General features: G+C 45.3%; 21 protein-coding genes, 1 long non-coding RNA gene and 1 pseudogene across 42 annotated transcripts; 8 read left to right on the top strand and 15 right to left on the bottom strand.

Annotated features, from left to right (window-relative positions):
• Positions 1–17,130: 17,130 nt before the first annotated feature.
• Positions 17,131–34,697, top strand: SYNC (syncoilin, intermediate filament protein). 2 transcript variants are annotated; one of them, XM_060018476.1, is made up of 4 exons: positions 17,131–17,183; positions 22,280–23,420; positions 31,062–31,186; positions 32,796–34,697. In XM_060018476.1, the coding sequence occupies exons 1-4, from the start codon at positions 17,131–17,133 to the stop codon at positions 32,854–32,856; spliced, it is 1,380 nt and encodes a 459-aa protein (XP_059874459.1). In that variant the 3' UTR covers positions 32,857–34,697. The 2 variants fall into 2 exon arrangements, with proteins under 2 accessions (XP_059874459.1, XP_059874449.1); XM_060018466.1 differs by lacking the exon at positions 32,796–34,697 and adding an exon at positions 31,373–31,652 and having other exon boundaries at positions 31,062–31,194.
• On the bottom strand, positions 34,667–52,163 carry RBBP4 (RB binding protein 4, chromatin remodeling factor). The gene is made up of 12 exons (XM_060018487.1): positions 52,022–52,163; positions 51,314–51,461; positions 48,174–48,319; positions 41,419–41,592; positions 40,959–41,074; positions 40,685–40,845; positions 40,462–40,588; positions 39,971–40,048; positions 39,209–39,285; positions 38,745–38,802; positions 38,547–38,657; positions 34,667–35,375 (listed from the first exon to the last, which is right to left on the bottom strand). The coding sequence occupies exons 1-12, from the start codon at positions 52,035–52,037 to the stop codon at positions 35,310–35,312; spliced, it is 1,278 nt and encodes a 425-aa protein (XP_059874470.1). The 5' UTR covers positions 52,038–52,163; the 3' UTR covers positions 34,667–35,309.
• A 251-nt stretch (positions 52,164–52,414) lies between these two features.
• Positions 52,415–123,752, top strand: ZBTB8OS (zinc finger and BTB domain containing 8 opposite strand). 4 transcript variants are annotated; one of them, XM_060018437.1, is made up of 8 exons: positions 52,728–52,914; positions 61,226–61,250; positions 61,523–61,644; positions 61,859–61,941; positions 62,884–62,936; positions 64,942–64,978; positions 82,722–82,782; positions 123,559–123,752. In XM_060018437.1, the coding sequence occupies exons 1-7, from the start codon at positions 52,818–52,820 to the stop codon at positions 82,758–82,760; spliced, it is 456 nt and encodes a 151-aa protein (XP_059874420.1). In that variant the 5' UTR covers positions 52,728–52,817; the 3' UTR covers positions 82,761–82,782; positions 123,559–123,752. The 4 variants fall into 4 exon arrangements, with proteins under 4 accessions (XP_059874436.1, XP_059874420.1, XP_059874428.1 ...); XM_060018453.1 differs by lacking the exons at positions 52,728–52,914; positions 82,722–82,782; positions 123,559–123,752 and adding exons at positions 52,415–52,681; positions 66,141–70,529; XM_060018445.1 differs by lacking the exon at positions 82,722–82,782 and having other exon boundaries at positions 52,730–52,914; positions 123,508–123,752.
• Positions 63,517–64,167, bottom strand: LOC132429734 (transmembrane protein 126A pseudogene; annotated as a pseudogene).
• ZBTB8A (zinc finger and BTB domain containing 8A) lies at positions 74,356–127,754 on the bottom strand. The gene is made up of 5 exons (XM_060018403.1): positions 127,563–127,754; positions 116,248–116,342; positions 87,373–88,193; positions 84,792–84,961; positions 74,356–80,170 (listed from the first exon to the last, which is right to left on the bottom strand). Exons 3-5 carry the CDS (start codon positions 88,190–88,192, stop codon positions 79,838–79,840), a joined length of 1,323 nt encoding a protein of 440 aa, XP_059874386.1. The 5' UTR covers position 88,193; positions 116,248–116,342; positions 127,563–127,754; the 3' UTR covers positions 74,356–79,837.
• Positions 127,755–176,665: 48,911 nt separating this feature from the next.
• ZBTB8B (zinc finger and BTB domain containing 8B) lies at positions 176,666–190,379 on the bottom strand. Its single transcript, XM_060018390.1, has 3 exons — positions 189,238–190,379; positions 180,191–180,369; positions 176,666–176,983 (listed from the first exon to the last, which is right to left on the bottom strand). Exons 1-3 carry the CDS (start codon positions 190,214–190,216, stop codon positions 176,666–176,668), a joined length of 1,476 nt encoding a protein of 491 aa, XP_059874373.1. The 5' UTR covers positions 190,217–190,379.
• Positions 190,380–223,223: 32,844 nt separating this feature from the next.
• Positions 223,224–246,967, top strand: BSDC1 (BSD domain containing 1). Of its 4 annotated transcripts, none has more exons than XM_060018336.1 (11): positions 223,224–223,256; positions 223,522–223,582; positions 228,477–228,593; positions 230,944–231,111; positions 232,550–232,604; positions 234,544–234,659; positions 235,082–235,150; positions 235,320–235,398; positions 236,350–236,826; positions 242,665–242,768; positions 246,904–246,967. In XM_060018336.1, the coding sequence occupies exons 1-11, from the start codon at positions 223,246–223,248 to the stop codon at positions 246,937–246,939; spliced, it is 1,293 nt and encodes a 430-aa protein (XP_059874319.1). In that variant the 5' UTR covers positions 223,224–223,245; the 3' UTR covers positions 246,940–246,967. The 4 variants fall into 4 exon arrangements, with proteins under 4 accessions (XP_059874319.1, XP_059874328.1, XP_059874310.1 ...); XM_060018345.2 differs by lacking the exon at positions 246,904–246,967 and adding an exon at positions 244,715–244,875; XM_060018327.1 differs by lacking the exon at positions 246,904–246,967 and adding an exon at positions 243,089–244,498.
• On the bottom strand, positions 246,493–248,433 carry TSSK3 (testis specific serine kinase 3). Its single transcript, XM_060018375.1, has 2 exons — positions 248,289–248,433; positions 246,493–247,518 (listed from the first exon to the last, which is right to left on the bottom strand). The coding sequence occupies exons 1-2, from the start codon at positions 248,431–248,433 to the stop codon at positions 246,857–246,859; spliced, it is 807 nt and encodes a 268-aa protein (XP_059874358.1). The 3' UTR covers positions 246,493–246,856.
• Positions 248,434–248,857: 424 nt separating this feature from the next.
• Positions 248,858–249,785, top strand: FAM229A (family with sequence similarity 229 member A). The gene is made up of 3 exons (XM_060018360.2): positions 248,858–249,130; positions 249,212–249,351; positions 249,544–249,785. The coding sequence occupies exons 1-3, from the start codon at positions 248,993–248,995 to the stop codon at positions 249,644–249,646; spliced, it is 381 nt and encodes a 126-aa protein (XP_059874343.1). The 5' UTR covers positions 248,858–248,992; the 3' UTR covers positions 249,647–249,785.
• An 8,315-nt stretch (positions 249,786–258,100) lies between these two features.
• On the top strand, positions 258,101–259,591 carry LOC132419549 (uncharacterized). The gene is made up of 3 exons (XR_009518209.1): positions 258,101–258,278; positions 258,563–258,647; positions 259,459–259,591. It is a non-coding gene; the product is annotated as an uncharacterized lncRNA (long non-coding RNA).
• An 11,826-nt stretch (positions 259,592–271,417) lies between these two features.
• Positions 271,418–273,747, top strand: MARCKSL1 (MARCKS like 1). The gene is made up of 2 exons (XM_060018304.2): positions 271,418–271,606; positions 272,427–273,747. The coding sequence occupies exons 1-2, from the start codon at positions 271,520–271,522 to the stop codon at positions 272,934–272,936; spliced, it is 597 nt and encodes a 198-aa protein (XP_059874287.1). The 5' UTR covers positions 271,418–271,519; the 3' UTR covers positions 272,937–273,747.
• Positions 273,748–273,897: 150 nt separating this feature from the next.
• On the bottom strand, positions 273,898–314,217 carry HDAC1 (histone deacetylase 1). 3 transcript variants are annotated; one of them, XM_060018275.1, is made up of 14 exons: positions 314,098–314,217; positions 307,482–307,594; positions 291,542–291,659; positions 281,822–281,896; positions 279,950–280,088; positions 279,348–279,489; positions 278,151–278,243; positions 276,877–276,985; positions 276,655–276,795; positions 275,997–276,105; positions 275,774–275,904; positions 275,367–275,519; positions 274,781–274,829; positions 273,898–274,502 (listed from the first exon to the last, which is right to left on the bottom strand). In XM_060018275.1, exons 1-14 carry the CDS (start codon positions 314,144–314,146, stop codon positions 274,475–274,477), a joined length of 1,449 nt encoding a protein of 482 aa, XP_059874258.1. In that variant the 5' UTR covers positions 314,147–314,217; the 3' UTR covers positions 273,898–274,474. The 3 variants fall into 3 exon arrangements, with proteins under 3 accessions (XP_059874258.1, XP_059874276.1, XP_059874266.1); XM_060018293.1 differs by lacking the exon at positions 274,781–274,829; XM_060018283.1 differs by lacking the exon at positions 281,822–281,896.
• A 3,583-nt stretch (positions 314,218–317,800) lies between these two features.
• Positions 317,801–337,017, bottom strand: LCK (LCK proto-oncogene, Src family tyrosine kinase). The gene is made up of 15 exons (XM_060003444.1): positions 336,936–337,017; positions 333,314–333,384; positions 326,588–326,685; positions 325,945–326,054; positions 325,566–325,647; positions 325,286–325,376; positions 324,941–325,039; positions 324,686–324,789; positions 324,339–324,488; positions 323,921–324,073; positions 323,600–323,779; positions 321,335–321,411; positions 321,090–321,243; positions 320,877–321,008; positions 317,801–318,434 (listed from the first exon to the last, which is right to left on the bottom strand). The coding sequence occupies exons 4-15, from the start codon at positions 326,047–326,049 to the stop codon at positions 318,232–318,234; spliced, it is 1,530 nt and encodes a 509-aa protein (XP_059859427.1). The 5' UTR covers positions 326,050–326,054; positions 326,588–326,685; positions 333,314–333,384; positions 336,936–337,017; the 3' UTR covers positions 317,801–318,231.
• Positions 337,018–338,899: 1,882 nt separating this feature from the next.
• On the bottom strand, positions 338,900–340,398 carry FAM167B (family with sequence similarity 167 member B). Its single transcript, XM_060003434.1, has 2 exons — positions 339,963–340,398; positions 338,900–339,340 (listed from the first exon to the last, which is right to left on the bottom strand). Exons 1-2 carry the CDS (start codon positions 340,221–340,223, stop codon positions 339,110–339,112), a joined length of 492 nt encoding a protein of 163 aa, XP_059859417.1. The 5' UTR covers positions 340,224–340,398; the 3' UTR covers positions 338,900–339,109.
• A 3,761-nt stretch (positions 340,399–344,159) lies between these two features.
• Positions 344,160–350,355, top strand: LOC132429656 (myotubularin-related protein 9-like). 3 transcript variants are annotated; one of them, XM_060018240.1, is made up of 10 exons: positions 344,160–344,431; positions 344,613–344,721; positions 344,894–345,019; positions 345,135–345,308; positions 345,789–346,015; positions 347,341–347,502; positions 347,690–347,831; positions 347,973–348,133; positions 349,813–349,964; positions 350,046–350,355. In XM_060018240.1, the coding sequence occupies exons 1-10, from the start codon at positions 344,247–344,249 to the stop codon at positions 350,174–350,176; spliced, it is 1,569 nt and encodes a 522-aa protein (XP_059874223.1). In that variant the 5' UTR covers positions 344,160–344,246; the 3' UTR covers positions 350,177–350,355. The 3 variants fall into 3 exon arrangements, with proteins under 3 accessions (XP_059874223.1, XP_059874213.1, XP_059874234.1); XM_060018230.1 differs by having other exon boundaries at positions 347,913–348,133; XM_060018251.1 differs by lacking the exon at positions 347,341–347,502 and having other exon boundaries at positions 347,913–348,133.
• A 117-nt stretch (positions 350,356–350,472) lies between these two features.
• EIF3I (eukaryotic translation initiation factor 3 subunit I) lies at positions 350,473–358,660 on the bottom strand. Its single transcript, XM_060018262.1, has 11 exons — positions 358,608–358,660; positions 358,428–358,520; positions 357,058–357,145; positions 356,694–356,759; positions 355,389–355,538; positions 355,174–355,301; positions 352,253–352,363; positions 352,056–352,145; positions 351,662–351,735; positions 350,844–350,936; positions 350,473–350,714 (listed from the first exon to the last, which is right to left on the bottom strand). The coding sequence occupies exons 1-11, from the start codon at positions 358,608–358,610 to the stop codon at positions 350,633–350,635; spliced, it is 978 nt and encodes a 325-aa protein (XP_059874245.1). The 5' UTR covers positions 358,611–358,660; the 3' UTR covers positions 350,473–350,632.
• A 32-nt stretch (positions 358,661–358,692) lies between these two features.
• On the top strand, positions 358,693–371,197 carry TMEM234 (transmembrane protein 234). 3 transcript variants are annotated; one of them, XM_060018205.2, is made up of 9 exons: positions 358,693–358,745; positions 359,035–359,186; positions 359,989–360,055; positions 362,544–362,636; positions 362,916–362,974; positions 363,352–363,635; positions 368,040–368,132; positions 370,513–370,696; positions 370,885–371,197. In XM_060018205.2, the coding sequence occupies exons 1-9, from the start codon at positions 358,730–358,732 to the stop codon at positions 370,891–370,893; spliced, it is 957 nt and encodes a 318-aa protein (XP_059874188.1). In that variant the 5' UTR covers positions 358,693–358,729; the 3' UTR covers positions 370,894–371,197. The 3 variants fall into 3 exon arrangements, 1 of the variants encoding a protein (XP_059874188.1); XR_009520385.2 differs by lacking the exons at positions 368,040–368,132; positions 370,513–370,696; positions 370,885–371,197 and having other exon boundaries at positions 362,916–363,066; positions 363,286–363,402; XR_009520382.2 differs by lacking the exons at positions 368,040–368,132; positions 370,513–370,696; positions 370,885–371,197 and having other exon boundaries at positions 362,916–363,066; positions 363,283–363,402.
• IQCC (IQ motif containing C) lies at positions 368,818–370,826 on the bottom strand. Its single transcript, XM_069540909.1, is given in 5 exon segments — positions 368,818–369,219; positions 369,221–369,297; positions 369,299–369,943; positions 370,060–370,178; positions 370,412–370,826. Coding segments are annotated over 5 exon segments (1,089 nt in total). The 5' UTR covers positions 370,563–370,826; the 3' UTR covers positions 368,818–369,122.
• A 597-nt stretch (positions 371,198–371,794) lies between the features above and the next one.
• Positions 371,795–376,162, bottom strand: CCDC28B (coiled-coil domain containing 28B). 3 transcript variants are annotated; one of them, XM_060003413.1, is made up of 6 exons: positions 376,096–376,162; positions 374,654–374,841; positions 373,346–373,512; positions 373,031–373,227; positions 372,785–372,807; positions 371,795–371,990 (listed from the first exon to the last, which is right to left on the bottom strand). In XM_060003413.1, the coding sequence occupies exons 2-6, from the start codon at positions 374,815–374,817 to the stop codon at positions 371,936–371,938; spliced, it is 606 nt and encodes a 201-aa protein (XP_059859396.1). In that variant the 5' UTR covers positions 374,818–374,841; positions 376,096–376,162; the 3' UTR covers positions 371,795–371,935. The 3 variants fall into 3 exon arrangements, with proteins under 3 accessions (XP_059859396.1, XP_059859393.1, XP_069396458.1); XM_060003410.1 differs by lacking the exon at positions 376,096–376,162 and adding an exon at positions 375,875–376,081; XM_069540357.1 differs by lacking the exon at positions 371,795–371,990 and adding an exon at positions 372,002–372,222 and having other exon boundaries at positions 372,757–372,807.
• Positions 376,163–378,733: 2,571 nt separating this feature from the next.
• TXLNA (taxilin alpha) lies at positions 378,734–392,080 on the bottom strand. The gene is made up of 11 exons (XM_060018183.1): positions 391,994–392,080; positions 391,248–391,457; positions 389,847–390,185; positions 388,439–388,530; positions 387,676–387,846; positions 386,081–386,275; positions 384,176–384,295; positions 383,866–383,940; positions 383,259–383,351; positions 382,848–382,943; positions 378,734–382,107 (listed from the first exon to the last, which is right to left on the bottom strand). Exons 2-11 carry the CDS (start codon positions 391,423–391,425, stop codon positions 381,781–381,783), a joined length of 1,686 nt encoding a protein of 561 aa, XP_059874166.1. The 5' UTR covers positions 391,426–391,457; positions 391,994–392,080; the 3' UTR covers positions 378,734–381,780.
• A 2,392-nt stretch (positions 392,081–394,472) lies between these two features.
• On the bottom strand, positions 394,473–446,079 carry KPNA6 (karyopherin subunit alpha 6). Its single transcript, XM_060018168.1, has 14 exons — positions 446,000–446,079; positions 412,376–412,509; positions 411,483–411,575; positions 410,978–411,077; positions 409,665–409,759; positions 408,745–408,876; positions 407,137–407,225; positions 406,130–406,229; positions 405,451–405,614; positions 405,193–405,271; positions 403,491–403,616; positions 403,045–403,172; positions 401,839–402,017; positions 394,473–399,885 (listed from the first exon to the last, which is right to left on the bottom strand). The coding sequence occupies exons 1-14, from the start codon at positions 446,001–446,003 to the stop codon at positions 399,698–399,700; spliced, it is 1,611 nt and encodes a 536-aa protein (XP_059874151.1). The 5' UTR covers positions 446,004–446,079; the 3' UTR covers positions 394,473–399,697.
• Positions 446,080–449,343: 3,264 nt separating this feature from the next.
• Positions 449,344–466,529, bottom strand: TMEM39B (transmembrane protein 39B). Of its 5 annotated transcripts, none has more exons than XM_060003383.1 (9): positions 466,434–466,529; positions 464,648–464,774; positions 463,916–464,135; positions 463,210–463,293; positions 462,736–462,890; positions 455,666–456,002; positions 454,570–454,757; positions 451,137–451,257; positions 449,344–449,827 (listed from the first exon to the last, which is right to left on the bottom strand). In XM_060003383.1, exons 1-9 carry the CDS (start codon positions 466,435–466,437, stop codon positions 449,369–449,371), a joined length of 1,695 nt encoding a protein of 564 aa, XP_059859366.1. In that variant the 5' UTR covers positions 466,438–466,529; the 3' UTR covers positions 449,344–449,368. The 5 variants fall into 5 exon arrangements, with proteins under 5 accessions (XP_059859366.1, XP_059859373.1, XP_059859361.1 ...); XM_060003390.1 differs by having other exon boundaries at positions 449,344–449,611; XM_060003401.1 differs by having other exon boundaries at positions 449,385–449,600.
• Positions 466,530–474,826: 8,297 nt separating this feature from the next.
• On the bottom strand, positions 474,827–510,027 carry KHDRBS1 (KH RNA binding domain containing, signal transduction associated 1). 2 transcript variants are annotated; one of them, XR_009520376.1, is made up of 11 exons: positions 509,528–510,027; positions 497,329–497,453; positions 496,588–496,704; positions 495,084–495,230; positions 492,375–492,508; positions 491,373–491,574; positions 490,836–490,903; positions 489,975–490,033; positions 487,509–487,701; positions 484,845–484,904; positions 474,827–475,135 (listed from the first exon to the last, which is right to left on the bottom strand). XR_009520376.1 is itself a non-coding variant. In XM_060018148.1 (9 exons), the coding sequence occupies exons 1-9, from the start codon at positions 509,907–509,909 to the stop codon at positions 487,604–487,606; spliced, it is 1,332 nt and encodes a 443-aa protein (XP_059874131.1). In that variant the 5' UTR covers positions 509,910–510,027; the 3' UTR covers positions 485,789–487,603. The 2 variants fall into 2 exon arrangements, 1 of the variants encoding a protein (XP_059874131.1); XM_060018148.1 differs by lacking the exons at positions 474,827–475,135; positions 484,845–484,904 and having other exon boundaries at positions 485,789–487,701.
• Between the last annotated feature and the right edge of the window lie 447 nt (positions 510,028–510,474).

Here is a 510,474-nt window from a genome sequence, read left to right as displayed (position 1 = left end):
ATTAATCATGTCTGCCATGGACGCAGGGGATGCAGAATGGAGCAGTGGTAGTATATGTAACCTGTGTAGCCACTGTGTAGAGTCTAAGAAATCCCTAAGAACCACTTCAGTTTTTAACATTCTAAGAACCTTTCCCCCTTTTCATTCTACTTTCTGTTCTAGATCCTGGCTTCCTCTGGAGAATGGGGAGGGAATCCTTGCTTCTTCTCCCACCCAAGGCCTGTCCTCAGCATACTTCTGGGGTCTAGTACCTAAACTAGCTCCTACTTAACATTCTCCATAGTTGTACCTTCTCTGCAGAGCCCAACTAAGGCTCTCCCCCAGTCAGGCTCCAAACAGGGGAGCTGGGGAGGGAGGAGGGTTTGGGTGTTTTCCTCACTAAAAAGGAAATATGCAAATAGCATGCCTTCTAGCAGTCATTCGTCACCAGTCCAAGCTTGGGCATTTGAATATTAAATGATCCCATGCAAATGAGCACATCCTCTCTCCTTAGCAGCCCTGCAGTTCTTTGGGCAATAGGGCTTCAACCCAACCTGAGTGGATGGGTTCAGGGTCCAGATAGCCCTCTCTGCAGGTGAGAAAGGACAGTGCCTGAAGGACTCAACTGAAAGATTTACCAGCTCCCATTCCGGCGTGAGGGCTCTGTGAGGCGGACCTGAGCTCAGTAAGGGGACAGAGACTCAGAGAAAGCTAGGGACTCTCTAGGGATGGGGATGGGCTCCATCAAGGGGGAGGTCCTCTGTAAAAGAAAAAGGACTCAGGGGCTTCCCTGGTGGCACAGTGGTTGAGAGTCTGCCTGCCGATGCAGGGGACACGGGTTCGTGCCCCGGTCCGGGAAGATCCCACATGCCGCGGAGCGGCTGGGCCCGTGAGCCATGGCCGCTGAGCCTGCGCATCCGAAGCCTGTGCTCCACAACAGGAGAGGCCACAACAGTGAGAGGCCCGCGTATTGCAAAAAAAAAAAAAAAAGAGAAAGGACTCAGTGATGAGGAGGGTGCTGAGGAGGGGGACGAACGGTGGGAGTTCACTGAGGTGGGTAAATCTCAAGAATCTGAGGTGTGGTCCCACGCCCGTCCCTTTCTCCCCCTCCCAGTCCTGCAGGCTTGCCAAGGGCTATAACCTGAGGGGCCAGTGGGGTGGTCCCTGAGATCCCTGAATAGGGCCATCCCAGGGTTCCAAATGTCTTTCTGGAAGCTGCCTCCAGCCTAAGGACCCCAGAGGTGGGAGGAAGCTCCCGGGAAATGAGAAAAGCTGGGAAGGCTCTCTTGTCCCCCATGGCCCCAGGCCAGACCTCCCTCTCACTGGCTTCTAGGGCCTTGCTCTCGGCCCTGGCTCCCTAGCCCCTAAGGCCTCACAGTTTGTTGCTGAGGACTGTTTGGTGTTGCCTGCCTGAGGTCCCATCTCACTCACTGAGCCCCGTCCTCCCCACTGAGCCCCCAGGCCCCTCACTGAGCCCCGTCCTCCCCACTGAGCCCCCAGGCCCCTCACTGAGCTCCGTCCTCCCCACTGAGCCCCCAGGCCCCTCACTGAGCCCCCATCCCCTCACTGAGCTTCATCCCCCTCACTGAGCTTCATCCCCCTCACTGAGCCCCATCCCCCTCACTGAGACCCTCATCCCTTCACTGAGACCCCCCCATCCCCCCAACTGAGCCCTAACCGCTCACTGATTCCTTATCTCCCTAATGGAGGCTTGTTGGTAAACCTTCGTTTCCTGGATGAGCCACTGCAAACTGCAGCCCTCAGACCAGTGTTGCGTCTACCCAGTCTCTGGTATACCCATTTCAGCCACATCCTTGGCTTTGTCCTGGCCCAGGGCCCAGGTCGTGAGATGGAGGAGCCAGAGGCAAAGGGATCAATAATAGCCTGGAAGGAGAGCCCAGCTAAGGGCCTTCTTGGTCAGCTTCCATGGTGGCTCTGGGCCCGTTCTGCCAGTGGCACGGATGTTGAGATGCTGCTGCTGCAGAGAGGCAGCTCCCCCTCTGGCTTGCCAAGACTCAGGCCAGGCGCTGGAACAGAAGAGCAGGCATCGGTCCCAGCCCGATCCCCTGAACAAAGCTGTACTGTGCACACCCTCCCATCCCCTCCACCCCTCCCCTCAGGCCAGGCCAGGGTCGGGCAGGGCCACACATGGAGGCCGGAAACAGAAGGACACCCAGGCAGCGAGGGGGCAAGGGAGAAAGGCTGTGAGCTCCAGGGTCAGGGACACAGAGTCAGACCTACAGGCAGAGAGGCTGTGGCTTACAGCCCTGAGTCTGGAGTGGCAGGGGTGGCCACCGGGCGTTCCAGGCGTCTCCAGGACACAGAGAAGCAGACCCATGGGAGGGAGACCCAAGTCCAGGGAGGTTGGAGGTGATGGTGATCCTGAGTGCCCTGGACAAGGGCACAGGAATCGCAGGCCCCACTGCACAGCCACAGCCTTGGCCAGAGCCCCAAGGCTCCTCAGTTGACTTCACTCACTTGTGCCTCAGCACAGTCGCCACAACTCAGCCCTGCCAGCCCTGGGTGGGGCACTAGGAGCAAAGAGATGACAAGGCACGGTCCCCAACTTCACAGAAGCGGTTGAAATCAGGGTCTGGACTCAAGGGATTAGTTTATGCTCTAGATGCCTGGCTCACCCACAGTCCTTTCTAAGGATTTCTTCGGTCACTATACTCTGAACCGAGTGGCCCAACTGCCCTGCCCCTAACTGGACCAGAGGTGGGCCTGGCCCTCACTCAGCTGGCCAGGGGCCCATGAAGTGGTCTGGCTGGAAACTGCCCTCCAGGAGTCAGATTCACTGAACGAAGCAGATCCTCTCTCAGGGAGTAAGCGGGCGACCCAGAGAGAGCCAGGTGCAGTCTCATGAGGCCGCAGGAGCCAAGCCCAGCAAGGAGTCTCGCAGGCAAGACGTGCAGGAAGGACAGCAGTGAAGGCCCAGGAGGATCGAGCCTCTGTGACTCTCAGGGCCAGACTTGGGAGCCTGCAGCTGTGGCCAAGACAAGACTCCAGGTCAGGGGAGCTGTTTGCTTCCTGAACACCTGTGGAGACATGTGAGGTCCCAGGTGAGGGGCACCTCCCCCTGTCTTCCTTCAGCCCCATCTCCTGAAGCACAGGGTGAGCATTTCCCTGGTCCTTCTCATCCAAAGGAACCAAAGGGGCACCGCCTCTCCGTCCCTGCCTCTCTGGCCTCCTCCCAGCTGATCCAGAGGGAGCCACAAATGGTAACAAGAGCCCCGGACTTGAATTCCAAAGATGAGATTTGAGTCCAGTTTTACGAGGTATCTGCCTCTCAGAGTCTCAGTTTTCTCCTTAGAAATATGGGAGTAAAGCCTACCCCAGGAGCTGCTGGGGGGAGTGAAATGAGGCTGTGGTGAAGAGCCCGTTTCAGCCTCCCCAGGGGTCCACCCTCCACACTCCCTCTGGGTCCTTGTCCTGTCTCACTGCTCCCATCCCTGTTCCAGATGGGCATCCAGGACTTCCATCAATCTGAGACCCTCACTGCAGTCAGACTCCCTCAGTCTGCGAGGTGGCTGCAGATGCCTCCGCTGGAGCCGGGGCTTCTGGTCTAAAAGGGGAGCCTCCAGGGGACAGAGGTCAGAGGAGCAGTGGAATTTCAAACACTTATGACCAGCCAGCAGGGAGGTTGCTCAAGCGGGCCCACTTAGTCACGTTTTCCCTCAACCCAGGGGCTCTGTCCAGGGGAGGGGGCCCCGAGACAGGGAGCCAGACTCGGTTTAGAACAGGAAGTCCGGCTCAGCCCCCAGGGCTCATGTGAGACTGTGTCATCTCGGCTCTGGGCGTGATGCCACATGGGAACCATCTCAAGCCACCTTCATCATTTCTACTCATGCCTCATCACCTTTGTGCTTTTCTCTCAGGGACTAATGGCCAGTCAGCCCCAGACTGACCCCTCACCCGTCAACACTGTCCCTAAAGGTATGAGCTCCGGAGCTTGAGAGACCTGGGTTCAAATCCTGGCTCAGCTACTCCCTCACTGTGACCTGGGCAAGCTGCCTCACCTCTCTGAGCAAGACTGGAGTGAATGAGGGGCTTCCCTGGTGGCACAGTGGTTGAGAGTCCGCCTGCCGATGCAGGGGACATGGGTTCGTGCCCCGGTCCGGGAGGATCCCACATGCCGCGGAGCGGCTGGGCCCGTGAGCCATGTCCGCTGAGCCTGCGCGTCCGGAGCCTGTGCTCCGCAATGGGAGAGGCCACAGCAGTGAGAGGCCCGGTACCACAGAAAAAAAACAAAAACAAAACAAACAACAACAACAACAAAAGACTGGAGTGAATGAAATGACAACACGAGAACAGCCAAGCAAGTGGCTAGGGGTCCCTGAATGTCAGTTCCCTTTCTCCTTCTCAGAGCCCTGGACTGGGACCATTGATGGGTCTGGAGGAGGCCAGGGGTCCTACCCTGAGTTGTAGGAGTCATGGGGTCAAATTCATGTGCCCTCTATGGGACCTGCAGCAGGTCACTGCAGTGCTTTGAGCCCACATTTTCTTTGTCAAGTGGAGGTACAACTGCTTAGCTAACGTTAGGGCTCCTTTTCTGGTCACAGAAGGCTTTGGGTGGGAAGAAGGGAAACTGGACAAGAGAGGGACTGCCCTTCAAGGCAGGAGGTTGATGGGTGGGGAGCAGGGGTGGCAGGGAGGTGAGTCACCATGAAGGAGTGAGGCACAGAGGCTGGGCTTTTCTGAAGGGTCAGGGGTCAGTGGGAGGAGGCTGCTCAATGTGGACTCACAAAGGTTCAGACCTAATCTGAGAGGACTCTGCTAGCGACACACGGAGTCACACACACCCTTGTCCACGTGGTCACACGAAGGCACACTAGAAACATTCACATACTCCTGTACACTCAGGACATTCACAGAGTCACCCCCAGACACAAAGACACACTCAGAGACACTCACAAACTCATCCACACACGTTTTTACCTTCAAGTATATCCACACCTTCAGACATATTCACACGAGCTCCTGTCCACAACATCCACACAGACAAGAGGGCAAACCCAGAGCTATTCGCGCAGACACGGGCACACAAAGACGCGCTCAGGGACACGCATACATTCTTGCACACAATCCTGCACACTTGAGTACATGCTCACAGTCAAAGCCACACACGTTGTGTACACACTCCTGTATGATCTGAAGCATTCACAGACATTCCGTCAGGTAGAGCACGGTCAGGTACCTGCACACGCCGTCTCCCCTACTCACCCGTGCGTGCGGCCAACCTCACCCCCTTCCAGCCAGCTAGGCTCAGCGCTCTCTCTCCACCCACTTCCCACCGTCCTCTGGGGCTCCCTCTGGAGCTGGGGGAGGGAATGGGGCGGGGCTCACCCTGCTGATGTGGCAACTCTGCTCACCTGCATCCGGCCGCACCCTCCTCCGATAAGGGCTTAAAGAAGCAGGAGTGCCGGCCACGGTCCCCACCAGGTCTCTGCCCTGGTTCCTCTGATGGGAAAAGTGAGGCCCAGAGAGGGGTCAGATGATGAATGGGACTTGAAACCAGGACTCCAGTGCCAGGAGCTGACTGGGGAGGGGATGCTGGTGCTGGGAACTGGGAAGACTGGGTTCCAGGCCTGGCCTGTCTCCTGCCTGCCCTGGATGGCTGTCTGTGGAACCTGCCTCTCCTCACTGTTGCCGGTCTCCCTACCAGGCACTCCCACTTCTGGCAGTCCCATCTCCGTAGCCAGCTCCACAGGCCCAAGCCAGAAACACACACACAGTCACTGCACCCTGCTGACTCTACCTCCCCAGTGTTCCTCAAACCTGGGCTGGAAGGAAGCAGCCTGTGCGGTGGGAAGCCCACCTCTGCTACTTCCCAGCTATGTGACTTAGGGCAAGTCACTGCTTTTCTCTGAGCCTCAGTTTCCTCACCTAGAAACGTGGTGATGATCACACCTACCTCCCAGGATTGGACCGGTGAGAGAATTAAACAAGATAATAGACGTGGTGGCTGCAGGGCCAGGCCCAGGGACTCGGGACAGGCTTGGTGAATGAATGGAAGACACGTGAAGGACTTGCCCAGATACCCTGAACTGGGCCAGGTCCCCCACTGCTGAAGCCTCCCTGATCCCGTCACCTCCTGGGGGATCCTGTATGACCAGCCTCTCCCAGGTTTGCTGTTAGTTTTGCTGCTGCTTCCAAAGCCCCAGCAGCCCAATCCAGCCCCAATCACTGTACCATGGTGGGAGGAGGGCCTGGCGAATGGGCAGGTGGCAGGGGTGGAGAGGGGTTGGGAGGACACAGCCATGCCCGTAGGAGCCACCAGTCTGATGCGGAAGATCCAGCTCTGCTCCTGGAGTACCCAGCTTAATCAGACCCAGTCTGTCCTGAGGGCCCAAGAATAGCTAGTGCGGGGGTGGGGGGGGCGGCTATGGCCCTGTCCCAACGGCTCCAAGTCTGATGCGGGAGACAGCCTAATCCAAGAGCACCTAGGCTGGTAGGGAAGACACTCCCTGGCCCAGCTCCTCAAACTACCTGGGGAGACGTACACTTCCCCTGGGATTCCCAGTCCGAGGGAGGCAATTCACTCTCCCTAGGGGCTACCAGGCTAGGAAAGGAGACACAATTCTTGTTCTCAGGGACCCCAAGTCACAATAGAAGAGACTGAACACATACCTAGGACACAAAGGTACCCAGACACAGAGAAGCAGAAATGAGCACAGATGAACGCGGCTTTGTGCACGTGCCTCTTGTGTCTGACTGTGACTCTATGCTCGCATGTGACTCTGCATGACTGTCGCCTCTGTTTCTGTGACCAGGCATGTGCCTCTGAGCTGAGACTCCACTCAGCGAGTGGACCCAGTTGGGTCTAAGCACTCATTCAATGGACATGCATTCACTGCACATTGATTTTGTCCCATTTGCTGGGCCCCACTCTGGGAGGCTATGGAGCCTTCAGTAGGTGTGGTTTCTGCTTTCAGAGGCATCACTATGTAAGGGTGGTAGAGGAAGCACAGAATAAGCAGTCCCCTATGCTGCAACCTGTTTAGAAGCACAGGGGGCTGCAGTAGCACAGGGGAAGTGGACTTCCTGGAAGAAGTGATATTTAAGCTGTGCCCTAACAGGCTTTAGGGCTGAGGGAAAGGATGTTCCTGCTAGAGACAACAGCACGTGCAAAGGCTGTGAACCTGGGGGGAGAGAGCCCAGGAAAGGTTTTCTGGAGGAGGTGACTGGATGGCGTTTTGGAAGAGGTAGGTAGGTATGGAGAGGGGGCTTGTAGCGGGACCAGCCAGAGGAAGTCTACTTGCCTGAGCCGTTACCTAGGCATGAAAAGGCAGTGTCCAGAGGAGCTTGAGGGTCTGAAGTAGAACCCGCACCTCCAGAGAGGAGAGGAGACGCTCCTGAGTGGTGGGTTTAGGCGGTGAGCTCCTGGACTGGCCTGTGGGCTGTGCTAGGAGAGAGACCCAGCGCAGGGAGCCTGGGAAAGGCCCCCCAAAGGATCCTCAGCTGTAAAGGGTATTTAATAATAGCTCCCTCACAGGGTAGAGGTGAGAATAACAATAAACGCACGTTCCCAAGTCGCTCTCGGATGAGCTCTCCAGGAGCTCATTTATTCCTCTCAAGAACTATATTATTATGGTCCCATTTAAATGCTGACGAAGCAGGCTCAGAGAGGCCCAAGGCTAGAGAGCGGAACGCGAAAGTGGGCTGTCTGGATTAGAACGCAGCCCGAGACTAAGCCTGGCTCCTTCCCTTGAGTCCCGCAACCTCCCTCCCAGCACTCGAATGCGCCTCTTAAATCGGTAATAGCTGATGACTGCTGGATCCGGTGCCGTTACTATTATTTTTGCCTATTATTATCCCTGTGATTCCCGAAGAACATCCTTGATTCAACTCGGGCTCGGACCTCCCCGCCGCCTGCGCGCCCTCGGCCCCTGAAAACCACGGGCCCAGACGACCCCGCGCGGCCGCGGTGGGAACAGCAACCCCCGGGACCCGGGGGGCGGGGGGATGGGGTGGTCGGTGTGGTGGCGCCCCCTGGAGGCAGTGCTCGGCGTTGCCTCCAGGGACGACCGCCAGTGCGGCGTCCTCTGCACCTTTGGTTGGCTGCAGACAGGAGGCTCCCACACAGCGATCCGAGGGGGCAGGGAGGAAGGAGGAAATAATGAGAATAACACTTATCAAGTGACTCTTGTACACTGGGCAAAGCGCTGGGCATTTCCAACACATTTTCTCATTTAACGCCCACCCAACCTCATTTCCCAGAACTGCAAGCTGAGGTTCTGGGAGGTTAAGTAACTCGCAAGAGATGAAAAGCTGGGTTTGAACCCAACTCTGCCCAAGTGTGTGGCCATGCCAAGGGCCCCTCTGGGGTAAGTCCAAGGAGGAAATGGCCATTGGACCCTCACTGAACTATAAGCCTCTGGAGGTCAGGCATAATGATAACGATTATAAAAAATAAATTCAGTCATTAGTGGAGGCAGTACGTTGAATTTGAGTGCCAGCATTTCCTACCTGTGACTTTGGTCATCTAACCTGCTTAACCCCTCTGAGCCTCAGTTTTACATAAACATCTGTAAATGAGCTTTACTACAGGCATTATGCTCTAGGACTGTTCTGAGGATACACGGCAATAATGCAGACAAAATGCTTAGCTTAGGAATTCCCTGGCGGTCCAGTGGTTAGGACTCCTCATTTTCACTGCCGAGGGTGCGGGTTCAATCCCTGGTTGGGGAACTAAGATACCGCAAGCTGCATGGCGCCCCCTCCCCCCCAAAAGAAAAAGGTTTAACTTAGCACCTGGCATGTAATAGGTGCTCAAGAAAATAGCTAAAACCATTTGCTCATATGGCCATTATTTATTTAAAGCCTAGGGGCTAGGGATACAGCAATGAAAAAATACAGATATTTGTCTTGCTTTAATGATTTCCTAGTCTTGTGTTCCTAGGATCCAGCACATTGTCCGGCTTAATAAATGTTGAAATGAATAAATGAACTAATAAAGGGGTGAATGAATGAATGGACATATTGCAGTAAGTCAGTCCCTGGTTGCAGTTTCAGGGAGAGTAAGAGAGAGAAAAGAGAGTTTTCTAAATAATAGCTACTATTATTTGGGCACTTACATTGCATCGGGTACTCGAGTAAATGCTTTTTGTGTTCTCAGTTTGTCCTCACAGCAAACCCATGAGGTCAAAAGTGTTATCTGATTATAGACAAGAAAAAATCTCTGTGAGATAAGAGTGATTTTTCCTAAGGTTACACAGTAAGTGCAGAGGCAGGTGTTAGGCTCGGGTCTGCTGCCTCCAAAGCTTGGATTTGTACCAGGCTCCCTTGAAGCAGTGGGCTGGAGGGCCCGGCTAGGGCATCTTTCACCATCCACCTCCCCATGTCTAGTTGGTCTGCTGGAGCTCTTGGCATGCAAAAGAAACTCAGCAGAATGGCCTCCACCTGCACCAGTAATAATGGGGAATGTGCTACTCTGAGCTTCCAAGAAGCAAGTTCACTTCCAATTACTCCTGTGCTGAGCCTCATGTTTAATTACTTTTCATGACAGTCCTGTGAAGATGGTATTAGTCGCCTATTTCACAGGCAGGGAACCGAGGTTCAGGGTTGCCTTCCCAAGCTTATGTAGGGTGTGCTCTGGGGTCTGGTGGAGACAGTTGCCAAGGCTCCCCTCCCTGCTGCCCTCTGGAACCTCTCTACTTCCCAGCTCATCCCTCTGCCAGTTATCCCCCCAGTCCTCCCCACACTCTTAGCCCCTCCCTGACCCGTTCTCTTGGTCAGGGTAACTAGAGGCCTAAGCCCGAGTAAGGTGAGCTAAGAGGGACCTCTTGGGTTGGGACCCTGCTTGGAGTGGTGGCCAGGAGGTCACTGTTCACCTAAAATGGGATTTTAATCTGTTTGCAACTTTTTTTTTTTAGTAGAAAATGGTTTCTTAAAAAATCTTTTTAAAATTGAGATACAGTTGGGCTTCCGTGGTGGCGCAGTGGTTGAGAGTCCGCCTGCCAATGCAGGGGACACGGGTTGGAGCCCTGGTCCAGGAAGATCCCACATGCCGCGGAGCAACTAGGCCCGTGAGCCATGGCCGCTGAGCCTGCGCGTCTGGAGCCTGTGCTCTGCAACGAGAGGCTGCGATAGTGAGAGGCCCGTGCACCGCGATGAAGGGTGGCCCTGGCTTGCCGCAACTAGAGAAAGCCCTCGCACAGAAACGAAGACCCAACACAGCCAAAAAAATATAAATAAATAATTTTTTAAAAAATTGAGATATAGTTGATGTACAATATTAAGTTACAGGTGTCCAACATAGTGATTCACAGTTTTTAAAGCTTATACTCCTTTTATAGTTGTTTTAAAATATTGGCTATATTCCCTGTGTTGTACAATATATCCTTGTAACTTATTTATTTTATACACAGTAGTTTGTACCTCTTAATCCCTTACCCCTATCTTGCCCCTTCCCCATTCTCTCTTCCCACTGGTAACTACTAGTTTGTTCTCTATATCTCTGAGTCTGTTTCCTTTTTGTTATATTCACTAGTTTGTTTTAATTTTTAGATTACACATATAAGTGATATCATATAGTATTTGTCCTTATCTGTCTGACTTATTTCACTTAGCATAATACCCTCCAAGTCCATCCATGTTGTTGCAAAGGGCAGAATTTAATTTTTTTTATGGCTGAGTAATATTCCATCATATATATATACCACATCTTCTTTACCCATTCATCTGGTGATTCCATATCTTGGCAATCGTAAATAATGCTGCTATGAACATTAGGGTGCATGTATTTTTTTTTTTTTTTTTTTGATATATAACCAGGAGTGGAATTGCTGGGTCATATGGTAGTTGTATTTTTAGTTTTTTGAGACACTTCCTTACCATTTTGCACAGTGGCTGCACCAATTTACATTCCCACCCACAGGGTACGAGGGGTCCCTTTTTTTTTCTTAATACATGTTACATTTTATTTTATTTTATTTATTATTTTTTTTGGCTGCATTGGGTCTTAGTTGCGGCGCAGGGGCTCTTCGTTGAAGCACGCGGGCTTTTCTGTAGTTGTGGTGCACGGGCTTAGTTGCTCCGCGGCACGTGGGATCTTAGTTCCCCGACCAGGGATTGAACCCGTGTCCCCTGCTTTGGAAGGCGGATTCTTAACCACTGGACCACCAGGGAAGTCCCCTTCTTTTTTATTTTAATTAATTAATTAATTAATTTTTTATTTTTTGGCCACGCCAAGTGGCTTGTGGGATCCTAGTTCCCCAGGCCCTCAACAGTGAAAGTGCGGAGTCCTAACCACTGGACTGCCAGGGAATTCCCTGAGGGTTTCCTTCTTTCTACATCCACCAACATTTGTTACTTGTGGTCTTTTCTTTTTAATGGACCAGTTACTTAATTAGGTTCTTTTTTTTTTTTTTGGCGTTACGCGGGCCTCTCACTGTTGTGGCCTCTCTGGTTGCGGAGCACAGGCTCCGGACGCGCAGGCTCAGCGGCCATGGCTCACGGGCCCAGCCGCTCCGCAGCATGTGGGATCTTCCCAGATTGGGGCACGAACCCGTGTCCCCTGCATCGGCAGGCGGACTCTCAACCACTGCACCACCAGGGAAGCCCCAGTACCACCATTCTTGTCACCACCAGCTTTTTTTGCGACAGTAGCAAGAACCTTCACCTTCTTTTTCTTTTCAACTTTGGATTTAGCTGCTGAATACTTCCTCTGGTACAAGGTCTTTTGGGAATACATAGCCGATTGGCAATATCTGCCAATTCCTCTCATCAGGACAGTGTTTTGGCTGCAGTGGGGCTTCCCCTTCTTAACCTTCTTAAGTTTTTTAACTTTGCCACCAGCATCAGCCTTCTTGGCTTCAGGTTTTTTCTCCTTAGTATCTGGCTTCTCAGCTCTTTTATCTGCCATCTTGCAAGATGGGAAAGAGCTACTTGTGGTCTTTTTGCTGATAGCCATTCTGACAGGTGTGAAGTGATATCTCATTGTGGTTTTTTTGTTTTTGTTTTTATTTTTGTTTTGTTTTGCGGTACACGGGGCTCTCACTGTTGTGGCCTCTCCCGTTGCGGAGCACAGGCTCTGGACGTGCAGGCTCAGCGGCCATGGCTCACGGGCCCAGCCGCTCCGCGGCATGTGGGATCTTCCTGGACTAGGGCACGAGCCCATGTCCCCTGCATCGGCAGGCAGACTCTCAACCACTGCGCCACCAGGGAAGCCCTCATTGTGGTTTTAATTTGCACTTCTCTGATGATTTATGATGTTTAGTAGCTTTTCATGTGCCTGTTGGCCATCTGTATGTCTTCCCTGGAAAAGTGTCTATTTAGGTCTTCTGCCCATTTTTAAAATCAGATTGTTTGTTTTTTTGATGTTGAGTTGTATGAGCTGTTTACATATTTTGGATATTGACTCCTTATTGGTCATATCATTAGCAAATAGTTTCTCCAATTCAGCTGGTTGTCTTTCTGTTTTATTGATAGTTTCCTTTGCTGTGCAAAAGCTTTGAAGTCTAACTAGGTCCCATTTGTTTATTTTTGCTTTTATTTCCTTTGCTTTAGAAGACAGATCCAAGAAAATATTGCTATGATTTATGTAAAATAGTGTTCTGTCTATGTTTTCCTCTAGGAGTTTCATGACCTCCAGTCTTTTATTTTAAAAAAAATTTTTAATAGCTTTGTTTTATTTATTTATTTATTTTTTGGCTGTGTTGGATCTTCCGTGGCTGTGCACGGGCTTTCTCTAGTTGCTGAGGGCTTCTCACTGCGGTGGCTTCTCTTGTTGCAGAACACAGGCTCCAGGCGCACGGGCTTCAGTAGTTGTGGCGCATGGGCTTAGCTGCTCTGCGGCATGTAGGATCTTCCCAGACCAGGGCTCGAACCCGTGTCCCCTGCATTGGCAGGCAGATTCTTAAGCACTGTGCCACCAGGGAAGCCCCTCCAGTCTTACATTTAGGTCTTTAATCCATTTTGAGCTTTTTTTTTTTTTTTTTGGCTGCATCGGGTCTTAGTTGCAGCACGAGGGATCTTTGTTGAGGCACGCGGGATCTTTCATTGCGGTGCGCGGGCTTCTCTCTAGCTGTGTTGTGGGGGCTCCAGAGCACGTGAGCTCTGTAGTTTGCAGCACGTGGGCTTAGTTGCCCCTCAGCATGTGGGATCTTAGTTCCCTGACCAGGGATTGAACCCATGTCCCCTGCATTAGAGGGCAGATTCTTTACCACTGGACCACCAGGGAAGTCCCAATTTTGGGTTTATTTTTGTATATGGTATGAGAAAATGTTCTAATTTCATTCTTTTTTAATTTTTATTTTTTTAAATAGATTTATTTATTTATTTTTGGCTGCATTGGGTCTTCATTGCTGCGTGCGGGCTTTTCTCTAGTTGCGGCAAGCAGGAGCCACTCTTTGTTGTGGTGCGCAGGCTTCTCATTGCGGTGGCTTCTCTTGTTGCGGAGCACAGGCTCTAGGTGCACGGGCTCAGTAGTTGTGGCACACAGGCTTAGCTGCTCTGCAGCATGTGGGATCTTCCTGGATCAGGGCTCGAACCCATGTCCCCTGCATTGGCAGACATATTCTCAACCACTGTGCCACAAGCGAAGCCCTAATTTCATTCTTTTACATGTAGCTGTCCAGTTTTCCCAGCAGTACTTATTGAAGAGATTGTCCTTTCTCCATTGTATATTCTTGCCTTCTTTGTCATAAATTAATTGACCATAAGCATGTGGGTTTATTTCTGGGCTCTCTATTCTGTTCCATTGATCTATGTGTCTGTTTTTATGCCAATACCATGCTGTTCTGATTATTGTAGCTTTGTAGTAGTTCACAACATTTTCTGATTCTGGTTTTGGGTGGTGATTTAGAAAGAGGGTCTCCCCAAATTCTCTGCCAAAGACTCATCTTCCCTAAGTTTAGTTCTTACCTTATTGGTCTTAGCAGGAAGCAGGGGAGAAAACTCAAAGCATTTTCCAGAAGAGGGTTTAATGAAGGAACTATTTACAGAGGCGTTGGCAGGAATGGTGAAGCACCCTGGGGCTCACAACAGTGGGATAGAGTCACTAGCCCCAGTGCCTGAAGGGGCAAGGGAGGGAGCCTTGTTAAGGAACCTGGCAGGAGTCGTGCCCTGGGGTTGCAGGCCACCCAACGGGAGCTGTGCCTTTCAGTGGGGGAACATAGTAACTGTCAAAATCACAGTATTATAAATATCCTGATCTCGCTCTCCTCCTTCCCTCTGATCTCCTGGCAATGTCTCCTACTGGCCAAACTTTACCTGAAACCGTAAGGCAAGGGAGCCCAGGTGAGACTGTCAGTGACAGTCAGCCCCAGGACACAGGGCAGGGCAGAGAAGCACAGAGAATGAAGGGTAGGCAAAGAGTAGCCAGCCCAGGGGCTTCTCCTCTCTTCGTGGACTCGGCTTTGTGGAGGGGCTGAGAGACAGAGTGGCTGTGCTTGTCTCTCCAAGCAGTCTGTGCCTGACGCCGGAACGCCCTTTCTCCTCTTCCAGGCCCACGTTACTTCGTCCATCCGTGAGGTTGTCCCCAGTCCTGGAGTTAATCTCTCCCATTCTTGGCTTCCTTGGTTCTCAGTGCCTAGCCCATCACTCAGCTCAGTGATTTAGCATTATTCTCTGCAGGGGTTTGTCGCCCCAGGGGACAGTTCTAGCATCCTCTACACTGTGAGCTCTTTGCAGGCAGGGCCCTGGGCCAAAGAAGGCCATTTGCTCTGACACAGGACCCAGCGCAGGCCAAGTGCCCATGTTTGCCAAGTGAACGGAGTCCTGTGGCCTCACCCACCTCCCTCTGCCTTGGTGTACACAGCCTGGGCACATGTGTATGTCTGTTTCCCTGAGTACAAAGGGGTTCCTTGGTGACGAGTGGCCCAGGCCAGGCACACAGCAGGCATCAAATGTTGCCTAAATTGGCCTAGGGAGAACCATACTCCTTTCCTTCATTCATTCAACAACTTTTTGAGATCCTACTATATGCCAGGCCCTGTGCTGGGCCCTGGGGACACAGAAGTGAACAAGACACACAAAGTTCCTGCCTTCATGGGGTTTCCATTCTAGTGGGGGAAGCAGAAAAGGAAGGAATGGAAAATGTACAGTATTATTAAAGATTGCAGTAAGTGCTGTACAGAAAATAAACAAGATGATGAGACAAACAGTAAAAGGATGGATATTTATGTGGGAGAGGAGCACGTCAGGGAAGGTCTTTCTGAGGAGATCACATGTAAGCTGAGACCTGAAGAAGAGAGGACATGAAGAGCTGGAAGGGTGTTCTAGGGAGAGGGAACAGCAAAAACAAAGGACCGTAGGTGCTTCTGGGACCCTGGGGGATTCAGTGTCTCAGCCTAAAGAAGGGCTTGGGGGAGTTTAAGAGCGGTTAAGGAATCAGTCTTGGGGGCGGCCCGGGGCCAGGTCCTGGGCTGAGGGTTGGAGGGGAAGGGACAGCCCTTCTTAATGCCACCCTTGCTGCCTGTTGCCTAGCACCACAGCAAATAGTGCTGCTGGCAGGCCCTGCCCTTGCTCCCTTGGCTCCCCTCTGACTGGCAGTGGCTGTCAAAGGACCAGCCCCAGAGGCTTTGCCAACCTCCTCCCCTGGGATATTTTAGAGGTAAGTCAGAAAATGACCAGCAGCCTCCAAAACTCGACTTTTTCTCGTGCATACCTTACAAGGGTATATTTGGCTGCCCTGGGTGTTAATCTCCCACCCCCTTGCACTACACAGAGAGATATAAATATACGCCAAAGGCAGCACACTCAGAAACTTGGATTAAGGACGACATACTCAGGCCCCAGTGACACACAGAAGACACTCCACACAGCTGCTTATGAGCCCTCCCTCCCACACACTTCAGTCCCCAGTCTCCTGTAACTACACAATCACGCACACAACTATACACACGCCCCACAACACAGTCACAACAGCCGGCCACACAGACACTCCACCACCAGCACAATCACCACACACACAATCGCTCCCCCATGATTATACAGTCACATATCCGTGTGGGGTACATCCACACGGACAGGTACTCCACGGTCATCACAGAGTCACACGTTGACACACCATCACACAGCCTCCCCCTCCACAGAGCACACACACAACCACGTGGTGTTCACACAGCTGGCAGTGGGCACACAGATCACAACGCACAGCCCACAAGCGTTCCGCACGGCCGACCCCCCGCCCCGACCACCCCTTTACTCAAGGCCTCTCTGATTAAACACATCCAGCCCCTCTGCTGGTTACAGTGAACAGCATTCTTCTGCGATTGAGTCAAAGACCTCCCCCAGACAGGGGCTAAGTGGAAAAAAGGCATCAGAAGGGAGAATGCCCGAGGCCCAGGTCTGGGAAGGGGCCTGGCAGCTCCTCGCTTAGGGAGACAGCCTTCAGTGTTGAGTTTGATCCTGACACTGGTGGCCTAAGGACTTGGGGGAGGGGGCACGCCTTGGAGTGGGCAGAAGCAGGGCGGGTGGGGGGTGACAGGTGGAGCAAGCGGAGAGACCCCTGGAAACCTCGCAGCGTGAGGGCGGAAAGCGGTGTTAAATATGGACTGAAACTTAGAGGCTTAAACCCTCCCACGCAGTCCTCCCACCGCCCTTCCCCAGGCTCCGGACTGTCCGCAAACGTACGGGGTGTAGTGTTACCCCGTCCTCCGCCAGCCCTCGGCGACAGCTGCGGGGCACAGCGCTCAGGCGAGGGGGCATCGCAGGGCGCCGGGCGGCGGCTGACACCCCCGAACTCCTGCGGGCGGCGGGCAGGGTGCGGGGTCCCTCGAGGTCCCCAACCCCACACCCTGACCCCCTCCCGGGCCGGTCTGGCGGGGCAAGCGCTCTCCTGAGGCTGCGGAGCCACCTTCCTCCACTGCCCCCCCGCCCCGCCCAAACCGGGACCCTCGGAAGGGAAGGGTGGAGAGAAAGAAGGTTCGGGAAGACCTCAAGGGGATTGGTTTTGGAGACGCCGACCCCCTACCCATACCTCCCCCCACACCCTCCGCTGGTGGCGGGAGGGGCGGCATCTCCCCGCCCCCGGGCCTAGCGGCCCGCTCCCTCCTCCCGCGGCGGGAGCCTGGGCCAAGTGGGCGCGCCCGGCCCGGGGCCGGCGGGATCCGGTGTCGGCTGCAGCTGGCAGTGCGGCGGACGGGCGCGGGCTGCCCGGGGGGCCAGCTATTAATACCGCGGCCGCCCAGCCCGGGTCGCGCAGCCATGGCCAGCCCGGAGCCCCGGCGCGGCGGGGACGGCGCCGCCGAGGCCGCGAGGTAGGAAAGGACCGTCCCGGGGCCGCGTCGCCGCCCCCTGGGGAAGGGGTGCCGGACGGATCCCCACCCCCCGCGAGCGCCTTTCGCCGGGCGGAGGCGGGGGTCCAGCCTGGGTGGGGCACGGGGCGGAGCCACCCGCGAAGGGAGATCGGGGCGTCTCGTCCCGGCCTGGCATCTCCGGTTGTCTGGGACTTTTTATAATTACCCCTCCCCCTCCCACGGGCGGTGCGAGGATTAACCGCTTCACACTAGCGGGCACCAACCGTGAGATGCCATTCGGCCCCCAGTGGCCAAAGACGCTACCCGTTTTCTTTCGTTGCTCACCCCAAATGCAGCTGGAGATGGAGGCCTCCAGTTGCTGAATTTGCCGTGTGGAAGAGACTTCGCGCAAGGTTGGGCGGCTGCCAGCTTGGAGTTGAGAGTGTTCAAGCAGCTGGTTCTCTCTGGTCTGGGGCTTGGGGTGGTGTTAGACGGGGCGGGGTTGGGGGGAGAATCTACTGTCCCAGACCAGCAAGAGGGCCTTGGTTGGCAGGGGCCCTGGAGGGGAGGCCCTCTCCAACATTCAACGGTCAGCTCCACCACTGGTTAGCGGGGAAGGGACCTGTGGCTGAAGGATTTGGGGCGAGTAGGGAGTATTTCTGCCCCAGGTCAGCCTGTAGCCCTGGACTTCCTCTTGTACCAAGAGGTAGAGGTGCAAACACACACATACCTGACACCCCTCCCCTGTCACCAAGGGCACAAAGCTGAGCCTTGTTTTACATGTGCACTCACCTGTACACACATAGGGGTACACACAGAGTCACACACCAACTCATGCCTGCACAGTATCACAAACACTCCCAGTCACATCCCTGATGGGTTGGGAGCTGATGGAATCCTCTAGGGACAGGGACAAAGTGGCAGAGAGGGAGGCTGCTTGGAGCCCAAGGAAACCTGAGGTCAGGGGCCTCAGATAAGCTGGCCCCTTTGCCCCTAGGCCTCCCATAATCTACTTTTCCCCAGCTCCTTAGAGAGAGACAGCAGTGTGAGGGCAGCACCTAGCAGAGGCCTGGCACTGTGGATGGGGTGACTGAGTGGTGTGTGGTAACAGCACTGCCTGCAAGTCAGGAGACCTGGAATCTACTTCCAGCTTTGCCACTCGACCTTGGGCAAGTTTCCTCCCTGGAGCTCAGTTGGTTGCTGCCTGCCTACCTTCTACAGAGCCCCACCCTGGGATATAGAGAGAATAACTGTACTTGTTGTTAGGAAATGGACCATCAGGGGAGACAGATACATGCTCTTCTGTAACACAAAGCACTTAGTTCAAAGATGAGCTGCCTACAAAGTGCCTTGAGAACACAAGAATGGGAGTTGTCTGGGAAATGCTTAACAGAGGAGGTGGAGTTTGAGCAGGCTTTGAAGGATGAGTAGAAATTTGTTAGGTAAATAGATATAAATATATTTTGAATGCTAGGGCCAAGCTCTGTACCTGCCGTAGTTGTTTTACCTCTTTCAGATCTTATGCCTGTTCTAAGACGAGAGTGGTAAAAAGGAGCTCCGGCTCTGGAGCCAGACTGCCGGCCTTCGCCAGGCTCCACCACGTACGAGTTGTAGAACTTTGAGTGAGTTCTTTACTCTGTGCTTTGGTTTCCTAATCTATAAAGTGGGGATAATGGACGAGCATCAGATAAATGAGTATTTATGGGAAACGCTTAGAATACTTCCTTGAACACAATTACGTTATTCCAGGGTGGAGTACTCAGCTGGAGCATGATGTGAGGGCCGTCTGCTGGCAAAGCAGGGACTCTGTTGAGGATCCGGGTGGGTCTGGCTAGCTGAGCAGGTGCATCCTTCCTGGCATTAGGAACTCTACTTTTCCAGGTAGTGTAGGACTGTTCTCTAGTCAGGTGGTATACAATGAACTGTATTTTCTCAGCTGGACCCTTTAGACATTGTGGGGTAGGAGTAGGAGGTAGAAAAGTTAACGCATGTTACGGGTTGTCAAGCATTGGGTGGGCTATGGGTAGTAATGTGAGATGAGGCTGAAGAGGTATGTTGAGGTCACATCTTTAAGGGCCTTAAATCTATGCTAAGCAGTTGGCTATATATGGTGAAGAGGAGCAAGATAGTTTGCTTTATATTATAGCAAGCTGCAGCACTGTCAAGAACAGACTGGGATGAGAAGGAAGAAGGCTTATGGGAAGGCTGGTACGAAAGTGCGGGTGAGGGATGATGACTTGGACGAGGATCCTGGCAATGGGGTGAAGAGGGAGATAGAGACTGGAGACTTTCTGAGATAGAAACGTCAGTTCTTAGTGAGTTGGCTGTTTAAAGACCACTTGTCTATCAACAGAGGGATGGATAAAGAAGATGTGGTACATATATATAATGGAATATTACTCAGCCATAAAAAAGAATGAAATAATGCCATTTGCAGCAAAATGGATGGACCTAGAGACTGTCATACTGAGTGAAGTTAAGTCAGACAGAGAAAGACAAATATCATATAATATCACTTATATGTGGAATCTAAAAAAAAAAAAAAAGGTACAGGGACTTCCCTGGTGGTCCAGTGGGTAAGACTCCACGCTCCCAATACAGGGGACCTGGGTTTGATCCCTGGTCAGGGAACTAGATCCCACATGCATGCTGCAACTAAGAAATCTGCATGCCACAACTAAAGATCCCACATTGCTGCAGCTAAGACCCAGCCCAGCCAAAATAAATAATAAGAAGAAAGAAATAAATATTTTAAAAAATGGTACAAATGAACTTATTTACAAAACAGAAATAGAGTCACAGATGTAAAACACAAACTTATGGTTACCAGGGGGGAAAGGGGAGGAAGAGATAAATTGGGAGATTGGGATTGACATATACACAGTACTATATATACAATAGATAACTAATAAGGACTTACTGCACAGCACAGGGAACTCTACTCAATACTCTGTAATGACCTATATGGGAAAAGAATCTAGAAGATTAGAGTGGATACATGTATATGTATAACTGATTCACTTTGCTGTACAGCAGAAACTAACACAACATTGTAAATCAACTGTACTCCAATTAAAAAACAAAAAAAAGACTGCTTGTCTCATCAGCCTGGTGTATGGTGATATATTTCTCTGAGCTGGAAAATACAGGTGTAACAAGCTCAGGGAGAAGGATAATTTGGTGGAAGTTGAGTTTGAGGTGCCAAGTAACATCAGATGAAGATATCTAAAAAAGCACTCCAGGGCTTCCCTGGTGGCACAGTGGTTAAGAATCTGCCTGCCAATGCAGGGGACACGGGTTTGAGCCCTGGTCCGGGAAGATCCCACATGCCGCGGAGCAACTAAGCCTGTGCGCCACAACTACTGAGCCTGTGCTCTAGAGCCTGCGAGCCACAACTACTGAAGGCTGCACACCTAGAGCCCGTGCTCCGCAACAAGAGAAGCCACCGCAATGAGAAGCCCATGTACCGCAGCGAAGAGTAGCCCACACTCACCGCAACTAGAGAAAGCCCGCGCCCAGCAACAAAGACCCAACTCAGCCAAAAATAAATAAATACATGCATTTATACAAAACAAAAAAAGCACTCCATCTCTGGTAAAGTGAAGTGAATGGACTAGGTGATTGTTGAGTTGTCATTAAGTTTTAGGTTTTGGTGCAGGTGCTGGGGTTGAATGAGGCCAGTGATGTTTGGGGCCTGGTGAAGACACACTTTTGTGGTTTCCAGAGGGCCATCAGGAGATACAAAAGGGAAGCCAGGGATTCCTGGGGTGTAGAGAGGAGGACTGAGAAGACGATTTAGAATAAAAGTAGTCTTTATTAGGAACTTGGAGCTGAGAAATAGAGCTGAAAACCTGGACACAAGTAAGCCTTTTCAAGACAAATCAAATTCTTTGTTTGATATGTGAGGCTTTTCATTTATACTTTATATCTTAAAAAAGAAAAGTTTATTGAAAGCTACACTCAAATTTAGTCTGTTTTGTAAGTGGTGCACTCTGAGTATCTGAGTTTCCTTGAGCAAATTACTTAATCTCTTTGACCTCCATTTCCTGATCTGTAAAATGGGAATAATAAATGTAACCACCTCATAGAATTGTTATGAGGATTAAATGAATCGATATATGTAAAACATTTAGAACAGGGCCTGGTGTATATAAGACCTTTAAAAGTATAATTTATTATTATTTCCATGGTATTTTATATTTTCAAAGAATTGCTCAGAGATCCAAGGCAGGTAAGATGCATTTGAAACAGGAAAGACCAAAGCCACTTGAGGGCCAAAGCAACAAGAGAGCATTCCTCCACAGGAACTGAGTAAGCTAGCAGGCAATGGGCAGCTGGGTTAAGGGGCTCATCTGTTAGAATCACAGAATCTGAATTCAAGAGCATTGACAGGCTAGAAGGATGGGCCAATTCCAACAAGATGAAGTTTTATAGGAACAAGAGATGTGGTTTAAAAGCACTTGGTGTGAAAAAGTCTTCAGGATTTTAGTCAAACTCAGCATTTATCCAGAATATGATGGAGCTGCCCTATATGCTAAGGGTGTCTTGACTGCAACAATAGGAGTATAGTGTCCAGAGAATCACTGCTCAGAGTACACCTGGGTATTGCTTCCTATACCCATCCCCAAGGGATAGCGAGCCTGTCAACTTGGAGCCTGTCAGAAAGAAGTGACCCAAATGAGGTGGGTACTGGAAACCTTGGCATGCATGGAATAATTGAAGGATAAATCAGTTCTCTTTAAGTGTTCAAAGAACTTACATGGAAGAGAAATTAGATTTGTCTGATTCTAGAAAGAAGAATCAAACCCAGGGAAAAATTGCAGGGAAGGTTTTACCTCAACACTAGAATTTTCTTATGACGGTGGAACATATAGTAGCTCAGGTGTGAGTTTCCAGTCCTTGAAGGTATGTAAGCAGAGACTCGACACTGACATCATGGGGATGGTGTCAGATCTAAGCAATGGGCTGTGTCGGGGTGGATCAATGGAGGGAAGGGGCAGACATGTGCTCTCTGAGATGTGAGAATTTGATATAAATTAGGCCTGTGTCCTACTGGCTCCAGTCACAAACCATCCCAGGACTGTGGCTGCCCTCTCACCTTGTCATTTCTCTTGCAGGAACACAAGAGCAGAGGCCACTTCTCTGCAAGAGAACTCTGAATCCCTGTATGAGGTGGGGATCTGGAACCCAGAAGTTACTCTGTCTTTGGAAGGGACCTTGAACTTAGAGGATATTCTCTACCCGGGGGACACAGGTGACTTTGATGTGGCTATGTGTGTGGAAGAGACCGAGAAGCCTGAGGAGACGCTGCATATTGAGGAGACCAGGACGCCTGATGAGGCCCTGTATGTGGAGGAGCCAGGAAAGCCAGAGGAGATGCTATATGTGGAAGAGCCCGTGAAGCCGGGGAAGACTACAAGCCCAGAGCAGATGGTTTATGGGGGAAAGACTGTCCCGAGCGAGGAGAAACCTAACCCCGAGGAGAGCCTCAGAGCTGGGCCAAGTCCCAGCACAGAGGGGAGCCTGAGCACAGAGGACGTGGAATTGCTGGAGGGGCGTTTCCAGCAGTGTGTCCAAGCCGTGGCCCAGCTGGAAGAGGAGAGGGATCAGCTCATCCATGAGCTTGTGTTGCTCCGGGAACCAGCCCTGCAGGAGGTGCAACGGGTCCACCACGACATCCTGGCTGCCTACAAACTTCACGCCCAGGCAGAGCTGGAGAGGGATGGGCTGAGGGAGGAGATCCGACTGGTCAAGCAGAAGCTGTTCAAGGTGACGAAGGAATGTGTGTCCTACCAATATCAGCTGGAGTGCCGCCGGCAGGACGTGGCCCAGTTTGCCGAGTTCCGGGAAGTGCTGACCGCCCAGGCAGCCCAGCTCTCGGAGGAATTAGCCCAGCTTCGGGATGCCTATCAGAAGCAAAAGGAGCAGTTACGGCAACAACTAGAAGCACCTCCAAGCCAGAGGGATGGGCACTTTCTCCAGGAGAGCCGGCAGCTCTCTGCCCAGTTCGAGAACCTCATGGCGGAGAGCCGCCAGGGCCTGGAGCAGGAGTATGAGCCTCAGCTGCTGCGGCTCCTAGAGAAGAAAGAAGCTGCGGCCAGAGCTCTGCAGAAAACCCAGGCCGAGATCCAGGAGATGAAGGAGGCTCTGCGACCCCTGCAAGCAGAGGCCCTTCAGCTCCAGCTGCAAAACAGGAATCTGGAGGACCAGACCACCCTTGTGAGGCAAAAACGAGACGAGGATGTGCAGCAGTACAGGGTAGGCCCACTTGGCATGAAAGGAAGTACAGTCTTTTAGCCTGGGGAGGAAAAGGGGATCGGGGCCAAATGTCTTTGGGCTGAAGGATACTAGCATATGTAGGAAGAACAATTTGTTCCTTGGGCCATTCACTCACTTCTTTATGCCATTTTGCATTTCATTCATTCAGGCCTGTGCTAGGGCTGAAAGTTATCTTGCACTCTTAATTTACACAGCACTTTTACACCAATTATCTCACTTGATCTTCATTAATCCTCCAAGTCAACTATTATCATTTTTCATAGATGAGGAAACTGAGGCCCAGTGAGTTGGAGTAATTTGAACTCTAGTCTGACCACCCCCAAATATTTCAGTGCTCTTTCCACAGCACAAGTTTCCAATTCTAAGTGAATCACACTTGGGTTTATATAGAGCAGGAGGGAATGAGGCTAGGTAGTATTCATTCTCTCCCCTCTCCCATATTCACCCTCAAGCCCCACCTATCTGATCTCTGCCTTGAAGTTTTTCCAGTCTTAAAAAACTGGGATGAAATCTATAAATCTCAATTCCTCGTTTTCCTTTTTTGTGCATTTGTCACCATTTCACTTGTATTCAAGCTATTTCTGATCGTGAGCCAGTTCTAATCCCTTTTAGAACAGAGTGGGAGATGAACACTAAGTGCATAAACAAGTCTCTCTCCCCCACAGACTGTGAGCTTTCGGAAGGTAGGGAGTATGTTTTACTTATCTCTCCCACCAGGCTCAGAGTATGCATCAGTTAAGCGCTGACTTAAGAGCTGCTGGGTACCATGAGAAGACCACAGTGTGGTGCTTTTCAGAGCAGTACTTTTTTTTGGAACCCCCCTTTTTTGGATGAACTTAATCTTATGCCCTGCCAGAGATTTTGACGTATCCTTAAGGGAACATGTCCTCTGTTGAAAATGGCTGCATTTACTTCACTGAAGATTTTATCAAGCTTTCTGTAGTTGTATTATGAAAACGGTGGGGTTTTTTTGGTCATAATATTGAACGTTTTCAAACTATACATATATGCACTCCCCTCACTCACCCAACACTGCCCGCCGCCTTCACTGCACTGCGTTTTTACTGGGTCACAATCTAGTGAAAGGGCACTAATTATCCTTGCATAAATAAATACTAACCTTAACAGCTTACACTCAATCAAATGTTACATTAACAATTGTAACCCAGGGTAGGAAGTAACGTGATTTAAGAGAGGTACAAATAAGAATGCTATGGGATAATAGTCGTGGATTAAATCAGAGAACCCATAACGGAAGACAATGTTATTTGAGCTAAGTGTTGAAGTATAGGTAAGATCTAGAGCAGTGCTGTCCAACAGAAATATAACGCAAGCCACATATATAATTTGAAATTTTCTAATAACCACATAAAAAAAGAAATAGGTGAAGGTAATTTTAATATATTTTATTTAATCTAATAGATCTAAAATATAATTTGTAACTTGGCTGCATGTGAAAGGTGAAAAACTGAGAGGTGAGTTGAACCTGTAAAGGTAAATCGGGGCAGATCACATTGGATTTTGAAATCCAAACTAGGGAGTTTGGACTTTATTCAGTGGTCAGTTGCATCCATAAAGGTTTTTTTATTTTTAAGAGCTTCTTTTTATTTTATTATTTATTCATTAAAATTTATTTTTGGCTGTGTTGGGTCTTCGTTGCTGTGCGTGGGCTTTCTCTAGTTGTGTTGAGCAGGGGCTACTCTTTGTTGCGGTGTGCAGGCTTTTCATTGTGGTGGCTTCTCTTGTTGCAGAGCGTGGGCTCTAGGCACGCAAGCTTCAGTAGTTGTGGCACACAGGCTCAGTAGTTGTGGCACAAGGGCTTAGTTGATCCGCCGCTTGTGGGATCTTCCCGGACCAGGGCTTGAACCCGTGTCCCCTGCATTGGCAGGCGGATTCTTAACCACTGCGCCACCAGGGAAGCCCCCATAAAGGTATTTAATCAAGGGATTAACATGATCGTTGCTCTCCTTTTAGAAACAGTATTGGTGGCAGTGTGTAAAATGGGCTAGAGACCCAAAGGCAAGGAGACTAATTAGGAAGCTACTATTGGTAAAAGGAAACAATGGTAGCAGGAATAAAAGGAAGGGGAAAGATACAAGAACAAATGTAGAATAAACTTGGCTACAGAATGAGTGGGGCAGAGAGGTGAGAAGTCAAAGAGGATGCTTAGATTTCAGGCAAGACTAACTAGGATGGTGGTGCTCTAAGTAAGGAATCCTCAGGATTAGAATTTTCTGACATAGTGCTAGAGTTGTAGAACTTTTTCCCCAGTGATTTTCGTCACTGTACTGGATTTGTTTCAGATTTGATGATCTGTGCACCTTTCCAAAGATCATTCTATAGAAAACAATCTTGATGGGTGTCTCCTATCGCCATACCATAATTAAAGTAGGAATAAAGGTATGAAAGAGCTAATTCTTCTCTCTTTTCTTTTTTAAAAATTTATTTATTTTAGGCCGCGTTGGGTCTTCGTTGCTGTGCGCGGGCTTCCTCTAGTTGCGGCGAGCACAGGCTACTCTTCGTAGCAGTGCGCGGACTTCTCACTGCAGTGGCTTCTCTTGTTGTGGAGCACACACACGTGGGCTTCAGTAGTTGTGGCTCGCGGGCTCTAGAGCGCAGGCTCAGTAGTTGTGGCGCACAGGCTTAGTTGCTCTGCGGCATGTGGGACCTTCCCGGACCAGGGCTCAAACCCGTATCTCCTGCATTGGCAGGCGGATTCTTAACCACTGCGCCACCAGGGAAGTCCCAATTCTTCTTTCTGAAATGGCTTCTTCCTAAACTGTTTGCCAAAGGCCATGTATGGCATCTGATTACTTTTCAAGGGTACGCTTCACTCTTATGACTATAAACTTTGCCTCTTTCATCACCATCATCCATTCATTTGACAAGTATCTTCTAAGTGCCTATTTTCTATGGGCCAGGCAATGAGCTATGTGCTGGCAAGGGATGAGACGCTGTGGTGTAGGGTGGAGGTGGGGGGCAGCCCCTGTCCTCAAAAAGTTGATAGTCCAATTAAAATATAATAATAATAATAAATAAAATGAACAAAAAATACAAAAAATAAAAATTAAACAGAAAAAGAAAAGAAGAAATAAAAGTTTATAGTCCAGGAAGGATGCAAGATAAAATTTCATAAAATCTAATACACTTGATTGTAAGATGCATCCTGATCAAAGTAAGATGTTAAAGTGTGAGTTTTAGAATCAATGAAATAATTAATATGCTTCAGTGTGATAGACAATGTAATAGTTGTAGGAATAAAGCATTGTACTGAAGCAGGTATAATTACACCTGGGGAGAAAAGGGGGAAATTTCATTAGAGGATTAACAATAGCTAGCATGTACGTGAAGTTCTTTACATGTAATAATTCATTTAATTCTTACATCTGAGATAGGTATAACTGCTGTCACCATTTGAAAAACAAGAAAACAGGTGAGTCAGAGAAGTCATCTGTCCAGGGTTACACAGCTAGGAAGTGATGAAGGAAGGATGTAACCCTGTGCCATCTAGTTCAAGTCCACACTCAACTACTACAGGGTGTTTGAGCTGAGCCTTAAAGAATGAATTCACTGTGTAGACAAGGGAAGGGTATTCTAGGCAGAGGGAACAGCTTATACAAAAGCATGAAAACACAGACGTTGTTATGGGAAGTGAGAAGCTCAGTGTGGCTGGAACATAAGGAATGTGAGAAATAGAGAGATGAGGCTGGAGAGGTAGATTGGGACCAGATTGCAAAGGGCTTTATGTATTCTTTTTTTTTGCGGTACGCGGGCCTCTCACTGTTGTGGCCTCTCCCGTTGCGGAGCACAGGCTCCGGACGCGCAGGCTCAGCGGCCATGGCTCACAGGCCCAGCCGCTCCGCGGCATGTGGGATTTTCCTGGACCGGGGCACGAACCCATGTCCCCTGCATTGGCAGGCCGACTCTCAACCACTGCGCCACCAGGGAAGCCCGGCTTTATGTATTCTTTAGGTCAGTGGTTTTCCTAAAAAGGTTTTCTTCAAAGCCACAGACCCTTTCCCCAAAACAATTTTATATGGAATGCCAACATGTAAAACAAGTAAAAGTAGAGCTACTTTCTAACTAAAGAGTGACAAGGTCACTCCAGCATGGCCTCCTCCTGTGGTTTCCTGGAAAACAGTTTGAAGACCATTTAAGAGCCTATCTATTATCTATCTATCTATTATCTACCTATCATCTATCTTTCATCTATTTATCTATCATCTATCTACCTATCACCTATCATTTGTCCACCTATCATCTATCAATCTATCTATCATCTATCATCTATCTTTCATCTATCATCTATCTTTCATCTATCATCTACCTATCATCTATTATCTATCATCTATCTTTCATCTATCATCTATCTATTATCTATCATCTATCAATCATCTATCATCTATGTCTACTTTTATATCTATCTATATGAAGGCAATAAAGCAATTAAGAGTATGAGCTGTAAGTCAGTGGCAAATCCTGGCTCTACCACTTACTAACTGGGAAACTTTGGACAAATGACTTAACCTCTGTGGTTCAGCTTCCTCACATGTAAAATGGGATTAATAGGGCTGTTGCAAGGAATGAACTAGTTAATATCCGTAAAGTGCTGCTAATGGTGCCTGCCACGTAGTTACGTACTCTAAGTGGCAGTGTGGAGGGTAGATTGAAAGAGCCTGGAAACACCACTTAGAGGAGAGATGTGAAGTTAAATGGGTAGCATTTGGTGACTGGTTGCAGTGGGCAGGGTGAGGAATTTGCTGAGAATGATCTCAAAGTTTTTAGCTTGAAATTGGTAGACTTCTAATGCCAAAAGATGGAATATGCTTACTATCTGCATGCTTCACCTCAATAAGCATTATGCGTAGGGTGCCGGACATACTAAGAACCAGGAACCTACAATCTGGTTGGGAGTTAGACATGAATAAAAAAAAAATTCAATATAAGGGAACAGATGCTATCTAGGTGACAGAAATGGCAGGAGTAAAGGCACAGAAATCTGACTTGGTCAGACTAGAGCAGCACTCTCCAACAGAAGTATCATGCAAGCCACAGATGTCATTTAAAAATTTCTAGGGGAACTTCCCTAGCGGTCCAGTGGTTAAGCCTCTGCGTTTCCAATGCAGGGGGCGTAGGTTCAATCTCTGGCTGAGGAACTAAGATCCCACACGCCACACAGCGTGGCCAAAAAAAGAAAAAAAATTCTAGTAGCCACATTAAAAAAAAATTAAGAAACAGGTGAAAATAATACATTTAACCCAGCATAGCAAAAATATTACCACTATAATATGTAATCAACATTAAAATTTGATATATATATATATATATACACACACACATATATATATATATTTGGTGTCAAGTCTTAGAAATCTGCTATGTATCTTACACTCACAGCACATCGCCGTTCAGACTAGCCATATTTCAAGTACTCAATAGCCACATGTGGCTAGTGACTTCCATACTGGACAGTGCAGACTACAGGAATAATGGAGGTTCTAGTTAGAAGTAAGGGTCCAACTAGCAGGAGTCTGAATGCCAGACTAAAGAAAATGGAAAGCCTATGAAAGATTGAGATGATAAAGCAGGTTTGTTTTGTTTTGTTGTTTTAGTTTTTTTTTTGGTCACGCCATGCGGCATGTGGGATCTTAGCTCCCCAACCAGGGATCGAACCCGTGCCCCCTGCAGTGGAAGCATGGAGTCTTAACCCCTGGACCGCCAGGGAAGTCCCAATAAAGCAGTTTTTAAAGTTAACCCAGTGGTGCTACACAGGATTAAGAATGGAGATTGTCCTTAATTTCTGTCACTGTACAATACTTCCTTCATTCTGTGACAGTTTCTCCCTGTCAAGAGCTTATCAGTGATGGTGCAGACAGCCTTCACAAGCAGGTCTTTTGTATATCCAGCAAACAACAGGTTTGCTAGATGGTGAGGCTTGGGAAACTGGGGCACAGAGGTATGCAGATGCTTTTCTTTAGATAACATGCTCTTAGATCGTAAGGCTACATCTCTGTGTGGTATCAAAGCATGGCTAGGCACTAAAAAAAAGACCTTTGACAATGTTGATGAAAGTTGAGATTCAGCCAGAGTATCAAAACACTGCAGATTGACAGGCCACAAGTATATTAAGGGTGACTCAGTGAACAAATTATTTAGATCCTTCTAATGACAGTATGCACCTAAACCGGATTCCTATTGTATTATTCTTCAAAATCTGAGGTAAAGTCATTGCTCCTTAAAGATGTGCCTTCCAATTTCAACGCTCTCTTCCCTTCCCAGCTACCCCATGGATCCTGAGGATCCATGTCAGCTAGCAACCAAGGCACAGACTGATTTGCTGACATCTTCATTCGTCAGGCATTAATCCTAGGCAGACACAATTTACAGAATGCATCCCGCCTGGTTTTGGCAGAATGGGAAATAGTTATCTGAAGACCCCTGAGGGCCTCCAGGGCATAGCGCCTTCATCTTCCAACTTTAGAACGAATTGTCCTGATGTAATAAGCAAAGGATATAGGAAATTAACAACTCTGATACCCTCACTAATAAAGCATCTACCTGCATGCCATGTTGTGGCAAGTACTAAGTAAAGATATCTCTGACTTCAAGGAGATTCAAATATAATATTCAAGAATAATTGCTTAGGGCTTCCCTGGTGGCGCAGTGGTTGAGTCCGCCTGCCGATGCAGGGGACGCTGGTTCGTGCCCCGGTCCGGGAAGATCCCACAGGCCACGGAGTGGCTGGGCCCGTGAGCCACGGCCGCTGAGCCTGTGCATCTGGAGCCTGTGCTCTGCAATGGGAGAGGCCGCAACAGTGAGAAGCCCGCGTACCGCAAAAAAAATAAATAAAGGTAGTGATTTAAAAAAAAAAAAAGAATAATTGCTTACACAAAGACTTGGTTTCTTTCAACTTAAATTGCTGAAGTTGTTGGGCATTATAAAGACTACTGATTATTAACGGAAACAAACTTGTACATAGAGCAAGGGGTCTATAAAATTCTTAGTTCACCACTAGATAATCAAAATCCTCCCCGACACTTTTTTAACTTATTTTTGGCTGCGTTGGGTCTTCGTTGCTGGCTTTCTCTAGTTGCAGAGAGTGGGGGCTACTCTTCATTGCGGTGTGCAGGCTTATTGTGGTGGCTTCTCTTGTTGCGGAGCACGGGTTCTAGGTGCACAGGCTCAGTAGTTGTGGCACACGGGCTCAGTAGTTGTGGCTCACGGGCTCTAGAGTGCAGGCTCAGTAGTTGTGGCGCACAGGCTTAGTTGCTCCGTGGCAAGTGGGATCTTCCCGGACCAGGGCAGGCATATTCTCAACCACTGCGCCTCCAGGGAAGCCCCTGACACTTCTTAAAATTGGGAAACAAAAAAGTCCCTCTGAAAATCTGTCCACCCTTTGCAGGATTTTAAGATGTAAGCTGTGGTTAACAGACAAGACTCCTTTCAGAACAGTATCACTGTCAAAAACAGTATCACTGTCAAAACACAAATTCTCTCAATCTATTTCTCAACCTCAATACTGCTATGGAGATTAAACAATGTGTAAGGAAATATACTATTACGGACAATGTCAGGTTTTTGTTGTTTGGTGCATTAGAAATGTTCTTGGTCCTCACGCAGGAACAGCTGGAGGAAATGGAAGAACAACAGAGGCAGCTAAGAAGCGGGGTGCAACTCCAGCAACAGAAGAACAAAGAGATGGAGCAGCTAAAGATCAGCCTTGCTGAAGAGCTCGCAACATACAAGTCAGTTTTTGCTGCTACCCAAATCTCAACTAACAAAGGCTGAGGGAATGGTGGGGAGGGCAGATGTTGCTCAGGAGAAATTTCTCGACAGTGAAAAGCAAAAAAAAAAAGAAAACTGGGGGAAATTTTTCAAATTATGCTCATCCGTGAACAGATGGAAAATGGCTCTTTTTTTTTAAACGCCTATGCTACCCAAGAGCCTGGAACAGGCTAATGCTCCCACTTCTGAGGCAAGTGGAATCCAGACACAGCCGCAAGGTGATCCTTGTAGGTTATAAGAGCAGTGTCTGCATTGTTGCTGCTTTCCTAACCTAACAAGACTAGTGCCTTAAAAAAAGATTGTGTGTCTAATGACAAGTCAGTCATTTAGGGATAACACATACTTCCAGGTTGCCTGGTTCAAGCATTCAGGCTTCATTTGGAATGTTTCAATTTCTAGTAGGACTTAAAATATGTCCTGATTATCATCAGGAAATCCAGAACAGGATAAAACATCTAGGCTCTGTGCATTCTTACTTTCCTCACCCTACGTGACCCCATATGCTATTCATAAAGTTTCCTTAGAATAGCAGAGAAGGCAGTTAGGGTACCTAATTCAAACTATGACTAAGGAGGCCAAGAAGGCTAAATTAATCTGTTAACAGTCATTTACAAAGCTGAAGAGGGTGTTGTTTGTAGACTAAGGGACATGATTATTGCTTAATTTGTGAAACAAGCAACACACCTATCCATTAAGTTCTTTACATACCAATATGTCCTCACATTCTTTATAAAGTGCTAGATTCTCTTGGATAAAGAAACTAAGGATTAAAAAAGATCAAGTTGGATACTAGATAAATATCCATAAATTTTTATTAATTTCCTAGTTAATCCTACATTTTGTATACAAATTCACAAATAACTATTATTACTGATGCTTTTCCTAAATTACTAGGATTTTTTTTTCCTTTGGCCAGCCTGCATGGCTTGCAGTTCCCCCATCAGGGATTGAACCTCGGGCAACAGCAGCGAAAGCGCTGAATCCTAACCACTAGACCATCAGGGAACTCCCATACTAGGATTTTCTTTTACCATGTTTCATCCAGGAATAACTGACTATGCCCATTGTTTGGGAGATTACTAGAACCTTGTAACCGAAGAAAATGATCTGCTAAACACCTTTGTGTGGATAAGATGAAAAGTACATGGAAAAGACAATGATTAATCCAAAGAATCGAAATTACAGAATTTCAGGCCTTGTAATACCTGTGTGTAAAGTTAACGTGGGCAGAAAAACTTTTTAGCTAGCCCCTCCCAAAATCATCCTTGATTAGATGCAAAACACACTCTAGCAATCTCTCCTCAATATGGCCTGCACTAAGCTTCAGAAATTCATTATTAAAAACTTTATACTGGGAATTTCCTAGTGGTCCAGTTAGGACTCAGCGCTTTCACTGCTGTGGGCACAGGTTCAATCCCTGGTCAGGGAACTAAGATCCCACAAGCCATGCAGCGCACCCAAACAAAAAACCCCCAAAAAACAAGCAAAAAACCCCCACAAAAACTTTATACTGTATTATTTCAAGTTGCAGAAAGTTTAAACTTATCCTTTTTTCTCTCAACCTTACAGGGGCTGTTTAGAAACATATGGCCGAATCTGTAACCAAGAACCAACAAAAAAAACTTCTTAGCAAAGGATCACTGAGTACCCTTTGGACATACTTTTTTCTAAACAGAGAAGGGAGTGCCAGGGATTTGGCAAGCAGTTCACTCTGGGAAAGTTACAAATACTGGCTGACCTGTTTAAAAAGATCATAGGGCTGGCTGGAGGCAGAATACTATCAGTCAACTCTTAGCTGGATTCTATTTCATAGGCTGCTGGTACTGATTTCGATGCACTGAGATATGGAAAAATAAGTCTCCTGTCACCCATCAACAACCTTCCACACGCACAAAGTAAAGGAAGAATGTATGGACACACCTTGCTGTATTGTGAAGAATGTATCTTACCTTCTGTTGACCCAAAAGTTTTTCAGGAACACAGGTGGAGTCAAAAAGGCAGACGATTTTCCTTATATTCAAGTTGACCCCTGAACAATGTGGCGGTTAATCTGCACATAACTTAGTTGGCCCTCGGTATCCGAGGTTCCTCCACATCCACGGACTCAACCAACCACTGCAGGTATAGTACTGTGGTATTTACTATTGAAAAGTATGTTGTAAGTGGACCTATGCAGTTCAAACCCACGTTGTTCAAGGGTCAACTGTACATGGGTTTACAATTTGAATTCTTTTGTGCCATGAATGTTAGACTTTAATTGAATTCCTTTACAAAGTTTACTTTTCTTTAAGTCTGTGCTGATTCATGTAGATTTACTCTTGTGTCATGGTAATTTTCACTATACTCTGAAAGAACTACTGGGCTTCCCTGGTGGCGCAGTGGTTGAGAGTCCGCCTGCCGATGCAGGGGACACGGGTTCGTGCCCCGGTCCGGGAAGATCCCATGTGCCGCGGAGCGGCTGGGCCCGTGAGCCATGGCCGCTGAGCCTGTGCGTCCGGAGCCTGTGCTCCGCAATGGGAGAGGCCACAACAGTGAGAGGCCCGCATACCGCAAAAAAAAAAAAAAAAAAAAAAAAAAAGAACTACTGACTTAGAATAAAGAACCAATCCAGATTTCCCCAAAGATGAGTTTGATTTTTCACCTCATGAAAATGATTCTGGGTCAGAGTGATCTACTCCGTTAAATTGGGTGGTTGAAGAACCCGGCATTTTACCTGGTTATGGCACTTGGCTTTCAAGAGCCTATTTTTCTAACCTCTAAGTACAGGCCCCAGTGAAAAAAATACTGGGGAGATTCAACCTCTCTATGAGAAAAGGTCAAACACCTTTTCCAAATTTAAATTTTGCCTTAAATTCTCTCTGCCACACTGCCTCTGACATTCTTGAAAGTTCATGTAGTTCTCCAGAGATAGACTTCAAAAAGATGTTATTTTATCAAAGACTAATCTGTGTACCTCTGATTCAGCATTTTATGTCTTTCACTTCCCCCGGGAAGGAGTAAAGCTCTTTGCTATACCTCTGGGTCTATTATATTTAATTCTGCTCTTGGTAGTCAAAGACCATAGAAAATAACTGTCACCTGAACAACTCTTCTAGACGCCAGAGACTGGTGTTTGATGGATATTATATATTAAATAAAACCCATCAGCGTGGGATTATGTAGAAAAGCAATTTATTCCATTATAAGCACTTACACAGTTAGTCATGGAGAGTAACAGGCCTGCTGGTGAAACAGGTCACCCAAAATAGAGATGGTATCAAACTAGTGGTCAAGGACTAACTCCTTTAAAAAAAAAAAAAAAAAAAAAAGCAACTCTTATCCAGGATTAATTTAATTTTAAAAACAAATACAAGCTATTGATTCGCTCTTCTCAATTTAACTGGACAGTCTACCTGTGGTATAACTGTCAGGTAAAAACATACATCTTTACAACTTGGTGGTCCCAAGTTTTTTTTTTTTTTTAAACCATTTCACAGAAAGGAAAGAAATAATATGAAAACAGCTCAAGAAATACACTAACAAGCAAAAATATATGGGGAAAGAGGAACACATTGTTTTGACTTAACTGAAGAAACTGAGAGGAGACTGGTCTGTGTAAGAAAATGTGTATCCTGTCAAGTTCCGTGTGAAGATTTTAGAGCAGGAATTTATATGACTTGAATCTCCCCTATTTCCTGAATAAAAATGACATCTTGTAGTATTTATACTTCATGGCTCAGACACCTACCTCACTTGGCTCTATTTCTTACTCACTCTAGCATTTACTTAAACGAGTCAGAAAAACTTGGGGATATAGCATAAGAAGAAAAATAACCACTCACAATATTCCCCTTTTTGTGGCTACTTTAGACCTCTGTTACTAGAAAATTCCTGAAGAAAATTTAAATATAAGTCTGTGGCTTTCCTGAATCAAGAAGCCCCCAGTTAATATTTAGAAAACACCTTCTGTTTGGACTAATAACATTGTTGATAGAACTTATTATAGAGGGATAACCAAAGTCTGTGTCTCAAAACCAGTGTTAAATCAATCTCAGGGTTGAGAAGAAAAGGGGAGTCTAAAATCACAAGAAGTGCAGACATTCTCTAGGATCCTTGTCCTTCTGGATCCACGCTTCCTTCAGGGTCTTCGTCATTATAAATGTTCTCTGCCTGCCAAAAACAAGAAAAAGAGAAAAGGATATTGAGTAAACATGAAAGTTACTTCTTGAAGTTAAAGTTTCAAATAGACGAGGCCAGGGAGACAGACTGTGGGGCATATACTCTGTTTTAACTATTCAACTCTGCAGTTGTTGGATGAAAGTAGCCACAGACAACCTGCAAATGGGTAAGTATAGTTGCATGCCAAATAAAACAGGCAGCTGGCCACAGGCCAACCCCCCGGATTAGGATAGTCCCTAAAAACTGAAGTATGGTTACCATTTGTCTTGATAATCAACCTTGAGTCTTTTAATCAGACAATTATTCGTAACAGTCAAAAAGTAAAAACAACACAAATGTCCATCAACTGATAAATGGACAAATAAAATGATACGTCCATACAATGGAGTATTATTTGGCAATAAAAAAAGTCAGTCACATATTGTATGATTTCATTTATATTAAATGTGCAGAATAGGCAAATCCATACAGAAAGTAGATTAATGGTTGCCTAGTACTGGGTGGACTGGAGGCAAATGGGAGGGATGGCTACTGGGTGTGGGGTTTCTTTCTGGGGTAACTGACTGTAGTGATGGTTGCACAATTCTGTGACTGTACTGCAAAACCCATGTTCTAAATCTCAATTTATAAATATTTTAAAAAGAGAAACTGTTCTTGCATAAAATAAACTCTACTTGTACGACTTGATGAAATACCCATATCCAAAAGCATCTTAAACACAGATACCACTTTCACTTGGGCAAAACTTACTGTTCTTAGTATCTACTATGCACTTAGTATCACTAGGGTAGGTGCTACAGAGAATGGGATAGTCTTAGCTTTCAATCTGACTACAGGGACAAACAATGTATACAATTATGTGAGTAGTCTGACAACAAAAGTGTGGTATCTTCTCCCCTGACACCAATGGGGTGTCCAACAACTCAGTTCAATCCTGATGTTGACCACCTGGAGGTAGCACTGTGACCAAGGGCTCAACCCCACAAGACTACCCTCACTTCAGCAGAGGCCAGTGTCAAGCCCTGAGTGCCCAGGCTACCCAAGTACTCCTGCCCAACTTGGCTATAAATTTTCTCACAGCCACCCCCACCCCCCAGGTTTGATGATTTGCTGGAATGATTCACAGAACTCAGGAAAGTGCTCTACTGGTTTATTATAAAGAGTATAACTCAGGAATGGCCAAATGGAAGAGATGCACAGGGCAAGGTGGGGATGGAGCACAGAGCTTCCACACCCTTTCTGGTGGCATTGATATATTCACCAACCCAGAAGCTCATGAAATCAAAAGCTTTTTATGGAGCTTTCCCAAGAGTTTTTATAGGGGCCCCCTTAAGTTACCTCCTTAGCCTAAACTCAGGTGAGGCCAAAAGCAGCTACTTATAAATAGCAATAGAGACTCCTACCACTCAGGAAATCCCAAGGGTTTTAGGAACTCTGTGCCAGGAACCTGGACAAAGACCAAATGCTTACTACTCATTATATCACAATAATTCTTAAAAACAAAGCAAAACAAAAACCCTCCCCCAAACGGAGTAAAGTAACAACCTGGACTGGAGGTGATGGCCTTGAAGGTGATGTAGCTTAATCTCCTACAACATTCCCATGACAACCACTAAAATACCTTTCACTGACAGACTATCTAAGGCAGCCCACTTCACTTTCTTGTTAGAACTCTAATTTTTTATATTAATTTTGTGTGGGTGTGTTACAAGGAAAAGGATAAAGTGGATTTTCTGTTAATACATGAAACAAATCCTTATTATAAAAAATTATAATACAGAAAGGTATAAAGAAGAAAACAAGAATTCTCTAAACATACCAACCACATTTTGGCAAATAGCCTTCTATTAAATAGTTACATATAATTAAACATAAGACTAGATACCCAAATTTTAATAAGAGGGATTCTATCATGCTGTTCTATAATTTGCTTTTTTCCTACTTATTAGCATATCATGAATAGCTTATAAAACTAAGTATACTTCATTCTGATACATAATATTCCGAAGTATTGATCCAGTATATAATGTGTTAATCTCATACGCCACAAATACTCCCATTTTATTTCTTTATTTTTGATTAATAGGGTTATTCCGTAAGAAAGTTATGAATATCAAAAACTTTTTTCCTCATGTTGAGCCAAACACTCACCTCTGGAGCTTCTTCCTGGCTCTAGATCTACTCTGAGACACCAAAAGTTTCTTTTGAATTATTTTCATTTATTAGGCTACTGTCACTTAAAAGTCATGCAGTTGTTTTGTAAATTGTGGTAAAAGACACATAACAAAATTTACCATCATAACCATTTTTAACTGTACAGTTCAGTGGCATTAAGTCCATTCACACTGTGTGCAGCTATCACCACCATCCATCTCCAGAAGGCAACTGTTTCTTGTATTGCTATATATCAGACATTACAGTTGCTTTTATTAAATTTCAAGTGCTCTGAAAATTCAAAGAAGGGTGATCACCTTCAATTGGGGTATAAAGGCAGGGAATGTTTTTGACATCTAGGTAAGTTTCATGAAGAAATGGTACTCTTTGATGCTGTGACTTTGCAGTAGGAACTGTGCTAGGCATGTTCATAAGTAATTTCAAGGGAATGATCATTCCTAAAGATTCGACTGCTAGCAAAGAGGGACAAACAGGAGGCAAGCCAACAATTAGGAGGTTACTGCAATAGCCCAGCAAGTAGTAATGAGAACCTGACCAAAAAACTAGGTGTGGAATACAAACAGGAAAGTTGGTTATATCTGTTTGTAAGATGAGTAAAGACAGGAGAAGCATTGCAGAGATCAACAATATAAAATCTGATAAGTGAACCGCACCTAGAGGTGAACAGACAATAGAGGAAGACCTGAGTTTTCAGATCTAGTGAGCTGGGGAGACACTGAAGCCATATAGAAAACAAAAAGTCAGGAGGTAAGGGGAGTAAGGAAAGGAAGGAGAAAAGAAAAGATTAGTTTTGTTTAGTTGAGTTCGAGATACCAGTGAGACAACTTGATAAAGTTAAAGGGTAGGCAGCTGAAAACGATAATGTGCAGGCAAGTCACACTCGGGAGTAAACTGAACAGAGTTGCCAGTTGTACTGATGGAGTATATAAATATGAAGTGATACTAGGTCTCATTTATCTAAACTCGCCCAAATAAAGAAACACTTACCATTTGCCAAACTTGCATGATATTGTCTTCTGATACAGAACAAATCACCCAAGGTTCATTGGGATTCCAGGAGAAATCAGATATCTTGGCAGTGTGACCACCATGAATAAACTGAAAGAGGAAGGAAAACAGATGAAAAGCAGACAGAGGACAATAAATCACAAACTATTTCAGTTCTGCTCAACATCTGTAACATACCAACAATTCTGGTGGCCCATCTTCTGCATCTTCTGGGGATTGTTCCTCTCCAATTTTACTAGCACAAAAAGATTTTTAGAAGTTAAAACAGGGACTTCCCTGGTGGCGCAGTGGTTAAGAATCCGCCTGCCAATGCAGGGGACACGGGTTCAATTCCTGGTCCAGGAAGATCCCACATGCCGCGGAGCAACTAAGCCCACGAGCCACAACTACTGAGCCCACGTGCTGCAACTACTGAAGCCCTCACTCCACAACAAGAGAAGCCACCGCAATGAGAAGCCCGCGCACCACAACGAAGAGTAGCCCTCACTCGCCGCAACTAGAGGAAGCCCATGCACAGCAACGAAGACCCAATGCAGCCAAAAATAAATAAATTTAAAAAAAAGTTAAAACAGATTTACCTTGAGTAATTCTGGAAGTGTAAGAAAATAACTCCACAAAGAGTAATAATTAACAAGACTTACCTTAAATCCCAGACATTCAGTCTGCGATCAGTACCACTGGAAGCCAAAATAGTCTCATTGTGAGGTGACCACTGAACCTATACATAAGAAAAAAGCCATCAATTAGAAAATTGAGGGGAAAAAATCTAAGATTATATTTAACAATTTAACCCATTACTAGACCCAGGATATCAGCTCTTGTTCTATTTCATATTTTTGAAGATCTCATTTATTCTTATTGTCTAATTCCAGCTTCTAGCCAAATGTCATCCAGTGCTGACCTAAGAACTAAAGTACAGATCACACACAAAGTAATTATTTACCCAAGTACTTATAATGAATTCAGTATTACACATAGGACTGCAAAGACTATAATGTACTCCTCACAGTGCCCTTGCATTAAGCTTCCAACATAATGTAACAATTATTTCTTGAACTGAGTCAGAGGGCTTTGCATATGGAGCTTAATTAAACGGATGAGGCAGAAAACATGGAGTCAGTACTTTACGAATGAACTGTGAAATTAACAGATACAGCAAGTTATAAAGGATAAAGGAGTGGAAATAAGGGAAGAGACAAGCGTCAGGAACAAGGCAGATAAAATAATCAGGCACTAAGTTTAATATAGAAACAATGGAGGGAAAACAATCCCAATTCATACAGAGATCAGCATAGGCATAAAGATGATTTTTATTCTTATAGCAATAGGATAAGGCACAAGTGTGCCCACTCCCACATTCAGGTTTCCCTTGGGGTGGGGGGAGGAGCATTAGTTTCTCTCACCTGGAATATTTCATCCTTATGTGATTCAAAGGAATGCAACTTAAGTTTCAGATTTCTCAGATCCCACAAGGCAACAGTCTACATACAAAAATGAAAGCAAGTACAATCAATAAAATTTTTTTATTGAGAAAAAGAAAATCCATAACTAAAAGATCTCTGTGCATTCAAAAGAAGCCAGAGAGGGACTTCCCTGGTGGTCCAGTGGTAAAGAATCCGCCTTCCAATGCAGGGGACACGGGTTCGATTCCCCGGTCGGGGAACTAAGATCCCACACGCCGCAGGGTAAGTAGGCCCGTGCAGCGCAACTACTGAGCTCACACACCTCAACTAGAGAGCCATGCACCACAACTGGAGAAGAGAAAACCCGCGCGCCACAACGAAAGATTCTGCATGCCACAACTAAGACCCGACACAGCCAAATAAATAAATACTAACAACAAAAGAAGCCAGAGAAATCCACCCTGTTTTCTTGTAGAATAAATCACACTGACCTTGTCAGCTGATCCTGTGGCAAGAATGAACTCACTATAAGGATTGAAAGAAAGGCAGTTCACTTCAGCAGTGTGAGCATCAACTGAGTGGCTCGGTTTGGAAGTATTGTTTGAACGAGTATCCCAGCTTTAGTAAAAGAGAAAAAACAGGAAAAATGCTTGAAATGGGTAACTAAATATAAAACTTAGATAATATATTGAGAAAAAAATGGATTCTACTCACATCATAAGTTTCTGATCATCAGCAACTGACCCAAACAGAGACTCATGGAGCAGATGCCAGGAGACGTCTTCTACTACTGCTGTATGCCCTGTAAAGATGGTCTTCGCATCCACAACTTTTCCTTCCTTTGGAACAGCACTGATGTCCCATAGGCAGATAGTCTTAAATGAAAAATTAACTATTATATAAAAGGGTCTCACTTCCTGACACACCCCAGAGGAAAAAAACTGATATAACTAGCCCAGATTTGCTTCAAAATGTAAAGGATACGCACATGGTCATCTGAAGCACTAAGTAAGTGCCCACTGAGATTTGGGTTCCAAGAAAGCCCGTAGCCTTCCTTCTGATGTCCACGGAGACGCAAGTCTGGGTTGCACTCTCCAGAAGGGTCTACAAAGTAACAGACACATCAAGACTATCCAGTCCACCTCCTCTTTGGATCTACTAAGTATAATGGAATTTTTATCAAGAGGTCTAAAGCTCTTACTTTTTATGAGACATACAGACCCATTATGACCAAACAGATAATGCTTAAGAGCTGCAGATTCTATCCTATGTAAAAAAGCATTTTTTTCCCCATGTAGGGAAGAAGGATGAAGGAAGAGTACCCACACATATCAATACAAATATAAGATGTTAAGTTATACAAAGAATAACAAGCAATTAAAATTGAGAGAAGCAATGTATCCCCACAGTGACTCATCATTTGTATTTGAATCGAAGAGGGCAAGTACCTGGTTTAGAAGGATGTTTCGTATAGTCAAAAACAAGAACATCACTGGATGGAGTCTTTGTGGCAATGATGCAAGGGTTCTGGGGCATATAGCGTGCCCTGTTCACTTCTCCTTCATGGTTGATCTTGATTTCTATTTCAATTTTTCCACTAACCGAGCCAAAACCTCCAAATTCTGTAAATACAATAAATTAACTGCAAATGAGGACAAAGCAAGAGCTACTCTATGTCACTCAAAGTATGACACAGGCAAGGCTTTTAATCAACGAACTGGTGTAATACTAGAAGCGATCTAAAAATTTGTTAGCAGTATAAAGTGCGTTCACATTCCTTATTTCATTTGATTCTTAGCATAACCCTACAGCGTAGGGTTAATGGAATCTCCAAAAATTTTACACGAGGGCTTCCCTGGTGACGCAGTGGTTAAGAATCCGCCTGCCAATGCAGGGGACACGGGTTCGAGCCCTGGGCCAGGAAGATCCCACATGCCGCGGAGCAACTAAGCCTGTGCGCCACAACTACTGAGCCTGCGCTCTAGAGCCCGCGAGCCTAGAGCCCGCGCTCCGCAACAAGAGAAGCCACAGCAGTGAAAAGCCTGCGCACTGCAACGAAGAGTAGTCCCCACTCGCCGCAACTAGAGAAAGCCCGCGCGCAGCAACAAAGACCCAACGCAGCCAAAAATAAAAAATAAGTAAATAAAAATTTTACACAAGAAAAGAGAAGCTCAGAGGACCTACATTAATTTGTTTATGGTGACTTGACTATGGCAGAACCTAAACTGAATCCCTATTTTTCTGATCCCTAGCCTGGTACTCTTTCAGCTATACCTGCAATGATTTAGGTAATAATATACCTAATAAGTATTACATTACTATCTAAAAGTAAGGAACACTATTGACTCCACTTCAAAAATTCTCACTAAGTGGCTTTCAAGCCTCACTTAAACTATCAAAAAAAATGTGCTCAATAAATAAAATCAAAGTTACTGTTTTAATGAATATTAAGTACACAGTGTGCTAGGTACTAAAGAGTCCCTTTTACTATTTATTTGAAACTCTAGTTTGGGATGACCTTTCTGAAATACCGTCACATCTTTCCTCACACCAGTGAAGAAAAACAGAGCCACAACAGCTGGTTCCACTTTCCTGACCTCCCACTTACACTTGCCAACCAGAGTCCTTGGTTGAAATAAACCAGGTAGGCAAGGGCTAGACAAAAACATTTTTTATTCATATTTGACTACTGTATGCACTTACAGAATTCTCCCAAGTACCATTATAAAATGTGTAACAATATAATTTGTGATTATGTAAATCCTGGCAAAGCAATATTTAAACAAAGGTAGTTAATAAGTAGCCAAAGAATTACAGAAGGCAGCATGATAAGGTACCTGAGTAACAGTCAGGCCATGGCATAACTGACTCTGCCACTTACTATCTTGGTGGTTTTGGTGAAGGCCTTCAATTTCTGTGAACCTCAAACACCTTACCCATAAAACAAAGTTATGAAAGTAACTTGTAGATGAAAATGACACTCTGAAGGACAAAAATCTTTTCAAAAAGCAGAGACATAGTCGGGTAATATAATTAGCAGATAACTTTCAACCTCAAAATAACTTTATAAGTTGAAAAGCAGTGGTTTAAACAAGCTAAAAACCTAGAAACAGTTCAAAATAGACTCTAAAAGAGAAAAAACCCCAAACACATTAAACAATTTCCCCCCCAGAATTCTAGACCACAAGCATCTACATTGTAAAAATAGAAGGCATGATTAGGATATGTGATCTCAAAGAACTTTTAGTCCAAACACAGGGAGATAAGATAAGCACACAATTATAGATGACTATGACAGAAAAGAATAATTGCCAGAAAAGAGATACCAACAAGGAAAGAGCAATAGCTGGCATGGAGCCCACAGAGCAAGGGGTAATTGTTATATGATGTGGGTTATTTCAGTATCAGCTATATACTTCTAATCAGAGGCCCCCCCCCAAATGTAGTTGAAGTACAGTAATAAGAAATCAGCTTAGAGGATTCACAATTGAGATTTATGAAGATGAGGATTTATCTATTTAACAAATAGATTCCCCAAGTTGAAGGTGATACGCAAAAGGCCAAATCTGATGTAGGAAAGAAAGACTGAGGTAGAAATGTACAATAATTTGAATGACTATAAAGGTCTAACTATGTTGCCATTTTGTTTGCTTCTCTCCATATAAAATACCATTTAAAAAGACTGAGACTGGGGCTTCCCTGGTGGCGCAGTGGTTGAGAATCTGCCTGCTAATGCAGGGGACACAGGTTCGAGCCCTGGTCTGGGAGGATCCCACATGCTGCGGGGCAACTAGGCCCATGAGCCACAACTACTGAGCCTGTGCGTCTGGAGCCTGTGCTCCGGAAGAGAGGCCGCGATAGTGAGAGGCCCGCGCACCGCGATGAAGAGTGGCCCCCGCTTGCCACAACTAGAGAAAGCCCTCGCACAGAAACGAAGACCCAACACAGCAAAAATAAATAAATTAATTAAAAAGAAAAGTACCAATGTCACCGTGGATGTGAGGATTAAATTAGTCAATGCTTTTGAAAAAAAAAAAAAGACTGAGACACAACAATATAGTAAAAGTGTCTAGCCTGATGAATTTTTACATATGCATATATCCGGGGAACTACCACACAGATAAAAATACGGAACATCTTCAGCCCTCTCTTATCCTCCCACAAGGTACCACTGTGTCCCTCCCAACCAATGCTGCCTGACAAACTAGATAACCGGCATTCTAATTTCTACCACCGTACCGTTTTTTTGAGTCCATAAACATTTTGAAACTAAGAAGAATAAGTTGTAACGTCTTGAGTCAAATATTCCATTATTTCATCATGATTTAGTAATAGTTTATTATATATTGAGGCAAAAGACTAAAGATTACTTAAAAACAAAAACAAACGCCCCCCCCCCAACCCATTCCCCAAATAAGTTGCTAAAAATAAATCTGTTGATATTTGAAGATCTTGGTAACAGAGTCTGAAGTAAACTTTTAAACCGAATCTATTTTCAGGCTTAAAATGTGACCATAGCCTGGCTGAATCTAATATAAACACACACATTCTTTTTAATGTCAAAACAAGCCTAAGCCAGTTTTCAGTTCTTTCTCTTTGAAAGTTTAATGATCTTTTGAAGCTGTCTGCCACCAAGTACCTCAAACCAAATGGGGTCAAGTAGAAGGTAATCAATTACAATAGTTCAATCTGAGAGTCCAGGACATTTCATCTGAGAGCAAGGAGGGACTAGGAAGCTATCTATCTAACAACAACCCAAGAAGCTTTAAGAGATATTAGTATATCTACTTCCAGCACTGTTGAGACCACATGGAGAGCACCTGCCCCGCTTCAAGCACCAAGCTTGTTCAGTCATCCGAGGGTGATGTGAAGGACAAAGGAGAGGTAAAAGTAAGAGAAAAGGAAGGAATGGGAGCTGATATGCTATGTAACCTTTGGGCAAGTTACAAAACAACTGTAAGCATCGGTTTCCTTGTGAGGATTAAATAGGGCGAAATACAGTCATACAAATGTATCATACATATTACTGGTATTTTTCATAGTTCCTCTATTATTATTAGTAAGGGGGATAAAGGTATCATCAGAACATAAAAGTAAATTGGTTTGATGCCACTCAAAAAATTCAGTTACCAGAAAGACTGGAGTGTATGTTAAAAGATGCCATTTCAAAAGCCAGGGAAGACTTATATGAGGAATCTAAAAAAGAATACAAATGAATCTATATACAAAACAGAAACAGACTCACAGACATAGAAAACAAACTGATGGCTACCAAAGGGGAGGGGTTGGGGGGATAAACTAGGAGTATGGGATTAATAGATACAAACTACTATACATAAAATAGATAAGCAACAAGGATTTACTGTATACTCAATATCTTGTAGTAACCTATAACGGAATACAAAAAAATCCAAAAAAACCCCCCAGACCTAATGAATCACTATGCCGAACACCTGAAACACAATACTGTAAATCAACTCTACTTACAACAAAAACAGTGAAGAAAATGGATTAGTCAGCAAATGGCATTAAAAGAAATTGCTAACCACTTAGAAAAAAGCTCAGATTCCTATTTCATCCCTAAAACCAAAACAAATACAAGGAAGATTAAAGTTTTAATAGTCAAAACACAAAAGTACCAGAAAACAACAGCTAACTATTTTAAAATCTTGGAATGAAGGCCTTTCAGTGAATGACAAAATCGGAAGGACACCAGAGGAAAGCTGGATAATTTAAAATTCATAGCTTCTAAACAAAACAGGACTCAAAATTATAAAATAAAGAGGGAAAAAATTACCTATAACCTATTAGTTAGGGATAACTTACCTTATATAGAGAGATAACTCAAAAGAAAAAATGAGCAAAAAACATAAATAGGCAGCTCAAGAGAGAGACAGACAGACAAATATTTTAAAATAGGTCCAACATTACGAATAACTTAAAAAGCCAAGTAGGGAATTCCCTGGCAGTCCAGTGGTTAGTACTCCGTGCTTTCACTGCTGAGGGCACGGGTTTGATCCCTGGTCAGGGAACCAAGATCCTGCAAGCAGTGTGGTGCAGCCATTAAAGGAAAAAAAAAAAAAAAAAAAAAAAAGCAAAGAGTGTAGTATTACATTCAATGTTGGCAAAGGCATGCAGAAACAGACATCAATACATCTGCTATTGGTGAAATTGTGAATCTTTCTTTGGAGGGCAACTTAGCAGTACCAATTATAATTGAAAATGTTCTTGCCACTTGATTAACATTCCACTTAATCATTCTACAGCAAAACTATGCAAGATACATGTACAAGAACTGTTTTTGAAGCCAAAAGATTGGAAACCACTTAAATGTTAATTGAAGGATGGTTAATTATAGTATAGTATACAGCCATCAAAAAGGAGGCACATCTCCATATGCTCACACAGAAAGATGTCCAAGATACACCAGGCCAGGAAACTGTATTTTATGCTGTATTCCCAGTACCAAGAAAAATTGCCTGGCATACAGTAAGTACTTAATATATTTGTTGAATGAGTGATCCAATAAATGGGATAGATAAACCATTCAGAAAACTATCAATCAGAAAGCGATCCATAAGGGATAGATTTACAGGGGGAGGAGGGTTCACAGTATTTTATATTTGCTTCAATTTTTTTTTTTTTTTTTTTGGCTGCACTGTACAGGCTTGCCCAATCTTAGTTCCCTGACCAGGGATCCAACCAGGGCCCCCACAGTGAGAGCATGGAGTCCTAACCACTGGACCAGCAGGGAATTCCCTGCTTTATTAAAGATGATTTATTATATTACCAATCAGAATATTTGCTTTATGTCTAAATAACCAAAAGTCCTATTTAAAGACAATTTATTTAATAAAAAGGAAACAGGCTCAGAGAGGCTAAATGATTTATCCTCAAACCACACAGCTAGTGAGCAGCTCAACAGGGTCTCAAGCCCATCTTCTGATTCTTTTTTTTTGATGTGGACCACTTTTAAAGTCTTTATTGAACTTGTTACAATATTGTTTCTGTTTTATGTTTTGGTTTTTTGGCCGCAAGGCATGTGGGATCTTAGCTCCCCGATCAGGGATCAAACTCGCACCCCGTGCACTGGAAGGCGAAGCCTTAACCACTGGATTGCCAGGGAAGTCCCAGTCTTGATTCTTAAGTTCAGTGTTTTATCCCCTCAATCACTGATGCCTACCTAGAGAATAACTCTGTAGTAACCATATCCTATAGTTCACACACTTGGGTCAGCGACACAAAATCATGTTTGCTGACCTTTATCCTAAGGACTTATTTTGCATTCTATATTACCCTAAGCTAAATATGGAATGATCAAAAGAGTAACTATACATTACAATCCTGGCAAGTAACTGGAACCCAAAATATCTTAGATAAAAGAATGGATTCTGCTAATCAGGAGAAATCTAAGATAAAAAACATTAAACATTCATTTTTGGCACAAATCTCAATACTGAGAGCCTATCTTCTACCTCCCAGTAATAATTTGAGTTCAAGGACAACAATAAAGGAAACCCACTCATTTCTATCTCTTCTGAAAGGGAAAAAGTATTTCATGAACAGTTAAGCCCTTAGGATATCTCCTAAAAATAGGATATAATTAAACACTCAATTTTTATGTACTATATAGCAAATGCCATGGTTAAGTCATTTATACCACTTAAACCCGGAAAGTGTAATTTAAGCCAGTGTTTTTCAACCTTTTTTTCCCATTATTGCCCCTGTAAGGAACCTTGTAGGACATTTTTTCTGATACCTTGATGAAATTCCTGTGTATTTGTTTATGCCTGCTATGTATTTCTGTGCTTTAAACAGTTCAAAGAATAAGATTGTTTTCACACACACACCCCTCTGAGAACCAATTTTCACTCCCGCAGGGGCAGTATCTCCCATGTTGAGAATGCAAGCATGCGTAGCAGTAATATATGGTGGATTTCTGCTTCTTTCAATTCTAGAAATTTCCCCACCACCAAATTTAGTTGAAGAAAGTTTACAGAAAAGGTACAGAACCAAGTATGTGTTAAATATGTCTTCTGACATCTAATATCTATACTGCAAAATCAGGCTTTCCAAAGCTTAGTTATCTTGTTCCTAACTTGAGAGACTACTTTATCAAACTGTACACACTCTTTATTATAATTTAGAGATATGAAAAATATAACCCATATATCATTCTTTCCTTCACCTTTAAGATTCCTACCTCCTTTTTCACTGTCGTAGTGTGAAGCATCAAACTGAGCATCATCGTTAGGGAGCTGCACACTGGCTATCACAAGGTGGTTTTGTTCATCTGATGTGTGTGTCCCCAGGACAAGTCGATGAATACTGAAATCTTTCCCTTCTGGTCTATAATAGGAATATATGGTCAGTATTCAAATCAGTACACTAAGAGAGACTACAAAGTCAGTGACATACATGTATGCACAAGGCACTATTACAACCAGGTTTTCAGAGGAAGAAGTCATTAAGAGCCATAGTTCCTACTTTTCACATATCTTCCATAGAGCTGAGTATAAGGACCGCAGAACACTTAATTTCATAATTATTAACTTAGCCAAATATTTACAATTACTTTGAGGAAAAAGTCTGATGGCATAAAATACGAATTAGCTACTCACCCTTTACAAGGAGTTGGAGGGAAAGAAACCAATTGGTGGGTATACTACCACTTTAGGTTACTTCATTAGGTTAACGTCATTAAAAGGAAAAGGAAGTAACATCAGGTAAACTAACTGTTCAAATACTACTGAAGCACAAAGATAATTAAGATGTGATCCATATCCTCAAAAAACCAGGGACAATTAAACAGTCATATACACAAACATTTTAAACACAAGTCAACATATAATTCATGAAAAGTACCCAAGAACATGGAAATTTAGATACGAAAGATTAGTTCTGGAATAAAGGACACGTTCTTAGCAGAAGTGTTACCTGAGCAGGTCTCAAAATGAGAGATAATCTAGAAGAGGGGGACAAGGGCTTTGGAAGACAGTATTCTAAGGGAAGTAAGCAAAGGGAAGATTACAAAGTGCCAGACACCACGTTAAGCATTTCACATACCTCATATCACTTAAACACCATAACAACACTCTGAAGTACTATTCTAATTTAAAGATGGTTTGGGAAAATTAAGCAACTTGCTTAAGATCACAACTACGAACTAACAGAACTAGAACTGAAGTCCAAATCTGACTTTGAATGTGGGAAAACAAAGTGAGAGAGAAGGCTAGAAAGCAGATAAAAATCAGACTCTAGGGTACTGAATGCCAGCTTAAGGCATTCTGGACTCTTTACTGTAAGGAACAAAGAACCATGGAAAATTTATAAGGGACATAGCATCATCTGAGTTACCTCAGAAGGATTAATTTAACAGTGTAAAGCAGAGGTTCTTCAAGCGTAGTCTCAGGAACAATAGCATCAACATCATCTGGGAACTTCAGCATGCAAATTCTGAGATCCACTATAGACCTACTCAATCTGAAACTTGGGGGGGAGGGATGGTTTGTGGTGCTCAACAATCTGTTCTGCAGGGAATTCCTTGGTTGTCCAGTGGTTAGGACTCAGCGCTTTCACTGCCATGGCCCAGGTTCAATCCCTGGTCAGGGAACTAAGATCCCGCAAGCTGCAAGGCGTGGTCAATTGAAAAAAAAAAAAAATCTGTTTTACAATCCCTCCAGCTGATTATGATGCCTGTTAAAGTTCTAGAACCCATGGTCTAGATGGGAAAGATGCTACACAAGAATTGATCAGGGCTTATAAATGGACTGTCAAGTGGATAAAGGGGGAAAAACCTAAAAAATGTCAAACCAAAGTCAACTATGAAAAGGAGAAATGGGAACAATAGAAAAAGTTGGGTTGGGACCTCCATGGAAAAAATATACTCAGTTTGAAATATGTCATGTTGGGAAAGCCAATAAAATACTCCAGATAAGACAGCTGAAAATTCAGGTAGCGCTCAGAAGTTGGATCTGGAGATAACTCAACAGAAATTCCTCTGCACAGAGTTAATAGGTGTCTACATGTCACATGGGAAAAAAACAGAGGAAAGATAAGAGGGCTGTCAACATAAAGTTGGGGATACCTGCATTTAGAAAGTTAAAGACTCAGAGCAAGTGAGGGAGGGAAGAATATTACAAAACTATGATTGTATGGTTTTTTGTGTTTAGAAACAAAATATGAATAAAAAAGAACACACACACAGTAAACAGTAGACATTAGAGATAGTTGCTTAAAGGACCCCACATTCTAAAAAAATAAATAAGTAAATGACATTGTTATTCGAGCAGAATACAAAAAAAAAAAAAAAGGGGAAGGATATTTGGACCAATGTCTAATACTGCAGAAAGATTTATTTACCTCAATTCATAAAGTAGAAAGCTACTAAGACTACAGCACAGATTTCAGCCTTGGGTTATTTAGTCTTAATTCACTGCTTTCCAAACATAGCTAATCACATTATATGGAAAGATTTTCTAGAATGACTTAGTAGGTATGGGGTGGCCAATATTTGGGATCCTCTGGTCCAGTATCATTTAGCACATGTCTACAGTAAATCTGGAATCACCATTCAACTATTCTCAAGTATCCTGCCGCAAGTTCCTAAGTGGTTTGAACTGAGAACTCCTGACAGAAATGACTCCACTTATCCTGAACTCAAGTAATTCTGATGATCAGCTGAATATGGGAACTCCTGGTCATGATAAACCAGCTTCCAGCTCTAAATTTCTAAGTACTTATTAACATACTTAGGACAGATGTTGCCATTTTTTAAAAAAATGCCAATGTGAAGGCAGCAGGCTCATTCTTAAGTTATTAATAACATTTATATAAAACTTGTTGAGCTGAAACGTAGCCAAATAACCGCAATTCGCAAATATCTTGACTTCTAAAGACCTGAGTTTTGAAGGAATTTACTTACTTAGTACACTTATAGAATTTCTAAATGTTCTGAATGGCAGGTACCATGTCACATTCATCTTTGCATTAACCAGCTACTACCAATGACTGTGAGATTCAAATTTCTTTTGTTGAAAGAACTGGACTCATCTTAACACTTTTTGAAAGCTGACAAATTTTACATAACTGTTTGGTCAACTATAGTTATAATACAGCTATTCAATTCAGAATCAGATAAAGAAGACAACATGTTTTCTCTTATCAGGTAAACTGCAAAGTTGTTTTACATTTTGCCTTTTTTGGCCTAGAAAAAAAATGTCACCACTAGGTTCTGATCACGTGCCCGCTACGGGTGACTGGAGAAAAGAAAAACAGGGAAAATCGATGCAAGAAATCTACACCGAGAACACAACAAAATAACGTTCAAAAGATTCCTATCACCTGGTTACATCAGGAAGCCACTGTGCAGTTAGGCTGGGCCACTCCAGAGCATGGGTCATCACCAAATCGTAAAGAAAAGGAGTGTTCTTTTTCCATATTTTGTATTCTTCATTGATCACACGTTCTTCTACTGCGTCATCAAAGGCTGCTAAAGCATTAAAAACAAATTTAAGTTAGCGACCACAAATGGAAACCGAGTAGACACTTTCAAAGCTACCGGCACGGCTCCAGAATCCCGATTCTGAAATGGAGGTTTGTCTAAATCTCCCCGAGGCGCAGGCACCAACACCGCTCTCCAGCTTCACGGGGCCTAACTGCTGGGGTCATCCCGGCCAGACGCCGTTAGCCGTTCGGGCGACGGCGTCGGCAGGAGAACAGAACCCGCGAGGAGGGCCGAACACCGACCCCTGCGGGTAGCGAGCGCTGCAGAGAGGACCCGGAGAGAGACAGGTAGACCGACAGGGAGCGCGGGGAGGGACCAAACACCCGCCGGGGCCCCCACCGCCACCCGCCCGCCGCTGCGCCGGGCCTCCGCTCCCGAGGAGCTGGCGCGCCGTTAGCCCTCCCCGCGGGGCGATTTCTCCTCACGCCTGCGATGGCGGGTACGGCACTCAGCAGAGTCCGGCCTGTCCTCACTGTTAGGCCGTGTCGAGGCCGCTACGCAAGCCCGGCACCCCCGCTCTCCTGTGGCCGCCCCGGCACCCTCACCTTCCTTGTCGGCCATGGCGGGCAGGCAAGCCGGGGGGTATCGGGTTGAGCTTTGCGAGAGGGGCGGGGAGGCTGCGGGCGCTCGCTCTGCGCGCGCGGCCTCTATTGTTTCCTGCTGCCCCTGAGTGAGGGCCGACTCGCGCACCTTCGCGCCAACACCGGCCAATCGGAGCGCGCCGAGCGGCGATGTGGGCGGGGAAGCCGCGTTCGTAGCCTATCCAGACGCGCGGAGTCGCTTGCCGCGGGGTCGAAGCGCGCGCTCCTCCCCTGCCCCCACACTGCCGGGAGCCGACTTCCTTCGATTGCGCGCGCGCGGGGTTGGTGAGCGTGCGCCTCTCGAGGTCACGTGAGAGGTTTAGTCCGCACGCTCCTGGGTGCAGCCATTTTCTTGAAGCTAGCGAGCCCTTCAAAGTAGGACTTTAGTTGAGGAGTCTAAAATGTTTTAGGGTCTAGTTGTCAGCTCTGGGGGTGAGGCTGCAAGAAAAGGCTTCTATCAGACCTCGAGATGTCTAATTCAAGTGTCCCTTGCTCCTAGGTCCTCCAATTTATTTGTTCCCTTAGTTCTTAGAACTATTGATGAAGCAAACCCAGAAAATGAGGCCTTGGACTTTTAAAGATCTCCAAGCGACGGGACCTAGGACGGAAGTCTTAGGGGATTAAGTAAGTCCTCGAGAATGGAGTCCTGGCCCTTTAAGGGTGTGTGTCAAGGGGCGGAGTGTAGGGCGGAAGTTGTAAGTCCGGGCCGAAGTCCGGCTGACGAAGGGCGGAAGTTGAGTTTGGGGCCCAAGCCGCAATCATGGCGCTGGAAGGGGAAAATGTTAGAGATTACAATTTGACTGAGAAGCAGAAGGCGATCAAGGCCAAGTATCCTCCAGTCAATCGGAAGTACGAGTGTGAGTAGGTGGCTCACTTCTCTTCTTGCCGGGGGCTTCCGGCTTCCTCTTCCATTTTGCCCCATAGGGTGGCTCAGGCATTCCCGTTTTGCCATTTATTGTAGGCTTTTATGTACTTCTCTGGGGAAGGCTGAAGGCTAAAGCCTCCTGGTCTGAGAGTCGGGAAACCCGGGCTCCCAAATTTACAGCCTTTTGAACTTTTTCTGCATATGCCTAATTACGTTTATCTTGTGGGAATTTTACTTCCGTATTAATTCTGAAGGTAACGTATTTTCAAGTGTTTGAGGGGTTGTCGCCCCCAAGTATCTCCCTCCAACTGTGGGATAGTTAGAGTGTGCCTAGGGTAGAGGACTCGGAGAGCTTTGAGTAGGGGACTTCTAAATTGGTGTCTTACCTGTATCGTGTTGTTAGCAAAAAGACCTGGTTTTGTCATTTTTAGCTTAGTGACTTTAGGCAAAAAAATCACATAACCTCTTTGCACTCAGTTCCTTCATGTGAGGGATAAATGAGATAATAATAAATGTGAAAGTATAGTGCAGACTCTGAAGTTGTACATAAACGTTAAGCTGCCGTCCCTAAAGGTGGATGTGGTTTGGGGAGCACAAATCTGGCTCTTATTTCCTTTCTTAAAGTTCTTTCATTGATTTCCCATTGTCCTCTGTATAGAGTCCAACTATTTACCATAGCATACTAGGCTCTGTACTTTCTGGACCCTGCATATCTCCCTAGCTCACTGTCTCTCACTTAATTTTTTAAAAATTACTTTTAATAGGTCACATATATGATTTAGAATTCAAAAAATACAACAGGTATGCAGCGAAAGTCTTTCTTTCAGCCCTGATCCCCAGCCCCTTAGTCTTGATATCCAGATCGACCATCCTTAACATTTTCTTATGTGTACATGCAAAGGTGTATGTTTACTTAATTTACTTAACCAATTTCTAGTTGATGGACGTTTATACTTATACTCGTTTGCCAATAAAAATAATGCAGCAGTGGCTATACCTGTGCATCCATTGTTTGGCACATGTGCATGTGTATCTGTAGAATAAATTTCCAAAAGTTACATTGCTTTTTCAAAGGGTATCTGCATTTTATCAATGTTTTTTAAAATTGAAGTGTAGTTGGTGTACAATGTTGTGTTAATTTCTGCTGTACAGCCAAGTGATCCAGTTATACATATATAGACATCTTTTTGATATCTGCATTTTAAACTTCAACAATTATTGCCAAATTGCTCTCCATTGAGGTTGTGCCAGTTTATACCGTTGCTAGCATTGTGTGTGTGTCTTTTTTCTTTCCTTTTAAGAAGGCTGAATTCTTTTTTTTAAATTCATTTTTAAATTTATTTTTACTTTTTAAAATTTATTTATTTTTTGACTGCGCTGTGCTGCGCGGCAGGTGTGGTCTTAGTTCCCCGACCAGGGAGTGAACCCGTGCCCCCTGCATTGGAAGCGCAGAGTCTTAACCACTGGACCACCAGGGAAGTCCCGACTGTGCCTCTTTTCTCACACTTTTACCAATTTACTGTGTTACCACACTTTTTTTTTTTTTTTACCACACTTTTTGATCTTTTCCAGTCTGTTAAATATCTTATACTAATTGCATTTTACTTATAAGTGAGGCTGAACGTATTTTAGTATGTTTGGAGTTATTTGTATTTACCTTCTGGAATGTGTATACTCATATTTTTAACCCATATTTTCTATTGGATTGTTGGTCTTTTTTACTGTGCAGAAGTTTATTTTTATGTAGTGAAATTTGTTAACCCTTTTTATGGCTACTGGGATATCATACTTAAGAAGGCATTGCTCGCTCTGGGACTGTAAATTAATTCTCCCATGTTTTCTTCTAGTACATTTGAAAATAAACCTTTTTTTTTTTCTTAGGCCATACCACATGGCTTGTGGGATGTGGGATTTTAGTTCCCCGCCCAGGGGTTGAACCTGGGCCCTCGGCAGTGAGAGCACAGAGTCCTAACCACTGGACTGCCAGGGAATTCCCCAAAATAAAACTTATATTTTAGTATAAGATACATATAGAAGAGTACACATGTTACAAATGACTTTTTGCAAACTGGATACACCTGTATAACTAGTAACCAGATCAAAAAACAGAATGTTACAGCATCCCTGAAGACCCTCTCATGCTCCTTTCTCCTCTCTCCGTATTTTTCCCATTAGCCTGACTACTAACACCATACATGAGCTTTGCATGTTTTTGTACATAATCTAAATGGAATCATGTAGTATGTATTCCTTTTGTGTTTGGCTTTTTTTGTCTCATATTTATGAGAACCGTATTTTTGCTAATAGTTATAGATTGTTCATGTTTCTAGTATTTATGGTTTTTAAAAAATATATATTTAAATTTTGAATACCTTAGGATTAGGGTAAGGTGGAAATTAAGTATCAATATCTGATAATTATTTTCCAGATGCTATAAAATCATTTTTATCAACAGTCTGTCTTTTCCCCTGTGATTGAAATATTCCATCTTTATCGTATACAGAATTCCTCTAACTATATTTAGGTCTATAGCTGGACTTACTATTCTATTCCTTTGTTGTAGCTCTCTTTTTATGTGCCAGTGCCACATTTTAAATTATTGAGGCTTTATTGTATCTTTTAATATCTTCTAGGACAATCTCCCTCTCAGTTCTTGCTCCTTTCCTGCCATTCTTATTGTTTTTATTTTTTTCTCTATATGTAGATAAAAATCAGCTTGTGAAGATCCATAAGAATTACTGTTGGTATCCCCTCCCCCCTTTTAATCATTTGTTTCATCTTCTCTCCATCCTGAGGCTACTTAGGGGCCCAACCCTGAATCACCTTATTAGCATAGACTCAAGTGTGGTCAGAAGGGGCTCTTTATGAATAACCCTGAGTGACACTCCTGTCACTCAGAAAATTCCCAGGATTTTAAGAGCTCTGTTCCAGGAACCAGGGACAAAGACCAAGTATATATTTTCATTATACCACAAAAACATTCAGTGAAAAGCAGCAATTAGGAATGAGAGAAGAGGGCCTCCCTGGTGGCACAGTGATTAAGAATCTGCCTGCCAATGCAGGGGACATGGGTTCAAGCCCTGGTCCAGGAAGATTCCACATGCCGCGGAGCAAGTAAGCCCATGCACCGCAACTACTGAGCCCATGCACTGCAACTACTGAGCCTGCGAGCCACAGCTACTGAGCGCATGTGCCTCAATTACTGAAGCCCGCATGCCTAGAGCCCATGCTCTGCAACAAGAGAAGCCACCGCAATGAGAAGCCCATGCACTGCAATGAAGAGTAGCCCCCACTCGCCGAAACTAGAGAAAGCCCACATGCAGCAACAAACACCCAACGCAGCCAAAAAAAAAAATAAATAAATTTATAAAAAAAAAAGAATGAGAGAAAAAATAAACAATAGTGTATTTTTGAGAAATAGTTGAGAAAAGACCGTTTGCTCAAAAATCCTGTTAACATTTTGTTTGGGAATTCCCTGGCCATCCAGTGGTTAGGACTCGGTACTTTCACTGCCGGGCTGGGGTTCAATCCCTTTCCGGGGAACTAAGATCCCACAAGCCTTGCAGTGAGGCAAAAAGCCGAAAAAAAAAAAAAATTTTTATGTTATGCCTCATGATTACATCTATGGAGATGATGTAATCTGTTTCCTAAGAATTGAATCTTTGCATTCCAGGGATAAATCGCACTTGGTCATTCTGGATTCTACTTGCCGACATTTTGTACAGAATCTTGGCATTGATGTAATGTGAGATTAGTCTGTTTCTTCCAGCTTCATTTCTTGCCACTGACTACCCCCAGATCTACCCCAAGCTCTCCCTGTAGCGCTGTTTTTCCTTTAAGACTCAGCTCAATTGTCATCTCATATATTCATTCAGCAACATTATTGAGCACCTGTTGTGTATCAGACACTGAGCGGAAACTGGCAATAAATGAGTGAGCAGATAGATAAAGATCATCCTTAGTCTGTTGGCACATAAAGTGTTAAGTCTTGTTTCCTTTGGGAATTCTTACCTGAACCTCTTAGTCTAGCTTAGTTTATCTCTTATTCTCTCCTATAATAGAATTTTCAAAGTGGGTGGTCTCTAGAACCCTAGGTTTCCCCAGACTTTTTCAAAGGATCTGTGAAGTTAAAACTACTTTCTTAATAATACTAGATGTTACTTGCTCTTTTCACTGTGTTGATATTTGCACTCGTGGTGCAGAGGCAGTAATAGGTAAAAGTCCTGGCCCCTTGGCACAAATTGAGGCAGTGGCACCAAACTGTATTGGTAGCCATTGTATTATTTACCACTATGTACTTATAATTAAAAAAAGAAAAAGTCGTTTTTACTTAAAAATGTCCTTGATGACTTGGCAAGAACTATTAATTTTATTAAATATTAACCATTGAGTACACACCTTTTTAATATTCTGTGTAACAAAATGGGAAGTATGCATAGTGTATCTGCTTCTCAAAGTATTGATGCTTACCTTGAGGAAAAGAACTTCTGTGATTGTTTGAGTTGTGAGATGCCTTTTTTCTCGGAACACTATTTTTTCTCAAAAGAATGACTGAAAGACATACTATTGTTATTCAGACTTGGGTATTTCCAATATCTTCTCGAAAATAAAGTAATCTGTCACATCAAGGAAAATAACAATATTTGTTGGTATATTGATAATGTATATTATATAATGATAAAATTCAAGCTTTCAAGTGAAGTCAGAATTTTGGAAAACTTGTATCTGCCATCATGAGCTTCACGGTTTCCCAGTGCTTAAAGACTTTTCTGATGAGATTGGAGGTGATATTAACAAATAGATTTTTTAAAATTCTATAGAATGTGTCAACATCGATGAACTGATATTATCCCAAAAACCAATGCTTGATATTACACAATCAGGCATAGATAAGATCTGTTCTAAGCACAAGATAGAGCAATGGATTTTAATGTTACAGAGTTCGAAAAATTCATTGTTAAAGCCTCAGATTCTGCATTGCAACTAACCTTTAAAAAACCACCAGTTTCTAGTTTTGGTGAAGGAAGACTATATACAATTTTTTTTCCTTACTCCGGCTGTGCTGCCCATATGCATTTTTAAAATAAATTTATTTATTTATGTATTTATTTTTGGCTGCATTGGGTCTTCATTGCTGCGGGCAGGCTTTCTCTAGTTGCGGCGAGTGGAGGCTCTTCCTTGTTGCGGTGTGTGGATTTCTCATTGCGGTGGCTTCTCTTGCCGTGGAGCACGGGCTCTAGGCACACGGGCTTCAGTAGTTGTGGCTCGTAGACTCTAGAGAGCAGGCTCAGTAGTTGTGGCACACGGGCTTAGTTGCTCCACGGCATGTGGGATCTTCCTGGACCAGGGCTCGAACCCATGTCCTCTGGATTGGCAGGCGGATTCTTAACCACTGTGCCACCAGGAAAGTCCACATTTTTTTTTAGCTCTTAAAATACTCCTTTTTCCTCCTGCATATCTGTGAGATTGCAGCACACTGAAAAGCCAGACATTAAAAACACTTGCAGAAATGCTAAACAGCGCCACTCTTCTCACTACATTTTTTGAAAATGTAGTCATTTTTCATAAAAATATATAATTTATGTTAAATAAAATGGGCTTATTATTTGTATCTATTTATTTATTATTTTTGGCTGCATTGGGTCTTCGTTGCTGCTCTGGGGCTTTCTCTAGTTGCGGCGAGAGGGGGGCTATTCTTTGTTGCAGCGCGCGGGCTTCTCATTGCAGTGGCTTCTCTTGTTGCAGACCTTGGGCTCCAGGCACGCGGGCTTCAGTAGTTGCAGCCGTGGGCCCTATAGCACTCGGGCTTTAGTAGTTGCAGCACGTGGGCTCAGTAGTTGTGGTGCTTGGGGCTCTAGGACGCATGGGCTTCAATAGTTGTGGCGTGCATTGGCAGGTGGAATGTTAACCACTGCACCACCGGGGAAGTCCCTGGGTTATTATTTTTAAGTGAATTAATACATACTTAAAATTTTTTTTCAGTTAAAATTTCTAGGTTAATATTGCCAGATACAACCCATATAAACAAAAGCTGTTTAGGTCCTCAGTAATTTTTAAGAGAATAAAGGGTTCCTGAGACCAAAAAATTTGAGAACTACTGCCCTATAGCAATCTGTCATTGTCTCTTTAAACCGTCTTTTAAAAAATTGAGGTACAATTTACATGTAATAAAAGTGTTCACATCTTAAGTATAAAGTCCAATGAGTTTTTTTTTTTTTTTGCGGTACGCGGGCCTCTCACTGTTGTGGCCTCTCCCGTTGCGGAGCACAGTCTCTGGACGCGCAGGCTCAGCGGCCACGGCTCACAGGCCCAGCTGCTCCGCGGCATGTGGGATCTTCCTGGACCAGGGCCCGAACCCGCGTCCCCTGCATCGGCAGGCGGACTCCCAACCACTGCGCCACCAGGGAAGCCCAAGTCCAATGAGTTTTGATAAACAAATAACATCTGTGTAACCAGTACTCGAGTCAAGCTCTAGAACATTTCTGTCAACCTAGAAAGTTCCCTTTGCTCCTTTCCAGTTAGTCCCCTAGCCCCTTACCTTGAGGCAAGCACTGCTCTGATGTCTATCACCACAGTTTACTTTTGTTTTAGAGTTTTGTGTAAGTGGAATCACACAGTATAGATTCTTTTCTGTCTGGCTTCTTCACTCAGTATCAAACACAGCTAGATGTTAAAGTGGTGAATGGATTTTATTCAGTAACTACTGACAGCAGGGGAAAGAGGTGAGCTCCCTGACTCTTGTTAATGCATTGTATCAGTAATTCATGCTTTTTTATTGCTGAGTAGTGTGGCATTGTATTCCTCAGTTTGTTTATCCTTTCTCTTGATGGATATGAGGTTTTTAATTTGGGGGAATAAAATTGCTGTGAACCTTCTATGTCCTTTTGTGGCCACATACTTTCATTTCTCTAGGGTTAATAAACCTGTTATTTTCTTTTAACTTGTTTGTCATCTCTGCTAATCATTGAGCCTCTTAATGCCTAAAATGTATTGAGTTCTCAGTAATATTCTGAGTAAATTAGAGATGAGCTTAAACCTTGAGTGTTACCAGAACAAGATGTGTTATGTAAACGGCACTAAACTGGGAGTCAGAAAATCTCAATTCTAGTCCCAACTCTAATCAGCAGTGTAGTCCTAAACAAGTCGCACAATCTCTCTGGATTTCAGGTTTCTTCTTGTAATTGAAGGAATTCTGTTAAATGAACTCTAAGACTTTGTTATAGCCTGAATATTCTATGATTCTAAGCAGGAAGAATTGATGGAAGTCAGGTAAGAGTGAAGGATAGACTCTAAAATCTTTTTTTTTTTTAATTAGTTAATTTTTTAAATTTTGGCTGCACTGGATCTTCATTGTGACACTTGGGCTTCTCTAGTTGTGGTGCGTGGGCTTAGTTGCCCTTTGGCATGTGGGATCTTTGTTCCCTGACCAGGGATCGAACTCACATCTCTTGCCTTGGAAGGCAGATTCTTAACTAGTGGACCACCAGGGAAGTCCTGACTCTGAAATCTTGAGATAACAGATCCAATGGGAACTTGCTGTAGTAGCAGTTGTTATTTCCTAGTGTTGCTGTGAGAATATCAGGAAAAAGCTCATAATACATATTGTAGAGTTTACTTTCCAAAACAGTTTTATTGGTCAAGGATATCGGTGAGGAGTCCTTCAAATGAAAGAAATCAACAAATATAAAACTTGGCTCTTGTTAAAAATAAAAAACTGTTTTGTTTGGGATTTGGCTAGCTGTTCATGAAAAGGTGAAATGAAATCTGGAATTTTATATCTTTGATGATGTAGTTTCTAGAATTTTGGTCATTCACACAAGTAGATATTTAGAAAAGATACTGATTTGTTTTGTTGAGGAAAAGTAACTAATGGCAGAGAATGGCATTTGTTTATTGAAAAACTATGATGTATTAGACACTTTTTAGATCACCTAGAAGACCGTGGCCGTGATGCCTTCCAGAAATTGTCATTCATTTAAATATAAATCTAGGCTTTTAAAAAAATAACCCTTTAGCATCAATATGCTAATATTATGGAACTATTAATTCTTTTATTTAATATTAGTTCATTTAATATTAACAGAATAATAACTGTGAATGCTTAGAAGAAATTTTTAAAAAGTAAAAAATAACCCTTAACAGAACAATTAACTTTTGTGTAAATGGTTAGTGAAAGGTGTGTGGCCAGCCCACATTTTCTTGCTGTTCAAGGATTATGTTCTTAGTAATGATCTAGAGTTATTTTCTTGTGATTTGCAAGTCAAGTTTAGTCACTTATAAGTGTTTTTTCCTCTCTCCCTCAGATTTGGATCATACAGCTGATGTTCAGTGAGTATAGCTAGAGTTTATGCCTTTGCAACCACGTGCTTAACATAGGAAGGCTGATGTTTTAATCTTGATGTCCCGAGTTTTAATTTTTCTCCTCCTCTTTTGGTTCCTTTACGACATGCAAATGATGGTTTAAAAGCATCTGGTTTCAGTGTCATTAAACTGAGACCTTTGGTTTTGTATTTATCATGTTAATTTTATTTTGACTTTCCTCACAAGTTTTCTGCTTTGCAGTGGATTATATTACACAGGGCATGAATGTATTTCTTTAGGTTACACGCATGGGGAGATACTCTGGAGGAAGCATTTGAGCAATGTGCAATGGCCATGTTTGGTTATATGACAGATACTGGGACAGTGGAGCCCCTCCAAGCAACAGAAGTAGAAACCCAAGGTAACCAATTTATTCACAAGGAAGAAATTGTTATAGATGTTCAGTATTCTATGTAAATTCAGTATATGCTCACAGTAAGAACAACAAAGTTGATTATGAGCTTGTTCTTTCAACTAGCCTAAGAAATTCATTGCACTGTTAAATTCAAACCAGTTTTTTAGAGACAAGAGTTATTAAACATGATACTGTCATGGTTCTTTTTGATCCTGTGTAGGAGATGACTTACAATCTCTTCTGTTTCACTTTTTGAATGAATGGCTTTATAAATTCAGTGCTGATGAATTCTTCATAGCCCGGGTAAGCAAAAGTTTTTCTTTTTTACTGAGCAAATGCGTTCTTACCCATATTTTATAATAAGACTAGTGATTTAAATTAGAACATGTGATGCAAAACCAAGCCATACAGATGATGATTTGCAGAAATTATAATAACCATAGGCTCTTCTTGGATAACCCGAGTTTGCTTATGTATGTGCATTTTGTATTTAGATCTCTTATTATATACTTGTCACTCATCAGGATTGTGTGACAACGCACCTATTGTTGCCACTGTCTCTGCACATTTTATGTCTCCCAAGTTTGAGCTGTATTTATGTCCATCCATATGTTCCTTTTGTCCCATTTGTAATTTGGCAGTTCTACCATGTTGGCCTAAGTTTAAAAATTGTTGCTTTTAGTTTTCCTTAACGTGAAAAAGGAAAAGCCAAATGGAGTTTACTTGTTGCCACCAACCTCCAGAGGGAACACCTCTCCAACCTCATTGTCATCTAACACACATGGCCTTCCTTGCTTTCGTAATTCCTCCATTCTCTCCCTTACCAGCTCCACTACATATATTCTTCCAGCTGGGTCATTCGTCCTACAGAACTGGGTCATTCATCCTACAATATTATATAAAAATAGGCTGAGAGTTTTGTCAACTCTAAATAAATAAAGCTGAAAAAAATCCAGAGTGATTGAAATCCTAGGTCATCCTCCTCTATGTATCTTACAGAAAAATTCTTTTGACTCATATTTTTAGATTGTACATTTTTAAGAATATGTCCCTTGAATATGTAAGAAAAAACTATTTCCTTGAAATATATAGTTTGTTATTCTGTTTTAGTTAACATTTTAGTTTTCTTTGCTTCAGAGAAGTTTTATGCTATTATCTTGAAAAGATGATAACCTAGACATGTTTTAGGAGCTGGTCTGTTATGAGCATATATTAAAATTAAAAGAAATTTTTTTTCTTCTTTAGGAAGTAAAAGTACTTAATATTGATCAAAGAAATTTCAAATTACGGTCAATTGGGTAAGTTTTGAAAACCTTTTAAGTAGCGGGTCATGAAAGATGTTAAGTTATTCTTCAGTGAACTCAGTGGGCAGGAAGACAAATAGCAATGTTAAGTCAGAAGACCAGTTGCATCCCAGTAGGGCTTTGCAGGTTAAGCTTCTTGAGATACCTAGGAGCCAGGGTTCACCTCAGGTTTGGTGGACCAGAAACTTGTCAGAACAAAGTTGATGTGTGTTATTAAACAGGATTCCCAATTTGTTGATTTTTAGCACAAAAAATATATCATTGGTAGATGGCACAGATATTTGCATAAAGCTTAGCTTGGTGATGAGAAATGCTGATGCATCCTTTCTTATAGATCCTCACACCTGGACTCCATTTCCTTCTATTAACAAGTTATACACTTCCTTCCAGAGTTTGCAAACACTTGATTATGGCACTTTGATTGGATTTGGTGTTTTCCGAGTTTCTTCAGTCATTTAATGATATCTTTTAGGTGTTTTTTTTTTTTTTTAACAAGTCTCTGTTTATTCATACTTAGATATAGGTTATTCTTACTCTTTTATTTTTGTGTACAGATTTACTTAACAATCACGGTTTCTAGGACAGGTTCAGGTAACTAAAAAGCCTTTATAAGTAGTTTATATTCTCTAGACCCAAGGTATGCTGCAAACCCAATCTGGAGCAAAATGGGAAATAACATCTTTCTAAAGATAGGCTTAGAAATCCTAATCTAGTAATTTAAGATGTTTCCTTTCTCGGGTAGCAGGGCTGAGTTATATCTTGCTGCTAGGCCACCATTCACAGGGATAGCCAAGAAAACAGGGTACAGACCACCAAAAACAAGACCAACCAATTCACCTCGTGTGAAGGTACAGGTTTCACAATGCAAATCACCTGTATTCAAAGGTAAACTTACAAAATCTTTGTAAGATACGTGTGCCGTCAAAAATGGGATCTCTGCCATTGCTAAGCCAGCAGGTATATGAGCCTGTGTCACATGTAAGATTTGTCGAAAAAGACTATCTGCTATTAGGCCATAGAGGGCAGCATTAAGTCCAACATATGTTGATCCATTTTCAAGAAGATTCCTTTCTGTTTTGGAATTTGGTTAATTTTTCTGGGTGTGATATCAATTAAGTTCTCCTTGACAGTATCATCTGGTTCACGATTTTCCATCTTGAGCTTTACACTTTCCTCCCAGCACTCACTGCCTCCTCTGGTCTTATTCAGCCACGTGAGGGCTCACTCCAACCCTTACGCAGCTCTTTTAGGTTATTTTTATATAGAGCTTATCTTTTCTATTTTATGTTGAATTTTTTTAGTTTCTTTTTGTAAAGTGAGAGCTTTTATTATCTCCTCCTCCCTTTTTTTATGGGTAAGAAAACAGGGTTGTCCAAGGGTACTTAGCTAATAAATAGTTGAACAGAATTTTAAAACGTTGCTCTTTCTACTACTGCTTCTGCTACTGTGATCTTCAGCCACATTAGTGTTGAAGGGAGAGAGGATGTTCATCCCAGGTTCCAGGGCGGTACCTTTCTAGGGCCTTCCATGTACACACCATGGACATTTTTTGAAAAGTTATAAAATACAAACCAAGTTCAGACTGTATTACAGAATCTAGTATTTTGCCTTTATGGTGTTCAGACGGGCTTTCTCCAGTGGAAGATATTAATTAGTTCTGTAGTCCTGAGTACAGTGAAAATTTTGAACATGCTACTCTGTTGTGAACCAATATTCATTAAACAATGTTTATTGAGAATCTACCTATGTACATTATGCTAGGACACTTTTTTTTTAAGAGCAACTATCAACCTTCTTGAAATGGCTGTTGTATACATAAGTCCCTCAACAGCTGTATCTGCTAACAATCAAATTGAAATTTATAGCTCCCTTCCCCCTCCATCTCTTTTGGCTTTCTAGTATCTAAACCACATTTATAAGGCTTATTTTAAAATGTGGAAAGAGAGAATAAATGTTAAATCCTGGAAATCTTAATCATGTTTCACTTTTCCTTCTCAAGGTGGGGAGAAGAATTCTCATTGTCCAAGCACCCTCAGGTATGTTTTTAAATCCAGCCATTAGAAACATTTTATACTACCTTACCATAAAGTCAGTAAATGTGACAGTTAACTAGTTCTAATAAGTTGGTGTAAAGTCCTAAATTTTTCTCAGACTAATATGACCTGTTGGGACATATTATGTTAAAACACTGATTTCACACACCTGATTTGGAGGATTAGGAATCAGCACTTGGGTCATAGGGTCAGGTTTGTTACAGAGTTGTGGGGTGTAAAAATCCCTTTGCCTTATCGAGTTTTGATGTCCTCCCCCGTAATGAAGGTGTTGGACTAGATGTTCTCTAAAGTGTCTTCTGCCTTTTGTGCTTCTCCAGATTCAGTATTTGCCAGCATGTATGGCTTCGCTCTATACGAGTTAAATCTGTTGGAATAGGGGTAGGCAATTTTTTTCCTAATGTTTTGTGCTTTGTGGGCAGAGAATGATGGAAGAGCAACTATTCAACTCTTCTCTTATATATAGCACTAAACAGCCAAGGACAACACATTAATGAATGAATGTGGATGTGTTCCAGTAAAACTTTTTTTAAACATTTCCTCCACTACTATTTAGAAATGTAAAAACCATTCTTAGTTCGTGGGGCTGTACAACAATAGGTGGCAGGCCGGATTTGGCCTTCAATTTGTAGTTCGCTGACTCCTGTGTTTAGGCCAAGGAGACCTAAGTTAGTTGGAGGTGACTGGAAAATCCTGTTTGCTTCCGGTAGCTGCAATAGAATTTCTTCAACCACAGTGCAATAAAATGAAGCCTGGGAGGGAGCCTCGGGGAAGAGAAGCATAAAAAGAACAGAAGCCAGTAGAGAGGAAGCATGTGGACTGAAAACAAATTATTTTTATAATACAAATGAATAAATGAAAAAGCTGATGCCCAGAGAGGTCAGACAGCTTCTGTATCCAGTTGCAAACAAAGCCAGGACCATAATATGCTTCGTCTCCTAACTCAGTGATTTTTCTGCTGTACATATTTGCCTCTCATTTTTATTGGATCAGTGGATAATACTATACTAATTTGATAACTAATTGTTTCGTCTGAGTTTTTCAGAGCAATATTAGAATTTTGACTTTCTGCCAATCATTGCTAGAGTTAATGATTCTGATTTTGATGTCCTTTTTCTTCCTGTTTTTTCTTTAACCCCAACTTCAGGGAACTGAAGTCAAGGCAATAACATATTCAGCAATGCAGGTCTATAATGAAGAGAAGCCAGAAGTTTTTGTGATCATTGACATTTAAGACACACACAAAAAAGAACCTCCCTATGAAGAACTGTTTTTTCTCTTCCTTTTGAGAAGATACCATGATACCATGATATAAATTCTGCAGTATCTTAATATATGGAGATTTGCAGAACAGAAATTTTTAAATTAAAATGTGACTTACAGAAATGGAAAATCTAGGTACAGCCTTGGTCTGTGTTATCCAAATATTCAAAGTTTAAAGAAACCTTTAGGTGGCAAGTATGGTATCTCATTTGTTAATTCCCTGCTGTAGCAGCAGGTGCCTTACACCCTTCCCATGGAATGCCAGCCCTCCAGCCTGGTCCCAGAAAGGATCATTGATCTAAGAGCAGCCTGAGAGACTCTGAAGCCCCCATGCTCTTACTGAATGCAGCTTGAAAAAAAAGAAATTTGAGGAATCCTACAACCAGGATTTTGCTTTTCTTCCAAATTGGTTAACACATATATTTTCTATACGTACATGAAAAGAGGTCGTTTTAGATTGCTGTGGGAAAGAGCCATCCTGTAATCCAGTTGGTTTTCTCAGATGAAACAATTATAGTTGAACAATTGGAAGGCTTCTCTAGAAAGAGCCCTGATTTACTGTTCTCACTTTTTTCTAAGCACCGAAGTATTGACACTTTCCTGTTTTCCCATAAGAAAAATTTGATGCATGTACAAATGGGCCCTTCTTTCTAACATATAGTTTTATATTAAAGCCATTATATTTAGAGAAGAAAAGGAGAATTTTTTAAAATGTCTTTTGTTTTTAAAAATTACCTAAGCTTTTCATTCCTAAGGAGACAGGAGGCCAGGAAAACAACTTTAAAATGATCTGAACTTTTCAAAGTAGATAACCTTTGAAAACATGAGGCTGCTTTCATTTGATTTGCAGCATTATTCCATTCTCTATTCATTGATTGAGGTATTCTTCCTTGTGATGCAAGAGTTTGCAAAGTTGCTATTTATTCACACATATGTGAAAAAAGATTGCCACTGGGTGCTGCCAAATATCATTATAGTGTGCTGAACTTGACCTAAAAGGAAGAGATTGTCTGTGAGCTTTCTAACTGTTCTCTCGGAGCACCACATTATTTTTACTCTGGGGATTTTTTTTTTTTTTTTCTGGGCTGCGCCACACGACTTGTGTGATCTTAGTTCCCTAAACAAGGATCGAGCCCGTGCCGCCTGTCTTGGAAGCTCGGAGTCCTATCCACTGGACCGCCAGGGAAGTCCCTCTCTGGGAATTTAACAGAAAGTAGCGGGGCATAATGAAGACAAGGGCAAGAGCCTGTGAGGGTTTTTTTGTTTGTTTTTTGTTTTTGCGGTACGTGGGCCTCTCACTGTTGTGGCCTTTCCCGTTGCGGAGCACAGGCTCTGGACACGCAGGCTCAGCGGCCATGGCTCACAGGCCCAGCCGCTCCTCGGCATGTGGGGATCTTCCCGGACGGGGGCACGAACCCGCATCCCCTGCATCAGCAGGCGGACTCTCAACCACTGCGCCACCAGGGAAGCCCGAGCCTGTGGTTTTAATAGTAGCTCTTCAAATGGATACACAGCAGGATCTCTGAGGTAGCCCTCCTTTACCTTCTTTATTCTCAGGCATATTTTATAAGTGTAAATTGTGGACCTCCAAGCACAACAATGTCTAGAAGAATCTCTTTACCTTTTGTTAGGATGAATTTCCAGCCTGAGATGGGGCTCTTTCTTTCGACTCCTTTACACATCATGGGCTACTTGGGGGGGTTGATTGTGCAAGTGAACAATGGGATACTGTGAGGGGAATGGGAGAGCTGAAGCCAAAGTAAGAAGAGCTCTTGGGATGTATTAAGCCAGGTAGGGTACACATTTGACTTGGTGGGGTGGGGTAAAGCATAGCCATATCTCTTAACCACCAGAGCTGTATAATGGGGCTCAATAAAAACAAGGCAGATGTAATTATGCAAGACAAATTATATTTTCTTATTTTTAATAAATTTATAACATTACAATTTCAGGTAAATTTTAAAATTTAGTTTGTGTTAGTTTTAAAATATGCCAAAACAAAGATACTGAATAGAAGGAAAATGAGTATGTTACCCTTTATACGTGAAGTGTTGGCATTCTTGATCCATCAGTAGCAGCACACGTTTTATTTATTTTTAGTTTATTTATTGAGATGGTTGCACTGTGCTCTCACCAGATTCTTCTGCTAGTTTCAAGTATGTGTCTTTCCCTAAGGAACAGACTTCCCCCATTGCAGAGCTAATTCTCCTTCCCCATAACGTACCCACCCATCTTCACTTCTGTCTTACTTCTGGGCTGCCGTTCTCATTTCTGAAGATGTCGGGTAGCAAATCCGCTGCCCAAGGAGTCAGGCAGGTAATGGGAGGGCTGCAGGTGTTGAACTGAGGGTTTACGCAGGGGCCAAGCGGGCAGCTGCCTCTCAGCTCCAGCCCTCATTTCTAATGGGAATACAAGCCTAGGGTGGCAGTTTTTCATAAAACCCCAGAGAGTGGGATTTTTATGTAAAACCTCCCAAGTTTTTGGAAAGAAACCCAAACCACTATGGGTCATCACAATGAAGTACAGACAGGTTGTGTGTGGGCAGAATCTGGTCCACAGGTTGCTAGTCTGCAGCTCCGTTTTAAAACCGAGCTCAGGGAATTCCCTGGCAGTCCAGTGGTTACGACTTGGTGCTTTCACTGCTGTGAGCCTGGGTTCAATCTCTGGTAGGGAAACTAAGATCCCACAAGCCTCGCAGAGTGGCCAAAAATAAATAAAATTTAAAAACCCAACTCAAATCACATTTCCACAATGCCTCCCTTACCATTCAGCCTTCAGGGGTCTCTGAACTATGCTTCTCTAGTTAGCTTTAAAGATTTGCAGGCTTATTCAATTTTATAATTGTTTAATGTTCACTAGTCTCATACCTCTGAATAGAAGGAAAGCTCCTAGATGGCACATAATAGATGGTCAGTTACTTAGTGGTCAGTGGATTAAGCATCTTAGAGCAACGTCAAACTCTTAGGCAGAGACTGCAGGTCAGCTCCTTGAGCATATCTATGAGAACATAAGAATCCCAAGCCACAAGCCTCAGTTCCTAGCCTTTGCTCTACTACTGTTTGACCTTGGACCTACTTCCTCATCTATGTATTATAGGTGTGTATTAGTGATTCCTCAATTCCTTTCCAGTTCTAAGTTTCTGTGATCTAGTAATATTTTAAACAACTGAGCTGAGAAAAAGAAGGTATCTTACTGGAACAGTTTAGCCTAAAAGGTCCAGATCACACCATCCAGGTCTGCTCACTAATCAGACAGTCATTGTCATGGGTACAGGGCTGTGTTACATGATGGCAGTGACTTTTCAGGAAAGTAACAGTAGTGATGTGATGACTTTTTCTCACTGGTGCCTCTCCAAGAAGGCTAAGTGGTTATGTGTGTCCTTACAGCCACCCTTGCTAGTTCTCTTTCCACCTTGCTATTACCACTTGGGCTTTGGAAGAGAATGTTCAAAAAGAAATGGTGGAAAAAGTACAGTTTATAGCCTCCTCAAAGCGGGGGAAGCGCACCAAGTGGACTACAGTTCTGCCCCTTCCTGAAGTCTGAGCTTCAGAAGGTTTGGGGAATTCCAGATTGAGACTGAGAATGTAGTTTCTTCATCTACAAAAACCAGGGGGTGGGAGGGGGGGACAGGAAATTGGAAAAGATAGCTTCCAAAAGCTCCTTCCAGAGCAAACTTCCTCAGAATTTAGTGACTGTAGTAATTTATCAATGTGTTTTCCCATATAACATGCTCTGTACTTTTTTGTTCTGTTGCCTGTAAAATGAACAATTAATGTTGAATTCTGGACATGCAAGAAAGTAGTCTTAGGGCCAACATATTTATTTTGTCATAAACACATATCCAGGTCTCCTCTGTACAAAACATTTTCCCAGATGCTTTCTGTATATTACCCATTTGTCCTTTCAGCAATTCTATATGTAGTACAGTTGTCCTACATTTTACAAATAAGGGGATTAGTGACACCTAAAACCTACTGGCTAGAAGAGGCAGATTTGGGACTTAGGACTCTGTTCATTGTATTTATACGGTATCTTTTAATATATAACAAATCACATTTATGTTCTGTTCTTTTGATCCAGGTAATAGCCCTGTGAGGTTAGCACAACAGCTCTCATTACTCAAGTTTTATTTTATTTTTGGCTGCGTTGGGTCTTCGTTGCTGCGCGCGGGCTTTCTCTAGTTGTGTTGATGGGCTTCTCATTGCAGTGGCTTCTCTTGTTGTGGAGCATGGGCTCTAGGCACGCAGGCTTCAGTAGTTGTGGTGCACAGGCTCAGTACCTGTGGCTTGCGGGCCCTAGAGCGCAGGCTCAGTAGTTGTAGCGCCCGGGCTTAGTTGCTCTGCAGCATGTGGGATCTTCCTGGACCAGGGCTCGAACCTGTGTCCCCTGCATTGGCAGGCGGATTCTTAACCATTGCGCCACCAGGGAAGCCCTCAAGTTTTATATATAAGGAAACACTTTACATTTGGGTGATATTTGTAAGGTGCAACTCAGAAATAGATGATTGACAATGGCTGTCTCATTTTCTCTGACACATACTCTAAAAGTTCAAAAGCTAATGTTATTTAGCAAAAACATTTTGACTATAGAAATATCTTGTATCAGGACAAGGCAGTAGAAAATAGTGGGTTTATATTATTTTTTCCCATTGCCAAATAAATACACAACTGTGTGTGTTTTTTAAATTACTTCCAAATACAAACTTTAAGTACATTAGAGTCATGGATTCACATCCTGACCATGTCACTCACTGGCTATATGACTTTGGGAAATTTCTTGAACCTCTCTGAGGCTGGGTTTCTTCAACACTGAAATGGAGATAGTGACTACTCACCGACCAGGTGTCCCCAGTTTTGCTACCATAGTTAAGAATCTTATTTTGTAGAAGAAGAGAAAGGGAGTAATTTTGGAATTATACTTGGAACTGTCGAATTTAAACACTACTGTGCTAACAGTTTTATTTTGAGGATTTTGGGGGTACAGTGGTTAACAGCACGAACTGGAGCCAGATCATGGGGGTTCAAGTCCTGGTTCCACCATTTACTAACTCTCCACTTTGGGGCATGTTGCTGAATCTCCGTGTGCCTCAATTTCCAAATTTTAACTCGTGACAATAGTTGTTGAGAGAATTAAATAAATGTATACACATAAAACTCAAGACAGTGCCTGGCACATAGTAATGCTCAGTGAGGGCTAGTACTATTATTGGGACAAGCTTAAAAGCTAACAGCCCCCTTACTTTTTCACCTTTTAATTTTTTTACTTTTTTTTTTTTTTTTTTTGCGGTAAGCGGGCCTCTCACTGTTGTGGCCTCTCCCGTTGCGGAGCACAGGCTCCGGACGCGCAGGCTTAGTGGCCATGGCTCACGGGCCCAATCGGCAGGCGGACTCTCAACCACTGCACCACCAGGGAAGCCCCACCTTTTAATTTTTTAAAAAGGCCACAGCACTTGGTTAGGGGGTGACCAGCCTGAGGATAACCCTGGAGCCAGTGCCATTCTGCCAGAGTCTCTTGTTTATTAAGAAGGGCAAACAAAGCCACTCCCTTCTGCTTCTCCTCCTGCTTTCTCTTCAGACTTTTTCCTTTCCTGCTTCTCTACTCCAAATCTTTCCTATGTTAGTCTAGTTTTCTTTCTTCCATTATCAGAGTTGAGCTGTTTTCAAAAGCTGTGCTTGTCCCTTTATGCCAAGCTGGGTGCCTTTCTACAGGACCCCCATTTTACTGTCCCATCCTGATTCCCTTGCAACTCGAAGTATTAACCATTCAAGGGGTGTGTCACAATTAGAAGAAAGATGAATCAATTATAGGGTAACTTTGTTTCTGCCTTTATGTTCCCATGGCCTCTCCAAGTCTTCTCTCAGTACCAGTGTAGCCCGCCCACCATCACCCACCATCAAAGTTCACACCATACAACTCACCAGTTCCTACCTTTGAATTCTTGTGCAGATTCTTTTTCTCTTTGTTTTACAACAATTGCATAAAGTTCCTTAAGTCAGCTAATGTGTGTAGTAGTCAACTCCGCTTTGAAGTTGGAAGCACCTTAAGGAGCAAGGGAACTGGCTTCTGGTTATTATTTGTACCTTCCATCTTTTAATGGTCTGTTTCAGTGATGCTTCCAGTTCTTCCTGATTCCAAAGCCCCCTAGTGACATGCTCCTTAGGGAGAGATCTTTAATGTCATGTTTTCATATCCAAATTCTGAGTTCCTTGTTTTTATCAACAGTGCTCTTATCCTTCCACAGCCCACATTGGAGTTTTCTTGAACTCCTCTTACACTTCCATCCCCTGTACTCAACTATTTGCTAGTTTTCCTTAGTTATACTGATCATTTATCTTTTCCTTTCATTGTGTCTCCTAATTGGATGTTCTTTCCATTATTCAAGGTGTAGATTAAAATCATCTTTTTTTTTTCATTTTAAATATAGCATTGCTATTTTACATGTTGGCATTAAGGACCATTTTTGTTATCTGTATTTATTTTTGAGTAAAAACGAAATTAATAAATGTGATACTCTCCCCACCCAAATTTTTTGTCTGAATTCCATTTAGGAATCTGGGTGCTTGGTAGATATTGAGACATTGGTTGGGTGAATAAATGGATGTACTTCTGGCTGTTGGTACTATCTACCACACATCGTCATTGGCCATATATGTCTGTCTCTCCAGCTGGAATGTAAAATTCCCCCAGGACTTTATTTCATTTCTCTCCCTTGCATGTGACAAGGGTTCCCGAAGTCACTACAAATGCCTCATCTTCCAATATGTGGATGTTTATATGTATGTCTGTTACCTAAAGGTAGGAGTCAAGGCCTCTCCTTCCAGTTTCCTTCTTGAAACCTCCTAAATTTTCTGAACTTAGGCAAGTCTTTTCACCACTCTAAGCTTCAGTTTCTTCATCTGCCATAATACAGTAGTACCTACCTCACCTGGCTGTCAGGCTAAAACATTTGTTGCTCAATTTTTCTCTAAAAGAGTTACGACTCCCTGAAAAAGGAAGGAGGGGAGGGAGGCAAGACAGGTAAACTAAAAAACGTCAGTGAAGTGACCACAGAATCTGGAGAGCTAGGCTCTCATCCGGTACATCTCTTCCAGCAGCAGCGAGGCCAAGGGCGCGGTCTCCCCTCTGTGTGACGGGGGTGGGGAGGAATGGGGGTGACGCCCAAGGCAGTGACCCTCTGTGACGCACAGACTGCACTATGGGAACCGAGAGTAGAGATAAAGGACACTAGCTCCCCCTGGCGGTAGGGCGGCGGTTTCGGACACCGCTAGCCAACCCACTGCGTGGGCTGGACTCAATGACGGGTCCGTTCTCAAGCCTCAGTTTCTTCCTGTTTCAAGTGGGGAGGCATGTGTGCGTACCTCAGCGGCCTTGGATCGAGTAGGGACCCGGCAAATAGGGGCTCTTTATCGGGTGCACACTGCACACAACACAGCGTTTTCTATTCATCTTGCACCCCCAGAATTTAGCTTTACGGGTGTCTGGTATGTCAGGGCCTCTACGGGGAACTTTGGGGTTCTCTACGGGGATCTCGCTGCTGGACTCTGTGATAACTTTCCAGGAAAAGTAGTTGTGCGGGAAACAGGACTGAAAAGGAAAAGAAAGATTCCTACTCCTTAATCCCACTCACTGGTGCAGTCCTCCCGGAGAGTACGATGAAGCCACGTGGTCAACCGCCTGAGCGCGAATAGATGTTGCTGCTGCTTAGGGGAAAACGGCTTTCATTTTTTAACACGGCCCCCAAATACTGGAGCGTCTGGTGCAGGTGCCGTTTTCCACTGCTGTATTCCTTGTGGATTTTTTTCCTCCAGGGGAAAAGAAGTTTAAAATCAACTCAAATATGCAACAAAAGACACATTATCTTCTTGTATTTCAGCGTTTAACCTTTTTGAATTATGCAAGAAAGTGCCACTTCCTTATTGGATAATTTTCTTTTTTGGTAGGAGATTAAGCAATGGTGTCTGCATATACAGTACTACTGAACGGATATACTTGTCATGTTTGAATTGCATACATAACCTCAATTATGGGAATGAGGACGGTGCTTTATGCCAAAGTCGTTTCAAGTTATTTTCCAAAACAAAATTTTAATGGCAATACTTGAAGTAAAGCAAAGACATTTATTTTTCTTTCCAAATTAATCTGAAGGCTTCTTTAAATAAGACATCTTTCTTGGTTTCTCTGGTATGGCATTTAACTTGAATAAAAACTGATTTAATTCAATTCATTGGTGGAATACAAATGTGTAGCAATTAAGTTTCACAGTGCTTGGAGAGTGTTCTGGTTTCTTTTTCAAAAGCAAAGAAAACATTACAGCTTGCAAAATTTCAGGATATAGTATTTCAGTCACATATTCCAAATATAGTCCTTTAATTACTCTGAATTACTATGTGAATTCCCAGACTGCAACCCATGATCAAATAAAAATGCAAATACATCTCAAAGTAAAAATGGGCTATTTTAATTTAGTGTCCATACTATTTGACCCTAATAAAAAGCTTAGATGAGGGGGCATACACAATATCTTAAAATTTCACAAAAATTAATATTTTCTTGGACTGGGCAACCATATTTTAATTTTTTTTCCTTAATGATAGGGTTGCGAACCAGTGGACTGGAATGTGAAATGGTTCCACTGCCCAACTTTAGCATCTATCTATCTGGGGAGAAAAAGGGAAACCTTGACTAGGGGACCTATTTTGCACATAAAAGACACTGGAAAGATTAAAAAAAAATGTATCCAGGCCCCATCTGCCAGAGATTCTGCTTTACTTAGGCATCTGTATTTTTGAAATTTCCACAAGTGATTCTCAAGTGCAGCCAAGGTTGAGAACTACTATCTAGGTAAAAATGTTCCATTTTTTTCCCTTATAGGCTGAATAAAATAATTTACTCAATAAAAGAATTAAGTAGTTGTAAATAATATCAACAAGGAATTAAAAGATTTTCCCAGTGGGAAAATCAAGAAACTATATAATGGATCTGTGTATCTAGAAATCCAAAAGAGTGAAGTAAAGTATAATCAGTTCTTAGATATACTTTACAAGTTGTCTTTAATAATGTTTGCAAATGATCTAATCAAGCCCAAAGGTAAAGAGATGACTGGCATTACCCTGGTCACTGGTTTCCTATCTAAAGATGATGAAGTACCAATGGCTTTTGCTGGTGTGAAGAAAATTAAAAGAGGCAGGGAAAAGTGTTTATCATGCTTTTAAGTAAATACATTTCAAAATATTTTGCATTTAAAAGTTAAGAGTCCCGGGACTTCCCCGGTGGTCCAGTGGTTAAGAATCTGCCTTCCAATGCAGGGTACAGGGGGTTGATGCCTGGTCAGGGAACTAAGATCCCACAGGCCGTGGGGCAACTAAGCAACTACTGAGCTGGCGTGCCACAACTAGAGAACCCACGCACTGCAACTAGAGAGAAGCCCACACGCCACAACGAAGACCCAGTGCAGCCAAACAAAATAATAATTAAGAGTCCCCTGGCTTCTCCTGTGTGTGGCTTATTAACATATTTCACTTTTCATTGGCATTAACACAGGTACTTTAGGGAGAAGGCTGATAAGTTAGAAAATGAAGTTTATAGATTCTCTGTGGATTTCATTTTTCTGTTCTATTCATGGCTCAATTGGCATGAATAGTTGAGAAACTCCTGTATCAAAATAAAATATTAATTATACTTCACGATATGTAAAATTGGCTAAATAATGCCACTTGTGTGACAACCTGAATTTTTATCATTGAAACTCGTGTAACCAAAGTCACATCCTTTACATAATATTTATTCTGTATAGGATTTATCCACATACAATGACGTCAGCTTTAAAACAATTGACTGTAATTTGTATAAACTCATCTTATAAAATAGAGTAATACACAACACACCTCAGTGATTTAAGCTGATATTCTAGGATTCAGAAAATCTGATCATTCTAATTCCTATTTTTGCCACTGTTTCACTGGGTTGTCTTAGGCAGGTTGCTTTACTGTTCTGTGCCTCAATTTCTTTACCTTTCATGTGATAAATGTCCTATTTCATAGATATGTAAAGAATAACATAAAAATTATTAAATACTTTGCAAATATAAAATGCTATATAAATGATAAATAGTAATACTGATCCACTCTAATATAAAATAACTTAGAACTTTCCATTTATAATCTAAAGTTTGGTCCTCCAGTACCTACTGTTATCACCCTTCCCAGTTAAACACATCTTATGCTGTACTGTTTTTAGTGATTTTTCCATAGTATTAATTTTAGGACTCCAAACATATATAACCAATATGAGTGGAAATTTCAATATATCTTAGCATGACTCAGCAAAATAACTAACGAATTGAGTTCTGAGCTCATAAGTAACTGAAACACTAAACTTTTCATCCATTAAGCAGTAACTTGGCCACATAAAAGCAGTAACTGTGTTTGATTTCATCACTCAGACATACAATATTGAAAAATTTGTTCTTAAAAAGGTCTTAAGATATATGATAACTATAGAAGGAACCTTGTAAAGATGTGATTTGCTGCTCTATGGTTACCAGCTTATAAGTGCAAGGAGTAACAGGAGTAATGAAGTGAGACTGTAATGCTCAAAGGGAATTCAAAAAGTGATACAGCCCAAGGTTTTCAGTGCTGGACTCCTGAGCTCTGCAGTGTCTGGGGAAAGGTTTGTAGGGAGCTTAAACCAGAGCAGCTCTGTCCTTTAGAGTTTCCTTAAATGTTGAACTTCTCTATGAAACAATTCATTTGAAGAAGGGGTTTCTTGGGTAAAAAAAAATCTTTTAACCCACTGGCCTAGTCAATTTTGCTTCCTCCAGACAGTAGGCATGACTCAGTGGTGCTATATTTTGCAAAACTTCATCTTATCAACCGGATCTTGAGGACCATAGATTTAGAAGGGTGTTCAGAAGCTGATAAAACAGCATTCTTGTAAGAGCAAACTTTGGTCTAACCAACTTCCATTATTTTCCTAACATTAAAAAGAAAAAGGGCTTCCCTGGTGACGCAGTGGTTGAGAGTCCGCCTGCCGATGCAGGGGACACGGGTTCGTGCACCCGTCCGGGAAGATCCCACATGCCGCGGAGCGGCTGGGCCCGTGAGCCCGTGAGCCATGGCCGCTGAACCTGTGCGTCCGGAGCCTGTGCTCCGCAATGGGAGAGGCCGCAACAGTGAGAGGCCCGTGTACCGCAAAAACAAAAAACAAAAAACAAAAAAAATTGGCATAAATAAAGCTTATATTAACAGATTATACCCCTATGTAATATTTTCCCACATTTAAGAGCCAAAGAATTCAGTTTTCTTAGAAACCATTAATAGTTACGCTCTAGAAAAGAATTGGTCTCTAAAGTCTTAGATAAATATGATGATACTGGAGTTATTATTTACAACTTACAAACATGTCACGTATGTTCTTTTATGATACTAAAATGATAGAACAGATGCACTGTCTAGTTTGGTGAATTTCATAGCTGTTTTGTGGGGATTGCTTGATGCTTGTTATAAACAATTATGAGAAAGCATTATTTCTGATAAGGCTCTACAAGTGCTGGTGGCACTGTGTTCAGTGGACCTTGCTGACAATCATGCTGATGTTTGCATGCAGAATATAGTAGCATCAAAGAACATTTAGATCATAGACTAAAGTGCGTTAGAGTATACACATGCAAGCACAACTTCATTTCTATAAATAAAGCTCAAGTCAGTCATTTTTCCTATTGGTTCCAATGATTAAAAATCGGATTACAATTTTGAAAGATGTCATCACCCTCTGGTGAGACTAAAGAATGACAAGTGTTCCCTCCCTCATTTGGAACAATGTAATTGTTAAGACTCCTGACTCAGGAATGGTCATGTTGGGAGACAATGAACTCAATGCACACTATCCGGTCTTGAAGCAATTGGAAATTTACCATCAGGGGAATCTTGAAAAAAATCTCAGAATTAGGTACCATAAAACAAAGTGGTTATTCATCTATTTATAAAAAAAACTTAAAGAAATTAACCATTTTGGCCCACAAATTGGTATTAAGGACAATCATTAATTAAAGAATAAGAGAAAATAACATAAAAAGGATCTTGAGGTATGTCATGGCAGTTAAAAATACAGTATAATACATGGAGCCTCTATCAAAATTAAAACAAGCTTAATTGGGATAACTTGCCAAGACCTTTATGAACAGTTCTTCTAGTATTTAGATTTTATCTTTACAACTAAAATAATGCATCTCCAATTTGACTGTAATTTTGGAATGTTTCATAATTCATATAGGGGAGGAGTTAAAACTTAATTTTGTATTCTAGTAGAAAAGTTTGTTTTGAAGAATTATATATAAATTATATAAACTGCTTAAAGAACTTAGGAGAATAATGTGTTCAAATAGTTTTATATATAAAATTTATATATAAATAACATAAAATGTCAATAGGTACTATAGGGACATTACTTAGCACTACTTCAATAACTCTAGTTCAAGATATTATATGTTGTTGAAGGTGATTAAATTCCTCTTCTTTCATACTTTCTAATTCTCATAGGCTTCTTTTTATAATAATTGCAGATTGGTGAGGTTTGACTTCACTTCTTCACCATTTCAGGGGACTATCCAGGGAGAGGCAGTTGAAAGAGGACTGTTTAAAATCAAAACCTGTCCAGTTACCAGTCCCACCACTTAAACTTTCTGACCTTAATTTCCTCATTTGTAAATCAGAGACAATACTATTGACCTTGCTGATTAGGTGGGGAGATGTGTGAAAGAGCACTTTATAAGTAATATAGTAGTATATAAATGGAGGAAATTAATCTTAAGAACCGGTAAGAACCTCCAGTTTTCTTTTTTTCTCTGGAGAGGAAGACAGCTATATAGACAGATCCTCAGAAAACTACCTTGACAGTATTAGTTTCCTGCTTTAAGAAAGTGATGTCTGTATATAATCTCTGATCAGCTTCTATTTTAGAGTTTGTTCTTTTTAAACACTGACTACATAAGAGTAATTTTTAACTTAATGACAAAAGTTTCAAATATGAATGATTTCAAACAGTTTAGGTTTGTTTTCTGCCATAATTATTGGAATAATGATAGGTCATTTTCAGTCTGAAGGTAATGGACTAATTAGTTTAGTCAGGTAGGGTGCCAGACCCTTAAATGTGCTCTTACCTGGTTCCCTGTGAAAATTCAATAGTGGTAGTTTATATGTTTTTGAAACACCTTGAAATTATCTTATATACAGTTTGGTTGTGGTGAATTTATTTAAAATATTTTCTTTGAAAAAAGTTCACTAAGTAGATCTTCCAATATTAAAAAAAAAGGTATCTCTGTAATAAAAGTAAGAGGATTAATTGTTCATCCATCATGCCAACTCAAGCTAGGTCTTTCTTTCTTTCCAGTGCAGCAACAGAGTTTAGGGCAACAAAGTTCAGAATGGATACAATGGTCTGTTCAGAAAGCATGCAAATGGTATCAGGTCATTACTTTCAGGTCAGTCTGATAATTTGTTAACCAGACTCTGACCATGGAAAGAGAGAGTTATGGGAAGTCAATGTAAGTTGCAGACATGCCAGATCTGTTGGTTCACACCCCAGCTACCTGATGTTGGGCTTTATTTCCTTTTCTTCTTCTTCTTCACTATCATCAACCTGTTGTATGACCAGATCAGCAGACCCATCCTCTACAATCTCCACGTATGATCTATTCTCATCCTCACCCAAGTGCCATCTGGAATCCTTATCTCCATCTGATGGGGACATAAGATGCTGTTCAGCTTCCAAATCAATGGGGAGGCTGTCTATGCCAACTTCAGCAAGGCACTCATTACAGAGTCTGTAGCGCCTGGTTCCTTCCTGTACCACTTGACCTGTTAGATCAGTCACATGGCGTTTGCATTTTCTGCAGATGAGTTTGCATGCCTGGTGAATCTGTGTAGAGATTTAAATAGTGATAAAAAAAGATTTTTCAAAAGCAGAACAGTTTGATATTCTAAGTACCAATTCATAAATTTAAAATGTTCAAAGCCAAGCATTAGTATTAAATTAACATCTAGTTATTAGAAAAAAATCACAGGTTTTGGTGATAAATTAATGTCACAGAAATATTAAATACCAGCTTTCTCTAAATAATGTCTACTATGTTTTTATGATTAATATTACATACTTAATAATTTCACATATCCCTTAATCCAATAATATTTTTATATCTGAGGTAACAAGGGACACATTCCCAGAATAATACAAAATTATTGCAAACACTTAATATCTGCCATATACTTTTCTAAGGACTTTACATATCTTTTTTTTTTTTTTTGGCGGTACGCGGGCCTCTCACTGTTGTGGCCTCTCCCGTTGCGGAGCACAGGCTCCGGACACGCAGGCTCAGCGGCCATGGCTCACGAGCCTAGCCACTCTGCGGCATGTGGGATCTTCCCAGACCGGGGCACGAACCCATGTCCCCTGCATCGGCAGGCGGACTCTCAACCACTGCGCCACTAGGGAAGCCCAGGACTTTACATATCTTAATTCAGGAGAAAAAACTCATTTCATTTGAATACTAATATTGTGTTATTTCGCTAGAGAAAGAAAAAATATTGTCCCAAATTTAAATTTATCAAAAAACATTTTTCAATATAAGGATTATTGCCACTTTTATTAATGAAAGATCTAATAGAAAGAAGACTGGACTAGGAATTGGAAAGCTTGGGTTCTAGTCCTGCTTTTGTCATTTAATAACCATGTTATCTTGAAGCAAGTAACTTAAAACATTATAAACCTGCTTCCAGGTGACTGTCAAAATATTTAACAACTGGTAAGGTATGGGCACCACCCAAACAGAACAGAAGCCTGACTATCAGAATGGACACTGGTTATAAACAACCACTATGGTGGTTCTGCTACATATCAGTCTATTATTATTCCTAACTGCTCCGTTATTACTAATAGGGATACAACTCAGGTTCTGTGGACCAAATGAGTTAATATGTGTGAAATGCTTTGGGAAGAAGTTGTAATTGATGAATAATTGTATATTATAGTTAGTAACTTTGTTCAATAGCTGTCAGAGCAATAGATTATAGATTCTAATCTAAAAATTATTACATATAATTAACTATATATGCTGAATTAATGTTTATGGCATATTCATTTAGATAATGTCAGAATGGTATGAAAGTGGGCCACCAAACACAAATAGTCAAAAAACCCAAGAGAACTAAAGCAGTCTGGTAAAATATCTAAGAAAATGTATGGGACTACCACTCAGTACAGTTATTATCTTCTGCTTAACCACTGACATATTAATCAGTAAATGTTGAAAGTACATAATTTGAGTGTACCTTTATTTCTCCTGAGATAGAATCAATATTATGGTTATCCTATGTGGCACTGTTTTTTTTTGTTTTTTTTTTTTTTTTTTTTTTTGTGGCACTGTTTTTATTACAAAGTTCTGACACAGATTCATGTTCATCCCCCTCCAAATCCAATACAGTTATGAAGACAAAGAAATTAAGTGAAACACTGTAATGTTAAAACTGAAAATATCATCATGAACTCACTATTTTAAAAATATATACCTTCTAGCTCAGAAACAATCTAAAAAGGATACCCTAATAACAATGAGCACCCTGCGTGTCCAAATTTTGGTTTCTAATTTCATTCCCCGCTAAGAGGTACCAAAGCTCCTTTGAGAAATGGCTGATTCCAGTTTTGTGGCGGGGGAAGTACAAGATGAGCCTAGGGCTCTTTTGGAGCCAGAGAACAAGAGCACTGAAAATTTAATGGAGTTGTGACAAAAGGACACAAGAGCCAGCTTCAAAGGTCCCCACTGCACAAATTTGAAATTTTGAGTATCAAAAAAATAATAATTGTTATGGATCCAAACATAATGAACCAATGAAAATTCATGAGAACATATGCTATTTAAAAAAACAAAGCCAGAAAAAACTCATATACCATTTGAGACTACTATTAAATCACTCTTCACTTTGAAAATTGGTGGTTAAAGGGAAATAATTAAACATTTATCTTGCTTCTCCTGCAGGAACCCTATTTCAAAGTAACCAAAGTAGCCCCAGGTGATGAAGGAAAGCTTTACTTTATAGAATTCCAGCTAATCATATAGAAGGAAGGGTAATACTAGTAAATCATTCCACAACTCCAAGTAAAATTAATAATTTGGACAGAGATTACTAATTGGTATTAATACTATTAAATGAATAGTTCATGGGGAAATGGATAGTCATATAATACCAAAATAGTTACGCAGAGATTCCTTTCTAATTACAATGCAATGGTGGGATCATAGTATCATCACCCTAATCCAGTGATCAATTGTAACAACATGAATGATGGGTCCACCAGATATGATGTGTCTCCTAATGTGACACAATATGAAACATACAATTTTGTCTTTGATGAAAGTATTTAACTTGAATCCATTAAGCCTCTAGATAAAACTTCTCGTTTTCAGAAAATGCAGGGGGTGATAAAAGAACAAGCTAAAGATGACACCATGTAGAAGCAAGCAGAGAAATCCAGAGGTAGGATATTTTGTAAAACAATTGGCTCAATATCTTCAGTAAGTCAATGTTATTTTTAAAAAGGTTGGGGGGTGGCAGGGGCGGGTAGGTAACTATGCTAGCTCAAAAACATATTTAAGGGATCTAACAATGAGATGAGTTCTGGATTGGATTCTGGCTTGGACACACCAGCTATAAGTGGTATTTTAGGAAACTATAGGTAAATTTGAACTGTGTAACACATAAAATTTTATTGAGATGGAAAGGTAGAGATTATTCACTAAAGAAAGCAGGTTACAGGGGCTTCCCTGGTGGCGCAGTGGTTAAGAATCCGCCTGCTAATGGAGGGGACACGGGTTTGAGCCCTGGTCTGGGAAGACCCCACATACCGCGGAGCAACTGAGCTCGTGCGCCACAGCTACTGATCCTGCACTCTAGAGCCCACAAGCCACAACTACTGAGCCCGTGTGCCACAACTACTGAAGCCCGCACGCCTAGAGCCCGTGCTCTACAACAAGAGAAGCCACCGCAATGAGAAGCCTGTGCACCGCAAGGAAGAGTAGCCCCCGCTCGCCACAACAAGAGAAAGCCCACGTGCACCAACGAAGACCCAATGCAGCCAAAAATAAATGAATAAGATAAATAAATCTAAAAACAAAAAAAGAAAGCAGGTTACAAAATAGCATATACAGTATGATATCATTTTGGTTAAAAAAAAATAAATGCACATGATAAAGTGTTAAGAATGGTAATATCTGGGTGGTAAAAATATGATATTTTAATTTTCTTATTCTTACGTCTATTTTCGTAGTTTTTATAATGCATACTTATTGCTTTTGTAATAATAAAAGGTTATTTTAACTTTTAAATTAGCTTCAGAGATTAATGAAGGCAGAGAGTTTGTTTTGCTCACTGCCGTATACCTAGCTCTTAGAAAAGGGTCTGGCACATAGTAGGTGCTCAATATATATTTGTTGGATGAATCCCTAGAAAGCAATGCATCAAGTGACCAATACCCTTCCAAATTAAAAGGAGCTCTTATAAATGAAATAAAAGTAGAACATCAATTTTGGAAAAAATTTTTGTTGCAAGATGAACAGCAGAATAATTCCAATGTCACTACCAATGTCACCAGGGAAGTCCCATCACTACCTTATTAAACCACCAGAGCACTGAACAGAAAATTCCCTGAGATTTTTCTGACTGCTGACAGTCCAGTCCTTGATTGAGAGTCGCCCTATTGCCCATCTCACTCCATTCCTTCAGGAGACCAGAGAAACTGGAGAGACACTAGAAAGAGGCTGTAGTGGAGAGAGGTCAGACAGCAGAAACTAGACTGACAACCTACCAGATAAGGATTCAAGAATCACTAGCAGATGCTTAATATCTGAAGTGGTGATTCTGACATAGACATTTAAAAAGTTTTAAACATTTTAAAAGTTTACATTGTCTTTGGCTCTGAAAAAACCGGGATATAAAAATAATAGATTTTAAGTGAATTGAAATGGATATTCAAAAGAATATCTCTTATTTCAAGGTTTCAGAGGAGGAAAAAAAACCTATTTTAAAAAATATGGGGCTTCCCTGGTGGCGCAGTGGTTAAGAATCTGCCTGCCAATGCAAGGGACAAGGGTTTGAGCACTGGCCTGGGAAGATCCCACATGCTGTGGAGCAGCTAAGCCCGTGCACCACAACTACTGAGCCTGCGCTCTAGAGCCCGTGCTCCACAACAAGAGAATCCACGACGATGAGAAGCGCGCACTGCAAAGAAGAGTAGTCCCCGCTTGCCGCAACTAGAGAAAGCCCATGTGCAGCAACGAAAGACCCAACACAGCCAAAAATAAAAAAATAAATAAAAATTTAAAATATATAAAAGTATGCATTATGTGCAAAGTAAAACATTAAATTGGAAAAATTGTTTAATATTGCATAGTTGTGTGAAAAGATTTTCCTCAGTGAACTAGATTATCCTAAGCAGATAAATGCATGTATTTCCTAAAAAGTAAAATGATGAAAAATCATATACATACTGTTCGAAAATGGCTACTTAGATGGTCTAGCCGGCTAAATCTTTTCCCACAAGCTTGACAGGGATAGGGCCTTTCTCCTGTGTGACAACGAAGGTGGCGCTTGAGGTCTGCCTTCCGCTTCACCACATGTGTGCAGTACGGGCACTTGAACCTCATCCTGGGCAGGTCATCTGTCAAGAGACAGTTTGATTAAGTCACCGTAAAGTTCATAATCACCGTTCTGATAACATCAAGAATCCAAAAGGGGCTGGAGAGTCCAATCTCGGAAAGGTAGGCAACAAGGAGAAGGAAGAAATTTTATAAAGACTAGATTGTCAGTGTAATCCTAAGTATAGAACCGTACCTTCAGGATTTGATATATTTACAAAGCCTGGGTAGATTTAGACTGTCCCACTCATCTTTTTATTTAATGGCATAGAGTCACTAGATTTAAGTAAAGAAGTAGTACTACTAGATTTTAAAACTACAGACACAATCCAGGGTCTTTACGCTTTTAAGTAACTTGTTTTATTTACATGGGTTTATCACCCCCGCCCCCCACTCTTAACTTTTCTTTAAAAAAATCTTTTTAATCGTTCCACCTGGGCAGGAATCTGACTCGCAGGCATTCAGTCATAATCCCACAGATGGTAGCTTCACCCCATTGGCTCCGCAGCCAAGCACACACACCAGATGTCTGAACCCCCTTGCTCTTACTTTTCATACAGCTGTACTGCTTTTCTTTTAAAGGTTAAAAAGTGTCAAGGATCTTTAATCGTTTGTTTTAAAACTCACACATATTCAAAATGTTAGTTGTGGTTGGAGGCAAACCTTCTCAATTTAACAGCAGTTAAGTTCAGCTGTTCATTATTGAAGTTAGATTTAAATAACCTAGAGTTACAAAAGTGCAAAGCCCAACAAAGGATAACTTTGTTGCTGTTTTAAAATGCAACAGAGATTTCCCATTTTTGCTGTTATTTCTGTCTGCCTTGGTCAATGGTAGAGTGCCTCAGCATTTTCAGAAAGCTTTTATAATATGATACAGTTTCATGTATTTTCATGTTAGTATCCTACAGGAAAATGTGATTAGTAAAAATCAATCAGGTTGCCTATTACTTTTAAATATGTTATCTATAACCAAATTATTTTCAAATTTACACAACCAGGGAAATGTGAATATTGATTGGCTTTTAGTGATATTAAGGACTTGTTAATTTGTTTAGGTATGATAATAATGGTATTGTAGTTTTTTTTCTAAGACTATATTTTAGGGACACATTCTGAAATATTTACAAATGAAAACATGATGTCTGAGATTTGCTTAAAAATGGGAGTGGTCGGGGGCAGAGGTACAAATGAAACAAGACTGGTCATGAGTGGGACTGGGTAACGGGTGCATGGCGGTTAATTAGACTACTCTACTTTTATATATACTTGGAAATTTTCTAAAATTAAAAAACTTAAATATATCAACTAAATCTTTTTTTCTTTTTTTAACATCCTTATTGGAGTATAATTGTCATCTAAATCTTATACTCTGCAAGAGTTTAATTTTATCATAATTTTTCTTTAAATTCACATGTAAAATATTAAGCAAATTTGCTAACTGATTAATTGGTGGGGGGAACTGGATGATATACATTTCTAATCTCTGTTCTCTACTTTGAAACTATCAGCCTCCAATAATATCTCTGCATTTTACTACTATGATAAAAATGAGATGCCTCATGGTGGTACAGAGATACAGTATCAATATTATATGTTGTATTAGTTAAGTTTTTTAAAATTATGTATTTATATCTTAATAAAATCAGATTTAGTTTAATTTCTTTTCGATACTGGGTCTGTGAACCTTTACCAATATGTATGGTTGCTCTATTTAACTTTTCTGTATAAAAATACTGCTCCTGAGTGAATACTCAGAAAAAAAAGTAGGGCTTCGCTGGTGGCGCAGTGGTTGAGAGTCCGCCTGCCGATGCAGGGGACATGGGTTCGTGCCCCGGTCCGGGAAGATCCCACATGCTGCGGAGCGGCTGGGCCTGTGAGCCATGGCCGCTGAGCCTGCGCGTCCGGAGCCTGTGCTCCGCAACGGGAGAGGCCACAACAGTGAGAGGCCCGCGTACCGCAAAAAAAAAAAAAGTAAACTATTTAAAGTGAAAATATGATATATAACTGAATATGATGTATAACTGTACAGCAAAGTGTGCTGTACACCTGAAACTAACACAACATTGTTAATCAACTATACTCCAATATAAAATTTTAAAAAATAAAGTGAAAATATGTGTCTTAAGGATTGAACCACTTTACAAAAGAGCTTTACATTTAACAGTAATCTAATTGCCCACAGATAAGCAGGTTTCGAAATTCATGGGTTTCTGACCCTCAGAACTCTATTGTTTTGACTTCATTAAATTTATCCAGTATTATAATTTTTAAAATTTGTGTTTTATGCATAGATTTCATTAGAGAAGTATGACTTAAAAAAAATCACTTGTTTCAACTTCCCATAACACCTAAAAGTAAGGGCAGGTTGAGATAGGATTGATTTACATCAGAGTCTTGGAACCTGACTGAGGGGACTGATTCTCTTTCTGGGTACCTGGAAAACTTCTTGATGTGACATCGGATCCTTGACCATACTGATAGCCAACAGGAGTAGAGTCCATTTCCGCATCCATTTGTGCCTGTTCTTCAGATTGCGAGATGTGGCTGGAAGAATCAGATGTTCGTGCTTCTCGTTTGCTTGACTTATAATGAGCCATTTCAGAAGGCTGTGACAACCTCAAATGTTTGGATTTTTTAATGGAATCTTTCCTTTGTTCATGCTTGGCCAGAGGCTGTTGAGTATTCCTTTGGGAGGCTGGATGGTAATTATACTTACTCCAAGATTTCCCACTTATACCTGTTCCTTGATCTGGGCTTAGGTGAGAATGTGGAGAACTGCTTTCATCTTGCCAGCCACCGCTATAAAAAGAGGAGCGTTCTATACCATCAGAACTGGCATTTTTATCCGAAAGGCTGAAATAGCGATCCTTTTCTTTTTCACTAATGTCTAATGAAGATTTAATAAAGGTCTTACATACACTAATGACATCAGTCATCTGAAGGAAGCTAGCAGCGGACATCACTTCTATGACATTCTGACCTGTGAGAGAGAGCTTGCCGGAATAGACAAAGTCCAGGATAACTGTAAAAGTGTCAGGGGAGAAAGCCTGAAACGTTGCTGTGGTTGGCTGACTTGTCTCCTTGGAGTTCTGGGAAAGAAGCATTTTAAAGTAGCCGCTACTAGCAAATAATACATTTCGATGGGCTTTAAAGACCTTTCCTTCAACCAGAATACTGCAGTCACAAAATACATCCTGCCTGCGCTGCTCATTCAGTTGTTGCAGGAGGTGAGACTGATGAGAGGAGATCTCCATTCTAAAGAGGAAAAGAAACAGTGGTTACCAAAAATTGGAGTAACACTGCTTCTCTGAGTCAAGTAAAATGACAGTCAGAAACCTCTGTCCTTTTTCCATTAAAAACACTTTCTCCTTAGAGAATATCGTCTCCAAGACACAGAAGATAATGGGTTTCAGGATATCATGTAAGACTCTACTCTTAGTTAGTTATTACATTTTTAGACAATTATTTGTTCAGTCACTGAACCTGATTGAGCATCTTCTATAAATCAGGCCTTCTGCTATATATGGTGAACTAAACAGGCTTGATTCTTGCCTCCATGTAGTTTTTAATCTAGCCGGGTACCAGCTTGAAACAAATACTCATATGAAGTTATAAATGACAAGTTAAGTGCTAAGACAGAAGGAGCGTGCTCTTAGTATAAAAAGGTGAACTAGTTTAGATTGGGATGGAGAGGGTTAGGGAATACCTCTCCAAGAAGTCACATTTAAGCTGAGACCTCAAAGATGACTAGGAATTAGCCAGGTGAAGAATGAAGGGAGAAGATTTCTGATTCCAGCAAAATGGTGGTCTAGAAAGTGCTGAAACTTTGCTGTCACAAATCTCTAGAGATGCTGGCTAAATACTGCCAAGGCTTTAAACTGTATGGCTGAGCTGCTGGGGCAGCAACATGGGCTCCGGTTTTTATCAGTAACAGAAACTGGAACTCTCTAAGGATTCAACCGTAATGAAAAAGGACTAGTAAACTTTGCCCCGAAGTCCAGGGAAAAGGCAAAGAAAGTTTGTCTTTGCAGGGCCTTAGTTGGGAAGAAAAAAATCCCTAGGTGAGATATCAAACCCAAGGTTGTGCTTTGTGAGGTTCTGGAGTCCAAATTTATTTTACCTGCTTGGTGTGGGAAACCTTAAACTAAAAAATTACCATGAGAATTAGTCCTGGGCTGGTGGTGTCTGTGGGGACACCTTGCAGAAGCAAATGCCAAACTGCTCAGGAGGGAAGCTCTCAGAACCCAGGCCAGGTGGGAAATAAGCTCTGCTTAAACTGAACTCAGTCATTCCCGTCTCTGTACAGAGTGGATCATTTCCAATATTGTACCACCATGATGTCTAATATGGCCTATCTTTAAAACTCCCCTTGATTTCACATCTATTTCTGGCTACAACTCCATTTCTCTGCTCCCTTTACACACAGTTCATTGAAAGAGTTTTTTGTCTTGGTTTTTTCATTTGCTATCTTCACTTCTCCCATTCTAATCAGGTTTCCATCCCCATCCATCAAAACCCATTTTTTGAAAGATCATTAGTAACCTGCATGTTGTCAAATCCAATGGTCACTTCTTTGTCCTCATTTTACTGACACAGTGGATCACTCTTTTCATCCTTTCAAACACTTGTTGCACTTACTTGGCTGCCAGGACACCACTCCTTCATGGTTCTTCTACTGCTCACTCCTCAGTCTCCTCTCCTGGCTCTTCCTTGTCTAATCTCTAAGTGCTTTGGGATTCAGGACATGCTACCCCCCAAGATGGCACCTTGGCATATTGAGTATTTTGAACTGAAGGAGTCTGAGTAAACAGCAGAAGCAGGAAGGTCACTCTGACACCCCCTCCCTTTTCCACTGCAACAGATCACAAAACCCTCAGGTGAGAGGTGTCCACCCTACACCCAGAGGAAAGGAGCCTCCTTATCTCAGAAGACAAAGGGACGCTGAGAAGACTCTGAACAAACAGGCTTTGCTGGGTGTGCCCCAGTTTTCTAACCTTACCTCTTACTCCTTATTCTACCACATTCTTCCACGACTCTCCACTCTTCACCAAGCCTAGCATAAAAATACTCAGGTCTGTCTCTTCGGGCCTTCATTTCCTTATGCAGCCTTCTGTGTCATGTAAAATTTATATTGAGTAAGTTTGTATGCATTTCTCCTGCTAATCTGTTAGTTTGATTTTCAGACACAGCCCGGAAGAAGGTCAAGGAAAATTTTTTCTCCCCTACAGCTGGAATGTCGCGGGCCTCAGGGCTCAGACCTCTCCTCTACTTATATCATTCCCTAGGTGAGCCCATCCAGTCTCATAGCTTTAAATACCATTTTACATATCTAGCCCCTGACCTCTTCCCTGAACCTCAGACTCAAATTATCTGTTTATCTGCATCTCCACTTAGATGTTTAATAGGCATCCTGAGCTCAACAGATCCCAAACCACTCTTCATTCATCCTCATCTTAAACCTGCCTTTCCTATAGTCCTATCCATCTCAGGAAATGGTAACTCCATTCCACTTATTTAGACCAAAAACATGAAGAGTCATCTTTGACTGTGTGTTGTCAGCTTTACCTTCAAAACAAATCCAAAATCCTACCACTTCTGTGCTACTGCTGTTACCACTTCACTCCATCACCTATTATCAACAGCCTCCTAATTAGTCTCCTTGCAACTTCAGTCTACTCTGAATACAGCAGCCATGGTGACGCTTCTGAAACACGAATGAAATCATGTTACCCCTCTGCACAAAACTCTCCAAAGAAAGGTTCCCCACCCAACCCCAAAGTTCTTCTCATGACCTACACCATCTGCATCCTGCCCCTCCAGGAACCTCTCTGCCCGCATCCCTTCTGCTCTACCCCTCACACACTGCATTCCAGCTCCAAAGACCTCTGCTTGTTCCCAAACATTCAAGGCATGTTCCTGTCATGCAGCCTTGTACTTGCTATGCCTTCTGCTTGGAAATGCTTCCTCCAGATATACACATAGCTCGCATTCTCACATTTTCTAGGACTCTGCTCAAATGTCACCTTATCCTTTACCATTTCCTTTACCATTAGCCAGGTGAAGAATGAAGGGAGAAGATTTCTTCTCCCATTACCGTTCTTTTTAAAAAATTAATTAATTAAAATAAATTAATTTAAATAAAGGCTTTCCTTTACCATTCTTTTAAAATTAGTTAATTAGTTAATTTTTGGCTGCGTTGGGTCTTCGTTGCTGTGCGCGGGCTTTCTCTAGTTGAGGCGAGCAGGGGCTACTCTTCGTTGCAGTGCGCAGGCTTACTGTGGTGGCTTCTCTTGTTGTGGAGCACGGGCTCTAGAGTGCAGGCTCAGTAGTTGTGGTGCACGCGCTTAGTTGCTCCGTGGCATGTGGGATCTTCCCAGACCCGTGTCCCCTGCATTGGCAGGTGGATTCTTAACCACTGCACCACCAGGGAAGCCCCCTTTACCATTCCATGTAGGCACCTCCTCCCACTCTCCGTCCCCTTTCTCATTTACTCTTTGTTTTCTCCTACTAGAATTTAAGGTCCAAGAGAGCACAGTTTGCCTGTTTTGTTTACTTATATATTCCCAGCTCCTTGAACAGCACTTGAGCAAACAACAGCTGCTCAATCAATGCTGTTGAATGAATGAGTCAAAAATATTAAAATACACAAGGCAATTGTTCTTTATAAAGAAGAATCAGCAGGCATAACAAGCAGAGAATTAGAACCCCAAGAATTTGAGAAAAATAGTACAAAACTCTAATAGGCTATTAAATAAGTATGTTTAAAATGATCAAAGATAAAAGGTGATGTAGACTAGCACATAGTTATGAGCACAGACACTAGAACCAGGTAGCTTGATTGGAATTCTAGTGCTATCACTTAACTAGCTGTGTGAACCTGGGCAATGTATTTAACCTTTGTATTGCTGTTTCCTTATCTGTAAAGTGGAACCAAAAATAGCACTTATTTCATAGGATTATTGTGAGGATTGAATGAGTTGATGTACATATACCACTCAAAACAGTGTTTGGCATGTAGTAAGTACTTTACAAATTTTAGCTATTCTCCTTTTATTTTATTATTATTATCCATAAGAAAAGGAAAAAAAAGAAGAGGTACGTTTGAAGAGGAATCAAATGAATTTAATATATGAAAAATATAAGTAATGAAATTAAAACACCTCATGCTGCAAGATGAGTGCCCCATCTGCAGTCTCATGTCCATATTCCTGGCAGGAAGAAGACAAAAAGACAAAAGGCAATTACCAGCCCAGTCTTATTTTCTTTTTTATCAGGAAAAAAAAAAAAGTTCTTCCAGATGCCACATCCTGCAACTCAATGGCCAGAATCATGTCACCTGCTTTTTAGGTGTGCACTCCCACTAATGGTATATATCAATTTCTACTTCTCAATTTTTGCCAACACTTAATATTATCAGACTTTTAAATTTTGCCAATCTTATGGATATGCAATGGTATGCTATTGCTTTTATTTGTATGGACTGAACAACTTTTAATGTTTGTTGACCATGATTAAGTGAATTTCCTTGCTCATTACAATGTTGTCAAGTAACACTGAATAACAGCTAACCACAAAAACAATGTTATACAATAGTATTTATTTAGCTTAGTGCCTTTGGGTTGGATGGGGCAGCTTGTCTAAAGTGGCTGTGTTATTACGTGGTCTTACATCTTCCTCCTGGGACTAGTAGGCCAGCCCAGACAATTTCCTCTCACAACAATGGCTGAAGTATAAAAGCCCAAGAGGAGATACATGAGGTCTCTTAAGGCTTAGGCTTGTAACTGCCACACTGTCACATATTCTAATAGACCAAAGCAAATCACATGGCCAAAAGGGAGAAATATCCTTTGGTCTGTTAGTGAGAAGAACTGCAAAGTCATACAACAAAGTGTGTGAATGTTGGTAGGGGGTGATGAACTGGGGCCAGTAATGTTATCTACACAATATCCTTTCTTATTTGTAAAACTGGATTATCTTTTTCGTATTGATTTATAGGTATCCTTTATATACCCAACATACAAATCCTTTATCAGTTATATGCCTTGCAGATATCTTCTCTCATCTGTGGTTTGTCTTTTTAACTCCATTAAAGATAGTTTTCATTAAAAAGCAGCTTTCAGTTTTAATACAGTCAACTTATCAATCAAAGTGTTTTCTCTATCTTGTTTAAGAAATCACTATCTCAAGGACATAAAGATATTTTTTAAAGTTCTGTTTTTCACTTTTAGGGCTTTAATCTACTATTGATTTTGCATATGGTATTCTAATTTTTTTTCATATAGATAATGAATCTTTCTGGCACTGCTTATTGAACAGCAAATCCTTTCCCCACTAATCTGTAATGCTACCTCTGTTATTCATCTAGTTTCCATAAACTCATGGATCTGTTTCTGAGCTGTCTGTTCAGTTTAATTTGACTATCTCTCTGCACCAATACGTCACAGCTTTTTTTTATTTTTTTGCGGTACGTGGGCTTTTCACTGCTGTGGCCTCTCCCGTTGTGGAGCACAGGCTCTGGACGCGCAGCCTCAGCGGCCATGGCTCACGGGCCCAGCTGCTTCGCAGCATGTGGGATCTTCCCGGACCGGGGCACGAACCCGTGTCCCCTGCATTGGCAGGTGGACTCTCAACCACTGCGCCACCAGGGAAGCCCCACATCACAGCTTTAATTACTAAATCTCTAAAATGAGTTCCCCCACCTAGGTCTTCTTCAAATAACATTAAAAAAAAAAAATTCTGGGGACTTCCCTGGTGGTCCAGTGGGTAAGACTCCATGCTCCCAATTCAGGGGGCCCAGCTTCGATCTCTGGTCGGGGAACTAGATGCTGCATGCATGCCACAACTAAGAGTTCACATGCTGCAACTAAAGATCCCGCACACTGCAACGAAGATCCTGTGTGCCGCAGCTAAGACCCGGTGCACCCGAAATAAATAAATAAATATTTAAAAAAAAATTCTGATTGTCTCTTTGTTCTTCTATATAAAAATTAGGATAAGCTTATCAAGTTTCACTTAAAAAATATCCTATAGGGATTTGTTTTCTGGAATTGAATTTATAGATTATGGGAGAACTCACATCTTTATAATATTGAGTCTTATCATCCATAAATATGGTATAATTTGCCACTCAGGTCTTCTTTCATATTCTTCAGTTATGTTTCCTTATTTTCTTTAAGATCTTGCACATTTTTTGTTAGATTTATTTCTGTTGCTTATAGGTTTTATTGCTATAGTGAATGGGATAGCAGGCTTTGTCAGCTGAATGGAAATGCTGCTAAAATGTTACCATTAAGAATAATATTTAGGGACTTCCCTGGTTGCGCAGTTGTTAAGAATCCACCTGCCAATGGAGGGGACACGGGTTCAATCCCTGGTCCAGGAAGATCCCACATGCTGCAGAGCAACTAAACCTATGCGCCACAACTACTGAGCCTGTGTGCCACAACTACTGAAGCCTGCACGCCTAGAGCCCGTGCTCCACAACAAGAGAAGCTACCACAGTGAGAAGCCTGTGCACCACAATGAAGAGTAGCCCCCACTCGCCGCAACTAGAGAAAGCCCGTGCGCAGCAACGAAGACCCAATGTGGCCAAAAATAAATAAAAATTTTTAAAGATTTATTTATTTATTTATTTTTGGCCGCGTCGGGTCTTCATTGCGGCACTTGGGATCTTCGTTAAGGCATGCGGCCTCTTCGTCGTGATGCGTGGGCTTCTCTCTAGTTGCCTCATACGGGCTTCTCCCTAGTTGTTGTGTGTGGGTTTTCTCTCTCTAGTTGTGTTGCGCGGGCTCCAGGGCGCGTGGGCTCTGTAGTTTGCAGCACGCGGGCTCTCTCATTGAGGCACGTGAGCTCAGTAGTTGTGACATGCGGGCTTAGTTGCCTTGTGGCATGTGGGATCTTAGTTCCCTGACCAGGGATGGAACCCCCGTTCCCTGCATTGTAAGGCAGATTCTTTGCCACTGGACCACCAGGGAAGTCCTGAAGCGGTAGCTATTTAAAAACTGTTACTCTAATTGTTTCAGTGGACGCTTTTGTTTACCAGTCTGTTATGTAATTTCCCTTCTGTTTATTCATTATTCTATTCCTACTGCTCCCCCTACTCACTCAGTACCTTTTTCTGGTAATAACTCCTCAACTTTTCTTAAGAGGATCACCCCTTCACTTCTCTGGTTCTTATGGTTTGGGAGATATTGACTCAACTCATCACTCCAGAGGTCAACTTGTGACCTAGACCTGGCAAATCAGAGCACTGCATTCCCACGGCCAGTTACTGGTCTGGGAATGGACACGTCAAACAAAGCCAGAAAAAGAGGTTCAATCAAAGCAAATCTTAGCATTTTTTATTGGAGCGACCAGAAAAGAAGACCACTCTTATGAGGATGTGAGCCTGGAGCTATAGTAGATTTTCTGCCACCATGAGGAGAGAGCCTACATGAGAAAGGACCAACACTGAGGAAAGCAGAGCAAAGAAACAGGCCAGATCCTATCAACATCATTTTTCCCTAGACCAGAGGTGTTTGCGCTGTGCAACACGGCATGTGGGATCTTAGTTCCCCAACCAGGAAGAACCTGCATCCCCTGCATTGGAAGTGTGGAGTCTTAACCACTGGACCGCCAGGGAAGTCCTGGTCATTCATTTCTATAAAGGGTCAGATAGGAAATATTTTAGGGCTTGTGGGTGTGAGAATGTGATTTATAATAAATATATATTTTGGAGTTTGTCCATGGTTCCTAGCTCACAGCTCCCCAAACCCTTGGCGTTTCCTAAGCAGTAAGAGCAATAGGAACATCTTTTGTTATAATATTTGGTCTTTTGTCCTCAGTTCCTGAAATCGCATCAGAGCCAGAAAGGTGAAATGGACATCTTGTTATTATGAAAAGCCCCTTTCAACCATAACTGAGTTTATGTTAATAAGGTGACTTTCAGAAGTCCCCTAAAGATTGGAGGAGGTTGCCAGGGAAACCAATCAGTGGATTAGATTAATTAGATTAGAGGGTTGGAACTCAGAGTCTCACCTCATGACCTCTGGAGAGAGAGGCTGGAGGTTGAATCAATCACCAATGGCCAATGATTTAATCAATTGTGCCTATGTAATGAAGCCTCCATAAAAACCCAAAAAAGACAGGTTCTGAGCTTCCAGGTTGGTGAAAGAGAACTCATCCACTTGCCAGCCCTAAACTCCACAGGGACAGAAGCTCCTGGATTCAGCATCTTGCCCTATGTATCTCTTCATCCAGCTGTTGGTTCACATCCTTTAACACACTTTGTAATGAACCAGTAGTCTAGTAAGTAAACTGGTTTCCTGAGTTCTGTAAGCCACTCCAGCAAATTAACCAAGGAGGGGGTCCTGGGAACCTTTATAACCAGTTGGTCAGACGCACAGGTAACAACCTGACTTGTGATTGGCATCTGAAACGGAGGCAGTCTTGTGGGATTGAGCTCTTAACCTATGGAATCTGATGCTATCTCCAGATAGACAGTACCAGAATTGAGTTGAGTTAGTGTTGGGAGAATTGCTTGGTTTGGGGGAAAAAACCACACATTGTAGTGGGCCATAGATCTCTCTCACAACTACTCAACTTCACCACTATATTGCTCAAGTCACAGCACAAAAGCATCTAGACAATATGAGAAGGAATGGGCATGGCTGTGTTCCAGTAAACCTTTATTTACAAAAACAGACACAGGCTCCTTTTGCTAACCCCAGCCCTAGACCCAGTCACGGCTTAGGCTGTATCTATCCTTGGACTTTTCAGTTATTTGAGCCAATAAATGTCCTTTTCCTTAAGCCAATTTGAGTTGGCTTTCCTTTTAACTTGTAACCAAAGAATCCCAATTTATGTTATATCTGAAGATTCTGAATTCTTTGGTAACTTTCATCTAACTATTAGTGCAACTTGTGTTTAAAATCCATTCTTAATCCGGAAAGGAATCAAAGTTGGCTTCACAGAGGAAAGATTAATTGATGTCCAAGTCATTGCCAGTTCTTTTTCAGACATAAAAGTGTTATATAAACACAAATTCTATTCTTAAAAGATTTAATAAAAAGTTAATTCCTTGGGGGGGAAACAGATTTTCTTTTTCAGTTTAAGTTTCAATAAGAATTTGCTTTCCAGGCAATTTGTAGACGTTTGAAGTGAGCATCAGTATTGTTAAGAGTTGCAAACTGCAGTCACTTTGTACAAATTTAAACAGGCTCCTTGCTGAGAGTTGATAGGGAGTGGGGGGATGTTAACAGTGAAAGTAAAGTGGAAAATTTCTTCTCCTGACTGCAGAGACTTGAGCACTGCCTTTGACAAGCAGAAGAAACAACAGAGGACCTCTGAAAAGGCTGAGAGCTGTGGGGAATGACTTCAGCAATGGACTGTGTCAAAGGGCAGTCACACAACTCATCCCTAAAGTGAAGTACCCCAAGTTGGCAGCTGAATTCTTAGTGCTATATACTCTTGAAAATATAATTTCAAGATAGGATTGAGAGTGAGTTCCAGGGGCTTAATGAAAAGATTCCAATAAATAAAAGGGAAAAGGCAGTTCATACACACACACACACACACACACACACACACACACATCTAGGTAACACACATATGGCAGGGAGGAGAAAGAGAACAATCAAGGATGACTCCAAGCTTTATGGCCTGAGTACTGGCAGAAGGGACTTGCCATTTCTTGAAATGGGAAAGACTGGGACAGAAACAGGTTGTAGGGGCTGGTATCTGGAGCTCAACTTTGGACATATTAAGTTTAACATCTCCTGTTATTTATCTAATAAGAAATAAAGAGTGGGCAGCTGGATATATGAGTAGCATTAAGGAAATAGGTCCAGGCTGGGGATATAAAATTCGGAATCGTCAGCATATAGACGGTATTTACAGTCATGAGATTAGATGTGATTACCAAAGGAGGAGGCTACAGAGAACAGAGACAAGTCCTTGGCACTCCAACATTTAGAGAACAGAGAGATGAAGAGGACCAAGAAAAGATACCTGAGAGGAAAGCCAGAAAGATAGGAAGAAACATCCTGGAGGTGAAGAAAGTGTTTCAGGGAAGAAGGGGTGATCAACTAACTCTGTTAGTTTTGGTAAGATGAGGACTGAGAGTTGACCACTGGGATTTATCAGTGGTGTGTGTGTGTGTGTGTGTGTATGTGTGTGTGTGTGTGTGTTAGGGTGGGTTTAAGGGAGAATGGAATGAGAGAAACAAGCACACACAACTCTTTTCAAAGAGTTTTGCTGTAAAGGGAAAGAGAATAAGGGAGGAAACTGGGGTTAAGACTGAAGAAGAATCTGAATATTTTAGAAAAAAAAATAACTGAAGAAATAAACTTCCAGATGAAGCAGGAAGGGATTGAGAACACATTAAAATGGTTACTATTAGAAAGGATTAGTGAGGGGTGGGAGAAGAGGGTACCCTCTCTGCAACAGGAAGAGAGACTGAAAAAATGTACAGATATCTAAGAGAAGGAGTGACATGGGAGCTCATTACAGATGCCATTGATCTCTAAAATATCACTATTTGTGAAAATGATGAGGATGGGGGAAATGTGGTAGAATTACAGTAGTTAAATGTAAAAATGTATAGCTGATTTTTAATCTACTCTGATTTATACTTTTCACTCAAATCACAAGATTAAAGTATCATAACATAAGCTGAGCTTAAACCATAGTAGATACTCAATAAATATTCAGTGGATTTGTACTGGTGAAACTGTTTCATTGCTAGACTATAGCAAGTGACAGGCAGGAGAAGTTGCCATTTTTCCTTAACCTACCCATCTATGGCTGAATAAGTTTGTTTTTTGCTCTTGTCAGGAAGCAGGGCTTTCATAACTAAGCCCATAAACAGATTTTGGTTTCCGTACTGATAATTTTTACCTCTTCCTTACCTATTTAAGCCAAACAACTGTCCTTTTGTATTCTGCTCTGTTCTGATGGGTAGCATCTGGGGCTGAGAGTCTGAAACTTCATGACCCAGGATCTTTCATCAGTTAACTTTCTGTAGGATATGCTAAATGGGTCATAATGGATATCAGAAGACCAGGGGAAGAGAGATATTTCCAGCTTCTAGCTCTCACAGTGGCTGGTGTTTGTTGTAATAGTAGCAGGCTGGGAGGATTCTGGACAGCAGCTCAGGCAGATGCAGAATCTTTTTGGTGGTTCCAATTCTGATCGAGGTGGCAACTCTTCAGCAGATCTAACACTGTGTCTCCAAAGGTCCAGCAAGCAGTATATGCTTGTGGGCTCAGCTTTAAGGGCTGGTGAACTCTAAGCCCTTGTGATTAGCAGCTTGTCGCCTCTGAGTATCATTTCCTTCTTTCTTTTTGTTCCTCTAGACCCCATCCTCATTTGTGCTCTTCTAGGCCTTCCCACACCCTTGTATTGGGTTGGCCAAAAAGTTCATTTGGGTTTTTCCATAACATGTTATGGAAAATAATTTCGTGTATTATATTATCTCTGTCTGGAATATCTAGAATGACTCCCACTTTCTGGATAGGACTATATAATCTTGGTGACAGAAAAGTTTCCAGGAAATAGACCCTCTAAGCTTGAACAGAGTGATGGCCTTACTGCCAATGGAAAATGGAGATGTAGTAGCACTATGATTACCTACCTACCTTATCACCTGTGTTTGCTTAGGATGAAGTCCTATTGAAGGCAGTGCTTTGGGAGATGAAGTGTAATTGCTGCCTTTCCTCAGCTCATACATATGGTTCCAAAGTGAGCTCCCTACAACAAGTTGACTGAGGAAGAAAAAGTTAAGGCCGATTTAGAGATGGTTTTGCACAATATGCCGGCATCAGCTGGAAGTGGATAGTTGAAACATCACAAATCCCATCAGAAGTGTCCCTGAAAGATTTTGGGAAGGAAAATCTCCCCAGTGAGCATCTGGTTGCCCACTCTGCATAGAGAAAGAGATAGACACAGGTATAGATTTTACCCTGATTCATGGACAGTAGCTAACAAGTTGGCCAAAGAGTTAAGGATTTAGAAAGAACCAGACAGAAGAACTGGTGAGCAAAAGGCATGGGGCGAAGAGGCAGGTGGAAATACCTCTTGGAATGGCCACAGGGTAAGAGACGTTAGTGTCTCACGTGAATGCTTAATAAAGGGTACCCATTGCAGAGGAGGCTCTCAGAAGGTAGACAAGATGACCCGTTCTGTGGATGTCAGGCAGCCTCCTTCCCTAGCCACCATGAAGCTTGCTGTATACTCCATCACCCAGAAGCATCTTACCTGATAAAATGGTGGAATAACCAACTGAATATTCCATTATGGCCCCATAAGAGAGATGATACCCTGAGAGATCGGGGTGCTATCCAAATGGATGTGGTATATAATTTTAGCCACTGACCAATATAGATGCTATTATTTCCATAACTAGAATACTCACTTCTAGAAATCAAGGGGTGAAAGTGGCAGTGCCTCCTTTCACTTTTACCTCTAACAGCCCACTTACAGAATTCTTGCTTTCTGTCCCTACAAAGATCTTATCTCTCAAAACAGGAATGTTGCCACCAGGGAAACATTGCATGCTTCCACTAAATTTGATCATGACTGACCTAAAAGAAGAATGAACGTCACCCATTTTGGGGAAACGATGATGGTGTCATTGTTTGTATGAAGGATAGTTGCATACTGGAAAGCAGACTCGTGAACTTGTTTAGAATTTTAAATATGGGAAGAGTGGTATATGTGGATGCCATGTAGCCAAAGAGGGTGGACTATATTGGTCATTTACCTGTTGTCTCTCAGTTCAACACCCGCCATGCTCTACTCTACTCTCTACTGATGTAATTGGAATTCTGCAAATGACATTTCCCAGGCTTCCATCCTTGCAGCTGGCTTCCTGTTAGAGTCTTATCAGTAGGAGGTGCCAACAGGAGATCAGTAAAAGGAAAAATGTTTCCTGCTTTGGGCAGTGAAAATGCAGCAATTTCTGGTGGCTGCTGGCTGTTGGTGTAGCGGCAGCAGGAGCAGGTGATTCTGGACTCCAGTAGACTTTCCAGCCTTTGGACTTCCCCTCTCTGATAGAAGTGGTACCTCTCCAGCAGATCCAGAACGACTGTGACAGCAACTCCAACTGCACAGCAGCCAGCACAGACTTGAGAGCTCCAGCTCAGGGGCACAGCAGCTTCTGATCTATGATTGGAATTCTTTTTTGTTGTTGTTTTTAAATATTTATTTATTTAATTTATTTTGGCTGCCCCAGGTCTTAGTTGCGGTACGCAGACTTCTTAGTTGCGGCATGTGGACCCTTAGTTGCAGCATGCATGCGGGATCTAGTTCCCTGACCAGCGATCGAACCTGGGCCCCCTGCATTGGGAGCGTAGAGTCTCACCCACTGGACCACCAGGGAAGTCCCTATGACTGAAGTTCTTCTAGCTCCCCTGGCCCCTTTTTTTTCCTTTTGCTATTCCAGCCCTTCTTAAACATTTGGAAGCAATTTCATATATTAAATTTCTTCTCTTTGAAATACCCAGAGTGGTTTCTGTTTCCCTGAGGAGACCCTGACTGATAACATTTCTAGTCCCTAAAACAGATAAATCTAAAAAAAGGATCTATCCTGAGGCTTGCCCTTCTGGACAAATGATATAATCTTCCCTCTCAGCTTCTCTCTTAACTTTTACTTCTTACAAACAACCATAGTCAATAGAAGCTGCATTTATTTTGTTGTTGTTATTGTTGTTGCATTGTTTTTTGTCATTAACTTATTTAAGCAAAATTCTAAGCACTCACCAAAGTAAAGAAGAAAATATAGAGAATACTTGTGTATTTATTACCCAGCTTTAACACTGATCGATTTTGCTAATTTTGTGTCTTGTATCTACCTCCATTTTCCACCCAGAATATTTTAAAATAAAATCACAGGCATCAAATCATTTCACCCATAATATTTCCTGTGTACTTTTTACATGAGCCTCCTTCCATTTCTGTAATTACAGTTGGACCTCTGTTATCCTTTGCCTGCACAGGACCCCTTTCTCTTCCTCAGCATAGGATTCTTCTTTTTCTTTTGGGAACTGCCTTCCAAAATTTGGTGATGCTGTTCATCCCTTTGCCTCCCTGACTCCATGGACATATGAACTACACTTGTCAGTCTGAGTGTGTTATGGAAGCTAGAGAATAAAGGTCTCACTACGCAAGGGCATGGGCCTTAAGGATCGCATGAACCTAGAACTGCAAAAAGTTACCTTCAACAACTGGGAAAGCCCACCTAAGAACTATGCTAACACAGAAGAAAACTAGATAGAACTGTTTCAGAGAGAGTCCTGATGATATTATTTTAATACCTGAATCCAGCTGTGCCTAAAACCACTGCTCCTTCTGGATTTTTAGTTATGTGAGCCAATAAATTTCCTTTTCTGCTTAAATTTAAGTTGGATTTCTATCATGTGCGACCAAGAGTCATTTATTACTAATTTGTAACACTCTCCAAGCCTGCAGCGATAGCCCATTCAAGAATACTCTATTTAGCAGGGAGAGCATATTTCTATAAATGGAAACGTTAATAGAATCAGTGCCATTAAGGTCATCATATCACTAAAGCATAGTTTCTGGTGTTGCTATTTTGCAGTTATTTTTTCCCTTCATATTCCCTGAAATCCTGGTATGCCTCCAGGCAAAGTTTCTTCCAACTTTGTTCATTCAGATAGTTGTGAGTCATTTCTTCTCAGGCTACAGTAATTCCTATGATAGCTTTCAGGATGTCAGAAGTCTTCCACCAATCTCTAATTAACAGCTGATCAGGTTTTTAAAAGTGTTTCCCTGGTTTGAACCACTGTAAAGTATCGATTTTAACATCCAAAGTAGTATTTTTGTTTAGTACTCTTATGGTAACTTTAGCTTTAACACTTGTGATAAGTTATTACGGGTCAAAATCATTCGGCAGAACATGAAATAATGACAGAAAGTGAGACTGTGGCAAAGAAACACAAATAGATTAGTGAGGGCTCTCAAACTCAGGAACATACCATCTGCTAAATCAGCTCTCTTTAGTGTTAACTGTATTCACTGGCTGAGCGGTTATTTTTTAAATGCATTAACCACAATTCAGTACTGTATCAAATTTATAAATATGAACATATACAGAGATGAAAAGCACTATAATAAATTAGTGCTCAAGAAGTTACGTCTATAATGAAATTTCTTTCATGTTTAAAATAATCTAGGTTCTAGCTAATAGTAGGCTTTGAAATCCCAAACTTCCCAGAAATTATTTCATTAAAAAGACTAAAAAAGCAGTTGGCTAGAGATTGGGGCCTTCACATTCTCATTATAGGCCCAAAGATCCAGCTTTTGCTGAATTCTTATATGCCCAAGTCTCTGGAATACAGACAAACCAGGGATACTGTGCTAACAGAGGTAGAATATACTCAAGGTTATAGCATACAATTGCCGAAACAGGACATCTGGGAATATTGCTAAAGAAGCATGAAATCAATACCCAATCTTTTACTATCATATCCTATCAGTTAAAATCTAATAATTCCTCTATTCTAATCTGAAGCACAGCAGTAGGTCATGACTTAACAATTTTTTGCTATTATAAATAATGCTGCAATGAGTACCTTTGCACACAGATCCTTGAGCACTTGTGAAATAATTTGATTCCTAGAAGAGTACAGACAGATTACCTTCCCAAAACACTATATCAATTTAAATCTTTACCAACATGAAATGACAGTGCCCTTTTCCCCCAACACTTTCATTAACTCTGGATATTATCTCTTTAAAATGCTTCTCTTCTACCCTTAAGGAAAAATACCAGGGAAATATCAATACTATTATTTAACATTGTCCTGGAATTACGAGCCAATGAATTAGGCAATATAATTAAAATATGAATATTGGAAAAGATGAAATGGTTATTGTTATTGCAGATATTATATATCTTTAAATGCAAAAGTAAAATTAGAAAACTATTTTCTAAAGTAAAATTCTGGGCTTCCCTGGTGGCACAGTGGTTAAGAATCGCCTGCCAATGCAGGGGACATGGGTTCAAACCCTGGTCCGGGAAGATCCCACATGCTGTGGAGCAACTAAGCCCTTGCGCCACAACTACTGAGCCTGTGCTCTAGAGCCCGTGAGCCACAACTACTGAGCCCACGAGCCACAACTACTGAAGCCCCCGTGCCAAGAGCTTGTGCTCTGCAACAAGAGAAGCCCCCATGATGAGAAGCCCGTGCACCGCAATGAAGAGTAGCCCCCGCTCTCCGCAACTAGAGAAACCCCATGCACAGCAACGAAGACCCAATGCAGCCAAAAATAAATAAATAAATAAAAATTAAAAAAAAAAAATAAAATAAAGTAAAATTCTTGGGCTTTTGTCATGTTGGAGTAACTGGTACTAGACTTGGCCTTCTGCTATAAACAATTAGAAAACTGGACAAAATACATGAAAAAATTGTCTTCGGACAATGAAAACAGGGCAAGTGAGACTGTGATCTCCAAGAAAAGGAAACAAATGAGGCAGCCTGTTATCACTTTGGCTTTCTGGATTTTGATACAGGGAGGGGAAATCAAACTGGATTGAACAGACAGAGGTGGTGTTCAAGAAGGCTGAGGCGCCTGGCAGTTGTGGGGCAAAGTACCAGAGAGAGGCAACTACACAGGCAAAGAGATCAATAAATCTGCACAGGAGTATTCTAGAGTCTGTGCTGAACACTAATCTACAAATGTGTAAGGTTAAACTACAAGAGTTCAGCTGAAAAACAATTGGGGAACTGTGAGCAGAAAAATTCCCAGAGCTCACACAGGGTTAAGAGACAATTAAGTTTTGACCAGTCAGGATAAAGATTCTTCACTGAACACCTAGGGCATTTACTAGAGACCCCAGAAGAGAAACACCTTAGTAGAAGGACTAACCTAACTCAACAGTAAAGATGACTCTAGAACTGCCCCAAAGTTCAAAAACAAGCTTCAAAATCATCAAGCTGATTCATCTGCAACTTAACTAACACATAAACCAAAATTCAAAAGTCTTTGAAGGAAAACAACAAAATTCAGATACTCAAAAACATATAATTACAATGTTCACCATTCCATCAAAAATCACTAGACATGTGAAAAAGCAAAAAAAGTCACCTTAAAATCAGAAGAAAAACTGGTCAATGGAAACAGATCCAGGAATGAAAGAGATGCTAGACTTAGTAAACAAGGATGTAAAAAAGAGTTAATATACTTAATTAAATTTTATATTTAAAAATTTTATATTTAAGTTTAATTTAAAATTTGAAGAAAAACATGAATATATTGAGAGAAAGACAAGATGTAAAAATAATCCAAAAAATCTAGAAACAAATACAATATCTGAAATTAAAAATTCGGTAGATGGGCTTAGTGGCAGATATTATAAACTGCACAAGAATAATCCATGAATGTGAAGACATAGCAATGGAAATTATCCAGACTAAAGTTTTTTAAAAGAACTCGGGCTTCCCTGGTGGCACAGTGGTTGCGAGTCCGCCTGCCGATGCAGGGGACACGGGTTCGTGCCCCAGTCCAGAAAGATCCCACATGCTGTGGAGCGGCTAGGCCCGTGAGCCATGGCCACTGAGCCTGCGCGTCCGGAGCCTGTGCTCTGCAACGGGAGAGGCCACAACAGTGAGAGGCCCGCATACCGCAAAAAAAAAAAAAAAAAAAAAAAACGGACAAAAAATAAACAGAGCCTTAGTGACATGTTAAACAATATCAAATTGGTCTAATATATTTGTAATTGACGTTCCAGAAAAGGTGGGGGCAGAAAAAATATTTGAAGCAAAGAGGAGAAACATAAATATACAGTTATAAGGTCCTTACACTATACATCAGAGGTTGACAAACCTTTTCTGTAAAAGGTCAGATAGTAAATATTTTAGGCTTTGCAGGCTAGTAGTCTTTGTTGCAACTACTCAACTCTGCCACTGTAGCATAAAAATATGCCATAAACAATACGTAAGTGAGTGGCTGTGATTGTGTTCCAATAAAACTTTACTTACAAAAGCAGGGAGTAATCCCCATTCGGCCTGAAGTCTGTAGTCTGCTAACCTGTGCTATATATGAAGTGGTACAATATGTGATAATTATAAGGGAAAATGCATATGACAACTCTTGGAGCAACTGTTAAATATAAAACAAAGAAATTAAGCTAATAAGCCAACAGTGGGGATAAAATAGAATACTGAAAATTACTTAATATTCTTTTATTGAGGCAGGAAAAAAGGGGAAGAGGAACAACAGAGATGGCATAAATAGAAAACAAATAGCAAGACGGTACACTTAAATCCAACTATATTGATAATTATATCTATGAAAATATTCTGAACTGCATTTAAAAAGGAGATTGTCAGACTGGATAAAACTGATGACTCAAATATATGCTGTCTACAAGAAACACACTTTAAACCTAAAGATACAAATGTTAAAGTAAATAAAGGTAAAAAAGCATATGATTAATTGTAAGAGAGCTGGAATGGTTATATTAACATCAGACAAATCAGGTTCAAGACAATACCAGAGCTAAAAAGATATTTTATAATGATAAAAGGAGTAATTCATTAAGAAAATATAACAACGATAAATGTGTACATACTTAATAACACAGCTTTAAAATACATAAAGCAAAAACTGGCAGAAGTGAAAAAAGAAATACTGAAATTCATAATTATTATTGTATATTTCAACACTCCTCAGTAATTGGTAGAAGGAATAGATAGAAAAATCAATATGGATATAAAACACCTGATCAACACTATCAACCAACTTGGCCAAACTGACATTTATAGAACACTCTATGCAACAGATTAATGGAATAGAATAGAGTCAGAAAAAGACATGCAAATATTTTATCAGTCAATTTTTTTAAGTAAGGCTCATTTCATCAATTGTTTTTACAAAGGTGACACAGTAATTCAATGGGGGGAGTAATATTTTCAAACAAATGGTGCCAGAACAACTGTATATCCATTACAGGAAAAAAATAAACCTTGACCCTTACTTTACACCACATATTGATACAAATTTTCACTCAAAATGGATCATAGAACTCAATGTGAAAGTTAAATTTCTAGAAGAAAACATAGGAGAAAAATCTTTAGGACCTTGGGGTAGGCAAAGATTTCTTAGGACACAAAAAGCACGGACCGTAAAGAAAAATTTGACAAACCCTGCTCTTTGAAAGATACCATTAAGGAAATGAAAAGCCCAGCCATGAACTTGGATAAAATATTTGCAATACATATATCTGACAAAAGACTTGTATCTAGAATATATAAAGACTTCAAAAAACTCAATAATAGGACAAACAACTCATTGGCAAATGATCTGAACAGATATTTCACTAAAGATATACAAATTAGCACATGAAAAAATTTCAACATCATTAATCATTAGGGAAATACAAATTGTGGTTTTACACAATGAACACTGAAAGGTCATTACACACCCACTGTAATGGCTAAAACTAAAAAGACTGACAGTACCAACTGCTGACAAGGATGTGGAGAAAGTGGATCTCATACACTGCTGGTGGGGATGTCAAATGGTACAATCAATCACTCTGGAAAAGTGTTTAGCAGTTCCAATAAAGTTAAACCTACTCTAGGACCCAAGAATTCCATTCCTAAGTATTTACCCAAGAGAAATGAAAACATGTCCACAAAGAGACTTGTATCAATACAAGAATCTTCATAGCAGCTTCATTCATACTGGCCCTAATCTAGAAAGAAATGTCCATCAACTGGTGAATAGATAAATTGTGGTACATCCATACCATGGAATAGTAGTGAGCAACAGGAAGGAACAAACCTCCGATACACACAATGACATGAATGAATCTCAAAAGCATTAGCCTCAACAAAAGAAGCCAGACACAAAACAGTACAAACTCTGTGATTCCAGTCACATGAAATTCTAGAAACAGGCAAAATTAATCTAGAGTGACAGAAAGGAGGTTGACAATTGCCAGGGGCTGAGAGTGAGACAGGGGCGTTTACTTCAAAAAGGCATGAGGAGGGCTTCCCAGGTGGTGCAGTGGTTGAGAATCTGCCTGCTAATGCAGGGGACACGGGTTCGAGCCCTGGTCTGGGAAGATCCCACATGCCACGGAGCAACTAGGCCCGTGAGCCACAACTACTGAGCCTGCGCGTCTGGAGCCTGTGCTCTGCAACAAGAGAGGCCGCAACAGTGAGAGGCCCGCGCACCGCGATGAAGACTGGCCCCCGCTTGCCACAACTAGAGAAAGCCCTCACACAGAACCGAAGACCCAACACAGCCAAAAATAAATAAATTAATTAATTAAAAACTATTAAAAAAAAAAGGCATGAGAAAAAAAAAGGACGGAAGTTCTGGGTGATAGAAACGTTCTATATCTTATTTATGCTGATTGTTACACATGAATACATATCAAAACCCACTGAACTTGTACACTTAAAACCAGTACATCTTATTGTATGTAAATTATACCTTAATAAAGTCAATTTTTAAAAACTTCTTAGAAACAAGAGAATTTGGGAAGATATCCCAGTTATAAAATATACAAAGTGAATACACAAAAAATGAGTAGCTAGTTATCAGATGCAATGGAAGGTTCTTCTTGCAAAATAGTGAAAATTAAATATTTTAACAAGAAATATGCAGAAACTTTATGAAGAATATGATAAAGCTCTGTAATGAGGATCATAAAAGAACACTTGAATAAACAGACTCCTGCCTTAGCTTCCTTTCTGTTCTCTGCTTTTACCAGAGGGATCTGCTAAAATGTAAGTCAGGTCATATCATTCCTCTACTCAAAACTTCCAATAGTTTCCCTCTCAGAAAGAATGCCAAAATCTTTACCCTCGTCTAAAAGGGCTGCAAGATTTCCCTTCCTCCCTCTACCTGCCCCTAGCTCTAACCTCATTGGTTTTGATATTTCCCAATGTGCCAATGCACTCCTGATGGACCTTGTGTCGGGAACACTCTTCACCCAGATCTTCACATAACTTGTTCCCCAACTTTATACAAATCTTTGCTTCAGTATCACTATCAGAGGTTATCTTGACAAATCCATCTTTAGTGTGGGAAGTTTCAGTTGATCACTAGGGCTCGATAGCTGTTGTCATAGAAACTATGTCATATGTGGCACAGTTTAGAAACCAGGGGAAAGGATTAAAAGGAAACATGATAGCTGTCTTCCAATATTGAAGGACAATTACGTGGAAGAGGAAGTAGAATTATTCTTCAGCAGTAGACTAGTCCTCTGGACTGATCACTAGAACGTAAGTTCCAAAAGAGCTGACTGTTTTGTTCACCTCAGCATCCCTCGCACAGAGCGTGTCTGGCACACAGATGCTCAGTCATATTTGTTGAATAAATGTTCAGTGTAGTTCTGAAAAGCAAGAAGGACGGATGGATAGGACTAAAGGGGGACAGATGTTAACTCAGTATAAAGGACAGTTTCTTAAAAATGAGAACTTGATGGGATTTTTTTGAACTCAGGTGTCTTGATCTAGTGCCTTCATATGTATATGCAAGCAAACTAAGGTTTGGAAAGTTTTAAGTCGATGGTTATTATACTGCTTGTCTCAGTCCATTAGTGGGTTTTGAAATCAATTTAGTTAGGATTTTAAAGAACACAAAATAGAATTTAAAATAGCAGAGCTTATTGCAAATAGTAAGAATTCTTATATGAATTTTTTGTTTCAGATAGAGAGAGAGATTAATAAGCAGAATCCCAGGTATGTGTGTATTGGGTCAAGATGTAAAATGTAGTATTTCCTACTGCGGGTTTTGGTAAAAAAAATTTTTTTTGAGAAATACTGGGTTAAGCTGTTCAACAACAGAATTTGCCCCCTTGCAAAGTAACGAGTTTTATTTGCAGTTGAGGTAGAGGCAGAATGTCATTGACTTAGGGTGAATACACTTGGGGAGAGGTGGGGCTAGATGACTTCAGGAATTTATATTTTTTCTTTATATTTGTCTATATTTTCCAAAAGGATCATACATCCTTTTTAAAGTGATTTAAAGTAGTTTTAAATACATATATATATGAAACACATTTTACAATAGAAATTAGACATTTTAAATGGAGATGAGATGGTTTCTGTAGGTTGACATTTAGCACCATTTGTCCTGGAATCCAAGGCAAAAGCAAAAAACAGAGAAACACAAACAATTTATATAGTGCTCACATCATTTGCCCAGTAGAAATGAGCATTGTTCTGGCACTAACTTTTAGGAGGAATTTGTATGTGAATTATTATGAGGACATAAAATTTCATTATAGAGAATATTTGGACTAATACAATAAACTTCCTAATTGGTCTCCTTGCCTTTTATCTTTCTCTCTTCAATCGACCCTGAAGTATGTTTTCTTTCCAGATTCTCCTGTTTGGAATTCTTTAGTGGCCCCTTCCTGCCTACTAGATAAAGTCCATATTTCTATGAATGGATTTAGTACCCTTTACGACCCAGCTTCTGCCAATCTCTGCACTCTCATCTCCTACCAGCTACCTCACCTCCCACTCTTAAGCTATATGCCATTCCCAGGCACGCTATACCTTTCATGCCGCCAAGCTTTTGTACATATTGTTCCTGTGCTACAATAAAACCACTCTTCTCAGTCTGAGAAACTCTCACTCTTCGTTCAGAGTCAGCTCAAACAGAGGATCCTTTGGGAAGCTTTCCTTGACTTCCCTGGGCTCATGTTTTTGTTTGTTTTTTGGCCATGCCACGTGGCATATGGGATCTTAGTTCCCTGACCAGGGATCAAACCCGTGACTCCTGCATTGGAACCGTGGAGTCTTAACCATTGGACCACCAGGAAAGTCCCCTCTGGGCTCATGTTAATTGCTATTCCCTCCATGCCCCATTGTACTGTATACATGTATGCCATGGCAAGTGCTAGAATGCATTTTATTTGCCTATTCTGATGTATGTTTCCCTGCTACATTGTACTGAATAATATCCGTATGAGGAGAGACCATGTCTATGTGTATGCCCAACCTTAGTTTAATGTTTGGGATGTGGTAGACATTCAATAAATATCTTCACCAGTGTCCTTACTGAACTAACAAAGGTTCTTTTTTTTAAAAAAAATAAATTTATTTATTTATTTTTGGTTGCATTGGGTCTTCGTTGCTGTGTGTGGGCTTCCTCTACCTGCGATGAGCGGGGGCAACTCTTTGTTGCAGTGCGTGGGCTTCTCATTGCGGTGGCTTCTCTTGTTGTGGGGCACGGGCTCTAGGCACATGGGCTTCAGTAGTTGTGGCAGGAGGGCTTAGTAGCTGTGGCTCGCAGGCTCTAGAGCGCAGGCTCAGTAGTTGTGGCACACGGGCTTAGCTGCTCCGCAGCATGTGGGATCTTCCCGTACCAGGGCTCGAAGCCGTGTCCCCTGCAGTGGCATGCGGGTTCTTAACCACTGCGCAACCAGGAAAGTCCTGAACTAACAAAGGTTCTTTGTTGCCTCTAAAGTCAAGGACGTCCTGGGACTTCCCTGGTGGTCCAGTGAGTAAGACTCGCGTTCCCGATGCAGGGGGCCTGGGTTCGAGCCCTGGTCGGGAGCTAGATCCCGTATGTATGCCACAACTAAGAAGTCTGCATGCCGCAACTAAGAGCTCATATGCTGCAACTGAAGATTCTGCATGCCCCAGTGAAGATCCCGTGTGCTGCAACTAAGACCCAGTGCGGCTTAAATAAATAAATAAATATTTAAAAACTAAAAATAAAATAAAGTCAAGGACATACTATAATTAATTCAACAAAAACATTTCAAAGGCAAGCTAAGCTAATATGCTTTGAGTACACTGTCCTTTGGAATTTTATCTTGACATGGGGTTCAAGATGATTAGCTATCACCTTTTTTTGTGTCCCCACTGTGTACTATACATAACTTTACTGTGACACATATCACACTAATTTTTGTGTCTGTCTCTTCCTGTAAACTCTTTGAAGGCAGGTGGAGTCATACTCATCTTTTTTTAATCCCCATTTTATGGCACAGAGTCTGGTCTACAATCTATTAAAAGTTTGTTGGTGATAAAATATATCTATTTTAGCCCCAAACCCAGCATCTTAATAGAAGCATCCCAGTAAAGTCAGCAACAGAACAAGGATGCCCTCTATTACCACTACATATTATTTAACACTGTTCTGGAGACATTAGCCAATGCAATTAGACTAGAGAAAGAAACTACAGAAAGGAACACTGGAGTGTAGGAGGTAAAATTACCATTGTTTTCAGATAAGATGATTGTATACCTGGAAAATGCAACAGAATCAACCGTAAAATTACCACAAACAAAAAGAATATTCATTCAGGGCTTCCCTGGTGGCGCGGTGGTTGAGAATCCGCCTGCCAATGCAGGGGACATGGGTTCGAGCCCTGGTCCGGGAAGATCCCACATGCCGTGGAGCAACTAGGTCCGTCCGTGTGCCGCAACTACTGAGCCTGAGCTCTAGAGCCTGCAAGCCACAACTACTGAGCCCACATGCCACAACTACTGAAGGCTGCATGCCTAGAGCCCGTGCTCCACAACAAGAGAAGCCACAACAATGAGAAGCCTGCGCACCACAATGAAGACCCAACACAGCCAAAAATAAATAAATAAATAAATTTATTTAAAAAGAAAGAGAGAGAAGGACAGACCAGTGGAGTACACTAGGAAATCCAGAAATGTACCCCAGTATATGCGGGAATTTAATATATGATGAACAATAAAAAGATGAGCAACTTACTATGTGGCACTGGGACAATTTTTAGCCTTCTGGAAAAAGAAATTAAGCTGGATTTTCACCTCCCATCGCATATCAGGATAAATTACATATGGATCAAAGACTTAAGTGTGAAAATAAGGCCATAAAAGTGCTAAGAGAACATTTGGAAGATTTATAAACTCAAAGTGGGAAAGGCCTTTATAACCATGACTCAACATACAAAAGCCATAAAAGAAAAGATTGATACATTTAATTACATAAAGATAAAACAAAATTCTGTATGGAAGAAAAAAATCACAAAAAGGCAAAAGACAAATAACAACATGGCAAAAATGTCTATTAGAGAAAGGGCAATCTCCATAATATACACCAAGCTTCTAAGAAATTGGCACAGTAACCTAAGATAAAATAAGACAAAGGATAGTTCCCAGAGAAAGAAATACAAATGTCCCTTATCATATGAAAGGATGTTCAACCTCAGCCATAAAAATATAAATGCAAATTAAAACTATACTCTAACACAACATTGTAAAGCAATTATACTCCAGTAAAGATGTGAAAAAAAAAATAAAACTACACCGATGTTTCATTTTTCCTCTCTCAAATGAGCAAAAAAATCCAAACATTTGATAATATTGATAAGACTGTGGGAAAGCAGGCACTTTCAATCTTTACTGGCAAGAATATAAATTGGTATGACCCCATGGCAGGCGATCTGGCAACAGTTCTCAAAATTATGAATGCATATATTCTCTGACCAAGCAAGTTCACTTCTGGGAATTTATCCTACAGGTATACTGGTACATGATCAAAGTGACACATGTACATAGTTATTCACTGCAGCACTGTTTGGAATAGCAAAAGACTAGAAAAATGTCCGTCAGTAGGGGAGGACAGTCAGATGGAAAGATGGCTATGATACATACATGACACATATGATACATGATACGCATAGTTTTTTTAAAAAAGGGAAGGAACAGGGACTTCCCTGGTGGTCCAGTGGTAAAGAATCCGCCTTCCAATGCAGGGGATGTGGGTTCGATCCCTGGTCGGGGAACTAAAATCCCACATGCCGAGGGGCAACTAAGCCCGTGTGCTGCAACTGAGCTCGCACACCTCAACGACAGAGCCGACCTGCTGCAAACTACAGAGCCCACGCACCCCGGAGCCCATGCGCCACAACTAGAGAGAGAAAACCCGCATGCCACAACGAAGAGCCCACACCGCAACAAAAGATCCCGCACACCTCAACGAAGACCCCACGTGCCACAACTAAGACCCAACGCAGCCAAAAAAATAAATTTTAAAAATAATAAAAAAATTTTAAAAAGCAAGGAACAGAGTATGTGTGTGTGTGTGTGTGTGTGTGTGTGTGTGTGTGTGTGTGTGTGTGTATACACACACAAAATACAAGGGAAAAAAGCAGAAACTCTGGAAGGATTAACAAGAAACCAGGATGATGGTTGCCGTTGGAGGCAAGGTGGGACCTGGGAGATAGAGGCAAAGATGGAAGGGAGACTTTATATGGTATACTTTTTTAATATTTTGAGTTTTTTTTTAATTTTTAAAAATTATTTATTTATTTATTTTTGGCTACGTTGGATCTTTGTTGCCGCACGCAGGCTTTCTTTAGTTGCAGCAAGTGGGGGCTACTCTTCGTTTCAGTGCACAGGCTTCTCATTGTGGTGGCTTCTCTTGTTTCAGAGCACAGGCTCTAGGCGCGTGGGCTTCAGTAGTTGTGGCACGTGGGCTCAGTAGTTGTGGCTCACAGGCTCTAGAGCGCAGGCTCAGTAGTTGTGGCACATGGGCTTAGTTGCTCTGCGGCATGTGGGAATCTTCCCGGACCAGGGCTCGAACCCGTGTCCCCTGCATTGGCAGGCAGATTCTTAACCACTGTGCCACCAGGGAAGTCCCAATATTTTGAGTTTGAATCATATGAATATATACTCAAAAATAAAAATTTTAAAGTGTGTCAAACAAGTGGGTGAAATATTAACTATCAGTCTCATATTTAGCCAGATCTAGGTTGTAATTCAAGATTAAGATATGTTGGGAGCTCTCAGAGTAATGATATTCTGTGTCTACTTAAGTCAAGATTCATGTGCTACATGAACAAGTGACAAGATGACATTCCATTATGAAATGTTAAGAGGTTGTATTTCTTGGGAGAAAAAGAGAGAGAGACAGAGAGAACAACCAAGCTACTGCCAGATGAACAAACAGCTACACTATTGCAATTGTCAATCTGCTTACTGGTCTGAACACAGTGATGATGACAGGAATGGGAAGGAAGGAAAAGATACAAATGTCTTGAATGGGAAATAAATCCATGGGTCTTGATGGCTGATTGAAAAATCTTACTACATATTTTCAGAAAGCCCCACAGTAGTCCCCAGAGCTCTTATAATTCTTATTCGATTTGCCTAATTGTACCGAAATGTACCACGATTTGTAATTGGCTGTGGAAGGCTAGAGAGACATAAAGAGAACACAGCGATTTTAAAAACATAGGTGTTTAGTAGTATCACTAACAGAAATTAGGAAGCCAGGAGGAAGAAAGCCAGGTTAGAGAAAAAGCAATGACTTAGGTTTTAAGTACACGGTGTTTGATGTGAGTGGGAAATCAGGTAGCCGTGGCCAGAGGGCCACTGGAAATGCTAGTCTGAAGTTTAAGAGGGGAAGTCAGACTTGAAGGTGGAGACATGGGAGATATTCGCAAATAGTGATGAAGGGGCTCAGAGGAAATCCGGGCTGAGGAAAGAACCAGGAGGACTGTGCCGACCGTGGAGCAGAATGGGGAAGAGAAGCCAGAGTTACAGTCAGAGAATTACAGGGAGAATCAGGAGAGCATGTGACATGTACACGGAGGGTGGGGAGCTTTAAGAAGCAGTGAAGGGGTCAACACGGTGAGAAATGAAAAGGCCATAGCAATAATAGTAGCAATGTGCACTGTCTCCTGAATCCTGACACACAACAACCTATCAGGTAGATGGTATTGCTAGCCCCATCTTACAGAAAAGGGTATTAACCCGGGGAATCCCCTGGTGGTCCAATGGTTAGGACTTCCTAGGACTCTGTGCTCTCACTGCTGAAAGCCAAGGTTCAATCCCTGGCTGGAGAACTAAAATCCCATAAGCCGCAGCAAGGCCAAAAAAAAAAGGGGGGGTGGGCAGATATTAACCCATACAGTGACTCCAAAGCTGCAGGATGTAACTGATGAGCTATACTCCTTGAACAATGTCTCAGGGAGAGCTGGGAGATCAGAGTTCTGACACTAGTTCTACCACTAAATTAGCTATATGTCCATGGACAAGTAACTTTCCCTTTCTAAGTTTCATTTCCTTCTCTGCAAATTGAGGGTATTGGTCTAGATAAACTCCAGCTCTTATGTAAATTTGAGTCTTTGATTCAAGCAGAATGGAAGAAATACATACACAAGATAGGCAATGAATTAAAAACTTAGCCATAAGTGAACAGGGAGACCTGGCCAAGAAAATCAGAATGTTGAATGTTTTATACAGTGACTTTTCAAGCAATAAACCCATACTCTGATACATAAAATCTATAATTGCAAAACTCTACTTTTTATCTATATATTTAAATCACGTATAACATCAAGAATTAAAATTTTTCATACCTGGAAATTTATAAATGCTGCTCTTGAAACCCTGCTAAGTTGACTGAATGGAGTAAAAAAAGGGAAGATTCCAAGTCTGTGTATGAAGGATTGTCCTGTAGAGACAGAAAAGAGCTATTTACAATGAACTTTTGTAATAAGAGACAGAAACATCTGCTAAGGTACATAATAAATATTTATTCAAATAAATTATATGGGAGCATTTATCAGGTATCATTTTTAAGCATACAAAAATAGATCATCTGGCACAGAATATTAGCTGACGGGAATCTTATCCACCTATCTATCTACCTATTTATAACCCAAAACTTAAAATTAAAATCTGCAAGAAAAGATTTCCAAAATTAAATTATGGCAAACTGAAAGCAAACATACTTTTTAACTTTGAGAATAAAATAAACTTCTTAAGACAACAGCTATTCAAAGGCAGGCCAATAGATGAAATACCAAGACAGCAACATATGTTCTATTACTCTTTTCCTGCAAGTGGCATCAATATGATTTGCAAGAAAACCAAACAGAATAGCTTTAAAGATTCAACTTGAAAAGTTAAACATTTCTTTAAAACTCTATGGTTAAGAGGGAAGTGGGGGAAAAAAGTCCTACTACATATGTTCAGAAAGCCGCACTGCAGTCACCCAGATCTATCGTTCAATTTGCCAGATTGTACTACAGTGTACCACAATTTGCGAGAGGAGCTGCAACAACGTGTATTAAAAATGTTTCAGTTTCTACTATATTCCAAACCTTTTTCATTACCAAAAAAAAAAAAATCTGTTCAACTATTTTGTTCATTGACCATGAAGTTTTGTTAATGTAGTGACTGTTAAAGCTTTATGTCCATAGGTAGTGGAAAAATGAATTTAATGCTTTTTAAATCAATGAATTAAGCTAAGAATTCCCACCAAAATAATTCTGACTAAATTAATGAAATCACTTTTTAAAATAATATGTTTTTTTCTGATTATAAAAGTATTATATACTTACAGAAAATTTTAAAAATACAGGGAGATATAAAGAAGAAAGCAAAATGAAATAACTTTTAAATGAGCATCCTGAAAACACCACCAGAGAAAAGAGAACTGCTCAAATATACTTTAGTTAGTAAAACAAATGCATCAGCTATCCACCCATGAGGAGGTCGAAATTCTGGCAACTTAAACCATTCAAAACACTGCTATTTAAAACACTGACCTAGAAGTTTACAAAAAAATTTTTTTGAACAGCAACCAAAAGAGAAAATAGCCAAGATGATCTGAGTATTCCATAAAGTGTCATGTGATTTCCTCTTATGATTGGCAAAGTTTATTTAAGAAGAAACAAGTCCCACAGTCTTTATATGTGGGAAGAATGGGAGATTTAAAAAAAAATTTTCTTTTAATTTTTTTTTTTTGATGTTGGAGGTAGGAGTTTATTAATTAATTTTTGCTGTGTTGGGTCTTCGTTTCTATGAGAGGGCTTTCTCTAGTTGTGGCAAGCGGGGGCCAGACTTCATCGCGGTGCGCAGGCCTCTCACTATGGCGGCCTCTCTCGTTTCGGAGCACAGGCTCCAGACGCGCAGGCTCAGTAGTTGTGGCTCATGGGCCTAGTTGCTCCGCGGCATGTGGGATCCTCCCAGACCAGGGCTTGAACCCGTGTCCCCTGCATTAGCAGGCAGATTCTCAACCACTGCGCCACCAGGGAAGCCCCTAAATTTTGTTTTTTAAACAAAGGGACAAAAAACAAACTAAGAGCAAAAGGTGATGGAGTTGGGAAGCAGCAAACCTCTTACAGTGGTTTATCAACACTTTTTATGTGTTTACATTTAAAGTACAGCAAAGAATAGAATTGGCTATGAAAAGGATTTTAAGAAATACCCATAATTAAAACAGCAGGATCTAATTTAGGGGTAAACTAGGATTCTGTACTCGGAGGAACAAAACAAATAACTTTTTTTTTTAACAACTTTATTGGAGTATAATTGCTTTACAATGGTGTGTTAGTTTCTGCTTTATAAAAAACAAATAACTTTTGAGAACAACTCCTCCCGACCCTAAAAGCTCATCTACCCCAGTGAGCGAGGAGGGCACTTAGTGAAGGGTATTCACTTTGATAGCTTTAATGTCACTATTTCAACAATGCTACTTAAGAGCACTAACTAGCACTGTGCAGTGTACTGGGTCTGTACAGCGGCAAGCAAAATTAATTCTGAGGCTTTTTAAGAGAACTGACTTCTGAACATTGTCTGTACCCAAAACAGTTTATACATGCTTGATGAAATGTCAGTTTTAGCGATAACCAAGTTCTACCCTGGCAGAAATTAGTTAAGAGTAGATTTGTGTATTAACCCCCAGCATCCTTTCTAACTTCCTTGTGGAAAATTAAAAAGACCATTTCCCAGACTCCTTTACAGTTACGTTTCCCCACGTGAAATGGGGCCCATCTATCAATGTTCTTCCGTGAGATTTGGAGGCAGAAATGAGGTGGGAGCCACCTTTCTGCTGCTCTGGCTGTTAATGCTGGCAAGCACATTTATGGAAACATTGGGTTTTTCTGCAGCATTCCAGTGTCCAGAGCCTCATGGTTGTCAAGAGACAAGTTTGGTGGAGACAGCCGTGACTAGCTGGTGGGTGTTACGGGGCAGTTTCAGAATAGCAATTTCTTGACCCTTGAATTGCAGTGAGCAGTGTCATCTGGAACTCAGAAGTGCCAGTGGTGGCCTCCCGATTCCCTCCCTTGGAGGCCCTGTTTGGCAGTCTGGTCCTGGGAATAATTTCTGAAGGCCCAGCCCAGAGCCCACTCCTCTCAGCCTTTCCAATGATTCTGCAAACGAATTAAAATGCTAGAGCGGTTGCTCTTTCCTGCAACTAGGCCCAGATGACATATTAGCACATCAGTTGCCTCAAAATGTAAGCAGAAGGGTGATTAGTCTGTGGGCAGCAGTACTGGGCAGTGTGCTTGCCGGTACAGGCTCTGGAATCAGACTGCCTAGGTGCAAATTCTGGCTCTGCCACACATTAACCTCCCTGGGAAGTTAACCTCCCTGTGCCTTAGTTTCTTCATCTGTAAAATGGGACTAGTAATAATACCTATACCTTCTAGAGTTATGCGACACAGTAAATGAAAAGATAATCTAAGTAAAGTGCTTACAACAGTGGCTGTCTTATAACAAGCCCCTGAGAGATGTTAGCTATTATTAGAGTAATAATAGTAATCACTATTATTAATTATGCAGGCCACTTTAAAATACTACTTTAACTGAGCAGGAAATGTAAACATTTTAGAATTTTATTACCACACATTTTCTTGTAGCCTAAAGAATGCTTACTTATACAAAAGTGGACACAGAAAAAATTTGACTGGTTCCCATATTTGTATACTCAGAGAGAGTGATCATTTCAAAACCACAGTGTACCTGAGGATAGCAAACCTCTACTCTAACTAGTCAATTAATTAGTTACTCTAACTAGTTATTGGAGACCTCACCCTAAGGGTTATTTTTTTTTTCAACTGAAGTATAGTTGATTTACAATGCTGTGTTAGTTTCTGCTGTACAGCAAAGTGATTCAGTTATACATACACATATATTCATTCTTTTTTAGATTCTTTTCTCATATAGGTTATCACAGAATATTGAGTAGAGTTCCCATGCTATACACTAGGTCCTTGTTGGTTATCTATCTTATATATAGTAGTGTGTGTGTGTTTATCCCAAGCTTCTGATTTATCCCTCCCCCCCTCCACATTGCCCCTTTGGTAACCATAAGTTTGTTTTGGATATCTTTAAGTCTGTTTCTGTTTTGTAAATAAATTCATTTGTTTCTTTTTTAAAAAAATTAGATTCCACATATGAGTGATATCATATGATATTTGTCTTTCTCTGTCTGTCTTACTTCACTTACTATGATAATCTCTATGTCCATCCATGTAGCTGCAAATGGCATTATTTCATTCTTTTTATGGCTGAGTAATATTCCATTGTATATATGTACCACATCTTCTTTATCCATTCCTCTGTCGATGGACATTTAGGTTGCTTCCATGTCTTGGCTACTGTAATTAGTGCTGCAATGAACATTGGGGTGCATGTATCCTTTCGGATCATGTTTTTCTCTGGGAGTGGGACTGCTGGATCATATGGTAGTTCTATTTTTAGTTTTTTAAGGAACCTCCATACTATTCTTCATAGTAGTTGTACCAATTTACATTCTCACCAACAGTGTGGAAGAGTTATTCTTTAGAAACAATTTTTGTCATTTTCCCATTTCAAATGTTACCTCATTAATTATGCTCTATGAACCAGGGTGTTTGTTACTTAGGTTTTTGTTCAGCTTCATTTAGATATAACTGACAAATAAAATTGTAAGATATTTAAAGTGTACATTGTGGTATACATATATATTGTGAAAGGATTCCTCCCATCTAGTTAATTAATACATCCACCACCTTAGATATTTATCTTTTTTTGTTGTTGTTGTTTGGTGAGAACATTTAAGTTCTACTCCCTTAGCAAATTTCAATTATACAATACAGTGTTATCAACTATAGTCACCATGTTATACATTAGATTCTCAGACCTTGTTCATCTTATAGCTGAAGTTTGTGCCTTTTTACCAACCTCACCCTACTCCCCCTACCCTCCAGTCCCTGACAACTACTTTCCTACTCTCTGCTTCTATGAACTGGACTTTCATTTTTCAGATTTCACATATAAGTGATAACATGCAGTACCTGTGTTTCCCTGTCTGGCTTAATTCACTTAGCATAATAAACCCTCCAGGTCCATCCATGTTGTCACAAATGACAGGATTTCTTTTTTGTCATGGCTGAATATTATTCCAGTATATATACAATCATATTATATATATATAATAATATATATATCACATCTTATTCATCCATTAACAGACAATTAGGTTGTTGTGTTATTCAAAACTTAAGTTGTTTTTAAAATGTTATCACAGAGGAGGTTTCATAAGAATGAGATGTGTATAAGATTTGCAATCTCAAAGTTTAAAATTTAATGTTTAGGCTTAGAATACTATTCTAATTTACATATTAAGAAGGTCTTAGATAAAATGATGGCCTGGTTTGGTTTGCAGAAGTGTCCTCTGATGATAAAAAATATATTGTAGATTTTGGAATAAAGCTTCCCCCAAATATTCTGAAATTTTAAGAACCTTGTGTTGTGCCTTATCCAACAATGCCAGTGAGATAGAGGGACCTGAAGCCTAAACAAAGGTGTTTGTTATACCCTCGACGGTTCAGATGCTGCTGAGAGTCCAGGACTCAAAGCAGTGCAGATTTCCTGAAGGGTTAGAAAAACAACTGAAAGAAAGCAGCTTCATCCTTGATTCGGTAGTTAGGTTTACACTGTTCTGAACTTCACAGAGCTATACATATTTTCTCTTCCGTTTTTTTTGTTTTTGTTTTTTTTTGCGGTACGCGGGCCTCTCATTGCTGTGGCCTCTCCCATTAAGGAGCACAGGCTCCGGACGCGCAGGCTCAGTGGCCATGGCTCACGGGCCCAGCCGCTCCGCGGCATGTGGGATCTTCCCAGACCGGGGCACGAACCCGCGTCCCCTGCATCGGCAGGCGGACTCCCAACCACTGCGCCACCAGGGAAGCCCCTCTCTTCCTTTTTTTTAAGAAAAAATCTTTTAATTCTATTTTCATGAGGTCAGATATTCAAACCGAAATGTGGAATGTATTCATTCAATACCTATTTATTGAGCATCTGCTCTATGCCAGGCTATCCCTGGCCCTGGGAACACAAAGATGATGACATGTCAAAGATCAGTGCTCTAGAACAACTCAATGTCTATCAGCAGAGAGAGAGAGTCAGAGAAAGAGAGAGAAAGAAAATACTCCTAGTAGAAGTAAACTATAAAACCAAGGAAGCAAATGACTTTGCCTGGGAGTGTCCACAAAAGTTTCCAAAAGGCAGAACCGTCGAGTCTTGAAGGATGAGTAAAAGTTCATACATGAAAAAGAGGACAAAGGGCATTCTCAACAGAAACACCAAGGGCAAAGGCACAGACAGGTATGAAGCAGCATGACCTCTTCAAAAAAAGTGTGCTATGACTAGAGACTCAGGGTCTGTGGAGGGGCAGTGGAAGATGAACGGAGAACAGTACGTAGGTGCCAGATCCTGAAGCCCCTCCACTTTTGTAGGTTTGGGGCACTTTTGAAGGATTTTAAGAAGAGTGACATGGTTATAGGTCCACCAATGACTAGCTATGTGAGTTAGTCAAGTTGCTTAATTCTAAGCATCAGCTTCCTTTTTGTAAAGTGGGGATATTGACTGTTAAGAGGCTCTAAGGAAGTCTGTTAAGAGGATTACATAAGATAATAGCTAAGATAAATAAGATTAACAGCAATAAGAAATAAATTAAGACCAACAGCAATAAGCACATGAAAATATGTTTAGCCTCAGTAGTCATTAGGGAAATGCAAGTAAAAATCATAATGAGATACGACTTCACACCCGCTAGGATGACTACAACACACACACACACACACACACACACGAAAATAACAAGTGTTGGCCACGATGTCGAGAAATCAGAACCTTCATGTACTGCTGGTTGGAATGTAAAATGGTACACCCATTTTGGAAAACAGTCTGGCAGTTCCTAAATGATTAAACACAGAGTTACCAAAGGACTCTGCAATTCCACTCCTAGGTATATGTCCAAGAGAAATGAAAATAGGTCTCCACAGAAACTTGTATACAAATGTTTATAGCAGCATTATTCATAATAGTGAAAGAGTGGAAACAACCCAAATGTCCGTCAACATTTGGGAAAATGGATAAACAAAATGTGGTAGATCTATACAATGGAATGTTATTCAGCCATAAAAAGGAAAGAACTGATTACCTGCTACAACATGGATGAACCTTAAAAACCTCAAGCTAAGTGAAAGAAGCAAGTCACTAAAGTCCATATATTTTATGATTTCATTTATATGAAATATCCAGAATCGGCAGATGAAACAGACAGACAGTAGGTTAGTGGTTGTCGGGGGTTAGGGAGATGCAGGAATGGGGAATGACTATTAATGGATATGGAGTTTCTTTATGCAGTGGTGAAAGTGCTCTATAATTAGAGGGTAGTGATGGTTGCACAACTCTGTGAATACACTAAAAAGCACTGAATTGTACACTTTCAAAGGATGAATTTTATGGTATATGTTATATCTTAATAAAACTAAATAGATAATATTTGAATGTTTACTAGGCACAGTACTAAGCATTTTACACTCATTATCTTATTTCAGTCCTCACAATAGCCTCATGAAGTAACTGCTGCTGTGATTCACATTGCATAGATCAAGAATTGGAGGCACAGAGAAATGAAAAGAAAATCTTCTCCAAGACTGCGCAACGAGCAGCTGAACAGAGATTGGAATTCAGGCTGACTGACCCCAAACCAAAGCACTCATAAGTCTCGCACTTTTCTTCTGACCATAATGTATGCAAAATGCCTAGCACAATACCTAGCATGCAGTTAGGGCTCAATAAATATAAGGTATTATTGTTATGATGATCCAATTTGTATACCCAGAAGAAAACCTGAGACAGCATGGAGGAAGAGAAACAGTGGGAGAGGCAGGGCCAGCGAGATCATTTTAAAGGCTTGATGCAGTTGTCAAAGCAAGAAATGGAGAGGAACTAAATTAAGGCAGAGGACAGTGAATAACAGAAGTGATAACAGGAACCTTTGCAAGAAAATAGGAATTGTCCTATAAATTGGGATCAGTTACAACTTCATAATACTACAAAGCATTAACATAACCTGCATTCATAATTGTACTCTTGAGTCACCAGGAAAGGTTTAAGTTATTCTCAAAATATGTGGTTAAGGGGCTTCCCTAATGGCGCAGTGGTTGAGAGTCCGCCTGCCGATGCAGGGGACACGGGTTCGTGCCCCGGTCTGGGAAGATCCCACATGCGCGGAGCGGCTAGGCCCGTGAGCCATGGCCGCTGAGCCTGTGCGTCCGGAGCCTGTGCTCCGCAACGGGAGAGGCCACAACAGTGACAGGCCCACGTACCACAAAAAAAAAAAAGTGATTAAGTCATGGAAATGGGTAATATGTTTCAAATTTTCTTTTCAGTAGATTGACCTTATAAGTTGAAACAGCAAGTTGTTGTACTAGTTCATGTAGACAGTCCAAATTCAATTTGAAACATTTAAAATATCTATAAGAGTTTATATCTATAATAGTTCTAAGAATATTAAAGAATTAATGATTCCCATCAAGTTCAAAGATCTTTAAAGGTGGGTGAAAAAGACAATACATATTTTAGAAACCATTAAGTGCAAAGGTCCTTGGAACAGAAGGAAAAGACATGAATTTCCACAAGCAGACGAAAGATTTAGGTAATGAGTGTAACTCCAATTAAGGTTGTGGGATAGAAGACCATCTTTATAAAGGCACATTGTTTTTTTTTTTAAAGGAATTTTGCCTTTTTTAAAAAAAATATTTATTTATTTATTTATGGCTGTGTTGGGTCTTCGTTTCTGTGCGAGGGCTTTCTCTAGTTGTGGCAAGTGGGGGCCACTCCTCATCGCGGTGCGCGGGCCTCTCACTATTGTATCCTCTCTTGCTGCAGAGTACAGGCTCCAGACGCCGTGCAGGCTCAGTAATTGTGGCTCACGGGACTAGTTGCTCCGCGGCATGTGGGATCTTCCCAGACCAGGGCTTGAACCCATGTCCCCTGCATTGGCAGGCAGATTCTCAACCACTGCGCCACCAGGGAAGCCCAAGGCACATAGTTTTTAACTAAGAATTTAGTGTGTCCCATTAGGGTCACCAACACAAATCTCACTAGCCTTCTTAGCATAAATCTCTGGGCCATAAGGAACTTCAGCAAACTGGCATGGTAACTATATGGATAAATATCTTTTAACACTGGAGAGATTCAGAATTAAGTATAAAAGTATTTAAGAAAATCAAAACCATATTTGGGAAAGTCTCAATGAGAAGATGGTATTTAAAGTAAAGACCAAAGGAGGTGAGAGAGAGTCATTTGGGCACCTGGAGGAAGGGTGTTCCAGGCAGATGGGACGGCAAGTGCAAAGGCTCTGAGGTGAAGCAGGCAAGGAGGATTGTAGGAACATCAAGGAGGGCTGGGGAGAGCAATGAGAGATGGAGTCAGAAAGGAAGGACAGCTTGTGAGGCAGGTAGGACATCATGGGACCAGTTCCTGTAGGACTTTGTAGACTACCTAGGGGCCTTTGGCTTTTGGTCTGAGTAAGATGGGGAGCCACTGAAGATGGGGAGCCACTGACCAATTCTGAGCAAAGAAGTGACAAAAACTTCCCTCAAGGGGATCAAAAAGCTTGCACCAAATCCTTTAAATATTATAAACATATAGTTTAGTCACTGAAGAGGTTGAGCCTCTTAGATGTAAATTCCATTTTATCTAGCAAATAAGATTTAAATGATATAGGATGAATCAAGTATTACCCTATCTTACAAACTTTGGGCTCAAACCATCAACAGCAGAGCTGGTGATTTCAAGGCCATGAGATAAAGTCTGGCAGAGGGCCGTCTTTCATGGGGTTGGAAATTTACATGACTTGGAAGAAGCCTAGGTCCTCATGATGCCTCCTTCTGACCTTTTACAGCCAAACCCAAACATGCCCATTTGGCCAAGGGTGGCAGGTTAGATTCTCACTTCCCATTTACTGCTTGTGTGGCCAGAGGGGCTCCCAGGAATAAAGATATCTGATCCCCGGTTATCAGTGGAGGGCTCTTCTTGTTCCAGGGGTGTCACAAACCCAACCATACCTGAGGCTTGGGGAAGATTACAGAAGTTTGAGCCTTGGTTCTTCTGCTGAGGATTTTAGACTCGTTTCTGATAAAGATCAGTTAAGGTCTTTAGAGCACGGTAGCAATATGACTTGCTTACTGGAAGACTCTGGAGGTGACTTTAGGAGGAAATAAAGAGCAAGAACAGGAGGCAAGGGCGCTGGAAGGCTGCCACCGGTCACCTGGCTTAAGGCTTAAATGCTTAATGCGTTTCCTCACCTAGAAAGTGGAAAAAGCATCAGCCTGACTGGGTGGTTGTTTTATGTGAAATAATTCATATAGGCGAAAGCACTCCATTGACTAAAGTTCTGCAAATATAAACGTTTATTAAGAACAAATAATACTGACGTGGGTAGTTTAAAAGCCCAATAGGTGAGAATCTACCGCTTCCAAACACGTCTTGGACTAAACCTAACACGATGTTATATGTCTACGATATCTCAATTTAAAAGAGAAAAAAGAAAAAGGGGAGGAGAAAAAAAACACGCCTTTGAACGATACAGAGCCTGGCTACTGACACAATCAATAATAAATAAGCGCATTTGAAGGGGAAGGGGCCAAACCGCTATTAACTTAAAAAAGATGCCGTCTGCATAGGTAAGAGGTGCGTCTGTGTGGGTCCGTCATAAAACAATAATTATAGCACAATATTTGTTAGGTATAGTAAGTCTGCCTTGGATTCTAAGCTCGGATCTGTCGCATCACGATATAAAACCAAAGGATGAAGGATGTACGGAGAAACTCGGACCACTGCCCAGGCAGCCACCTTCCCGAGGAAGCGCCCGGGGCCGAAGGGGTGAAGCCCCAGACTCGGCCGCCCCATCCCGCGGGCCATCCATCACTCGCCGCGCAGCCCGAGCCCGGCCGGCCGCCGACCCTCTGGGAGTCCGCGGCGCCCGACGGCTCCAGACACGCCCGGCACCGGCCCCGCGCCGCCTTCCAGCCGCTGCCGCCAGGAGGCTCCGCGCGCCTTCCCGCCTTTCCCCGCGCCGCGGCCGAGCCGAGCCGGGCGGCCAGGCGGGCGCGGCGCTCGGCGGGGGCGGCCGGGCGGGCGCGGGCGGCGACGGCGCGGCCATTGTCCCGCTGCCCCTCCCGGGAGCGCAGGCGGGCAGGGCCGGGCGGCTGGGCAGGCGGGGCGACCGCGCAGTCCGGGAACCGGTGCGCCCCGCCGCCGGCCGCCTCTCCTCGCCGGCCGCCGTCCCGAGGCCGGGTCCTTTGCGCCGGCCGGCCGCGCCTCCTTTGTGACCGTCTCCAGACCCTCGGAGCCGGCGCACCGCCGCCACTGCGCCCGGGGCTGCAAATGGCGCCCGCTCGCCTCTGCGCCTCCCGCCGCTCTCCCGGCCCGGGGACGTCTGGGGGGCGCCGCACCCGGGCCGCATCCCGCCGCTGCCGCCGCCCGGTGCCAGAGCCCGCGGCGCCTTAGCCCGCGCCCCCGCCCGCAGCGAAGCTCGCGGGCCCGTCCCGGGCTGCCCCGACGCCCCGCCCGCCCTCCGCTCGCGCCGCGCGCAGCCACTTACCGCGGGCCGAGGCGCACCGGCGGGTCGCGTGCGCGGGCCGGGGTAAGATTCCCGGTTCTCGGCAGGGGAAATACCCCCTTTCGAAGCCGTTCCTTTGCGCCCTAAAACAAGTAGCCCCAACGTGAGAGAAACAAAAGGTATTTGCTGACGTGGGCGTTGGACAGAAACGCCCGAGGGCTGGGGACACAATTAAAGGGGCAACGCACAGATTTCAGGCACCAACCAGCAGCTTCGCCCACTCCCCTGCCCTTGCCTACACCCTGCTGCACCCTCCAGAGGCACTGGGGTGCCCGGATCCCCTAGCAGTTGACTACAGAGTCATTATTTAGTCAGGAGCTTAAATTTTAAATTGTACTTTACGTTGGGAAAGGCGCCTCCGGAGGGCAGAAGGGCTGGATTTCTAGGATCTGGGGAATTTGGTTTAGGAAAGAGGGAGGGACTTAGGCGTGCCCACAATTACTGTGTAAGTACATGTGACATTATTGTACTTAAGTTTAGCAACGTCAAATGGAAGAGATCTGCACAGAATTTTTCCCTTTATTGAAGCACTCGTTTTAGTCGGGGATAACCTTTTCTAAATCTCTACAGGTCACAAGCGTTTTCTTTGAAGAGGATAACCCAAGGAGCTGAGATAAGAGAAAATAACTCTTGGTTAAGTTCAGAGAAAATATAAAACTAGTAAGAATAGCAGGTTTTGTGTTTTCAAATACAAAAATTAATTGTATATCAAGCCTTTCTTCTGATATAGTTATGTCCCTAATATTTAGGGTTCTGACGTCAGGTTATATATTTGCTAAAATCTTAAGTCACTGAATTTTCATTGTTACTATGGAAACAATTCTATAAATTAGTTTTCTAGTTCCTTATGTTGGGGTCAGGTACTGAAACGTACTGTGATATAGTAAAACTGAAAAAAAGACTCAGATTTTCAAAACATTTAGTTTTTGATGGATTTCTCTCTTATGTCATACTCAGTTATACTGGACAAAGTTTATTACTTTGGTTTGATCATAATTAGCTGTGCGTTTTGAGGATCATACTCTCTACTAGAAGGATACAAAATATTCACAACTATCTCTTAATGTCACTGCTGTATTACTCTTGAATTGTTTTCCTATTTAGTTGCATGTCCTCACATTCTGAACAGGTAATTGAAAACGTGTTTGAAAGCCACTTGGTATCAGGAGTGTTGGATGTACTCAAACTCTTTTGCTAGCATCCGCATTGAGAATTCTCCCAGAAAGACCTGGGCATTGTTATAGCCAAAGGGTTTTTTTGTTTTGTTTTGTTTTTTTAGCCTTAATTAATTAAAACATGCAAAAGAATTCTACAAACTTGTTCCTCAAGAGAGCACATCAGATGGGTGATAAACTCTTTGTTTCAAGGAAGAAGTAATGGGAATTTTTTTCCCTCAACTTCCCCCTCTAGCTTCTGAAACTCATTTATATATTTGGAGAATTCCTTACGTTATGAGTAATTGATACGAGGTGGAATCTGCCTTCTGCAACAGAATCTGGAAATGCCAGTGACTTGCTTTCCCAGAATCCCTTGTGGCTAAGACAATGGCCAGGATCTATACTGGGTGATAATCGGATGCACCCACCAGGGACTTTGGAGAGGGAGCTGTAAGAAACAGGAAACTCAAAGAATCTTTTCTGACAGTGGTGATAGTTGCAGCAAGATAGTATCTCCAGGTGCCACAGTGGCAGTGCCGCTAGTGGCAGTATCCACTGTCCAGTTCCAGTGCTATCAGTGGCACCAGCTGCCATGGCTCTGCTGAGAGCAGTGTTGGTGTCCTCACCAGACCAGTTCTGTGGTATGACTTGGCTATTGTTTCTGCCTGGTTAGCATAGGCTCCAATCCCTGTGCTTTGCTCTTCCTGTGATTCTGTGAACTTTTAATACATTCATTTCTGTTTAGATCAGCCAAGGCCAGTCTCTGTGCAACTAAGAACTCTAACTAGTACAAAATGTTAAAAGGCATTTGGACATATGGCCTGAAGCTTAATAGATAAAATTGTTGGAGGTAAAATGTTATCATCAATGTTGTATAGATGGGAATTAAAACCATGAATATAGATAGAAAAGAGAATATGAAGTAAGAGAAGAAACTAAGAACCAAGCATCACCAGCTTCATCATCTAGTGGCTGGCTAGAGGAAGGTGAAATTGCAAATGAGTCTAAAAAGTGACTAGAGTAGAAGGAAGAGATGTGGGATAGTGTGGTGTTACAGAAACTAGAAGAGAGTAATTCAAGAAGGGAGAATTGGACAATAGTGTTAAATACTTCTCTTAGCAGTCTAAGAGAAAAAGTCTATTAGATCTAACAACTTGGAAATCATTGACGTCAGAGAACATTATTAAGCTTGAAAGAAGGGAGCAAAATCCAGATTATCGGACTACGTGGGGATGAAGAAATAGAGATGGTGAGAATAGACAACTCTTGAGAGATTTGGTTATAAAGGTGATATTCCAATTACAATTGCTGTGTAAAAAGCCAACCCAAACATAGTGGCATAAATCAAAGATTATTTTGTTATGCTCATGGATTCCATGTGTTGCAGGAAGGTGGACCCCTTTTAGGGCCCAAGAGTGGGCTCTTGTCTAACACTCGGAAATCAATTGTCTGAGGAGACACAAGTGCTGACAAAGCAAGAGACTTTACTGGGAAGGGGCGTCCAGGTGGAGAGCAGCAGGGTAAGGGAACCCAGGAGAACAGCCCTACCACGTGGCTCCCGGTCTCAGGTTTTATGGTAATGGGGTTAGTTTCCGGGTTGTGTCTGGCCAGTCATTCTGACTCAGGGTCCTTCCTGGTGGCACGCATCACTCAGCCAAGATGGATTCCAACGAGAAGGATTCTGGGAGGTTGGTAGGAGATATGGACTGGCATCTCCTCTCTCCTTTTGACCTTTCCCGAATTCTTCTGGTTGGTGGTAGCTTGTTAGTTCCACATTCCTTACCAGGACCTCCTGTTGTAAGATAACTCAAGCAAGTGGTTACTACCTTGTCTGGCCAGAGGGCGGTTTCAGTCAGTGGTTCCTCTAACACATGGGTCAAGAATTTGGCAAGTCACAGCAGAGATGGCTTGTCTCTGTTCCACAATGTCTGGAGTCTCAGCTGGGAAGACTCAAATGGCTGAGGGTGACTTGAACTGCTGGGAACTGGAATCACCTGGAGGTTTCTTCACTGACAGATCTAGTACCAAGGCTGGTGTAGCCGGAATTCAGCCTCTGTACCCTGGTACCGAATTGAATCTTGGAGACAGAATTTTGGGTGAAGTAGAAGAGAATAGGTTTATTGCTTTGCCAAGCAAAGGGGGCCTCAGAGGGATAATGCCCTCAAAACTGTGTGTCCCAAACTGGAGGGCATAGTGAGGAGTTTCACAGTAATGGTTCAAAGAGGAGGGTATGATCAGCTTGTGGACATTCTTCTGATTGGTTGGTGGTGAGGCAACTGGGAGTCAGCACCATCAGCCTGTGTGGGGTCTGTGTGCTTATGGGCAGCATACAGTTAACTTTTTTCACCTCCTGGGGTTTTAGTATCTTCAAAACAACTCAAAAGACATTGTTAGGTAGAGCCCTTGAGGAGGAACCAGGACCCTGCCCCAAGGCTGTACTGTTGTTTCTTGATGCTCCTCCCTTGTCTCCGCATCCCCTCCCTTTCCTGATTAGCAACTGTTTGAACCTGCCCATTGGAGCTCAGGGAAGATCATGGAGGCTGAATGAAGCCTATTTCCTGTAATCAAGAAATGGGGGACACAGAAAGACTTTTGTGTCCAAGAGCCCCACAGGGTCTGCTCTGTTTCACTGGGACTACTTGAAAACTAGGCGCTGCTGTGACTGTCATCTGGAGCCCTAAACATGGCCTCTTCATGTGACTTGAGCTTGCAGCATGCTGGCTGGGTTCCGAAATGGAGTGTCTCCAGAAGAGAGCATACCAAGAGGGGGTATTTCAAGAAAACTAGGAAGGAACTGCAGTCTTTTATACCCAGCTACAGAAGTTGCATTGCCTCACTTGCCATATTCCATTGGTTAAAGTAGTCACAAGCCTACCAAGATTCAAGAAGAAGGGAATATAGCTGCGATCTCTTAAGGGGAAGAATGTCAGAAAATTTGGGGCTATGTTTTAAAACTATTCCAGGCAAAGAGACAGGATATTAGCTAGAAGGGGATATACATAAATGACCTTAAAATGTTTAATGATGATGGAAAGCATGAAGATGAGAGGGAGATACTGAATATTCAGGAGGAACAATTAATAGTGGCTGAATCTCTACAAATTCAGGGAGAAGAAGATCAAAATCTTAAATAGAGGAAGAGCCCCTAGATCAGAAAAGTGATAACACTGCTATCCCCATTGAAATTGGGGGGGGGGGGCAAAGAGAAGAGTATGGATAGGTGTGTTGGTTTAAAAATGCCCACATATTCTTTGACATTGCTCCCTTCAAGAGGTAGATCCTAATTCCCCTCTGCATGAGTGTGAACTGGACTTAGTGACTTGCTTCTAAATAATACAATAAAGCAGAAGTGATAGTGTTGGGTTTCGGAGTCTTGGCGATACAGGTGAAAGCAGCGTCCTGCTTTTTCTTTCTGTCTCGGATCAGTTGCTCTGGAAGAAGCCAACTGCCTGAGGATTCTCAGGCAGCCATGTGGAGATGAACAGAGGCTTCCTGCCAACAGCCATGTGAGTGATCCATCTTGGAGTGCATCCTCCCACCCTAGACAAGCCTTCAGCTGACTGCAGCCCCAGCTAACAGCTTGACTCTGCCTCAGGAGAGACCCTGAGCCAGAACCAACCAGCTAAGCTGAATTCCTGACCCTGATAAACCTTGTAAAGTACTCAATGTTTGTTGTTTTAAGCCATTAAGTTGTGGGGGTAATTTTTTATGAAACAACAGACAACTTATACAGATTGTGGTGATGAAAAGTGCTACCATAACAGGGACTTCCGTGGTGGTCCAGTGGTAAAGAATCCACCTTCCAATGCAAGGGACACGGGTTTGATCCCTGGTCAGGAACTAAGATCCCACATGCCACGGGGCAACTAAGCCCGCACGCCACAACTACTGAGCCTGCACACCTCAACTAGAGAGAAAACCCACACACCACAACTAGAGAGAAGCCCACATGCTGCAATGAAGAGCCCGCGTGCCGCAACAAAAAGATCCTGCATGCCACCATGAAGATCCCGCATGCCACAATGAAGACCTGACACAGCCAAAAATAAAAGTAAATAAAATAAATATTTTTTTAAAAAGTACTACCATTGGGCTTCCCTGGTGGTGCAGTGGTTAAGAATCTGCCTGCCAATGCAGGGGACACGAGTTTGAGCCCTGGTCCAGGAAGACCCCGCATGTCACAGAGCAACTAAGCCCCTACGCCACAACTACTGAGCCCGTGCTCTAGAGCCTGTGAGCCACGACTACTGAAGCCCGTGTAGCTAGAGCCCGTGCTCTGCAACAAGAGAAGCCACCGCAATGAGAAGCCTGCGCACCACAACGAAGAGTAGCCCCCCACTTACCACAACTAGAGAAAGCCCCTGCGCAGCAGGAAAGACATAGCGCAGCCAAAAATAAATAAATTTTTTTTTTTAAAGTGCTACCATAACAAAAACCTAAAAATGTGACTTTGGAACTGAACAGTGGGTTGAAGCTGGAAGGACTTGTATGTAAGTGTTAGTGAAATCTTGAGCCTTTCAAAAAATAGTAGAGTCCTGGGCTTCCCTGTTGGCACAGTGGTTGAGAATCTGCCTGCCAATGCGGGGGACATGGGCTCAAGCCCTGGTCTGGGAAGATCCCACATGCCGCGGAGCAACTGGGCCCGTGAGCCACAATTACTGAGCCTGCACGTCTGGAGCCTGTGCTCCACAACAAGAGAGGCCGCGATAGTGAGAGGCCTGCGCACCGTGCTGAAGAGTGGCCCCCTCTTGCTGCAACTGGAGAAAGCCCTTGTATAGAAACGAAGACCCAACACAGCCAAAAATAAATAAATTAATTAATTAATTTAAAAAAATAGTAGAATCCTGATTGCCTTTGAGGAAGCTGTAAATGAGGACTTAAAGGAAAATCATAAAAATCTTACTGGACATTGAAGGAGATGGTGTCCTTGTTAGGTACTGGCAGAAATTTAGCAACACTGTTGCCTACTGTAAGGCAAAAAGTAGAAAATGTACCTAGTGAATTGGGTACTCTAGCTAAGGAGATTTCCAAGCAGAGTGTTGAAGAGGTCACCTGGTATCTTCTTGCCACTTGTAAAATATGAAAGAGAGAGATAAACCAAAGTAAGGACTGTTAAACAAAAGGAAACCAGAGCTTGCTGGTTTTGAAAAGTCCTAGCCTCTCCAAGTGGTAAATGATGCTAAAATTAAGAAATGGCTTCTGAGAACAGATTAAATGCCAGAAAACACAGTCTAAAGATGGAGTCAAGGGAGTAGCTGTAAAAGCCTTTGTTAAGATGAAGAAAGATCTAAGGTGGTACCTCAGAGCACTCTTCAGTTGATTTTAAAAGTCCTCTAAAGATTTAAGAATGTGACTCATGGATCCTCTCAATCAAACAATAGAATTCGAAGAAGTTTAAGGGCAATTGTTCCTCAGCAGAGGGCCAGGATAGAGAAGAACTTACCTTGAAGAGCTTTGTGAGGGTGGCTTTTGTTTAACAGAGTGAACCCTAAGAAGATTCACAGGAGATACACGTTTTTAAAAGACTGTTCTGAGGAACACTGCTTAGACTGAAAGAATCAAAGGCAATACAAAATGAAAAAATATCTTCTGACCCCCAAAATTCAACTAGTAGGATGCAATCTGTGCAGACTATGCAGTTGCAAACATGGGCTGTCTTTCATGCAAAAGGAAGAGTGACTCAGAGGGAAGAACCAAGAGCCCAGAAGGTAGAACCAAAAGCCATGGAGGATTATCACTAGGCCTTGAGTCCTAATCAAGGAATTTCCGACATTTGCTCAGCTGGATTTCAGAATTGCTATGGACCAATGATTCATTTGTTCCTGCATTTCTGCCTTTTTTGAATAGGAATGTCTATAGTGGTTATCTTATATGTACCCCCATTGCCTGTTTGGTGTGTATGAGGTAGATAACTTGTCTTTTTAGTTCATGGGTCTTCAGATCAAAAGAAGCTGTACTTGAGGAGCTGTACCTAAGGAATTACACCCTTAGGCAGATGTGGATTAGAGTGGTCAGAGACTCAATGAAATGGAATTTTTAACCAGTCCCTGAAATACGAACTGGAAATTAATGGACAGAAAGGAAGGGAGTATATTTTCTGAATTGGGGCAATGGTTTATTGATCATTGCTTCATTTGAATTCTGTTTGGCTGAGAGTGACAGAAAACCCGAAGTAACAATGGCTTAAACAAGATGGAAGTTTATTTTTCTCTCACAAAAGAATCTGGAGGTAGATTATGCAAGGCTAGTATAGAAGCTCCATTCTGTGAAGCCCTAAGGGAACCAGGCTGTTACCAACTCTCTGTTCTACCATTTCTAAAGTGTGGCCCTCATGCTCCTATTCTAAAATGGACCTCCAACTCCACATTCCAAGCAGAAGGATAGAGGAAGGGGAGAAGAGGAATAAAGGGCATGTACTTGTTGTCTCTTAAGGAAGATTATGGAACTGCCATATCACACTTTTATTTACATCCCATTGGCTAAAACTTAGTCTCATGGTCACATCTAGCTGCAAGAGAACCTAGGAAATATAACCTTTAAACAAGGTAGTAATGTGTATAGCTACATGTTCTATTACCAAAGAAGAAAGAGAGAAAAGATACCGAGGGACAGCTAATAGCCTTCTATAGTCAATATTGTTAATTGTAGATAATAGAATCCACTCTAGGTAGTTTAAACAGAAGGGGATTTATTAGGCAATATGAGATGGCTTATGAATCTCTAGGTGGTCCAGGGAATCATGTTTAATTGCTGAAAGTTCAGAACATTAGCAACCAAGAGAAACTGCCAACTCTACCACATGGCTATAGTTATAGAACTCCCAATGCTGCCTCTTCTTGATACTATGACATTAGGAATAGACAGGGCAGTCCCTGCCACAGCTACCCCAGAAGAACCAAGTGCCTTCAGACTCTGCTTGCAAGAAGAGCTGATCTACCCGTGAGTATGGCTTCTGCGTCACATTTCTCATTTCGTCCTTTCCAGTCTCAAGTCGATGCATCTATTTAGTGATGAACTATATAGCCTCAGGGGAGTCTAAGAAATACAGTTTCTAGCTTTCCAGCCTATGCAGTATAAGAATGCATACTAGAAATTGGGTCATTTGTAGAGATGTGGATGGATCTAGAATCTGTCATACAGAGTGAAGTAAGTCAGAAAGAGAAAAATATCGTATATTAATGCATATATGTGGAATCTAGAAAAAATGGTACAGATGAACCTATTTGTAGGGCAGGAATAGAGACGCAGATGTAGAGAACATGGTCACAGGGTGAGAAGGGGAGGGTGGGATGAATTGGGAGATTAGGATTGACATATATACACTACCATGTGTAAAATAGATAACTACTGGGAACCTGCTGTATAGCACAGGGAGCTCAGCTCGGTGCTCTGTGATGACCTAGATGAGTGGGATTGGGGGTGGGGGCTGGGAGGGAGGTCCAAGAGTAAGGGGATATGTGTATACATATAGCTGATTCACTTCATTGTACAGCAGAAACTAACACAACATTGTAAAGCAGCTATACTTCAATTAAAAAAAAAAGGAACACTATAAGGGGATTAGAAAGTATGTTTAGTGAGCCAATACACAGTATATGCAATAGTCCATCATTTTGTATACTAGTTATTCATACAACCTTCTCATAATTAAATTTCAAAAAACAGCAGTAGCAATAAAATAGTCCCACTTAATATAATTCAACCATCATTTTAGAAAAAAAAATTCTCGCCCTGTCTGTGAAAGGGAATACCCAATGTCTCATCAGGAACTGCATCAATTTCTGGGAAATGTTCATATCTTATCTGTTCAGTCATAATATAATATTCCTTTTTTTCTTTTTCTTTGTCTGCATTGGGTCTTCGTTGCTGTGCGCAGGTTTTCTCTAGCTGTGGTGAGCAGGGGCTACTCTTTGTTGAGGTGAGCGGGCCTCTCATTGTGGTGGCTTCTCTTGTTGCAGATCATGGGCTCTAGGCACATGGGCTTCAGTAGTTGTGGCATATGGGCTCAGTAGTTGTGGCTCATGGGCTCTAGAGCACAGGCTCAGTAGTTGTGGCGCAGAGGCTCAGTTGCTCCGTGGCATGTGGGATCTTCCTGGGCCAGGGGTTGAACCCATGTCCCCTGCATTGGCAGGTGGGTTCTTAACCACTGCGCCACCAGGGAAGTCCCACAATATGATATTCTGTAATCAAGAAAGAAAATGGGTGTAGCTACTACAGTCCTATTTCTGAAACTGGTCACAAGACAATAGTTGGCATTTATAATTTCCTTCCTCTACTCCCTAGTCTATGTTCCATATTCCATAATATCTTTTGTCTCCTATGGTCTTTTTTACCTCAAATCTATTTTATTAGATTGTGGATTACTCTCTTCTGGATTCTTTTGATTCATATATGCCTGTCATAGCTTTTTCTATCCTATTTTTAACCTTTCCTTTTTCAAAAGAAATATATGCTTTGGTAAATCATATTGTTGGATTTTTAAAGCTAGTCTGAGAGTCTTGGCCTTTTAGTTTTGAATTTAATGCAATTACATTTATTGTATTTACAGTTAAATTCGGATTTACTTCCATCATATTTTTTATTCTTTTCCATTAGAGTTCATTACATGATATTGAATATTGTTCCCTGTGCTATAAAATAGGACCTTGTTTACTGTCATATTATTTTATATTTTACATTTGCTTCATGTTTTATTTATTTTATGCTATTGTTGTTGTTCTTCCATATAGTTCATTGGCTATATTGAGTTTTCTTCTGCTGATTTAAAAGTTATATATTTATATTTTGTTTGAATTGTGGTTGCCCTTAATTTATTACCTATATTCATGTTTGTTTGTTTGTTTTACCCTTTTGGATAATTAAATGTATAAATATATATTTCTTCCCTTTAACAAGCAAATACTAAAGCACACCCTCATGTCTCTTTTTCTCCACCTTCCTCCAATATTGATATTTTGGATTTTTTTTGATATAATGGATTTTTTTTCTCTTTTTATCTTATTTGACATAAACCTTTTTTCTTTAAAGACAAAGATAAACTTTACCAAAGTATTTGAACACTCTTATTTCTTCCATCTCTTGGAGCATCCCCCAGATTTGTTTCTCATCCTACTTTCTTCAAGATCCTTTTTTAAAAATATATTTATTTACTTATTTATTTATTTGGCTGCACAGGATCTTTATTGTGGCATGTGGGATGTAGTTCCCTGACCAGGGATTGAACACAGGGCCCCTGCATTGGGAGCACAGAGTCTTAGCCACTGGACCACCAGGAAAGTCCCAAGATTGTTTTTAGATGTTTGTCTTTGTGCAGCAAAGCATCTAAAGCTTCGTGTGATGGAGAATATGTTTATTATGCTCTAAAATTTGAATGACAATTTGACTGGATATAAAATTCTAGAATCAGAGTTCTCTTCCTTTGATACTTTAAAGCATACTGCTCTATTCTTATCTTGCATCCAGTGTTGCTGCTGAGTAGTATGATATCAATTTGCTCTTTCTATGGGGACCTTTACAATTTTCTCTTTGTCTTTGATATTCTTACATTTTACATTTGACATTCTTAGATTTTGTTATAATGTGTCTAGATTTTCCCTTAATGCTCCTGTTTGGCACTCCATGGGCTCTGTTAGTCTAACACCTTTGATCCTTCTTTAATTCTGTGAAGTTTACCTTCATTATTTAAAATTTTATTTACTCCTCTCCATTTTCCCCCTTCCTGCTGGGACCCCTAATTTTCTAGATGTTGACATTTCTACTCCTATCCTCCAAGTCTCTTGACTTTTCTTTTTATATTCTCTTTGTCCTTTCTTGCTATTTTATGGGAAATTTCTTCAATATGGTCTTGAAATTTACTATTTTTTCTTTACCCATATCTATTCTTCCATTTATTCTATCTCTTGTGTTCTTTCTTTCAAGTATTACTTTTTTTTTTTTTTTGTGGTATGCGGGCCTCTCACTGTTGTGGCCTCTCCCATTGCGGAGCACAGGCTCCGGACACGCAGGCTCAGCGGCCATGGCTCACGGGCCCAACCGCTCCGCGGCATGTGGGATCTTCCCAGACCGGGGCACGAACCCGTGTCCCCTGCATCGGCAGGTGGACTCTCAACCACTGCACCACCAGGGAAGCCCTCAAGTATTACATTTAAATGCTAATATTTCTTCATGGCTCTTTTTTATGATTTCTCATTATTGCCTCATATTGTTAATGTAATCTGTTATCTAAGTATATTTATCATTCCTATCTTAAAACTTTGATCCTTTTATTCCAATATTTCTTAGATCATATGTGTGTAATTGTGTGTGTGTGTGTGTGTGTGTGTGTGTGTGTGTGTGATTTACTTTGTTGTTTTTTTATGATGGTTGTATTTTGGCCTGTGAACTCATGTTACCCTGGGAGTATTAGCTAGTCTGTCTGCTAATGCTTCTCACACTGTGCTTCTCAAACTGTGGTGAAGAACCAGATTGCTTTTTTCCCAATCTGTTGCAGGCCTATTTATTATATAAAACTTTTTACACGCCTACTTTCATTTTCTGTACTTATTATAAGCCAGGGACATCAGTCCTTGAACTATACTTTGACTAGTATTGTTGTAATGCATATTGGGAAATGGTATTGGTTCAGGGTAGTATATTGTATTAAACTTTCCAACTATTCCCTTCTTTTACTCTGAGAGGATTATATATCATCACCCATTGCTATGTGACTTTCAATGCCTCTCTGGAGACAGAGTGTTCTTCCCTGCTTCATCATCTGGTTTGGTTTTGTGACTGGCTTGGACCAGTGGAATATGAGCAGTGACAGCATGCCTGGTCTAAGCAGGAGCTTTAAGAGGCATCCTGTGTTTCCACCAGCTTTCTTGTTCTTCCATTCTGCTGCAAGAATAGTGTGACCCAAATAGGGGCTGCTCTTACAGCCCAGCCTATGCCCTAGAGTGAAGCACATGGAACCACAGAAGCTGACCTGCAGTCGCCAACATGTAATAAGCAATAAATATTTGTTGGTTGTTGTAAACCAAGCGTTGGCAAACTACAGTCCATGGGCCAAATCCAATCTATTATCTTTGTAAGGCTAAGATTTTTTTTTCATTTTTGAAAGGTTGAAAAGTAATCAAAACATGCATATATGTAGATTAATTTATGACAAAGGAGCCAAGAATATGTACTGGGGAAAGGACTGTCTCTTTAGTAAATGGTGTTGGGAAATTGGACAGCCACATGCAAAAGAATGAAACTGGACCACTATCTTATACCATACACAAAAATCAACTCAAAATGGATTAAAGCCTTGAATGTAAGGCCCAAAACCTTAAAATTCCTAGAAGAAAACTCACAGGCAGTAAGCTCCTTGACATAGATCTTGGTGATGACTTTTTGAATTTGACATCAAAAGCAAAGCGAACAAAAGCAAAAATAAACAAGTGGGACGGGCTTCCCTGGTGGCGCAGTGGTTAAGACTCCGCCTGCCAATGCAGGGGACACGAGTTTGAGCCCTGGTCCAGGAAGATCCCACATGCCATGGAGCAACTAAGCCCGTGCGCCACAACTACTGAGCCTACGCTCTAGAACCCGTGAGGCTCAACTACTGAAGCCCACACACCTAGAGCCCATGCTCTGCAACAAGAGAAGCCACCACAATGAGAAGCCCATGCACCACAACAAAGAGTAGCCCCCGCTCACCACAACTAGAGAAAGCCCACGCACAGCAACAAAGACCCAACTCAGCCAAAAATAAATAAATAAATATAACAAAAAAGAAGTGGGACCACATCAAACTAAAAAGTTTTTGCATAGCAAAGGAAACAATCAACAAAATAAAAAGGCAACATATTGAATGGGAGAAAATATTTGCGTATTATTTATCTGCTAAGAGGTTAATATCCAAAATACATAAAGAACTCAAACAACTCAACAGCAAAAAAACAAACAGTCTGATTTTAAAATGAGCAGAGGATCTGAATATACATTTTTAAAAAGAAGACATACAAATGGCCAACAGGTACCTGAAAAGGGGCTCAGCATCACTATCATCAGGGAAATGCAAATCAGAACTCACACCTGGGGACTCCCCTGGTGGTACAGTGGTTAAGAATCCACCTGCCAATGCAGGGGACACAGGTTCAAGCCCTGGTCCGGGAAGATCCCACATGCCACGGAGCAGCTAAGCCCATGCGCCACAACTACTGAGCCTGCGTTCTAGAGCCTGCGAGCCACAACTACTGAGCCCACACACTGCAACTACTGAAGCCTGCGTGCCTAGAGCCATGCTCTGTAGCAAGAGAAGCCACCACGATGAGAAGCCCGCACACCACAACAAAGAGTAGCCCCTGCTCACCACTAGAGAAAGCCCATGCACAGCAAAGAAGACCCAATGCAGCCAAAAATAACTAAATACATTTATTAAAAAAAAAAAAGCCTCACACCTGTTAGAATAGCCGTTATCAAAAAGGCAAGCTGTAAGTATTGGTGAGGATGTAGAGAAAAGGGAGCCATAGTGCACTGTTAGTGGGAATGTAAATTGGTCCAGCCACTATGGAAAACAGTATGGCAGTTCCTCAAAAAATTAAAAATAGAACTACCATATGATCCAGTAATTCCACCTCTGGGTATTTACCTGAAGGAAACAGAAACACTAACTCAAAAAGACACATGCACCCCCCATGTTCATTTGCTGCATTATTTACAATAGTCAAGACATGGAAGCAGCCTAAATGTCCATCAATGGATGAATGTATAAAGAAAATGTAATGTATATATACAATGGAATATTATTTGGCCCAAAAAAAGAATGAAATCTTGCCATTTGTGACAATATGGGTGACCCTGAGGGCATCATGCTAAGTGAAATAAGTCAGAAAAAGATAAATACCATATGATCTCACTTATATGTGAAATCTAAACAAAACAAAACAAATGAGCTCATAGATACAGAGAAGAGATGGGTGGTTGCCAGAGGCAGGGAGGTGGGGGATGGGCAAAATAGGTGACCCCCAAAGGTACAAACTTCCAGTTGTAAAATAAATAAGTCATGAGGACGTAATGTACAGCATGGTGACTATAGTTAACAATATTGTACATTTGAAAGTTGCTAAGAGAGTAGATCTCAAACATTCTCATCAGCAGGAAAAAAATTTGTAACTATGTGTGGTGCCGGATATTAACTAGACTTTTTGTGGTGATCATTTCACAATATATACAAATACTGAATCATTATGATGTACACCTGCAACTAATATAATGTTATACGTCAATTATATCTCAAAAAGAGGTAATCAAAGAAGAAGAATATTTTGTGACACGTGAAAGCTACATGAAGTTCAAACTTTAGTGTTCATAAAATTTTGTCAGAACACAGTCATACTCATTCCTTTATGTATGTCTCTGGCTGCTTTCATGCCACAAGGGCAGAGCTGAAGGGCAGCAGCAGGGACCCTATACCCCACAAAGCCCAAAATATTTACTATCCAGCCCTTCACAGAAGTTTGCCAGCCTCTGTTGTAAGCTACAGAGATTATGAGGTTGGTTGGTACCTCAGCAAAAATGACTAATATAGTCAAGATGAGTTTAAGGAGAGATAGGGGAGTAGCCCCAGAGAAGGGAGTGCCAGGCACCACAGAACTATTCTGGATCATTCCCATTTGCTCTCACTGTGGACACGCAGCCCTTCTGAACTCTTACCTTGAAGCTCTTCCAGAGAAGTAGCATTGGGATGAGGTGGTCTCTTAGCATATAATTCCTTAGCTTTGTGTATTTGGAAGAGAGGCTGGCAGAGAGAATGCCCACGTGCTGTAGTCAGCCCACTCCCATCTCTAATCCCCCAGCAGGACTTGGCACTGAGTCGATACTAGTCTGTCCGTACTGGTAGCCTGGGGTTTTGCTCTTTGCGCTGCAACCTGAACCTGTTGAAAATATCTTTATTTCTCTGGGCCCCACTCAAAATTGGTAGTCCTTTGGGTTACTTGGCAAATGGATCAGAGCAACACCCAGATGTGCTATATGTGGCCTCCAAAATTCATATTCATACAAGTGCGCCGCTTCTCCTTCTCCTTCACCTTCTCCTTCTTCTTTTACTTCTTCTCCTTCTTCTTCATTGAAGTAGACATGACATACAATATGACAAGTGTGCTTCATAATGGTAGGTATTGGAAAGCGCGGCAACTTGCTTTTTACTTAAAGGAACTATCCTTACATGCCTTAGGCCACTGGAACCTAGAAAGTTCACCGAGGTGGGAGCCCCTTGAATTATCATGGAGCTTCCCTTGCATCCTCTGGCCTGTATGTGTCCGACCAATGCATCTAGATACTTGTTCTCTTCACCAGGTCCTATTGCTACAATGTCATCACTGACATGGCAGGCATCTTATATGACCACGTTACCCAGTATAACAAGTTGTATGGAAATCTCAGTGGAGGGCTAGCCAGACCACCAGCCGGGAATGGTGATGCCTGTGGTTGGGCTCCAGGACCCAGAGCTGTGATAGCTCATTCCAGCCAAGGGAGCTGCAGAGAGTCAAAGATAACTTCCGAACCAAATCCTTGGAGGAAACCCAAGGTTAAGCCAGGGAAACCAAGTTCAAATTGTGGAAATAGGATAAATACGGCTGTCGGAACAGAGTAGGAGCAAGGTGAGGCATGAGCCCTCACATATGAATAGTATCTTCGTTGACTGTAGGATTCTCGGATCAGTCCTCTTTTCTCCAAGGCCTGGAATGTTCCATTGTCTTCTAGATTCCACTTTTGCTAATGAGTTGTCTGATGCCAGTTCAATCCCCTTTCCTTGATTAGAAAACTATTTTCTCTATCTGGAAGCTTGTAAAAATTTTCTTTGGCCCTTGGACTTCTGAAATTTCACCAGGACTAGTCTAGGTGTGTGTCCTTTTTCATTTGCCTCTTTCTACCCTCTCCCTCATTCATTTGACTACAACCACCTCAGTCTGACAAGCCAGTTCCTGCCGCAGGGCCTTTTACTGTCTCTTTTTAAAATTGTGGTGAAATATACATAACATAAAATTTACGATTTTAACCATTTTTTTAGTGTACAATTCAGTGGCGCTAAGAACATCCACAGTGTTGTACAACCATCACCGGTATTCATTTCCAGAACTTTTTCATCATCCCAAACAGACACTCTGTAGCAATTAAACAGTAACTCCCGGGCTTCCCTGGTGGCGCAGTGGTTGAGAGTTCGCCTGACGATACAGGGGACACGGGTTCGTGCCCCGGTCGGGGAAGATCCCACATGCCGCGGAGCAGCTGGGCCCGTGAGCCATGGCCGCTGAGCCTGCGCGTCTGGAGCCTGTGCTCCGCAACGGGAGAGGCCACGCAGTGAGAGGCCCGCATACTGCAAAAACAAAACAAAACAAACAGTAACCCCCCATTTCCCCTGCCCCCAGCCCCTAGTTCTCTCTAATCTATGAATTTGCCTATTCTAGGTACCTCATCAGGACCTTTTATTCCTATTCCCTCTGACTGGTTTCTTCATTTTCAGATCTCAGTTCCATTGTCACCACCTCAAGAGAAGCCTTCCTTGATCACCTCACCAAAGCAGCACTCCCCAATCCAGTAAGTCTCTATTCCAATACTCTATAACCTTATCACCATCTGAAAATTATGTTGCGTATGTTTTGTTATTGTCTATCCTCCCCAACTAAAATATATGATTCATGCCTTGTCTATCTTGATTACTGCTGTGTCCTTAGCATTCAGGACAAGTCTTAGGAAGTGTTTGTTGAATGAATGAGTGACAGTGGAATATAAGAAGTGTTTTTTTCTCCCGTGGGCTTAGAGCAAACAGTTCGCAAGCTGGGATCTTTGTGTTGAGGTACGTGGAAGTGTCCTTTCTGTTTGCTGGAGGCCAGCAGGAAGCATTGAGTTCAGCCCAGCATGGCAGCTTCCTCCATGCCACCTGCATCTGAGAAATACAAGCTTCTCCCAGTGCTGCATGCAGAAAGCAAGCATCAGTATCTTTGCCCTGGCTACCTCCTGGGAGGAAACACTGTCTTCCAACATTGCATCCTTTGACCTCTCCCCAAGCTGTGCTCCATTTTGCAAATGCTGATGCTCTATGCCTTCTTCGCAAGAACTCAGGGTCTTGGATGTACCTGAGATCTCCCCCAGACTCCAACAGGGTCAGTTATCGAGTGGTTCAGCTGTCCCAGCAGAGAGTTGGAGAAGGTGGAGGAGAATGTATGCATTCTGATTTGTTTTCTTAAATGGAAGAGAAGGAGATAGAGTTAGAGGCAGCAATTTTGTGTAGCACACAGCCTATCTTATCTATGCTACAGATGGTAATGAGCAACCATTACTGATGCTCCACTGATAGTTGAAGCAACTTTGAATTATAGACGTTGTGTTACTCTCTCAAATTAATGGAGGGTTGTTTCAGCAAAAACCTGGCACAGGTATGGAACTGTTATGAATATGAACGTTAGCTGTCCTGTCCTAGAGCCCCAAATCCAAACTACTTACAGTGGTTCACAGGATCTTTCACAGTCCTTACCATCCCCTCCAGCCTCCTCTCCCCCAGCCTGTGGAGCAACCTCACTTACAATCCCCAAAATGTAATGTGCTTCCTCTTGCCTCTGCATATACTTTCTTCCCTCCATCTGGATTTTATTACGCTCCACCCCCACTTGCCTTGAAAACTCTTAATTTCCTTCAAGATTCAGTTCAGACATCACCCTGTGAAATCCCTAGAGGTAAGTGCTCCCTCTTCTCTGCTTCCCTGTGGCCCTAAACAAACATCTCCATTACTGTCCTTATGAAAAGTTTTCATAACTTTTCCTTGGTCCATTTCTTTCAACTACTGAGGGCAGGCATTTTATCTTATTTCACTGTGTAATCTCCATGTGTGTGCCCTGTATCAGATATGCTGCTGATATCAATCAGTGCCTGGTCAGGAGACAGAAACCACACCACGAATTTAGTATAAAAAATTATTAACTAGTAAACGAGATAGACAGATAGATAGATTATAAAGATTATACAATTATGGAGCCAGGCAAGTCCAAAGCTGCAGTGTGGGCCAGAGGGCTCAAGACCTGAAAGAGCCAATGTTCCAGTTCAGTCCAAAGGCAGTCTGCTGGTGAGTTCCCTGTTTCTCACGGAGGCCAGTCTTTTTGTTCTATTCAGTCCTTCAACTGATTGGACAAAGCCCACCCACATTATGGACAATCTGCTTTACCCAAAGTTCATCAATTTAAATGTTAATCTCATCCAAAAACACCCTCTAAGTTGACACATAAAATTGATCATCACAGGTGGTTATCTACTAAAAGGGTAAAAGAAAACAGGAATAGCAAATGTAGCAAATGGCAAAGAAAACAGGAGAAGCTAACACCTCTAGAGTTGAAGGAAAGTACTGAAGGAGGGAACAGGTTTGCAAGACTCCCCAACCTTCTTCAGCTCTTGACAAGACTGAGATTCAGACAACTGTGGAGAATGTATTTGCAGCCCACTGGATGGGGAAGTTCACTGAAGTGCCGCAGGCCTGGACTGGAGGATCAGAGGACAGCCACAAGGATGCCAGTATATCTTGCTAGAAAGTGAACACTACTACACTGGCAGCTGCCATGAAGGATCAAGAAGACAGGCCCACTAGGTCCAGGACAAGAAAGCTCTGCCTCTGCTTTTGTAATATCCCTCCAGTGTCCTCTGTTAACTAGGCTTAGGATTGCCCCAGCTGACGAAGAAGACTTGTCTATAGGGTCCAGCTCATTTCATGAAGCCGGGCAAAGAAGGGTAGATTGGGCTTCCCTGGTGGTGCAGTGGTTAAGAATCCGCCTGCCAATGCAGGGGACACGGGTTCGAGCCCTGCTCCGGGAAGATCCCTCATGCCGCAGAGAAACTAAGCCCGTGCGCCACAACTACTGAGCCTGCGCTCTAGAGTCTGTGAGCCACAACTACTGAGCCTGAGTGCCACAACTACTGAAGCCCATGTGCCTAGAGCCCATGCTCTGCAACAAGAGAAGCCACCCAATGAGAAGCCTGCACACTGCAATGAAGAGTAACCCCTGCTTGCCGCAACTGCAGAAAAGCCTGCGCGCAGCAACAAAGAACAAACGCAGCCAAAAATAAAAATTAATTAATTAATTAAAAAAAAGAAGAGTAGATTTAGAGCTAAGTGACAATAAATTGATAACTTGCTACAGTTGAGGAATAAATAAATAATAAACAATAAATAAATAAATGTCTTTATCACCAAAAACTGTAACTAATTAGGAAGGTCATGTGTTGTCTGAGATATTCAAATGAGAAAAATTTTAACTTTAATGAAGGGAGTGGGGCTCTTCATAGGAAGGAAAGGGGGAAATAGGCTATAAGACAGGATCATGGTGACCAGGGAGATAGAGAATAATAAAGCACTATGAGGACAACAAGATGGGCCAGATACCTGGGAAGCTGTACCAGCTCTTTAACAAATGTAATTATCTTACCCTTATCCCAGAATTAGAAACCTTTGTACTTTGTATGCTTGTTATTCCAGTGACCATAAATTCATTCCCATGCCACAGTTCAAAACACATTATCAGAATAAACTATTTTCCAATTTTTGAATTTATTTTCATGAAAACATTTACAAAGAGAATAAAAATTAAATCTCACTTCATTTCATTTAATGTTTTCCTTTAAGTCCAGTGGTTAGGACTCTGTGCTCTCAATGCCTAGGGCCTGGGTTCAGTCCTTGGTCAGGGAACTAAGATCCCACAAGCTGCGCAGTGTGGCCGAAAACAAACAAAAAAATGTATTGCTTTATCCAAAATAATATCTTTTTTTTTAAATATATATATTTCAAATCATTATAATTTCAGTTTTTCTTTTTTTTAAAAAAAACCCACATTTGTTTATTTATTTATTTTTTGGCTGTCTTGGGTCTTCGTTTCTGTGCGAGGGCTTTCTTTGGTTGTGGCAAGCGGGGGCCACTCTTCATCGCGGTGCGCAGGCCTCTCACTATTGCGGCCTCTCTTGTTGCGGAGCACAGGCTCCAGACGCGCAGGCTCAGTAGTTGTGGCTCACGGGCCTAGTTGCTCCGCGGCATGTGGGATCTTCCCAGACCAGGGCTTGAACCCGTGTCTCCCGCATTAGCAAGCAGATTCTCAACCACTGCGCCACCAGGGAAGCCCCAAAATAATATCTTATTTAAAGTTATTCGTTAATGTAATATTAGGCTAGCATTTCCATAATTCATTCTGTTTATCTCCCTACTCTATTGGCTACAAAATGTTACCCCAAAAAGGGAAAGTCCTCGTTTATCAAGATAAATTGTGCTGGACCCAGATTTGCTCAGTCCCCTTTTCTCTCACTGCTGTTGAAGACTCCCCCAGAAGGACTGCCTGGTAGTAAGCACATTCCTCTAGGCGGCAGGAGGGAGGCTTGCCAAGTTCCTAAGGCAGAAGTGATACTGTCTTGGTGCTCCCCAACCTTGTCCAGGAGGACCTATTGCGGGGACTACTCTTGGCCCCCCAAGTTGCTCACAGGCACAACCCACTCTTAAGCCTCAGAACTACCTCTGGGGCTTATCTGTTGCTGCTGAGACAAAATGTTCTGCAAGACCCACTCAGCACACATGCTTCCAGACGGGCTGGCTAGGCTGGTTCCAGAAATGTGAGGGAGTTGATGCCTTTTGGCGTACACTTTGGTGAGATACAGGAAGCAGCAGATACCTTCTTCTCCCTTCTTCCCCACCATGGACAGTTAGGGGATGCAGTAATTTCATACAGCCTTGCTGATGACATCCCCGGAGACCAATCACCTGTACTTGTTATGAAGCTGTGGCCAGCTCAGTAAGGCATGTATATCTTTATTGAATTCCTTCCCTGCTTTACTCCCCTTTCTCCCTCACTCCTGCTTCCCTGGGACTGCACTGTTCCCCAGAGTGTTAGCACATAAGCTTTTGCCTCAGGCTTTGCTTTCTAGGGAACTAGGCTAAGACACCAGTGTTCTCATTCTACTTTCTTCCCCCAAAGGTTACCATTATTAACAGTTTAATATGGATCTTCTATTAATTGACTCACATAAATGAGGTTTACTTGTATTAAGTATTGTGTAGTTGTTTTATGTCCATGATATCAAACTACACTTTTCCCCTGAGGTTCGTTTTTAACAATATGTTTTGGATATCTTCCCATGTCAGTACACACAAAATTGATCTCATTCTTTTTTCCCAATATTTTGTTTTGAAAAATTTCAATCATACAGCAAAGTTGAAAGAATTTTACAATGAATACCCATATACTCACCACCTAGACCCTTCCATTAACATTTTACTAGACTTGTATCTATCCATCCCTCCATTCATCCATTCATTTTCCCTTTTGATGCATTCCTAAGTAAATTGCAGGCATCAGTACACCTCCCCCTTAAAAAATCAGTATGAATGTCATTAATCACCCCAGTAAATTCCCTTAGGTCAATTTCTGCCCTTAATCCCCCATTGTCAACAATTGTTCCAATTTTATTTCATCAAAGTTTAGTTTTACCTGTTCTAGAACTTCATATAAATGGAATTACAAAATACGTGCTTTTTGTGTAAGAGTTATGTCACTCAGCATAATGTTTTTGAGATTCACTGTTGTTCCTTACATAATTGAGTAGTACTCCACTGTATGAACTTATAAGTGTTTATGTATCTATTCCCCTACTTATGGATCCCGGTCTGTTTCCAGGTTTTGGGCCATTATGAATAGAGCTGCTCTGCACATTCTTGTACAAGTCTTTCTATGCACAAAAGTTTTCATTTCTCTTGAGAAAACACCGAGGAGTGGAATTGCTGCTTTATAGGGTAGGTATTTGTTTCGTTTTATAAAAAACTGCCTTCTTTTTTCCAAAGTGGCTATACCATTTTACACCTCCAAAAACAAAGTATGTGAGAACCAGTTACTGCACACCCATGCCAACATTTGGTGGTGTCAGTTTTATTCATGTTAGACATTCTGGTGGGTGTGTAGTGAAATAGCATTGTGATGGTATTATCTTTAAGGGCTGCATAGTATTGCATGGTATATATATATCATAACTTTCTTGACTATTCCCTATCAATGGACATTAGAGTTATTTTCAACTTTTCCTATTACAGGCATACCTTGGAGATATTTTGGGTTCAGTTCTAGACCACCACAATAAAGCAAATATTGCAATAAAGTGAGTCACATGCATTTTTGAAGTTTCCCAGTGCATATAAAAGTTATATTTACACTATACTATAGTTTACTAAGTGTGTGATAGCATTATGTCTAAAAAATGTACATACCTTAATTGAAATACTTTAATTTAAAAATACTTTATTGCTAAAAATTGCTAACCATCATCTGAGCCTTCAACAAATCATAGTAGTAACATCGAAGATCACTGATCAAAGATCCCCCTAACAAATATAGTAATAATGAAAAGTTTGAAATATTGGGAGAATCGCCAAAATGTGACACAGAGACATGAAGTGAGCAAATGCTGTTGGAAAAATGGTACCAATAGACTTGTTCGACACAGGGTTGCCACGGACCTTCAATTTGTTAGAAACTCAGTATCTGTGAAGCACAATAAAGCCAAGTGCAATAAAATGAGATATGCCTTACAAACAATGATGCACAGACATGTATCCACTCATGTGTCTGATTTGTAATGTGTCAACTTGGTTGGGCTAAACTACATTTCCCAGAATTTCCTCTCTTGTATATTTCATTTAGTGTGGGCCACAAGGGAGATTTGGAGGACAGAAGGAAAGCAGCAGGCATTGTATAGTTCATACATCTTGTTGGTGATCTGCTGACTAACCTCCTTAGAGGTAAAGCAACAGATGGACCTGCAACTTCTCTACCTTCCCCTGGATCCTCCTTCAGCTTCTCCAACTCCTGGGCCAGTTACACATATTTTGCTCTGTGACAAAGGGTTCTGGCTTCTGCAGGATGCCCATATCAGCAAGAATGGAAGCAGTGAAAACTAACATGGGTTCCATTCCATCCCTGTGGTGTGCTAGCTCTTGCTTGTGGGTCCAGTCTGCTTCTGATCTTCCCATTTACCTCCATCTTCCCTTACACATTGCCTGCCTGAGTTTCTGAAAAGAGTTTCCCTAGAATTAGAATCGCTAGGTCAAAGGGTATGCCTATTTAAAATTTTGACATACTGACAAATTGCCCTTCAAAAGATGGTACCAATTTGCCCTCTCACAAATGGTGTATCAGGGTGCTCATTCTCTTGCAACTTCATCAAACTGGATTATTATGAATCACTTTAATTGCTGACAATTTGATTGGTTAAAAATAATAACTATGGAAAATTCCCTAGTGGTCCAGTGGTTAGGACTACAGGTTTCACTGCCGAGGGCCCGGGTTCAATCCCTGATTGGGGAACTAAGATCCCACAAGCCACGGAAGTGCAGCCAATAAATAAATAAATTTAAGAATAACTACTGTTTTAATTTTCATCCCTGCTGATCAGTGAGGCTGAACATCTTTTCATATGATATTGGGTATTATCTTTCTTCTTCTGTAAATTCTTGTCTTTTTTCCTATTGAGATATTTGGGCTTTTTCTTAAGGAGTTCTTTATGTATTATTGTTATTAATCCTTTTTCTGTTACATGTTTGGCAAATATATGACTCCAATCTTTCTTATCTTTTAATCTTGCTTGTAATGTCTTTCACTCTACAAAATATTTTGATGTAGTAAAACCTGTTCATCCTTTTCTTTTATTGTCTTTGGGTTTTCTAGTCTTCCTTAGGAATGATTTTCTCACATAAAGATTATAAAATATTATCCTTTACTTTCCTTTAATACTTTTATAACTTTGTCTTTTTATGTTTAGAACTCTGATCCATCTAAATTTTATTTTGATGTATAGGATCTAATTTTTTTTCCAATATACTTATCCAATTGTCCCAATGGTATTTATATAATAAGTCATCCTTTTCTTATGGGTTTAAAAAGTCACTTTTATCAGATATTAAATTTACATATATTCAAGAGTCTTTTTCTGGATGTGTTATTCTGTTCCATTCATCTATTATCCATTGATGTACTAATACCATACTGGTTTGATTACTGTAGCTTTGTATTATATTTTACAACACTAATTTTAAGTGGAATAACTTTTTTATTAAGGCTTAATAAGGTAAATTTCCTTTTCTGACCATTTTAGTATTCATTTTTACACTAAAAATAAAATTAACATCTACACACAACTATATATAATAGATAATCAATAAGGACCTACTGTATAGCACAGGGAACTCTACTCAATACTCTGTAATAAACTATTGGGAAAAGAATCTGAAAAAGAATAGATATTTGTATATGTATAACTAAATCACTTTGCTGTACACCTAAAACTAATACAACATCGTAAATCAACTATACTCCAATACAAAATTAAAACATTTTTAAGTGTATAATTTCAGCAAGTAACCTTGTACAAAAGCACTAAGAAAATGTTTACTATTGTCATTACCTCCTATGCAGTCAATCAACTTTGGCTTATTGCTACAATTGTGTGGGCTTTTCATACTAGTCTAGAGTGAGTGAGTTTAAGACCAAAGTCCCTTGTCACAGGTTGGGTTTTCTGGGAAGTAGCTGTTGAGTTAGAGTTGGGAGTATAAAAGGATTAATGGGGAGTAACACCTGTGAAGGAAAGGGAGCAGAAGCAGGATTGAAAAAAGACTTCAGTAGTGACAGTCTCTGCCAGCCCATTGGGAATCTCCAGAGCGAACTTTGCTGGATGGAAGACTCCAAAATTTTGGCTGGACTTCTGGAAAGCTGAAACAGTCAAAGGCACTAACAGCTGGAGGCTTTCAGCAAGTTCTTTCATTAAGAGAGGTCTCAGAGGCACATCTCTCCATGTCTGCCACATCACTCTTCTTAGCTCTGTGCTGGTGAGCACAGGGAGGTCTTTTAGTCATTCAACAAACACTTATTAAGCAGTTCTTATATATCAGTTATTGAGCTAGATACTAGTGCTACAAAGATGACTGGAATATTTTCAGCAAGCTCCTTTTCTAAATAAGTCTCAGTCCTTGCAGAGGTAGGATAGGAACTCACCACCCAGGGGGAGAAAAGCCAGCACTATTTGCGGGGTCGTTTTTAAATGCATGAACTTTTCCTTATCCATAATACAAGATGAAATATGCTAAATGCAAAAGATTCAAAAGCTCTAGAACCTAATGCAGGATTTGGCAAATAGTAGGCATTGAATAAGCATTGTTGACCGAGAGGCTATGAGAATTGGAGGAGAGAAGAATTATTTTGTTCTGAGGAGAAGATTTGTTTGTCACCTACCAATCAGTCAACAGTAAAATTTTTTTAAAAAATCAGTTACAATCTATTCAGCTGATGCAGAATTCAAATAAAACTCACAAAGTAGACAAAGTTTGTCTTTATAGTTCTCCCATCTTCCTGCCTCCTTCGAGCCCTTCTCCCAACCATAATTGTCTTTTCTTCCTCCCAATCATAATTAAAACTTTCATCCCCTAACTCTGTTGTGTGTCAGTTCGGTTATTTTACTATCATGCCTCACGACAATTTAAGAATGATGTTTAAATTTCACAAATATACTTGCATTTAGAAAGAGCAGGTGTTTAAACACAGTCATTCTGTGGCAGAGAAGTGGGATCAAAACTGTTTCCAACCACCAGTGCTGTCACCAACACCACTTCCTCCCTTCTTTAGAACCATCCTTTCTTCCTTAGATGTTAGAAATAAAGTATGCGCAGTTAGCCTTGCAGCCTCACCTCTTTGCTCCTCCCCACTTTGAAAGCAAAATTCAGAAGATATTATAAGTGACAAATCTGGGGCTCCCTGGGGTTTGTGACAGCTGACTTCGGTGTATGTCATTGTCATTTGATGGCTCAGGCCTCAAGAGGAGGCTGTTCGCCCTTGGACCTGGCCCTAGGATTGCTACTGTGGGAGAATTGTTTCTTTAGATTGGTGCAGGCAGGGGTTTCCAGGGGAGGAGACTACTGGGGAGTTTTCCCTGCTGTGGAGGCACTCACATTATAATATTGGTATAGGGGAAAATAGAGAAGGGTGTCTAACATCTGTGGTCACTCTCCCAGGGACCTCCACTTAAGTGTCCCCCACCCAAATACAGCTCGGCCAATGGCTGGCTGAGGTTGAGTGGACACAGGGACTCCAGGCTTCCAATGCAGGGGATGGAGGTTCTGTCCCCAGTCAGGGAACTGAGATCCCACAAGCTGCGCAGTGCAGCCAAAAAAAAAAGTATTTTTTTTTTCCTTGATGAGTTCTGGCTAAAGGTTTATCAATTTTGTTTATCTTCTCAAAGAACCAGCTTTTAGTTTTATTGATCTTTATTATTGTTTTCTTTGTTTCTATTTCATTTATTTCTGCTCTGATCTTTATGATTTCTTTCCTTCTAGTTCTTTTAGGTGTAAGGTTAGATTATTTATTTAAGATTTTTCTTGTTTCTTGAGGTAGGCTTATATTGCTATAAACTTCCCTCTTAGAACTGCTTCTGCTGCATCCCATAGGTTTTGGATCGTTGTGTTTTCATTGTCATTTATCTCTAGGTATTTTTTGATTTCCTCTCTGATTTCTTCAGTGACCTCTTGGTTATTTAGTAACATATTGTTAAGCCTCCATGTGTTGGTGTTTTTTACGTTTTTCTCCCTGTAATTTATTTCTGATTTCATAACATTGTGGCCGGAAAAGATGCTTGATATGATTTCAGTTTTCTTAAATTTACCGAGGCTTGATTTGTGACCCAAGATGTGATCTATCCTGGAGAATGTTCTGTATGCATTTGAGAAGAAAGTGTAATCTGCTGTTTTTGGATGGGATGTCCTATAAATGTCAATTAAATCTATCTGGTCTATTGTGTCATTTAAAGCTTGTGTTTCCTTATTAATTTTCTGTTTGGATGACCTGTCCATTGGTGTAAGTGAGGTGTTAAAGTCCCCCACTATTATTGTGTTACTATCAATTTCTTCTTTTATAGCTGTTAGCAGTTGCCTTATGTATTGAGGTGCTCCTACGTTGGGTGTATATATATTTATAATTGTTATATCTTCTTCTTGGATTGATCCCTTGATCGTTATGTAGTGTCCTTCTTTGTCTCTTGTAACATTCTTTATTTTATTTTATTTTATTTTTTTGCTGTACGTGGGCCTCTCACTGCTGTGGCCTCTCCCGCTGCAGAGCACAGGCTCCAGACGTGCAGGCTCAGCGGCCATGGCCCACGGGCCCAGCTGCTCCGCGGCATATGGGATCCTCCTGGACCGGGGCACGAACCCGCATCCCCTGCATCAGCAGGTGGACTCTCAACCACTGCGCCACCAGGGAAGCCCACATTTTTTATTTTAAAGTCTATTTTACCTGATATGAGTATTGCTACTCCAGCTTTCTTTTGATTTCCATTTGCATGCAATTCTTTTTCCATCCCCTCACTTTCAGTCTGTATGTGTCCCTAGGTCTGAAATGGGTCTCTTGTAGACAGCATATATATGGGTCTTGTTTTTGTATCCATTCAGCAAGCCTGTGTCTTTTGGTTGGAACATTTAATCCATTCACATTTAAGGTAATTATCGACATGTATGTTCCTATTACCATTTTCTTAATTGTTATGGGTTTGTTTATGTAGGTCCTTTCCTTCTCTTGTGTTTCCCACTTAGAGAAGTTCCTTTAGCATTTGTTGTAGAGCTGGTCTGGTGGTGCTGAATTCTCGTAGCTTTTGCTTGTCTGTAAAGCTTTTGATTTCTCCATCAAATCTGAATGAGATCCTTGCTGGGTAGAGTAATCTTGGTTGTAGGTTCTTCCCTTTCATCACTTTAAATATATCGTGCCACTCCCTTCTGGCTTGTAGAATTTCTGCTGAGAAATCAGCTGTTAGCCTTATGGGAGTTCCCTTGTATGTTATTTGTTGTTTTTCCCTTGTTGCTTTTAATAATTTTTCTTTGTCTTTAATCTTTGTCAATTTGATTACTATGTGTCTCGGCATGTTTCTCCTTGGGTTTATCCTGCCTGGGACTCTCTGTGCTTCCTGGACTTGGGTGGCTATTTCCTTTCCCATGTTAGGGAAGTTTTGAACTATAATCTCTTCAAATATTTTCTTGGGTCCTTTATCTCTCTCCTCCTTCTGGGGCCCCTATAATGTGAATGTTGGTGCATTTAATGTTGTCCCAGAGGTCTCTTAGGCTGTCTTCATTTCTTTTCATTCTTTTTTCTTTATTCTGTTCTGTGGCAGTGAATTCCACCATTCTGTCTTCCAGGTTGCTTATCCATTTTTCTGCCTCAGTCGTTCTGCTACTGATTCCTTCTAGTGCATTTTTCATTTCAGTTATTGTATTGTTCATCTCTGTTTATTTGTTCTTTAATTCTTCTAGGTGTTTCTTCTTTCTTTCTTCTAGGTCTTTGTTAAACATTTCTTGCATCTTCTCAGTCTTTGCTTCCATTCTTTTTCCGAGGTCCTGGTCCTGGACATCTTCACTATCATTATTCTGAATTCTTTTTCTGGAAGGTTGCTTATCTCCACTTCATTTAATTGTTTTCCTGGGGTTTTATCTTGTTCCTTCATCTGGTACATAGTCCTCTGCCTTTTCATTTTGTCTGTCTTTCTGTGAATGTGGTTTTCGTTCCACAGGCTGCAGGATTACAGTTCTTCTTGCTTCTGCTGTCTGCCCTCTGGTGGATGAGGCTATCCAAAAGTGCTTCTTTAATTTGTTGGTCATCCCCACCAACCACAAGATATTTGGGGACAGGGCTGTGTCTCATTCACCCAGGTATTGAAACCAAGCAGGACCCTGTGGGGCTCCAGGGCACAAAAGCCTTTCTGTGTCCCCTTCCCTGAGTTCCAAAGGGCAGATTAGAACAATTGCTAATTAGGGAAGGGAGGGGATGCAGAGACAAGGGAGGAGCAGTCAAGAAACAATAGTGCAGACTTGGGGGAAGGGTCCTGGTTCCACCTCAAAGGATACACATAATAATATCTTTGAGCTCTTCTGCAAAACTAAAACCCCCACCAAATGGAAGATGTTAACTATTTGATGAAGCACTTTTCATTCCAGAGAAGGTCACAGTTCACCCATTATCACCTGTGCCAGATGATCTCTGAATTGAAGGAATGTGGGCCCTGCGCGCACCCTGATCCTTATCCGCAGCCCTTGACTATAAAACTCCTCATAACACCCTCCCACCCCCCAACCTGGGGTTGGGACACACAGTTTTGAAGGCATTAGTTGGCTGTGCCCCCCTTTGCCTGGCAAAGCAATAAAGCTATTCTTTTCTACTTCACCCAAAACTCTGTCTCTAAGATTAATACAGTTTCACGGTACAGAGGCCAGATTCAGCTTCAGTATCCCCAGCACCTAGAGGTACTCAATAAACATTAGAAGAAAGGACAATGGTGAGGGCCATTATATTGTGTGTGCTATATTGTGATTCTTTCTGGCACAGAGCCCCTAAAACCATTGGAATTTCCTAAGTGATAAGACCTAAAAAGTGTCTTGATATTTATAACAAACCTTTTCAACTGCACCTGAGTTTATCTTAATGTGGTGACTTTGGAAAGCACCTGACCTCAGGGGAGGGAAGAGAGGCTGGAGATTGACTCATTTGACAAAGACCAATGATCTAATCGATCATACCTATATAATGAAGCCTCCATAAAAACCCAAAAGAACGGGGTTTGGAGACCTTCCAGGTGTGAAATAAAATTCAAATTTATGGCAAGACAAGAAAAATTTAAACATAAAAATTCTTGTTTGCCCTTTGGCCTCCCCTCTCCCCTCACTGTGCATTGTGTATCTGCATTATGCATTGACCAAACCTCCTCCATCAGCAGGAATACCTGTTCAACTATAAATAGCAACATTCTTCCAGGATCAACAAGACAGCTCCTTAAAAGATACCATTCCTTCTTGATCTTATAAAGGGTCACATGACCCACCAGGACCCACATGGCGCTTAAATCTGTATTATGTAAACTGTCAATAATACGTCATTTAATATATAGCCCTCTGTCTCAAAAAACTTATATAAACTATGTCTTGACTTCTAATGGGTGGAACAGTTCTCAGAGCTTCCTGAGATGCTCTTCCTGTGTTATAATCATCAAATTTGGCTTGAATAAAATTTCCCAATTCTTTCTTAGATCGACTGATTAATTTTTCATTGATATGTACTTGGCATAGTCAAGGCAGGATATCAGAGACACCCACCAGAGGACACCTGGAGTCTACCCAGAACTGGTGCTTGGTACCAGCATGGGTGCATTGTGTCCCACTGGCTTCTCGGTACTCCTCAGGTGTGCCAGTGAGTTCTGGTATTCAGATCTCATTGTTTGGGTGATGATCCTAAAAACTTCCCTGGTTGGGGAACTAAGATCCCACATGCCGCGGAGCAACTAAGCCCGTACACCACAACTACTGAGCTCCCGCGCCTCAATTAGAGAGCCCGCGTGCTGCAAACTACAGAGCCCACGCGCTCTGGAACCCACGTGCCACATCTACATAGCCCATGCGCCCTGGAGCCCGCGTGCCACAACTAGAGAGAAGCCTGCGTGCCGCAAGGAAGAGCCCACGCACCACAATGAGAATGATCCTGCACGCCTCAACGAAGATCCCGCGTGCCACAACTAGGACCTGATACAGCCAAAATAATAATAATAATAAATTAAATTAAATAATAAAGTCTTAAAAAAAATCAATCCAATTGCTGGGTTTATGGCCAATTACCTATGTCCAGTACACCCAGGTTGCCTTGGTGGATTTCACCTCTCCAAGACTCTAATTGAATGGTCTTGAGAAATTTTATTTTAAGGGAAAGAAAGTCTAGCACCCTGCAAGATAATGTTACCGCCAATATTACTAAGTGAGACCCCTTTACCCGGCCAGTTAATGATGTTGGTTCTGGCCATAAATAGTCCTTTTTATAAGATATTGAATGTTAGGTAGCTCCTAACAGGACCCAATGGATTTATGGAACAAGTTTATGACCTTGGCTCTCCCCAGGTTGGTTAGGGAGAGGCACAGTTGGTTTCCCTTGCGCTCAAAGTCACTCACTTACAAGCAGCTTTGGAAACAGCCCCTGCCGACCTGTCAATCTGTCTTTAGCGCAGGCATGCTGGTTTCTATCAGTTTTCCAATGGTATGCCCATTTGGTCACAATATTTGTTAATTCATCTTATGACCCGTAAGGTGTCAAATTTCTGCTCTGAACAATCCTCTTCCCAGTTTAGGGGAAATCTAGGGAAATGATTTGATTCTGGATTTTGGTTTAAATCCGTGCTAATGACATTGTTGCTCCTACTACCAATTTAAATTACAGTTTGTGGAACTTATAAGGTGATAGTTTCTTGCTTTTCACGCTGTGTGTCATCAGCTGGTACTAGGATAATGATGTCTAAACTTGAAACTACAGATCACCTCTATCGTTCTCTGTAAAATAATGGGCATACACAATGCACATGCAAGGAAAATTGGCTTAATGGCTTAAGTCCCTTATCAGACACCTGAAATTGGCTGTCAGCCCTTGCCAGACGTTCTGCTAGTATACCCACCAAAAGAGAGAAACCGGGCTATTAGGACCCAGCATCGAGGGACATGATGGACACTGGGGCTGGCAAGCAGCCACCCTAGCTTTAAGGGACCTAATATTTGATCACCTAATGCTTTCTATCGAAATATTAATGATCAACAGGGGGAATTGTGAAATAAAATTCATATTTTATGACAAGACAAGAAAAACTTAATCTCGGAGGACTGATCTGATTCTATCTCCAGGTAGTGTCAGAACTGAGTTGAATTGTAGGACACCCAGCTGGTGGTGGAGAATTGCGTGATGGGGCTGGAAACCCCACACATCTGAATTGGTATCAGAATTGCAAAGAACAAGGCATGGTTCCTGCCCTCCCGGAGCAGGCATTTGGGAGAAAAGGAAGCCCACTGGGACTAGGTCTAAAAGGAGAAGTAGGTTTTCACCAGGGTGAAGTGTATATGGGTGTGTGGAGTGAGGAAGAGATAAGAGAGCAGAAGAAAACAAGAGCAAAAGCAACATGAAAGGGAGTGACGTTTTCAGGGAGTACTGCAGATGATGCAAGTGGGAGAGTGATGTCATCTTTGAAGATGATGCCAGTTTGGCTGCATTAGCAAAAATATGACTCCCTTGAGTTAATATTTTATAATTTTTCACTATGATTGTTTTAAGGTTTTTTTTTTAAGTCTGATCAGTTTTTTTAAATACTTATTTATTTATTTATTTTTTGCTGCATCGGGTCTTAGTTTCCGTAGGCGGGATCTTTGCTGCGGCATGCGGGCTGTGCTGCACTGGCTCCTCACTGGGGCCCGTGTGCTCAGTAATCGTGGGCTTAGTTGCTCTGTGGCCTGTGGGATCTTAATTCCCTGACCAGGGATCGAACCTGCATCCCCTGCCTTGGAAGGCAGATTCTTAACCGCTGTCCAGGGAAGTCCCTAAGCCTGATCATTTTAAGTAGTATATTCTACTCGGTGGAAATATCCTACTTTCTTATGCTTACCTTTTTTTCAGATCATGATCTAGGCCTGTACTGTCCGATATGGTAGTCTCTAGCCACAGGTGGCCACTGAGCGCTAGAACTGTGGCCCTTACAAATTAAGTCGTCCTGTAAGTGGAAGCTACAAATTCCTGAGACTTAGTATGAAGAATGTAAAATATCTCATTAATAATCTCTTACATTGATTACATGCTGAAATGATAATATTTTGAGTATGAGTTAAACAAAATATATTAAACAAATAATTTTAACATTAATGTTATGTAATCTCTTTTCTTTTTAAATGTGGCCACTAGAAATTTAATTTTTTTATTTTTTAATTAACATGCAGTAAAATTCACCCTTTTTGGTGCACAATTCTGAGTTTTGACAAAGGCATAGAGTCACGTAACTAGTACCACAATCAAGATGCAGAACAATTCTCTGTCACCCCCCAAAAAACCTCCCTTATGCTGAACCTTAGTAGTTAACACCCCTCCATCCCCCCCATCTCCTGGCAACCACTGATCTGTTCTCTGTCCCTATACCTTTGCTTTTTCCAGAATGGCATATAAATGAAATCCTACAGCATATAGTCTTTTTGTAAATTGTGAGATAGATATATAGATATCTATCCATATAGAGAGATATATATGGTTAATATTTGCCATTTTAAACATTAAGTGGTAGTTTTTTTGTTTTGTTTTGTTTTGCGGTACGCGGACCTCTCACTGCCGTGGCCTCTCCCGCTGCGGAGCACAGGCTCCGGACGCGCAGGCCCAGCGGCCATGGCCCACGGGCCCAGCCGCTCCGCAGCATGCGGGACCCTCCCGAACCGGGGCATGAACCCGCGTCCCCTGCATCGGTAGGCGGACCCCCAACCACTGCGCCACCAGGGACGCCCCAAGTGGTAGTTTTTTGAGTCTGATTTCTCCCCCTTCACATAATTCATTTGAGATTCATCCATGTTGTTGCATGTAACACTAGTTCCTCCCTTCTTTATTGCTAAGTAATATTCCATTGTACAGATGTAACACCCATTTATCTATTCACTAGTTGAAGAACTTTTGGATTGTTTCCAGCTTGGGACATTTATGAAAAACAAAAAAGCTGCTATAAACATTCACATTGGATTTTTTTGTGTGAACCTAAGTTTTCATTTCTCTTGGGTAAATACTTAAAAGTATTTACTTCTTAGGAGTAAATACTTAGGAGGGTTTCCAGGGCATACACTAGGTGTGCATTTAACTTGATTAAAAACTGCCACACTTCTTTCCAAAGTAGCTGTATTCTTTTTTCATTCCCACCAGCAACATATGAGAGTTCCTGTGCTCTACATCCTCGCCAGTGCTTGGTATTGTCAGGTTTTGTTTTTGTTTTTAGCCTCTAGTAGGTGTGTGGTGGTTTTGCTTCGCATTGTGGTTTTAATTTGTATTTCCCCAATGACTAACGCCATTGACCATCTTTCCATGTGCTTATTTGCCGTCCATATATCTTCTTTGGTGTAGTTCAAATCTTTTGCTCATTTTTTAAAGATTGAGTTGTTTCGATGTGTTTCAAGATTATTTTTTAAAGAAAGCTTCAGCCCTGCCTCCAGTCTGTAGTCCCGCCTTCATGCTGAGGTGTTGTAGACCTTGCCACTTTGTCTTCTTGTGTTTTAAAGCGTGTAAGGGACCTTCACTCAACATCACAGAATTCCTGCAATCCAGACATCCACCAGAAAAGTTATCTTTTAATGATTGGCTGCTGACAAGCCCTTGCCAAAAACCTGGTGTGTATGGTTGCTCAGAGGGTCAAAGGAATGTGCTTTTTTTCCTCTAGATTTTATGAGCTCTGTCTCTGCATCAAGCTACACACTTAGACAATATGAGTTTATTATTTAGTGTTGGGTACTTGAGGTTTATTGATGGTCCATATTAGAAATAGCCCTTATGAATTCTATAAAACTGCTGATAAAGAATTTGCCCATAATATTTTTTCAATATCCCTTTTATTTTTATTTTATTTCATTATTTATTTATTTATTTCTGGCTGCGTTGGGTCTTCATTGCTGCTCACAAGGTTTTTCTAGTTGCGGTGAGGGGGGCTACTCTTCGTTGCAGTGTGCAGGCTTTTCACTGCGGTGTCTTCTCTTGCTGCAGAGCATGGGCTCTAGGTGCGTGGGCTCAGTAGTTGTGGCTCGTGGGTTCTAGAGCGCAGGCACGGTAGTTGTGGCACACAGACTTAGTTGCTCCGTGGCATGTGGGATCTTCCCAGACCAGGGCTTAAACCTGTGTCCTCTGCATTGGTAGGCGGATGCTTAACCATTGTGTCACCAGGGAAGTCCCTCAATATCCCTTTCAGAGGGAACTGTTTAATAAATTCCTTTTAGAGTTTAGTGACAGAAAAACTACCTTTCTCCTGACAAATAGCCATTTTCCTATTATTATACAACGAGAACTATTACATTTAGCCATCTTTCTGCTTAGCTAGCTAAAATTAGACATATTACTAACTTGGTAATAACAAGATTATGTGGGGCCCAAATAATTTTTTCAAAGGACTTTGAGAAGCTATTATTTCAGTCATGAAAGACTGATGACAGACATCTTTCCTTTTAATGACCAGTGAAAAGACATCTTTTCCTCTAGTTGGGAATAATAAGTTCAGCAAACACCTGCAAAGAGACAAGTCTAACAGCCATTATTCCTCGTCCTTTTCTTCCTCCTATTCCCTTCTCTTCCTGAATTATTTGGAAGAAATTCCTTTATTAAGCACCTAAAATGTGCTAAGTATTATTTTTGTCACTCAAATAATGCTTCAAAGCACAGATTTAGCAGCTAATTCAATAATGTGATTAAAATACAACATTTCAGGGGTTAGCAAACTTTTCTGTAAAGGGCCAAATAGTATTTTATACTTTGCGGGCAACACAGCTCTTCTACAATGATGCAGCTCTGCTGTCATAGGGAAAAGCAGCCATGGACAATTTATAAATAAATATGCATGACCGTGCTCCAATGAAACAATTTATGGACACTTACGTTTGAATTTCATCCAATTTTCACATGTCACAAAATAGTATTCCTCTTTTGATTTTGTTTCAATCACTTAAAATTTAAAAACCAATTTTAGTTCATGGAAAAACACAGGCAGTGAGTCAGGTTTGGCCTGTGGGCTGTAATTTGCCTATCCCTGCAAACTTAAATGAAAAAGCAGGGTACAGAATTGTATTCACGGTATGATTTCCTATAACTTTAAAGAGGAGACTTACACATAAAGGAAAAGCTGAAAGTAAATTTACAAAATGTGGGTTTTGTTTTTCATTTTAATGCTAAGATGGTTGATTTTCCTCCATGCAGTTTTTGGTAGTTTCAGATTTTATTGATAGGAATACTTTAATGATGGAAATAAAAGTTTTTGAAAGGATAAATGTAGTAGTATTCCCCTTAACAGCACATACACCAAAAATCAGTAAGAGGGAGAAAATTAGAATGAATTCTGTGCTGTTGGGCTGGAATTGGGTTTACCTGTCTGTACGTCAATCTATCTCTCTGTTTATCTGTGTATCTATGGAAATATCTGCTGAGAGGGCCTGAAAACAGCAACTCTTCATAAGCAAGGAACACACCATGCATCCAGATTTTGGTTTCTAAATAACTGTTCTCCACTAAAAAGAACCAAAGCTCCTTGGAGAAGTATCTGATTCTGGGGCTGGGGCAGGAAAAAAGGACACGATGAGCCTGGAACATCTTGTGTAAGAAAGGAATAAAGTGTTCAAATAACTATAGGGACACATCAAATGGACACAAAAGTTGGCTTCAATGGGCTTCCACTGGCCAAATCTGGGATACTTTGAGTATTAAAATAAATGATTGCAACAGATTACAGCCCAATGAATAAGCAGGAATTCATGAGTCCATATGACTTAATAAAATAAATAGTTGAGGGAGATTAAGAAGTACAAACTTCCAGTTGCAAAATAAATGAGTCACGGGTATGAAAGTTACAGTGTGAGGAATACAGTCAATAATTATGTAATGCCTTTGTGTGGTGAGAGATCATAACCAGACCTATCCTGGTGGTCATTTTTGAAATGTATGGAAATATCTAATCACTGTGTTGTGTAACAGGAGCTAACATAGTGTTGTAGGTCAATTATATGTCAAAAACAAACAAACAAACTCAGAAAAAGTGATCAGATTTGCGGTTATCGGAAGGGGAGGGGGAGTTTGAGGGGGTGGGGGGGAGGTGGGAATTGGATGAAGGCAGTCAAAACAGACAAACTTCCAGTTATAAGTACTAGGGATGTAATGTACAACATGATAAATATAACTAACACTGCTGTATGTTATATATGAAAGTTGTTGAGAGTAAATCCTGAGTTCTCATCACAAAGAAAAATATTTTTTCTATTTCTTTAATTTTATCTATATGAGGTGATGGATGTTCATTAAACTTATTGTGATAACCATTTCATGATGTATATTACTCAAATCATTATGCTGTACACCTTAAACTTATGCAGTGCTGTATGTCAATTATATCTGAATAAAACTGGAAGGAGGGCTTCCCTGGTGGTGCAGTGGTTGAGAGTCCGCCTGCCGATGCAGGGGACACGGGTTCGTGCCCCGGTCCGGGAAGATCCCACATGCCGCGGAGCGGCTAGGCCCGTGAGCCATTGCCGCTGAGCCTGCGCGTCCGGAGCCTGTGCTCCACAACGGGAGAGGCCACAACAGTGAGAGACCCGGGTACCGCAAAAAAAAAAAAAAAAAAAAAAAACTGGAAGGAAAAATTAATGAATAAAATTTTAGCGGTTTGATGAGAAATGCGTGATGTATATAGTTTCAAAGTATCTCGCTACAAATGGGAAAAGTGTACCTTTACAGTGGAGAAGCTCAGCAGACATAATTTTAATCAAGGATGAAAATGAACGTCATCAGTAATGAAACAAATTGACAAAGTGGGCCACTGATGTGATGCTTTGAGAAGAACGCATTGAAAGTCCTGTGAGAGTCCTGCCTAAACGCATAGCCTGAATCTAGTCGAGATGAGACACACAAAACCAAGAGAGGGAGATGCTACAGATTAGCTGGCCTGTCCTCCCACCCGCCACCACCTCCGCTGCTCCATCCGACGGGCCGCTCGTCACTCGCCACGCAGCCTGAGCCCGGCCAGACGCCGACCCTCCGGGAGTCCTCGGCGCCCAACGGCTACAGTCCTCGGCACCGGCTCCGCGCCGCCTTCCCGCCGCCGCCGCCGCCGCCGCCAGGAGGCTCCGCGCGCCTTCCCGCCTTTCGTGGCGCCGCGGCCGAGCTGGGCCGAGCGGCCAGGGGGGCGGGGCGCTCGGCGGGGGCGGCCCGGAGGGCGCGGCCATTGTGCCGCACACCCTCTGAAGCGCGCAGGCGGGCCGGGCCGGGCCGGGAGGGCGTGGCGGCCGTGCAGTCCGGGAACCGGTGCGCCCAGCTACCACTCGCCTTGCCGCCGCCCCGAGGCCGGGTCCTCGGAGCCGGACGGCTGCGTCTCCTTTGTGACCGTCTCCAGCCCCTCCGAGCCGGCGTGCCGCCGCCCCTGCGCCCGAGGCTGCAAATGGTGCCCGCTCGCCTCTGCGCCTCCCGCCGCTCTCGGGCCCCGGGGACTTCTGGGGGGCGCCGCACCCGGGCCGCATCCCGCCGCCACCGCCGCCGCAGCCGCCCGGGGCCAGAGCCCGCGGCGCCTCCGCCCGCGCCTGGGCCAGCAGAGAGGCTCGCGGGCCAGTCCCGGGGCTGCCCCGACGCCCTCCCGGGAATACCTAACGGGAGTCCTCTACTAAATAGACTTTTTTTTTTTGTAAAATGCATATAAAATTTATCATATTAAAGTACAATTCAGTGGCATCAAGTATATTCACAGTGTTGTACAATCATCACCACTATCTAGTTCCGGAACTTTTTCATCCTCTCAAAGGGAAACCACCCATTACATCTGAGTGGTTATATCCCTCCCCAACCAGCTGCTGGCAACCACTACTCTGCTTTTTGTCTCTATGGGTTTGCCTATTCTGAGTATTTTCTATAAATGGAATAATACAGTACGATATCCTTTGTGACTTCTCTCAGCATAATGTTTTCAAGGTTTGTCCATGTTGTAGCATGTATCCGAACTTCATTCCTTTTAATGGATGAATAATATTCTGCTGTATGCATACAACACATTTTGTTTTTATCCTTTCATCAGTTGATGGATATTTAGGTGTTCCCACCTTTTGGCTATTATGAATAGAACTGCTAAGAATGTTTGCGTACAAGTTTTTGTTCGAACACCTGTTTTCAAATTCAATTCTTTTGGGTATATAACTAAATAGACTTTTGCTCCCCTTCTAATCAAAAACACAACGGCCATCTGCAGCTTTCCTCCCATTGATTTTCGGAATTCTTGGAGCTGTATGAGGCATGCGCCCAAATTTCCTGTCTGCCTTGACTTTCTTGGTATAGGAGACATATATGTCAATATAGCTGCCCTCTCTAAGGCCCCTTCTCAGGGGCTCTGCCTCTCATACTGTCATCACCCACCCAAGTAACATCCAAATAATATCCCCTGACGCCTTGACCCCCAACCCTCATCTCCAGCCAGAGCCCTCCTCTGCCCAAGTTACCATGTGACCCAAGGGAACCCATCCTTTGCTGGGCAGAAACTGAGGTGTTTTCCTTTGGAGGATTTTAACTGAAGGACAGGTAGGGGCTTGGGCAGTCATTTAGAATTGATAAATGGGCAGAAAAAAAGCTAGTCTGAGAATGGCTGGGGAGCCTCACACAGGCACAGCAAGGCGGACAAGGACCATAACAGCCTCAGTCCTGACTTTCTAATTCTGGGTGATCTGCTGACTTCCTCTCCTAGAACACTCATAATGTCGCTCATTTTACTCTTGAAATAAATCCTCTTAAAACTGTTCTCAAACTTTAGCTTGAAGCAGAATGCTTCTAGGGATGATGCTGATGTTGCTGGTCCTAGAACCATACTTTGAGAACCATTGTCTTAAGCTTGCTTGAGTGCCTGTTCCTTGAAACCAAAAGTGCCCTGACAAAGAGGGGCACTTGGATGTCTGCTGCTGCTGAAATCAGGGGTGCCTGGGAAAACTGACATCCCAGCTGCCTCCAGTGCTCACCATTAGAGGCTGTCCAGCTGGATTGATTTATTTATTTGGCCACACCACGCAGCTTGCAGGATCTTAGTGCCCGTGCCCCCTGCAGTGGAAGCGCGGAGTCCTGACCACTGGACTGCCAGGGAATTCCCTGTCCATCTGGATTTAACCTCTCTTGCTACTGCCTGTGAGCCACAGCTGTGCTAAGAATACATCAAGGAAGTGCAGAGTTACAGACGTGCAGGGCAGTCAGTGCTCTTGCCCTCCCACTCCGTCTCAAGCTTTGGCATCAGATGTTCAAAGCAGTGAAGTTTGAGCTCCCAGCATCTCACCAAGATCTTGGATCATACTCACTGAGTTTCTGCCTGTAGCTCTCACACTGAAGGCTCACGTGTACTTCATTGGAGCTGAGACAAATGACTCTCTTTTCTCCTGGTCAGATCCTTCCAGCAACTTCCCCCCAAAACTTCATACACATCAGCTGTGCCCTTTCACTGACTCTCATACATACGAGACATGTTTAAATCCTAGTGATGTTCACAGATTGGTTCATACATACCCAGATTGGTTTAAATGCTTGTGATGCTCACCATATTGGTGGAACCTACCTCATCTCCATCATCTCCACATAAGGAATAACAGATCTCACGTCCCATCCAACATTCTAGATCACAAGTGGGCAAGCTATAAAGTTCTGATAGTAAATATTTTGAGCTTTGTAGACGAAAGGTGTCTGTTGCAACCACTCAACTTTGCCCCTGTAGCGCAAAAGCTGGCATATACAATACGGAAAGGAATGGGTGAGCTTGTGTTCTAAGAAAACTTTATTTGCCAAAAACAGGCAGCAAGCAGATCTGACCCAACCTCTGCTCTAGACAGTAACTTTTTTTGCTTATTACTAAATGAAAATGAGTCTTCAAACAGATGGAAAGTGTATATAGTGTTAGCAGTTCTATATTGTTATGAGGGAATCTTTTTAAAATCTATAGGCTGTAAATGCTTTTCTCAAGAGCTGGCAGTGAGCCCAGCCAATCTTAAATAAACCTGCCTCAACATTTTTTAAAATGTAAAATTATATCAGTACATTGCTAAAACTGAACCAACTTCCTGTCTTCAGAAGATAAATATTTGAAACTGTTTAAGCAGAAATAATATTTAAAACACGACTTAAAGATTTATGTTAAAAATGGAATGCCAAAACAACAGAAATGAGAAGTCACATCTAAATTATATAGATTATATCCACCAATTTATTACTTCATTCTGTCTTATTTGTAGTTCTTTATATATAAAGAGTAAAAATGGCAAAGCAACACACTTGGGGACAACATTGAATCATATAAACAGATCTGGTACATAACCACTATAACATCAAGACCAATTCAGTTCTAAAAAGCAGAAAATTTCCCACTCCTTAAAAAAGGTATCAGTTGCTATTGTTTTAATGGTCAGGATCACTTCCAACTTTGTCTTTTTTTTTTTTTTTTCCTGATAGTTTTGACAAGTGCCTTTGTTAGAGGAACTAATCCACTTGGTAACTTGGCAGCCAAAGATAAAGTCAGTTTCTATTTTTCTTCTAAGAGTTGTTGGAAAGTGTATGCCTGTAGATCTAAGCACTTAGAAAGGCTGCACCTTTTCTGATTTTTGTGTTATCTGCCATTGCTTTTGCTTATATTGCATCCCACATCACCCACTCATCAAGAGGTGGTCAGTCTTCTTTCACAGAATCTAAAACGTCCTGGCTTGGAATACTCTGCCCGGAAACTGTTTAATATAAGGAAGTAATTGGTCCCAATACCAGGGGACAGAGGTGGGAAAGGATGCTGATGGAAGCTTCTGTTTAGAGCTCTATTTAATAGCTCTCATTGTTTTGTGGGAGGTTTTTCTTAACTAATATTATATTCATAAAATTTCATGTAAAATAATTGCCCTGAGAAAACCAGTTAACTAAGTTTAAATGATGAAGGATTATTAACTCATTCATGTGAGAAGCTCAACCCTCAATATATTTCATTCATTCTAAAGAAATTGTTTTGACCATTTTGACCTTAGCCATTGTAAAACTTGCAGTTATCTAATTTGGGTCAATTTTAAATCTGGGAGGTACAGAAAATAGTTAAATTACATTTGTTTCTGAAGACAAAATGAGCAATAAAGGAACAAAAGACTTTTCCTTGAACCCAGAGGAGGCTGTTCCTATTCTAAATTTGTCAGGTGTCTTAATCTGACTTTTTATAAATCAAAACAAAAATTTAGTTTGAGATTATTCCCTGTTTACCCCCAGGTTTATTTAACCAAATTAAACATGATTTACATTAATTTTAATCCCAATCTTGAGATAATTAACAATCAGGATCACTGCTTCTACATATTTTTAGATTGTCAAGTCACTAATCTTTTTACTTTTAACTTTTATATATTATCACAGAACTTTAAGTAAAAATAGCTTTTGCAGTAGCTTTGTAAAAATCCACTGAGTCAAGAAATACCGAAAATACATTTTCACTCAATACCATAATATTATATGGGTTGCTGTCTTAAAAATATGTGGGCTTTTGTTTCAAATATGATTGTCCTTGTCACCTTCCCGGAATCATACCCAATTTATATTTCAAAATATCTGCTAGAGAAGTTGGCAAAAGTAATTTCAAGATAATGTAAATTTTTTAATTTGAAAGTTTTTACAAAGTGAATACATTAATATCAAATACCTGATACATATTAGATAAGTGGACAATAAAATTTCGATTTGCTCTGTGTGTGTGTGTGTGTGTGTGTGTGTGTTGATGGTGGTTATGCTGTTTCAAATATGTGTGGGGGGGCTTCCCTGGTGGCGCAGTGGTTGAGAATCCGCCTGCCAATGCAGGGGACACGGGTTCGAGCCCTAGTCTGGAAGATCCCACATGCCGCAGAGCAGCTAGGCCCGTGAGTCACAACTACTGAGCCTGCGCGTCTGGAGCCTGTACTCCGCAACAAGAGAGGCCTTAACAGTGAGAGGCCCGCGCACCACGATGAAGAGTGGCCCCTGCTTGTTGCAACTAGAGAAAGCCCTCGCACAGAAACGAAGACCCAACACAGCCAAAAATAAATAAATTAATTAATTAATCAAAAATATATATATAGGGGCTTCCCTGGTGGCGCAGTGGTTGGGGGTCCGCCTGCCGATGCAGAGAACACGGGTTTGTGCCCCGGTCCGGGAAGATCCCACATGCCGCAGCGGCTGGGCCCGTGAGCCATGGCCGCTGAGCCTGCGCGTCCGGAGCCTGTGCTCCGCGGCGGGAGAGGCCGCAGCGGTGAGAGGCCCGCGTACCGGAAAAAAAGAAAAAAAAAAAAAAAAAAAAAAAAAAAAATATATATATATATATATGTGGGTATTATAGGAAAAGAAATTAAATTAACTCCCTCATGTTCAACATGTGATTTTCCCCCTCCCTGTCTAAGCATTACAAGAATTCAGGCCAGGATCACACAAAGCCACATGAGGCTAAAATAGCCATTTCCTCTTCTGCAGTTTTAGTTTGATGGGTACCCAAGGAAACAAATGCTGTCTACAGATGGTCTTTGCTGCCTGCCCAAACATGTTTGTTTGTTATCAGCGTTGGCCTGACAGGATCTGGTTTCTGATGCTAACTAGCTGTGTGGGAACTAAAAACTAGTCATTTCATTTCTCTGTAAAATCTCTCTGGAGGAGACTATCCTCAAAGTCCTTTCTATTTCTCAAATCCTTTGATTTAATGGTTCTGTTCCATATCTATCTGGTCTGGGAATTAACTGGTTTACATGGTCAACCAAGACCCGATCCATATGCAATAGGGCTCCTCCACATCTGTCACAGTAACAATACCTTTCTTCTAACTTATTACAGGGGGTGGAGAAGTTATTTGTTGGTAGATTATTTGTTGCTGTTTTTTTTCTTTTTTTTTAATGTGGACCATTTTTAAAGTCTTTTTTGAATTTGTTACAATATTGCTTCTGTTTTTGGGGGGTTTTATGGGTTTTTTTTATGTTTTGGTTTTTTTGGATGTGAGGCATGTGCGATCTTAGCTCCCCGACCACATATCGAACCCGAACCCCTTTGCATTGGAAGGCGAAGTCTCAACCACTGGATCTCCAGGGAAGTCCCTGTTGTTGTTTCTTGAATAAGAAAACCACAGCATCTGGGCTTCCCTGGTGGCGCAGTGGTTGAGGGTCCGCCTGCCGATGCATGTGACATGGGTTTGTGCCCCGGTCCGGGAGGATCCCACATGCCGCGGAGCGGCTGGGCCGGTGAGCCATGGCTGCTGGGCCTGCGCGTCCAGAGCCTGTGCTCTGCAATGGGAGAGGCCACAACAGTGAGAGGTCCGTGTACCACACACACATACACAAAAAATCCCACAGCATCTGATGCATATTTTCTAACGACTAGGATATTCTGAATTTTTGTAATATTTTTATATACCTGAATAAAGCATGTAATTTAAACACTGTTAATGTCCAAAGCCACCATGTTTGGAAAAGGCAGGAAATGTCAGAAACTATTTAAGTTGCTTATAAATTGTATCCCAAAGCACGAAGTTTACTGGACGGGAAGGACCACCACAACAGTAGCTTAGACAAGAAAGACTTCTCTGAGGCTTTAAGACTGGGCTGGTTGCTCTACCCAAGCACTTTCAGGGCGCCCTGTCCTTGCCCCTATTGTCACACCCCAAACTGTTGTTTGTTGGCCCCCCTGATTACACAGTGCAAGTTCTGCGAGGACAGGAATTGTTCATTGATGTACCCTTGACAGTACATCAGGGGTACAGTGCCTGACACATAATAAGGACTCCATAAATAATTATTGAATAACCATTGAATAAATAACTGGCTGTCCTCACTTATTGCTCTTCCAGGAGCAACAGAAGCAGGCAAGGGTAGCATCACATCATACAGTAATAAGAGGCACCATTATCAAGAGCCTAGTGTTTGGTGGTTGCCAGGTGGACATAGGTTCCTATCAAAGTGTGATTGATAGGATCCCCAGAAATTTCCATTCAATGATGTCCCTATAGTATGTTATACTATACCTGCCTACTCTGAGTAGCACCAAAGGATGCAAGACATTTTGATGGGATAATTTTGACGGGACCATTTATCCAACTCTTACACATACCTCAGCAAAATTTGCAGTGTATTAATCATGAGTAGCTAAGCACAAAGAATGAATACTCTTCAAGGAAAAGTGAGTTGGTGTGGGCTACATTTTAACAGGAAATTCCTCTGGCTATATTTCATAGGAACTAGGTGCAATAACTCTTATGTAATTGCTCAGCATACCGTTTGGTAAAGGATTAACAAAACCTTTTCCCCTTCTGTGTGAGAATTTAACCTTGGGTTAACTTTCTAGCTCTGTTCCCCTGGCAACCTAATAAACAGTAGTATATCAATCATGTTGCTAGGCAACATTACATATGGTAGAAATGACCCCAAACTGGTGAACTGTATCCAGACTGGGAGAACTACAAATGCCTGATAGGAAGCCACACCTCTGGGCTTCCTGAACCACAGTGACTCTTGGAAGAGACATGTCTCTTGTGGGGACCCTGGAAGTTATTTCTATGGAGTTGTTATAAGAGATACTTGCCCCCATGGGACAAGAGGCTTTTAAGCTAGAATAGCTTCCATACTTGCCTGATGTGTGTCTGTCTCCTTGCACTTGAACCACAGGGACAGAGGCAGGGACTCCGACGGAGGAGCAACGACTGGCTCTGCCCTGCTGGTGACCCGTGCTTCCCATCCTATGTCCTTCTAAGTGAATCTGCTGTGGTAGTTTATGAGTTTGAATGTTTCTAAACATTCGATTGTGCCTAAGTAGACCCCTGGAGGGCACTGTATTACTATTTGCTTGCTTTTTCTGGTGGCAGGAGAAGCTCCTCAGAGACTATGGATAATAGAAAGAAGTGAAACTGTCTGGCACATTCTTCTGCTTCCAAAAAAATCCTAATCATACCCTTCACAGTCTGCATGACAGATAATCCATATCCATTACACGTGATCAAGACATATATGTCAAATTGATGCCTTCCCTTAAAATCCCCAAGCTTGTTACTGCTGAACCTTCTTCATCTGAACACATAATCCCAATCCTAACCCCCAATAATTTTTAATATGCTACTGACAGAGGGCCAAAATATCAAATGATGGATATAAAAATAGTTTCCCCAAACCACAGCTGTCAATGAAGCATTGGCAGTAGTAAAATTATCCATCTGGAGGGTCAGAACAGATGCTAAATGTCCTCCTCAAGTTATGAAGCTTCCATATCATCTGATCACAATGGTGTGAGTTAGTGTCACCTTTGAAAACTAGGACGTATTAGAAACCAACCAAACTACACTTGCCAAACAAACAACTTTTCATTTAACTCTATAGAAGCATTATTTGAAGAAAAGAATTCAAATTTTCATAGCTTTAATGAAACGTTTGAGGAACACAGCAATATTTGGTGGAAATATTGAGCAAAAATCAATGAAAACATTGCTTATCATAAGCAACTGAATAAAGCACCCCCCTTTTGGGGTTAAAAGACAGCACAACACATGAAAGCACAAAGCAAGTTACAAAGGACCAACAATGACAGGAAGTACAGTGGTAATGCTCAAAACAGAGCGTAACAGGAACTTCTCACCCACCCCATCCCCTTGCCCCTCTCTACCCTATTACATTACACTTCACAGAGATAATTCTATTGTCAATGCACAAAGGACACACAAGAAAAACCTAGACGTCCAAATGAAACAGTAAGAATTCAAGTGACCAAAGGCCACTCCAGTCTCCCCACCGCCCTCAGAATCAGTGCATGCAGCCCTGCCTGTTGCCTTTCTCTACGTGGGGTTTATTACAACATCAATTAACAACAACAACAAAATAAAAAAACCCTTCATAATATTCTGAACCTCCAGGATACTCTATTTCACAACATTCTGCAGACCACTGAGTCAATAGCTTTCTTAAGGAATATTCAAAGTATAGTGACCACCAAAATATTTACATCAGACTGGCATCTTTCTGCCAAATGACCAGAAGCCATGATGCTCTATGTCATTTCTAAAAGTATTACAGATCCAGGCCTTATTTATATTCCTTTCCAACCCCTGTGAAAGCCTGTTTCCTTCTCCCAAAAGAAACAACTTCCCAAGGGTGCCGCTTTTCAATCCCATTACAAGTAAAAATCCTGTTCCCATCCATGCAGTATATGTAATATTAGAAAAAAAATCCCTTTGCAAACTTGGACTGAATATGCCAGAAAGATGCCAAATATAAACTAAATCACTAATGGTCTGCGTTGGGCCCAATTGTGAATTTACTTATAAAAATATCACCAACTCCACAAATTAAACCTCAAAGACACTGTGTAGATTATAAATACTGACCACCAAATGGGAACATAAATTTAAAACTGAGGACAGTTTATTATCTGATAGTCCACACAGAGGAATTATCTCCTTTAAAAGTGATAGAATTCAGTGACCGAATTCAGCTATTCCCAATGCCAACACACAAACAGCCAATGTCTCCAGACATTGCCAGATATAGGTACTCTGGGGGGCAAAATCACCCCCAGTTGAAAATCACTGTCTTAGAGTGTAATCTCTAATGTAAAATTTTTTATTTGGCACCCAGTGATGTGAATAGGTTATGGGGTCACCAGAGAGGATCCCTGCTCTGCCAGAGAAAGCAGGCAGAGCGTTGAACTGTGAGGTAGAAAAGTCATATGAAAACATCAGAAATGCTTTGAACGGAGAGAACGAAAATATCAAACATAACTCCCTGCAAAGTATATCTTCTACACCTCCTTTTAGGTTTCCCTTTTGCTAAGGTCCTGCTTTTAAAACAACGCTAATATTTTCATTTCTGGTAAGAAGTGTTTCTGGTCCTTGAAAATTTTCAATGTGGAATTCTTGATCTAGAACAATAATTTTCCGACTATCTCTGTTAATAGACCGGTTTTTAAACTTCCAGTCTACTTCAGGCCAATGTGTGGTCCTACTGTGTGGACTGGGGTCCAAGAATTCAGCTGCTGTCTGGGGCTAGCACCATCCTAGGGTTCTAACTTCTATTGAGAAGTACAGTTTAAACACCTTCTGAACCCTTCAATGCTAACATTTATTTACAAGCCAATTTACAATTTTTTTGATTATCTCTTTTTGTTCAAGAGGCAGAAAGGAAAGTGGTTTTTTTTTTTTTTTTTTTTACTGTCTTTTGAAATACAACTATAGTAAAATTAAAGGAAGAAAATTCATTTTGGATACTTTAACATAAGACAAAATTATGAAAGTGCCTTAAATATCTTTAATCCCTAATATTTCCTGCTCTTTCGACTTTTAAAGAAGTACAGTCTCTTTTGTTAGAATAATTGCATGGCTGCAAAGTGGGTGAAAAGCAGACTCGTTTTAAAAACCTGTTCTTCTAGTAACCTTCCCTTTCCCTCCAAAGGATCTTTTAAAAGGTAAACAATTTAGACATATAACTTGCTTACATTGGCTTACCCTTTCCCTCCAATTAAAGTTCTATTCATAAATGAAGTAAAGGAATGTCAGTGCTGGCTGCATTTCCAGGTTACACAGTAGTGGCTTCTTGGAAATGGCTGGAAAACGCATAGGAGCATTTTGAGTTTTGCCCAAATGCCTTGTTTTATGATCATAAAACAGGTTATTTGTGTGCACAGAATTGTTAAATCCCAAGCCAGACAAGGAAACCACCCAGACCTGGGCTCTCAGGCTCCCTTCCCGGGGCTAACTTAAAATTTAATTCAACGGGGCAAGTCACAGTGCCATAAGGAAACTTTCAGCTCATTTCCATGCTTATCTGCACATAAACACGCCCAGCCTTTAACACTGCAATCTTAGATTTAGAAAGTAATTTTTACAGTCATATAGCCAGACGACCGTGTCTGCCTTATATCAAGGAAACTTTCTCCTTAATACTTCACCAGAAAATTAAAGTATGGAATTCATTAGAAGAGGCTTGGCAGAAGTAAGATTGATCTCAAAACCTAATATATTCTTGCCCACCTTTTCAGAGCAAGAGGATGACGACATAGGAATGCAGAAAGATTGAGACACTATGAAAAAAGTATGGAGATTTTGTTATCTTCCTTCAAACCAGAGTTTGGATGCATGGCAGGAAAAACGGGACGCCTCAGAGCCAACCTTGATTCACTCAGAAAGCTTTCAGAAATCAAGGGCGGCACTAAAAAGTCCTTCGAGTCACAGAATCCAACCTCCACCATGTAGTCTAACAGAAATGCAAATAACAGTGAAAAAATGTTCTTCTCAGGGTTCCACAAAATTGGACAAAGGGTGGCTTTCAACCACAGGACTGGCAAGAACAAATTCTAAACCCTCTTCTCCACTAATTTATTGCTACGTAAGCATATCTCCATCTGATAAGCTGGGCTGAATTTGGGGTCTATCATCTGAATCCTCTCCGCCGGGGTCGTTTTCCTCACCAGACTCCACGTAGATTGGCCAGTCATTGTCTGTGTCACTCTTTTCTTGGCTCTCGGACGAAGCCTCCACCAGGCTAAGGTTGATGGGCATCAATTCGTCGTCATCATCATGTGTGTCTGTAACGCAGGTGCAGCTGTCACACAGCCCGAAGCGCCGCAGCCCCTGCGACAGGTGACTTGTGAAGGTTCTTCTGCAGCCCTTGCAGATAATTGGACGGTTGGACCTATGGACCTAAAATCACCAGCACAGTAAATGTCACAGAAAAGGGGTTGAGTCATGGCCTTCAGGGCCCCATGAGACATGGCCCCTGGCTGACCCTCCAGTCTCATTTCTCACCACTCTCCCTCTTGCTCTCTCTGCCAGTCTCAGCCTCACCAAGGTCCTTTCCACCCCAGGGCCATCGGACATGCGTGGAGTGTGCCCTCCTCCCCACGGTCACCCCTCCCTCCTTACTAATGCCTTTTTTATCCCCCCCCCAGCTGTGCCGCGCAGCTTACGGGGATCTTAGTTCCCCAACCAGGGATGGAAACCCACGTCCTCGGCAGTGAAAGCTCAGAGTCCTAATCACTGGACCGCCAGGGAATTCCCACTAATGACTTTCAAGGAAGTCTTCTCTGATACTCCAGGCCAGATTAGGTCCCCCAGCTATATAGTCTCACCTATACTTCTCCCTTTGTTTTATTTCTAACAAATCATTGGTAAAATTCCCTAGATTCTAAGCTCCAAGAGGTCACGGACTATCCTCATTCATGTTCTCTGTCCTCTGTCACATTTGTTACTATATCCCTAGTGCCTGGCACATAAAGGGCACTCAGTGAACCGATTAGGATTTTAGGCATGGTCTCTTACGTACCTTGGATTGTTTAGCCATTAGGAAGGCAGATTTGCCAGACAGTGTATTCTCTAAAAGTGTCAGCAGATGCTTCACCCTTGATTTTTTCATTGATAAATGCATTCCTTACTTATGAAAAGAGCTTTGCATACTAGAAAAGAGAACCTGATCTCCTACTCCGTGCAGCTCCTTATGAGGGCAGCAGTCCCAGGGGTCCCCTCTGTATAAGGAGCTATCTTTCTAATGCATGCACTTTTCAGGAACTCCAGCCAATAGGGGATCTGTGAATCAATCAGAGCCTCTCTTTTAGAGAGCTCTGGATGCAGGATACACACAAGAGGCAGTGACAGAGAGAGGCTGATGCAGAAGAAGGGTCAACAACAATACCCAGGTTGCTGGAGTTGCCGTTACATCCTGACCTATGTCCCTGCTTCCCCTGAGGTTTCCTGGGCTTCCTATGCTAAACCCCCAATGCCTGAGCCAACCCGAGTGTGTATGTGACCCTTGCAACCTGATGGAGCCTTTGAAGACTACGTCTTTGGGCTGCAGTAGACTGGGCCTCGTACAAGGTGGAAAAATAGAGGGAATGAGGATTCCAACCAATGAAACATCTTAAAGGTACCCAGGGACCTATTGTTGTCAAGATGGACTGGAGATATAATTTGAAGAAAAAAAAAAGACAAACAAAAACTTAAGGCCTTGGGGTAAGGCCACTCTCAGACAAGTATGCTAGGGCCAGCACGGAGAGCAGAGGCAGTCAGTAACCTTGTATTTATCTTAAATCTGGATTCTTTCAAAACCATAATTCACATACCATAAAATTCACCCTTTTAAAGTGTACAATTCAGTGGTTTTAAGTATACTCATAAGGTTGTACAACCGTCACCACCATCTAATTCCAGAAATTTTCATCACTCCATAAAGAAAGCGTGTGCGCATTAACCGTCATGCCTCTTCCATCCCCCATGCCCCAACCACTAATCTACTCTCTATCTCCATAGGTCTGCCCACTTTTTATATTTCATATAAACGAGATCACATAATAGGTGGCCTTTTGTGACTGGCTTCTTTCACATAGCATAATGCTTTCAAGGTTGTTCCATGCTGTAGCATGTATCAGGAACTCATTTCATTTTATGGCTGAATAAAATGTATCCATCGTACAGATATGCCACATTTTGTTTATTCATTCATCAGTTGATGGACATTTGGGTTGTTTCTACTTTTTGGCTATTATGAATAATGCTGCTATGAACATCTGTACGCAAGTTTTTGTGTGAATGTCTGTTTTAGTTCTCTTGTGTAGAATTGCTGGGTCCTAATGGTAACTTTATGCTTAACCTTTTGAGGAACCGCCAAACTCTCTTCCACAGTGGCTGCACCATTTTATGTGCCCACGAGCAGTATATGAGGGTTCTAGTGTCTCCACATCCTTGCCAACACTTTGTTACTATCTGTTTTTGTTTTTTTTATTATTATTATAGCAATCCTAGTTTGTGTGAAGTGGCATCTCATCGTGGCTGTGATTTATATTTTCCTAGTGACTAATCATGTTGAGCATCTTGTCATGTGCTTATTGGCCATTTGTTTATCTTCTTTGGAGAAACGTCTATTCACATCCATTGTTTAATTGGGTTGTCTTTTTATTGTTGAATTATAAGAATTCTTTTTTTTTTTTTTTTTTTTTTGCGGTATGCGGGCTTGTCACTGCTGTGGCCCCTCCCGTTGCGGAGCACCGGCTCCGGACGCGCAGGCTCAGCGGCCATGGCTCACGGGCCCAGCCGCTCCGCAGCATGTGGGATCTTCCCAGACTGGGGCACGAACCCGTGTCCCCTGCATCGGCAGGCGGACTCTCAACCACTGTGCCACCAGGGAAGCCCAAGAATTCTTTATATATTCTGGTTATTAGATCCTTAGCAGATAAATGATTCACAAAGATTCTTCTCCCATTCTGCGGGTTGTCTTTTCACATTCTTGATAGTGTCTTTTGAAATCCAAACCATTTTCATGTTGGATTTTCCAAAGACTGATTGCCTTGCTCAAAGACGATCTTAAATGCAATGCCTTTCTAAATGGCCTGAATGCTTTTTAGCAGGTAGGAATCACCCACTCACATGGGAGACAGAATCCTAGGCGGCAGCCAGTGGGAGGGGAGGTCCGCTTGGGCTGGGGTCCTCTTTGCTGCTCACAGGTAGCCCTATAACTGGCAGTATATCTCTTCCCCACCCCGGGGTGCTGAGGTTGGGTGGGAAACCAAGAATGCAGCTTACCTCTGGCATCACACCACAGGGAACAGACCCACAGTCCCCTGTCTAAGCCTCAGTGTTCTCTGCCTTTTGACAACCATTCCTGACTAGGATCTAAACTTTCTTAACTTTCCTCCTAAGCAAACTAGTCTGTTACCATATAAGTTTTAACTTTCTCTAAGTGCCACCAACCCAGGTGTAATTTAGTAGCAGAAGTACATGTTTAAAATTCTCTGGAAATACCCCAGTGGACAGAGAAGAGAAATACAGGCTGGCCTTGTCCTCACATTAGACGAACGTCATGAACCACCGCCACTCCCACCCCACCGTCCCGAGAGAACCGCCAGCTCCTCCACTTACGCTGAGCGCGTGGCCCCGCAGATGCTCCTGGCGGGTGAACCTCTTGCCGCAGGTCTCACAGGGGTAGGGCCGCTCCCCTGTGTGTGAGCGGATGTGACGCTTAAGGATGCCCTTCTGTTTGGCAGTGTAGGGGCAGAAAGGACACTTGTGCAGCTTGATGGGCACCACCAGCACACCACCTGGGGAACCAAATAGTACTGTAAGCAGCAACAACACTGGCCGCCCTCCGATGGATGGGATCCAGAGCAGGGGAGTTCGACCAGCCCAGGTCGAGAAGAAGGACCCCAACTCCACCAGCAGCTAACAGCGAAACAGTGTCTGCAAATTGCCACTCTGGCTCCCAGTCAGCCAGAGGAGAAGGTGGGCTTCTGATATAAGATTGCAAGGAATGCTGTAAGGCCTCAGCTTTGAAACTCTCTGTGGCTCACAGTTAGAAAACACAGCTTATATTACAACCTTAGAACACATATATCTTCATGTGGACAACTTGAAAAGCTTCCCAAAGTAATACTCAATCTGATAATGTCTATTCTCTTTGATTTCATTTTAGGACAATAATGATTGAGACCCTGTTCTAGACTGAATTTCATCCCCCTCAAATTCATACATTGAAGCCATAACCTCCAGTGTGACTATATGTGAAGACAGGGCCTTTAAGGAGGTAATTAAGGTTAAATGAGGTCGTAAGGGTAGAGCTCGAATCTGGTAGGACTGGTGTCGTTATAAGAAGAGGAAACTATGCCAGAGATGGCTTTCTCTCCCTACTCTTGTACAGAGGAAAGGTCATGTGAGGACCAGCAAGAAGGCAGTCGTCTGCAAGCCAGAAAGAGAGCTCTCACCAGACACCAACCCTGCTGGCACCTTGATCTTGGACTCTGCACCTCCAAAACTGTGAGACAATAAATTTCTGTTGTTTAAACTGCTCAGTCTGTCGTATTCTGTTATGGTTGCCTGAGCTGGCTAATACAAACCTCCTGAGTTGATTTAATGATCCTCAAAAGTTTGAAAAAACTATTATGATGGAACAGACCACTGGGTCAGTATTCATGCTTTCTTTGACAGCAGCTCCTAATAATAGCTTCCAGGCATGTGTAGAAGTGATTTGCTATGATGCAGACCCTACATTGTTTGGAGTTCATATTAGCTCTATATATCTGAAATCATCAAATATCTTAAAAATTCACTTAAATATTTTAGAACTCTTTTTTTTCCACCTTGCTCATACACCCGTTAAGGTGACAACATGATTATCACCCACATGTATAAAAACTGTTCCTTTCAAGTTTCCTGAGTTACCCTTATTGTAGTATTCCAAGATTTGTCTCCTCTATCCATGCCCTTCAGAATTTTACAGACTTTGATCACATCATATTATATGTGGAGGCACTAGTAACTCAAGCTTTCCAGGCACAGAAACCTGAGTTCAAGTCCTGGTTCTACCACTTACCTGCTGTGTGACCTTGCACATCTCACTTAACTTCTCTGTGCTTTACTCATCTGCAACATAGGGATGATAATAGTTCCCACCTCATAGGATTGTGGTAAGAATGAAATGAGGTAATGCCTAAAGCACAGCAGCTGGCATATAGTAAGCTCTCATAAATGTTAACCATTTTTGTCACATCATCATCACCTCGGTGTTTCTTTTCTGATTAAGCTGGCCAGGCTCCTGTGGTCTCTCTCAACACGGGAGTAACTCCTTTTCTCTGGGACCTTCTCAGGACACCTAATAGGGCTTTACCTTTCCTGAGGTGCTGCCAAAAGTATGGCAAACTGAATGTCAAGTGAGAACCCAACATCATTCTATGTACGGGTGAAGATTATTCTCTTTAGTTTCTAGCTCCCAACCTGATAATGCTTAACATTTTGCGTAATCTATAGTGACTCCAAAATCTGTTTCCCAGAATAAAAGCAGCAGCTCATGGCTCAACACTGCATATATATGTTGGATTATTTGTTTGTCACTGATCACACTGGTGCTGAGATGCCAGTTTCCTGCTCACTCCTCTGGTACTGTGGACTCTTCCCGTCATTTATCCCCATCAGCCTGGCATTGTACTATCACCTTCTTCCCGACTATAAAGACATTCAGTAAAATGGGAATTTTTCCAAGTTAATCCTTGGAAAAAAACAACTGTTAACTATTTTTCCATCAGAAAGGTATGAATTATCGCAACACTTTCCTTCCTCTCTTATGATCTGATTGCTCCAAAAAAAAAAAACAGTTCACCTGAATGCCTATTACATGCGAGGCACTGTGTCAAGGTGCATCTTTACCAAGATACCTGTTTCTTCCCTCAAGAAGTTAAGTCTAGCAGGAGAGAAAGACATGGAAACAAATTCATACAATATAATATAACACAGGCAAAGTTCAAAGTGATGAAGAAATGTAGAAAAGAAAGTAATGAATTCTCTCCTGGAGTTCAGAGAAGATTTCACAGGAGAGATGACCTTTGAGCAAGGTTTTAAAGGATGAATAGGAGTTCACTGGGAGTTTGAGAAAGAGAAAGGTATCTCAGGCAGGGGAACAACACATGCTTAGGCACAGAGGTAAATGAGAATATGAAATATTAAGTGGGGTGGAGGGGGATGAGGAATGAAGCCAAGGAAAGGGCAAGGAAAGGTCAAGAAGGTCACATTCATGCATTTATTCAACAAATTTATCCTGAGCACCTATGATGTGCCAGGCTGTGTTCTAAGCCCTGGGGATACAGCAGTGAACAGAAAAGACAAAAATCCCTGCCTCTGCAAAGCTGATATGTTAAGGAACTTGGACTTTATTCTCTAAGCAGGTGGGGTTTTAAGCTGGGAAGGTACAAGGTGAGACTTGACCTTTAAAGGATCCCTCTGGGGATAATGCAGGGGAAGGATTTAAGAGAGGCAAGATTAAAGGTAGGAAGTCCAGGTGGGAGGGGAAGAGCGATGACATGAATTAAAGCCAGGGCTGTGGAGGTGGAGAGAAGGAGAAAGGTTTGAGAAGTAAAATTAATACCACTCGATGACCACATTGGGGAGGAGAGAGCAGGGAAAGAGAAGATTCTAAATGACACTGATTCTGGGTTAGCTGACTTGGTGGGTGACGGTGGAATAAACCGAGGCAGGGAACACAGGAGGAAAAGCAGGTGCAGGATGGATGAGGAGGTCTGTTTGGGTTTTACGATGTTTGAGGCAGGCTCAGAACATCCACGGGGAAATATCTGGGTTAGACAGATAAATCTGGAGCTCAGGGAAAGAAGAGAAGCATACAGTTTTGAGAGTCCTCAGCAGATTGGAGTGGTTGCTTTAACCGAGGTCTGGCTCTCCCCTAAGCACCCTGCTTCCCTTAACCCACTGCCTTGACACCCTGGATCAGGGGAGGGTGGTCTTCCTTGTGCTTCACTGTCATCTCCAGACCACTGTTCCTCCCTCCTTCCTTAAAAACCCTAAGATCTTTTGGAGTTCATCCCATCAGATGATACTGCTACTCATCCTTGTTACAGTCATCCAGGGGCCCCTAGATCATCCCCTCACTCCTTGGAGATTTGATCACATTGCCTTCAGGCTCAACTCCTGGCATAATTCTTGGTGTGAATACCGAAAATGACCCTCGCCATACCCTGGCCTGTTCCCGGACCTCCTTTCTTCCAAAGTCCTTATCCTCCACTCCACCTCAGCCACCCAATCCTAGACAAAGAGCTCCCAACTCTGCCTGCATATTAGAATCATCTGGGAAGCTTAAAATGAAAATAAATACTGATATCCAATCCCCATCCCAAGCTAATGGGTGGGGTGGGACCCGAGCATCATATTTTTAAAGCATCCTTCCCAGTCTAATGTACGGACAGGGATGAGAATCATGGCCCCAGGCCTAGATATTGCCAATAACTGTACTCACTCCATAACCCACATTTCAAGCGCTCCACTTTCCAATCACCGCTTTATATCTTTCCAGCTCACCCCGTAGGTGTTCCTTCTCTACCGGGACGTCCAAGCCATGGACTATACTTCCATTTCAGTGCCCTTCTCCTCCTCGAGTCCTCACTCCCCTCCTTCCCCAGCTGAGTGCCTATAGCCCATCAATGAAATCACTCCTTTGCATATGCCCTCAGCTGCCTTGGTCCACTGTCTCCCTCTATCCGTATTCATCTAGTTCAATATAACTCTCTGCCTATTCTGTAGGTGAAACAAGGCAAGTTCACGTCACTGGAAAAAAATGCACAACTCTGTTCCGGTCTCGCTTTAAATCAATCCAACCATCACCATCTGACTACTATAATATCAAAAGAGCCCTTGGGGGGCTTCCCTGGTGGCGCAGTGGTTGAGAGTCCGCCTGCTGATGCAGGGGACACGGGTTCATGCCCTGGTCCGGGAGGATCCCACATGCCGCGGAGTGGCTGGGCCCGTGAGCCATGGCCGCTGAGCCTGCGCGTCCGGAGCCTGGGCTGGGCTCCGCAACGGGAGAGGCCACAACAGTGAGAGGCCCGCGCACCGCAAAAAAAAAAAAAAAAAAAAGAGCCCTTGGTTCTGCCCAAGAACCCTAAGTATTTCCCTGGTTCATTCACTCTCCCACTCTTCTCAGTGACTATTTCATACCTTCCCACTGCTCAAATCTCCCACCCCTCCTACCCCTTCCTCACTGTCAGCTGCTGTCCTTGCTTCTTATTTCATTGAGAAGGAGGGGCAAGCAGAAGAGAATGTCTACATGGTCCCAGCCACCCCCCAACCTCCAATATGAACACATCTAATCCGCTTTCACTCCTGTTACTATGAATGAATTGTTCTCCCTCCCATCCAAGGCGAGACCATCCCTCCACTTATACATGGGACCCCCATCTCTCCTCGATCTATCCATTGTCCCTCACTCTTCCATTATCATTTATCTTCCTCTCTCCTGGATCATTCTCATCAGTAAAGAAATGCTTTTAGATCCTCCACCTTAATAAAAACCTTAACCTCATATGCCCTTTCAGCCAGAACTCAGAACCCCTGAGTTCTCTTTTAAGGCTACTCTGTTTGGTCTTTTGTCCACCACTTCATTGATACTGCTCATCAATGACCTCTCCATTACTAAACCCAATGATCCGTTCTCAATCTGCCTATACACAGTACTGGACATAGTTGATTTCCCCTTTTTCTTGAAACATTTTCTCCTCTTGGCATCTATCACTCTTTTGATTCCCTCCTACCTCACTGGCTGCCCCTTCTCTGTTTCCTTAGCTTGTTCCCCTATTTTCCTGACCTCTAAATGTTGGGTCAGGGCTCAGTCCTTAGATCTCTTGTCTTCTCCTTCTAGATCTATAGGTTCATGGAACATAAAGGTTTTAAATTTCATGGACGCATTAATGACTCCCAAATTTATATCTCAGCTCTGATTTCTCCCCAGAACTCCGAACATATAGATGTAATTACTTACTGCACGTCTTCAGTGGGATATCCAAAAGGCACCACAAACATAACATTTAAATCAATCACTCAAGCTAAAAACCTTAAGGTCACCTTTAATGCCTCTTTTTCTCATACCACTTATATAAGCCATTAGCAAATCTGGTCAGCTCTACCTTTCAGAGACAGTATAGTCCTAATCCAACCACATCTCACCTCTCTACTGCTACCACACTGATTCAAGGAGCACAGCCGTCACCTGGGTTATTGCAGTCACCTCCTAAACGGTCCTGCTGCATCCACCTATGCTCCCCTCTAGTCAACAGGAAAGCAAGAGTGGAAGCAAGAGGCCCACTTAGGAGGTGACAGCACACAATACCCAGAGGGATCCTTTTAATATATGTCATCTCAAGTCACTCTCTGCCAAGAGCCTCTAGTGGATTTCCTTCTAAGAGCAATATTCAAAGGCCTTCTCATGGCCTTCAAAACCCTACCCAGTCCGCCCTCACTCAACCTCTCTGACCTTATCCCCCACAACTCTCTGCCTTGCCCACTCCACTCCAGCCACACCAGAATCATTGCTGTTCCTTTCATTCAGTTGCCAAGTGTGATCCTACACCTACACACTTTGCACCTTTCTCTTCCCTCTGCCTGGAATGTTCTCCCTGATATCTCTACAGTTTGCTCGCTTAAAGGCAACCTGTTAGAAAGGCCTTCCTGGTCAACACTAAATAAAACAGCATCCCCTTCACTTTCTATCAACTTTGTCCCTGCTTTAGTTCTTCTTCATACTATATATGTCCTTATTGGTTTATTGTCCGGCTCCCTACGCTAGAATATCAGCTTCATGAGGACAAAGACTGTCTTCTGTTCACTGCGATGAATAGTGCCTGGAATATAGGACGTGCTCAGTAAATCTCTGTTAAATGAATGAATGAACGAATAAGATGTTGAAGAAGCAAGGCAATGGTGGAATGCTGACACACGGACATTAAATGACCCCATGATAAGGCTGAAAAGGAATGGGCAGGGGCTTCCCTGGTGGCGCAATGGTTGAGAGTCCGCCTGCCGATGCAGCAGACACGGGTTCATGCCCCGGTCTGGGAAGATCCCACATGCCGCGGAGCAGCTGGGTCCGTGAGCCATGGCCGCTGAGCCTGCGCGTCCGGAGCCTGTGCTCCGCAACGGGAGAGGCCACAACAGTGAGAGGCCCGCGTACCGCAAAAAAAAAAAAAAAAAAAAAAAAAGGAATGGGCAGAGGTAAGAGCAATGGGTACATGTAGTGTCAGAAGCCACGGGAGGAAAGAATTTCAAGAAGGAAAGATCAGAGTTAACTACCAAGAGTAGTCAAGAAAGATAACACCTGAAAATCACTCCCTGGATCGGCCCTGGAAATATATAGCTGACCTCATGACAGTGGTTTCAGGGAAGGGGGAGTTGGTGGTAGTGTCAGAGCACAGTGGGCTGAGAAAAGATTGGGAAGTAAAACAGTGGAGGTGGCCAATATAGATGAACTTTTCAAGAAGCAATGGCAGGTGCTGGAGCTGGGGATGGGAGGTCCAGGGGAGAAGATTATAGGAGGACCATGTGCTTTGACAGTGTCTGCTAGTGTCAGAGATGAGCAATGTGAACACAGAACTACTGTAACAGCCTCCTGACCGTCTCCCTGCCCTCATCTCCCATCTCTGCACCATCTTGTGCTGAGGCCAAATTAATCTCTCCTGTCCACTCCCAAGCTCAGAAACTACTAAAAATTCTCCTGTGCCTACAGATAGAAACCCACATTTTAGCATTTAAGTTTTTCCATGATCTGACTACAATTTCTCCCCATGTCTTCTCTTCTTACCTTCAGATGCCACTTTTTTTTAATTGAAATATAGTTTGATTTGCCATATTATGTTAGTTTCAGGTGTAAAGCAAAGTGATTGTTATACATATACATGTATTTTTTTCAGATTCTTTTCCATTATAGGTATAACAAGATACTGAATATAGTTCCCTGTGCTATACGGTAAGTCCTTGTTGTTTATCTCTTTTATATATAGTAGTGAGTACTCAGATGCCACTCTCATAAAGCCTCTCTGACCTACCAGTAGGAAGCCAGTTCTGCTTCTGGACCACACAGTGCCATTTACACACCTCTTAACTCCTCTAAGACACCATCAGTTCTTTGAGAGCTGGAGCCACATCTGACTTATCTTTGTATCTTCACAAGGAAGGTGCTCAGATATTTAAGCAAATAAAGGAATAACCAAACAAATCAGTCCTACTCTGTGCCTTGGCGCTTGGAATAAATGTAGCCCAGAGCCAGGTGAACCGAATCAACACCTGGCGGACAACAGGCAAGGCAAGCGGCTGGGATGGCTGCCTTGCCACAGATCCCTGTAGCTGGAAAGCTGCCTCTACAGATGGACAGATGGACTTGAATGAGGGTGACATACAGTTGAATTATTATTTCTTGATACTTGTGCTTACAGGCAGAGGGGTTGACAGACTAAACCAGTGCACTGAAATCCTCTAATCGCTTGTACTGCCTTCACAGTTTGTTTTATGAGTGAAACGAAGCCAGCCAGGGTTGCTAGTATTAGCTGTGACATTTACCAGCTCTGCATTCTTAAGAAACTCACTAAACCCTCTTGGGTCTCAGTTTCGCCACACTTCCTCTACCTAACTCATGTGGCATTATGAGGGGCTGCTGGATGGGAAAGGGGGACACTGTCTGTGAAGTGCTACTATATACACGAAAATTAGATTTCAACAAGTTCCCACAGTGTAGTCACTGAAAACAACCACATGTAAACAACTTTTACATGCTGGTTAAGCCACTGTCTCTGAGGACCAGAAACCGTACTTTCAAGTTTTTCAAGTCAAGTTTTAATCAGACATACAGAGCATTCTTGATTTTTTTAAAAATGAAATTTAGATGCAGGAATGAAGTAATCTTTCATTAAAAACTGTAAAAATGAAAAAAAAAAAGAAAGAAATTAAAAGTCTCCAGACAGACTCAGTTTTCCTGGGTCTCTCCTATGTGTTCATGTTATTAAATTTCTGTTTGATTTTCTCCTGTTTAAAAAGTCTCCCAAAGGATACAAGAAATTTACTCACATGAAACCAAATTCAACTCTCTCTAAAATATTCTCCAGTAAATCACACCATCAACTACAACATGTTAACTGAGTGTCTACGTGGGCCAGGCACCATGATTGACACAAAGAAGGATAAATTTCCTACCTGTATAGAACATGTTCTCATATGTGAGAAAAAATTCTGAAAACCTTTTCAGTTGGTCCTCAACCCTGTGAGAAAGGCAAGGTGGGGGTGATTATCTCCTGAACAAAAAGCGTTCAAAGAAATTTCATGATTTAACCAAAGTCTCTCTGCTGGTTAGTGGAAGAGAATGGGTTCTTTCCATGTCTCCATACTGCACTCAACATGCTTATACTCTAGTTGCAGAGGTAAAAGACAAACATACGTGAAGAGGCAATGCCCTGCACACAGCACGTGCTCAATTAATACCTACTGGCGGTGGTGGCAGTGATAACATGGTGATAACACTGGCAGTGGTGATGGTGGTGATGAGGATGACAATAGTGACAGTGCCAGTGATGAGGATGACAGTGGGAGACCAGAGGGCACACAAGTGCATGCTAAATGAGTGGCAGACGATGGAGGCTCATGGAGCTCACCTGAGTCCTCTCCATACCAGTCAGTCTGCACATCCATCATGGAACTCATGGCTGCTACTTCTGCACCACCTGGTCTTCCCTCCAAACTCCGAGAAAAGTGTTGGTCCGCGTCCTCTTTGCTCTGGACAGCACCGTGGCGCAGGAGCGCCTCCAGGAATTGCTTCACATGGTAGTTACTGTAAGCCAATTCGACCGCCTGGCCTCTGGGCAAACCCTCCTCCCCGTGGGCCAGGCTCAGCAGGGCAGTACGCTGCTGCAGCTGTCCACCCACCTCCACCTCCACTTCCTCGGCATCGAACTCCACCTTGGGCTCCATCTGTTTGGGTCGAATGGAGCGGTCACTGTCCATTGAGCCACTGCCCTGGCTGTCTTTCCCCACCAGTGCCAGAGGGTGGCAGCCTCTGCAGTCACCACAGGGGGACACTCTGGGCCGATCCACACTCTCTTCCCCCTCGGCTGGAGAGACCAAGCTCTTGGTCTCACAGGAGGTCCCTTCCCTGCCTGAACTGGGACTTCCACTGTCCACCCGATGAGGCGCTGCTGCCGCTGCCGCTGCCGCTGCTGCCACCGCTGCAGCCACAGCGGCCTCCTTCTCCATCTTTCCGCAGATGTCTAGGGATGATCTGATGTATGTCTTGCAGAAGTTCACCACGTCGTTCATCTCCAGGTAGCTGGCAGCCGACATAACTTCAATCACGTTCTCTCCACACAAATCCAACTTCCCAGAATAGAGGAAGTCTAAGATGGTGGAGAAGGCGTCGGAGGTGACGATGTCCAAGGAGGCGGTGCTGTGCCGCCCGCTATCCTGGATGTAGTGAATGAGCAGGGCTCGGAAATAGCCGCTGTTGGCAAACAAGATGTTCCTGTGGGCCTTGAAGATCCGCCCTTCCACAATGATGCTGCAGTCACAGAAAAAGTCCCTCTGCCGCTGTTCATTCAATTCCCCCAAGAGCTTGGCGTAATAGGATTGCATCTCCATTTCTCCACCAGCTGCTGCCGCTCGGAGTTACCTGGATCTCTGCCAAGATTTTTTTTTCAGTTAATTCACAAATCCCAACCTTATAAATAAGATGTTCGTTTTTTGTTTGTTTGTTTTGTTTTGTTTTTCTTTTAATTCTTCCATAAACCCTGGTTGAGCAATGTCTTTATAATATGGGCTGTTTGGGATCTAACAAAAATCAAAGGTTGTCTAACTGGGTTAACTGATGAAAACAAGAAAAGTAACTATTCCTAACTGTACATGGGTGCAGCACTTAGTATTTTACATGGATTCTTTCAATGAATTTTTATAAAAACCCTACGAGTAAGTACTAATATTATACGTTACAATATTATACTTATTAATACTGTACTTTTGAGACTCAGAGAGGATAGGAGATGATCCAGCTGCAACAGAGCCAGGACTCAAAACCTCCAGAGTTCATGCTCTTATAAATTACATTCTACTTTCTTCAAGGCTCAAAATATAGATAATACCTGAATCTAAGAATTACAGTCTCCAGGTAAGTCTCCAGTGTCCCAATACAGAACTTAGAGACTGGCAAGTACAGTCTCAGCTCACACCCATTACCATAAGTTTGTGGAAACATTTAGTGGATGCTTGGGATAGCCAGCATGCATTCTCCATTCTTATGGTTTTAGTGCCCTTTTTGTCTTTGGTGGAATCATCCTTGGCCCCAACCACAGCCAACGTGCTTTGCATAACGCTGGCACCATCCCCAGGCTCCGGACGTGTAAGAGGTAACATAGGCTAAAACCATCAACACATCTTACCCTCTGACCACAGTGACTGGCTCAGAGATGGCCATGTGACTTGGTCAGAGCCAATGAAAAGCAATGAAATGTTTGCTGGGGTCTCCAAAGAAGAGCACTCTCTACTCTGTGGGCATGTGGGATGTGAGGGATGCTGCTGCCACACCACAAGGGGAACCAGACTAACACAGATGACAGCCCAGCTCAAGCAGGAGCAACAGATGGAGCCCAGGGACACCATCTGAGCCCCAGCTCATGCTGTGCCAGAAGCCAATTGAGTCCCTTTTTGCTTTAGCTGGTCTGAGTTGGATTTTCTATCTCTTACAACAGAGACACTCCTAATTGATTGACTCCACAACCCTTGGTTCTCTCCTCTGTATTTTTATGTCCTGGACCTTCTCTGTCAGTGGACTATAAGCCCTTTGAAGGCATGAGCCGTGTCTTACTTCATAGATTTCCCCCACAGCCCCTGGCAGAGTGCTTTGGACAAAGTAGGTTTGCTAAATACAAAGGAATACTCCTTTCTTACCTGCTAAGTAGAACAAGTATAAATCAAGTTTAAAATCCGTCTGCTAAAGAGGAAGACAGAAGCTGACCTACCCCGAGCTCTCCTCTCCATCTTTTCCCATCACACAAAGCACGCAGCCATCCATCAACTTACCCCGTTTATTTACTGACCCACTGAGCTCTGAGAAGTTCCTACATCTTCTCCCTCTATCGGAATCCCAAAAGGCCTAGTTAGAGCTGCCAACCACAGCTAACAACTCTTCAGCACTCTTTCTTTCTACAAATGGAACACAACAATTACCTCACCCAACAGAAATGAGGCACCTCCACCCCCCAGAAAGACTCTTTCCACTGGCCAAATAGATCCCTCAAGGCCTATGTGCTAACCGAACAGACTTTACTCATAAAAGACCAACAACAACCTCGTTAAATGCCAATTTACACCTACTTTACACATATTTATAACAAGTGATGCATTAAGTTTAGAAGCTAGAGAACCAGTTAGGGAAAGAAGTAGAGGAGCCTCTCTAAGCAAGTAAACCGACAAACTTAAAAGTGAGAACTGACAGCTAGGAAAAGGTAAAAAAGTTATAAAAAACAGACCCAGAAATTTTTTCAAAATATCAGCCTGAGGCCACTTGACTAAGGGTATTAAATGCTCCTACACATTCAAAATGGCCTGAGGACATCACTAAACTATAGCCCAGGACTATAATAGGTGGGACTAAGTCATCAAGATGATTCTTTTTATATTCATTTTAGACTCAAGGAAGTTACAATTTGGGGAATTGTTTTTTTCATCCAAAGTAGTTATAATTAACATTTTCATTCAGAAAGGAAGAGAACTGTCAGATATCTGAAAAATTCTACTCTTCCCAAATAAATCAGCTCTGAAAGTTTTCACAGGACTAAGATTTCACTGTCATTCTCACCTCTTCCAGCCACTCCAAACCTTCCTGGCTTTGGCAATCAAAATATTAAGGGGAAAACAAGACACAAGAGAACGCTACATTGAAATACCACATTCTGTTCTTCCTCAGAACGGAAAGAAAACCTATCAGACTGGTAAAATCACATTTTTCAATGTAATAATATCCACTGTTGATGGAACTGTCCTTTGGAACACCATTTTAGAGGGGAATTTGGCAATTTTATCAAAACTTAAAATGTACACATCTTTTGTCCCCAAAATTTCATGGCTAAAAACTTACCCTTTTGAATGTATTCCCAAAAGTACATCAAGTCAAAAGTACAGAGATATCCATTGCATGAGGTTTCTGTTCAAGTGCAAAAGTAGAAACAATCTGAATGTCCACCAGTAGGGGACAAATTAAATCAACGAGGTACAGTCACACAGTGGAATACTATGCAACCATGCATTCAATGAGCTAGAGCTGTCTGTGTTCCTATAAAAAAGTCACCAAGATATATTAAGGAAAAAGGCAAGATTCAAAACAAAATGTACAGTATGATCCGATCTATGTACATGTTTTTGCTGGTATATGTAAGAATTTTTTTCTGGAAGGTTTTATGAGCAAGAATTAACAGCAGATATCCTTGAGGAGAGGGACTAGGGGTAAGAGGTGTGTGGAAGGACCTTCATTTTTCATTTATAAACTTTCTGTACTGTTAGGATCTTTTACTGTGTGCATATATTGCTTTTTTTTTTTCCTTTCCTTTTTAGCAAAGAAGAAAAAGGAGGAGGCGCAGAGGGATAAGGAGTTGGTAAATCAGAGAGATAAATACCTAAGTAGGCCCAATACTTCTTAACTTGTAGAATGGTCTTATCTACAGGGCCTCCTCCCAGGTACTTGCATTTTTTCACTGTAAGATGCTCCTTTCCAGCAATAATACCCAAAACCCATTTCCTCTGGCTTCCTCTCTGCAAACATTCTAGATTCTACCTGGTCGTATAAATACCCCCTGACTTTGCAAAACTCTATCCACATACTTTCTTCAAACCTTTCTCCAATCCTGCATCTGGCATACAATGTGGAAGTATTTATTCACATCAATCCCACTTGCCTTCAGTGCTCTGCATCCCTGGCACATGCTGAGCAGCACCACTTCTCCTGGAAAGGAAGCTCTTAGGGCACACTGCTCCCAGAAGCACATTCATCCACATTCTGGCAGTGACACTCCCAACCTTCCCACGGTTCCAATTCAACAGTTACTGGCTACAAGCAATGCCTGACACAAGGAAGATGCTAGGAATAGAAAAATGAACCAAGTACAGCTCATGTCCTCCAGGAGAGGGCAGATGCCAACACTAGTACCTGCAACCAACTCCAACATATCCCCGAGGGGATCGCAAGACTGTCTTCACTCCAGTGCCAGAAGCAGCTTTGAACTCCACCCACTCTTTCTGACAACACTCCTCCAGTATCACCAACAGGAGAATCATGGAAACCCGCTCATCAATTGTTAGCATGTACTGAGCGCTACTCCTCATGAAGCACTGTAAGAAATACTTCACAAGCATTAATTAATTTTAATCTCACAATAACTCAGTGCAGTAGATAAAATCATTATATCCTCTTTTTCAGAGAAGGAAATTGAGGTTCAGATTTACAGATAACACGCTGAAGCTAGGATTGGGACAGAGATTCGTTTGAATCCCAGAGTTGACATCCTTAACCACTATGCCAAATTGATTTCCCAAACGCTCCAGGAAACCGCGAGAAGGGCTGGAGAACTCACTCACTCCTTTCCCCAACGCACGGAGTGCTGGGGAACTACTCGGAAGAAGAGTTTCCACTTTCACAGAAAGTATTTCTGGGTCAACTGTGTCGTTGATTCACCAGCTAAACTGATCGCAAGACAAGGGGATCCTTCCCCATCCGGAGCCAGACGACCCTGCAGAAATCACCAGAACCCGTTACTGTACATGGTCTTTGGCCCCCGAGGGTGAGAACCGAGGCCTTGCCCCTCCCATGGCTTCTCCCGGACAAAGTGACCATCGCTGCGACGGTCACTGCCCCAGCGACCTGGCGCCATCAGAATGAGCGCGTGCCCATACCACCCGCTGGACGACGCCCGGGGTAGGGGGCAACCCAATGTCAGGGAAGGAGGGGAGGGGGGGGTCAGTCATCGAGTGAGGGTTCGCCCGGCTGGGTCTGGGGATTCGCCAGGGCAGGACGGTCCGAGAGAGGCCGACCGAGGCGGAACATCCCTGCCCGCTGCCCACCTCGGGCCCCTCCCCGCGCCCCGAATCCTCCCCAAGCCAATGAAAGCGGCAGCGTAAACCCTCTTCTCAGCTCTCACCTTCCAGCGCGTTGCAGCCCCGCCGCCGCCGAGCTACGAGCACCGGCACGCCCCCCTTTCATTCACCTGTCGCCCCCTCCGGTGAGAGGCTGGGCAGCCGACTAATCATGGGTGCTGCTGGGCTGAGGAAGGCGGGCCCTTGGGCCAGAAGGTTGGTCAATGGCTCTGGTGCCCCCTCCAGAGGATGCGCTCTGAAGGCTCCAGTTCTCGCGGGGTGATGGGAGTTGTGGTCTCAGCGTTCATTTTTCGGGCAAAGATACAGTGGACAAAACTACAAGTACCAAGATGCCAAAAGGGGCAAGGGCCAGCGCTTGTAAAAGGCTGGAGCTCGGTTCGGTCTTCTGAGTCCCACTTGAGGGACCTGCGAAGTAACGGTCTCTTTGTCCGAAGAGCTAAAAGCACGTCGTGCATATTAATACAGCCTGGAGAGTAAGAGCTATGACCTGTCAGTCCGCACACATTTTACAACCGCCAGCGCTCTCCGCAAAAGTTCTGGAAATGAGTGAAATGGTTTAATGTACTCAACAGGTTCTTCTTCAACACCCGCAGTACTCTCTTCCCTTGAAAGGATTTCAGGTTTATATATACAAGTGAAACTGATAAACATCAGTACTGACATGTTCCAAGTAACAGTACAGGCACGTTCTGGGACGGTTGTGAACTAGACAAACCAGGCTACTGCTCTCAGAGAGTTTAGTTCTAATGAAGGGTGTATTCGTTTGCTAGCGCTGCTGTAACAGAGTACCACAAACTGGCTTAAACAACAGAAATTTATTGGCTCACTAATCTGGAGGCTAGAAATCCAAAATCCAGATGTAGGCAGGGTTGGTTCCTTTTGAAGGAAGAATCTGTTTCAGGCCTCTTTCCTTGGCTTGTAGATGCCCATCTTCATGCTCATACACTTCTGTGTTCAGACTTCCCCTTTTTATAAGGACACCATCCACATTGGATTAGGAGTTCACTGTACCCCAGAACCACCTCATCTTAACTAATGACATCTGTAACAGCCGTATTTCCAAATAAGGTCACATGCTGCAGTACTGGGTCGTTAGGATTTCAACATAGGAATTAGGGCAGTGAAAGGGGACACAATTCAACCCATATCAGGGACAGATGGCCAATAAATAAATAGACAACTTAAAAAAAGAAATAGGTAAAGTACATGCCAAGGAGTTAAGACAGGTGGTAAAGCAGCAAAGAATGATTCGGTGGCTAGGTTAGGTTGAAGGTCATGGATGGCCTCTCTCGGTTGGTAACATTCCAGCTGAGACCCTAACTAGAGGAAGTGAGCCAGGCTAAGGTGAAACAGAAGTGCATTCCAGGCAGAGGAAGAGTTAGTAAAGGCTCTAAAATAGAAACAAGAGGATGACCCCTGGAGTGACCCCTGGAGTGACAGGCAGACCAGCTTAATGGGCGTGCAAACTGTGCGATCCTACGGAGCCCCACTCTCAGAAAGGCCCCAAGCTTGGTTTAATGTTCTGCTGCCTTAATTGCCCTTTTGCAATTCTTAATAATTTTTGAACAAGGATCACTATATTTTCACTTTGTACGGGGCCCCACAAATTATGTAGCCAGTACAGGTGACAGGAAATGTGAATGGATAGAGAAGCAGAGGCCAGATCACCTAGGGATTTGTAGGCCAAGTTAAGGGGTTTGGATTTTTTTGTCTGTTTTACATGGGATGAGATACCTTTGAAGGAACGTAAGCAAGGGAGAGATATGATCTGATAGTAGTGGTCACAGTAAAAGATGTTAATCGGTGGGGTTAGGGTAGTGGTGGTAGAGATGGAGAGGGCCGGTTTAGAATATATTTTAGAGCTTGTCAACGACTAAACTGCAGCTCACTCTAAAAATAACTTAGATAATTTAGATAAAGATAATTTAGGAGGTAAAATGTCAGCCAAACATCACTGTACAATCCATCAGAGAAAAGCAGTTTATTTATCCCTTGCAAAAGCAGACACCCAGAGAAGGACAGCAGCAGTTACATCTTTACTCTCAGGGTGCCTCTCCTTGTCACCCAGTTCCCAATGACCAGCTCAGGACCCAAGGATGCTTGATCCTCATGGCAGTGGAGAAGTCATCAGAAGGGAGGAATCTCCAAGCTAGCCTCTCATATCTTCTAACCTGGGAAGTCATGTAATTGGTGCCTTAACCTTAATTACAACCATATATGAAACTCACCCTGTGTTAGTAATTCTACATTTCCTGCATCCAGTATCCAAATTTAAGGTATCAAATTTTATGGCTGTGACACATATGCCCTGTGCTAGATAACTTAATAATAGTCCAGGCTACTAAAATAAAAGGGCTTTTAAGACATGGAAGCAACCTAAATATTCATTGGCAGTTGAATGTATAAAGAAGATGTGGTATATATACAATGAAATATTACTCAGCCATAATAAAGAACGAAATAATGACATTTGCAGCAACATGGATGGACCTAGAGATTAACATAGTAAGTGAAGTAAGTCAGACAGAGAAAGACAAATATCATATGACATCACTCATATGTGGAATCTAAAAAAATGACACAAATGAACTTATTTACAAAACAGGAAGAGACTTACAGACATAGAAAACAAACTTACAGTTACCAAAGGGGAAAGGGGGGGAGGGATAAATTAGGAATTTGGAATTAACAGATACATACTACTAATAGAAATAAAAGCAAAAATTTTAAAATGGGACCTAATCAAAGTTACAAGCTTTTGTACAGCAAAGGAAATGATAAACAAAATGAAAAGACAACCTACGAACTAAGAGAAAATATTTGAAAATTATGTGACCGACAAGGGCTTAATCCAAAATATACAAACAGCTCATACAACTCAACAACAAAAAAAACAAACAACCCAATCAAAAAATGGGCAGATGGGGGCTTCTCTGGTGGTGCAGTGGTTGGGGGTCCACCTGCCAATGCAGGGGACACGGATTCATGCCCCGGTCAGGGAGGATCCCACATGCCGTGGAGCAGCTGGGCCCGTGAGCCATGGCCGCGGAGCCTACGCGTCCGGAGCCTGTGCTCCGCAACAGGAGAGGCCACAACAGTGAGAGGCCCGTGTACCGCAAAAAAAAAAAAAAAAAAAATGGGCAGATGATCTAAATAGATATTTCTCCAAAGAAGACATACAGATGGCCAACAGGCACATGAAAAGATACTCAACACCTCTAATTATTAGAGAAATGCAAATCAGAACTGCAATGAGGTATCACCTCACACCAGTCAGAATGGCCATCATTAAAAAATCTACAAATAAATGCTGGAGAGGGTGTGGAGAAAAGGGAACCTTCCTACATTCTTGGTGGGATTGTAAATTGGTGCAGCTACTACGGAAAACCATATGGAGCTTCCTCAAAAAAACTAAAAATAGAATTGCCATATGATCCAGTGATCCCACTCCTGGGCATATATCCAGACAAAACTGTAATTCAAAAAGATACATACATGCATGTTCACAGCAGCACTATTCACAATAGCCAAGACATGGAAACAAACTAAATGTCCATTGATAGATGAATGGATAAAGAGGTTGTGGTACATATATAAAAGAGAATGAAGTAATGCTATTTGCAGCAATATGGATGATCCTAGAGATTATCATACTAAATGAAGTAAGTCAGAAGGAAAAAGACAAATACCATATATCATTTATATGTGAAATCTAAAATATGACACAAATGAACTTATCTACGAAAAAAAAACCAGACTCACAGACATAAAGAACAGACTTCTGGTTGCCAAGAGGAGGGGAGGTGGGGGAGGGAAGGGATGGGAGTTTGGGATTAGCAGATGCAAACTATTATATATACAATGGATAAACAACAAGGACCTATTGTATAGCACAGGGAACTATATTCAATATCTTGTAATAGCCTATAAAAGAAAAGAATCTGAAAAGGAATATATATATATATGAATCACATTGCTGTATACCTGAAACATTGTAAATCAACTATGCTTCAGAAAAAGCTTTTTTTAAAGGGGCTTTTTAGGTGGCCTGAAAAGGGGATATTTCTGGCAATGAGGTATAGGAGATATTCTTATGATCCCTGGATTTGATATAGTCCGTTGTGGAGCTCATTATCTCCAGACCAATAAAACCTTCAGAATTAAATACCCTGAACCTCAGTATATCATTCAGCGTTCAGTTGTAGGAAGCAGAAACCGTCCTGGCTAGTTTAAACACAAAGAGGTTCATATAAGAAATTAGGTGATACCAATTCTTGAGAAGGCTAGAAAAGTGGACTCTGCAGGAATGACTCCAAACTATCCCACTAGGGTAGCTGCTACCTTTGCTGAAATCAGGAATGAGAGAAGTCAGGAGGCCACCACTGTACCTGTTGAGTTTAACAACACACCTCTGTGACTGCAATCTAGGGAGCACTGGATTCAGGGATCACTGCAATCCAGGTACCACCACTGCCTCCAAAACAGCCTCTCAACCCACAAGGCTAGTGACTGGTACCCTGGAACCCAGTTGCAGAAACTCCTCACACCTCCACTGCCATGTTTGCCATCAGCAACAAGCAGCAGGAAGATGGCCCCCACCTCACTTCCGCCTTCCAAATCTTGGCATGGCATTTTAGCTTTCCAGTTTCTGCAGCACAGGGACACTGGAGGGAGGTAAGAAAGGATGCTGAGTGCCGATCAACAATATCCAGCACACCAAACACCATGGATGGCACAGCACTGTGACACTGACCATAAAACCTGGGAGCTACAAAGCAAAATAGAGAAAAACTCCCAAGAAACTATTTCCTACAGAAAATCAACTCTATCTTCCCAAAGAAACATGAAAAACTGATGCCACAGGCACCATTTGTTTCCCTTGCCATTTTAATCATTTTGATTAAAAATATAATAGGATATTTTGAGCTGCTGATTATTAGCTTCTGCCATACCAGAGCAATTGATTTAAGTATCAGGGTATACCCCCCACTTTCTGGTAGCTAACAAGTTATTGACTACTGTCTGATGTTACAAGTCTGCGTCTGTCAAGAAGCACTCTTTCTGGAGTGCTGCAAAGGATACCTTCGTGAAAACCTCTAGTGGTTATGGACAAACTGTGAAGACCCACAAGGTAACTTTTGCTCTGTAAAAAAGGAAAAAAACAAATCCCCTACCCCTGACATCAGGACATATTCTGGCCTGATGGTGCCCTGTGGAAGCACTTGCTCCATCTGAATGGAGGGCCAGTGTCACGATGCCAGCCAGTTGCAAGTACCCAGTGGGGCAAGTACTTGACCCAATGTCCCAAGATCAGACATTGTAGACATTGACCCAGGTTCGGTCCTCACCGAACCACAACGGTCCTCCCACTAATACGTGCACAGCACCAGGGACCTTGTGCTTTACCCAGATGGGTGCCAAGTAGGGTGAGGAGCAGACTCCCTTTTAACGCATGTCAATGCTTTGCATAAAAACAGAGTAGGATAGAAATGTGTGATGCCTCCTTTTCTGACCTGTGAGTATCCCTCAGATGATGCCTGGTTAGGAATTATCAGCTGGCTAAAAACAACACTTTTCCTACCCTAGGTGGCCCAATCCATAGGCTGTGAAAAAGAGGTTTCTAAAAAGGTGGCATTCTATGATGATACCCAGCTGGCTTCTTCCCCAGGTCCCTTTAAGTTGCTTGCCTTCTCTATGGATGTTCAACTTCAAGGTGTTCAGTTTCCCAACTTGGTGCCATATGTATGGTGGACAGAGATGTACAAGGACCAATAGACTGATGCCCAGAGCTTGAGTACAACGAAATCACTGAACAGAGTCACAATAGGACAATATATATTCTCCACAGACTGAATAAAGAATGACAATCATGGCTGCATGTTTAAGACCATGGAGTCCATATGGACATACCCAACTACCAGACTGTATACATTAACTATATTTGATTTCTGTTTTGGGAAGATGGAAAAAGGCTAGTTACTTTTTATTACGGAGATTTTTTGTTTGGGGGGTTTTTTTGGCCGCACCGTGGGCTTGTGGGATCTTAGTTCTCTGACCAGAGATTGAACCTGGGCCCTGAGCAGTTAAAACATGGAATCCTAACCACTGGACCACCAGGGAATTTCCTGGAGAATTTTAATATACAAAGTACATTTACTGTAAATATCCTGTATGGGATTAAGGAAGTTCCCTAACGGGAAGGAAATAGGGCCTGCAACACATTCCCTCTTTCTCCTGGGATCTAGGGGGAAAGAAATGTCTCTGGTCAAATCTTGTAAAAATGCTAATAACTCATGCTCTTGGTAAACACATTAATAGTACTTACTAGCAGAAAAATAACAGAGAATCCTTATCTATGAAAAGGTTTGTTTTTTGTTTTGTTTGTTTTTTGCGGTACGCGGGCCTCTCACTGTTGTGGCCTCTCCCATTGCGGAGCACAGGCTCCGGACGCGCAGGCTCAGCGGCCATGGCTCACAAGCACAGCCACTCCACAGCATGTGGGATCTTACCGGACCAGGGCACGAACCCGTGTCCCCTGCATCGGCAGGCGGACTCTCAACCACTGCGCCACCAGGGAAGCCCTATGAGATGTTTTTAATAGGATATACCTGCCCTGTCTAAACTGCTTACCATATATAACCCTGGAATTTATGAATTTATGGGGAGCATGGAGAATGGGGAATATAAGCAGTGTAATTAATCAGGTGTAAGATGGAGATGTTCCAAAACCAAAATAATCCCCTCTGTGTAAGCAATGGCTTCCTACACATTGCTCAGAACAAACTTCACCTGTCAGATCTGAAACTAGGACACATCTTATTGTTAGAGAGGAAGGACACTCTCTCTAAATGGGGAGCTGCATCTGACAGTATTGGACTTCTCCAAGGGAAGAATAATTTGCCTATGCTTTGTAATTGTTTTTATCCTTTAGATCATTAGTCTAGCATAGGGTAAGAACTATGACTTATGTGAGTCTGATTCAACAATTCAATTCCTCTTATTACCACTCTTCAGTTTGTTTTTTTAAATCATGAATAGATGTTGAACTTTACACTTCTTCTTCCTTTATTGAGGTGAATGTATGATTTTTCTCATTTAATTTGCAAATTAAATGAATTATATTAATTGATTTTTAAAATTGTCAAATGCATCTTGCATTCCTGGGATAAAATTAACTTGGTCATGATTTATTTACTTTTTCATAAATTGCTGGACTTGACTTGCTAGTATCTTTTTTTTTAATCTTTTCTTTAAAAATATTTATTTACTTATGTACTTACTTACTTGGCTGTGCCGGGTCTTAGTTGCGGCATGCAGGATCTTCGCTGCCGCGTGTGGGATCTTCATTGCGGCATGCGGAAACTTTAGTTGCGGCATGCAAACTCTTAGTTGTGGCATGTGGGACCTAGTTCCCTGACCAGGGATGAAACCTGGGAGCCCTGCATTGGGAGCGTGGAGTCTTAGCCACTGGACCACCAGGGAAGTCCCTTGACTTGCTAATATCTTGTTTAGGATTTTTGCATTCATATTTATGATTGAGATGGATCTCAATTTTAATTTTTATTCTTGTCCTATCCTCAGTTTTGGTTTCATGGTAATGTCAACTTCATAAAATGCCTTGGAGAATGTTCCCACTTTTTCTCTTCTCTGGAAGAACTTATGTAGGATGGTAATTACTCCATCTCTGCACAGTCCACCTCTTTAGATACCAACATCTACACTCATTCTTCTTCCCAAACATCAAAGATGCTCATCTCCTCCCTGACAGACCACCTAAAGTCCCATCCAGTTATTGCATCTCACTGAAAGTCTCTGTGTGATGTGCAGTCTTCTCTATCAAGTCCAGATGCAGAAAACATGATCTGCCTGTCATTCAACACTCCCAGTATACAATGATAGAGAAGAAACAGGAAACCTGCAATTAAAAAAAAACAACAACTATCATTCAAAAAGAAGAGATTGTGAACCCCCAGAAGTCATGGCAATTGTCCAAGGCATTTATTAAAAGCTCTGGGGCAGGAATAGTGAGGATTCCCTGCACAGTCGATATTGTAAATTCTTGATGTGCTCATCAGCCAGCTAGCACCTGGATCTCTTCTCTGGAAGGATCTTCTTAGTCCATTGTTTTCTGTGTCCACATCTGAGGTGGGCATTGGAGAAAATGTCCTTCTTGGCAGCTGCCAAGCTTTTATTTTTGAAGTCTCTCGGCTTCAAACCCACCCTCAAAGCTCTGCTTCGTGATGCCAGAGCTGAGACTCCTGGAAAACACAGTTCTTTTTTGCCAGCTGCCAATAGCAGATCCCAGAGGGAGACTGCAGTTCTGGAACAGGGTGAGGGTGTATCCTTCTTCCTGTCTACTTCTTATTCCCTCCAGCATCACCTCAGCAATGATTTTTCACTCTGGACACTGCAGTTTGTTCCAGTAGCGGCGGTTGATTTGGGTTTGTACTTTTCTAACATTCAAGAATCTATTTCATTGTGCCCCTCTCAGAGATACCAGGGATTGCAAGCAGCTCCTCTCCTCAGAGGTCTAGGTTCCAGCCATGGTTGCCAGACTTCACAAAGAAAACACCGACCACCAGAGAAATTTGAATTTCCGATAAACTACGAATAATTTTTAGTATATGTATGTCCCCTGTGATATCTGGGACGTATTTACATATAAAATAACTCATTGTTTATTTGAAATTCAGATTTAACTGGTGTTCGGTGTTTTTCTTTGCAAAATCTGGCCACCCTAGTTCCAGCTTCTAAATTGAAATGATTCCACACTCTTCCCTGTAATGCCACAGCGGTATGGGTGGTAACTCCTTCTTTTTTTTTTTTTAATTTGTTTATCTATTTTATTTGTTTTTGGCTACGTTGGGTCTTCGTTGCTGTGCGCAGGCTGGGCTCTCTCTAGTTGCGGCGAGCGGGGGCTACTCTTCGTTGCGGTGCACAGGTTTCTCATTGCGGTGGCTTCTCTTGTTGCAGAGCACAGGCTCTAGGTGGGCGGGCTTCAGTAGTTGTGGCGCACAGGCTCAGTAGTTGTGGCTCACAGCCTCTAGAGCGCACGCTCAGTAGTTGTGGCGCACGGGCTTAGTTGCTCCGCTGCATGTGGGATCTTCCTGGACCAGGGCTCGAACCCTTGTCCCCTGCATTGGCAGGCTGATTCTTAACCACTGCGCCAGCAGGGAAGTCCCGGTAACTGCTTCTTGAAGTTACTCTTTTTATGATACTTTAGTTTCTTTTTGCCTTTTTGGTTCTCTAACATCTGCTTAAAAATTATTTATATAACATGCTCTCTTTTAAAATAACTGATATGTTTTCTGTCTCCAGATTGGATCCTAACTGATAGACCAGCGCAGCCCACTTCCTGGTGATGTAGATTCCAGGACCCAGGAATGGCCTCAAATACAATCCCTCAAAAACTTAGTAGCTTCTAGTCTCTTTGCTTCCAGTAAATTTGCTTCCATATGTAAACAAACAACTACAGCCAAAACTCTCCTCTAGAGTCGTTGGCTTGTTATTGCTGACCTCTGAGCTCTGCCCATCAACCCCTCTCTTAACTTAATGGCCACTGTCATAGAAACAATAGATGAGCTCATTCGCGAGGGCTGGCAGGTGAAAGATGCTTTAAAAAGGCCTTAAAGCCACAGTCTTATCTCCTTCCAAGGTAAGCACTTTGCTGGCACCACCAATGGCCTGTCCAATTTGGGATACAGAAGCAGATGGCTTTTTCAGCTGTGCAAGGGACCAAATTATGGAGTTCTAGTCAATTTAGATTTCAGGCTTTTTAGGCAAAGTTCCTTCCTTAGTAAAGCTATGCTCCAATCATCTCTTCTTGCAAACTGGCTGGCTCTACTGTGAGTTCCTCTTTCCATCAAAGAAACACACCAACAATCTGAATTTTCCTACCACTGCCCCTAAAGCTACTGCCTCAGTTGGTTTATGATCTGCTTTCCAAGATAAGACAGGCAACACTAGGAATAAATATTTCACTTCTGTCACTTTATTTTTTTTTAATTTTATTGAAGTATAGTTGATTTACAATGTTGTGTTAATTTCTTCTGTACAGCAAAATGACTCAGTTATACATATATATATTTCACTTCTGTATTAAAAAGTTCACCTTGGGAATTCCCTGACAGTCCAGTGGTTAGGACTCCACGCTTTCACTGCTGACGGCCCGGGGTTCAATTCCTGATGGGGAAACTAAGATCCCACAAACGCACGACGCGGCCAAAAAAAATCACATTTTCCAGCCTGCAAAAATCTGTTTCTTCACTGTCCCAGACCCTACCTCCTCCCTGATTCCACCTTCTCTAGGTTCTGTTTCCTGAAACAACAGATATGAAATTCTGACTAAAGTAGGAATTGTTATGTAATAGAGATCTGAAAAATCTATAACTTAAATTCTGGATTTAATTTTTCTAATGAAAAAAGTCCAGAGGTAGGCAGCCAGGGCTGTGTAGTTCCATAAAATCATCAGGGACCCAGGTTCCTTCTGTTCTTCTGTCTGTCATCTAGCACACAGCTTTCATATTTAAGATTCCCTCGGAGGTCATAGGATAACTGCTGGAGCTCCAGTCATTAAAGCCAACCTCCAGGAAGGAAGAAGGGGAATGTAAAAGGGCAAAAGATATATACTAACTGAGCTAGCCCATCTTGTAAAGGAGTTTTCCTGGAAGCCCTACCCAATAATTCCTACTTAGATTTTGTTAGCCAGAATATAGTCACATGCCCACTCCTGTCTCCAGGAGAGGCTGGAGAATATAATTTCTTAGCTGGGAACATTGCTATCTCAGGATGGTGTTAGTAAGAAAGAAAGTGGGAAATGAATATTGGTAAGTACATCTCAGCTGGTGGGATCAGCATTGACAGGGGATACTAGAGCGTAGCCCACAAGCTACAAGCATCCCACATGCTGTGGGCATCAGTAAGTACATTTAAAGAAAGCATGGACACCCCACAAGAATCAGTTTTGATTCTATATACCAGCAATGAACAATCTGAAAGGAAATCAAGAAAACAATTCCGTTTACAATAGCATTCAAAAGAATAAAATACCTAAGAATAAATGTAATCAAGAAGATGAAAAACTTGTACCTGAAAACTATAAAATATTGCTGAAATTAAAGAAGACCTAATATAGCAGAAAGTAACACAACATTGTAAATCAACTCTACTCTAATAAAAAAATTTTAAAAATCATATTGTGGCTGTATGTTTTAAAAAAAGAAGACCTAAATAAATCAAAAGACATTCCATGTTTACAGATTAGAAGATTTAATATTATTATGATAACAATACTCTCCACAGCAGTCTACAGATTCAACACAATCCCTACTAAAATTCCAATGGCCTTTTTTACAGAAATAGAAAAGCTGATTCTCAAATTCATGCAGAACTGCAAGGGGCTCTGAATAGGCAAAACAATATCGACAAAGAAAAACAAAGTTGGAGAACACAGACTTTGTGATTTCAAAACTTACTACAAAGCTACAATAATCAAAACAGTGTGGTACTGGCATAAGGATAGACATATAGACCAATGGAATAGAATTGAGAGTCCAGAGATAAACCCAAACATCTATGACCAATTTGACTTTCAGCAAGGGGGCCAAGACCAATAGGAAAAGAATAGTCTTTTCAACAAATAGTTGGTAATTGGAACAACTTGACAACCATGTGCAGAAGAATGATGTTGGATCCCTACCTCACTCTGTATACAAACACTAACTAAAGTGGATCAATGACCTAAATATAAGATCTAAAATTATAGAACCCTCAGAAAAGAACATAGGGAAAAATCTTCGTGATCTCAAATTTGACAATGGATTCTTAGATTTGACACCAAATGCCGAAACAACAAAAGAAAAATAGTTTGCACTTCAAAAAATTTAAAATTTTTGTTTTATTAAGAATGTGAAAGTGGGGAGTTCCCTGGTGGTCCAATGGTTAGGACTCGGCACTTCACTATCTTGGCCTGGGTTCAATCCCTGGTCAGGGAACTAAGATCCTGCAAGATGCACAGCATGGCCAAAAAAAAAAAAAAAAAGAAGAAGAATGTGAAAGCAACCTACAGAATGGGAGAAAATATTTGCAAATCACATATCTGATAAGCTTTCAGAATATATAAAGAACTCTTAACAACTCAACAACGAAAAGACAAACAACCCAATTTTAAATGGGCAAAGGACTTAAATACATATTTCTTCAAAGAAGATATACATGTATGTCCAGCACACACATGAAAAGATGCTCAACATCATTGGTCATTAAGGAAATGCAAAATCAAAACCACAATGAGATGGGAAGCAGCAGCATAGCACAGGGAGATCAGCTTGGTGCTTTGCGATGACCTATGACCTAGAGACGTGGGATAGGGAGGGTGGGAGGCAGGCTCAAGGGGGAGGGGATATGGGTATATATGTATGCACTTTGTTGTACAACAGAAACTAACACAGTATTGTGAAGCAATTATACTCCAATAAAGATCTATTATTAAAAAGAAAACCACAATGAGATACCACTTCGCATCCACTAGTATGTCTTTAATGAAAAAGACAGATAATGTAATAACAAGGATAACAGGTATATGGAGAAATAGAACACTTGTACATTGCTGGTGGGAATGGTATAGCTACTGTACCATTTGAAAAGAGTTTGATGAGTTCCTCAAAAAGTTATAGATAGGATTACTCTATGACCCAGAAATTCCACTCTTAGGAATATACCCAGAGAAATGAAAACATTTGTCTACAGAGAAACTTGTACACAAATATTTTTAGCAGCATTATTCATAATAGCTGAAAGGTAGAAACAACACAAACGTCCATCAGCAGATACATGGATAAGCAAAATGTGGTACATACACACAATGGAATATTATTCAGGCAGAAGAAGGAAGAAAGTACTAATATATGTCACAAGTTGCATGAACCTCAGAAACATGCCAAGTGAAAGAAGCCAGACACAAAAGGTCATATTTTGTTTGAGTCTCTTTTATATGATATATCCAAAATAGGCAAACACATAGAGACAGAAAGAAGGTTAGTAATTACCAGATAATGAGGGGAGGGGAAAATAAGGATATGAGGTGTTTTTCTGGGGGAATGAAAAATTTGAAACTAGAGAGAGGTGGTAGTTGTACAACATTGTGAAAACAATAAATGCCGCTGAATTTTTTATTTTTTGCCTGTGCCGCAGGACTTGCAGGATCTTAGTTCCCCAACCAGGGATTGAACCCAGGCCACGGCAATGAAAGCACCAAGTCCCATCCACTGGACCTCCAGGGAACTCCCTGAATAGTATATTTTTAAATGGTGAATTGTACGTTTTGTGAATTTTTTTTTTTTTTTGCGGTACGCAGGCCTCTTACTGTTGTGGCCTCTCCCGCTGCGGAGCACAGGCTCCGGACACGCAGGCTCAGCGTCCATGGCTCACGGGCCCAGCCGCTCTGCGGCATGTGGGATCCTCCTGGACCGGGGCACGAACCCGTGTCCCCTGCATCAGCAGGCGGACTCTCAACCACTGTGCCACCAGGGAAGCCCCGTTATGTGAATTTTACTTCAATTTTCTTTAAAAGCATGGAGAAAACAACTGGTCACAGAGAGTATAAGTTAAGCAAGCAAGTCAGTTAAGTGTAGGGCAATTAAGAGAGGCTTCAGGCTTCTTCAAGCTTCCCTGGTGGCACAGTGGTTAAAAATCTGCCTGCTAATGCAGGGGACAAGGGTTCGAGCCCTGATCTGGGAAGATCCCACATGCCGCGGAGCAACTAAACCCGTGCGCCACAACTACTGAGCCTGAACTCTAGAGCCCGTGAGCCACAATTACTGAGCCCACGAGCTGCAACTACTGAAGCCCGCGCGCCTAGAGCCTGTGCTCCACAACGAGAAGCCACCGCAATGAGGAGCCCGCGCACCGCAACGAAAGGTACCCAACGCAGCCAAAAATAAATAAATTAATTAATTAAATTATAAAAACAAAAAAAACCATTGTTTAAAAAAAAAAAGAGAGAGGTTCTTCTAGGGACTTCCCAGGCAGTCCAGCGGTTAAGACTTCACCTTCCAATGCAGGGGGTGTGGGTTCGATCCCTGGTAGGGGAGCTAAGATCCCATGTGCCTCGGGGCCAAAAACCAAAACATAAAACAGAAGCAATATTGTAACAAATTCAACAGAAACTTAAAAAATGGTCTGCATCAAAAAATCTTAAAAAAAAAAAAAAAGAGAGAGGTTCTTCTAATACATTTAATCCAAGTTGTGAGACTGGACTAAATTTCTTAGCAGGAGTGTAGAGGGTTATCTATTGAGCCACAAGGAAGCGTCCTCTCTTCCCTTGCCTGAAGGTTTTTATCCTCCCTTAATTGATAAGACTGAACACTCATTGCTGGAAAAAACTTAAGTCCCTTCTTGCCCTCTGGCCAGAACCAAAGTCCAAACCTAACACGTCTTATAGGATGAAAAACAGACCAAAAAAATAGGGAAGAGGAAGAGCCGGTAGGAAGCATGGGGCGGCTGGGCCGGGGTCGTGGGCGCTGGGCGGGAGTGGGGAGAGTTGACGGCTCCGGGTGGTGAGGCCGGGAGGGGGTGGGGGCGGGGACAGAAAGGGGGGAAAGGAGGGAGGAAAGAAGGGAGGGGGCCGGAGGAAAAAAAAAATAGGGAAGAGGAGGTCCACCAAAAGAAAAAATTGCAGCAATTTGCTATTTTATATAATGAAAAAGCAGGAGACTATTTATGGAGGTGGATTTGGAGGGTACTTAAGGAAAGCCTGAATATAATTTCAGATCAAAATGAGTGTATTGATCTGAGTGTACTTCCTGGAGAGTCTGCATTCAATGTGCATCCAGCTTGCGCCTGTTATTCTAGCAGTTTGAAGTGGTGGTTTATGCAAACGTGGATACAACACTGACCCATCATTAATTTGTATGACAGTAGAAAACTCTTGGCATAAACCAGAGGAAGAAATTCAAAGACCTCAAGAGGCAGGATGATTTATTGAATTTATATATGCATCTTGCTGACCAAGCCAATATTATATTCCGTGAAAAGGCCCCAAATTCACCTCCTTTACCAAAGCTAAAGGACAACTGATGAGGGAAATGCCAAAATCATTAAAAAGCACTCTCCTAACCATCTTCTGTAAGCCAGGAATGGTGGTAGATGGGTCTACAATTGAAACAGACTCTCATCTCAAGGACGATAGGAGGATTCTAGGGTGGTAGAGCCCAGGTGGTAACAGTTACCCACCAAATACAAAGTGGGAAGGGTTACCAGTAAGGAGCAGAGTGGGCATGAAATCAGAGTGGTTTGATCCACAGAAGTCTTTGGCAACAACTAATCATAAACAGCCTACTAAGTTCCCATTTAGTTTTTATAACACTAACAGAAAAAAAAAAAAACTTCTGTGTCTAGTGAACAAAGGCCTCTATTGACATAACAGACAAATTTGATCTTTCATCCAATCCCCATACCCAAATTAATTTACAAGTGCACTGACCACTGAGAAAAAAGAAAGTTAAGGATCCTTAAGGAAAGATACAACAAAAATACCCTAAGACCATACTGTGAGTCTTTCCCCTTGTCCAAAGAACTTATGCTCAGACACTGGCCACACTTATTCCTAGGCACCCACAATGTCTCTGTGCTGAAAAAGAGTGTGGGCTTATGGAAATGTGTGAATCAGTACCCAGTTAGGAAAACAGAGACCACCCTACGTATTTCAAGAAGAGAGGAATTTAATTCAGGGATTGGTCACAAAGATAGTGGAAATGCTGGGAGCTAGGGGTAAAGGGTGGCATTCCCCAGAGCCCAGGAAGCTGCTGCCACCCTTGGGCTGATGCCTGCAACCCCACACTCACTACTGACAATGCCAGAGGACCCACTGCTGCCAAAGACAAGGCACCTCCTGAAACAGAAAGAGTTTCTCCCTTCCTCCCGCCTTCAAACATAACCAAGGGCCTCCCATTGGCAGAACCTAACTGAGACCCAGCTAGCAATGGAGTCTGGGAAATGGAGTTGCAGGCTTCTAGACCTGGCTGCACAGAGGAGATGACAAAGATACGGATGAGAGACTAAGTACCAAGAGACAATATGAAGTATAGGGAGTCAGGCCGTAAATGGAGTTTTGACCAAAGTCCCCTTACGGAGAGATCTAGGTCCCAAATCCATGTACTAGTTTTTGTGCTCATTTGTATAATTGGAATAGATATCTTAAACCACTGACAGAATGCTACACTGGCTCCCAGACCACAGGTTAAAAGCTTTTACTGCAAGAAAAATGAAGTAGATGTCGTTGAAGTTCATCATTCCCACCAATATGTAAATTAAAATTAAAAATCCTGAGAGCATTGCGAAGATTAATGCCACCATTAACAACGGTAAATATGCAGACATGGTGAAATTTGTAACATCATTATCCATTCTTCAGACAGTGGAAAAGACAGATGGTCATGAAGAACACAGAATCATATGTAAACTTAATCAAACAGTGGCTCTAATTGCAAATGCTGTTCCAGATGTGGCTTGGGGGGGGGGAGTGTATCAGCACAACCCCCAAAACTTGATTAGAAAAAAAATGTATATTTTCCATTGTGACAGAGAATATAAGAAGCAATTAGCTTTATAATCTTGCTCCAGAGAAAAGCCAACCCCTCTGCTCCATGCCCTAATTTAGCCTGCAGGAATCTTGATTCTGCCACCATCTAGATCAGACAGTTCAATGCAGGAAACAGAAACCACTCCAGGTATTTCAAGCAGATCTTGCTTGCCAGTAGCCACTCCTGCAGAAAGATGTCTTCTGCCTCACTTCTGTTTTCCTAAATCTCATCTAGAACATTAGCTGCAAGGGAGTCTGGGAAATGTTTTTAGCTTTACAACGCCTCAAATAGAAGGATGGTGGAATAGAGGTCAAGAGCCAATCCAAGTATCTGTCACTTCATCCCACAGGCAGTCACACTGGAGGCCCCATATGGACAGAACACAAAAAGTAGAAAATAGCAGGTACCAAAGGGTACAAGATGAATTCAGTGAAAATATAGCATCATGACACTTCATTAAAATTCTAGAGTCATACGGCCTGAAACACGTCAGGACATTAGCTCCAAAGCAAAGGACAGGGCTGCTGCACTTTAGACTTCCTTCCTCATAGAAGGAGTCCCAATGCTTGGTGGATCTATTTGGATTTGGGAGGAAACAATACAGTATGATTGGTCCACTAGTCCTACCCGTCTGCCAGTTACCCGCTTTGAGTAAGGCACAGACAAAGAGAGGCAAGAGAGGCTTCTCCAGCTGTCCAGGCCGCAGTGCAAGTAGCTCAGCCTTTTGGCCCTGATGACCAAATAGATCCACGGCTCAGAGTGCCAGGTAAATTAGAATGCTCTATGGAGTCTATTGCAAACACTGATAGAGGGATCTCTGTAGACAGGCCCTTAATGTTTAGGGGTAAAGCCATGCTTTATTCATAAGAGAGTATTTTTCTCTTGTGAACTAGCTTCTGGAGTTTTAATGGGCTCTGATAGATTGTACACCTGACCAAAGGGCTCCAGATGACCTTGTAATCTGAGCTTCCCATCATGGACTGGATGTTTTCTGACCCCTATGCCCGCAGTTCTCAAGGGGAAATGGTCCATGTAAAACCTGGCCCAAACAGCCCTGAAGAGGCAATAAGCAGGTCGTCCTCACTCCCAGTGTGTCCATTCCTGCAACACTGTTACGACTAGTTCGACCCAGGTGATTGGGAAGGAAAAAATGTGGAACTGCTTTACGCATGGCTCTGTACAATGTGCAGGTACCAGCCAGAAATGGAGACTGCTGTGGCTTGAACACCCCGCTCAAGATGACCCTGAAGGAGAGCAGAAGAAGGAAATCATCCTGGTGGCAGAACGTGGAGCAGGGCATATGGTTTTCCACTTTGTCTCAAAGGAGAGATGGCCTGAAATCAGGATCGACACTGAATCCCAGGAAGTGGCTACTGAAGGAAACAAGGTGAGAGGCTTGGGAACAAAAGTTGGGGACAGAGGCACAAGGACAGACCTGCTGGAATAGGCCCAGGCCATTATGTTCACAGCTATGGGATGATTGCACCAAGGCTCCCTGTAAAGGAAAAACTATTAGAGCTTGGTTTTCAGATGGCACACTCTGAAAGAGCAAGAAATGGTTTTATAGAAATGGTTATGTGGCCCCAAAGACTAGTGAAGAAGGAAATCCCTCAGCAGGTAAAACTGTAAGCAGTATAGCTCATTGTCCACTTTGCCTAGAAGGAGAGAAGGCTTGAGGTCAGGGTCTGTACCAGGTCACGGACAGTGACTAATGATGTGAGCAGCTCAGTCATAAAGACTGGAAGTTCATGAGAAAGAGGTTTGCAAAAGATGGATTTCTAGAATGATCCTAGGTCATAAGACAACAGATATGCCATATGAATGCTCACCTTGGGCCTCCACTGGGGAGAAGCTTTTAATAACCAGCAAATAACATGCTCTGTGGATGTTAACTTGATGGCCTTTTCCCCCAGCTAGTCCAGCTCTTGTTCAATGGGTTCATGGACAAAGGACCATGATGACAGGCGTGAAGATAAGGCTTGGGCTCAAGAACAGGGATATCCCCTTACCAAGGCCAATAGGGCAACCACCAGAACTGATACCCAGTTTGTCCAAAGCAGCTAACAGCCCTGGACTCTTGATTTGGTGTCAAACCTTAAGGGAACCAGCCAGCTACTTGGGCAGATTGATTATACAGGACCCCCATGATGGAGGCAGGACTTTGTCTCACTAGAAGAGGCACTTATTCTGGATTTGGATTTGCTTTCCTTGCCTCATATGCCTCTGCCAGAACCTCCACCTGTGGACTAAGTCTTGGTATCCCGCACAATATTGTTTCTGACCAAGGAACTCACTTCATAAGAAAAGAAATGAGACAGTGAGCTGACATCCATAGGAATCACTGGTCTTACCATGTGCTCCATTAGTCAGCCTTCTAGAACGACAGAAAGGCACATTGAAGGTCCAGATAAAGTACCAGCTGTTAGACAACATTTTGGGAGATAGAGAGCCATCTGCAAGGTGCAGTAATGCGCTGAACTGTTTCTCCTTTAGCCAGACACAGAGTTCAAGAACCAAGGGGCTGAATGTAGGGGTGGCTTCCTCTAACAATGCAATTATTTTTACTCACTCAAAAATTATCTGCTTCTTGGGGACTTCCCTGGTGGCACAGTGGTTAAGACTCCATACTCCCAATGCGGGGGGCCCGGGTTTGATCCCTGGTCAGGGAACTAGATCCCACATGCATGCCACAGCTAAGAGTTCACATGCCACAACAAAGAAGGCTGCATGCCGCAACTAAGGAGCCAGCAAGCCACAACTAAGGAGCCCACCTGCTGCAACTAAGGAGCTGGCAAGCTGCAACTAAAGGAGCCCTCGAGCTGCAACTAAGGAGTCCACCTGCTGCAACTTAGGACCCCACGTGCCACAACTAAGGAGCCAGTGAGCCACAACTAAGGAGCCCAAGAGCCACAACTAAGGAGCCCGCCTGCTGCAACTAAGACCGGCGCACAGGGGACATGGGTTCAAGCCCTGGTCTGGGAAGATCCCACATACCACAGAGCAACTAAGCCCATGCACCACAACTACTGAGCCCACGCACCAAAACTACTGAGCCCATGCACCACAACTACTGAAGTCCACGCACCTAGAGCCCGTGCTGTACAACAAGAGAAGTCACTGCAATGAGAAGTCCACACACCGCAATGAAGAGTAGCCCCCACTCGCCGCAACTAGAGAAAGCCCACACACAGCGATGAAGACACAACGCAGCCAAAAAGAAAAAGAAAAAGAAAAAAAAGGGGACCTGATGCAACCAAATAAATAAACAAACAAATAAATAAATAAATAACCTGCTTCTTGACCCCATGACTGCAGGGAGGGGAGGTATGTTAAAAGCTTCTAGTGTCCAAGGGGGGAATGCCTCCACCAAGTGATGCAATTTTTCCACCATACTGGAAGTTGAAACTGCCACTCAACCATTTTGAGTACCTCATGCTGATGAAAGATAAGCAAAAAAAGAAATCAAGGTATTTTCTGGGGTTCAAAACTTTGGCTATCAAGGAGAAATAAGTTGTCACCACACAATGGGCGTGGGAGGCCTAGGGATAGACTCACCTGTATTCACTAAGGATCATAGTCCTACTACAAATCCTGTGATCAAAGTTACTGCAAGACTACAGCAATTCTGTACAAGAGGATCTGGCTCTTCCATGGAAAAAGAACTTGACCATTATTGCTGACCGAAGGCAGAAGGAATCTGGGATAGTGAGGAAGGAAAGTCATAAATATAAGATCAGCTTTAGAGTAATTCAAGGAGGTGAAGATTACAGCCTCTACTTGAACTTCCTTCCGTGTATATATTTAACATATTTTAAATACATTTTCTTCTCTTTCTTCTCTCCTTTCCCTACTATTGTCTCTTTGTGGTTGTATATGGAGACTATCTTCACCATTCAGTCATAGATTACAGCTTTTTGAGAAGGGATTCAGAGAAAGCTACTGGGGGAACATCAAGGCATTGGGGTGCCTTTCCTGGGGGGTTAAGGGTATTTTTAATTACAGGAGTGATATCCGCTTTCTACTCATTGGGAAGCAAGTCTAAGTTTGGGACACAGGGTATATATGTTTGGCAGCAAATAGGGTACATAGTTAATGTTTGGGCCATCCACATTGCAGGGAAGGAAAGACTTTCCCTCTACTTCCCAGTTTCCATAGCTGGGCCTATGAAATAAACTGGTAACAGGCAGATTAACAGGAGAAAACGTATACAAATTTATTCCTTTTTAATATCATGTGCATAGGACATCGCAGGAAAAAAAAAGTAAATACCAAAGAAAGTGGTGAGATTTGAAAGATTATACACTGCCTTAATAGGAAAAAGGGAGGGAAGAAGTAAGGCACTTAGGGGAGAGAGTAAATGATTTTTTGGGGGAAAGATGAATGGGCCCTTAGAAGAATATATGGTAGATATGACAGTTTATGACAGTTTGTCTGAGTGTGGGGTCAACTTCTAGTCTCCCTATGATAAAAGTTTATCTTCCCTGGTTAATGAAACTCCAGGGGAGGGGATTTATGATAACTGAGTTCCTTTTGGAGGATTTGTCCCCAGACAGATGAGGGAGGTTCAGAGAAAGCCTCTCCCTGAATTTGCTGTTTTTCAAGTGCCTTCAGTGCAAAATAATCAATATACCAAGGCAACATATTTTGGGCTCACATTTCCTGTACTCCTTCAGCATCCAACCGCAGTCTCCCTTTTGGGAAAAACCCTCACTGTCTGTTGTCACAGTAGGAAGGAAATGCTAGTTCTCACCTCCCACTGCTAGGTCCTACAGAAGCAGAGCGGGCTAGCTCTTTCCTCTACCCGCTCTCAGATACAGCCATGGAGCAAGCTTATGATGCACACGTTCCAAGCACAATGCTTGGAAGCAGCTGGAAATATATTACTATTATTGTTGTTGTGCTGTTCTCATTTTCCAACGCAAAAAAAGAGGCACAGAAAGGTGATGTGGGGGCTTCCCTGGTGGCGCAGTGGTTGAGAGTCCTCCTGCCGATGCAAGGGACACGGGTTCGTGCCCCGGTCCGGGAAGATCCCACATGCCACGGAGCGGCTGGGCCCGTGAGCCGTGGCCACTGAGCCTGCGCGTCCGGAGCCTGTGCTCCGCAACGGGAGGGGCCGCAGCAGTGAGAAGCCCGTGTAAAGCAAAAAAAAAAAAAAAAACTTCCCTGAAGTCAGTCCACAGCGCCACCTTCAGGGAGCCTTGGTGACAGCCACCCTGGGAGCCAAAGTCATCAGCTCTTCTGCAGAAATATCCTTTGCTCTTTGGACCACAATAATCTACCTCCTGAATTGCTGTAAGAGTTACATGAGACAACAGTACCCCTCACAGAAAGGATGCCCCCCCTTTTGTAAATTATAAAGTGATGCATAGACTTATCAGAGGCTGGAAGGAACAGGGCTCTGCCCAAGATAATACAACACAGCGTGTTAGGAGTACAACGAGGACCAGGGGTGTACTGAGAAAAGTTTAACAACTGGCTTGGGGGCGGGGGACATGATTTGTCGCGTTTGTAGATTTGATGATGTAAACACTCCCACCTTCATTGATTTTGAACTACCAATGTGACATTATCTAATGCAGAGTTGGGAAGAGATTACAGTAACACACCATTATATAGTATTTCTTACATATAGATACAAAAAATGCAAGTTATTTCCAATGCAATTATACTCCAATAAAGATGTTAAAAAAAAAATCAAAAGCATAGATGATAGTGAAATGTATAAAAATATAAGTTTGGGGTATTTATTACCTTTTGCTTTTATTTCATTTAATTGTAAGTTTTTATAATTTACGTTTTTGTAATGGCTGTGTTCAACAACCAGCTCATAAAATTCCCAAAGTCCTAACAGTCAGCTCTAGAAGGCTGAACTAGAACCATTCTGCTGGCTTTTAGATATTTCCTGTGCTGCTTCCACCAGCAACTTACGCATTTTCATTTTGCACTGGGTCCCACAATTTATGTAGTTTGTCCTGCTGCCAACTCTATGATGGAATTTCCACTGCAGAACCAGGGCGGGCTTTGGAAACTTCACCTCCTAGGATCATCCCGGGCCTGGCTGCCTTCCACTGAGGAAGCCCAGCCTCTCTAGGGGAACCAGAAGGTTATTCTAGGACCGCTCCCATCAGCCCGGCTGGAGGCTAGACGCCAGCTTCACTTGAATGAGTCCATAGCACCATCTGGTGGCAGCTGGGTGTTAGTGTTCCCTGGGAGCCAAAGCTAGAAGGATCCAGGGAAAAGAATTGTTGGCCAGGAGGGATCCAACAATGCAGGAGAGGAGATGTGGGTCAAAGGAGGGTTAGAGGGTCAGGGACGGTATAAAATGATGCATTCATACTTCACCTTAGAGATAGAAGAGAACTTGGAGGTCCTACGGATGGTGAAAAAACAGTGCAAGAGAGAAAAAATGACCAATGCCCATAACCCAGGATTAAAATCTACCTCTGCTGACTCCCAATGCAGTGATTTTTCAACATAACATTTAATTCAACAGATGCTTATAAATCCTATACCAGTGCCTAGGACAGGGGTAAGGCTAAGACAATAATAATTACCACATTAAGGACTTTATGCCATAAAATATGTTGGGTGTTTTACTTTTTTTTTTTTTTGGCAGAACTACGTGACTTGTGGGAACTTAGTTCCTGGACCAGGGATTGAACCCGGGCCCTACAGCAATGAGAGCATAGAGTCCTAACCACTGGACTGCCAGGGAATTCCCTGTGTTTTACTTATTTTACTTAGTTCTCACAACAACCAGGAGTGGTATCCCCATTTTAATGATGAAGACACTAAAGTCAGGGGAAGTTAACTTGCCCAAGGCCACATTGCTGGGAAGTGGCTGAGCTGGGATTTGAATCCAGATCTGCTTGATGCCATTGAAGGGAGCCAAGGGTCAAGGTGCAGGGATGAACAGATGGGGAAGACCAAAGAGACCCAACGAGAGTCCTACTCAGTCCACACACACTGAGGACCTCATGGGCAAGCACTGTGCTAGGCCTGGAGGTGAGGGAAGGAGGCAAAGTGAGTAGAGAGAAGGAGAGGATGCAGTCCTTGTCTGTCTGCAGCTTGTGGCTGGGTGGGGAGACAGGACATGAGACTGGACAAAGTTAAGGCATACGCTATGTGCAGAAACTTGATTTTATCAGAAAGCCTTGGACTCAAATCAGAGTTCTGCCATTTCCCAGCTGTGTGACCTTGGAAAAAGTCATTCACTCCATCTCTCTGAATCTCTCAATCTCTCTGAATCTCAGCTTCTTCCATGACAAACGGAGATCGGAAATAGTTCCTACCGCATAGGACTATTGGGAAGATTACACAAGGTACACTGTGTAAAATGATCACCTGATTAATAAATGGCACCATTAGTGTGTGGTCACTAGGTCACATCACCTTCACAGCACAAGTCACTTCCTTATTCAAAAACCTCTGGTGACTCTCCTCTGCCCATGGATTAAGTTTGAATTTTTAGTTCTTCACCCAAGGTTCTCAGGAATCTAGATGTTAATGACCTTTACAGCCTCACCTCCATCTTCTCTTTTCCCTTTTCATTTTAGCCACTCCAGCTCGCTCCCAATTAGACTTGTCTTTGTCCTTACTCTCCTTACATTTATTATTTCACTTGCTCAACAAATATTCTATTCCAGGTACTGTTCTAGGTGCTAGGGGTAGACAGGTAAACAAGATAAATAAAAATCCCTGCCTTCACAGAGGTCATATTTCTAGTTATAGTGGGGCAGACAATTTTTTAAAAAGTAAAAACTGTAGTACATCAGATGGTGATAAATGGTGTGGAGAAAAAAATTAAGCAGGGGAGAGGAATGGGAATACTGCGGGTACAAGCAGCAATTTTAAATAATGTGGTCAGGGTGGATAAGAAGATTATATTTGAATCAAGACTTGAAGGAGGTGAAGGTTTGAAGCACATGAATGTCTGGGGGAAGAGCATTCTAAGCAGAGGGAACAGCGAACTCAAACGCCCTGAGTCAGGAGAGTGCTGGGAATTTTCAAGGAACATCAAAGTGACCAGTATGGCTGGAGCAGAGGGAATGAGAGGCCTTGTAGGTCAAGGTCAGATCAACTATGTAGGGTCTTAAAGGAAACTGTGAGGCCTTAGTGGCTTTTCCTCTGAGTGAAATAAGAAGACACTGGAGAATTCTGAGCAGAGGAAGATTGTGATCTGATTTACATATGTATTTTTTATCGTGGTGAAATACATACAACATAAAATTTATCACTTTAACTATTTTTAAGTGTACAGTTCAGTGAAATTAAGTACATTCACATTGCTGTGCAGCCATAACCATCATCTATCTCCAGAAATTTTTCACCTTCCCAAACTCAATCTCTGAATCCATTAAACAATAAATCCCCATTCCCATCTCCCCCCAACCCCTGGTAACCACCGTTCTGTTATCTGTCTCTATGAATTTGACTATTTTAGGCATCTCATATAAGTAGAATATTACAATATTTGTCCTTTTTGACTGGCTTATTTTACTTGGTATAATGTCTTCATGGTTCTTACATGTAGCATGTGTCAGAATTTCCTTCCTTTTTAAGGCTAAATAATATTCCAACATATGTATATACCACATTTGTTTATCCATTCACCTGTCAACAAACACTTGGGTTGCTTCCACTTCTTGGCTATTGTGAACAATGCAGCTATGAACATGGGTGTACAAATACCTGTTTGAGTTTCTGCTTTCAATTCTTTTGGGTATATACCTGGAAGTGGAATTTCTGGTCATATGGTAGTTCTGTGTTTAATTTTTTGAGGAATCACCATACTGTTTTCCACAGCAGCAGCACCATTTCACATTCCCACTGTCTTATGCTTTTTAAAAGATTACTTTCAGCATGAATTAAGACTAGACTAATGGGGTGCTTCCCTGGTGGCGCAGTGGTTAAGAATCCGCCTGCCAGTGCAGGGGACACAGGTTCGATCCCCAGTCCGGGAAGATCCCACATGCCATGGAGCAACTAAGCCCATGCACCACAACTACTGAGCCCGCGTGCTGCAACTACTGAAGCCTGCATGCCTAGAGGCCATGCTCCACAACAAGAGAAGCCGCCGCAATGAGAAGCCCACGCACCACAACGAACAGTAGCCCCCGCTCGCCACAACTAGAGAAAGCCCACGCACAGCAATGGAGAACTAACATAGCCAAAAATAGATAAATAAATAAATTTAAAAAAAAAAGATTACACTAACGAAGGCACGAGTGGGAACGCAGAGATACCAGTTACCCACATGAGAGATGATGGTGGCTTGGACCTGCATAGTAGCAGTGGAGGTGGTGAGAAGCGATGGGATTCTGGTTTTGTTTTAAAGGTAGCATCAACTAGATTTGCCAAGGAATTAGCTTTGGAGTATGAAAAAAGTGCGGAATCGAATTGTCTCCCAGGTTTTTGGTTTGAGCAACTGGAGGGATAAGGTTGCCATTTACAGCTTTGGGGAAGTTTGCAAGAAGTTGAGGTGGATACATCAGGAATTTGGGGACATGTTAAGTTTAATATGTCTATTATACAACCAAATAGAGATAATGATCCTGGTGTTCAGAGAAGTTGTGTGGGTTGGAGAGAAAATTTGAGAGTTTCCAGTGTATAGATGGCATTTAAAATCATGATACCTCATCTGGGGAATGATTACAGACATCGAAAAGGAGAGGGTCAAGGGCTGAGCCCTAGGACATTCCAGCGACAAGAAGTGGGTGTGAAAAGAAAACAGCAAAGAACACTGAGAAGGAGATGCCAGTGAGGTAGAAGGAAAGTCAGAAGAGCAAGATGTCCTGGAAGCCATGTGAAGAAAATGTGTGAAGGAGAAGGAAAGTGATCAATTGTGTTAAATAAGATACTGATGGTTCACGTAAGATAAGAACTGCAGGGAATTCCCTAGCGGTCCAGTGGTTAAGACTTCAAGTTCTCACTGCGAGGGCCTGAGTTCAATCCCTGCTTGGGGAACTAAGATCCCCACAAGCCGGGCACTGCAGCCAGAAAGAAAAAAAAAAAGAATTGCAAACTGGCCATTGCTCTTGGAACCCTACCAAAAGTGATTCAAAGGACCGTGGGGAGGCAAAAACCTCAGTGAAGTGGGGTCAAGAAAGAATGGAGACAGCGAGTATAGGGAATTGTTTCAGGAGTTTTGCTGTAAAGGGGCGTAGGGAAATAGTGACAGATTAAGAGAGGGTTAGTTTTTGTTTGCTTGCTATTAAGATGCGAGAAATAATAGCATGCATGATGACAGAAATAATCCTGAAATCACCAGGCTTCCCTGGTGACACAGTGGTTAAGGATCCGCCTGCCAATACAGGGGACATGGGTTCGAGCCCTGGTCCGGGAAGATCCCACATGCCGTGGAGCAACTGAGCCCCGTGTGCCACAACTACTGAGCCTGTGCTTTAGAGCCCGCGAGCCACAACTACTGAAGCCCACGCACCTAGAGCCCATGCTCCGCAACAAGAGAAGCCACCGCAGTGAGAAGGCTGAGCACCACAATGAAGAGTAGCTCCTGCTCGCCACAACTAGAGAAAGCCCATGCACAGCAACAAAGACCCAACACAGCCAAAAATAAATAAATAAATTTATTAAAAAAAAAAGAAAGAAAAAATCCTGGAAAGAGGGAAAACAAAATGACGGGGGGTGGGGGGGGAGAATTACTAAAGCTACACCCATAGACAAGTGATGATAGATAACTAATAAAGACCTACTGTAGAGCACAAGAAATGCTTCTCAATACCCTGTAATGACCTATATGGGAAAAGAATCTAAAAAAGACTGGATATGTATGTATGTACAACTGAGTCACTTTGCTGTACAGCAGAAACTAACATAACGTTGTAAATCAACTGTACTCCAATAAAAACTAAAAAAAGAGAGAGAGACAATGGGATCTAGGCCAAAGTATAAGGGCGCAGATGCAGGCTGGTAGCAGATGAGGCAGTAAGAGCAGGGGAGGCTTCCTCCGGAAAATCTCTGCCTCTCTCTCTCTGTCTCTCCCTCCGTGTCTCTCTCTCTCTCTCTCTCTCTCTCTCTCTTTCACACACACACACACACACACACACACACACACACACACACACACTCAATCCCCCTCCTCCAGACTGTCTCAGGATTCCTCCAGACCACATCCAGCTCACGTTGTTTTGAGTTAGGTCGCCAAGGGCTGAGGTAACTAAATGTGTCTCCCCCATTTCCTGAGAGCCCCCCGCAGAGGCTGCATCGAAGTCACCTCTGAATTTTCCTCCACACACCTCCAAACCCCGGCCCAGAGCTCCGCAGACTGCGCTTGCTGAATTAGCCCGAAGAGACCCCAGGCAGCTGCTACGTGGCGGGTTTCATAAAGGGAGGCGGTCCTAGCCCTGCGCTCAGGGACGCAGACATTCGAGCTCCAAGCCGACTCGTTCCCTTCCTCCCCTCTACTTCCAGCAATCCGAGACCCCAGTCGCAGGGCTGATCTTGACCCAAAGCGGCCACCATATCGGATGTCAGTGGCTACCGAGAGAGGTTCGAAGTTGGTGGGGGTGGGGCTAACACTTGGGGTGGGGCCTGAAGACAGTGCTGGGTGAGGATTGGACCGAACGTTCAGGAGTCGAGTTTTATATTTTTTTTATTTTTTATTTTTTAACATCTTTATTGGGATATAATTGCTTTACAATGGTGTGTTAGTTTCTGCTTTATAACAAAGTGAATCAGTTATACACATACATATGTTCCCATCTCTCTTCCCTCTTGCATCTCCCAAGAGCCGAGTTTTAAGTCCGAACTCTGGACCGAGACTGGACCTAGCTCAAGGAGGCGGAGCCTAATGAGGGAGCGGGGTGGAGATTGGGCTGAGGGCGGTGTCGGCGCGAGGATTGGGCCGCGCTCTCGGGGGCGGTGCTTGAGGGGGCGGTGTCGTGTCGGAGGTCAAAGGTCAGTAAATAGTGGTGATGTCATGCGGGCAAGATGGCGGAAGGGTGAGCCAGTCATCCACTTCTCGGGCGTTGGGCCCTGAATTCTCCCAGGGTTGGGGTGCTGGGCCAGGGTCCCCGCGGGGAACAGGAGGCTAGCTCGGGCCTGGACGGAGCTGAAAGGGCGGGGTGGAGTGTCAGCATGAGGGGGTGGGGAAGCGGCCTGCGAAGTCTCGGCCCGCGGGCCACATCTGAGGAGGGAACTGAGACCCGATTCTTGAGCGGGCGAGAGTCGCGCTGGGGGGCCGCCAGATGTGTCTGTCTTCCACAGGGAGGACGTGGGATGGTGGCGGAGCTGGCTGCAGCAGAGCTACCAGGCAGTCAAGGAGAAGGTAAGCCGGGCCGGCGCCCTTCCTACGGCAGGGCCCCGCGCCGCCTCACTGCAGCCTGGTCCGAGCCGTCCCGCCGGACCCGTGTAGGCTCCGGGCCTCAGGGATGAGGCCGACTTGGGCCCTACGGAAAGACAGACCCCAACTCAGACCAGTGTGACTCTAGCTACAGTGAAATAAATACGGTCTTAAAGCCTGCAGCGACCCTGTGGTAGGAATCCGTGGGAAGGAGCGGTTTATTTCCGCTTGGGAAATTCACAACTTCGTAGAAGAGAGAACATTTGATCTCGGCCTTGAAGAAAAAGAATTCTAGCGATAGAAACCTCCTCTAGTCATTCAAATATTAGAGTATATGCCACAGCCAGCACTGTCTGACTCTGTGGTCCTGAGGATACCGACGTTAGCCAAGCAGGTGCAATCCTGGACCTCCCAAAACTCACAGTCTAGTGGGGAAACAGCAATCCCTGTGGCCCGAGTGAGGCTTGGCTCTGCCGGTGGGTAATGCCATTGTGTGTTGCTGTTTCAGTCCATGCTAGTTCGTCAAAACCAACCCAACTGAATTCTGGAAAAAGTTAATTACTGTTTAGCTCAAGCAACTGGGGTGAGTCCTGCTTCAGGGCAGACTCCAAGAGGCTTCTGGCTTCAGTTAAATCAATCCTCTATTCTGGGAGCATTTGTAGTGTAACATCACTACAGCCCAGCAAAATCTGAGAGTGACCTGAGCTGTTTATGTGGTTGATGAAGACTCAGAGAATTTCAAGCTGAGGTTTAATAGGAGAGACCCCAAAAGAGCTTGCTTTTTGTTGAGTAGTCTACTGGAAGGAGAGTCTGATGTTCATTTAGCAAATGTTTTGTGAGGGCCTCCTGTGTGTTACCCTTAACGTTGGTCTTACCATAACTCATGAAAAATAGGTAGTTGGTTAGCCTTCCATCTTTGTTCCCTCATTTGAAGCAAGGGGAATGGGTGTTGTTTCTGCCTTTGACAGTTCCCCATTTGGAAAGAGAAAACTTAAATTTCCTATTCTTATATGAACCTAGGCAAGGTATTTAACCTCTCAAAGCCTCAGTTCCTCATCTGTAAAGTGGGAATACTAATAATACCTACCTGCTAGGATTGTTGTGAGGATTAAATGATAATATATGTAAAGCACTAAGAACAATATCTAGCATACAGTAAGTACTAAATAAGTACTTATTTTTATTATTAAGTACTGAGAGCCGCGGGGAAACCTCTTAAATACCTGCAGTCCATTTTTCCTTCCATTTTGTTCTTGGTCTTTCAGTGCTTTCCTGGCCTTGCTTCCTTCCCTCCCTATCCTGGCTCCGTCTGGACCACTCAATTCCCAGCACCCCCAATTCTCTTGCACCCAATAGCATATATTGCCCCAGAAAATACAGCCCTTGGTGCTGTGATCTGCTTCCCTCTGCCCTTTCATTCCTCTGGGTGTGTGTGTGTGCTTGCTTGCCCACGGACACTAGTAGGGAAAGCCATGATGCTCTTTGGCCCACTGCAGATTCCCCAAACTCTCTGGGCTGGGGCCCCTCACCCTCCACCCCTGCCCCAGCAACTTTTTTCAATCTCACATTTGCTTCTCCCCTTGCCTTCAGAAACTTTCCCCAAACCTAACTCTTCCTCAAGTCCCCTGTCCAACCACTTCCTCTTTTACTTCCAGGAGACAAGCTCACCTCCTACTTTTTAAAATTTGAAGTCAATAACATGATCTCTCTTAACTCCCTCCCCACCCCTGAAGCCACTACACATAGACTTATCTATATAAACACTCAGCTTCACCTACCACTTGCCAAATCCAGTGGTGGTTTTCAGGTCTTATCTTTCTGGACCTTTCTGCTGCATTAGACGCTAGTGATCACTCTCTCTTTCCTGAAACTCTACTCCCTTGGCTTTTGTGGCATGATTCTCTCTCAGTTCTCCACATACTTCTCCAGGCTTTCACTTCCTCTTTCACGAATTCTTCTTCCTCTGCCTGCCCTTTAAAGGTGGTGTTTGAGGAACCTTATCCTCACACATTGCTTTGTTCACTCAACAAACTCTTTCATTTTAGGGAGACTCCTAATCCTTTTCTGTGAGATTTAGTATTTGAGGAGAGCTCTGGCTAGCCGGGTGTCCCAGATATCCCACAGTCACTGCAGATACTACATACCAAAATCATTGTCACCATCCTCTCTATAAACCCACTCCCCCTTCAGCATTTTCTTCCTCAGCTGGCAGCACTGCAATCATCCAGTCACCTAGTTTAGTTGCCAGTAGCTCTTCCCGACTCTTTCTTGTCCTGAGTCAAAACATCTATTTAATCACCAAATCCACCTTTTTTGCCTAGTATTTCTTGAACCAGTCCCATCTTCTCATCCTGACCAGCACTGTCCTTGTTCATTTTCTTCTATTTCCTTTCCTGGGCTATTGCAACAGCCTCCTGACAGGTCTTCCTCCATTTCTGATCTTGTCACTCTTGGACCTATAGTCCATGCCAGTCTCTGGAGTGACCTGTCAAAAACGTGAGTCTCATCATGTCCCACCTACTTCAGACTTTGGTGGTTCCCCATCACCAACAGGGCTGACCAGGCCCTCCAAGGTTGCCCTCTCAAGCTTTATCCCTCACCACTTCTGTGTTACCCTTTATTTTCATTAGGACTGAAGTGCTTGTAGGCCTCAGTAAACCCCAGGCCCCACCACGCCCAGGCTGCCTTAGTGACTCCTGCTCATTCTTTAAGGCTCAGACCAGGCCTGTCAACAAGTCTTTCCAACCTCCCCACAATACACCAGTCACTGCTCTGCCCTTGCACATCAGCACTGTTACGTGAGCATTTTCCCCAGTAGACTGTGACCTGGAGGGCTGGCACCATGTCTGTTCATATAGGTCCCCTAAGAGCTCACAGTCTAGTGAGGGAGACAACCATTCATCAAATAATCATGTAAATGGTTATGTAATTAAAATTGCTGTGACCTGGAGGGCTGGCACCATGTCTGTTCATATAGGTCCCCTAAGAGCTCACAGTCTAGTGAGGGAGACAACCATTCATCAAATAATCATGTAAATGGTTATGTAATTAAAATTGCCCTGGTACATACCAGTCTAACAAGCACACATTTTTTGAGTGCCTACTTTATGCCAGGCTCTATGTCAGACACTGGGAGAGCATCAGTGAACAAAAAACAAACGCTCTATGTTCACAGAGCTCACAGTTTATCCAGGAGGATAGATGCGAACAGGTAATTATAAATCTAAAGGACAGTAAATGTTAAAGAAGAGAAAGTGCAGGTGCCCATGAGCAGGGGAGCCAACCTACATCTGAAGGAAGTGACATGTAAACATAGCCAGGTGAGAGGGTTCGTTCATTGTGTTTGTTCGCTTGTTTTGAAGAGTTAGAACTATGTGTCAAGGAGAGGGAATGATGTGTTCAGATACCCTGAGTTAGGGAAGATGGTAGAACATTTGGGAAACTTGAGGAAGGCCAGCTGGAGCTCAGTGAGGGGCATCGTGGGAGGGGATGAGAGTCCGCCAGGGTGAGATTATATGGGCCTTGTAAGTGAAGGTAAAGATTTTATACTTGCCATAGGATACCATGTAATCACTGAAGAATGTAAAGCAGGGGCATCATGGTCTGCTCTGACTTACTAAGCTCCCACTGGTGTCACGAGGAGAAGGTAATAGAGGTATCTGATGCAACCTGGGAAAGGAGTCTGGTTGAAAGAGCAGGTTGGCCTGGACTAAGGTGGTGGTGGTGTGGATGGAGAGAGAATTGATAAATGACTCTTCTACTCCAATTAAGGAGTCCTGAATCTGAAATGGAGCCATTCCCACTCGCAGAGAAGCCTCTGGCTGATAGATGAGATTGTCCCATTCAGAAACTTCCCAGGATGATGAAAACTAGGCAGGCTCTTCTGCAAAGAAAAAATCGCCAGAACATTCAAAAACATGTTTTTAAAATGTAGGTGATTATCCCTGTGTAAAATGAAAGGGCTTGAAGGGGTGAGCACAGTGATAGTCCGGGAACGTGTCTTAGAGTGGGTGAGGATGAAGCAAGACAAGGTAAGACTTAGACAAGAGCTGAGGGCCTGCTGTCTCACACTGGGTTTGAGTGCAGAGTGAGAGTCAGACCGGTCCGACAAGCAAGTATCAGTTCTGCCCAAAGGAGCTCTATGGATGAACAGAACCTTGGGGAATGGTGGAACCAAGGCGGCCTAGGAGAGAATCTGATCCAGTATTTCTTTTTACACCCCCTTTGTTGAATGTAAAAAATCACACACCTTTTTCACTGGTGTTGTCAAAAATTGCTCATAAAAGCTTTCTAAACTATTGCTGTTACCAGTACAACGTATTTATAAAACCTTTCACAAAAATAATTTCACCTACTGTCTCATGTTTCAACTGAATTTCCCTGTGACAAAAAAAGTAAAAATAGAAAACACTTTCCTTTGATTAAACACACACACATACCCCCCTTCTCTTTGTGTTTGAAATTGGAAACAAAGGTCATGACTTACAGCATAGCTAAGTGATGCATCAAAGTCTGTTTTGTTTTCAGACTGCTTGTGCCCCCTTCCCCATTCTGCTCATGAGAACTACTGATCTCTTCCACCTCCCTAATTTCCCAGGAGAAAACCGAGGGCTAGATGAGAGTTCCTCCTGGCCACATAGCTTATAAGTGTCTGGGCTGAGCTCAGTCCCCGTTCTCAGAGCAGCAGGAAGTTCCCCTGTGCTCTCTGCTGTTGGGTAATGCCAGGTCATGGAATTGGGACAAGTAAGCATTGTTTCTGAGCCCAGGCTTCCCATGTCACTGAGTTTTCCATGTTTCTGTATGATACTAACGCACAGGGAATAGGAACAAAGGGTGGTGGCACCAGCTGGCTCTGTCATCCCTCTCTGTCTTCCCTTAGTCCTCCGAAGCCTTGGAGTTCATGAAGCGGGACCTGACAGAGTTCACCCAGGTGGTGCAGCACGACACAGCCTGCACCATTGCAGCCACTGCCAGCGTGGTCAAGGAGAAGCTGGCTGTGAGTACCACCTACACCCTCCAAGTGACTTTCCCACATAGCCTGACCTGCCTGGGACCCTGGTGGGAGCTCCCAACCTTTCTACCGTTAAGTGATTATTTTTTCCCATAGGCTCCCATTTTGAAAATTGTGTCCGTCAAGCAAACAAGCTACATATGTTAAGTAATAATAAGCTTTCCCACTTCTGTATTGTTTTAGCAGATCGGCAAAGTCATTCATTGTAGACAATTTAGAAAATACAGATAAATAAAAGAAAAAGAAAGACCTAGAGATACCCGTAAGTCCCTCTCCCAGAGATTAACTACTGTTAATATTTGAGGAGTATATCCCTTATGTATACTTTCTTTTTCAAAACTGGGATCAAATGAACACCATGTTTCATAACCTAGTTTTTGACTTAATCATTGCAAACCTCGTTCTAGAGCATGCATAAATGGCATGGTATTCTGTTATGTGGATTTGACCAGTTCCTAGTTTCCTGTTTGTTTTTTCCAGTATTGTAAACAGTTACAGTGAACATGCTGATTGCTTAATCTTTCCCCTTAATATTTTTTTCCTAATAAGGTATTGGAAAGGATATAGGGTGAATATAGTTGTTTTAGACCTTTTAATATCTACTGTAAAACTGCTCTCCAGAAAGGTTTTGCCAACTTATATTCTTATTGGCCCTGGTTTTATCAATCAGAGATGTATAGTGGAATTCTCTTGTGAGATAGGAGTTAGATTCTAAAGTCAGCATGGAACTTGAAAATTGTATATGGTCAAAGATATCCCTGCAAACCTCAGATTTCCAATGAAGTATATAGTATACTAGTTTTGTATTACAGTTTCTCCTTTAGTATTGGAACAGATTTCAGTTTCTTTGATCATCAGCTGAATCAGTTGCCTAGTAATTAGAGGCCATGTTATGGAAAACATGTTATGGAGTTTTTATAGCCAAGCTTCTTTTGTTGAATCTTGTAAAATACTGTCTGCCTGCTAACCACAGCTACTGATGAGCATGAATGACAATTAGTAATTGAGCTGAACTGCTGCAAGTCCAGCCAGTAGCAGAGATGCCACTTGTTTCTTTCATTTATTTACTCCTTTTCTCATTCAACAAATATGATTATATACCTGTGCCAACATGTGCCAGGCACTATTGATAGTCTCTAGGTTTAAAATACCTGGGCAGCCTAATCAGGAGTAAATGTGACACTTTTCTACAAGGTTTGCAGAGCCTGGTCCTGTCTCTCAGCCTCCCATCCCTTCTTACTTATGTATGTATGTATTTATTTATTTATGGCTGCATTGGGTCTTCGTTGCTGCATGTGGGTTTCTCTAGTTGCAGCGAGTGGAGGCTACTCTTCATTGCAGTGCATGGGCTTCTCATTGCAGTGGCTTCTCTTGTTGCAGAGCACGGGCTCTAGGCATGCGGGTTTCAGTAGTTGTGGCACGCAGGCTCAGTAGTTGTGGCTCCCGGGCTTAGTTGCTCTGCAGCATGTGGGATCTTCCCGGACCAGGGCTTGAACCACTGTCCCCTGCATTGGCAGGCAGATTCTTAACCACTGCGCCACCAGGAAAGTCCCATCCCATCCCTTCTTGCTCAAGGGCATTCTGACCAGTGTGGCTCAAGATTGGTGCCCCACTTACCTCTTCTAGGAGGTCCATACATTGGCCCTCAGCTGGTCCCAGGTTTGCCTCTACACAAGGCTGTTTGTTCTCATCCTACCCATATGTCCTCAACCTTTCATACAAAATACTTCCTGAGCAATGATGATGATGAGATTGTAATATTACAGTACTGCTAGTTATTAAATGTTTGCCATGTGCTAGGCATTGTACACACCTTATCTCTTTTAATCTCCACAGTACCCCCCTGAAGGAAGTATATTTATCTGCATTTTACAGATAAGTAAACAGACTCTGAGAGGGTTTAGGTCTCATAACCAAAAAGTAGTAGAGCTGGGATTCAGATCCAAGACTGACCCCAAAGCTAGTACCGTTTCCATCACTCTACCCATAAGTCCTCTTCCCCACTGAATGTCTGTGGCATGGATCCTCCCCTGTCAATTTGTGATCAGCCTGGTCGACCTTGAAATTTTGTTGAAACAGCCAGTCAAGGAGCTCTGCTCTGACCTACACAGGCCTACTGTGGCCCTGTTCCGCACCCCCATCTGGGGGATGGGGACTCTGGCTGCCCCTCTCTCCTTCTCCAGCCCCAGAGATGGGGGTGAAAGGTCGTGAGCATTTCCGTGGTCCCCACACACAGTACACTTTGACCCCTGATGCTTCATACCTCCATACCCTGTACCCCAGTTTGCAGCCTGCTCCTGGGCCACTTGCTTCCTCTGTTGGCTTCTCTCTGCAGACTGAAGGCTCCTCGGGAGCAACGGAAAAAATGAAGAAAGGGCTGTCTGACTTCCTAGGGGTGATCTCCGACACCTTTGCACCCTCACCAGACAAAACCATTGACTGCGATGTCATCACCCTGATGGGCACACCCTCTGGCACGGCTGAGCCCTATGATGGCACCAAGGTATTCACTAGCAGCACTGGGCTCTAGCTTCTAACCTGAGCTCACAAAGCAGTACATGTTCATAAAAAATAAATACATGTATATAATTAAATTGGAGAATACCAATAAGCAAGAAGATAATAGTTTCTAAACCCGTAATCCCATCACTAAAAGAGAACCACTGATTCTTCGTTGGTGTATAACCTTCCATTTCTTTCTGCTTGCAAACACTGGTAAAGATAGTTTGGGGTTTTTCTTTTTAACAGAAAAAGCACTTTATACATGCAATTTTATAACCCACTTAAAAATTTGCAATTAACTATTAGCATCTTTCCTAATCACCATCATTTTTAATGTCTTTAAATTCTCGCAAGCGTATATAGCATAACTTATTCAGTCATTTCCTTAGTGCTGCACATTTGGATTCCTTTCAGCTTTCATCCATAATAAGGAATGCTCTGGACAGCATCTTTATGGGCATGATCTCCACATCTGTGTTATTTAAGACTAATTTCCAATAGGAATAAATGTACAGGGGGAGGATATCTTCAAAGCAATTAAATCAACAAGAATGGTAGTATATTTCTATTGCATTTTATCTTCTCACCATTACTTCTTTTTTTTTTTTTTTAACATCTTTATTGGGGTATAATTGCTTTACAATGGTGTGTTAGTTTCTGCTTTATCACCATTACTTCTTATATTTTGTGGAGCGTTTTCTCCCAGATTCACAGTGTGGTGTCACAGCAGTTTGGCCTTCTTCATAGCATTTTACCACATTGAATTTCAATTCCAAACATGATTTTTCAAGCATGTTTTTCAGCACTAGTATTAGCACCACCACTTAGTACACATTTAAGTGGATTGTGAAAATTTTTTAATTATAGGATTTTAAATTATAACAGTGAATCACCAAAATCGCTTGCTGAAGTTGTGATACAGCCAGCCCATGCTTCCTGCAATAATGAGGAAGGAAGGACGGGCTTTCCGTTTACCAGCTAAAGTTTGCCACTCCTGTGGCCCTAATGGGAACACAGATTGCAGAACACAATGGCAGACTGGCTATGAAATTAAGAAATTCTTGATGAATTGTTTTAATTTGAGGGAGTTAAATATTTCAAAATTTGCCAGTAAATTTTGCACTTTATTAATATACTTGCACTAACATTTTTCATATCTCACATAATTCAAAACCATTTTATACATATAATTTTATAGCCTCCTTACCCTTTATTTTCTTAGTTTCCAGGGATGGAATACTGGGTGAAAGACCATTTTTCTAGGAGCCCCAGTTTTGGACTCCTAGCCCAGTGCTCCACTCCATAGCCCACAGTGTTAATTGCCAGGTGCCCTGTGGGTATGGTAGCCAACAGGGGAGAAGCTGGTTGTGGTTGATCGGCAGAGAGGGGTTGCTGTCTATCCCCATCACCCCAGAATTTCTGTTCTCTGTTTTTTTTAGGCTCGCCTTTATAGCCTGCAGTCAGACCCAGCAACCTACTGCAATGAACCAGATGGTGAGGGGGTAGCACTGAGGGGGCAGGCTTGCTGGGCAGGGAGACCAAGCGGGTCTGGATTGCGCACCCTGTTTGTCTCTGGTAGCAGTGGCCAGGCACCCCCTGTGTAGAGGGACCAGAGTGGGGCTAGTTTGACCCTTACATCTGGTGGGATGGGTTGATGGTCCCCCTTCCTCCCTGAACCCAGACTGTCTTCATCCCCTTCTACAGAGGCTTTGCTCCTCTCGTCCCTCATCCTCAGCTTAGGCTCCTTCCCAGCCTGCTGCCCTGCCTGCCTTCCCTTTGGCCTGTTTGCTAAGCTCCTGCTGTGCAGCAAGCCCCAGGATGGGAACCAGACACCAGAAATGAGTCAAACCCTCAACCAACCCTGTCCAGACCTCCAGGAACCTGCTGTTAGGAGACAGAAACAGGGAATAAAGCAAAGATACTAGAGATAGAGTGACTTGACTGCTTCCACAGAAAGAGGGGAGCAGTGGGATCCCAGAAGATGGCATGTAACCCAACCTGGGAAACCTAGCATGTGACACCTGAATTGAGGTTTTAAGGATGAATTAGAAGTAAACTAATTTTACTTTTAGAAGTGGGGGAAGGGTATTCAAGCAGGACAACAGGAATTTGAAGTTCTCGAAAAACCTAGGCATTTGGGAAGGCCAGACAAAGGGTGCATGTGAGGAAATGAGGGCAGTGAGAGCTGCCAGGGGCACCAGACTGGAAAGGCTTTGGGTACCAGACTAAGCAGTTGGAATTTTGTCCTAAAAGGCTCAAGATAGTGGTTCTTAACCTTTTTTTAAGTCACAAAGGCCTTTAAAAATCTGTTGAAAATAACAAGCCCTCTCTCAACAGAATTTTATATGCATATGGGAATTCTTTAACCCTTTGAAGCCTATCTTTGGACCATAGCCTGAAATGCCCTCCTGTACAGAACTGTTGAAGCGTTTTGAGACCTGATGTGATCAGATTTTGCATTTTATAGAAGAGCCTTCAGGCAGTGTTTTGTAGGATGAAATAGAGAGGGAGAGACGGAAGATGGGAAGACCAGTTAGGAGGCTTGATAGGAATCTTCATGTCAGAGGTAAAGCCGGAACCAGGGAAGGGGCGGGTGGAATGAGGAGGAAGGTATGCATGTATAAAAGACGCTGAGGAAGTGGAATCCAGAGTGACTCCATAAGGGAGGAGTCTGGGAGGGCCTCCAGCTCTCCAGTGGATGAGTGGGTAGGACAGGTGGGCGGGGGAAGAAAATGAACACACGTTGTATTTGCAGCATATGTGCAGGTGGATGTGTCCAGGCACCTGGACCTCTGGATCTGGAGCCCAGAAAGGCAGCCTGAGCTGCAAAGACACACTGAAGAATTGTCAGTGGGAGGAAGAGGTTGAAACTCATGGTTTAGTGGAGGTTATCTTGGGGGAAAATGGAAAACGAGAAGAGATAAGGAAAGGAAAAAGAGGAGCCCACTGAAGACTCAGATGGAACAACGAGAGAAGTGGGAGGAAATATACAAAGAGTGAGAAGCCAGGAGAGAAGAGGGCTTCAAGAGGAAGGTAGTGGCTCCCAGGGCAGAAACTGTAGGATGGTCACATGAGGAGGAGGACAGAGAATCTGCCACTGGATTTGGCAACATAGGGTCACTGGTGGTAACCTGAGAATAGCTGTTTCAGAGAGGAGAGGATTCAGTAACCAAGTGCAGTGGGATAAAAAGCAGGCAGGCATGGGAGAGAGTGGAGACTGCAGCCCCTCCCAGTGATCACTTAGGGGCCATGCCCTGATATCAAGCTTACCCACCCCTTCACCCTGCCTGACCCCCCACCTTGGGCCATATGGCTTTGGAAAAACCTTAAGTTTTCCTCATTGTCCATGTCCAGGCTTAGGTGTGATTTCTCTAGGCCCAGTGTTCTTTCTCCAGACCCACAGAACTGACCATCAGTGTCTGTCCCTCTGCAGGGCCCCTGGAGTTGTTTGACACCTGGCTTTCCCAGTTCTGCTTGGAGGAGAAGAAGGGGGAGATCTCAGAGCTCCTTGTAGGCAGCCCCTCCATCCGGGCCCTCTACACCAAGATGGTGAGGGCCTAGCCGGCAGGACCTCAACCAACTCCCGGCCTGAGGTGTGGGGAGGTGGGAGGGACATGTCCAGAGTCATTGTGGAGTCCTCTGGCCTAGAGAGCAGCAGGAGGCCCTGAGGAGCCAAACCAGCCAGCTCCTGAGCCAAGAATCCACATGGGGGAAACTAATTTGCCAGGCTTCTGGCAATCATGGTGAGAAATGGAAGGGCTGGCAAAGCCTGGTGGGAGTTCTTTTCTCCCTCCTTGGCCAAGCTGGGCCAGGAAGGTGGGTCTGGGGGGTGGAAGTGCTCTAAGAATCACTACTCAGCCACTTATCCCATCTGATATCCAGAGTGGCTGGGAGCTGGCTGATGAGGCTGGGAACATAGACCCCCACATAACCACTCCCAAAGTCTCATCTCCACTGTCCCCTCCCTCCAGGTGCCTGTAGCTGTTTCCCATTCAGAATTCTGGCAGCGGTATTTCTATAAAGTCCATCAACTAGAGCAGGTATGCTGGCCTAACCAGGGAAGGTCCTCCACTCAGCCATGAGGGAAGGGGGCTGGATTTTGTTGAGGGAAGAAGGGGACAGAGGGTGCCAAGAGTTCTGGGGTCAGGACCAGAGTCTGGGAAAGAGGGTTCCCTGACTGCTCCTGGCCATCTACTCCCCCACATTCAGGAGCAGGCCCGGAGGGATGCCCTGAAGCAGCGTGCAGAACAGAGCATCTCTGAAGAGCCTGGCTGGGAGGAAGAAGAAGGTAAGAGGTATTGAGAGGTGATGAGAAAGTACCAAGTCCTGCCTGTGGGAGACTGTCTGGGCCATTCTCTCTGAAGCCTGGAGGGACGTGGCACCCCAGGGAAGAGGAGGGAATGAATATGGTGTTTGCTCATGCCAAGGATACACTGAGCTAACAAGGGGTTGTTTACCAAAGCTGGTGGATCCCAGGTTTAGGTACAGAAATCACATGTGTCACTTGAAGCAGATTTCCCTGCTAGCCCATGGACCAGTACTTAAGAGTAGGGGATGCTTATTGAAATTCCAGATTCCCTTCTTCCACTTCTAAATAAGACTCTATGGACATGTGGCCAAACTTGTATTTTTAACAAGCTCCACTGGTAATGTTAATGACCAGCCAGACTTGGGAACTGCTGGCTTAGGGACAGAGCTGAGCTTCCTTTACCTGGTAGCTCAGCTTAGGACAGTGTGTGGGAGCCACCTGCATGGTATGTTAACACAGTTACTAAGTGCTTATATTATATGCCCAACCTGTACTAAAAGCTTTACATGTATGGTCCTTACCACAACTTCATTATCCCTCTTTTGCAAATGAGGCAGATAGGTTAAAGAAGAGTTAAGTGTCTCGCCCAAGATCATGCACGTGGGATATAGCAGAGCCCAACCTGAACCTCAAACTGATTGACTTTAAAGTCTTGGCTTTCTAAGCTATAATATTATCTTGAGCTGCACTGCTAGAAGCTGAGTGCCCACCAGGCATGTGCTATGCCTCAAGGGTGGGAGAGAGTTTGACCAACAGGGATTATCTGCAGAAGAATTGTGATGGAGAGGGAGGTGAGGAAACTGGCACCCATTAGTTTTGGTTAGAGCAAACTTTGGTGGGAACCTGAGGTCTGTTTTCAGAGAGCTCCAAGGTTGTCTTGGGGCTAACCAGGGTACATCACTCTCTTTCCCTACCTTTCTCTCTTGACAGAGGAGCTTGTGGGCATTTCACCCACATCTCCAAAAGAGGCCAAGGTTCCTGTGGCCAAAACTTCCACACCCCTTGAAGGAGGACCTGGCCCCCGGAGTCCCTGTGAAGAGAATCTGGTGACCCCGGTTGAGGCTCCAACAGAGGTGACTCCATCGGAGAGCAGTGAGAGCATCTCCCTCGTGACACAGATTGCCAAACCCACCCCTGCATCTGAGGCACCAGTGCTGCCCAAGGACCTGTCCCAAAAGCTTCTAGAGGCATCTTTGGAGGAACAGGACCTGGCTGTGGATGTGGGCGAGACTGGACCCCCACCCCTAGCTCAGTCCAAGCCCCACACCCCTGCTGGCCGCCCCAGCGGTCCAGAGCCCCGGCCTCCAGCCAGAGTAGAGACTCTCAGGGAGGAGGTACTCACAGACTTACGGGTGTTTGAGCTGAATTCAGACAGCGGGAAGTCTACACCCTCCAATGGAAAAAAAGGTAAGCCATGGGCTTCCCTGGTGGCGCAGTGGTTGAGAGTCCGCCTGCCGATGCAGGGGACACGGGTTCGTGCCCCAGTCTGGGAAGATCCCACATGCCGCGGAGCGGCTGGGCCTGTGAGCCATGGCCGCTGAGCCTGTGCGTCCGGAGCCTGTGCTCCGCAATTGGAGAGGCTACAACAGTGAGAGGCCCGCGTACCGCAAAAAAAAAAAAAAAAGGTAAGCCAAGGCCAAAGCCCAGGGAGCGTGTGCGGGCAGGGCAGGTGAGAGTTGCCACCTCACAAGGCAGACTTGTCTTCTTGTCCCATGTGAGGATCCTAGGAGCAGATGGCCTTCATTTGTGCTACTGATGATGATGATGACAGCTACTATATTATGATGACAGCTACTGTAGTATTTATTATACCCTATTCCATCAATTCCAAGATGCATTTATTCTCTGAAATTAGGATGCATCTTACAGTTGTTGGGGTTTTAGATTCAACAAAATAAGGTTTATGTCAAATCATGTGTTAAGGATGTAATATTGCATTTAATTTCTCAGTTACCAGGGGAGCTTGTTAATTTCCAGTTTACAACTCACAACTCCATATAACTGTCCTCATTTTACAGATGAAGAAAGTGAGCCTCAGAGATGTTAAGTAACTTGCTCAAATTCACACGGCCAGGAAGTAGCAAGCCCAGATTCAGACCCAGCTCTGTCTGACCTGAAACCCATGCCCTTAACTACCACACTGTGTCAGTTTCTATCCTTTTGAACAGTTCAACTTTGGGGTGGGAACTCCTGTGACATTGATTGCTGTCAAGGGTCTTCTTTCATGGATGACCTCAGGAAAGTCAGTTAGCTTCCCTAGGCCTGTGTTAATTGTTATTATTATAAAATATATAAACAAAACTTACATGTACAGCTTAAAGAAGAATAAAATGAATACTCATGAACTTGCAGTGACCCAGCTTAAGTAATAGAGCTTTAGTTTCTTATCTGCATAATGAAATTTTAGACTGTAGACACTTTGACTTTATGTCAAGGGGGGGACCTCTCTCTAACTCCTGCAATTAAAGGACAGTGATGGCTCTGGTGTCAGCTTGTTTTGCCACATCCAAAATACCTCTCCAGAGATAGCCAATTGTCAGCAAGACCTCCCCTCAGCTCCTCACATGCAGGCATCCTGTCTGCCAACACTCAGCACCAGTTGGCCACAAAGCTTGCCCAGCAGGTGAGCACTGGCCTACTGGCAGTGAGGGACTGGCTTACTGCAGTGGATGGGGAAACAGGCTGATTTCCAGTTTCCAACACAGTGTTTTCCGTCTGACTCTGATTCAGTGAGGTCATCCATTGAGCTCCTACCCACTCTTTATAAGACACTGAGGAGGGAGGGGTAAAGGCTGCAGTCTATGATGAGGCATGAAGCAGTATGAGACAGGCTTGTACAGGAGGAGTTCAGAGAAAGAAGGAACCTCTGCGCATCAGCAGGTGTTTCACCAAGGAGACAGGCATTGTATAGGAGAGTTGGAGAGTTTGCGGCAGGTGCGCAGGGAGCGGTAGTCCAAGCTGAGGGGGCCTGCAAAGTCCCCCACATGTCAGATCGTGTGTTGGGGACATGGGGCACATTGAAGCGGGTGACCAAAGCCCACGTTTCTGTATTGTTCCCAGGAGAGGGAGGAACAAGAACTTAAAATCTTAAGCCGAATTCAGAAAGTTGGACTTGGTGCCACAAAGCAGCAGGGCATGCTGCTTATATGCCCAACCTGTACTAAAAGCTTTACATATAGAGGCTAAGGGCTCAGGCTCTGGAGTTCAGACAGTTCTGGGTTCAAATCCCAACTTTGCTCATAAGCCATGTGACTTCAGAAAAGGTACTGATCTTCTCTAAGCCTCCATTTTCTCCTCTGTAAGTTGGGGGTAATTATTTCCTGATAGGTCCTCAGTTAGGGAAGAAATTTGGGTAGAGCCCTGCTTTGGGGAGATGATGCAGATAATACGTACCATTCTCTGAGCACTTTCCATGTGTCTGTATAGCTCTGTGCTAAGCACTTGATATGCATATCACTCAATCCTCACAAAAATCCTGAGATCTGTGAGATTTTCCTTTTTTTTTTTTTTTTTTTTTTTTTTTTTACTGGTAGGAAACTGAGATCAATCACCCATCCAGTAGGTATTTAGAAAAGTGTGACATTGCCTTTAGGAGAGTGAAGAGTAGGTGATGGACCCAATATGTGTTGTGTGGTTGCTGGGTGGATGGTACGAAGGGTCCATTTGAGATAATGGTCGTGAATTTTAAGAGACACCAGTCAGCACAGTAGTACTTTTGTCCAGCCACATTCAGTTGCTCAGGTGCAGGCACAGAGCAGATGGGGAGTTGGACTTAATCAGGGTTCAGGTTTACCCAGGTGAACTCAAAAAGACAAGAGTCCAAGTGTATGCAAGAAGTGATCAGAATGATGGTTCATGGAATCTGAGCTGGGTAAGGGAGGGAATAACAGTGAAACAGTTGGAAGGTTAAAGAATTATTGTTTCCATTGGGAATTGGGCTATTGGAGAGAGTGATGAGAAAAAATGAATGGTGGGTAGAGACTGGAAGAAATGAGATTATGGGGAAGATGCAGCATAAGCTCTTAACAGTGCGCTATACTTCCTCTAATGCACTGGGGGATTCGCAAAAGGAGGGCCGGGGGATTCAGTGCAGGAGACCCACCAGAAGTAGTTGTAGTCACTTAATGGGGGGAAGCTGGGGTCTTAGACTAGAGTGGGACAGTAGGGACAGAGTAAAGGGAGGAAGGATCTTAAAAGAGGCCTGGAGGCAGAGTGACTCCTTCTCCCTCTTTGTCCAGATGACATGAGGGAGGCTTGGTCTCTGGATACAGCAGTCTCTGGAGGTGGCCCAGCCACAGGGACCTCTAAGGTTCCAGGGTGATGCCTGTCATTGCAGAGCTGCTTCCCACCTGTATATTGTGCCGAGATCCATTTGAGCAAGGAGACTAGACTTACCCTGCTCAGGCTCCCTCAGCAGGGAGCAGAGAGGGGAGATTAGGGCAGGCCCTGTGGCCTGCGGACTGGAAGGAGCTCTGGGCTTAAAGCCCCACTTCACTACTGACTGACCTGGGAGTGGCTTTTGCTTCCATTTCTTCTCTGGAGAAGCAAAGAGCCAATTAAACAGAATAAAATGAGCTGTGAGTGACAGCACCATGAGGTTAATAATCACCTGAAAACTCCCCTTTCTTACAAACAAAAGAAAACAGTAAAACTTCATCATGAAATCTTAAATTGTTGTTGCATAGATCAGTTCTCTGCCACGTGCACAGTGTAAAGGAGAGCTTAGTACTCTCATTGTGTGACAGGACAGGGTGGTGGGAGGAAGCAGGTGGCAGAGAAAGTCCAGATTCACATCTCTGCCACTCAGAGCCTTTGTTTCCTCACCTGTAAATTGGGACTGTTAATACCTATCCCAGAGGGTGGGTGTAAAGTGCTCCAAAAATGTTAGCTGATGCTTTCTTTTTTACCCCAAAGGGTCTGCCCTAGCATTTAAGCCTGAAGAGGAGAGTTTCAAATCCCTAGAGGGCAACCTGGGGTTAGGAAAAGCTGTCATGACCACAGCCACAGCTCTGGAGGGAGAGATCAGCCGGGAGTCCAGCTTCTAACCCACAGGAAGCCTGCACTGACAGGGAGCCAGATGCAAGCCACCAAGAGTGTCCTGAAAGCACAGGGAGCCTTAGATGTGGAGTCAGAAGAACTGGGTCTTGGTTGCAGATCTGCCCCTGACTGGGTGTGGGACCATGTGTAAAATTACTTAACTCTGGGACCAGGCCTTTAACAGCTCCATTTGTTAAATATCCACTGTGTATATATGTTACAGGCACTTTACATGATACTGCTAATTTTAACACTGTTGTATCTCAACTGCAGGCCAAGGTCTATACAGAATCATCTAGGTACCTGTTTATAATGCAGAATTCTGGGTCACCACCTACACCTGCTGAATCTAAATGAGGGGGGATGGGAAGACAGGAATCTGCATTCTAATAAGCTCCTCCAGTGGTTCTTTGCAAAGAGGGTGGTTTTATCCTTATTTTATAAATAAACTGAAGCCCAGAATAACTTGCCCAAGACTACACAATAGATAAAAGAGTTAGGGTTCCACCCAGGTTTGCTTGCCTCCAGAGACCCTGCTGTTACCACACCACTTAGGGCTAGCTGGGTGACTAGAGAACAGTGCAAGAACCCGAATAAGGAATGCGGAGGCCAGGCTTGGGGAGGTCTCAGAGCCTGGGTGCATGGTGAGGAACAAGCTGGACAGGAAGAAACAAGGTATTTACAGGTGGTGCCATTGGGGGATCAGAGCTTACTCTTTTTTTTTTTTTTTTTTTTAGAGCTTACTCTTTTTAAAGGTGCTTTTTAAAAAAAATGATTACAAAGTAATATGTGTTCATTTAAAAAAATATATTACCCCATGACCTCATCACCTAGTGATAATTATTGTTAGTATTCTTGTGGGTGTTTTGCTCATTCTCTCTGTATGTGTGCATGCATCTGTGAGTGTATTTTTTTAATGGAATCATACTGCATATACTCTTTTTTTTACAGGAACTATTTTTGTAGTTTTCTTCTTACTAATAACTTTCACATGTACATTTTTTTTATATTGCCTGTAAGAAAGCATACCCAAATATGAATGTTTGGAGCAGTAGTTGTCAAACCTTAGCAGGCATCAGAATTACCTAGAACAGGGAGAAGTAAATGTTTTCTGCACAGAGCCAGGTCACAAATATTTTAGGCTTTTGGGGACATACAGTTTCTGTCCCAGCTCTGTCGTTTCAGCATGAAAGCAGTCATAGACAATATGTCAACAAGTGGCCATGGCTGTGTTCCAAAATTTTATTTCCAAAAGCAGACAGTAGGCTGGATTTGGTCCACAGGCCATAGTTTGCCAACCCCTGATTTAGAGAAAGAGTCCACGAATATTTACTGAGTACAAACTATTTGTTCTAGTCACTTGGAATACATAAGAAAACAGAAGATCCCCGTCCTCGGGAGCTCACATTCCAGCTCCTCTACTATTAGACAGTAAGCATAGTGAATCTGATTATGTAATACACTAGAAAGTGGTAAATACAATAGAAAAAAGAACAACCAGAGCAGAGTGAGGGGTCAGGGTGCAACTGAAGATAGGACAGTCTGGGTAGGCCACGTTTAGATGGTGAGATTTGAGTAAAGGTGTGAAGGAAGCGAGTGAGTTGGCCTGTGGGTATCTGAGGAAGAGTTCCAGGTACAGGGAACAGTCCTTGCAAAGGCCCTAGGTGGGAATGTGCCTGGTGTGTTTCAGGAGTAGCAGGATCAGTGTAGGTAGAAGGGAGTGATTGAGGAGGAAGAGGTTCATTGTTTATTTCTTCTGGAAGATTTCCATGGCCCCTAGGGAGCTTCTGGACCACAGTACTTCTCCACTATTCAGTAACTTGCTTTTTCTCACTTAATAGTTTAAGACTATTTTGCCATGTATATAAATGTTTTATAGCCTAACCTTTAAAAGCCACATAATGTTCCATCATATGACTATACCATTTATTTTTGTAATTCCCTATCAGTGAACTTTCAGGTAGTTTTTTAAGTTTTCATCACTGTAACAGCACTACAGTGAACATCCTTTTGGTTAAATTTTTTTACTGAATCCAGGATTTTTCCTTAAAATAGATTCCTAAAAGTGGGATCACTGAGCCAGAGAAAGCAGAATGTAAAGACGTTTGGTGTGTATTTGTCAGGCCTTTCTAAAGAGTTCCATCACCCCCAGCTACAACCTCTTCACATACCCCTTCCTGTCTCTCACACTATGGATCATGGTTCCAGGCTCAAGCACAGACATCAGTGAGGACTGGGAGAAGGACTTTGACTTGGACATGACTGAAGAAGAAGTGCAGATGGCACTTTCCAAAGTGGATGCTTCCGGTGAGGTGAGTCGGCCTGGTTGGCCACAGGGAGGCAAGCACAATGATTCCGGGTCTGAGGACTCTCCCTGCCAAGCCCGACTGTCCCTGCAAGGTGGATCCCACTCCTATCTGAGGTGGCAGGCTGCGGGAAGGAAGCTAGGGCCTCCCACTCAGGCCCTGAACAGTAGTCATTAGCAGGGTCCGCTTCCCCTCAGTTCCAGGGGGATGGATGGGGGAGTTCTTGACCTTAGCTCCTATCAGAATCACCTGAGGAACTACTAAAAAATACAGATGCCAGGGCTTCCCTGGTGGCGCAGTGGTTGAGAGTCTGCCTGCCGATGCAGGGGACACGGGTTCATGCCCTGGTCCGGGAAGATCCCACATGCCGCGGAGCGGCTGGGCCCGTGAGCCATGGCCGCTGAGCCTGCGCGTCCGGAGCCTGTGCTCCGCAACGGGAGAGGCCACAGCGGTGAGAGGCCCGCGTACCGCAAAAAAAAAAATAAAAATAAATAAAAAATACAGATGCCAAACCCTGCCCCAGACCTTTTGACTCATGGTCGCCAGGTGTGGGACCTGAGCAGATTTCTGGCCTTGGAGACAAAAGACGATGTGATCACTTAACCTGAGCCTCTGTTTCCCCATCTAAAACATGGCACTGATCATTATAATTTCATATGCTGTGGTAGATGATGCATGTGCACACCTTAGGCATAGTGCCTGGGGACATGGGCGCACTAATAGACGTTCCTGAAACCACCACAAAACAGTCATAAGCTCAGAGGCCTATTATTCTTATTCTTCACTTCCTCTCAGAATCAAGGATGGTCGTTTTGAATGAGAGGCTGGGCAAAAGTCTCTCATAGCTAATAAGGGACAGGACTGAGGCTCCAGCCCACACATCTGATTCAAGTCAGTGTTATATCCACTGTCACACAAGAACCCCATGATTCCTTCCAACATGTAGCTCAGGAACCTGCTATAAAGAGGTGAACAGAGTAGAGAGAATGGGAAGGGCCTTGTTTTTCATGCTGAGAAACTGAAGCCCAGAGGGAGGTAGTGACCTACACAAGAGTATTTTACACCTGTGACCTCACTATACCCGGGGTAGAGAAGGCCCATGGCACCTCTTATGCCACGTGGCCTTCATGGCTTTGGTGTCTTTGCAGCCCTCTTTAAAACCCGACATACAGGGCTTCCCTGGTGGCGCAGTGGTTGAGAGTCCACCTGCCGATGCAGGGGACACGGGTTCGTGCCCCGGTCCGGGAAGATCCCACATGCCGCGGAGCAGCTAGGCCCGTGAGCCATGGCTGCTGAGCCTGCGTGTCCGGAGCCTGTGCTCCACAACAGGAGAAGCCACAACAGCAAGAGGCCCGCGTACTGCAAAAAAAAAAAAAAAAAAAAAAAAAACCCGACATACAATATATCTGAACAGAATTATTTATATCAGGGGATCTGCTGATATGAAGAGAGGCCAAGAGACAGTTGCCTGGGGAGACTTCAGCTGGGGATTAGGGTGCTGGAGCCCCTAGTGAAAGCCCTGCGAGCACCTGTAGTCCAGTGCCACGCTTGCTTCTGATCACAGCACCACTGTAAAGTTCCCTGCCTCTCAGGGCCATATTCTTACCTGCTCCGCAGGAGACAAGTTCTCCTTCAGGGATTGACTGACGGGCTTCTTGTAGTCAGGGCGTCCCCTTGTGGTGTCCAGTGTTGGTTGGTAGAAGCATTTCCTTTGAGTCTGGAACCATCAGAACAGCAGGCCCACCGCTTGGGCAGAGGGCAGCTCTGCTCCCCAGACATTCCTTGAAGCAAGTGGTTCGCTCTGAGAGGAGGCCGGGTATGGCCTGGGGGAGTTGGGGCTGGGGCTGCGGGGAGGGCTGTCCCGAATTGGAGGCAGCCGGGGAGCTTGGGTCTCAGCTTGACTCAGAGGAGTAATACGTGTTTGTGCTCTCCATTATCCCCTCCCTTTGCAGCTGGAAGATGTAGAGTGGGAGGACTGGGAATGAGGGGAGCCAGAGCAAGCCGCTCCCCTACCCACAGCACTTCCCACCTCCCTCGCTCGTCTCCGCCCGGCCCTGGAAGACACTGACTAAGAATGTCCCCCAAATGGCCTCTGTCAGCCAGAGCTCTAGGCAGATTCTGGGTTGTTCCTTGTTGGCCCTTTGGCCCTCTGCTCACATCTGGGAAGGGGCTTGCTAAATCCAAACCAGGAACTCTGACTTGTGCCAATCATAGGATGACCCGAGGGGGAGGAAACCTACCCCCCTCACCAGAAGAGCCTACATTTCTCTGCTGAACACCACTGTTCCTGGGGACTCTTGCTGGGAAGTCCCAATGGATAGCCCTAGCCCATCTGCCTGTGTAGGCAGAGGCCAAGCTACCAGTCTCTTGGAGGATGCCGAGAAAACATACTCTGTCACCCATAAGCAGGCAAAGAAGGCCATGCCACCTGCCCTTGGCTAGACAGGGATGGTGAACACATTTTGGTTCCTGTCCCAGCGGGTAAGAGGCATTCATTTCTGGGAAATTTGCCTCTCTTAGGAATCTCCCCCTCCCAGGCATCTTCCATTCCTGGAAAGGTTCCTTGTGGTTCAGAATCTAGAGACCAAACTCCCTCCTTTTACCCAGTCCAGGCTGGTATGTCCCCAACGCCTTTCCCAAGGCTTCTTCATGTCAGATGCACCCGAGTCCTTAGCCCAGCTGTGCCACCTGCAAGAGTGCTCTTGCTCTTCTTCCCCTCCCCAAGAAGGGAGGGGGCCACTTCAGGCCCTTCTGTGTGTTGCCTGGCGGGATACCTTGTCCAACCAGCTACCCACCTCGACTCCCCTGTAGTGTAGGACACAAGCCAGCTACCAGCGGTACAGAGCAGTGATCAAAGCTGAGTACTTACAACTCTGGTAAGCCCAACTTCTCCGCCTCATCCCTTCTGCATCTTGAAGGGATATGCTGGGGGTGAGCTTCTTGAGACTGTCATCAGGTTTCTGCAAAAGCTCTTCTTCCTGAAGGCAGATCCAATCCTTGTGGCTCTCACCCCCCACTCTGGTAAAAGCTGCACCTCTCTTGGGGGGATGAGGGGCTGCAGGAATCCCTGGAGACCCTGGTGCTTCACGATGCTGCTCTGGTGATTCTTGTATATAATCTGGTGTGTTCACCAATGATTTAAAGTGATTGTGGTCAGGGGCGCCAAGAGAGTGGTGGTCACTTCCACTTCAAACCTTCAATGAGGGGGTGGGATGGAGAGAATGCTGAATCTTTTTTTGATGGGATGGGGTTTTTCTCTTTGTAATTATTTCTTTAGTTTAATTAACCTTTTGGTTGTTTGTGCAATATTATATATTTTAAATTATAATGTATCTCCCCAGAGTATTTTGTAGCCGGGAAAAGAAAAAAGGAAAAAAAAAAGACTCTAACAGCTGTTAGTTTTGTAATTAAAAAAGAAAGAAAAAAGAACTTTGTCCTGAACCTTTTCCAGACTTGCCGTTAACAGCTATTAAAGAGATTCAACAGAAGCTGGAAGGTGTCTGGGGCTCTGTTCTTGTACCCTACGGCAGCTGCCCCAGAGCCAGGGCAGAAAACACACTATGTGCAGGGTGGCTTCCTGCTTGGAGCCTGGGGGTTAGGATGGGAGGTAGCCTGGTTTCTGAGGAAGTCCCTTGTCCTCATCCCAGGCTCACCTTGGCCTTTGGGATGAGAAAGGGACAGGGCCCCCAACAGGCCTCTCACCAAGACAAGGAGTCAAGAGGCCGTTACTGCATTCCCAACGCTTCTGCTTTTATTTGGAAAGGAAGTTGCAACAACAGTGGTTCCAGTTGCTCTTGGTCATTTTTCTCCTCTCCTCCGCCCGTATGTGTATGATTCTGGGGTCTGTTTTTAATTAACTTTAGTTAAACACCTGTATGAAAATCACTTGTCAGCTGTAATAAAAGGGAAGTCTGAATGAGGCCCTCTGGTTCCATGAAGATCTTTAAAGGGAAAGAGAAGTAAGGCTGGAGAGGGTGTAGGTAAGTTTTAGGATAAGTAAACAAAGTGTAAAATATATATCACCATTTTAGAAGTGGGTTTTTGGGTTTGCTTTCTCCCCCTACTTTACTGGGGAGGACTTGCCATTGCTTTTATCAAGTGCTTGCTAGCCATGGATGCCAACTGACTTCTTCGATTGAAGGCCGGAGGATCATGTCTGGTTCCAGGAGCCGCTTGAGCAAGTCCTGGCATTCAGCCGAGATGCCCAGATGAGTGGGGAAGGACACCCTCTTCTGCTGCTGCCACAGCATCTTGGGGATGTCTGTGTCATCAAAAGGTAGGCTGGCACAGAGCATGACGTACAGGACCACGCCCATGCTCCAGACGTCACCCTTCTTGCTATCGTGGGGAATACCCTGAAGTACCTCTGGGGCGGCATAGGCTGTGCTGCCGCAGAAGGTCTGGCTCAGCTCCCGGCATGATTTGGGCAACACCTTGGCGAAGCCAAAGTCTGTCAGCTTCAGGTTGAAGCCCTGCAACAAAGCGTTCTCGCACTTGAGGTCCCGGTGAGCCACACCACAGCCATGGCAGTAGCGGATGGCCTCGACCATCTGATGGAAGAGGGCCTTGGCCCGGCTCTCGGGCAGTGGCCCCCCATTCAGCACACAGTCAAAGACATCCCCTCCTTCAGCCAGCTCCATCACCAGGTAGATTTTCCCGTCTGCAGACTCCAGCGTCTCATACACTCGGATGATGTTCTTGTGGTCCAGGGTACGGACAATCTGGAGCTCCCGAGGCAGGAATCTCTGGATAAACTCTACGGAAACAAGCGAAAAGAGATGGAGCATCAAGTCCAGAAGGGCCTAACTCCTCCCTCCTGTCTGCTGCCTTCCAACTTCTGTCTGCCTATCTCCCCACCATGTCTGGGTCTTGTGCCTTGGTTCCCTTTCATAGTCTTTAATGTCTGTCTGCTTGGACACTGCAAAGAATGTTCACCTCTATTGTTTTTGTAGTTAATATATTACTGAAAGGAACTACTCCCTGTCAGCCTCAGGGACTGTTGTGAGCAGCCTGTGAGACCACGGATATCAAAGTGCTTTTAGGCTTTTAGACTATTAGGGACTTTTAGACAAGGCTATTGAATCTCAGTTACGAGGCCTGATTTGCCCACAGCGTGGTGAGCCCACTCCTCTCACGTCTGCCTCCTGACCCACAGTTCTTTCCATGAGCCCTGTCTTTTCCCCATCTCTGCCTTCGTTGGCTCCAGCTCCTGCCCTCTGCTAGCCCTGGCCATGGCCTCGCCAGTCTCTGTTCCCCTCCTGGAATAGGAAAGGCCTTGTGGGCTCCGGCTCTGCTTCTGAGGATCCTTCACCTCCTGCCACTTTAATCTTGGATTTTAGAGGGTGTGATTTTCCTGGACTCCCAGCATCCCTCTGTTCCCCACTGACCTACCCCAGAGCCACAGTCTCTCTTGCTTTCCTTGGTTCCAGACTAAAGGGGAGGAGGGAATGATCCTTCTGACTGGAGGAAGCACGCACCCACCCACCTCAGCCAGCCCTCGCTTCCTCCAAAGGGGCCCCAGCTCACCTTCTGGCCCTCCCATCTTGTCTATAATTTTAATCGCCACTTTTCTTTGGTGTTTTTTGGAAACTGCTTCTTTGACTTTTGAGTAGGTCCCTTCCCCAATGGTCTTGCCCAGCTGGTACCCATTGGAGAGCAGAAAGCCCTCCATGCTGTCTAGCACCTCCTTCCTTCTTATCACCCTCTCAGCTCATGCTGCCTCTGCGAGGCAGCTCTACTCCACCATTGCCCTTGGCCTGCTCCTTTTCATCCGTAGCCTCCCCCAGCGCTAGAACATTCTCCGTCTGGACACACAAGCCGCGGGTGGTGGAGAGGGAGGGGGGTCAGACATTTTAAAACTCTGGCCCAATTGTGATGTAGGTGTTGTGTGACCCTTGGCCAAAATTGGCAATGCCCCCTGCCTGCCCTCACCACCACCACCAAATCCAGAACGGGTTAAGTCACCGCTGCGCTCAGCCCCCGCGCCAGGTAGTGAGTCGCAGCCCCGCCTGTTGGGGGCGCTCCGGACGTCTGCGCGCGGCCCGGGAAGCCAGGCTCCTTTCCGTGGACACAGCCTCCTGCTCCCTCAACGGGCAGCTGGGGGTCTGCGCGACCCATGGCAAGAGCCCTCCAAGTACCGGCTCGCGCCGCGCTAAGTGCTGGCGCGGCGTGGGGTTCCCCGGCGGGAGGAACGGGTTCTATAAGGTCAGCGCGCCAAGGCCCGGGTCACAATGCAGCCCTCCCCCTCGACGCCCGGGCCCCGGGCGCGCTGCAGACACCTGCCCGGCTCCGCCTGGACCGGAGCGTCCTCTCGCGGCCAGGGCTCGGGCAGCTACTTCCTGCCTGGGACCGGTCTCGGCCTCCGACAGGTAAGCGACGGCCCACGGAGCGGGCGCGGGGAGGGGGTGCCCGGCGGCCCGCGAGCTGCCTGACCGCCACTCCCCGCGCAGAGCGCCTCGGACATGAGTGCCCAGGAGCCCCCGCAGGGTCGGAGATTCCCCATTGAGGCCGGAGACTCCCCTGGCCTTGCCTTCCCCCGCGAGACCCAGGACAGCCCGGAGCGGGTAGCTACGGAGCACAACCCGGTCAGGTGAGGCCAGCGCTCCTCCCCGCCGCCCCACCCCGGCCCACCTTCCGTCCCCCGATCGCCCCACCCCCGCCCCACGTAAGGTCCCACATCCACGCCCGAACCTCAGGGACCCCAAGTGCACTCCCCGATGCGTCCCGTACAGGATGAGCCTGCCCCGCCTCAGCGCCCCCTGTCGCGGCCCGCTTTCCCCAGGCCGCTTCGACGCTGCCCCGGCTGCCACTGCCTGACGCTGCTGCACGTGCCCATCGACGTCTACCTGGCCTTGGGCGGGAGCCCCCAGGTCCGCGCCACCTGAGTGCGCCTGCGCACGGCAGCTCCGCGGGAGCCGGGCGTGTACGAGGCCCGCCGCAGGCCACCACGCTGAGATCGCGCGCGCCGAGCAGGAGACAATGATGCACATTTTAAAATAAAAGAACGATGCACATTTTAATAAAGCACAGCATAAACTGTTCTTTCCACTCCGGCCAGTGTTTGTTTATCACGTCGGATCGGGCCCGCACGCTGCTCCGCCTCATCCAAAGGCATCTTCCCTTCTGCTGCCTCCTCACTTGGACCCAGCCCCAGGGGCCTGCCCTTCCGACTCCGCTTTCTTCTCCCTGGACACCAAGCCCTTCCCCCATTTCTTGCTGGTCATGATCCCTTTCAGGGCCGCCTTTCTGCTCAGGCTCTGCCCTCATCCATCTCCCCAACACTCTCCTTGGTTCTCCAGTAAAATTAGCATTACTGTGCTGGACCCTGGGGGCCCAGGGAAGCTTGGGACTGGAGGGGGTGGACAGAGAACTTAACGAGAATGGCCACCCACACCAGGCCCATTTAATTCTCCCAAGATGGAGTTTGGTTTTGCTACCTGCTGTTTTGTGACCCTGGGCACCCCTGGCTTTGTTGAAGGGGCTAGGGGCTGCCCCGTCTATCTTGAGCTTTGGTTTCTCCTAGGACTGGTGGGGCCAGAAGACTGGGGAAGAAGTCGTTTGAAAAACTTCGATTTCTTATTCCTTTTTACAGGTGAGGGAACTGAGCCTTAAGCAACGTGCCTGGGGTCCCCCAGATGACAGGTGATGCTAGTGCACTCCTCAGCGTCCTCAGACTTGAGGCCCCAAAATCCATGCATAGGAGGGGCCCATGACAGGAAGGCTGCCTGGAAGCTGAATGAGTATTTCCCACTTTCCAATTTTGCTTTAATGAACCTGTATTATTTTAATACTGGAAAAAAATGTATGTAACCCAAAGGTCAGGTTCAGTCTCCTGTCCCCTGAGATTTAAGTACGATTGACTCAACACCCCTCCTCTAATCCACATGGAGTAGAAGTCTAAGCCTCCCAGAGCACTTCAGATCCCATGGTCACCAGAAAGGGCCACCCTTTTCGACTTCCACAACTTCCCTCCCAGGCAGTCCCAGATGTAGGAGGCTTATTGAAAGAAGAGAGGATGTTTGTCAAAAAGGATCTACTTGGACTTTAGACTTGACCATTCAGTGCCCTGGTCCTTTAACATCCTGGCTCTTAAAAGCCCCTCCATGCCTTTCCTTCCCCTTCACCAGAATAATCCCTGGCTTCAGGCCATAGTGCTGGCTTCTCTCTCCCTCCCTCCTCTCCCCCTTCACCCTTACCTACTGGAGACCACCCCCAAACTCTGCCCTGCCACCGGGACTCTCTGTTCTTCTATCAAGTGAAATAATCCAGCTGTTTCAATCCCCACCAAACTCCATGCAGGTCCTACTCCGTTTAACAACCCATTCTGCTGCTCTGCAGAAAAAGGGCCTCCCTGCCAGTAAACAGTACTCACCCTCCTTAGGAGGCCCTTGTAATTTTAGAGAGAAAAAAAACGGCCTCTGTATGGATAAGGTCTCTCCATTGCAAGCAACTGATGTTAGCTTAAGCAAAAAAGGAATTGATTGTTTCAAGTTGCTGGGAAGGATATGTTAGTGATTAAAGGAAGAACTATAGGAACCAGGGCATCCATTGGGCTGGAATCAAGGATTCAACCCCACCAGGACTGTTGCTTTGTTCCTCTCATTCCTGATTATCTCCTCTGGGCAGGGAACATGGCAACATGGCCGCATCAGCTTAGAAATCCCAGGAAGGGGGAATTCCCTTGCGGGCCAGTGGTTAGGGCTCTGTACTCCCAATGCAGGGGGCCCAGGTTCGATCCCTGGTCAGGGAAATAGATCCCGCATGCATGCCACAACTAAGAGTCCACATGCCACAACTAAGAAGACCACATACCGCAACTAAAGAGTCCACATGCTGCAACTAAAAGATCCCGCATGCCACAACTAAAGACCCCGCATGCTGCAACTAAGATCCGGCACAGCCTAAATAAAAAAAAAATTTTTAAATCCCAGGAAGGGAGACCTGCTTTCTCCCAGTCTCGGTATACCTATCCCTGGGAAGGCCAGTGATTGGCCCTTTTAAATCACATGCACATTCCTTGGGCCAATTACCACTGTCAGGGAGATGGGAGACTACAATTGACTAGGCTGAACCACAAGTAAGCCTATACTTGAGATGCAAGCACAGCCAGGTGATTGACAGCATCACCAGAAAATAATGGGTAATGATGGAGAAAAAACATTCCAGGAGCAGAGACAGCTTATATAAAGATCAAGTACCCCTGGGAGGAAAAGAAGCCCGAAAAAAAGGGATAGAGAGTGGCAGGGGCCAGTGTAACAACTCAATTTGAAGGCAATGAGGAGCCTTAGAAAGTGTGACCAGGAGTTCTGTGTGACTGGGTTCTCCTTCAGGCTTTGCCCCTGTTTCATTCAATACAAGTCTACCAGCCAGGCCTGTGCAGGACACTGGGGATTCAACGATGAACTTGACAAACATGGGCCTTGACCCTCATGGAACTCACATGGCCTAGCAATGACCTGCTGGGAGGCAAATCCCTTCCCTCTGGGCCCATTTCCTCACTAGTTTAAAAAAAAAAAAAGAAAGCACCAGTGATCTCTATGGACCTTGCCAGCCCACAAATGCTGAATCCTTCCCATTCTTCCTTTCTCTCTTATCTCCCTCACTTCCTTTCTCCAATCTTCTCGACACTCCTTTCCTTTAAAGAAAGATTTACTGGGACTTCCTTGGTGGCACAGTGGTTAAGAATCTGCCTGCCAATGCAGGGGACACGGGTTCAATCCCTGATGTGGGAAGGTCCCACATGCCACGGAGCAACTAAGCCTGTGCGCCACAACTACTGAGCCCACACGCCATAACTACTGAAGCCCGTGCACTCTAGGGCCTGCGTGCCGCAACTATTGAAGCCCGCATACCTAGAGCCCGTGCTCCACAACAAGAGAAGCCACTGCAATGAGAAGCCTGCGCACCCCGCTCGCCACAACTAGAGAAAGCCAGCACGCAGCAACGAAGAGCCAATGCAGCCAAAATTTTTTTTTAATTTTTTAAAATAAAATAAAATTTAAAAAGATTTACTAGTGGCCTAGTGGTTAGGATTCCGAGCTTTCACAGCTGTGGCACGGGTTCAGTCCCTGGTCAGGGAACTTAGATCCTGCATGCTGTGTGGCGTGGCCAAAAAAGGAAAATGAAAAACAAACAAACAAAAAAGATTTACCGCTATGTTTGTTTAGTGAGGGATGCAAAGAATACAGACAAACACCTTGCCAGTGGGCCAGACCCTGGGGCTACATAGCTCTAGAATGGCCATGAGCAAGGGGAAAGGGCATTCCAGGTGGAACACTGTGGACAAAGGCCTTGAGGCAGGAAAGTGGAAGACAATTTCAAGGAACTCAGTTCAATCAACTTTCACCAACACCTACCTGGGCCACACGAGGTGCAGAGAACCCAGGCCTTTATCTGACAGATCCCTTGCCCTTGCAGAGCTCAGAATTCAAGGGATCCAGGGATGAGTTAACAGAAGAGAAGCTGAATCAGGGAGGCCTTGTGTTTGAACTTTGTTCTGTAGGTGACAGGGAGAATGACAGGCTCCAACCTGGGCCACTTCACTCTATTTTTCTTCTCCTTTTCCATCATGTTCTCTGTTGCTTTTTTCCCCCTGGAAAAGTCACTGGCCTAAACTCTAGTCCTAGATTTGAGTCCTGATTGCCATTTACTAGCTGTGCAAACTTGGGCTACATACTTAGCCTCTCTGAGTCTCTATTTCCAAATCTGTAAAATAGGGCTAATGAAACCTGGTGGAAGCTTTCAGTAAAGTCATGCACATAGAGCACCAGGCAAGAATGTCGTGCACCTCTAGCACTGAGCAAGAGAGGCTGCTGCTGCTCCTACCTTTGGCTTCAAGGGGCAGCAGAGAGCCAGCCAGCCATGTCCCCAGGGGCTGGGTGATGCCCAGCCTTGGAGAGGGTTGGGGAATCTCTCTCGCCTCCCTCTGCCAAGTTCCTCACAGTCCTGCTCAGGTGCTGAGGAACTTGGTGGGGAGGGGGCGCGGGTCATTTCCAGGGGAATCCCCAGGTGGGAAAGGCAGAACTGCCTCCCTCACCCTAGAGGGTAAAGCTTTCCCCAGACCCCCAGGCAGGACCCCCACATCCCAGCCTCATTCTCAGTTTGAGGAATGAGGAGGGGCCCAGGGAAAGGAGGATACTTGAATCACTGCCTTCCCTGACTTCTCTCTCAGACACCTTATTAGACAGCCCCTCCCTAAGGGACCCTCTTTTAGAAGGAGGGGGCGAAGTACAGATGGACCCCCCCCAGGTTACCATGGAAATGGCAGGGAAAGGGTTGCTATATCTCCATGGCAACAATTGACGTCAGCGCTACCCTTTCCCATCGCTTGATATGAGAAGGGGGCAGCCACCCCAACCACAAGCAAATCCCCCACAAAGCCTCCTCCCTTTACTGAGCCAATCAACCAAGGGGTCGACAAGCTTAATATAGCACAGGAGTTAAAAGCACAGACTCTGATGTCAGTCAAACCTTGGTTCAAATCCTCTTTCTGCATCGTTTTAGCTGTTTGAATTTGAGCAAGTCCCTTAACCCTGGAAGTCTAGTACGTACAACAGGGATAGTAAGCTACATGCCTCCGAGGGTTAATGTGAGGATTGCAGGGGATTATGCAGGTAATAGGCAGTGGGCCAGCTCGTGGGAAGTGCACACTGATGCTAGCGACTCTCTAGAGTCCTGGGGACTTGTCAGGGCATTGTGGCTTCTCAGATATAGACTCGAAGCCCCTAAAAGGCCCCCAGAACCCCTAAGGACTGGGCCCTGAGTTTGAGCATTCAGAACTGGGGGGGGGGGTCTCAGGGTGAAGCCAGAGACAGTGGAGCTTCCAGACCCTGAGGAAACCCCAATGCCACTTTCCCTGCAACCCCATCACATCTGGACCCTGACCCAAATTCCCCTTCCTCCCCCCCGCCGGCCTCCTCCTAGGCCTCCTTAGCAGGCATCTAACACTCGGGACTCCATCTGCTCCTCTAGGAAAAAGCAGGGATGAGGGCCGTGGAAAGACATCAGGCAACCTAACACCAGGTAGATCAGTGGGTTGGACCCCACAGGAATATGGGTGTCCCAGCTCCCACTGGCCTCTCCCCACCTGCCCTTGGGGTAAGGATACTGGAATCATTCTCACTCCCTCTCTCTTCTCCAATTCCCAGTCCTGGTGCCCACAGTCTATTCTGCTCCAATTCCACCGCACTGCCCTGAACCAGACCCCCATCGCTACTCATCTTGATTACTCCAGCAGCCCCCTAACTGGTCTTGTGCTTCCTTCCCTGCTTGATTCCTCTAGCCCAGAATTATTCTATAAAGACCACAACCCAGCCATGTAATTCTCCTATTTAAATCTCATCAATGGCTTCTTTACATCACTCGTCCAGCCATGTGGACACCCCTGAGTTCTTCACAAAACCTTCTTCCCACCTTTCAGCACATTGTTCCTTCTGCCTGGAATAGCCTCCTCCCATCCCCCTTACCTCTCAGATCTCCACCAATTGTCACTCCTCAGAGAAGCCTCCTCTGACCACCTGTCCTTCCCCTCCCATAGCACCTGCTTGTCCCACTGTGTACTCATCTCTTCCTTGATCCCTGTTGAGTGCCTGTTTACCCCATTACACTATGGACTCACGGAGGGCAGGGGCTGTGTCATATTCATCCTAACATCCCGGGGCCTAGAATGGAAGCGTTCAGGAGTTGGTAGAATGTTTACAGATTAGACTGGCTAGTGAATGACTGCTTGATCGGTCTACAGAGAGGCTGAGCACTGTGAGGAGAAGGAACAGCAGAGACAGCTGCGGGATCTGGGATGGCTTCCCTAAGGAAGCGACACTGGAACTGAGATGAGAAGCAGTTACCCAGACAAGGACATGGCGGTGGGAAATATCCCTGGCCCTGGGACTGGTCTGTGCCACGAGTGAACGTGGTGGTGAAGACACAGTGAAGAGGGACACATTCATGTTTTGGAAAGACAATCCTGGCTGCTCTGTGAGAATAAACCACATAAGAGATTGAGAGTAGCAGCAGGGAGATCATTCAGGAGGCTGCGGCAGCCTCCCAGGTGAACGGCGATGGGGCCTTGGACCAGGTGGTAGCGGTGGAGATGGAGAGAAGCAATTGGATTTCAGACATATCCTGGAGAGGACAGGATTTCGTAACTGCTTGAATATGAAAAGGGAGGGACAGGGAAGAGTCTCGAACCAAGCCCAGATTTCCAGTTCAGGCAACCGAGAAAACGGCCAAGCTGGGGAACATGGGAGGAAGGGCCGGTGTGGGGCATGTTTGCTGTGAGGTGAAACATCCAGGCGGACGGGGCCAGGAGATAGGTGTTGGGCAGGGAAGAGAGGCTTGGGCTGAAAGAGAGAAGTGAGTCTCTGACACAGGCAGACACCAAAGGCATGGGAACCCAAGAACACCCATGATTAGGCAGTGAGTGAAGGATGAGAAATTTGCCATGTGGCGGCAACCACATGGTTGCAAATAAATAGCAAAGAAATCAAGAGTCCACAGTGTCCAGAAAAACAAGGGCACAAAAGTGTTTCAAATAGGAGGGAGTGTTTGTGTCAAAGTCAGCCACTGCTAAGGGGTCAAATCAGATAAAGACTCATGAGCATCCCTTGGATTTAGCAACAGGGAAGTTAGTGGTGACCTTGACGAGCTGCCCCTGTGGAATGGTGGGGGAGGAAGCCAGACTGCAGGGGTTGGGTGAGGAAGTGGAAACAACGTGTGTACACAACTCTTTCAAGAATGTTGGCTGTGAAGGGGAGCTGGAGAAGGACCTGGGGTCGAAGGAGGGCTTTCTTCTTTTTCAAACATAGGAAAGACTAGAGGCTGTTTGTTTGCTGCTGGGAAGGAGCCATCAGGGAGGGAGAACTTGGAGACAGGTATAGGAGAAAGGAATGAGAGGAGGGAAATTCCCCAAGGAGGGAAAAGAGGAGGTGGAATCCCCAAATATAGCCACACAATTGGGAGGGGGGCAAGTCAGGGCCATACAGGGCTCTGGGGCTCAGAACAGCTGCCCACTGTCCCCAGCAGCCAGTGTGAGTCACTGGGGGGAAATAGCCCAAACAGGCAGTGTGGGAAAGGGAGCGGGGCCAGCGTGCTCCTCAGGATCCCCAGAGGGTGGGGGAGCAGGGCCCAGCCTGGGCTCTGAGCCCGGAACCCCATGCTCTGAGCAGGGCAAGGGCACAGAGAGGTTGTCTCACCCTTTGTAAGGATGGGCAGAGTAGTAGGAAGCCTGGGTCCTACTACTGGGTTTTCTCTGCCCCTCTCTGAACCTGTTTTCCTTTCTGCAAAAAATGTAGGCTTTTAATTTTTTTTTTTTTTTGGTGGGAGGGTGGGGGGGTGGGGCTGGGGGAGGTGTCAGGGACCCTTTCTAGATTCCTTCCAGAAATATATGTGTGTTTGAACTTTGCAAACAGTTTCAGGCCTCCTGAAGCTCCCACAAACTCAGTCCTGGCTTCCAGATAAGAACTCCTGAACTAGAGGTGGCTGAGAAGCCTTCTGCCTCTGATATCTAAGAGTGCCCCAGAGCAAGGGAAAGGCTCTTGTAAGGGCCATGAGGGCAGAGTTGGGAGGCTCTTAAGCCCGGGAGCAGTGAGGCCTTCTGAGGTGTGGTTTCTTCCTGAACACACCATCAGGGGTGTGTAAGCAGAAGCTGGAGGCCCCTGGGTGAAATAAGGAAGGGTTTATCCAAACGGCAGCTGACCTTCCTATCCTGGGCCCCTTCTTGCTGCCTCTGCCTGTCCTTGCCTTTCTGTCCCTGATCCTGGGGGAGGAGGGTCTCAGGGGATCCTCCAGCACTGGTGACCAACCCCCTCCCACTGAAGCAGCTGAAGACAGACCACGGACTAGACCCCGCCAGAGGGGCTGGCGCTGCCCCACCCCGCTCTGCCAGCTGCCGCCTCCTGCTAAAAACAGCGGGGCCCGGGGGGACTATGGGCTTTCAGGCCTCCCCCTCCACGTCCCAGCAGGTATTAAAGAGGCCGAAGCCGGGCCAGGAGGACTGGACACTATGCTATTCACCGAGACTGCCCACTTCGCGGCGAATTTTCTTCTGTCCCGGTGAGGGGGCCCGGGAGAGGGTGTCGGCGCGATGAAGGGCCCCGGTCTGGCAGCTGGGGGGGAGGAGTCCAGATCCTTGGGAAGGCCCCGAGGGGGGCCTCTAATCCCCCTCCCCGCCCCTCCACATGGGCCAGGAGTGACCCCGACCCTCGCGCCGCCGCGTCTGACACAAGACGGCCGCCTACTCCCCGCCTCTCGTGCCTCCTGGGGTGACCGCTGCCCGTCTACCCCGCAGGCGCCCCCGGGCCACGCCCCCGCACCGCCTTGACCAGGAGTTGTGTTTCTGCCGGCGCCCGCCGCCCACCGCAGCCTGGGCGACTACTGGCTGAGCCCGCAGCGCCGCCGCCCGCCGGGCGCCGCCTGGCGCTGGCCGGCGCGGAACCTACTGCTGCTGCCGGGTACCACCGGGCTGGCGGACTTACCCTCAGCGCGTATGCCCAGCTGCTACGGCGCGCGCCCGCGCCTCAGGTGAGCGCGCGGGGGCGGGGCGGAAGCCCTGGGAGGGAGGGGCGGTGCCTACGGCAGGGGAGGGGTCTGTGGGAAGGGGCGGATCCCCAGACGCGAGGGTCGGACAGGGGTTGGACAGGCTGGGCTTGACTGTACCTAGGAGCGGGAGGAGTGGGAGGAACTGAGTGGGAAGGGTGGGGCCTGAAGCGGCTGACCACGGAAGGGACAAGGCGAAGTGGGCGTAGACTCAGAGGGGGCGGGGAGCCTTGCCGCCGTCCTGTAGGCCCAGTTTTCCCTCCCTCCAGGTGGAAGCACCGGTGGCAGAATATTAACTACCAATATCTGGGCAAGAGGAAGACACATCTAGTTCCCCTGCGCCCGTGAGAGCCGGTGAGGGGCGGGGCCAGAAGAGGGCGCGACCTCGGAGGGGCGGGTCTAGAGGCGGGGCCTGACGGAGATTGGGGTGGGGAAAGGGTGATACCCGGGCACGAGGTTAGTCCGCCCTGCCTTACAGGCTCGAGGACCCAGAGGGGTCGAGCCGCAGTGAGAGGCCCCGCGGGCCGGGCGTGGGTTTCTTCAGGGTTATTCAGCCCTGCCCTTCTCAAACCACCACAAACATTTTTTGGAAAATTGACATTCGACTATATTAAAATTTCTGTTTATCAAAGGACAACTAAAGGAGTAAAATAGAGTTCCAAAGAGGGCTCTTCAAACATAATGCCAACTTGGTGCCCCGCGCAGGGAGTGTGGAACCAGAATAGGTCATGGCCTTGGGCACCAACTGGGTCGGTCCCAGGACAGGAGTCACCCCAGCCCCAGGCCTGATGACCAAACTGAATGACCAAAGGGAAGCAGCCTGCTTGAAGGACACTGTCCGTGTGTGTCTGTGTGTGCTTGATATTTTGGGGCATCTCTGAATGTTTGCATCACCTCTGAGCATGGCTCTTTTTCTCTGTGTGTCTGTCTATCCCTGGTCTCTGTGTCCATTTATTTCTTCAACAAATATTTATCAAGGGCCTATTTTAGAGGGTTGTGCCAGGTTTATACTCTGAGTCATTGAGTTCACATTGGTGAAAAGAACAGTTGAAGTTCCTGTCCTCATGGCACTTACATTCTGGTTGGGAAGACAACAATAAAAAAGTCAGAGATATGGGGACTTCCCTGGTGGTCCAGTAGGTAAAACTCCGTGCTCCCAATGCAGGGGGCCGAGGTTCGATCCGTGGTCGGAGAACTAGATCCCACATGCATACCGCAGCTAAGAAGTCTGCATGCCGCAACTAAGAATCACACATGCCACAACTGGAAGATCCCGCATGCCACAATGAAGATCCTGCGTGCCATAACTAAGACCAGGCGCAGCCAAAATAAATAAATAAATATTTTTTAAAAAAAGAAGAAAAAGAGATAAACAGTGTGCTCTGTTTGAGAAGATCGAGGTGGGCCAGGTGCTACATTATATGGAGTGGGCAAGGACTGTGTCTTGTTCACAGATCTAGAACAGTGCCTGACTCATAACTGGGGCTCACTAAAGATTGCATGAATGAATCGGTTGACTGAGTGGTCCTGTCTGAGGAGGTAACTCTTAATCAAGGCTTGAAGAATGAGAGATCAGCCACTCCAGACCTGGGAAGAGTGTTCTGGGTGCAGGGAATAGCATGCATATGTCTCGTGGGTGGCCCTTTGCCCCTGGCTGTCTGTCCTGGAATACCCCTTAGGCTATGTCTCTGTTCCTGTCTGTTGTCTCTGTGATCTTGGGAGCCATGGGGCAGGTTTAAATGGGGCCCCTCCAGGCTCTCTGGAAGTGAGGTCACTGCTGAGCTCATTCACTCCACTGGCCCACTCTGGCCTAACCAGCCTAATCTGGACATTCCCCTGGAAGCAATCCCTCCCCTCAGCAGCCTCTGTCCCACGATCTCTGGCTCCTTCCCAGGATAGCATCCTGCAGTCTGGAAGGAAGTCCTTCGTCCTGCGTAACCACAGTCCCTGCTGGGGCAACCGCAGCCCTTTCCTCTCATTCTGCCTCATGGGCCAAGAGGAGGAGATGGGCTGGCCCTGCGGCAGCAGATCCTGCCGGGACAGAGAGCCCAGTAAAGGCCTGACAGAGTGGAGGTGACAACCCCTCTGCAGCCCCAGCGAGATGAACCTCAGAGGGAAAGAGACCATCACTCATCTTAGGAGTCTCTGCCACATCCATTATTTCATTTAATCCTTCAATATCCCTGTTTTGTTTTTTTTGTTTTTTTTGGTTTTTTTGGTTTTTTTGCGGTACGCGGGCCTCTCACCGCTGTGGCCCCTCCCGTTGCGGAGCACAGGCTCCGGACGCTCAGGCTCAGCAGCCGTGGCTCACGGGCCCAGCTGCTCCACGACATGTGGGATCCTCCCGGACCGGGGTACGAACCCATGTCCCCTGCATCGGCAGGTGGACTCTCAACAACTGCGCCACCAGGGAAGCCCAATATCCCATTTTTTAGATGGAAACTCAGGCAGGTCCAGTGAGGAAAACATGGCAGAACTGGGACCAGAACCCAGGTCTCTTGATGGAACAGTTATAATCCTAACAACTCATATTTATTCCACATTTACTTTCAGCCAGTTATTATGCTAACACTTCGCAAGCCTCATCACAACCCTATGAGGTGGGTGCCATTGTTATTCCCATTATTCTCAGATAAGGAGACTGATCAGGGCTCAGAGCCATTAAATGACTTGCCCGAGGACACCCAGCAAGTTCACAGCAGAGCTGCACGAGAGCCCAGACAGTCTAGGGTGCTCGGCTACACAAACTGTGCCCCAGGTCCCAGAGGAGTGTCACAGATGTCTGTTTTCCAGGGACTTGGGAAGACAGGCTTCAGGTTCATCTCCTCATGATCCTGAGGCTAACTTGTGCCAAGCCAGGATGAGCAGGAAGATGGCCTGGAACACTGCACAGTCCTGTGTCCCCTCTCAGTGGATGAAGATTGTCCACCTTTGCCCTCTCCCCTGGTATCTCCATGTTTCTGCCCTTCACTGCCCGAATAAAGCAGCTTTCACTGCTCTCTGGCTCTCCCTACTTTGGGGGATGATGATCTCTGTTCTCCCCATCCACACACACTGAGTTAGACTGAACCCACAGGGCTGGGAGGGCCTCTGTAGCCGCCCCTGAATGTCCCACTGCACCCGTGACCACCCCGCCATGGGGTAGACTGAGTGAACCCGACTTGTTCCTCCTCCCCAGACTCTCACAGGCCATAGAAGGAGAGAGGCAGAGACATACGCCAGCTCAGTAAAGTGCCACAGAGGGTGACATTAGTTTGTTTGGGGCACAGTGACTCCTCTGGAAGATCAGGAAAGCCTTTTGGAGGGGTACCTTGAGCTGAATCTTGACAGATGGGCAGGCCCTGGGTAGACCTACAAAGGGAGTAGCAATCCAAGCAGAACTGGCAGCATGGAGAAAGGCTTGGTGATTTGCAGCCTGAAATGGTATCATCAAAGCGGTCATCCTGCTGAGAGAACCGTGAGACTGGCAGCCAGGAGGGCTCTGCCTAAGATGAAGCTAGCTGGGCCTGGAGCTTCAAAGACCTTGAAGGCCAGGCCAAGGGGGTAGACATTCTCCAAGAGGAAGTAGGGAGCCATGGACAGGTTTAAAGCAAGGGAGGAACATGGTCCCATCGTGGCATCTCTAAGCCTAGAGCCCTCTCGGGGTCTCAGAGTCCACTCTGGTGGGCAACAAGTGGTCTCTGGCCCTCAACTAGGTCCAAGGCCCTGAGCACCTGTCCCTGTGTTCCCCTTTACTCACTCTCGCAGGTCCTACCTGGGATTGAGGCTGGGAGTGGATCCCGCTCATGCCTCCCTGCAGGGGTTCGGCAGAGGGTGCCGATGGTTAAAGGAAGGAGTCTTCGGGTGTCCACCCTGACTCATGCACTCTGTGGTCAACAGCAGCCCCCTCCCCCCTCCGTAAGACCCACTTATGACCCCTCCCCTGCCCTTTTGGGAGGGGTCTCAGTCAGATAAACAGGTGACTGCAGGGCAGCTGTCCCCACGCTCCACACCCAGCGGACCCCTAGAGCCGTCTCCCTTCCTCCTCTAGCCCCTCTCCCTCCACATGGAACCTCGCCCCCATCTCTGGTGCTCTCCGCTCCCTGAATGTCTCTGCACTTCATCTCCTCTGCCCTCTGCCCTTGCCTAGTTCAGGCCGCCTTTGCCATTGTCTGGACCAGTCTGATCAACTCTTCCCTGGTTTATCTCACCTCCAACTCTGTCCTTTCTAATCTGTGTCCTGAGCCTGTTTTTCTGTGTCTTGTAGGTCCCTGTGGGACATGCGGGGTGATCTCCAAGGGCAGCCAGAGTTCTGGAGAGACCTGGGCTGGAGATAAAGATTTCATAACAGTCAGCATATAGATTCTTTCATAAATACACATAGAAAAGGATAGAGGAGAGGGACTTCCCCGATGTTCCAGTGGTTAAGACTCCGCACTCCCAATGCAGGGGGCACAGGTTTGACCCCTGGTCAGGGAACTAAGATCCCACATGGCACGGCCAAAAAAAAAAAAAAAAAAAGGATAGAGGAGAGAGTGACAGAGACAGACAGACACACACACACACACACAGGGGGATCTTCTCTTTTTCTCTCCAACACACATTTCATTCCAGACGCATAGATCCTAATGACATTCCAAAGGCACCTCAACTCAAGCTGTCCAAAGCTGACCTCTCCTTTTCCATGGTGCCCCGCTACTCCTCCCTAGGCCTTCTGTGTATGGCTTGGCACCTCCTTCCACCCATTTCCCAAGCCAGACCCTCAGGCACCATCCTCGGTCCTTCCTCCTCACTCCCGACATCCATAGTCCTTTGTTAAGACCTGTCACTTCTGCCCCTGGACCCCTCCTATACCTCTCCCCCTCCGTCTTCCTCCACCTTCAGCAGCATTTGACATGGCAGATCACGCAATCCTTCTGGAAGCCATTTCCTCCCTCAGCCTTCAGGACATCCCTGCTCCTGGTTCTCTTCCCTTCTCTGCCCACGAGCTGAATCCCCCTGCTGGCTCCCCACTCAGAGTGTCAAAGTTGGAGAGCCCCCGGCACTGTCTTCTTGAGCTGCTCCTCTCGGTGGATCCCATCCAGTCCTGTGGCTTCAAATTTGGGAGGCCGGACTTCCCTGGTGTCACAGTGGTTAAGAATCTGCCTGCCAATGCAGGGGACACGGGTTAGAGCCCTGGTCCGGGAAGATCCCACATGCCGCGGAGCAGCTAAGCCCGTGTGCCACAACTACTGAGTCTGTGCTCTAGAGACTGCGAGCCACAACTACTGAGCCCGTGTACCACAACTGCTGAAGCCTGTGCGCCTAGAGCCCGTGCTCTGCAACAAGAGAAACCACCACGATGAGAAGCCCACTCACTGCAACAAAGAGTAGCCCCCGCTCTCCGCAACTAGAGAAAGCCCGCGCGCAGCAACAAAGACCCAATGCCACCAAAAATAAATAAATAAATAAATAAATTTATTAAAAAAAAAAATTGGAGGAGGCCTCCAAGCTCTCCTCTGAAATCCAGGCTCATAGATCGATTAACTGCCCGCCTGATGTCTCCACGGGGACCCTAATAGTCATCTCAAACTTAAGCTCCAAGGCTACACTCGCAGTTCCGAGCACTGAGGACAGAGTCTAGCTCAGGAAATGTTGGTGTTGGCTGACTCTCCCTTCTCTCTTTAGTGCAGGTTCCCCATCATCACTTGCCTGGATTATTTCAACAACCAATCTTGTTTCCCTGCTGCATAGCAGGGAAGAAGGACAAAGCTACATGAATGCAGGAAGGAGAACAGGGTATGGCTTGGGGAAAAGCCCAGAGTGCGCTGTGGGGAATCAGACAGGAGGACCTTAAATATAAGGCACAGACTTTGTGCTGACGGCAGTAGGGAGCCATGGAAAGGTTCAAAGCCAAGGGGGATAGGCTTGATTCTACATTTCTGTCACTCTTTCATTCGTTCCTTCACTCATTTACTCCATCAGTCAACAGATATTTATTGAGCACCCTCTACTGGAAAGTGTCCCTGAGGCAGAAAACAGCTAGAGGGGCTAGACTTGTGCAGAAAGACAAGTGAGAAAGCTGATGAAATGGCCCAGGTCCAGGTGAGAAGGGCCAGTTATGGAGGTGGAGACAGGGGATGATGAGCTGACGGGGGTGGCCTGGTGATGCAGCCCAGGTTCCAAGTGGTGGGAAACCGAGTGGTGGGAACCCTAAGCCCAAAGGAGTGGAGCAGGTGGTGGGAGAGCCATCCCTTCCTCCTGGGGAATCTGGAAAGTCCTCAGGAGTGGTTTAAGAGAAGAGTAGAAATTCAGCAAGTAGAGAAGTGGAGAGAGACACTGTAGGTGGAGAGAACAGCCTGTTCAAAGGCCCTGAGGTGGGAGAGGCTCAGCTCTGATGAACTAAAAAGTCAGGAGAGTTGAAGGTCAGTGGGCCAAGGAGCAAGAAGAAGGAGGTGAGGCTGGGAGCCCGATCTCTTGGAGGCACAACATGGAGCATTGACGGCCAGTCCCTGGGAGGTAAGGCCTCCCTGTGCAGACAGATGGGAGGGAAGGAGGATGTGAGAGGCTGGGAGGGGACAGACAGACGACGTGTGCATTGGAGGGGGGTCCAGAGTATGTCTTTTCTGGGAATAGTCACCAAAAGGAGGTCCCCGGGGGACACTTCTGGGGTGTGAGAGGAAAGAAAGAAAATCCTCAGGGTTCTGGGGAGAGGCAGATTCCTTTGCCATTTAAGGAATTGACTGAGCCAAATAAATTTCCCTTCTGAACACTTCAGCACCAGCGCCACCACCCGCCCCAGAAGAAGCTGATGGAGGGGGCGCAAGGTTATCCCAGGGTGGTCCTGGACACCTACCTCCTCTCCCTAGGGCAGGAAGGGAAGAGAGGGGAAGGGAATGGCCCTTGCCCAGCATTTCACGTAATCGCACTTAGGAACACTGTCGAATGTTCCCGCGTGCTCTGCGCCTCAAGTGCTTGGTCCTCAGGGCTTTACGTCACGGTACTAGGTCATTTGTCTCACAATAACCCTGAGGCAGTAGGTATGATCATCATTCCTATTTTACAGATGAGGAGACTGAGGCTCAGATAGGGCCTAAAGCCACACCGCTGGGATATGACGGAGCCAGCTCTTCACCACTACAGTTGCCTCCGCACAGCAGTACCTCACTGAACCCTTTGCCACAACTCAAAGTGGCGCCTGGTGTCCTCGTTTTACAGAGTGGGCGTTGCGAGGCTCAGCAAGGGGAAGGGACTTGGCCAGAGTCACAAAGCTAGAAGGTAGCTGTAGTCTGGATCCAGATCATTTGGGAGAAGAAGCTGAATGGGAGAGGTGATGCGTCAAGGTCTGAGCAGTGTGGAGAGGAAAGGGTGGGACTGGGAACTGGACTAGGAGAGAGTTTCAGTTTTCCTTTTAAAGGGACTTCCCCTAAATGGGGGGTTTTGGTTGGAAAGTTGTTAGCAGTCCACATTCCACTGGTTTGGCCACCTCTTCCCCCAAAGGCACCCAGGATCTGAAAAGAAACTGAAAGTTAGGGAAAGGGGAGGGAGGGAGGAAGGGAGAGGCTGAGAGCAGCCCAGAATAACTGGGTTGAATTTCTGGTGACCTCACTGAGCCTGGGGGAGATAGGCAGGCAAGCTGGGATTACACACCTCTTAGCTATTGGAGAAATTGAGCCCCAGAGATACAGCTCTATTAGATAGTGGCTGGGTCCTGTCCAGTTTGCACAGCCACCCACAACACACACACACACACACACACACACACACACACACACACACACACACACACACACACACAGAGAGAGAATGAGAGAGAGAGAGAGAGAGAGAGAGAGAGAGAGAGACCAGGGGAAGAGGGAGGGAAAGGGAGAAATGAAAGGTCTGGGTGGCCTTAAATCCTGAAAGGGAATTTCCAGAATCCCTTGTCTCTGTCATGTGGTGACTGGTTGGATGGTGGGTCCCAGTGAAGGGCCCCTGAGGTGCCCCAGTATCCAGACCCAGGTTCAAGGCCCAGGACTGGCAAGAAGGCTGCACACCTGGGTCCTGCTGACAAACAAGCCAGAACCCAGCATGCCCAGGGTGCTGGGGAGTCAAGTCCCAGGGATCCCAGCCCTGCAGCTGCCTTGCCTCTCCCTGCCGAAATCCCTAACTGCTTCTCCCAAATCAGAAGCATCAGGACCCTTTGTGGAGGCCCAGGCTGAACCCAGCACGGCCACGCCCCTCTTAGTCCTGACCTCCTCCTCTTCTGCTCACATAAACACTCCGCCTCCCTGGGCTTGTGTCCTCCTGTGTAAGGGGGAACAATGATGCCACACAGCTCACCGGGTCATGAGGTAACGTATGGAAAGCAGTTGGCACAGGGCTTGGTGTACAATAGGCATGTAATCAATGCTGGCAGCTATGATTATTATCACCGTTGGTCATTCCTACCTTTTTTTAAAAAAAATACATTTATTTATTTTTTACTTTACTTATTTATTTTTGGCTGCATTGGGTCTTCGTTGCTGCACGCCAGCTTTCTCTAGTTGCAGCGAGCCGGGGCTTCTCATTGCAGTGGCTTCTCTTGCTGCGGAGCACAGGCTGTAGGTGCTCGGGCTCAGTAGTTGTGGCACACGGGCTCGGTAGTTGAGGTGCATGGGCTCAGTTGCTCCGCAGCATGTGGGATCTTCCCAGACCAGGGCTCGAACCACTGTCCCCTGCATTGGCAGGCGGATTCTTAACCACTGCGCCACCAGGGAAGTCCCCATTCCTACCTTTTTAAAACTCTCCCGTGTGGTCAAGGATCTCATGATTCTGTCCTCTAGGGTTTTTCCTCCTCCTCCCTGCTGGCTCCCTTCCCAGGGCCCTCTCTTGCTGCTGGCCCCACCAGTGGCAGAGCTCCCACCACCCAGGGACTTCCTGGGTGACCTCATGCACTGCTTGGTTCCAGTCACCCTCTTACTAGCAGCAACCAGAGATCCAGATTTCCTGGGGTCAGTTCTGGCTGAAAACCTTCTATCTGTTATCCCTTTAAGGTCACCAGCCAGACCCTAGCCTTTGGGCCCTGGTCTTTGGCTCAGGAAACATGATCACATGTCTATGTGCTGAAGCATATAGACTGCAGACTTCCTCCTGGATGTCCCCCCCAAATATTCCCTGGGCACCTCCAACTCAGCAAGGCTAGATTCAGCAACTCCCTCCCAAGTTTGTTTTTCCTCTGATGCCCTATATCAGTCATGGATCCATTTTGGCAGGTGTCACCCAAAACAGAAATGTGGGCTACAACATCATCACTCCCATATCCCCACCCCCATCCCTGTACCAGCCAGTCCCCAGATCCTAGGATCCTGTCCCTTAAATCTTGCTCCAGACAAGGCCTCTACCTTCATCCCCACCCCACACAAACCATTTGCTGTTCCCCTTTGTGCCCTCGAAGCCCTTCCTCCATCCCCAGTGCCCCCCGCACAGGCCCCTCATCTGACCCTGCTCTGGCTCTTTCTTTTCCTTGTAAGGTGTTGCCAGGAAAGCCCTGAGGGCAGGGGCCCTGCGTGACTCACAGCTGACGCTCTGCCATGCAGGAGCAGAAGGAGGAACTCCAGTCTCCATGAACGTGAATCACAGACGCCAAGCTGTCACTGTGCAGATGAGTAAACTGAGGCCCAAGAGGAGAAAGGACTGGCTTACGGTTAAAGCAGGAGGCGGGGGCTTCCCTGGTGACGCAGTGGTTGACAGTCCGCCTGCCGATGCAGGGGACACGGGTTTGTGCCCCGGTCCGGGAGGATCCCACATGCCGCGGAGCGGCTGGGCCCGTGAGCCATGGCCGCTGAGCCTGCCCGTCCGGAGCCTGTGCTCCGCAATGGGAGAGGCCACAACAGTGAGAGGCCCGCATACCGCAAAAAAAAAAAAAAAAAAAAAAGCAGGAGGCGGACCTGGGGCCAGAACTAAGGTCTCCGAGTCCAGCTGATGCTCCCTGGAAGGAGATGGGGACCCTGGGGCTGGGAACTGTGCCGTGCCAAGTCACCATTCCTGAGGCCTCCACTGGTACCTGGCCATCCCCTGGTGTCTCCTCCCCTCTCCAGGCCTTGGCATATGCTGGTCCCTCCCCTAGGAAGGCCCATCCTCCATTTCTGACAAGATACTGCCCTCACCCCTCACCTCGCATCTAACCTGATCACCACCACAGGGCCCTCCTCAGAGGCCTCAAAGTGTCCCCACAGCCTTCTCTATGAGGCGGTGCTCTCTCCTGCCCTCCTTCAGCCCCACCCAGTGCTCTCCCGGGGTCCCATTCCCTTCTGTCCATGGGGACTAGGAGCATCTCAGGACAGGACCAGCGTCTGAGCCTTTACTGGAGAACTGGGACAGATGGGGGATGTGCGAAACAGTCTAGACTCTGCAGCTTCCGCCATCCAAACTCGAGCCCCCCTGTCTTCCCCACTCCTCCTTCCCCTGCCACTCTGCCCTGGCAAAAGCTCACATCTCAGAGGTCCTGAGCATCACGACCTGACTGGCTGAGGCACACACAGCCACTCACACAAACACAAAGTAGCCACTCTCTTATGCACATAACTCATAGTTACACACCCGATCACAGCCAGACACAGTCACCAACACAACCTCAAGGACAGACAGGCACATACCCAGAAAGACTCAGAAAGTCATCGCGAGTCACCAAGGCTCTCTCTCTCACCCTAAATACACATCGCCAAACAAAGATGCAGACTCACACAACTACAAAAGTACACACCTGGTCACACACACACACACATACACAAAGTCACAAAGTCTCTCTCACACACAGACAGATACCGAGCAATACACAGTCACACACAGAGAAAAACAGACACACACAGTTGCACACAGGCCCCTGGAGATACAGAACAATGGGCGCATTGTCTGGGCGGGCAGCAGCTGGGGAGGAAGGAGCCGAGTGTGGATGGAGGAGGCCGTGGGGTCTGCGATACCACCCCCACTCACACCCACAGCATCCTAAGCCTCTTCCCTCTTCCAGAAGCCGGATTCGGCTGGGACCTGGATTTGCTGAGGGATTCAGCTCCCAGGTGCCCCCTCCCCAGCCTCCTTCGATGTCTGGTGGGGGACGCTTGGGCTCCCCTGTGGACCAGCCTCCCTCTGGGGCTCTGGGGACACGGGATCCTTTAGCCCTGATGCTCCTCTGTCCTCCTGGAATCATCCTGGCGATTTGCCTCTCATCCCCACGGGGCAGCGCCTGGAAATCGGGAGCCTTAGCATCTGCTCCTAACCTCGGACTCCAACTCCTCCAGGACTCACACACCCTCCATCTGAGCCCTGCCAGCCGGTGCGGGCCGCGCCTGGCAGCATTGTGGGCTCCCTATTGTGGCCGAGACAGAGACGTGGGTCACAACGTCCATCCCTTAGTGGCAGTGGGTAGAGAAGTCACCATCCTGTCAGTGAGTTGCCGTGGGGCATGGTGTCCCTTCCTCTCCCCAAAGCTAGCTCTTCTCACCTCCCACGCTAACCAGGCAGCCCCAGATCTCAACAGAGACTCCTTCCAGGACTTTCCTTACAGCCCCCAGCCCCTTTTTGCAGGTCTCTCTAAACTCTTAGCCTCAGCTACTGGTATCTGCTATGTGCCCTTGGACATGTCACTTTCCCTTTCCGAACCTCAGTGTCCTAGTCTGTAAAATGGGGGGTGCTAATGAAGCCGAGAGTATTCTGTAGTCTCAGAGTGGGGGTGGGGATGGAGGCTACAGGAGTGAGTTGGTATGTAGAAGCCACCTCAGCCCGCCCCGCCCCTCTGTTGTCAGATCTGTAGGAGTTCCTGATTTCTCAGTCCCTGGGGTGTCTCCACACCGCACAGCCTCAGGCCTCCCAGGAGGCCATACTTGTAGGAGGGAAGGAGCAAGCGAGCGACGTGCTGAGCTGTCCCGGACACAGCCTTGCTTTTGCAACACTTTGCTTCCTCCAGCCCCCATCCCCTTCCTCCTGGGGGCCGAGGGCAGGCAGCCAGACACACAACCGAGGCCAGCCAGGACTCTGGGATTCCCCCTGGCCTGGGCTAGGGGGAGTGGCAGGAGACTCCAGCTGGAGAGTCTCCAGCCTCCTCCCCCCTGCCCCTGTCCCCGGGCTCCCCTACTCAGGCGGGGCTGACGGCTGGACTGGGCAGCTTGGGGGCTGTCCTGAAGGGGCCATCCAAGGCTCCTCCTCCTCAGGAACTGGAGTGTTTTAAGGGTTGTTGAGCGCCCCCCCTTCGGGGAGCCCTGATGTAGGGGAGCAGATGTGAAGGGAGAGCACCGAAGTCAGACAGATTATGTCCAGGTCTCTGAGCCTCAGGCTCCTCGGCTTTCAAATGGGGATGGAGATGCCCCTCAAGATCACGGCACCACCCCAGATGGGACTTTGTCATGGTTCAGGCTGAGAACAGGAGGGACCAAAGGTGAGCTTATCTGTGGGGGCTTAGTGTGACGGGCCACCAAGAGACTGAGAGGAGGGATGAGGCACGACCTCACCAGTCTGACCGGAGTGACCCTGCGGTGGGTCAAACCTCCCAAGCTGCCCTGGACAGGCAGGCACGTGGGCGGGACCTCGGACCGGTCTCCCGGCCTGAGGGGGCACAAAACCCAGCTGGGGCCCTGCGACTTCCACGACCATATTCTCTGGAGCATAATAACTCTGGACCAGCCGGCTGACGAGTCTGGGCATGTGAGCCCTTCGAAGAGTTCTAGGGGGAGACTGACAGGGGCTGCCAATGCGGGACCAAGGCGATGGGGGCCACTCCAGGAGCTGGGGCGTCCACCTGAGAGGTGGGCGGTGAGAGGAAGGGACGACTGCTCTGTCCTCTTTCCTCTAGGAGCCCCCCTCCACCCAGCTCGCCTCTGGGCTCGCCTCTGGGCTCGCCTCAGGCACCCGCCTCTCCCCTTCCCACCCTGGACCCCACCTGCCCCCGGTAGCCGTGCGGGTTGGGGAGACCAGACCGCCAGCGTCGCCCACCGCTCAAGTGGGGCCCGCGACTTGAGCCCGCCTCCGCCCCTCGATTGGGCGCTCATTTAAATGTCCGGCCCCGCCCCGAGCTCCGGGCGCATATATATAGGCGGCTCGGCGGGCGGCGGGCGGCATTCTGGCGCGGAGCGGAGCGGCGGCGGGTGTTGCTAGCGGGTACGGCACGGAGCGGGGGTGCAGCTAGGTTTCCCCCCGACACCCCTCCCCCTCAGGCGCGAGCCCCACCCCTCCGCCGGCCAGGCCCACCCGACCGAACTATCCCCTGCGGCGCGAGCCCGGGGCGGCTCCGGGCGCCCCCCAGCAGAACCCCCACCATGGGCAGCCAGAGCTCCAAGGCTCCCCGGGGCGACGTGACCGCCGAGGAGGCAGCAGGCGCTTCCCCCGCTAAGGTCAACGGACAGGTGGGTGCGCTCGGCACGGCCCGACTCGTCCCCCTCCTCTCGTACCTCGCCCCCTGTAGGGCCTCGGGCCGGGGCCGCGCGCTTTGTCCGGCCCGGGACACGCGGCGCCCCCTCCCCCGCCCGGTCCCTTTGTTCTCGGCGCCGCAGCCCCCGCGGGCGAAGCAAGGGGAGGGGCGGGGAGGGGGCGCCGGCCGGGCCCCGCCGCCTTCTTTGTTCGCGGCCTCGGCCCCCGGCGCTGCCCCCTGGCCGCCCGGAGTGCCGCGCGGGGAACAAAGGCGCTGCTGGGCCGCGCCAAGGGGGCGCCCGGGGGCCGCGGGGCGGGGGCCGGAGGGGAGGGCACTCCCCCCGCAGACTCGACCTCGATAGCCCACGGCTTTTTTTAGGGAGGAGCCGCGAGGTGGGGAGAGCCTGAGGTGGGTGGGGGCCGTTTACACAAAGCAGGAGGCTGGGAAAATAGGCCGTCCAGGTGTGGGGAACAGCGCCCCGGGGCGGCTTCCCGCCCAATATCGGCTGCACGGCTCGCCCGCCAGCCCGGGATCCGCGGCCGCGGGCGGCCCTGCGCGGAATAGAGAGCGCGCCCCGGGGGAGGTGGGTGGGGGCCCCGGGACCCCAGCGCCTCCTGTCGGCCGCGGCCCCTGCGCGCCTGTGCGGGGCAGGAGGGAGAGGTTTGACGGGATGCCGGCTGTGGGGTGAGGTTACAACCAGGCTCTGGGGGTGCGGCGGAACGAGTCGGGACCCCGTTGCGTGGAAGAGGTCAGAGGCGGGCTGGGGGAGGGGAGTAAGAGCCCCGGCCCTCATTGCTGTCTCCTCTGCCCTGCAGGAGAACGGCCACGTGAAAAGCAATGGAGACTTATCCCCCAAAGGTGAAGGGGAGTCGACCCCCGTGAACGGAACAGAGGAGGCAGCCGGGGCCACTGGTGATGCCATCGAGCCGGCACCCCCTAGCCAGGGCGCTGAGGCCAAGGGGGAGGTCCCCCCCAAGGAGACCCCCAAGAAGAAGAAGAAATTCTCTTTCAAGAAGCCTTTCAAATTGAGTGGCCTGTCCTTCAAGAGAAATCGGAAGGAGGGAGGGGGTGATTCGTCTGCCTCCTCACCCACAGAGGAAGAGCAGGAGCAGGGGGAGATCGGTGCCTGCAGCGAGGAAGGCACTGCCCTGGAAGGGAAGGATGCTGCCACCCCTGAGAGCCAGGAGCCCCAGGCCAAAGGGGCAGAGGCTAGCGCTGCCTCCAAGGGAGGAGACACAGAAGAGGCAGGGCCCCAGGCCGCAGAGCCATCCACTCCCTCGGGGCCGGAGAGTGGCCCTACACCAGCGAGTGAGCAGAATGAGTAGCTGGGTGGGGGCAGGTGGGTGATCTCTAAGCTGCAAAAACTGTGCTGTCCTTGTGAGGTCACTGCCTGGACCTGGTGACCTGGCTGCCTTCCTGTGCCCAGAAAGGAAGGGGCTGTTGCCCCCTAGCCACGTTCCCTCTCCTCCTCTCCCTCCTGTGGATTCTCCCATCATCCATCTGGTCTTCCTCTTAAGGCCAGTCGAAGATGGTCCCTTGCAGTTTCCCAAGTTAGGTTAGTGATGTGAAATGCTCCTGCCCCTGTCCCTGCCTCCTTCCCTGTCCCCACCTGTGCAGAAGGCAGTTGCTGGTTTTCTTCCCCAGTTCTTTTCCAAGTAGGCTTTGTTTACTCCCCAAATCCCTGAGCCAGAGGTGGGGGTGCCTACTCCCACGCCCTGAGTGTCCACCTTCCCCTGTTGTTTGTAGTCTCCTGTGCTGGGCCTAGTGGCCCCTGGGCTGGGGAGGACACTGCCCCTGTCTAGGTTTTTCTAAATGTCTTACTCAAGTTCGAACCTCCAGCTTGTGAATCAACTGTGTCTCTTTTTTGACTTGGTAAGCAAGTATTAAGCTTTGGGGTGGGGGGGAGGTATGTAATGTGAAACAACTTCTTGTTGTCTTTTTTTTTTTTTTTCCCTCCCATTGTTGTAAATAACTTTTAATGGCCAAACCCCAGATTTGTAATTTTTTTTTTTTCTAACTGCTAAAACCATTCTCTTCCACCTGGTTTTACTGTAACATTTGGAAAAGGAATAAATGTCGTCCCTTTAGTGGTGCTTTTTAATGAGTGGTCTTCTGGGGTAGGGTGAGAAGACTGGTCTACCTCAAACCTTGAGGGGGGACTGAGACAGGTAAGTTTGTGGGGTTCTTTTGTTTTTGAGGGGTTGCCCAGATCCTCATGGACACCAGAAGGGCAGGGAAGTGGAGTCGAAATGAACCCAGGGATACTACTAGGAGACAAGCTCAGGAGGGTGTAGAAATGTACCATTTTATTACAAAGATTCTCACAAAAATGAAAATAGTATCTCAAAAAGGAAACTAGACTACCAATCTTCATCTGCAGAATTGGGGGGAGGACAGAGAGGGCAGGCAGTGTGAGTTTCTTGGCTCACTGGGGGCCAGTGGGAAGGTATGAGAACAGAATCAATCTAAGAATGGCTGATGACAAGAGCCTGAGAACAACAGGGAGTCCCTGAAGACCCAGCCACCCCTTCTAAAATGCTCAATAAGGGCACCTTTTCAAAGCAGGCACTTCAAGATTTTGTCCTATGGCTGCTTTAAGTGTATCCCTTCCACCCAGACCTGGCATCCGTTATGGTTCAAAATTAAAGAGTTCGGGAGGGATGGGTGGCAAGGCAGCTACTAGAAAAGCTCACCTAACACGTGTGCCCTGAGCTCAGGGCCCTGGTTCCTGTCTAGTCCCTGGGGATATTTATATTTAATATATTTTTATATAAATACACAGAGAAATAGAAAATATAAAATCTGAGGGGTTGTGGGATAAAGGTGGGGAACTTGGCAAGAAGCCAGAACTGGAGAGGTCTGTTCAGGCCAACTTGACCTCCTCCTTGACCCTGTGGAGAGAGCAGAGATTGGCATGAGATAACCCACCCTAGAGGCTTTAAGGCAAAAGTGTGGGTACAATGACTTCCACAGGACCCCGGCTGCCCAGGTGACTGCTAAAGGCTGGGGCTTCCTAGCTCTGCCTAGAACTGCAGAGACAGACAGACTGGTCCCTGAAAGAGGCCTTTGTAAGCTGGACCAGCTGTCCCTGCGCCTTCCCTCTCAGCGTGGTGGGACAAAGGGGCTGGTGCTCCAATGCCAGGGAGATGATAGACAGCTCCTTCCTCACCCTTTGGCTTCTTGCTTCTCTTCCTTGGTTTTCTCCTCTTCTGTGACTTCTAGAACATAAGAGTGCAGGGATGGCCAAGGGCAGCCCCTCTGGAAAGACCCATGGGATCTCCACTTTGAAACCCCTTCCCCAACACTACAGCTCACTGGACATACAAAAGAGAGAAAAGCCCATCCCAGGCCCTCCCAGCGAGCCCTGCAGAGGACAAACAGGTTGGACCGGTTTCCCAGCCTGCTAGAGCCTGAACCCGGTGGGTGGAGGCAGCCCCCTGGGAAACTGGGGTGAAGCACTGAGAAAAGGTCTTGGGTGGTATGTGAGAGCCATGCTCCCGACCACGGGGAGCCCAGGCATGTCCCTGGCTCTGGAGCCTGGCAGGGCTCAATCAGCCAGTGAAGATGACGAATTGAGTTTCATTCTTTTGTGGGCCCTGCCACTTCTGGGAACCAGTGAAAGGCCCAAGTAGCTAAAGAAGAGCCCTAAGGAGCTGGCAGGGCCTGAGTCAGCTCCCTCCTCCCAGTGCCCTACATAAATTCCTCCTCCAGGGCCTGGGGCTCAAGATCCAAGTCCTGGCCCAACCCAAACCCACCTTTCTTCTCTTCTGGGTCTTTCTCTTTCTCATCTTCTGTTTTGACTCTCTTGGCTTTTTTGAAGTTGGAAGAGTTCTTGCGACCGCCTTCTCCCTCCTCGTCAGAGTCGGAGAACTCTTCCTCACAGGCAATTCGTTTGTCCGAGGAACAGACTGGGAAGTAATGGAAAATATGGGTGGGAGAGCAGATTCTTTATCTCAGGGTCTGCCCAGCGCTTTCTTGCATGTTCCCCCAAAAGACACCAAGGGAAGGGGACCTGGACCCTCTAAATTATCCCTACAGGCACAGGTACTTGGGTTTCTCAACAGGTGGGCAGCTTGGGGAGAATGTGGAGCCAGGAACAGTGGAGGGAAGTCAAAACTGCCTGCGGAGTAGGAAGGTGGAGGCCCCTGGGTCTCGGTCTTACTTGAAATGCGCTTGTCAGGGTCTTCTTCATCCTCATCGCCACTCTCCTCTGGAATGGCATCCTCAGGAATGGCCTGCATTTGGACCCCAGGCGCGTGGGGCAGCATTCTCAGGTTCTCAAACAGTCGCTGTCTATGGCCAATGGTAGAGAGGTGGCTGGGCTCTGGTCAAGGACCAACCAGAGCCTGGAATGTTGTTAGGGGTGTGGGGGAGGATATACTCACTTGATCTTTTCCAGGTACTCATTAGTGTTCTGGTTAGTCATATTGGAAGGACTGATGTGAAGTTTGAAATCTGGTCCAAAGTATTCGAAGTAGTCGTTGTATGGAAGCTCTAATTGGGGCAGAGGGTGAGAGAGTTAAGAGACTGGCCACCATGGGACCCTGAGAAAAGCATCTGTAGGTTTATCTGGACCTGTGAGCCCAACTATCAAACAGAGAAGCATGCCTCCAAGATAGGGTGAGGCTTGGGTACCTATAGGATTTCAATTTTTTTTAAAGCCATTCTCCAGTGTCCACACCAGTGGTGTGTTTGTGTGCATACGTGCACGTGTGTGTGTATGAAGCAGGCTGAAGCCCCTGGTTTAGAAAAATTTAGGCAATATTCATTGCGAGCACTCCCTCAGTCACTACCCCAGTTACCCTACAGAGTATGAATTCCAAAGCTATAGATAAGCACTGATAATTTTGTCCAGACCAGCAGCTGAGGGACAGGGGACAGGGTCAACTAAAGGACTCAGAAAAAAACTGACAGCTACGGTCTGAAAACCACAAGAGGATAGCAGGAGAATCAGACTCTGAAGAGGAGAGGTTGTAGAGCCAATGGGAAAGGGGCACGTGAGCTCCTGCGCTGCCCAGCCCAATCTGGCCCTGCAGCTATTACCATTAGGGATCTCTGTGTCCAGGGCCACAGCTGTTTCGTATGTCCAGCACCGGGCGACATTACGAATGGTGTAGCCACCTCCTCCCAGCATCAGCATAGGCAGGTTGAAGCTCTTCACAAATTCCACACACTTGGCGTGCCCTTTGGTGGGAGAAGGTGTGCCAAGTTGCAGGAGCACCCAGCAGGACCCTGCCCTCCCGTCTCTGTGCTACCTGGCCTCACCTTTGATGGTCAAATTGAAGCAACCTAACCGATCACCAGACAAGGAGTCAGAGCCACACTGTAAGACGACTGCACTGGGCTGGAACATCTCCATTACTTTGGACATGACCTGAAAGGACACAACCTGGTCACTACCAGCCTCAAGAAAAGCTATTTGAGGTTCAGGCTGAAAAGTGTGGGTGCAGCACTTTCTTCGGCTCCTTATCACTCACTCCTACCTTTCCACTCTCCCTCAGAGAAAAGGGAGTACAAGCCTGGGCTTCTCATTTCCCCAATTTGTTCAGTTTTCCAATTTGAGAGGATCTCCAAGAGCCTTCTAGCTCTAATAAGGAGCCTAAGACAACCTCCTTGTCAATTCCCTAGATCTCGCCCTCCTTTCGTTGCTCCAAGAAGCCCCTCTGAGGCAGCCCTTAGCTGCGTCTGCTCTATGCATTTGGCCCTGCAGACTTGGAGCCTTACGCTGTGAGGAGGCGCTTCACTTTTGTTTATCTCATTCTCACTAGATTCTAATGTAACTGAGGACAGAGACCATAACTTAGGCTTTTCTGTTGCCCTTACTACAAGGTACACAGTAGGCACCTGGTGTTTGCTAAACGACTACCTAACCTAACCTAACTAGGTTACTACTCTAGTAATGGTTCCTTATTGCTTACAGGTGAAGATTTAACTCCTCAGCATGGCATTCAAGGCTACCTTTGAAATACTGACCCCGACAAACATTTCCCGCCACATCCTTCAACACTCCTCCCTCACATCATACTGGCCTACATACCACGTATTGGCACCTCTATGCTTCTGCTGGTGCTGTTCCCTCTGCTGAATGCCACCCCTCCCCTCCAGCCCCCGCCTCCTTCACATGGGTAACTCCTCATTTCTCAAAGTCCAGCTCAAATGTCACTACCTCTGTGAAATCATCTTGACTACGCTTTCCCCAGCCCATGTTCATCCCTCAAAAACAGCACTGACCACATGCTGTCAGGGATGTGCTTGCCTCCCACACCACAGACTGTGAGGTCTTCAAGGGCATGGATCATGTCTTAGCTATTCTTATATCCAGCAGAGGGCCTGACCCACAGAAGGCATCAGTAAATATCTGGATGGATTTTGTTCCCCTAACTGGCCACACAGCATGCAATCCAGGGTTCAAACACATCTCATTTCCAGCCAGCCTCTCAGTGGGGAGAGATCCCGAAGTACACTGGAGGTGTTTTGCTACCCCTCCCTTAGATCAATCCTGTTTATAGCCCAGTGGTGGATAAGCCTAAGCCACTTACCGGCTTGAAAATGGCCTCATAGGACTCGTCATCAATCCCATCTCGGAGCGGGTAGTTAACAGCGTAATACTTGCCTTTGCCAGCCCCAATATCCTAATCAAGAAGCACATTAAAGTAAAACTGAAAGATGATGAAGCTAGGAGGAAGTTCAAGGATGAGGGCTGGAAGGCTAAGGAAAGAAGCAGTGGTTCTAAGAGAGATAAGCTGGGCCCATGAGGTGGGCCAGGGACAGAGCAGGTTAGCACCATTCCCCTCACTGGTGGAACAAGTCTAGCTCACGTCTCTGGACACACCACTGAGTCTGCACCCAGGCTGAGAATCATTTATGGAACCAGAGACTGAATATCCTACCACACAGCATGAGACCTCTCCCCCTGGACTGGGTTAAAGGTGGCTGGGGGCTGGACCATAGAAATAACACCCACCCCACGACAACCCTTTCCTTTCCAGAGCGCTTTACTGCTCACTCCTCTACCCACCACTCTCCTCTCTAGGGAGGTGTGGAAGGAAAGCAGAAACGGAAGAAGAATTCTTCAAAATTGGAAAGGCTCAGTTATTATGATGCTTGCCACAGCAAACAACTGAATTAGTGCCACTTTTTCACCCAAGGGCCACTGGCATGGCAAAATGGCTGGTTTCATTGTATTCATGCTCTCACAAAGCAGAATAGTTTAATGAATCAGTTTCCAGGGATTCTTATCCTGAGGTCCATGGATGGGCTTCAGTAGGAGAAGGCATCTATTAACTATTTGATAACAAATGTAAAATTTCATGTACTTATGGGGAGAGAGTACATAGCTTTCAGTCAGATGGTCAAAGGGGAGGGTAACCTAAAAACATTAAGAACCCTTGAGATGGTCCATAAAGGTCCCAATTCCTAGCCCGTGGGAGAGAACCTGATGTTTCTAGCCTAAAATTCAAGCTGTCTGGGACATGTGAATAGTATAATGCAACTCAGCTGTGGCCAGGAGGGAAGTGCAATAGTCAGGAGACCCCCATCCCTTCCAACCCTTTATGTACCATCATTCCCTTCCTCCAGAATAAGAGAGGGAAAGAGACCATGGCAGGTGTCCCAGGCTGGGGTGTGGTATTCTGAATGGCAGAAGACGCAGGAAGTGGTTTTTGGTGACATGAGATAGGAGAGTTAAGAGCCGGCAGCTGAGGGTGAGCTGGTTGGCCCCTGAAGGGAGTTCTCACCCGTAGGTCCCCAGTTCCTGGGAAGTACTCTCCATATTTATGAAAGGACACAGTCATGACTCGGTCTGTGGTATAGAAGGCCTCTTCCACGCCATCGCCGTGGTGAATATCAATGTCAATATACAGCACCCTCTGGTGATACCTAGGATCAGAAGGGGGTCAGGGGGTTCTGGGGGCTCTTTGGGAGTGGGACGCGCCAAGGGCGCCAGGTCCCAGCTTACCGGGCTGGCTGCCTCCCTCAGGTATCTCTAAGCACCAGAGACGCGGAAACTGGCTGAAGGAAGGTGGAAGAGCGGCAGGGTGTCTCCAGAGGCCTGACCAAGCCGATCAAGTCCGATCTTCCTACTCTACAGCCAGGGTCAACTCCAGCCACACAGGGACACTCTGGAGGCAGGATCTGAGCAGCGCCTGCCCCTGATCTTGCCGTGGGCTCAGATCAAATCAAGACCCCGTCAAGGAGAGGATGGCCAGAGACACTCACCGAACACATCCTAGCCAGCACACTGCTAGGAAAAGCAAACTAGGGAGGCAAGCCCGGGGGAGGGGGAAATGGGAACCTGGCCTAAGGTGCTCCTCCAAGAGACAAGGCCAGGAAGGCATACTTTAGCAGTTCCAGGATGGCCAAGACGATATCATTGACGTAACAGAAGCCAGATGCCTCGGACTTCTTTGCATGGTGTAGGCCCCCAGCCCAATTCACAGCGATGTCCGTCTGCTGCTTATTAAGTTTCACGGCACTTGCTGGACGTGGGAAGAAAGAACACAAGCCTGTTATCAAGCCACTCTCTCCCTTTCCTCCAAGAAGCCAAGGGAACCCAGTGAGAGGTAGGACCTGCCTATTCAACAGCTGTATTGTACAATTCACAAGCCAGTCCTCTCCCCCTACCCTATTCCAATAGGAATAAACATGATATTGGCTACTCTAAAAAAACTGTTTTCCAAACTGAAGGTGGTAACTCACTAGTAGGCCTTAAAATTGGTTTAATGGGTTATGATTAGTATATATATTTTTAAATGAGACAGACTAGAATAAAAATATCAGAATAATAGTAAAGGTAACCACTGTTTTGTGAAACTGGCTTCAGAGTGAGAGAGGGTGTTGTGCACGTGCATGCATAACCTGGATTGCAAGTGTAAATACTTCTAAATGTGGTGCATGGTCAAAACGTTTTGAAGAGGGGCTTCCCTGGTGGCGCAGTGGTTAAGAGTCCGCCTGCCGATGCAGGGGACACAGGTTCGTGCCCCGGTCCGGGAAGATCCCACATGCCACGAAGCGGCTGGGCCCGTGAGCCATGGCCGCTGAGCCTGCGTGTCCGGAGCCTGTGCTCCACAACGGGAGAGGCCACAGCAGTGAGAGGCCCGTGTACCCCAAAAAAACAAACAAAAAAAAAAAAACATAGAGGGAATTCCCTGGCGGTCCAGTGGTTAGGACTCCACGCTTCCACTGCTGGGGACCGGGGTTCAAGCCCTGGTCAGGGAACTAAGATCCCCCAAGCCACATGGAGTGGCCAAAAATAAATAAATTAAAAAATTAAATAAATAAAATGATTTACTGAGTAAAAAATGTAGGCACAAAACTGTACATATATATGACACATTTTTTGTAAAATACAGATGTATATATGTTATGTCCAGATATATGCACACAGAAAACAGCATGGATGTACAAACACCAAAATGGTAATGATGGTTATCTGTGGACAGTGTGATTGTAGTCAGTTTTTTTCCCTGTGCACTTCTTTGTTTTCTGAGATTACATTAGGAGGTGGTAGCGAGGGGGGAGGAGAAAAAACAATGATCATAGAAAAATAAACATTTGTTAAAAAAGGGTAGAGTGGGACTTCCCTGGTGGTCCAGTGGGTAAGACTCCACGCTCCCAATGCAGGGGGCCCAGGTTCGATCCCCTGTTGGGGAACTAGATCTCGCATGCATGCCGTAACTAAAGATCCCGCACGCTGCAACTAAGACCCAGTGCAGCCAAAATTAATTAATTAAAAAAAAAAAAAAAAAACTTCCTAAATTTTAAAAGAAAAAAAAAAGAAAGCGTAGAGTGATCCTGGAGGTAATCTAGACATTACAAATGGAAGTGGGAGATGCGTGGGGAGTATTTCTGACCTCCAAAGGTAATTACCATACTCTTTTGTAAGACAGATGATGACACTTCCCATTTTTATAGCACTGTGCAGTTCACAAGTTACTTTTATGTACAGCATCTCAACAAGCCCATGAGGTCTGCAGAGAGTTCCTGTATATAGGATGTCTTGGTAGGAGAGGACAGCCAAGGACACCTGTCTGTACCATGTCAGATTGAACCTGGGCTGGGACTAAACCAGGACATTTTCAAGACCTCAGGTAAAAACTCACAGGACCATTTTACATGGTCACAGGTCAGCCTCACTGGGATAGTGGCCTAAAAGACAGACCTCACTAGTACAACCCAGCACAGCCTTTAAGGAGGGATGTATATTCCTTACCCACAGAGCCACCAGTAGATAGCTGACAGAACTCAAAGAGGCCATCAAATACCGGACAGTCCTCACCAACGTTAACTTGAAAAAACATAGGAAAAGGTTAGTTTCCACAATTTCCTTTAGTTTTTGTTTACATATTTATGAGCTGATGGAAAAAATGCAGAATTTGGATTCAGAAGGCTTGGGTTCTTGTCCAGGTTCTACTACTTACTGGCTGTGTGACTGGGTCCAGTCACTTAACTTTGTTGAGCTTTCGTTCATTATCTATAACTAGCAATAATGACATCCACCTTACCCAATTGTTGAGAAGATTGATAGAAATCTTATATGGGGAAGCATTTAGCAAGTAAATACTTGGAAAATGTTGGTTCATTCCTGAGGGAGAAAAATACAGCCTCTTATTCCAGCCTGGGTTTGTTCCTGGACCTCACTCCAGCTGGCCAACAAGGAAGTGAAGAACAGAGACCTATACTGTCATCCACTGGATGCTTAACAACGTGCCGGACACTATTCTCAGTGCTTTAAGTACCTGGTGTCGTTTATCCTCACACACCTGAGGTAGGGTTTGGTCCTATTTTATAAATGGAAAAACAGGCTCAAAGAGGTGAACTGTCAGTAAATGGCAGAGGCGGTATTCAAGGATTGGTCTGCCTGTCCTAAAAGCCTACGAAAATATACTCTGGCCTCTTCCCCAGTAATTTCACATACACAGTCTCATTTGATCCTAACAAGCCCATAAAAGCTGGACGAGACAAATATCAACCCCACTGTGCAGAGGAACAAACAGATGTGGAGAAGCTAAGTGACTCGCCCAGGGTTATATAACCAGGCAGTGGTAGAACCAGAGTCCAGGTGTCCTGACTCCCACAGTCCAGTGCTCTTCTACTATACCAAGTGACAACTGGAGGAAAGTTATTTCAGGCCTAAGGGGTAAAAGTACAAACTAACACATAATGTGGAACCACATGCAAACAATAATGCAAATAAAATGAAAAAGACAGGAAGGGAAGCACACCTGAAGGCTGCAGACTCAGAGCTACAGAGGAACCTTATGGCTCCAAGTCTGCTCTCACAGAAAAGGAAACTGCTGAGATGTCAATGACATACAGAAGTTAGAGGCAGGGGTGGGGCTAAATTCTCGTTCTCTTGTCCCAGTCTTCCCATCGCATGCATTATTATCAACAGGGGTTCCCAAAGTAGAGCAAGGAGGAGGAGCCCTAGGATGAGGAGGGTAGGAGAGCCCAGCTTAGACTGTGGTGACCTCTTGAGACACAGCTGAAGCTCAAGGTTTGCAATAACCACAAGAGTTACCACCTCTGGCACTGCCCTAAACTTGGGAGGGTGCTCTGATCTGGTGCCCTGCCAGGCACAGTGCTCCGAGGAAAGGTGGCGTGTGTATGGGGGTAAGCAGTAGGTGGCTCTCTCCCCCACTTCCCAGGTAAACACTGGGAGGCTGTGTCAATAAGAACTTTGGTCCCTGAGGCCAGGCTATTTATTTATCCATCGGCAATTGATTTCCCTCTCTGGCTGCTTCCTCCTTCAGTGGGCTTGGTCTGTCTGGGTTCCCAAACCTTTGCTTATACTACTGTTTGAGATGTGGAGCTCCCATGACAAGAAATTGGTATTTTAGAAACGAGAAAAAATATATTCCTTCAGGCCCCAAACCAACATGTGGCTCAGATGGCCAGTCCATTATTCCCAGCTCAAGGGAGCTGTGTGATTACAGATGGAAAAGGGGTAAAATGGGAGAGCAGACCCTCACTTGGGACTAATCTGTGAGACTAGGGAGGACTTTTCTATGGGTTTTCCCTCTTCCCACTATAAAACTTCTCTCATTCTTAGGCTGGCTTTAGACTGATGGGGAGCAATACTGGGTGAGAGATGGGGGAGCAGACGTAGGTCAAGAAGGCACTAAAAAGCATATACTGCAGCAAGAGACACATGGGATTAAACACTGACTTCAGGATAGTGCTTACACCTTGGTGGTGGTGGGAATGGGGTGGAGAGGGGAGTAGAAGAGGAAGGGCATGTGATCAAAGAGAGGTGCCCAGGAGGGCTTCAACTGTACTGGCAATGTTTTCTTTCTTAGGCTGGTTGTAGGGACATGTTTGATCATTGTATAATTTTTTATAGTTTTGTGTGTGTGTCTGAAATATTTTATGTGCAACATATTTTAAAATAGTCCAGAATCAGGAAACCAGAGTTCCATTCTCCATTCTACCACTATCTTGCTGTGTGACCCTGGGACAGTCATCTCACCTCCCTGGGTTTCAGTTTATACATCTACAAAATGGACAAGAATGCCTCCAAATTTTACCAGCACAAGTCCCTTTTATCACGTTTCTACCATAAGCCTCATGTTTTGATAGACTATCTGCCAAAAATAAAAATCGCATTTATTTATGTTCCCATTTTTAATTATTAAAAATTATGTCAGAACTTCTGCTTAAGATTCTCAAATTCTCAAAGTGACAATAAAGCATTTAAATTACATCCTAGCAAGAGCAAGGAAACCAGACTTATTTGGTCTTATTACATGTGTATTAACTTCCTAGGTTAGGTGTTGGTAAATACTGAAAAAAACTCAGCTCTTCATCCCTGTTATTGTCCCTGTAGACACCCCTGGTTATAAAGCACTGCACTAGTGACATCTCTCTGAATCAAGTCAGTAAGGTGCCTTGAAGTACTTAGAGAACCTCATCCTTTTTTTAAAAAAATTTTTTAATTTAATTTTATTTTTTTATACAGCAGGTTCTTATCAGTTATCTATATTATACATATTAGCATATATATGTCAATTCCAATCTCCCAATTCGTCCCACCACCACCACTCCCCCGTGCCACTTTCCCCCCTTGGTGTCCATACATTTGTTCTCTACATCTGTGTCTCTATTTCTGCCCTGCAAACCAGTTCATCTGTACCATTTTTCTAGGTTCCACATATATGCATTAATATACGATATTTGTTTTTCTTTCTGACTTACTTCACTCTGTATGACAGTCTCTAGATCCATCCACGTCTCTACAAATGACCCAATTTCATTCCTTTTTATGGCTGAGTAATATTCCATTGTATATATGTACCACATCTTCTTTATCCATTCGTCTGTCGATGGGCATTTAGGTTGCTTCCATGACCTGGCTATTGCAAATAGTTCTGCAATGAACATTGGGGTGCATGTGTTTTATTGAATTATGGTTTTCTCTGGGTATATGCCCAGTAATGGGATCGCTGGGCCATCTGGTAATTCTGGTAATTCTAGAATTCTAGAAATCTGGTATTTCTATTTTTAGTTTTTTAAGGAACCTCCATAGTGTTCTCCATAGTGGCTATATCAATTTACATTCCCACCAACAGTGCAAGAGGGTTCCCTTTTCTCCACACCCTCTCCAGCATTTGTTGTTTGTAGATTTTCTGATGATGCCCATTCTAACCGGTGTGAGGTGATACCTCATTGTAGTTTTTATTTGCATTTCTCTAATAATTAGTGATGTTGAGCAGCTTTTCATGTGCTTCTTCTCTCTTCTTTGGGGAAGTGTCTATTTAGGACTTCTGCCCATTTTTGGATTGAGTTGTTTGTTTTTTTAATATTGAGCTGCATAAGTTGTTTATATATTTTGGAGATTAATCCTTTGTCCTTTGATTTGTTTACGTATGGTGTTAGGGAATGTTCCAGTTTCATTCTTTTACATGTAGCTGTCCAGTTTTCCCAGCACCACTTATTGAAGAGACTCTCTTTTCTCCATTGTATGTTCTTGCCTCCTTTGCTATAGATCAGTTGACCACAGGTGCATGGGTTTATCTCTGGGCTTTCTATCCTGTTCCATTAATCTATATTTCTGTTCTTGTGCCAGTACCATATTGTCTTGATTACTGTAGCTTTGAGGTACAGTCTGAAGTCAGGGAGTCTCATTCCTCCAGCTCCGTTTTTTTCCCTCAAGACTGCTTTGGCTATTCAGGGTCTTTTGTGGCTCCATACACATTTTAAGATTTTATGTTCTAGTTCTGTAAAAAAATGCCACTGGTAATTTGATAGGGATTGCATTGAATCTGCAGGTTGCTTTGGGTAGTATGGTCATCTTCATAATATTGATTCTTCCAATCCAAGAACATGGTATATCTCTCCATCTGTTTGTGTCATCTTTGATTTCTTTCATCAGTATCTTACAGTTTTCTGCGTACAGGTCTTTTGTCTCCTTAGGTAGGTTTATTCCTAGGTATTTTATTCTTTTTTTTGCAGTGGTAAATGGGAGTGGTTCCTTAATTTCTCTTTCAGATTTTTCATCATTAGTGTATAGGAATGCAAGAAATTTCTGTGCATTAATTTTGTATCCTGCAGCTTTGCCAAATTCATTGATCAGCTCTAGTAGTTTTCTGGTGGCATGTTTAGGATTCTCTATGTATAGTATCACGTCATCTGCAAACAGTGGCAGTTTTACTTCTTCTTTTCCAATTTGTATTCCTTTTATTTCTATTTCTTCTCTGATTGCCGTGGCTAGGACTTCCAAAACTATGTTAAATAATAGTGGCGAGAGTGGACATCCTTGTCCTTTTCCTGATCTTAGAGGAAATGCTTTCAGTTTTTCACGATTGAGAATGATGTTTGCTGTGGGTTTGTCGTATATAGCCTTTATTTTTTATTTTTTCGGTACGCGGGCCTCCCACTGCCGTGGCCCCTCCCGTCGCGGAGCACAGGCTCTGGACGCGCAGGCCCAGCGGCCACGGCCCACGGGCCCAGCCGCTCTGCGGCATGCAGGGCCCTCCCAGACCGGGGCACGAACCCGCGTCCCCCGCATCGGCAGGCGGACTCTCAACCACTGCGCCACCAGGGAAGCCCCGTATATGGCCTTTATTATGTTGACGTAGGTTCCCTCTATGCCCACTTTCTGGAGAGTTATCATACATGGGTGTTGAATTTTGTCAAAAGCTTTTTCTGCATCTTGAGATGATCATATGGTGTTTTCTTCTTCAGTTTGTTAATATGGTATATCACATTAATTGATTTGCGTATATTGAAGAATCCTTGCATCCCTGGGATAAATCCCACTTGATCGTGATGTATGATTCTTTTCATGTGCTGTTGGATTCTGTTTGCTAGCATTTTGTTGAGGATTTTGCTCTATATTCATCAGTGATATTGGCCTGTAGTTTTCTTTTTTTGTGACATCTTTATCTGGTTTTGTTATCAGGGTGATAGTGGCTTCACAGAATGAGTTTGAGAGTGCTCCTTTCTCTGCAGTTTTTTGGAAGAGTTTGAGAAGGATGGGTGTTAGCTCTTCTCTAAATGTTTGACAGAATTCACCTGTGAAGCCATCTGGTCGTGGACTTTTGTTTGTTGGAATATACATATATTTTTTAATATGTGATTCTTTTGTGGGTTTTTTTCTCATTTATTTTTGGCTGCGTTGGGTCTTCGTTGCTGCATGCAGGCTTTCTCTAGTTGCGGCGAGCAGGGGCTGTTCTTTGTTATGGTGCGCAGGCTTCTCATTGCAGTGGCTTCTCTTGTTGAGGAGCATGGGCTCTAGGCACGTGGGCTTCAGCAGGTGTGGTGCACGGGCTTCATTGCTCCGCGCCATGTGAGATCTTCCCAGACCAGGGCTCGAACCTGTGTCCCCTGCATTGGCAGGCAGATTCTTAACCACTATGCCACCAGTGAAGCTCCTGTTGGAAGATTTTAAATCACAGTTTCAATTTTATTACTTGTGATTGGTCTGTTCATATTTTCTATTTTTTCCTGGTGCAGTTTTGGAAGGTTATACCTTTCTAAGAATTTGTCCATTTCTTCCAGGTTGTCCATTTTATTGGCACAGAGCTGCTTGTAGTAGTCTCTTACGATGCTTTGTATTTCTGTGGTGTCTGCTGTAACTTCTCCTTTTTCATTTCTAATTTTATTGATTTGAGTCCTTTCCGTCTTTTTCTTGATGTGTCTGGCTAAAGGTTTATCAAGAGAGCCTCATCTTTTCTTTTTTTTAACATCTTTACAGGAGTGTACTTGCTTTACAATGTTGTGTTAGTTTCTGCTTTATAGCAAAGTGAATGAGCTATACACATACATGTATCCCCATATCTCCTCCCTCTTGCGTCTCCCTCCCATCCTCCGTATCCCACCCCTCTAGGTGGTCACAAAGCACCGAGCTCATCTCCCTGTGCTATGCGGCTGCTTCCCACTAGCTATCTATTTTACATTTGGTAGTGTATATATGTCAATGCCACTCTCCCACTTCATCCCAGCTTACCCTTCCCCCTCCCCACGTCCTCAAGTCCATTCTCTATGTCTGCTTCTTTATTCCTGTCCTGCCCCTAGATTCTTCAGAACCATTTTTTTTTTTTAGATTCCATATATATGTGTTAGCATACGGTATTTGTTTTTCTCTTTCTAACTTACTTCACTCTGTATGACAGACTCTAGGTCCACCCACCACACTACAAATAACTCAGTTTCGTTTCTTTTTATGGCTGAGTAATATTCCATTGTTTATATGTGCCACATCTTCTTTGTCGATGGACACTTAGGTTGCTTCCATGTCCTGGCTATTGTAAAAAGAGCTGCAGTGAACTTTGTGGTACATGACTCTTTTTGAATTATGGTTTTCTCAGGGTATATGCCCAGTAGTGGGATTGCTGGGTTGTATGGTAGTTCTATTTTTAGTTTTTGAAGGAACCTCTATACCGTTCTCCACAGTGGTTGTATCAATTTACATTCCCACCAACAGTGCAAGAGGGTTCCCTTTTCTCCACACCCTCTCCAGCATTTATTGTTTGTAGATTTTTTGATGGTGGCCATTCTGACTGGTGTGAGGTGATACCTCATTGTAGTTCTGATTTGCATTTCTCTAATGATTAGTGATGTTGAGCATCCTTTCATGTGTTTGTTGGCAATCTGTATATCTTCTTTGGAGAAATGTCTATTTAGGTCTTCTGCCCATTTTTGGATTGGGTTGTTTGTTTTTTTGATATTGAGCTGCTTGTAAATTTTAGAGATTAATCCTTTGTCAGTTGCTTCATTTGTAAGTATTTTCTCCCATTCTGAGGGTTGTCTTCTCGTCTTGTTTATAGTTTCCTTTGCTGTGCAAAAGCTTTTAAGTTTCATTAGGTCCCATTTGTTTATTTTTGTTTTTACTTCCATTTCTCTAGGAGGTGGGTCAAAAAGGATCTTGCTGTGATTTATGTCATAGAGTGTTCTGCCTATGTTTTCTTCTAAGAGTTTTATAGTGTCTGGCCTTACATTTAGGTCTTTAATCCATTTTGAATTTATTTTTGTGTATGGTTCTAATTTCATTCTTTTACATGTAGCTGTCCAGTTTTCCCAGCACCACTTAATGAAGAGGCTGTCTTTTCTCCATTGTATATTCTTGCCTCCTTTATAAAAAAATAAGGTGACCGGGCTTCCCTGGTGGCGCAGTGGTTGAGAGTCTGCCTGTCGATTCAGGGGACGCAGGTTCATGCCCCAGTCCGGGAATATCCCACATGCCACGGAGCAGCTTGGCCCATGAGCCATAGCCGCTGAACCTGCGTGTCCGGAGCCTGTGCTCCGCAACAGGAGAGGCCGCAACAGTGAGAGGCCCGTGTACCGCCAAAAAAAAAAAAAAAAGGTGACCATATGTGTGTAGGTTTATCTCTGGGCTTTCTATCCTGTTCCATTCATCTATATTTCTGTCTTTGTGCCAGTACCATACTGTCTTGATTACTGTAGCTTTGTAGTATAGTCTGAAGTCCAGGAGCCTGATTCCTCCAGCTCCGTTTTTCTTTCTCAAAATTGCTTTGGCTATTCAGGGTCTTTTGTGTTTCCATACAAAGTGTGCAATTTTTTGTTCTAGTTCTGTGAAAAATGCCATTGGTAGTTTGATAGGGATTGCATTGAATGTGTAGAGAGCCTCATCCTTTTTACCCCCACCTTCAATGACAAAAAAATCTCAGACCTCATTTTTCAATGCACAACTTTAGAATGCTGGTTTCAGGAAAACTGGAGCAAACTGGGAGCCAGAACCAAACCTGCGCACTCCTGAGGGCCTAATATGTCGTCTGTCTTGATAGATTTGAAAATAAAAGCAATAAGTTATAACAGCAAAAGCTACTATTCACTGCTTTAAATACATTATCTTGGGCTTCCCTGGTGGCGCAGTGGTTAAGAATCCACCTGCCAATGCACAGGACACAGGTTCGAGCCCTGGTCCAGGAAGATCCCACATGCCGTGGAGCAACTAAGCCCATGCACCACAACTACTGAGCCTGCGAGCGTGCGCTCTAGAGCCCGCGAGCCACAACTACTAAGCCCGCATGCCACAACTACTGAAGCCCACACTACTAGAGCCTGTGCTCGGCCATAAGAGAAGCCACCACCACAAGAAGCCTGTAAACCACAACGAAGAGTAGCCCCCGCTCACCACAACTAGAGAAAGCCCTCATGCAGCAACGAAGACCAAACACAGCCAAAAATAAATAAATAAATATTTTTAAAATAAATAAATAAATACAGTATCTTACTCATCCCCCCAAACTCCATTATGAAACAGGCACTACTGTCTTCCTTTTAAAGAAGGTAAAACAAGGCTCAGAAAGGCTAGGGGACATACTCAAGAACACAGAGCTAAGTGGCAGAGCTATGGGATTCAAACCAAGACATCAAAGCTCATTCTCTTGCTTTAATACCAAGCTGCTTCTCTAATGAGAGCCCTCTCTACTGAGAGTAGAGCCTTATCGCTAGAATAGATAAGTTATGGAACGGCCCTAAAGCCATCTAAAGCAAAGGAATGAATCTGTCTCACCTGAGAAGGAAATAAGACCCTGTCAATTCAGACAGTAAGTACCTCACTTAGATGGGGCAGCAGCTCCTGGAGTTGTGCGTGGCAAAGAAGCTTAATGCTTCATAAAAGGTCTCTGTGGTTCTCTAATCATTACCAGTGCACAATTATTGTAACAAATAAATTTCTGCCTTGGGAATCAGACTACCTTGTGGCCAGTAGCAACAAAAAAGTGCCATAGATTTCCTGGTATTTCAAAATAAGCTGTCATAAACTATTCAAAACTTCTTCTAGACAATACTGTTACATTGTTTTATTATGAGATCTTAGGTGCTAAGGGATAATTTCTAAAATAACACAAGTGAGAAATCAGGGATGATAGTTTCTTCCCAAATTTGAACATAATTTTTCCACACAGCTAAAACAATCCCCATAATTCCTATAAGCTGAGTGTGGCTTCTGAGATGTGACCTGTTCTGAGTTTCAAGTCCCAAGGGGCAGGGGCAGAATCACCTTAACTCAAAGATTACATCACCTAGAGTCTAAATGGCTGCTAAGTTCTTAACTAATACTCACATAGTGAGAGCAGTTACAGTTGCATGGGATGACATCCAGTCCATTTTACAAAAGAAAAATCTGAGGGGAAGTGACTTGCCCCAGTCAGTTAAGAGTCAGTGCCGGGACCTATATCACCTGTCTGCCCAACCCAGGTCAGTGCTTTTTCCATTACAACAATTACAGTTTGGTGGGGCGGGGATAATGTTGTGAACCTAACTGGACAAAGTTCAATCTATTTCTTACAATCAGGAAACAAAGAAAACCAGTCTTGAGACAAAAGAAACACTTTGGTACCCTCAGGAAGCAGGGAAAATCAGGTGTCAGCTGAATGGGGGATACAAGGGAAGGTAGGGTGAGTCTCTCCAACTTGAAGGGAGATCCAACTGGGGGCTTGACAGTAGGGAGGGAACAGAATGGACTTACATCTCTGCATCTGCTTGCTGTACTCAGACATGTTATCTGGGCGGATGGAGCGCAAGAATTTAATGTAGTCATCACTGTGGTACTTGGTCATCTCCTCAGCATTGGCTTTGTGAGGGCGCTAGAGGGCAGAGGGGAGAAAAGAGCATGTTATTCTTGACTACTGCCAGTCTTCACTCAGCACTGAGCTAGGTGCTGTACAGAATAAAAAGAAATGACTGATTAGATTCAGTCCTCAAGAAACTCACAATCTAGTTAAGCAAATAAGATTATCAAAAGAGATTCCGTATCTCAAGACCTAGATGGCATCTCAAGCTCTATTGCCTAGGCAAGTCTATATTTTTTTTTCTTTTTTTCCATTTTTTAATTTAAAAAATTGTTTTAAGTATTTAATTATGGTGGCAAGTCTATCTCTTGAGCCTCAATTTCCTCATTTACCAAATAGGGATAACAACATGTACTTCACAGGGAAGTGGTGAGAATTGGATGAGACTGTTAAATCTCTTTGTAAATTGTTTTACAAATCACTTTCTTTTTAATATTCAATATAACAATATATAATTATGGGCCAAATGGCTCTAAGAGTTCAAGAAGAAGGGGTGACTAGCAACAACTGAAATAGATGGGAAATCCTTTATGAATCATCATCACACCAACAATTCTGATCACATTCTCCCCATAATAACTTCCTTGACATAGTAATTTCCAGGTTATCCCAACATTCTGATTCAGCCTGTCCTCTTTTTAAAAATTCTCTTCCCCTCCTGCCTTAAAGGTGGGTCTCCTTCAAAGACAACCCTCTTCTTTTCTAATAACCAATACTTTTATAGTTTATAAAGCATTTTCAATACAGCTAACATTAATTATTTACTCTGTGCCAGTCACTGTTTTAGGCACAACCTTTTAAAGTCCATACTATTATTACCTTCACTTTGCAGTATGGAAACTACAGCAGAGAGGGGTTAAACATAATTTGCCCAAGGTTACATGGCTAGTAAGCCGGAATAAGAAAGGTCTGGCTCCAGGGACTATTTGACTCTCATTTAATCCTCACTTAATATAACGAGAAATACTGAAATTGAAAGACTGATACTGTTTTATTAAAAAACACCCATAGAGGGCTTCCCTGGTGGTGCAGTGGTTAAGAATCCGTCTGCCAATGCTGGGGACACGGGTTTGAGCCCTGGTCCGGGAGGATCCTACATGCTGCAGAGCAACTAAGCCCGTGCACCACTACTGAGCCTGCGCTTAGAGCCCATGAGCCACAGCTGCTGAGCCCACATGCCACAACCACTGAAGCCTGTGAGCCTGGAGCCTGTGCTCTGTAACAAGAGAAGCACCGCAATGAGAAGCCTGGGCACCAAAACGAAGGGTGGCCCCCGCTCGCCACTAGAGAAAGCCCATGTGCAGCAATGAATACCCAACACAACCAAAAATAAATAAATTAAAATGCATAAATAATAATAAAAAAAGACAGCTGGAGGAGCAATACTCATATCAGATAAAATAGACTTTAAAATAAAGAATGTTACAAGAGACAAGGAAGGACACTACATAATGATCAAGGGATCAATCCAAGAAGATATAACAATTATAAATATATATGCACCCAACATAGGAGCACCTCAATACAAAAGGCAACTGCTAACAGCTATAAAAGGAAATCGACAATAACACAATAATAGTGGGGGACTTTAACACCTCACTTACACCAATGGACAGATCATCCAAACAGAAAATTAATAAGGAAACAAGAGCTTTAAATGACACAATAGACCAGATAGATTTAATTGATATTTATAGGATACTGCATCCAAAAACAGCAGATTACACTTTCTTCTCAAGTGCACACGGAACATTCTCCAGGATTGATCACATCTTGGGTCACAAATCGAGTCTCAGTAAATGTAAGAAAACTGAGATCATATCAAGCATCTTTTCTGACCACAACGCTATGAGATTAGAAATCAATTAAGGGAAAAAAAACATAAAAAACAAAAACAGACGGAGGCTAAACAATACATTACTAAATACCAAGAGATCACTGAAGAAATCAAAGAGGAAATCAAAAAATACCTAGAAACAAATGACAATGAAAATACAATGATCCAAAACCTATGGGATGCAGCAAAAGCAGTTCTAAGAGGGAAGTTTATAGCAATACAATCCTACCTCAAGAGATAGCAAACATCTCAAATAAAAAATCTAACCTTACACCTAAAAGGACTAGAGAAAGAAGAACAAACAAAACCCAGTTAGCAGAAGGAAAGAAATCATAAAGATCAGAGTAGAAATAAATGAAATAGAAACAAAGAAAACAATAGCAAAGATCAATAAAACTAAAAGCTGGTTATTTCAGAAGATAAGCAAAATTGATAGACCATTAGCCAGACTCATCAAGAAAAAGAGGGAGAGGACTCAGATCAATAAAATTAGAAATAAAAAAGGAAAAGTTACAACAGACACTGCAGAAATACAAAGCAACCTAAGACAGTACTACAAGCAACTCTATGACAATAAAATGGACAACTTGGAAGAAACAGACAAATTCTTAGAAAGGTATAACCTTCCAAGACTGAACCAGGAAGAAACAGAAAATATGAACAGACCAATCACAAGTAATGAAATTGAAACTCTGATTAAAAGTCTTCCAACAAACAAAAGTCCAGGACCAGATGGCTTCACAGGTGAATTCTGTCAAACATTTAGAGAAGAGCTAACACCCATCCTTCTCAAACTCTTCCAAAAAATTGCAGAGGAAGGAACACTCCCAAACTCATTCTATGAGGCCACCATTACCCTGATACCAAAACCAGACAAAGATAGTACAAAAAAAGAAAATTACAGACCAATATCACTGTTGAAAATAGATGCAAAAATCCTAAACACAATACTAGCAAACAGAATCCAACAACAGATTAAAAGGATCATACACCATGATCAAGTGGGATTTATCCCAGGGATGCAAGGATTCTTCAATGTATGCCAATTAACCAATGTGATGCACCACATTAACAAACTGAAGAAGAAAAACCATATTATCACCTCAATAGATGCAGAAAAAGCTTCTGACAAATTTCAACACCCATTTATGATAAAAACTCTCCAGAAAGTGGGCATAGAGGGAACCTACCTCAGCATAAAAAAGGCCATATACGACAAACCCACGGTAAACATCATTCTCAATTGTGAAAAACTGAAAGCATTTCCTCTAAGATCAGGAAAAGGACAAGGATGTCCACTCTCGCCACTATTATTCAACATAGTTTTGGAAGTCCTAGCCACGGCAATCAGAGAAGAAATAGAAATAAAAGGAATACAAACTGGAAAAGAAGAAGTAAAACTGCCACTGTTTGCAGATGACGTGATACTATACATAGAGAATCCTAAACATGCCACCAGAAAACTACTAGAGCTGATCAATGAATTTGGCAAAGCTGCAGGATACAAAATTAATGCACAGAAATCTCTTGCATTCTTATGCACTAATGATGAAAAATCTGAAAGAGAAATTAAGGAACCACTCCCATTTACCACTGCAAAAAAAAGAATAAAATACCTAGGAATAAACCTACCTAGGGAGATAAAAGACCTGTACGCAGAAAACTGTTAAGACACTGATGAAAGAAATCAAAGATGACAAAAACAGGTGGAGAGATATACCATGTTCTTGGATTGGAAGAATCAATATTGTGAAGATGACTATACTACCCAAAGCAACCTGCAGATTCAATGCAATCCCTATCAAATTACCAGTGGCATTTTTTACAGAACTAGAACATAAAATCTTAAAATTTGTATGGAGCCACAAAAGACCCCGAATAGCCAAAGCAGTCTTGAGGGAAAAAAACGGAGCTGGAGGAATCAGACTCCCTGACTTTAGACTATACTGCAAAGCTACAGTAATCGGGGCTTCCCTGGTGGCGCAGTGGTTAAGAATCCACCTGCCAATGCAGGAGACACGGGTTCAAGCCCTGGTCTGGGAAGATTCCACATGCCGCGGAGCAACTAAGCCCGTGTGCCCCAACTACTGAGCTTGCGCTCTACAGCCCATGAGCCACAACTACTGAGCCCACGTGCCTGGAGCCTGTGTTCCGCAACAAGAGAAGCCACTGCAATGAGAAGCCTGCGCGCTGAAACGAAGAATAGCCCCCGCTCGCCACAACTAGAGAAAGCCCACGCACAGCAATGAAGACCCAACGCAGCCAAAAATAAATAAATTTTAAAAAAAGCTACAGTAATCAAGACAATATGGTACTGGCACAAGAACAGAAATATAGATTAATGGAACAGGATAGAAAGCCCAGAGATAAACCCACGCACCTATGGTCAACTAATGTATAACAAAGGAGGCAAGGATATACAATGGAGAAAAGAGAGTCTCTTCAATAAGTGGTGCTGGGAAAACTGGACAGCTACATGTAAAAGAATGAAACTAGAACACTCCCTAACACCATACGCAAAAATAAACTCAAAATGGATTAGAGACCTAAATGTAAGACTGGACACTATAAAACTCTTAGAGGAAAACATAGGAAGAACACTCTTTGACATAAATCATGGTGAGATCTTTTTTGACCCACCTCCTAGAGAAATGGAAATAAAAATCAAAAATAAACAAATGGGACCTAATGAAACTTAAAAGCTTTTGCACAGCAAAGGAAACTATAAACAAGACGAAAAGACAACCCTCAGGGGGCTTCCCTGGTGGCACAGAGGTTGAGAGTCCGCCTGCCGATGCAGGGGACATGGGTTCATGCCCCGGTCCGGGAAGATCCCACATGCTGTGGAGCGGCTAAGCCTGTGAGCCATGGCCACTGAGCCTGCGCGTCCGGAGCCTGTGCTCCACAACGCAAGAGGCCACAACAGTGAGAGGCCCGCCTACGGCAAAAAAACAAAACAAAAAAACGACAACCCTCAGACTGGGAGAAAATATTTGCAAACAAATCAAAGGACAAAGGATTAATCTCCAAAATATATAAACAGTTCATGCAGCTCAATATTAAAAAAACAAACAACTCAATCCAAAAATGGGCAGAAGACCTAAATAGACACTTCCCCAAAGAAGAGAGAAGAAGCACATGAAAAGCTGCTCAACATCACTAATTATTAGAGAAACGCAAATAAAAACTACAATGAGGTATCACCTTGCACCGGTTAGAATGGGCATCATCAGAAAATCTACAAACAACAAATGCTGGAGAGGGTGTGGAGAAAAGGGAACCCTCTTGCACTGTCGGTGGGAATGTAAATTGATACAGCCACTATGGAGGACAGTATGGAGGTTCTTTAAAAAACTAAAAATAGAATTACCAGATTTCTAGAATTCTAGATTTCTAGAATTACCAGAATTACCAGATGGCCCAGCAATCCCATTACTGGGCATATACCCAGAGAAAACCATAATTCAATAAAACACATGCACCCCAATGTTCATTGCAGAACTATTTGCAATAGCCAGGTCATGGAAGCAACCTAAATGCCCATCGACAGACGAATGGATAAAGAAGATGTGGTACATATATACAACGGAGTATTACTCAGCCATAAAAAGGAATGAAATTGGGTCATTTGTAGAGACGGGGCTGGATCCAGAGACTGTCATACAGAGTGAAATAAGTCAGAAAGAAAAACAAGTATCGTATATTGACGCATATATGTGGAACCTAGAAAAATGGTACAGATGAACTGGTTTGCAGGGCAGAAATAGAGACACAGATGTAGAGAACAAATGTATGGACACCAAGGGGGGAAAGTGGCATGGGGGAATGGTGGTGGTGGGATGAATTGGGAGATTGGGATTGACATATATACGCTAATATGTATAATGTGAATAACTAATAAGAACCTGCTGTATAAAGAAATAAAATTAAATTAAAAAATACTTTATGGGTTAAACAAAAATGTTTGAGGGGTTGAATTTATCTCATGAATTAATTGTACCAATCTACTGAGCACAATTTTACTAGCAATTCTCTAAGGGAATCCTCTCCCATCTTTAGGCCTTTGCATATACTACGGCCTAGAATACAGTTCTCTTCACACCCTCTATTCAATCTTTAAGTTGCAACTGAAAAGTTAATTTCCCCAGAAAGCTGTCCTTGACCCCCAGAGTCTCAGTTAAGTAACTCTCTGAAGTGCTCCCCTGAGAACCCTGTACTTCTCTTGTCATTCAAACTGCAAAGAAATTGTGCTTGCTTGCTCTACTCCGGGAGGCCAGGAGCAGGTCTATCTTTATTCTAAGAAAATAGCACAGGGGAGTTCACAGGTGGCTTAGTGGTTAGGATTCTGGGTTTTTACTGCCATGGCCCAGGTTCAATCCCTGGATGGGGAACTGAGATCCCACGCGGCTTGTGCACAGATGCCCAGCACTTAGTAAGTACTCAATAAAAATCTGTTGTCATAATAAATTAACTCTCATTTGGATTATTTTTTGGTTACCTAATTGGTTCCATTTATATCCAGCCTTACCCTGTTCCAATCCATCTTCCATAACGGTGTCACAGAAATCTTTGAAAAAGTCAATGCCCTCCTCTAGAACATTCAGGACAAAAGAAAAGATTCTAAAGACTAACATAGTAATCAAGGAACTTTGCAAGGTTCCTTTTCCAATCTAATTCTCCCCCTACCCTCTTTCATAATATTATACTCCAGACAAACAACTCTTCTGCAACAAGACCTACAGAGCTTCCCACCACAGTGACTGTAATCAAGCCTTCCTACTATTTGAAATTCATCCGTATCCTAAATCTCTGAAGGACAAAGCCCACCTCAAAAGCTGCCTCTTTTACAAAGTAAACGCAAATCTCACCCTAAGAACCCATCTTTATCCCAGGCCACAAAGTTCCAAGAAATATGACCTCACAATCAAAAATCACAAAACACACAAGGAAACAAAGCACCAGAGGTAAGAGCCCATAGAAACAACTAATAGCAGAATCAGATCCTCAGGGACCTTGGAAATAAGTTTAAATAAAAAAGAACAGCACTGAATTTCTATACACCAGTAAGCAATTAAAAAATAAAAAATTCAGAAGATACAATTTATGATAGCATTAAAGAAATGAAGTACTTGGAAAAAATCTAATAAAAGATGTACATCAGCTTTATAGAGAAAATTACAAAACTTTATATTGATAGCCAAAATCTCAACTGCCCATCAACAGTGGAATGGATAAATATAGTATATTCTACAATTAAATAGTACACAGCAATTAATATGAATCAGCTACACACAAAAATGTATATTGTATAATTCCATTTATATCAAGTTCAGCAAAATTAAACTATATTATTTAGGGATGGGTAATTAGGTAATTAAATTATGATGAAGAGCAAGGAAGGATTAACAGAAAAGTCAGGATTCTAGTTACCTCTGGGGGAAGAGAAGAGGCTGTGATCAGGAAGGGACATATGTAGGTTTCTGAGGTACTGGCAATGTTCTATTTCTTGAACTAGTTTGTGTTTACATGTATGTTTACTTTATATCAATTTGTTAAACCGCATATTTGTTTTATGCACTTTTCTGTGCATGTGTTATATTTCATAATAAAGAAGCTAAAGGAAATCTTTATGTGAGACATTTAAAAAGAACTAAATAGGGACTTCCCTCGTGACACAGTGGATAAGGCTCCGCGCTCCCAGTGCAGGGGGCCTGGGTTCGATCCCTGGTCGGGGAACTAGATCCCACATGCATGCCACAACTGAGAGTTCACATGCCACAACTAAGGAGGCCACGTGCTCCAACTAAGACCCGGTGCAAATCAATTCATTAAAGACCTAAATAAATGGTGATATACCATGTTCATGGATTCAAAGACTTAATATTCTCAAGATATCAATTTTCCCATTTTCCCTAAGCTGAGGCACAGAGTCATTGAAATTTCAACAAAAATCCTAGTAGATTTATTTGTAGCACTTGATGAGTTAATTCTAAAATTTATACAAAAGTACAAAGCGCAAGGAACTAGTCACTTTTTTTCTTTTAAAGAACAACAAAGTGGGAGGACTTAATACTAGATACCAAGACTTCATAAAAAGCTATTATAATTAAGCCACTGTGGCAATGGCATATAGGGCAATAAACAGACCAAGTCAAGAGAACAGAGAGCCCAGAAACAGACTCAAACATAGTACCTGGCACTAAGTAGGTGCTTAATAAGTATTTGTGGAATAAATGAATAAATACGGACATTTCAGACACAAAAGTGGTGGCACTTAGCGGGGAGAAAACAGACTTTTCAACCAATCAGCTGGGACAATATGGGGGAAAAAGTTTCAGTGGATTCCCTACTTCAAATCATTTTAGGGAACTCCCTGGCAGTCCAGTAGTTAGGACTCCACGCTTTCACTGCAGGTGGCACTCCTGGTCGAGGAACTAAGATCCCGCATGCTGTGCAGTGCAGCCAAAAAAAAAGAGATACATAACAAACCATATTACAAAATCAATTCCAAATACAGTACATACCTATATGTGAAAGGGAAACCTATAAAGATTTTAAAAGATTAATATAGGATCATACTTTAAGGGTTGGGAAGGATTTATTAAGACATAAAAAGCACTTATAAAAGAAACAACAAATATGACTATGTTAAAATTAAGAATCTCGGGACTTCCCTGATGGCGCAGTGATTAAGAATCTGCCTGCCAATGCAGGGGACACAGGTTCGAGCCCTGCTCCGGGAAAATCCCACATGCCGCAGAGCAACTAGGCCTGTGCACCACAACTACTAAGCCCGCACTCTAGAGCCCGTGAGCCACAACTACTGAGCCCACGTGCCACAACCACTGAAGCCCACGGGCCTAGAGCCCGAGCTCTGCAACAAGAGTAGCAACCTCAATGAGAAGCTTGCACACCATAACGAAGGGTAACCCCCTCTCCACAACCAGAGAAAGCCTGCGCAGCAACGAAGACCCAACACAGCCAAAAATAAATAAACGAATAAATTTTTTTAAAAAATTAACAATCTCTGTTCACTAAAGATACATTAGATTGAAAAAACAAAACCAAAGTAGAAAATACTTACAGCAATATACTGACGATGAACTATATATACCAGAATATATAAAGAACTACTACAGGGCTTCCCTGGTGGCGCAGTGGTTGAGAGTCCGCCTGCCGACGCAGGGGACACGAGTTCGTGCCCCGGTCCGGGAAGATCCCACATGCCGCGGAGCGGCTGGCCCCGTGAGCCATGGCCGCTGAGCCTGTGCTCCGCAACGGGAGAAGCCACAACGGTGAGAGGCCCGCGTACCGCAAAAAAAAAAAAAAAAAAGAACTACTACAAATTGTTAAGAAAAAGAAAGTCAAACAACCCAAGAGGAAAATGGGCAAAAGACATGAAAATACATTTCACAGCAGAGGACATACAAATGGCTAATAAACATATAAACAGATGCTCAGTTTCACTGGTCACTAGCAAAATGCAAATCGAGACCATAATTACATATTGTTTTTTTTACACCCATTTGATTAGTAAAATTTAAAGTCTGATTCTAAGTGTAGGAGAGGATGTGAATCACGGTATCTCTTATATATTGCCAGTTCATTCAACCACACTGAAAACCAACTTGGCATTTAATATGCACATATTCTACAGTCCAGCAATTCCACTCCCAGAGAAAGAGCCATAAGAAAATTTTGCCTATATGCACTAACAGACATGTACAAGAATATTCATAGTAATACTGGTCCTAACATTGAAAACCTAGATACAAATTAAGACCACAGGAGAATGGATAAATTGCAGTATACTGACATCATGAAATATTATTCAGCAGAGAAAAATTAAAGAATTATAGCTACATGCAACAAGGTGGATGGATTTTAGTAGTTATAATATTGTGAGAGATAAGCAAGTCCCCAAAGACTACATGTAGCATGATACCTTTTTTAAAGAATTCAAACACAAGTAAATAATTACTATAACTTGTTTAGGCACGTACATACATGATAAACATAAAAATATGATAAGCAAGAGAATGATAAACACGAAATTTAGAAGAGTGATTGGGTTGTAGGAATATGGAAGTTCACAGCATTATTAAAATATTTAAGTAAAATGAATGAATAAACAATAAAATAACATTTTTAAAAAGAAGACCAAGCATGAACCTTCTTTAGATGCTTATAAGCCAAGGATAATGATTAACCCAATTCTGTGTATCCAAGGTCCAATTAAAAGAGAAACAAAACAATAATCATACAATCAAAAAGAAAAATGGGCAGAAGGCTTGAATAGGAACTTCAATAGGGAAACCTGTAAAAAGATCCTCAACCTCACCAGTAACAAGCGAAACATAAACTGGCAAAAAAATTTAAATATAACAAAATCAAGTGTTGGCAAGGACTTGGAGCAACTGTAATTCGTCTACACTGGTGGCAACTGGAAACCATTTTGGCATTATTTATAAGGGTGACTGTGTACCAATGTCCTGACCCAGCAATTTTACTCCTAGTACATCCCCTTCTGAAACTGTAGCATATATGCATCCAAGAAACATGCTCAAGAATGTTCACAGCAGCAGTGTTTGTAGCAGCTCAAAACTAGAAACAAACCAAATGCCCACCAATAATAATAAATAGACAACTTGTAGTATACTCTTTCAATGAAATACAGTGAAAATAAATACAGCTACATGTATCAACATGAATGACTTTTAGGAACATGTTGAGCAAAAAAGGCAAGTCATATAATACTGTATGGCTCCACTTATGTAACATTCAAACATGTAAAACATGTACTATTTAAGAATACATACGGGTAGGGACTTCCCTGGTGGTCCAGCAGTTAGGACCCCACACTTCCAATGCAGGGGGCCCAGGTTTGATCCCTGGTCAGGGAACTAGATCCCGTATTACCAAATCCCACATGCCGCAACTAAAGACCCTGAGTAACGCAACTAAGACGCAGCACAGCCAAATAAGATAAATAAATAAATATTTTAAAAAGAAAAAAGACTACATAATGGTAAATTTATAAAGACAAGCGAGCAAATAATAAATCCCAAGTTCACGGCAGAGGTTAACTCTGGGAAGAAGACAGGATCAGGGAAGGGCATACAGGAGCTTTAGCAGTCATGGAAATACTCCTTTTCTTAAACTAGGTGGTATTAATAATAATGTGGGGCTTCCCTGGTGGCACAGTGGTTGGGAGTCCGCCTGCCAATGCAGGGGACGCGGGTTCGAGCCCTGGTCCGGGAAGATCCCACATGCCGCGGAGTAGCTAGGCCCATGCGCCACAACTACTGAAGCCCGCGTGCCACAACTGCTGAAGCCCGTGCGCCTGGATCCCGTGCTCCGCAACGGGAGAGGCCGCTGCAGTGAGAGGCCCGTGTACCGCAATGAAGAGTGGCCCCCGCTTGTCGCAACTAGAGAGGGCCTGCGTGCAGCAGCAAAGACCCAATGCAGCCAAAAATAAATAAATAAAATAAATAAATTTATTTAAAAATAATAATAATAATAATGTGATTCTTTATACCCTACATATATTTTATAAAAATTCTTTCATATCTATTCAATATTTTATAAAAACATTAAAAAAAGAACAGAAGGCAATGAATAAGAAGACTGGGACTATACAAAATTAGCATCCAAGGCAAGGAAGAGAGCAGGATTTTTATTATGTAAATAGGAAGATGCCTGGATGAAAAGTGAAGATTTAGATTCTGGGACAGATTAATTAGACGTGTAGAGACAGAATTGGAGAAGGAACCAAAGAGGGTGAAATTGTGTGAAAAAAACTTCAACGTGTCTCCTTCAGGTACAGAAACTTCTATGAGCAGTCTAGGGAACTTCTTTCAAGACTGACTCTCAAAAGCCATTAATTGGGCTTCCCTGGTGGCGCAGTGGTTGAGAGTCCGCCTGCTGATGCAGGGGACATGGGTTCGTGCCCCGGTCCAGGAAGATCCCACATGCCGCGGAGCGGCTGGGCCCGTGAGCCATGGCCGCTGAGCCTGCGCGTCCGGAGCCTGTGCTCCGCAACGGGAGAGGCCACAACAGTGAGAGGCCGGGGTACCGCAAAAAAAAAAAAAAAAAAAAAAGCCATTAATTTCAGGACAGACACTAAAATAAATGGCTCTCTTTGTGCTTTGGGAAAGGGATGCTAGAATCATAGCCCAGAGAAAGGAGAAGAAAGAAGGGATGAATGCAAAGAAATACTGCTGAGGGGAAGAGGACTAACGATTCATATTCAATAAAGACAGCCAGAGAAGGAAAAAGATCACATGAAAGAGAAGGAGGTCTAGAGATTTCAGAAAGAGATTATACTAGGGTTTTGCTTTAGAAGTTTACAATAAGCATACCACACAGATGAAGTAATCTCCAATCATCTCTATTATCTCCTATGATAGCTGTTGGTTGCTTCCCAAAGAGCCATTCTTTCCCTTCTTTCTTGTTAAGAGATCTCAATTTGGTTGCGTGTACCCAGCCCCAAGAATCAAATTGCTGGTGAATGGTCTAAGGACAGCAAATGACCCAAGGAGATTTAAGGGGAAATCTGTTAGAAAGCTTCTAGGACGAGTTTTCCTCTTTAATAAAAAATAGAGTGTGGGGTGAGGACAATGGAGAGTGATCCAAATTAGGGTTGCTGTAAACATTAAGGAAATAACAAGTAGCTCTGGCTTGGTACCTAGCAATCACCAATAAATGTTAGTTAATTTTTCTTCTCACTTAAAGATAGGATCAATTTTTTTTTTTTTTAATATTTTCTTGGGGGACTTCCCTAGTGGTGCAGTGGTTAAGAACCTGCCTGCCAATGCAGGGGACATGGGCTCAAGCCCTGGTCCAGGAAGATACCACATGCCGTGGAGCAACTAAGCCCATGGGCCAAAACTACTGAGTCTGCACTCTAGAGCCTCTGAGCCACAACTACTGAGCCCGTGCACCACAACTACTGAGGGCCACATACCCTAGAGCCCACGCGCCACAACTACTGAAGCCCGCATGCCCTAGGGCCTGCATGCTGCAACTACTGAAGCCCGCGTGCCTAGAGCCCGTGCTCCACAATAAGAGAAGCCACTGCAATGAGAAGCCCGCACACCACAACAAAGAGTTGCCCCCGCTCGCCGCAACTAGAGAAAGCTCATGCACAGTAACGAAGACCCAACACAGCCATAAATAAATTTCAAAAATATATATAAATATATATATATTTTTTTTTTTCCTTGGCCGTGCCGTGTGACACGTGGGATCTTAGTTCCCCGACCAGGGATAGAACCCTTGCCTCTTGCATTGGAAGCCTGGAGTCTTAACCAGTGGACCGCCAGAGGCGTCCCAGGATCCATTTCTTTTTTTTTTTCTTAATTTATTAATTTATTATTTATTTTTGGCTGCCTTTGGTCTTTGTTTCTTCGCCCCTTGGAGGGAGGGGGGGCTGGGGAGGCTACTTTACATTGCGGTTGCGCGGGCTTCTCATTGCAGTGGCTTCTCTTGTTGTGGAGCACAGGCTCTAGGCACATGAGCTTCAGTAGTTGTGGCTTGTGGGCTCTAGAGCGCAGGCTCAGTAGTTGTGGCATATGGGATCTTCCCAGACCAGGGCTTGAACCCGTGTCCCCTGCACTAGCAGGCGGATTCTTAACCACTGCGCCACCAGGGAAGCCCAGGATCCATTTCTTAATACCTCAATATCATTCATGGAGGTTGATATAGTCCCTGGGGTATGACAAGTACTCAACAAAAATCTGTTAAATGAAAAAGAGAGTGCTTAAGGTAACACTTGAAAATGAGTAAGATATAACTGGACAGAGTAAATAATCCTCCCAATCAGGATGGGGTGGAAAAAGGCAGAATCTGATCTGGCTGACTTGGAGAGGTTCTGAGGAGGGGAGTGGCAGGAAAGGAGGCAAGCTGAGGCCAGGTCAGCATGGTGTAGGTGTGCAACAGGAAGCGCCATAAGGCCTTGATGCTTACTATTCCACATTCAGGTAATGTCTCTTTATCTAAATGCTAGTCTGCTCCCTAGAGTTCCTGGAAACCTCTGCTACCTTTTATGTTTTTCATTCCCAGATGCCCTTCACACCTGAAAATGCTCTCTAGTTCCAAGATCCGTCTGCTCCTCTATCTACCTTCCTTCCTTGCTTCCCCAGCTGCCTCCTCCAGTGGCTCTAGAGACATGACACAGCCATCTGGGACAGAGACTTATCTCCTTTCAGTCTCTGGAATGGTGAGGAAGGATACTGCTGTTGCTAGGTTACTTAAGCTGTCAGCACAGACTTTTAACAAGACTCTTATGCTCTAACTGTAAGACAACATAGGGGGCTTCCCTGGTGGCGCAGTAGTTAAGAATCCGCCTGCCAATGCAGGGGACACGGGTTCGAGCCCTGGTCCGGGAAGATCCCACATGCTGCAGAGCAATGCCCGTGCGCCACAACTACTGAAGCCCACGTGCCACAACTACTGAAGCCCACGTGCCTAGAGCCTGTGCTCTGCAACAACAGAAGCCACTGCAACAAGATGCCCACGCACTGCAACGAAGAGTAGCCCCTGCTCACTGCAACTAGAGAAAGCCCTCGCGCAGCAATGAAGACCCAATGCAGTCAAAAATAAATAAATTAATTAAAAAAAAAAAAAAAGACAACATAGGCCTCCAGCCCCTCTTTATTTTCTCATTTGGACCCTTGTGACAGCCTCCTAACTGGCCTCCCTGCTTCTAAAATGCATGCCTGTTCCTATCTCTCATTTAAAATACTTCACTTGTGGAACCTCCTTGGTGGTGCAGTGGTTAAGAATCCACCTGCCAATGCAGGAGACACGAGTTCAAGCCCTGGTCCGGGAAGGTCCCACATGCCGCAGAGCAACTAAGCTCGTGCACCACAACTACTGAGCCTGCACTCTGGAGTCCGCGAGCCACAACTACTGAGCCCGTGTGCCACAACTACTGAAGCCTGCGAGCCTAGAGCCTGTGCTCCCCAACAACAGAAGCCACTGCAATGAGAAGCCTGCGCCCCACGACGAAGAGTAGCCCCCGCTCACCGCAACTAGAGAAAGCCCGTGCGCAGCAACGACGACCCAACACAGCCAAAAATAAATAAATTAAATAAATAATAATAAATAACTAAAATACTTCACCTGCTCTTCACAGCTTCCAGAAGAGGTTCAGATTGGGAACCTCTGGACCAAATTTGGTCCACAGATATGCTCATGTGCTTTTGTTTGCACACATTTAAAACAAACAAACTTGGGCCAGTATTTTAAACCTGGGAGATTTTACATAATAATCTAGAGTTCTGGCTTCTCTTTAAAAACTGATAGATGGGGCAAAAGTCATCAGATGGAGCTGAGTCAAGATGTTAGACAGTCCATACTCTCTAGTAACTAGAGACTTGGCATCTAGTTCAACACAGTTCCAATCACTCTTTTTTTTTTTTTTTCTTCTCCAGCCATTGGATTTTTTGACCCTGGTGCCACAGAGTTGCTTAGTACATCCAATCCTTGCTGACCTCTCCAGCTCTAGCTCCCCTCTCTCACACCTGTGAACTTTATACTACAATACCTGCACACTGAACTACTTATATTTTCCCCAAACACACCATATTGTTCTTACCTCTCTGCCTTTTTGTGTATGTTCTTTCCTCAGCCTAGAATGCCAGTCCCCTCCTGAACTCCAGGCTAAATTCTATTCAACCTTTAAAACACTGCTCAGATATCACCTCTAGAGAACATTCCAAGGCTCCCTTCCACCTTCACACCTTATTATCTCTGCATCTTATACATTGTTTCATTGTTGCACTTACACACTGTACAATTTATTTGTGTACATGTTAGTCACCAGCACTAGAGTGAGCTCCTTAAAAACAGAGAATCTCTATCATTTACAGTGTCTGCCATGTAACAGTCACTCAACACATTTGATAAATGAGTAGTTGAAAAAATGAGATAATGAGTGACATATGGGGAACCAGAGCTGACGAGGTTAGGGAGGGGTGACGCTCCCAGTAACTCACATAGATTTCCATCTTTCGGTAAAGACCATAGTTAAGGAGCAAATTGTGAGTCATGCGGATTCGGTGAGGCTTCATTGGGTGGCCTTGTCCATAATAGTAATTTCCAACATCCCCTGAAGAAGAAAGAGTGACAGTTTCAGTGACACAGTTAGACATACACTTCCAGGAGAACCCATGAATATTTACAACAAATTTCTAGGCAAACTCTCTTTCTGGTTCATCCTAGACTCCAAGATTCTCTCCCACCTCAAGGAAGGGTAACTCCAAAAGAAAAAACAAACAAAAAGCAGGGGACCTTGGTGAGATGAGCATTTAAGGATGTCTGTCTAGCCCAGTTTTTTCCCCTGGAGCCTACAGGCACTAGGATAGTGTGAGGAGGTCATTCCAAATCTACTGGGGAACAGTAGCGAGTGAGGTGACTCACCTCACTGTATCTCCAAGGAATTCATTCCCACAACAGAAAAATAACCATCATTACTTAGAATTACTGTAAGTCACAGTTCACCTCTTGCACATCATGACACTTTATGGTGTCAACGTACATTCGCATTCATTTTCCTACTGGATTCTCACAAAAACCCTGTAAAATAGTTAGGATAGGGAGTATTATTCCCAGTTTATCTATAAGAAGACTAAACTCACCATCTCTTGATTCATCTATAGCAATAACCTTCTAATTGGTCCCTCTGCCTTCAATTCAAACTATCTGCCACACTGTTACCAGTTATTTTCCTAATATACAGCTTTGATAACATCACTCGCCTACTCAAAAATCCTTAACGGTTCCCCATCCCCTACAGGATAAAGAATAAAGAACAACTTCAGTAGCCTGGCATTAAAGGAGTTTCTTAATCTACTTTTCCAACTTCCTACCACCACCACCTTGCCCCAGCACGCGCACACACACACACACACACACACACACACACACTCTCTCTCTCTCTCTCCCTCCCTCCCTCCCTCCCCCCCCTCTTTTTTTTTTTGCGGTATGCAGGCCTCTCACTGCTGTGGCCTCTCCCCTTGCGACTCCCCTACGCGCAGGCTCAGCGGCCATGGCTCACAGGCCCGGACCGGGGTACGAACCCGTGTCCCCTGCATCGGCAGGGGGACTCTCAACCGCTGCGCCACCAGGGAAGCCCTAGCTGCCTGTTTTTTGTAAATAAGATGTTATGGCACACAACGATGCCCATTAGTTTATATATTATCTATGACTACTTTCACATTATAATGGCAGAGTTGAGTAGTTAAATAGTTACTACAGAGACCCACCCATATGGTACACAAAGCCTAAAATATTTACTATCTGGCTCTTTACAGAAAGTTTGCCAATCTCTGCTATAAATGCACTAGATTATTACCAGCTTCCTGAACATGGCATTCATCTTCACACCAAAGTATCCTTTGTTCAGACTGTCCCTCTGACCTGGAATGTCATTCCTTCTCTGATGATCCTCATACTACAAAGCCCAGCTCAAGCTCCAACCATAGTCTTGATCAGAATAAATGGTCTTTTCCTCTGCATGCAATTTATATATGGCATGTAATTTTGTTTTGTATCTAAATTATTTACATATCTATTTTATGTCTACAAGACTAGCTCCTTGAAGGCAAGGACAAATATGCCCTGTACATCATAGAGGCTCAATAAAGATTCAAGGAACTGAGGTGAGACTCAGAGAAGTTATGTGCCTGCTCAAGATCACACAGCTAATGAATGATCTGGGAGTCAACCCTGCTAACTCCGAATCCGGAATGCTAAAAACTACATTGGGTTTCCCAGGTACCTGCTTCAGTTCGCACTTAATCTAAAGGGCTCTGTGAGTCTACTTGGTAGAAAGTTCCTGGAACAATATTTCAAAATCACGTGAATTGCACACCCAAAGTTCTCTCCTTGGAAGTCCATCAGGATGAGGCAGATCTTTCAGCACCAGTGAAAAAAAGGCCCCAACCTCTTAATCATTGATTTGGTAGTGCCAGAAACAGGCTTCATTCCAGGGAACAACGCACTGTGGGGAATGCCACCAACAGCATCCAAGCCACTCCAATTCTCTTTGGCACAGACAGGGCCTGGGATAATGGGAAGCTTCTAAACAGTTGGATATTTAGGATCTCATCCTCTTCTCTCTCTTTTTAAATAAACTTTATTTTTTAGAACAATTTTAGATTTACAGAAAAATTGCAAAGAAGTACAGAATTCTTAGATACTACACTACTATTTCCCCACTACTAACATTTTACATTAGTAAAATAAAAAGTATTTGTTACAATTAATGAAGCAATATTGATACATTATCATTAACTAAAAGTCCATACTTTATTTAGATTCCCTTAGTTTTCACCTAATGTCCTTCCATCCTCTTCTCTTAATCTTAGTGAGGCCTGTGCTCTCAACCAGAGCCACAAGCCAGAGCACAGCATGTAGTGGCATTCAAGAGGGACCATTGTCCCATACAGACACAGACTTTGAGACGCAGTAGCAGGGAAGGCAGGCAGAAGAGTTTGTTCCCAGGGCTCCTCAGACAACCTTATCAGCCATGGGGGGCGGTGGGGGGGGGTAGAACAGGTTCTCAAGGCATTGGCAGAGACATCCAGATGCAGACCCAATTTGTGGGCAGTCAGGAGTCGCAAGGTCATTACTATGTGATATAACTGGCTTCCTGCTTACCCATATCTCTGGCTCCAGCCAAAGTTTAGACCTGGGGAACTAAGATAACTTATGTAGAAAGCTAAGGGAGTACCTGAGGGTGGGGTCCAAAGATACCATTTTCCTTAACAGTTTTTAATCAGGTTGCTGAGAGACTTTAAAAAGAAATAATGCTTTTTGGGCTTCGCTGGTGGCACAGTGGTTAAGAGTCCGTCTGCAAATGCAGCGTACATGGGTTCCTGCCCCCGTCCGGGAAGATCCCACATGCCATGGAGCGGCTGGGCCCATGAGCCATGGCCGCTGAGCCTGTGCGTCCGGAGTCTGTGCCCCGCAACAGGAGAGGCCACAACAGTGAGAGGCCCACTTACCGCAAAAAAAAAAAAAAAAGAAAGAAAGAATGCTTTTTATATAGAATTGGCCATCCCCATCCACTAACCCTGGCTAAGGAAGGCCTACTATACTATGCAATTTTATGTAAGGAATCTGAGCATCCTTTTGATATTTGCACTGGGGTCGTGGAACCAATCCAGCTTTTTTAAACTTTTTAAAACTTTTTTAAAAAGAGCTTTTTGCACTGTTCTTATAGTTTCTCAGCTTTATAGGGGAGTGACCTGAGGCCCGGTAAGGTAAAATGACTTGCCCAATACTTCAAAGCTTCTGAGTGGTAGAGACAAATCTGAGCCCCAAACTAGTGACCTCACTGCAAAACTCACAAGTAGTTTCTCAAAAAGTAAGAAATCTCCCTTCTCTAAAGACTGATGTCTTTCCACTTTTTCTCTTTTTAAACTGAGAGTGTAGAGATCACAAAACTGTGCAAACTGATAAGGCTACAGAGTCAGACGCCAGCCTCAAATGGGCCCTCACCACTGTCCAGCAATCCTTCCAATTTTTTTCCTGGCTCCCTCTTTCATAACAGCTATCTCTCTTCAAGATTCCTACTCTACCAACTGCCCTCCCCCACTCTCAGGAAAAGGAATATTCTCTTACCTCATCTTGAAAACTCCCTCCACTTTCTCCCCATCATTTCCCCTTCAAACTTACCTATCTCTGAACTTTTCCTTGCCACTTAACCTCTCTGTCCCGGAGGAACTTCCCCTTGCAAGACTAGTGTCCCTACCTGTGCTCTGGTTTCCATCTCACCTGGTCTCTTCTCAGGGATCTCCATCATTACTAGCCCCTCTCTCCAATATCTGGCTATTTTCCTTAAGAATTTGCATATACTCAACTCTCAGCCACTACATCTCCCCTTTATCAACAACCCTCTCTCTCTGTCCCAACAAGCTTCCTTTAAAAGATCAGCCTAGGGACTTCTCTGGCAGTCCAATGGTTAGGACTCTGTGCTTCCACTGCAGGGGGCACGGGTTCGATCCCTGGTCAGGGAACTAAGATCCCGCATGCTGCGCAGCACTGCCAAAAATAATATATAAAAATAAAAAAAGTTCAACCTAATGTCTCCTCTTAACCCATCCATTCATTCTTCAATCTACTGCAATTCAGCTTCAGTTCCAAACCCTGCACAGGAAACAGCTGTTGCCAACACTTGGCCACTCCCTCCCTCTTTTGGCTACTGTAACCCAACACTTTTTGGTTCACTTACATCTCTGGTCGTTCCCTTTGTATCTTTATTCATTTAATCAACAAGTATTTCTTGAGAAAATATGTGCCTACTATGAGCTAGGCACTGTTTTGGGGACTGAGCATACAAAGGTAGACAAAACATGATCCCTTTCCCTAAGGACCTTACTGTCTTTAAGAAGTATGAACAAGTAAATGGGCAATTCCAATACACAGTGACAAATGCTATGGCAAGAGAGTGCAGAGCATGAAGAACACTAGACTTTTTCTCAGTCCACTTCCTTAGAATTCCGCCCTGGACCCTCTTCTCTTTTCACCCTATACAACTTCTTACATGGGATGCGAGGGTGACTGCATCCTCTCCTATAAATAAAATTATCACCTGTATGTATGTATTCTGACAATCACCAAAAATCTCTATCTTCTTGTTTGTCTTCTAAACTGCAGACCTGAATGGCCAACTGCCTACTGGACACCTCTACTTGGATATCCCCCAGACATCTCAACAAATATTTCTTCAAAAAACAAAACCCGGGGCTTCTCTGGTGGCGCAGTGGTTGGGAGTCCGCGTGCCGATGCAGGGGACACGGGTTCCTGCCCCGGTCCGGGAAGATCCCACACGCCGCGGAGCGGCTGGGCCCGTGAGCCATGGCCGCTGAGCCTGTGCATCCGGAGCCTGTGCTCCGCAACGGGAGAGGCCACAACAGTGAGAGGCCCGCGTACCGGAAAAAAACAAAAAAACCCGGAACTTCCCTGGTGGCGCAGCGGTTAAGAATCCGCCTACCAATGCAGAGGACAAAGGCTCGAGCCCTGGTCCTGAAAGATCCCACATGCAGCGGAGCAACCAAGCCCCCGAGCCACAACTCCTGAGCCTGCGCTCTAGAGCCCGCGAGCCACAACTACTGAGCCCGCGCCCAGAGCCCGAGCCCCGCAGCAGATGAAGCCACCGCAGTGAGAAGCCCGTGCACCGAACGAAGAGTAGCCCCCGCTCACCGCAACTCAAGAAAGCTGGCACACAGCAACGAAGACCCAAAGCAGCCAAATAAGTAAATAAATAAATAAAACAAAACCCAAAGTTATTAACTGACCCTGCCTTCTACAAACACTCAGCATCAAACTGCCCAAACCAGAAACTTGGAATCCTTGTCTTCTTCCTTACTTCTCCATTCATGCGTTTAATTTCTGTCCCAGAGTGACAGTTCCAAGGTATAAATCTGATGATGTCACTAACCTGCATACAACTTCAATGATTCACAAGTGCCCTCAGAATAAAGTCCAACTTCCTTAGGGTGGTATGCCCAGCCCTTCATGACCTGGTCCCCATTTACTTCTCCAGCCTCATCACTTGCAACCTTTCTCTCACCCCTGCTCTCTACCTTCTAACACTGTGCCCTCAAATCTATGCCTCCACCGTTCTGCACATAGACCTGCCGTTTTTCAAACGTGCTGTCCTTTCTCTTACCTCTCAACTTGCTGTTATCTTTGCCCTGCCTGGGCCTGGCTAATAACTCCTGTTCTTCAGGTCCTAACTGAGACGGCACCTCCTTGCCTGACTCCTCAGGCTGGGCGGGTGCTTCTTCTCTGTGCTCCCAGAACACTCTGAGCTGTCCTTCCTCCCAGCCTGATAGTGGAGAGCAATTCTTTGTCATTGTCTACCTGCTCCTCCGGACTGAGAGGAAGGTGGCAAGTGCTTTGATCTTCCCATGGCCCCAGCCCCTAAATGCTACCTAGAACAGAGGAAGCTGCTGCTCCACAGATCTCTGTTCAACGAAAAAGTTTGTTCTAACAAGTTGCATCCTTCTCCTTCCAACCTCAGGGGTTCCATTTCCCAGCAGCAACTGCAGGGCCCGCTGGGAGATGGGGAGGGATGCTGGTGACCTCTAGGTGGTGAGCTCTGATGGCCTCTCACCAGAAGAGATGAGGAAGGAAAGGGGCAGTGAGAGACCTTCGGATTCTCAGCAGTAACATGTAACCCTGCAACCTTCTCCACCAGATACTGCCTCCCCCCTCGAACTCTGCCTCCCCTCTAGGAGGCCGCCGCAAACTCCACATCAGACTTCAGAAGTCCCCTCCAAAGTGACCTCAGGCTTCCCCAGGCGACCCTCTCAGCCTCGGACTCCTCCCTCAGCATCCCCTCTCAGCCTCGACCTCCTTCCCCTTAGCCTCCTCCCTCAGGCTCCACCTCCTTTCCTCTTAGCCTCCTCCCTCAGCCCCGACCACCTTTTTTCAAACTCCGCCCTCAGCCTCGACCTCCTTCTCTCAGCCTCCTTCTCTCAGCCTCCTCCCTCAGTCTTTCCCCAATGCCTCAGCCTTCCCCCTCAGATCTCCTCGGCTCCCTCTCCCAGATGCCGCCTAGCCCGGCCCCGCCCCCTACCCCGGCGCGAGGACTGTGCTCACCGTCGTAGTAGTAACAGACTTTCCTCCTGGTGCCCTGAGTCTGCGCCATCTTGCTCGCCTCCCGTCCCTCCCGTCAGTCTGTCCGTCCACCCTCCCGCCCGCCGGCAGCTCCGCTCAGCGTCAGACCCAGCAAAGAGGGGGCGGGCCTCCAGCGCGTTCCGCCCGTCCCCGCCCGGGCTCACCTATAGCCGCGCAGCCCGGGCACCGCTCCAGCCAATCAGAGGCGCCGGGACGCCCGGAACTCGGCGGGGGGCAAGGGCAGCCCGGCGAGGCCTCGGAGGGCCCCCTGGGCCTGTACCAAGGTCCGCGACAGGGGGTGGGGCTGCCCCAGGACCGTACCATTCGTCCCGGGGGAAGAAAGCCGGACTGCAAACTTCGCTGTCCCATTCGGCTTTGGGAGAGTGCTTGGAGATCAGAGACCAACTTTGTCATTTGACAGAGGCCTACGGTGGAAAGTGACTTGCGCAAGGTCACTTCAGCTGAGTTTGGAGCAGGAGAAATAAATTGACAAAGGACAGGAAACTGCTGTAGGCCAAACACTGTGCAATAGCTTTACCGACATTATCTCAGTCATCTCCATTATTCTTCACGACGGCTCTGGAGGGGGCCTTTTTATCACCATTTAACAGACAAAGATAACGAAGTTCGAAGTTCGGAACTTTGTGGCTTCCTCAGAGTCACACAGTAATTACGTTCAATTTTCAATCGTAATTTTTTGAATGCCTACTATGCATCAGAGGCACATTAAAAATGTGTCAGAACCCAGCCTTTCTTACTCCAAAGGCTACGTCCCTGATGCAGTCACCTAGGAGAACTGAGTGCATTTAGATGGGAGGAAACTGATTGTCCCCTTATACTGGGAGCAGAGTTTCTCAGGATACTGAAGCTACTGATATTTTGGATAATTCTTTGTTGTAGGGGACCGTCCTGTGCACTGTAGGATTTTTAACAGCATCCTTGGCCTCTCCTTATTAGATGCCACTAGTACCCTGACCCACCCCCAGCTGTGACAACAGAAATTGTCCTGGCAAAATGTCTCCAGGGCAAGGGGGAGGGGATTGGAGGGAGTGTAAAAGTGCCCCCCACCCTACCCTTGAGAACCACTGCACTAGATCAGTCATCAACTAATCATTATTGAAAGCTACAGACTGAAAAGCACTGTGATGCGCTATTAAAATAGCAACACAGGGCTTCCTTGGTGGCACAGTGGTTGAGAGTCGGCCTGCCGATGCAGGGGACGCGGGTTCGTGTCCCGGTAAGGGAAGATCCCACATGCCGCGGAGCGGCTGGGCCCATGAGCCATGGCTGCTGAGCCTGCGCGTCCTGAGCCTGTGCTCTACAACAGGAGAGGCCACAACAGTGAGAGGCCGGCGTACTGCAAAAAAATAAATAAATAAAATAACAACACAGGGCTTCCCTGGTGGCACAGTGGTTGAGAGTCCCCCTGCCGATGCAGGGGACACGGGTTCGTGCCCCGGTCCAGGAAGATCCCACGTGCTGCGGAGCGCCTGGGCCCGTGAGCCATGGCCGCTGAGCCTGTGCGTCCAGAGCCTGTGCTCCGCAACAGGAGAGGCCACAACAGTGAGAGGCCCCGCGTACCAAAAAAAAAAAAAAACTACAACAATATTAATATTTAGTGAGTGCTTACTATGTGTGAAGTAAGTTACTCGTAAGCCTATAGATCTATAGGATCTATAGATATATGTTTTATGCCTCTTTACAGCTTAAAGACTGCTTGGTCACTTGTGTTCCTCACCTGGGAACTGCATTTGGGCCACTAATTACAAACGTAACAGATGTAAGACTGGGCACTTCTATTATAGAAGCAGCAAAAGACCGTGGAATAAACCCTATTCCCAGTTCTGTGTTGCTGCTTCCTAACCAGGAACCTTTCTGGGCCCCCATTTCCCTCTTAGTAAAATGGAGAGTGTAAGAAAACAAAGTTCACCAGCTCTGTGTCTGCAGCAGTGTCCAAAGGAGGAGGAGGGTGGGGATCAGATGAGGTCATGGGTGTGGCAGCATTTTATAAAATGCAGAAAAGGAATCACAAATTCAGACGCTTGCACAGGTCACGCAGGTGATGTAAATGAGTGGATTTATATTTATATTGGTTTGATTCAGATACTTTGCTTGTTTTTAATATTGGATTCTTTTTCACTTTCTAAAGAAATATGTCCTTCTCCCCATCTTTCTTCAAACACACTGCCATCTTCAGGGATCTTTAACTTTCCCACTTTTTAATGGAAATATGGTGCAAAAAATTTTTCATTTTCCTCTTTTTATAAAAACAACAGCACGAACATGATGATATATAACCACTAACACTCAGGTTCATTGTCTGGGAGCAATAGGGTGTGAAGGGGACTCTGGCAATGGGAGAGCTCATACCCCACCTGAAGGCATTAGTCACTTATTCAGCTCCATGAGGACAGGTAAGCCCAAAAGAGCCAAATCTTCCTATTTTTTTCAAGAGGAGGCAGAAATCTGGAGTTTTATGCAAAACTATCTCAGTTTTATAAACTGACTGCTAACTCAGTCTACTTTCAAGACAGCAGTAAGAGCCATCCTTTTAAAATGTAAGTCAGCTCAAGTCATGGCTCTGCACCCTGCAAAGGCTCCTCAAAATGGCTCCTGCAAAGGCCACGAGGCCCCAGGCCCCATAGGATCTATCCCCCTCCCTCAGGCTACCTTTACCTCTGAGATCTTGCCAGGCAAACTTCTGCCTCAGGCTGTACCCTCTGCCTGACTGCTCATCCTGCATACCACGTGGCTCACTCCCTGACCTTCAAATCTTTGCTCAAAATTCACCTTCTCGGGCTTCCCTGGTGGCGCAGTGGTTGAGAGTCTGCCTGTCAGTACAGGGGACGCGGGTTCGTGCCCCGGTCCGGGAAGATCCCACATGCCGCACAGCGGCTGGGCCCGTGAGCCATGGCCGCTGAGCCTGAGTGTCTGGAGCCTGTGCTCCGCAACAGGAGAGGCCACAACAGTGAGAGGCCCACGTACCCGCAAAAAAAAAAAAAAATTCACCTTCTCAATGAGACCTTCCCAGACCACCCTCTTTAAAACTACAAACCTCCCTCAAACATGACATTCCTAATTCCCCTTACCTTGTTTTTCTCCCCTTAGCACTATCACCTTGTAGCATACCATACCATTTACTTCTTTGTGATGCTTATTGTCTATCTTCCTTTACAGAGTATAAGCTCCAGAGATTTTATCTACTGCATATCCTATGAACCCAGAATCATGGCTAGCACACAGTAGATGTTCAATAAATATTTGTTAGGTGAGTGAATAAACTCAATGTTTAAAAACACCTTGAAGGTGAATCAGAACATATCTAAGGTCAAATATAGTCCTTGAATCAGTAGCTCTCAAAAATGCTGTTGCATTTATATAATGGGAGGGGGGAGTGTCTTGGGACACAGCTACTCTCTAGAAGGTTCTGGGTAGGGGTTGCCCATAATCCTTTGGGGTGGGGGTTTGAAGGGGTTCAAAGAACCCATACAGCAAAGTATAGGGACCTCCTCTTGGCCCCCAACATCAGCAGGGCTGGAAAAAGTTCAGACATCCCTTCACCCCATCTTTCACCCCAATTCAGGGTGCCCCAGTTTCCATCTTCTGAACGCTCACTCCCCACTCCCAAGGAAAAGGAGATTGGAGTGGGGAGCAGAAAGATGTGCAGTCTTCACCGAGAGACATTTATTGAGCTCCTTATGGGTGCCAGGCACCAAAGAGGAGCGCACAGAGGTATTAGATAAGGTCCCGGCCCGCAAGGAGCTTCTTGATGACCAGGGGAAAAGAAAAGGGGGTGGGGAGAAGCTGGTGTCAATCACAGGCCTCTCTCCTTTCTTTGGTGGTCTCAGAAGTGGCCGGGCCCAGAAAGGGACAACTTGGACGAGTGTCCAAGACATATATGCACAAGCCACACATGTACAAGACACATGTGCAGAGCCCACCCAACTACAGAACCCGGGTACAGGACACGAGAAGTGTATGTGTCGCATGTGGGCGGGATTCACATGCAGAGTCCATATGTGCATAGGCCACATGGGTGTAACACAGGAACTGCATCTCCCCAAGCCGGGTTGGCTAGGTAGGGGGAGGGCTCCAAGCCCCAGCCAGCTAGGCTCCTCAGGGCTGCGGCTGGTACTGGCCCTCTGTGGCTGTGAAGAAGTCCTCCAGCACGCTGCGCAGGTAGTCAAAGGTGGGCCGGTCCTCCGGGAGCTCCTTCCAGCACAGCATCATCAGTTGGTACAACTCATCTGGACAGTTGTCAGGTCGTACCATGCGGTAGCCTTGCTCCAGGTTCTGAATCACCTCAGGATTGGTCATCCCTAGAGGTTGATGGGAGAACTGACATCAAGTCTCCAGGCTTTGGAAGCCCACAGGCAGGGGTGATGGTCAAGATATTTGACAACTTGTATAGTGTGAGCACCAATCCAAAGGGATCTTGGTCTTCATCAATGGTAAAGCTATACTTGCGGTAATTGCTAAATGTCAGTCGTGCCACTTGTAGTGTCTGCTATGGCTTAAACACTCAATAATGCACACATGTGGCTGTGAGACTTTGGGTGAGCCACGGCACCTCTCTAAGCCTCAGTTTCCTCATCTGGAAAATGGGATAACAGTAGCTCCTACCTCATAGAGGTGTTATCAGGATTGAAAGAGAAAGTGTATATATAGCATTGAGAATGCTGCCTGGAAGAGGAGATGCAGCATAAAGAGTACCTGTAATGATGATTATTTGGTAGGGAAGGATGGAGTGGTCAGGGCCCAGGGCAGGATGGGGGCCCACAGCCAGGACAATGGGGGGGCTTCTCCAGCTTTTAGAACAGGCACATGAGATGCTGCATCAGGAATCCAGATGGACCCTGGACCCCAGCAAGGCAGACCCTGCATGGGGCAGAGAAGATTCACTAGGCCCCTCCATGATCCAGATGAAATCATCTTTGGGCCACTTCCTTCCCTTGGTGCTGATCCTGGCCCCCAGAGTAGGCTCTTTGCATGTAGACCCCCAAGAGGAGCTGCTCTGGAGAACTGCATGGTCACAGCAGAAATATAGCTCCCTGTTTCTAAATTACCTGTATGGCCTCTGGTTTCTCCTTCATTCTCTGAGAAGAGACTGTGACAGGCAGTCCCCAGAGCCTAACCCCTAGAGGGTCCTAGCAAAACAGAAGTTTTACTCCTACAAAGCTTCAGACTGGACCCTAGTCAATAGAGACCTCTCTTCCCCAGGCCTTTCCCCTGGGGGGCCTCTAGCTATGTGTCACTCAGATTTCAAAATCAGGACACTGAAGGACATAGGCCAGGGAACAAGGGTACAAACCTATTGGCTACACCCAGCCTAAATACAGCCCACAGCCCTACTTTGGCTTGGCCCCTTATAGTGTTTTTTTTTGTTTTGTTATTGTGTGTGTGTGTATATATATATTTTTTTTCTTTTTTTGACATGTGGGATCTTAGTTCCCCAACCAGGGATCGAACCCGTGCCCCCTGCATTGGGAGCATGGAATCTTAACTGCTGGACCACCGGGGATGTCTCCCCTTTTGGCATTTTTAAACAATGTGAATCATCACCAATATTTGGAAATGGGAAAATTTTCCTAAAACTCCAAGTTTTGGCTTCTCTTGAAAAAACAAAGATCTGTTTTTTGGGCCCCCATGTCTTAATAGGAGCCATCTGCTAGAGCAGATGTAAGTTCACCCAGGTCCCCATTACTCCCCATAGTTTCCCTGACCCTAAAGCCACGTGTCAGTTGCCATTTATCATCATGCTTTCACTGCCTTTATTCTTCTAATAGAAAAATTCTCTAAGGGAGCACTGTGAACTCTTGGCAGGACAACGAGTGTGTTTCTAGCCCCGGCGCTGCCGCTGGACTCTGTGATGGGGCAAGTCCAGGGCAGGAGAGGCCTGCATACCCTCACCTGATTCTAAGGTGTCTTTACCTTCCCAGGAGCAAAGTACTGTGCACACTGATGGGGATGTAGGAAGCTTCTGCAAGTCTGGCCACTGTGCTCCATGACCTCCTTACCCTGTCTTTGTATCCTATTTCCTTTCCCCAGAGTTTCCTAGCAAGTTCCTTCCAAAAAAAATTTCATTCCTGTCTTGGCTGAATTCAGGGGTAAAGGACTGTCCAGGAGATGGAGGGAGGAATGGGAGAGGGTGGGAGTTAGCTGTTTACACGTCTCTCTCACTCTACATGGAAGGCTTCAGAGGGACGGGAAGTCAGTGTTTAGTGAACACCTACTATGAGTCAAGCTCTTTCACAAATAATCTTGTTTCTCATATCATGAAACTGAGGCTCAGAGAGGTAAAGTCACCTGCCCAAGTCACTTGCCCATAGTGATTAATAATAAAGCCTAACACTCCTGAGTGCTTCGTATGGGTCAGGTACTGTTCTAACCTCACGTTTTACAACTGGAGAAAAAAGGAATGATCTGATCAAAGCCAAACAGAAAGCATCAGTGGCAGACCTGGTAATAAGAAGCAGGCCTCTTACCTCGCAGGCCAGATCCTCTTCTACATATTAGGCTGCCAGTGTTAGAACTAAAGAAAAGAGCTGGGATTGTTGAGGGAAGAGACATCCAGAGACAGAGATGGAAGCCAGGCCTGGGAGATGTGCACCTAATTGGGGATGTAGGAGTGCCACCCCTGAGACGATGGAGGAGAAGCAGCTAGAGAGTTTCAGATTCTTAGCCTGGGAAGAAGTAAGTGGAAAGACATGACTTTGCTGCCCTTCCCCATCACCCTTTCAGCTCCTGCCCTTGACCCTGACCTGGGTAAGGGATGCGGCCATGAGTGACAATCTCCGTCAGCAGGATCCCGAAAGACCACACGTCCGACTTGATGGTGAATGTCCCATAGTTAATGGCTTCTGGTGCTGTCCACTTAATGGGAAACTTGGCCCCTGGAGGGAGGAAGTGCGGTCACCTGGGTCTGCTTGGCCAGACCCTGCAGGCCACAGACTTCCCTCATGTCCCGTACCTACCCTCCCTGGCTGTGTACTCATTGTCCTCGATGAGGCGTGCTAGGCCAAAGTCTGCGATCTTGCAGCTCAGCGTATCAGACACCAGGATGTTGGCGGCCCTCAAGTCACGGTGGATATAATTCCGCTCTTCAATGAATGCCATGCCCTCTGCAATCTGCAGGCCAGGTACAGGTCAGCGGTCCTGGGCCCGACATCCTTCTCCCACTGCCCTGTGCCCATGCCCATCCCCTCCCCAGTCTCCTTACTTGCGCCGCCATGTCCAAGAGTTTGTTAATGGTCAGCTTGATGCCTGTGGAGGTCTTGAGAAAATCCACCAGGCTCCCTGTGGGCAGAAGCAAGAGCTGCTGACCCAAGTTGCCCCAGGGGAAAGCCCTCAGACCCTTCTCCCCTAACTGGGAGTCTAGAAGCAGTGTCTGATGTGTGGAAAGGAAGAGTAAAAGCTGAAAAAGGAGGAGTGTGTGTTCAGAGTGAGGATGCCCGGGATGTGTGATGCCCTTTTCCCGGGGACTAGGGGGCTACTTGGAGGGGTCTGCAAGCTTCTTGTCACCAATGGGATGGAGCCCAAACTCTTCAGCGAGTCATCCAAAGCCCTGCATGGTCCACATCTGTAGTTTCTTCTCTTCCTTCCACTCCTGCCTCTTTTACTCCACCCACCCTAGACAATCGTGTGATTTTCCACATGGACCCCTGGGTTCTCACCCCAAAGTCTCTATGTCCCATGTCTCATGCTAAAAATTCTTTTTGTTCATGGCCCAGCTAGACTATTCCTCTAGAAAGCCTCTCTAGATCTACCAAGTATAATAAATTACATCATCATCTTCCTTCTCCATGGTATACTGGAACTTTCCTATGGCACAAACTCTGGTTTTCCTAGTGTGCATAACTGATAGCAGCAATCAATCAATGTTCCCAGCCCACAGTAAGCAGCAATAAATGTATGCTGAATGTAGTAAATGGAATCTGGAAAGAGGTGTCCTGGAGGACTGAGAGACCTCAGAGGGTAGCAGAGGGTAACTAGGAGAAGACCAGGGATGGGAGTGGCTGGAACAGAGCTAGTGACCGCTGGCCCTTCTCAAGAGACTAAAACCCTATGTGAAGATGACAACAACTTGAGTGTCTCCACTATGAGTGCTGAATTAGTCACTGAAGGCAAAGACCTCACCCAGAGGCAGCAAATATGTGGACATAAACTGCCATTCCTTCATTGTATCCATGGCAGATGTTGCTAACCAATCCCGGTACTCACTTCCAATGAACCTCAGAATCCTTCTCAACACAGAACTCCAAGCAACTACCAATTGAAGGTCGTCTGCTATTTGCCATTTCCAGAATCCATTAGCCAATTAACAGCTTTTTTCCCTTCCTGAAAGAGGGACAGCTCTTATACTCCCAAAGAATCAGAGCCAGATAACAACAAACTTACTAAGCTGTTACTATATGGTAGGCCCTGTTCTAACTGCTCTATATGCATTAACTTTCATCCTCACAAAAACCCTATAAGGGGACTTCCCTGTGGTTAAGAATCCGCCTGCCAATGCAGGGGACACAGATTTGAGCCCTGGTCTGGGAAGATCCCACATGCCACGAAGCAGCTAAGCCCGTGTGCCACAGCTACTGAAGCCCGCGTGCCTAGAGCCCGTGCTCCGCAACAAGAGAAGCCCCTGCAATGAGAAGCCCACGCGCCACAATGAAGAGTAGCCCCCGCTCGCCTCAACTAGCGAAAGCCTGCGAGCAGCAACAACGACCCAACACAGCCAAAAATAAATTTAAAAAAAAAAAGACCCTGTAAGAAGGTTGCTATTGCATTATTATCACCATTTTACAGATGAGGAAACCATGGCAGAGGGAAGTGAAGTGACCAAGCCCAAGGCCACACAGTCCTGAAGCCAGGATTCTAACCCAGGCAGTCAGACTCTAGAGCCCTTAATGACTACACTTATTTCTGGATAAGCCTGTTTAGATTTCTGCTGTTATTCTTGGGGGAACTGAGCATCAGAGGTGGCACAGGGACTTGGTCCCAAGCTGGGCCTAGAAATTCCTATTTACCTTCCTGGGGCTCTCAATCTGTCCGACAGTGGACTGAGGGAGGGGGAGGGGCTCACCCAGAACTGAAAAAGAGGGCTTTGGAGCACTCGCAAGGCTCAGGGGCAGAAGGGAGAGAGGTGGGGCTAGGGACCTACTCATCTCCTGAGATCAAGCATCCTTAGATCAAGGTGGGGTTTGAAGAAGGGAAACAGGACTGACTGCAGGTCAGAGAAGAAGGGGGGCGTGGGGGGGGTGAATGCTCTTTCAGAGCCTGCCACCTCAAGCTGGGCTCCCAGACGGGGCTCGAACAACACATCCTCTTCTCCACACGCCCTATAGTCGCTCCTGGAAGTGAGTCTTTGGGGGCTCAGGAAAATTCCTCTAAAACACCTCAGCGCTGAGCCAGGCCTATCTCCTCCGCCCTCCAGCAGGGGCAGAGGAGACGGCAGTGCCCCCCAGCGGCCGCGCACGGAGGCGGCGCTCACCATTCTCCATGTATTCCGTGATGATATAGATGGGCTCCTGGGTGACCACCGCGTAGAGCCTGACCAGCCGCTGGTGTTGCAGCTGCTTCATGAGGTTGGCCTCGGCCAGGAAGGCATCGGGGGACATGCTGCCCTGCTTCAGGCTCTTCACTGCCACCTTCGTGTGCCCGTTGTAGTACCCTGGGGCAGGGAGGGGTTGGGGGAATCACTCGGAGCCCATGCCCCCAGAGCCAGGCAGCTGCCCCGAAACAGGGCACTGTCGTGGGACTCTCACGACCTTAGATGCCTCCCCTCCCCGCAGTCCTGGAGGGCCTCACTCACCCATCCACACCTCTCCGAACTGGCCAGCCCCCAGCCGCTCCACCAGCTTCAGCGTCTCCCTGGGAACCTCCCACTCATCCTCCCACCAGGGCTTCTGGGGCTTCTGGGTCTGGCAGGGGCGGCTCAACCTCGTGCACAGCCCGTCCGAAGAATCTGTGAGGATAAGGGAGGAGGGTAAGGCTGTGAATAAGGCGGGACTGGGAGTTGGGGCCCACCCAGTCCCCACCTGGGGAAATGGACTGGCAGGGGAGGTGTGTGGAGCTGTCACCTGATCTCTGGGGCTCCAAGGTACCGCACCTCACCCACTGAGGGGGGAATGAAGGAGCATACTGAGAGATGGATGGAGGGTACCCCGAGAGGCCCTGGGGGAGGCAGGCTGACAGGGCACAGGTGCTAACCCTAACCCTGCCGTGCTCACTCATGTAATGGCGGACCAGCTCATGCAAGCCAGGAAAAGTGATGCGGGGGGAGATGTAGAAGCCGCCTTTGTCCAGGTTACGGATCTTGTAATGTTTCACCACTTCTCCCTGGGTCTGGTCGAAGTCCCGGACGGACAGTGAAAACGATCCTGAAAAAAAGAAAGGATGAAGGAGCGCAAAAGAGGGGGGCGGTGGCCTCCAGCGAATCGCACCTCCGCCGACGCGCCACACACACACACACACACCCATCCCACACCAACCCCGCGGGCTCCTCGCGCCAGGACCTCCACTCGCTGCCCCAGCCCGCGGCCCCGCCCCCCGCCCCCCGGCCAGCCCAGCCGCTCACCCGTGGTGCTTTCACTCTCTCGGATCAGGAAGGAGCCGTGCGTGTTCCCGGGCGCCAGGAGCTGCCTCTCCGCGTCCTTGCGGGTCAGGGTCTTGAAGAACCAGCTGAGCAAGGCAGAAGCGAGGGCTTCTTTCGTCTGTTGGTCCGTTCTTCCTCCATCACCCTCCAGCATTCACACCACCCCAAGCATCTCTCCTTTGCTCCGAGGTCCCTGGATCTACACCCAGCCATCCCGCACGACGAGTCCCCACTCACGGTTCGGGCTCCAGGCTGTTCGCTCTGGCCACAAAGTTGAAGGGGATGTAACCTTCCTGGCCCGTGGTCACGGACTGCGCCTTCCACCACTCGCCGTTCCTGAGCGACAGCAGCGGTTAGCACGGTCTGCTCAGCCTTGCACTTGGCTGGAACCCCCCCTCGGAGCCCCCAGTTAGGCCATGCCACCCCACCCTTCAGCTCAACACTCCGAAGCCTCCCATTTTGTCTTAAGGGCACCCACTGCAAGCCAGATCAGGGGCCGCAGGGGGGCTGCAGTACCGGAGGTCCCCACTCCCTCACACTCTACCGCAGGGCAAGGATGGATGGCGTGAAGGGGACACTCACTGCTCCAGGATACGTAGCTGTTCACCCTTCTCGAAGCCCAGATCTCCATCGTGGGAAGGCTCATAGCTGTGCAGGGCGATAACCAGGTTGTCTGTAAAGACAGGGGGAGTCAGGGAGAACCTGTCTGGAATAGGCTGGGAGAGCGACTTCAGGAGTTACATGGTAGCCGACAAGACAGAGGGGGGAGGAGGAAGGACAGGGGGTGAGTAGGTGAGGAGATGGAGGCTGACAGCCAAGGATCCACAGGACTTCTCTTCCAGGCCCTGCTGGTTGAAGTCACCTTGCAGTGGAGAAGCTGGGGGGTTGGAGCCCTCGTAGGTGACCAGTGGATCCCGCACTTCAGAGCCATTCCAGATGGACAGCTGTGGGGTGGGGTATAAGTGGAGTCAGAAAGCTGGGGCTGGGTCAGACCCTGGCTTGCCTCCCCACTGCCCTGCTCTCCTTCACTTCAGCTTGGCTGGGTCTTATCACTGAATTTGCCGACCACTTGCTGCATGACCTTATGAGAATGCCCTTTCCCTCTCCGGGGTTCTTTTCCTTTCTGTTGCAGGGGAGAGGGCGCGCTGTTATCTCAAGGACCTATAGTGGTGGTCCGTTTCTCTCCTCCGGGTCGTACACCCACCCGACTCCCACACCAAGCCCCCTGTCTTGCCTCTTACCATGGCCTTGCCCTCCAGTGGAACTATGGGGTAATGGCAGTTCTCACACACATCGATGTTTTCCATCCAGTCATCTTCAGGGTTTGAGCTGCAGCTACAGCCCATGGTCCCTGGGGGAATGGAGAGGGCGCTGAAAGGGCTCCCCCAAGATCTACCCCTGCAACATCCGACATGCTAAGACCTAGCCCTGGGAACTTCCAGAAGGACCCGAGATCGGCAGCTCCCCAGCCCCCATTCATAAGCCACAGAAAAGCTGAAATGGGGTCCTAGCTCCCACCTGGGCTGGGCAAACCGCCATAGGCACCTTTGTTAGTCTAGTTGCCCACTTCCTGCCTCTCCCCACTCCCGCTCTCTCTGCCCATCCCCCAAGTTGGGGGACTTCCTACTAGAGATCACATACACTTCCCCAAGCCCTAGGGAAGACCTAAGTTTTGATCCTCCCCTACCAGAGGGGTGTGTGCGCCCCGCCTCCTAATTACAATTCCCCTTTCCAGACGAGGAAGCTGAATATGAGACCCTTTCTCCCGAATGTCAGCCATCAGGCTTCTGCTCCCCCAAACGCCCCCGCACACGAAGTCTCCTTCAGAGGCTTCTTTCTGCTTCTCCCCAGCAGAAAACACTCCAGTGACCCTCTTGGCCATACCTTTTACTCGTTTGTTTGCTTTAGCAGTGGAAACTTTTTGTCAGATGAAATCAAGCCGAACCTCACAGATCAAGCAGGTCAAAGTGGAGCTGTTCTGCCTGAAGCAGAATGTGGCGGGACCTCACTCTGAAGCTCCTGGAAATCCCTGCAGCACCTCCTCCCCCAGGGCTGCTCCTCAGGACTGCTTGGAAACAGCAGTCCTCAGGTAAAGTTTAATTGAATTTACTGTGCATTCAAGAACCTTTAATATCAGAATCAAATCCACCTCCTCAGTCTATTCTGCTACACACACACACACACACACACACACACAGATTCACACAGCCTGTGCTCTGAGCTAATCTTCCCCAAAACTTCTCCTCGCTCTTTTCTTACAACGTGCCTTTGTTTATGTGGTTCGCCTGCCTTGGAATGCTTTTGCCCATCTGTTGAACTCTAACTCAACCTTCAAGCCTCAACTCAGATATCACCTTCTCTGTGAAGCCTTCCCAATGCCCAAAGCTCTTTGCTCCTACAGCATTCCACTTAGACCACAATCATCAACTTAGGCACTGAGTGCCATGATTACGCTAATTTGTGTGTCAGTCCCCCTGCCTCTCCTACCCCCTTGATGAGATGGGGGGTTTATCAAGAGCAGAAGCTGTGTTTTATTTGCCTGAATGTCCCAGCACCCGGAACTATTCTTGTTAATAAATGTTGACTGGTATGTGGAGGGTTGATGCACAGATTCTCCCATCTACAGAGGCCTTAGAAACCACCAGGTCTAACCTCTGATTTTAGATGAGCAAACAGAGGACCAGACAGGCCTGCTTCAACTCACACAACTGTTTGGGGCAGAGTAAAGCTAGAGTTGCTAATACATGCTGGGACCAAGTAGAAGTGAGAACCAGTGGTGGTTTTTTTGGTTAGGAAGACTTAAGATCCGGGGCTTCCCTGGTTGCTCAGTGGTTAAGAATCCACCTGCCAATGCAGGGGACAAGAGTTTGAGCCCTGGTCCGTGAAGATCCCACATGCCGTGGAGCAACTAAGCCCCGTGTGCCACAACTACTGAGCCTGTGCTTTAGAGCCCGTGAGCCACAACTACTGAAGCCCGCGTGCCTAGAGCCTGTGCTCCGCAACAAGAGAAGCCACCGCCATGAGAAGCCTGCGCACCACAACGAAGAGTAGCCCCTGCTCGCCACAACTGAAGAAAGCCCGCACGCAGCAATGAGGACCCAACGCAGCCAAAAATAAATTAATTAATTAAAAAAAAAAGACTTAAGGACCTATGTCAATTATATCTTAATTAAAGAAAGAAAAAAAAGATTCAAGGATAGGCCCTGGAGTTATGTTCAAATTCTGGTTCTGATAACTTACTGTGTCTCTTTGCTGAAATCATTCTTCCCCAGCCTCACTTTGCCTTTTCTGTCAACTGGGGATCGTCATCCCTTTCTCATAAGCTTAGATGAATGTTGGCTTGATTTAGAGCTGAGAAAGACTTATACCAGTGCCCATTCTGCCCTACCAACCCCTGCTTTGGAGGGTGGGAGAATGGGACTGGTAAATAATCCTCTTGGCTTTAAGCTCATGTTTCTTTTTTTTTTTTTTTTTTTTTGCGGTACATGGGCCTCTCACTGTTGTGGCCTCTCCCGTTGTGGAGCACAGGCTCCAGACGCACAGGCTCAGCGGCCATGGCTCACGGGCCCAGCCGCTCCGCTGCATGTGGGATCTTCCCAGACCGGGGCACGAACCTGTGTCCCCTGCATCGGCAGGTGGACTCTCAACCACTGCGCCACCAGGGAAGCCCTCTTTTTTTTTTTAATTTAATTTTTATTTTATATTGGAGTATAGTTGATAAGCTTATGTTTTTTAAACTGAGATACTTATAACCTTTCATGGGTACCGGAAGTCACGGGTGTGTACCTCCCAAAGCATGAGTGTCAAACACATAGTTAAACCTTGTTCACGTAGTTAAACACACATAGATCTATTACAAATAGAGGAAAGTACAAAATGTACATGGAATTTTAAGCCAAATCAAGAGACTTTCAAGGAAAGGTGTACACGCATATACTCTTTCCGCTACTGTAGGAGTCCTGGGGAGACATTTGAGAAATCTTGCTCGGCTCTGTGGCTGCAAATGGCTTTTTAATTTTTTTGATTGCTAATTTTATTATGGCTAAGAACTGATCAGCAGCAAAAGCCTCCAGAAAAGTACTGGTAACAACCTGGAACCAGCCTAAGATGAGCCGAGCTGTCTAGTAAGGTCCTGAGCAGCACATTGTGATATTCAAATAGGCCTTGGAAAACCACAGGTTGGTTATATTACACAGAGAACACCAACATCAGATGAGGTGTCAACTTAGATCAGTAAGGTCCCTTCCAGGCTTGACATTCTCAGAGGCTTTGAAAAAGGGTAAGAGAAAGATGAGAAAAGTTTGGGGTTGAGAAAATGTGATGAACTGGGGTGCAGCAGTGACGGAAGGCTGGTAGACGGGGCAGAAGGAACTTTCTGAAGACTGAAGCTCGTAGGGCTGGAAACTGTACCTGTCCAGGCTGGGGTCACGTGGGGAGGGAAAAGGAGCCACAAGGCCTTGGGTCAGGGTCCAGGAGAGCATGCAGGCAGGACCTATATCCTGGGTAAATCTCGGCCTGCCATAAAGGACTGGGGACAGATATAAAAGAATGAAATATTGCCATTTGCAGCAACATAGATGGACCTAAGATTATCATACTGAGTGAAGTAAGCCAGACACAGAAGGACAAATATTATATGATATCACTTATATGTGGAATCTAAGAAATAATACAAATGAACTTATTTACAAAACAGAAACAGACTCACAGACATAGAAAACAAACTTATGGCTACCCAAGGGGAAGGGGGTGGGGGAAAAATTAAGAGTATGGGATTAACAGATACACACCACTATATATAAAATAGATAAACAATAAGGATTTACTGTATAGCACAGGGAACTATGTTCAGTATCTTATAATAACCTATAATGGAAAAGAATCAGAAAAAAAATGTATATATGCATAACTGAGTCACTTTGCTATACACCTGAAACTAACAAAATATTGTAAATCAACTCTACGCCAAATAAATAAATAAATAAATGAAAGGACTGAGGCCAGGAGCGAGAAAAAGTTAAGCTGTGTTAAATTAAGCCAAAAGGTACTCAGTAACTCTGCTGGGTATCTGACCCCTAGTGTTGCCTCTGTGGCTTATTCAGTGCACCTGGAGCCCTCCAGCTGCAGGTAGCAGGCCCTGCCGTATACAAAAGTGTGAATTTTGGAGTATAGGGCCTGGCAGCAATCAGAAGACCCCAAGACCTGGCAATGCCAGAGGTTACTTTGGTGAGTGGCTCTCAGCCACTGGGAGCTACATGCTCCTGTGAAGCCCAAGGATAATGTTGAAGGTTATTTCAATATTTCAAAAATCTGAAAGGAAATGGTACTATGATTTGTTTCTCAATATGACAAATTGCATTATCGTTTCTTCAATGCATACTTAAGTCTCTGATGAAAATTTGAACTAGAAAACAAGAAAATTAGTACCTAAATGAGGTCATTCAGTCAGCAAAACCCTCAAAATCATGAGATCCATGGGGGAAGAGGGGAAAAGTACAACAGGGGAAGGGCAAAGGAGTCCTTGGAGGGAAGAGTTGAGAAGTACTCATGTAAGTCACCAGCCTCATTTTAAAGATGGAGAAGGTGGCGGATCAGAGAAGGTAAGTGGTTTTCCCAATAGCACGTGAGGGCTCTTGGCAGAGGCGGGACTCCAATCAGGCCCCACCTCCTTTTTCAAGGTACTCTGCTCTATTCTTCCCTCCCTGGAGACTAAAGCGGGCAGGGAATCCTGAGAGGTCATGCAGACAATGGAGAAGGGAGGGAGGTCTGACAGAGTGGGGTCCACTCTCCATCAAGATGAGATCATTGTGCTGTTAACAAAGGCCTTTCTCTCTAAGGCAATTCTCCCTCTATTTGGAATGCATGTTTCTGAGTGTACATGTACCTGCTTGGTGAATACAAGTCAGCACATATTGAGGCATGTGAATCATTGAGCATCATGCTTATGTGTACATACCCGTGGGTATGTAGGAGCCCCTGTGTGCAGATGGATGTGCAACAAAATGGGGGCATGTATAGTTTGTGCGTGTCCCTATGTAATTGTGAGGTCATATATGCATGTATTTATTTGTACAAAATGTGGGTCCCATCCTAGTCTGATTCAACCAGGTTAATAAAGGAGGTCGGCAAAAAGAAAATCAAAATTAAAGCTTATGGGCTTCCCTAGTGGTCCAGTGGTAAAGAATCCGCCTTCCAATGCAGGGGATGCGGGTTGCATCCCTGGTCTGGGAACTAAGATCCCACATTCCGCAGGGCAACTAAGCCTGTGGGCACAACTACTATGTTCGTGCACCTCAACTAGAGAGCCCGCGTGCTGCAAACTACAGAGCCCACGCGCCCTGGAGCCTGCATGCCACAACTGGAGAGAGAAAACCCGCACACCACAACTAGAGAGAAGCTCACGCACCACAACTGGAGAAGCCCGCGTGCCGCAACAAAAGATCCCACATGCTGCAACTAAGACCCGATGCAGCCAAAAAGATAAAGAAAATAAATAAATTTAAAAAAATTAAAGCTTAATATAAATTTCTCATAGAAAGAAAGGAAGGAAGGAAGGAAGGAAGGAAGGAAGGAAGGAAGAAAGAAAGAAAGAAAGAAAGAAAGAAAGAAAGAAAGAAAGAAAGAAAGAAAGAAAGAAAGAAAGAAAGAAAGAAAGAAAGAAAAAGAAAGAAAGAAAGAGAAAGGTGGGAGGGAAGGAAGGAAGGAAGAAAGAAAAAGGAAACAGATCCAGAGAATCCCCAGGACTCTCAGAACCAGTAACAAAGGCAGATTCTGTGGTGAATGAAACAGGACATTCTCTTCCCCCAACTCAGGAATTCAAGGTCAATAGGAGGAATTTTGTAGATTCTAGACCTCGTCTGACTAGCGTCTGAAATGTTCTCAGTCAAACTCAAGATCTGTCCATGGTTCACAGAGCACCTTGTGCCAGTGATAAAGGGCCCCCCCTCCCTGGGGTTTCAAACTTGGAGAGTGGAGTGAGGGCTAGATTTCAGGTACCATCCCTCTTGTCTCTTTGCACAGAGCCCAACACACAGAGTGGCCCTTCTTACTCTGTGTAGAATTGATCAAAAATCCCAGGCTGTGTGAAGCTCCTGGACTAGAGTTTCTGATCCCTGGGTTGTTTAGGAATCATATCACAATGAGCTCTGATTCTTGCCAACGTGTTCACTTTTATCAACTCCATAGACATTGTCTCGCCTGTTCACTTTTATCAACTCCATAGACATTGTCTCGCCTCATAGAATGTGTTTTGTCCCCTTAAAAAAAAATGTAACACTTTTCCTCCCCTAAACTGTAAACCGATTCATTTATTGAACATTCTGTCCAAAATGTGTGCCAGCTTCTTGCCTGGGTTTCTTGGGCTAACGCTTTATGTCAAGGGCAGGCAGGCTCTTCAACTGCAGACCACTGTTGCACTCTGGGCCACCCTGTGGCAAAATCTGTCAGGAATAATTTAAAACATTTTCTTGGCCTTTTTCTTTGGCCAAGGTTTGGTTACTGGCAAAGTTGCATGTGTTCAACGAATAGCCTTAGCTGTGGATGCCTGCACAGAATCCTCACCATGGTACTCGAGAGTCAGGGCCATGGTAAATAATTTCTAGTGGGTAAAACAAGGATGTCTCCTGAATTCCCTCCTTTTTTGTGTGTTCCTCTTTGATACAATACCACTTTGGAATAAACTCTGTGAATTCACAGAGTTCACAAAAAAGAGAACAAAAAGATAAGCCTTCTCTTATGCAAACAAGATGGATTTATTCTCATAAACTGGGAGTGGTTTAAACATAGAACTGATTCTGCTGGTTAGTTATTGCCATAAACAAGGGCTATAGAGCAATTATTCTAAAGCTGGTATTTTTGGTAGAGGCTCTCCAACTAGTAACTTATATGTACCTAGTAATTTCTTTTATTGAGCCCCCTTCCTCATGTACCTCTGTCTGTATTTTGCATCATGGGGGTTTTATCAGGACGAAGCCTTACTTACAGTTTGGCGATCCACACCACTTTATTAAAGTTTCTGGAATTCTGCAGGTCAGGGAGGCTCAGCTCATCATATCCATATCATAGTGAACCAAGTTCATTCCCAAGGCCTCCCAGTCACTCACTGACAGAGGGCCTTTGGGCAGGTTACTACACCTCTCCGAACCTCCCTCAGTTCCTTTATCTTCAAAATGGGAATAAAAAGGGACCTGCGTCTAGGGCTGTTGTGAACGTAATATGCGATATGTAGATGATCTCATATAATAAAGTACTTAACATGGTGCTTGGTACATAGTAAGGACTAAGTAAATGAAAATAGTTATTTGAGGCCTGCGTGGGTATTTCATTACCCCAGCCTTAAATACATTCATTTTCCTTTCTGATTTTTGGCACTTCCACGAACCACTTTTTCACCTTTAATATATTTACCTCAAATGGAAACTTCACTACCATAAATGGAAAACCAGAACATAACATTGTAAATCAACTATACTTCAATTAAAAAAAAAAACAATGGAAAACCAGTATCACCAGCCATAAATAGAAATCTGTATATATTAAAATAAACACATACTTTAATACCTAAATTCACATTTGTAAATATTCATTCCTTACCCCCCTAAAGTCACTCACCTGCATCAATGATGCACAGGCCATATCTGGGGAAATGCCACACTGTGAGACAGAACTCTGGACTTAGGCCTCTGTTGGTAAGTTAGAGGAGACATAACTTTCTTCCTACTTGGCCAGCCTATCGACAAAAATTTAATGGGTATGTCTTATGTGCCAGGCTCTGATCTAGAGCTGGGGACACAGAGGTGAGCAGTCAGAGAGGCTCCCATCCACTTGGCCCTGCCTGCTGTGTTAGAGGTGGGTGCCCCTCTGGTGGGTCACTCCATTTTCACAGGAGGCAGTAAGGCCTGTCTTCAGCTCACTGATCGGTAACGTCTGTGACCCTGACAAACTGACAACAAAAAACAGCAGTATTTGCCAGGAAGTAGCATCTCAAAATCACCACCATTACCCATTAACCAAGTTAACGACATTTAGTTAAAACCGCTGAAAAGATGAGGTAGATCTCCATGTGTTGACATGGAAAGACGTCCCAGATACAACACGGCAAGCAAGTTACAGAACAGAATGTAGAGTTTAAGTCTGTTTGCATTTAAATATGGAGATATAGGGGATTCTTTTAAGCCAGGCTCTGTGCTAAGCCTTCATTTGCATGACTTCATGTAATTCTCATAATAATCCTATGAAGTAAGTGCTATTATTACCCCCATTTTACAGATGCAAAAATTGAGGCCCAAATGGGGTAAAGGTATTTGTCTGAGGCCTCATAACAAATAAGTGGTAGAGACGCGAGCTGAACCTCGGTCTACCTGTGCCTCCAGAGATTAGGCTCTTAACCAGTATGCTTTCCAACGGCCACACACAGGAAAATCTGGAAGGACGTGCACCAAATTGCCCACAGTGAGCATAGCCCAGGAGTGAGATTGGAGGGAGCTGTATTTCTTATATGTCTTTGTATGTCTCTGTACTGTTTAAATTTTTTAAAACTGCCATGTGCTAATTTTGTAGTTGAAAAACAAAAAAACAACAAAGCCCCCACGAACACAAAAACTCTGCTAAGAGACACAAGCATTTGAGGAGAATCAACTGTACACTTGCCCTTCCACTCCTCTCCTTGTCTCAAGAGGTATAGGCATGGAATAGGGGATACAGGAAAAAAGGTTCTGCGACCACAGAAGTCTGAAAAACACTGGGTTAGACAAAATCGAACAGCCACCTTCTCTGGGGAGACTTTCAGAGCTTCAACAAGCTAATGCTGATGGTGAAGTTAATGTGGGACATTTTGTAGCTTAGACCATGTTGATTTGGCCCCAGACCGTTTTCTTTCCAGGTGGCTCATGGGACTAGCGTTCTTTAGAACAAGCGTTGGAAATGCAGCTCCAGGTGCTTTCAAACCAACACCTGGATGGTATCTCTGTCCCACCTGCCCCCATTCCACCCACATACTCAGCTCCCCTCAGCATCGCTTTCACTACGTTGAGCTTGGCCTTGAAGCCATCAGCTTGTGGGTGTGTGGATGGATTTGTAAGATCCAGTGTATGATGTATCTGCAGTCCCTGCCTCTGCCTCTGAACACACGTGCACACATACATTTTCCAATGATGATATGAATGGTGTTTTGGCTAGGGAGGGAGGGTTCATGTGTGTGTCTGTGTGAAGCTGTGTGTGGGACCCTCCTCTAAAACAGACCCTGTGGCCCAATCTAGAGTTCTCACACCCACTAGTACACACAGGAAACAAGCTCATTTGCAAAGCCACACCACAAGTGTGAGGGAATGGGTGGCTCACTGGCCTGCCCAAGGTGCTGAGTAGGAGTAATTCTGGTGCAGACATCCCCCCCACCCTTTGGTGCACAATTTGCAGGAGAAGGGGGTGCCTAACCTCTGTTAAGCACCTACTGCATGCCAGGAACCACCCAGGGCACATCACAGCCATTATTTTCTCTTTGATTCCCCACAGGCACTCTGTAAGGAGGGATTTATTATTGCCTCTTTACCAATAAGTAAACTGGAGTTCGGAGAAATGAAGCCATTTGTTCCAGGAAATGGCAGAACTGGAACTGTACCTGGGTCCACCTGGCTCTGAAATGCGTGTCCCTCACGCTACACCAAACCCGCTGGCTCTCTTGTGTTTGGTCTTGCCCTGAGGCCTCTGCCCTCCTGGGACCCAAGAAACAACCCAGGGACAGTGACCTTGGCTTCATGTCCTAGGTACTCTGCAGAATGGGCCTTTATCCTTCTCAGAACTGCCTTGACTCTTCCAGGAAGCCTCCCGGATCACCTAAGGGAAGACTTCTCCCGTCCTCTGAACCCTCCGCCTATTCTCTTGCTCCATCACTTGGCCTTTTTTCCCTTAGAGAAGAATCTCTGTCCCTGAGCCCCGAGGGTGAGGGACCCTGAGTCATCTATCAGCACAGGCTGGGTGGGAGAGGGGACGGCTTATGCCGGTCCAGAGTCTGGATGAGGGCAGGGAGACCCAGCATGTTTTTCAGGCCCCACAAGAGGCTGCAGGCCTTGGAGCTGGGGACAAAAGAAAGGCTGGGACATGCTGACTCAGTGGAAACTGTGTTTCAAGAAAAACTCCAAAGGCGGAGAGGGAGGCAGGGGAAACCTGCAAAGTGTGGCTCAGGTGGGGATTTGCCCCATAAACAGCAGGCTGAGAGCTAGAAAGTGAGGGGGTGGGCAGGGAGCTGACTCTGCTTCCCTGGGCTGCCACCACCTTCCTGGGGTTTGAAGCAGGAATCAGCAGGACCCACTGGCCCTACACAGACAGCAGCAGTGGGAGGGGGGCTAGAGCAGGAGGGAGCAAAGGGAAGAGGGGAGGACTTCCTGCGGACACAATGGCAACTTTCCAGATGGAAGTCCACGCGGTCCTTGCCCGGGGCCAACTGCACCCCTGTCCGGGATAAAAATAGCCCTTCCTCTTCCCGTCTCCCATCATTCTCTCACCCCCCAACTTCCCAGAGTCCGGTCAGATACTTCCACCCGGGAGGCCCCATGCCAGATGATAAGTATCCCTTCTCATGCCCATCCGTTCCCAAAGGAAGACTCCTCCTTCTCTCACAAACTGTTGGTCACTGAGGTTGAAATCACTTCTCACGTGTCCATCTGGATGCTCTGGGTGACTCCTCTCTCTCTCTCTCAGGAGAGTCTTGTCATTGGGGTCAGCCCCAGCAACCGGAAGTGTTCTTGGGACCCCTGACTCAAGCCTGCCCATCACCTTGCTCCATAGGGGTGTGTGTCACACCCTAGGCCATCACCCTCTCTCAGGGCCGTCACCCTCTCTGCCTCTGCCTTGCTGACGGACGGCAGGGAAGGAGTGCTTTGCCCCAGTCTGGGCCTCAGGAGGCTCGTCCATCATGGGACGAGGGACTGGGTTTAGGGATTTCTGAAGGCCTTTGTAGCACCTGACGGTCTATGTGCCACATCCCCAAGGAAAACGCTCCCAGTGAGGTGGGGCCTGATGGCCGGCAGTGTGACAGAGGCGGGAGGTAACAGCTACGCAGGAAAGAGGTCATCCGGCTGTTCTGCCTGTCTTCCACCTGACCTCCAGCCAGGTTTTTCTGTCCCCCAGCCTGAGGGCTGCTGCATACCTGGGGAGCCTGGCCCCAGGCCCAGCTGCAGCCCTCTGCTCTCAGGCCCCCCGCCGCAGCCCCTAGACCCCTGTTCCCAGTACTCCTTACCTGCCCAGCCCAGGAGCCCTCTGGCCCCATTCACATGGCCTTCCTGGCCTAGCCTGGCTGCCCAGACACAGCTTCAGCTCCCCTCTCCGTCGTAGCCACTGCGTGTCTCCCCGCGCCCACGTCCCACCCTGACTTCCTGCCACCTCCTGAGGGCCCCAGCAGCCCAACCACAGGCCTCCAGCACCCCAAGCTTCCTGCTGCCATAGCCCCCCGCCTCTCAGCCCTCAGGGGTCCTATACGTCTCCAGTCCAGGCCCTACTCACCCTGAGGGTGGCACTTGGAGGTGAGGGAGGATATTTGATAGAACTTCCCCCCGCCCTCCCAGGGTGCACCTGGACAAGAGATTCAAGGGGAGCCTTGAAACCCCACTGAGCGGGAGGCAAACAGACACCCACTCAGCTTGCAGTGAAGGGCCAGTAGCACTGCTGTCACAGTCTGAGAGCTGGGTGACCCTTTCATTACAGTCGGAGGGCAAAACTAACATCACTTCAGAGTCAGAGGAGAGGACAGCATCCCTGTAACATCACTGGAGAGCAGACACCCGTGCTCCAGTCAGATAGATACCAGGCTCACACAGCTGCTAGACACAGCCATGCCGTCTCAGGGCACAGGACAATAGTTTATTATATGCAGAGGGTAGGCTAACACCCCTCTTACGGACAGAACACTGGACAACAGGCTGTTTAAGAAAGTGGGCAGAACAACCTCGTCTTTAAAGGGGGCAGAGAAACAGCCTCTGTCGTGGGCAGAGGGCAGGACAACCCCCCCTAATTATAGTTGGAGAGTAGGGCAACCCTTCTAACCAGGTAGAGGCGAGACCACAGCTCCTGTCAGAGGCACAGGGCCTGACACCACCTCCTGCAACAGGTGGGAGACAGAACAGACACTCCTGCCCAGGCACCCAGGTGCAGGCAGCAGACTGGCCGCGCCTTCTGTTATAGGCAGGAGGCGGGGACCTTGTCACAGCAGCAAACAGGTCAACAATCTCCCTTTCTTCAGGGGCCAGGCTGAGGGTGACACCCATCAGAGGCTGAGGGCCAGGTCACCAGCGTTATGAGGAACTCTAGGTGGCCTCTCTCAGGCCCAAGAGCTGGGCCTTGATCCCACCCGGCGGAAAGCATAAATATGTTGCCACCGCCTAAGCCTGCCCTGGGGGAGCAGGCTGGGGGAGGGGAGCCCACAGAGCATTGTTGGGGTTTGCAAGGCTGTGTGCACCTCAGCTGCGGAGGGAAGGGGGAGACAGGAAATGGGTGGGGGGAAGAGGAAGCCTGAGCTGGAAAGTCAGACAAAGAGGGTAACACAGAAACAAAAGCCGAGAAATACAAAAAACAAAAAACAAAAAACCTACCGAATGACACAGAGCCCAGAGTCCCAGCTGCGGGGCCCAGCTCCCCTTGCTGTGAACCTGAGCACTTCACAGTCCATCTCTGGGCCTCAGCGCAACAGCAAGAACACCACTGGGGCTAGTAATAATACATAATAATGCACATTTATTGAGGGCTTACAGTGCATTCTCTCACTTCAGGTGTATCCAACCACTTGTGGAGTGAGAATTAGCATTTCCATTTTAAAGACAAAGAAACAGATGCAGGGGTTAAGGGACCTCCTCAGAGTCTCACATCAATAGAAATCAGCGGTGGAGCTGCCACGGAACCCAGGTCTACCAGATCCTGCGTTCTTCAGCTGCCCATTTACCTAAGTCACCTTCCATGGGGGTGATTTAGAATTTTAAGTTCTTTTCCAGTTCTGATCTTGATAAGATAGAGCAACAGAAGTGGAGCTGTGGGGAAGATGGGGATCCATCTGTCCATCTCCACCCCCAAGGTCAGCCTTCTCTCTGGCAGTAGAATCCCTGGTCCCAGCAACAAGTGACATACAGCCACCTTGGGCCTGAATAAATGACTGCAGAGACCTTGATGGGAAGCAGAGGTTTATTGAGAAGCCTGGGAGTCTGTGAACTCCTCCCCTTCCTCCGCACCGTCCCCCCTCCCCCATCTGGGGCAGCAGGGGCAACAGGGTGCAGGGGCTTTAAGCTCCCAGAGCTCTGAGCATCTCCCGGACTCTCCCCCCACCGGTCTCCAGGTGCTGGCTCCTCTGGGGCACCCCTCCTTTCCTTCTTCCCAGGTGGGCTGGAGAATGGGTAGCGGGTGGCGAGGCAGGCACGCGGGTGCCCCTCAGCAGAGGGTGAAGCGCCGGGCGCTGATGTTCATGCGCGTGAGGCCCAGGTGCCGCAGTGGCGGGGCCAGGGCCAGGCCGGCTCCCGGCTCCAGCTCCAGCTCCATCTCGGCCTCGTTCAGCAGCTCTTGGTGCAGGTGACAGACTTGGTCCACCTTCAGTCGGTGCAGCTGGGCCCGCAGCCGAAGCAGCTGCCCTGCCAGCTGCCGGTCCTGTGCCTGCATCTCCCGCTGCGGCCGAGAGGGGGCGTGAGCCTGCTGAACCTCCCATTTTTCCCTCCTGGTCAACACCCTGGGTCTCTGCACTGGCTATGTCCTCCCCACACCCTCACACCCCAGCTCTATCCATCCCATCTCATAGATCTTGCTCTAAAACCAAGCTAAACAAATACAGGTACCTGGGGCCCAATCCTAGATCAACTAAATGGAATCTCCAATTTGGAGGCTGGACATTTTTGTATTTGCACATATTGGATTGAACCACCTATTCAACACTGGCCTCTTGTACAGCGTGGTCAGTACCTCCTTTGTATCTTTGGGGTATAGCAATTCCCAGAGTATGGGAGGCCATGCCTTCCCCAGCTATAACTGGTTGCCCCACAAGGGCAGACTCTGTCCCCTGAGCCACAGGACCACAAGGTCAGTAGATTGGATGGACTCCTTCTTCAGCAAGGCTCCCTGAATAAAACACTGGACAAGTCCATGCCTGGCTCCTCAGCCCTGGGACAAAGCCACAGGAGTGGGCATTTGCTAGAGGCAGGGTCATTCTCATCCCCTCCCCATACCCAGTGTCTTGTGCCCTAAGGACTGCCCTCAAGGCCCTCTGCAAGGCTGCCCTCCCCACCAGACTCACCAGCTCCCGTCGGAGCCACTCAAGGGCAGAGTCCATTGAGTCGAAGCCGCAAATGGTCCCAGGTCCCCCGGGCTCGGGTCTGGCTTGGGCCCTGCGCCAGGCCTGGCTCTGGACCTGGGCCGTCCACTCCAGATATGAGGGCCGCCGTGTCTGCAGCTGCAGCTTGGCCGTCAGCGCCTTTACAGAGTCCAGGCTCTCTTCTTCTTCATCCTCCTCATCTTCTTCACCCACTGCCTGGAATTTCAGTGGCTCCATGGACATGGTTGGGGATGAGGGACAGGGCAAGTCTGAAGCTCTGGGATTAAGGAAAGGCTGGCAATATTACCCAGGAAGAGATGGCAGAAGCTGAGGGTGAAAGAAATGTGCAGGGAGTGTGCGCTGGTGAATGTTCAAGGTGGGTCAGGGAGGCTTGAGTGTGTCGGGGTGGGTAGGTAGATGGGTGTGGGAGGCTGAGTGTGCAAGGGCTGGGATTTTCCTACACTGCTAACCCGGGAGCCACGTGATGCCTATCCGGGTGGGGGCAGGAGAAGCCCTGCTCCTCTGGCCCCTTGGATAAAATTTATTGTCTTTGCCCAGAAGGAGACACCCAGTTCCCAGAAAGGAAGTTGCTCCAGGATAAGAAAAGCATCATCCACACCAGAGTCTTGGCCCTCTTCCCAAGACCCAAGTTAAGGGATTGGGGAGGGGATAGGAGGCTGACAAGCTGCCCCCTGTCCTCACTTATGACACTGGCCCTTCAGCAAAGGAATAGTGTCCAGATCCCTGGCTCAGGAGTCAGGAGAACTGGGTTCTGGTGCTAGATCTGTGGGACCTTGGACAAGTCACTGACTCTCTGTTGGGACAGATCAATGATTTCAAGCTATATTCTAAGGAACTTTTGGTTCCCTTGGAAATCCCTCAAGGACTGTGTGCAGGGTAAGGGCACAGCTGTGGATGGCCTCCTAGACCTTCCTCTCCCTGCCCCTCCCAGGGCTTCAACCAGAACGGTTCCCTTTTTAAAACTTTGTATTGAAATATAACACACACAGAAAAATTTACATGTCATAAATACATGGCTTGCTGAATTCTCCCAAACTGAACACACTTATGTAAGTGGTACCTAGATCAAGCAAAGGAGTATTACTATCATCCAGGAAGCCTCTTTTGTGCTCCTGGCCTATCACAACTCTCCTAAGGGTAATGTAACCAAGCATAGGGCTTGCTCATATGCCTGCAGCGCAAAAAGCCAAGCTCTGACAGGGTGTTTGCAGCAAAGTAAGGGTTTATTGCAGGGAGCCAAGCAGGGGAATAAAAGCCAAGCCTCAGCTCCACTCCAACTTGGTCTTTGAATGTTGGGGTTTTTTTAAAAAAGGGGAAGAAAAGCAATTTTTTAATAAATAAAAAATAAAGTAAAAAAATAAAAAAGGGGAAGAACCAGACTTCCCTGGTTGTCCAGTGGTTAAGACTCCACGCTTCCACGGCAGCAGGCACAGGTTCAATCTCTGGTGGGGGAAGTTCTGCATGCCGCGTGGTGTGACCAAAAAAAACCCCCAAAATAACAAAAAAAAAAACAGGGGAAGAACAAAGAGGCTGAGATTAGCCATCATGTTGTGATGTTTCTGTGACATTTCGTAATCATTTCTGTGACATTTCTTTTTTCTCTTTTTCTTTTTTTCTTTCTTTTTTTTTTTTTTTTTTTTTGCGGTACACGGGCCTCTCACTGTTGTGGCCTCTCCCGTTGCAGAGCACAGGCTCCGGATACGCAGGCCCAGCGGCCATGGCTCACAGGCCCAGCCGCTCCGCGGCACGTGGGATCCTCCCGGACCGGGGCGCGAACCCGTGTCCCCTGCATCGGCAGGCGGACTCTCAACCACTGCGCCACCAGGGAAGCCCCTGTGACATTTCTTAATCGTTGTTTCAGGAGTCAGAATGTCTCTGGTTTATGATTATCTGGCCAGGGGTCCACAGCTAGGGGCTGATGAGCTGTTACCTCATCTTGTCTTAGAGAAACAACTTGAATTTGTACCTTAATGATGATATCTAGAATAGCAGTTTCAGTACATTAATGATGTTATTGACAGCAGCGATTTTAGACTTCTGACTCTGTGTTTGTTTGTTTTTGTTTTTTTGGCCATGCCACAAGGCACGTGGGATTTTAGTTCCCTACCAGTGATGGAACCCGTGCTTCCTACAGTGGAAGTGTGGAGTCTTTTTTTTTTATTCTATTTATTTTATTTTTGGCTGTGTTGGGTCTTCATTGCTGCGGGCACGGGATTTCTCTAGTTGTTGTGGTGTGCAGGCTTCTCATTGCAGTGGCTTCTCTTTGTTGTGGAGCACGGGCACTGGGCACGCGGGCTTCAGTAGTTGTGGTACGTGGGCTCTAGAGTGCAGGCTCAGCAGTTGTGGTGCACAGGCTTAGTTGCTCTGCAGCATGTGGGATATTCCCAGACCAGGGCTCGAACCTGTGTCCCCTGAATTGGCGGGCAGATTCTTAACCACTGCGCCACCAGGGAAGCCTGGAAGCACAGAGTCTTAACCACTGGACCACCAGGGAAGTCCCTGACTCTGGTTGATTAGTGTTCATTTAGCACAGGATTGAAGTCAGAGGGGACATAAAAGAGAGTAAAGTTTTAGATAGAGAGATTAATCATAAACTCAGTAAGGAATCTTGGTTTTAGGGGGACTTGGTTTCAGTAATACTACCCTAATTTGACAGCATAGATTAGTTTTGCCTTTTTGTATACTTTCTAGTGGTTCTCAATCTTTTTTTTTTTTTTTTAATTTATTTTTGGCTGCGTTGGGTCTTTGTTGCTGCACGCGGGCTTTCTCTAGTGCGGTGAGCCAGGGCTACTCTTCGTTGCGGTGCGCAGGCTTCCCATTGCGGTGGCTTCTCTGTTACGGAGCATGGGCTCTAGGCGCATGGGCTTCAGTAGTTGTGGCACATGGGCTCAGTAGGTGTGGTTTGAGGGCCCTAGAGCGCAGGCTCAGTAGTTGTGGTGCATGGGCTTAGTTGCTCCACGGCATGTGGGATCTTCCCGGACCAGGGCTCGAACCCGTGTCCCCTGTGTTGTCAGGCAGATTCTTAACCACTGCTCCACCAGGGAAGTCCCGGTTCTCAATCTTTAGCATGGATCAGAATCATCTGGAAAACTTGTTAAAATAGATTGCCCCATTCCCAAAGCTTCAGATTCAGTGTGTTTGGGGTAGGGCCCAATAATTTGCATTTCTAACGAATTTCCATCCCAGCTGATGCTGCTGGACTGGAATTTTATAATTTATACTCTTTTATGTCTGGTTCCTTTCATAGAGCAGTTCCAACTTTATGTTATATTATGGGGGGGCACCTATGATTCCATTATTTGATGGAAGGCTTTTGCACACACACAGAAGCCTGGAACCTAGTAGACCAGAAGGCTCTTTAAAGGCAGGAGTACATCTTATTTTTCTTAGTAATCAGCACTTAACACAGTATAGTCATCAGTGTTTAAGAAATAAAAGAATACTTGGATGGATGGGTCCTCCAGCAAATAGACTTAAACTCTAGTAATTTACCAGCTTAAGTGTGTCTCTTGCCAGACTGAAAATCCTGTGAACAGAACTTTCCTCAGCCATTCTTGGGTCCCAACACCCAGTGTAGGGCCCAGCTCAGTGTACAGGCAATTCATGTTTGGGCAAAGGATGGAGTGATGAGGGATGGAGCTCCTCAGGGCAGAACTATACCAAAAGTGGCCCCCATAGAGGGCGCCCTCAGGCAGGGACTTCCAGCTGTGGTGGGGGAGGGGTGCCTGCTACACAGCTGCTTGCATTTAAGGTGGACCAAGGGATTTCCCCCACCCAGCCTCCGATGTAGGGGGGATGCAGACAGTTCCCAGTTTCACATCCACCCTTTCCACCTCTTCCACCAGGGTACAGGAGAAGAGACGGTATTTTTCTTTATTTTTTTTTAATCGGTGAGAGTGCCAGCACCCCACAGTTAAAAAAACCAAAAATGTGAGTGCCTCCTGCGACCCAGGCAGGAGGTAAATGGCTTTAACAAGAATATTCTCCCCATTTCACAGATGGTGAAATTGAGGTTTCCTTAACAGGTTCTAACCCCGGGGTCTTCACTAAGAAGTGCTGGAAATAGGAGGGGGAAATTCCTGTGAAACTGTGCGATCCCTTCCTCCAAGGGGCCTCCTTAACAGCTGTCCTGCCGGCGTCGCCAGCTGCCCAGCCAGTTCCTGTCCCTTTCGGAGCCCGCGCTCACCCCGCCTGACGCTCCTAGAGTCTGTCCTTCTGCCGGGTCCCAGGCCCACCGCTGGAGGAATGGAGTTCTCGGAGCTGATCCGTACGGGCCAGGCCCAAGCCGAGCTCCTGCGGGGCCCGGAGATGCCCCCGCTGCGCGGCACGCTTTGCGTCACCGGCCACCACCTGCTGCTGTCGCCAGGACCCCAGGCGACTCCAGACCTGTGGCTGCTGCTGTTGCGTAGTGTCGACTCCATCGAGAAGCGGTGAGACGTGGCGGGGACATCCCCGTAGTCTGGGAACGCACGGCTCCGCAGGGAGAGGGGGAAGGGCAAGCGCAGTTGGAGCTGGTGCCCCCCCTGCATAACGTACAATCCTAAGAAACTCCTTTCTCCTCCCCTCTGGTAGAGGTCAGGGGACATTAAGCCTAAGTTTATCCATCCCCAGGGTCGCGGGTGACGCCGGCACCATCACGCTGCGCTGTAAGGACCTGCGAGTGCTGCAGCTGGACATAGAGGGCGTGGAAGCGACGCTGGACATCGCCCGCTCCATTGAGGTACGCCAGGGTTGCACCAGGGGCACTTAAGCTACCCTATCCCGTAACAAGGGGACTCAGCATCCAGCGTTATCGCGGATGCAGGGTGTTCTGGAGTGCGTGGAGAGGCGGGAGCTGCGGAGCGGAGGGCTGGATTCCGACCTTTCCCAGATCCCTTGCCTTCGTTCCCCAGGCGCTGTCCTCCCTGGAATCGGTCATCACCTCCTTTCCGTTCTTCTACCGTCCCAAGGGCTTGAGATTGGGCGAAGCCTGGCACTTCCACCCACCAGAACGCTACTACAAGCGAATAGCTCGCGAGGTCGGCGCAGTCGTGGGGGCCTGGGGATGTGGGAGAGCCGGGTCTGGAAGGGGAGCGGGGACAGGGCACTCACTGTGTGCCCTAGACCTGGTCTTCGCCCCTCCCTGTGCCGCAGACCAGAGCGTGGCGGCTGAGCGAGGCGAACGAGGACTTCAGCTTGTGCCCCAGTTACCCCCGCGCGGTAATCGTGCCTCGCGCCGTGGACGACGATGCCCTGGCGCGCAGCGCCCGCTTCCGCCAGGGAGGCCGCTTCCCTGTGCTCAGCTACTACCACGCTCCCCGCGGAACCGTGAGCCCCACCCCTCCCCAGAGCCCGCCGCTAGGACCCTCTGCGTCCCTCTTGGCTCTTCTCTACACTGGCCGGCCTGTTGGTTGCCCGGCTTCGGCCCGGGCTCCGGCCCTATTCTGGCCCCGCCCACTCAGCTCAACCCTGCCTTCATTGATCCTGACCCCGCCCCTCTCCCTGGTTTCCGAGTCTCGCCAATCTCTGGCCCCACCTCCGGCTGGTCTGGGCCCACTGAAGCCTTGTCCCTCTTTTGTCAACCCATGACCCGCCCACGTTCTACCCAGCGGGTCCCTCCCCCCTCTGGCCACAACCCACCCAGACCCGGTCCGACGCTCCCAGGGCTCCTGGGCTACCCCCCCAACCCACGCCCCATACAGCTCTAGACCCGCTCCAGTGTGTAAACCCGGCCTAGGGATCCCCTGAGCGAAGTCCCTGAACCGGGGCCTGGTGGGTACAGTTTCCGAGCTGAGTCCCTGTCCGCAGGTGCTCCTACGTTCCAGCCAGCCCCTGACCGGGCCCCAGAAGCTGCGTTGCGCTGAGGACGAGGAGCTGCTGCGAGCTGTGCTGGCGGAGGCTCGCCCGGGGGCCCGGGGCTTCATCGTGGACACGCGCTCGGCCCAGGCCGCCAAACAGGCCCGCATGACTGGCGGCGGCACCGAGGCCAAGGCCGCCTACCCGGGCTGGAAACGGCTGCACCGGCCCCTGGAGAGGTAAGGGGTCTTCCCATCCTCTCCTAGGTTCTTTCGTGCAGGACTCTTCACGGATGGGGGCAGGGGGAGGGCGGTCTTGTAGGAACTTCCAGGACTGTTAGGTCTTTCCTGGTAGCCATCCTGCCAGGTAGAGCTCATTCCTCTCTAGGCACCCCAACTCTGCCTGGGTAGAAAAAGCACTTCTTTACATTGAACTGAAATTTCTCTTCCAGGAACAACCTCACCACACACACACACACACACACACACACACTCTCTCTCTCTCCCTCTCTCCCTCTCTCTCTCTCTCTCTCCCCCCCCCCCCCCCCACTGGTCCCAGCCCTGCTCTTGAGGGCTGTACCCGCACAGTTGTTATCTGCTCCCTCTGTCTCCAGGTGCTGGTAGAACCAAGAGAAGGTCCTGAGGGACTTTTGTGCTTTGAGATTGGACTGCTCCCCTATCCAGAATATAAAACTCTGTTTATTCATTGATCCGGCCAACATTGACCCAGCACAGAGGCTGAGATGGTGGCCAGCCCAGACATGGTTGGAAGATCAGCAGTAAACGGGCAATTAGAATTCAGTGTGATAAGTAGCAGCACAGAAGAGGCGCCCCTCTGTTAGAATAGGTCATCCTAAGAAAGCTTCCCTGAGAACAGGTGAAGGCACTGCAGGTGTGCAGGAGCAGGGAGCCTAGTCATTTGTTCTGTTTTGGAACTGCAAGCACTTCGGTGAGGTGGGAGTGAGGAGTGTGATGTGGAGGCAGGGAAAGAGAGATGGAGGTAGAGAGGCTAAAGGGGTGACAGGGGCCAGAGCAAAGGTCTTGAATGCCATGATTATGAGCTCAGAGCTTATCCTAAAGGCAGTGGGGAGCCACTGAAAGCTTTTAAACAAGCCTGAAAAAGTCTCAATTAGATTTTCTGGCAGGAGGTTACTGGTGATCTAGAGCAGAACAGTTCCTGGGAAGTAGGAGCAGATACCAGAATCTCAGGAGTATTGTGTTTCTCTTGTCAGACTGGTTCTCCCCAGGGGGTACTGTGTTGCTCCCATCAGACTAGGGTACATCAAGGGTACTGTGACACCTTCATCAAATTGGGGTTTCCCAGGGCATTCTGTTTCTCCAGGGGGCTATGTGACCCCTCCCCAGGCATTGCTATGCTTCCCCAACAGACTAGGTCTCCCCAAAGGGTCTTGGGTCTCCTCAAGTTTGGGGAAACACTTCCATCAGATTAGGTGGGCTCCTCTGAGGGCTCTATGTCTCCCTCACTGGTCTGGAGCATTTGTTCCTAGGCTATGCTCACCAGAGCTTGGGCTGGAGAAGGGATGACCAGACTCCCACTTGTGCAGGGGGCGGCCCTTACAGGAGAGCTTCGTGCGCCTGATGGAAGCCTGTGGGGACCCGGAGCAGAGCATGGACCGCTGGCTTAGTCGACTAGATGGCTGCCGCTGGCTGTCACATGTGAAGGAGGCACTAAGCACAGCCTGCCTAGCAGCCCAGGGCATGGAGTGGTAAGGGCCCCCCCTCGCCGCCCTACAAGAAAGAGAAGAGGGCAGGGTGGGCAGGGCTCTCAATGTCTGGGCACAAAACCACATCTCAGTAAGCAAATACAGGTTTCAAATGGGCCCTTTCTATTCCTGGCCTGGCTACCCCAGGCAGGGAAGGACAGGCCACTGCTGATAAGCCCTGGGCCCACAGGGAAGGGGCCTGCATCCTGGTGCATGGGGCCGAAGGCACGGACAGCACCCTGCTAGTGACTTCACTGGCCCAACTCATCCTAGACCCCTTGAGCCGAACCATGGCTGGATTCCAGGAACTGATAGAGCGAGAGTGGATCCAGGTAAGTGGCCGCCCAGCCCAGCCCTAGCCCTCCATCCAGAATCTCCACTTCCTTGTGCCCATCGCTCTGCCCCCTCCCCAGGCCGGCCACCCCTTCCAGCTGCGCTGTGCTCACTCGGCCTTCTCCCACACCCGCCCCAAGCACGAGGCACCCATCTTTCTCCTCTTCCTGGATTGCGTGTGGCAGCTGGGCCGCCAGTTCCCGCTGTCGCTGGAGTTTGGGGAGGGGATGCTGTTGGCGCTGTTTGATCACTCCTATGCCTCCCCTTTCGGCACCTTCCTCTGCAACAGTGAAAAGGAGAGGTGAGCTAAGGGGGTGTCAAGGTGGGTCAGAGGGCAGGCACAGGACAGGGGTGGGTACCTGCTGCATTGGCAGCCTACTTTCTTAGAAGACATCTTCGGGAATTTGCTGGTGGACCATGGTTAGGACTTGGCGCTTTCACTGCTGGGGCCCGGTTCGATCCCTGGTTGGGGAACTAAGATCCCGCAAGCTGCAAGGCGCAGCCAAAAAAAAAAGACATCTTTCCCTTTCAAACGAGTTTCTCTCTTAGAAAAACTCGGAGTGTCCTCTCCTATCCTACCTCCAGAGCTCACACTTCCCCCTAACTTATGCAAAGCCCGAAATAAATGGGTCTATGGCCAATCCTTCAGACCTACCCCCCACTCTGTCCATAGCCAAGAACAAGTGCACTCCTAGCTTAAAAACAAAGACTGAAGGGGAAAGTTGCTGCCAAAGTCATTTCTGGGGCTCTCTACCACTTTGCAGGGTTGATTCTAGTGAAGCAATAAAGTAGAGGTTGAATGCTGAGTCAAATTGTTTGGGCTCAAATTCTGGCTTCACCACTCACCTGCTGGGCGATCAAAAGCAACCCTGAATCTGTTTCATCAGTAGCAAGCAAAGAATCGTAATAGTCACAATAGCCTAGAGGTGGGGTGGGGGCATGTGTGAGGATTAGCTGAGTTAAAATATGGAAAGTGCTTAGCACAGTGCCTGGCACACAGTGGGCACACGAGTGGTAGTCATTTTATTATTTGGTTGGCTTGTTGCATATGCCACCAATGAGCTCCCATTAGCCATCTTTCTCTCATCAGACTGAGATGAGGGGAGGGAAGGTTCACTGCTAAGAAGGTAGAGCTCATATTTAGTTATCTTTTGTTGCCCAGTGGCCTCCTCTCCACCATGTTGTTTTTACTAACTCTGCTTATCATTCAGGTTAGAAACTTATTTTTACCTCCCTCTCCCCCATCCTTCATATTTAGCTTTTCTTCTAAGAATTTATTTTTTTAAAATATTTATTTGGTTGCGCCAGGTCTTAGTTGCGGCTCGCCGGCTCTAGTTGTGGCATGTGAACTCTTAGTTGTGGCATGTATGTGGGATCTAGTTCCCTGACCAGGGATCGAACCTGGGCCCCTTGCATTGAGAGCATGGAGTCCTAACCATTGCGCCACCAGGGAAGTCCCTCTACTAAGAATTTCTTAGCTTAGTCCTTTCCTGTCCAAGGCCCCTCCTACTACCCTAATCCAGACTTTCCTTTCCACGTGGACCACTGGAACAGCTTCCTCACTGCTCTTATTATCTCCACTTTCATCCTTTTTTTTTAACCCATCAGTCTAGACCTATCAATATTCACCTTGGGCCCTTTCCCACTTTCTTGCTTTTGCTCCTGCAGTTCCCCCTAAGTATTTCCATGTTTTTGCACACCTGGTGAACTGTTGCTGCTAGACCCAGCTCAAATGGCACACTCTTAATTAGCCTTCCCTGATCCTTTCAAAGCAAAGCTAAGCAGAACTCCTTAAGAACTAGGACTTTGTCTTGTTCCTGCTTTATTGTAGTGCCCAGTTCAGGATCTGACTGGCTACTGTCATCTGCGGGAGAGGGTATCACTGCCCTGGGGGAGCTGTCACCCTACTAACCAGCGCCCTCACCTGGAGTCCCAGAGGGCATAGCTGAGTCTGGAAGCTCACTCTCTCACCCCCTCCAGATGCCTGTGTGAAGTGAGAACTCGAACACACTCCTTGTGGTCTGGGCTCAATCAGCCAAAAGAGCAACGAAAACTCCGGAACCCGCTCTACGTCCCCAATCCCTTGGCCATCTGGCCCTCTGTGGAGCCCCAGAGCCTGCGACTGTGGCAAGGTGACCCCCTCTCCCTCCTCCTCCCTGGGGGAGTTCTCCCCTCTGCTCAGCTTCCTTACCTGTCCTCCTCCTCTTCCTCAGGCCTGTTTCTGCGCTGGACCCATCCACCTGAGCCTTCAGAGGTAGCATGGGAGAAGGTGTGGCAAATAGCAACAGATCAGAAGACAGAAGGCTCTCAGCCAACAGATTCAGCCTCTGAGCCCCAACCCTAAGTACTGGTCCTTGGATGGTGGTTGAGATGTTCCTGAAACTTCTCCAGGCCCCTCAGCGCCTTTGGACCTTGAATGACGGTGCCTGCAACCCAGCCTAGCCCACAATACTGAAGTTCCAGGTTTGAAGTGTCCAAAGTGTAGGGAGAAGGTCCAAATAATAAAGGTATCCATGATTGGTATGAGCTTGCTGGGGCATCACTGAGAAGGGAAAGTGTTGAAACTGATGAAATTTCTGACCAGAAACCATTTATTTCCAAACTAATTTATTTCTCAGAGTCCAAAGCCTTCTGTGAACCTGGCCCATATGGAGATCCTGTGTGTGTGTGTGTGTGTGTGTGTGTGTGTGTGTGTGTGTGTGTGTGTTGGTGTGCTGTGCTGTGCTGTGGTGTGTGTGTGCAGTGGAAGCTCGGAGTCCTAATCACTGCATGGCCAGGGAATTCCCAGAGATCCGGCTTCTTAAGCCTCAAACTCAAATTCAAAGTACTGTGGGTCGAAGTAGTGGATGCGGACATAACCATCTTCTCCACCGCTGCTGTAGCTGGAAAGAGACAGGCAGGGCCCGGTCAGAGGCCTGCCCTGGGGGAGGCAGGCCTAGCGGGCAGGGCATGGGAAAGGGGCAGAGGCAGGCAGACCAGGGCTGAGCTCAGCTCCCTTCACTGGACCCTACCTCTTGCCATCAGGATGGAAGGCAACACTGTTGATAGGTCCAAAGTGACCCTTGATTCTTCCAAACTCTTCTTCAAAGGCCAAGTGGAAGAACCTGGAGGAGACAGCGGGGTGGGAAGTGACAGTTCATTCATTTTCCATCTCCTTCCAAAACATGTCGAGAGGTACCACTCCCCAAACACAAACTGTAAAGTGGGGAAACTGGGAAAAGGGGAAATGAATGTAAACAGAACAAGACAAAGTTGGGGGAAGATTGGACCCAAACGTCTTCCTTACTATGTGCTGGGCAGTGCTCTAAGAGCTTAACAACTATTAAGTCATTTATTTTATTTTATTTTATTTTTTTTGCAGTACGCGGGCCTCTCACTGTCGTTGGCCTCTCCCGCTGCGGAGCACAGGCTCCGGATGCGCAGTCTCAGCAGCGCTCCGCGCGGCATGTAGAATCTTCCCGGACCGGGGCACGAACCCGTGTCCCCTGCATCGGCAGGCGGACTCTCAACCACTGCGCCACCAGGGAAGCCCAAGTCATTTATTTAATCTGCACAGTTTTATGAGGTAAGTATATTATCATTGTCTTCATTATACAGTCAAGGGTAATTGGGCACAGAGAACTACAGTGATGTGTAGAGCTTCAGAGCGAGCCCAAGAGTTCATGCTCTTAACTGCTATATTATACACTTGTCACAGAAGGGCCACAAATCTGGCTGCACTTCCTAGCAGCCAATGAATTAAGGAAAGTCTCTTTAGTTTTATGATTTGTGTCCATCATGAAAGACATTTCATGAAGTTTCAGTTTGGAAGAGCTCCTTCCCCCTTTACCTGGCCTCGAACTTGCCAATCCGGGTGGAAGTGGTGGTTACATCCATTGCTTCCTGACCACCGCCCAGCACCACCTGAAGGGAAGAAGAAACTCTAGACAGGCCCAAAGGGCAGGCAAATCCATTTTCTGTTTTTTTCCCCCCACCCCATAAGCCTTTAATTATCTCCCACATCAGATTAGGAATATATTAAGGGTAAGGAACAAACATCCTTCAGCCACCTCCTACCCTGTCCCCTGGGGCTTCCCAATCATTCAGCCTTGTTGCTGCTCTGAGAATCTCCTCTCTGCCTGACACCATTTTCCCCCAGAGATCTTTTCTTAATTGCTAGACAAACAACTAGATCCTGGAAACATTCTGAGGCTTTAGCAAGAAGCTTGGGTGGGGTCCCTTACATGGTCATAGTTGGGAGAGAGGGCAGCTGAGTTGACGGGACGTTCTGTCCGGAAAGTCTTCTGGTGTTCAAGGGTTGTGGAGTCAAAGAGCTAGAGAAAGCAGGGGAGAAATCTGTAAAAGGAGCCTTCTTGGGGGGAAGTCGAGAGCCAGGCTGGAGGGTGGGATCAGCCCCACCAGACCCCTTGCCCGGGCTCACCTTGGCTGTGTTGTCCTTGGATGCAGTGACAAACATGGTCATGTCCCTGGATAACTGGATGTCATTGATCTGCCGGGAGTGCTCCTTAATAGTCACCAATACCTCCCCAGACTGCAAAAGAAAGAAGAGTGAGGCTCTGACCAACCTGATCCTCACTACCCCACTGCTCAGCCAGGGTTCTGGACTGTTTCTTGTTCCATGAAGGGGAGGGGTCTGGGTTGGGGCTGCCTCAGTGTCCCCTGAATCAACATTTACTCCCACTCCCAAGCCCAACCTGGCCCAAGTGTGCAGGTTTTGTAAATACTGCTAGTTTACCTAGGAAAACACACACTTATGGTGACAAATCTACAGACCTATTAATTAATCATCATGTAACAGTAGAGAAGTTTCCGTTTAATCCTTCCAACAAATATTTATTGAATGGCTACTATTTGCCAAGCATTGTGCTAAGCACTGAGCAACACCTATTTCCTTTAATCCTCACAACAATCCTATGAAGTATTTTAACAGAAAATTTAAAAGGAATAAACTAAGGTTCAGAGAGGTGATGTGACTGGAGATCCTAAAACCAGTCAGAGGCAGAATCCACTCGCATCTCCTTCCCTCGTAGGGTCTTGGTCACAGTTCACGAGGACCACTGCTCGTCCATCCTTTTCTTAGGTCTTTTCAAAAGGCCGTCTCATCTCCTGATTTCCCTTCCCACTAAAAGAACCTGCTAGACTATGTAGTACAGAGTTTTAGAGTCTGCCCTTAAAAGTACTTCTCTGGGCTTCCCTGGTGGTGCAGTGGTTGAGAGTCCGCCTGCCGATGCAGGGGACACGGATTCGTGCCCCAGTCTGGGAAGATCCCACATGCCGCGGAGCGGCTGGGCCTGTGAGCCATGGCCACTGAGCCTGCGCATCCGGAGCCTGTGCTCCTGTGCTCCTGTGCTCCGCATCGGGAGAGGCCACAACAGTGAGAGGCCCACATACCGCAAAAAAAAAAAAAAAAAAAAAGAAAAAGTACTTCTCTGTAGGAGTTCCCTGGCAGTCCAGTGGTTAGGATTCTGCGCTTTCACTGCCAAGGGCCCGGGTTCAATCCCTGGGCAGGGAACTAAGATCCTGCAAGCCAAGCAGCGTGGCCAGAAACAAACAAATGAAACTTCTCTGTGCCTCAATTTCTCTATCTAGAAAACAAGATTATTAAAAGCCCTGAGGGCAGACTTCCCTGGTGGCCCAGTGGTTAAGAAACTGCCTGCCAATGCAGGGGACACGGTTCACGCCCTAGTCCAGGAAGATCCCACATGCCTTGGAGCAACGAAGCTTGTGCGCCACAACTACTGAGCCTGCGCTCTAGAGCCCGCGAGCCACAACTAATGAGCCCATGTGCCACAACTACTGAAGCCCAAGCGCCTAGAGCCCATGCTCCACAACAAAGAGGAGCCACCGCAATGAGAAGCCCGCGCACCACAACAAAGAGTAGCCCCTGCTCTCCACAGGTAGAGAAAGCCCATGCGCAGCAACGAAGACCCGACGCAGCCAAAAATAAATAAATAAAATTAATTAATTAAAAAAAAAAAGCCCCCAGGGGTAATTCCCTGGCGGTCCAGTGGTTAGGACTCGGCCTCTCACTGGCATTGTCACTGCCGATCCCTGGTCCGGGAACTAACATCCCACAAGCTGCATGGCGTGGCCAAAAAAAAAAAAAAAAAAAAAGCCCTCCAGGTCAAGCGCCACTGTAAGGATACTGGGACTGGGTCTTAACTGACTTTGAATGACAGGCACCTGGCCTGTGCTCTGTAAACATTTGTTACATGATTAAAAGGCCTCAAGCATTAGGCCTCAAACAGAGACCCTCAGAAGACTGTCATTTCCTTTCCTGAGTTACTTTCACCTATTCTGAGGGAAGAATGTATTTCTGTCTCCTCCATTAATTTGGACACATGGTAGGGACGTATCTGGCTCTTTCATTTCAGGGAACAAGTACCAGCTTTGCAGTCAGGCCTATCTGGGGGCACAGATCAGCTCACTGTTTGCTATCATCAAGCGTTATTTATGTCTTTGCCCTTGGTTCCCATTCCCTTCCTGCAGGTAGGCCTGGTACTTTAGTGGGCCACAGTCAGTGCTTGTTGAGTGACTGACTAACCTTTATGGTATTATAGTCCAGTATTCTTCAGAAACCCAGGCACCCACAACTGAAATCTGAGACAGCCTGGACTTTACCCTTTGCTCTTGTGGGTCCATCTCATCAGTCACCTCTGAACGTCTCCTGACTGTCAGGTAGTGCACATCCCCATGACTACTGCCTAGAGTTTATGTCCATTCTCCAAACTAGCCTGCGAGAGTTTTCTAAAGAGAAAACCTGATCATCCATAACCATTTGAAGATTACCTCCTGCCTAAGGGAAAATTACAACTCCTTTGTCTCCTGACCCGCAAACTATCTAGTCCTGGTTCCTCTCTTCCGGCTTGAAGCTCCATTTATTCTTCACAGATTAATGTACATGCCACCTCCTCTGTGATAGAGGGCACTTTCTGTACTTGGCTGAGACCTCTGTGGTGGCAAAACTCACAATCTGACCCACGTGCTAGCTGTTTGCCAGTCTGTCTCCCCCGGGGCAGGGCCCATGTCTGATTCACTTCTTTGTCCTCAGAGGCTAGCATGGGGCCTGGCACTCAGTAGTGGCAGGAGAATGCTTAACTGTGATCATTAGTAACATATCCTGAGTACTCTTATGACAAGTTTTTCAAACACCTGATGTCATCTGATCCTTGAAACATCTTACAGATAAATAGGCTCCGTGAAGTTATGTAATACGCCCAAGATCACATAATGAGAAGGGGGTGAAATCTGTATGTGAATCCAGCCCTCTTAACCACTGGGCTTATCCTGCCACTCATAGAGAATCATTCTGATGGGCTTAGGCCTCACGCACCCCCTTACCTTGGCACTATACTGGTTGAGCTCTCCGCCCTCATGGCCTGCAATGATGCACTCGCCAAGGGGTCCCCAAACAGCACTGGTGATCTTGGAGTCGTTGCACGGGATCTTCATGTAGGGCTCGTTGTTGTCTGTGTGGGGCAGCAGATGTCAGGCCCTGGGCTCTGGAGTCGAGCCCTTCACCTCAACTCTAGTCCTGAACCCCAGCACCGGCTCACCAATCTGGCTCGGATCCCGCAGGTCGAAGAAGCTCACGAAGCACTGGTAGCCCATCTGCTTGTCCGTGGAGAACATGATGATGTTGCCCCCGAAGTCAAAGCCACAGGTCCGGACTGCTGAATTGGTCTTGACTAGGGCCAGCTGCTTCCCTGGAGACAGGCAGAGTGTGGGCTAGCCCTTGCCCACTGCAGGGAGGACTCTCTCTACACTTGCCTATTGGGATTTCCCTCGTGGCACAGTGGATAAGACTCCGCACTCCCAATGCAGGGAGCCAGGGTTCTATCCCTGGTCAGGGAACTAGATCCCACATGCATGCTGCAACTAAGAGTTCGTATGCCACAACTAAGGAGCCCACGTCCTGCAACTAAGGAGCTGGTGCAACCAAATAAATAAATATTTTTTAAAAGCAAAACAAACAAAAAAATACACTTGCCTATCGTCACGTTGCACTGTTTCTCCTGCACTACTGACCCTAGTGCCCTCCCCCACATTTTCCTCACTGCTGTGCTTTGGCTCAAGTCTTTTAACTTCTCCCCACAGTCCCTCCTCAGACACCTGCCACTGTGGCACTCACAGTGGACTGCATTCTATCTATCTCTGCCTCAGAATGCACTCTTCCACAGCAAAGTCCTGCTCTAATTTATCTGTGTGTCCCCAGTGCCCAGCAAAGACCTGGGAGATCTGGATTACCAGTAAACATTTACTAAATGGAGCAGCTTAATAGGCTCCCCTGTCTTCTGTCTGTTCCTCCAATGCTCCCCACTGCTATCTGGGCTTGCTAAAGCTAAACATGCTCTTCCCTGCTCAGGGACCTCCATGGCATGCCAAATCCTACAGAACAAAGCCACACTCCTGAGTTTGCATTCAAGGCCTGTTCTGGCCCTAGCCTGCCTCAGCTTCCCCACTGCTGTCTATTTCATTCCCCAAGAAGCAGGAACTCCCGCCAGATCAGATGGCTTGGATATGATACTTGCCCTGCTTTCATTCCTGCATGTTCCAGAGCGATGACCTCTTTCTCATCCTTCAAGCCCCAGCTCATATGATATTTACTTTGGGAAACCTTCCCAGGCTGTTCCCACCCCCATTCCAGGCATTCAGTTGCCCACCTCCGGCCTTCCACCGTGCTCTTTGCTTCCTCTAACATGGCTTATATCTCACTGTATGCCTCTTTTCTCCTCTGTCTTCTTTATTTTCTTGTCTGTCTCTTTTTCCCTAGACTAAGAACCATCTCTGGATTTATCTCTATTTACCCAGAACCTGTAGGTCCTCACTGTTTTCTGTAAAAGTGAAGGATTCAGGCTTACCTGTTTCACAGTCCCAGAGACGACAGCTGTTGTCAGCTGAGCCGGTGAGGACATGCTTGGTGTCCCCTGAAGAGGGTGTTAAGAAGCATGACAGAGTTCACCTGAGCCCTTGTCCTCCTGGAAGGCCAACTGAATCACCTCCCTGTTCAGCACCAGAGAGCCTTCCTTCTTCTCTCATCCTAACCTCCTCATCCAGAACTGGAACTTGTCCTAAATGCTCCCCCAACCAATGAACAGACCAAGGAGGCAGGTAGCATCATTCTCTAGACCCACAAGAGCAACCCAAACTCCCAACTCCAAGTCAGCAGCCTCTCCATTGCTGGCAGACCCTGGGAGCACAGACTCAGAGCAAAGACAAGGATACAGTCAGCGTCCACACACCACACAGCTCCGGTATGGCCCATATAGGTGCCCAGCCTCTCACCATTCACAGAGTACCATACATTGACAATCTGGAGGTGTCAATGACAATATGACAGGGTGATAGGCATCTCAGGCAGAGCAACGGCCTCCTATTTTGCCCCAGGAGCCCCCAGCAGCCTCTACCTAGGCCAGATTCTGCCCTCTCCTGCTCATCTCTTGGGAAACAGCAGGTTGCTGGTAAAAAGACCAACTCCTGGATTCTCCTCCTTCCCACAGGTAAGCAGCAAGGGAGTCAGGAGGCTTGCAAAAAGTCTCCATTTGCCACTATACCGGCCCTTTCCCAGACTCCTAAACCCTCAGAAAAATAAAAGGTCAAGTCAGGTGCGAGCCTAGCAAAACAGTAGCTTTGGTGTTCTGTCCAAATGGGAGCAGTTGATAGTAGGGAAGCTTGGGTTCCCATCCCTGCTCTGCTACTATCTCACTGTATTATCTCAAAATTAGTGCTTCTCCCCTCTGAACTTCAGTTTTCCCATCTGTAAAATGGTCAGGACAGTAACGCCTTCTTCAAAGGGTAGCTCCAATAAAATACTGTCTAAGGAATTTAAAATATAGATGACTAACATTAATTAGGCATTCACACACACTAAGCTCCTTACTTGAATAATCTCATTAATCTTAAAGACAATCCCAGAAAGAAGCACTATTACTACCCATATTTTGTAAGAAGGGACACTTTTAAGTTTATAAAGGTTAAACGACATGCTCAAAGTCACACTGCTAGTGAACGCAGCACTCAGGATTCAAATCAGGTCTGTTTGGTTTCAGAGCCCTCACTTTTAGGCACTCGAGTTAACTTCCTCCATATGGAGGTGCCTCAAAAGGCAGTACTGTGAGGGGCTGTCTGCAGTCAGTGAGCGGCAGGAAAGGGCTGACTGAAATGATACCAGGGACATCTTCATTAAGGTCTCTGTGTCCCTCGCCACCCAAGGATCAACTTTCCCTTTCTTCAGGTGGTCTGTTCTCCTATCCTTGTAGAATAGTTTTGTTCTTCCCCAGAATGGTCTCCTCTCCGCTCCCTGAGCAAGCTGACCCTCGTCCCCCTTCCCCTTCCACAAGGTCCCTTGCTTTTCTTCTCCCCGGCTAGTCCTTCCTTCTACCAACAACTGAGTCCTTTCCCACCTCTCCAGGTTTAATGTTCTCGCCCTCCTAATCCCGGGATAGTCTCTCGCTACTTCTCAAAATGGGGCGCTCTTTGGGTTCTCTCTCGCGGCAAAACTGGCCTGTCCACCCTTCGCCCCGGCAGAATGAACTCGCCCCCTCCCGGGCCCCCTCCGCACTGTCCCGGCGGCTCGCCCTCCGGCCGACGCTCACCGGGTCCTTGGCCACCGTGAAGAGGAGGTCTCCCTCGCGGTTGTACTTAATCTGCGTAATGGACCGCTCATGGCCCTGCAGCAGGATCGGCTTCTGTGGGGACAGGACGGGAGTGTCAGCGCCCAGAATCGGCCCCGGCCCGGACCCCCAGGGCAACAACTCTAATTCACGGGAACTCACCATGCCGGCGGTGACGCGAGAAAAAACGCAACCCGAGCAGAACCGGAAGAGGCTTTGGCACCACTTCCGGATTACGGGTCTCCGCCCCTTCGTTCCCGGAAGTGGAGAGGAGCGGCGTTGCCATGGCGGCGACCCTGGGTAGGCGGGCCCCGCCCCTCCCCAGGCTTCCAGACTCCCACCCGGAATTCATTTCTACTCCACCTCCGTCACCTAACCCCGACCACTGCTGCAATCCCGAACCTGGGCTCCTGGATCCACCTCCCCGGCCTCCCGGGGTCTGTCCTACCCGCCAATCACACCCGGGGCGTTGGAGAGCAAAGAAGGGCTGTAGGGGCGGCGGGCTGGGGATGGGAGGCCGGAGGAGGGCTGGGGCCGTGCGGTGGGGCGGCGCGGCGGGGGAGGGAGTGTCACTCGCATCTCCGTCCAGGGCAGGTGCTGGCTCTGGTGCTGGTGGCCGCTCTGTGGGGTGGCACACAGCCGCTGCTGAAGCGGGCCTCCTCGCACCTGCAGCAGGTTCATGAGCGGACGTGGGCCCGGCAGTTGCTGCAGGAGACGAAGACCCTCTTCTTGAATACTGAGGTGCGTCGGTGAATGACCCCTTTCTCGGGCATAGCCGCTAAGAATTTGGTCTCTGGAGTCAAACAGGTCAGGGTCAGAATCTGCATTCCACCACTTACTCGCTAGAAGCTCTTGGATGAATTCCTTGTCTGCCTTGAGCCTCAGTTTCCTCATCTGTAAAATGGGAATAATGTAACCATCTCATGGGGCAGTTGTGAGTATTAAGTGAGGTGAGGCACATAAAGCACTTAGCATTGGGCCTAGTACATAATTAGGGCCCAAATCTATGATGTTTTGAGCTGCTATTTTTAATATTTTATTATGGTGATCCCTCCAACAGACCTTTCCAGAGGGAGGGCTTAGGGCTCAAATTGGCCCTGGGGAGGCAGGATATGGAGAACTACCTCTGACCCCAACGCTGCCCGTCTAGGCTAGTGGGAAAGACAAGACATAGACACAACCGTCTCTTAGGGCTAAGGGCTTTGAGAGAGGTACAGATAAGTGCTGTGTGAGTTCACAGGAGGGAGGCTGGAGCTAGGGGACCAGGGGAGGGCTTCTTGGAGAGAGTAACACTGGCATTCAGAGACTTGCAGAATGGGGAGGATAGGAACCAGCAGGGCTGAGGGGGAGGGCATTCAGGGCAAAGGCATGGAATTCACTCAGTGACATTCCCTCTGCCCTGGAAGGGTTCTTTTCAGAGGGCTTAGGCCCTAGGCCCTTATAGCTACCCCTCCCTCCGAGGAAAGGCATATCTCAAAGCTCAAAGAAGGCAGCACTGCTCAGTTAAGCAATCACACTGACTGCAGTTTTCTTCTGTTTCCAGTACCTGCTGCCCTTTTCCCTCAACCAGTGTGGCTCCCTTCTCTACTACCTCACCTTGGCATCAACAGGTAGGTCTCTGGGTTAGAACTACTATGCTTAGTGGTGGAGGCCACCCGGAGAGTCACTGTGGGGAGGGTGTCTAAAACACCTTGTTGCCATGAGTGAGGGAGAGCCCCCTGTCTCTGGTTCCCGAGCTGCACCCTCTTCTCTGGGCAGTAGGGCACGGTGGGCTGGTTATGAGTATGCTGCCAGGCACGAGAGTTGGTTTGAAGCCTGGCAGTCTCATGCAGTGGCAGAGGAAGAAAGAAGGTTCATTTTGCTGTGCCAAGGGCTGGCTTTGACACTCTTGCTTCCACTGCTTGCTACCTGCCTAACCTTGAGCAAGTCCCTTATTTGAACCTTGATTTTTTACAACTGGCTTCATAACACTGAGAGCATTAAATTCAGTGTATGAAAAGCATTTGGCAGAGTACCTGGTGCGCACTGTACCAGGAGGAGCTCAATAAACATAAATTGCCTTTCCCCCACTGTTGTTGACTGCCCTCTACTGCGTTAGATACTGTTCTAGTTTTCACATTTTAAAAAATTCTCATCTCAACCCTATGAAGTAGGCATGATTGTCTCCACCTAGGAGATGAAGTTACAGAACTTTGGGCAACTTATTGCATCTCTCTTTAAGTCCCACTGCATGTCTGTGCAGAAGGACTTGAAGCCACATATTACTAAAGTTTATGCTCTTGAACTTTGCTATGAGAATTTCACCTCTCCTGGAGTCTCACCTAGGCCCCCCAGAGACTTGACAGAAATTTGGGTCCCAGGTAGCCCTGGGAAACCCCTCAGAGGCCATAGGAGGGTGAGCGGATAGGCCGACCTCCAGACCTGCCACATCAGCTTCAACTAGAGTCACTCCGCTTTCATCTGTCTTATATTTTGGGCTTCTCATAAGACTTCATTTAAAGGAAAGTTTGAAAGCCTCTGGCACTCCCTGCTGCCCAGAATGCTAAGCCCTCTGGTCAGCTGACTGCAGTTAGCCATTTACCAAGTTTTGAGCAAATTGGAATTTTAGGATCCTATTATCTCACCACCTACTCTGTATCCTTTAACGCCCACCCATTCTAATAATCAGAACAGTGGTCTCTGTTTATTAAGGATACGTTCAGCCAAGGATATACACATGTTATCATATTTCATCTTACAACCCTGTTGTAAGGTGATGTTGTTATCCTGCTATCACTGTTTGTCATGTAGGGCACAGGCTCAGAGTGTTTGAATGACCTAACCAAGGTGACATAGGGAAACCTGGGTCAGCCTCACTCCAGTGCCCTTGCTCTTCCCTTGTACCGTGCTGCTTCCCTCCCCAATCTCCTGTTGCAAACCAGACTTTAGCAGCCACTGCACTCGATGTAAAGTGTGAAAGCTTAAGGAAGGAGCTCTGAGTAGGTAGCTGTTGTGTCAGTTTCTTGGATGGCTAATGCCAGCCTCGGTGGGGCCTCGCAGGGGCTGAGGAGCTGCACGGTTCTCTCCTCCGCTACCTGAAGCAGGTGAGGCCCGGGAGGGCTGGGAAAGAGTGTGCTGAGAAGCCAACATGCACAGTCTGCCTGGCAGTTATGAGTCTTGTAAACTAGTAACTCAGCTTCTGATTTCGTTTTGTTTTTTTGTATGTGTTTAAGAGCACTTAACGTAAAATCTATCTTCTTAAAAAGCTTTAGGTGTACAAAATTTAAGTGTAATAAATTTTAAGTTAACAGTGTTCTTAACTCCATTAGTCTTTTTGAAGTTTGTTTCTTGCAAGTCAGTCCCTCGGGGCTTCAAAACTAAGGAACAGACCCTGGACTGCGGTGACCTCTACTTAAGGCCCAGCCTTGTGGGGCCTGTCCTGTACCTGGCTTCCTACCGCTGACTTTTTTTCTCTTCTGTAATTCCGTAAGGCCCAAGTCTGAGCTGAAACAGAAACAAAATGTGCTTCACCTGCAGTTTTGGTTTGTCCTTATCCATCTAAATAGATTCAATAAGGGCACAGGCTTTGGAGTCAGGCAGACCTTGGTTTAAATCCTCAATTTGCCTCAATTTATGTGATGTCTTTGAGCCTTTGGTTCTTTTATCTATGCAGAATGATGCTAATGCTCTTCCTGCAGTGTTTTTGTGAAGATTAATGAGATGTGTGCACAAAGCACCCGGCACATAATGTATACTTGATAAACGTGTTTGGTGTTAATAGCTACTGCATCCTATGGGTTTTGGGTACTTGTCTGTCCAGATGTCCTTGAGATCTCAGAAGTTCTCTTTGAGTGCAAAGATCTCATCCTTACCAGCAAACCAAGGTGGTCCCAGACCTTATAGTTCAGGTCTTCATGCTGGAATCCTGAGGGAGCACTGAATTTAGAGTCAGGAGACCTGAGTTTGAATCCTGAGCTTTGCTGTGACTTCATCTGGAAAATGGGGTCATGAGATACCCTTTTTAAAAGACTGTCTTGATGATGTAATGAAAGTGTTTTGTGCCTAGAAAGACTTTTTTTTTTTTGCATCTCAGAGATTCTTTTCATTCTGATCACTCAGATCTGACCCTAGCTGTGCCCATCAGTAACTCTCTGGCCATCATCTTTACACTGATTGTTGGGAAGGTCCTTGGAGAAGATATCGGTGGAAAACGTAAGTCTGGCCACTGCAAGTTTGGGGAGCCACTACTTGGGCTTTGACACCCCTGGGTTAGTTTTTTCCAGAGCCATCTCCCTTGGCCCGGTGAGGAGAGGATCTTCCCTGATCCTGCCCCTTTCTTCTGCAGCTCCACTGCTTCCTTGTGGCCATCAGAGTTTCCTTCCCCTGGGTAGTCTGGGGACAGACCCTGTCTGAGCCCTTCCCTCAGCCCTGCACCAGCTCCTACTGACATGGCTGGTCTCAGAGCCTCTCAATTTCTCCCCATGATCCCAGGAGCATTCGCAGGCATGGTGCTCACCGTGGCAGGAATTACACTCTGCATCACAAGCTCAGTGACCAAGACCCAGGGGCAACCATCTACGCCTTGAGTGGACCAAGGCCACCCTCCGGCTCTGCTGTCTCCAGGAAGCCCCTGGGCCATGAGGTAGAGGCAGTGAGCATGCGGACTTAGCCCTCCCACCCCGTTCCACTCCCCAGCCTCAGCTTCCTCATCTCTTGGGATAATAGCTACCTCATGGATCATGATAAGAGAACAAAAGTGAAAGCGTTTTGTAACTTCCACGTGCTGTTCACCTGCTGCTCGGATTTAGCACAAGAGACTTCACACGCACCCTCACCCTCAGCAACCTTTCTGTCCCAGCAGCACACTTTCTGCTGCCATGTCAGGCCCCAGGCCCCAGGCCTGCCACTGTTCCTGTGCCTGACCCAGACTATCCCAGCAGCTGGTTGGTGGACCGCAGAACTCCAGCCGCAAGAAGAGAGCCAGCTACAGTCTTTGAGCCAGAAATGCAAACAGGAGGGCTCCAGGGCTCAGCCTTGGCTGGCTGAGGAGGGAACTGAGGGGAAGGTGCATAAGAACAGCAGACGTTGGGGAGAGGAGTTTGCTGTTAGCCCTGCCTGTCCCTCCTGTGAGGTGGGTGCCGGCCCCTCTCAAACCGATCGACATCTATGGGCCCCCGCACTGCCAGACCCCAACGTTTGGAGCAATGCCAGGTGAGCGGAAGTCTGTAATAAACGTGTAGTAGACAGATGGAGGTTGGTAAGTATTCTTTTATTGGGACGACCCGCTCCCCAGTTTGTGTTCTTTCCCTGAAGCTCCGTTGGCTACTCATCTCTCTGGCCAGAGAACCTCATAAGGAAGTGGCCTCTGTGGCTGGGCTGGGCTGCTCTGCTCGGAGCGGAAAGGAGGCTGGGCTGTGGGTTTAGGGGCAGAAGAGGGGCTGCAGCGCACCCTGTGAGCCTAGGGGAGGCCCTGCTTCCTTGAGAACCGGCCGCTGGAGGCTGAGGATAAATGGTGGCCGCAGAGTGGCGGTCCCCAGTTCCTGGCTGCAGCTGCTGGCTCTCAAGATGGCAGAGCAGGGGCCAAGGCCGAGAGAGCTGCCCCAGCTCTGGCCGGCTTTCCAGGATCAGGGCCTCTTCCACTACCTGTGCTGCCCTCTGGAGGAGGCAGAAGGCCACACAGAACGGAGCCATTAGCACCCCACATCCAGCCTCCAGTCCTCAGCCTGGGGTTTGCCCACCCCAAGAAAGGAAGAGACCAGAAATTAGCATCTGCCCTCTCATTCAACAAGGTAGGAAGTCGGGCTCTGAGAGGTTAGGAGATTTGCTCACAATCACAAGGGAGAAGAATCGTTTCCGGGACCTAGAGCTGCCTGTTTCCAGCTCAGAACTCCTGTCCCAACATACGGCTTCCGGCCCTGGCCCCAGCCCACCTGATCCAGGGGTGCCTCTGTCCAGGTGGCTTCATCATGTGCTACTCCCTGGGCCCGTGCTGTCTCCATCCTTGCATGGGGAGCCCCATACACTCCCTTGACTTCTGATGTGGGAAGTTACAGGCCGATGCCTAGGCTGAGGAGCCCTCACATTCTTTCCCTTGACCCTCTCTACCAGCCCCTCCCCTCCCCTCCCCCTCGCCCAGGACCTCAGAGGATGGCAGGTTAGCTCAGAGGCAGGCCTTTGGCCCTACCCCCACCCCTTCCAAATCCCACCCCCGAAATGTCATGGCTTTGAGTTTCCATGTGCTTCTTTTCATAAACCAGGTCCCTGTGAAGAGGCAAGGGACTGGCCGTGCACACAGGGGAGTAGGAGACAGTCGTCCTGAAGTCCGGACCAGCTCTGAACCTGGGCATTCCGCCCCCATGGAACTCCCTCAGCATAGCAGGGACAATCCTACGTCACTGTTAGAGGCTGGCAGAGAAGGCCTTGGATTCTTGGGTCCCCTCAAGAGAGTGGAGAGCATGCTGAAAAGCTTGCTGGGGGCTGGCATAAAAAGCAGATGGCTCAATTTGCCTGGCTTCCTTTGGAGAGGACTGAGTTGCCTGTGCTCTGTGGCCATCGGCCTGTGGAGGGAACACTGGGCTTGAGCCGTGGTGCAGGCTGGCCTTACCTTCTCCACTCCCAGTCAAGGTTTGAATGCTCCTGGTGGGAGCTTGGAAGAGGAGATGCCATCCATCTTCATAGCCTGCCTCCTCCCTCCCTGCTCCCTCTTCCATCAGGCTGCCTTATCCAGGGACACGGCAGATGGTGCCTGGTATTCTAGATGCCCAGTGAAACCAGGCCGCATCCCCCTACCCCCCACTCAATGCTCACTGGCTCATCTCTTGGGAGGGCTCAGGCTTGGGATAAGATGGGGAGTTGATAAGCACCTTTGGACCCTGTTGTGCCAGATATGCTGATTCCGTCTCCAAGCATCCAACCTGGCATTAGGTCCAGCAACTCAGAGTCCTGAAGGTCTTCACAGAGCCCAGATAAGCTGGCTTCAGACCAGTTTCTGGTCTGGCCCCTGTCAATAACTGTGTTAACCTGAACGAATCACTTCACTCCTCTGAACTTCAGCTTCTCCTCTGGAAAACGGGAATAATAATCTCTGTTTCACAAGATTATTGAGAGGATGCAGTGAGATAAGGTCAGAGGCTGAGCTGGAAGAGGATTCGGCTAGTCACTCCTTTTCCTTCCCACCCCCCATGACCCCCTGCCTCACCTACCCCCTGCTGTGGAGCCTGGACTTTGGGTCTGGGGGTTGCCTGCAGTGAAAAAAGAGAAGGCTTGTAGGAGGCAGAGCAGGACATGGAGTCAGGGTGGCTTCCTCTGCTCTAACCTGCTACCCTTCCACCTCACACATACATACCAGCAGCCCCTGGGCAGTGAGGGATGAGGCACCAGATAGGGGAGGGCCTTGAACTATCCTCTCCGACAGCCACATAGTAATGGCCACTCACCAGAGCCTCCCTTGCTGACAGTGGGAGCCCATCCAGGGTGCAGAGTCTGGGAGAGAGAGGTGAGTACATAAGGGCCGGTGAACAAGATGTATCTTCATACGCAGCAGACTACAAGGGGGTGGGTACAGCTATTTCAAGGTGCCCTTTGGCTGCTGGCCCTCTGGGCACCAGGGCCAGTCACCCAGGCTCTGCCCTGGCTCCGAGGGCTGGGCTGGAGGGGCCTCTCCCTGAGGCACAGAAAGAAGTCTCATTTGGGGAAACATGCTTTCCTTTCGCCTTTTCATCCTCAAGGGCAGCGAAAAGCAGTAGGGAGGCTCCCTTTGGGGACATTCAGGTCTCCACAGTCCCCAAACTCACTTGCGCACAGCCCCGCTCTGTAATTTCACCTTCTCAGTCAGGAGTTTCAACACTGCTTCCCAGTCCGTGCTGGCAGCCTGGGACAGCTTCAGGCTAAATGGGGGGCTTAACAGGTCCCCATTCCTGAACACACTGGGACAAAGAGCAGCCTGGTAAGGGGAAGGGTCCCCAGAACTACCTACGTGCGAGAGGAGGAAGGATGGCACAGCGGCTAGAAGATGGTCCAAGAACCAGTGCATTGTTTTTCACCCATTAAGCATGTTGGACTTTTTATATCCCAGTCGCCAGGGGCTCCTGGAACAAATCCACCCACTTTCCCTTGGTCTCCCTGAAACAAAAATCTCTGCCCCTGTTCCCCAACACGAGCACTCACTGGATACAGCAGGGGGAACCTGCAGGTAGCCGCTGTCCAAGGGCCCCATCACATGGCTGCTGAATCACAGGAGGGCCCTGAAACCCGTCAGGCCCCCAGATCAGGAGCGAGTTGAGGCCTTTTGTCAGGGATAGGTCAGTCCAAGGTGGGTAGGGTGAGGGAAAGAAACCAGACTGGGGCAGAAGAGGGGGCAAGGAGGGATGGGACTGGTCACGCCTTTCACCAAAGGGTACTTCTACCTCCCCTAGGTCACATTCTTAACCCCCTCCCATCCCTCTGTTTTATGGCTTCCTCTTTCCTCTGAGGACCATAGCCTGGAGCTAAAGTAAAGTAAAAGTTTGGGAATGGCACAAGGAACAGTGTCTTGAAATCCTGCACCCGAGAAGGCTCCAGAGCTCCAGGGCTCCTGACTTCCCAGACCAAAGTGGGGGCAGCCCCCAGGGGGATGGGAGAACAGAGGGCTGGGGGCTGGTCGGCCCCAGGACTTACAGGTAGTCTGCTGCTCTTCCCACCTGGATCCTCCCCTCTAGGGTGTAAAGAGCTGAAAGGACAGATAGGTCACTGGTCATCTTGGGGAGCCTGGGTCCTCAACAGCCCGGCAGCTGCCAGAGCGTGGGGCTGGGGCCCAGTTCACCAAGTCTTCCTTCCCACTGGAATAGTCTCAGTTATCTCGGTCTGGAAACGGATGCTGATACTTGAACCTGCCTCAGGTTATGTATCAGGCTGGACATCCAGTCTGGGGTCTCAGACCCAAACCACAAGATTAAAGGTCGACATCCTCCTGTATCTCAGAAATTTTCTCATTCATGATGTGTGCGGTTTCATCTCATTTTGTATGAGAACGAGGGCAAGTTAAGTGACTCACCTAAGCAACATGGAAGTGACAGAGCCCAGACTCTAAGTCTGTCTGGCTCCCAACTCCTGGCTCCTTAACTCTCAGCAACCTCAGCTGAGAGCAGAGGAGGACCTGGAAGCCAGATCTGAGCTGGAAGCTCAGACACTCAAATTATTTATTCTCCCATCTTGGAAAGCATAGCCCCACCCTGTAAAGGACAATCCCAGCCTAATGGAGAGCACAGGATGCCTAAGCACAGCAGGGAGGAAGTGATGGATGGATTTAGAGTATTTAGTGGTGGTGGTGATGGGCATGGTGGTGGTAAGGACCCAATCAGGAACAGCCTTTGGAAAAAGGGGCTCAACCAGCAGAATGTTCTTCTTCCCACTGGTTGGTCCTGGCTGGATGGGCATGAACATCAGTGTAAGACTTTGACTGGAACTGTGGCTCCACGTGTTATTTATGTACTCTTAGGTAGGTTATTTCACTATCTTGATTTCCCCTTCCAAAGAATGGGGATAAGACCACCCCCTTCATAGGATTGCTGTATTCCGTGAGATACACAGGAAGTACTGAACACATGCTGTTGCTATCGCTATTACCTCTCTCCCCAGGCTCTTTGACCAGCCCCAGCCCACTCACGGGAACTTGCGGAATCGTTCAAAGCCAGCAGCCACATACTGCCCTCTGTTCTGCACGTCTGCCAGGTCAGTGACAGGGTGGCCATGACAAGGCGTGTAGAGAGCACGCACGGCCAGTGGGGCCTGCACAGCCGATGTCACATCACAGAGGAAGGTCTCCAGGGTGGGGAAGCAGTGTTGAGTCACCACCAGCTGGTGGCCCGGGGAGAAGGGGTCCCCATTCCGGGACACCACTACCCTCTTGGCTGCTGGACTGCCACCTGCCATAGCGTATCCCCGGCTAGAGACGCAGAGCTGTTGCCAGGCAACTAAGGCAGGGCTGGGAGCAGTGCCAATCAGAGGTGGAGTCTTGCCCTCTCACCCAGAAAGGCAGGGAGAGCCTCCATAGGAGCATCTGTCTGCATTCAAGGTCTCATCCAACCTGCTCTTGGTGGGGCCTCACAAGAGTACGGTGGGTCTGATCACTACATATGAAGAAAGAGCCTGGGACTCAGTGAGAGAGGCAGTGGCAGAGATGACACTGAAACACAGATGTTCCAGTACTGGGTGGAGCGAGGGACTCTCAGCCTCCCTGCCACTCTGCAGCCCAAGGGCTGAGCTTAAAGGAAGATCAGCTTTGGGGGCTGTTCCCCAAGGATGGCTAGTCTGCTCCTGGGCTGTGGCTCCCAGCCAGCTCTGGGGAAGATGCCCCATGTCAGCAGGAAGTGAACAGGAGGGCCCAGAGTCTGTCCTGACCAGAGGCAGAAGATAAATACAACCAGGCTCAGAATCTAAAGAACACCTTTATTCTCCATCAGCCCCCAACTTTGCTCACCCCAGGTGGCTCCCTATCCCAAAATTTGGGTTGAGCCACAGGCAGAGGATGAACGTATCCTCCTATCTCTACTGATGCCAGCTCTGTGCTCCAGCTTCTCTTGGCCTCATTCGCCACTAGTACCCACGGGCAGGGGCAGGAGGTAGAGCTGGTACCAGGGAGCTACAATGAGGTCTTGTCTCCCTCATTGCCCTTTCATAGAATCCCCCTTTGGAACCTGGTCTTCCCTGGTTCCCCAGGGTCTAGCCTGGTGGTCCTGTTTTCCACAGTCGCCCCCTCCAGTGATCCTCTCCTGTGTGGTCTGACCCTGTGGAAGACAGTTTCTCAGGTGGCCTTGATCCTCTGGTTTTTCCATCCTTCATGGCTAGATTCATTGGAGGTTCTATCTGTGGAGCTTTTATCACTAGGAGTCTGGCCCTCGGGGTGGTTTAGCCTTCCAGAGATGCAGGCCACCATGCTCTGCCAAAGTCCCATCACAGATGACACGGTCCTCTGAGAGGCCCAACTCTCGTGGCCCAGCTCTTTGGCAATCACGCTCTTTTTGGCCTGGCCCTCTGGGAGAGTTGTCTTCAACGTCTGGGTCCTCACAGAGTGTGGGCAGCTGTGTCCTGGCCTTTCCAGAACAGCAGCCCCTAGATTTGAGGCCTTTGTGGGTCTCATCCTCTAGAAGTTTTGTCAGCTGCAGGCAGGTCCCTCCATAGGTCTGTTCTCCACACTGTGGCTCTTTGGTGAGCCTTTTCCCTATGGCCTGATTATCCCATGGTGTGGGCAGCTGTGGTCCTGTCTGTCTGTAGCATAGGTCCCTGTATTTAGCCCCAGCAGTGGTTTTGTCTGTAGTGGCCAGTATTTCTGGGGTTTTATGGGGTTGTGATCTGAGTCTCCAGCAGGAGTCATCCATGTGGTCTGGCTCTCTAGTAGTTCTGTAGGACTGGTCTTCCAGTGGTGGGCCTGGTCGTGACCCAGCTTTCTCACAGCCCTGTCCCCCATGGTCTGCGCACAAGCTGGGCTCGTCTCTTGCCTGGTTCGCCTCTGGGGATCTCAGTGTTTGTTTGAGAATTAGGTACTGTTGGAGAAGAGAACACTGTACCAGGCAGGCCTGCTTGGGCATGGCAGGAGGCTTTTCCCTAACCCCCACCCTTGGCCCTAAATGTGCAGAGAGGGCTCCAAATTAGTGCCTACCTCCTTACGGCTATTGATGGCCTGTTGCAGCCACAGCAGCTCCATAGCCAAGTGGCTGCGGTGGTACTGGAGCTCCTGGAGCTCAGTCTGGCTGTGGGGCAGTCCTGGACCTGCAGCTTCTGTGAAGGAGGGAAGAATGAAGGGAGAAAGCCTTGAGGGGGCAGACAGTGGGCACTGGCCTAGCATTAGACCCTGGCACCCTCCCCCTGCCCACCCATGAGTTGCCCCCAACCAAGCAGAGGGAAGAAGGAAAGGGATGCAGCTTATCTAGCACAAGCCTTTCACTTTTCAGATGGGAAAGCTGACGCCCAGAGAGGGTCAGGGGCTTGCCCTGATCTAAGCAGAGAGGTACCTGGGTTCTCCATCTTTGACATGTCTCTGGTCTCCTCTTGGCTCGGTTTCCTGGTCCTCCTGCTCTGCTCATCCTGAAGCCATGGGCTATCATCTCTGCAGGGAAGACTGCCTGAGTTTGCTGCGCTCTCTCCTGACTTCTTCAGTATCATCTCCTCCCAGATGGCCTCTTTCTCAGGCTCTTTACATGGGAAGCAGCTCCACAGTTCCTGCTCTGGATTTGGTACCCTCTCTCCAGCTTTCCAGGTCTGATGGGATTTTGCCTTCTGAGAAATCAGTCAGAAAGGTATGAGAGCCCCAAGGCTAAACCCTCCAAGTGTCTGGGTGCCATGATTTAGCATACAAGTTGATGAGGATTAAGGACTGGGGTGTGAGGAGGTTGAGTCTGCTGCCTTTTCCAATGAGAATAGCTTGTCAGCATGAAGGGTGGAATCCCCTGCCCAGGTCCTTCTTCCCCATCTCTTCTACCTCTAGGGTGTGTAGTACCTTTGGGAGAAATCGGGGCCTGGGAATCCAGCCCTCAGTCCACTGAAGCGTGCCCAGATCACCCTCGATCTCTCGTACAATAGCCTCATATTCAGCTCGAAGACTCTGGAACTGGCGTCGGACCAAGAAGCCCCGGACGCAGGCCTGGTGTGGAGAACGAGGGGAAAGAAAACCCTTATCACTGCAAAATGGGGGCATCTTGGGGGATTCTCCTGGAGAGGTCTGCAAGAGAGGACCCGGCCCCCGGGAGAGGACAGGTGACGCTGTGTGTTGGCGCTCTGGGGGTTCGAGGGAGCGTGCTGGGCTGGATCCACCTCGTCGATTAAAGGCCCTTCCCTTCATTTCCCTGATCCCGTAGGAGTGTGTAATGGGAGTGGGGGGCGCGTGAGGGTCCGTGGGGTCCCCGCATTCTTCAGGCCGGTGGGGCTGGGTCGGTAGGTTCAGAGGTGGGCACGCGGGCAGGTTACTAGACGTGACAGCCTCATCTTGTCCAAAGGTCCCAGTCCGAGATCCCGTGCGGCGGAGGAATCATGCGCACCCCAGCCTGCCCCGCACCTGCAGCGCGGTCACCTTCCGATCCAACCGTTCCCGCTCCATCCGGGCGCAAACTGACCCGCCCGGCGCCTGCGCAGTGCGTCACCAGTCTGCGCCGCGCTGGCCTGCTCAGGCCCCGCCCCGCCGTCTCCATGGCAACCTTTTTGGCTCCTGCCCTGGGGCTGGGCGCCAACTGGCACCTGTCCCCAACTCCCACTCCCAGAGCAGCACAGGGGAGTCCAGCCCCGCGAGCGGGACCTCCCAAACCAGAAGTTTGTTGCAAAGGGGCGTTCCCGCGAGAGCTGGGGCCCGGGCGCCCCTGCCGAGTAAAGGCGCGAGAAGGGGAGGGAGGACACAGAGCCGCTTTCTTTCTTTATGGTTTAATTCCATCCAATGCCCCCCTCCCCCATAGCACCTGGGGGGGCCGCGGAACACCCAATCGAGTCCGTAAAAAGTCACAGTTTGAAGGGAATGAGAAGGGGCGGTCTGAGCCTGGGTCCGACACCTACACAGCTGACGGCTCCTCAGGCTCGGCGTTCTCAGCCAGGTGCAGCTTCTGTCTGTGCCTGTCAAGGATTGTGATGCTCTGGACCCGGGTCCTTGCAGCCCTATTTTCCCAACCTGCACAGGCTCAGTTTCCCCGACTGCGCAAAAGGGCGGGGGCCAGGAACTCTGGAGTGCTCCGTGGTCTGGGGTTGCAGTCCTCACCTGTCCTTCTTGCTAGGTGCCTTACCCCCTTCGCTTTTGCTTTAGATCATGCAGGAGCGTGCACCCGCACTACTTCTGATAGAACTAGATGCGGAGATAATTTAAGTCAGTAAAAAGAATTGTTCAGTGCTGAAAGAATAGGAAGACATCAGACAAGCTTTGCCATGGATTGGTGTCGGCTAAAGTACTTGCTAAGATTTTTTTTTTTTTTTTTTTTTTTTTTTTGTGGCCTCTCCCGTGGCGGAGCACAGGCTCCGGACGCGCAGGCTCAGCAGCCATGGCTCACGGGCCCAGCCGCTCCGCGGCATGTGGGATCTTCCCGGACCAGGGCACGAACCCGTGTCCCCTGCATCGGCAGGCGGACTCTCAACCACTGCGCCACCAGGGAAGCCCCTTGCAAAGATTTTGATAAGCAAGTAAAACATATTCCCTGCAACCACCTTTCTTTCTCCTAATATTTGGGGAATTCTTTCTGCACCCTCTACCTGGGTAGGGGGAATTTGTGGCTAATTCTGTAGGACTGAAAGGGGTGAGGATGTTGGTTATCTGTAAAGATTCCTGCAGGGTGGTGGGGAGGCCGAAGCTGATTTTATCTCTGGGAGGCGTGCACACACTTACACACTGTCAAGTCCCCTTGAAAGGATACATAGAATTACTGAGATCTTCCAGCTGTCAACAGAGAGAGTAAGGGAAGTTTTTGTAAGGAGGGGCACCTGGTCAAACTCCAGATGCTCTGGGGTTCATCTTCTGGTGGGGGGTTGAGAGGCCCAGAGCTTTGGGCTCCATGCACCCCCAGCTTCTCACCCAGGGGCCAGGAATGGTCTTAGAAGCATGTACCCCTCCACACACCCTCTGGTGCCCCCAGGAACTGAAGCACCCAGCCCTGACCCACATTGCTAAGCAGCTGGTCCAGGTTGCGGTCAGCCATCGTCTTCTTCTGCTCCTCAGGTAGCCCCTCAGTGACCCCGTCCTCCTCCTCCTCCTCCTCCTCCTCCTCCTCTCCACACACGTCCAGGCTGAAGTGCAGCCGGGCCAGCTTCTCCTGCATCTCCCGCACGTGTTCCAACTGCTCAAAGGAGCATTCCTTCCCTGGACAACACCTGTCAGCTCTGGGAGCAAGCTTGGGACCCTGGTCCCAGCCACGCCCCAGATACCCAGTCCTCCAGCCCCACCTACATGCCCTCTAAGCCCCGCCCCCAGGACTCACCGAAGGCCTGCAGCCGGCCTGAGTGGAAATCATTGAGCAGGTTCAGCAGCCCACCTTCCATCTCATAGACATCGGTCACCTCGGTCAGGAACGAGTGCTGCAGGGGGGTGCCTGCAGAGCCACCCCCACCTCCTGCCAGCACTGGGCGGCATTTCTCCTTGCTGACCCTGGGTGGGTGGGCATGGCCATGGTCACAGGGTGAGTGGCAGCCAGGTAACCCCAGGTCTTCTGTGCCATCTGTCTATGCACTAATTCACCCTTCTATCCACCCACCAATGTAAATGGATGTTTCGCCCGGTTCTGGGCACCGGGATGGGTAAAGGGAAGGGAGTGGGTGAAGAAGGGTGAGGGTGAGAAGTCAAAAGAAGTCTTTTTCTGCCAGTGATACATCCAGAACCATGCCTGGAATGGGGCTCCTGGGTTCCAGTCTGAGCACCTCACTCATTCTTCCTGTGACCCTGGGTGAATCACTTGTCCTCACCGGTCCTCAGTGAACTTGGGGATAGTTACTCCCTTATTACCATGAAAGCCATCTTACCTCTTCCAAAAATATCTTTCTGCCCCTCTTGTTTGTAAAAACCTTTTCTTTGAATTTTCCATTGCCCTCGGGATAACACTGAATGATCTTTCCAGCTTGGCCCCACTGCCTCTCCAGTTGCGTCTCCTATTATCCCTGCCCCAGCCCTGAGCTTCAGCTACCCCGACTTGGCCATCTCCCAACATGCCTCTCAGGCAGGTGGTGCCAAAGGCACAGGGAAACACAGTAATCAGAGAAAGAACGCATGGGTAGTGGAAACAAACACAGACACTATAGGGTAGGAGGCAAATTTTCAATCATTAAAAAAATTAAGCGGAGAATTCAAATTGTTTACCCAAGTATCCCCTCACCATTTCCTACCCCATGACAATCCAGGACCACCAAATCACCTGTGGTTCCTGGAACCTTCCAGGCAATATTTTCCTACCATACTTCTGCCAGGCAAGCCCCTCAGCTTAGAACATTGTCCCTCTCCAGTGTGCCCAACAGCCTTCTCTGACTCACTTCCTGGAAGTTTGCTCACTCCCTGCGCTGAGGTGCATCATCATACTGTGTGATCCCCGTGACCCACCTGGCCTTTTCCCAACACACTTGAGAGTAGGAACTGGGTCTGAGTTCTCAGGGGCCGGTGGGGGGTGGGAGGAGCCCCAGGGAAGGCATGGATTACTGCTTAGTAATGGTAGGCTAAGGCCCCCTTTACCTTCCTGCCCACAGGGCTCAGCCCAGAGTTAGGGTCCCTCCCTCCTTGCCCTCTTCCCTTCTGTACCCACCTCTTGAACTTGGCCCGCTGCTTGGGGGATGGCAGATGAGGGAGTCCCAGGGCCAAGGAGCCGCTGTGGCTGGTGGGCACTGGGACCCTGCGTAGTGTGCCTGGGGGCTGGGCTGGCTGGGTCAGGCAGGGCTTGGGACTCCTTTTCTTCTTCTTGTCCTCCATTGGATGCTGGCTAGGCCTCAGGCCCTGGGAGGGAGGCAGTCCCACTGAGATAGTGAGGGGCAAAGCCATCCCTCCACCTAGCAATCCCTGAGAGCTGCAAAGGATGGCCCCCAGACCTTCCTAACTCTCCCCTCAGCTGCCCAGTATGGGCAAGGCCAGGTGCCAGCACCTACTGCTGGGGTCACAGATGTGTATTTGAAGGAACTTCTGTGGCCCACCCCAGGTCCTCCTTGCCTTCCAGTTTTAGCCTGAAAACCTAGGCCCTGCCTCAAAGGGCTGGACCAGACACTATTTTCCTGCTGCTGCTGCTCCTGGGGTTTCCTGTCCCTGTAGCTGCGGGGGCGGAGCTGGCAGAGGAAATGGAGGGGGAGACAGGGTGGATGTGAGCTGGCAGGAGCCCGGCTGAGGATTACGAGTGTCTTAACTCGGCTCCGTTCTATTTATCAACTGCCTGGACAGACGCTGACAAACCTCAGCATGGAAGGTGACAGAGATGTGGATGGGATCACCTGGGAAGACCCCGGTGTGAGGCAGTAACCCACTGAGGATGGGCAGCAATGGCAGAAGCCGTGGCACGCTGGCAGGGCTCAGTGTGGTTTCCCCGCACTGGCATCCCTCCTCTTCCACCCCGCCCCCAATGGCAAACACCAGGAGACTCCCAGAAGTTCCCTGGGACAGACTTCCAGCCGCTTCACCCTCCCCAGTCAGGAAGTCCCCGCTTGGCTTCAGCTGCAGCCAGAGAGGGCCGCGTGGTCGGGCACGTAGCAGGCAGCCTGGGCCTCCAACAAAGGCTGCGCCCGAGGCTGGCACCGCTGGATCTCCCGCCCGGCCCCGCCCCTTCAGCCCCGGGTCCGCGGAGGCCGCCCCCCAGATGGAGGTCTGAAGACCCTTTACGGGGTTTCCTCAAGCTGCTTACTCCCAGTTTCCACCACCAAGCCCGACTCCGCACTCTGGGATGGCGGTGGCGCTGGGGGCATAAGCATTTAAATTGTACGAGGCTGGCTGGCACTGGTGTGGGACAGCGGTGGTGGAGGGGAGGCAGAAGCGCGTCAAATACCTGGCTCAGCAGCAGCTTGGTTCAATTAAGGACTCGATAGAGAAACTGCAGCGGGAGCCTCGGCTCCCCAGGAATGGCTGGGGGCGACCTGGGATCTATTTCCCACAATCTCCAAAGCCGTGTGCCAAATGGATCGCTCATCTCGGGAGCCAGGATCCGAAATGGAGCATCAGACCCGCGTCATTGAGCCTCTGCACCCACTCCCGAAGTGGGTAACTGACCTGGAGGTTTGGGGTCTGGAGTGATGCTTCCGTGGGGGTTCCCTCCGCCCTCCGCAGCACTCTCCAACTCGGGAACGGAAAGGGTGGAAGCTGAGCTCGCAAGAGGCAATTTGCATTTAAAGAGAAAGTGACCTTTTTTAGAGTGGGATGGAGTAAGATGGGAGGAACATCCCCACATTTATTAAGCTGTCCCTTTCACTCGACTTTACCTCTCCAGCTGAGCTAAGGTGATGACATTGGTTGTGTGATGGCAATCTAAAAAAAAAACGCTTTCACTTTCCTATCAGTTTTGGAGAGAAGTTACAGTCCCTTACCAAATGGTGGCAGCTTTGTCAGAAATGGAGGGGAGGAGGAGGTGGGGGGTAGAGAATGAATGAATATATATATATATATATATATATCTCATATAAGAAGCACAAGAAGCAGCAGCAGCAGCAGGAAAAAACTGCAAGAGAAGACAACCATCTTTCAAATGAGTCCCGGTCCCCTATTAAGCATTTTACGTGCATTTAATCCTCATAACAACCCTGAAGGAAGGTAGTCATTTTACTGAAAATCAACAATAGTCTTTTTTTAAAAATATATTTATTTATTTGGCTGCACCCGGTCTTCATTGCAACATGCGGGATTTTCAGTTGCGGTATGCAAACTCTAGTTGTGTCACATGGGATCTAGTTCCCTGATTACAGACCAAACCCGGGCCCCCCACGCTGGGAGCCGCTGAACCACCATGGAAGTCCCAACAGTAGTCTTCTGAGGTAACACCATTCCCCCACAGCACCCAGACACTCTTTGCTGGTAGGTGGTGAGGGCTGTATTCAGTCACTCATGAAATGACAAGACCAAGCCGACCCTCTCCCCACACCCAGGCCTAGGGGCCACGTGTGGGGAGCATCAGGTTAGAGCAAAACCAGTGTGATTACCCAGCGCTTGACACCAGCCCCCAGGCGGGAAACTTATGTGCCTGATGGGAGGCTGACCCAGCGCTGCTGGTGCCACCCCAGGAGGCCAGACCAATGGGGCAGCTAACAAAAGACCTGGCAGAGGCTCCCAGCTCAGGTCCCCAGAGAAGCATCTGATGCAACAGGAGGCTGCCCTGTAGTCTCAGATAACTGCCCGGGGCCAGCGCACAGTGACCCTACCTACCTTCCCCTCCCACTGGGCAGGAGCAGAGCCTCCCTGGGCCCAGGCCTCCCCGAGTTCCAGAGGGCTGGGCACTCTTTCCAAAGGCACCTGAACAGGGCTCTTTCCCAGATGCTTCCAACACCTAGACTGCTCCAGAAGGGGAGACATTACTTTGGGACTTCCACAACCAGGGGTCTGAGGGAGGGGTCTGTGTAGGTAGGCAGAGGGGACAGCTGGAAGTCCCTCTCCTCCCCTACCAGGGCTGCTAGAGAGTGGCACAAAGGCTCCTCCAGGAAAGTGGCAGAGAGTCCAGGAGCACCTCTAGGGTGAAGTTATTCTCAGAGCTGCTTTAATCTGGAGCTCCAAGAATTGTGGCAGTCTCCCTGGACCCCCTCCAAAGGATATTTAACTGGAACCAACCCATGTGGCTGGCACAGAAACATATCAACCCATCAGGATCCTGGCCTGAAGGGGCAGAGGTTTTGTGGGGGTTGTCACAGCCAGCGTGGAAATGTCTGCCTGTGGAGGCCTGGAGGGAAATGCAGTTTGCCTCTGCCATTTGGGGGGCATTCATATATAATCCTTTGAGCCAGATCAGCCAAGGGAGGGCAGAGAACAGGGTGCTGGGTGAGGCCACCAGTAGGATGTCTCCCTTATAGGAGTCTCAACTTTTACACCTAGCCTTGGGGTGGGTGAACAGGAGTTAGAAACAGCCCATTCTTAAGGACTACGTGCAGTTTGGGTCTTGTCATGGAATGACAAGGAAAGGAATCAAAGGGACCTGGAGGTTCCTGTGTATTCCCTTGGGTGGGCCAGTGCCAAAAGGATGCTATGCATGGCAGACAGCCCCCAGTGGCAGTGATGACAGTGTCCCCTCATCTTAATTTGGGCCCCCATTGGCCTATGCCCAACTCTCTGGTCTCCTTGCTTTTTGTCTTCCTCATGGACTCGACCGATTTCCTATCTAAACAACGTAGGCGGTTGCCCGTGTCTCCTGGATCTAGCACGAATTCCTTAACCTGGCACACAGGCTCGTGATTTGGCCCCTGCCTCATCTCCCACCAACCTCCTGTGCACCTGCATTGTCAACCACTTCCTCACTAAATGTCAAACTTCCACTTGCCCTTTGGGTCCTAAGGACCTTCCAGGATCCAGTTCTATCCCCTTGCTGAAGGGAACAGGACCTCTCCCATGCTCCCATATCACAACCAACCTTTCTGTATCTAAAACCACCTTTCCCCGTCACTAGCCTGTAAACCCTCAGGGAACAAGGACAATTCTTTTTTTGACAGGGACAACTTTTGATTGAGAAAAATCATATATATATGATGAGCATCACACCAACTTTGCCAAGGGCTCCACTCAGGCAGCTGAAGTGTATTTGCTAGTGTCCTGAGCCTGCGGTGACTGTTGGAAGGCAGAGCCAGAGACTTCGTAGCAGATGTGGACACATCAGTGTGGCTGGATGGACCCAAAAGCAGCAAATGACCACGAAGGTCAGGAGAGAAAAAAGTTAAGGCAACAGACTCTTTATTTAATGTGGTTTTAAAATACATCAAAATCAAGTCCCTGGCTGTTGTGAATACCAAACAGAGACAAAAAAAGGCCGTCAGCACAGCTTCAAACAAATCTGGACAGCCAGGTTGGGCCATAAGGGAAGCAGTTACAGGGACAGAAGGCAGCACCCTTCCCCCAGGCGGGTGCCTGGATGTCCCTAGGATGACCTCCTCTGTGCTGTGCAAGGTGGGAGGGCTGGAGCAGCAGCTGGAGAACCAACTCAGCAGGCCTCGGCCCTCCCCCATAGACACCAGGGCAGCTCCACTGGCCTTTTGGTCAGCCCTCCGAAGGGCCACCAGGGTGGGGGTGGAGGAGGGGAAATAACCATTTTTACAGACATAACATTCTCTTATAGAAAGTGCCTGAGCGCAGCCCATGGTCCAAAAACCTCACGGAAAACAAAATTTTTTAAAAGTGCTGCTGACACCTCTCAGAATCTGGTGTACATGAAGCTCTCAGCTGGACAAGACCCTGAGCACAAATTACTGTCAGCAGAGCCTCACCTGCTGTGGTCCCCTGGAGGAAAAACTAGCAATCTAAGAAACCAACACAGCCCTTGGTCCTAAAACTGAGGTCATGGGCATGAGACCTGCCCCAGGGAGGAAGGAACTGGTCTTCACTCATGGATAGGTCACCTCTTCATCTGGCCCAGGACCCTGGCCGGTATGGGCAGCACCCAGAAACCTGGGCTGACTTTGGGAAGCAGAGCAAGCAGAGCAGCTGTAGTGATCGGTTAAGATTTGGTCAACGAACAGGAAGAAGAATGGGGTCCCCAATTATAGCCTAGCCTGGATGCCTAGAGACAGGCGGCTGGAGGTGAGAGCAGAGGTTCTACCCTGCACAGCTGGGGCCACCTTGCTCACTGTAGATCCTCAGCAGCTAGACTTGGTTTCCGAGGGCTATAATTCCCCACACCACACTGGGCTCCAACAGTCCCCTCCCCACCAACACTATGGGCTTTAAGAGGTAGCTGAAGTGGGGCAGGCTATCATGTGGGTCACTGCAGGCCTTCCTGCTTGTTTTGAAGGGGGCAGGCAGAAACTTCTGTCTCTTCTCTGTACTTCCTTAGCTCAGCAAACCCCATATGGGGTTGGCAGCCCTTATGTTCCTCAGCAGAGCAGTATCTCAGCCAGGGATGGCAAATAGGTCTCAACACTCATACTGGTTGCTGGGGGAATCTTGAGAAATGATATACCAGGGATTTAGCAGGGAATACTCCGAAGCAGATTAGTGGTACCTACCATGGGGGGAAGAGGGGAAATGCTGTGCCATTCATTTGCCATCTCTGGTCTAAGTCCTAACATAATTCAGGAGTACTTAGCACTCTTCATGAACCTAATTATCTGAGGGATTTAAGTTAAGGGCTGAAAAGAGAGGGCTATTTGTGGAAGATGAAGGGACTTATAAGATAATGAATTAACTTCAAGGAAATACAGCAAGAAGCAAAAACTCAACCCTCCGATCCATCTTGGTCTGTGGCTCCCTCAGCTATACTGAAGCTGAGGCCCAGCTGGAGATGGGGTTATAGGACCCCAAACGCAGCGTAGCCCTGCTTCCTGACCCAAGACTCATTCTGCTGTTCCAGAACATTGTTCTGTACAAAGATTGACTAATACACTGGCAAGTTTGCCACCAGCAGGACTTTCAGAGTATAGAGTAGCATGTATGAGGGGTGGGAGTGGTGGAGCTAGAGAGGAAAACACACACAACTATCTGCAGCCATTCTGTGGACTTCTGGGGCTCAGTCAATGGCTGAGTCGCATTCTTACCCATTAGCTGTCAGATAAGAGCTGGGGGCTCCCACACAGGAAGAAATGGGATGTCAAGGGGGACATATCACAGCTCTTACTACTTGGGCAACAAAATCACGGCAAACCTCAAAAGAATGCACATTGGTGGTGTGGGTGCAGGAAGCAGAAACAGACTCATGAGGCCAAAGGGACAGCTGGACCCGGGGCCCGGCAACTGCTGCATGGAGACAGTGGTGGTGGCATCAGCAGTGGCCTCCCGGGATTGTAAGCTTGTGACAAAGCCATCAGAAGCCCTTTCCTTTCTCTCACTATAAACAAACAATCTGACTTCATCAAGCAGGAATCCTGAGCACCAACATGGCAAAGGTGCCAGGTGTGGTGGTGAGGGGGTGGGGCACTGGAGGCCAGGAACCCAGGCACCACCACCATAGCACCCCTTCTTCCTCAGAAGATCCTCAAAACAAACACTGTCATGTGCAAAACCGAAACAAAACCAAGGCAAACAGAACAAAACCCAAAAACTTTCAGAAAGAATCCTTTTGGTGATCTTGTCAATCATTTGTGCAGGCTACAGAGGCACCTGTGAATGATAAGGCTACTGCGAAGCATCATTGGCCTGGTCCTGGCACTACCGGAGCGCAGGGGAAGCTGAGGGGCTCCCTACCAGCACATCATCCCGCACAGAACATGCTCCAGGTCCCTTGTCCTAGGTAGGGAAGCAGTCTAATCACTGGCTCTGAGTGCCTTGTCAATGCTCTGCCTGGCGACCCCTTTTCCAGATTAAGAGAAGCAAAGGAGCTTCCAGGAGAGCTAGGAGAGCCAGAGCTGCCCAAGTCCCACTAACAGGAGAACACAGTCATGGCCTGGGTGTGTCACCTGTCATGAGCCCTGAAGGTAGCAGGGAGGGAGGGGCTGAGCCTCAAACTGGGCAGGGAAACGCTCAAATCACTTCTCCTGCCAACTTACTGTGACGGCAGCCACAGACGACAACTCCGCTTTAAGACTCTTCAGCTCACAGAAGAGCCACTGACTTCATCTGTACACACCCCCACCTCTGATGCAAGCCCGTTTTACACTTACAGATATAAATGTATGAGGCCTTGCACATATGCCATATGTACGTAAAACTGACCCACAAAATCCAAAACTGCAAAGAGTCAGATGGCAGCCAGGTCACAGCACCCTGGGCCTCAGCGGCGGGAGCCTCACATGGGCCAGGCCTGGCTGGGCTGCTCGCTCCCTTCCCAGCTCCCTAGGCAGTGATGGAGGCGGGTTCCTGGGGCCCAGTTTGGCCTGATGCTTCCATGCTCGGTGCTCCGGGGCAGCAAGGAGCTTCTGTGACCCTTGGGGAGCTAGGTGCTTGGACCCTGGGCCCCTCGCCACCCTGTTCCTTGGAGGTATTGGCAGCCTCTGGCCTTCGCTCAGGGCCGCTGTCAGTGAGGGGAGCCTGGCCCCCAGCACTTAGGTCCTGCACCCTCTTGTTCAGGTCATTGCGCTCTGACTGCAGTGCCCGACACAGCTTCTCCAGCCGCTGTATTTTGACCTGCAGGCCCTCCAGCTCTTTGTCCCGGAGTGTTTTCTAGGGAGAGACATAGGGCCTTCAGTTCCATGTCATCAACGCCCCACCCAACACTGCCACTTGGTAGAAAACATTCACACTTTAACAACGCTGGGCACCGATCAGAGTAAAAAAGCTGGCCGCTTTCAAGTAAAACAGCATAAAACAGCCCTGGTTTATGCTGAGACTTGGCTGTCGGTTGGGGGCAGTGTGGTGTAGAGAAGGGGCATGGCTTGGAGACAATGGATTCCTCTGTTTATCCACCAGATGGCCTTAGCAAAGTACTTGGCTTTTGAGCCTACTGCCTTATCTGTTATACTGGACTACTAATGTCACCCTCACAGATCTCAAGAGAGCTCAATGAACCGGCACATCTAAACACTCAGCAGGGTCTGGCACACAGCAGCCTCTCCGTCAATTAGTTATTTTCTCCTCCTACATCTCAAGCCACAAAATCAAATTATCTGGGCAGTTCTGCAGCTGCATGCAAGCTATGCGCATCACTGGCACCCCTTGTTTTTTCTGCTCCTTTCCTCCTTTCTTCCATCTGCTCTCTTTGCTTCCCCTACAGACCTATCACTAAGCTCACCACCTCCCTCGGGGAGACAGCCGACAGTGCCTCTGGACTTGGATGGACATGTATGTGAATCCCAGCTCCACCTCATGGCAGCTGCATCACTTCTCGGTACAATGTACAGGAAAGGGCCCAGTACTCAAGAGCCGCACACCCCCAGCCCAGATGCAGGTCACACTCAGCCCACCTCCTCGGCCATCTCAAGCAAGGCCTTGTTGCTGCTCTCCCACCGGGACCGGTACATGGTGGTTTCTTTTTCCAGCTTCTTGATCTTCTTAGTCATCTGGGTTATGTGACACATAAAAGGAAATGGTCAGGGGTCCAGGCTGTCTGTGCATCTGTGTCTCCAAAGTGGGGAACGATCCCAAGGGGGCAAGGTATTACTGGGCGCAGTCAGTGCCCTCTGTGCCACCCCAGGGTGTCTCCAGTTAAATACAGCCCACCCAGACCCTACTTATGGTCTCAATCACACTATTACTGTAAACAGCTCCCCGTGAAGCACTCCAGGGAGGGGGCTTCCTGAAGGCAGGCCCAGTGTTCAACTCTGAATGAAGCTGCTTATGCCCCTGCAGCCACACCCAGTCTGGACCACTGTTACCTTTTCCATCTCTTGTTTGAACGTGGTGAACACCTCACTGCTTTTGGAAAGAGTGTTCTGGAACTCTTCAAACTTCTCCGTGTATAGGGCAAGCTGGGTGAGAAAGAAGCCCACAGGTAAGACTGGGTTTCTCTGGAGGGCACTTCTGGTCAACACACTCAGACTCACCCTTGGCCCTCTGACCCAACAACTCTCTTGAGATACCAGTTTTCTTTAAAACAAAACAAAAACCATATATTTGGAAGGATATAATCTAAAATGTTAAGCCTAAAAAGTAGGATTTGGGGGTGACTTGTATTTTCTTTTATGTTTGTTTTCAAACTTTTCTTCCAGAATGAAGTCTAACTAATGTAACTGAAATCACCCATTCCGTCCCCACCTCCTCAACAGCAGCACAACAATTCTGACTAGGAGCCGAGTACTTCGAGCTCACCTAGCCACCTGGTCACCACCACACAGGTGCTGGGAGGGTCCGGGGAGAACAAAGTCTTAGGAAGGTCACACAGGAGTCAAGGTGGTCCTAGAATGAGGGTTCCATTTCCCTCCCCACAGGATGGGGCTCAGCGTGGGGACCACGAAGGCACAGGGGGAGGCTATACAGTCTCACCTGCTGTTTCAGGTGGGTCTCCTGCTGCTTCATCAGCTCGCACATCCTCTGCGACTCCACAGCCTCTTTGAGGAGCTATTTCCGAGACAGGACCCCAGATTCCATCAGAAGCCCCCAGAGGCTACATCTGGATTTTCTTCGCCACACGCACCATAACCCATCAAGGCTTCCTGCTCTCAGACTGGTGTCTGAGGAAGCAGTGCCCTGGTCTGACCAGACAGCAACCTCTCCCGTACAAACTTGACTATAAGCTGAGCCAGAACCCAACCTGCCTCCTCCCAGACCCCCACCCCTGGGGCCTGAGCCTCACAAAATCCTTCTCCCGCTGGTGCCTCTCCTCTGCCTCCTTCAGCATCTCCTGGGCCTGCTGGAGCTTGGCGTCCACCAGCTGCTGCTGTAGGTCCTTGTGTTTGAAGACTTTGTCAATGTGCTGCAGGAAAGCATCATGAGAGGGGTCCATCTGTCAGGAGCTCCCTTTCTCAGGGAGACCCAGGGGCTGCAGGGATGCCCCATGTGCAGAGACCAGGGCACTGCCAGCCTACCACCTCAGTCTGACATGTTGGACTCCCACGTGTCCCATAGGATGTGGGACCCAAGTCCCTGGAAGGTCTACTGCCCAACCTCACCTTGTGTCTTTCCCACTGAGTCACTCTAGAGTGAGCACAGGGGTTTAAGGATGAGATCAGCTCCCAGGAAGCCAAGTAATAAAAATACTCCAATCTCTAGCCTTAAGAAAGATTACATACTCCATTGGACTGAGAACCCTTACTTCTGGAGCCCAACTCCCTTGTAAATGAGAAGAAAGGGCAAACACGACTTCTCTACCAACATAACAGCTTAGCTCAGTTGGCAGAGATCTGCTGTATCTGTAGGTGAAGATCAGATGTGTGGATCCCAAGGAATGGCTGTCCTGACTGCTGGAGGAGCCCCGGGAACTGGGACCAGGTGAGAAAACAGTGATGGAGAGGTGGTGATGAACGTGAGTGCTACTTCAAAGGTCAAAGCAACTGAAAACAGGGAGGTGGAGAATGCGATGTATTTTTTGGATGGGGGAAGAAAATGTGGCTTCGAGACACGTCTAGTTTGAGACGTGATGAATTTCAGTCACCTGTGATCTACGGTTGGGAGGCTTGTGGGGCAGGATGGGAGTGCCTGAATCTGACTGGGGACGGGGTGCACCTCCACTCCCACAGGGAGAACCAGGGGGAAAGGAGAGGGAAGACGAAGAGGGGCCTCAGCTGCTTGAAGTAGGTGCCTCACTCTGGTGGCTCAGGAAGCCTCCATGTCTCTCAGTGCTGAGGGACAAGAACCAAACCAACTCCTCTCAAACCAGCCTTCATCCCAGAGGATGAAGCACAGGAAAAGAGGTGGGTCAGGGAAGGCCCCTCCAGGCCCTGCACACGTGATCACTACACTGGACTGTGAGCCCAAGAGGGCAGGGTCTTGCCCATCCCACCCACCACCACACCCACCACCACACCCACCACCACACACCACGGTCTAGGAAGGGGCCTGGTCCAGCCCTGTAAGGTAGCTGCCAATCTCCCTGTTCACAACATTTAAGAAACAGAAGCCCAGAACGCCAAGTGACTGGCGTGTGGGGACCCAAAGAGAGGGATCTGAGCGCCTGGGGCAGCAACCAACACCAGCCAAGGGAGTGATATCCTGCCCTTTCAAGTGGCAGGGGCAGCAGAGCAGCAAGTAATCAGAGGACACAGCCCCTAGAGTCGATCACTGAACACAGTTCCAGCTCCTCAAATTCTAAAATACTCTGAAAACTGAAATTGCCCTAACCAAGCAGATAAACTTGTAAGGCTAATAAGCATTGTAAGGTTAATTATAAACCTAGGCGAGAATACTCAGAAGTTTTATTGCATAAGCATTAACATGTCTGATTTGGGGGTGCTGCCACACGGCCCTGCTGGGGGTGCTACGTAATACCCAGTCCATGAACATAACTCTAGTCTAAAATGTGGACAGTTCTAATTCCAAAAGACACCTGGCCCTACTGTTTAGGACGAGGTGCTGTGGACCCGCGATTGTGTGGCCACAGGCGAGTCTCTTCTCAACACCTCAGCTCTCATCTACATGAGGATGTACAACATCACTCCCCTCCCGAGGAAAGGAGGGAGAATGGGGGAAGGGATGAAGCCTAGAAAGCGCTGCCTGGCACCGGCATCCACCCAGAACCCACAGTCCCCTGGCGACCCCTCACCTCCTCCCGTAGCTCGTACTGCTCAATCAGCTTCTTGAGCCTCTCAGCCAGCTCCACGTTCTCCTGGCGCAGCTTGGAATTGCGCTCATTGTGCTGTTCCATCTGCAGCTGGATGTCATTCAGTGTCACCTGGAAGTGCGAGGTCACCTCCTTGCGTTTCTCCTCCTCCTCCCGGGCCCGCTGCACGCCTTCTTCCTGGGCAGAGAAGTCAGCCCCAGCTCCATCATCCACTGTCCCCTGGCCAGACTCACAGGGCTCCCCCACCAGTTCAGGTATGTTCTCTCCCAGTAGCCCTCCCTGCTTTCCAAGTGAGGAGTAGCCAGGATCCAAGAGGTCATGCAATGGGGGCTCCTAATGGACCCCTCTGTATATCGGGTGACATCGAGCCAGAGACTCCCTAGAAAAATGCAGGCATACACGTAAGTGCCTTTCTAAAGAAATCTGGATTTCCGGAGGCCTACTCTTCCAGGCCTCAGAACAGGATTTGGAAGACCTATTTGTCTCAGTTTAATGTGCTTCTATCTCTGACCCACCCCCTCTCCCCTGACCAAGTAGTTAAAATTCAGTAATTCCCAGGGTTGGCAGGGCTGTGCAGAATTAGGCACTCAGACACTGTTGGTGGGAAGGCGATCTGGCAAAATCTATTAAAATTTGCATATTCTTCGACCCAGACATTCCACTTCTGAGATTTATCCTATGGATAAATTCCATGTAATTAGCCAGGGATATATATAACAAGAATTTTCACTGTAGCTCTATACATGAAACAGTGAAAAATTGGAAACGACACAAAACACATTAACTAGGGTACTGATCAGATGCAGCATATCCATACAATGATGCTGTTAAAAAGAATGAGAGAGGCTTATAAAACTGCTAGGAAAAGATAAGGCATTGTGTAAAGTGAGAAAATGGAATAGGCTATGAAACAATACATGTATAATAATTTCATTAAAAATACTTTACGTAAGCTTTTATATGTAGACAGGAAAGTCAGAAGGCTGCACTTAGACTTACATATAAGTAGGTTTACTTCCCATTAGTTTCTGCTGGGACTGGGACCAGGGTCAAGGAGGGTGGGCAACAATTACCTTTGATTTGTTAGACTTTTGTCACCTTTGTATCTTTTACATCACATTTATATTAAATTTGTAATGTTTTAAAATAAAATACAATTGAGAAAAACAAGTTGCAAAATATATTTACTGATGCAAATTTTTAAAGAAATATAAAGGATATATATACAAAAGCTATCTGGAGATCACAGTAATGACCAGGCCTTAACCAGACTGACCCCACCCTAGGAGAAGCAGAGGTTGGAGAAAGGCCCCAGCACTCCAGACTGATGACCCTCTCCACCCTCCAGCTGCTCACCTGGGACTGCTATGGGATGGAGAAACCTAAAGCCCTGCATCCAGGTTCCTTCAACACCTTAGCCTTTATCTCATCTAATACAAGTGCATGTCAAGTGGTTACAAGTAGCTCTCTAAAGTACGGCATCATTGGGGAAATCTCTTTCTATGCCGAAAGCCTGTGCTGCTTTTAGGGGGAAAGCCACCAAAGACAAGTGAGGTCAGGGAAAGCGGCTGGCCCACCTTGAGGGAACGGTTGTGGCGCTGCAGCTCTCGGCACAGGCTCTCGAGCTTGCTGCGGGCCAGGACAGCCTTGCTGTGCTCGCCACGCAGGTGGTCCTTCTCCTGTACCAGCTGGCTCTGCTTCTTCTGCAGGAGCTTCATCTGCTTCTGGGAGTTCCGGTGCTCCTCCAGCTGGGAATGGGGATGGGGACGGCAGGTAAGAGCCCCGTGGGGACCCAGGGTCTCCTGAGCTGACCCGACTCCAGCCACCACAGCTCAGGCCGGACACTATGAGGGTGCTTCACACACTGCCCCCAATAACCCCAAGGGCCCCAGCTCAAGGATACAGAAATGGACGCTAAGGACAAGCAGAGGGGCACAGCCAGCAGATGCCAGTTTCTCTCTGAGCTTTGACTGCAGATTCAAAGCTCGCAAGACTCTCAGACCATGACATTCCCCCAACTCTCGGGACACCCATGCCCTCAGATGAGCCCACCTGCTACCCACCTCCTTATACTCAGCAACAGACCCTGGTTCACCATTTCTCTCCTCAACATGATTCCTAGAGTCAAGGTGGCCTTTTCATTATCGACAGATAATCCTTCTGGCTCCCTGGCTTCACAGACCCTCACCTCTTCCTCCGACCCTGTCCTCTCTCAGCTCAGGTCCCCTCCCATGAGCCTATTCGGCACTGTACAGGAGAAATACAATGCGACTCAGAGTAATTAAAAATGTGCTGACCTCCCAGGGCAGGGAGGGTACGAGGAGAATGGGGAGAACTGACCAGCTCAGCATACTTCTTGCACAGAGCCGCGAGCTTCTCCTCTGGGGTACTCAGCGTGTTCAACGTCTGCATCAGTAACGTGATCTCCTTTCCTGCAAAGCACAGGGAGCAAAGGCATGTACCCCCTTCTCTGGGGGCCCCCCCTTCAGGTCTGGGCCCACTCTTCTGCCTTAAGGTAGCCCTCCCCTATTCTCCAGCACCCATCACAGACGACATGCTCAATAAATACTAATTAAATGAATGACTGAGTCTCTGTCAAATCCCCGTGGTGAGCACCACGAATGGGAGAAAGAAAACTGCCTACTCTACCTACAGGTGAAAGAAAGGTGTCCCACCTGCGAAGTCAGTGCTGTTTCAATGCAAGGAAGGCCCTTCTGAAAGAGGAAGGATGCAAAAGGAACAGGTCTCCTTAAGAACACTGCACTCCAGTCAACAGAGGCAGACAAGAGTGCACTTTAAAATGACTATCCTCCCCAATTAATAAATATAGCTTTCAATATTTGATCCTAAGATTAAAATAACTAAAAAAAAAACCCTTTAAATTAGGGCAACAGGTAGGGGGGTGGGGGAGTAGCGACTAAGACATGGGTGTAATACCACCTTTGATTCTCTGACACACACTAACCCTCCATCCCCACCCAAGTGACTCCCCCATGCCTGTGACTGAGTCAAAGAGAGGGCCACCGTACATAGCACTGTGCCAGGCTCCTGAAGTGTCAACCCCGGGAGGCTCTGAGAGATCAATGCAGAGAATGCAAATCATGGGCACACAGGCCAAAACAAATCCAACCCACAGATGGGTTCTGTTTGGCTCCTATCGTATTAGTTGCCAACTATTAAAATCTAGAGATTTCACATAGTAACTCTAGATTTCTGGCTTAAAAAAAAAAAAAAAAAGCCAGCTACAATTTTTACATGCTATCAACTCACTGGGACCAGGTGGCAGTCAAGCTTTGGATAAAGGGGGCATTCTCTTGGTCTCATGGGGCCCTCTGGCTAGCTTGGTTTATTTGAATTTTCAACCCTGGTCTAGTCTAATTCTCTTATTGTGCAGAGGAGTGAAAACTAAGGACCAGAGAGGAGAAACGTCTTGCCAAAGGTCACACAGCAAATTAGAAATGGTGCTGGCGGGCACAGACTGCCGACTCAGGACTCCTGCTTTCCATCTCTCAAAGAGAGCAGGCTGGACTTCGGTTCCTGCTTGCTCCCAAGGCCAGAAGCCCTTGTGCAGTGAACAACCTGTACACCTCTATCTATGGCACCACTGTCCCGGCTTTGATTAAACGACGTAGTTTGACAGTTCTGGAAGTAGGGTTTCCTCTGAATCCTGGCAGAGCAGGCTAGCCCAGGATGTCAGGTCCAAACTCCCTCCCCTCACCAGCCTCACAAGCAGCTGCCCTCTGCTCACCCAGACCCTTGGCTTTCTTCTTCTCCTGTGGCCTTCGGTGGTCTCGGTCTACGACCTCGTCACTTGCCCGGCTCTCGTCTGTGCCCGGCTCCCCCTTGGAAGTCTCTTTCTCACCATTGACTACTGGGGTCTCTGGCTCGGGCTCCCCATTCCTCGAGGCATAGGTCCTGGACTTCTCTGCATCTTCGGGTTCAGCTGGCTCACCCTGTGCCCCATCCTCGCCTGGGCCCCCCTGACTGTTGTCAACACAGTATGTACTGAGGATGTCTTCCAGCTGGCGGCTCAGCTCCTCAGAGACATCCTGGAGGGCCCCAGACTGAGCAGTTTTGGCTTGTGCTCCTTCAGCAGGAGAGGATGAGGGGCAGAGAGAGAAATAAGATGGTTATGCCACTGGTTGGGAGTTTTCAGGCCCAAACGTACTGGTTTGGGCTGCCTAACTTCTCTAAGGCTCAGTTTATTTCCCTGTAAAACGATGTAACTATTTCTCACTACTGCCCAACCACGCTTGTTGTGGGTATAAAAGAAATCAAGTAAGTAGACCATCCAACACACAGGGGTGGCATCATGTAGCAGGAACTCTACGTCCAGTCCATCCCCTTCTCCTCCCCGCCAATGTCACCTCTTGCCATTAAAAAAGTTTCAGGGGGCTTCCTTGGTGGTGCAGTGGTTGAGAGTCTGCCTGCCGATGCAGGGGACAAGTGTTCGTGCCCCGGTCTGGGAAGATCCCACATGCCGCGGAGCGGCTGGGCCCGTGAGCCATGGCCGCTGAGCCTGCGCGTCCGGAGCCTGTGCTCCGCAACGGGAGAGGCCACAACAGTGAGAGGTCCGCGTACCGCAAAAAAAAAAAAGTTTCAGGGAATTCCCTGGCGGTCCAGTGGTTAGGACTCCATGCTTCCACTGCAGGAGGCATGAGTTCCTGGTTGGGGAACTAGGATACTGCAAGCCGCTGGCGCCGACAAAAAAAAAAAAAAAAGTTCCAGAGGAGACACTGCTTTGGGAAAGCAAGTGTTCTCCTTACTTGCTGCAAGTAATAAATCCTTCCTTCTCTGGTGGGGAAAAAAAAGTCCCAGAAATGCCTCAAATATAAACAGCAGTTACCCACTGGTGAACGACGTGTTTGTAACCTGGATTTGCTGGTTGGGTGTCTCATTTGACTGCCAACCTGACTTGATCCTGTCAGAGCCTTCTCTCAAGAGAGTTCTGTCCCTGTGCTTAGAGTGGGAGCCTCTATCAACTCCCCAGCAGCCAGTGGGGACTGCACAGACTCAGCGCTGTCCTCCTCTCATTCTACATTTCCTCCTTGCTGGGTAAACAGTGGCCTTGGCCTCTAACTCCAGAAGCTGGACCGGCGCACCACAAACTCCTCCCCCTGCCCGCTGGAAAAGCAGAGCTGGCACACACCCTCAGCCTTCCCTGGAGCCTGGATGGTGGAACCTTCAGCTTCTGTCGCAGGAGCCGACTGGCTGGGCCGCCCCTGGGCTCCCTCGGGTCCAGCTTCCGGTTGCCCCGGGGTGTTTTTTGGGTTGGAAGTGTTGCCTGATTGCTTGGCAGCCCCATTCTTTTTGTCTTGGTTCTTCATTGTGGTTTGCAATGTTAGGTTAGGAGCAGATCCTATAGAAACAAACACACTTGCTATTTTCCAGACTTTAAAATTCTTCGCAGCCTGGATCAGAAATCCCAACACCGGGCGCGCAAAGCTTCTTGAAACAAACCGGCAGGCCTTCCCTGGAGGGAGCCAGCGGTTCTCCGTTTCCGGTCCGTCACCGGCGCCTGGTGTGCCCAGGAGCGAGGGAGGAGCGGCCTCCTTTTTCCTGAAGCCACTTCCCGGCACAACACGGTCCCCTCACCACAGGCCGCGCGCGGGATACGTTCAGGGCCCGGGACTGACGTGGCGGGACGCTGGATTCCCGGTCCTTCCCCGCCCCCCACGCCCCACGTGCCGCTCCCCCCTCAAACCCGCGCGCAGCCACCCACGCCTCGCGCGCCCTCCAGCCGCGCGCGCCGGGCGCGCGCATGCGCACAGGCCTCAGCCCTGCCCCCCGGCCCGAGCCCTAGCACGGAATCCACGCGATTCCTCGCACCGGCCAGAAGCGTCTGGGACCAGACCCTCTGGCTCGCTTCGTACCCCTAGCCGACGCTGTACGCACCTCACCGCCGACGCCCTGACGGCTTCGCCCGCTCTGCCCTCGTACCGGAAACCCTGGATAACTGCTGCCGGCAGAGCCTCCTGCTAGCGCCGCAGCCAATCAATAGCCGGCGCTCGCGCGAGGCTTGCTGGGAAAGATGAAGCGAAGGCGGCCTCCGAGGCGGGTGAGTTGGGAAGGGAGGGGAGGGAAAGGACTACGCTTCCCTCCATGCACCGGGGCTGACCCCCACTCCCAAGATGCAATAGGGTTTTAGTCCTCGGAGCCGCAGACCCAGGAGGTCCGAAAGGAGCCAGTCATTCTGCACAAATACTCACGTCAGCCTCGTTTCTGTCTCGAAGGAGCTATGATTCAGCTCCCAGAGCCTTGCGCCTGGCTGCTTTTTCCGGTACGCCTCCACCACCCCGTCCCTCCTGCTGTGAACATCTACGACTATCTAGGAACCCTGAGGAGGAGGGAGAGAATACACTGGGCTGGGCATCAGCCCTGTATTCCAGTCCCAACTTCACTAATTTGCTATGTGACGGTATTCTTTTCCCTCCCAGGGCTTCAATTTCCGTATGCAAATAGAAGGTTTTAATAGTTTTTTGAACAATAGCTTTCCCCGTTCCTCGTAAATACTGTACTGTTTGTTATTGCCAATTTACAGCTGTGGACTGTAAGACAAAGGTTAGGTAACTTGTCCAAGGTCACATCGCTATTGAATGATTAGAGCAGATTCAAAGCTAGGAAGTCTGGCATCCATCTTTACTGGACTACCCTGTCTCTTACTCAGAAGAAACAACCACCACCGTAGGCTTTCCTTGAGGATGAATCAAAATAACTTGGGAAAGTAATTTATTTTTCCATCTTCATTACCAGCTTGAGCCCCTCTCTGAAAGGTGCTGAGGGGGCCCTGCAAGGGGGACTTTGGCCTCAGCAGATTCCTGAGGCTTTTCTGACTGGCCCACCCTCTACAAAGTCCCAATTGCACTGGAGCTAAAAGGGAAAAAAAGCCAAGCTTTTCTCCAAGTGTTAAGATCACAATTCTTTTTCTGTTTGTCTATAGATAATGGAATAAAGCCCAGCAACCCATGTGCCTGGAATTTAATGCCTAAATGGTTTGTTTGGCTTCTGTTTCCAGCCAATCCTGCCCAATCCCTCTGCCTTTTTTGTTACATCTCTACTTTTACTATCTCCAGGATTTCCCAGGTTTTTGCAGGTGCTTTTCTACCTTCCAAAATTCCCTTCTTGGTGAAACAAAATCTTTTGAGGGCCACTGAGCTCAAAGTTCACTTCAGAACCTTTTCAGTACTCTGCAGTCTGTCCTAGCTCCCTGGGTCTAGACAGAGTTCTATTACAGCATTAGTGATGAGGTGTTGAAATTATTTACTTACAACTCCCTGAACGTTCAAGAACTGTTGGCTAAATACTTTAGTCCTAAAGCCTAGCAACAGTCTGGGGGCTGAGAAGGCAGAGAATGTTTTAAATTGTTGTGCAAATTGGGCATCTTTTTAGGGCTCTTAAGATGTTAAATATTTCCTCTAGTTGAAAAGACTTCAGCGCAGTGCTCTTTCCCACCCCTTAGGCAGTGTCTACCAGGTAACACTGAGAGGCAATATTCGTATAACAGTATAAAGGTGGAACTCAAGCTCAGAAAGCGTTGGAATTCAAGTCTCTCAAAACCAAGGCCCTCATTATTTCCAGAAAAGCATGTGGGAAATCTCTTGAGGTAACATATGAATCAGGCCTTCGTGGATTTCCATAGGAAGAGGGTGTTCTAGGCAGAGATAAAGAACATAATATAACAAGGTACACATGGGATGAGAGGTGGAGTGGTGCACCAGGAAGGGTCAATGGTGGTCTCCAGGGGCCAGCTGGGTAATGAGAACAGACAGGCAAGGAATAAGAAAATTTGATAGAAACATGGGTTAAAAAGTTACTTTCTTCTTTGCTGTAAGAGAAAATGGCAACATTAGCGCCTGCCAGAGTAAGGGAGCCCTCTGGGAGTGGTGGTTGGGAATGGTGGTGATGGTGATGGGTAATAGAGCTCTTGCAGATTGTTTTCATGCAGAAACTCAGGCCCAGGAGTGCCAGATAGTTTTAAAATATAGACACATCTTTTAATATTGGCAACGAATTAAAACTTAAAACATACTGTGTCAGCCAACCAAAACCCTCCTTTTTGGGTTGTATCAACTTTTTGGCTGCTAGTCTGTAATCGCCGCTTTAGGAATTGATCTAAACCAAAGTGAGGAGTTTGTGAACTACTTTGGGCTCAAAGGGCTGTGGAGTGGTGATGAAATGTGAAAATCTTACAGAAACTCTAGAAAATGCAAATTAAACCACAGTGAGAGCCAGAGCTTCCATCAGTGGTTGCTGGGGGTTAGGCAGAAAGGAGGGATTCCCAAGGGGCATGTGCAAACTTCTAGAGGTGATGGACATGTTCACTCTCTTGACTGTGGTAATGGTTTCATGGATGCAAATATGTCAACACTTAACCAGTTGTTCATTTTAAATATGTGCCATTTACTGTACGTCAATTATGTTTCAATAAAGCTGATTTCAAAAATTCTTTATAGCAGAAGCAGGCTGTAACAATTCTTAATTCCACTGTTAGGTCAAAAGTTTAAGCACCCTCACTTCAGTGACTTCCAAAAAATCCAGTCTAGGATCACTCCAAAGAACACGATTTAGAACTTTGCAACAGGTTTTTATTTTTGCTTTATATCTATTACAGTGTTTGAAACCTAAAGAAATACATTTTCTCTTCAAATTTGGATGTGTATATAAATATCATTTGTCTGGACTCAGCACACTCAATGCCATGGTTTCTTGGCCTGTATCTGCTCTGAAATTATCAAGCTTTGTCTGTCTACCCAGGGGCCCTGAGAACATGGAAAACAATAGCCAGAGTTTATAGTTCTTAAAAGCAAATAAATTTGGAAAGAAAAACTAGTAAGGGAAAAGGTTTGATTCACCTTCCTAGGGTCTATAGCTGGGAACCCAAGCTGTTTTTGAGGGATATCTGGTCTGTCCTGGGTAACTGGGACCTCATACCCCCTTTGCTTCTTTAGTGGTTCAATCAAAAGCAGTTCCCACAAATCTGGCTAAAAGAGCCAATACCCAAATCCAGGGCCTGAGGATTGTCACCATGGCAGAGTTTTCTCTTCCCAAACCCAGAGGCCGAACATCTGACCTACATAGGGGAGCAGGGCTAGAGTTTAGCGGAGGGGTTCAGGAATGTGCTAATGTGGACATCAGCAGTCAGGCTGGCCCAGAAGTAGTGAGGTGCGCCCAAATGCACTGAAGACCTTTATGACACACTACACAAATCTTTCTCCTGGGATGTTCTGGGCCTCAAATTTAATGGTGCCTCTTCTAATTCACAGCCAGGTTTGATTCTGCATGTAGCCCAGGCCTGATGCAAAATGCCCTCTCAGAGGAAAACAGCTTTAATTAACAGACTTACTTGGTTTATACTGACCTCAAAATTCTTCCCTTACCATGGTCTTCATCTGGGGGTGGGTCTAGGGAACAGCCAATGGGATGACTGAATCCTTTATGAAGGCCTTGGCCAAAGAGCAGCTATTGCCTACCACATGGATCCCCGCAGGGCCAAATTCTCAGCTTGTTGGCTTAACAAAAAAAATACAAAAGTTAAGACAGAAAAAACACTGGACAAGATTGGTCTAAAATGTGCAATCCTAAAACGGCTATGGAAAAAACCTACTCTGAGCAATTTCTCAGTCTCACATGCACTTATTTCTAGGATAGTCCTACCCGGAAGATGTTGCTACTGGTTGTGAGGCTTTCCTATGGTTCAGTGCACTGAGCCTTGCACCCTTCCCCAGCCTGCCAGGGAGGCAGACAGGCACACACAATCCTGAGGTCCCCAGCCAGCCTCTTCTCCCCATGGGTCCCTGTAGTGCCTGCAAGGACCTGGAGAATCTGGCTCCTTGCCTTCAGTTGAGAATCCAGAAGCCAAGCCCACAAGATGAATCTACTGAGGAATATTCAAGATGATGGATACCAAGCTGAGTGAGTCTTGGGGAGAAGAGACATGGCCTGAACAAATGAGCTGAGGCCTTCAAAGAAGGGCCTGTGGGAGGAGGAGGGAAGTACTGCTAGGCGTTCATCTCCTTCCCTTCTATTTTGCTGGAAACGGGTAATTGTACAGTGTAGGGGGAGGGCAGGCAGACATGAGAAAATTGAAATCTAGTTCATCCTGCTAGAGTTTTCATATTAAACTGGTTTGGCTGAAGAGAAAATGAAGGTCAGTGCCTGAGAGCCTTCTTTCGCTCTTCCTTAAGTGTGGTATAGCAGCTATAATCTGTGCAGTTCAGCTCTAAATAGGGCTCTTGGAAAGAGGCTTCCAGGGAAAAGAAAACAGGAGTAGACCTAAAGGTTCTAGGTAAGGAGGAACACAAAGGGTCCCGGAAAACTGAAGTCATCAACACGTTACTTGGAAGGGTCTTCTGTACCCACTGCCTCAAGTAACTAGGCTGGCCAGGTGAGGGTGGAACCTATGTGGTTCTAACAGAAGGTTGCAGCCAATACCATGGCCAGTCAGTCAGCGGGGATAGCTCAGAACTGAAGGCAGGCTTCTAAGACCAGAGAGCCTGTTAATACTAGAGAAGATGACATGGGGGTGGGATGCCCAGAAGGGCTGGCAATAAAGAATAGCTGGCACTGTTCAAAACAGTATTTGAACACTTGAGCTAAGAAAAAGGCTCCTTGTCCCCTTAATCCACACCTAAGTATCTCCAACCCACCAGAGATCTTAAAATGGACATAGCTATGTGCCAAAGTATTAAGATTCCAAACACAAGTCTTCTCAGGCTACTCCCTACAGCAGGTTGGGGAGCCCCTCCATCCCTGTAACATCCATTCAGAAATCTGTCAGAAAGCTCTGACTTCGCCTAGGCCAGGGTCTGGAGTCCAGATGGGGACTGCCCACGAAGAGTGGCTGTCAAGCCTGGGCTAAAAAATATTTTGCTTCCCAAGATGGCCAAAGGAGAGAAGGAGATACAGAAGATGATGTTACTGCCTCTGTGGGCTGGAAGAACTTCACCTGTTGACTGAAAAGGGGGTCAGAGGAATACAGTGGGAAAGCACAGTCTGAGGAAGACACTAACAAAGGAAAGCTCCTAGAGGCCATGTTTATCTGAAGAGAAATTTGTCCTCGTGCCCTGGGAGACTTCAGCCTTTGGAGTCCTTGTAGAAAACAGGCTTCGAGTAGTAACCCATGATCAACAGAGTCTTCTCTTTGGTGCATGGCCCAGATCTGAAGCAAAAGTAGATTTGGGAGGAACAGCTGGGGAAGGCAGGATGTGTATGTCTCACAATAAGAATTTGGTCCCAATGTCAGGGACTTAATTATTGCTAGAGATGTACAAAGTAGATCTTACTAAAATAAAATGCTCTGCCCTTTGGACAAGGGGTGGGGGGTGGCTTTCTTTTGAACTGTAGGAAAATGGTTTTGTAATGGAGTCGGCAGGCCAAGTGAAGAGGGTCCTGCGCCTTGCCTACCTGGGAGAGTGGGGTTGGTAGTTATCATGCCCAACCTGCAGAGCAGCATCTGACTCACTTAGGCAGTACAGCACTGGTGTCACTTTTCAGTGATAGCCACCAGCCGCAACCACTTTTCTCAGAAAATGCCTCTGGAGTTGGATCTCAACACTGGAAAGAGAGGGCAAATTCAAGACCAGTGGCCAAAAACAACTGAATGTTTTATCTGTAAGCAGAGTGGCATGGATTTCACCTGAGCCAGAGGGGGATGTGTAGCAATGGGAGCAAGAATGGCATTGTTCCTGGGGAAGGGAAAATACAGTTTGGAGCAGGGCACCTCTGCCCGACCTCTGTGGGGAAGCAGGGACAGGGCAGATTGTGCCTTCAGCTCCACCACTGGCCTACACTTAGCCAGCAACTTCCTCCACCCCACCCCCAACACCTGGGCTTTACTATCACATGTAGTCCATTGAAGCACACAGGCAAGCCATTGAGGCACTGCAGTAGCTCTACTCAAAGGGGAAAGAAAAGGCATTAGGATTATATTTGTCACAGGAAGGGTAAAATCCAAACCATGTACAAGGATCCCAATCAGGGAAGACATCAATCACTCTCAAAAAAAGTCCTGAGGCTGCTAAATATCTCGGACAGGAGACACGGCAGCCACCTGCGATAACTTATGTGGACAAAGGTGTTTGAGTCTGAATCTGAGGAGGCAGACTGCTTTCTGGGTTTCCTGATGTAAGCAGGATGCTCAGTGGTAAGGACTAGAGTGGTAGACTTCACCGGGCCCTGGGGCCATCCTTGCTCCCTCCATTCAGGTACTAGGACAATCAGACCAGGATGCCCTGCTATATAAAGGTTCCAGAGCTAAGGGTTGGTCCCTGGTGGTGGCCCGGAACCCAAGCAGAGAGGAGAAGGATCAAGGTCAGGCTTCCTGAGCAAGAGAGCTTCCACATCTCTTTTTGGTCTTCCTCACAGTATCCTACTTACAGAAATTACAGAGACAGTTCCTCCTCTTGAGACCAATTAAGGTTGACCTACGTAATATATAGAATATAAAAAAATACAGAACTTTTTTGACATTCTCTCCTTTGGAAGTAAAATATACATGATCCAACTACGGAAGAGGAAGAAGAAGAAAGGCCAAAGGCAGGGATCCACTGGCTATCCCAATACATGACACTCTCACTCCAACCTCCTCTGCAATTTATGGGTCACCAGAGCAAGGACTTTCTCCTCAGGAGAAAGGAAGGACCACAGCCCTCTGTCACGTGCTTAGGAGAAAATACAGCTACCTCAGACGTTCATCTCAACTCTGAGGGGAATTTTCAAGTAAACAAATGAAGTTGGGTCGCACCACTGGAAGGTGGGTAGGAAACATGGGATCAGTAGCGACACATGGGAAGCCCCGTCTGAAGGCCTGTGTTCCTCTCCCCTCACTCCCACTGGTGTACATGCCCCAGGAGAGTGAAGGGGATCTCCCAAACTAAAGAGGTCTGGGCAAGGGGTTAAAGGGAGGGAGGGGCCTTTGTCTCATGGTGACCTCCCCCTCAGCCTCTAGTCCCAGACAATGCTGGCAGCTGGGATTCCTAAAACCAGGAACTCATGGCTCTGGGAAAGAGCAATTGTAATACAAGAAAAATGTGCAAAAGAAAAAAAATTAAATAACGCAATCCAAGCATACAAGATTAATATTCTGTCCGAGCAAGAACACTTTGTTTTGGATTTCTCCCCTCCCCTCCCACCCCCGACCTGTGGAATATTCCATCTGCTCAAGTACCCAAGATAAGAGTTACAGAGATCAGGGCAGAGGACTGGGAACGATGAAGGAAGATAAAACGGAAGGAAGTCACCACTAAAGAAAAAAAAATAAAAAATAAAAAAGGTGCAAAATTGATTACCTCAGTCCTCCTTTGTCTACCCCTGGGCTCCTGGGTTAAAGACATATGTGCAGCCAAAATCTAGTGTAAGGAAGAAAAACCCAACACGTCCCCTTCTTGTCACAAAACCCAAATGTGAGCCTCAGATGGTTCTGTCTGTCCAGAGGGTGCTCCCTCCAGGGAAGGGGGCGGAGCAGGTCAAGAGCACAGTTTCCAGGGCAGCAGAGGTGTGTGGTGGCTGATGGTGGGGAGGGCTGGTTTCCCGCCCACCAGAGGGCTGCCTTTCCGCTGGTTGGTGGTGCTTCCCATCCCCTCCCCTCCCCGGAGGCAGACATTATAGCTGGAAGCCCTCCATGGGGGCCTCAGGCTGCTGGAAGATAAACTGCTGTTGCGTTTCATCCACTTGGGGAGCCAGGCTGCTATCATCATCTTCTACGCCAAAGTAGTGCTCAATGAGGTCAAAGGCCTTCTGGTAGATCTCCTGGTTCTCATGGCTCTGGAGAAACTCAATTTTATCCAAGCCTATGGTGGCAAGAAGAAAGGAAGGAGAAGAGTAAACTTTGAGTGCTTTTCTCTGGGTCCATGAAACAATCTATTTTTTCCTTCCCTGAGTTATGTTAGCATTTATAAACACAAGTAATATGATCAGATCTCTCTTTGATCTGAAAGAGGAGAGCCGAGATCTTTACCTAAAATGACATAACACCAAAGGAAAAAGACCAAAATGTCAGTTATAAACCGGAGAGTCTAGTCCCGATTCTGCTTTTAACCTGGGCAAACCATTACTGTTCTGAATCTCTTGGAGATGAGTGATGAGTCAATCCAGCACTAACAGACCTTGCTAAGGAAACCATAAACAAAACTAAAAGACAACCTGCAAAATGGGAGAAAATATTTGCAACCGATGCGACTGATGAGGGCTTAATTTCCAAAATATACAAACAGCTTGTATAGGTCAATAACAAAAAAACGAACAACCCAATAAAAAAATGGGCAGAAGGGACTTCTCTGGTGGTCCAGTGGGTAAGACTCCGTGCTCCCAATGCAGGGGGCCCGGTTTTGACCCCTGGTCAGGGAACTAGTTCCTGCATGCATGCCACAAGTAAGAGTCTGCATGCTGCAACTAAAGATCCCGCATGCTGCAACTAAGACCCGGCGCAGTCAAAAACAAATAATAATAAATAAATAAATATTTTTAAAAAATGGGTGTTGTAGGTGTACAGAATCTTAAAAAAAAGGGCAGAAAACTAAATAGACATTTCTCTAAAGAAGACATACAGATGGCCAATAGGCACGTGAAAAGGTGCTCAACATCACTATTATTAGAGAAATGCAAATCAAAACTACAATGAGGTATCACCATATACCAGTCAGAATGGCCATCATCAAAAAGTCTACAAGGGAATTCCCTGGTGGTCCAGTGGTTAGGACTCAGTGTTCTCACTACTGGGGCCCTGGGTTCGATCCCTGGTCAGGGAACTAAGATCCTGCAAGCCATGCAATGCAGCCAAAAAAATAAAAAAGTCTACAAATAATAAATGCTGGAGAGGGTGTGGAGAAAAGGGACTCCTCCAACACTGTTGGTAGGAATGTAAACTGGTGCAGCCACTACGGAGGTTTCTTAAAAAACTAAAAATAGAGCTACCATATGATCCAGCGATCCTACTCCTGGGCATATATCTGGAGAAAACTGTAATTCGAAAAGATACATGCACCCCAGTGTTCATAGCAGCACTATTTACAATAGCCAAGACATGGAAGCAACTGGAGTATCCATCAACAGATGAATGGATAAAGATGTGGTGCATATATATAATGGAATATTACTCAGCCACAGTAAGAATAAAATAGTGCCATTTGCAGCAACATGGATGGACCTAGACATCATCAAACTAAGTGAAGTCAGTCAGACAGAGAAAAGACAAGTATCATATGATATCACTTATGTGGAATCTAAAAAATGATACAAATGAACTTATTTACAAAACAAAAAAAGACTCACAGACATAGAAAACAAACTTATGGTTACCAAAGGTGAAAGGGTGGGGAGGGATAAATTAGGAGTTTAGGATTAGCAGATACAAACTACTATTAACAAAACAGATAAACAACAAGGACCTCCTGTATGGCACAGGGAACTATATTTAATATCTTGTAATAAACTGTAATGGAAAAACGAAACAAAAGAAAGAAAAGAACTTGCTGCTAAAAACTCAGCTGAAAACATGCCTTCCGGCTCCTGATTCTATTATCAATTCTGGAGCTTTATTTTTGCATCTGTACCATAACCTACTTACTAGGTAGAGCCTATCAGAAACAGAACTCATCTACTGCTCCTCAGAGGAAATGGAACTGGTGGGATAAAACCTTGCATTCAATGATGACCCCCTCAAAACACACACCCTCACATATGTATACTATTTCAGAGTTTCTCTCTACTTACGGCAGAGGTGAGGTTGGGGAGAGGGCACCTACCATAGGCTTCCTCGATGAGGCCACAGTAGGGATTGACCCCTGAGCCACTGCGCTTGCCCTCTTGCTCTCCGAGCCGAAGGATGTTCTCCAGTCCATTGAGGGCGACTTGCACAATCTTTGAATCCATCACAGTCAGCAAGTCACACAGGGGTTTGATGCAGCCCAGGGAGACCAGGTACCTGAGGGGCAGAGACCAGGTAAGTTCTAAATTAAGACAAGGCAAGGGAGGTGCCAGGCAGGTGCTATGGGGCCTCTAGGTCTCCCTCACACACATCGATGCTCTCAGCAATTCACTCTGACTGAGCTTTCATAACCATCCATCCTTTATCTCAAACTCATCACCCTCCCAGTGCTACTGGTTTAGTTCATTTCCATGTAGAAGGCTGCCATGGATTCCTCCTCTTTGTCTCTAATGTCTCCTTGCTGCAGTATTACCTACTTTGAACACACCATTTCCCTGCCTAAAATTTCTGTAGTCCCAGCTCTACAGTCATAACAATACAATCTGGCTCCTAACCTTTTCTAGCTTCCCCTCTCATTATTCCCTTCCGAGAATATTACATTCCAGTCAAACAGTAAAGGTCTCCAGGTTTCTGATTTTTGTACCTTTACTTATGCTTTTTCCTGTCCAAAATGCCATTTACAACCCTGTATCCTCAAAAGCTTCACTCAGTGGCTATCCTTTCTCCTAAGGTTTTATTTATACTGAATATATTCCCCTTCCTAAGCTACAAGCTGAAGGCAAGGCACTTCTCCAATTCCCATCACTCCTACTCAAGTTGATAATGGAAACCAAAATCAAAGAGCATCCTCGCACAAAATAGCTTTCCTATTTGCTTCTCCCAAGTATCACTGCCAAAAATGATTTCCCAAAGAAGCTGCTCTGAATGAGCCATAGCATGGTTCTCTTTCATTTGTATGGATAATTGAGAATTACATAGATTTAAATTCTCTTGAGGGTAGAAAGAGGCAGAGGAGAGAGATGTCTGTGTCATAAGTTTCCATTCTCCAGGAGGGAAAAGAGGTACATGGTTTATAGGAATCTACTTCAGATTCCCATGCTACACTCTAGCAGCTTACCAGTTAAACCCTACTGGACAGGGGCAGACCTATCCCAGAAAAGGCAGTTTAGAGGCCACATGTAAACTGTGAGCCAAGAGGTAGAGTACACATATCACTCAAGACAATGGGAAAGGACTGTGATACCTGATTTGTTCAGGGGTTCCTCCTGATGTGGCATTGGTGATGGCCCAGGCTGCCTCTTTCCTTGTACGGAACTCGGCTTTCTGAAGGATTTCAATCAACACAGGGAAGATATTTGCATCTATGACAGCCTGAGAAGAATTGGGGGGTGGAGGGTGGGGTGTGGGGGAGGAAAGAAAGTCACTTCAAGAAGGATAAGCAAATCCAGACCCCAAATCAGCTAAAAGATTAAGACATCTTCCCCTTCCTGAAAGTTCTTTTCACATAGGTAAGACGCTACAGAGGAACCTGGCTTCTGTTACACAGAATCTTTGACTGATAGCATCCATTGACCCCAATTTCAAAAGGGAAATAAAGTTTTTCTTCTAGAGGGCAATATCCCGCAATGTCTCATGTCCCCAGGCCTTTCTACCTGCTGCCCCCCACAACTTCCCTCCTGCTTGTTCTACCTGTATCTGAGCCCTGTTGCCAGCAGTGATATTTGAAATGGTCCAACAAGCTTCCTTTCGGATTGACTCCTTGGAGCTGCTCAGCAAGTGGAGGAGGCAAGGGAGGGCTGAACAATTAAGAATGACCTAGAACACCAAAAGCACAGGCAGCAAAAGAAAAATTAGATAAACTGGACTTAATCAAAATTTAAAACTTTTGGGTACCAAAAGACACCATCAACATAGTGAATTACACAAATCACAGAATGGGAGAAAGTATATACATATCATATATCTGATAAGGATTAATATCCAGAATATACAAAAAAAATTTTTTTAAATGCAGGTGGCCAATAGGCACATGAAAAGATGCCAAACATCACTAATCATTAGGGAAATGCAAATCAAAACCTCAGTGAGATATAACTTCACGCTTATTAGAATAGTTATCCTTAAAAAATCCAGGCAATGCAAGTGTTGGTAAAGATGCGGAGAAATTGGAACCCGGTACACTGCTGGTGGGAATGTAAAATGGCGCAGCCATTGCACTGTTTTGTGTGCAAAACAGTATGGTGGTTCCTCAAAATCTTAAACATAGAATTACCATATGATCCAATAATTCCACCTCTGGATATATACCCAGAAGAACTGAAAGCAGGGACTCAAACAGATACTTGTATGCCAATACTCAATGCAGCATTATTCATACTAGCCAAAAGGTGGAAGCAACCCAAGTGTCTACCAACAGATGAGTAAATAAACCAAATGTAGCATATGCACACTTGGAATATTATCCAGCCACAGAAAGGAATGAAGGTGTGACATGCTAAAATATGGATGAACCTTGAAAACATTATGCTAAGTGAAATAAGCTGAAACAAAAGGACAAATATATATGGTTCGGCTTATATGAGGTACCTAGAGTAGTCAAACTCCTAAGAGACAGAAAGTAGTATGGTGGTTACCAAAGGATGAGGGGAGGGGGAAATGGGAAGTTATTATTTAAAGGGTACAGAGTTTCAGTTTGGAATGATGCAAAAGTGGTGGAGATGGATGGCGGTGATGGTTGAATAACAATGTGAATGTACTTAATGCCAGTGAACTATACTTAAAAATCGTAAAAACAGAAAAAGTTATGAATATCTGTACACACAGGCACATGCATGCACACACGAACACAAAACAATGACCTAGAAAATGAGTGTGGGCTTGAGTGAGACTGCTCACCTGTAAGAAATTTGTTAAGAATCCCACAGAATTATGCAAACTACTCAAGACGCAAAGAATACTCAGATCTCTAGCCTTTGAACAGAGAAACACTGTATACTGTGCTCTCAATGGAAGTGTTACTAACAGGAGAGTAACAAGAGACATGGGATTCTAAAGGTCTAGGAAGCAGGGGTGAGGTTCCATAGCTTTTAGTATTTCAAAGGTACCGTAACTCAAAATCTGTTAACAATTACTTTACAATGTCCCAGGTAGTGAGTCAGGTTATTCCATTTAGTTTTTCTTCAATAGCACCCAATGGATGATGACTTGCTTCCAATTTATAGAAAAAAGTGAAGGCAACCAAGTTGCCCCCAAATAATATAGAAAGTGGCAGAGCTGGAATTTTTCACTCAAGCCTATGCTTTCTCTCCTATATCATGTTGCCTCCTACCAGGACCAAAGTCTGTGGCAGGGAAGGATTTTGTCCATAGACAGCTGTCCTCCTCCTCCTTACCTGGGTCTGGATGTCATCCCCGGTGACGATGTTACCCACAGCTCTCAGAGCAGGAGAAGCCACTTTGTTATCGTTGTGCCTACAGAGGAGGGCGATCTGATCAGTAGAGGGCCAGCACATGGCATTCAACTCAGCTGACCACCAAGGCCAGCAGCACTCATGGCTCCAGACCTTTGGATAGGGCAGCAGATTGCTGACTGTAGTTCTGAGTTGGAGAAGCTTAGGGAATCTGTACCCTTTCTGACTGAGATCACTCACATTAGAAGTTCGACCAATCTCCGGCAGACTCCAGAGTCTATGACTGCCTGGATCTTCTCGTTGGGGCCATCAGACAGATAAGAAAGGGCCCAGCAAGCATCTGCCAGCAAGTCTGAGTCGCTGCTGAAGAGTAGGCGAGACAGCACAGGCAAACAGGGGGAGACCTGTTGGAAGCAGAGAGAGAGGGACTCAGGTGGACACGGTTACATCATCTCTACCACTAACCCTAACATCGCTGAGCCCTCCTCTACTTAGTAAGTCTAAGACCTGGAGATTTCTACTACATTAAGCCATCAGGCCCACATTTTCACTTTACCATCCAGGCATATGAGATCACCTACTTCATTGACGACTGCCTTTTTTCAGTTTCCCAAGGATGAGACTCTGAGGGTACCCCAAAGACTTGAAAACTCCCATATCAAAATTCCTCCATATGAAGGAAACTGCTTTCACTCAGGAATTGGTAAGAAGCTCTCTTGGGACTTCCCTGGTGGCGCAGTGGATAAGACTCTGTGCTCCCAATGCAGGGGGCCCAGGTTCAATCCCTGGTCAAGGCACTACATCCCACATGCATGCCACAACTAAGGAGCCCACCTGCCGCAACTAAGACCCAGTGCAAGCAGATAAATAAATAAATAAATAAATTTTTTTTTTTTAAAAAAAAGAGAAGCTCTCTTACCTTTGCAAACTCTGGGGGTGGGTTCTTGCCTCGGCACAGGTTTGACAGGGCCCAGACTGCATTCCGTGTCATTGTCAGTCGTGTGGACTTGGTAAGTAGCCTGAAGGGGACAGCAAAGCCAGATCCTGAGCAATGATGCTCTTTTCATAGAGCTGTTGCCTACGAACCCCAGGAGCAAATCCAATCAGACCCCTAAGACTCTAGAAGCCTGTTTCTTCCTACCCATAGATTTAAGTTAAGTGAGCCTGTTTGGCCCCGGAGGCCGACCTACATCTTCACAGAGGATTAGGACCAGCTGTGGCTTATTAAGACCATAGCTAATAAGGACAAACAGAGGGCTGGACTGTGAGTAAGCATGCTAAAACGTTTAAGATAGGACATACTGTGCCCTTAACTGCGGCCACAAGTTCTAAACAAGAGTATTGTTGTCTTTGGAAATAAAAGCTGAAGGTTTAGTGTGAGGGCTTTAGCCATGCACTGTGGAATGATTTTCTGTGACAGGCCCAAGAAGGAGTTATAATAGTAGCCTATGAGATTGTGGCCTCTCAAGAAAAGCTCCTTCCTGTTTTGGTTTAGATGTAGCTCTATTATAAGGGTACAGAGGAAGGGATGGGAGCATCCAGATGACTCTGCAAGGGGTCTTAGATCTGTGGCTTACAACAGAGCTCTCCAATGTACTGGGCATAAACCCATAGCAAATCAATGCATTCCGTAGAGAAGGTTAGATTCTTGCAGGTGCGCTAGTCCTTCCTCTCTCCTCTGGCTCAACAATGAGACAGGTATGACCAACATGAGATTCTACAGTGCTACAAAGTGAGGAGGCACAAGACACAGACCAGTGACACAATCTTCTTACTCTCAAAAGATACTATCTTTTACTCTGGCAATGAGAATGCACTTCTATCATTCTTGTATTCACTCATCGTCTTAAGGTAAACTGCTCCCCAAAGATCTGCCGCATGGCTGCCGGAAAGATACCCCAGGTGCAGATGATAATAATTACTCACGTTAGCAAAGGATTAAGGATGGAACAGTTCAAGACGTAATCTCGGCAGACGGAGCTGTCTCCAGCTATGTTTCCCAGTGCCCAGACTGCCTAAAAAAGGGACGATGGAACTGTCATCCACAGAGCCTAGAGGCTTCTGTGAGTACTTTATACTCACAACTACAGAGTGACACCCACCAGTAACCAGGACAAACACCCCATCAAGACCTTAAACACACTAAATAAGCTCAGGTACCCTCCTTGTTAAAACTGAGCACTTGCTCTATTTTAACTCTGGGAGTTCCTGGTTCACTGGGGGAGGCAGGCTGACATTGTACTGCAGCCAGAGAAGCCAGACCAAGACCTCCTTGTCCCCACCCCCCAGAAAAGGAGAAAATGATGGGAAAATTGCATTCTTGTAGCCTCATAGGACCAACCCTATATGTAGTAATATAGGAAAAAACCCTAGTACCACTCTCCACTTCTATCCAACCAGTGGAAGAAATGGAAGTTGGGTTTTTATGATCTGTAGGTGCTGAGAAATGGGTATTGTGGTGTCTTTTTTCCAGCACCACCTCTGATGCCCAATGTGTGGAGTTTCTTCTACACCAACAACCAATTCTCTGATACCAACTGTGTCAATTCAGTTAAATTCTGACAGTAACTCGGAGTTAGGGCAGATCCCACAGGCTAGGGGCTCAGTCCCACAAGACTGCCCTCAATTTAGATACTAGCTGCAATTCCCAGGTGCTACCCATACTTCTTACCAACTGGCTATAAATTCAGGAGTTCCACAATCTCCTCCTCAGGTTCAATAATTCACTAGAATGATTCACAGAACTCAGGAAAACACTTTACTTACGTTTACCAGTTCACTGTAATATATACAACTCAGGAAGAGCTAAACGGAAGAGATGCACAGGGCAAGGTATGGGTTGAGGAGTGGGGTTGCACAGAACTTCCAAGCCCTCTCCAGTCACGTCACCTTCCCAGCACACTGAGTGTTCACCAACCCAGAAGCTCTCTGAATCTCACTGTTCAAGCCTTTTTATAACCCAATCTCTAGCCCCTCTAACCTCCCTGGGGAGGGTGGGGTGGAGGGGTGGGAAGAGTGGGGGTGGGGTGGGGCTGAGAGTTCCAATCCTCTAATCCTAAATTTGGTCTTTCTGAGGACTAGACCTCCCTTCCTGAAGCTATCTAGGGCCCCACCCGGAGTCACCGCTAATGCGGTGACACAGAGACTCAAGGTGTGTCCCAAAGGGGCTCTTTAGGAATAACAAAAGACACTTCTATCACTAAGAAAATCCCAATGTTTTTAGGAGCTCTTTGCTCTTAACCTCTTAACTGGGGATAAAGACAAAATATACTTTATATTATACCACTGGTACCATCAAGAATTAAGCCAGGGCTTCCCTGGTGGCGCAGTGGTTGAGAGTCCACCTGCCGATGCAGGGGACACGGGTTCATGCCCTGGTCCGGGAAGATCCCACATGCCACGGAGAGGCTAGGCCCAGTGAGCCATGGCTGCTGAGCCTACGTCTCCTGTGCTCCGCAACGGGAGATGCCACAACAGTGAGAGGCCCGCGTACCGCAAAAAAAAAAAAAGAATTAAGTTAAATTTGGGCATTACCTGTTCCTGTACATCCTCAAAGTCCGAGTTAAGCAGCTCTATGAAAATGGGGACAGCCCCTGCTTCAATGACAATTTTGGTCTGCTGAGAGGTTCCAGAGGCAATGTTCGTTAGAGCCCAGGCAGCTTCAAACTGAAAGTGAGATTAAAGCCATGAGTGAGAGGTCATTCCAGATGAGCAGCCGTGCCTACTAGCTGGCTCAGCAATAAGCCTCCTGCCCCTGACTTAAAAACAAAAACAAAAAGCCACACAAGCCTTTCCCTCTCCACCTTTAAATGATAGGAAGAGGTACTGGCAGTGATATAACATAATGGGGAGACAGAATTGGGCTTCCATGGTCCCAGGTCTAGTCCTGCAGTACCACTGCATCCGTGAGTCCTTTGGCAAGTCACGTTTTTATTTCCCGAGCTTCACTTTATTCATCTCTGAAACCAGGATAAGAGTGAGATGGGTCTCTAAAAGTCCCTTTCAGCCAAGTTTCTAATAAGTTCCAATGGATTGACTCATTACCCATTTGTGAGAAGAGAGACCCAGAGAAGCTAAATGGTTCACCTCAGGGTTAGGAGTGGACTAGAACCTCTAGGGTTGGCCAAAAAGTTCGTTCAGGTTTTTCTGTAACATCTTACGGAAAAACCCGAACGAACTTTTTGGCTAACCCAATATATTTATATTTATAATTTAAAATATAACCTCTGAATAATCAGTCTGTCATATTCTGGTATCTTTCCTTTGAGATTGTTTTAGGGAAGAGTTTGTGGGTCTCTTATTTGATTGAGGTCAAGACCTCTGAGGTAACAGCATCTCTTAAATGTTCCCTCAATATCTTGTCTATATCCTAAGAGATGTGTCTGTAGAAACATGCCACTACAATTTCTCGGCAAAAGGGCTTTCATCTGGTAACTCTCCACCCCAGGCCTCACCTGTAATGTACAATTCTCATTCCTCTTCAGAAACTCCACAAACCGATCCACCACTCCTGGAGTATTGATAACTTCATCTATTGGAGGACTAGGTTCTGGAAGAGGGAGAGGAAAAGTCAGGAGAGGCTCTGACTAATGCTTTCACGGGGGTAAGTCCACCATCCTTCCTAGATACTCCTGACCATCCTTCTAAACATTCCCAAACTCCCTTTTGGTGAGGTAGTTTTAACAATAGCTGGTCATGGGGCTTCCCTGGTGGCGCAGTGGTTGAGAATCCGCCTGCCAATGCAAGGGACACGGGTTCGATCCCTGGTCCGGGAAGATCCCACATGCCGTGGAGCAACTAAGCCCGTGCGCCACAACTCCTGAGCCTGCGTGCCGCAACTACTGAAGCCTGTGCACCTAGAGCCTGTGCTCCACAATGAGAAGCCACCGCAATGAGAAGCCCGCGCACTGCAATGAAGAGTAGCCCCCGCTCACCGCAACTAGAGAAAGCCCGCATGCAACAACAAAGACCCAACACAGCCAAAAATAAATTAATAAATAAATTTATATATATATATAAAAAAACAATAGCTGGTCATTTTTGAACTGTATAAAATAGCTGAGATGCCAAAGAGTAAAGCCAATCCTAATTTAACTATGCTCACCTTTGGCTTCCTAAACCTAAGCAAGTAACTAACCTTACTTACCTAAGCAAGTAAAGAATTAAGGGAGAGAAGACCAAGGGAGGAGCAACCCTAGTCTAAACGCTTCCCTTCCAAGACCAGCATTCTTTTCTTGGGAGGAAGAAAAGTCAGGGAATATTTTTCCCATCATACATCAAATTTTTACTGAGCACAAACTATGTGCCAGACATGGTTCTGGGTATCGAGGATACAGTAGTGAACAAAACCAAAAGTCTATGCCCTCGTAGAGCTTATATCCTCGTGATGAGAAATATCCTGGTATGTCAGAAGGCAGTAAGTGTAATAGGAAAAAAAAAGAACAGGTAGGGCAGGGTAAGGAGACTGAAAATGCTGCAGGGGTGGGGGGAGCTGCAATTTCTGATAGCGTGTCAGGGTAGGCTTTACTGAGAAAGTAGGATCTGATCATAGAAATGTAGCAGCTGTCACACAGTTATCTGGAAGTAAAGGATATCAGGCAGGGGAAATAGACAGTGCAAAGGTAAGAATGTGCCTGACTTGTCCAAGGACACCAAAGCCAGCAGGGCTACAGCAGAATGAGTGAAAGGGAATAGTTGATGAGGTCAGTGAGAAGAAACAAGACGCTAAAGTCACGCAGGGCCCCCTGCGGAAGACTAGGCTTTGTACCTTTGGAGAGCAGTTTTCGGAATTTCTGTGTGGTTGCTAACTGCAGGTCAGAATCGTCAGAAAAGAGCATCTCCACCATCTCTCTTGTGATCACGCTCTCCTAGAACATAAAACAGGTTCATGACTTTGCAAACCAATACTAGAGCCAGATATGAGCTCATAATCCTGTTTGGAATCCTCCTTTCTAAAGACTTGAGGGCAAGAGGAAGGGGTAACAGCAGGCTCAGAAGGTGTTTAATCCACAGCTGCTTCAAGTTGGAACATTTGGAAGTGATTCTTAACCTCTGAGGCAATTGATAGCTTCCCTTAAATGTTTCCTCTGGTGTTTCCATCAGAGATGAATCCTTACTGACTCCTTAAGTTGACCACCTACAAAAGGGCCCATGGAATAAAGAGCTTAGCATGGTTGTTGGTAAAGCTAACTAGATGATGTGAACTGACCAATTTCTGTTCTGTAGAAGCAGGTACTTCCCAAGCTTGCCTGGGAAGCTTGCAAGGGTCTTACCCCAGTGGTAGAGCTCACATAGGAGTCCATGAGGAGACTATCGAACATGGCGGCTTCTTCATTAATCAGCTCCACATTTCTCCGTTTAAAAAGCTGAAAATAAAGAGAAGAGACGGTGGTAAGACTTCTTACCGAAACAAAGAAAATAAAGTATGACCCAATGTTAAATTATGGCATAACTGTCAAGGAATGCTACTGTATGAGAAAATGCCAAGCTTAATATACTGATATGGAAAGATATTCAAGGGCTTTACTTTCTATGTTATAGATTGTTTACATTTTTGGAGAACATTTTTATAAGCAAAAAAAAATCTTTTAAAATTCCTGTGCCCTTTGTATAAAAGGTGATGCATATAAAAGGCTGTGAAGGAAAGAAATAATGGTAAAGCAAAAGGGTGGGCAAAAGCAGGTTAGCATCTAGATCTGGGCAAGGAACCAATTTGGTGGTGGCGTGTGGTGCATGGTGCGTGGCAGTGTAGACGATGAGGCATTAATACAATCTCAGTTCTAGGGAGACTTACAAAGAATGGACTCAAGAAAGAGAAGTAAGGCAGCCCAGATGGCTGACAAAATTCTTAAAGGGCCAGGCTTGGGGCTGGGCCTTGACGGCCAGATCTAACAGTGACTACTGGCTAAAAACAAGGGGTTAGCACTAGAATGTTATATTGAAGATATAAATGATGTCCAAGTTGTTCTAAATTATGGAAAAGGAATAAGGGACAGTTCTTTCTCAAAGCTTCCAAAATTTCTTTACAACAAAGGAAGCTGGATGAGCAGCCCACAGAGATAAGCTACTTTCCCAAGAGGAAAGTGAGAGTGCAAGGTGGAGGTCAACCATGGTGGCTGGCCTGCCTCCCTGAAGAGCACGTTTGAGAATACTTGGGCTAACCCACTTGTTGCTCCCGTTTCTGCTTCCGGAGCTGAATGCCCTCCTCCTCTCTTCTTCGCCTCATTTCCTCAGGGTTTAGGGCATTGTTCTTATAGCTCTTCATTCGATAATTGTCTTTCCCTGGGCTCGCCATGGTCTCTGGAAGAAGGGAAGATACAAACATATTGGCAAAGGCTCTTAGGAGGACAGCATTTCCTTCTCACTGGCTTCTTTCCCTACCCACCCTCCCCTTCTCACGGGGACTCACAGGTTCCCAAGGAGGCCTAATAATCTCGGTAACTGCACCTGACATCTCTAGTACCACCCACACACAAACAACAGTCTCCTTTAATCATAACAAACTTATTAAGTAAGTGCTATTACAGCAATTGATATAAGCAGAGGAGTTAAAAGGTGTAGGCCCTGGAGGCAGATTGTGTGGGTTCAAATACCGGCTCTTCTACTTGTTAGCTGTGCAACTTTCAACAAGTTGCTTTAACCTCTATGCCTCAGGAGCTCATCTTTAAAACAGGGATATAATAATTCCTATTTCATAGAGTTGTTAGAAGGATTATATAGCTTAATACATGAGCACGGAGTTGTTAGAAGGATTATATAGCTTAATACATGCAAAGTACCATTTAGAACAACAGGCATATGGTAAATGCTCACAAGCTATGATCACTTCTATGACAAGACAGAAAAGTTATATGACTTGCCCAATAAACTCAAATATATTTAACCTACCCAGGTGATATACGTTATTGTGTACCCAATTCAGTGGAATACCATGTATTTTTTTTTAATAACTCATGTGGCCACCCATCTATATTTTAAAGAAATTTAAAATTTTATTCTGTAATATTTGCTACATACAAAAAGATGAAACATAATGTAAAGTTACCAAGTAAAATAATACAATGAGCATCTGTCAACTCACCACTAAACCTAAGAACTAGATTATTAATATGCCTGAATCTAGTAGTAGGGTCTTCCCCTATCCCAGGCGCCTCCATCCCCACTCCAACTCCAGCCAAAAGAAAACGGCTATGATGAATTGTCATTATCTTTGCTTTTGTTTTTATTAATCACATATATGTTTACCCCTAAATACTGTATCATACTATGTTTAGTCTACTGAGAATTGTCGCCCCTCCACTGGGTTTTTGTTTTTTTCTTTTTGCGGTACGCGGGCCTCTCACTGTTGTGGCCTCTCCCATTGTGGAGCACAGGCTCCTGATGCGCAGGCTCAGCGGCCATGGCTCACGGGCCTAGCCGCTCCGTGGCATGTGGGGTCTTCCCAGACCGGGGCACGAACCCATGTCCCCTGCATCGGCAGGCAGATTCTCAACCACTGCGCCACCAGGGAAGCCCCCTCCACTGGGTTTTTAAGATTCACCCATGTTTTTGCATGGAGCTGTATTTCTTTAATTTTTCCTATGTCATATTATTTTACTGTATAAACACATCATAATTTATTTGCATTTCCCTGATGATTAGTGATGTTGAGCATCTTTTTCATCAACGTGTTGGCCATTTATATGTTTGCTTTGTAGAAGTGTCTATTCAGGTTCTTTGCCCATTTTTAATTGCATTATTTGTGTTTTTTTGCTATTGAATTGTGTGAGTTCCTTATATATTTTGGATATTAATCCCTTATCAGATATATGGTTAGCAAATATTTTCTCCCATAGGCTGCCTTTTCACTTTGTCGACCATTTCTTTTGCTGTAGAGAAGCTTTTAAGTTTTCTAGTTCAAGATTTCTCGTTTATGTGATCCTACTTATTTATTTTTGCTTTTGTTGTTTGTGCTTTTGGTGTCATATCCAAAAAAATCATTGCCAAGACCAAGGTCTTTTTTCCTGTGTTTTCTTCTAGGAGTTTTAACAGTTTCAGGTCTTACAATTAAGTCTTTAATCTATTTTGAGTTGGCAAATAACATCTTAGTCTTCACTTCCCAGACCCTCTGAAATAGTCTGCAGATCATACTTTGAGAACCCCTGCTCTAAGGAATGAATTGCTGGGTTTAGGCAAGTAGATGTTAAACTTCACCAGATAGTACCACATTGCCTTCCAATGTGATGCCAATTCACACTAGCTCAGCAATACGTACCAGGTTCCCACTGATGTATATCCTATTACTCAGAATTATCACTTTTGCCAATCTAATAAGTATAAGGTACTTCACTGGGATAATGATTTGTATTACTAATAGGGTTAGATTTTATGTTTATTAGTCATGTTTCCCTTTCTGTGAAAAATATGTTTATGGTACTTCGAATATTTTTCTATTGAACTACTTGTCCTTTTCTTATTGATTTATAGTTCTTTAGATATTCTAGTTATTAACCATTTGTTAGTTATTTGTATTACAAATATTTTTTAGGAGTTTGTATCTTTTCATTTTTTGCAATTTTCACTTTATGGAGTTCTTTAACAAGTTCTTAATTATAATGTAGTTAAATTTTTCTTTAATACTTAGCTTTTTCTGTGTGCCTTGTTAATAAATCCTTTCACGCTCCCAAGGTCAGAAAGATACCCTCTCATGTCTTCTGAAAGTTTTAAAGCTTGCCCTTTACATGCCAGTGTTTCATATACATGAAATTTGATTATTTGTGTATAAGCTTTAGGAAGTTAACACAAAGTCTGAACATTAATGACTTAGGTACACAGGTTAGGGAAAAAAAGAAAGAGAAATCATACAGCAGAGAGAATCAACAAGGCAAAACTTGGAACTTTCAAAGATGAAAAATAGTCAAGTCTCTGGTGAGATTTCTCAAGAACAAAAGAGGACACAATGTTAGGTAACTAAAGAGACTGAAAAGCGAATATGAACAACTTTATGCTAGCTAACATGTTTGAAAAGACAAATTCCTAGAATAATATAACTTGCCAAAAGTGACTCAAACAGAATGTGACTAGCCTTATAACCATTAAATATACTGAATCAGCACTAAAGAATATTCCCACAAAGAAAATGCCAGGTTTAAATGGTTTTACAAATGAGGTTTTAAAATAAATATATAAATTTATTTATTTATTTTTGGCTGCATTGGGTCTTCGTTGCTGTGTGCGGGCTTTCTCTAGTTGCAGCGAGCGGAGGCTACTCTTCATTGCGGTGTGCGGGTTTCTCATTGCAGTGGCTTCTCTTGTTGCGCAGCACGGGCTCTAGGTGCGTGGGCTTTAGTAGTTGTGGCTTGCAGGCTCTAGGGCTCAGGCTCAGTAGTTATGGAGCATGGGCTTAGGTGCTCCATGGCATGTGGGATCTTCCCGGACCAGGGACCAGGGCTCAAACCTGTGCCCCCTACACTGGAAGGCAGATTCTTTTTTAAAAAATTAATTAATTAATCAATTAATTTTTGGCAGTGTTGGGTCTTCGTTGCTGCACACAGGCTTTCCCTAGTTGCGGTGAATGGGGGCTATTCTTTGTTGCGGTGTGCGGGCTTCTCATTGCGGTGGCTTCTCTTGTTGCGGAGCACGGGCTCTAGGTGCGCAGGCTTCAGTGGTTGTAGCACGTGGGCTCAGTAGTTGTGGCTCGCGGGCTCTAGAGCGCAGGCTCAGTAGTTGTGGCGCATGGGCTTAGTTGCTCCGCAGCATGTGGGATCTTCCCAGACCAGGGCTTGAACCCATGTCCCCTGCATTGGCAGGTGGATTCTTAACCACTGCGCCACCAGGGAAGTCCTGAGCTTTCTTTTTTTTCCCATAAATGTATTTATTTTATTTATTTTTGGCTGTGTTGGGTCTCCATCGCTGCGTGTGGGCTTTCTCTAGTTGCGGCGAGCGGGGGCTACTCTTTGTTGCAGTGCACGTGCTTCTCACTGTGGTGGCTTCTCTCGTTGTGGAGCATGGGCTCTAGGTGTGGGCTTCAGTAGTTGTGGCAGGCGGGCTCAGTAGTTGTGGCTCACGGGCTCTAGAGCACAGGCTCAGTAGTTGTGGCACATGGGCTTAGTTACTCCGTGGCATGTGGGATCTTCCTGGACCAGGGATCGAACCTGTGTCCCCTGCATTGGCAGGCAGATTCTCAACCACTGTGCCGCCAGGAAGCCCCCCGGGCTTGCTTTCTTTCCTTTCTTTTTTTTTTTTTTTTTGCGGTATGTGGGCCTCTCACTGTCGCGGCCTCTCCCGTTGCGGAGCACAGGCTCCAGACGCGCAGGCTCAGCGGCCATGGCTCATGGGCCCAGCCACTCCACAGCATGTGGGATCCTCCCGGACTGGGGCACAAACCCGTGTCCCCTGCATCGGCAGGTGGACTCTCAACCACTGCGACACCAGGGAAGCCCCCCGGGCTTTCTTTTTAATTGCAGTGAGCAGGGCTACTCTTCACTGCAGTGTGCAGGCCTCTCATTAAGGTGGCTTCTCTTGTTGCAGAGCACAGGCTCTAGGGCGCAGGCTTCAGTAATTGTGGCAATGGGCTCAGTAGCTGTGGCTCGTGGGCTCTAGAATGCAGGTTCAGTAGTTGTGGCACACAGGCTTCGTTGCTCCACGGCATGTGGGATCTTCCTGGATCAGGGATCGAACCTGTATCCCCTGCACTGGCAGGCATGTTCTTAACCACTGTGCCACCAGGGAAGTACCAGAAAGGACATTCTTTTGATAACAATACCAAAGAAGGATAATATGAGAAGGTCCTACACTTTTCCTATATCACTTATGAACAAGGATACAAAAATTCTAAATAATATTAGAGGGAGGTGGGGGAGAGATAAATTAGGAGTTTGGGATTAACATATACATACTACTATATATAAAGTAGGTACACAACAAAGACCTGTAGTTCACTGTATAGCGCAGTGAACTACACTCAGTATTTTGTAGTAACCTATAATGGAGAAGAATCTGAGAAAAAATATACATATATATAAATGTATAACTGAATCACTTTGCTGTACACTTGAAACTAACACAACATCGTAAATTAACTATACTTCAATAAAAAATAAAATAAAAAAGAAGATAATGAAATAACATCATTAACTGTACTGAAAAAAACTGTCAAACTAGAATTCTATGCCCAATGAAAACACTTTCAAAAATGAAAGTGAAATAGACTTTTTCAGACAAAAGCTGAGACTCTGTCTCTAGCAGACCTGCACTAAAGAAATGCTAAAGTTGTTCAAGCAGAAAGGAAATGATACCAGAAGGTAACTCAGATCTTCACAAAAGGAAGAATACTAGAAATGGTAAGAAGTAGGTACATATACAATAACTTTCCCATTTAAAAAATTTCCTTAAACCTAAGAAGATAAAATGAGAATTATAAAAAATAATCCAAAAGAAAGCAGGTAAAGAGGGAAAAAAGAACCAAGAACATATGACAAATAGAAAACAAACTCATTTCCAGAGTTACAACATTATAATATTCAAATGTCCAGTTTTAATTTAAAGAAAATTACAAGGCATACAAGGAAAGAGGGGAGTATGATCCATTCAAAGGCACAGAATAAATGGACAGAAACTTTCCCTGAGGAAGCCCAGACACTGGACAAACTAAGACAGACTTTCAAACAACTGTCTTAAATACACTCCAAGAGTTAAGGGGAAAATATGGAGAAACAACTAAAGGAAATCAGGAAAACAATGCTGAACAAAATGAGAATATCAACAAATAGAAAAGGAACCAAAGAGAAGTTCTAGAGTTGAAAAGTATAATAACTGAAATGAAGAATTCACTAGAGGGGTTCAACAGCAGATCTGAGCAGGCAACAGACAGAAGTAGCAGGCTTGAAGACAGGAAAATTGAAATTATGCAGTCTGAGCAGAAAGGGAAAAAGAATGAAGAAAAGTGAACAGAACCTAGGGATCCATGGAACTCCAACAAGCAAATCACAATATATGCATTTAGGGAGTCAAAGAAATGGGAGGGAAAGGGAAAAAGAATTCTGAAGAAATAATGACAGAAAATTTCCCAAATTTAATGTAAGACATGAATGTACCAATTAATCATGAGAAAAATTCAGACCCACATCTAGATACATAATCAAACTGTTGAGAGCCAAAGACAAAAAGAAAATCTTGAAAGCAGTAAGGAAGAAGTGACTCATCACATACAAGCCAACTTCTCATCAGAAACCATGAAGTCCAGAAGGCACTGAGATTTTTAAAGTGCTAGAAGAAAAACTGTCAAAGAATTCTGTACCTGACAAAACTGTCCTTCAAAAACAAGGGAGAAACTAAGAAATTCTCAGATAAAAGCTGAGGGAGTTTGTTAACCACTAGACTTGCTCTATAAGAAATGCTAAAAGGGAGTCCTTCAAGTTGAAAATGAAAGGAAATGAAAGGACACTACACAGTAACTTGAAGGCAGTAAAGGTTAACTACATGGGGAAATACAAAAGCCAGTATTATAGGATTTTTGGTTTGTAATGCCACTTTTTATTTCCTACATGATTTTAAAGAAAAACATATAAAATAATTATAAACCGATGCTATTGCGCACACAGTATATAAAGATATAATCTGTGACAGCAACAACATAAAGAGGGGATTGGAGCTGTACAGGAACAAAGTTTTTGTATGCTCCTGAAGTTAAGTTGGTATCAATCCAAACTACATTGTTATAAATTTGGGATGTTAAATGTAATCCCCATGGTAACCACAACCTCTCTATACAAATACATACACACACACAAAATAAAAATATTCACAAAGGAAATGAAAACAATTCACTACAATAAACCAACTAAATACAAAAGGCAGTAATAGAGGAAGAAAGGGACCAAAAAAGCATAAGGCATATAGAAAAAAAAGAACAAAATGGCAGAAGTCCTTCCTTACCAGTATTTACATTATAGTTTTTTTTTTTTTTTTTTTTTGGCTGTGCCACATGGTTCAGGAATCTTAGCTCCTCAACCAGGAATCAAACCTGGGCCCCCAGCAGTGGAAGCACAGAGTCCTAACCACTGGACCACCAGGGAATTCCCGAGTAATTACATTATACTTAAATGGATTAAACTCTCCAGTCAAAAGGCAGAGGATTAAAAAAACATGATCTGGGCTTCCCTGGTGGCGCAGTGGTTGAGAGTCTGCCTGCCGATGCAGGGGACGCGGGTTCGTGCCCCGGTCCAGGAAGATCCCACATGCCGCGGAGCAGCTAGGTCCGTGAGCCATGGCCGCTGAGCCTGCGCGTCCAGAGCCTGTGCTCCGCGACAGGAGAGGCCACAACAGTGAGAGGCCCACGTACCGCAAAACAAAAAACAAAAAACATGATCCAACTATATGCTGCCTGCAAAGACTTACTGTATATCCCAAAATGCAAACAAGTTGAAAGTAAATGGATGAAAAAAGATATTTATGCAAATGGTAACCAAAAGAGAGCTGGGATGGCTATACTAATATCAGATAAAAAAATTTAAGTCAAAAACTCTTACAAGAGTCAAAGGAGGACATTACATACTGATAAAAGTATCAATTCATCAAGAAGATATAACAATTATAAATGCACCAACTAGAGCCCCAAAATATATAAAGCAAACACTGACAGAAGTGAAGGGAAAAACAGTTCTACAGTAACATTTGGAGACTTCAATACACCACTTTCAATAATGAATAGAACCTAGACAGAATATCAATAAGGAAATAGAAATCTTTAACATTATAAATCAGGTAGACCCAAAAGACATAGAATACTCCCACCCAACAACAGCAGAAAACGTCTTCTCAAGTGTGCATGGAACGTTCTCCAAGACAGACCGCGTTAAGCCATAAAGAGTCTCAACAGATTCTAAAAGACTGAAATCAGACAAATTATCTTCCTTCACCACATGGAATGAAGCTAGAAATAAATAACAGAAGGAAACTAGAAAATTCACAAATATGTGGAAACTACAGATTCTTAAATAATAAAGTTGGAGAACTCACACTTCCTGATTTCATAACTCACTACAAAGCTACAGTAATCAAAACTGTGTGGTACTGGCATAAGAATAAACATATAGATCAATGGAATAGAACTGATAGAAAAGAAAAAAAAAAAAAGAATTGACAGAATAGAACAGAGTCCAGAAATAAACTCACACATCCACAGCCAGCCAACTGATCTTTGACAAGATGTCAAGTCCATTCAATGGAGTAAGAATAGTCTCTTCAACAAAAGGTACTTGGACAACTAAATGTTCAGATCCAAAAGAATGAAACTGGATCCCTAGCTTACACCATACATAAAACTCAAAATAGATCAACAACCTAAATATAAAAGCTACGACTATAAAACTCTTAGAATAAAACATAGGGGTGGGACTTCCCTGGTGGCGCAGTGGTTAAGAATCCACCTGCCAATGCAGGAACACGGGTTCGAGCCCTGGTCCGGGAAGATCTCACATGCCGCAGAGCAACTGAGCCCATGCACAACTACTGAGCCTGTGCTCTAGAGCTCGCGAGCCACAACTACTGAGCCCACATGCCACAACTACTGAAGCCTGCATGCCTAGAGTCCATGCTCCACAACAAGAGAAGCCACCGCAATGAGAAGCCTGCACACCGCAAGGAAGAGTAGCCCCTGCTCACCGCAACTAGAGAAAGCCCGTGCACAGCAACGAAGACCCAACACAGCCAAAAATAAATAAATAAATTTATACATATATAAAAAATATAATAATGGTCAAAATGGTGAATTACATTTTACACAAAAATTGTTTTAATTGCAGCATATGTCCTCCATTTAAATCTAACATACAATCCCGGTTTTAACATTTTCTTTTTCTGACATTCTGTATTTGTTTATTTGCATTCATTCATCACAGGGCCAATTATATTAACTATATTTTCTTATTTTCTGTGTTCCTGATGTTCTGGTACTTGGGGGCCTTACAAACCCAGGAGAGACTGCCACTCCCACGGCTAGCTAATTCCCACAGATAACAATGTGCCTAAGAGCATGCCTTTGCAAAGGAACCAATCCAGAGTCATATCTACTTTATCTTGCCTGTACACCCAGGAGGCAATATTCCTGTGCTTCAATCATCCCAGGGCCCAAAAAGTAGTAGGCAACTAGAGACTACTCTCATAGCCCAAAGCCCTCCAGAATTATTCAAATTAGCCAGTCCTAAACTGTTTACTCTGCCCTGCCTTCACTTTCCCTCTGAAGCTCCAGGCTCTGGCCTAAACCTTCTGCTTGCTCCTGCCCCTTCTGCCTCCTGACCACCCTGGTGTCTTCCTCTGTGACCCTGTGTGGCCAGTGGTGACCCACTTCCCACCCCCTAACCACCCTGCCCCAACCAGACCTGTGAGTATAATAAACTTCTTCCTTACAAACCTCATTCTTGCTTCCTCCTGTGGCCTCAGTGACTTTATCATACCTTACTCAATATTTACATTTTAAAAACAATCTCATTATTTTAAAAAACTGATAAAAGTGAAGGTGATAATGTTGAAGTATGAGTAGAGGAAGCATTACCAACTTGGTTCTTTCTCCCTTTATAGGCATTTCTCATCCTCTAAATTTCTTATCTGAAACAGTTAATAAAAGTATTGCAAAAGGGATGAAAAATAAGCTTTATAGGCACACAGAAAGAGATAATTAACTCTAATATTGCCTCTTTTCTGGAGTGGTTGGGGTGATCATGATGAGAGTTGAAAAAGAAAGCTCCCAAAGGCAAGATTAGGGCTGGTTCTTCAAGCAGGAGATCACCTTGAGGACACAAATGGAATAAAGTACATAAATGTGAGGGGGAAGAGTAGTCTATAAAGAGAATCTGAGTGAAAAAGAGATACAGAATGGAAGTTGAGGAGAGAGCTGAAATAAGGAAATGAAACTTCAGAGAAGGTGCCTCTGTTCATTCTGGAAAGTAGCTAGGCAAACCAATAGCAGCAGCAGGGTCTTACAAGGTGCAAGTTTCCACATCCACTTGGCAAAGCCCAAGTCCATTTACTGTTTAAAAGTTCTAGGGGGCTGCAGTGGCCTCCCTCTGGGGTCCCTGATTACCCGTATGCCTGGAAACAGGCACAGGACAAATTTCTAAAGGGAGCATTGTGGACTGCTCTCCCCCATACCTGACACATGGTTTTTCATGACTCTGAGCCTGGGCTCTCCCAGAGGGCTCTCTTCCTTCAAGAAGAGCTGACAGTGAAGCTGGAAGGAGAACCAGGCTGTATTTCTTTAGTCACCATGGTGACAAGAAACTATCACAAATATGTGCTTATGAATTCACTGGAGAAGCCAAGCAGGAGGTTAGACTGGAAGGAGGAACATTTGCAGAAGCACATCTGGAATCAGCAACCAAAGGAATGCTGGACGCTCATTCAGGGACTATCAGGCAGAGGGGCTTTTTTCATCATGCTCTCCCTTACTTGCTGAGCCCAGATCAAGAAATCCACAATACAAATATATCAATACCTTTTCAAGCATCTGACTGTCTCAGGTAGCCTTTGAGTTTTCTTAGTCAAGGAACTCTCTCAAAGTGAATAGTTCCCTTAAATTGTACCTCTCATTTCTAGGAAATAACTGGCTAATGTTGCCATGCATTTTCTAAGCTTTGAGAACCAAGGAGCTAGCAATAAAAATACAAAATAAGTACAGACCCTGTTACGGCCTGAATTGTACTCCATCCCCCACCAATTCATATGTTGAAGTCTTAAACCCTAATACCCCAAAATGTGACTGTATTTGGAGATAGCATCTTTAAAAAGGTGATTACAGTTAAATGAGGATACTGGAGTAAGGCGTAATCCAATATGACGAGTGCCCATATAAGAGAAGATTAAGATACAGATGCACTTAGAGGGACAACACCATTTGAACACGAAAACTGCCATTTGTAAACCAAAGAGAGAGGTCTCAGAAGAAGCCAACTCTGCTAACATCTTGATCCTGGATTTCTAGCCTCCAGAACTATGAGAGAATAAATTTTTGTTGTTTAAGCCACCCAGTCTGTGGTACCTTGTTATGCAGCCTTAGCAAATTAATACAGGCCCTAATTGATAGATGAATAACCTGTGTCTCAAGTCACACACTAAGCGAATAGCCAGATTACTGCAGTATTCCATTTAATCAATGGTATGTTTAAAATTTTAAGATTCATAAAATTTAAAAAATTATGCAAATTTTCTTAGAAAAATGGCATACTACATAAAGCCAGCTTTCCTGTGTATGGGATGGGAATGATATTACGACAGCTGCTGGCTCTAGGACTTTGCAAACCAAAGTCTTACATTCATGGTCTGTATTTAACACTATGAAGCAGTCAGTCAGCCTTTTAAAATTATTTCTCAGGGGAATCCCCTGGCAGTCCAGTGGTTAGGACTCCACACTTTCACTGCCAAGTGCCCAGGTTCAATCCCTGGTCCGGGAACTAAGATCCCACAAGCCACACGGTGTGGCAAATAAATAAACAAATAAACAAATTCTCTTGTCCTGGTGCTAAACTGAGTGGGGGCTCCTCTTTGCAGAGGGCAAGTTTCTAATAAAATGTACCTCCCCAGGCACAGAAAATGAGCTAAACTTAATGCCTCTTCCTTCAGGAATGTTAAGAAACCTGATTCCTCCCAGAGTGAAATGGCTTTTTTCAGCCGGCCTCTCTTACTTCTCACTAGGAATTCTCTACCAAATGTGCATCAGTGTAAGATTCGTGAGTTAAAACATTGGCCACATGCCAGTTAATTAAAAAGGAAGAGCTAAGAGTGTACTGGGATATAGAAACTCTCTCTAGATATAATCTCCAATCTTCACAACAATCCTAAGAATCCACTTTACAGATGAGAAAAGTAAGACTCAGAGGTTAAGTGACAAGCCAGGAAGCTAATAGTCAACCCTGATCTAGTTGGTCCCAAACTCCAGGTTCTTTTCATTTCCTGAAAAGGGAAGCAATTGGTAACAGCAAATCCATCTATATATGTGCTGCCAAAGGGAGCACAACAGCAAATCCATCAGAATTCTGGGTTGGGGACTGCTCTGTTACCAATAAACGAATCTGCTCCCATTCCAGAATTTCAGTTAACCACAAACTCAAATGCCTTAAAAGGTAAAGAGGTTATTTTTTTTTTTTTTTTTTGGCTGTGGTTCACTGCTTGTGGGATCCTAGTTCCCCGACCAGGGATTGAACCCAGGCCAGGGGAGTGAAAGCGCTGGGTCCTAACCACTGGACCACCAGGGAATTCCCAAGAAGTTAATGATTTTTTTTTTTGCGGTACGCGGGCCTCTCACTCTTGTGGCCTCTCCCGTTGCGGAGCACAGGCTCCGGATGCGCAGGCTCAGTGGCCATGGCTCACGGGCCTAGCCGCTCTGCGGCATGTGGGATTTTCCCGGACCGGGGCACGAATCCGTGTCCCCTGCATCGGCAGGCAGACTCTCAACCACTGCGCCACCGGGGAAGCCCAGCTAATGATTTTTAACGGGACAGTTATAATAGGACAACAGGGATTGGGCTCACACTCAATTTTCATAACACTGTGCCAGCCAAACAAAATTTAATTTTAACAAGGGCTAGGGTGAAATCAGCTGTTAAACAGCCCTTGGTTTGAGGACAATTAAATAATTACATAAACCCCAGCACCATGCTTCTCTTTTTAAAAAATGTTTTCTTACACAAGATCTAGCTGACCTCTACAACATCCAATGAGAAAGATTAGTCAATTAGGAGCATATCCACTTAACAGCTAGGGAACCAGGTTCAGAGGTACTGTGACTTGCACAAGATCATTTAGCTATCAAGTTGTGAAGCTGGGACTGAGATCTAGACCCTGTAATTCCATAGGCCTTCTCTTTTCATCCAACCTCAGAGAACAACTTCTTTTCATTCTCTGATAAGACACATAATTCTATTCAATTTGGCTACTGGGCTCCTGCCCTTAGACTAGGTTCTATCCATCTTGATCTATTTACTCACAGTCATTTTAACTTAAGAATTACTAGGGCTTCCCTGGTGGCGCAGTGGTTGAGAGTCCGCCTGCCGATGCAGGGGACGCGGGTTCGTGCCCTGGTCCGGGAAGATCCCACATGCTGCGGAGCGACTAGGCCCGTGAGCCATGGCTGCTGAGCCTGCGCGTCCGGAGCCTGTGCTCCGCAATGGGAGAAGCCACAAGAGTGAGAGGCCCGCATACCGCAAAAAAAAAAAAAAAAAAAAGGAATTACTGACCACTGACTAATTTTCATTAAATTTTTATCTTGTTAAAAAAAATGAAATAACATAAAAAAAACCAAACAGTTACTGGCAATCAATTTTCTAATTAGTGCATAAGAACCGGGAGCAACTGAAAATTAGTACTGGGACTTCCCTGGTGGTCCAGTGGTAAAGAATCTGCCTTGCAATGCGAAGGACTTGGGTTCGATTCCTGGTCAGGGAACTACGATCGCACACACCGCAGGGCAACTAAGCCCGCGCGCCACACCACTGAGCTCGTGCACCTCAACTAGAGCCCGCGTGCTGCAAACTACAGAGCCCAGGCCCTCTGGAGCCTGCGTGCCACAACTAGAGAGAGAAAACCCGCACGCTGCAACTAGAGAGAAGCCCGTGCACTGCAACGAAGAGCCCACGAGCCGCAACGAAAGATCCCGCATGCCTCAACGAAGATCCCGCATGCCACAACTAAGACCTGACGCAGCCAAAAATAAATAAATCAATAAATAATTAATAAATCTTAAAAAAAAAAAAACTAGTACCAAAGACGTTTGCCTAAGAGATTCCCCCCTCCACCCACCATATCTGACTTTTTAGGAATTCAACCTCATAATACAGGTTTTTCTTTTGCAGTGAGTTCTCTCCCTAGACCACAAATCCAACCAACCACAAAACTGAAGTATATCTGACCCTTTGTGAACACCTATACCATCAGAATTAATTAAATCAAACTTCCTCCAAAGTGGATGAAACCAGCTATGATGCTCGGATTGGAAGGGTAGGAAGATAACACACAATACACAAGTGACAGATACAGAGACTAATAAATGCAATCATTTTCAAAGATGTTCTTCTAAAACTTACGTGGCTGAGTTTCTTATCAAAGATGACAACAAAGACCGGGTTAAATTTTGCCTGTCTTCTTGCTGGTCTACCTGGTAGATAATTGCTGTGAATGTATACAAAGTTGATGGCAAAATTTTGGTACATTTAAAAATTTTTTAAATTGAGGTATAGTTGATATACAATATTATGAAAGTTTCAGGTATACAACAGATTTGACACTACTGATTTATAACTTTGTTAGCTAAAATCAGCAATGTAGGACTAGTTCTAGGAATCTCACCACCTACCAATTCTTCGTACTGAGAATCAGCCAGACACTAATCTTTTCATTGACTACCTGACTCCCCAAGCTACTGCCCTATTTTTCTGTTCTAATGAATAGGAAAACTATTTTTTCAGCAGAAAAATAGTTTTTTTAATTAAAGAGGACTACCTGCCCTCTTTATTATGAATTATTTAAACACTTAAAGTTACAAATGTCATGACTTGGCACTGCACCCTAATTACTTTAGTAATTGTCTCATAATAACGACCTTCTTATATAAATACAATACCATTTCAAACCTAAGAAAATTAACGAAACATCTATTATCTAGTCCATATGCAAATTTCCTTACTTCAAAATGGCTTTTATAGCTAGTTTTCTCGCCCAAATCAGAATCTAGTCAAGTTTCAGCCCTGTATTTAGCCTTCTATTTAACATTTTATTATGAAAAATGTCAAATATATACAAAAGTAGACAGAATAGTAAATAAAATGAAACTCAATGCAACAATCATTCAGATTCAATAATCAACTAGCTGCCATTCATCTATGCTTCCATCTATTCACAGACCCTGTATCATTTAAGGAAATTCCTGGCATATCATTCCAACAACATATATTTCAGTATGTAACTCCAAACAATAAAAACGGTTTTTAAAATTACATAATTATTCCAACATTTGGTCACTTTTTTTTTTTTTTTTTTTTGCTGTACACGGGCCTCTCACTGTTGTGGCCTCTCCCATTGCGGAGCACAGGCTCGGGACGCACAGGCTCAGCGGCCATGGCTCACAGGCCCAGCCGCTCCGCGGCATGTGGGATCTTCCCAGACCGGGGCACGAACCCGTGTCCCCTGCATAAGCAGGCGGACTCTCAACCACTGTGCAACCAGGGAAGCCCCATTTGGTCACTTTTAATCTACAATGTCCCTGTCCTCCTTTCCCCCAACCCTTTTATTTACTTGTGATATTGACTCTCTGAAGAATGCCTTAATGTCTTAAAGAATGCCCCACATTCTAGTTTTGTGCCATTAATTTATACCCCTATCCTGTGTGTTTCCTGCAAAATGGAAGTTGGGTCTAGAGGCTATAACAGATTCAGGTTAAAAATACACTTTGGCAAGAATACATATAGGTGATGTTCTTTGCTTCATACTACATCACATCAGGAGGCATCTAATGGCAGGTTGCCCAGATGATATTAAATTTGATGGTAATCAGATCTCTCTTCTTGAAAGTCATCTATGTACCCTAAGTCTCCATTCACATAAAATTAATGTGACATGTTTCTTGACTATTACACATTTTATGTGTAAGATATAATAACATAATGAAATAACCAACTTTAAAAAATAGGCATTGCCAATATTGTTGAATCTCTGTGTGCTCTGTTTCACTCTAACTCTTCAAATCTGACTTCCATTCCTTCTACTCCAAAGAAACTGCTTTTATCAAGGTCACCGATAACCTCCACATTGCCTTATCTAATGGATAGAAATTTCTGTCCTCTTCTTAACCCCTCAATAGTAGTTACTAATCCCTTCTCTCGAAACACTCAGTTTTCTTGGCACCACTGCCAACCTCATCCAGTCTTCTCAGTCTCTCTTGATGGCTCCCCTTCCCTATATCTACATATTGGTTTCTATCTTCACTCTCTCGAGGTGATTTCATCCATTCCCTAACTCCCAAATTTATGTCCCCAGCCCAGTCCTTTCTCTTGAGTTCCGAACTCATATATTCAACTACCTATGGAAATCTTCACTTTCGTATCCAAAACTAACTTAATTTCTTACACCCTCCCCCCACCCCCCGCCCCAGCAATACCAAGAGCAACAGCATTTACAAGTTACTTAATCCAAATCCTAGGTTAAAAAAAACCATCATCCTTGACTCCTTCCCTTCTCACACTTTTCTGATCTAACCTACTGACAAATCCTGAATGTATCTTGAATGTATTTACCTCTCTCTCACCCCATACAAGTCACTATCATCTCTTGCCTGGTTACTACGACAACCCACCCCCAACCCATCACCACACAACAAAATCAGAGCATAGCACTGCTCCCATGTAAAAGTAAAATCTTCTTCACAATTTAAGGCGCTGCCTATATCTTCATCTCATCTCATTCAACTTTTTACCCTCAGTCATCATATGCTCCTGTCACAATGGCTCTCTCAGTATTTGGAAACTATCAAGCTGTTTCCGGATACAGTCTTCACATTTCCTGTTTTCTTTCTGTCCACAATGCTCTTCCCTAGCTCTTAGAATTGCTAATTCTTAACTTAAGAATTACTAGGGCTTCCCTGTCACACTAACCCAAAGTAAGCTACTCCATTTTTGTCAGAACACCTGTTTTATTTCCTTCGTTACACTATGTACAATCTGTATCTGTTCTCCTGTGTAAGTTCTACAAAAACTTCTGTTGTATCCCCAGCATCTATGATATATACAAATATTTGCTGACTGAATCACTGTTCAAATATCTAGTCAATACTTACCGAGCACCTACACTGTCCCAGACACAAGGTGTAGCTGTAACAGTTGCTTAACAAGTGTTTGCCAGTAAGTGTAGGGTAAGGGAAGAAATGTACAGCAAAGGAATCTTCCTTGTGACTGGAGTGGAGCAGAACTTCCAAAAGCAGATTTTAGAAAGATTTCTTCCCAGAAACCCAGAAAGCACAGGTTTCCTCCAGAATTGGTATGAAAAGTGAATAGAGACGCTCTGTTGTAAGGACACACACACACACACACACACACACACACACACAAATAAACAACTTAAAAAAAAAAAAAGACTGCAGGACACAAATGGCTCAGAAAAAGACATTTTAGACAGCTACACCAGTGACCTTGTCAGTATTCATTCTATTTGACTTTCTAATTTGTCACTGATGATCACTTCTGCCTTCTTGAAACTCCACCCATGATTCTGAAGGCACCACCCTCTCCCAGTTCTCTCACCTTTCTAACCACTCCTTCTCAGGGTTTATACTGTGTTCCTCTCCCAACACCAATCTCTCAATGTCAGTGTGTATCAAAATTCTACTTTTGGTCCTCAGCAGAAGCAGCCCCCTTTCCCAAGTGACCTCCCTTAGCTTCAACCTCCACTTTTACACTAAGTACCAAATCTCTGTTGTCACAACCTTTGCCTGTGTGTATTTCCAAATGCATACTGGCTATCTCCACCTCACTTTCTCTCTCCTTAAACCAGTTTCTTCTCCTAGGTTCCCTAGTTAGGAGTTAATGCCATTACCATTCATCTGGTCTTAGAGTCAGCCATGAACTTTCTATTCCCCAAAGACAACAGGCTGGCAAACTGATCTTCACCTGTACCAAAGATTCTCTCCTTAACCTCCTTAACCAAACTCTATCCAGGCTCCTCTGAGCCCTTTCTCAACTAGGTTCAACCTTGGCCCATCAAGATTTGAACAAAAAACACTAACATAGTTTCTAACAGCTCAAGGTCACATCACTAGATGACCCTAGCCCCCCTTAAAGTGCCTGCCTGAGAGAATCTCAAGGCTGCCAAATGAATTTACTGTTTCAGCCAATACCTGAATATAGGGTTCCTGTTTCCCAGGTTCTGTGGGAGGGTAGGAGACTACCTTCAATAAGCCCCAGTAGCAAACCCAGTTGGGTTTCATGTGGACCACCTCCCCCTTCCTTGCATTTTGTAATTTTTCATTTCCCTGACTTTACTGAGCTCTCTCTCACCCCCACCTCCATTCCCTCATCCTTCCTTTAAAACACCCAGCAGTTACCTCTGCACAAAGTTGAAATCAGTTCACACTTTTCCCTATTGCAATAGTATATTACTGATTAAAATCTGTCCTTATCACTTTGGTGTCCAACTTTATCTGTGTTTATCTTTGTTTACCTGTTACTACAAACTGGTTCCCACTGACAACCTCCAACGGCCATGTTTTAGTTCACAACTCATCACCTCACTTCTAGATCATTAACTCTTTGAGAGCAAGAATGTGTAGCGCAGTGCACAGCACACACATGCTCTCAAATGTTCTATTCAACATTTTTAAACTTCAGTTTTCCAAAAGATCTGAAGTGGTTTACAATAAATTCAACAAAATAAAAATACCAAACCCAAAAATCTGGAAAAGGAATATACACGTATGCATAGAAAATGGGGAAAGATGAATGCAGATCAGCAGAACCCAAGAGTCATTTAATTATTGAAACTGACTTGCATTTTGACATGTCAGCTACCTGTCAGCCAAAATAAAGCAATATGATTGAGCTCTTACATAATTCTCAATATCCATGATGGTGTCCTTTGAAGCACAAAAGTTTTAAATTTTCACTAAGTCCAATTTATCTTTTTTGGGGGGGTGGGAGACTGCTTGTGCTTTCAGTGTCATGTCTAAGAAACTGTTGTCTAATCCAAGGTCATGATGATTTACTCCTGTTTTCTTAAATGGGTTTTATAGTTTTAGCTCTTTACATTTAAGTTTCTGATCTAAGTTAATTTATTTTATTTTATTTTTACTGTTTTATTCAATTTATTTTTTGGTTGTACCGCGGGGCATGCAGAACTTCCCCAACCAGGGATCGAACCCACACCCCCTGCAGTGGAAGCAAGGAGTCTTAACCACTGGACCACCAGGGAAGGCCCTAAGTTAATTTTTATATATGATGTAAGGCAGGAGTCCAACTTCATTTTTCTGCATATGCATACTTATTCTTTTTAGGCAATATATATATCAATAGCACATTAGGATAATCAAAATAAACCAGTGATTCACACAAGTCCTTTCTTAATGAATTTAACATTAATTGAGATGCCTTCAAAGTTTTTATGATAGAACCAATCTACTAAACTAACAAACTCCTGTGATATATAAGTTCCTTTCCTGTGTCAAGTTACTTATTTCCATGTCCTGCTAGGACACCTCCATCAGGCACCAAGGCAGGCAAGGATCATGATGCTCCTGCCAAAAAAATCACACATCTGTGTCCTTGCTGCTAGATGTGAAAAGAAGCAGTCTTCTCAAGTCCAGTCCAGAATGCTTTCCAAAGTCTCTGACCGTGGTGGAAAGTTTTTATCTACTAAATCCAGACTAAAAGCCTTTTGAAAGCTCTTTCAAAAATGCCAAAGTCAGGGACTTCCCTGGTGGTCCAGTGGTTAAGACTCCACACTCCCAAAGCAGGGGGCACTGGTTTGATCCCTGGTTGGGGAACTAAGATCCTGCATGCCACAGGGTGCAGCCTAAAAAAACCAAAACAAAACAAAAATGCCAAAGTCAATCTCTAATCTCTGCAGAGGGTATGTTCCCAGGGAAAATTCAAATTTGATTGGTAATGATTTAGAAACAATTTGCTTAGCTTTTAAGTCTAAGCTCATACAGAATCCCCATTTTATTTATTTTTTATAAATTCTTTTTGTAAATATTCATTTGTTTATGGCTGCACTGGGTCTTTGTTGCTGCACGTGGGCTTTCTCTAGTTGCGGTGAGTGGGGGCTACTCTTCATTGCGGTGCACGGACTTCTCACTGCGGTGGCTTCTCTTTGTTGCAGAGCACAGGTTCTAGGCACGTGGGCTCAGCCGTTGTGGCGCACGGGCTTAAACGCTCTGCAGCATGGGGGATCTTCCCGGACCAGGGCTCGAACCCGTGTCCCCTGCACTGGCAGGCGGACTCTTAACTACTGCACCACCAGGGAAGTCCCTAGAACGCCCATTTTAGAGGTGAGAAAACTGATGCATAACTTGCAGAAGGACCCAGCTACTAAGTGGAAGACTCTAATCCAGATCTTTGAAGACTCTAATCCAGATCCTTCTGACTAAAGCCAAAGCTCTCTCTATTACATATACTCTGCTCAACAGCATACTAGCCACAGGGGTCTCCTTTGTTATTTCTTGGAAGAAGTGTGTCAATGTTTCTTCTTGGATTCTACCACCCTAACCACTGCCTGACTCAATCTGTCAATGACATGTGGTCCAGTTCTTGCCAAGAATAGGGAATACAGGGCTTCCCTGGTGGCGCGGTGGTTGAGAGTCCGTCTGCCGATGCAGGGGACATGGGTTCGTGCCCCGGTCCGGGAAGATCCCACATGCCACGGAGCAGCTGGGCCCGTGAGCCATGGCCGCTGAGCCTGCGCGTCCGGAGCCTGTCCTCCGCAACGGAGAGGCCACAGCAGTGAGAGGCCCGCGTACCACAAAAAAAAAAAAAAAAAAAAAAGAATAGGGAATACAAATATCAGAAGATACCAACACAGGGACTTCCCTGGTGATACAGTGGATAAGACTCTGTACTCCCAATGCAGGGGGCCTGAGTTCGATCCCTGGTCGGGGAACTATATCCCGCATGCTGCAACTAAGAGTCCGCATGCTGCAACTAAGATCCCGCGTGCCGCAACTATGACCAGGCACAGCCTAAATGAATGAATGAATGAATGAATGAATAAAAAGGTATCAACACAGATATGAATGGAAGTAGAATTTTGTAGGGACTGGCAGTGGTTAGGTAGTCATTTGAAGGCTATTTGCCACTTCAAAGGAAAACCAAAAACAACCATTTGAGTTAATCCTCCCTGTTCTGGTGTAGGGTTTGAAAATCTTTTTAAAAAGTTTAACATTGGGGGCTTCCCTGGTGGCGCAGTGGTTGAGAGTCCACCTGCCGATGCAGGGGACGCGGGTTCGTGCCCCGGTCCGGGAAGATCCCACATGCCACGGAGCGGCTGGGCCCATGAGCCATGGCCGCTGAGCCTGCGCGTCCGGAGCCTGTGCTCTGCAACGGGAGAGGCCACAGCAGTGAGAGACCCGCATACCGCAAAAAAAAAAAAAAAAAGAGTTTAACATTGGGACTTCCCTGGTGGCGCAGTGGTTAAGAATCCGCCTGCCAATGCAGGGGACACGGATTCAATCCCACATGTCGCAGAGCAACTAAGCCCGTGTGCCAAGACTCCTGAGCCTGCGCTCTAGAGTCCGCGAGCCACAACTACTGAGCCCACATGCCACAACTACTGAAGCCCACGCGCCTAGAGTCCGTGCTCTGCAACAAGAGAAGCCAGCGCGATGAAGAGTAGCCCCCACTCGCTGCAACTAGAGAAAGCCCGTGCGCAACAACAAAGACCCAACACAGCCAGAAATAAATAAATAAATAAATTTTTAAAGAAAGAAAAGAAATACTTAGGCTGAGTGAAGGCACTGTGCTGGATAGAATATCAACAGGCACACCTGAATAGTGTGGTATTAGTGAAAGGAGCTACAAAGCCAGACAATCTGATTTCTGGTCTGCTACTTAACAAGTGTACAGCCTTGAGTGTCACTTATCTGTATCTCAATTTTGTTACCCTTGCCCTGTCTACCTCAGAGTTACAGTGAAGATCAAATGAGAATACACATGAAAGCACTTTGTAAATAGTAAAATGCTGTGCTAGTAAGGTAGAATTAGGTTTGGTAATAGTTTTTCAAACTTCTGGAATTTCTCTCAGAGCTTTTTATGACCAAGAAATACTGCAAACAAGGAAACAGTATGGAACAGTTCTGACGGCATGAGGTTCTCAGGGTGTTTGTTATCTGTAAGCCTGTCAGAACTGTCAATAACCAAGACAATGGGAGAGACTTCTCTATGGACAACTGGATTAGTCCATAATGGGGCCATAATAAGGCTCCTCATATTCTGGCAGATCCTCACAAGAATGGGCTGAAGAATGATCACTCCAGGAAACAAAGCTGAATCTATAAATCAGGAGGTCTGGCTAAAAGATCATGTGGGAAAAACAATCTTCTGTACACACAACTATATATTCAAAGCTCAAGGCCTAAGTGAAGCATGGCACACTGAGATACTGCATCAACCAGATAGCTGATAGTCCAAGTTCTCTAATCCTAATTCTCTCCTAGGATTTACTAGTCCTTTTGGCCCTTGAATCTATATATAAATGCAATGCTCAGACCTAGGAATGGGGAAGTAAGGGGTGGTGAGACACATAGGAGAGGCCCAGGATAGCTACAGTCCAATTTCTCCAAAAGAAAAATTCCAAACATCCCTTGTAGACTGTGCAGAATCTGGAGGCTCTTACCTTCCTAGCGACACCCCATTGCCACTATCACTAGGTGCTACAAGGAACTAAAATGAATTACTTAAAGTAGGAAAACCAAAGCGCTTACCTTCCATTTCAGTCAATGCAAAAACATTCACTGAATATCTCCCAAGCACTCACACTGCTCAAGGAATCAAGGTGAAAAGAGAAATCCAAATGGTTATCTCCAAACTGACTCAAATAGACAAGTGATTTATTATTCATTTAATAAAATGTATGTGCCAGGCACTGTGCAGAAGCTTCTGCCTTCAGGAAGCTTTACAACCTAGTTTAGTCTCACAGCATCAAGAACAAAAAACAGGGCTTTCCTGGTGGCGCAGTGGTTGAGAGTCAGCCTGCCGATGCAGGGGACACGGGTTCGTGCTCCGGTTTAGGAAGATCCCACATGCCACACGGAGCGGCTGGGCTTGTGAGCCATGGCCACTAAGCCTGCGCGTCCGGAGCCTGTGCTCCGCAACGGGAGAGGCCACAACAGTGAGAGGCCCGCGTACTGCAAAAAAAAAAAAAAAAAAAAAAAGAACAAAAAACATAATGAATCTAAGTGTGCAATGATGTCAGAGAGTGGAAGTGAGAACTATTTTTACTGTGTGGTGAGTTCTGAAGTGGTCTTTGAAGGCTAGATGGTTAATATTTCTAAAGGTAGTGGCGTAGGGAGGGACAGCAGTTTACCAGGAGCAAAGATTTAGAGCTCAGAAAGCCCACGGTTGGTTTGAGGGACAAGATCAGTTTGGTTAGAGAGGTATAAATACAAAGGCCCACAAGCAAAATGTCTTTGGGATGTAACAGTGAACTGCTGGCCCCTATTCTGCAGCACTCCGCCCCTCCATCCCCAGTCTTCAGACAAGGAGGGTTCTGCATGGCCTGTAGGTGCATTACACAAATCTCTCTGACTGGCTCTTCATTTCAACCTTTGGTAATAGGAGAAAGGGTTTTTCTAACAGCCCTTGTAACAAAATAAAAGCAGGATTTCTCTAACCTGTACATATTAATTCAAAAAGGAGGAGCTAGATTTGGGATGCAATCTTCTGAGGAGCCCAGGACAATATGGGGAAGAAGAGCTAGACTGAGAGGCCACACAAAGGGAACCCTCTCTGTCCTTATTAGACATGCTATGGACAGACACTCAGTGCTGCCCCTCAAACCTTGTCAGCTCCTTCCAATATGATGTAGTGAGAAAGAGCACTGATTTGAGAGTCAGGTGAGCTGGTTCCAATCCCAACTGAATAACCATGGGCAAATTACCCACTATTTTGAGTCTCTGCTTCCATTACCTATAAAATGAGAATAATAAACTTTATAGCCCAGTATGATTGATGAGGTAACGTGAAAGTGTCTAGGGTCTAAATGCTGAATCAATGGTATTTCCTTTTTCTTCTCAGCCCTACTTTGAAAGGCTTCAATTCCCCATGAGGGCAATTTCCCAGAAGTCAGAGTCAAAGAGGACGACTATATTTTCGTGCTCTCCATTAGCAGGTGGTTTTTCCTCTTCCTTTCTCCTAACACTGTAGCTCCCTTCTCTTAACCTTTATCCTTCTATTCCATCTTCATTCCCTCCAAAGCTAGGCTGTAAGAACCAATAAGCCAGAGTTTTTTGTTTTGTTTTGTTTTTTTAGGCCACGCCGTGTGGCATGCAGGATCTTAGTTCCCCAAACAGGGATCAAACCTGTGCCCCCTGCAGTGGAAACATGGAGTCTTAATCACTGGACCGCCAGGGAAGTCCCAAGCCAGAGTTTTCAGAAAGGGCCTGTTCTCTACCATTTACCTCACCCCAAGATAAGCAATTCTAACCACGTCTCATTACAATTATTGCTTCTTTGGAAGATTTAAAAGCTGATGACTTTCAAATCTACATCTGCAGTGCATATCTAATACTCAAGGGGTTCCTTCTATCCATGTTCCATAAGCATCTCAAATGCTTAAAAAAAATTTCTTTTTAAGTCATCATCTCCATAAACCTGCTCCTCATACATTCCTTATACATTTCATTATCCACAATCCCATATCTGGAATTCTGAAATCAAAAGAGCTCTGAAAATAAGAAGGTTTTTAGTATATATAACACAAAATACATTTAGCAACAAAACCTGAACAAAATTAACATGAGACTATTTATAGCCCTTATTAATCCCACTCAATTAATATTCAAATGATTTGCCTGAAAATATTAATATTATTTGACTATACAGGGCTCTATCCCAGACCCTGCTGGAGGTGTTATGCACTCAAAAGGGTGAAACTGGTTCATGGGGGAGGGGGAGAACTTAGATATTACAATGGTATGTGGCCCTCCAAAGCTCAACCTTACAAATAAAGACTTATTCCCTAGTATCTAATTTTTCTTGCTGGATTTTCTTGAGTATTACATAAGCAGCATTGACACTCACTTCATAAAAGGCAGACAAAAAGTATGCAAGAACTATACTACAAAGCTATGGCAAACAGACAGCTATGACTGGGGGACTTTCTCTTGACTGATGGCTGAATCTTGAAGTCATATGACAAGAGGTGGCCTGAGCATGCCTGTTTTGCCCTGTGGATGTTATTTATGTTTGATCCTCAGTGCTTCTGTGTGTGACATGGGTTTTGATAATTAAATTAAAAATTTACATTTTATTATTTAATTCTACAAATTAAAATGTGTCCCAATTAATTATGCCAAGTGCTAAAAAGAAAAATGTTAACAATATCTGAACGACTATCTAGCAGCTAGTTAAAAGTTATTTTCTCATATCAGCAAAAGTTAAAAAGTTTACTAAAAATAATGTTAAGAAACTGATTTTTCTCTATTGTTTTGTTTTTGCTGGAAAATGAACAACTTTAAATGATTTTTAAAAATCTGATTACACTGTTTCTGTATTTATAAATACTAATTTGCATATGCAATTTGCTACATTACAACTTATATAAGTAAATAAAAGTTACTCAGCAAATACAGCTATAAAACTTAGTTAAATGTAAATAGCTTTTTAACTTTTAACCTAAAAATCTTGTTTAGTCACTCTTAACCTTGCACTGAATAAAAAGCAAGCTTTATGCTTACTCATTTAATGTATAAAGCACAGACATACTTACTGTACGTAAAAAGATATAGAGTATATCTGCATGTTAAAATTTCATGGGAGGGATGCATTAGGGAAAAAAGATGTCTAAAAAGGCTTCTTAGGAAGGTGATAATGAATGGAAAGGTTGAGGAAACAATGATATAAGGGATTAGGGAACTGTACCAGTATCTTCTCAGCTTTTCAAGTCAGAAACTTGGGAGTCACCCTTGACAACTCTTTTCCCCTTATCCCCATATCCAATCACTAGTAATGGTCAGCTTTATTTCCTATTTCTGGACTGTCTCTGTCTCTTCTTCTCCATTCCTACTGCCATTACCCTAACTCAGATCTTCATGATCTCTTGCCTAGACTTTATAAGAGCCTCATTAACCTGTTCCTTTTCTCTTTATTCCAAACTTCTTGAAACAGTTTGTCCCTCCTCTCTTATTTCTTAGCCCACTCCAATCTGCTTCCATGCTATCAAAACTGTTTTCGTAAAAGACACTGATCAAGTGCAAAATGCTAAATTCAATAGACCTTTTCAGTCATTTTTCTCGTCCTCTTGGCAGCACTCAATCTTGATAGCCATATCCTTCCTGAAATACTCTTTTCCGTTGGTTTATGAGACATCAATCACTACTTGTTTTCTTCAAATTGTGGCTGCTGATCCCCTTCTTCCTGCACATTAAAGCTAATGAAACTTGAGGTTCTCTTTTCAGCCCATCTCCCATGCTATACATTTTTCATAGGCACTATCAGTGATTCCCATGGTCTTAGTTACCATATATAAACAGATGATGAATCCTCTATCTCCATCCCCAGACCCCACGCTTGAGCCCCAGACTTCTCTATCCAGTTGTTTTTTGGACAGCTTCCCTTGGAGGTCACAGAGATACCTCAAAAATGTCCAAATTTAAACTCAACTCAGTTAAAAGCATCACTATCCACTCCGCTGCTCAAGGCAAGAGGCCTAGGAGTCATGCTTAATTCCACCCTGCCCCAACCACTTTCAGCCTCCAGATGAAACCAATAACCAAGCCCTGCTAATTCAAATTCCTAAATCTTATTCTCCACTGTTACTACCTCAATCTCCATCAACATCTCTTGCTAGGACTACCACACTACTTAAGAACCAACTACTTCAAGAACCTCCTGGTTGGAATGTTATCGCAGTCTAATTCATTCTCCCCAGAGCAGTCAAGCAATATAAATAAATTAATTTGATCACGTCACTTCTGAGATTAAAACCTTTCAATGGCATTTCACTGTTATCAGGATAAGGTCCAAATATCATTCCCCCTATGCTACCAACCCACCTAGCCTACCAATCTTTTGCTTGTGAAATAATCATTTCACCCTGCCACTGACAACTATCCATAGATCAGCTCTCATTAGCTTAAAGGCCTTCCCTGATCCCCCTATGGCGGGGTGGACCCCCTTATTATATAAATCCATAGTAATGCGGACTGCTCCACTCAAAATATTTATCATTTTATAATGGTATGCGATACAAAATCAACTGGGACATAGGAAGAAAAACATACACATATGTTGTAACTAACACACATATATATGTATATAAATAACATATACAAATGTTACATATATATAAAAATAATATATACGAATGTTACATATATATAAGTAAGGCTTACCTTTATTATGCATTAGCCTATTAATACTGGCAACTTTTATCTGTTGGTCAGGTGGCCAAGTTTTCCTGAAGGAAGACTGGGAGTTATACCAATCAGGTGAAGACACTAGTTCATTCACATTTATCATACTGCATGACACTGTAGTTTGTGTGCCTAGTTAAGTGGATTTACAAGATAGCTACTTTTAACTAAATTAACATTCACAAAATAAATAAACAGCTTAGAGTCCTACCAAGAAACTGTATCGGGGCTTCCCTGGTGGTGCAGTGGTTAAGAATCCGCCTGCCAATGCAGGGACATGGGTTCGAGCCCTGGTCCAGGAAGATTCCACATGCCGTGGAGCAACTAAGCCTGTGCGCCACAAATACTGAGCCTGTGCTCTAGAGCCTGCGAGCCACAATTACTGAGCCCACATGCTGTAACTACTGAAGCCTGCGCGCCTAGAGCCCGTGCTCCACAACAAGAGAAACCACTGCAATGAGAAGCCCGCGCACTGCAACAAGTAGTAGCCCCCACTCACTGCAACTAGAGAAAGCCCGCACACAGCCACGAAGACCCAACGCAACCAAAAATAAATAAATAAATTTAAAAAAAGAAAATGGGGCTTCCCTGGTGGCGCAGTGGTTGGGAGTCCGCTGCCAGTGCAGGGGACACGGGTTCGTGCCTGGGTCCGGGAAAATCCCACATGTCGCGGAGCGGCTAGGCCCGTGAGACACGGCCGCTGAGCCTGCGTGTCCGGAGCCTGTGCTCTGCAACGGGAGAGGCCACAACAGTGAGAGGCCCGCGTACCGCAAAAAAAAAAAAAAAAAGAAAATGAATGGAAGATAATGTTAATAATGCAGGAAGAGGAACAAAGAAACAGCAGAGCTGATGTCTCTGGAAGTAAAAGCTCCTAAGTACCAGAATTTCACCTGCCACATCACAATAAAACAAAACAAAATAACATAATGACCAGCTAATCAGATCTAAGTCAGCCAAAGATTTAAAATTATCTAGAAGATTATTTAAAATATGGACTTACACTCTCTCATGCACCTTACTCTGAATGTATAATATGCTTAAAAATAATACTTACTGAATACACAATGGTATCATGATCAGCAAGACATTTAAAAACACTTGTCTTGGGCTTCCCTGGTGGCGCAGTGGTTAAGAGTCCATCTGCCAATGCAAGGGACACGGGTTCGAGCCCTGGTCCAGGAGGATCCCACATGCCGCAGAGCAATTGAGCCCGTGCACCACAACTACTGAGCCTGTACTCTTAGAGCTCGCGAGCCACAAATACTAAGCCCACGTGTCACAACTACTGAAGCCTGCGTGCCTAGAGCCCGTGCTCTGCAACAAGAGAGGCCACCACAATGAGAAGCCTGTGCACCTCAATGAAGAGTGGCCCCTGCTCGCCGCAACTAGAGAAAGCCCGCAAACAGCAACGAGGACCCAACACAGCCAAAAATAAATAAATAAAATAAATAAATTTAAAAACACTTGTCTTCATCCTTTTATAATAAATACGGTGTATATATTTTTTGGCCTTGCCTCACGGCTTGCGGGATCTTAGTTCCCCGACCAGGGATCGAACCCGGGCACCCTGCAATGGAAGCAGAGTCCTAACCACTGGACTGCCAAGGAATTCCCAAAATGTGTTTAGATTTTAAAAGTTAACTTGTAACATCTAAAAATTTTTAATCTGTTATGAAATCATATGAAAATTCAGATTTCCAACCTCAAGGGGGAGAGGGATTGTGGAAAGGGATGCGAAATTATGCAGTAAGGCAACACTAGACCTACATTCTGTCATGGCAACAACTGGCTGGACCTCATCAGATTGCATGGGACTCTAGTTGGCCCGCCAGTCTACATTTGGTTGATTTTACTCGATTACCCATTAGAATTTAAGCTCTAGGATTTCACTAAAAATATATATATATTTTTGTCTGTTTTGTTCACTGCTGTATTTCCAGGGCCTAGAACAGTAGCTGGCACACAGTAGGCATTCAGTAAACATTTGCTGAAATTAACAAGTAACAGGTGCCTGCCTGCCTAATCCCTAAAAATGTTTCTGACAAGTATTCATAATATGTTTCTGCCTTCCCCTAAAAGACAAATTGTTTATCTTTTATATTTAGCACAGGGCCTGACACATACTAAGTACTTTATTTGCTCACTGTATGACTAATAGCAATTAGTTATCACTTACTGAGTACTCACTGTGTGCTAAACACCACCTTAAAACACTTTACAAGCATTAGCTCATTTAATCACCCTAACACTCCTATGAGGCAGATGCTATCACCCCTGTTTTAAGAGATGAGGAAAATCAATCTCTGGAGATTAAGCAATTGGTCAAAGCTCTAACTGTATTACAGAATGAAATAACTGTAACACAAGATAAAATATGAAAAGAGCTATAGGAAAGGCAAGAACAAAGTGCTACAGAATTCAGAAGGACAGTTCACTTCCAGTTTGGAAGGCATAACACACATATTTGGGAAAGGTCCCTGAGGGAGGTAGCATTTAAACTAAATCTTGTAAAAGGGCCAAGATTTTCATAGGAAAAGATGGGTGGGGAAGGGATTGCTTTTGTCACTTTCTCTACCAGGAAAGGTGAAGTACATACCAAGGAGGTAGTCTGAGTAGAATGTAGGATATGTGGATAAATATTAAATCGAACAAGACTAGTAAAGTCAATAGGAAGGCCTTGAATACCATACCCTATGGGTTATGATTTTATCCTGTAGACAAAAAGAAGTCCATGAAGGTTCCTAAACTAAGGAGAAGAGTGACAAGACCAGAAGGGTGTTTTAGCAACGTTGCTGCAGCAGAACTGGTCAGGGTACGGAGGCTATATAGAACAGATTTAGAAGGCTCCTGAAGTAACAACACCTTTACAATTTACAATATTTTCTGACACCTAGTACTTCACTGACACTTCACTAACAACATTAATAAATAGTATTATCATATTTTCACATCAAGGAGCCTGAGACTTAGCAATTTTAAAGACCACAGAATTAAGTCTTTGTGGGACTATGCTGTGAGAATAACATACACAAAACAATTTAGGGAAGACATCAGTAACAGGATCACAGTATCCAACAACTGCCAATATAGGAAGGGAAGAAAAGAGTAAGGAACCAAAAATAGGTAAGATTTCTATCTTACGCCCTAGTGTCTGGGCCAGTGGTCCCACCATTAACAAAAATGTAGGAAAGGTACACCAGGAAGGGGGAGTGAGTTTGATGCTTGTGGGACACAGTTTAGTAGCTCTCTAAGTTGCTGTTAGGAACTGTGGGGTGGGTGGGCAAGGCTGGAGGGAAACTAAGAAATGGGATAAATTACTTCCTGACCTGGAGGCATTATCAGAAAGGTTTTGTTACTTGCAGCAAACCAGAAGCAGCTTTTAGTATCCTAGAGCCCAGTGACAGGACAGTTCCAAAAACATCATGAAGAAATGAGATTCTTTCCGTCTTCTCGACCCTCACCCTTCGAACTGCCTGCTCTTATTTCTAAATTCTGCCTCATGATTCCAGCGTTGCTAATGGCAATTTCAGAGTCAGAAAAGGGATCTTTCCTTTCCAGAGGCAGAACACAGCCCTTAATAGCCTATATTTTGGTTAGAACCATACTACCTGAGTATTTCCTCTATTTACTAGCTGTGACCTTGCTTAAGTTACTGAACCTCTCTGTGCTTCAGTTTTCTCAACTAGAATGTGAGAATCTGAGAAATAAACGAATTAGTATTACAGTACTTAGTGCCTAGCACATAGCAAGTTCTATGTAAGTGTTCGCTATTATTATAGCTTTCCTATCTCTCCATCTCTTTGAAGCTCTCACACTTTGGTGATACCTGGGTTAAAATATAAAGTGGCAAAAAAACAACAGAATAAAACTTGGCAAATAAGGAACTCTTTTCAGAAGTCCTCCAGGCTTCCTTTCACATTCATTAGCCAAAATCTGCATCACATGCCCATACTTAAATCAATCACAGCCTAGGGAGATAGAATTACAATGACTGGTTTAGTTTATATCAATCAAGACCTACCCCCTGGGGCTGGGAAGGTGCTGCCAGATTCCTGGTTAGCAGGATGGCAGGAACAGCGATAAAAACGACCGGTGTCTGCCAAGACTTAGTCTTGAGAGGCTGCGGTCTCTGCTGGGGAGGGTTAGAAAAAGTAACTTCCAGAGCTGCAAGCCTCAACCCCACAGGGTTCCTAAGAGCAATGAAATCACTGCAAAGGTCTGTTAAGGCTAGTGAAGTTTGGCACAGGAGAAATAGTATAGGATATAGGCCAGAGCTCGAGGAGCGTACTCTTGAGAGGCAGTGAAACACAGCAGGTTCTAGATTCATGGAGGTGTGACGCAGGCCATGTTAGCGTTCCCAGCCCTAGGGCCTAGATCACCAGCCTTGGACTTAATCACCTAATCTTCTCAAAGCCTGTTTACTCATTTATAAATGGGGATAACCCAAATTATCTCGGATTTGATGTTAGGATTAAATGTAAGGATATATTTCACCCCGTAGTATAAGGATCAGAGAAAAAAACAAAAATAACCAACCCACACACAAAAACCCCACCAAACAAAAACCCCAATGGCCTGGTGTTCAGAAAGACAAGGTGCAAGGCGGGATGGGGGTGGCGGGGAGGTACCTGAAATGGAGTTGCAGAGAAGAGAGGAGGCTGCCTGACTCTAGACTAAAACTCCCCTTCAGGACCCTGGTCAGGTTCTGTTGCTCTATTGAAGAACTTTCATTTCAAAGTTTACCAGAAAAGGATTAAATTTAATCACACCTGAAGTCTTCTTAGAGGTTTATGTGCAGCAAAATGGGTAAGAATCTCACTTCTGGCTTTGCTGTAACTAACTGTGTTATGTTCTCTGAGGTAGTTTCCCCATCTATAAAAACTAAGTAAATCACTGTCAGATTTATTTCACTGGGCTTAATAAACTAAATATTAGCCCCTTCCCTTTGAGGCAGCAGTGTTCCTGAAATTGAAGGCCAATACAAAATCTATAACATAAAAGCCCCTAAAATTTTTCATTGACACATAAAGTTGCAGCTACAAGGACAGGCCTATCAGTCTTAATGGAGGATTCTGGAAACCAGAGTACTTAAAGGAAAGGAACAAACATTACTGAAAACATTATTGAAGGTGGAAAAGAATCTGTTCTGATATTTATAGAGCCCTTACTAGTCTCCAAACACTGTGGTATCTTATTTAATTCTCTAACACCTCGATAACCCTGCCCCCTCCCCTCTTTCTAGAGATGAGGAAAGGAAGGCTCAGAAAGGAAGAAAATAACATTTATCGTGGACTGTACTGGATGTTTTCCACATGCATCACTGCATCTGACATTTAAGTGACTTCTCTGGATGAGAGCTAGGAAGTAGCAGGCAGGATTATAATGCCAGATCTGATTCTAAAGTCATTGCCCTGCAGCTCAAGGGAGTAATTTATGTTTCCTCAGGATCAGGTTTCTTACAAAACTCAATCCCAGAATCTCAAGCCCCACCCCCAACACACCCACAATAGTTGGGGTTAGCAATTCACTTTGCAGTTTTCCAGTTTCTTTCAGATTAAAGATTTCAAAGTGGGCCCACTAGCAAAAATACAAAACACCTTTACAACTCTGCCTAGGATTAAAAGCTTTCTTTCCCCCTTTTCCAGCCCAATCACTTGGGGGCCAGGCCATAAAGAACAACAGCTATAAACTAGGGCTCTGGAGCGATCAACCTGGTTTAAGCCACTGACTGTGTGACCTTGGGTAAGTTACTTTACCTCCCTAAGCCTCAGTTTCCTTATCTGTAAAATAGGGATAATAGCAGTATCTATCTCAATAAATAGGTTGTGCATATTAAATAAAACGTGACATGTAAAGCAATCAGAGCAATGCCTGCACACGGGAAGAGCTTAGCAAATTTAATAGTTCTCATTGCTGGAGAAGAAGTACCACTGATGGTTCTGTCCCTAAGTCCAAAGACTTCGCCATCGTATTCTCTCTGAGCACAGGCCTTGCTACCTGGAGTCCCTTTAGAAAGAGCAACAGGTCGCTCCTTTTCTCCTAACCAGGGCCAGGCCCAGAAACCTAAAGCCCCCGACCTATACATGACTACGAGATCTTGGCACTGGTTTTCTACCACTACGAAGGCTGTCACTCTGAACCCAACCGAACCACCCTATTTCCGCCTCGGCTCGGTAAGTTCTCCCGGCCTTCAGCGGCCCAGGCTGCCTTCGGCATGGCTGCCCCTGGTTACAGGCCTGGAGCTGGCTCGCCTGGCGTCCCTTCGCCAAATAACTCTCTCTGCGACGTAGGGAGGGTTTCCCTGAGTTCAGGGCAACCAGTGAATCCAGTTAAGAGGCGCGTCGGTCAGACACACGCCGGAGAGGGCTGCCTTAAACGCCTCCCGGGCCTGCCACCGGGAGCCCGGCCCAGACCGGAGGGTCAGCTCCTTTCTAACCTCCGGGAACGCGTGGGGTCCGGCCCAGGGCCACCACGTGGGGGCTCCAGGAGTGGCAAGGTGTTTCCGAAACCAGCCCCCAAAGACTGCTCCCCGCTTGGGCCCTAACCTGGCCCCAAACTGGCCTGAGCGGCGCTCCCGGCCTGGCTTCTCCCCTCAACCCTATTTGGAGGAGACTCAGACATCCTCTGCACACTGCAGACAGGCTCTCGCCAGACTCCAAGCCCCGACACTGCCTCAGACCGAGTCCCCAAATGCCTGGTTTCCTTACTCACCCATCGCGGCTCCGCTCGCTCTTACTTGGCGGCGGCAGCGGCGGCAGCTTCGGCGGCAGCTTCAGCAGACAATATGGCGGATCTGCAGGACGGCAGCCCGAAACGGACAAACAACTTAACAATCCCGGGAAGAAACGCGCTTTCGGCCCCACCGCCTAGTTCACAGCGACGACCGCATTTAAAGAGACCGCAGCTACTAAAGGCGGGGAATAAGGATGGAATATGAAAGGAGTGGGTGGAGAAAAACTGGGAGGGATACCTACGAAAGAAAGTTAAGTGTGCTTAGGATTTCTCAGCTTTTTCTGCTATTTCCTTTTTGTAGTGAGGTCTCCTCCCGTAGAAACTTTTTCTTCCAGAAAGGTATTCCTTCCTTTTGTAGTTAAAACCACCCATAGACCCTGAGCCGGATATATGAATAAGGAGTCATCTGGAAAGGTGAAGTGACTTGCTCAAGGATATAGCGATAAGGAAATGAAGAAGTCTAGAGTAAACCCGATTACAATCTTATTGGGAGATACAAAGTGGAAAAATAATGAGACCGGTGCAGTGCTTTATAGTTGACAGAGCTATTTCATTTAGCCTTACTGCAATCTCTCTGAGGGCACAAGTCAGTTCTATAGTGTTCATCACTGATCTCCAGCACCTAGCACAGCATCTGGCACGTGGTATGTGCTCCATGAATAACTGTTGAATGAATAAACAAACGAATGAATAGATCTGTGAGTTACACAAAAAAAGGGATATGATCTCCCTTTTTAGACATGAGGAAATTGAGGCTCTGAGGTTCATACATCTTTTTTTTTTTTTTAATATTTATTTATTTTGGCTGTGCCAGGTCCTTAATTGCGGCACGCGGGATCTTTAGTTGGGGCATGTGGGCTTCTTAGCTGCAGCATGTGGACTTCTTAGTTGCGGCATGCAAGATCTAGTTCCCCGACCAGTGATCGAACCCACGTCCCCTGCATTGGAAGGCGGATTCTTAACTACTGGACCACCAAGGAAGTCCCGTTGTCGTGTGTCTTTTGAATCATGGAACTTATGGCTGGTGCACATTAGACCTCCCTTTTTGCATAATAGGATTCCGGTCCTTCTGTCCCCCACCTCAACACACAGAGGAAGGCTATGTCTTCAAGTCACTGGTCCCAAGAGGGAGCTATCTTTTGGAAGCCCAGGTCCTGTCATAACAAATTGCCACCTCTAGTTGTGGACCTGGCCCACCTAGGGAAACAACTCAAAAAGCCAATTCTAGGACTCAGGGTCAGGAAGGGGAGTGTTATCTTTCTCTTGCTACTGCCACTTCTCAAGGTCAGACCTCTTCATTCTCTGTTGGTCTATTTTACCTGCCTCCTCACTGGTGTGCCTCCAGGTTCTCCCATTTGCACCCATTATCTCTTTAAAAGCAGAGATCCTTTTTTTTTTTTTTTTTTTTCTTTTGCGGTACGCGGGCCTCTCACTGTTGTGGCCTCTCCAGTTGTGGAGCACAGGCTCTGGACGTGCAGGCTCAGCGGCCATGGCTCACGGGCCCAGCCGCTCCGCAGCATGTGGGATCTTCCCGGACCGGGGCACGAACCCATGTCCCCTGCATCAGCAGGCGGACTCTCAACCACTGCGCCACCAGGGAAGCCCAAAAGCAGAGATCTTATCATGTCCTCTGCTTAGTGATTTCCTACTAACGGCCTTAGGTAATGCCCAAACATTTCAATCTGACAGTTAGGCTGGTCCTTACTGGCTTCTTGCGCTACTCCCTGCCAGGCAACCCAGGCTCCATCCATATTTGGGGAACCACATTCCCCCAAATATGCTCCTATCTTCTTTTGTGCCTTTGCATATGCTCTTTCCTCTGCTTGGAACGCAATGCCCTCCCTTCCCCCTTGACTATGAGGTGAACTACTCACTTTCAAGACCGAATACAATTTTCACCTTCTTGAAAAAGCCTGTCTTTCCAGACAGAGTCAGACTATCTGTCCTTTCTGCTCCCCGGTGCCCTGGACACACATTTTCCTCAGCAATTGGCAATCTAGGTTGTTCACAAGGTGTCTCTCTCTCCTGGTTGTCTATGAAGGGACAGTATCTTCCTCATCTTTGTTTCTGTCCCAGTGCCTGGCACAATGCCTGCCTCCGCAGAGGTACCACAAACATTTGCTGCAGTGTCTGCCTCCTGTACACCACCATTGGAGCATCTGCATAACTTGTAGCCAAACAAGGGCTCAGGGGACACGGGCAGACTAGATGAATGGCTATGACCATGTCTCCTCTCCTGCCAGCCCCTGAGCCCTCCATGCTATGCTCCACAGGAGCCAGGTGGCCTTCCAAGCCGCTTTGTTTCCATTCAAGCCCTTGGCCTTGCTCACACACCCTCCCTAGCCTAGAGCCATGGGTCCTCCCTGATCCAGTCCCTGCAGACCTTTCCAGATCCAGCCCACCTCCCCGCAACTTTCCTTATCTTTCTTGCTCTAGGAACCACTTTCTGCTTACCTTCTCCAAATACCCCAGGATGCTACTGCTCGGCTTGAAGCGCCTTTACCCCCTCTTGTCCACCTAGGAAGTGGCCGATACAACTCAGACTATCCCCTCCTCCAAGAAGTCCAGAGAGCATTAAATGTTCTCTCCCCTGTGCTATTCTGTACCTTGTAACTGTTATACCCCTCCCAGTGTAGTGACTTGTTTGTTTCTGTGTCTTGGCATCTTCACCATCTACCTCGGCATCTGACACAGAGCAGGGTCTCAGTGACTGCGTGCTGGGAATCAGTACATCACATTCTGCTGGGATAGTAGTGTTATCTTTCAGAGGGTTTTGGGACCCAGCGCTACCACTTCCTAGCTGTGTTACCTTGGGCAAGTCATGATACATAGCTCCCTGAGCTCCTGTTTTCATCTATAGGAGTGACAGCACCTACCTCCTAGGGTTGTCATAAAAACTGGATTAAGACAAGGCCTGTCATACATGTAGAACAGCCTCTGGCACACAGCGAGCATTCAGCCAGCAGCAGCTACCATGCTACGGTGACCTCGGGTGTCTCATCTTTTCTCCACCGGAGAAGGCAGAGCTCACAGGGGCCCCAGAAGCCACACATGGGGTGTCCTGGCCAAGAATCCCACACCTCTGCTCTCTGCCTGACAGGCAAGAAAAGGAGAAAGAAATACAGGACACAGGCTTATTGGGAGTATAAAAATAGGACTTTTTTTTTCTCCTCATAATCACATCAATTATCAAAGAAAAACAGTATGTAACAAAAATACAAAGCTCTGGTGGATTTTTTTTGTCTGTTTTTGTTTTTTTTTTTGCCCCCCACCCATCCCTCCCCAACAGCCGATTCCCAGGGAGCCCCTGGCTGAAGCCTGGATGCTGTCCCTGGGTCGCCCTGGGGCTCAGGAGAACCGGTGGTCTAGGTCCCTCTGGGGGTTGACCGAGTACGAGTAGGCCTTGCCCAATACCAGGCGGTCTCGCAGCAGCTTGAAGAAGGCGTAGTAGTTGCTGAAGAGGATGAGTGCCAGTGAGATGGTCTGGTGCCACTTATCAGAGGACATTAAGGAGTACAGCTGGTAGACGATGACAGCGCCCTCCAGCAGCAAAAGGATGTTGAGGATCCGCAGGGGTTTGCTGAAAAAGAACTGCCCAGGAAAGAGTAGGCATGGACTGGAAAGTGGGCTCCAGAAACCTGCCTCTTGGAAGGGGGTTCTGGGTAGGCCAGTGAAGGGGTCAAGTTCTTGGGCCCCATGCAGACTTGGGTGGGGAGGAAGACTTCGTAGGGTTGGGCGTGGACCTTGCCATCTCTCTGCCTTTGTTTGTGGTGTTCCTTCTGTCAAGACTACTGCTTCCCACAGAAGCTGTTTAAGATCCGGATCAAAAAAAACAAAAAAAAGATCCGGATCAACTTCCACCTCCTCCCAGAGGAGGACTTCTCTTTTCTTGAGAAGTCCTGCTTGTTCTCTCAAACTTTTGCTGGTCGAAAACCAACACCTTATTATATGTGACTTCCTGGGTACTGTCAGGCCTGAACAAAGTAGAATCTTATGACAGAGGCATGGAAAGTTATTATAGACTCTACAGCCTGAGTCATTTACTATTTCATGTGTAGCATCCCCCGCTAGGCCGGAAGCTTCCAGGGGACACGGAGACACATCACTCTTACCTGGTGTCTACAGGGCAAGGTAGAGTGTAGAGACTAAGAAAATTTTTCTGGTCAGTTTAAAAGAATGATCGATGTCCAGGGATCTTGATTCTGCAGGGGCCAAGGTACCTAAACCTCAAGAGCTGATTATAGGATGGCAGGAGAAGTGCCAGGAAACAGGAGTCTGAGAGACCAGCACGCCAGGCTCAGCTCTGCACCTGACAGGCTGCAGGACCTTGGGCAAGTCCCTTCCCTGCCTGAACCTCAGGTTTCTCTACTGGGAAAAGAAGAGGTTAGCCCAGATCAATGATTTCTCAAACCGTGTTCCTCAGAGCCCCAGGTTCCAGGAGGTCTTTTAGGGGCTACCACAGTGGTAAGCAGGAAGTGAGGGGAGTTCCAACCCTTTCAAACAGAGCAGCGCCATGAAGTCCTATATACTGAACTTTAGTTTGACTGAGTTGGAAAAAAGGATTTTGACAGTAAAATAAGTAAATAAAATGGAAACCACCAGCCCAGATGATTTTGAGCAGCCCTTTCCATAGTACTGAGTCCATGAGCCATTACCATTAGTTCCCAAGTTTCCCAGTAAGGCACCCTTGGAACAAGTTAAACTCTCTAAGCTGATTTCAGTACCTGAAAACCAGGACAGCCCTGGTATTTCTTTCATACACAAGGTTCTGGTGAAGACTGAATGGGAGGGTGCATGGGAAGTGTTTACCACAGTGCCTGGCACACAGTAAGGAATGACTAGTGTAATTATTTTCACCACCAACAACCCCTCCTTTTGTTGTATCATCTTTTCTACCTCCACCCAATGTTTTCAAAGATCTGGTACCAAGTGAGCTACAGTTATGAAGGGATCATTTGTATGGCTGTCCTTGGGCTGCACATGTGCATTGTCTTCTTTTGGATTTGGGAAATATTGAAAATAGCCGCCTCTTGCTATGACATCGCCTTCCTGCCCCGCTGATCCTCCTGCCCTCTAGATCAGGCCCCACCCCTCCTTCCCAGGGGAGGAGACTCACGTGGAACCGGAAGTGGGAGACGTCGGAGGGGATGGCCACGTTGTAGTGGCCCACTGCTTTGTAGACGTTCTTGCTGTGCTTCACCAGCACGCCCTGTGGCCACATGCATTCTTCAGTCCACCTGGAGGCACAGCCCGACAAAACTCCCTTACGCCCAGCTCACCCACACAAGGGGATGTGAGAAGACTGAGCATGGGGTGACCACCAGGGCTCTACTCCCATTTCTATCACTTAGACACAATGACTTTCCTTTTCTGCGTCTTAGTTGCCTTTTCTATAAAATGGGTAACTGTAAGAAATTCACTGCACTGGGAGTCGGAAGGTTTAGGGCTGACATTCATGTCTCTGAGGGATTTCAAGAAAACCCTTTTCCCTCCCTGGGGTCATTTTCTTCATCTAGCCTCCCATCAGTCTCACCTCTAGCCTCCCAGCAGTCCACCACACAGCTGCCCGAGTGGTCTTTGTGAAACACCAAGCCAAGCCTGACTAGTCTCTCCTCAAAACCCTTTGAAGGCTTTCCGGTGCCCCTGGAGTCAAGTCCCCAACAATGTGTTATGGCCTCCGAGTCCCAGTGTGGCCTTCCATGACCCCCACCACATAGCACCTGCTCAAGCCACCCAGAACTGCCTCTAGTTCCTCCAGCACTGCTCCTGTCTCTTCATAAGGTGCTCGCTCCAGCTGGGCTGCTCTTCCAGATGCCTTATCCCACAGAGTTCAGCATCTTTTAAATGCTCCCTGAATCTCCTGCTACCGGTCCACTTTCCCCAATGTGTTGTCACTTATTTATTTCCCTGTATCCCTCACTAGTCTGGGAGCACTGAAGGGGAAGGCATGGTGTCCAGTTCATTTCTGTGTCCTCGGAGCATGCCACAAGGCTTGGCACAGAGGCGCCCCAGAGAGCATGTGAATAAGGTTGTGGGACCAGTGAATTCTCTTCCATTGTTCTTTGAGATCTCCCAGGAAATCTAAGGGTCCTGGGCCAGAGGACTGAGAATAACTGTCCACAAGAAGCTCAATCTCATGCTCCTGTCCTGTTGATTCCTTCATGTAAAAAACAGTTACCATGTCATACGCAACAACATGGATGAACCTCACAAACAATATGCTGAATGAAAGAAGCTGGACCCAAGAAGAATGTCTACTGTATGATTTAATTTACATGAAGCTGTAGAATAGGCAAAACTAACCTATGGTGAAATGAAATGAAAAGATGGTTGCCAGGGGGAGGGGGTCATTGGGAAGGGCCATAAGGAAATTTTCCGAGGGGCTGGAAATGTTCTGTATCTTGATGGGGGAAGGGTTACATGGGTGTGTATGTCTTTATCAAAACTCAAGGAATTGTACACTTCAAGATCTGTGAATTTCACTGTATGGAAATTCTACCTTAAAAAAAGCTCACATACAAAAAACACAAAAAATTTGCTGTTGGACCTATCACAAGCCAGGCATTTGCCAGGAGTGAGGAGATGGCCGAGGGCTTGACAGACAAGGACCCTGACCTCCAGGAGCTTTAGTCTTGGAATGACAGGCAAGTAACTAAGCAAACACAGCAGAGGAGGAGCACAGGCAGGGCAGGGACACTGAACCTATCCTGGGTGGTCAGGAAAATGTTCCTGGAGGACGCAAAGTGCTAAACGATGAATAGGAATTAAACAGGAAAAGAAAATTGGAAAGGTCACTCCACGCAAAACATGCATCATAGGCAAAAGCCTGCATACAAAAGTACATATAGGGACGTCCCTGGTGGCGCAGTGGTTAAGAATCCGCCTGTCAATGCAGGGGACACGGGTTCGATCCCTGGGCCGGGAAGATCCCACATGCCGTGGAGCAGCTAAGGCCGTGTGCCACAACTACTAAGCCCATGCGCCACAACTACTGAGCCCATGCACCACAACTACTGTGCCTGCACTCTAGAGCCCGCGAGCCACAACTACTGAAGCCTGTGTGCTTAGAGCCCATGCTCTGCAACAAGAGGAACCACTGTAATGGGAAGCCCGAGCACCACAACAAAGAGTAGCCCCCGCTCGCCACAACTAGAGAAAGCCCGTGCGCAGCAACAAAGACCAAATGCAGCCAAAAAAAAAAAAAAGAACATACAGAATTGGAGGATCCGAAGAGGTTGGGTCTGGCTAGAGCAGAGTATGAGTTGGGGCATGGGAAGAGACAGAGCAGAAAGGCTGGTAGGAGTCAGTTCATCATGGGAAGCCACGTGAAGGAGCCTGGATCTTACCTGAAGACCATGGTGAGCCATGGGCAGGTTTATCCTCATATTCAGCCATGTACTCTCTTTCTACTCTCCCCTGCCCTCAGAGCCTTAGGCTAAGCCAAGCCCCACTTCAGCCCATTTGGCAATATCCATCCACTCTCTGGACCACCTGGACAGAGCCTGAGAGGGACCCTGACTGGCATGGAGGGCCAACATCAGGAGGCTTGGCCTCTGCAGCCTGCCTTCGCATCTCTGTGCGCCTACCCCTACAAACCTGTCCTAGGGGCCTCTTCTCGGCTGGGCCTTGTGCTGGGCCCAAGACTCAGATGTGATTCAGAGATGGTCCCAGCCTTGAGGAGCTTCCAGTATAATGGGGGAATACAGGCAGGAAAATTAGCATAACCGGGGTAAAAAGACGGTGATGAAGGGCTGTAGAAATGCTAGGCACCAGGAAGGATGGGTCAGGCTGAGGGGAGGACAGCCCAGCCCCTCAGGGCTCCTGAGCAGGGTGACTTCTGCCTCTGCTCTGAGTGCAATGCCATCCCGCAGCTGGGCCTTTCTCACCCCACTCATCCTAACTCTTTGTGTACACGGCTATCACCCGCACCAGACTGTAATTCCTCAAGGGGTCTCGTCTTAGCCATTTCCTCCCTGTGGCTTTTCTTCCCTGGCCAGGGTATGTCATCAACTAACACAGCACCATACCCTGTTACCAGACTGATGTTTCTAAGGCACACCTTGGAATGGGTCCCTCCACTGTTCAAAACCCTCCAGAGCTCCCCTCTGCCTATAGGTCAAAGTCCAAGCTCCTTTGTCCAATACACAGCACCAGGCCTGGGACAGCTTAGGTAGAAGTAAATTCTTTCTGAAAGAGTAGATTAGCCAATGATTGGATGGATGAGTGAGTGGAAGGAGGGAAGCAATGAGTGAATGCATGAGCAAATCAGCCAATAAGCAAGTACCTAAGTCAGTGAATGAGAAAGTCAATGAGTCTATGAATTTACCACCTGCCTTCCTCCCATCTTCAAGACACTGCAAGTTACCCAAGGACAGGAGACATGTCCTTCCTGGGCCCTGCCATATCCCACTCTGGCCACAAGGCCTAGCATACAAGACATGCTCAATAACTATTTGCTGATCGAATGAATGAGTTGATGAGCAGGGAGGTGAGTGACTCCAGACACTGACCAGGGGGGGCTGGGGTCGAGCAGAGAAGGGCAGACTCACGGGTGCTGCAGTACATTGGAGCACAGTGCTGGGTCCACCTTCTGCCAGCAGCCCAGGTGGGCAGCGGCCTTATGCAGCAGGTCGCAGTAGCTGGCAGGCAGCAGGTGCTGCATGAGGATCACCGAGGTGCTGATGGACACCAGCAGGAAGAGCTCGCAGGACCAGCGCTTGTCATAGTAATGTGTGTTCTGGGGGCAGCGGGAGGTGGGTGAGACCTTGGACGCCCATAACGGCCTCACTCCCTCCCCCATCCCTGATTCCATCTGTCTCAGAGATCAAGACAGCCCTAGAGAGACCTCGGGGTGGCCTGAGACGAAGGACTGAACACCTAACAAAGGTGGCTTGATCATGGGCTTAAACCCTATGCCCACTACTCAGTTTTCTACAAAGAAAAATTATTCCCACTCTGAGCCAGAGAACAGGCTCTGGGGTTCAACAGAAATGAGTTCAAATCTTGGCTCTGCTGCTTAGTCACTATGTGACCTTGGGCAAGTCATTTCACTTCTCTGGGCTAGCTTCCTCATCTGTTAAATGAGGATGAGAGTAACCACCTCTGAGAGGCGTGAGGAGGATTATAATACTCATCAGAGCTCTAGCAGGTTGTAGGTGCCCAACGGACATGAAGTCCTCTCAACCCCCAATCATTCAGTGCAGCCCATCCTCAGAGAAATGTGTCAAGCCAGCTGGGGAGGTACCTTCCCACATGGCCATACAAGCCAGAGAGAGAGCACAGGCCTTTGGAGTCACTCAGATCTGGATGAGTCCTGCCTTTCGAACTTAATGACAAAGCGGGACACCGTGACATGCCTGTGCCAAAACCGCCACACTGAAACACCAAGTCACCGCCTTCCGTTACCAAGTATTACAAACAACAATGCCATGTCCCCCTCGCTGGCTGGGGGACCTCGTGCGGGCCACGTGCATTCAGCGAGCCTTGTTTTTTCCACTCTAAAATGAAGGCAGGAGTCACTCTGGCCCTCAAGAGCACATATGGGAATCTCATCAAGAGCAGCAGAGTTATTTATGCGAGCAAGAGGGCTCCTGGGGGGCAGGCAGCAGGGTGAGGCCCCTTTCCTCCCTGGGTCAAGCTACGCACCTTCACGAACCAAACAGGCACAAAGGCCACGTAATAGGCGCTCAGCATGGAGCTGACCAGCACCTCCTTCATGCGCCAGTTGAAGTCCATCTTGAGGAACTCCACCTCACTGCGGATGAGGCTGGGCGACAGGCAGCAGGCGTGGGTGGGCATGGCGTCCGGGCCGTACAGCTGCCTCGTGTGCTGCTTCCACGTCTCCCGCAGTGTCAGCAGGTAGTCCCGGCTCCGTGCCAGGCCACTGACCGCCTCCCGGGGACCCATGGAGGCCATGTGGCTGAAGAGGTTTGTCTTGCGGAGGTCACAGTTCAGCTGCAGGAACGGAATGTACATCCCAAACCTGCTGGGGAAGACAGTGGTGAGGGCAGGCCTGCGCAAGGGCCAGGATCCCAACTCTTAACCACCAAGGGAATCTTCTTTCCTCCTGGGCTTTAGCTCTCCTGGCTGTTCAGAGGGGAGACTCTACCGGTCCCTCTAGCCATCCAGCCTCCCAGCCAATGATCAGTCATTCAACCCATGTATTAGCACTAAGTGCATGCCAAGCATTGTGCTGAGCGGCAGGTATACAGTAGGAAGCAAGACACGAGTCCCGGCCCTCACAGACTATTGCTGCCCAGCAGTAATCTTAACAGTCCACATTCACTGGGCACAACCAGTGCTCCAGATACTGTACTAAGTGCTTTACATGCATTCTCTTCTTTTGTTTCTCTTAACTCTGTGTTAGGTACTGTTAGTTTGTGCCCTTTTCAGCTGAGGAAGCTTTGACTCAGACAGGTGGAGTGGAGTCCGAAAGCTCACACAACTAGTAAGGAAGTAATAGAGCTGGGATTCAAATCCAGAACTGTCTGGCACCGGTGATCAAGACAGATACTCAGCAAATACTACAAGTAATTCATTAATTGAAAACATACATGGGGAAGAGATATGGGAACATATGTATATGTATAACTGATTCACTTTGTTATAAAGCAGAAACTAACACACCATTGTAAAGCAATTATACCCCAATAAAGATGTTAAAAAAAAAAAAAAGAAAATATACATGGTACCACAAAGGAGAGGTAGACATTGTCATGGGTGCACATGGGGGCAGCTCTGTAGCTTGCAGAGGAGGACAGTTCAGGAACAATATTTATTGTGTGTCTATTATGTGCCAGGCACTGAAATGGGCCCTTGAACAGTACAAACCACTTCCCCTGAGGAGTACCCCTAGGTCAGGGCTGGAGCTAATTAGTTAAGAGATAGAGTGTGTGGCTGATATCATTTAAGGAGAAAACTAGACAGACCCATAGCCCAGAAGAGTAGATCATTAAAGTGGGTAAGTGCCAAGCACAGTACATGGAACGTCATGATAGGTGCTCTTGACAGGCATTCCTTGTTTTAGCTTAGGGCCTCTCAATTTCCCCAGGCTCTCAGACGTAGCTCCAGAAGGGTCCCTGGGCTGCTGCCAGGAGCCAGACCCAGTGAGAATGCTACATTTTCTTATCTATAGTAATGTTCTCTTTCTTTATTCTGAACTTCCAGGAAGGGATATATGAGTGTTCTTGGGCACTCATATAATTAGCCTCTTTGGGTTTTTGCTTTCTGGCCTATAGAATGGGAATGCTTCCACTTCTCCTAGGGTAAGGTTCAAGTAAGATAACTTAGAGAATTCTGGTCAAGAGCATAACCTTTGGGGTCAAATAGGCTAGGATTAAAATCCCAGCTCTGCCACTTACTAATGCTGTGATTTAGGGCAAGTTATATAATCTCTAAGAGCCTCCGTTTCCTTAACTTGCCTTAAGTTACCTAGCTTGTACTGATTCTCTACGCTCAGTCAGGCATTATGCTAGTGTTTTAATAAATACTCTCTTTTAATCTTTGCAACAATGCCCAGCATGGTGTCTGGCCTAAAGTAGATCAATACAATTTTGTTTAGGAAAGAAAGAGGTCAATGATTCTGTGGGACAGAAAAGAACACTGAAATGGGATTCCCAAAACACTCTTCAGGGCACTTGGTGGGAATGAGGGCGTGGGGCACCTACATGAACATACAAGGGCTTCAGACTCAACCTTAAGGACAAGTACTTAAGAATCTTCTTGGCTTTCCCACTAAGAAGGACTGCCGATACAATTAAATTATTTGATAACAGCGAGTAGCTGCTCTGACAGGTCACAAGTTAGAAACAACTTCACATGCAAGATGGCAGACCCTCTTTCATCCTCTCCATCCTAGATGTGACAGTATCAATGTAGAAAGTAAACAAATAAAAGTAGAAAATAAATCCATATCAGCAAAGAGAATGGGAGTGAGGGTTATCAGTACATAAGTGATTCTGACAAATTTACACAGCAGATGGAAACATGTTGACAGATGAGGAGGTCATCATCTAGAGTAGCGCAGTCCAATAGAAATATGAGAGTCACACATGTAATTAAAAATTTTCTAGTAGCCGCATTAAAAAAAAGAAGAAATTAATTTTAATACTCTATTTTACTTAACCCAATATAGGCAAAATATTATCGTTTCAATATATAATCATTATTTATGAATGAGATATTTTACTTTCTTTTTTTGTATTAAGTCTTCAGAATCCAGTGTACGTTTTACACTAACAGCACATTTCAGTTAAAACTAGCCTATTTCAAATGTTTAATAACAATAGGCAGCTAGAAGTTACTAAACTGGATAGCGTAGGTCTAGAATGTGCCATGAGAGGGTTACAACGGGGGTAGGAGCTTATCTGCCCAGAGTGACCCAAGAGAGACTGGCTTGAACTGGGCACATTTGATAGAGGGTAGAAGTGAGAAGCAGGGCTGAACAAAAGGGATTAAACACAGATCTGTATTCATTTATGAGTCACTCCCTTTATTCTCCTACAAACCTGACACAATCTGCCCTGAAAGATTCTTCTCTAAAGAAACTGAATAAACTGAGGAGAACTGAGGTCTCTAATGGGGGCACCCTACAGTAATACCCCCCTTCCCTTTCTGGTCTATGGGTGCACACAGCTTGACAATTAGCACCTCACTCACTCTTCCTAAAGCAAAGTCTACCAGTCAGTGTGCCCTGCCCACATACTTAGAATTCCCAGTCAAACCTCCCATTCACGTATACAATGGCAGAGGGAGAGAAAATGCATTCCAAGCCACTCAGTCCTCCACTCTTAAATGTAAACAGACAACCAAAGAAACTATCTACACTTAGTAAACTAGCAGCATGAAACAGAAAAATTGACCTAGTGGAAAGACAAAATTGAGGGAACGTAAGAGATCTTTAAAACAAGAACAGAATACTATGAGAAAAGAACAATCAGAAATCCAGAAAGAGGACTTAGAAATGAAAAATATGATTGCTGAAAAAAATCTCAATAAAAAAGCTGGAAGATGAAGTTGAGAAAATCCCCCTAAAGATAAAGTAAAAAGAAAGAGAAAAAGATAGATAGAGAAAGAGAGAGACAGAGTCAGAGAGAGAAAGAAAGAGGGGAGGGAGGGATGGAGGGAGAGGAAGAAAGGGAGAAAGATGAAAAGTATGAGGGAAAATATAAGAGAAACAGATGACCAATCTATGAGGTCTACCATCCAATACAGAGAAGTCCCAGAGAGAACAGAAAAAATGGAAGGGAAGACATTATCAAAGAAATAATAGAAGAAAATTTCCCTGACCTGAAGAAATACACAAGTCTCCAGGTTAAAAAAGTCCTAGAGTACTGATAAGATGAATGACAAAAGTTCCATATCAGACACATTCTTGTGAAATTTCAAATAATCAAAAGATAAACAGAATGCTCCCAAAAGCTTTCAGAAAGGAAAAAACAAGTCATCCACAAAGTAACTGGAATCAAACTAGCATCAGACTTCTCATTAGAAACACTGGATGCTAGACACAATGGAGCAACATCTTCAAAATTCTGACAGAATATGAATTTGAACTTAGAAATCGACATTTGGCCGAACCATCAATCAAGTATGAGGGCAGAATAAAGACATTTTCAGACATGCAAGGACTAAGACTGTATATACCTCCCATATACCCCTTGTTAAGAAAATTACCTCATAATGCACTCCAGCAAAATAAGGGAGAAAACCAAGAAAGAAGAAGACACGGGATCCAAGAAACAGTGGATCCAACCCAGCAGGGCAGGAAAGGAAGTCCCAGGCTGAGAGCTGTATAGCAGGCTTAAAGAGCAACCACTCCAGACTGGAGCAGGAGGATGGAGGGCTCCAGGAGGGATGTCTTTGGAGGGAAAAATGGACTCCAGGCAACAGGTAGTATGATTGACAGGCTGGATAAACTTGAGGATATGTTGAAGGCCCATCATTCTTTTGTCAACAAGAAAAAAGAAAGGCAATTAGAAACTCCAAGAAAAATAAAAAGCTATATAAGAAAGTTACAATCTAAATATGAAGCAAACTAAAATGTGGCATGGTTTTAAGCAATTGATGGAATATAAGAAAAGAGAAACCATTTGACCTTGACACTAGGAACATTCTTTTTTTAAGAGGCCCAAGATTATAATTCAGTAAATATAGAGAAGGAATATCATCTATGCACACTACTTGGTCCTGCAGTGAATAATATTTTCATACTCACAATAATATCAAGGCCACTTATTGGTTTTTAATTTTTAGAATTAGCCTTAGACAAAGAATGGAAGACTTAAATGTGGCTATATAGGAGAATGTGAATGTCAAGCATGACAATATAAGAGTACAGCTGCCAGGAAGTGATAGGAGGAAGAGGGGAGGAAAAGCCAATGGACAGGGCTCCTAATATTATGTTCTTACATAAAAGGGATTAAGACACTGACTATTGTTGATGGAATAAAAAACACAGGCATACTCATATTATTGAAAAAGAGGCCCAACAGAAAATTAAAAATAATAACAATTATCAAATACTAGGAACAGTACGGATAGAAGGTGAAGTAAATCTTCATCTGTCAATGCAGGGAATCAATGTATATGTGCATGTGTGCGTGTGTACGTGTGTGTGTGTGTGTGTGTGTGTGTGTGGTATGCTTGTATATGCAGGATATATAAGAAACCAGAAACATGGCGGTTACCTCGTGGTGGTTAGGTTCCCTTCCTTCTAAGAGTGGAAGGGAAACTGGGTAGCTGGGAGACAGGAGTCAAGGGAAGAATTTTTCATTCTATGCTCTTTTATCTGTTTTTCAGTTTTAATGATGTGAACCTATTACCCAATTATAAAATCAATAAATAAATGTGTAAAGAAATAAACAAAAGCATAAGGATATTAAAATTATGGAGGTAACTCAGAGAACACTTAAAACCAGAAACAGTAAAAGAGGTTGCTTTTGAGAAGTGGGACTAAAAATCTGGAGGGTGGGATTAAAGGCTGTTTCTCATCATAAGCTTTTTTTTTCTTTTGGCCACACCACACCTCGTGGGATCTTAGATCCCTGACTAGGGATTGAACCCACACCCTCAGCAGTGAAAGCATGGAGTCCTAACCATTGGACCACCAGAGAATTCCCATCATCAAGTTTTTTAGCACTATTGAATTTGATTTTTTTATGATATATGTGTCTTATAGTAATAAAAATTTAAAGATTAAATAATATAAAATAAAGCAAAATATGAACACTGGGTGATGTCTGAGTAGTCACCAGAAAGTGTCAAATTAAGGCAACTGTTGACATTTCTAATCAGTACAACCTTGGAGGGCCATTTGTTGATATCTATCAAAAATGTAAAACATAGCTTTTGGTGCAATAATTCTACTTCTGGGAATCTGTTGTACAGAAATTTTGGACAAGTGTGCAAAGATGTATGCAAAAGAATGTTCCCTGCCTCATTGTTTCCAATAGGGAAAAGCTAGAAACAACTCAAAAGTCCACCAACAGAAGACAAACAAAACCAATTGTGAAAAGTCAATTCAATGGAATACTATGAGGCCATTTAAACAACTGAGGCAGACCCATATATACTGCCATAGGAAAATATCCAAGTTATATGACTATGTGAACGTGTAATAAATTATACATTATCATGCATAGAGATTAACCCTATTTTTCTGTTTTTAAAAAATGTATATGTGTGGGTACTTGCACAGAAAAAATTTAGAAGGACATGCTGCAAGATAATGGTTTTCTGGAGGACTGAGATTATGTGGGACTTCCATTTACTAAGTTAAAAGCTTCTGTAAAGTTTAATATTGTTACGTGACACATGTATCACTCTTATAATTAAAAACTAGTTATAACTAAAGCAAGTGTGATTTGGCTCCTACCATGACAGTGACCTTTTGATCACACAGGGGAGAGACGAGTGTCCAGTTCTGAAGCTTCCCAGGGAACAGAGGTGACCCAGCCTGAGGAAGTTCATGACTCAGAAAGCCCAGGGGTTGGGAAATGACTGTTAATGCCCAGGCAGCCAGCAGCCTGCCCCAGAAACAGCCAGAGTGGACATCTTGCCAAAGCTCTCCCCAATTCTAGTCTAGAAAGGGGCAGGCCTGTGCTCCTCCCAGACACTATCTTTCCATCCTCAACAATCTGGGTTCTGGCAAGACGGAGGAAGTGAGTGAGCAAAGCAGACACACAGACAGACATACGGATATGCATGTGAAGATACACACACACACACACACACACACACACACACACACACACACACGCTTCATGCACAGACACCCACACAGAAACATGCGTGCACCCAGGTGCTTGCAAGCATACATACCTGGGGGAGGCACCGAGAGACTACATAAACACTAAGATATGCAAAGAGACAGAGAAAGAGAAAGAACCAGAGAGAGAGGAAAGGAAGAGAGAGGAAGATGAAGCCCGTGCATACCCCCTCAGGAGCTGTGGGATATACACTCAGATCTGAGTCCCCTTCTGACCTCCCCCTTGAGGGCACCTTGGGGAAATTATGCCTGCCGTCTCAGTTTCTGCTCCTGCAAAAGAAAGCTAATCGTCCTGATCTCAGAACGATACTGTCAGACAATGTGAGAGGGTACTGTTGCTGCCTGCCTGTGAGTCTACTGGGTACGGGGGCCCAGTGCCCAGCCACACTCAGGGCAGAGGTCAGGAACACGTGCTGGGCAGTGAGGGGGTGGAGTGAGGGGTACTCACGGATAGCAGAGGAACAGGAGGTTCAGGAAGGAGTAGGTCCTGAAGAGGTGGATGAGGGAGCGGCACAGACTCCAGCCTGTTGCCGTGAGAACGGTGAAGCGGGTGAGGAACAGCATGATGGAGCGAAAGAGGGAGACCTTCCCCCTCTGAGAAGCCTGGGTCAGGGCGAGATAGGACGGGATGGGGCCTTGGATGGAGGTCATGGAGGCTGTGCCCAAATCCCACCCAGCATGGCCCGTGATCCCGCCCGGGGAAACGTGGGGCAGCAGGCTGGGCAGAACCTGGCAAGGTGAATCCTTTCCCTCGACGCCCAGGAAACTCCAAGAGCCGATGGGATGTAATACTCTTCAACCAAGTTCAAAGGGAGCCCCAAGGAAATGCCTCAGGGTTGAAGGGCTGGGCACACCTCCTTGGTACCCCCATGGGTAAAGGGGAGTCCCAGAGTTCCCCAGCCAGCCTCTGGGACCCAATCACCTCCTTCACGATGGACCCAATGAAGCGGCGGCCCAGAACAATGGTGGTCACCATCAGCAAGTTGAAGTCGATCAGGTGGAAATTCTGTCAGGGGGCAGAGGCTGGGGGTCACGTGGGCCCCCTGCCCATGTACGGGCTTTTCGCATACCCACCTCCCCCTGCCCAGTCCTTTCCATCAGGACTGTCCCCACTCTCTGACCTTCATAGGCCTCCAGCTGAGTCAGACCAGGAAAATACCTAGAGGAGTAGAACAGGACCCAGAGGAGGAAAGTGGGACAGTCCCTGGAGACAAGAGAGTGGTGTGTGAGCCCTCTTGCTCTGATCACCCATGCCCCTGCCCCTGCACCTCTCCTTCTGCACAGAGCTCTTTCCTCTCCTTGAAATAGCCATGTATGCCTGTGACTCACCTCCCCCACAGGACTTAAGACTCTGTGCTCCTTTAGACAAAATCTGAGTCAGATTCATCTCTGCTACCATTACACTGTGTAGTGTGGTGCTGAGCACACTAGGGGTGAGCGTTCAGGAATCATCAGTTTCCTGTTCTTTTTATACCTCTCATGCCCAGCATGAGGCCAAACACACAGGGTTCTGCGTAAGCTATGCTAAACTAAAACCAAACATGTCACTCACACACACACACGCATACACACACATACACACACACACACACACACACACACACAGCGGGTCCTAGCTGGGCACCTACCAGGGAGGTGTGGGAGGGCGGGTGGGAGGGCGGATACCACCACACTGTCTTGTAGATGTTGATGTAGTGGACGAAGAGGGCTATGAGCTGGCAGAAGAAGAGCTGCAACTCAAACAGAATGCTGGCCTGGACTGGCAGCTCGGGGATCTTGCAGTGCTGCAGGGGCACGACCGTCTGGGTGGCCAGTGGGGGGCTGGAGAGGCCCGTCCCAGAACTGCTCCTGGGGGTGGGAGGGAACAACATCAGGAGCTGACCTGAGAACCCTACCAAGAAGCACTTCTGGGGCACAGGATTGCAAAGCAGGACCAGAAAAGCAGCTTAGGGTAGGGATGGAGTCCTCCTAATCCTGCCTGTCAGACAAAGGAGATGACAGAGCCTTTTCCTATTCATAAGCTGATTCAGTCTTTCCAACATTCCCCAGGAAGGAAAGAATTATTAGGTCCACTTTACAGATAAAGAAAAGGAGGCCCAGAGAGGGGAGACAACTTGTCCAAGCCACCAGCAAATCAGAAGCAGAACTGTAACTGCAATCCAGGCCTTCGGGTTTATTACACTATGTCCCCCTGCCATCTGTCCCACTGACCACCCTCTGGGACTTTTCTGCTGCTCCCCACCCTTTAAGCTCCCATCTGGCATCTAGGGTATCACACCCTAGAGCCCAGTCAGGGAGAGCTTTGTCCAGATTGCTCCTGAGAGCCCACAGTGAGGCACAAGAGACAGAAAGTAGTTTACCTGGTGCGGGAACGGACACTGGTGACTGATGCGCTGGAAGTGTGGCCCCCACCTGAGCCCCCAGAGGATCCTGGCTCACAGAGTGGATTTCGACAGTAGGATGTCCTGTTGGGACCTCTTCGTCCTCCTGCAGGGCTCGACATAAGGTAGATCCTCAAGCCAGAGGGCATATATCAAGGATAACAGCAATGATACTGGCTGCCAGTTACCTGCTGTCTCATTTTGTCGCTCAGTTACAGAGACCCATGATCTGGCCCCTGCCCACCTCTTCCAACTTATCTCCTACCATTCCCTGCCTAGCCCCCATGCTTCAGCCAGCCTGGCCTTTCTCTCTTTGAGCAAACCAAGCTTATTGCTACCTTCTGCACTTGCTGTACTCTCTGGAGAGCCATTCCCTGCCATTTTGTAAGTATCTGCCCCCATAACTCTCTATCTTATTTCTATATTTTTTCACAATTCACTCTTCATCTTATTCATTTGTTAACATATTTACTGTCTATCTTTCCCACTGGAATGGAAGGCCAGTGAGGTCACTATCCTGATCTGTCCTTTTCACTGCTGTATCCCCTCCTCCTACCACAGTGCCCAGCATGAAGTAAGTGCTCAATAACTGTTGATGAGGGAATGAATCCGGAAAGGTTCCACAGATTGGTAAACTCAGTTTACATTGTGTCACAGGTAGTCTGGGGGTCTGGGTCCTGCGCTCTTAGCGCTGGTGTACACTGCTCCTTTCAGATACTACAACTCCCTGTAGGCTTACAATTATGGGCACCCTTGAAGTTTTTTCTCCAGGACCCAAGATCCAGCTCAGTGGGCATCCTGGACTCTCACAGTCAGGACCCAGGGCCTGAGCACAGTGTCAAGGGAGAATGGTGTGGTTGTGAACCCAAAACTTGGACCTGCAACCTCTTTTTCTAGGCTTAGCAGTCTAGCCCAAGCTCCCAGGCATCACCCTGCACAAAAGTCCTGCACAAAGCTCAAAGGCACCACCCCAGTCCCAGTCAAAGGTATAGCCTTGTTCATACCTTCTCATGGCAGCAGAGCAGCCTCCACACACACACACCCCTTGCCCTAGCTTCTCAGCCTGTAAGTTTTTCCCACACGTCTCGGAAAAGTTCTTGTCCGGGAGCTCTGCCCCAAACAGCCCCCAGCCCCAAAGCTCTGTTCATGCACTACTGTACCTGGCTTAGAAAATCCCACACAGGCACCCTCAGTCCAGATGCTCTGCCCACACCCACTCTCCTCTGTTTAGAAGCTCTGCACCCACATAAAGCCCCTCAACCCAGAAGCCCCGCCTACACACAATTGTCAGCTCATAAAACCCGCCCACAAGCCAATAAAAGCTCTCTGCCCAGAAGCCTCGCTCCAGAGTGGGCTCCCTTCTTCTGGAAGGTCTCCTTCCAGGCCCACCTCACCAGTACAAAGCCCCTACTGCCCAGAAAGTTTGCCCCTGCACCGGGGCCTACATCTCAGGAGCTCCGGCCTTAGCACTAAGGCCGCGCCCGCCGCTAAGCCTCGGCCCACTCTAGCCCAGAAGACTGGGTCCTCACCAAAGCCCCCAAGGAGCCTCCGCATTTGGAAGCCCCTCCCACCGCTCCGATGTCCCGCCCCCACAACAGAAGCCCCACCCGCAAAACGACAGGAGGGGGCGGGGTCCCTCTACGCCCACATCCCCTCCCCCTCCCCTCGCCGGGATCCTGTCCGCGTGGGGGAGCAATTAGCAGCTTGGCCGTCCTAACCCCCGAGCCCGCCCGTTCCCGGGCCGAGTTGGACCCGCGCCGCTCACCCATCTCCTCCCCCCGGCGCTCTCCGCTTCGCCGCCGCAGCTCCAGCGGGCAATATGTCGGAGGCGACGGCGGCCGGGAGAGGACTAACCGCCGCAGCCCAGTCCCCTGGTATCAGCTGCGCGCTCCCGCCTCGCCGCCAAATTTGCATACAAGGCGGGCTAGAAGCTGGGGGCGCGCTTCTTAAAGGGGCCGCTCGGACCAAGGCAGTCCCGCGCGCTCTTTGTCTCGCGGTCCCCCACGCGTTTCCTGCAGATGCTGCTGAAAAGCCCGAGAGGGAGGGGAACTCACCTTCTTCTCTTACCTTGCGTGCCTTCTCCCAGCACCTCTTCAGGGCCGAGGGAGGGGGCCGGAATAGCCTCTCGGTTCCTGCATCCATGAGTGTTCCTCCGGCGCCTCAAACTCATCGCGTCCCAAGTTGGGCTTTCATCTTTTCTCTTTGGCCTTATTGCTCTTAGGTCCACCCCAATCAAAACCTGGGAGTTATTTCCCCATTTCCTTCTACCCCCACATCCAATCTTCCACCTAGTATTGCTGACCCTAAGTTCTAATTATTTATCACATCTGACTCTATCCGTCTTCCACCACCTTAGTTCAATTCCTGATTCTGCCAGTTCCAAGACTTGAAATCCTGTTTCTTGCTCTTTACTGGTAATATTCACCTTATAGGCCTTGGTGGCCTATAAGGTGAAATAATGCATGTAGAACAGAGTCTGTTTTTGTTTTTTTCAGAGTCTGTTGTAATTAATGTTCGCTGTCATTACTATCATGATACATGGCAAGCACTTAACACAGAGGAAGCACTCGATAAATGAGCTGCTACTAGCAACCGTTATGATTTCTTCCCTCATAAGACCTATAAGACGTCTCAATCGTCTGGTACCTCCGTTACTTAGCACAGTCTTTGGTACATAATAGACAACAATAGTTAATTAAATGATTTAGTAGATATTTAATTAATAGATACTCACAGAGCTTACAGTTAAATGGGAGGAGATGGATAAAAAAATTAGTAAATTCTGCAGTATGTTAGAAGGGAATGATTACTGTGGAGGAAAACAGGAAAGGGGGATGGGAGGTTGCAATTTTAAACAGGGTAGTCAGTAGGCTTCATTGAGAAGGTGACTTTTGAACAAACACTTGAAGGAAATGAGTGAGTCAGTGCTGCAAATGTCTGGAGAAAGCGGGCAGTCCAGGCAGAGGGGAAAAGTCATTGGAAGGGCCCTCAGGTACAAGCATGCCTGGTGTGTTTAAGAAACAGCAAGGAGGCCAGTGTGGCTTGGAATGGAATAGACATGAGAGTCAGACATGAGAAGGAATGGACCTGTGGCTTTTACTCTGAATGAGGTGGGAGCTAGTGGAGGGTTTGTACATCCATTTTTTATATTAATTAATTAATTAATTAATTATTGGCTGCATTGGGTCTCCATTGCCATGTGCGGGCTTCTCATTGCGGTGGCTTCTCTTGTCGCGGAGCACAGGCTCTAGGCGCACAGACTTAGTAGTTGTGGAGCACAGGCTTTGTTGCTCCGTGGCATGTGGGAACTTCCCGGTGCAGGGCTCAAACCACTGTCTCCTGCATTGGCAGGCGGATTCTTAACCACTGCACCACCAGGGAAGCCACCTGAACTTCCATTTTTAAAGAATCACCAGCTGCCCTGTGAGAATAGACTGTAGTGGCACAAGGGTGGAATCAGGGAGACCAGGATGCTTTGGCAGTGATCTTAGCAAGAGATGTTGATAGTTTGTACCAGACTGGGTGAGGTGATGAGACATGGTTGGAGTCTGGATTTGAAGGTAAAGTCAACAAGATTTGTTGACAAATTTGGATAGGTGTGTGGAAGAAAGAGAAGATCAGGATTACTCCGAGGTTTTTAGCCTAGGCAAATGGAAATATGGAGTTTAACACATATACATCTATTATAGATTTTATACCAAGTCAGGCCTTCCTTTCTGGGGAAAAAGAGGCCCAGGGAGGGAGAATGACTGGGTCACAAAGCAGATCACAAAGCCTGCTTTTTCTTTTTCCAGCCAAGGAAAGTCTGGTTAGAAGAGCTCTTTCTGACCTCTTTGGAGTCCTGAATTTGAAGTGTACCTTGTTAATTACTGAATCCCCAAAGCCTAACACCACCTGGCACGAGATAGGCATTCAGCTAGGATTAGTTCAGTTGAATTGAGGTAGTGGCAAACTGGCTCTTGAAAAGGCCAGTTGGGAAGGGAAGCTAAAGGGTTTCAGGAATATTCCATAGAAGACTGAGGCTGGGACATTCCTGGGAACTCATTTTAACTCAGGTCAGTAAACATTTCTGAGCATCTATTATATCTTGGGCACTGGGGATACAGAGATGCCACTCATCAGTGGGAGACAGAGAGGAGAATCAATAAATTATGACAGTGTGATAACAATAGCAGTATGTACCAAGTTCAGAGGTGAACGGAAGATGACTAACCCTGACGGGAGGTAGTCAAGAGAAGGCTTCATGGGAGAGGACATCAGAGCTGGTTTCTGAGAGACGAATAGGAATTTGCCTGTTATACTCCTCAGGGAGAAAGCAGTAGCTTGAGTCTGGTAATTGCCTTACTGGGGCTGGTGGCAGGGGACTGTCTAGCTGTGCATCTATTATATGGAAGGTACTGGACCTTGTACATGGCAAATACTCAGGAGACGTTTGCTGAATTGATTTGAGGGCATTTGTACAACCCAGGGTAAGAGGGTAAGGCCACTCAAATGGACCACTATGCATGTAACCCATGACCTGTGGTTCCTGCCCACCTTCTACAGGTTGACTACTGATTTTACCTGCCCAGCATCCATTCCTCTTTCTTCTGGTAAGAATACCAATTTTCCCTTGGGAATCTACCTTTCCTCCCACTCTCTCAGGCCATGTGGTTTAGTGCGGCTGCCTTACTCTGCAGTTTCAGTGTATGCAGATAACCCTGGCCTGACAAATCAAAGCATTCCATCCCTGCCACATCAGGCTACACTGACTGGTTGGGGTGAGGGTGGAGGTGTGTTAGTGACCCAAATTAGGCCAAATGAGATGCAATCCTGGGATCTTTGCTAGAACTACTGGGAAATAAATATTCCCCCCTCTGGGATGGCTAAGGAAATAAAATATAAACTTGAAGTTCTTGGTGGTTATCTTGCCACCTTTTGGGGGGAACTAGCTGACAATGAAAGAAACACAGAAAAGTCAAGAAGTCAGGGGGCTTCCCTGGTGGCGCAGTGGTTGAGAATCTGCCTGCCAATGCAGGGGACACGGGTTCGAGCCCTGGTCTGGGAAGATCCCACATGCCGCGGAGCAACTGGACCCGTGAGCCACAACTACTGAGCCTGCGCATCTGGAACCTGTGCTCCGCAACAAGAGAGGCCGCGATAGTGAGAGGCCCGTGCACCGCGATGAAGAGTGGTCCCCGCTCGCCGCAACTAGAGAAAGCCCTCACACAGAAATGAAGACCCAACACAACTAAAAATAAATAAATAAATGTATTTAAAAGAAGTCAGGAGACACTTTCTTGATGGCATCATTTGATCTAGTTATACCTGAAGCCTTTATGGACTTTGCTGTTAACAAAAAGCCAGTTTGTGTTTAGTGTCTGACAACTGCTACTGCAAGAATCTAGAACAATATACACTTCTCAGTATCTACCAGAAACGTCTAGGGCCTTAATCCTTTTACATCTGCCGCCTACAGGCTCCCTGGGAAAATAATCATAAGATGGCAGGATGTTGGTTAGGTTCTTGTCCTCTAGATCTGTGGCCCCACATCTCAGCTGTTTTGTGACCTCGAAGCCCTCACTTCCCTCCTGTATGTCTTCATTTCCTGATTAACTTGCTCTCTATTGGCTCTTCCAGGAGTCTTGAGTTTTTGAGGAAATGCCACTGGCTCTAGGCCAATCATGTGTCATTGGATATCAGGAATTGGGATCTCTTCCTTGGTCCCGTTATTCTGGGGCCAAGGCTGGCAAGTCTGATCAGTTTTCACCCTGGATTATGCAGACCTCTGGTGGTACACAGCGGGGGTCCTGAAACCGCAGGATAAAACACAATACTGCTTCCTGGAGTGTCAGTTTTATTCATGGCAATGTAAGGCAATATTTTCAATATTAAAAGTGTAGTTATCCACAGCACCTTCTCTGAGCCAGACTTATATGGAATCAAATCCTGGCTTTACCACTTACTTGGTCCACGACCTTAGGAAATTACTTAACCTCTCTATGCCTTAGTTTCCCCAGTGTAAAGTGAGGATAGTATAACTCACAGGTGTAGAGAACAAGCTAGTGGTTACCAGTGGGGAGAGGGAAGAGGAAAGTGGCAAGATAAGGGTAGGGGATGAAGAGGTACAAACTACTATGTATAAAATAAGCTACAAGGATATATTGTACAGAACGGGGAATATAGCCAATATAAAGTTATAATAACTTTAAATGGAGTATAGTCTATAAAAATTTCGAACCACTATGCTGTACACCTGAAACTAATATTGTAAACCAACTATACCTCAATTGAAAAAAAAACAGTGAGGGTAGTATTAGTATCTATCTTATGAGATTATGATGAAGATTAAGTTAGTCTGTGTAAAGTACTTAGAACATACCCGGTGCCTGGGAAGTGCTATTTAAGTATCACCTGTTATCACCTGTTATTGTTATTAAAACATGGATATATTAAGTAACAAGAAAACTAATGTGAATTTAAGATCGGTGACTTTTGAAGAAATGTCACCTGAATCTCTGCCTCAGCTTCCCAGAGATTTGCTCTTTGGCCAGCAAGAATACTTACAACATCGAATTTTCACTACAAAAACCTACCAGAGAACCCAGATGTCTTCATGTTCTTTTAATTTCCTGGGCAATTCTCACTTCCACGTACATGTTAGTCTCCCCATCCAACCTTCCACATCTCAGGGACACTCACCCACCTGTTCTCATCCAGACATTTGTTCTCATCCATGTCTTATAATATTTGGTTATTACAAAGATAATATATGCAAGCTTGAGAAAATCCTGCATTTCTTTAGTTTTTCAAAAATGTGTGGATTTTGGTATGTAATGTACTGTGTGGGGGTGGGGGCAATGAAGATAGAGAAAACAGCATGAGCAACGGTCCAGAGGCAAGCTATGTTCCAGAAGAGTAAGTCATTTTGGCTTGGGAGAATGGAATATGGGGCTGGAAAAACAGGCTAAGTTCCTATCACTTGAGGATCCTGAACACTACAGGCTACATACAGTGAAGAGTTTGGATTTGATTTCACCTCTCTAATCCTGTTTCATCTGTAAAATTAGGGTAATTCTCATGTCATTGAATTGTTGTGAGGATTAATGACCTAGAGAAGCAAACATATGGCAGAGTAATCCTATATAGGAAATGGAATGGCTGTCATCAGGAGTTGGGGTCAAGGATTCTTCTTGGTATAGAACAATCCCATCTCTCAGGGCGGCCTGCAATTTAGTCTCGCTTGAGGTTATTATTTTATGCAATGCACAGCTAAGCCACCAGAGGGAGCTCGACACAAAGGAAGCCCAGCTCCCAGCTCCACAGGAAAACTGGTGGGCAGGGCTAGGCAGGGGATGTGGAATTCTGGACCCAATCCAGAGCTTCTCGATGGTAGGGGTAGGGAGTGGATCCAGGCGCCCCCTCTCTGGCCCTCTTTTGTTTCTTAGACCCATCCCAAGGAGAGGAGTGGGCGTGCTGCTGCAAGCTAGAGTTTAGCAGCTATTCAGACTGAAGAGCTCTAGGATGGAGGTGGGGGGGTGTGGTAGAAGAGAGTGAGGGCCAAATCCAGTTTGGGGGCCTGAATTTCTGTATCTTAATCAAAAAAGGCTTTCATCAACTCTACTCATAAGGGCCAAACTCCTTAGAACACCGTGGGCCAGGCCAGGGAACTTCAGAAAAGGAGCTGGGGCTACAGCATGAGGAATGGGGGGCGGGGAGAATGGGAGGCAGTGCCACATCTATCAGCCTTTAGAGTGGCATCTACATTGCCCTGGGACCCCAGCATGCAGGTCTATCAGAAAGGGCTGTGGGACCTAGCTGCTCCAATCATGACTTACTAACCAAACTTGTTTCATCGGATTTTTACAAAACCTCCTTTGACTTACCTTCCCCACTTCCCCACTTACAGTGATTTAAACAGGGACTTTTCTGTTACAGATGTTAAAATCAAGGCCCAGAGGTATTTAGCAATTAACCCAAGATCAAGTGGTACTCGAGGGCAAAGCTGGGCCTGGAAAGCAGTAAGAACGGCTCTGCGGGGCCCAGGAAAGGGAAGGCAGGCAGACAGAGCAACAGCCTTCAGAATCGCTGCTGCAAGCACTGGCTCTTGGCCAGACTTCAAACCCGCCCCTCAAGGGCCAGCTCTGCTTCTAGGCCCCAGGCTGCCGAACCCCGCCTCCACACTCCCACCCCAGTCCCCTGAGAGTCCATCACCCCGGCAACAGCCAGACAAAGGCCCAGCTAAAATATTTATGGCTCAAAACAGTCCAGAGGCTTTGGATGGGGGAGGGGGAAAAGCTGATGTCATCCCTTCTCCGCTTGCAGGCGAGGTGACTGACATGCAGGGCAGCTGGGTGGGTGGGCCAGGCCCACTAGGGTCAGGGCTCTCAAAGGAAAATCCCTAGGGCTGCAAGTGGTAATGGGAGGAGGGAGTATGTGATAAGACTCGACAGGTGACAGGGCTGGGTAAGAAACACAAGCCGGAAAAGAGGAGGAAGGACACCTAAGTGTTGAGCAGTATTTGGATAGACTCTGTGTGAAGTATTTCACACACATTTCAGTTGCTTCTCAGATGCCATTCAGTGGATTGGGACGATTATCCTACTTTTACAGAGTAAACAGGCCCAGAAAAATACACATAAGTGAGGAGCTAGGATTTGAATCTAGATGTTTGGCTTTGGCCCTTGTGGTCTTCCCTGTAATTCCATGGCTCCCAAGTAGGTATCCTGCATCTGGGGGTTGAAGGTAAGGCTGCCTAGAATCTAGCGCTGGCTTCTCAAATAGTGACCCAGGTTCTGCACCTCCATTTTTCCATGACCAGGACGCCATCTGATTCCCTAACTGCCCCCTGTCCTAAATTCCTCTCCTGCCTGCTGGACTGAAGCAGGTCCTCAAATGCTAAAGAAACTGGCCACAAGATGAGGCGTAGGTGACTAAGAAGTCAGGGAAAATGAAGCCTCAATGGCCAACTCTGGACTGAGTCTCAGTGCAGACAGACTGACAAACTCATCTCAGTTTGCCTGGGACTTTCCTGGTTTTAGGACTGAAGTTCAATACCCCAGGAATCTTCTCAGTCATGTAAAACCTGGATCGTTTGTCACCCTAAATAAATCTCTCAAACACAATGCTTTACTGTTTCAAAGTACTTGGTGGCTCTAAGAGGTACAAACAGGTCAAAAGCAGGGGTTATAGAGTCTGATAGCACCTTTCTTTAACCTTAGGCAAGTTATTTATCCTCTTTGAGCCTCTGTTTCCGCATCTGTAAAATGAGTATAGTGGATTGGAGGATTAAGTCAAATAGTACATATAAATGCTTGACATAGTGCCTGGTACAACTAAGCATTCAATAAATTATTAGCTATTATATATTTTAATCAATAATGAAGATAAAAATGGGCTTAGAGGTTAAACAACTTGCCCAAAGTAAATCAACCGATTTCAAGGTCCCTTTACTGCTAAGAACAGAATCCAAAGCTCATTAGAATGCCTCAAGCTCAGTCTGGATAGGTCTCTCCAAACTCAGCCCTTCCCCTGGTTCCCTTGTTGGGATAAATAACCAGAGGGCATTGAAGGAAGAGTGTAGTATTAGAGAGGTCCCTAACCTCTCCGGGTGCTCAGTGTAAAACCAGCCTATGGCATTGGCCACAGGAAACCAGAAGTCTAGGAAAGGCTGACTTTCCAATCCTTTAAGAGAAAATGTTAGGATAAATGGCTAGCCCAATATAGCTGGATAGAGAGTGGGAGTTAGACAGGGGACCTCCTTTGGCTCTCTCCCAAAGCTGATAAAAGCTACCAGAGTGGGACTATTCATCACTTGACTGAACCTTTATTGAGCTCCTCAGTGCCAGATGTTTGCTGGGGAAGGGATATAGTCCAGAGTGAAGTGGGAAAAGCCCTACCCTATCCTTCAGGAGATCTTTGGACCTTAGTAATCAAAAATGAAGAGAAAAACAGGCTCCGAGGTTAAATAACTTGCCTAAAGTACCCGAACCTTCTAACTTGACTTTCCTCAGCCTGTTACAGAGTTGGTGACCAGCCACTCTCTGGGAGCCCTCTGCAAGTGTTCAAGGCTGGCATCCACAACACACGTGTGGTAGGGTGGGAAATAGGTGGTGGTAGGGTGTTCCAGCCAGTGCTGCTGGAGACTAAGGGGAAGCAGGCAAACTGGGAATGACACGGTAAGAGCTGCCAGTTTATTCACGTCTAGGAGGCCATGCTGAGGATACTGTTAGTCCCTTTCAATTCTTTAAAGTCCTAAGCAGGTTTAACTGTTAGCATCACAGCCCCCTGTAGCCCTAAGGACTCCATTCTGGGCCTAGGGACTCTTAGAGGATTCTGGGTGGCTTTCTGTGGGTAAATCAGACAGATCAAGAGGTGGGTGGGAAAAGACTGTTGATCTCCTCTCCTGGGTCTCTGTGCTCAGCAAATGCCCTCAGGCCAGCCTTGACACAGCAGGCGGCTCTCCTGGTTTCCGGGAGTCCTCTGATGCTGCAAAGACATAGGCAGAAAATTAAGAAGCATGAAGTTGCTGTATCGGGGGCTTCCCAGCCTCCCATTTGGCTGGTCTGCCTCCCTCACAACCTCCCCACCCCACAGCACAACCCCCGTTGCTGCATTCAGGACAAGGTTTTTAGGTACACAGGTGGGTAGAAAACAGAAGTCCACAGCCTATGAGCTCCTTTTGCTATCCGTCAGGCAATGAAAATGGAGACTCACACCTCACACCTCCCATCCTTGGCCATGCCTGAGCTGAGTGATCTGGGGCAGAATCAACTAGACCTTTGGGGCCTTTAACTATACAAGCTTTGGGGCCTCCAGCTATATTAAGGGGAAAATAATCTCTGCTCTCTCAGAGATGTGAAAAAGATAACGATTGACAAAGAGCTTTAAATCTCTTGAAAGAAAGGGAATGGGGAACAGGAATCTTCTCGTAGCTATTATTAGTACCTCAATCCTAGGCTCCGGGGTCCACCTCTTCTGGCCTTATGAGGGGTTCTTCCTAGCCCCCAGTTCTCGGCGTTATCCACAGGAGAGACACATCCTAAGCCTGGGGCACAGGTCAGAGCCCTAATCTTATGCCAAAGCCTGTAGCTGTGCTCTTTATCTTAAAAAAAAAAAAAAAAAGCCCCAGTTTTTCAAGCCAGTAACTTGGGGGCCCTCACTGGTACGTCCCTATTCTCCCACATCTAATCAATCATTCTATCTCTGAAGTTCTTGAATCCATTCACTTCTCCAGCGTAGGTCTTTCTCATTCATGTCTTTCCTCATAGGTCCCCATAACCCATTCTCCACTCAGCAGCAAGTGAAGTTTAAAAAGCAGAAATCTAATCGTGTCACCCCTCACTACTGGAATTCAGTGGTCTTCAGTGATGACCATAGCATAAGCCCCAGATTTCCACCTCACCTTGAACCTGCCTCAGTCCTACACTTTGCCTAGAATGTGTTTTCATGCCCTTTCCCCAAACCATCTCCCAAACTCTCTGCTTAGTTAACTCTGCCTTTAGATGTCAGCTTAAACATCATTTCTTCAAGGAAAACCCCAGAGCTAGGTTAGCTCCTGTTGTATACCCTCATAGCACCCGTTCCTTTCTTTCACAGCATATGTCACAACTGAGATGATTTATGCTATTTATGAGATTAATATGTTTAGTGTCTGTGTCCCCAAATACACTATAAGCTCCACGAGGTCAGGGACCAATTTTACCTTGTTCACTTGCCACTGACTCTCCATTGCCTAGCACATAGTAGGTGTTCCAATTTATAATAATGAATGTATTTTTTAAAAAAAGAATGAAAGGGGTCATTCATACTGATCTCTGCAGAAAAGCTTATGAAGAATCATATCAGAGCACAAGGTATTTCTATTTCTCAAAGGCAGATGCAGAACTTGTTTCCTACATTCCAACCCTGGAGAGACTGAGAAATGGGGAGCACCCCATTTTATACCTAAAGCTGGGCTGTAAGTAGGAAGCACGAAGGCTGCAGGAGCCAGAGGAAAGCAGAGAAAAATTAGCTCTGTATCTAAACCCAAACTCATCCATCTCAAATTCCTTATGTGCCTGGTGAAGAGACTGGCTATCCTGAGGTGGGCCAAGGTAGGCTCGCAAGGTTGACAAGGGAATAGCTAATCCAGGCATCTTAATGCAGTATTAAGAACGTAAACAGTCCCCAATTTTCCAGCAATGTGTTCTACTTCGGTGATTCATCTGGGCTGACAGCCTGGCTGTACCTCACACTCTGCCTGGAAACATGTCAAACGCGCTGTCTTTCTTCAGGAGTCCCCACAACCTCTCCCAATCTGACCTGGAAATGACAAGGCCTCCTTGAAGTAAAAAGTTCCCTGGTCTAGTGGGGGGAAGCACTGTGACAGCTTGTGTACCTATCTGAGAACTCCTACCTGCCCACTGCTGCCTGAGATGCAGCCAAAGACAACCAGCACAGCTTAGGCTAGGAGGGAGAAGTACACCTACTGCTGAGAAGCTGCTGGATTTGTAGTCAAGGAATGTCAAGAAGCTAACCTCCAGCAGCACGGTTATGAAACTCAAATCCCTTTCAGATACAAGGCTCCCTCCTTTTAGAAGAGAGAGCTAGTGTTCTCTGGAAGAGAACACATCCTCAGCCCCAGAGCCATAACAGGCTATTGAGCAGAAGACCTCCAGCCTGGGGGTTAGAAAATTGATTTTTAGAGGTCAGTGAACATATCTGCTCATTACCTCAAACAAAAGGGTTTGGTCTACTACTTGAATGCAGCCTCATTGGGAGCCCAGGGGAGCTATCAGGCCACAATAGGACTAGGGTGCAGTGCCCACCATAGGTCTTTGCTCCCAAGGGCTGAGGCCAGGGAACAAAAGAATGCGCAGTTAGGCAGTGCACTGTGCTTCCTCCCCTTCCCCCCAGCAGCTGCTGTCTCAGACAACTGTATGCAGCCTGTCTGCTCAAGGCTATTAAATATTCATCAGATGCTTGCTAGCTTTAAACATGCAATGACAATTAATCCAGAGAGCAGCAGGTACATGAGGGTCCAGAGAGAGAGAAAAAGGGAGGGCAAAGAAGGATCCACTTCTTTTAACTTCAGGAATCTGGAAACCAAGCTAGGGGCACCATACATCCTGTATATCAAAGCCCGGAACTACTTTCAGTGTAAGCTGATCTTCTGGTGGCCATTGTAGGTACAGAGGAAAGACCAGGAGGCAGCTAAGTAGTAGCAGAAAGACTAGGGTCTGAACTCTAGTTCTTGGACCCTGTGGTCATCCTAACCTGTCCATGTCAGTTTCCCAGGATAATCCTCACTTCACAGAGTTGTGAGAATTACATGGGATGCTGCAATATGATACTCCCCGGAGAGTTAGCACAGAATTAAGAGCTTAAAATGGAGGCAGAGACTTCATTCATTTAAGACTTAAAAGTGGTGAAGCAAAGCCTTGCTTAATAATTCCTTAAGAGTGAAGTTTCCATCAGTGGAGACTCACAGAGTTTTAGTCTCTAATTCACAGGGTGGGTGAAAGGGATAGGATACAGGATGATGCCCTCAAGATATGGTGAAGGCCTAACACCCCACCCTCAAAGAGCCCAAATATCTAAGAGGAGAGAAGGTTATTCTTTCTGAAAAAGGTAAGAACCATATGGCTTTTAGGTAAGAGGGAGCAGAAGTCAGGCATGGGGAGGGGAGAACACCTCCTTTGCTCTCCCACAAAGGGTGCTGCACTTTATGGAAGATGATTCCCTTCTGCTTCCCTTACTTCCCCAATTCGCCAGCACAAGGGCAAACACGAGTGTGTTCAAGTCACTCCCCTACTTAAGGCCTTAAAATAGCTCCCTAAACTTTAGAATAGTGTCCAAATCCCTTGACTAAAATTTAGCTTTTCAAAATCGGCAGTAACTTACTCTCCTAGCCTCTGTTTATAGCTAACATGTACTGACTGGGTGCTTATTACATGTCATGTTGAATGTTTTACATGCATTAATTCACCCAATCTTTACAACAATGTTATAAAATAAATGATATTATCCTCCCATTTTATAGATGATGAAACTGAGACTTGGAGGGGATAACCCATCTAAGGTTCCAAAGCTAGTTGCACTATGTAAAAATGTGTTAAACTGTGTAAAAGTGGGATAATAATAGCTACTTTACAGGTGGAGCAGACAGTGCATGGTACACAGTAAAGAATGTTAGAATTGACAAAAATGCAATAATAGCTAAGTAACCTTTTTTCAGATTTTAACATTTCTGAAATCAGGACTCATCTTACACTTATATGAAAACAAAACACTGTGTCAGTTTAACTGGCAGTATTTTTTATTTCTTCGCAGTATTTAATGATGCATCTTATAATACATGGCCTCAGTGTCAATGAAATATGGTGTTCATCTTATAGAAGCAGCATGCTTTCAGCATAAAGAATGGGCTTTGGTATACAAAAATGCTGATGTGGACCTCCTCCACAACTTGCAATACAACTGTGGTAAATTACTTCACCTCTCCTAGTAACAGCTGCCTCATTTACAAAAACAGAGACACAGTAGACATGCAAATTAAATTTTCTTCTCCCTTAGCCAGGCAAAGCTGCCTATTTTCTCTACATCACTTTCTCCTTTTAAAAAAATGGGGTCAAGACCAATTAATGCGAATAGACAGAAAAGTAATAAAATGAGGGAAAATTAAAATGACTACTTAATAGTAACTCTGCCAGCTAACAGCAGCCTGTATAGGCTCACACAAAGCACGAGAACATAGCAAGAAAAAGGGAGCCCACGTGCTGCCTTATGAATTCTAACTCAAATGATCTTTGGGCGACATACAGCCGCAGAGGTTTGAGGTCAGGGAGGGATTATTTAAGCTTCAAATATCTGAGCAAAATATCCACCATCACTACCTTTATCCCCCTAGTTCACTTGGTTCGGGAGCACTCTGCATACGTATAGGCAAGAAGCCTTATGGGTCCTAACTCTCAGGCTGCTGTTCCTGAAAAAAAACACAGTCTGAGTCTGCTTCATCCTTGGTGGCCAGAAAGCCCTAGCAGTTGCTGATGCATCTTCACCTACATTCTTAGCCTGGGACAGGAGGGGGAAGTGGTAGGAGAGAAAGCAAGAGTGGACAAACCCTAAGGCTATCTGAATACTGTCATATCCCTAGGTAAGGAAGGGTGAGAGAGTTCCCTTAGCAGCAAGTGTCATCTATAAGAGTACCCTGGAAACCCTGGAGGGAGATGCGGGGAGGAGCAAGGGAGGCTGATGGTGGGGGAAGGGCATGTAGGGCCTCAGCCTTTGAGCCTCTGGAGAACTACATATGGCCAGGCATAGCAGCTAGAACAGCCTCATTTCCACTTTAGCAGCCTGCAGTATTACAGACATGATTTGGGGTCACCCACACCTGGGATCAAATCCTAGCCCCACCACTTACTAGCTCTTATTGATGCCAAAATAGTCCAGTCAGCTATTATTTATTATTGAGTAGCTACTATACGCCAAAAATTATATTAATCACTTTAAGTAATACCTACTTCAAAGGGGAATAGATCTATACCTCTATAGTCAATTGATTTCCAACCAGGATGCCAAGATCATTCAGTGGGGGAAGAACAGTCTTTTTCAATAAATGGTGCTGAGACAAATGGATATCCACATGCAAACGAATATGAACCCCCCACCTCATTCCATATACAAAAATTAACGCAAAATGCGGGCTTCCCTGGTGGCGCAGTGGTTGAGAGTCCGCCTGCCGATGCAGGGGACACGGGTTCGTGCCCCGGTCTGGGAGGATCCCACATGCCGCAGAGCGGCTGGGCCCGTGAGCCATGGCCACTGAGCCTGCGTGTCCGGAGTCTGTGCTCCGTAACGGGAGAGGCCACAACAGTGAGAGGCCCGCATACCGCAAAAAAAATAAATTAATTTAAAAAAAAAAATTAACGCAAAATGGATCATAGGCCTAAATGTAAGAATTAAAACTATAAAACTCTTGGAAGGAAAAAGGTATAAAATTTCAGGACCATGAATGAGACAATGGCTTCTTACCTATGACACCAAAAGCACAAGCAATGAAAGAAAACAACAGATAAATTGGACTTCATCAAAATGAAAAACTTCTGTGTTTCAAAGAAAATAAAAAGAGAACTCACAGAATAGGAGAAAATACTTGCAAATCTCATATACGATAAGAGTCCATCATCCAACTATATAATGAACTTACAATTCAATAATAAAAAGACAAATCGTCCAATTTAAAAATTGACAGAAGATTTAAATAAACATTTCTCTAAAGAAGATAAACAAAATGGTGGATAAGTACATGAAAAGATGCTCAATGACATTATTCATTAGGGAAATGCAAATCAAAACCACAATGAGATACCAATTCACACCCAGCAGGATAGCTGTAACAAACAAAAAGAAAATAGCAAGTGTTGGTAAGGATGTGGAGAAATTAGAAACCTCATACATTGCTGGTAGGAATGGTGTAGTCTCTGTGTAAAACAGATGGGCAGTTCCTCAAAAAGTTAAACAAAGAGTTACCATATGACCTAGCAATTCCTCTCCTAGGTATACATCCAAGAAATTGAAAACATATGTCCACACAAAAACCTGTACATGAATGTTCATAGAAGAATTATTCATATTAGCCAAAAAGTGGTAAATGGATAAATAAAATGTGGTATATGCATATAATGAAATAGTATTTGACAATAAAAGGAAGTACTGACAACATGCTACAACACGTATGAGGCTTGAAAACATTATGCTAAGTGAAAGAAGCCAGTCATTAAAGATTATATGTTGTATAATTCCACTTTATGAAGTGTCCAGAATAGACAAGGTGATAGAGACAGAACATGGACTAATGGTTGCTTAGAGCTAGAAAGGATAAGCTGATTGTGGGGAAATGGCTTAATGGGCACAGGATTTCTTTTCTGGGGTGAGAAAGACGTTCTAATATTGATTGTGTTGATGATTGTACAACTCTTGTATATACTAAAAACCCCAGAATCGTACACTTTAAATGAGTGAATAGTTTGGTATATGAACTATATCTCAATAATCCTAATATGCCTTTTAATCTGTATTAATAGAAGCTAACCAGCAGCTGCAACTGGCAGGTGATGGGCAGAATTTGGCTTGCAGCATACGTTTTACAGGGACTGACACAAACCTAAGCAAACATTAACCAACTGGCAGTATATAAAATCCAAATTTCTAGTTTTTCTTGAAAATCAGATCTAGCAAGTCTAACAAATAACTTTTAGAGCTGGGAAAGAAACATGAGTGAAAATGATCTTCAGGGACTTCCCTGGTGGCGCAGTGGTTAAGAATCTGCCTGCTGATGCAGGGGACACGGGTTTGAGCGCTGGTCCAGGAAGATCCCACATGCTGTGGAGCAACTAAGCCTGTGCACCACAACTACTGAGCCTGCACTCTAGAGCTCGCGAGCCACAACTACTAAGCCCTTGTGCCACAACTACTGAAGCCCGAGCGCCTGTGCTCCACAACAAGAGAAGCCACCACAGTGAGAAGCCCACGCACTGCAACAAAGAGTAGCCCCCTCTGGCTGCAACTAGAGAAAGCCCGCATGCAGCAACAAAGACCCAATGCAGCCAAAAATCAAAAAAAAAAAAAAAAATCTTCAAATACATGATAGGAATCCCTTCAGAAGTCCAAAATAGAATCAGTATAAGCTACTAGAGTGACATTCAAAATGAGGGAAAACTTCTAATACTTGGAGCTGTCTTAAATGAAATGGGCTGCTTTGGGAAGTAATATTGTGTCCTATCACTATATGAAGTACTGATATGTACTATAACATGCGTGAACCTTGAAAACATTATGCAAAGTCAAAGAAACCAATCACAAAAGGCACATATAATATGATTCCATTTATATGAAATGTCCAGAATAGGGAAATCCACAGAAACAGAAAGTAGCTTAGTGGGAGAGAGGGGAATTGGGAGTGACTACTAACACGTATGAGATTCTTTTGGGGCAATGGAAATTTTCTGGAATTAAATAGTGACAATGCTCATACAGCACTGTGAATATTCTAATAACCACTGAACTGTGCATTTTAAAATGATGACAATGGTAAATTTTATGTTATGTGAATTTTATCTCAATTAAAAAAGAAAAAGGTAGAGAGGACCAAATGAGATAGTTTTTATTAACTGCTTCGGATATTATGATGCACATAGTGATACATGTTAGCTATTATTATCAACTCCATTTAATGATAAAGAAATAAGACACAGACCTGCTATATAAAAAAAAATAATAACTAAAATAAAATTCAAATCATAAAAAGAAATGACACAGGGAATTCCCTGGTGGTCCAGTGGTTGGGACTCGGTGCTTTCACAGCCATGACCCAGGTTCAATCCCTGGTCGGGGAGCTAGGATCCTGCAAGTCGTGTGACACAGCGGGGAAAAAAAAAAAAAAAAAAAAAGATGTTCATTATGCTTAAAAAAAAAAAAAAAGAAAGGAAGAAATGAGACAGGGGGTAAGGGTTTTTTTCTGGTTGTTAAAACAAAGACAAGGGCTATGATGAGGCAGAGCCAGGACAGGTTCCCAGTCTCCCCTGGCTCTAAAACTTATAGATGTAATAAAGTTCACAGGTAGTGACAGAAAACACTGGGACCGAAACTGCACACCCAGAATAGGCAGACCACTGGCAGGCCTGGGTCTGCCAACAATGGAACTTGCCTTTCCAAGCACAAATTACAGGCCAAATAAAGAAAGACGTTTCCCCAAAATTCTGCTCTTAAGACTACCTTAGGAAGAGTTGAGACTAAATTCTCTGCATTCAGGGACTTTCCCCTAAAATTTTCTAACCATTCATGTGACCAGTATCAAACTTAGGACTTCTGGATGCACAGAACCATGCTCAGTACACATGGTCCTCCTTAAAGCCTCCGTATCGCAGAGGCTCCTGGCCGAGAGGTGGGTGTGGAAGAAATGATCTCCAAGAAGGCAAATTTCACTGTCAAAGGACACAGTATCTTTGGCCTACCTAGTTGGATCCTTTCTCCTCAGTGCCCTCATAACCCTAACAACTTACTCAGGGGCAGAGAAAAAATCAATAGGAAGGCTCACTCAGTTGTCAGAGCCCCCAACTACCCAACCAGGGAGTTAAAATTTTTTAGGGAAAAAGACTAATATTTACTATGTATAGGGCACGGAATTGGTTGGCCTTATATATATTTGAACTCCTTCAGTTTGCCAACCACTGTGAAGTGTACATTATCACTGTCTTCCTTCTCAGATGTGGAAATAAGTGATGTGTTTTAGGTCACCAAACAAAAGATAGCTCATAGATTCAACTCCAGGTTTCTCAGGTTCCATGTCCTTTCTACTACACCACAATGTCTCTAACCAGGGGTCTCTTCTGCGTGAGAAATACCCCTTCCTTAGATTAAAAGTGGTATAGTATGAGAGGTAAGATGTTAGGTTCTGGCAACACATAAACTTGGGCTTGATTACCACCCACACTAATTATGTAATCCCGGGAAGTCACTTACCCTCATTAAGTCTCAGTTACTTCTGTAAAATACGGTTATTACTGAATAACTGTCGTTTGGTTGCTCAGTATCTATTTCTTTCCTAATAACACCCTGACTTCCTTTTGAGGAATTATTTTCTTACTGCATACTGGTGAAGTACGGGCATGTGACTCAAGCTAATCCAGTCGGACACTTTGCCTCTCTAGAACTTGAACCTTGAAACCAAACATGGCTAAGAGTGTACTCATTCCAGCAATAGTGTCCAAGGAGCTAATCCCAGCTTTAGAACCACTCCTGTGGTCTACCACTGCTGTCCCAGTTCGCTGTAGCCACTCTGGTTCCCAAGCAAGATTTTCTAGCCTTCACATTAAATCTGCGGACCCCTAATATCCTTCCAATAAATTCCCTTTCATTTACATGAGCCAGTCACTTTGTTGCTTATAACCAATGAACTCCAAATGAAACACCACCTTATCAGGTTATTGACAAAATACAGTGGGACTCAAAAGATGTAAGCTGACAGTCTGGTCATTGCAAGTAAATTCAATATGGACTGTAAACCAACGTAAAAGCATGGTCAGGTTGTAAATATGGTACAAAGTACATACAAGCAAGATTTGCCCATTGATTACCTCCCAGGCTACCACCTGGCAAAACTGTTTTAGTTACGATAAAAGTCCAATATCCTTAATAGAAAGCCACCTTAACATACCTGACATGGGTCTTCACTACCCATTCTACTCCAAGAAATGCCTCAGGAGTTTTCAATCACCTGAAAATGGAGAAGTAAGAGATAAGTCTTTTAAAGAGGAAGTTCTAAAGACATACAAAATAAAAGATAGAGATCCTGCATGCAGTTTACACATTACAGGAGAGAAACATGCAACTTTAAAGAAATTTTAACTAACATTTCATTGTGAATATCAATACGGGGACCTATAGGGGCTCACATCCTTGTACATTTTAAAATAGCTGAGCAGAAAGCTTTACTTTGGGGAGCAGCAGGTCTAAACTACAGTCATTGAAATTTTACAATGTGTCATTTAAGATGTCAGACTTTGTGCCCAGGTTACATTACAGTTCACTTGTGATGGGCAGGATTATTAAGAGTTATGGCTAATTTATGCGGCAGCATATGGTTTTTCTTTTTACAGCTATTTTTATTAAACAAGTTTTGCAAAGTTTTAACATTAAAATTAACAGCTAAAGAATTGTTTATGCAAGTTGCTGTCACAGTTTATGTAAAAGAGAAATATGTGCTATTAAAATCAGACATTTAGGTTACCTTTGGTTTTTTGCGATGCATGTTAGCTTTACACATCCTGATTCTCTTGCGATAATTTTCCTTTAAAAAGGGGGGTATAGAGTGATCTCTTTTCATCAAAACAAGACATAATGCCCTGAAAGCTGACTTCAAACCATGGTTGAAAATTCAGTTATTTACACTTTATCACAATCTACAAATACATTTTTTTGTTGGTGTGTTTTAAAAAGAAAAAAAATGTCCATCATGCACTGCTGCAGGCAGCTTGGCACTTCATACAAGAGGATTTTTCACCCCCGAGCAGTTTAGGTGGCTCCCTTAGGGAAGGCATGAGAACCCTGAGAATTAATGTAGAGGAGTGGAAACAGGGTCAACCAATTCCATCATTTCCTCTCTTGGTCTCTCAGGAGGGAGGTTCAGAGCCAGGCTATCATGCCACATCCTGCCCCAGCCCAGTTGATTTATTAACAGCATTTCTGGGATTGGAAGGGAAACCCTTAAGGGCACCCAGGGTTTGCTGAATTGTCATTATCTAAAGGCAAGTGCTATCCCTCTCCAAGTTCACAGAGATTATTTGGTGTCACTCTTAGGGCCACCTACAGGCTCTACAGAAGGTGCAAACTAGGATGGCTGGAACTTTAAGTACTGAGGCCTATGTATGGAAACCAATCCAAGTTTCAACTTAGTTGGATTTTTCTCTCCAAAAATTAGAGCTTGTGATAAGGACTGGATAAAACTGCTTTCAACAACTTCCAGGGGGTGAAAAAGCTTTGGTTATTTTTAAACTAAAACTTAACAACTCATAAACTTTTTTTTGGTAAACTTAAAATAAAATACCCCCCCACCACTTTTAAGAATGTCTCCAACTTTTAACAAGCCCATTAACTTTAGAGTTAATTTAAGTTTATTTGAAAGAGAAAACTATTTTATTGTCCACCCAAAAAAATGACAATTCATCACATTTACTTTGATTAAAAAAGGACTAAACTTTATTGACAAACTGCTGCAGACATTTTGACATAAGTTTAAGCTACCTATTTAGGCAGACTTACACATGTAGCATTTAATCTTCCAAGAACAAAATGGGAGGACGGTACAAATCCAATTAGGACTTTAACTTATGTACAAAGTGGATTTTGATTCCTTTTTCATTCAGCTGCAGTGTCCCTTTTTATATCATGCTAGTGTTGAGACATACTTGACTAACTACCTTGGTAACAGTTCAATATTGACAACCGTCAACTTAAGAAAATCATCAGCTTTTGGCCCCAGTGTCCAAGTGAGCTTTTCATGGAGTGTAGAATCTCAGATGGACAAAATACTTTGCCTTTTTAAATACTGAAATGTTAATTATTAGTACTATTACTGAAAGGTTGTTCGTGACTAAAAAGCTCTGCATCAAATTCAAGTGGCCAGCCCCTCTCCCCGTATCAACCGCTTCGAAACCTACTTCCCACTAAGTATCTCTCAACACTGTATGTCTGGGGCTAGATTTCAAAACCCACATAATGAAAAAGTCAGTTTTACGAACCTAATTTTGCTGTTGTTGTTTTTAAGTCAATTAACGTTAAAAATTGCATCAACTATTTAATTCATGAGGATCTTTCATATTAAAATTTAACCTTAAGATTCAACCGCCATGTGCTTTTAAAGGAAACATTTTTAGAGACGTCTGAGCTCACTTTTACATGGTGGCACCTACTGCCGTTAACGTTTGTGATTTTAAATCTTAAACAGCCCTGAATTTTGAAATGTAGCCTAGTTTGGGATTCTGCAACTACAACTTTACGGGATGCCTCAAGTCAAAACTAAGAGAAAGTTAACAAGCCTTAACTTCAGAACCTTTAAGCAAGCAATGTCACTTTTGAAACTAACAGGTTTGTGGTTTTTTTTTTTACTCAACTTCTGTTTTATTAGAAAAGGTACATTTCTGTTTATATTTAAACAACAAAGAAAAAAAGCATCTACACACTTAAAAAATTAATTCGATATTCCTAAATCTATTTTAACTCATTTTAAAATACTACATACAGAAGCCAGAATGCAGAGTTAAGAATGGAGTAAGGTGGGGGAGAAGAAGGGGACCACGAAGAAAAACACTTAGACAATTACTTGTCTGTTGTGGGTAAAGCAACAGGAATCCTGGGAGATACAAGAAATCAGTAACAACTTTGCTCATAACTGATATTTTCCCCTCATGTTTGTTTTTAATAACGTCCATATGGGTGCTCTCTGTATGCTCCCTTCACCGGCCTAGCTGGAGGGGCCTTCAGCGACGGCCTGGTCCCATTCCAGTCATCTTGGCCTGTGGGGAAAAAGCAAGAACAGTTTTATAACCCACGTGCCAATGGCATTTCTAGATGGGCAGGCGTAGGTCACCTGGTCACCAAAAACACTGCTTTGCTTCCAATGTCTTGCCACCTCCTGGGTGGTCCTTACTTTTTTACTCTGCTTGGCCCTCCTGAGCAGCTTAGGCAATTTTCCAACTGTAGGACAGTTCTGAGTGGACAGAGGAAACAGTTCAGGAAGAACTTGGAGTGATGTCCAGGAAAGAAGCTGTCCATAGGCAACATAATCTATACTCCAGCCCCCAAACCTGAATAAACCCAACACCTTGCTTGGGACAATGAGGAAATCGACCTCAGTGGATCTGCAATGCTCTTTCCTGTTTCCAAAGCAATTTGGCACAGAGCCTCAGGTAAGGTGACAATTTCTGGAAGTCTTTCAGATTGGAAGCAGCAGGTAGCTCCCGTCCCATGCAACAGCAAGTCTGATTTCCCCGTGGAGAAATGTCCTCTGGCTCCCTGGGAAGAGCAAGCAATGGCCACGTTTCAGGAGCCCTCCACCAGCAGAGCTGGTTCACTGTTCTGGCAGTGGGAAGTACAATCAAATGTGTTAACAGCACTCATTAGGAGAATTCATTATCTCCTTTTTTGTGCCAGTAGTCCAGAGAAGCCAGACAACATGACTGACATCCTCAAATGGTTTTCCTTTGTGACAGGGAAAAGCCTATAGGAGAGATGATCACTTACTAGAGCTGATCTCTTATGAACACGAGTTGTATTTATAAGCTTATTCTTCCCACTCACCCCCAGATGTTACCCAGGCCTGTTATTTCTCTAGCTCCTTGCATTCACAAACATCTGCTTCCATCAATATAGGTCTAAAACTCCTTTATGGATGTTGCACAAAGCCCTATGCTATCTAAGCCTGTTTATACCTCTAGTAAAATAGATATGTCCATCACTTTCCAAGTGGCTTCTGGGTACCAACAAGACAGTTTATTTTTCTAACTCTGCTTATAAAGGCAGAAATCAGAACAGATTAACGGTGGCAACATCATACCAGGAGAACAAGGAGCAGCCTGCCTATTTCAGTGCAGTCTTTTCTCCAGCAAAACAGAAATGTAATTTAGTCAAACACATACAGAGGCCCCATTGTGCTGCTTCACCGATGAAGGGAAATACCCTGGAGCAATCATACCACCCTTCTAAATAGTGGCATATGAGCAGAGAGCAGTGCAGTGTTACGGATGGCAACTGTCCAGTACCATTTAGCTAGAACTGGTAAAAACTGTTTCCCGGGCAAGCAGCTGACTGGTTACTACATACTGTGCTGAGGAGTTGAGGAGTCTGTCTGTGGGAACCCTAAGAGGCTCTCTCTTTTCAGTTAGGGGTAAGGGAGACTGTCAGCTGGTAACTTAAACGGTCAACTGCTGACCCCCTTGCCAAAGTCTCTGGACTTCCCTTGGGTATGCTGGAAACACCTCACATTTAAAAGGCTGCTCTCTCTGCATCTACTGCCACATGGTACTCCCTCTGGGACCCATTAATACAGGGCCATAACTGGCTCTTGAGGATACTCTTGAGCAATGTGTTTTCAACCAAGCCTCAGGAAAGGCAGTTTGGTCCTGCTGCCATTCCAGCATCTATATAGCTCTCTTAGGATTATAGGACTGAACGGAGATGTCTCCGAGACAGTAAGGAGCTTGGTGCCAGTACTGCCCTGAATTGGCTTCAGCCCCCAGTTTCTAATCTAATGGACACTATTCCTGCCCCCAACCTGCTCTTGCCGTTTAGGTTTCTTTCAGCTAGCATTTCCTCTACACTGAGATTCTTCATGATGAGATCCAAAATTGTTTTTAAAAATGAGGTGGGGCAGAAGAATTGGATATGATTAAATTCTTATTATCCACCGCCGTGGCCTAGGTATCAGCAGCAAAGGCCCAGCAACATAACCCAGGCCTAGCCATCTCCCAGCCTAAAGTCCAAAAAGAATCAACATCAGCTGAAAAGCCTGCTGCTCCAACCAGGCCAACCTAGACCTGAGCCCTAGTTTAGGACACCTGCTTAGCCATCCAAGAGTAATAGCACACCTATCTCATTTCAGTAAGTCCTTCTTTCTACCGCACACCACACAATTTAAGAGCAGGACTCCTATTGCCACATCTATCAACATATTGGCCTTCTGTTAGAGGTTTCTCCTTAGATGCATGACTGACCCCCAATAATCCGGTCACCAGCATTCTCCAGGGCACTTACTTGCACATTTTGTCCCAACACAGAAATAAATACATACCATATGCTTCATAAGAATCTTGAACCTCCCCATGTCCATAGTCATAATATTCTGAGTCCCTGAAAGCCAAAGACAGAGTGTTAGAGCTATGTAGTAACCATGTTTCAGTTTTACCTTTCTCCCCAATACTTCCATATTTCAGTCATTTTTTTGTGGGTATAAAACAAAAAGATGCTCATTTTACCCCATCTCCAAACCACAAAATATTTCCAAAGCATGTACACACTAGGTACTCATCTAAAAACTGTGACAACCATAGCAAAGAAAAACGAATAGCAACAATTTAAAGTGAAAAAGCTCAATCCAAAAGCTCAATCTTAACCACAGTGTACATACACATGTATTCACAGGGCTAACTGGAAGAGATTAAAGAAACATGAAAAGAACTGTTCTGTCCTCATTGTAGAATTATGAGACCTTTTCAATCACAGTTAAGATATATATATATATATACACATACACTAAAAATGTTTTTTAAAAAAAGAGCAGAAAAGAACCTGACTTACAACAGTGGGATTCTAGTATCCTTTTAAACTTTTATGCAACTTTAATGTGGCTGTGACATTTTGTAATAATAAATCAAAATAATTTTAAGGCCTCTTCCCTTTGTTTCCATGTAGTCACAGCTCAGGAATTTTTCATCTGCTAACCCCAGATTCTACACTATAATTTAAGATTCACAGTTATCCAAATTTGCAGATCCAAGTGTGTGCCTTATAGATGTCAAAAGCAGACGAGACACCCTCAAGAGAGGTGAGCCACCCTGCTCCTTAGATTTGTGCTGCCTAAATCTCTCAGTTCCTCCAACTCCCTCTTATCCATCCCGAGGACATGAAACAGCACTTCTACTGCCTGACTCACCCTTGGCTTTGGCTGTAATAGCCTTCGTAGCCTTCATAACTCTGTTCTGCATATGTATCATCATATCCCTAGAACAAATAAAATGAAATAGAAAGTCAGAATCACGGAAAGTAGGTAAGGTAATTATATCCCATGGGAGTATGGCGGGCTTCTGGATTAAGAGAACATGGAATTTCCCTCCAAAATGTTAACACCTGTTGTGGAATAGTCAAGAAAAGAAAGGACTAAAGAAAAAAAAAAGAAACAATGTTTCTTTTGAACTTCAGCATCATCAGCAGTAGTAGTGTTGAGTTCCTTTAGTAACACACTAAACATCAAGGGACAACTTATTTCCTGTTTAATCTACATACATACAGTAAACCATGCTTAAAAATGGAAAACTCTTCTCATAGTTTAACATTCACTGCAAGAGAAGAGGGCAGATTCCAAATCTTACAGGCAGTCCCTGCCATCTACATCAAGGGCCAAGGCCCTGTCATTCAACTTCCTTTGGCAACCTGTTAGGTATTAGGAAATGGCATTGTCCGAATGTCTTACATATTCTTCATAAGTTTCTGGTGCAGGTGGTGGAGGCAAAGGTATTCTCTGGATGCCTGCTGTCCGTGCTCTTGGTGCTGGAGCACCCCTCACAGTAGGTGGGGGTGGCACTCCTCGAGTCACAGTGGCACCTCTGGTGATGGCTCCTCTCACTGGTGTACCACGCACTAAAGCCCCCCGAGGTGGTCCAACACCTCGGCCCCTGCAAAAAAGAAAGTTTATTTTAAATGGAGATTTTTATAAATAGGCTACTTTCATGTTCAGATTTGTTTGCAAATTCTGGAGCTAGACAGATTTTACGATGCCTTAAATAGACTATTATCAAAACACAGAGGAATGGGGAGTTCCCTGGCAGTCCAGTGGTTAGTACTTGGCGATTTCACTGCCGTGGCAAGGGTTCAATCCCTGGTCAGGGAACTAAGATCCCACAAGCCACTCAGCGCAGCCAAAACAAAACAACACAGAGGAATGTGTAGGTGGGTAAAGGATCCATATTGTAAGGCTCCCCAGGTCCCATGGTGGACCTGTTAATATCTCATTAGTGGAGCGTCTGCCTTGGAGAGTCTGAACAGTCCATAAAGGTCAATCAGCAAAGGTAAAATTCTAAAGTCAAAGACCATTTAAAAATGCTAAAACTGTCCAAAAGTTAAAAAAGCTTTTTTTAAAAGCTTTAGTCCTGAAGTCCTAAAGCTTCAAGACTGTTGTACCTGATTATAGTCAAAGTGACGAAGATCTAGAACTCCACTTTTTTTTTTTTTTTTGGCCGTGCCATGCAGCTTGCAGGATCTCAGTTTCCCGACCAAGTATTGAACCTGGATCACAGCAGTGAAAGCGCCAAATCCTAACCACTAGACCACCAGGGAACTCCCTAGAACTCCACTCCTGATGCAACATACAAATCCTGAGACCCTTTCTAAGCTGGAGATAAGAGCACCAGTAAAACAGAGATGGTACCAGCAGTCAAATTCACATCCCATTTCTAGTTGTCTCCATTATTTATACCTGGGAACAGGTGGAGGAGGAGGTGCAGCTCCCCGGCCTCTCACCGGCACCCCACGTCCGCGAGAGGGCTCTGGTACTCCATTCAAGTAGGAGAGCTCTAGGAACTGCTCCTGGCAGATATCATCCATCATATCCTGTGGATAAAAGATAATGGGAAGGAGTGTTATTCTCTACCTTCTGCTGAGAAGTCACCTAGCCCATACGGGCCTTGGATGCTAAGAACAACTTTGAAAGCCCAGATGAAGTCTCAGGTCATTCATTCTCTGAAGTCAAATGGGACTCCACCTGTCACCTCTTTGAGGAAAGTCTTGATGGTAGACCCCTCATTATTCAGATGAAGTTCTTCATGATGTGGCCCCTGCCTAGCTCTCCAGATCACTTCCATCCTCTCTCCATGTATAACCTCCTTTCAAGCCATGCTGAACAACTTGCAGTTCAGAACATGGCATACTCTTAAACATCCATTCTAGCAAATAGTTTCCTCTTTCTAGAATAATAAAAACCACTACCATTAATTAAGTTCTATGGCTGGGTACCATATAATAAACTTTATATAGGGTTTTCAGTTTAATCTTCAAATTAACCCTGAAATAGGCAGATCTTCCCACTTTACATTTGGGAAAACAGATTCGGGAAGTATAAAGCAATCAGTCTAAGGACACAGAGCTAGTAAGTGGCAGATTCTACATGTAAATTCAGAATTACCTGTCTCCAGAATCTAGGCTTTGAATCATCAGACTATGTTATTGCCTTTTTTTGTCCACCTGAGGGACTCTAACTCTCACAAGATTTAATCTAAAATATTACCTCACCTCTTTTGAAAAACTTTCTCTTGATGCCAACCCTTCACTCCCTCCTCTTTTCCCACAGCACCATGTAATTTTCTCTAAGCACTTACCACATCACTTTAGAATTGTTTGTATGTCTTTCTCACTAGGTTGTGAGCTCTTCAAGAGCCATTTTTGTAACTTCAGACCCAAGCATAGTATTAGGCACCTACCAGATACTTAACAAATGTTTGGGATGAACAAGGAACCTGAGGCTCAGAAAAGTGATATAATAACTTGTCCAAGATGATGCAGATAAAGCTCCCAGTCCAGTGCTCTTCCTACTGTACCAGGTTCTAAGGGGAAAACGGAGGGCTCTGGTCATGGACGCAAAAACAGGCTCACTTTTTTTCTTCACAGGGGGGAAGAACTGAGCCAAATGCCATTTGCAAATCTTTTCACATATTTCCTGAAGAGAATCATTCAGTCTTAACTTCATGCATTTTTATATATTCCAGGTGTATACAGCTTTTAGAAGATTCTAGTCACCACAGAGATGCCCCCCTCCACCAACTCTTCACCTCCTCTTACCGTACACATTTCTGCTGGTTGAGATTCACATTGGAGAATCAAGGGACCAATGATGGGCCATTTGCTCATATTCCTCTAACTGCCACAGCAACACTGAGGAAACCCAGATCTCCCTGGCAGGCTTCTCTTTTGAAGATCCACTTACATGGAAGCCTTATAAGCCTAGCCCTTTTGAGAAGTATGCTGAGACTAATGATAAAGAGGAGATGGGCATTCTCCTGCAGTCCTTCAGAAAACGGATGGCTCAGGATGCTTCAACATATACCTCAAAGAGTAAAAAGCATATCCTCAAGGGAAAATTTACGAGCTCTGAGTTTTTCCTAGGATATTTTAAATTGGCTGTTTCATGTTGAACACTCTAATGATGATGAGATACTTAGAAGCAAAGCAGCTGCTGAGACATTTAAGACAGTGTTGGAATCCTTGGAGCTCAGCATTACAGGTACACATGCCCTATAAATTTTTGCTCTACCAATTCTCACATGCTGATACAGTTCCAACTTCCTCATTTTACATATACAAGAAAACCAGGAACTATATATCACCTCCTCTTAGTGATGAAGCTATGATGCTTACTCAATTCTAGCTGAATAGTACTCCAAATGCTTCTTAAGGTTCCAGATTCATACTTGGTTATTAAATATTCAACAGTAAGTAGTTTTCAGAGTAACTCTGAAAACTAACAGTTCTTGCCAAATGGCAAAAATTCATCATTTTCTACTTACTCAAAGAATGAAATCTCTGACCAGGTAATAATAAGCAAGACAGGTAACCTGGTCTGTTCCAATTCTTCCAAGGCCTTAGTTACATTCTGAAAGGAGCTGTACACCAATCTGTTTAATATTATCAACAGTTAAGCCTAGAATCATCATGCCTCTTTCAAATCATCTCTACTTGAGTAAACTCCTCCAGGAGAGAAAGCCCTGAATGCACTCAGGTCGGAATTCAATCCATTAACACTGGAGGCTAGAGGCTTCTTGCTGTTATCATCTAGACTCTCTAGAGTCTAGAATAAGACCCCCCTAAGTGCAGGGGATTATGACCACCTCAGTCAAATCTCTGTTAACCAGATGTTAAAATGCCAGACACACTGTGGATCCAAATTATTGACAAGATACTAGCATACAACTAAAACCACATTAGACATGGAGTGGGAGAGTGGCCTTGGGGCACAGTGGTTTGAAAACCAGATACAAATAATGGACCACCTCAGAAAAATGAACATAAATGAAGAATTTGGTATATAATTTCAGGTTATACAGATACCTTGGATAAGAAACCCTGCCTTAGCAATAAGCACAAGATCCCAGTTTTCTCTTGCTCAAAAGATACAGGATATAGATTTCCTTACTGGTACTAGAAACTTCTTGACTTCCTCCATAGCATGGGCCATAAGAGCATAAGCCTCACACGGGGGTCCAAAAACTTCAATGAAGACATGCAGATCCATATTCAAGTGGGCATATTTGGGGTCTCCACCTTTGCGCAGCTCTTCCTCCTGTGGAAAGATGCACAAAAACATCGCATCACTTGGACTAGGGAGAAAATGACACCTTTACCTCTAGGCCAAAGAGACATTGAGAAATGACCCCAACACCTAAAAAGATAGGAAAGTGTAAGAAAAAAGCAAAACAAACTCTGGAGAATAGTAATTTACACAGTCTGCTAAACCTGCAATTAGTCTGCTGCTCTTCTGTTTTGAATCACTGGTGTATTCACTGGAGCTCTTATTAGAAGGTACAGAAGAGACAAACTTATTTCCAGTTTCCATTCAGATAACAGCTGTTTGCCAAGCATTCATCCATTCACTCATTTATTGCCAAGCATTTGCTTTTAAATCCCTGGTAGAGCTCTTAATTACCAGCTCTTCTTATCTGCTTATATGGTCTGGGAAGTTCTAGGGAAGGAAAAAAGTCAGGACAGAGAGAAGAAAATCTCATGTAAATCTCATTAGCTAGAATAACATACCTCAGCCCTAACTGTATTCATCTAGTGAGAAATGTGAGTGGACAAAAGAGGGTCTGAGAAAACATGTTTGTCTATTAGGCTGCATAAAAGGAGGCCTGGGGCTTCCCTGGTGGCGCAGTGGTTGACAGTCCGCCTGCCGATGCAGGGGACATGGGTTCATGCCCCGGTCCGGGCAGATCCCACATGCCGCGGAGCGGCTTGGCCCGTGAGCCATGGCCGCTGAGCCTGCGTGTCCGGAGCCTGTGCTCCGCAACGGGAGAGGCCACAACAGTAAGATGCCCTAGAAGGCTAAGACTATTCTGTTTCGGTGGTAAGTTTCTCCATACTTACAAAGAGCATAAAGAGTATGGGGCTATGGCATGGAAAAAAAAAATAAGCATTAGGTTCTGTTGTTAGGATTACTCATGGTTCCTTTTGTAATATCTTCTTCTAGAAAGCCTCACATTCCAGCTGGCTATAAAACAAACCAGCCAACTAATCCTCAGACTCACCTGCACTCACAAGACTAGTGCTCTCACTTTTCCACATTACTGAAAAGGGAATGTGCTGCTCACATTTTAGTGTCTTTAGTCTCAGTAAGTTTCAGTACATCCAGCTCCCCTTCCAAGTTTTCATAGATAAGCTTACTAATGCCAAAGTTGCTACTGCTGTTTCCATTACTATGCAGTCAAAGTCAGAAAGAAAACAATTACCAGGGCACACCTAGGTTCTTCCAGCGTTGCCAAAGAAGTGAATTAACTGGTCTATAATCTCTTATATCCAATGCAAATTTAAGGGAATCACATTCTGTACATACGCAAGTGCTAACTTCCATAAGGAATCTATACTGGACTCTGGGCTACTGGAAGGCATTAGGGTGTTTTCTTGCCTCATTAATGTGAGCTTACCTTGGCCTTGTCTCTCATTGAGCCCTTTCCCAACACAGAGATCTTTGCACCAGTCTCTTCTTGCAGTCTTTTGATTGTATTCCCTTGTGGTCCAAGGATCTTCCCCACAAAATTGAACTGACAGAAAATAAAGACAGATTTCTAAACACATATGTTCCTATAAAATATTTTCACACGTATTATTTATCTTCAATAATCCTGTAAAATAGGTAGAGTATTACCACTCCCTTTTTACTGAAGTATTATACTGAGGCTGTACGGATAAAGTGATTAGCCTACGGTTATACAACTGGAAAGTGGCAGTTCTTAGACTTGAATTTCCTGATGTAGTTTGGCACTCTTTCCATAATATCACACTGCAACCCTTCATACTTTTACATAAATATTTTAAAGCCAGTTACTTCAGAACAGAACAGACATATGGTACCCTCTGGTAGTACTGGTTTGATAAACTAAATATAACTAGTTGCTTTCCAAAAAAAAAAACTTTGAAAAAAAAATTCTTTTTTTTTTTTGATAATAAAAAGATGATTATATTTCCGTCCTGGCTATAGCTATGCTATTAGGGACGGACTTGCATGTTTCAACTGCCAGATACATATATGGGACAGAACCTTCACCAGCTTAAGTTTCTGACACATCACAATCTCTGTAAGTCTTCTGCTACAGCCCACGCTACAAGACATACTACATACTCTCATACTACAAAGACAACTCAAAGTGAGGCACTCTTTCCCTTACCTTGGGATACTGCTTGACAGGTATCAGAACCCTCTCCTTCAGCTTCATGTTCTTGTGAGAAAATAAATCCAAGTAATTCTCCTCATCGTCCTTTTTTGAATCCCCTTTCTGAATCTTCTCAATTTCTGAATAGGACAAACAGAATTTCATTTAGTTTTTTCTTTTAAATAAAGGCAAAATTCTGAGTCTGCTCAGCTTAAAGCAATAACACAGAGTACTGTGTAATGAGAAAGTGCTAATTTCAAATGGAGACTGGGTGAAAGCACCAAAGCTAGATGAAGCTAACTAGGAAACCCAAAGCCTGCTTCTAATAAGAGCAGTCTGCTCTTCCACTTCTAGTGGAAACCTCTACAGAGACATTCAAATGTTCTTAACACAAAATGGATTTAGCAGTGAATTGGGGAAAAGGGGATAAACGAACTAAAAATATTAAAATCTGCATCAAGAAAAAAGTACAAAGTCATATCTTAATGAAGAGACAAAGTCAATAATTTAAATACACAACGGAGAGTCCCATTAAAATTCTGTAACAGTAGTGCTTTGGATAGCAGTAATCCTTAAGAGTCTGAAAGATCTGGTTTTTACTCTGCCACTCACCAGTTGTGTGAGCTCTGAAAAATTTTTTAATTGCTCTGAATTTTGGTTTCCTCATTGTAAAATGGAGGCAATATCTACCTCATGAGGTTACTATAAAGACAGAATAAAATAACATATGTAAACATGCTAATTAAAGCCCATTTCTTTCTTTCTTTTTTTTTTTTTCCTTTTGGCAGGTGGGATCTTAGTTCCCCGACCAGCAATCAAATCCGAGCCCCCTGCAGTGGAAGTGTGGAGTCTTAACCATGGGATCGCCAGGGAAGTCCCAAAAGCCCATTCCTCAGGAAGTGTTTTAATATATACTGAACACTATCTAGCCCAAATTCACTCAGTGTCCTAAAGGAAAAAATGCACCAAGATAATTTCAATTCATGGGTTAAGACAGTTTCATCAGCTAGAACCTTAGCAACCAAAAAGATTTTCTATCATTAGGGAACTTCATTCACCCATCCATCCATTCATTCAGTGACTGCAAGTGTTTGAGTGCTTCCTATGGAGAGGCACATGAAGGGACAGATACAGGTATGATCACTAACCACTATGGAAGACTTACTAAGAGCCAGGCACCTTGTCCTGTAACGTATATGAGAAACAACAGAACAAGTCAAACATGGTCCCAATCTCCACTATGTTTATATACTAGAGTTCCCAGTCTATGAAGTCAGCAATGAAGTATAGTTAAATGCTACAACAGGAGTACTAACAGAGGTGGGGGCCGAGTATGGAGGCAATGAAGAGCAGCAACTAAAAGGTTATATACTATGGTCCACTGAGAACAACAACAACCAAAAAAATTATACTCCCTAAAATTAGTGGAACATTCTAACTAACACAGAATGTTCTCCTTATATAACATTTCCAGTGTTTCTTCTATAATTTTAAGGCAAGTGTTCTCAAACTTCATTGAATCACCTGGAGGGTTTGTAAAACTAGACTGCTGGGCTCCAATCCCAGTCTGGGATTGTGTTAGGAGTTTGCATTTGTAACAAGTTAGCAGGTGATGCTGATATTGCTGCTCTAGGGATCACACTTTGAAAACTACCAGTTCTGTATAAAGACATACGACTTCAAACACATACTGCAAATCTAAACCTTTAACAATTAAAAAAAAATAACTGTTTAGACTAAGTCCAGCTGTAAAGTACACGGATGAAGGAAGGTTACTGACACTGACAGACTACAGAGTTCAGAATTTCAAACTGAAGGCTTCTGTTTATTAAAAAGCCTAATTTCAGATGTTACACTCTTATAAGAACGGTAAATGACAGTGCTCTTTGCACTCCTATTTTTCATTGCTTGGAATAGAAAACAAATTTAACCTTACAATCAACAGACTAAATGCTTCTTCATTCAACACCTATTTGTTTACTGTTTCACTGGTAGTGTATCCTGACCCCACCCCTTCCCACTTACTGCTAATATTAACTTTTTGTAGTCTCTAGTTTTGAGCCTACCACCTCTGAACACACCTCTTGAGTTTCTGGGCTGGGAAACTGGGCACTCAATCTTCCAAAGTCCACAGGAACAAAGATGCCACATTTCTAATCTGAAAACATCACTGAGGAGCTTCTAAATATGTGGAACAAATTACATGCTTCATTCATCTTAACTATGTCTCTCCGTGTGTCCTAATTGCTGCCATCTAGTTAGGCCCTTCAGCTGTACTTTATACCACTTTCCAGAAACTTTAATTGGTTAGAACAAGAAGATAAGACTCAAAGTCTGTTAATCTGTACTCCCATAGGAAGCAGGGATGCAAAAATTGAACCCAGTAGAAAGGTTTGTTTAATATCAATGTAATGTGCCCCGTGAATTTAAGACCTTTCTATAACATGGATCCTTCTGCTATATTTTGAACTAGGCAGATCTTTAATTAGGATCCCCTTGTCCACTTACCTCACAATTTAAAAAATAACGTTAAAGCATTTTCAGAGAATTCAGAGAACAATGATTTAAGTAAAACAGAACTGAAAAGATAAAACAATCAGGGGGTTAGCCTAGAAAGCAAAAGAAGCAGCAGCAACTTGAGCCTTCAAGAAGGGTGGTCTTCCATGTTTGGAAGGGGAAGGACCAAATATTTATTAAATGCCTACAATGTATCATACTCTATACACATATTACCTCATTTATCCTAAAAAGTAACTCAGTGAAGTAGCTGGTACTATCCCCATTTTATAACTGAGGAAACAAAATCAGAGAAGTTAAATCTCTAAGTCACAAAGCTGTTAAAGTAGTAAGAGAGTAAGGATTAAAACCCAGGCTTTCTCTAACTTCAAACCTCATGCTTTTATTATTGCCTTTCAGTGAGGAGTTGTGGGGGGCACTTTAAGCAAAAAAGAGCTGATTCTGTGAAGTTTTGGGAAGTACTGCTTATACCCCCAGACACTGTCATGCAGCTAAAGACAACAAGAGGGCTCTGCGTGTGCCTCAGATGTTCAGCTGCCTGATCTTTCTTTTCTTTTTCAATTCTTTTTTTTTTCTCCGTTTTTCTTTTTCAATTTCTCTTCTTGGCCTCACTTCTTGTGGAGGGCAAAGGAGCAGGCTGTAATGGGAAGAAAATAAAATCAAAGAGAAGCTTCCTAAAAATGCCTCACCCTCAGGCAAAAGTACTTTCTAGACAATCTTCTGAAATTGACTCCTTTACTTTTTTTTTTAATTTGTTTACTTTCGGCTGTGTTGGGTCTTCGTTTCTGTGCGAGGGCTTTCTCTGGTTGTGGCAAGTGGGGGCCACTCTTCATCGCGGTGCACAGGCCTCTCACTATCGCGGCCTCTCTTGTTGCGGAGCACAGGCTCCAGACGCGCAGGCTCAGTAGTTGTGGCTCACGGGCCTAGTTGCTCCGCGGCATGTGGGATCTTCCCAGACCAGGGCTCGAACCCGTGTCCCCTGCATTAGCAGGCAGATTCTCAACCACTGCGCCACCAGGGAAGCCCTGAAACTGACTCCTTTAAAAGATCTTTGCTTGGGCCTCTGGAGACCCTGGGTATCCCAAGAGTCAAAGAAAGAAACGCTAAGGTGTAAACAACACACAGAGAGGTGACCCATTTGCTTCAAAGTTAGATGCTGACAATAATCATATCTTACCGAGTGCCTTTTATGTGTCAGGAATTTTGTATTTATTGTTTCCCTTTGTCTTTATAACCAGGATTATCCCCACTTAACTAGTGAAGAAATCTTGTCCAAGATCACAAAATTAGTGACAGAGCAGCTATTTAAACCCAGGTTATTCCTTACGTCAGTCAGAGCAAATTCAACAAATCTCGTGGCTTTTCTTCTACTCTTTTACTATAACTTAATCTTTCCTTTTTTTGGTAGGTGTTATCACAACCAGACTGTTAGCTCCAAAGGATGAGAACTGTTTCTTAAATGTATGACTGAGAGGAAAGAACCTGAGTTTTGAAGCTAAACAGAACTGGGTTTGACTCCCAGCTCTGCTACATGCTTGCTGTGTGACCTTGGGCAAGTCATTAAACCCCATTTAGTCTTCCTTCTTACTTTTAAAAAGGATTTTTTTTTAATGGATGAAAGATTTAAGGAACACAAAACTGTTAATACAAGAGAAGTTTGAAAAAAATTATATACAGATTTTATCAACTGGACTGGCTTAACTAAAAATGGCTATCATGTACATTCCATTAACTGAACATGTGATAAGGAGCAAGACAAGCAAGATTTTCTGACTAAGACATCCAGAGATAGTGCTTCTAGGAGGGCAAGATTCATAGGATATCTGCTCCAAAAGGTCAGGTGTCATGCCCTCCTCCAGACTATCAATGTATTTGGTTCATACATCTAACGACAGCACACCTTCCCCTGCTATGAACAATTTCTGGACCCTTGCCATTATTAAACTAACTGCAATTTATAGTACAGTGTCTATTAGACAACAGGCATCTATGAACATTTACCAAATTAAAGAAATGTACCATTAACACCCCCTAACTTCCCTTAACGACTCATATAACTTCATCATTCCCAAATTTATAGTTCTTTGCCCTGTATCTTTTCTGTTGGTAAATCCTTTTGGAATCACAAATCCAGTAAGTTCATTAATTTTGTATAAAACCACTCCATTTTTTTCATTTTTCAAATTATTTATTATTTAAAGCAAGAGCACCGAGTTATAGGTTCTTAATCTGGTTTGGGGTCATGAGCCCCTACAGACTAGCTCCCCAGAAAAAGATACCAACACAGTATTTCACACACAGTGTTGACTAAGGGTGGGTACTGGCTCAAAAAAAATCCCTCAAAGCCAGAGTTAAGAGCACTCTAAGGGGCTCAATTCCCACATTCCAGGATAGCGGCAAACTCTATTATGGCATATCGACCATAGTCTCACAAATCTCTTAGGGTACAACTTAAGAGTTTAAGCCTTTTTTTCTCTTAAAAACAAAACAAAACAACAAACCACTTTATTTTGAGATAACTGTAGATTTATATGCAGTTGTCAGAAATATGAGATCTCGTATATCCTTCACCCACTATTGTCCATAAAATTTTGCATATCTATAATATCATAACCAGAAAATTCACATTAATACAATCTTACTGACTTTACTCAGATCTCACCAGTTTTGCATGTACTTATGTGTGTGTGTATGTTTGCTTAGTTCTATGCAATTTAATCATGTGACCACCACCACAGTCTCAGTACAGAACAGTTCCACCACAAAGATCCCTCATGCTACCCTTTTATAGCCACAGTCACCTCCTTTCCTCTCTCCCCAACATTGGCAACCACTAATGTTCTCCATCTCTATTATTTTATCTTTTCAAGAATGTTAAACTAATGGAATTGTACAGTGTGTAACCTTTTGAGATTGGGTTTTTCATTCAGCATAATTCTCTTGAGGGAATTCCCTGGAGGTCCAGTGGTTAGGACCTGGCACTTTCACTGCCAGGGCCCGGGTTCAATCCCTGGTCAGGGAACTAAGATCCTGAAAGCCGTGCGGCCTGACCAAAAAAAAGTCTCTTGAGATCCATCCAAGTTGTTGTATTTATCAATAGTTCATTTCTTTTTCTTGTTGAGTAGTATTCCATGGTATAGATGTACCACAGCTAAACTATTCATCAATTGGAGACATACGGGTTATTTCCAGTTTTTTGGCTATTATGAATAAAGCTGCTATGAACATTCACGTACAGGTTTCATATGAACATAAGTTTTAATTTTTCTGGGATAAATGCCCAAGAGTACAACTGCTGAGTCGTATGGTAAACACATGTTTAGTTTTGTTAAAAACTGCTCTATCACAGACCTATGCATGCTAACGATATTTTACTTCATTTTGCTAGTATTATGTTCCATAAAAACAGTATTGTAGGGCTTCCCTGGTGGCACAGTGGTTAAGAATCCGCCTGCCAATGCAGGGGACATGGGTTCAAGCCCTGGTCCAGGAAGATCCCACATGCCATGGAGCAACTAAGCCCGTGTGCCACAACTACTGAGCCTGCGTGCCTAGAGTCCATGCTCTGCAACAAGAGAAGCCACCACAATGAGAAGCCTGTGCACTGCAATTAAGAGGGGCCCCCACTCGCCGCAACTAGAGAAAGCCCACGTGCAGCCACAAAGACCCAACACAGCCAAAAATAAATAAACTAAAATTAAAAAAAATAAAGAAATAAACAGTATTGTACCATAGGTATGTAGCCTTATGGGATTGACTTTTTCACCTAACATTAGATTTCCAAGATTTCTCCATCTTGTGGCATTCAGCTATAGTTTTCATTTTCACTGCTGTATTAAGTATTTTATTTTGAGAATCTCACAGTATCCAATCAATGGTGAAACAAAGTGCACTATTTTATGAGTGAGACATTCACGGGCAAAAGTTTCTTTGAGTATATTCCTAGGAATAACCTTGCTCAATTTAAAGAATTTGAATGTTCAGCTTTCAAAGGAAATGCCAAACTGTTATCCAAAGTGGTTGTACCAATTCACACTTCTACCAGCACTGTTCCTTCTAATCCACATCCCCTCAAGCACTAAGTCTTGTTTGACTTCATTTCTGTCAATGTAGCAGGTTTTCATTATTTTCCTGTCTCCAAAATTTTTTTTCCATTTATCTTCATTTACTTTTAGCTACTTAAAAATTTTATTGAAGTATAGTACATTTACAAAGTTGTGTTTAATTTCTGCTGTATAGCAAAGTGACTCAGTTATACACATATATATTCTTTTTCATATTCTTTTCCATTATGGCTTATCACAGGATATTGAATATAGTTCCCAGTGCTATACAGTACAACCCCTTGTTGTCTCTCTCTTTTAGCTACTTTATATTCAATATGTCAAGTTGAAAAAAATAAATCCAGTTTGGAATTAGTTTGAAAAATGCAAAAAACCAACATGTTAATTTAAAAGTTGTCATCTTTATAAGACTAGTTCCTCCTCCCACCAGGACATGGCATATTTCTTTTTATTCACATCTTCGCTTACCACTTTCAATAAAATTTTAAGTCGACAATATGTGATCACAATATTCCTCATCTGTAATATAGAGATAAAAATTCTTCCTGCGTCATAGAATGGCCATGAAGATGGAATTAATGAGTACCACAGGTCATGGCACATGTTATATGCTCTACAAAGGTTACAGATTGTTATTGTTTGTTATGAATATTCACATACATTTTGAATTGATTTTTATTGCCTATCCCAAAGTTTTTGCTATTCTAAAAAATGAGATCATTTTGTCAATTCTTTTCTAATTGGCTACTGCTTCTATATCAGAAAGCTACTGATTTATACATCTTTACCTTGTAATCAGCCACATCACTCACCATTTTCCTAGGTAAACAACCATGAAGTTGTTGCAAATAATGATAAATTCTGCCTCTTTCTTTCCTAATATTTATACTTATACCTACACAGTCATCCCTTGGTGTCCCAGGACCAAACTCCCATACCAAGATCCAAGGATGTTCAAGTCCCTTATATAAAATGACATAGTACTTGCATATAACCTACGCACATCCTCTTGTATACTTTAAATCATCTCTAGATTACTTATAATGTCTAATACAATGTAAATGCTATGTAAATAGTTGTAAATACAATGTAAACCAGCGCAAAGCCGATTCAAGTTTTGCTTTTAGGAAATTGTGGAATCCCTCCCACCCCCGAGTATTTCTGATTCATTGTTGGTTGAATCCACATATATGGAGAACCCGTGGATATGAAGAGCCATACTTGGTCTATAGTTCCTTTGCAATTCCACTTTCTGGTTTTAATAGGTCTTGCTAGCTCTGTAGAATGAAATGGGGACATCTAGGTGTATTTCCATAGTATACTGTAAATAAAATAAAGAAATATACTATTTTGAAATTTCAATAGATTTTTGTCTGGAAATATTCTGCACTGAGGGGTTTTTTTTTGGCTGCTCCACTGCGTGCGGGATCTTAGCCTTGACCAGGGATCAAACCCATGCCCCTTGCAGTGGAAACATGGAGTCTTAACCACTGGACTGCCAGGGAAGTCCCTGCACTGAATGCTTGTGGAAGATGAATTTCTGCATATCTTTTCAAGATCATCTGGGGATTGTTAATCTACTGAAAATGTTTACTTATTCCTGAGTCATTTACACTAACTTGTATTTTCCTAGTTACAAAAAGTAGAAAAAGAACACTGATATACATAAAAACATCTTATGTTTATTATGTAAATATTTAACACAAATAATATGATAAATTATTTTTGTTTCAGAAAACAAGCATGGGTACCCTGAGAGTCTTTGTATGTCTGCAAACGCATTTAATTGTCATCGTGGTTGAAGATCAATTTGGCTAATATAGAAATCTATATTCAAAATCGAAATCCCTCAGAATTGCGTTATTTTTCCATCATGCAACGAGGATGAATATTCATTTATCAAATATTTAGTAAGAGGCCACTCTGTGCAGCACTCTTAAAGGAACAGAAGATACAGCCATGAACAAAGCAGACAAAAGATCCCTGCCCTGGTAGAGCTGACATTCTAGTCATAAAGAAGCAGCAGCCAACAAGCAAACACATTAACTACAACGTATGGTGCATCAGATGCTAAGTGAAAAATAATATAAAGCTGGGAAAAGGTACAGGAAGGGCTATGTGGCTGGTAAAGAAGAGTGGTCTGGGTCTTGTAGCACCTCTTGGGAAACAGGCAGAGTTGCCTGGAGGAGTCACAGTCCTCAGTGCTAGGCTCTGCTCTCCTAGCAGAGGGTTTCCCCCTCCTTTGTCTTGCCCTGTGATCTTCACTGCCCTGTTGGCTAGGACTTTGATGTGTTCAGAAAATCTGATGAAACAGATTTTCTTTTAATATTTTAGCACAAAATTTATTTTTATTTTTTTGAGTACAATTTGTTGCAGGTACTATAGTGAGGGGTGGGGGGGGGGTGAGCAAAGAGGGTTAGGTGTGAGGATCCAGACTCAGACTGACTTCAAATTCTCCATATGCTGCTTACTAATTTTGTTACCTTAGGCAAATGATTTAATCTGTTTGCCTTGGTTTCCTCATGTGTAGAAGTAAGAATAATAAGAGTAACTTCCTCATAGTATTGTTATGAAGACTAAACATTTGATGTAAAGTGCTCAGGCCAGTGTCCAGCATCCAGCATAGTGTTAGCTGTGTTTTTCTTACCTGTATCCTTATCAGAGCTTAAATACTACTATTCCGTCTTCTCAATCTCACTTTCTCACAATTGGTTGACTTTACTACGACCACTTTTCCAGATCATTCAAAAATATCTTAAAATAAATCAACTGTATTTCAATTTAAAAAAAAAATCTTCAAAGCCAGGTCCAACATATATCAAGACTTATCCATGCTAAGAAATATTCACATATCCCAAGTTAGTTTTCTCAATGAGCCAGCATTACCTCAATCCCATTTCTCCAATTAAAATTCAATTTGGTTAAAGGAAAAAGACATCAAAAAAGCCCAAGTTTAGAAGATGTGGCACATATATACAATGGAATATTACTCAGTCATAAAAAGAAATGAAATTGAGTTATATGTAGTGAGGTGGATGGACCTAGAATCTGTCATACAGAATGAAATAGGTCAGAAAAACAAATATCGTATGCTAACACATATACATGGAATCTAAAAAAAAAATTGGTCCTGAAGAACCTAGGGGCAGGACAGGAATAAAGACGCAGACGTACACATAGACAGTGGACTTAAGGACACGGGGAGGGGGAAGGGTAAGCTAGGACAACATGAGAGGGCGGCATTGACATATATACACTACCAAATGTAAAACAGATAGCTAGTGGGAAGCAGCCGAATAGCACAGGGAAATCAGCTCGGTGCTTTGTGACCACCTAGAGGGGTGGGATAGGGAGGGTGGGAGGGAGACGCAAGAGGGAGGGGACATGGGGATATAGGTATATGTACAGCTGATTCACTTTGTTATACAGCAGCAACTAACACAACAATGTAAAGCAATTACACTCCAATAAAGATGTTAAATAATAAAATAAAAGGTGTTAAGAGTGGGAGGAAAAAAAGCACCCAAGTTTAAAAAATGTAAGAAGGGTGAAAATCGGAAGTAACTTTTAAGGATCAATAGTTTTTGATGGCTATCCTAAGAAACCTTCTTTTACTAAAAAGACGAGCACCATACTGGACACTTGATGTGCTCAGAAAGGCAAAAAAAGCTTGCATTTTCATACCTTACTCAGTACCACGAATTTACAACTAGGAGAAAACTGGTGACATGTTATTATCTAATGATTACAGGTCAAAGGGAACTGTGCTGGTGCTTTTTACACAACATTTAATCCTCACAACTCACCATCCCACTTTACAGATGAGGTTACTGAGGTTCAGAAAGTTTCCCGGGAGTAGGTGACTAGTCAAGAGTTAGAATTTCAAACCCAAGCCAACACCTTAAAGTTCTAAAGTTCGTTATTTTATTCTCATTTAAGATGGACTGATTAAAGACAGGAGGAAATAAAAATAAGACCCAGTCAACCTATACCATTTAGTCTGACGTTCCTGAATCTGCATGTACTTGCTTTCAAACACCTGGTGTTTGCTATATGCAAGACAATATGAAAAATATAAAGATTTAAAAGCATTCCTTGGGGCTTCCCTGGTTGCGCGGTGGTTAAGAGTCTGCCTGCCGATGCAGGGGACACGGGTTGGTGCCCCGGTCCAGGAAGATCCCACATATCGCGGAGCGGCTGGGCCCATGAGCCATGGCCGCTGAGCCTGCGCGTCCGGAGCCTGTGCTCCGCAACGGGAGAGGCCACAACAGTGAGAGGCCCGCGTACCGCAAGACAAACAAACAAACAAACAGAAAGCATTCCTTGCCCTCAAAGAGCTTGCCAGAAGAACACAATGAACAGTAATGTTTCAAACAATCTGACTGTGTTATAGAACAGCAAAGCACAGAGTTGAAAATGTAAGCAGTTTATCTAAATGTTCTTATTCTTGACCACCTCAGGCTTTGTTTACTGTGTTTAAAAGTAAAGACCTCTAACCAACGGTGGGAGACAGAGAACAAAGGGAGGGAAATGATATTTTCATAACGGACGTGTCCATTATATCAACCCTGCCAAAGAGTCCAACTACTCATTCAGTGTTGGAATGCTGTGAATTTTTATTTGCTTAATAAAATTTAGGTATCATAAGATACACTTATTAAAACGTTTTAACTAGAAGGGAGAGCAAAACAGACGGCTTGAGGGAGAAATCAAGGCGACTAGGTGATGGCCAGTTTTGAGCAAAAAAGGAGCGCTAGTGTACACACAGAGAACAAAGACTACTATTCCTAATCTATTTCAGGACTGAAGCAAAAAAAGGGGGGGAGACCATGCAACTTCTTTCAATTTTTTCCCATCTTACTGGGAATGTCATGGAAACCATCCTGAATCTCCCTGTATCACCCCCTTTCACTGTCTCTAGGTTTGTTTTTCCCTTCTCCAATGACGAGCACGCGTTGTAAAATAAAGGGATCCAACCGTCTGGCTCTACAGCAATTGACCATCTTATCGGCCGAAGTCGGCAATCTGATTCGGAAAACCTCAAGCTCCGATTCCCACAGGTTGCTCCTGCCTCCGAGCAACTCAAGCTCCAGTTACCGCGAAGTCCGACCCGGCCCCGACGGCCGCGGCGCGCTGGACAGGGCACCCCAGCCTCACCCCATCTCACCTCGGCCCTCCCTCCCTCCCTCCCGGCTCAGGCTGCCTTCACCTCCTACACCCTCAGTTGAGGCGCCGACCGCCACCCGCGATCAAAAAGCTTCCCCTTTCGGGAAAGCGGGAGATGAAGGTTCATTTCTGGAAGAATCTGAGCACTCGGAGCGCGGGGCAGCTGCAAGAGGTGGGAGGGGGAAGGGTCGGCAAGGGGGCGGGGAGCGCGGCACTATCCATCAAAATCTTTGCGCTAAGAGATCGCCAAGTCCCCTTCGGGCCTCCACTGCAGCCTAGGAATTCTCCCTCGCACCCTGGACCGGAATGGGAGTTGTAGAATCTAGGGTCCCGAAGACGAGGACGAGATAAGGGGAGTCCTCGACTGCCTGGGTCCCCAGGGGGCGGTAAGGGAGAGGAACAAAGCCGCTACCACCCATGACCCCGGGTGGCCGGGCGACCCACAGGGACCCCGGAGGCGCCCTTACCTGCCGTCAGCAACTGCATGGCGTGAGTGAAGGACGGGTCGAGCGAGTCCTTCTCGGCCATGAGTTCGGGCAGGTACTTGTTCTCCGGCTCCATCTTGACCGAGGCAGTGGCTGAGGGGGGCAGCAGCGGGGTCGGCGCTGGACCGCCCACAGTCGCGTCGGGACCCGTGGCCGAGGGCGGCAGCAGCGGCGGCGGCTGCGTGGCGGGCGAGGCCCGGGCGCCCCCCCGGGACCCCCCTCCGCCTCCCCGGGACCGGTGAGGCAGCGGCGGCTGCCGAGACGGCGCCTGACGCACCGAGGGGTGGGCACCTGAGGGGTCCATGGAGCCGCTGCGGCCTGAGGACCGACTCATGCGCGCGGCGGGGTCGTCCCGGCGCTGCATTGTGGAGAATATGCGATCGAGGGATCGAGGAAGCGACGCGGCAGCGGCAGAGGCCCGAGCGACGGTTGGCGAAGGTGGGAGAGCGGGAGCGACGGCGACCGAAGCCGACCCGAGCGACCCAGCGAAAGAGAGCACCGGAAATGAGGCGGCGCGCGTGCGCAGCCAGTACCGGCACCGCCCTTGGGTTTCTCCGCGGAGAACAAAGTCCCTGGTCGGGCCACGGCGCCTGCGCACCGCCGCGGAGCCCGAAGAAGTCGCCTCCCCGCTCCCCTTTTTCCTCCGAGCCCGCCAGGCCGGAGCCTTGTGCGCGTGCGCGGGTGTCCGCGGGCTCCGTTAGTTTCTTTCCCTCGTGACTCGGCGCTAGAGGAACACGTGTCTCCTCCCACTTATGGCCGAGAGCGCGGAGGGGGCGGGGGCTGTGGAATGTCTTTGTCTGCGCGCGGGCCCGCGGCTTGTGGGGCGGGAGACCTGATGCTCGCGGGGCCACGCCTCCTCCAACGGCTGAGCTGTGGAACTCAATGGGGTGGGGGAGGGGAGAGGGGTCACTGAAGTATGGAAATGAAAG

Source organism: Delphinus delphis, chromosome 1, assembly GCF_949987515.2.
Source record: "Delphinus delphis chromosome 1, mDelDel1.2, whole genome shotgun sequence".
Taxonomy (NCBI): Eukaryota; Metazoa; Chordata; class Mammalia; order Artiodactyla; family Delphinidae; genus Delphinus; species Delphinus delphis.
This window is presented reverse-complemented; position numbering and strand designations above follow the sequence as displayed.

Excerpts from the sequence above, each read along its gene's own strand:
- TXLNA (XM_060018183.1), bottom strand. The coding sequence starts at position 391,425 with ATGAAGAACCAAGACAAAAAGAATGGGGCTGCCAAGCAATCAGGCAAC. Across the intron at positions 384,296-386,080 it reads AGTACGAGCTACGGGAGGAG|CACATTGACAAAGTCTTCAA; the intron begins GTGAGGGGTCGC and ends GCTTTCCTGCAG. Across the intron at positions 382,108-382,847 it reads TGCTTGAGATGGCCGAGGAG|AAAACACTCCGGGACAAAGA; the intron begins GTGGGCTGAGTG and ends GTCTCTCCCTAG.
- KHDRBS1 (XM_060018148.1), bottom strand. The coding sequence starts at position 509,909 with ATGCAGCGCCGGGACGACCCCGCCGCGCGCATGAGTCGGTCCTCAGGC. Across the intron at positions 495,231-496,587 it reads CAATGAGAGACAAGGCCAAG|GAGGAAGAGCTGCGCAAAGG; the intron begins GTAAGCTCACAT and ends ATCTTTCCACAG. Across the intron at positions 490,034-490,835 it reads TATTACAGCCAAAGCCAAGG|GGACTCAGAATATTATGACT; the intron begins GTGAGTCAGGCA and ends TTTGGCTTTCAG.
- FAM167B (XM_060003434.1), bottom strand. The coding sequence starts at position 340,223 with ATGTCCATGGAGCCACTGAAATTCCAGGCAGTGGGTGAAGAAGATGAG. Across the intron at positions 339,341-339,962 it reads AGTGGCTCCGACGGGAGCTG|CGGGAGATGCAGGCACAGGA; the intron begins GTGAGTCTGGTG and ends TCTCGGCCGCAG.
- RBBP4 (XM_060018487.1), bottom strand. Across the intron at positions 41,075-41,418 it reads GAAACATCCTTCTAAACCAG|ACCCTTCTGGAGAGTGCAAC; the intron begins GTACTTGCCCTC and ends GTTACTTTGTAG. Across the intron at positions 38,803-39,208 it reads CTGAATGTCTGGGATTTAAG|TAAAATTGGAGAGGAACAAT; the intron begins GTAAGTCTTGTT and ends TTTTTGTGCTAG.
- MARCKSL1 (XM_060018304.2), top strand. The coding sequence starts at position 271,520 with ATGGGCAGCCAGAGCTCCAAGGCTCCCCGGGGCGACGTGACCGCCGAG. Across the intron at positions 271,607-272,426 it reads CCGCTAAGGTCAACGGACAG|GAGAACGGCCACGTGAAAAG; the intron begins GTGGGTGCGCTC and ends TCTGCCCTGCAG.
- LOC132429656 (XM_060018230.1), top strand. The coding sequence starts at position 344,247 with ATGGAGTTCTCGGAGCTGATCCGTACGGGCCAGGCCCAAGCCGAGCTC. Across the intron at positions 345,020-345,134 it reads ACAAGCGAATAGCTCGCGAG|ACCAGAGCGTGGCGGCTGAG; the intron begins GTCGGCGCAGTC and ends CCTGTGCCGCAG. Across the intron at positions 346,016-347,340 it reads CTGCACCGGCCCCTGGAGAG|GGGGCGGCCCTTACAGGAGA; the intron begins GTAAGGGGTCTT and ends CCACTTGTGCAG.
- TMEM39B (XM_060003378.1), bottom strand. The coding sequence starts at position 464,817 with ATGCCCTCTGGCTTGAGGATCTACCTTATGTCGAGCCCTGCAGGAGGA. Across the intron at positions 464,136-464,647 it reads AGTGTCCGTTCCCGCACCAG|GAGCAGTTCTGGGACGGGCC; the intron begins GTAAACTACTTT and ends TCCCACCCCCAG. Across the intron at positions 463,294-463,915 it reads CGCCCTCCCACACCTCCCTG|AATTTCCACCTGATCGACTT; the intron begins GTAGGTGCCCAG and ends GCCCCCTGACAG.
- TMEM234 (XM_060018205.2), top strand. Across the intron at positions 360,056-362,543 it reads CCTCACCTTGGCATCAACAG|ATCTGACCCTAGCTGTGCCC; the intron begins GTAGGTCTCTGG and ends CTGATCACTCAG. Across the intron at positions 362,637-362,915 it reads AGAAGATATCGGTGGAAAAC|GAGCATTCGCAGGCATGGTG; the intron begins GTAAGTCTGGCC and ends CCATGATCCCAG.
- ZBTB8OS (XM_060018428.1), top strand. The coding sequence starts at position 52,818 with ATGGCGCTGGAAGGGGAAAATGTTAGAGATTACAATTTGACTGAGAAG. Across the intron at positions 52,915-61,225 it reads AGTCAATCGGAAGTACGAGT|ATTTGGATCATACAGCTGAT; the intron begins GTGAGTAGGTGG and ends TCTCTCCCTCAG. Across the intron at positions 61,645-61,858 it reads AACAGAAGTAGAAACCCAAG|GAGATGACTTACAATCTCTT; the intron begins GTAACCAATTTA and ends GATCCTGTGTAG.
- EIF3I (XM_060018262.1), bottom strand. Across the intron at positions 355,539-356,693 it reads TCTCTGGGACTGTGAAACAG|GGAAGCAGCTGGCCCTAGTC; the intron begins GTAAGCCTGAAT and ends GCCTGTCTCCAG. Across the intron at positions 352,146-352,252 it reads CCAAGGACAACACAGCCAAG|CTCTTTGACTCCACAACCCT; the intron begins GTGAGCCCGGGC and ends TGCTTTCTCTAG.
- TSSK3 (XM_060018375.1), bottom strand. The coding sequence starts at position 248,433 with ATGGAGGGCTTTCTGCTCTCCAATGGGTACCAGCTGGGCAAGACCATT. Across the intron at positions 247,519-248,288 it reads CAAGATGGGAGGGCCAGAAG|AGTTTATCCAGAGATTCCTG; the intron begins GTGAGCTGGGGC and ends TTGTTTCCGTAG.
- KPNA6 (XM_060018168.1), bottom strand. Across the intron at positions 408,877-409,664 it reads ATGAGAATTGTACATTACAG|TTTGAAGCTGCCTGGGCTCT; the intron begins GTGAGGCCTGGG and ends TCTCACTTTCAG. Across the intron at positions 403,173-403,490 it reads GCAACAGGGCTCAGATACAG|GCTGTCATAGATGCAAATAT; the intron begins GTAGAACAAGCA and ends AATTCTTCTCAG.
- BSDC1 (XM_060018317.1), top strand. Across the intron at positions 235,151-235,319 it reads AAGTCCATCAACTAGAGCAG|GAGCAGGCCCGGAGGGATGC; the intron begins GTATGCTGGCCT and ends CCCCACATTCAG. Across the intron at positions 236,827-242,664 it reads ACCCTCCAATGGAAAAAAAG|GCTCAAGCACAGACATCAGT; the intron begins GTAAGCCATGGG and ends TCATGGTTCCAG.
- ZBTB8A (XM_060018403.1), bottom strand. The coding sequence starts at position 88,192 with ATGGAGATCTCCTCTCATCAGTCTCACCTCCTGCAACAACTGAATGAG. Across the intron at positions 84,962-87,372 it reads CACATCAAGAAGTTTTCCAG|ATGACCTGCCCAGGATGAGG; the intron begins GTACCCAGAAAG and ends GTCTCTTGACAG. Across the intron at positions 80,171-84,791 it reads TAAGTAGCCATTTTCGAACA|ATTCACCAGGCATGCAAACT; the intron begins GTATGTATATGA and ends ATCTCTACACAG.
- FAM229A (XM_060018360.2), top strand. The coding sequence starts at position 248,993 with ATGCAGCCCTCCCCCTCGACGCCCGGGCCCCGGGCGCGCTGCAGACAC. Across the intron at positions 249,131-249,211 it reads CCGGTCTCGGCCTCCGACAG|AGCGCCTCGGACATGAGTGC; the intron begins GTAAGCGACGGC and ends CTCCCCGCGCAG. Across the intron at positions 249,352-249,543 it reads ACGGAGCACAACCCGGTCAG|GCCGCTTCGACGCTGCCCCG; the intron begins GTGAGGCCAGCG and ends CGCTTTCCCCAG.
- CCDC28B (XM_060003413.1), bottom strand. The coding sequence starts at position 374,817 with ATGGAGGACAAGAAGAAGAAAAGGAGTCCCAAGCCCTGCCTGACCCAG. Across the intron at positions 373,513-374,653 it reads CAGCGGGCCAAGTTCAAGAG|GGTCAGCAAGGAGAAATGCC; the intron begins GTGGGTACAGAA and ends CCACCCACCCAG. Across the intron at positions 372,808-373,030 it reads TGGACCAGCTGCTTAGCAAT|CTGGAAGATCTCAGTAATTC; the intron begins GTGGGTCAGGGC and ends CTCTGTTGACAG.
- LCK (XM_060003444.1), bottom strand. The coding sequence starts at position 326,049 with ATGGGCTGTAGCTGCAGCTCAAACCCTGAAGATGACTGGATGGAAAAC. Across the intron at positions 324,489-324,685 it reads AGAGAGTGAAAGCACCACGG|GATCGTTTTCACTGTCCGTC; the intron begins GTGAGCGGCTGG and ends TCTTTTTTTCAG. Across the intron at positions 323,780-323,920 it reads GTTCGGAGAGGTGTGGATGG|GGTACTACAACGGGCACACG; the intron begins GTGAGTGAGGCC and ends TCCCTGCCCCAG.
- ZBTB8B (XM_060018390.1), bottom strand. The coding sequence starts at position 190,216 with ATGGAGATGCAATCCTATTACGCCAAGCTCTTGGGGGAATTGAATGAA. Across the intron at positions 180,370-189,237 it reads CTGGTATGGAGAGGACTCAG|GTGGTGTGCTGGTGGTGCCC; the intron begins GTGAGCTCCATG and ends TTGGTTCCCCAG. Across the intron at positions 176,984-180,190 it reads TGCGGGGCCACGCGCTCAGC|GTCCATAGGTCCAACCGTCC; the intron begins GTAAGTGGAGGA and ends TGGTGATTTTAG.
- SYNC (XM_060018466.1), top strand. The coding sequence starts at position 17,131 with ATGGCCAGCCCGGAGCCCCGGCGCGGCGGGGACGGCGCCGCCGAGGCC. Across the intron at positions 17,184-22,279 it reads GGCGCCGCCGAGGCCGCGAG|GAACACAAGAGCAGAGGCCA; the intron begins GTAGGAAAGGAC and ends TTTCTCTTGCAG. Across the intron at positions 31,195-31,372 it reads CGCAACATACAAGTCAGTTT|TGCTACCCAAGAGCCTGGAA; the intron begins TTGCTGCTACCC and ends TTTAAACGCCTA.
- HDAC1 (XM_060018293.1), bottom strand. The coding sequence starts at position 314,146 with ATGGCGCAGACTCAGGGCACCAGGAGGAAAGTCTGTTACTACTACGAC. Across the intron at positions 291,660-307,481 it reads ACCGAAAGATGGAAATCTAT|CGCCCTCACAAAGCCAATGC; the intron begins GTGAGTTACTGG and ends TCTGCCCTCTAG. Across the intron at positions 276,796-276,876 it reads CTTCAATTTGACCATCAAAG|GGCACGCCAAGTGTGTGGAA; the intron begins GTGAGGCCAGGT and ends CTCCCACCAAAG.